A 554,923-nucleotide genomic window follows, 5' to 3' on the forward strand; every position below is an offset into this window, starting at 1 on the left:
GCTAATACTGTTTACAGTGGAAGTGGGGAGCTGCTGACTTCGACTGGGGATATTGTCGGAAGGTGGAAGGAATACTTCGAGGACCTCCTCAATCCTGCTGACGTGTCTTCCGTTATGGAAGCAGAGGCTGAGGACCTTGAGGCGGGTCCATACATTGCCCAAGCTGAAGTCACTGAGGTAGTTGGGAAGCTCCTCGGTGGCAGAGCTCCGGGTGTGGATGAGATTCGTCCTGGGTACCTTAAGGCTCTGGATGTTGTGGGGCTGTCTTGGCTGACACGACTCTGCAACATCGCATGGCAGTCAGGGACAGTGCCCTTGGACTGGCAGACTGGGGTGGTGGTCCCTCTTTTTAAGAAGGGGGACCGGAGGGTGTGCTCCAATTACAGAGGGATCACACTCCTCAGCCTCCCCGGGAAAGTCTATGCCAGGGTACTGGAGAGGAGAATCCGGCCGATAGTCGAACCTCGGATCCAAGAGGAACAATGCGGTTTTCGTCCTGGTCGTGGAACACTGGACCAGCTCTATACCCTCCGCAGGGTGCTTGAGGGTTCATGGGAGTTTGCCCAACCGGTCCACATGTGTTTTGTGGACTTGGAGAAGGCATTCGACCGTGTTCCCCGTGGCATCCTGTGGGAGGTGCTCTGGGAGTATGGGGTCCGGGGTCCTTTGCTAAGGGCTGTGCGGTCTCTGTACTCTCGGAGCAGGAGCTTGGTCCGCATTGCCGGCAGTAAGTCGGACCTGTTCCCAGTGCATACTGGCCTCCGGCAGGGCTGCCCTTTGTCACCGGTCCTGTTCATTATTTTTATGGACAGGATTTCTAGGCGCAGCCAGGGGCCGGAGGGTGTCTGGTTTGGGAACCACAGGATTTCATCTCTGCTTTTTGCGGATGATGTTGTCCTGTTGGCTTCTTCAGGCCAGGACCTTCAGCGTGCGCTGGGGAGGTTCGCAGCCGAGTGCGAAGCAGCTGGGATGAGAATCAGCACCTCTAAATCCGAGGCCATGGTTCTCGACCGGAAAAAGGTGGTCTGTCCCCTTCAGGTTGGAGGAGAGTTCCTGCCTCAAGTGGAGGAGTTTAAGTATCTCGGGGTCTTGTTCACGAGTGAGGGAAGATGGGAGCGTGAGATTGACAGGCGGATTGGTGCAGCGACAGCAGTAATGGGGTCGTTGTACCGGCCCGTCGTGGTGAAGAGAGAGCTGAGCCGCAAGGTGAAGCTCTCAATTTACCAGTCAATCTACGTTCCTACCCTCACCTATGGTCATGAACTTTGGGTCATGACCGAAAGAACGAGATCTCGGATACAAGCGGCTGAAATGAGCTTTCTCCGCAGGGTGGCGGGGCGCTCCCTTAGAGATAGGGTGAGGAGCTCTGTCACCCGGGAGGAGCTCGGAGTAGAGCCGCTGCTCCTCCACATCGAAAGGAGCCAGTTGAGGTGGCTCGGGCATTTGTTCCGAATGCCCCCTGGACGCCTTCCCGGGGAGGTGTTCCGGGCATGCCCCACCGGGAGGAGGCCCCGAGGAAGACCCAGGACACGCTGGAGGGACTATGTCACTCAGCTGGCCTGGGAACGCCTTGGGGTCCACCCGGAAGAGCTGGAGGAAGTGTCTGGGGAGAGGGAAGTCTGGGTATCCCTGCTCAAGCTGCTGCCCCCGCGACCCGGTCCCGGATAAAGCGGAAGAAGATGGATGGATGGACATATACTTGTACTTGAGACACAATGACCACAACATGCAGCTCATGCTCCACCCCCCTGAACCAAATTCTGCTAAACTACAAGCACTATGTATTCCTATTTTGTATTCAGAAAGAATATTCGCGCAATTCAGAAAGAGTCAAAGAACTGCGATATAACTATGTGCAAGTAGGTCCTATAGAATCCCACAATTGATGCATACTTTCAACACTGTATAAATTATACATATTTCAGTATTGTAATCATAATGATGGTGCTTCACAATAGTGACCACTCTGTGTCTGTTTCTGATATTGTCATGTGTGTTTCAGAGAGTCCTTGAGCTAGAGGTGGCTGCAGTGGAGCACAAGTTCATCTTCACTGATGAAGTTGGATTCAACCTCACAAAAAAGCGAAGGAGGGGAAGGAATATCATCGGCCAACGTGTCATTGTTGAAGTCCCTGGCCAGCGTGGAGAGAACATCACAATGTATGCAGCAATGACCCACCATGGCATCACCCATCACCATGCTATCCTCGGCCCCTACAACACTGCCCATCTGATCACATTCCTGGACACCCTACACAACACACTCATTCCACCAGATCAGATAACAGTCAAGAGCAGCTCAGGTACGTCGTCATTTGGGACAATGTAAGTTTCCACCGGGCTGTTGTGGTTCATTACTGGTTCACTGCCCACGCTGTTTAGCTGTTTATCTCCCTCTATATTCTCCATTCCTCAATCCTATTGAGGACTTTTTTTCTGCCTGGAGATGGAAAGTGTATGACCGAAATACACAAACGCATATCCCTCTTCTCCAAGCTATGGAAGATGAATATGGAGATACAGCAGTTGATGCTTTTCATGGCTGGTTTCGCCATGCTAGGCAATATTTCCCCCACTGCTTGGCCAGGGAAAACATTGCTTGTGATGTGGATGAAGTGCTGTGGCCAGATCGAAACAGAAGAGAGGATGCAGCATAGTTTGTTTTGTTTTTTTTTTATGTGCAACTTGTACTGGTAGGGATGTACACTGTGTTCATTGCTTTGGTGGGAAAAATAAAATATATTTGTTACCGTGTATTTGTGTGCTCTGAGTACAAAAGTACAATGAACAAATACAAGGCCTAAGTCATAATGATGAATGGAGAAGAAGTGTTTTCCATTTCCATTCATAGTGTTTTACATTACAGTTTTTCTGAATTGCTAAAACACTAATTTCTGTTGTGTGAATCAATTGCTCAGTTGTCTAAACTCATTCGCTGAACTGAGCATCATTTTGACAAAACCATAAACTAGTAAAACGCTATTGTAGATCTCAGTCCTGCCTTTTGCAAAACTCTAAACACATTCCCATGCAATAAAACACAGTTGTCACTGTGATACACTTGTGATCCATAATGGTAACAACAAGTGGCAAAATATGAACACAAATAAAACATGTGTGTCATTCATTGAACACAACGATTCAAAATTGATCACACTTGTTTCTCATCATGTCATGACAACATGACAACCAATATAAACCAGTTCAGAGTGCAAGCAGGTTGGTCCTGCAAGCTCATGACAGCAATGGATCAGAGACACAGAGGACAAGTGCATGTAAGAGGAGGTAGAGGCGGAGGACAAGAAGGAGGGAGAGGAAGAGGAGGGAGAGGAAGAGGAAGAGGAGGGAGAGAAAGAGGAAGAGTGCCAATTTCTGATGAAATTCGGGCTACAGTCATAGAGTCATGTACTGGTGCATGGCATGACCACGAGGGAGGCAGGCCAAAGACTCCAGCCAAACATCAGCCGACAGAAAGCCAGCCACTAAACAGAAATTAGTGTTTTAGCAATTCAGAAAAACTGTAATAGTTTTTGGAAATCAGTGGTGGTCAGAGGAAAAGGCTGGAGTGTATAAATAAAGGATTTCTGATTCTGATATCAGAGTTTGGCTAAATGAAAATTGTTGATTTTGGTCTTGTGATGTAATTCAGAAAAATACACAATATCAGCATCAACATTTCATTTAGGGAAATATTCTTATCTTCTTTCTTGCAGAGAGTTGTATTGGAAAATTGATTACACTCATGTGCGCTATGTTTAATCTTGCCAAAAATAAAGCATTTTATTTGCTTTGGACAGAGTCACGCTAGCACTATTCCCTTGTTTCCAGTCTATGTGCTAAGCTAACCAGCTGCTAGCTCCAGCTTCATAAAGTGCAGCTACTTACAGTACAGACATGAGAGTGGTATTAATTTAACTGTTTACAAGAAAATGAGAAACACATTTTGCAAAATATTCAGTTTAGAATGGAATAATGTATTGTGTTAATATAATATAAATGCATAAAATTCTATGGCAAATAATACTTTTTTTCTATTCCTACACTCACATTAGCAACAAATCCTGACCATAGACTGTTACGAAGGAAAGCCAGGAAGGAGTGGAGGAGTGGAAGGGCGGCTTAATAATATGTCCCACTGAGCAGGGCCACGGCAAAACCAGCTTGAGCTGCAGCCAACGTGTTCACAGGAAGCCACTGTCACATGCAATGAAATCACTCAGCTTGCACAGACCCAGACGCAATTACTTCAAGGTCCTAATTAAAATAAACTAAGTGGAATGGTAAAACAAAGACAGACACACAGAGGCAGAGACAAGAAGGGAATGCTTTTGCAAAGTTAAATTGTCATTTTTCTTGAAATAATTCCTGTAAACTTGCATCAATCCTAAGAAAAAGGTCTGTGGGGACAGCCTACATGAATGCGTTTTTCTTTCCTTCAACATGTTTCCTCCTGAAGAGGGTTTTCATATATTCATGACAGCACTGTGTCTACAGTTCCTCCTCTCTGCACATGCCTGTCTGTATTTGATGTCCTCCACAATCCAGCCTGTGGACACAGTGTGTTTTGAAAGCGAGATGAAAGGAAATGATTCATTCATCAGACAAGGCCCAGGATACAAATCCCAGCTGACCTGATGATCAGATGGTTGATATTGCAGATCTTTCTCGGTGCAGGTGCCAGGCTACGCTTATTAGGGCATTCGGCGGAGCGCGGTGAGCGGGTCATCATCTCTCCTGTAGTGACTCTGTGTGGCAGAGAACACAGGCTAACCTCAGCTCTGAAAATGTGCACATCGCGCCGCCTAATTCAAATGTCATACCTGACAAGAAACTGCAGGGATGATAGTATGATACGGGGGCCCGACAGGACTGTCAGAGCAGTAATTATTTTACTCCAAGAGGAAATATGGATTTTGCCTCAGGTGAGTGTTTTCTTGTTTCTGCAGGCCTTCTGTGGGTGAATGTGTCACATCAGAACTTTGCTGAGGCAGATATACACTCATCAAAACTTTTGTGATTGCTTTGGACTGGCAATTTCAAAACGTAGAGCAGAGGAAGATGACTGAGTGCAGCTGTCCGTGGTGCTGAAATCGACATATACAGGCTGTGTGTGTGTGTGTGTGTGTGTGTGTGTGTGTTTGCTTTCCCTATATATAGGTTTGCCTTTGACAGACGTTACATAAGTCAAATATGTAACGTTTGAATTATAAAACCCTAATCAACACAATGTTCATGAGGGATTTTATTTTGTGAAATAAAGACTTAAGCAAAGACTTAAGATCTGCATTTTTAAACACATACCAGTAGACAGATGAGAGTCCTTCAACAATCACATTTTTGCTGTACTTCTATCATGTTTAAGAGAAAACCTTTTTTCTTCCATTAGCCTCCAGAGATGCCTTTGAATGTAATCATACACATTATAAGACATTTTTCTCCCATTATTTTCTTGACTGTTATTTCTTTAAATCCTGCTATAGCTGCGGTAGACAGGATAAGACGTGAGATTTGTAGGATAGATTAGTCAGTTCCTCAATATCACGTGATACATTTTCTAAGCTAATTAAAATTCCATTTGTCTGACTTGACACTTTCCTCACATCAGAGCCTTTTATTGTTATTTTGACAAAGCGAGTGAGAACAACCTCATCTCAAGCATGTGAGTCAACACTGGTTTTAAATGAAGTGACTATGCACAGTGGTTACCACAGGATTTCAGCATCATCGGGATTATTACAATTAATGCTGATGGGAACATATTCGGGAGCTCTTTTGAATTTTTATCCATCCAGTAATTGTTGAGACATTTCATGAGACATGATGGTGCTAGAGTAGTGTGTCAGTGGACCATTAAAGTCAGGTGGATGCATCTTCACCATTAGTAATCAGTCTGAGAAAAAACAACCCAAACAACACGCAGAGTCAGGTTAGACTATTATATTATTATCAATACTAAAACAGTGGATCAATAATTCCATACGGGTAACCAGAGGCAGAATGTAAGCTGGTGCTCAAGTTCTGCAATTAATACATTATAGTATTTGTATTTTTCTTGAGTATTTCTGTTATGCTTCTTTATATTTCTACATCACTAGATTTCAGAGGGAAATACAATACTTTGTACCCTAATTTATTTCATAAATACTTACACCCTGTATGCACGGGAGGTGTAGTGTCAGGAGCATATTATTAGCAGCAGCAGCAGCTTCAGTTTTCCATCTACACAGTAAAAAATCTGCAGTGGGGCTCCATGAAAAAAAATACAAGATAATTTGAAGTTTAGCCATGAAACCTTTGCACTGCTTTATTTGAAATAATAATTCTAACAAAGGAACTAACATGATTCCTCAAATCCTTTCCAAAAACCTGGGATTGATGCTGAAGCACACGCTCTCTTCCTCTGCCTCGCTTCCTTTTATTTGCTCAACCACTAATGATTTCTTGTGCCAAGGTAGAGGCACCGCACATTAAACTTGATTTCAAGCACAGGCTTCATCCTCTCTGTGTATTGTGAAAGAATCCAATAATGAGGATGAAAGTGAGAGAAACCCTGCAGAGATCTAATCAGCACCGCACGCTGAACTGAGCCAGTGTCCAATGTATACTGAAGCCAGGCACCAGCAGCCATTTTCAGAAGCCAATTTGAGAATTATCAGTATTCAGCGTCTGTGGTACATTTCTTGTGGCTCAAATTAAACCATCTCATTCAACCAATCTCCTCTGTTTGTCCTGTGGTTGCAGAGAGGCAATTCTGCGATCTCACTGAGGTGGTGGTCAAATGGCAGTGATAGACATTTTCTTCACTTCTTCATTTTCTCTTTCAACTCATCGATGGTGCACCTTTGCACCCTTTTTGACCACAGTGAATCACTCCATCTTACACTAAAGAACCCAATTTTATATTTCACCACATTAATTTTCAGCCCCAGGGAATGTTTCAGTCTATTCCTGCTGAATATTTACACAGGCAGTATCTCCCTCTGACAAGAAAATGCCAATTTACGTGGCACACAAAATTGCTTTCATCCAGTAAGCCAGATGCAAATGAATTCCAGTAAAGAAGGTCAAACATATTCAAGATTTTCTAAACCCTCTTTAATAAAAATGGTCTGATGTTGGTCTAAATATGTAAATGCTCTTAAAAAAGATGCACACTGCCCTGAGTGCTGGCTTGTACTACATTCCTAATAGCCTTTGACTTTCCTTCTTGACAACAAAATATAGGATCTCTTATGTTCACTTTAAATTAGTAAAAATCTAGTTAATTCACTTCCACAGCCTTGACGTTTTTGTGAAGAAGTCATGCATACACAAGGCTCAAATATGTGCAGTGGGCAGGTTACCAGAGAGATTTGGCACAAAGAGAGCATCCTGCTTCACAGGATATGGGGAAATGCTGAGTGAGCTGATCAAGTTCTATCCACCTGTTCGCAGAGGGAATGACCTCTAGGAACAGGTAGACATCTCAGCAGGGTAAGTTCATGCTCAAGCCAAGCATGCAGGTAATGCACAGCAGAGTGATGGAGCCATAAACTCATAGAACTAAACTTCACCACAAAATTTTCAGTGAAATTGATAGAAAATACCCTGAAAACCTGGAAATACAAGGATCATTCTGTTTTGGCTGTTTTGTTCTGTTTTGTGGTATTTTGGCCAAAACAGAATGATCCATACAATAGAGTAAGGGAAAAAAATGTAGATTTGGCTAAAATTAATTTTGTCAGCATCAGAAATATGTCTGTCAATCAGTCCCAATCAGCTAAACAGGTTATTTTGAGAGATTACAGCATATGTTAAAAAAAAAAAGCCTGTTCCACTCTGTGAGAACCAAGATGTTCACAGTTTTCAGCAGCAACAGCCTGACAGTACTGCTATTTATGTGGCGTCAGGAAGTTAACACTTCCAACACAATAAACTTGTGCTAGAGAATGTTATGTTTGCCAAACTTTGTGACAGATAGAAGGTAGTTATACATGAACACTCTGTTGTTTGTTGTTTTGATGTTTCCTTTGGGCATCCAAACCAGTAAATGATTATGTAAGAATGACCAACATCTTAACTGCAGCTGTTGTATTTGTAAAATGAGTCTAAGATGGAGTTTTTAAACAATTCTTTAACTTTCAGTTTTACCAATAGATCACGTGAGCTAGCTACTGCTAATAAAATCTACTGGTGTCAGTTGTCATTCAACCAATCCAATATACAGTTATAAATTATAAATTCCTCATTAACTTCTGCAAAGGTGCAACAAATTTTCTAAATAGCAAGAACCAAACAACATATTTATTGCATTTTTTATAATACCGTACTGCGATACCAGAAACATGAGCTGCTCCACATAATCAACTGTTGAGGATGCGAATTTTTTGGCCTGGAATATTCAGGATTAGCCTCAGTCTTCATATCATGTGTGTAGCTATCATATTTAGGACCCTCATGCAGGGTTGAGGTTTAACAATAACTTGGCTGGAAGCATTAAAAAGCGAGTTTCCCCAACTCACTGTGCTTTAGTTTAACTGATAGGTTATCTCAGCTTGCTACAGCTAATAAAACGTGCTGGCAATAGTTGTTATTCAGTCAAGCTTTGGTTATTAATAGTAAAACCATCTGTCACTATTTGTTAGTGGTGATTCAAGACTGTCAAATCAAAGCTTGTTTGAATCCCATTCTCCTTAATCAGTGAAGAGGTTGTAATGAGTTCAGCAAATAGTTGCCTGCTATTTGGTGAACTCATATAGAAACCATATATGCTTATATAAATGATTTTCTTAACCTGAATATTACTTGTCACTGTGTATCAGTACAAACAGAGCCCTCAAAGATAAACTTGCTCTCATTGAATATTTTCAAATAGCCCTGCTTAGCTGAAGCTATTAGGAAACTCTGAGATGAAGATAAATCGAACAAGACAAAAGTCTTTTTTTGTTCTCATGAATGCTGACTCCAAATCCCTCTGAGTGTGGCTTGGGGCATTTAATTCCACATGAATGACTTAAAAATTTAGATTAGATTAATATTGCAAAATTATTCTGGTCTTCCATGTCTGTTTGGTTTTCTCAGTGTTTACAGTATTGATTTGCTGCATCACTTGAATAAATAGGAAGCCACAAAATGTCAGCAAATGTCAGCTGATGCATGACTGATAGGCAAACTGTGTGTTTATATATCACATTCACACACAATTGGCTCCCACTGTCTGCCTCCCCTTCCATCCTGCTACAGAATGCTGCATCCTGCAAAATATTTTCAGTCAGTGAGGCCAATAAATTGATGATAAACACTGTGCTCACATAAACATGTCAGAGAGCTTCATTTACACACTGCTGCAAATGAGGAAAGGGTCAGTTTACTCAAAATTTAATCAGCGGAGGAGGTGGATTGTTTATAAGATTCAGAAAGCAAAAAAAATCTTTTGCTCTATTTATAGTCTGACAAGAACTTGTGAATGAGGTCTCTGTCATTAGTCCATAATTTGCAGGTTAATCTAATTTGTGAACTGAGTGAGATGAATGTGAACAGCGCACAAAGCTGTGAGTGTACAATACCTGTTCAGAGTTGACACATCCTGTTGAAATGACTCTTAGGATAAACAAGTTTCCTTTTCACTTTAATACCTTGTTTTGTGATTCAGTACTGTACAAAAGCTTTCACATTTGCTTTTCTTGGTTTAAAGTAGTTGGCTGGTCTTTCAACACTTTATTCCACCCATAAAGTGGTTCACAAGTAACAGCAACACTATAAACCTCTTTTATCAACAACATTTGTAATTGTAAATATCGATGGCATTCATCATACTGTGTGACAAGATCTGATGATCTGATATGATGATTAACTCTTTCTATAAAGATTCATTCATAGTACATGCATTCATAATGCTTTATGAATGCTTTGAGACAATGCTTGTAAAAATGGGATATACAAATGAAGTTGTCTTGTCTTGCCTTGTCTTTACGACTACTCTCACAAACAGTCATAATGCTTCTTGATGCACTATATCAACGTTATAATGAATTCAAATTTCAATTGTCTTGATCTCCACGAGTGATAAACTGGACATTGACTGATTCAGTTGAATTCAAGTTATTTCAAGACACTTTCCAAATAGAACAGGTCAAGACCATGCACTTTAATTTAGTCTGTATTATGGAGAGACCCGATATTAATGATGAGGCTTATAATGCATTTCGACTACCTGTACACACTTCATCAATCAACTATAATAAAGACTCACTGTATGCTGTAAAGGCTCAGGCAGTATTATAAATTAAAGTAAAGTGAAGCACATATTAATACATCTATAATAATGCATGCTTCATAACGTTTTATTGTTGCTGGTAAGAAAAATATTATGTGCTATACAAATACAATGACCTAGCCAATAAGCAGGGTATCAATAAAACAGGGCACTTGTTAGGTACCCATACCAGCATTGAAACAAGGGTAGAAGAAGAAAAGAGGTTGTGGAATACATTTATCTGTTAGCCAATTAATTGACAGTCAACAGCTAGAAGTGAGAGGTATTTGTATTTGAAATAAGTGACCCATTGTTTCAAAAAGTTATTGCTAGTTATTTCTAGTGACAGCATTGTTATAGTAGAATGAAACTTTACTTTATAAGCTTTAGGTTTATTGTACAACATAACACAAAGAATAGTGTTATAACTACCTATCTTTTTTTCTTTCTACTAGTTTTATTTTTGAAAAGCATGTATAAGAAACTCCAGCTGGGATAATGTTCATTATTACTTTCCTTTATCACAGCATTAGTCTGGGGACAATGAAAAATGGAAATGCAGGATGTACTTACACTATAAACACACAGTTCAGTCTATCATTAATGTAAATATTACTGAACAGAAAACAATACAAATGGAAGGCTGTTTCCTCCTTATGCCCTGTAGGTCTTTCCTTAAGGGTTCAATGAGTATATTATTAGTATGTGCTAAATAATTAGACTGCAAATGAACTGCCTACAATTTCAAAAAGTGTTGTATTATGTTCACTTATTATGTAGTGTATATAAAGAATACTACATGTAATCAATACATCATTGTATCATTGATCAAATGTGTAAAATTTGAGGTAAGAAAGATGTACATACATGCAGAGAAAATACATCACCCCATCTAAGTTTAAGAATATGGATTAAGCCTGATAGAGATGAGTGCACTTATGCACTCTCCATGGCTCTGTCAAGCTGGTAAGAACCTCTAGGATATGGTTTGAGATATTCTATCAAAAATCATGGACATGGTGGACATGGACATGAACATGGACAGAGTTTTAGTCCGGCGACGTGCACTGGGCATCCAGCCCAATAGTATTCATTGTATATTTTCACATAAATTATATTATCAGTATACTATCCAACAAAACACATTGTTACAAAATGGAAAGTTCAAAAGGTCAAACATAATTTTTATTATAGTAATAATGCATTTGTGATCTGAATCCGCAAACTAATTAGCAATAAATAGCAGAAACTGGAAATTCTCAAGTAAAATCCAAGTGTCTTGGAATTGTGCTCCAGTACAGTATTTGGAACAAATATAAAAAACAATTGGTAGTTTGCATAACAAATAAATCAAAAACCATCTACAGACTTCTCAGACTTCATTACAAAAAAGGGCACAATACTACTATTAGCATGGAAATAAATTTAAGGTATGACTAAAAATGAGACATCAAACAATCCAATCCTGATATTCTGATGTATGTGTAAAAAGGGTTTTGTCTCTGTGTAAATGTGTTGAAGTTGGTGTATTTGCATATTGCTAGAGTGTGAATTTATAGGAATTTGTATAAAATAATTAATTGTTCATCCAAATGCATCAAGTCAGTGTTGTCGAACAAGAAAATTAATTGCTATAATGAGACTGAGCGGAAGCATCAGTGCTGGTATTCTCAAAGCAAATTTCCCATGGGAAATAATAAATGGTATGTTGACTTATGAATGAAAGTCAAAGAGTTTCATTTGAAAAATGTTCTACAATACAGATAATTATATCTTCAGTATAGGTTATTACTTGTCAAGTAATTCAGAGTTTTTAGTGTGTGTTAGTTTCCCAATAACGACTGCGATATGCTGGTGGAAAAATAACAGAAGAGGCTCTGCTTTGAAGGTTTTTGTAAACAAGGTCTTTATCATTTGGAACATGGGACCATCACAAGACAACCGTGTTGGAAGCTCTGGGTGCATCTGGTTGTATGAACTGTGGGCATCTTACTTAAAGGGATAGGCCAGCCAAAATCAATCAATTAATCAGTCTATGACTATATACTGCTTTGTGAAGCTCAGAGCAGACTGTTGTTGTTAAAAGGCTGTCATAGAAGTGTTGCACAGCAGTGTGAGAGGCTGAGGCTGGATCTTTGGGGTCTTCAGCAGCTGTTTTTCCCTGGCTGTTGGTGAGTATTGGATTTTGACTGCTGTTCTTGTTTACAACGCAGTCTGTTTGGCACGTATAATGAAATTCTCTTTTGGTGCATCACATATCACGACAGGTTTTGTGGCTGATACATCTGCAGTTCAGGTAACAACTATATTTCTGTATCATAGTATATATATGTATTTTTTCATTCCGTGTTAGTTGTCTCATAGTGCTTTGAAAATGTGAAGTATGGTGATAACGCAATGTTAATTATAAAGTGTTTATTGTCTTCAGTTACTTAATGAAGTTAATGGTGTTGGTGTTTTATTCATGTACGCTGTATTTTATATAGTCTAGATTAGAAAATAGTCTAAATAGCATGCTGTTATCCTGTTATACTTATGAGACATACCATTGCCTGTGACACATTTTGAAATTCTCTATGTGGAATAAGAAAAAGAAAAAAAAAAAAGCTTTGGCTTTTGTGCTGTTTAACGTCTAAACTAATCGCAGAACGTTAATCATCCCTGATGTCTTTCAAACATTTGTTTACTTACGGTAGTTACAATTTTGTCCCTTAAAGGATAAGGCTCATATATTCTTAATTTTTGTTTATGTCACCAAATCCCTGACCAAAACCTACAATGTGCTCAAAACCTACCTTGAATGTAATGATAAAAACCTGGGTGTTATTGTCAGTCTTTTTATATTATTGGGAGAATTTATAATCCAAAAAGCTAAATACCTAAATAAAGCTAAGTACCTAAAGTCAGCTCCATCAATTAATTTTTTTCTAGCTGAAATTGATCTGTATTGTAAATCCCTCAAACTGGCCACAAACAAGAAAGGAATCACAGCAATTAATAAATATTCAGAAGTACTTAAGTAATTAATAACTCTTATTGACTCTTAACATACTTAAAGAAGTCTGTTGCTCTTTTTATTTTTTCAAATTTTATTTCATTTATTTACCTTTTCACCCTCTTTGTTGTTTTCTATGTTTTGTATTTCCAGTTGTCTTATCTACATTTATGAACTGGAATGACTGAAAGTTTGTAAATGTTTTTTTTTTCCTCAGTAAAGACAAAAATAAATAACCAGACAAAAACAAACAAACAAATGAAAAAAAAAAAAAAATACCAACAATAATGTGCTCAAATCATTCTACCTTTCCAAGCCTGTCACTGGAGACAGGAATCTTTTAAAACAGATCACAAGGTTATTGAAATATAGTTTTGTTTATTTTCATCATACATCAACTGGTCCCTTTAGCAAACTTTACTCAAACAGAAGCAAATGCAGCATTTTGGGGGGACTATCTTCAGTCATGGACTATTTAGTGCCTAACGTGATGGTGCATGTGGATTGGACTCAAATAAACTACATTGCCCATGTGTTATGGTAATGAAGGAAAATGTCACCCAGTGAAATGCTGTGGCACAATGCTGTTTTTAATAGTTTTTGGACAACAATGGGGGAATAAACTCTATCAGGCTTTGATGAATTGAAACTATCACACAAGCAAGTCATTAATACAAACGCAAACCATCAGTCAAACCTGAAAAGTGCACCTGGTTTTATTTTTCTTTTGGGTGATAAACATATCTGGGAAAGTTTCTATGGACAACAGAGAAGAAATATTTCTTTGAAAAAGTCTAAACAAGAACGAATGACAAAGAGATAGATAATTGTTTTCCAGCACAAGGCTCCTTTTGATGAATATCTCATTATAATCCGGAGATGATGGATGTGAGTTGGATAAAACCTGGTGTGTATTTATGGCTGTTTATGTGAAATGAGGGATATGAGGGCCTCTCAGTCCTATTCTTTGCACAGTGAGGTGTAACGGTTCAGAGTGAAAGGTTTTAATGGCTTTCAGTTGTTATTATTGTGTGTGTTATGACAGCTTGATTGGGCCTGTGGTCTTCTTTCATTGCTGTTCCATTTGCATGCACCTCCCTTTGCCTCCTTCCACAGCTTTGTGTGTTATGGTAATTTTCATAAAGTAGATTGCATCTAGCTGGGGCTGCTCCACTTGGGTCCTGTCTGTGGGAGAAGCCCAGAGCAACAGCATAATAATCATAATGAACACATCTCTGCTGTGTACAAGGTTACAGTTAGGGTGTCATTTAGGTTTAGAGTTCATTACTGAGCAGCCTCTCTGGAGTGACATTACGACAAAGTGTGTAATTTTAGTGTTGTGTAATTTTACTATTGATAACCTAAGTAGACAGGGATTACTTCTGTCTATATACAGTACAATATTTATGTCCCTGTAGAGAGGGATACTTTCTTTCTTGCTTGCTTTTTTGCTTGTGACTACTGCTTGATTTTGATCCAATGTCAGTGTTCACTGCCAAAGCAGAAATCTGTGTGTTCTTTATGTAATGAGGCAGAAGGAAAGAGTATCATGGGCATATGAGACCTGTCAAATGAGACTAGAATTTGTGTTCACAGGCCTGTAATTACTGTTCATCATTTTATTAAGTGTACCCACAATCTTTCCCAAACTTCGCCTAACCCTTCCCTTAACTTCCTAATAATGATCTCTCCAAACCTTAATCATACTGAAGTTACTATTCACACAAATTCTGCACTGCAAAAAAAAAATAAATAAATAAATAAAAATCATTGTCATTGAACATAATCTAGGATTATGAAGAATCATTCACCATCAGCAGTCTTGTGTGGTGATGGGTTGATAAGCCAGTACAGCCCTATACAGATTATTGACCTGGTTAATTGAGCAGTCAGTCACTAGAGGTGACCCTTCTAATCAGTACATCACACATTAAACATTAATATAATAAATATACTCTAAATCTTAATCCAATTTGAATTCCAGTTGCATAGTTGAAAGTTTATCTTGCTAAAATCTACAGTTAACATTATCAGTTTAGAAGGAAGAAAGACAAGCAGAAACATCCTCTATCTCAGTAATGGATTACAGAGGAAATTCAAACAGCAGTTTTTAATTAACATGATATAATGTGGTATGTCAAAAATTTCTGTTTTCAGATGTTATTCATCTGATTTGTGAAGGGATTTTTTTCCCTTCCACAGTCTGGAACATATTCAAGTGTCTTCCTTGAAGAAATTATGACATGAGTGTGCACATCAGATTGAAAATGCAACAGTCTCCCTCACTGCCTTGATCAACATTATACAATGACGGTTGTCATTAATAAGAGCGTGAATTATCATATCTAGCTTGGTATGTATTGTAACATACATATAATGTATCTTTCTGATAAAACTGATATGAAAGTTAAACTTTGGGGGATGGTTTTACAATTACAATCCACACAGAGAGGTATTCAGTTATATTTTTATATGCAAAACCACATCACACACACCATCTAAAAGTGAGATGCCAGTTTAGCATGTGTGAAAAAGCTGGTTTTTGTTCTGAGCTTTTCTATTTTCCTCTTTTCCCCTAACCTGAAACTGCACTTCCCCTCCAACCCTGTGTGCATCTGCATACCTATTTTCAGAGTGTGCATGTGCCTGCCTCGAGTATATGTTTTCATATGTGTTTGTATGCCTGCAGGCTTGTGTATTTTTTACATTACAGTATGTGTTTGTGCATTTGTTGCTAACAAGGCCTCATGAACCCCAGCACCTGACTTAGGACCAGTGAGGAGTAACTGCCATCTGGTCTGGCCCTGAGGGAGTCTATTGGCCACCCAGAGCTGCTCTGCTCTAACAGGTAGCCTGTCTGACATCTTCAACTCATATCTAACCCACCAAATGGTAGATAATGAGGGGCAGACATCTGGCCATTGGGCCCTATATGCTCCCCTCCTACCAGCACCAGGAAAACTATTAGAAGTTCCTGCTGAGCTTTTCAGCAATGTCAGCAGTTTTGTACTGGTGGTGAGTTTCATCTGGACAGACTGCTGACTGACTGACTGTGTATGTGCATAAAGTAGCTGTCCTTTAAACACAGGGACATCCAAGCGCCATACAATACATCTGCCTGTTTAATAATCACGTGTTTTAAACTGAAACACAAGTCAATATAGAGGCTTGAGAGAGGCAGAGACAGAGACAGAGAGGAAGAGAGAGAGAAAGTGATGGAGGGAGATAGAGAGAGACAGAGAGGAGGGTAGTTGCATCATTCAACCTACAGAGGGCAGTATTTCAATGGAAACTTGGAGTGCACGCTGCTGTGTGGATCTATCTGGACTTCTTAATGGAAATAAAAAGCAAATTAATTCAATGTAAAATGTGTGACTGGCTATATTACTTACTTTATAAAGTCTCAAATAGGCCTGACTGTCAGTCTCTATCTGACAGGATGGCGGAACCAGCAACTGATCTGCTGTAACATAAATTCCTTCAGCATCACATTTTTACATTTACTTCAGTAAATGATGTGTTGGGAACATGTTTCAAACTATACGACAATAAAGCAAAAGATGCATCCCATTTGCACACGCAGAAGGCAGTCAGTTTACTGAAGATAGCAATCATTTGACAAATAGGCCTATTTTAGACACTGACATTAGCTTCATCCTGTGCGCTGCTGATAACACAGGCAGACAGGTTCCAATTTATACATACAATTCTACATACATCTTTGTTAAAAACACATTTATTAAATCAGCTGTTAGTTTTTCCATAATGATAAAAGATTCCTTGATGTATAAATCTGGAAACAAATTGAGTCCACATGCAAAAAATATATTTAAGGCATTGCATGGCGCATAAGTTGTGCCAAAGGACGACGCCACGGAGGTCTGAACACTGTATACGTGAGGTGCAAGTGAACCGATGGGTGACTTCATGTAGCACCGGCATCCACACAGAAAGACAGACAGACAGGGAGACGGGGAGGGAGAGAGAGAGAGAGAGAGAGAGAGAGAGAGAGGGAGGGAGTGGGAGAGAGGGAGAGGGGTTATGTGGCCGCCTCTTACAGAAAATGATCAATCCCTGAACGAGGTGGGAGGGTCACTTGATACCGGCTCTCTCTCAGCGGCTGTCGGAGAGATGCTCACTGCTGTCCAGATGACTTCACGGGTTGTGCGTCGCGGGAGCTCGTAGAATAAATTAACCGGCAGTTCATCTCGCTGTATTTGCCGTCCACACACATCCACGGACTGACCGACTGAGACGCGGGACATCCCCCAGCAAAAATAACCGGCGAAATAACCGGATCTGCGCTATTCATGAATGAGTCTCCCCTTCTTTCAAGGTGAGTAGTCCATCTTCTACTGTCAGAGGCTGAGCTGCAGCCTGTAGTGCAGCTCAGCGGTGCGCAGAAGGGTAAAGTTTGTCAGACTTTACGCGCAGTGAAAGGCGTCGAGTGACACTGAGCGCTCTGAATCGAGGCATTATCTAAAATGTCACAAGGAAGGGAATGATCACATTGTTTCTGTGCTGGACACCTGTAACAACCAACAGATGTGGAGTGATGCTCTGAAGACAGAGTGACTGTAAATGCCTCAGCTTCAGTACCCTTCACAGACAAGAGGCAGAGCAGCACTGTGTAGGTTTGGTGCAAATGATGGCATTATCAGGAGGATACGTTTCACTGTACTTTAGATAAAGCCTGCAACAGGAAGGCAGATTGTGTACTCTTCACACATGTGGATTATTCTGGGCAGCCCATCAGATCAGCTGTCATCAGGAGAATACCAGAGTGAAGGATTTAGCCTGGAGATAGTCACTTCTCCACTCACTGCTGCCCTGCCTCCTGTAGCTGGAGCTCGTGCAGCCTTGGCAGCCTGGGCAGAGCGGGAACCACTGGGAAGCTGATAAGACTGGGCAGGCACTGAGGTGGAGCTTGTGCCTGAAAGAAATAAAGCGCACACGGCTGTAGCAGTGCCAAACTCAACAATGCTGTTGACCAAGTGCATCCTAGCCCCCTTCTTTGTGTGTGTTTTTGAGTGGAAGTAGGGAGTGTGAGGAGGGGTAGTGGAGGACTGGTGGTTGGATCCGCTGGTTCTCTTTGACTCTCACCCCTCATGCAAACCAGATGAACCCCTATTCTCTCTCTATGCTCTTTCTGGTCCGGCTTATCTGGCCGACCAGTTGGACTAGCTTTTATTCTCCTGGCCCCTCTAGAGTGGGTAAAGCCTCTCATAAAGAGAAAGAAAGAGAGAGACAGAGGGAGAGAGAGACTGGCTTCTCTCCTGCCATGTTCACGCCAGTCATGTGCTCCGGCACTTTATCAGTTGCCTGCTAATTTTAGAATTTAAATGAATCTCCACATTAGTTCTGTCTCTTGCTTTTGCTGTATTTGACAGCAGTAATTGAAACTGAATTTTGGTATGTGGTGATTGCTGTTCATCTGAGGAGGTTTAGCAATGTAGATGAAGGTTGACCAACCTAGTCAGTCTAGTTATCTGTGCTCTAGGTTATCTGTGCTTTCACACCAATACAAAGCGCAGTTGATTAGCCACTGTAACCTGGACATAGTTTTCACAATGAACGAACTAAAGCAACAGAAGCAGATATTAGTTTAACGACTAGTTTTAACAAAGGAAACCTTTTCTCTCAAACGGACAAAACAGGACAGGTTCAACAAAATGCTGAATAAAAAATGGAAACGTTTTTTGTTCAACAAAATGCTGAATAAAGAATGTTTCCATTGGATTGTTCATTGATTTCAATTTGTTGAGTGTTGTGTTTTTGTAATGGTTCTGAGTGTAGATGGGCTGCAGGTGAAATGGCATTACTTTGGAGTCTTTTGACCCTGAAGGCAACGCCGGACCAGTGTGGGTGAAGTAATTTACAACATCTGTCTCTGTCATGTTCACCCACAAGCCAGGAGTGAAGTGTTATCTTCACTTGTACAGAGATTAATGAGCTACCCTTTGTGTTTGAGAAGACAGACAAACGAAGAAAGAAATCCCAACTTTATAGCTTTATATAGCAGCAAAAAAAAAAAGAAAAAAAGAAAAGAAGAGTGAAAAGAAAAAAAAGAAAAACAGCTTTAGATTTAAATGACCCCCAATTCAATCCGTGACATTGATTTTAGTGTAATTTGAATATCAGGGAGCGCGATGTGGGTCAGGAGCAAAGGCGACTCACAGTTGCTGCAATAGTGCATCAGGCGAATTAGTGTATGTAACACAATTACACGGTGTGTGAGTGCACAGCAGCTCAGCGCTACTACCCAGAGCTGGAGACCCCCCACCTCCAAAACCCCAACCCCTCCCCTCAACCACTACCCCTGTTGCCCACAGAGACACTGATTAAACATGACTGTTCAGATGCTACAGCCTGAGGAAGAAAAAGAAGGAGAGTCCCCAGCACGTGTGTATTGTGTATGTGTTAGTGTTTGCATGTACTGTATGTGCTGTGTGTGCTCATACTGGTGAGTCTTTGCAATGGAGAGTACGCATTAGAGAGCAGGGGAGAGAGAGCAACAAAATGACAAGAGACACAAACAAACAGTGATATGAAAGCGACTGACAGGAGAGAGAAAGAAAGGGAGAGAGAACAAAACACTGCAGATGATCAAGCACGACTGATATGCCGTTACCCTCACTCTTTTCTCTCCTTCATCCCCCTTTCAATCTTCACGCTTCCTCTTGTTTCAGAGATGGATGGAGGGAGTTAGGATGTACGAGGTAGATAAAGCTAGAGAATAGGGATGATACAGTGGTAGATAGGAGAGTGAGAGGTGGAAAATAGCCGGAGTGAGAAAAACTATTATAGACAATAGAAGGAGAAAGGGAAGCAGAGAAAGAGAGAAAGAGAGAGAGAGCAAGGTGGTGACAAACAGAGGAGAGAAGTGAAGGGGAGGAGACGTACAAGTGGAAAGCGTGCAGCTCACCTGCCAGATGGCAGCTTTGGCAGCACACAGCATGCAGTGATGACGGTCTTGCAATATGGCGCTTCGTCTCCAGATTGTCACACTGTTGTTGATACAACCAGTGCAATAACTTTGCTGATGTGTGTGTTTTGCATGAATTGATGAGGTGTAAGCAGACAGCATATGTTCATTAAAAAAACAAAGTTGAGAGATGTCACATGTCCCCCCCCCCCCCGAAAGTAGTCACACATGACTTTAATGTTTGGGGAGTTTGTAATCTCTTTTTTCCTAAAGGGGCATTCCAGTGATTGTACACACAAGGATCAGTTTGTTCATCATGAGGAGTATACTCTCTGTGTGAAAACAGTTGTAGAAAGTTTACTGTGGCTCTGGGAGAGCTTTTGAAAGTCTGAGGATATACAGATATCATCAGGGTTATCTCAGGTTGGGCTTAAGAGACTAGAGACTCAAAACAGAAGGTCTGCATTACAAACTCAGATCCAGATGGAAATTTGATAGACATTTACCTGGCAGGGTAAACTACAAATGCTATCAAGTTGCATTATGTGAAATGAAGGCACCACTGTTGTCTCATATTAGGGACCAAAAGTCAGTGTCTTGTGCACCGATTTTGACATTTTTTGGTATGTTTGGCAAATCGCCCAGCTTTATGGGGTTGTAATGCTACAACACTGGACTTCTCCTTTCGATAGTCCTTCATGTCACAATGGGATGGTGCTAATCTGTAAAAACTTAATTTTTGATTTCACACATTGGGACATTCTAATTAGATGTCAATTAAAAAGTAGCAATTCAATATAGCAACAGAAATGCAAATATTGCACAGAGACTGCGGTATATGACATGGAAAATGTATGGAAATTGGTCTTAATGTGGTAGAGCCATGGTAAATCTGTGTCATTTCATTTAAAACCTTCTCTTTCCACCTTCTCTTTCCCTCCATTTTAGCAAATGACTCAAACTCAACTAATTTTTCCATTTCTGGAAAATGAAATCACTGTGACACTTTCTTCAAGGCATGTCAGTAAAAGGAGGTGAAAATCCCAGTAAATAATAACATCTGTGACTCTTTAACAATCACCACATTCACAAGCGCCTTCACAGAAAATCTACAGTTTTCTAAATCTCAAAGAACACGATGTGCAGATCGGGGTATTTGCCCATTAAATTAATGAATGAAGAATTCATGAAAGTCAAAGGTTATAGATAAAAAGAAGCATGTGTTTGATTCAAACAAACTTAATTGAATTACAGAAGGAAGACACAAATGATTTGCCTTTCCCTTGTGACTTTTTGCTGGCAGTCTTTGGGGGGATGTTAATGCCACAGTTTGGCAAGCAAACATCTGCTGAATGAGTTGCTTGGGCTGGTCTTAGAAAAAGTAAGCCATCGGTTACCTTCAACATGTCCCAGAATCCCTGAGCACCTGGACTACATCCGAGACTGCAGTGCTCAGCCCTTGGCAGCTGCAAACCAGGTGGGACGGCACTTGCTTAATAGACTTAGAGAATTCAATATTAAATTGAGGATCCAGTCCTATCAAGAAGGACACGTTGATGGGAAATATTCTCTGCTGTGTATTTGCTTTAATGTCTTTACTGTTTTCCCCAGTAACAAAAAAACAAAAACAAACAAATGAAAAAACCCATCCCATTTGCCTTCCAGTGAATTTCTGTAAGAGTAAAAGTCACCTGTGTTTGCAGTCCTGGTAGACCTCTGGATCACTAGGGTACTGTACCTTTTTTTACCAGGCTATTTCTATTTCTGAACATTGAGGAAATAAGCGTTTGCCCAAAATCACATTCATACTTAGGAGACAGGATAGAGTTTCACAGTAAGTCAGAATTAGGGACGAGCTGGGCTGGACCATGGAGACAGACTGAGATAATCTGGGCAGATGCATGTATTTGTACAGCTTTTGGGTGAATGGCCAGCAAAGGCCGTATTTGCACTGCGGATTAAATGTTAAATGGGTTTTGGAGCAGCAGATACTTAGAGGGAAAGTTGATGAACAGTAGAACATGCACCATCTCTCCTCCTCTTCCCTGTTTCTCTCTCCCTCGCTTGCTGTCTATTGCTGCCCCCTCTCACTCACAGTCATTTGTCAGCAGTGGAGGTAGCAGCTGTTCCTTTTGCATTGTAATTTCTTTGATCGTAATTATTCGTGCCAGATACCTCCAACCTTGGCATCCTCCACCCCATGAAGCCATATGGGCAAAGAAGGAGGGAGCTGAGGAAACATACAGGCTTCTTTGGAATAAGTTCTTTGATTTCTGTGTGCAGTGGTGTGGGAATTATGGACATATGTGCTTCACAGCTTCACATGGATGCTCTGCATCACTGTGTTTGATTATTTTTCTCATTCATACCCTTGCTGGGATCTGGTCTCTACCAAATATAAAGTATTTTCCCTGTCAGTTCTCGGTGATTTATGCATGCAAAAGCGATATAACCCAGAACATTTGTAACTGAATCAGGCTGAGCAGAAATATAGCCTTGTTCTACAGAAAGAGCAATGTCAACTCAGACAAACAAAAGATAGAAGCTCAGAAGATGGGAGAAGACAATAACATTACAGCCATGCTAGAGGCTGAATATCAGGCTTGTAGTTACTGAGCCAAATAAAAAATTGTCTAAGATAGAGTGCTCTTGCAGTACAAAATAACACAACTGGAGAACTGTTCTGTACTTGTCTCTGGGTTAGAGGGTAAAGCTCACATTTCACCAAACTCATTCTCTATTCCCCTCAGCTGCACTGTCCACAGATCACTCTGCGACTCAGTCGGACTCCTCTGGTTACCCTCTGTTCTTCTGCTTCTTGTGCTTAAGTGACATTAAGGATGAGGGGTGCCGGGCAGCCGCTGCAGAGCGGCTCACACGCACATGCTGTGTGGCTCCAAAGAAAACGAAGCTTGCTCTGTCTTCTTCTGCGGTCACTGAATTATAGAAGAACCTCTATTGCACTTGAGCTGCATGGGTTTTCATCACAGTGCTGGAGGTCACTTTGACTTTCCCCTCCATGCTCATCATATATGCAACATGAGGGCTTTGGCAGTTGAGTGGAGCCTGCTCGAGGTCACCATTAACCAGGGAAGACCGACAATGAGATTTATGGAAGAGGAGACTGAGAAGCAGGAAGGGAGGAGAAAGGCATGCATGGTTAAATCTGACTGTGGCAGCAGTCCCCTTCATCTGGTCCCTGCTCTTAACAGCAATTTCAGATATAGTACTGTATCTGCATGTATAATGCATATGCCCTGAGATAATGGCATGCATTGCAGAGGAGGCTGCTGACTGTGTTGTGGTGATGTGCTGGAATTGGTCCCCTACGTCACATTTGCCTCTGCCCAGGTCCCTCGCAGCATCCTGCAGTTATTAAGAGAGGAGCGTGTCGCGATGACATAGTGTTGTTTTACTGTTCCCTGCAGACATCTTCCGCTGCTCTACCATCAAGATTAGTGGCTGGCTGGAGAGTCCTAAGGCGTGCACTATCTGAACTGACCAATAAACTAAAAAACAAGAATGGAAAAAAACGGCAATTACGGTTTTTGTCAATATGATATCATGTTACAGATGTGCCAGAAAAGCTGTCAACAAAACAAAGTGAATTTACAGTCAAAGGGACTCATTTCCAGAGAATACTGACATCACTGAGTGTTACTATCAGTAATTGAAATACTGGTTGTGAGATTTTTTCCCCATCTGTCTCAGACAAATGTCTGAGGGAAGCAATGCTGTTTGAATTTACACTGGAGAACATAATGATGAAAATTAACAACAGGCCAACCGTCACAGAATTTTGCCGTGCGGCATCAGAGTGGATATATCCTGTGGGTATCTTCATTGTGAGCATCAGTGCTGCACATTATGCCCTCTGAGGTTCAACTGAGTTTCCGTGAAGGGGCCTTACGAGGCGGAGCCAGTCGCCCTGGGCTGCCCCACCACATCGCAGCCACAGATAAAACACGGTGGACTGATCACAAAACATTGCTTTTCCTAATAAACCCCACCGGTCCCTTGTGATTCAGCGTGACATTCATTTATAAGTCATCGTTAATAAAGACGGCATTTTCGTGTCCTAATTCCCCAACTCATCACTGTAGGTACCAGCGACAGCCCCTGGCTCTGGCTTGCTGTCTCCCTCCTCCCTCCTGTCTCTGCCACGTTTGACCTACTTCTGTCTCCACAACATTGTAAACAGATCTACTAATTGCCTTCATTTATTCATTTGGAAGTCAAGTTATGTTGCGGCTGGCGCCCTCCCAGCTCATTCATGTGTAATGTGTACAACGCTGGCCCTTCCCCCCAATGACTCGTCCATGTGTATTTGCTGAAAACCTCAGACAAAAGTATCCCATCAGACTGTGTGAGTTTATATACTATAAGTGCAAGCATTGTTGCAGCCAGAACTTTTTCCAACCAAATCTGAAATGATCTCCACAAAGGAACTTCATAAATGGACCCTCAACTTTCATCAGCGGTCGTGTCTTGGAAAACCTACTGACACAAAAAACACTGCATGTTCCAGCCTAGCCGCGTCATAACGATGAGGACAGAATCTGTTATGACTCTTGTAGTTCAGACGCTTTTCTGCCCCTGTGGTCTTACACTGTTATTGTGCTTGTGCAGTCTTAAAAATGTAGGCCACAAACAACAACAGCGACAACAAAAAAATGTTTTTATCACCTCTGATGCGAGTGAAAATGACTCCCATTGTTGACTAAGCGTGAGATCAGAGATGCTTCTCATGACCTTTAGAGAGATCATAGCAGTGCAGTCTGGTGAGAGTGTTCCCAAGCTCACACAATTCTATTAGCCAAAACAAGATAAACTTCAGCACTAGGTTTCTACTAGGTTTAAACTGGCTTTTATAAAGCCGTTAGGTCATTGCCCAGAAAAGATGCAATCTTCCCTACAAAAGAATAAAACTTTTTTTTTTTTAAAGTGCAATTTACTCCAGGAAAGTATTTGCTGACCTGTTTATTCACTTACAAAACACACCTTCATGCAATCGAACTTAAGCAAGTGAAAAAAATGCATATGGGCATCCTTACACAGAAATTTCCCGTAGAATGTTTGGGTTCATCGCTGATGGCAGATGGGTCAAACAAACAAGATATGGAGGAAAGCTAACACTCCCTTCTGTCCCATGAATCATGCCTAACAGGGTGCTACAGAAGCTATGACAGCATTCACCTCAATAAAAGCTGAACCCAAAGGATAGGTTTGGTCCCACTGATCTCGATCCAGGTCAAAGGGTCGTGTTTGTGGAGCACAAGAGGCTGGCTTCTCCCTCTTCTGCGCTGTGATTGGTGCCTGCTGAGAGCTCACGTCCCCAGAGGCCTCGGCAAACCATGTTCCTGTGTGTGTGAGCGTGAATGAGTCACGTCTGGGCTGGAGCGTGTCTGAGTGGCGAGGCGGAGAATTCAGCGGGGAGGACTGCGCAGGGCAAAGAGTTGTCTCTATAATCCAGGGTAAACACTGAGCAGCATGACTGCACGCCTTAGACGTGACTAAAGCCTGGAGAACAGAAATGGATGAAACGATGGGGCTGCTGCTTGCCTGCATGCCTGCCCGGCTTCGTTTGCCACCAGCTCTTCCTCTTTTCTCTTCTTGTTTTTCCCCTGTTTTGTAATTCCTCTGAGGGTTTGACTGGAGACTCTCAACACTGAATTAACCTCTGGGTGGCACTGCGAGTGTCTGTTGTTTAAGGTCATGTCAGACTCAAACCTGGCTTCTCAAATATCATTTTGTCTGCTATTTGCTGTTGGACCCCGAGAGTGGTGTATTATTAATTACTTCAGACAGAGAAAAGACCTTTGCCTTTTATACGATTACAATGCAAATGGCATCAAAGGTCTTCATTTGGAAGTTTGAAAATGAGACTGAACAAGAGGAATTCAGAGTAATAGGAATCTTTTGGATGCCACAAAGTAGAGACAGCCAAACTTGAATTGGTAAACACAAAATCATTTGTCTGCTCCTTTTTGTGGCAGCTCAAGGATAGACACAAAGGACTGAGTCAGATTTCTGTGCTCTAACCCGCCCACTTTTAAACAGCTCTTCCTTGCATTACACCCGATTCCAGCATCTCCTTTCACACTAAAAAGGCTACATCGGAAAGCATAAGCAAGATGTAGAAAAAGGTTTGCACTTAAGGCACTACAGGTTTCTACTGGTCACTGGTTTAAATAACTTGGTTTACTCAAAACAAACACAAAGAGTTTATGTTTAGTTTACCCACAGGCTGTCAAAATAAAGAAGTAGAAAATAAAGAAATATTTCAAAATGAATAAATACGTTTTCATTGAATTTTCACATAAACAAGACAAATGATTTTGTGGTTACATCAGCACAGAAACTGGTTCAGGGACTCATCAGCTTGCAAAGCAGATGATCTGAGGGATTTTTCAGAAAGAAATAGCTGGACACCATTTTGCCTAAAATAAAGAAGCTGTAAATATTAGAGCCAACATGTCCTGCCAAATCTCAGCTTTCTGAGAACTAATAAAAGCAAACAAAGTTTTTGTGTCCAGCCTGAAAAAGAAATGGTGAAGAACGGGAAAAAAAGCTTGTCATCTAACATTTAAAGAAGAGATAAAGATAGAGATAAGCATGGAGTGGCTAAAGTTGATTCACATAGGTATGAGTAAAGTATTTTAAATTCAGTAATGACAGATGTCACTCTTTGGTGGCCAATTACTGGTAGAGTTGCTCACACGGAGGCTGCCAAATTGAGCAGAGTAGGTCGAGACACTCGAGTGACTTGTCCCCCGGTGTGAGCGTGGTGGGGACAGATGGACAGGAGATGCTGGAGTGGAGCTGGAGTCGTCCCAGCCAGCTCAGTGTCAGTCCATCCGCTTCATCCCTGGCTCCTGCTCAACTCAGCCGGACGTCCTGTTGGTCAGCCAATGGAGAGCACCCACCGCATCATGACCCCCACATTAGGATCTGACATGGCTGTCTTCATTTAACCTTTACTTATACAAGGAAGTCTGACTGGGAAAACACCATGTTTACTTTAGCTCCAGCCAAAAAAGACAGTTGCCTTTCAGCTAAAGCCTTCTAGCATTTGGCAGGATATATTTAGAGGAAATTGAGAGGCATTTCACTGAAGGGGGTTGAATGAGTTTTTTTTTTTGTTTTTTTTTAGAAAAATTAGAAAGTGTGAAGAGACTGCTGATGTGGACAAAGTGGGGGTGGCTTATGAGGGCAACCTTTTTGAGCTAGATTGGAGAAGCTTCTGGTGGCTCACAGACAGGATTTAGGGTGATGTAGGTGTCTTAATTTATGGTTCGTCCTCCTGTGCGGGCAGTTTTATTACTCCATTAATGGACTTCGATGAAGTAACGGCGTATGTGAAGCCACTTTATCTTCGATCCTTGTGTTGCCTTCATTAAGTATCTGTCTTTATCTTGAGACGAAAAACAGTTTTGTGTTCCAAATTAGCTTGTTGCTCCTCCTCTCTATTAGAAACACCAGACATCAAGCTAAAACATGCATCACATAATGGTTATGGAAAGGGAGGAAAAATCAGTAAACACAACACACATTGTTCATGTGTCTCACTCATCCATCCTCCGGTCCATCACGTGTTTGAGGGACATTGTTTGTCCCTTGGATATATCTACATAAAATATGCTAATGAAATTAAACAGGAAAGTGTGTGCGTTGATGCTGCCTGGCTCTGAATCTCTAATGACTCCCTGCCATCCCTGGAAAAAGCCTGATTAATTTAGGAATGCCGGCTGCAGTGGAGAGTGATTAATTCCTCCTGGATTCAACCATTTAAACGAACAAGGAGGAGGGGAGAAAGGAAAATAGGGAGCCCAAAATATGAACGCATAATTAATACATTTGGATCATTTAATTAGCCACCCAAACAGAGGGAAGGCACAGCTACAGCGTGTCACTGCTTTGTTCAAGTAATAGGCCACAGTTAGTTCTCTTTTACAGAGACGTGAATATAATGAGCCCCCCTGTTGATAGCGGTAATATTGGACCATCTCTCGGGCCAGTAAATATGGGGAGACAGTTTGAACAAATGATTACTTGTTTCTTTGATGTCTCATGTGTCTGACTAAGCAGAGACAGAGGGGAGAACAAGCTCACGTATTTCTAGGTTTTTATATGAGGAATCTAATGATACCCTGAAAGCAGTTTCTCACCCTGCAAAGAATCAAGAATATTTTGAATTTAAAACAAATATCTCTTTTCTCTTTCAGAAATATGTGAAGATAACAAAACCGAACTTCAGCTCATCTTTTGCTGCGCAATCTTGCTCTTTGCTGACACACGATCGCAGGTGTTTTGTCTGAGCTCGGTATTTTTTGGAGCCCTGTGGGAATGGGAACGTGCCTGGATAAAGGATGGACTTACTGCGGCCTCACTAAAGGTCATGGTCGTCTTAAGGTCATGTCATGGCCTCTGGCAGTGTGGCTATTGACTCTAATTTCTGTGAATCAAAAGACGACTGCTGGACAGACTCTGAACGCCTTCCAGTCGGAGAGGAAGGAATGGTCGTTGAACCACCTGACTGTACATCAGTCTACTGGGGCTTTGTATGTTGGAGCTGTCAATCGAATCTACAAGTTGTCAGCCAATCTCACCCTCCTAGTGTCCCATGACACAGGACCAGAGTATGACAACAAAGCATGTTATCCTCCACTGATTGTCCAGCCCTGTTCTGAGCCACTTGCCTCCACTGACAACGTCAACAAATTGTTGCTCATCGACTACTCTCATAATCGACTGCTAGCCTGTGGCAGTCTCTACCAAGGCGTCTGCAAGCTGATGAGGCTGGATGACTTGTTCATCCTTGTGGAGCCCACACACAAGAAAGAACACTACCTATCCAGTGACAACCAAACAGGTACTATGTATGGGGTTGTGGTGCCTTCACAGGGTCAGGATGCGACTCTATACATCGGCACGGCTGTTGGTGGAAAACAGGACTACTTCCCGACTATATCCAGCCGCAAGCTGCCTCGTGACCCAGAGTCTTCTGCCATGCTGGACTACGAGCTTCACACTGACTTTGTTTCTTCTCTCATTAAAATCCCCTCTGACACACTGGCTCTTGTTCCACATTTTGACATCTACTACATCTACGGTTTCGCCAGTGGCAGCTTTGTCTACTTCATGACTGTCCAGCCGGAGACGCCTGAGAATGGGATGCCTGCTGGCAGCTCCCCTGGCGACCTGTTTTACACCTCTCGCATCATCCGCCTCTGCAAAGGTGACAAGAAGTTCCACTCATATGTGTCACTTCCTGTGGGGTGCATACATAGAGGCGAGGAATACCGTCTGCTGCAAGCGGCTTACCTGTCGAAGGCTGGCAGGGTTCTGGCAAAGTCACTCAACATCAGCGCCCAGCAGGACGTGCTTTTTGCCGTGTTCTCCAAAGGACAGAAGCAGTGCCATGACCCTCCAGATCACTCTGCTCTCTGCGTCTTCACCATACAAGACATCAACACACGCATCAAAGAGCGGCTGCAGTCCTGCTACCAGGGAGAGGGAAACCTGGAGCTGCATTGGCTGCTGGGAAAGGATGTGCAGTGCACCAAGGCGGTAGGTGGACTTTAGAAAAAGAAAGGCTGGTGAACCTACACACACACACAGGCACATCTAGACCAACTCAGATAGTAGCGAGCATTAGTGATACAGATTCACTGAAAGTTGCCTCTTTGATTATCAACAACCAAGTTTGCAGCTTAAATAGGTGATCGGCAAGCAGCCAGAGCTGTGTTGAAGATACCATTCAGGTTTTCAGGATCCCACGAGAACATAAGTGCTGCAGGAGATTAATTCCACAAAGCTAATCAGAGGAGTTTTGTATGGAGCTTTGATTTCATTCAGGGGCTTTGGCACTGACTCCCGCCTTCTTCTCCTCCTCTCTCTCTTTCTCTCTCTCTCTCTTCATATCCTTCCTTCTTTTTGTCGCTATCAGCAGTATTTGAACCATCTGAGACCTGTTCTTGATCTTGAGAAAAGCGCTTTCTTGTAAATGTCCAAGTCCGTGTCTTTGTGAAAGCTGTAATTGTGCATAATGAGAGGCTTTCATAAAAACAAGTTGAAAGTGAACCATGAAAACAATGATATTTATCACATCCATCGCTCTGGTGGTTCCCAACATGTGCTTTGATTCCACTGTTGCATCAAACAAATAAGATGTAATGTTATTCATAAAAGCAACTGAAGGAGGACGCAGACAAATAATAATGCAATAATTAATTCTCAGTGTGCAGTTAACTAGAATCTTATACCTAAAATGGACTTGGTTTAACTTTCTTTAAGATGTCATTAGATACTGCTTTTTTGTTTACATGATTAATTACTCAGTGAAGTCAAGTCAGTGAGTAACAATGTGTGCCCAATGTGAGATGCACAGATACAGCCTTTTGAGGATGATATTGATATCAGATATCTTTCTTCCTGTACTAAGTTTTTTTAGTGCTTATCTTAAAATAATTACTTAAAGAGACCAATATGGTTTTATTCTTCTGCTTTACTGATACTTGTTCATGTAATTGTTATAGTTGTGAGAGTTTGAAAAGTTACAAAACGTCAATCTCATAATCTGTCACTAACTGGGGTAAAAAGACAAAAGAATCCATAGCCATGTTCAGTGGTGTACGTAGTCACAGGATACTTTGAGTTAAATGTTAATTTCAAAAATGCTAACATTCTAATAATGTATACATTAGCAGGTATAATGTTTACCATATTGTCATCTTAGTTTGTAGTATTATCATGCTAACATTTGATTATTTGCACAACACAAAGTACAACTGAGCCTGACCATAATACCATTACTTCTTAGAGTATTTTATCATGATTGTTATCCAACTTCAGAGGACATGAATGTCTGTCCCGAATCAGCCCAATAGTTGTTGAGACACTTTACTAAAAATGTCAACCTCATGGTGAGATTCACCAAAGTTGGTAGAGTATATAGATGCGGTTGGATAATGCAATTCTTAGTTAACATCTTCAGTAATACTAAATAATAAAATAAACAGATACATTTTTAAAGATGACAATTAATTAATTTATTCATTAGCCTTCCCCATGAGTGATCCACCATTTTGCATTTAAGTACCCATCAGCATTATGCTCTGGGGACCCAGAACATCTGCTGAAAAGATGGATTGCTGATATTTGCCCCTTTCAAAGCAGTCATAGTAAGTGTTACATTAAAAGTGCATGTAGAATTTCAAACTATTATTTTTTAACAATTTCAAATAAATATTCACATATGTCTACCATATGTAGATGCAAAAAAGAAGAGCTGATTACTCACACAGTAGAAGAAACAAAATGGTTCATTTTAGAGTAGGGTTGGGTGAGACATTAAGTTCACTTCACTGATCACATTCAGTAATGCTCAGGCACTTCACTTGACAAAAGAAAAAGCACAGTAAGGACTAATATGTGTGTAAGAAGTAGGGGATATGAAACAAGAAATAACTTGCCCTAAAAAGGTAGATTTATACACTGGGTGACAGGCAATTAGAAAAGGTTTGAGGTGCATGTTAGTAGATGTAACAGGACTGCTTAGCACAAGGATCTCTTTGATGCTTAATCAAAACCTGACATCTGTTGTGCTGTGTGTTTGTGTGATGTCAGATCAAGAGATCTAAAAATCACAGAAACCGGCACAAATACACAGCATTTCTCGTGTTTGCCGTCAGCAATTAGCCTGCTCCGCAAATACGCCAGCTCCGAGGCTTGTTGATAAATGCAGCAGGCCAAACCCTTTTGAAGTAACCATTTTTAACCCTGAAAATTGTGCACTTAATATATGTTACGCTTACCAGAAGTCAGTTTGAATTCTCTTCTTATTTTTGCATGTGTCTACAGTGATCTCAGTCATTTTTCTGGCTCACACTTACGCTTCTCCCTCTCTCTCATTTCCTCCACCTCCTCTCTTTATATCTGTCATCCTCCTCCCCCTTCACTTCACCCTGTTCTCTTTTCTACCCTCCTGCCCCTTACCCCCCCCCCACCTCTGCCACCACCATCTTGTCTAAAAAACACCCCTCTGGCTTCGCACTCTTAATGCTCTCTTTATCTTCATCTCCACGATCATCTCTCCATCCCTACCTCTCTCCATGTAGCCTGTTCCTATCGATGATCACTTCTGCGGCCTGGATATAAACCAGCCCCTGGGGGGCTCCCAGCTGGTGTCGGGTCAGACGGTGTACACCGAGAGCAGGGACAGGCTGACCTCTGTCACCTCCTACGTCTACAATGGCCACAGTGTGGTCTTCCTGGGAACCAGGAGTGGACGGCTGAAGAAGGTGAGAACAGAGACCCACAAACAGACACTGTTGACTATCAAGCTTAGTTTTTGTTTCCCACTCTGGACTCAGATACTCATCAATTGTCTGGCTTTATACAGTGAACTGCTAATTCTCGAGAGATTCAACCTGATCCTTTGATGAAAAATGATATTACAAATCTACTCAAAACATTGATTTTTTTTTTTAAAGCTTTTATCAGTGAACAATATTATTGTCCCTTCTGACAGTTATCTTCCTGTCTGAATACCAGTGCGATATATAGCCTTGTCCCAGACCTCAGAATCACTGCCCACAACACAGGTTTCTGCAGCAAAACAAATTGGGCTAGTTGTTCACACACAAGCTATTTTTGTCAGTCAGCCAATCATAGTTTAGAAGGTGAGACTGAGAGTGGGGAAAAAGCCAGATAGCTACACTGATGAAAGTTGAAAAAGATGAAAGATGAAAATTAGAGATAGACAATTTGTTTTACAAGTCGCATCAATATCAACCATCATGTCCAAGCATACAAATAGCAACTCTTAAATTGAACAATGTGTGTGATACTGCTAAATGTGAAAAAATGTAAGGTTAATCGTTAATCTGCTACTGCAGCTGCAGTGTCAACTAACTGTCAGCAGGATAGATGTGTCACTCTCTACTGACTTTACTTGACGTGTTCTTTGTACCTTATGCAAAGATTCAAGTCTATATCGTTGAGCTGAAAAATTGCCAGTGAATAGTATGAGTTTAATGCAAAATGTTGATTGTGATGGACTGAAACAAAACCTTAAGTGGAAGTTTGGGGACTTTTTAGAAGGAGAGGAATAGTCAGGATCAATGCAGCAGAGGAAGAAATATCATCATTTTTATCTGTTTATTTGGAGTACAACTCAAAAATCCTTTATCCTACATTTTCCCATAATGCAACTGTGAGTATCATTTTGTTGGACTCTCTCTTATAGATGCAAATTTCTATCAACCGTTCTATCAACCGTCCACAGTTTGTTACACGGGCTTCGAGTTTGACTCTGACTCTGAGACACAACATGATTTGTAATAGCGGGCAATAGCGTATAAATAAAAATCGACTTGACTCCTGACTTCTGATGATGCCATTATGACATCATTGGGGTTAATTTCTCAGACTTAAACAACACTCAGATCCTCCTCCAGAGCCACAGAAGACAACCAGTAATCACAGGGTGTCTTGTACTCCTCATGACATGTTAATTGATCTTCATGTCTAAAATTGGTGGAAAGTCCCTTTGATGTCTTACATCACTTGCATTTGTCAGTTGTCTGTGAGGAATAGACCACTGAGATTCATCACCCATAGCTGTTTTTGTGTCTAACAATCATGGCACATTCTTTAATAATGATCTTGAATATATATATATATATATATATATATATATATATATATATATATATATATATATATATATATATATATATACTGTATTATAGACATATATATATTATAGACTATGCAATAATCTGATCAATTAATGGCCCAATTAGCATAATGGGATACGTTTAAGAAATAATTTAATATATAATGGTGATTGTGGTGGGACATTATGCAGCTGAACAAAGGGACCTTTCATTCATGCAGCCCCACATCTTGTGCTTCAGCCTTTGGACTAGTGCTTTTAGCTGAGGACCAATCGGTGTAAATTTACACTCACAGGTACTTGATGCCTGTTTTGTATTAGTTGTGTTAGTAATAGAACATTATGCAGATCTGGTGTCTCTTGTTTAACACTGCCCTGGTGGGTTATGGTTTGAATAGCTTTTAGAATTACAAAGCACTTAAAGGACCACTTCAATGATCTGTGATCATCATCTCTGTGTACTTGACATTAATTTTTGCGTGTTTATAAATTGTTCTCTATATCTTGTAGGCAGAGGCAAATCACTCCCCTGAATCCTTCATTTGATGAGAAAATACAAGAATAATATTAAGAATAATGGAATAAGTTATTTACAGCTCTTTTTGTTTTATATATTTGTGAGTTCTTTTTTTCTCACTTCCAGGTTTCAAAATCTACCTTAAGTTATTTAAAACGTGTAAATGGGGTGGTATTATATATTTTTTTATTGTTAACAAATCCAGTGAAAAGACTAAACCCATCAGTGACCTTATACTACTAATGTTGCCTGTGTTGTCAAAGCGTGATATAGCTTATTCCTTTGTGTCACAGGCTTCCACTGTTGCCCAAAAACTATTAAAATCATATCAATGAGCCATGCTGTTGCACTGGGTGATATGCTCCTTCATTAGGATGAAAACACACCGTACTTTGTTTTGAGTCATCCCACATTCTGCGGCTTTTTGTACTAATATACTATGTGTTAAAATGCAAATGTATTGGGTAGCATTTGCAGAAAACCACGGAGCCCAGCTGTTTTAGGAAATCTTACCTTTAGCCTCTTGAAAATGAAAGTATATACTCCTGACCTGCTTTTAAAGATTTAATTCAGCATGGACAACAGGGGCTGAGTGCCTGCTGAGACAGACTGGGGGATTCTAAAAGCATTTAGAAACTGACTGTTTTTTTGTCTCTTTACTGGATTTGTTAACAATAAGAAATTTATAGAGTCCAACTTGAGTATTTTCATTTCAAATCTGTTTCTTTTTTCTCCCAAGTCTAACTTAATCTGGCTGAGATGTTGAGTGTTTTCCTGCTGCTAGGCTGCGCTTGCATCATCAAGTGCGGGGACTGAGGATGAAATACAGAGCACTGACAATTTTAAAGGCACTGGTATGATTGAAACGAAATAGCTCAAGCACTGTGTCTGACCACATCTGAAGGCAAAGTGTTAATGGCTGTTGTGAAAAGCCATGTGATGGAGGAACAAAAGGACCCTACTGTCATAGAAAGGGATAAGAAACAATAAAACAGGGATAATGATGCACATATTTATAGTGTTGAACTTGTGTTGTATATTCACAAACTGACAAAGTACTTAAATCAAGAATGAATGAAAATGAAAATGAAAAAGGAGAACTTGAGAGAAGTTTTGACTAAGAAGAAGAATTACTGATGAATCTGCAGATTATTTTCTCAAATAATCGTTCAATAATTTGGGGACCTGAATGTAAGAAAAGGCCCAAAGATATTCAGCTTGCTATCATATATGATGAAAAATGCCTGAAACCCTCACATTTGAGCAGCTAAAATCTGAAATTATTAGGTATAATAACTGAAACAATTAATTGATTGTTAAAACAGTTGTGAATTAATTTTCTGTCATCTGACTAATCAACAATAAACTAACTGTTTGAGCTTGAGAGCACACTGCAAGGCTTCTCACTTAAAGGTCTACACATGCTTAACTGATATACTGAGAGACATTTGAAACTCACTGAACAACAACTTTATAAGGTAAGAAAGCAAAGCAAAGTAAATAAAAAAAATCATACTGTAAATGGATTACATCTATAGGACTGTATGATACACTCAAACCCCATCCTTTTCCACGAAGCTCACAGACATAAGATGACCTCTTTCCAAGAGGTTCATGAAGTTGATTTATTTCATTGTCCATCATGTTTCATTTCAAATGCAAACTGTAATGATATATTATAATCACGATCCTATAAGACTGATCCTCTGATCTAAACGGATTGACTTGGTAGCACTGCAGGCTCTTTTAAATGCATAGTCGTACAGCATGCAGCTGACTGAGGAAGTGTGTGAGAGGACTGTTGTGACATTAGCCTGGAGGCCTGAGTCTTATGAGAAGCAATCTGTGTGACACGCGCACACAGACACACACATACACACATACACACACAGGTCCACACTGGGAGCACAGATAGCATCACTGCAGCTTTTTCAATGGATGAGCCACTGGGGAAAAACACAAGATAGCCTCACAGAAAGAGGGAAAAGAGACTGACATTGAGAGAGAAACACAGAAAAATGGCCAAGTGAAGGAACAATAGAGACAGAGGTAAAGAAATACTATGTGAGACAAAGATAGTGATTTTGCAAGAAAGAGCAATAACACAGAGCAAAAAACACATTTTACATGTGCTCGGGAAGTGAGCAGAAAGTTGAAGAGAGCGAGAAATCCATCATTACTGCTTTAAGTGCTGAGTGTCTAAAGGCCAGAGTTTGTCATTACACTGATAGAGTGTGCAGCCATGATTCAGACTCCCAGGAGCCTCAGAGGAGCACAGGCCACCGCTCGAATCCTATTCCATCACCCCCAAATGGACAGGCCGAGTGGAAATGAGGCATGACAATAAATGCCATCAGCGGATCACTCCGGCAGCAGGGCCACTGCAAAGGTCAAGCCTGCCACAGAAAGGGTGTAACCGGGGTCATAGGTCCCAGGGATAACCAACAGTCTCCTCTAGTGGGCTCCATGCAACATATGGAAGTGTCCATCAACGTCTCTCGATTAGGCCGCTCCGGTTCTAGATATAACAGGACATTTCTATCATCATTCACCACAGTTTTGTTGCTCTGGGTGGTTGATTTTAGCTGAGTAATATGACCCTGTGGTCAACTCTGGACTGAATATAAAAGAGGTTTTTACACTTTCAATGGCGTGTGGTAATGAGGTGAAACCAGGTAAAAGCTATTATCTCTAACTGATCTTTACTTAAATCTATACCAGTCTCAAGACAGGAGGCGTAAAGAGATGCAACTTTCAGTGGCACTGATGACACCGTTTCCACTTGTTAGCAAAATGCTAGTGGGACCCAGTGAGTGCAAGATTTGCATTTCAGTCAGTACAGTTTTAATCACGGCTTTAACCATTTATTGCAATAATAATGTGCATCTACGTTTGGTGATGTGGCCCTGGGCCTGAGACTGAGTCTGAGCTTAAATACCAGCCAGCAAAGTACACATGTTGAGAGAAATATTCAAAATTCTCAAACACAGCAATACATCAGGTGACTCGGTTAGGCGGAGAGAGCAGAGGTTAAATGAGTATATGTGCCAACCAGTCTTAAACGCCAAATCCACATCAATGAAGTGAGTTTACTGAATCCTCATAGTCACTGACGGAATCAGTAGCTTTTAGCATTAGAGCACTTATAAAATGTATGTATAACAGCTCAGCTATTGTCTGTCACCTTCTGGTTAAAAGTTTAATAAAACTGCAAAAGCTAGAAAAACAAACATGATGCAATAACTCTGCAGTTGACAGGTGGTCAAGGAGCTACTAACTTTAACTGAAATGAAAGAGACTCGAACCAGAAACCTAGAGAGACCTACTGCTTATTAATGAGCGATGCTTGTTTGAATAATGAAGTGATCATGCATATTAAAAACATTAGATAATCACAACCATCCGCTACTGACTGAACTGAACTAAACTGAATTAAAAAAACGCATCATTAAAGAGATTCATAATTTTGCTTGTGTGGCAGTGTTTAGATAGATTTACACTTAATGTAACTTAATGTTAACTATATGCTTGTTGAAGATACTAGGGTGTAGGTTTGTTTTTTTGTTTGTTTGGTTTTTTTACCTGTTAACCGCATGTAGGCTGTAACATGCTTTAATTAATTAGCTACGATTTTTCTTACTCTATTCTGTAGCCTAGCAAGTAGGTACATACACTGCTGAATGACATTATATCTATGCATTTCCCTGGAAATGGTTAAAAATGTTAAGCTTGCAGGAAACAAAGCCTTAGTCAAATACTCTCATGTGCAAATAGTAGATTCATTACGGCTTATGGAGAGTTGACCGGGTGGGGAAACTCTCCAGTGCACGGCTAAATGACTTGGATTTTTCAAAGTCATGGTTTCTAAGGGGGCCCAGGAAGGAGAGATTTAGTGATTGAAACCATTAGAATGGAGTTTCAGAGGAGGGAAGGAGCACAGGCAGAATAGGTTTGTTTGACGCTAAATTGAAAGGATTTTCAAAACTGCAAGAGTGCTGGACCTTAGGGTAGATGTCTTCAGAGCGGAAGGCCATTAGATGTCTCAGTGTAGCTGAGATAGTGAGTTTTGTAATAAAAGAGAAAGGTGTGTGTCTCGTGTGTGTGCTTTTCTTGACTCCAGATTTAATTAGCGGCTTCCATGTCTCTCTCTCTCCAGCTCTTGTTGTCCTCTCTTTGTTTCTTCTCTTTGCTCCATCACACAAATGGAAACGCACAAGAGGACTATGACTGCATTGCGGTCAGGAAAATGAAGACCATACGGGTGCCATGAATTGTTCCACTGTCCCCCTCCTACTGCTTTTGTTGGTAGGCCATGGGAACCTGACAAACAATGGAAATGATTGGAGGGATGAGGGGGTGTACAGAGGAGGACAGGAAACAGAGAACAGGAAACTATGTCCTCAAGGAGAGAGAAAAGAATTGAACATGCAGAGCCCGAGAGGAGACTTTTGTCAAGTTGTAGAAATTGTGGTATGAAGACTTGGAAGCTCGCCATGCAGCTGAACATTAGAGGCTAACTGAAAATGTGGCTGCTGCAACTGGAAAGCTTTTGACAATAACCCTCAAACACACACACACACACACACACACACACACCATGACCTCTCTTCCGACCCAGTTGGTAATTGCGTTTAGGTATGGGCACTTGCCAACATACAGTGTATCCAGTGGCTGTGATCAATACGCATCTCTTTGTGACTGTAGTTAATGTGATGGCTGAATGATTAGTCATGTCCTGTAATACACATCTCCACCTCAGTGTTTCCTCCTCCCCTCATCACTCCTCGTTTTCGTGAGCCGCTGCAGCTCAGTTCTACCCTGAGCTTTGTCTCATTAGCATTCACAGAACTGTGATGGATACATGGGCTAATCAATGCCCACTCTCCTCGGCTGTCATCCTCAATTGGACCATATGTGCAGCCACTCGACCTTAAAGGTGGCCAGTTGTCTGGACCTTATGTCTCTGCATGCCCCACGTCACAATATTGAGTCAAGCCTGTGCCAAAATCAGTGTACATCTACTTTCGGTCTAGTCTTGCGTTTACTTTTATTCTGTTCCCCTTTTCCAGTGTACTGGAAGATTTATGGGTGGTTTCCTGCCAAATTGTGAGTACTTTTGGTGGTTTTGCATGAAAGACTTCGCTGTAAATCAGATATTTAGATGCAAGATAACTCAGTGATTTCCAGTAAAATGTCATGTAAAGACCAAAGAAGACAAGTTTGTTTTGAACCAGCCTCCATGTGTTTGGTTCAAATCAGAGAGACGAGACAGATGAAATCTTGTCAGAGTAGCAGATTGGAAATGATTGGTTGAACAGAGTGTTCAATGCCTCCTGGGTCATCATCCATATGTTTAGGTTAGCTGGGTGAATTCAGAGGGCACAGAGCGGCTGGCCACATATGGACACGGTTTTTTAAGATTACATGACCATTACCACATAAACATAGCAATCATAGGGTTTCCCAGTCCGCAGCCGGAAAGCAGGGATTCAGGGAGTTTTACATAGATACTTCCCCTCAGCATGAGTAAAATCATCGCCTGAAATGAATCTCAAAATCACCCCCATATGTAAATACTCACAGGAGAGACATTTGTGTGAGTGTACTGCTCATGCAAGGTCTGGCAGCTTAACAACGGAGCCGACCTGACTCCAGCCAAGTGACATCTTAGAAGTCTGGGATATTTTTTGTTTTCTTTGGCTCTTTTGGCTCTCACAAGATGAGAGTGCAGCCGAGAATTTAAGATGCAAACCCAGCCACAAGAAAGGGAGGTTGTTTTTGTTAAGAGCACACAGGCTCAGGTTGCATATCTGTTTGTGGAAGCCATCCTAGACTGTGTTGTTTATATCCATGGCAGGTTCTGCAAGGGAATTTCAGCAGCAGAGAGGATGTTATTGGCTTTATTATTATCCATGGGTTAAATATATACCCTTGTCATCTGTGAGATGGTGGGAAGAGGGAATAAAACGAGAAGCTCACTGAGGTCATATGAACATGTGGTATTAATGGCAAATAAGATCAGATCTTCTGTTACATGACATGGACCACACACGGGGGGATTCTGCTTGAACTTTAGCAGGATGCTTACTGTATTTAGTGGAAAATATATAGTTCTGAATACTGATCTTAAAGAAATGTTCTACTGAATCAACATAGGTGGACTGAAATCCAATTGTCGCATTCTGGCTAGATTTTGTAATACGTATAACTATATACGCACTCTGTAGAAAACCTACTCTCAGGGTCAAAGGCAGCTGAAGCGACACTGATATGAGGATGAAATTAGTCATTGTTCTCCCTGTCTTATTAAAGCAGAGTGTATTTGACCTCTGACCTCAGCCACTGAATGATCTGTCTGGATGAAGGAGAGACCCGAGTGAAAGGCTGTAAAGACGATACCATTTTTGTCTTGTTGTAGTTGCAACCCTAATTTGCACGTAGCGTGGGAGATATGTGGCTACAACAAAATGTTAAATTAAGTTTTCACAGATATGACAAAAAGGATATAAATGACACACAAAACATACATCTTACAAAATAGCAAAAACAGAGCAGAAGAAAAGGGGAAAACAAAAACAAATACACAGCAATAACAGCAATATAACTGTAGCAATAATCATAATGTCATCTGGATTTTCACTAGATACTCTGAATAACAAGTCAAAATGAGGCCTAGCATTGTGCTACATAGATTGTTGGATTGGATGTGCTGTATGACATAATGATGAACAATATATTGATCAAGCAGACAGTTTTAAAGTACAAATTCCGACTGCACTATATTTAAGTGTGTTTATACGCAATTGTATATGTGTTTGCATGCCTGTGTGTGTAGGTGAGTACGTGCACACGTGTGTGCAACTATGTGTGTCATTTCCTACAAGCAGGCTCATTATAAAACCAATTAAACCTGCCTTGCTCTCATCGTGGAGCTGTGGGGCTTAAGAAGAGATTGAGGACCTGTTGTATTCCCCCAGGTCTTCTGCCTGGTCAGCCGTGCTTTAAATGATAAAACTCCCTTTTAAATCCGCTGAAATCAGACACCACAGATCAGTCCTGATGGGTCAGTGTTCGTCTGAGCTCATCCCTGTACCTCAGTCAAAGTCATCGTACGCAAGTAAAAACAGACATGTCTTGGTATCTGTCCTTTTGAGAATTGTTTGGGTGTTTTTTAAATGTGGTTTCACCACAGAAATGGTTACATGCTCTGTTTTTAATTTAAGCTATTTATGAAATAAAGAGTGTGGGAAAAAAAATAATGTAAACTGGCTCATTACTTTGTGGGACTGTGGTATGAGAGAGGAGGAGGATAAAGAGGAGGAGAAGGAGAAGGAAGACCAGGCGCAAGACAGGGAAAGAGAAAGAAAACAGAAAATTATTGAAAGAGGAAGAAGCTTAGTCCTGAGAAATCTGTGCGCAAAGTAAAGGTTAATGACCTGTGAATGACAAACTGTCTCACCCTTGCTGTACCCCTAGTATGTACCCTCCCACCCACATAAATTAACACACAAACACACAGACACACACACACACACAAACACGTTTGTACATATTTTCTCCTTCTCTTCTTCATTCTTGGCTGGCGGAGCTGATGGTTGGAGAGGCACAGCTGCCTGAAAGGTGGAGGCGTGATTGATTGATGAAGTTTTGGTGCCCAGGGGATCCAATCATGTAATCAGTTTGTATTGATTGACTGTCCCAATTGAGAGACCGCCGAGGCTCTGCCACCCTGTGTGTGAGCTAGACCTGGCACACATTCAAAATCTTCTGCACTCACAGTTGATTTGGGTGGGGAGGTCGTCTAAGTCCACATGTCAGAGTGCATGCAGGGAAGACTGGCATAATTGCACTGCAGATGTTTTGCCACACTTCCACAATTCTCTGCTCCAATTCCTCATTATCTTGAATTTATTTCAATTATTATGATTGAGAAATTAATTCAGCTTTACTGTAATTGCATCACATGGTTAATGATCCACTCTCTGTGGAATTTAAATATGGCTCCAACCTGGGTTTCCATAGCAAATGAGATTTTTTTTTTCTATCTAGCTATCGTGCTTTATTCATGCATTTTCTATCATTTCACATTTCTGACTTGTATTTCAGGTGTCAAGTTATCATTAATGTATGATGCAATTCACCTCATTCCCACACCAACTGTGCAAGATGGTGCTCATTTTTCTGAAACACAAAATTGATGGAGCATATAGTTTTTGGGGGGCAAAACATATTGGGCAACGGTTATGCAATACAAACAATGTGGTTTCTCTTTGTGGTGAGTAAAGTGTTAAAACTTTTTCATTGTGTAAAGAGTACTACTAAAAGATGGTTTGTATCAGCAATTCTAAAGGGTTTTTGAGCTTACTCACCACTTTACATCTTTACAAAATGTTACACGTCCTCTCAAGGCTGCCTTTCGACAGCTCCAACATCAGTAAGCTACTATTACAAAGACAGACATGGTAATTTGTTTGCTTCGGTGAAACTCTATATCTTGTTTGAAGGCAGAGGTGGGAAAAGAGAATCGAAAACCCTTCACCAGTGGGCATCTGTTCTCCATGCCTGCATTTAATGAGCCCCAAAAGATTGTTGCCTGAAAGTCATTCCAAAGTCAAATTAAGGCTGAACTCAATGAATACGTTTCAAAACTGAACTGCATCATGGGTGTAACATCAGGGGTGGATTTAGGTCGGAGTCACACACCCAATTTGACTACTGAATGAGTAGCAGCAGTTCCATCTTTGTCCTCACCCTTACAATGAATGTACCTTTTCTTGGTGGCATGGAGGAATAATGAAGAGAAGAGTGCTTGGTCTAGTAAAGGAATAAATAATACTTATCTCTACTGGAAACTCCCAGTTCATTGTATAAGCTTGTTTTGACACATCAGAGCTATGCAGAGACAGAATAAAAGCTATTGCTTGCAATGTGAAAGCCGGTTATAGACTAATTTATGTGGCTTTCTTATTTACACATTGTTTATTTAATATGAGGAAATAACACATGACACACTGTGGTTTGTATGAGCAGGAAGCTTTTACATTGGACTATTTAGTCTGTTCATGCTACTGTATGCACCAAATGGGCGGAATAACAGGGGAATCAAGTGTAGAGTGGACTACCACGGGCTCGAATGGCTGAGCAGACTATAGGCGTTATAGGCTACCTGGTACTGTATGTATAGACCAAACAACAGCTGTTCATAGTGAATCTGTGGACACTGTCAAAGCTTAAACATGTTTCTGGCTACCCTGCTAACAAACATGATATAACAGGCTATATGGAAATTTTGGAAATGGTGGAAGATGTACTCTTCCAGGTGGAGGCAAGTTTCCTCTGCTTCAATTCTTTGTGCTAAGCTGAGCTAAACAAAACCTGATACCAATCTTTTTAACTCTTGGCAGGACAGCAAATAAAAACATTTCCCAAAATGTTGAAAAGTTTTAATTAAATGCAGGTGCATTTTTTTCTTTTCCTACTAATATTCACGCTCATTGCTGATAAGGCCAATAAAGGTGCGTCCTTTCGAATTAACAGCATCTCTTTAAGTAAGCAAATGGTGTAAATGCAACTGAAGAAAATGAAATGGCTTGTTTAACCCTCTGAAGTCATGTATAATTGTCAGTTGTTGACTATTTTTGATTCTAATTTTATATTTCAACTTAGAATTTTTTTTAATCTTGCCATTTTGGAATCATTTTCGATCAGCACAACCTCACAAGTGTGATTTACTGTTATTTTTTTCATTTTGACATACTGTATTGACACACTGGACCTAAAATCACACAAAACTCTAAAATCCGACTGGGGAAAATGCGCTGAAGTGCGCTGAATGAAGTGCGCTCAATGCGCTGGTGTTTACTGCGTCTTCTTGCATAAAATGCGCGCCCCAAACGCGCACCAAACGTGATGGCAATGGTCATGAAAAAACCAGTGCGTATATTTTTTATCATAACTCGGGTTTTACTTGACATATTAACGAAATTTAAAAACTGGTATATAGTTTGAAGTGCCCACTTTCGACACAAAATTCAGCGAGGCTGCGTCTTGCAGCTACGTCGTCTTAAAGTGGTCTTGTGATAAGGACGCGCCGGCGCGTCTGTCGACTCCTGAGGGTTAAGAGGACATTTTATAGGCTTTACAGGCTACAGTCGGATGTTTCTGGTTGATAACTGATTGGTGGTTTGACTAATATGACTTGTCATAATTTTTGCTCGACAATGTACTAAAATTTCGAGAAATGTTATTCCAACCCCCTAAATTGAAGAAACCCACGCAAGAAGTTTTGGACCCATTTGATGCAAGAAATCTTACTACATTAGATCAAAGTGAAAGGGTGGTCCTCAAATAGAAAACATGCTGTTTCTAATTGCTGAGATTTAAAGAATATTTTCCCATAACATCAGTGTATTTGGAGGCACTACGGCAACAGAAACCTGCATACAGATGCAAAGGAAAGTCACCCTTCAAATGCACTGGAACCATTTAGTCACTGTGTCCTTTGGCGAGACATTCATTGTCTCTTCATTTACTGTATCTGTGTGTGCCTCTGCAGATCAGAGTGGACGGTCCTCTGGAGGGAGGAGTACTGTACGAGACAGTGACCGTGATGAAGGATAGCAGCCCCATCCTCCGGGACATGGCCTTCTCCCTGGACAGGAGCTCTCTCTATGTCATGTCTGACAATCAGGTGAGGAAACGCCTATATTTTGCTGCTGCTGTCATGAGAAACGTCATGTGGCAGAGTGATGTAGTGAGTAGTGAGGCCGTCCGTCAGCTGGAGGCCCGCGAGTTCACCTCCTGTGACACTGAGTGTTTGCAGCGCTGACATATCCTTGATTGAGATACTATACATGTAGCGTGAAATTTGGAGTCAAAAGTTGCTTGACATAAGAAGGTACATTTTGGAGATATTTTTACAATTGGGTTCGACAAAGCAGCATGAAATATAATATGTGCATACTGTATGTACTTAGGTACAAAACTCACAAGAAATTCCTATTTTCTGAGTATTTAATTGGATCAGGTTTATCAGGATACTGCAAAAAGAACTCTGGCTTTTTTTCTGCACAGATACCAGCATTACAGTCAGCCTCATTATCATGTACAGTTTGGGAATTAGCAGTAAAACAGTTTCAAACTGAAAGCATTCATTTATGTTAAATGATAAATTAATACATTTTATTTGGAATCCTAAAAGATGATTATGACTGATCCCTAAAATCCAATGTGGCAATTCTCAAACATTCACAAGCCGTAGGTCTACAGTTGGGACTGTTAAATATGCAGGCTGTGTGTAAGAAGATGGACCACTGTTCTAATTACTTATCCATGCGAATCGACTTACAGTGCATGTATCTTTTGTTCCTGACACATCCCATAGAAAACTATTAGCTGCTTTTGTGTGTGTGTGTGTGCTTGTGTGTATGCCCAACCCCCCCGACCATACCCCATGTCTGCTTCTCACTTGGCCCGGCATCACAGAAGTGAACAGTTGTTGTTGTTGTTGGACGATATTCTCTGCACTCATTGGAGATAAGAGTGAACAGTGGTAATCACTTTCAACTCCCATCAAGTGATTATTTTGGCGTGGCTGCATGGCACTATGAAATGGGATTAGGTGTCAGTGCGGCCAGGAAAAAAAAGCTCCTATCACTGCTCTCAGATATCTTCTGACTGCTGGAATGTATTGAGCCAGAGTTGCAGGACAGAGGGCCAAAGGGCACTGGGACAATTGCAGTTGTGTCAGTTATTTGAGAGTGGCTCCAAAACTCTTTTCGGGGGGCTTGAAAAACACTCTGAAAAGCTATAAAAGCATCAAGTTTAAGCAGCTGTCATCTGAAGAGCGAGTGAGAATAGAGACAGTATTGTGTTGGGTACTGTCTTCTAAAACAAATCAAGGCAGCTCTTCTTTCTGCGTGATAGACTGAAAGAGACAGGACATCATTTATTGATGAGCTCCGGTTGTTCAAGGAGAGACACATGCTTCCTTCAAGGAGATCGCCAGCTACTGTTTTCAGTCTGCCTCCAGTGACACACAATAACCGAACAAAAACCAAAAAACCAGCTTGGCCAGGCATTTTCTCTCAATATTAGAACAGCTTTGGCTTTGTAGCCCCCAGGAGCTCGGAGCAGAGTAAAGCCTTCCTCTTTCTCTCTCCCTCTCCATCTTTGCTCAGCTCTCCCTTCAGACTTTCCCGCACCTCAGGTAAGGAATCCCCCAGGGAGAGGGCTTCACTCACAGATATCCCACACTTCCAGTAGATCCCAGAGATGAGAGATTTTCTGATTTCTTGGGAGCCAAACAATACAGGAATGATGTGGAATGAGGAGCGAAGCACAGACAGATTTGGCTGAGATCAGCCGACCCTTGTGGAATAACAATGAGCCTCTCTGTCTCCTGCGGAGTGAAACATGCAGGGTTAGCATGATGATGAAGAGTGAGTGAGGAGAGAAAAGGGGAAATCAGTGTGTCTGTGTGGATATACAGTATGTGTTTGTCTGCGCGGGTCTGAGTCCGCACCAAAACATCATTTGGGAACCATTACTGATATCAACAAAAAAGATCTTCATAGCAGTTAGCAGGACTGTCACTGCGTGCTGTTAGTTTGATCATTTCTAAGAATAGAAATGCTTGGTATCCAAACACACAACAACCTCACTGAATGTCACTCGTCTGTCTGTGAAATGAAGGCTAAGGCTTTAAACCTTTAAACCTTAGAGAAGGGGGGGAAACTGCTGCAGGGTTTTTTTCACCAGGGCAATCTCTCAAAGTGCTACTCTGTGAAATATAACATCATTGCTTGAAATCCCCCCCATCCACTTCTTTCTCTCCTGTATGTGAGTATACTGTATGCCTTTTTCCAACCTTTGTTTTGTCTGACGTACCCTCACACCTCTATCAGATGGGCCACCACCATCTGTCATGTTCACAATGTGCTCATTTGAAGGGATTTTATACACAGCAATTTATAATATTTGTTTGCTGCTTTTCATCCTAAACAGAAATATCTGGATGTTTTTAAAATACATCCCCTTGGTAACTCTGGAAATACTTTGTAGCGGAGACGAATTGAAAGGTCTGGACCCAGGCCACTGATGTAGATAACTGCATGACAGTGCAATCAGTGAAGTTTGCACGTCTAAAATTGAAGAATTAATTCGTAAAATGTCACATATCTGTAGTTCAGTGGTGGCGGAAGTACAATTATTGCATTAGTACAAGTGTTCATCTCACACGCTGTAAAAATACTCTGTTGCAAGTAAAAGTCTTGCACTTAAAATGTGTAGAAACAGAAAAATGAATAATTCAAAGGAAAAGCAGAAAATATGCACATTAAAGAAGCTGAAACCATAAAACGCATTAACATGAAAAATGACTAGAATGATTATCAAAATGTTCTTTCTTTTTTTTTTTTTGTTTCAGCCATACTTGTACCTTTTCATGTGCTTTGTGTGCAAAAAATGTAATGTAACCAAAACTGTCCACATGATGAGATATTGAAATTCAACATCAATGTGCATTGTGTGAAAACGTTAATGTTTGGTCAACCAAAACATCAGTTATTATTCATATCATAAGTTTAAATATGCTTCAGATACAATCACTGAAATATTTTAGGAAACTCATTTATCTTTTTTAATGCTGTATACTAAAATCTTATCTCAAAATAAAAAGAATTAATGAACTGATGTAACAATTGGGACTAAATCCTTCCAATTCTTTCTTTCTTTTCTCCTATTGTATTTCATTTTGAATGAGTCGTAAAAGCACAAAAAGAGACTAGCAGTCACGTGATGGCTGTGGACTTTTCGGAGCCAGACAGAGGATATAGGATGACAGCAGTGTAGGGGTTTAAAAGCCTGTATGCTCATCTGACAGCATTCGTAAAATTCCAGTAAATCCGGATGAAAGCGTTAAAGTGATAGCAAACTAGCTGGATGATAAGTTTGAGTGTTAGTGTGAGGGCATACCAGATGATGTGAAAAAATAAAGATTTTGTAATTCCCAAAGCTGAAAAAGTGGACGTCATCATCCGTCCCTGCCATTAAACAGTGCTGAAAACATTCACAAGTGGCCAGACTGAGATTTTGACTCTCAGGAAAGTGGAGAGTTTTCATTTGTTTTCTGTGTTTGCTTTAGTTTCTCCTGAAGAAATTACAAGAAAAACAAAAATACTACTGCATCTGTTCATGAATAATTTATGAGGCATCTACGTTGCACTGAATATAAACTGTTGCTCACGGGTTAACCAAATTATCAGTGACTGGTTATCCACTGGGTCTATACTTCAGACTGTGATATCTTCAAAATGCAAACCTTCAGTGAAAAATGGTAGCTTATCTCTCAATTTAAGTTCACCATTAAATCTAGAACAATTATTATCAATCATTTTGGTTTTATACCTATATATAAACACACACACACACACACACACACACACACACAACAAACTTCATTAAAGACTGTTAAAAACAAAAATGACTCTTTTTAATTCAATCACCTTTGTGTAGACGTGGGGTAAGCTACACTACATGTAACTAAAGTAAGAAAAGCACAGAAAATAAAACAAAAGCACTTCATTAAAGGAGGCATCAATAAAAGTCCTTTGAAAAAAATATGGCAGAACACCTGACCTGGGAAGCATGAGTAGGCCTGTATAGGATCAGCATTGTTAAGTATGATTTTCTATAAAGGCTTCATAGTCATTTGCATTAATACAGACAAAATACCTCCCCTGTCAGAGAAGATCTGAATCAGCACTACTTTTTGAAGCTGAATTTTGTCGCCACAGATTTGAGTTTAGGACCTTTGTCACATGATTTATCCTTGTCTCTACATGTTTCCTGTCTGTGTTGTCACCATCCAGCAAAGACAAAATGCCAAAACATAATATTAAGAAAGTGTACTACACAATCTAATTGATACACTGATGCTAATTCACATGTTGAGCCTCTATACGTTTTAGTCCTTGTGAACACTAAACCTAAGGACACATCTTTTGTTCTTATTTAGATTCAACACAGTGCATCCCTGCTCACGTCAGATCGACTAAACAAATCAACTGTGATGTGCAGCTGGAGCTTCACATTTGATTCTTAGCCTGGCAGCAGAAAGCAGAAGATCCATACCTCCCTTTGTAAAGGTCACACTGCCTAACAGCCACAGACCAACTTTGTTAGTTCAGATGAGCTCTTTTCCACAACAACTCGTGGATTATTGCCACTCTGTCAGAGGACCCTCGGCCCCTCCCGTACTGCAAAATCATTTTGCTAATGGAATGCACCGAATGGGCTCTGAACTGCTGAAAAAAAAGGGAGAAAGTTATTTCATAGGGAGCAGCAGATAATCCATTTTGCCAACACAGACCTGAGAGAGCACCCACTTATGCTATCAAGAGCACCGGAGACACTCTAATCCATAATCCACTCTTCATTTGTGATTGCTTACATCAGGAAATTGCTTGCATCACACGTCCAGACCTTGAATAATAACAAAGTATAAAATAAGTGGGCTTTGGCTGTATCTCCAACCTGCTTTTGTATGCAGGGATGGTACTGGCTGTGCGTAAGCAGCGACTCTCATAGCAGCTAATGGAGAGCTTATGCTTTGCTAGACATTCACAGAAGTGGAAGTGGTTTTAAGAGTTGGTGGTTGTCTGTCATTTTGCCTGTGAGTGCTTGTGTGTGTGAAAAAGTAGCAGTATAAATCTATACCGTGAGCTCACAGTGTAATTACAATTGCAGGAGTTCGCAAATTGTCAGGTTTTAGTCGAGCAAGAACATCATTTATCAAATGCTAGAAAAGAAAGAAAAGTTAAACAAGAGAATTGCTGCAAAAATTGCTTCATAGTCATTGTCATTCTGTGTGCTTTCTGATATCTGAGAAAAAAAAAATCTTAAATGTGGGAAGAACCACAATGCTGCATGTTCAAATTTGTGTCAGCAGCAAGATGTAGAAATAAATGGGTTGTTTTCCTCTGGGATATTGTCTAGTGTGATAAGGCTGTGATAAGGCCTCCATATATTGTAAAACAGACAACATGACGAAATGGGCTTTGGTCTCCCCCCCATCAAATCTGCTTATTATTTCATCAGAATGTCTTGGTCGCACATCTGTTGACCTTATTTCCACTCCATGTCAAACATTTTCAGCTTTTATCACTTTAAGAGTTGGGAAATTAAATGAGAACATTTATATATAAATATATATTATTTATATGAAACTTGTCAAAGTTGTCTAACAGTTAAAAAAATTAAAAGTCCTCAGCACACTATTCGAATGTACCCGTCAAAGTGAGAAAACAGTGAAAATAGGTGGCCTCTTCAAACTACCTTTTTTAATCTGAAAAAGACAAAGCCAAAAATACTCCGATTATACTGAAATAAAGCAAAGAATAGCAGCAAAACCTCACGGTGAAACAGCTACAATCTGAGAATATTTGACAGTTTTGCTTGGAAAAGACTTAATTATTAATTATTTATCAACTGTCAAAGCAGCTGCCAGTTAAAAAGTTTTGAGTGGAGCTGAGTTTTCTTGTACATGGCAAATCTCTTCTTTATTGATAAAACTAGCGTCCCTTTTGAAACATAGTGAGGACTTCAGTCTCACTTTATACTTGAACTATTTTTACATAAAATGAACTGCTGGTTTTGGGTATAGTGACTACCACAACAGCTTGAGTAATCTCTGCACTGTATTGCTAACTGCCATGTTAAATTCAGGTAGTTATCTTCAATAACGACTACTCTTAAAATACAAACCTGGATGTAGATCTGTTAAACAGATGAATTATGCTTTTATGTATGTATGAGAATTTGTGAAACGCCAAATGTTTGCATATTCCTTTATGACTGTATGTCATCTCAGTGTAGTATGGTTTGGGACACATATCCGATTTCTAGTTGCATTAAGACCTTTGTTGAATGTCATACACGGTGCCTGTCTGTGTGTTACCTGTTTACATCTCTGCTGCAGACTATGGTGAAGGCATAATATCAACCAAATTTAAAATGTTTAAACAGTTTGTATATGGATCTACGTATCTCTTCATGTCCATAGGTTTACTTACGCCAGATAGCCAAAACAGCAGTTGATATAATATGAGAGCAGGCCACTTTGTAATTCACCTTTATTTACCTGTGTATCTGTCCCGATTGTGTGTTACTCCCCATTCTAACCCTCCCTGTCATTCTCCTGGTTTAGGTGGCTCAGGTGCCTGTGGAGGCCTGTGAGCAGTATGGCACATGTGCAGAGTGTCTGAGCTCTGGTGACCCCCACTGTGGCTGGTGTGTCCTGTATAACATGTGAGTCTGTTTCCTTTATTTTCTCCCATGTTCACACATCACAGCCGAGAGATTAAAACCATGACATTACTGTACAAAGTTAGAAAGCTATAAATACGACTAGACATATGGCCACATAATGTGCGCAGTTCACTGTAGAAGATTTATTTTGCTCCCTGGTGTTCACCATTATCAGCAGCTGGTGGGACGAACAGAAAACCAGGATGTGGCTGTTGGACAGTGTGATCCCTCTTAAATAGCACTATTTAGGGACAGCAGTGCCCACCAGTTTTTATTGTCTGTCAGGTGGAGGAGGGAAGGATTAGCCTGTGAGTCGCAGTGGGTGTACAAACTGCACCTCTACATACCCGGGGAATATTTTGGACCTGACGGAGCGAGCTTATCTCTTCTATCTTAATTATCTGACCCCCAGGTTAGCTTGCATAATACCTCGATATGGAGCAAAGGGGATTCAGGAGATTAAAACCCTGTGTTTCTGAACCAGCTGCTATGTTTGAAGCTGACCTCAGCCAGGGATTTACCCCTGCCTCATCATATGACGTCTGCGTTTCGGCTAGCAATATCTTGTTGATGATCAGCATTATTTAAATGGAAGCTCTCAATGTTATAAAGTCAGCAGTGAAATGAGAGGGGAAAAAATGTTTGGTTTTAATCTAAATTAACTCATTAAACGGTTGTTTTTCCTTTTTCCTTCAGTGCTGACATTGTCTGCAAGTTCCATTATGCTGTTTATTTAAATGAATGCCTCACGCTTATCAGCGAATGGCTAGGCTGCTGTTCCCTTATGTAACCCAAAGCGAATCATCATCCCTCACACACCAGAATGAGGCTACTTTATGTTTCTCTCTGTTAATTTCAGATTGGGGCCTTTTTCTAGCCTCTGAATGACTCTCACAGTGTCATGTAGAACTCTTTCAGGCTCTCACTTTCCCACCCCTGGCACGGCGCACCAAAGCACCTATCTGACAGAGCGTGTGTGTGTGGGTGGGAGGGTAGCTGAACATGTACAAAGCCTGAAGGAAAAGGGAACAAATGGCTCCATCAGACAAAACACTGTGAATAAAACAGATGAGAGATGAAAGACATCCTATTTTGTTCAGAGGCACTTCGGCTTATGAGCGGTCAGAAGGTGACTGTTTATACTCCTGTGGCTCTGGTCTGCCTCAAGGAGCCAAGCCAGCAACAGCTGTCACAGCGTTTCCACTCTGCCTCTGTATTGTGTTGTAATTACTGCAGAGGCCTCAGTGCTCTTTGGGTTCTCTCAGGAGGTGCCACCCCCTCAACAGCATCTGAGAGAGTATTAAGTAGTATCTCCCCTCACGTGCGTATTACACATTTAAAAGAAAGAGATGATGTTGTACAGTCAAAATACTCTCTGAGTTTGCCATTACAACTTAATTCTTCAGCTGAGAAACTCTTGTACTTTATAAATCAGTGCCCATGTTTAAATACAGCTTGTGTGTTACTATCAGAGCCTGCAGAGACCTAACTACTAAAATGCCTCTTTCAAAGAAATCAGCATCATTACAACCACAGCAAAAATGATCTCAACAACAAATCCCCATTTCTAAAACTTACCAAATTGCTTGAAGTTTTGAAAATCCTTTCTATCCCCTCTCATAACTTTAAATGTACTTTGCATTTTTCTTTCTCTCTTTCTTACAAGATTATTCTAAGGTCACACTCGGTGCAGACCCGTTCACTTCTTACTTTTAATTGCCTGTTGGGATCTAGCAGTTAAACATTAAATATTATTCTACTGTGGCACTCAGTGTGATTTGCACTGCTGAAAAGCACCGTGAAAATGTAAGGAGGAATGATCTTGTTAACAAAAGTATCGAAACTAACAAGCTGATGTTTAACGAATGTAATGTTTACTGTGCTCATCTTGGCTTAGCATAAGAACAGTACGAAGCACAAAGTGTCACTGAGGGTAATGGGAATGACATTATTTTTCAGGTATTTAGTCACAAATCAAGTTTTTGGCCCTGAACTTTGACTTAATAATGGTGCTAGATAGGATGTCAGATGACCACCAAAATTATTAAAATTTTTCCTGAGACTGTATATATTTCATTGCAGTTCATACAATAGTTGCTGAGACATCTCATTCAAAACTAAAAATGTGAACCTCACTCTCGCAGCAAAGGGAAAGGCAGGGGATCAGCAGTCAGTTAGTAGAATTTAACCTCTGGGAACAATGAACGTCTGGATGATGTTGTTGAGATATTTGAGGCTGAAAGCCAGAGTTTCTTGGCCCTAATTCACCAACGTTGCACTATTTTACACATTTTTAATTATGAGTCTCTCATGCTCCACAGGTGCTCCAGAAGGGATCGCTGTCACAGGGCGGAGGAGTCCTTCCATTTCGCCACTGACATTGACCGCTGTGTGAAGGTTATCGCTCACCCGGACAGCATTGCTGTATCAGCACATAGTGTCCCTGTGAGTCTGCTTATCATTCCACCGATCACTGCTCTGCCACTCCACTCACACTGCCAGTGTTTATGAGCAATTGCTGAGAGTAGCCTTGTACAGCCACATGTACAGTTACTGGGCTATAACCCTGGTAGAGGAGATTAGTTTTGTAAGAGGTGAAAGGAGAGTGAGGAGGATGATTCTCTCTGTATGGCATCCACTCCATTTATTTTGGTTTAAACACATGTACTGTGGGATTGGGGACAAATGTGAAAAAAAATAGGTGGGAGTTGTTTCTGTGGCAGTGAGCTACTCTGTCTGCATCTCTGATGCATCTGCCAAAAGGATGATTACATTTCCTAAAATCTTAATTCAGCTGGTTTTTGTACAGTAGCCAAGAACATAGAAGAGTAAAATACAGTACAGGAGCTCAGGATTATGTTAAGGAAATAGTTTTTTGGAATACATTTAGAGTTAGATGAAAGTATTAATGCCACCTTTGTATGTGTTTCTTAAATGTATGTAGCTGGAGCCAGCAGCTGGTTAGTTTTTGCACTAGACAGCTGGGGAAGCTGCTGGCCAATCCAAATGTAACAAACCCTGCTTACCAGCACTCCTTAAGCGCACTAATTAAAATATCTCATTTGTTTCCTCTGTACAGAACAAAGTGTAAAAACATCAGTTTTACTGGGGTTACAGGCTACCAGTATGTGCTGGACTATTTCTCGGCACTGAGCAGTAAATTCCTGGGTCACTTTTGTCGTTTTTCAGGTCAGCCTCTGTATGGATTATAGCAACAAGATTTAATGTGTTAATTAGTGAGCTTAAGAGGTGCTGATAGTCAGATTTAGTTTCTTTTGAACAGAGACAGGCTTGCTGTTTCTCCCTGTTTCCAGTCTTGTAAAAGAGAGTGCTAAGCTAAGTTAACATCTCCTGGCTCCAGCTTATATTAAAGAGAACAAATAAGCATATTTCCCAAAACGTAGAAATTTTTCCTTAACTCAGTGATTACATGAAATCTTCTCCCTCTTCTATTCGTTTAGCTTCTGCTGGAGGTGAATAATGTTCCAGACCTTTCTGCTGGAATCACCTGTTCATTTGGCCAGCAGGCCCAAATGGAGGGTCACGTCAATGGGAACAGGGTTATGTGTCTGTCCCCAGCTGGGAAGGAGGTCCCTCAGATACCACAAGGACAAGGTGAGCTCAGATATCCTGAGTCTAAACAAATAAATCAAAAATGACGTTATGAAATACAGGAAATGAATACAGCTTGAATATAGTGATAGATAGTGATGCCAATGTCAAAACTAACAGTATTCCAGTATTCCAGACACAAAAACAACTTTCCTTTTTTAGACTGACCACATTGCATTCTTTGTTTATCCAAAGAGTGTGATAAGTACCAAGGAGCAGTTGAATTTTCTCAGAGCATTTACAGTAATCCTTCAATTGAAGTTTCTGACTGAAGGTTTTCCCACAACAATAGCAATATGCCCTTGCAGAGACGCAGACACCAGGTGGCTCTTTACAGAAGTGTGATAAAAGTATTAACATTTTATTATTATTTTGTTTTCTCATTTTGACCTTCTATTTTCACCATCCTTTTTGTCACACTCTCTCTCTCTCTCTCTCTGTCTCTCTCTCCCAGACTGGGCTGGCGTAGAGCTTCGTCTGAACTCAAAGGAGACCGGTCAAATGGTCGCTAGCACAGAGGTGAAGTTCTACAACTGCAGCACACATAAAACGTGAGTCCAGTTGTACACCCCCCCACCCTCCCAACACCTTTGATTTGTTTAATAGAGGGAGGAGCACAACTTAATTTAAGGCAATGATGTACTGATGCTCACAACTCCACTTAAGATCGGGCTGTTAGATAACCTCTGAGTTCAATTTATCTGTCAGGTTTCATTTAACTCAACATGATGCATTTGCAATGGCCTGCTTGTTCCAAGTTAACTTAAACTGGCAGTTTGTGGGCTTATTGCTTACAGCTTCCAATACAAATAACTACTGATTTTCTGTCAGCTAGTCTCCATGATCTTTTTTCTTTACTAAAATGTTGCAAAGCATATATGCCTTTTTAATGCAATACTTTATACATTTTCACCCCTGGAAAGTGCCTATTAAATCCACATTGTTCATAACTGAGCAGCTTTATTGGTGCAGCTGAGTATGCTTTGCTGTATGCCAGCAGTCCCATAGGACCCCTAAAAAGATAAGCATCAGACTCACACAGCCGTTCTTGACTTGACTTTGTCTTGCCAGAGAATTGTGTTTGTTCTAAGATATAAGGCATGAGAAAGTTTAGATTTTTAGCCTTGCTCTCGTTCCATGTGGATGGATAAAACCACAAATTAAAGAGTGCTTCATTTGAAATCTCATCTGTTTCATGGTGTCAGTATAAGTTTCGATTTTTAGCCATTATGCTAATGTCAACTTACCCTAACAGTAAACTATGACAAGAGTGTTTCCATCAGAATAACAATTACAAGACCTGTAACAAAGGGGAATCTTTTTAGGATGAATGCCAATTAGCAGCATTTGTCAGCTTTAAATGTAGTCTGCAGATTAGCAGTTTCATGGGTTTTCTCAGCAACAAATAAATTAATTAATTAACCAAATTTGACAAAGCTTCAGTTAGTTACTTCAAAGACTTTTTTCATGTTTTTTGTAATTTAATTTTATTTTTTTGGGGGGGGGGTAATACTTCTCTTCCTTTTTGAGGTGTTGCTGTGATTTGAACTGACAGCCGTACATACACACTTCACTGACCTTTAACTGTGAATTATACTGAACCATGAGCACACACAAGCTGGATCCAGGGATATATAATAAGTTCACTCTAGGAGGGAACATTTGATTGATGGTGCACTCACAGCCAAACCCAGGAAATTAGCCCACAGTGGATACACATGCCACCTATTCAAAATGCTCTTTGACTGCGACATGAATGCCCCAATATAACCAGATTAAGCCATTAGGGAGAAACAGTCGGAAGCTCATCACATCCGCCCCACACCAATACGGCCTCCATTAGCTGCAGAGTGACCCTGTGAACCTCTGTGATTAATATTTCAGACCAAACACACTCCTAACCCAGCACCTCATCCTCCACCACCACCATCACCTCAGCATCACATCGCCCTCCATAATTAATTATCCAATGTTTGCAGCTCCCTGCCAGCTCGGATCTATTAATACCCAACCCCCTGAATTTCTTTCTCACACATACACACACATAAAAACAAGTTTTTATGTCCATACTGGCTCTGGGCAACTAATTAATATCAAAATTTTAACGGTGCTGCAATACATTTATTGGCATTTATAGCTTGCTATGAGCTGCGGTATGTTGAGTGTTGCTAGTGGTTTTACAGCATCCTCAAGATTTCATCTTATTGCATGACCAATATTCAGGAAAACTGATTTTGACAGTGCATGGATTTGTAACACACTTCTGTTATACACCCCACAGGAAAATAGGATGTGTTCAATTTTCAGCTCTTCACTTGCTCTGTTTAGCGTATCAACAGCTGTGCGTCATCCACAGTTTTAGCACATTCAGCTCCCTTTTTGTTGGACAAAATAAGATTAACGAGTCTAACAGGGTTGCTTCACACAACTTTCACTCACAGCTGACCACTGGCTGCAGTTGACTGAAACGGTGTCAGATATGTTGCGCAATTCTAACCATCAAATATTCAGTTTAGTTTACAGTTTTATTTCAAATTTTGTAATCCAGAGTTGGACAGATGACTTTAAAAATGCATTGTTTTCATTACAGTCAAAAATCTGAATTCTGCGAATAATGAAATGAATGAAACTCTCAGGTTACCGTATGTTATTATATGCTTAACATATACTTCCAGCGTTCTGGAAGCATATGTTAAGTGCTTAAGGCTGCTTCAAAAGACGAGGACACTTGTATAGTTGCTCTCTTGCCAAGCCTTCGTGCTTCAAATCATTTATTGTCATCAAAGACAAAAAGGATATCATTCATGCTGTTTTTGCATAAAAAAATCTCCGAGACATATTCAACAGAAAACTCTAATCCTTTATCAGTCTCCTCTTTTCAGTCCTCTTCACCCAGGAGAGGAAGATGTAGATGATGGCTTGTAAAATAAAGAGGCATTCATCTTTTTTCAGATACCATGTCAATGCAGAGTAACTCAATACAGCAGATAATATTATAATGTTGCAGTATGTAGTAAAGCATTCATCTCATCCTGCAGGTGTCTGTCCTGTGTAAACAGTACGTTTCGCTGTCACTGGTGTAAATATCGCAACCTGTGCACCCATGACCCCAGCAGCTGTTCCTTCCAGGAGGGCAGAGTCAACGCCTCAGAGGTATTCTACATTCACAGCAAATCTGAGTTACAGTCTCATTAGTTGATTAGACTGTCGCTTTCAAGCGTACAATTTGTCTGTTCCTGTGAGACACTTCTAGCTAAAGCACAATCCGTGATTTAAATGTAAAAAATATAGCTCCACTAAAAAAGAATCAGCCAGAGTCTACTGCAATGCCAGCAGCTACATGAATTCACAGCGCCTCTCTCAGACTACACAAATATCTCCACCGAATGGCATGCAATCTCTCCAGTTGTTGAGACATTTTAATGACACTCCTAATGGCACCCAGGTCATTAAGGTAATGATTTTCTGTACTAAGTTTGATGGCAAATCATCTATTGTAGTATTTATATACTCTAGATATAAGTTATCTATGTTGAGATATTTGAGGCGAGATCAAAGCGGTGAACCTACCAACCGTCATTGCCAACCCTAGAGCAGTACTGCCAGCCTGGCTAAAAATTTCTGATCAGACCATTAAGAGTCTTACAAAATTTTGTGGCCCAAAGTATGGTCCTAAGTAATCGACAAAGGAGCATACAGTCTCACAGTCTTATATATACTGTACTATAGTAGAAAGTGTAACATGTAGCATATGAATGCAAATGAATTTTGGATTAACGATTTATTTGCACCATTAATCCCAGTGCAATATAATTCCTTCATGTTTATATAACACGGTCATATGTATTAACACAGATTAATACAGGCAAAAGCACACATAGACGACAAATGTAGGTACCATAGATAGATGCCCACATAGAGTGGGTAGATAACCCTGAAAATCATGTTTTATACAGTCAAGGGAGATGGCTGCCCACCTAGAGTTGGGGTCTACTCTGAGGTTTCTGCCTTCTGAAAGGCAGTTTTTCCTTGCCACTGTTGCCTACTCATGGGGAAACGTTGGGTTCTCTGTATTGCAAAGTTTAATTAAAGAGCTTGGTCTAGTTTTGGTCCTGCTGGAATTGGAAAGTGTCATGAGATCATTTTTGTTGTGAATTGGCACAATATAAGTAATTGATTGTGGCACATGGTAGAGTTACATGCCTTGTTTTCACAGGACTGCCCTCAGCTCCTTCATTCTGGGGAAATTCTCATTCCAGCCGGTGAGGTCCGACCGATCACACTGAGGGCCCGAAACCTTCCCCAGCCGCAGTCGGGCCAGCGGGGCTACGAGTGCGTGGTGCACGTGCAGGGTGTCAGCCACCGTGTCACTGCGCTGCGCTTCAACAGCACCAGTGTGCAGTGCCAGAACAGCTCGGTATGACCTCAAACACTCCCAGTGGGAGTCTCTCAGCTGTCAAATGAGGCACACAGCTTGGATGCTGTGTTGGCAAGGTACATAGGGTACATGAGTGAATGCCGCCTGAGGTGTTGAGCATACTGAGGAGAAAGTAGAAGAGAGGGAAAGTGGCAGTGATGAGCAAAAGTGCAACACATGAGAGAGAAAGGAAAGGAAAGGAAAGCAAAGCAAAGGCAAACCAGCTAAAGTGAAATAGATGGAAACCCTGACTTTAATATGTCCTTGTCTCGTCAGCACATCAAGGTGTTCACAAAGCGTAAACGTGATGCTCCCAACAGACAGTGACAGGTTTGGGATGAATACAGGAGATTTTTGAGAGTTTTCTTGCACGATGCAAATCACAGGCTAAATTTCAATGCAAAGCATACCTTTCTCCTCTGTGACAATGAATGAAAAGGCCATTTTCTTCAGATGTGGTTGATCAGCCACCCCAGCCAGGGTTTGAGTCCCTACATGTCAAAGAGGAGCAGACAACCATAGCAGGAATGACAGATGGTTAAAAGTCTCGTCTCTCTGCCGCCCTTTCATCCTCTCATTTTCCTCCACTCTGTCTATCTCTGCGCCTTTTTTTGTTTTTCACTCTATTCTCTGTATCTCTTTGACTCTCTCTCACTCTGGATCCACTTACGGCACCCACTCTCACTCTCTGTTTCTGCTTTTCAGTACATGTATGAGGGTGTGAAGATCAGTGACCTGGCAGCGGACCTCTCCATAGTATGGAACGGCAATTTCATCATCGACAATCCCGAGAAGATTAAAGGTGCCTCTACCATCCATCACTGCCAGGCTAGAGAAGTGTAAAGCACTCAATCCACAGGGGATAGATGGGTCATAGAGATCACTTCAAGGCTCCCAAAGGGCCTTGAGAGAAAGTTCACAATAGCAGGGAGTGCTATCAAAAAGCACCCAATCACTTGTGTGCCCTGAGAAGTGAAGGGTGAATCTTCATATTTGCTCAGTTTGGCTCTTGTTGCTGCTCTGTTTCCTCTCCATCATCATGTTTAAAAAAGGAGTTTGGCAGATGTCACTGTGGGTTGTATATGAAATACATCCCTGTAGCCATGAATGTACACATTGATGGCCATGAATTTTAACAGGCCTTGTCATTACTTATGGGCATAAACATAGGCTATTTACAGGAGAGTGGATGTGAGAGACAGACTTCAGAGAAAGCTTTATTGGGTTGCTTTGACATCTTCTTCTCAGTGCTTGAAAGAAAAATAAAATAAACAAATGCTCCTTAGAAATTTTACTGAATTCACAAGCTGACTGTCCATGTTGCAGCAGTTATTTTTAGGGTTGACTGAGAATATCTACTGTATCTGTTCTCGCTGGTTGATCAGGTTTTTTTTTTACATTTGATCAAATTGGAACAGCACTCCCTGCCGGTCCAGGTTTGGTTATGTTTTTACAGAATATGTTATAGTTGGCATTTGCTTTGACAATCTGGTAACAGAAGTGACATTCTGTGCTGTTTTGATAGCTTCATGCATGTCAGTATTGGCGTGTGAAATTACCTGATATTTTAACTGAGCAAATATCCTCTGTGTCATCCCACAGTGCACCTCTACAAGTGCAGCGCCCAGCGGGACAGCTGTGGCATGTGTCTGCGGGCGGACAGGAAGTTCCAGTGTGGCTGGTGTAGCGGCGAGGGCCGATGCACCATGAGGCAGCACTGTCCTCCCATCTCCCCCTATGCTAGCCGCTGGCTGCACCTTTCCACCAGGAATGTCAAGTGTACAAACCCACGCATTACTGAGGTTTGTTGTTTTTTGTTAGTCTGTCAGTCAAGCTACCAAGCTTACACATAGTGTACTTAAAATTTACAAACACAAGATGTGACTTTCTTCAGTCAGGTAATTGCCTAAAAATGTAGTTTCATGTACAAAAAGCAGTCTTCTGAGTCCTCACACCAACTAGGTTTTTTTCCTGAAATCTGGATAAATGTTTTGTTTGTTTTCTTCAGCAACATTCCAGAAAATAGAAGTTATAAAAGTCTTGAACTATGTAAGTCAGCTGAAAGCAATCAGGACACTGTGGTAATTTGTTCAGAAACTTTCAAGTTGAAGAGGAAGAATCAAAGGAAGTCTTGTTTGTTGTATTGGCAATAAAAAGCCAAATTCACCAACTGCAGCCTCAGGAGTATGTCTGAAGAGAAAAACCCTCCATTCTCACAGCCCGTAAAAGCAATAAGTGTCGGTGTGGTACCATCACTGTGTAACAATGACATCTGATGGGTAAATCTCAATTTAAGGTTGTTGGGTATTTTCGTGCTTCCCAGAAATATTGGAGTAAAACAAGTTAAGAAAGCCCCAGCTCATGTCTCCCACAGGGTCATATACTATGGTTTTGCTCCCATGCATATACAGTGTCACCAAACGTTCTCTTCAGATTATTAACAGTTTTCACTTCTGGAAACCACCATTTGAGCTATGTTGTTGTCTTTACTGGAAGAGCATTGGAGCTATAAAGGCTTTGAAGAAAAGCCCACTACCAAGAAACCAACCCATACTGCTTAGTACCAGAAAACAGCATGCTAACACGTCCTTTTGGAGATTCATGGTAGTCAACACTAAGGAAAATTTTATCTTTGGCCCCATTTCCAGTTTCCCATCCATGTGTTTAGTTGAGACTGTCTCACATTTTATTCCAGTCCAGCTGAATACCTTAAGTGTTTGATGGCTAAACAAATTCAGTTTGTTTAGGGAGTAGTGATGGATCTTTTATGCCACAAACTCCTGTTCATTCTCTTGAATGAGGCGCAGTGGGTCAGGCACACGGAGATGCGAGGCTCTTCCACTTCAAAGAGCCGCGAGCCTTTGATGTCCCTGTCACATTATTAGTGTTTCTGAAGGAGCTGCAGCAGAATGAATCAACGAGTGCTGCTCGACAGTGAAGGCAGCGTCGCTCCTGTTCTGCTCCACAGGTCCAAAGGATTCCTAGTGGGATGGTTAACTTTACCCTGCAAAGGACTGTGAATAGGTTTCTCAAGGTTTTGTTGTTCACTGCGTTATTCATTAAAGTTTGTTTTGAATTATTGTGGATTTCAAGGCTTTTTGAAAAGAAAAACAACCTGTCAGTATGTGAAAGCTGTAACTCACACAGACAGGTGAATGTACTGTTTATGTAGAAATAGCAAAGAAACAGCAGTAAGTCAAGCTTTTTCATGTGAAGGTGTGAATGTAAGGATTTTCAGTCATTCAGGTTATATAAACGTAACTGATTGCTAAAAGAATCTCAAGAACTGGGAATCTAATGTAAGCCTGGTTGACTTCTGAATTGTGGTTTTAGGTGTACTTTAAGTTAACCAATATACAGCACATTTAGAGGACCAGTATTATTGGACTAAAGCAGTCAACAGCTGATATTTTATGAAAGTACTTCACAGTCATATTTCTGACCAGTGGCCTCACTTATAAAACCGATTTATGATTGGTTTTGAAAACCACGTAAAAATAGTTAGCAGCGAACTCGCTAAGCTCCACAGCCTCAGTTAACTTTTTCAGTCTAATAAATTCATAAACAACTCGGTTAAATGCCACAATCACATAAACACAAGCAAAAGAGCCATCACAAACATACCTGTCTGAAAATGCCGTTGCTGCTCTGTGAGTATATGCTTTCTGCTAACGTTGTTGGGTTAGGCACTGAACGAGCCTGTTGATGCTGCAGGGGCTCACTCGTTCTTCCTCTCAGGGAGTTACTGCTCACTGCTGTGGGAATGCGCTTTGTGCTTCTGGGTAAGCTGACAAGTCTGTTGTCGATGTTGTCGGTGCTGTAACAGAGATCGTGTACTGTGAGTGCAGCATATCGTTAGCTAACCATATCCAACTAACTCATTCACTTGCAAGAAAACACCTAACTTGAACGACAAACATGGCACTGCTGGAACGTGGTGGTTGGCAGGTATGTAGGTAGACAGGTAGGCAGGCTGCTCTGTCATGCCCTTCAGGCCTTATTGAATGATTGGATTACTTTGTTAAGGCCTACAGCATCTACACACACCAGATTCCTTTCTTTCTTTCCCTCTCTCTGTCTCTTTCTTTCTTCTTTCAACCCTAACTGAAAAGCATTTAGAAAAACAATGTTGCATGGAAATAGCACTTTTTTACAGGTTTTAGTAGTTCTCACTATGTAGTTCACATTATGAAGTCATCTTCAGTTAAATGGTGGCGGATAAAAATGATCTTCATCATCACTTTCTCCTCCTTCCTACATAGGTGAGCCCAGTGGCAGGACCCTTGGAGGGAGGCACACTGGTCACCATCCAAGGCCTGAACCTGGGTCTGTCCTTTTCTGAGCTGGAAGGCAACGTGGAGGTGGCGGGTGTGCAGTGCACCCCACAGGAGATGGGATACATCACTGCAGAACAGTAAGAGAGACCCCCTCGCCCAGAGACACATGGATTCCTATCGCACTGTACATAGACATACTGTACATAATGCAAACACACACTCAAACAAATACATGCAATTTCTTTTTCTCTCTCACATATTTTTCTCATAGACACTAGCACGGTCTGTGAATAAGCCGGAGCCCAGTGATGCCTCATCAGGTTGTAGGATTGTGTGGGGGGCTTTGCATTGCTCTGGTGCAGTCAGAGCCAAAGGAAGAGACAGTCTTTGTGTCGTTGTCGTTATGAGGCTGTCGGCACAGCTGTAATTGAAATGCGCTGCATGTCGCTGACTTGAGGGACAATCTGTTAGCCATGTGTTTCTCTCACAGCCATGTAATGCGATTGGGCTCAGGCGGCAGGGACTTTATTTATATCCTTGTAAAAAAAAAAAAAAAAAGGGAAAGGAAAAAGAAAAGAACATGCCAGCAGAAAATTGGAAAACTCTCGTGATGTATGAATAGAAGGGTTGGGCACGGACATTTCACTGGGTGCTCTTATTGTATCAGGGAACGCAGAGTTCTTTGCGCCGAGCCATGCATTCAGCAGGGCCATTCATTTGGCACACACAGGGCTTTAAAACATGGCATTACAGCTGTTACAACCATTAATTTCAGCATGAGGTCAGTTGCTATAATGACTTATTCATGGTGCACTTTATCTTATTGACCTGACAGGCAATACTGATTTATTGAAGAAGCCTCTATGTTGTCATGGCAACCAGAGGTAATGGTGGGTGGCAATCGTGCTGGAGATGAGGAGGGGTGTAGTTTATCATTTGAGTTATATTGCTGTTATAGGTTTCCCATTAGGAAGAAAGATGACCCTCTGTATTGACCCACAACTTCTATGAAAGTCTGCCTCAATCACTTGGCGAGCAGAGGCCATCTTCCCCCAATGCATTTCATAACCAATGTGATACAGTGCAGTGATTCTGCCGTGTGTATGTGTGTCTGGCCTGTGTTATTACTTTTATGATCTGTTGCATGTCTGCATTTTCGTGTCCCCACATTCACGTATTTGTGTCTTCTGTTGTGACAGGATTGTGTGTGAAATGGCCTCAGCTACCAAAGGAAGCGCACCAGGCCCGGTTAAGCTGTGTGTTGGCGAGTGCAGACCAGAACTACGCGCACAGTCTTCCCAGCTCTACTCCTTTGTGGTAATTCTGACCCTCAAACACATGTACTTTGTCCATTTGTTCTTGAACAAACATTAAGTGTTTGCAATAAATTAGGCTGAACTGAAGAAGGGAAAAGCCAACAACCGTTTTGATATGCTCAAGCTGCTGCAATCAAGTACAGCATAAGAGAGTTCATCATCATTATTTAGTTGTTGCTAATGATTTGTTCATGGCCTCTTGCTGATGAAATGAATGGTGTGCTTTATTTGCACTGAAGCCAAGAAAGATTTTTGCTGGCTTTTGAAGGTGTGGTGTATTTTGGAAGCCGAGAACAGCCGTGCTTGCAGTTATCATGTTTTTAATGCTGTTACCTCAAGACCATAAGTTCAATGTTATCTTGAGATAACCAAGATCATTTGTTGTGATAGCTGATTAATTTGTCTCGTTATCTTGAGAAAACATAAGGCTGATTTCTTGCTATAACAAAGAAATTTGTAACAAGACAAGGATTTTTGTTTTCTCAGGATCACAGTATAACTATGTGGAGCTCAAAAATGAGTATCTGTTTCATTTGATCACGCCTGAGCCTTATAGATCACTGTTAATATGAAGTTGCAGTCAGGGTGGGATACTCCCTTAATGACGAAGACTGATCTGAATCTTATCTCTAACAGAAAGGCGTCTGTGATTTCTGCCTGTGTTAGACCTTGTTGGAAGAACAGTCTCATGTGTTGACAGTAACAATAACGGACACTTCTTGAGCTGACATTTTCAGTCTAAATCAGTTGCTGCAGTTGTCAAGACGTCATCTATGCATGCGGGCAAGGCTAACGTGCGGACATGCGGACGTTAAACAACCTTTTGTTTTGTCATGATAATGAGTTGATTATCACGTTTCGCTCATCACTCCCAAGATCATTAATTAATCAGTGATTTTGAGATGACGGCCTAAAAAACCTCTAATTCACAGCTTTCTTGGCAGTTTTCACAATGTTGTTGTGGAGTTTTTAGTTCCACACTCGTTTTATGAAGCCAAGGCCACTAGAACAGCGCTTTTCCGAATCCGACAATTAGAAAGACATACTATATCCTGTGTTTGACCTACTGCTATGTGGAATAAAAAAATTCACAAATTTTGTTTCTCCACAGACCCCTTCGATGCTGGCCCTTACCCCTGGCAGAGGGCCTGAATCTGGGGGCACCAAGGTCACTATTGTTGGGGAGAACCTGGGTGCTGGAAGTACTGTTAAAGTGTACTTTGGTAGCCAGATCTGTGAGCTGTACAGGTGAGTTTGATGGTCACATAATTGCCTGATACCTAGCTGCCACTGTCAAACGCAGAAAGAAACACCGCCGAAGCACCCACAGATCAAATTAATTGCCTGTAAGTTAAATGAAAAGGCTTAATAATTATTTGTGAGGAAGTGATGAAACCCACAGCAGTGAGTATTGTTCTCTGTGTATTTATAGATATCTATTTAAAGTTCATAATGCCTCACACTGTAGGAGTCAGGAGGGTGAGCTGAAGAAGCCATTAGCTAGTGCACCCTCTAATTAAAGTGTTTCATCCCTTATGTGTCTGTAACAAGGAAGAGATGGGACAGTCTATAATGAATCCTCTCCCCTTGCTACTACTGTGCATGGCATATAACTATGTGAAGTTCAGGATTTGCCACTGCTGCAGTGAGTGGAGTCACAATCAGAGACTTGAATAAATCACTCCTTCTGTGCTCCCTCCAGAAGGACCATGTCAGAGATTGTGTGCTTCTCCCCACCGTCTGTGACAAGAGCCGGACCGGTGCAAGTCAGTTTGAGTGTCGACCGGGCCAGAGTTCCTGGGAATTTGGCCTTTGAGTACATAGAAGACCCCACAGTCCAGCGCATTGAACCCCTGTGGAGCATTACTAGGTAACACTGAGCAATACAGGGCTGCACATACACAGAAACAAGGCACATGTATGCATTGGTACCTCATGAGGATGGAGGTTCATTCCTTGGACCTTTCCATGTGGAGTTTGTGATTCCTCCCAGTATTCATGTGGGTTTTGTTGTGATCTTGTGATCCACAGACATGAAAAGACTAACAAATGATTATCACTTGCATTTACAAATTTGGCTGTCCCGCAGGACTGTAACATGCTTATGGGTTGCAGGTATGGTGTTAGTTTCGATTACAGAGACATATTTAACGCCAGAGGAAGCAATCTCATTTCGTGAATTGCACCACATAAGCTTTATTTTACACATACTGTTTGTACTCATTAGCATTTTCCAATGTGTGTTGAGCAAAAAATAGTCAAGGACACTGCGTATCTATTTATTTTTTTCTTACATTTCATTTACTTTAGAGTAGTTTTGAAAAAACAAAATCAAATTAAAAAAAAAAAAAACTATTCCTGTGCAAATGTGTTGCCTGTCTAGTACAGATTATCACGGTGCCAGGCAGCCCGGGAGTCAAGGTGACAGAGAGACTGATGCAATGAAATGAGTTACTGTGGTAGTCGGCTATAACAAGGTTATAAACTAATACCTAAACAGTGATCACAACAAGGTGACGCCTCAAATTAGTACTTTTATTTATGTTTCATTGAAATACTCTTCACAATTTTTACCTGAATGAGTGCGATGCTGCTAACATTACAATGAAAGTGAATGTGCTGCAAACATTTCAATCACAGCTGAGGGGTGCGTTACCTGTTTTCCACTAAGCAAAGGATGGCACTTCATTTGCTTTTTGGGTGGGATTACCCAGCACTATGTCCTTGCAGATTAGACTTCAGACAGACACCCTGGCTCTCAGCCTAGTGACAGGAGGAGCTTTGTGGAGTTACAATCAAGAGCCCTCATCATGAATGTGCAGTCCCACTATGTGGCCCTACAAGCTTAGGTACCCTTTGAAGTGTGAGAAGAGAAGGATTGGCACTCTGTCAGAGTGACTAGTCTGGCCAGTTTTTTTTTAAGCCATTTTTCCTCATTTCTCTCTTGTGTTCTTCCCCTCTTTGTCTCTCCTTCTCTACCAATTCCATACTAGAGTTTTCTAAGCTCACACTGCAGCACAGGTTATGCAAAGATTAGAGAGTGTTGTTTATTTCAATCACATGTAGTGGGGATATGTAAACAAGCAGCACCTGTATTCATGCTATGCCAGCCTCACAGTCATGGATGAATATAAAATAGCAGCCAGCTGGTTCGCCGTTTGATCTGGCTCTTCTGCCCAATAACAAAGAGCGAGCTACCATGCCAGCTGTACCTCCTCAAACCTGCATAAATGTACTCTCTCCACAAAATGTTGGATTTGCAAGTTGAACAGATTGATCTCTCTGCGTTCGTCACTCTAATTAAATTGTGGAGAAAAGGCAGTTACGTTCATATATAGGCTGCATGGGTGGGCTCATGTGTTTCTTTTTTTATGATTGTTCTTCCATGCAAACAGTGGACACACCACCCTGACAGTGACTGGAACCAACCTGGATGTAGTTCAGGAGCCGCGCGTCAGAGTCAAATATGGCGGCCATGAATCTGTCAATGTAAGTGTGACAACTGCTAATATACTGAGCTCAACCTATACTGATGTTGCTTACTGAAGGTGATAGACAATGTCTCAGTGAAGTTGTAACAAGGTAGAGTTAGTGCTGTGGTCAATTGACTGCTTTTTGTATGAACATCTTAGGGAAATGTATTTATGCTGCTGTTTTGTTAACGGTAACAGGTTAGTTTAGAGCTGGTTTTGGTTTGAATATAAAATATTGTATGACTTGTAAACAAAGGCAGAAAAACAAACATTCTCTGTACTAAACAGCCTGCAGGATGGGAAGCAAATTAACTAACAAGCTTGAAATATCATCACACAATCAAAAAGGCTGCAGAGTTTGTAAAATGTCAGTGCTGTTGTGCATCCTAAAATGAAGCCGTAAAGAAACAGGGTTCAAAAAGACTAAAGACTACCTATAGAGAGCGCCGTTCCAAAATGAGTAGTTCCGAAAGCTGACATGAACGTGAAACTCGGAGTTTTGGAAGGTGATTTATGGTGCTGATTCTGCTTGCCTGAGCTCCTTAGGCATGTGGCTTCAGAGTGATTGATTGTTCCAAAGTGTTGGGGCCCAGATGGCAAAAGTCCATTCACCTTTAGCCTCATGTTTTCCACTTTGCACCAGTCAGGGAATTGCCTGAGGATTTCAGACTGCACTGAGGGTCGAAATTTCTAGAAGGAACTGTTGGCTTGGCCTTCATAAAGACTAATATATTCTTAAAAATCATTTTGAAATGCGTAACCAGAGAAATGGAATAATAAGATAGTTTGCTTGTGCCAGCATTAAGCTAGAGATTTTACAGACATTTTTAATGATGCCAAAATAAAGACAGAAGACGATGGAAATATTACTTAAAATACTAAAGAGCAATATGCCTCTGGGCTTCAATGAGTGAATCTGTATTAAAAGGGGAAAAAACAACACTGTATGCATGATATATTATCTGAAAATATAATATAACTCAGGTAGAAATGTGAACGAAAACCACGATGAAGCTACTGAAATTCAGAAACTTCAAATGTAATGAACTGAAGAACACATGTTTTTTGTGCAGACTGTGAGAGGTACGCTGTGAGCCAATTAAAATGGTACGGTAATGATGCCAGCCCAGAATTTGAGCCAGTCAATTTAAACAGCATGTTTTACAGTGTCACTGGCAGCACTGAGATCTAAGGGGATTAAAGCTGAACTTTAACCCGAATCAGCAGCTAAAAGAGGGTCACTGGTAAATTTAATGAGGGCAGTCTCTTTATCGCGCATATCTGAAAAACATAACTGGAATTGCTTAAAAATGTTTTGAATCACAAAAGCAGTTAATTGACTTGAAACAACTTTCTGTGAAACCTAAGATAAAAAACCGAAGCTTAGAAATTGCCCCGAAGCTCGGGGAATTTAAGGGAGCTGTATGGTTTTGAGAAAGATATTCAAGAATTGGAGAAGAAAACAGAAGCCCCAATTACAAATCCACAGTGCTATTGGCTATTGATAAAGCACCAATAACTAATAACAGTAGTGGCTCCTACCTGTTATAGCAATTTGATATCAAATCTATCAGTGGAGCAAGTGATTGACTTCATAAAAACAGTTTCTGGTAGATATGCAGGAAAAATGGCTTCAAGACTAGACAGGAGCTTTGATACACTTACAGGCAGAAGGCCCAACACATGAGAGCAAACAGCTGCACATATGGATGGGGGGAAATAAGCTGGGAATACTGTAACAGCTAATGAATAACAGACATATAGATATGCTTAATCTCAGGTTATGTGGGTTGATAGCACGGAGACCATTAGTAGAATTATAAACGGAATAACATTAAAAGGTTCTATAAAATTCATAACATCTGGATGATAAAAAATGACTGAGAATCATAATTCTGTCACATTTGGGCATGAAATGAGACATCTGCTGTAATCAGCAAAAGTGGTTTGTTGATTTATAACAAGTACAAGGGGCTCATAATTCTTTACCGTCATGTCTTTACATAAGGTAAAATTAATTACTACTGCAAGACTGAAAATGTTTTCAAAGCAAGTTAAAATGAAATTGCTTACAATTTACAACATTGACTCATGAATTTCTGCTGGGGATTCCAAAGTCATCATTTTTTTATAATTAACGTGTAAGAAGATTAATTATTGATGTCTTTCAAGGATGTATGCCATCATTCATCATGCAGCGAAAAACTGTGTGAGCCACTGTATCATTAAATGTGTGTATGATGATGTGTATAGTCTCCTGACCGTATTATGCCTCACACTAGGTCTGCTTGTAGCTGCTGTGACATATAAAACATCTGATCTGGCATCTATCCAGGTGTGCAAAGTGGTGAATACAACCACCATCAGCTGCTTCGCGCCCTCGCTGAAGTCGGAGTACATGGCTGACCAGGAGACAATCAAACACGTGGACGAGTTTGGCTTCGTCTTCAACAACGTCCAGGCTCTGCTCACTTACCACAACACGAGCTTTGTCTACTACCCCAACCCTTACCTGGAGCCACTCAGTCTGACAGGTGTCCTGGAGCAGAAACCTGGCGCTCCAATCATACTCAAAGTACGTCATTTAACCTTCTACTCCCATTATGGTTTCTTTTATTTATTTCCCTGCAGTAGACAGAGAGGAAATCTATAGCTACCTGGAATCAGTAACATATAGGAGTATTACAGACAGCATCTAGTCTAATGCTATCTATACCCTGCCCTCACTGCTGTCGCTTCAGTGATCAATAACTCTTTAATCTGCTGCACATCGTATTCCTTAAATAATGTTTTATTATGAATTAATTAGAATGCCTTACTACACATGTAATAAACAAATGACACAGTAGTGGACTTAAGCAGTTGTTCCTGTCTTACCTAACTGGTACAGTTATTTTTCGGAAAAAACTACATTTCCCATAACAGTCCCTGTAAGCGCCTGTGCTTCCTGTCCCACTGTCTACATCTTGTTGTACTGGAACAGATTTTCCCCAATTGGAAATCTTTAGCTCTGCTTGTCATGGAGGAACAGCATGGCAGACTGGTTTCATCTGAAAGCAATCTGCCTTTGTTAGGTAAAATAATTTAGCGGCTTTCTTGCAAAATATGGTCAGTGGCTCACAGTGAAGAATGCACTGGCTGCCAGTCTTCTCCAAGATGATTCATTATAGTACATACTTAAACCTCCAAAACTGAAGGGTAATAATTTATTGAATAAAAAATGCTATACATGTCATCAGTTCTTTTGCGGTGGAAACATGATACAGTTTGGAAAAACAATCTGATCTGATGCTTTAGACCACACCTTTGTTAGGATCCCAACGAATTACTGTTTTTGCTTTGTAAAAGCTGTGCGTTTTTTGTGATTATGCTGTTATTTTTAGCGGTTTTCAGTATTGCTTTTCTAACTGTGCTGCAGGGACGTAACCTGGTGCCATCTGCATCTGGCGGAGCCAGGCTGAATTACACGGTGCTGATTGGAGATACGCCCTGTTCCCTCACTGTGTCTGACACTCAGTTACTCTGTGAGCCACCAAACCTCACCGGGCAGCACAAAATCCTGGTCAGTCTAAAAGTGTTTCTGCCTATCCTGCGCTTTTCTCTCTGTCTGTGCATCTGATTGCCTGTCTGTGTGGATGTGGGTCACTGTCTGTGGGTCAGCACTTGTCTGTACGTCACTGTGTTTGTGGGTCACTGACAGGCTTTCAGTTAGTCGCTGGCTTTCTGTCATGGTCTGCTAGGTTCCCAATTACAGCACATTTCCCTCCAGAGTTATTGACAAGCACTCCGGCAAATAATGAGAGAAGAGCAGTACAAAGAAAATTTGGTGTTTGGTGTGCCTGCAACTCCCTGCAACTTTAAATTTATTTCTTTAAAGGCGATTGTTGAGGAAAAATGGTCCACATTTCCATTGTACCACTCAGTTTAATTCTGCAACAATGATGTCTTGAATTCATAGTCAGTCTTTTTCGTTTGTAATTTTATCTTTGTCATTTGAGCATTTTCAAACCAGTCTGTTGTTATCCAGGTCCAAGTAGGAGGACTCCACATCTCTCCAGGAGAAGTTCACATCCGGTCTGACAGCCTGCTCACTCTTCCTGCCATCTTCAGCATCGCAGCTGGAGGAGGGCTGCTCCTCATCATCGTCATTATAGTCCTGCTGGCCTACAGACGGAAGTCACACGAGAACGACCTCACTCTGAAGCGCCTGCAGATGCAGATGGACAATCTGGAGTCCAGAGTGGCCCTGGAGTGCAAGGAGGGTGCGTACGCATTAACTTGACACCCTGTTCATTTAAACTCACACGAACAAAACTAGTACCAAAGTCCTAAAATCTAACTTGTAGTTGCCTTATAGTGCCATCTCTTGAGAGCTGGAACCTGGAACCCTCTTGCTATGAGGCGACAGTGCTAACCACTGCTTTCTGTTAAAATAAATGAAAAAAAACTATTCGTCTCCCATTTTAACAGAAAGGAAAAAAAGACTTTCTTAGGTTTGCTATGATTAGACAGCTGGAGTTATGCGTGGTAAAATATTTAATGCACAGCTCTGTCTTATGCAGCCTTTGCAGAGCTGCAGACAGACATCAACGAGTTAACGAGTGATCTGGACCGAGCCGGCATCCCCTACCTGGACTATCGGACTTATGCCATGAGGGTTCTCTTCCCCGGCATCGACGATCACCCCGTGCTCAGAGAGCTGGAGGTAAGTAATCTCGGAAGCACGCCTGCAGCACTTGAATCCACTTTCGTCCATTTTTTGACACCTTGACCTTAAGGCTCCAGTATACTCCAAATGAAATTGATTTTAGCTTGTTGGCAAGTGCTGTCAAACAGAGTGGTATGAGCAAATGTCAGCGAAGGTCTGAGATCTGAGGATGTTTGAGGTCTGTTGTTTAATGGTGTCCACATCAGTTGAAAGAACTTCCAAGAAGATTATCTTTGGAGTTTTCACCCTCCCTTAGCCTCAGTCATGCACCCATTTTGAGTCAAACTTTTCCTGGTCTCTAACTCTGAACTTTTTACATTCAAAACTTGCAACAAATCATTTTTCTACAGCTGAATCACTAAATAAACTAAATAAACCTCAGTGGTTTGTTTAGTTGATCTGAAACTTTACATCAGTATATTATAAAGTGGTTGTCAAATGTTTATGCATTCCGTCATCACTATCCTATGCATCAGTAAATTGAGTGTTAAAGGGGTCCTGCAAATGGGGAAATTTCAGTTGATCAAGAGGTCTTGCCAAAGCATTATTTTTACATTTGTTCTTTCTGTTATGTACTGGCCTTATGTAGGAATGTTTTACTCTGTTTTTTATCTTTTCTCAAACTCAGGAGGACCTGGTTTTAAAAGTTTCTTTAACATGAACAACACTGTTTCATTATTGTTCTGAGCACAGCAGTTTAATTGTGAAGCTCTCCATATCTAATTCTGAATAAACTCTGATGATGAACAATTTTTCATTATTTCTAGAATAACTTGTAAGGTGCTCAAGGTCAAAACTGGGCCGGTGTTGCCAATTATATCTGGCTTAATCAAGCAGTTATTATGGTTGCAATGATTTCAAAAGATCTCTGTTATGAAGAGCCTCTCTAATTGCAGAGTTTTTCATCAAAGTAACAAGCCTTTGTTGTAGACATATTAAGCTGAATTTATTTATTTTTTTCATAAACTTCTTGATGAGGTTAGAAATTGTGACTCAAAACTTTCCTGGAGGGAATGGATGTATCAGGACCTGTGGCTCTGTGTTGCACTTTCGCCTTCAGGTGTTGTTTTTTTTGTTTGTTTGTTTTTTGCATATTTCTGTTCTTTATGTTCATTCCATCTATGTTGTGACTTTTTTTTTTATCCTTGATTGAGTATTTTCTAATGAGCATGTGTGTCTCTGTGTGTGTGTGCAATAATGCATGATGCGTGTAGGTGCCGGGGAGTGGACAGACGAATGTGGAGAAAGCCTTGAAGCAGTTTGCTCAGCTGGTGAATAACAAGGTTTTCCTGCTGACATTCATCCGTACACTGGAGCTGCAGCGTTCCTTCTCTATGCGTGACCGTGGCTACGTTGCCTCGCTTATCATGACTGCTCTGCAAGGACGGCTCGAGTACGCCACAGACATCCTCAAACACCTCCTGTCAGATCTCATAGAACGCAACTTGGAGAGCAAGAACCACCCCAAACTACTCCTCCGGAGGTATATGATACATATTACATTGTTACTAATGGTTGCATTACAAAATGCGCTTTAAACATTTTTGAAAAATTGCCTATGTGTAAACAGTGAGTCAATTTGTTCAGCTGAGTATTAGGTTCAGTTTAATTTCACAGAGAACTATGTGAATATGATCTAAGGCATTGCCAAAAACTACACATTCACTTCAAAGAGTTGTACAGTCACAATCTTCTAGCTTTACTGGAGAAACTCAGGGTTAGTTGATGAATTAAGAAGAAGCACGTCAAAGTAAGAAGTCGCACACACATGTTATGGTCATATATTGTCATACAAATATTCCTTGTCATTTTCAGGAACCAGAATTGGACCCCTGCAGCTTCTTTATCACTTTCTCTGTTTCTATTTTCCACTCTAAAAGTAGAGATCTTTTCCGTCACAAACCTGCCCAGTTCTCAGCAGCGCCACTTATCTTTTGGCATAGTTAATTCTTTTGTGAATTGTTCTTTCCAGCCCAGTTACCACACTTCTGACGGATGAGTAACTAGGCCAGCGAAGGAAAGCCCACCTCTGTTCAACTTTGTTTTGTGCAGCGGCGTGAAACAGCCGTTACGAGTCTGAGAAACAGGGTGCCTGCGAGCAGACAGGTGAAAGACAGGAGCGGTAAAAGTGATAGAGAGTGGGAGGGACTGGCAGAGGAAGAGAACCTAATGGGGAAGAGTCGTGCAGCGGCGGCAGAGTCGTTGTCAGTCTGACTTATCTTCTGTGTGCCACTCATGAAACATTCAGCTGTAGCTCACGTTTCTTCCCCATCACCTTTCCTTGCCTTTCCTCCCTTCTCTCGCCTCTCTCCCTCTTTCCTCCACCTCTGGTTATCTGTCGATTGTTTTCCCAGTGCTGAGGCTGGCCTAATGAATGTTTCATGAGGTTTTTTTTTTCTTCTTCTTTTTTGAAAACGAGGGCTCTCTCAATCTGAAGTACACTCATTAAATATAAGGATGAGTTCACTTGGGAGCTGGTACAACAAGAACTTGTTAGCCCAAACACGCGGCTCTTGCGGAAAAAAACTCTAAAATTTAATGGGATGCTGTCAACAGAAGGGTCGATAAAGGTTAGGGTTGAAATGCGGGACCGAAAACGAATGACAGAGACAGCGGGTTAGTGAAGGAAAGTGACTGGAGGCTGTAAAGCTGCAAACTTTGGATCAGATTCAGATAAGCAAAGTAAGTTCCTAAGTGTGACACAGTGAGGGAGTAAAAGAGTGAGCTTGAAGTGGACGCCTAAGTTGTGTCTGCACAATTATGTCATGACCCAAATATGTTGTGCACTAGCAGCACTTAACTTACAGCGTATCGTAGCATGTGTCCTTTGAGACCAAACGGCTGAGTAAGGATGCCATTTCTCTGTAAACTCTCCATGTCATGTTTTTTGGTTCCAACAATGTCAGACTCTTCTACATCTTAAATTATAAAAGAATAATCAGAGCACTCCAGCTCTCTGTGGGGCGGCTCTTGCTAACAGACGAGTGTGCTTTCTTCTTGTCTTGCAGAACAGAGTCAGTGGCGGAGAAGATGCTGACAAATTGGTTTGCCTTCTTGCTCCACAAATTTCTCAAGGTAAAATGAAATCTTTCTCACACCTTATCGCTACGGGTGTCCAAATGATGGACTATGACAATGCCCCTTAAAATTATTAGCACTGCTTTTGAAGTAGACTGCTGTGTATGTTTTTGTTGTAGCTGTCATTTTATCTGTCTGATACGCACATTGCGGGGGGATAATGATTACCGGTGGGGTCAAACATATTTCCAGCTTTTCAATTCAAAAAGGGACAAAGCTCTTTTGCTATTATGTTTGATGTGTCATGCTCTAGTTACTGAGTCTCATCATCTGTGCTGTTGAATACAGATCTCTTTCTTTCTCCTCACTTCTTTTCTATGTCTTATTTTCTTTTGCTCCCACCTTTCGCTCTAATCCCTGGGTTCCCTTCCAAAACAAAGGAGTGTGCTGGCGAGCCTCTCTTCATGCTGTTCTGTGCCATCAAACAGCAAATGGAGAAGGGACCCATAGACTCCATCACTGGAGAGGCACGCTATTCCCTCAGTGAGGACAAACTCATTCGACAGCAGATTGAATACAAGACGCTGGTGAGTCATAAAGACCTTAATAAAGAAGTCCAGAGTTTTTGTCTCTATTCATTTTTTGCACATCTCTTGGCAAAGGGCCTTGACAGATCCACTAAAATGTGGCATACATGGGCTGTGTTTGTAATTTTATGAATGCTCTAATGATTCAGAATGTTTCAGTAACATGGAGGCAGCAGACAAATTATTTCGCGCAGATCGATTTCCATCTCGTCATGTTTAAGGACATGTTGACAAAATTCCTTCACAGCAAATTCATTCAAATAGCTGTGAGTTTAATGCCAAACCCACCTTCATTTTCTTATTCATATAAACATCAGTATGTTAAAGTTCACTGCAGTCTATGTTTCTGTGCAAAGACAAGGATTTGATCCCTCACTGACTTCCAATCATATGTTTACAATACATTTATCTGGTAGATGCTTTTGTCCAAAGTGTTTCATATTTTTCCATTCAGACACATCAGTAGCAATCTGGGGTTTAGTGTCTTGCACAAGGACACTTGTAAGTGGAGTACCTAAGCCCTTTGACCTGGAATCTCAGTGAGGTCTCTGTGCCCCCAATACAATGCTATTTATTCAAATTTCAGGTTTTGTGCTTAAACTTCTCTAGGCCAGATTAACTTATATGGGGGCATTCATAGTGTATTATAATACAGTTACGATGCTTTATGACTCATAAACACACATAATGATTCTATATGAACAGTCATAAAACATTATTGACTAGTTCTTGAGGTTACCTCAAGGGGCTAATAATAGATTAAGACTACCTATGCTCACTTATAAACACATCACTGCGGTAAGGACTTATGCTTATATTTATGCTATGATAGTCCATGCAGCATCATAAATTATCATCATGTTTTACGCAAAGTGAAATATATGTTGATGCATCCATAATAATGCAGCTCCATCATAGGGTTTCATTAAAGGTGAGTATAGGTAAGAGTATACAGTAGATAGTCATAATGCATTATAAGCCAGTCTCTAGTTTATAACGAGTCAAGAGCCATAAGACACTTATATTTATAATTCCTTATAAGTCAGATGTGTTGTGAGGGTAGTCATAAAGCATTACAATACACTATGAATGCCCTCATAACACACGACAGATGTGGTCTTCAGAGAAAGTGTTACTGAATGGTCATCTATCCGATAAGGGGAGAAATCGTGAAACAGAATGAAAATACATACATGTGAGCGTACAAAATTTGGACTGGTGCATACTAATCAGTAAAGAGTGATGTGATAGGACCACCTGTATAACACCACCATGCCTTTTTATTTTACCTTCCCATTAAAACTAAGCTGGCTGGGATCCTCCAGTGGCCCGTCAGAATAAGTTCCCCCTCAGGCTTTAGCTAAAGTGCAGAGCCTGCCAGTGACAGGATGACACCTCTGTGATATCCATGTCGGAGAGTCTGAGACGCTGTGTCTCATTACTTGTTTAATGCCCCTGCTAGAGCTGCACACTCATGTCTTAGTGAAATTACATTTCTGGTCAAGACCCTCTCCACCAGGACAGTTTGGTGAGGAGTAGGTAATGAAAGCACATTCCTAGCAAGCAACACCTTTCTCTTTCTCTCAATCTTTTTCCCTTACTCCTCCTCCACCCCTGTCTCTTCATCTCTCTCCATCCTGGATCCCCAGATACTGAGCTGTGTGAACCCGGACAATGAGAACAGCCCAGAAATCCCCGTCAAGGTGCTCAACTGTGACACCATTACCCAAGTAAAGGAGAAGATCCTGGATGCGGTGTACAAGAACATGCCCTATTCGCAGCGACCACGGGCTGCAGACATGGATCTCGGTGAGGCCCCATTCATAGGGTGAAAGACTTATTTCATAACACTAATGGTCCGATACTATGTCGGCATCACATATGTTGGAATAATGACAGGAGAGAAGAATGCAGTCGAGAGAAAGCATGTCAGATATGAAGATGTGTGACTTCGATAAAGGGCTCAACTTCAGTTTCCAGGAGAAAATCCCTCCCCTCACCTGTTTACTGCCGTAACCGGAGCAACACTCACCAACAGTGATGTTAAACCTTACTGACAGCTCACCTACACTTAGGCTTACACCCACAACATGTCATCCAGTTCTGAATGACTCGGCACAAATCCAGCTGACACGCACCTTCAAAGGGAGTAAATAAGATACCTTGTAGGTAGTGCCAGATATTGCTTTGGGTTTGTAGTTTTCCACCCCGAGGGGCTTTCACAGGTTAGGGATTTGGAGAGGATCAGTTTCTCCGTGTTGCTTTGGGCAGCTTAAATGCCCATGAAGACGCTTTGTCATTTGTGTTTTGTTTGCAGAATTTAATTTTCAAGAGTAAACATAAACAAGGCTGTCTCTGCGACACTTTGACTTCTACATGTGACAACTTACAGAGTTTCAAAGAACAAACTAACACAATGCACACGAGGATAACGTGACCACACCTGCACCAGCACAATGGGACAATGCAAGACAAATGATGGATGTTAGACAATGTGCAACTGTCAGTCATTTGGGATACAACATACATGACATTTGTCACATATTTACTATTGCCTGTATTTTCGTACAGAATGGCGACAGGGCAGAACAGCACGCGTGGTCCTGCAGGACGAGGACATCACCACCAAGATAGAAAATGACTGGAAGAGACTTAACACACTCATGCACTACCAGGTTCGTTAAGAATACAAATATAGGGGCGCCCCTGTAGCTCAGTTGGTGGAGTCTGCGAACCATGTACTGAGGCTGTCTGTCCTCTGAGTCATCCACAGGTTCGACTCGTGCCTGTGCCTCATTTGCTGCATGTCATCCCCTCTCTCTCTCTCTGCCCCCCTGTCCTGTCATGTCTTTAGCTATCCTATTTCAATAAAAGGCAGAAAGCCCCAAAAAACAATTAAAAAGAAAAAAGAATACAAATGTAGAAAGGGCTAAAATTAACAGTTATTTATATTATATATATATATATATATATGAAAAATGTCCACCGCAATTTTCCTTAAAACCGTAAATTGCTCATTTTATCCAACCGATCAACATTCAATTTACAATTACATTAGAGTAAAGTAGTACTCACGTTCAAGAAGATTAGAACTAGAAAATGTTTGGCATGTTAGCTGGAATATAACTCAAGCACGTAATAAATTATCAATTTAAGCCAATCTAATAATTTCAGCTCTGATTAATATGAAGTTTACAAAGCTACTTTACACTTAAGTCATCCTTTCATACTCAAGGCTTGACTCTTTTTTTTTTTTTCTTTCTTTCTTTTTTTTTTTTTTTTACAAAAAAAACCAATTACCTGGTGTCACAGCAGATGTTGTTGGTGAAGGACAGGACTTCTCATTCATATTCCTATCACTCGTCTCACCCCTGCCAACATTTTTTCAGCCTCCCAGTCACAAGCGCACATAGTTGACCTGAACATGCATTTGTGTGCCTCAGTCTTTTAGAACATCTTTTCTGAGCTCATAAATATGACTACACAGGTCTCCAACCTTGCATGAGTCATCTTGTTTCCTTTGTCGGTCAAATGTTTGTCTTGACTATCAGCTTTGGCCAAATGTACCACTCATATATTTCAGTGCACTTTGTGTACTTTTGTTTAAACAAAGAGAGAAATAAAGACAAGGGAAGTCTGCATTTCCTGCAATAAAAGCATGTTTTGACAAAAGAGGCAGGTACTCATTCTTATCCGTCAGGGAGATAAACAATTTTGCTCTTTCATTCTTAATCTCTCAGCCAGGTGTGGAAATGTTTGTTCTGTTGCTAAGCTGGATTTGTATTAGCTGCATTTGTAGCTCATGCAGAACAGTAGCGTGAATTTTGTTGACGCTGCAGATGATCTTGTCAAGTCTGCCAAGCACAACTACAGTACACGGCATTTACCTGAAACTACTATACAGACAAACACTTGAGCCAACACTTGCAGTGAGCCTCTGCCTTATGCCAACATTAAGTACCCTGTGAAATCTATTCAAACAAACTCATTTTTCATTATGAATTGGATTTGCTTGTGGGTTCATTTTAGGTCTTTTGCATTTAGGCTGGAAAAATACTTCATGCATTAGACCAGGGGTTTTCAAATTCAGACAGAATGGGTCCACCTCAAGACAAAATTTAGACAACTAGAGCCCAGTTTTTTTTTTTCGTGCACATCTGTGTTTATATTTTGGAAAACTGACATAATTAAAAGCAAGCCAAAATTAACCATTAGCAGTTCGCAAACTAACTATGTGAAAAGACAAGCATCGCTAGACTCAGTTGAGACTGAAGAAAACTCAAAATCAGGATGATTTTTCACTAGGTTCAGGAGCAATAAGAAGCACCTTTTTTATTTCCAGCTGATTTATTTGCAATGGACACTGGAGATGATATCCTCGGAAAGTGTGTTGAAAACCTTTGATTTAGACTGGCTTTTCATCAGTCAGTTTTTCCAAATGCAAAGTACTGCGGTCGGAAGTACTGCTGACTTATTGTCATCTTAAAAGGTTTGATGGAAGATAAGAAGTTTTTAGTTCATTTAGTTCTACTGGGATTGTCTCATTACTAACAGAGAACCCTAAATGAGGAGCTGCCAAAACCAAGTATAGATAAATAAATAAAATCCAACCCTGATTACGTTTGACTAACAGATTACACAAATTCAGAAAAAATAAGTGGCATGCTTTACTTTTGTCTTCCAGGTGTCTGAGCGCTGTGTGGTGGCCTTGGTGCCCAAACAGATGTCCTCCTTCAACATTCCTTCTTCAGCCAGCTTCCCACGCAGCATCAGCAGATACGGTCAGCACTGTTTTAAGAAAATTCACATACTTAATATTCATCCAACTTCCAGTAGTGTATCACCATCTGTTGCTGTTGATCATCAGTCTGTTTTAAAGCACATTAGCAGATTACATAGCACATTAAACAAAGAGATGCAATGTGATCAATAATATTCAACAGAAAATGAACACACATTCTGTCCCATTTAAAATTGTTATGTTTAAATTAGTCTTTGTACTGCGTGTGCATGCTCTTTGAGGAGACATAGATTCATATAAACTACATCCTTGGCTGATCTAACATTTGAATCAAATCACATCCTGAAACTGCAGCTCAGGCCAGCATTTCATATCACACCCATCAACCGCAATATTAAAAGCACCTGCCTGATATTTTCTGGGTCCCCCATGTGCTGCCAAAACCACTCTGATCTGTCAGGGGAAGGGACACAGGACCTCTGGGGTATTTAGTGGTCATTGGCATCAGAATGTTGGATCCTTTGGGTCCTGTGCAATGAGGGTGGGGCCTCCAGGTGGGAAAGTATATTCAGCTTATGCTGGTACATCTCACAGATTCTGATTCAGGATTCAGATTCAGGTTGTGATCTGGGGAGTCTGCAGGCCTTTGTTGTGGTCCTTGAGACATTCCTGAGCTGATTTTGAAATATGAGGTGGTGCATTGACCAGTTGGGGGGAGGCTGGTGCTGTGCTAATGTTATTCACTTCACTGTAAGTGTTTTTAATGTTGGCTGATGAGTGTAGATTTTAAATGATTTAATAAAAAAATAATAATAAATAAAAAAATACGATGAAAGGAGGAGCAGAAAGTGAGAAACACAGCCTGGACAGAAAACATGCTTGTAGTGAATGAGTACACTTCTCATTACTATGCCAGCCAATGAAATAATGACAGCAAATAGAGTCTAAAAGCATACCACAACCAACCCGCTCTATTGCAGATTACAAAAGGACAGTCTGTCTTAAGTGTAAGTGCAGTCCTGAGAAACAAACTAGACTTTTCTTCCACCTGAGCAAGATACTCTATTTAAAAACTGCATCTGGAGTATTTTGCAATTGCATTTTCTTTATATCTGACATTTGACCATCTAGGTGTGGATGTACCCTTCCGCTCCACACCCACCAGCCCAGACAGCCCCCACTCCCGTGTGCCCATGCTGACCCCTGACCTGGAGAGTGGGGTCAAAGTTTGGCACTTAGTCAAGAACCACGACCACGGGGATCAGAAAGAGGGCGAGCGTGGCAGCAAGATGGTGTCTGAGATCTACCTGACAAGGCTGCTAGCAACAAAGGTGGACTTGGATTTATTTATTCAATGATTATTTTTAAAAATACAACACCTAACAAAACATAATGCACCATCCGCAATCATAAGCTGAAGCACAGTTAGTCTTAACTGTATGCACTGTTCTGTAGGGTACACTGCAGAAGTTTGTGGACGACCTGTTTGAGACCCTGTTCAGCACTGTGTGTCGGGGCACAGCGCTTCCTCTAGCAATCAAGTACATGTTTGATTTCCTGGATGAGCAGGCTGACCGGCACGGCATCCATGACATGGACGTTCGTCACACCTGGAAGAGCAACTGGTGAGAAAGAGAGGGAGCCTGACTGGTCACCTTTACTGTGTCTTTAAAGTCATCTCACTTTCTTTATAAAGCCTGCTTGAAATAGTTCCTATAGAAACCTATGTTTCAGATTTAACTCAGTTAACATTTCTGAATTATTAAACTCTAAATGCTGTGCAGTATTATCCCTTTATCTTTTAGGTCATTTATCTCTTGTGTTTTGTACAGTTGTAGTTGTTTCATGCTAATTTGAAGATGTTCTTAACTTTTATTCTAAAGCTCAAAACTAAATCTAGTAATAATATAAAAAAATCACTGATATCTTGTTTCTTGTTTTCATCTTTTAATCTCATTGTACATGTGTATAGTGGCAATAAAGGCATTCTATTCTATCGATTCAATCACCAAAGTCAATTTGAAAAATCAGGGATTGATCAGGAGAAACCCAAACAGGAACATCTATTACCCATGAAGTTGCATGCAAGTCTGAAAATCTTTCTCTCTCTCTCTCTCTCTCTCTCTCTCTACTCTTTCGATATCTCCAGCCTGCCCTTGCGATTCTGGGTAAACGTGATCAAGAATCCCCAGTTCGTGTTTGACATTCATAAAAGCAGCATCACGGATGCCTGCCTGTCCGTTGTGGCCCAGACCTTTATGGACTCCTGCTCAACTTCTGAACATCGTCTGGGCAAAGACTCGCCTTCCACCAAACTACTGTATGCCAAGGACATACCACATTACAAAAGCTGGGTAGAAAGGTGTGTAGTCATGCTTGCATGTTTGTGAGTGTGTATGCGCGTACAAAAACAGATGTGCCTCACAAGGACAGAAAGGTGTTTCAAATCCCCCAAACTGGGAATTCTTGAAAGTTAGAATTCACACTTGATCTTGCAGTATCAGGTTTAGTCTGAACAGCCTCATTCATTTGTTTATTTCTTAATTCTGACTCTGTTTTTTTTCTCCTTTTTTATCATCTGAGGTCTTATCTTTGTTACTATGTTACTCTTCCATAGCTATGGTAAAACAGAGTTTTGTCATGTTGATATAACTACAATTTATCAACTGTTTGGTTTGGTGTTTCAAATCTCCCTGGTAATGCAATTAGGAAGAATCCTCATGGGACTGCATGGAGTTATGACTGAAAATCAGGATGCAATTAGCCATGCAGCCCCAATAGGGTTGACAGAGTGACTAAGTGAACATTTTCATAAGTACAGAGATATGAGTGTATTTGTTTATAAAAAACAGTGTGCTAGTATGGCTTTAAGTCACTGTGACTGAGTGATGGAACCTGTGATTGATACATTTCCTTATTTTCCTGTCAGAACCCCAGATTTTCTGGCATGTTTAAGATTTGATATTTTTTGACTTTTTACAGCAAAAGACTGAATCCAAATGTAGAAAAAAGCTCTGGTATGCATGACTGTGTTCTTGGCTCTGCAACCGTATGTGTTGTCTCCTCTCAGGTACTATGCTGACATCAACCGCCTGCCTGCCATCAGTGATCAGGATATGAATGCCTATCTGGCTGAACAGGCTCGCCTTCACTCCAGTGAGTTCAACATGCTCAGTGCCCTCCATGAGATCTACGCTTACGTCAGCAAGTACAGCCAAGAGGTGAGGCCCAGTCAACATGCTTTATCATAGAAATGTGCTGTAGAGATCCTGCTGGTTTGCTTAGCCGACTGCAGTATTAAAGCAGCTATAAAGTATGTTTTGATATTAACATAGGATAAAATGACTGTGTGTACTGTAAAAGGTGTCACTAGTGAATCTACAGACATTTGTCAGCAGACACTGCAGTTCCTTTAGGCATTTTATTGAAAACAGCTGCATGCTGGTAGCTCTCTTATCTCTGACAAATGCTCTGAGTGCCACCTATCCAGCACTAAACAACAAACAAAGTAAAGTACTCTAGTTCCCTGGACTTTGTGGCTTTGAAGCCTTGAGTTTGGCATCTGCCATCTTGTTTTTTGTGCACAAAGCAAAAGTTCATAAAGACATGGTTGGATCAGTTTGGTGTGGAAGAACTTGACTGACATGCACGGAGCCCGGACCTCAACCCCATCAAACACCTTTGGGATGAACTGGAACGGAGATTGCAGGCCAGGCTTTTTTGTCTGTCCAGCATCCAACATTATGCCTGACCTCACAGCTCTTTGTGTATTTGAATGCAATGTCATTAAAGTCCCTGGTGGTGTAATGGTCAGGTGTATAAAAAAGAAAAGAAGAAGGGAAAAAAAAAAGAGAAATGTTAGATGGGTCTGAGATCAGGGCTCTGTGCATGTCATTCAAGTTTTTCCACACCAAACTCATCCAGCCATGTCTTCATGGACTTTGCTTTGTGCACTGGGGCTCAGTCATGCTGGAATAGAAAAGGACCTTCCCCAAACCGATGCTACAATGTTGGAAGCATAGCATTGTCCAAAATGTCTTGGTATGCTGAAGCATTAAGATTTCACTTCATTTGAAATAAGGGGCGATTCTTTTATCTATATAGTTTAAATGTACAATACATTTAGCAGAATTACCAACCAAAACTGTTGGTGTTGTAGATCTGCTGTGTGTTTGTTTGATGCATAATGTGCATGTACATATTTATATGATTTCCACAGCTGACTAGCAACATGCCTCTTGTCCTTGGTTTCACAGTTTGTGCTCATGTGTGTATTTCTGTGTGTGTTTCAGATCAGTGAGGCACTGGAGCAGGATGAACAGGCCCAGAAGCAGAGGTTGGCGTACAAAGTGGAGCAGATCATCTCAGCCATGTCTACAGAGAGCTGAGACACACACACACCCACACACATACAGTATGCACACACTATAACAATGACACAAATACTTTCTCACACACACTGCAGACATAATGGACCTACTGTATAAACAAACAGACAATACTTTGCATACACAAAGATATACGACCACAATTCCAGAAAACTGGGGTGCTGTGTAAGACATAAGTAAAACCAGATTACAATCATTTACTGTCAATGAGTTTATGAAGTGTTTCAGAGCCCATGTAGCCTCATCCTTGCTTGTGAATGAGTGAGCCTTTTGAGGACGCTTCCTCCATACCCAGTCATGATATTATCACCTGCTACCAGCGAACCTGTTCACCTGTTCCAGACAGGTGATTTTTGAGCAGAACATAATTTTCCCAGTTTTGTTGTGCCTGTCCCAATTTTAAAAAATTCAGAATAAACACATAATTACAAAAATTAGTGAAGTTTATAAGATAAAACAGTAAATACACTGTCTTTGGGCTGTTTCACACAGCATCACAAACTTCTTGGAATCAGGGTAATATAATATAATATAATATATAATAATAATATATGATATATATACAGTCTCTCTCTCTCTCTCTCTATATATATATATATATATCTATATATATATATATATATCACATATACATGAACCACTGCACACATCGCACATAAAACAGCAGATTGTCCCAAAGCATGACTTTTAAATCCAATGTCATCGTTTTTTCAGAAGACACTCCAAAAGGCAAACATCCAACTTCTAAAAAGGACACATTTTAGAGACATATAAAGAGAGAGACAGAGGGAGAGAGAGACAGACAGACAGAGGAACAGAGAGAGGAACAGAGAGAAGATTTGGGCCATCACAGTCGCTGAATTTGCGCCCAATTCCTTTCCGCTGGGTAATGATTCGTCTTTGTAGTGGGTACTTATACTAACCGTGTGTGTGGTATGGCTGAAGAGAACAGCACTCAATAAAGACTGACTCAACTTGAAAAGTCACTGGAGGAGCTCAACAAAGACAGGAGCCAATTTAATGGGTGGCACATGTGGTGAGACGAGACTCAAAGTACTTTTTGTGTCATAGATGAAGGACACTTCTTTGCACTACATATCATGGGCTTGGAACAGCATTGTCATTTGGAGCCATTTGGAGCAAAGATGTGTAACTTTCTGTTGTTAAGCCTTTTCCTATTGCCTTTTAAAGGCTTAAAAAAGAGAACACTTGAAACTCTAGCATAATTGCTTTTCATTTCCCCACTTGAAGCTCACTGTCATAATTTATTTTTTGTTGAAACAAGATGTTTAGTCTTACAACTCTGCTAGGGATTGAACAGTATGCTCTAAGTCAGTGATAAAGTGTGGGTCCAGTTCTTTAATAATATAACACTAAGAAGGCATTACCTTCAAATGTAAAATATATGGAGAGATATTTCCAGACCCAATCACTGGCTTTTGTGCCAAATATAATATCTCATGTTTCATTCATGTTAAATGCTCCTGTAGAAGCTATTAATATTACATGCCACGGTACAGAAGATCCCATTTCAGATAGGAAATTTTGTACAGTGATGATCTATAGACCACCAATTCAACCATTCAAAGATAAGTGGAGACCAAACTGAACTGTGGCAGAAAGCATGATTAATGATGCTGCAAGTCTGATCGTGGATCAGATTAGTGTAACCCTGGTCGACAGCCCCTGTCCCTCGCCCCCTCCATGTCTCATCGGTCATTGTTTACATTTAAGTGTGATACTTGAAATGCACCGAGTGTATGAGATATTAAGAACACCTGCTGCTCCTGTGAACTAATCTGGTCAGATTAAGTCATATGAAGGGTCTGATGCCTTATTGATTTAAATCCACTTGGAACGTAACCTGGAAATTAAATGCAGGAAATGGGATGGATGAGGATTTCTAACCCTGGAGGCATATGAGCTGTGAGGTGCTGAAACAGTCTGTTCCTCAGTATAAAAGTAGGTGTTCCTAATATTTTGTGCACAGAGTGGATCTATGATTAATGACGTGTTTGGATCAGCAGTTGGTCCTTGTAAAGTTCATTCATTCAACATGTGTTTGTAGCTTCACAGCACTATCTTTGCTTTGGATCCTGAAGATTTCCATGCTTCAGCGTATTATTCACAAGTTTTAATTTGCGTTTAAATGTACATTTTACCTGACTGCTTGTCGTCTCCTTGCTGCTGTATTTATAGAGTGCCATATCTAAACTGTAAAATGATTATCATGATGAAATATTGAGCCTGAGGCGTTAATTCAGGGTTTTAGTTTTGATTGTTTGCATTTCACCCACTGCAACGGCGAAAAATGAACTTCTATGCTTGAGGCTTGTCCATCAGTGTCATTCTACAGGACTGCTCTTTTTTTAACCATTTCAGTATAAATTGGGTTAATGTACTCCCCACAGGACCTTTACTCATGCTAATCTAGAAGAAGAAGATAAAATAAGAGAAATAATTATGACATTTCCTGTTAGGTGTTGACAGAGAACTCATCTGTTTCATGTGTGGTTTAATGATGATAATTTAAAAATGTGTTGTGCAATAAACTGTCTAGACATTTAAACTGTAATGTTTTTTAAACTATACAGTATTGTATAAATATTGTACATAAAAAAACACTCCTATTTTGCAAGCAAAAAATTCACTTTGTACTGTTGTTATACATTAAATACGCAGCTGATGAAAATGATTTGCCTGATGACTTTTGCCTGAACATGACTCAAACTGAGAAATCATGCTGGATATAATTTTTCCATATACTTAATGGTTAAATCCCCACTTATATATACACCGATTCAAGTTACTTGAGTCCTTTGAGTCACTTGAGTCAGTATCACCAAGAACCTACCAGTGAAACCCAACTCCAAAGTCCTCTTGGGTCATGTGAGTCCGAGTTTAAATTAATGGAGTCACTCAGGACATGTACAGGTCTTCAAAGAGCCGTTATAATGCATGGGGGAGAGTGGACTTGAGTCACAAATTTGATGACTTTAGAATTGAAAAATTCAAAAGACTTGTTATTCAACACCAGTGACTTGTAACTTCACTTGTACGAAAGCCTTTTCATTTGAAAATAGCTGATACCTTTCGCCAAGCCCAAAGATTGAAAAAGCATGTTAGTTAAAAAGCATGTCATTTTGTGTAATGTAAAAATTTCACCAGGAATATTTCCATTGACGTTCAAAAAAATCTCGTATTTCAGCAACAAAACTCAGGTTTTCTCAACCTTGAGTCAGCAAATGAAACTGAGATGGAACAATCACTTCCAGCTTGTTTTATCTTCTCTAAAAAAGGACATGTACAGATGGTTTTCCACTAAATAAAACGTATTTAGTGGGAGGTCTGGTTTTTAATTTTGTCATTATTTTGGCTATGATGTTAACTGTTTATTGCAATCATACTGAGGAAATCAGATGCATGTGATGCAGCACATAGTACCATTGAAACTCACCTTACCAGGCGAGAGTAGCACATTTGATCCCTAAGACGAGCTGAGCTTGTAAAACACCAAAGAAATATCCTGGAGAAAATTACTAAATCCCTTTGAATTCGATTAAAAACAAAAAAACAAACATGTGATGCGCAGCCTTTCAGCAATGAAAATAGTTTTGCTGCAATGCCATCATACTGTGATTTGGTATGGCATGTGAGCAGCATATAGGGGGCTCCTGAGCACTCGCCATAAGGAGCCTGAATTCATTATTCATGTTTAACCCTCAGGGCTCTGGGCAAGCAGAGCGGGGTGGGGGAGGGGGTTGTATGAGCATTGAGGCCTCCAAACCCATACCTGTCAGACCAGGGCGGGGGTGTCATCAGTGTATAGTAGGGTCCTCTGTACACCTGACAGGCTCTAACCTCATCTTTCCTCTCATCTCTCTTTACTTGTCAGAGTGCCTACACTCAACAGCCAGCAATTCCTCCACACTTACTACACACACACACAGAGGAGGATCATTAGGACTCAAGCCTCCTCTACTGACAGCTGAGCAAGCCGCAGGATAGCTTCTTGATAGACTGTGTGGTTGGATGCTAGCAGACAGGTTTATGGAGCTACTGCGGCCATTAGAAACCCGTTTTTCTTCTATCAACCCCTGACAGGTGTGATAATATCTCATTCTGTCTTGACCCAAGATTGCTACAACTGCATTATACACAAGATGTAGAGTAAAGCAACCACGCAACATGCAATTTCAGTGAAATCCCCGACTGTCCAACACAAGGTTTACATAGTTTCTCAGCTTCTCTTACTGCCCAGAACATTTGATTCACAAGAAAATGTTATACACAACTGAAGATAGTGAAGAATAATTCAAGCTATGGTTCTAACTGTGGAGTGAATGCTGAAAAGAAAAGGCCTTGGGCTTGGAATATGCACACTGAACAATCCAGCAGAGTTTGTATTAATAGTCAATAGACAACACCCCACTTCTGCAGGATGAATAACTAGCTGGATTATCATCATTATTTGCATTAAAAGTGCAGCAGGCTAGTTGATTGTTGCATTTCAGTTGTGTCCCACCAACCCAGAGTGTTGGTACTTAATGACCTGAGAATGAGACTCAATCAGAATTGCTTATTGCACCTTTAAATAAAGATTTATTTAATTTTTTAATCAAGCGGTTCACAAGGAATAATTGTCATTGTCATTTTTCAAGAGAGAAAATGCAAATCCACTGGTTCCATTCTCTTAAATTATCATATATGTTAGTAAAGTGAATATGTGTGGGTTTTGACCTGCTGCTTGAATAAAATAAGCAATCTGAAAACAACCTTGTGCTATTGACTTTGCACAGTTGCATGCATCTTTTTATATGCACTATACAGATTCTTTCTTTATGGGTTGTGGGAAGAAAACCAGCAGCCATTATGAGTGGTTATGGACACAAATTTTACCTTTCCTCTTTTCCACAATGTACCTTCCCTCTACTGCACAATCGTGCATCAAATTCCTTTAAGCACCATTGGAACACAGCTTTGAGACTATTGGGGTCTGTGAACTTCAGTTGCCTGCTGCTTTAATTAAATGCAGTCTATGTTATCAGAGTGCACACAATCAAACAGGCACTGATAAGTTTGCTCTTGCCAAGGACAAAAGACAGCTGTCCAAATCATGAAAAAAAATCCCTGAGGACTGTATAGGGGGAAAAATCCCAAATGACCACAGCCTAGCCTCTCTCATTAACAACTTGTCTCAGGATTTATTGGATGAGCTAATCCATGACGGCATTTTATTTCCCCAATTGGCTCAAGTAATTTCTCTTTTGTCCACTACCAACGATGTGGTCACTTGCAGACTCACAACTATCTTTATTACTCACAACCTAACATGCCTTTATTACTCACTACCTAACACTAACAGCTGGATTCTTTAAATATGCACAGGTGGAAATGGTTTTGGTTGCCTAAAAAACATACAGCAAGAAGCAATACATTAAGGATTTAATGATGTGCTGATGAAACTGATGTCCAGTACGTTGGTATGGACAGCACACCAGTCTACTGAGGCCATCTTCTGGACAAAGTTGTTATCACAAGCATGACTTGAAAACAGACTGGCAGACACAGAATGAGCCTTCTTCATTCATTGGTTACATCAAAGCGGTGAAGTGGCATGAGAGCAAAGAATCATGTGAGAGGCTGTGAAAATGTGATTTAAGAAGGGGGCAAAGGGTAAGCATGTGGCAATGACAAGAAGTATCTGTTAAAGCACTGCAGGCCGAGGGTATGTGTGTGTGTGTGTGTGTGTGTTGTGTGTGTATGGTGGATTTTGAACATCTGCACAGCTGTGTGGTGATCCTGTAGCTCATGGCATAGCTATACTAAGAGGAATGCAGACTGTACCCTGAGACTGTAAAGGGAACCCATGCAGAAATGTCCTCGATTCACATTTTGTTTTGGGAAGAAGTGACTTCATCAATGCAGCACTTCCTTTTTTCTTTCCTCTTCTCCCTGCTCAGTGGAGGGCAGTTCAGTCACTGCTCAGCCCAGAGAGGTAACGGTCAACATGTGCTGCAGTTTGAAATTAAATCTCCTCCCACTACTACTTGTCCCCTCCTCAGTTTCCCTCCTTCTCACCTCCTTCTCCTGCACTCATGAAATCACTGAGATGAGCTCCCTCCAATGTAGCCAATCAGTGAGCTTTGTGGGATTTATGGCTCCCATTTTCAAAGCTCAATAAAATGTGTAATACACCCTGCATGTGTTTCCATGATTGTGTGTGTCCGCGTGTGTTTGTACTAATAAATTAAACCAAAATTACATTAAAAACACAATCAATGAGGACTTTAAAAATGTCCTCAGCATTAATTTTGCAGAGCATGTCAATTGCTTCTTTTGTATTTTTCTGAGACTCAAAACAGGACTGTGAATTAGGAACGGGTGGCAAAGAAATTCTCTTCTCACAAAAGGTTGTCACATAAGGAGGGTCATTGTTTTACCATTTCCTGTTCAGAGCTTTGCCTGGGGGTCTTTACAAATATTCCTTTGCTGGTGAACTGTTGCTCTGTTTAGACAGAATAAATAGCTAACAGTGCTAGTAGCCCGCTGCAAAACATTTTGTATTATTTTAATATTTATGTGTAGTTAGTGAGGGTAATGGTGTCCAATTAGGCTAAGGGTGTCCAATTAGCAGCTTCAATCCACCACAAAATAAGACTTCTTGGATCGAACACACCAGTGACCTTTTGACTAAAAACACATTAAAAAAGACAATATGGTGTGATTCAGGTTGTTATGTACCTTCATCAGTACAGACTGGCCGGAGTTTTACCTCAGAAAGTGGTTAGTAATGCTCATTGGCATAGTTAAAATCTGCATTCTTCAGAAAGCAAATGAACTGCTATTAAGTACCAGCATATAGGCTAGAGGCTAATCTTTGCCCTGGAGACTCCATGCATTAAAAATTTGTTCTAATGGTTTATGCCCTTGTGTTTTTTGTTTGTTTGTTTGTTTTCCTGCTTTGTCCTCAAAACTGGTGTCTGACAGACATTAAGCTATGTTCTTTCTTTCATGGGAACAGGTGTGCATGTGTGAATGCATATGCTTTGACTGAAGGCAAAAAAAAAAAAAAAAAAAAGAAAAGAAAAGAGGGCATGTAGACCAGTTAAAAAAAGCACATTCACATAATGTTTGGAATGAGCTCAGGATTTTTGTGGTTTTTAAAGTACATGGTAAATCTAAAGGGAACTCCTTGTAAGAACGTTCAAAAGCATGACGCATCTCTTTGATAGTGAACCTGGTAGACTATATTCTCCTGAGACACTCCATCATACTTTTCAGAAAGCATTTAACACACATGCTCCAAGGTGTATACACACAACGCATGGAACTAAAAAGCACAAAGATCAAATCTGGTTAAAACGCTCATGCAAGCTAACCCAAAATACGCACTGCTGTCACAAATAATCTACAACACCAGCAGACACATGATGATTGCAATGTAGTGTTACCAATACAACAGTACAGCAGCTACAAGGGAAAAGGAGGCTATGTCTTCAAATTCCATAAGCTGCAACAGATGTGCAGTCAATATGCTATAAACAAATAAAGCCATATAAAGCCAAGCCCATAGGCTTTAAATCACTGGATGCCAGTGGTAGAAATGTTTTCCAGATTGGCTTTCTGTAGGGACTATAGGATGAATGCATTTACTTAATGCACACACTGTGTGTTGGTTTCCTGCTCTGTGACCACAGCGACCTTCTCTGTGACACTGAAGACTAAACACAAAAGAAGACAGATGAGGAAGTTGGGCGTCTAATGAAGACTTCTGATTGTACTCGCACAATGACACAAAAGGCCAGAATAAATATAGAACATATATATTTACATACATACATACATACATCTTCTACACCGCTTATCTGTCAGGGTCGCGGGGGAGCTGGAGCCTATCCCAGCTGACTACGGGCGAGAGGCGGGGTTCACCCTGGACTGGTCGCCAGTCAATCGCAGGACCAACACACAAAGACAGACAACCACACACTCTCACACCCACCTCTAGGGGCAATATAGAGTAGCCAATTAACCTAATGTGCATGTTTTTGGTATTGTGGGACGAAGCCGGAGTACCCGGAGAAAACCCACGCAGGCACAGGGAGAACATGCAAACTCCACATAGAAGGGCCCAGACCGGGATTTACATATATATACATATATATATACATATATGTGCAAGAATGAATGAAGGAAAGACTCTTTTCCCTTCGCCACAGCGAATCATCTGCTTTCATGTCGCCCTATCGTCTGTATCCTCTTCCCTCACACCAACTACCTTCATGTCCTCCTTCACTACATCCGTAAACCTCCTCTTTGGTCTTCCTCTAGACCTCCTGCCTGGCAACTCCAACATCAGAATCCTTCAACCAATATATTCACTATCCCTCCTCTGAACATGTTCAAACCATCTCAACTTGGCCTCTCTAACTTTATCTCTGAAACACCTCACATGAGCTGTCCCTCTAATGTACTCATTCCTGATCCTATCCTGAAAACTTCAGTCTTCAGCTCTGCTACGTCCAGCTCTTCCTCATGTCTTTTCCTCAAAGCCACTGTCTCTAGACCATACAACCACTGTCCTGTAAACCTTTCCTTTCATTCTTACTGGTACTCTTTTATCACACAGCTGACACCTTTCTCCACCCATTCCATCCTGCTTGCACGCACCTCTTCACCTCTTTTCCACAGTCCTTGTTGCTCTGGACTGTTGACCCTAAGTACTTAAAGTCCGGCACCTTCTGTACCCCTGGAAGGAAAAATATACAAAGGAAAAGGAAAGAAAATTGCCAGGGTTTGACCTGCTGCTCTTTTATCTTTTTTTATAAAGTAAACAGTCTATTCTATGCCTTTCTGCCATCCTACAAGAAGCTATGATTTGGGAGGACTCAAGTAGCAGAAATACTTAATTTGGGAACAGCCTAATGAATTTTTTATTGGGGTGACATGACTGTTGTGGGCACACCACTGATTTTTCTCTTGGGGTTTTCGGCAAAGCTCATCTTGAGTCACAGAGAGGGGGCAATTGCCCACCTCAACTCCCTGCTGTTTGAGCTGAATGTTTGATAGGGGTCTGGCCAGAAGGAAGGAGGGGTAACGGGGAGGAAATGGGGTGATGGGGGGGTGGGGGTAGGGGTGGGGTGCATGGGGCCAAAACAGGGACAGAGGGACTATGGGCACTGGGACTGGTATCAAATTACAAGACCATTTCACAAGCATGTTAGATGCAGCTGCAGTCCAAGTTTACTTTTCTCGACTGACTGTTGCTGCTACTTTTTGTTGTCTAGGAGGGTGGAGCATGTTTTTTAACAAGTCATTTAGCATACCTTCACCAGTGGTTCCAGATGTGTGATTTACAGCAAGCATGAGAACTTCTAGCAAAAGAGCTAACAAAAGTAAAACAAAGATCCTCAAATTGCGGGGTGTGTGTGTGTGTGTGTGTGTGGGTGGGGAGGGGGTGTCTGCTTTTAGGACTCTGGAAGCATGAAAGGTTTAAACAGATCCTGTGGTGTCTTCACTAGTGTGACGGCTGCTGTTGATTGATGGCCTTACTGGTTGGTGGGGGGCTTCTCTGCCACTGAAATGGACTAATACCATTAGCATAACAGTGAATCAGACTTTTGTTTTGAGTATGATATTCTACTCCACAGTCTATTTCCATAAGCCTATTAAGGACCAAAGTGTCACTGCCTATTGTCAGCCATCACCTTTCATTGTGTAGAGGATTACTGCTCCTGTCCAGACGGGGTTCACAGCTCGAGCAGACACTGAAGCCCAGTGTGAGCAAAGCATGAAGTAATGAGCACTGAGAATTACATATTTAAATATAAACACTGAATGGTATTTTAAGAATGCTGCACTTCGTTTTTTGGGGGGGAAAAATACACATCATCAACAAGACCCCATTCTGTTCCTTCCCTACATCTGCCTTGCTTCCTCTAGATGGGTGGGGGCACAGAGGAAGGGTTAAAGTAACCAGTGGAAGACGGGATGTAGGGCTGGGCCTCAGTAAGGGAGGGGGTGGAGGGACTATATAAAAACTGACAGAACACAAGTGGTGCTTTATCCACCCTGTACCGCTCCGGGTAAGAGGAAACCCCAAAGTGCTTGGGCTCAACCAGCTTTCCCCTTTTCTTTCTCCGTCTTTTCGCTCACGCCCATTGGACGCGCGCACACTCAGGACAAGAATGGCAGCATCATCTGCACAGAGAACAAACGGGCCCTGCAAAAAATTGGCTTTTGTTTTGCTTCTCACCGTCTCACTCTTAAAAGGTGAGTAGTAAAAGAAATACTCAGTACAAAGAGGGTCAACTTCTCAGAGATCGTATGGCTATCTACAGGGATAGAGGGAGGACCACGAGGGGTGGGGTTGGGGTGGGGGAGTGTTTGTTTGAACGGTATGAGTTGAATCCAGGTTTTAACCCTACAACTCTTTCACTGTCTGGAATGCTAACATACAATCTCCAGGCTGAAAACAAATCTGTAACATGAGAGTCTTTGGGATTTGATAATTATTTTTCTCACAATATACTGAGTGAAAAACATTACATTTGGGTGCACTCTGGCAAACAAAGAGATCATTTTAGAGAGAAAGATTTTGGAATTATGTGGACTCAGAGTGAAAATTTAAAATATGATTTAAAATCAAGATCTTTGTCTTCAAATTATAAATTTACAATATGTTGCCAAAATCAAGCTTTGGGCATGTTCTCATAACCTTATTACCTTTCACTACTCAACATGAAACCATTTGTGAACCATCCACTGAAGCCATGTTTGCCATTTCATTGAGCTGATTCCCATCAACTTCAGGACTTTGAGAAATGTGTATTTATATTTAGCTTTGTAATGTGAGGCCAGCTGAAGCGTGCATGAGAGGAGGGTGTGGAGTTTGACTGTTAAAATGCGTTTCAAATATCGCTATGCTGATATAGTAGAGACTTTGGTGAGCATCTGGGATGACTAATGATGTTAAACTATGTGTAAAAACAATCAGCTCACAGGGCTTGTTTATTTGATCTTGTCTGATTTTCAGTCTCTTTTTCTTTCCAATCACTCAACATCTTCAAATTATCTTATCATTCTTAAACAGTCAACAGGCGATTTAAGTTCAGGTTGTTTATTTCTGATAAAATCAAAACTTGCACAACACGGTCTGTTTTTACCTACAAAACAACTTAAATCAGTCACGAATTTTTGTAAAGTTTGAAGCATTTTGTAGAGCACACCCTCTGAATTTAAACTGCGTCCTCTTAAGTTCAAGTGCAAGTAAAAAAACAAAAGAACTGAAGACCTGCTGAAAACCAAGACCACATCAGACAATGAATGATGTTTTTCTAAAGGTAAAAATACTGCTCAGTGGCTTGCTTAAGTGTAAAGATATACATCAGTCCAGATGTGTGATTACTCATAACTTCAGTTTTACCCCATAAGTTGGCTGCAGTGGCGGGAAGAAAATTAGGTCTGTAGATTAATCTGTGGAAATTTTTAGATGGATTAGCTGAGCTCAAATCAAAATAAACACAAGGCGAGTCCAAGATGTCCAACAAACTATTAATTAACTACAGCTATACTATCATCTACGGTGCTCCCTGTTGTAGCTGTAAATGAATCACCCACTGGACTAGTTAATTCGAACCTTCTGTCCTGTTCATGGGCTATAGCTTACGGGAATGAGATCATTAACAGTGAGAGGGAGCAGCATCTGCTTTGGAAAATAAAACTGCCTTGACATCATTTCAACCTACAGATTCTGAATCAGAGACAGAAAACATTTTTATTCCATTTTTCAGGGGCAGGGAATTGCTTCCTTGATGTGTACCATAATGTTTATGTTATGTGAAAGTCACAAGTTGTTAACACAAAGCAACAGCAGTGCTGCCAAAAGTGCTTGTCAAGATGAACAGCCATGGAGCAATTTTCAGATATTACAGAGACGGGAAAGCAAAGAAAAAGACCTCAACTTTAACTATATTTCACAACTATACTGTGAGGTCAGGGCAGAAACACAGTTGTTACTGAGCGTAAGAGTTACCCAGACAACCTGGTGGTGGGTGGTGGTGGCAGAGGTTAAACAGGAGATGATCAGAAACACCAGGGGAAAACCCCTGTTGAGAATAAAGCAGACAGTTGAGAGGGTTGAGATGAAGCATTGTTGAGGGAAAGAAAGATGCAAGGATTTACTCTGTAGTCAGTGAAATGACTGGAATGTCTCATTCTTGGAAAATTTCAGTTTAAGTATCTCAAAACTGTACTTAAAAACAATTTCTGTAATGCAGTTCAAGCTCTGCCTGTGCTGTGAAGTGGTTTTAGGAGGCTTTCTAGTTATGAAATAAACCCTGCCCAACTTCACTGCCAACCCCAAGGCATGTAATTATGTAAATCATTGTTTGAGTAGTAGCCAGTGAAGTAAAAGATGCACCGAAGAGTCACAGAAACAATGTCAACAACATAGCACTCATTCATCTCATGAAAAAAGTAAGTCAAGTCAAATCCCAGAGTCAAGTGTGCCAGTGGTGGCAAGTAAACATCTGGGCATACGCATGCACACACACACCCACACACACACCAGATCCCCACTCACTCTGGATAGTGTTTTTCATAATAGGAAAGAGGCTGCTTTTCCACTCAGCTCTAAACTACTTTGTGTTTGAACTTTTTCCAGCCTCTGTACTTTACTCTGTGCGATCACTTACAGTAAGTGCTGACATGGTACAGCCAAACAAGCTGCTTTATCAAACAACCATTGTGTCCCCTCATCTATAAATGAGAAACATGGAAGCAAAAGGGAAATCAAAGCCTGAGTATCAAATGGTGACAGATACTGTAAAAAGTCAAAACGAAAGCAACTTCAGAGAAGATCTTTACACGTCGACTATGGGCAGCCGTGGCTCAGAGGGCAGAGTGAGTTGTCCACAAGTCTCCGGGTTGGCAGTTTAATTTCCAGCTCTTCCTGTTGACATTTCAAAGCTTCCTTGGGCAGGACACTGAACCCTATGTTGGTCTTGATGGACAAGCCAATGTCTTCTATTGCAGCTCCATCGCCATTCTTATGCTTGTGTGTGTGAATGGGTGAATGAGAGGCCAAGTGCAAAAGCATGATTTAAGTGCACCACATGTACTGTGAGGACTCTTGTTCAGCATCTTAATAGCCTATTACGGTTGTTTTTCAGTACCACCCCCGGATGTGTGTGAAGTTAATTATTTGTTAGATTTATGAAACATGCAGTATGTCTCAAATTCTTTCTAGACAGAATCAATGTTAAGCCTCAGCACTACTGACACTCAGATCTGCCTCACTTTGCAACAGGATCCCTTTACAGTCCACCTGCATACAGTCAAACCAGACAGGCTCATTCAAGATAATGCACAAGGCAGTGAAACTGTAGTGGGCAATTGTGAGCACGTGGGGGTGGTGCTCGGTGATATAATGTTCCCAATTGAAAGCAGATGTCATGTTTCCTGATTGCCCTCTCCAGAAACAGACTTTATGCGTTCGATAAGGAGCTGCAGTGGCCTTAGGGTTGGGTTGGGTGAACCCTGCAGCTGGGTAGCATTGGGTGAAGAAAGTACAGCATCTACAGGCCTGATTACAACCATGAGATCCAGTTGCTTTTCTGCCAAGAGAGAAGAATGGGCTAGTTCTGCTATTAATCGCTGTGACAGGAATGACAGGGGAGGGGGGTCAAGATAGTGGGGTCAGCAGTCTGTTGTTTCAAAGAGGATAGAGTTGCAGAGCATGTTCAACCCTAAGGGACTTAGGCTCCAATGCTGCATTCCTCAGCACACTCTTAGCAGTAAGATATTAAATTATGAAAACACTCCTTATTAAGAAAACACTCTGAATGCATTAATCAGAACACTACCTTGAAAAGTCAGAGAAGTAACCAATTCACCAGGCTGAATAAGATGAGAGAAAAAGCAAATTTATTTATTAATTATCTTGAATATATTTACATTATTTCAAAATATAAACTGCTGATTAACTTCTAGAGTTATGTTTGAAACCCAACTATATTTTATCTGCCTTTTCTTACTGTGCATTTTGAGAACATCAAATAAAATGACATTACATTACATTAGAACAGAATTATGATTGACAAATATCATCTTATAATTATTGTTTTGTCTCCACTTGGTATTTTATTCTGAAAATCCATGTTGGGGTGAGTGGGGGAGGGGAGAGGTGGTGGAAAAGTGCCCTTGGATCAAATTTCTATGCAACTGACGCCAGAGTGATGTCAGAGAACATCTGAAGCTGTACTGTGACATTACAAATTTGAGGCAGGGCCAGAGGCAGCAGAAGAAGGAAAATTCCACTTGATGGTAGTTCAGTTCAGCATTTTGGCAATTTTTGTTCAGTAATACATTGTTAAGAAATGCTGAGACAATCTGGATGTGTTACACCAGGTAGAGGTCATACGATCATGTTTACAGTTAAAAAATGCATTTAAATAAATTGCCACATAATGGTTTTGTAATTGATTTGTACTGCTGGCTCTTGACCTGATAGTGATCAACCACCATGTAAGTCCCAGAGTAGCAATATTAACACTGTGCAAAGCACCCATACATAGCCTGCAAACTGACATGTGAGGAATACTCCCATGACATGTGGCTGTGACAGAAAAGAGGAGGCAATATGTCTTGAGTGTGTATAGAAATTGTCTCTCTCACTGACAGCTCATGACATCTGCATTCAGCTTGAAAAGCATCAGAGAAGTGAGTTTTGGCAAAGGTCAAAGCTGCACTCAATTTGTGGATGGAAGGATTTGAGATGATCTCTGGGACACTCCCCTAAGGCAGGACACTGTGGTCCATTAGATGGCCATGGTTTCTAATGTTTGAATGTTTTTTCTATTTATGTTTCTTGACTTGCAGTGCTTGGTTTTAACTTTATTTTCCCATTTTTACCGTTTACCGTTTTGCACAAATATAATGAGGCAAATTCCTCATATGTGAAAAGCATCCTTGGCAATAAACCCAATTCTGATTAGTTCCAATAAAAAGACTTTGTCATATGGTAACGACTCCATGCTGCATGTGGCAAGAAAGGTGCTAGTAGAACCTAAACTGTTCCGAATTTCACATGGTGGTCTGGTAATGTGAGCAGGCTGTGTTCACCAACAGAGCCAGAGTCAGGGTGGAGATCAAACAGTTTAAGGCCATATTTTTGGGGTTTGTCTGTCCTGAGCATAGTTCAGGACTTCTTTTTTGGAAGCCAAGCTGGGACAGGAGGCCAAAGCCAGCTGGTTCATATTTCGTATGTAAAGACACACAATAGGTGCACAGTAAAAGACGTCCAAGTAGTTGCAAATGAATGGCTGCAGTGGCTGCATTTAGAAGAGAAGCAGGCATGCAAAGTTGCACAACATTTTAAATCTTAAACGATTCGATTAAACTTTATGTGAAAAAACTTCTTTACACTAGAACACACGCGGACAGTGAGGAACTGTATTTGTCAAATTTTCAGGTTTGAAGTCATTATGAGATGCACAAGAAGTATAAATTCAAAGTTATGCAAAGAAGACATGTGCGATCATATGGAACTCATATGTTTAGCCCTTACAAACACCACAGAGCAAGCAACACTTCTGGGACAGAGAGTAACTGCCATAATATGGCTCTTGACGTTACATTACACTATGGTGCGGAAGGTGTGGGGGCTGAAACATATATCTCACTTCAATAGATGCCTGAGATTAGCTGTGCGTGACCAGGAGAGGGTCAGCAGGCAAAGAGGGTTGGGAGGGAGAAGGGCGTGGAGCTGCAGCCTTGTCTTCTTCCAAAGCCTGCCACATTCCTCCAGCCAGAGTCCCAAGAGATGGGGGGTCTGGGTAGAGCATTTCCAGACCGCAGCAGTCACTCAGAGCAATATGGTGGGAAAATCTTCAAGAGAACGATGAAATCAGGGCCCAGGCTGTGTAACATATGTAGTCAGTTCTGATTAGGTTTGCAGTGTTTGTGCAGTGATAGCAAGATACACAACCGATGACTGATATCCTGGCCACTTTTTAACATTACACAAAAAGAAGGAAAGGTAGCCTCGTGCATAATTGGGGTAGTTGCAAGGCTTAGGGGTTGAGAACATCTCTGATGAACAGTACGCATTGGGTGATTGTTTCGGTCAAAGCAAGCAAGAATTCATGGCTGTTGTGTAACAAGCCCTGAAAAATTCAAGCCATGAAATTAATACTAGCCATACTTTTATGTCTACAATAAAAACAAAACAATAAAAATTGGTTTCTCAGTTCTTGCTATTTCTGAAAAGGTTGGTCATAAGAGGCCATTGTTTGCAGAGGTTTCATTCCATCTAGGCTCTGGATTGTCAGGAGAGTTTGTTTGTGTGTAATGAGTGACGGATGGTCAGAGAGCTGGACAGAGTTTACTGGCAGTGCTGTGTGTTATTTTATCTAGAGTTAAACACATGTTTTACTTTATGAAATGTATCTGGCAAGTTTTACAAGTGTGCTTGAGGTGCTGTGACATCATTAGCACTAGACCAGTAAAACAGTTGCTTTTTACAGAATGGATTTCAAATCCTTAATCATTCAAGCTCATGCATGTGCTGCATAAACAGGGGAACTGTGTCAAAATACTGTCAGCTCCATTGTGGTTCTCTTCATTTTTTAAAAAGTGAATACAAATTCATTCACTCACCACAATATCTCACCAACATCCCATCTGAGACCAAAACTGTTACTGAAAACCACAGCCACAGAGCCAACCTTTAGACTTTTCTTATTTCACACTACTGACAGAGTTTTACCCTCCTGTCCACTACAATCACCTGTGACAAAGTGATCACAGAGCTGAAACAACACATTTCATCCTCCGTGCTCTCGTACTCCTGGGTGTCACATTAGTATGAGAAAACCCGATTTATGCGCAGACAACGCATCCATTTCATACCTCCTTCTCCTTTGCGTTAAAATAAACAGTCAGACCACCCAGAGATAGGTGAGGGGCGGCAGCTGTAGGCTGCAGACCAGGGTCTAATAGACAGAGTTAACAAGGTTAGGGAGTCCTTGACCTGTAGGTGGTCCACTCCCACACTAATGTTCCTAATGGTAAACTACAGATGCCAAGGTTAGCGAGATGAGGCAGTAAATTTGGCAACATTCTGGCTCCATGGTGAAACTTGAGTGTGTCTACATGAGAGCTTTCTCACCCTTCATTGTAGGTTTGACTTGGGTAAGGAAAGTGCCTTAAGGTCAGTGGCTCTGGTGTATTTTCTCATTTAGGTTTATTTCCTCTGTTTAGACACTGTATGACAGACAGCTGCAGTGGACAGTTGCTAACACTAAGCATACCAGAAGACCTCCTTGGAGATTACTGGCCCACCTGCCAGCATGGCACACACAGTGTTTGCTCTGTACTTGTGGCACCTGCCTGTCACTATGGTTTACCAAAGGAAGTTGTGGACATGTGTCACATCGCCACTACTGTGTGAATATACATGCCACATGTGTGAAACCTTCAAGCAGTGATGAGAGACAGTGAGAGAGTCATGAGGAGATAATTGAGTATATCAGAGGAGAAACAACTCAAAGTGTAAAAGAAGACAAAATGCAATGAGCATGCAGCATCAAGGTGGCCTACAAAAACCGAACCTAAAGTTTATTATTACTAACTGCAGGATATAACTGTAAAAGCATAAAACTATAGGAACAATTTCATGCCTAAAACTTAAGACTGGACTGTGCAGTTACTCTCAGATCCATCCATCCATTTTCTATACCGCTTATCTGTCAGGGTCACGGGAACTCTCAGATCAGATCAACAAAATTTAACTAGATAAGTTATACAATAGTTGTATTTCTAAACCCAACACAATATTGCTATTTTTATCTATATTTCAATGTATCAAATTAAATGTTTGAATAAACATAAATTTAGCTAGCTGAGCTAATGTTGGTTCTATAGGGGGTTGCACTTACATTTACAAACCTGAAATCAATTGCAAACTCAATCTGGCAGCCCAGACATTGTGAGAGAGTGAGAGGTAATGAGATCTACAGAGGTAAGGCATTATGGGAATGTTTTGAGAGTGAAGTAATGTTGTTGTTGTTAGACAGAGAGAGGCAAATCTGGGTAAAAGGAACGCATGCATGGTTTGACTCCTGGATAATACCCGTGCAATTTGACCAGAGCAAATCAGAGAAGCTCAGCGACTGCAGGGTGTGGTAGCATATTTAACAAATTAGCACAGAGATTCAAACGTGACCTGGACGTCATCCAGATTATTACAACTTTGCGGATGAAATAATTTACAGCTGAAAGAACCCAAGTAGACCGTCCTATCAAGACTTTGATTTAGTGTTGCAATTTATCAAGGACTCTTACCCCAAAGTCATAGGCCTCCCTGAAAATGGAAAATGGTATAATGGCCTATTACATTATTCAGAAATGTGGAAAAAGTGATGTTTTCAATGGCATCGTTACGTGGCACCTTTCAGGAGCTCATTTAATCAGGATCTTCAACTGTTTTACAGGGTTGATGGAAAATCATTCCACTCGCATTAATATATTTCAGAAACTTATTTTGGATATCCCATTCGAGTCCAACCTAAAATGAGTCAGTGTGACCGCAGGATCTTTTGAAATACCTCAGAGAAAGAAAGATTGCATTTCAAAGTAAATGATCTCATGACGTGATCCATGGTTCTGACAGCATCAGTTATCTACTGCAATAAGATCTATTACCTAATCATCCATCACTGCAGAGGGCTAACCGTGACTACGGGCGAGAATTATAGAGTAAACCATTAAAGTAAAGCAAAATACAAAGCTTTCCTTTAAAACAATAGAAAGTGAGCACAGTTTTGGTTTGGCACAGAACTAATAACAGAGATTCCGACAGGCAATTACAACATGGAATTTAGAGGCTTAACAGAGCTCTTTGCTGTGATTGTTAGTTTATATTAATTTATCTCATGTGAACGGTTGCCTCCTGGTACTCAGCAAATCTTGATAATATCAAAAGTTTTAAACTACTTGTCACACGTCCATTATATAGCTTAAAGCGTGTTTTCTGTGGGCTGACAGATTTCCCTGAGAAGTTCATAGCATTTGTCCCACTGGGAGTGAACAGGAGGTCAGAGATTTTGGCTGGGAGGACCAGTCCAGGTCTGTTTTCTCAGGCTGAGCAGAGGGACTATTCCACTAGAGGATTATTAAGTACAGACAGTTCCTCAGGGCTGAAACTCACTGATACAAGGTCATTTGGACTGTGAAGAAGATACTCTGATGTGAGTAACTTGTTTAGTCAACAATAGCAGCTTATCACTTAACTTTGTAACACAAGTTTACTGGTAAGCTTTATGTCATGTCAGAATGTGATGGATTTTTCTTGCTTAATAAATGAAGCAATTTAAAGAGAAAATTGTATTTTTCAAACAAAGTGACCTAATAACAAGCCTAATTCTGTTTTTACAGCAGGAGTCATGGCACAGGAAGATGCCATAACGACAGTGTCACCCGTGGTATCAGAGGCAAAGATTCCACTGACCACTAAAGCTCAGGGTAAGAAACACTGACTGGTGTGCAACAGCACTACCATTCATTTACAGAGATATTTAGAAGGTTTACTCTACAAACTGATTTATCAGCACAGAAGGACATACTCATGTCAACAACACACATCCTATGATGCTCACATCCTAGGGAAAAAAAGAAATCAGTAAAAATATCATCTTGTTTGACAATCAGTCAATAGACATGTTTTCCACCACTTTGGGTCAAGTTTTGAAAACACTATTAAGTTAAATAAATCAACATCTGAAAGACTGTATTATACTGTAGAGGCAAAAAGCAAAAACAGGACAGAGTAACTTTCAATTAACTGCTAACTGCTAACTCTAAAGGAAGAAATTTTATATGTCCTTGCTAAACAGTGCTTCTGTACTGCCTTAGCCTGACAGATTTAATTCCATCAACATGTAGTCCTGAACATAGCAACAGGATAGTAAGTCCTGAATGAAGTGTAACTGTTGCATGAATTGTTGATGGTCATCAGATTATAGTGGCTGAAATGACAATATCACTTTTCAGAATCAACAGCGTAACCTCAGACCTATCATGTGTTTGCAACAGCTATAAAAATAAGCTTCTAAATACATAAATAAAGTATGTTGCCAACATCTGAACCCCCCGTGTGCCACTTCATAATCTAACAAATTAATAAGCAGAGTTAAATTGCTTTTGCAGAGGATCCACAAAAGGTGGTTTTCCCCACTATTGGATCTCTAGAGCCTACTGAACAGACTACAGCTGCAGCAGCCACAGAAGAGGCAGGAGACCAAAACGACAATGTGGCTCCACAGGAGGCAGCTAAGGAAGCCGAGTTCACAGTTGAGGTCCATACTGATATACCAAGAAGAGAACCACTGGAATCAGAAACCCCAGCTCCTATGCCCCCCAGAGGCGATGGTCCAGTCAACATACCACGGGTAAGACAGAGAGGTGCCTCCAGATCACTGTCTGTCTGTCATAAACTAATGGAAATAAATGGTGTTTTTGTAATATGTAATCTGGCTGTATCTGTAGGGTCACACTGACTATATCACATTGTTATCTGATACCAACTGATAAGTACCGCAAAAAATGACTACCATCTTCTTTAAAGTCAAAATAATACAAGTAATAATATAGCATTTATACTTAATCAAAATGATCTATTACTAGTCTGATTCTTGTATGGTGAAACACGTTATTAGCCTCAAATTTGCTAATGGTTCAAATGACACTAAGACGTGACACTATTTTGCAAATGGTGCAAAAGCAAAGGTAGAAGAACAGTAGTATTTTTTGCAAATGTATACATTTGTTTGGCCATGTAACAAAATTGGGCACAAAGTTGGTGTGTATTAATAGTTGATATTAATCTTGCAACCAAAAAAAGAGATGGTCGAACAATTTTGTTACTAAGCTGCAGTATATGACATGCAGATGACATGGGATAATTAAAAAGGTTTGGTTTCTCTCTGCAGCCGGTGCCAAAGGATGATGTTGTCTGTGTCAGCAAAGAGGCGGTCCAGGACAAAAATGCTGTCAGTCTAAAACTCAAGGCAACCTCCAACTGTGTAAGTTCAGAAAACAACTCCTTTTGTCTGTTTGTGGCAGAACAGAGAGGGTAACACAGAATATATCAGAGGCCTTATGATCCTGTGAAATATTCATGCACATGCAAGTCAACAAACTGAACAAATAAAAAAAAATATCTCCAGGTTGGTTTGATGCTACTCCTGGTAGACTATCAGCACGCTAAAGATAAGCTCAGCAGAGGATTCTTAATTTTTCAAGAGAAAGTGAGTGAGCATTACATCTGTGCGGCCACAAAAAAAAAAAAAAAGTCCATCGTTTTTAACATATAATTCTTAGGTGGAGAGGACAGTCCATGAGTCTGTGGTTGCATGCGAGTCAGGGCATGGACTGAGCAGTGAGGGCACAGGGAGGGGAGCACATTGGGTGGGCTCACTGCTGCTGTACAGTGTGTACTGTATGCAGACCTAAACCCTGTGTGTGTGTGTGTTTGTGTTTAGAAATGCAAATTCTTCAGCGTCTCAGGATAACAGCTTTGAGGTCTACAGGAATCAAAATGTGTGGGTCTGCACGCACTACATGTGATGAGCTATCGCTGTCTCTCATGTAGCCTGAGCAGTGAATACATTATTCAACATTTAAACACTGCATAAACAGCTGGAAGCAGCAAAATACAACAATATAACAGAGGGGCCCCTGTGCAACCAGACAAAGACATCAATTCTAACAAACCCAGAATTAATGTTTCTCTTTTCTTTTCATCATTTTTTCTGGAGAAGATGTTTATTTTGGCTCTGTCCAATTCAATAATGAGCAATTTTTTTTATTTATTTATTTCAACATTTAACTAACATAAATGTCAGTGTGAACTTTATCTGGCTTTTTATGAGGACTCAACTGAATAACATGAGTTAGTTTGATCCTTTCTGCAATTTGATTTCAAAATAAATCATAGTTTAATCTCATTTGGTGCAACCTACAATCCTATAAACGGGTAAACGATATAAGGTAATATTGCTAAATGAGGAGGAGTGAGGCACTCAAGAAGGTCCGAAGGTTCTGACTCCTGTCTCATTTAAGGAGTGGATGAGTTCAGTAATGTAATTTGGTATTCTCGATCTGAGATACTATGTGAAAGAATGATGGCGAGATATTTCCATCCAGCAGTGCCATGGCGTAGATTATCTTGATGCCACAGCAGAAAACAACATAAACAAAAAAATCACATGAAGATCTTTAGAAAAAGATTTTTTGATAGATGTCACCGTGTCCTGCCTTACGTAGTATTATAAGAAGTCATCTGTTCACTTCTAAGCTGGGATAAAGGGCTCCTACAGTTAGGCATTGGATTAAAGACAAAGTAAGATAAAGAAAAAGAGTGCAATAGGATTATATGTGGTGTAGAAGTTTCAAGATGATGTTGAAAGTAGGTGGTTTTGCAGGGAGCTAAAAATCACACATACTTAATCACATTGTGCATTAGCTAAAAAATTCATATTAAATAAAAAACATTTCTGTACTGATTGCCTTTTATTTGGGTCTTGCAGGAAGACACCAAAATGAAGCTCGAAAGTGTTCTGCAGGAGCTGTGTGGTGAAGACTGTAAACTAGAGATCTTCCAGGAGGACAACTCTGATGAAATTATTGTATCTGGAAAGTATGTCGAAGGTCAGTAATGTTCTTGTGGTAATTAATACAATAAAAAAATAAAAAAGCATTGTTAGACTTCATAAGCAATGATATATCATGATACAGTGACATAAGGACGCTGGGATAGGCTGTAAGCAGCAATATTTAGTTCATTCTAAACCTGTTTCGATGTTGGGTCCACTGGTCCACATTCCAAAAAAATGGCTATGGTATATTATCTTTTTCATTACTATAGGAGAACATCAAATTCCATTGCTCTGTGAATTAAATTGTACTGTGAGAGGAAGAGTACAAACATAAAGCTTTTGTTACTTGCAGCTGATATTTCCGGCATGGCTAACAAGTTCAACAATGACAACGTCAAAGATAAGGTACAGTTTCACTTTTATTGTATTGTACAAATACTCTCCACATTTATGTTTAGTTTGTCCTCACATATTAGAAGTACAGAATTGTTAGAAAATAATCAGTTGGGAAATGTGACTCACAGTATGACTGATTCTTCTCCACATACATTACAGATTATACCTTTCTATATATATGACCAAGGCACAGACCAGGTTACTCAATGTAACATGTCCAGCCAATCACATCATGCACGACGATATTGTTATATCCAAGAGACTCAGCCAGTGAAAATTTGCTGGTTGACTCATAATAAAACTAGACAGGGAAAATGCTCTAGGGAAAAGAAAAACACTGAGTTTGGAGACTTTTCCAAAGGTTTCAAGCTGCCAGGCTGACAGTTTGTGTGACAAACAAAAAGCCCACAATCCACTTGTCAGCTGCAAAGCATTTTTTCTGCTACCTAGGGAACAATCTTGGGTTACGGGTGTGTCTGTAAGACTTCTGTCTCTTTGCATTCAACATGCACTTCGTTTCCCTCTTTACCCCAAACATACACTGAGTGACCTTATTAACAATTTTCCAGTGCTTCAGCCAAACAATCACTTGTCATTAGACTGTCAACTGTGTGCTAACTGGGATCTTTTTGTTTTGACCCTGCAAATGAAGCTAGAGGAAATACTGCCAATTCTCAACACACATCTCAGTAAACAAAGGTTTTGGGTGGGGTTGTTTTTTTTTCTTTCAGTTATGATAGACAACAGTAGCCAGATAATAAGAAAATTACATAGGAAGTACACCTAGACATGTGCGTCATATCTTGTTTTGATGTGTGTCAGATTCAGTCTGTAGGGTGATGATTTCTTTGGTCTGCCAGAGGCACTCTTGGTATAGCAACACAAAGCAAACTCTTGTCCCATGTTTATTTATTCTTATGTTGATCAGACTGATGTGGAGGAGGCTGTTCCTCGTTGGGGAAAGAAGTCTAAGCTGGTACTGGTTTCCTTGCTGCTGACTGGCCTGCTGCTGGCTGCACTTCTGGTAGCGGGTTATTATCTCAAGACCCACCGCAAGAACTCCAAAGGAGTCAGACTGGTGAGTAGATCAGAGGTGTGTTACACTGTTTCTGCCAAATAAGACTAAAAACTGGAGTTTATACTAGACTCTAGTATAAACTCCAGTTTATAAAACTACTTGTTTCCTCTAGTAACTAGAGGAAACAAGTAGTTTTTTTTGTAGGTACGTCATAGTTCTACCATCTTGTTCAAGCTACATTTAAATGCACTTATAAGGCTTGTAATCAGGATTGGAATGAGGTCTTCCACCAATATTTTCTTTCTACCATGTATTGCCCCCTGAACGTGAGTAAAGAAAGGCATCATGGGACGGCAATGAAGCAACCACCTTTATTGACCTAAGATAATTTGGATCCACAAGATTCAGTTCACTGAGGAAATTGTACACTATGACTGTTTATTTGAAAGAAGTTCATATGGATTTAAGGTCAAGCGTATCGTTATCTGGCGGTCATGCTTGACTCACATGTCCCTTAACTCAAAGCAGCATTGACTGCTTAACTGCAACCGCTTGCCAGGGGGCTACAGATGGTTTCAGATTTTTTTCTCTCAAGCCCATGACATCATTTTTTAAAGTGTTTACATATGGGGACACACCCATGTGATGGTTTGGGTGGAAGAGATTACTGAACTGCATTTGCTTGGTGTCTTATTATATATAGTTTCTGTCACATGCATTGAATATTATCCTCAAAGTTCTTGCTGACAGAACAACACACAAAACTTAAGTAAGTCACAAAGGGTTCATATATTCAGCCAGCTGCAAAGTAAAACAAGCATGCTTGCAAGATCTTAACCTCTCAACAGTAAAACAATTAACACCCTTCGGAGTGCACGCACAGCTGAAACCCATAAACATTATTAGCAAAGAATGCATTTGTTTATTTTTGAACAACACCCACTTGCTTGCATGCCATATTTGAACGGTAAAATGTTGGTGTTTAATAAGTATCTTTAATCTGCATCAGGTCTGATATCAGTGGTGTCTATCTGCTTCTCTTAGGCTGAATCTTTCCAGGTGGATGAGGAGAACCAGGCCAACACTCTGGTGTCTGTGGCTCCGTTGCCACAGGAGCCCCTTGACAAACCGACTGTCAATGGCGAGTCTCCACCAGAAAATGGGACCAATCCTGCCCCCACCACTAACGGACACTCTGCCACCCAGACCCCAGTGGCTGACACGGAGATGTGAATCACGACACCCCCGACCTCCTGTTCTATCCATCACCCACAGGGACATGTTACCCACAAGCCCATCTTTTGCCTCTGAGACTGTCCACACACTGAGACAAATTCAACATGTTTCCACCAAACATATTCACTTCCTTCTTCCTCTCTTCAACCTACACCTCTCGGGATGATGATGACAACGATGAAGTTTATGACGATGATGACGATAATAACAATGCCTCTAATGTGAAAAGTTTGGGATCACTGGCCTTTGCCGGTGTCAAGAGGAGCCAGTACATACACTGTGTTTGGGACTCCTCAGCAGGGCACTGACTGGGATTTGTTAGCTGCCCTGACTTCAATTCAGTTGTAACAACCATTGTAGACTAACCAAATAATGCCAAATGTGCTGTCAAGCCCAGGCAAAGAAGCACAGAATGCTCTATTATTTCAATCCACACTTGTGTGGCAATGAAACCAATGACGCCAGGCAGTTGAAAGGAGACCAGTTTTGTACTGTTGTAAAAAGGACGCTCACTGCTTGATTATTTTTCATTTCTTTTCTTTCTTTCTTTTTTTTACATGATTCAGGAAATGTTTGATTTTTCCTTCATAACATGGAAATGTCAGCTGGAAACCATTAGTATTTACCTCAGTGCTTTAGACTGATAATAAAGAACAACTAAATCTTGAAAACTACTGACCTTTGGTCAAAGTCTAATGGGGATAAGTTGCAAAGTACATCTGTTTTTGTGGTCATGCAGTGATTTTCATAATGAGATTAGTGTACATGTTTTATCTTTTTTAAAAAAAACACGTGCCAATTTTTCTTATTGTCTTTGGGAATGGTGAAGCACAGCAGCATTTTTAAATAAAAAGAAAAAGGAAAAGTGCAGAAAATGCAAATTGAAAAGGTTTTAAGTTGCCAAGCTGTTAAAACAAAATCAATGCCATGGAATTCCTACACAGCATAAAGCAGGTTCAGCATTCCCAGGACTACCTTTATCTCCTTGTTGATATAAAACATTTTCTACACGAGTGATACACCTTTGTTAGCTCCTCTTTTAAACAATGGCTACTTTCATAATGTGCTGCATGTGTAAATATGCCTGCTTTCTCTGTTAGTAGTACCTGTGCCTGACCCATAAACTGTGATTTCTGACAACATCTTTGTGGTTTATGTAAGTACTTCTCTGCTCCAGTTCCACTAAAATAACCTTTTCAGGAAAGCAATTAGTAGACATACACATACTCAAGGGTGCATTCACAAATTTCTCTTGCATGTAAGTACAACTGTGTAGTATAAACAAGTCAAACAAGTGGATTCATGGGGGTTTGAGTCTAGATGTACAGTGAATTGCAGGATTGCAAACATATACAGTTGTCGCATATCTACAGTCTGTGGTCTCTTAAAGCTAACCCAGATATGTCATATCTGTAGTCTTCCATCTAAATATATGGTAGTGAAGTGTGGTATACTCATGATCCTAAACGACCAGTAAAACTGAATATTTCCTGGAACCATCTTATCATGTAAAGCAGTAGTTTCTTGATCCTGGAAAATATAATCAACTAAAATGTGATTTACTGCAAGAAAACTATTTGCGATTTCAGCTCCACCAAAGGCAATTACAAATTAATTTAGTTGTCACTCTCAAAACTGTGTAGAGTCAGTTGTTAGTCTTTGTTTCTGTTGAAATCCAAATCAGTAGGCTATCAGTAGGACAGAATACAACACAGCTTGTGTCACCCCATATTTGACAGAGGAAACTATTGGCACTTGCCTGCGGTGTGCAGTTGTGTATAAACCAAAAATATCACAATCAAAATGTTATTATACATTATACATTATAAATTCTTCGCTCAGCTATAGATACGACTGATTGAGACTCCAGACTTTAGTCAATAAAAGAATACATAACAGAACAGTACAAATAATACTCATCAAACCGTTGGCAGGTGTCATTAGCATTAAAAGTTATACATCCATTCTTCACACAATGATAGCTGAATAGAATGCCCCATTAGGTGCAGTATTACTAGGTTTAAATGTGCAACACTGTTCTCCAAATATGTGATGCACTCCACACTCTTTCAGCCAACTAGTCTAGTGCCTGTCTGTTTTGCCACAACATTCTGCTTATTGCCTGCAATTGCTCCCCCAGATCCATGAGGGCTTTGTTAACATAACTGATATAAAGCTGTTGGTTATAGAAAATGTAATTAATCCAGTCTACATTTTTGTTTGGTGTCATCCAGACAAATATAGACTCTAGAGCAGCTTTAATCTCATTTCTTGCTTTAAATTCTTCAGGGATTTCTTCAGACTTAAAGACTGTAGTTTGCATGTGCAAATTTGGAATCCAAGACATTCCATTAGTGGCGTGCTTCCATGGAGTCAGAGGAGTAGTGCTGATTCCAGAGATGTACAGAGGTGGGACGAGACACTCCCTACAACGCAAATTTTACTTGTATTGTCTGAGCGATTGTGGCATTACACTGAAACAATTTCATAACCTTAGTGACGGCTGCAGATTGTTCATGTCCGACTAATGACAGACACATTTAATAAGGCCACTATGAACAGCAGTAGCGATCCAGTGAGTTGGAGCTGTGCACTACTGTATTATACATATAGTATTTCAAATAAAAAAAATCTTACAGATGTTTTGGAATGCTATGAATATTTGCCAGCAAATTCAGCACAATTTTCAGTCAATACATCCCATGGGGTCTTATTTGCAAACATCTGAATGCCCTCAGTTTGCATAAGTACAATTGTGTATGCTTTCCTGTGTATTTCCATAATAACCTAGTATGGACTGATTGCTTGTTTGCTGCTGCTTCAAGTGTTGTAAAGACCCAACACAGGAAGAGACAATTACAGAGAAAAGAAAATCTACATCAACTCAGTACGAGGAAAAGTGCTTTCAGGTTTCTCATTGTCACAGGTCTCTTTGAGGTGACTCTGTGCTCTCTTTGGGAAGAATACCTTCATTCTCAAAGCAAAGACATGGTCAGAGGCCAGGAAATTCTGCAAAGAGCATCACACTGATCTGTCTTAAATCAGCAACAAGGAAGAAGATAAAGAACTTCTCAAGAAACAGGTACCCTTCTGGCATGCCTGGATCGATCTTTACAAAGACACCAATGATTCGCGGAAGTGGTCAGGAGCGGGAAATGCATCGTATTTTAAATGGTCTGGACTGAAGAACACAGGTGAAGAAATAGGTGGGTGACACAAAATGAACTGCGAAGAGGACAAATTTCACTTTCACTTTTTTCAAAGTAGCCTGGTTTTGATGAAGGAAAACAAGATGTGGGAGGAGGCGTTAGAGCACTGTCACCACCAGCACACTGATCTGGTCAGCATGCACTCTGAATCTGCTCTGGTTAAAATCCTGCAGACTAGCATGGAAGCCCAGACAGATCACGTGTGGACTGGTCTGCGCTAGCTGGCTAACACCTGGCTGTGGGTGAACGGGGACAACATGGAGTACCAGGCCTGGAACTAAGGAGAGATGCCACAGCCTGCGTGGAATCATTACTGTGGGGCCCTCTCACTGGAGGTACAGCACTGGGACAGCTGGGATTGTGCAGACAAACTCAACTTTCTCTGCTATTTAAATACTCAAGTACATCTTGATTTGCATGATACATTTCTGTGTAAGTGCATGACAGATCATATACCAAAAAATGCATAAAATATTAAAGTTCAAAATAATAGAGAACATTTTCGTTCTATGAGGGTATGCTATTTGCATTTTTGATTAGAGAAGCAATAAAGACAGCGTAATGCAAATGTGAAGAAAAGATAAAGCCACTAATAATATAATTTCCTTAATCCATTAGAAAAAAAATTCTCTAATATATACACACACACGTATATATATATACACATACTGTATACACACATCCATGATGGGTCATTATCTGCTAATCACTCTCAAGATGTAAATATGTGACATATTCCCTTGAATAAATATACTAATCCTTAGTGCAGTAAATATAGAAATATAGTATGTTATTCATGAATGCCAAAATGTGTTTTGTAAATGTAATACAATGCAATGATGTAATGGGTAAAGGAAAGAGTTAGAAAATAAATAGTAAACATAGTGTATTTGTCGATCTCCTTTATATTAAAATAAAAAATTGTTTGTGTTAAATCTATATCTTAACAACAAAGGATTGTTGTTGTTGCTGTTGCTGGCAGTAATGGTCCAGAGTGTTTTGGAAGAAAAAAGGCAATGACTTGTGGGCTCCTGATTGCCGATAAGATTCAATCACACAACACATGGTCACAAGGTCATGCCATCTGTTATTCTGGGCGTGGATACTCTGGAGAGGGAGCATGCTTGTGCAAAAAGCCTGGCTATGTGTGTGTGTGTAGTTGATGTAGCCAGAGCAAATTAACCACTTCTGTCATTCCAGCTGATGTGACCTTTTTCAACCCTTGTTGTTACACTCTGACAGCCTATACATGTCTGCTCAAACAGTTCACTTAGCAGGCCCACTGGGCTAGAGGCTACCACTGTCCACTGCTGTAAAACTGAGTGGGTGCGAAGGTCACTGTGTTGTTTGCTGATAGCAGCTCGGCAGTCACTCTGAACAAGGCTGCATCACTCCATCACTGAAGATTATTTTTACAACAAATTCCAACCAGTGTGTTTACACCAACATCAAATCTGTCATTTGGCACACTGTCAGGGCTGCCGCTTATTGCCTCCATGTTTTACTACACTTCTTTCACGACTAATTTTCCATCCGTTTACTATACTTACTTTGCTACATATCTGCACATTTTGGGAGCAATCTGGGAAACAAACGATCACACCACCAACTCTAACACCTGAGCTGCATCCCCAAACTTTGCAAGACATGATCAGATACAGCTTTCTTTCAGAAATAAGACAAAATACCTAACCTCTAAGCAAATTGTACTCAGCTCTTAAAAGTACAAGCACTCATTATCAAGCATGACCACTTGCAGTAACTGGACTATAATCACAGAGTCATAAGAATTTTAGTGATGTGGCTGGTAAGACTGGAGCTGACTATTTTAATTCTAGTGGATAGTTTAACCAAAAATACTAATTATCCATAGTCCATCCATCCACAGTCATAATTAAATTAATGTAAAATGTAAATATTCACAGTACAATTCACAGTATTGCAGGGGGTAAATTTACTGAAATAATTTACTTTCCACTGCTGCACACAGGAACACTACAGGCTACTGTGCAAGAATGCAAGACAGAAAAGTAATAGTAACACTAACAGGCTGACTGCATGGAAAAATAACCCGTGGAGAATATGATTGTAAGTAGAGCAGAACTTGATACTTGTGTTAAATGTATTTCCAGTAAAGCACAACAAATCTTATATGCTGTATCTCCATCTACAGGGAGGTCTTTGTCATTTCAGCTACTGGTTATTGTTATAAAACCACAGGGACAAACAGATCCTGATTAGTCCCACCGAGCCCATGTTGGATACTTAAAATTGAAATTCGTCTTTTCCGCAACACTAAACCCTTTTGTATTTTTTTGCATTAAAGTGAAACCAACACTACTTTTAGTGCTCTGTTTCTTGTCAGACTCACACTCCAAGACACATTTAAACACGGGTGCACTTACTTGGAAGAATATGAGAGTTTGTAACAAGGGACGCCCTATATATAAGATTTCCTTCGCTTTGATTTATAGAAGTCTCACGCAATCGCGCCAAAACGTCAGTGACGTAACCGTGCCAATTACCGTAAGGCACAGTCAAGTGGAGCAGTGACGGACGACAATTACCGTAAATTACAGCCAAGGCAAATTACACCCAAGGCAAGATTTACGGCGCGTGAAGGTAAAGAAATACAACTCAGTGTATGGCTTTTCTTGACTTTTATTGCGTGTGCGAGAATGGATATTGTATATTTATTAAAAAACAGAAAATAGCACCACGTAGCCCCAGTAGCTGTAAATTCGACACGAAGTAGGCTATAACCTGCATAGAATGTATAGTGAAGCACTACAGTGTCTGATCATGCACATTGCGAAAAGTCTTAAATGGTCACAGTGGGAACATTTTTAAAAGCATGACACGAATCTCTTTTTAGCAAGTCATATTTGAGTATTACACTGCCATCTATTGTTCAAAAAACGGCATTGCAATTTAGGCAACAGTCCATTTTTTGTATACATCGATATATATGTAAAATAAACAAAATGAATACAATTTCCGTTTCGCATGTATTCGTTTTTACTAATATGCCAGGTTGATATTGGAACAACTGAGACTGCGGTTCCTTTCTATCCGCGTGAGTTATTTAATATCCCTTACGTATCCTATGTAGCTGTAGACAGGCTGTGGTAACCTATGTACTGTCGCTGTCCTTGTAAAGAGAAATATTTATTTCCTTTTTCTTTGTGTCACTTAAAAAACAAAACAAAACAAATAAACCAATACGCTTTCGGCACGACATGTAGTAGCTGCGTCAAAGTGAGGTAGTTTACGGTAAAACGGCGCCCATTACCATGTGATTTCACCGATGTTTGTAAACATGCGTCAGCCACATGTGATTCTGGCGATGAGAAAAGACTCTTCAGTCGCCCGACCAACCAGCGACTGGGGGAGTGTCAGGGGCGGGGTTCCCGTGTTGCGCTGTGGAAAATTGTTAGGGGGATGCACTGTGATAAACGTGCGCTCTGTGATTGATAATAGCGACAATAAGGCAGAAAAGGGAATCCGACTGACTGTCCATTCACCGAGGACCGGGTCTGAGCGGCACCGGCCGGAAAATGGATGAGTCTCTTTCGGCACGGGAGGGAAACGGGCTTGGGATAAACACGTAAGTTATTTATGCTGTTATAAGGCGAGAGCGACATAATGCTGCGTATTTTGCGTTGAGAATACCACTATGGAATTCATAACCACTCGAGTGCTGTAAGAGGGTAACAATAAAAGCCCAGCGGCACTGTTGTAAAAGTATAAACAACGGTGAAAGAAAGAAAATAAAAGTCCTTTATTTGTAGGCAAACGATACGCGGGGGCTTGTTGATGAGACAGGTTCACAACACTTTTCTAATCATGGGTGTTTCATCATCGACATGACAACAGGTAAATTAAACTGCGTCAGCGAGAAGGAACGACAAGCCACATGAAATCCAAAGGGAATTTCCGCTGCGATGGTGAAGCATGCCGCGACAGCATGGCAGCGTAGTTGTGCCTGTTCTAGAACTTCAGTTGTGCCCGAATTTAATGTTTAAACGATGGTGTAAACAAAGCTTGGAATCGGCGAGGATGGCGTGTGAAGGAAGAGCTCAGAATAGGATGCTGCGCAAGAGATGAATAGTGCGTAATCCTGGTGTGGGAGAGGACGATATTACGCAGTTCATATTGGCACGATCATTTAACACCTCATGGCCTCATCGTCTTTTTTTTTTAAGTGTGGATAGGAAAATACGACACTTTTTTTTAAAATAAAGCAAGATATAGTTACTTTCCAAACATGCTAACAATTTGACGCACGGAGGGTTGTTCTGTAGTTGTTTTGGGTAATTTGAGAGGAATGAAAAACTTGAGTTTCAAGGTGGCGACACAGTGGTGACGCAGCTTGATTTATCGTTCAGGTGTCAAACAACAACACAATTTGCTGCGTCACAGAGTTCCTCGTAGGTCCTTAATAGTAGTCTGGCTTTTTAGTGCGCACTTGGTATGATGAAAACAAGCTCTAGTTCCCAAATATAGGGGGGGCTATTGAGCACCTCAATTCTTGGGTTTAATCATCAGATGTAAAGGGATGTTGACATGCAAGTATCCCTCATCTCTCCATGAACACTCAGTCTTTATAAACTTAAGCTCTTTTTATTTCTTTCATCCTGTTTTGTACCGATGACATGGATGAATATATTGTCATTATGTAACTTAAGTAAATTACTCAAATCCTCGAGCCTTCTCTAGTTGTAGTTTTGTAGTCCTTAAAGCTTTTGTTGCTGTGAGAGAGCCATTTTGTCTCTGTTTACGAAACCTTGTAATGCACACCTGCCAGAACACAATAGGACACTGACCTGCCTGATGTGATGACACTGTTGCTGTTGACATGGTTGCTGGCCACTCATACCTACCTTATGACCCTAGTGAAGGAGGGTGTGGTGCATCCTGCTGCTTACCTGCCAGAGGGACAGTAGATGAAGTGCTTTCTCACCTCTCAGAGCTTCTGACGTGAAAATAAGACACACAGAAGGAGTAAAGTCCTTCCTGCCAAGTGGATTTGTCCGGTCAATGGGTGAATCAGCAGTAGACATCATGAGTTGCTGAACCATTGGCAAGAAAATGAGAAAGGGAGGGAAGGGAAGGGGAGCATTAGAACTTTAATTATGTGTACTGAATAGAAACTTGACTCCCGAGGGAATGTCATTACGGTAGTTTTGAAACAAACAGGTAAAGGTCATGGGAAGAAGTACAAGCTGATCACTGAAATAGTGTCACGAATGGCCTTTCAGCAGAGCCATTGAGCTTATTTACATTACTTTGAAAATATGGAAATGAAAAATCAACTCATCTGAATATTTTTACTGACTGTGTCATGTCTTTACAGTTGTAATGTTTACCATGTCTACTAGGGCTGACCAGTAGAACAAGTGACCCACTTACTCAGACAAGGAAACATGACCTCGATAGTTATTTTGCTGTTCTTTCAGGGAGGGGCACTGCCTCTCAAATCAAACAAACAGAAGAGCCCAGTACAAATGGGCGATGTGCTCAGCCTAGTTTTATTCAGAGTTCTTGGAGAAATTTCACAATAATCTTGTTAACAAGTGCTACAAAAAAAAACAAAACAAAACAAACAAAAACAAAACAATCCTTGCTTTTTCAGCTGGAGCAAAAGCAATTCAGCAGATGCTGTCAGGCCAAAACAAGATGCAGCAAGCAAGACTCCTGAGGAGAGGCAGTGTGAATCTACTGATGGGTGTGTTTACTGCAGGGGGAGGCAGGGGGGGAGGCAGCATCACCTGTAGCCCACATAGAACATCAGAGAAAATGGTGAGGGAGACACTGCCTTTTAACAAAAGATCCCTCCTACACACAGATTATTGAATAGGAGGTGGCACAGAGCCAAGAGGTGACAGTGCTAAAATTAAACCTGGAGCAGTCCTCGCTAGATGATGATGTATTAATAGACAAGTGTGAGGCAGCATTCATTCGCAGGTATCATTAGCAGCTCGACACCTCACATGCTGTGGGATGGGTAAAAAAAAACCCAACTGTAAGCTATTGTACTGAAACCTCTCATGACTGCCAGGTTTTCTATGTCTTCCTGGAAACCTACTCTCCATCATGACCCTACAAGCACACCTTAAATCTTCATTATACACTTTTGTTTTTTTTTTCTTAATTACTTTCTTAGTTATCTCTTTATGTAATAAGAATGTTATGAGAATCTGAAGCGAAGCTATTCCGTAGCTTTCCCTGATTGTTGAGCAGTAGTTTAAAAACACATTACCTAGATGAGTTTGCGTCTCTCACTCCTGATAAATTAGGACCTCTAATCTTTAAGAGGATTAACCACCTACCCTATTTGCACGTGCACACATGCACCACCCCCTCCCCGGGTTGTTACACACACACACACACACATACTCTGACACACATACAGGCAGTCAGTGTTCATTTTACGTCATCTAGTCTAATGTGACCCAGCCCAGTGGCTCTTCCTGTGACATAATTTGGCCTCTAACAGTCTGTTCTGCCTGATGCAGAGTGGGATCTGTTTAGCTTATTTTTGTGAACCAAAAGGATGTCATGGCTGTCTTAAATCAGACACATTTGATTAGTCATTTGCATCTCTAGCCTATTTTTAAAACTTTATTTTTTTTTGGTAGCGTCTGACCCTGTGATTTGTCGCTCAAGATGAACACTGCATAAAGTTTCATACAGTGACTCTAAATTAAAACAGTTCATTTTTATTTTGGTTTTAAAATGGGCTGATGCGCCTTTAACAAGCAGTAGTGGTCATGTGACTTGGCAGAAAAAAATGCCTTGCAGAAGGCAGCCTCTGCGCACACAACAGTCGGCAAAAAGGGCTTGTAGTAAAATGAACAAGAGAGCAAGAGAGAGGTAGATACAGAGTTCACGAATAGCAGTGTTACACGGGAGCGGTCAGAATAGGGAAAACAAAGAGACGACAGATGAAAGCAGCGTTGTGGCCTTCAAACTACAGTCTGTTGTTCTCGAAGCTGACACTGTATTTACGTAAATACTGGGAGTGCTTGTCGAAATAGAGCGTATTTTAACCTTTAAACTTCAAAGTACATGTTCATAGCCAAGATATATGCCCAAATTTTATTGTCAGTGGCGAAAAAATAACCAATCCGTACAACTACAGTTGCACTGTTTCAGAAACCAAGACATAAACAAGAGGTGAAGAGGATTAAGGAGTGACAGACAAGGAAATTGTCCTCGAAAGACACATGAAGGGTTTGGATTAGTTGCTACGTCACCTTTTCCCATCAACAGGGCAACAGAGTCTGTGACACTGACAAGACAGCTAATGCCAGTCTTTTAATGCCACATCTACAAATAGAAAACAGTGAGTTTACACATTAATTGTTCTCATATTGTGCTGTCATTTCGGTAGAAAATCAGAACAGTGACGGAGATAGTCTCAAACGAGCTCTCTGTAGGCTTACTGTACTGTGTGACTCACAGGGACGGACAACAGGGGTTCATACTAATGAATCTTTACTTATTTCAGGATCTGGTTTTTTGCATCTTGCACCACAGTCAACCCCACTTGGACCAGAAATGGGACTGGATGCCAGAGGCGGACCCAGGAGAGGACACAGGATCCTATTGTGCATTACAAAGAAGATCTATTTTTCCCCGGTATGATTCATAGGCACTTTTTTTGATTCATAGGGTTCATCTCTGGTGCCAGTCTGCTACGTGCTCTCTTTTACACTGAGACCTGGTACATTTGACGCACTTGTAATGCAAGAAGTTTAGATGCTGTGTCATTCTTAGTAGCTGGCCATGACTCAGTGGTTCTTCTCAGTGGTCCCAGTACCAGTTAAGAGTCTGCATCTTCCAGAGTTTCTGGTTCCTTTTCTGTCTGTCTCTGTCTTTAGAAAAAGCTATAAATCCAGCTGTTAAGGAATAACACAAAACTTCTAGTACTAGTTTTTGTAGTCAGTAAATTTTTATTTGCACAAATACTTCCCTACCCACCTGCGATAAAGCAGGTGGATATTCTGTTTCCCATTAAATAACCAAAAGCTGAGATGATGGTTATCAAACATTTTTTCATGCAGTTTCAACACCACGCCTGAACTTGAAGGCAGTGTTTCAACAAATTGTGAAAGTTTACGTAGGCAAATAAACATTTTTAATGTGTGTCTAAGGAATCAGAGGTCTACCTACCAAATAGCCATGAGAAGAACAGACCTGAGGACCTAAAGAGCTGGAATTTGTTCGTCTCTGTAGAGGCTGCCAGGACAAACACAAATCAGTTATTGAGCTAACTGTATAGCATTTTTTGTCTGGGGTAACATGCTATTACCATACCTATTAATAGTGTTAGAATAATTTAGTTGGTAAAATGCATGCAATACGATGATTAATTTAGACAGTAATGGGTTTTTTTTGTTTTTTTTTCTAATTGCAGAAGGGGACGTAACTGCTAAAAGTGTTTATACATTTTTTCCTTAAGACATCCTCCCCAGGGAACTGGTTTCAGATGGTGTCTTAGAGTATAAAATCCCATCTAGCACCATTTGAAATCGGTGTTCTTGAGCGGGAACAGACTTCAGGAATGATGACAGTGACAACCTCTTCACTAAGTTGCCATTTAGTTCAGGACTGCAGTTTTTCAGTCATGAATAATGTGAGGATATCTACTGATAATGACAATTGCGTGTCCGTACTCCAGTGATCGGAAGGAAAGAAGATGTTTGTTAAGTCCAGGGTCCTTAGCACCTGACTGCCCTCTCACCAAGGCTGACCGTTTTCCTCTGGTGTTCAGAGTTTCCATCATGTCTAGCACCATTTGAAATCGGTTACAATGTGGAGGGACTATCAGCAAAGCTTGTTCTTCAGCAGCTTCACAGTGGGTTTCCTTGAAGTACCACAAGATGGCAGCATTGAATTGCCAGCCATGCTATCACCCAAGCCCAAGTTTTTTTTAAAAAAAATCATAGAAACAGTGAAGGTTTGCAGGATGATACAAGACCAACAAACTATGGAACAAAGCATGGCTTTTTTACATTGAGTTGACTTCTGTTAGTGTGTTTGTGTGTTCTGTTAGTGCCTTTTTAAGAATTCAGTTTCTTCAACCTCAGCTGTGTTGTGTGCAAGTTCCAGCTACAGTTGTCCTGTCCTGTCCTGTCCTGTCCTTTTCTTCCAGGAACAGATGATGAAGATCATCTAGTTAAATGCTTCTGTAGTTCAGAGCCATGTATCCATCCATTGCAAAATTGTAGCTAAGTTAGCATGCTGTCCATAGCTGCATACTGTATTTCAAATAATAAAGCAAAACTGGTTTGATTCATTCATTAAAATGTCATTATTCAAGTGAAGCAGTTTTGGCTTGATGTTGATAGTGTAATTACTTTTTTTAAAATAAAAAGGTAACAAATTGTTACTTTATTTTTGATAGAATTATGTAATGTTAAAGTTTATTTTGTTTTTGGGTTATTTAACTGCCACCTCTGTTTGGCCTTAAGGAAGAGAGACTTGACATATGTTGTGACTGAACCATTTCTAATTACAACCTGTCGCTTTCTTCAACCCCAGACCACAGAGGAAAGCCTTTAGAATTTCTGTGCTTTCAGTTCAATTTAATTATAGCCTGTAATCTTTTAATACATGCCTGCCTTATGTTCTCATGCACCATTACATGGGGACTATGGGGAATAAGGGCCACTAACTCCCGACCCTCTTGCCCTCTACATGTCACATCGCTGACATACACATTAATGAGGTTGTCTTTTTGAATAAATGAGTGAAACACGTGGATTAAAATGTATGAATGATTAACCCACAGTGTCAAGGTTAACGGCAGGTTAACAGAAAAAGCAATTATGAACCTGCAATCAGTTGCCAGTTTATTAGGTACACCTAGCAGTCTATTACAGTAGTCCTGAAATAAGATCTGTAGTTTTATGAAGGGTGTAATCTTTTGTTGTTGTTGTTAAAACTATTTTAGAGAGGTGTTGATTCAACTGTACGATCCTTTTGGAGGCTGCAGTTTGTGGTGCTGTTGAATTGTTCTGCATTGTGTTGAGTTTTGTTGGGTTTTGTTGGGTCTCTCCAAAGATCAAATTGAAGAGTTTGATCTAGACCTGCTCAAATTAGAAAGTGTCATGAGACAACTGATTTGGATGTGATTATATAAATTAATTGAATTCATGATTGAATTGAATTGAAACGTGCAAATGAAGAACAAAATATAGTGATTGTCACTGTATCAGCCGGGTTTTCAGTGGAGATTTGGAGCATTTTGCTCCTCTACAGTTTAGCTATGAATTACAGGTCACATTTAGCAACATTTAACACTGTTAAACCACCAGAAACTGAAAAGTCTACTTACAGCTTCCAAAAATCCTCAACTTGTGTGATCCACCTCTACCCACTGACCTTCTCAAACAGAAGTGTTGTGGAGCTAAGTCAAATCTAAATTGAAAAGGCCTAAAATACTGAAATACTAACCTGCTCCCAGCATGACCTTATTTTTATCTCTGGTGTCTGCAAGAGGCCAAATGGGTAAGGATGTATTCATAGCAGAACATGTTGCTATATCAACAGCAAACACTAACATAACTGTTTATTAACCTATTCAATGGTTTTTCTCTTTGGAGTGAGTCATAAGGAGTGTCTCAGTTGAACGTGACATCATCAGCAGCATCATTAATTCCTGATTCTGCAAAGCTTTGAGTGGTTGTGCCTGCCTCACCCTGATGTGGCAAGTATCTGGTATTTAAGGTTGCGCAATATTACATTCAGAATTTTCTTTGACCTCAGCAGATGTTGGAGGGGTACCAACAATTAAAATTACATATTGGTCACAGCACACACAGAATTTAAAAGCACTGTTAGAATAAATACAGGAAATACACTTTTCTCAAGTAAAAGGGTTTTACTTCAAAGTGAGACTAAATGACTTGGAAAAAAAACCCACAGATATTTTCTTACAAATGAAAAGTAGAATTTATAAGCGTTAAAACTCACCTCTCTCTACTCAGTATTCCCAGAGTTGGTACTACTTCAACCATAATTACCACCAGTGATTTATAGTGGCTATTGTTAGAAATCTTAAGATAGATATGAGATAGTCATTTGGCTGACTTCTTAACCTTCTCTACTTACCATCTGTATGGTATGTCATCCAGTCATGTAGGAAGGCAAAAATGTTTGATCATAATGGCCACATTAAGGGGAGTGCATTCATTTCATGGCACACATTTGTCCACATAAAGAGAGACAATCTCAATGTCCTCCACACTTGTGTGGTCAACTGCTGCACGAAATGAGTGAATATCAGATTGTCGGCTTCTGAATTTCACAGGAATTGTACACAGCAGTTGTGGGGTCTTGGGAGTCTCAGGTGCTGTTTGACCACCTGACAAACACTACTGAAGAAGTACAGCAGCTCCTTTATGCCATTTCTCATTATTATGGAATTAGTACTTAGAGCTAAATCGGCTGATAGTTAAGCAAAAGTGACATAGGATCACTGTAAAAGTGACACTTGCTAGTTTGGTCCTTGAAAATCAGAAGCAGCCTAGCACAGCTTACCACTGAAAGTTTGTTAAAGCTAAGCGCTGTATGTTTAATGATAAATCAGTGCTGAATGATGAAGGCGCACATAATGACCAGAGCTACACTATCGCTGATGTTTATGGTCTTATATTCACTTTTTTCTACAGAAGTAGGCTACACGAGTAAAAATTATCTATACTGGCAGAAATGCCTACACTAAGAGCAACTCTATTAAAAGCATGTAAACATTTACTTTGAGATCACTGCCACACTGATGGTAGGGTAGTCACGCTTAACATCTGTTTCCAGTCTAATGCTGAGGCCGTAGTGGGAACCATTTACGTCTTGTTTGTCATAAGCTGAAAGACCTCCATCCACCCTATTCATGAGAACAGCTTTAAAGAGGAGCTTCAAGTCTTTAACCAGCTCTTAGTGTTTTCTTTTCTTATGTCTTTTTCTTTTTTTTTTTGTTTCCCACAGCAAAGTCTGTTGTGCCATAACCACTCTCACCACACTTGCCACATTCTGTATAACCTTGTCATGGGTCCAGTAGAATTACATGAATCATCAACAAAGCTAGATATGCCACTGTATACGTTGCTCCAGTCAGGTGTTTTTTTGTTTCTGCAATGCCACATAAACATGAGTTAGTCTGTGTGTGTGTGTGCGTGTTGAGTAATACATTTCCTCCCTTTACCACATGGCTGGAACGGACTGGAAAAAGAGGGTTTCGTGTAGGGCTGATAGATGAATTTCCTCCTGTTTGTGTCCTGACACACCATAAGTGCTGGTGATGAGAACACAATCTTCAAAGGTTAAATATAACGGGAGCCAGCTGATGTCCAGCTGTAATACACTGTATTTGATTTAAAACTTCCTGAAAGAGACCAGTTGATTTTTGACATTTAAATGACATCAAATTTATCCAATTCAGTCACATTTTAAGTAAACCCTCCAAAAATGTCTGTAAATCTCTACATACTCGTAATGAATGAAACTCTACATGTAGTTCTAAGAGCATCTAAGTATATATTTGATCTTTATACATTTACAAATGATTGTATTAGCATTTAATGAATGTTTTATGACACACATAAAACATTCACTTTAATAATGAAATCACATAGTTTACAGGATGTGTAATAATATACACGGACTCGAGTATGTAATACTGGAAATCATCAGTCAAGATGAAAACACTGTGCGTGTATCCAACTGAAGTCATTAAGCAGTAGATAAGATGCAGATACATTATCTTATGTAAGGTTACATTTTATTTGCACTTAAGTTTGTAATGTTGTGGCTTAAAATGTTTTGATTAATTAGTCCTGAGTGCAGTTCTGTCATGACAAGCTTTCGGCTCAGTTCCAGCCGTCTTCCTCCACAGCTGGTGTGTGCAGGGTGACAGGAATAGGACCCAAATGCAGACTGATTGGTGAGTAGGATATAGGAACAGGTCAGATACAAAAATCTGAAACTGAACTGAAATGAGACACTAGATCTGTGCTGGCACAGATGTGAGTGGCTGATGAAGGAATGAGGGACGAGCGGGGAAAGTCGGGTGAGGAGAATGAGGTGTTTGCACAGCAGATGGGAGTGGCAAGATCTGAAATGATAGGAGAAAAATCAGAAGCCAGAGGGCCTGGGAAAGTGGAAATGTGGTTAAAGAGGGACTGAGGGGCAGAATGAGCAGGAATATTCACTAATAAGGCTGGCAAAGAGACAATATTCTGACCAAGTAATTCACCACCTTATGTTAGAATTAACTACTACTGTGTGCTGTGAAGTATTTGTTCATTATAAACACTAATTAGTACATGTAAGTTATGTGTATTTATGTGCACAAACGCTTAATAAAAGGAGTTATAAATTTTTTATAAATTGTGAATGACAACCTAAAAGATGTGCACTCCTGTGTCTACATGAAATGTATATGTAACACACCAGCGCATGTAAAGAATACATTTATATGAAGGGCCACAATTGTTTCTAAACACAAGCCTGTGTATGAAAGTCGCTTTGATGCTGATATGTGTTTACAACAACATCATGATGCTCTTCATTCATTTTTTACTGTACATCAATGAAAGCATAAAAGCATGTTATTAACATGTTCCTGTTCTTCACAAACAGGATAGAAACATCTTTGTGCTGTCAGATGAAATCCTCATAGCTCCAGTTTTGGTCTTTTTCATATTTTAATTGTAAATCAAAGAACACATTAAAGAAAACTTTCCAAATGCTCTGCACATATGAAAGACAACTAGATAGTTTTAAAAATGCTTTAGTGGGATTCTGTGCGAGAACAAGTTCCTTAGAACCTGATGTTTTGGAAATGTGTTTTCAAGGTATGCAGACAGTGATGACATCAGCCAGGATGGGTGTGGTACTGCTTGTGTAGCGAAAAAAACAGATTTGAAAAAGGAGGAATCAATGTTTTAGTAAGAGGAAAACTTTCTGACACAGGGAGGGCTGGAAGATCACCCAGCACGTTTCCTGATGTCATTTTTTGGCCTCTTCGCTTCCTGTAGTGAGGCTGCACCTTACAAAGAGCTGTTGTATGTACAGATGATGACCAGTAAAGCTGGTTATTCATGATCTTATTATATAAATCAGTAACTAACTGGATTAATTATTTGACATTGTTATGTACTTCGTGATTATATGGTTTCAAAGCTGCTTAATGAGCCAGAGACTGGTTTGTATCAAACAGGAAGTCAGTGCGTTTACTATGGAGGGATTAGGCACAAAGAAATAATGTCCTGTATTGTGAGTTTGACGAGTTTGATCCCTCCAAAGCCACTGCACAAAATTTTAACAATGATAGCGCTGTGGATCTATGGATGGCAATGTCAGTCAGAGGGTCTCCCAGTTTGGTCTAGGCTGGAATATCCTTAAGAACTATTCAATAATTCATAATTCAATGTTATCTATGTGACTGGGGCGTTACGCATTACATTTGAATCACTGATTCCTCCTCCACATTCAAACCCTGTTTTCCACTGTACAAGTCCTGCACCACACCCATGATAGCTCATACTGTCACATCACTGCCATATGGCATATCCTCCAAACATCAGGTTTCAACTTGTTTTGACACAGGATGCTATTCACTCTCTCTCTCTCTCTGGTTTCCCATATTGTTTTTGATTTTGATTTTGCTGGCAGCAAGACAAATAGACTGCCGCCAGATTCATCTTTAAAGTCAAAAGTACAGAGCCAAATCCTTTGTCCACAGATGAATGAACGTGGCTCTGGCATAAAAACAGGGAGCAACACCATAAAAGCTTTGTCTTTTTCCAGGGCCTGTGTTTGGAGGATGGTTGATGACTTCCACAAATCCCACCACTGTTGATGAGGTTTCTCCGAGAAAAGCGGCAAACTCCTCCTCTCTGGTAACACACTGTCTGTCCACATAACTAAGATGAATAACTACAGTGATGAGTGCATGTCCTGTTTATGAGCATGTTTTTTTTTTTCTCCCACGGGATTTCACAAGTTAGCCAAAGGATCTTTTCGATCCAGCTAAAGATCGAGTTTTTTTTTTTTTTAAATATAATGTACACTGAATCAAACTATAAAATCTGACCAAAATGATTAACTGAAACTTCTGAAGTAGACACAAGAGCCCTCTCCTTTGATCCCAAAAAGGCACAGTTCAAGCCTCTGGCACGACAGCAGACCAGAGCACAACAAAACAGTGGAGCCACATTTTAATATGGGGCTTTTCTCTGTGCTGGTCCACACCCCTGCCAGGATAATGGCTTGGCCCTTCACTGCTGCCATGACAGTGAATGAAACCACTAAACTTGTACTTTACGGAACAAAAACTAGTACTTAATAAAATGTGAAGAATGCTTTGAGGTAATTCTTTTGAACAGAGGCTTTTCTCCTTTACAATCTGCTGTGTTGTGCAATGCAGCCCAAAATGACTTGGACAAGTATTTTCAGATCTGGTGGTGACAGTTTGATATAAAACAGTGGTAACCTGTGAAGACCACTTCTAGTGTTTTATGGGGGCATTCTTTTCAACAGTGACTGCTTTATCAGCCTTCTCCACTCATCAAATTAATAGTTAACATGCTTGTACAGGTTTCTGCTCCACTGGCTTATTGAGCTCATGTAGTTACAGATTCAAAGTTAAAAACAGGTTCATCACTTTGCTGAGAACTTCCCCTCACTATTGATATGGTAGTTCACATTACACAGTTCATTGATGGAAGGTACTCTATTGGATTCTTTTCTCATGGAAAAAGGTTTCCCATTATTAGACACAGCTTCCAAAACGAGCCCCAGAACAATAGACAATGTAGAAAAGAAAGTCAGGAGGCGAAGAATGCAGCTGATTGTATCTTTAGCAGTCGCCATTTTCGGTCTCCAAACTGAATTAACCACATTGTGTGCCTCTTGAATCACCTTTTTCATGAGCCTGTCCCAACTAAACAGTACATTATTAACACATAAACGTATGGCTTTAAGATTTTTCAAAAACTCTCTCTTCACAGTGCATTGAGGCAACGTTAAAGTGTTTATTACAATTTAAAATATATATATTTATATAAATAATGTCCAAAAAAGCATTACTATATACATAAAAAAATGACAATTGTTAAAATAATGTGGCAATAAAAAAAAATACATCATTACAAAAAGTGCTTTTCATCATTGGATGTTGATTTATGATCCTGTTACATTTCATTATATGCCATTTGTAGTGCAATAACATTAAAGTGAACTCTCTCTTGCTTTTTATCCCCATCAACGTAGAGAGGCACTACTACACCCAGCTGGCATGTCCCTCCAGGGTCACAGATGTTCTTTATCAGATGAGCCCAGGTGCTGAGCTGGTGCTAATGGGAAATAAACAGAAAAGTGTTCAGTTTGAGCCTTATTCACACAGTAGTGCAAAATAAAACAAGAGTAGCACACCATTCATGCTTTGTTGTCCTCATTTGAAAAATCATGTTGAAAACTGGATGTTAGCTTTTTTTGTTTTTTTCTCAAAAATAAAGTGAACAAGTAAATGATTCTTCAACATGGTTTTTACAGATATTTTGGTTGTTTTATGGCAGTAACATTGAATACACAGGAGTTGACAGGTACCTCAGTCAGGCAGGCAATCTAAAGATTTTGGAACTGTAATAACTCCGGCTTCAGGTCTTCTCCGGTGTCATATGAGCTATGGTGTCATCAAATAAGGAATTTGCGTCAGAATGGTTATGATATTTGTGTGTTAAATTTTTAGTGGTTCACCAAATGTTGTTTTATCGCACACTGTACAAGCATTCCGCAATGTTAGTGTTAGTCTTTGGAACTTTGACAGAATAACGAGGTTTTGTAAAGTAAGCTTTACATATGGCTTAAAGCAATATGTTAAAGTTTCATATGCTTATAGAGTTAATGACAGATTGATGTTTAAGGAAAGTTGCTCTGGTTGAATGCAAGCTATTTGATTTTATCTGGATTCCAAATGTATTGCACAAGTAGAATATAAATTTGTTGTTTCACAGTGAAAAGCTTTAAGAGCCTTAGTCCTCTCCTTTTTTTTGTTTATTTTTTAATCAAACTGAGCTCAGTTCAAATAATATGGTTGTCACAGAAGTCACAAAATATGCCCCCCCCCCCCTCCCCTGTTTCTGTGTGTTTTTGACTTTGACAAACACCTGGACATTAAACTTAACTCGATTATTAAAGACATCCTGATTCATTCCAGCCTGAGGGAATTTTTTTTCCTGTTGTTGATTTTTGTGTCACAGCTAGTTTTAATCAAGGACTTCCTGCTGACTTCCCTCATTCCTCAGCTCAAGTCCGGAAACACATACATCTAGAGTTCCTTAAACATTGCAAAAGCTAAATAACAGTGAAGAATTTGAACCTGCTGCAGAGTTAGCTACAGGTTACTGCATATTACTTCACTGTTTGTTCACAAAAACATGTGCTCCAAGTGCCAGCGAGTGCAAAGAGCAAAAGAGGATAAAAGCATAATCATAACATGAATCATGCATAAGCTAAAAGTGAAATATTGGAACTCACCCTTTTCTCCTCAGAAGGAATTTGTGTAAAAAGACAAGACTTACACAAACAGCTGTAAAGACAAAAAAAGGAGTGTTGCAATTTGTATTTTAACTGCAAAATATAGTTAAAGTTTAAAGTTCAAAGAGAAAATTGTACATTACCTACTACCACACATGTCACACTGACTATAACAGGTGCATTCCCTGAAAGACACATGCAGAGTTAAATGCAAAGCATAAACAATCACTTGCATTAACATCTTGATACAAGTGGGCTTCCATAACTCACCAATATTGCTGTAAGTATCAGCTTGATCATGTTTGTCTGCAAGTATATAACAGTATTATCAGTATGTAAACCATCTGAACTGAAATGGACAACAACAGTGACTATGTCACCAGCACGTACAAGAAGCTCACTTACAAACTGAGCACCTCATGTACTGGTTTAAAGCAACTGTGTGTGAAACTTTTAGCTTTTGGATTGCAGCATCTCTCAAATTATTTTGCTTGTTGTATGCAATGATTTGAGCAGTTCATCTCAGCATCTCCATGTTGGATCAGTGAAGGAAAGAAGAGCAAAAACAAGGACTAAGAAAGGAAGACATGTCATGAGAATGTTAAAGGTCAGTTTTCTTTGATCAGTAAAAGAAAAACAATAAATAAGAACTATAATTAGAACTATAAATTACAGTGTTAAAGGAGTAGTTTGACATTTTGGGAAACAAGCCTTTTCTCTTTCTGGTGGAGAGTAAAATGAGAATGTTGATACCAATCTCAAAAAAGTCTTTGTTAAATATGAAGCTAAAGCCTCTGATAGCATAAAGACTGGAAACAGGAGGAAAGATCCAGCCTGACAAGACCCCCCTACTGGCAGCCAATCATTAATTATATATTATATATTGTTTCTTTAATCTGTGCAAAAGTGTAAAAACGCAATTTCCCATTTTACGGGTGTGTTGAGTCCAGTTATATCTTGGCTGTGAGCAGAAGCTTCCAGGAGTATCTTAACATTCCCCTCCTTAAAATAGCTAATTGATGGTTTTTGGACTTTGGTTCATCCAACTCTCTGCCAGAAAGCTAATAAGCACATTTCCCAAAACGAGCTACATTTGTTAGTGTTCCGAGAAATGTCTGACGAGACAAAATAGCTAAGAATTCCATTTAGTGAGCTCTAAGCACATGGAAGCTTTAGTTCACCCGTCTGGTGATTTAAGGTTAGCTGTCCATGCTGATGATAAGCGACCCTCCTTATAAATAGTTTTGTGTACCCAAGTGTAGCGCAGCAGTCATTACATTTTTACTGCTGTGCTATTTTCCTCTGATACCCATTATTTCTCCACTATGACTAGTATTAAATCTAGTGTTTGACCTGAAGTTCCACTTACCTTCAAAAGAAAATCTATGCTATCTATTTTTCCTTTCCAAAGTGAAGACAAATTTTTTTCCCTCCACTGAAATCAGATAATTTAAGGGAAATAACAAATCATGGACATGGATTACTCAAAGTCTTAAAAGTCAGTCTACATTATATTCAAAGTGGAGTCCTCAGAGGATTGCTTGGAAAGCATCTGCTCATGGGAAGTACAGTGAAAATACGTGAAATAGACGTCTGTTCTACTTGTAATCAATAACCTTCCAAACGGAAAGAAGATTCACAAGCACGATGACTTTTTCATTAAGTTGTTCAGTACCTTCCAATGATGTTGCTGGTGTTACACTGGCTGGAGCAGCTTTATCATCAGTTAAAATGGCACTTCCACCTTTGAACAGAATGACCGCAATGACTTTTCATTCTTGTTTTGGAGTTTGGACAAGATAAAAGTGACTTGCCAAACTGAGAAGGCGTTCATGAGGCGCATGCAGCATGCACATAATCCATTCATGTTACCAAATGCTGTGCCTAAAAGGTTTCCAAATTAATGCCATGCTGACCGCCTGGTTTTAAGACATTCATGTGTACCTTGTGTTGAAGGTGATGTAGCTGATGTTACACTGCTTGTGATGAGTTTATCCCTGTGGCTTGTGGCTGTGCAAGGTGAATCAGTTGCACTGGTTGTGATGAGTTTATCTCTGTGACTTGTGGCTGCGCAAGGTGAATCAGTTGCACTGGTTGTGATGAGTTTATCCCTGTGGCTTGTGGCTGTGCCAGATGAATCAGTTGAAGTGGGCACTTCTGCGACATGGAAAATAATCATTGTCAAAACGTCAAAAAAAAAAAAAAAAAAAAAAAGATTTAATATAATTATTATCTTTAAATTGGTCAGTGTAAAAAACACTTGATTTCTGTTTGGAAAATATTTCTGTACCTTGAACTGGAGGCATAGATGTTGGAGTTACCATTGTTGTTGAAGGTATATTCTCTGTTGTCACATCTATGAACAAGAACAATACTAAATTCATCTGGGGTTAAAATAAATATCATCATTCGGTTTGGACACTAGTGTTGGAGGACGCATTTAGATTTCATTTTCACATGCAGTGTGTTGTGCCAAATAACATGCTGCTTGCTGTACTTCAAATCAGATGCGATTTAGATTTCAGCATGTGCCTCAGATGTTTAACAAGCATCCTCGTGTAGAAAAGTATAGTCAGTTTTGTGTTGCATGAATTGAATTTAATGAATTTTAAAGGTTGCGCTTAACTCACCTTCGATCTGTTATTGAGAGTATGAGTGTGGCGGTTAGTAAACAAACAGCTTGGAGTGAGCACAGACATGAGTGGCCGAGAGAAAATGCAAAGCTTGAATATTGCTTCATAACAGAGCTGGGAGATGAGTGTGAAGAGGGGTTCAACTGATGATGTTTAAACCTTTCAATGGTCAATGGTCCTTGGTGACACCATTTCAACACTGACACTATGTACACTTCAACTAAATACAGTATATTACAGATGAAGCCTTCATTTGGGTTCACTCAAGTGCACTCAAGTTGCAACTCATCTTGCAGGAGCTTGTATTAGCTTGTTTCTTTTGCTTTACTTTTCTTTTAATTTACAGACTTAAACTGGTGAATGCAACGCTTTTCATCATCACATATTTTTCAATTCAATTCAGTTTATTTATATTGTGCCAATACGCAACAAAAGTTAGTTCATTACACTTTCTCATTAGAGCAGGTCTAGACCAAACTCTTTAATTAAATTTTGTAATACAGAGAACCCAACATTCCCCCTTGAGCAAGCACTTGGCAACAGTAGTGAGGAAAAAACCGCCTTTTAGAAGGCAGAAACCATGGATGCCATGAATGGAAACCACTGGCTGCATAAAATCTTCAAATTTACCGAATGGTTTGAACATGGTCCGCAGTAATGTAAAATCTAAGGAGTTCAGGAGTTCAAACGTGCCACACTACCAGTGTGGTCCTTAAATAACTATACTGTGCTATGGCTGATATGCATTAAGCTTTGTCCACCTCAGCCTGGCTCTCATCAGTGTAAACAGCAAGTTGTAGTAACAAAGTAACAAATCAAACACATGGATCAGGGTGCTTACCTATGCATTCAGGAGGCTGAGAATCATAGTCACCAGTTTCACTGCACATAATGTGGGCTTTCCCAGTGAGGGTGAATCCTTCATTGCAGACGTAATTTATGATTTCTCCGTATTTTGGTTCATCTTGAGAATCCCATGAGCTTCTGCCATTGTCCACGTCAGGAGGTGGCTCACATTTTACAACTGAGAAATCAGATAAAAATCATTCTTAACACAAAATAAGTCAGGATAAAAACAAATAACCCATATTGTTGTCATTTGAACTCCGTTATTTGCTGACATAAACCAGAAGAAGAAGAAGAGGAAGGACTTAACAATGACACAGTGGCTCCTTCATAAAATATCTTTTGTTGTATGGATGTACCAAACAACTCTTATATGGCTTCTGGCTGTGACTTCAGCAAAAACAAAGAAACATTTACTTTCACACGTGGCTCTTCCTCTCCACCCCGCCGCAAAGCACTGTTTATAGCTAGATCCAGCAACCTGGAAACTGGAAAGAGGAAGCAAAATAAAGCAGGGCTGTTGATTTAAGGAGGAATTAATACTGTAGAGATTATACATGATTTTAGAATACAACATGTAGTCAGCTTTAAAGATAAATTCTTACAGAGCTTATTCCAAAAATAGAACTGTCTCAATGAAGGCAAGAGCCAAGAGTGTAATGAGTGAAACCATGACGTAACACTCTCTAGCCATGGCTCTATTTGTCTTTAAAGACTGTTTTGTTTTCTTTAGAGACATTTTCCATTTGCAAATCCACCTTCAGTCATCTTGTGTATTTGCCAGCAGCACTGAAGACAACTTGGCAGTACAGCAAAATGACTGCAATGATTAGGACATGATCATCTATCAAGGACTCCCCGTGTGTTGTCACTGCAGCTGCTCCGGGCAGCTTCTCTAAATTAAAGACATAACTATTTTAAGACGTAATTCTACAATTAGATGGGACGATTTCACACCTTTTACATTTATACTCACCCTTTATTGCAAACTACTAGTACTGAAGCTCCAAACAAAGTACCATCACTCATATCAAAGCTCATATTCGGCTGAGGGTCTGGGGGTCCACAGTCTTTCTCTGTAATGTAAAAACAAACAAGGTGCTGGACTTTTTTATGCCACGAAAGTAACCCCCCAAAAATCATAGTGATTTATAAAAGGGTCAGTTGAGTTATAATGAAAGTAGCCAAGACTCACTTATGCAGATGAGATCTGGTTCACTCCATTCCCCATTCATACAAGTTATAATCCCAGAACCACTCTCTTGAACATGGCCATTAGCACACTCTAGAGTGACAGTGGCACCCTCTGGAAATTCATTTATTAGTAGTGCTTCATTGGTTAAGATGATATTTTGAGTTTTCTCCTCAGGTTTAAGACAGTCGGCTGGGGAAAAAGGAGAGAAATTGGCAACATCAAACAACAACATCTTTTAGTTCACAAATCAGGTGATAATTAGCCAGCATGTGATGAAGTAAGTGAATAAATAAGACTAATGCCACACTACCAAAAAAATATCAGGCCTTGCTAGTCCTTTTATTGCTTAACAAATCATTATTAATGACACGATTTGTCTCTGTGTTTCCCTGCTACAGATACATTCCCTGTTACTCAGGCCCCTTCATCTCCTTTTTAAATCCACCCACTAGACACTTTCGGACATCACCTGACTGCCCCAGCCACCTGCTCACCTGTTTCTACTTCACTTATCATGGCTGCAGATGAATAGTGTTTTTGCCTAGGAAGGTTTCCTGTCTGAGTGAACTAATACAGAACAGTCAAACCGGCAGCCATGATCAGAGCTTGTCAAATTCTCTAACTGGTAAGGAAATATGGTTTGATGCTTCCTGTCCTGTCTCCTTTAGTGTAAGGGAATAATGGACCATCCTTAAAGAAACAAAAGCAGATAATTCCATTCCACATTTCCTTGCAGCAGCATCATTTGAAGCAACACAAGCATCTGCTCTCATATGATTACATAGTGTTGAGTAAATGCAGTCAGATTCTCTAAGCGCAGCAGTTCTCTTGTCTTGAGTCCTTATGAATTCTTCTTCACATCTTTCTTTGACTTTATGACATTTTCAATCGAGGTCAAGGAAAGGAAAACCAACCACAATATAGTTGTTTTTGTTTTGTTTTTTTGTTTTGTTCACTCTGAAAAGCAGCCAAGCCCTGCTACTTCCTGTAACCTTCACCTGTTCCCACTTTCCTTATCAGTCCTCAGGATATTTTACCAGCCCATTTTTGTTAAGTCCACAGTTCGTACTGAGATCTTCATGCGGAATTGTCTTATCTCTAAGTATTTCATGGAGCAGTATTTCAAAACAATATCCAGAGGAATGCACTTGGCACAAGATTTATTTCTCGTCTTGGCAATTCACAGAGCAAAAACAATCTTGAAAAATTCAAGAAACAGGAATGTAGTGGTATTCACTGGATGGAATCTGCAGTGTTATAGACTCAGTGGCCTCTTTACTAGACACACCTGTACAATGTGTACGTTTATTACTGACGTTATAGTTAAAGTTGATGTTAGATTAGACCAACTTCAACTATGCCCTAAAAACTAAACACACAAGTAAAAGCAGACTTTAAGGCAAAACAGCTGTATTGGCTGTACATTAGTGGACACTGGGTGCATACTTGTTAATACTATTCCGTTATTTTACGCACGAATCTCTCATGGGGAATTCTACATTTTACGCTCAGTTAGGAAACAGCTATCTAAGCTATCTGCAAGAAGTTTAAAAGTTTGAAATTGGTAAATCCGTATAATCTTTTGAGGCAGAACAGTGTAGAAGTTGACATAACAGTTGTTTTTCTGAGGAGTGGACAGTAACTGCAGCCTGGCTATTCACGCCGGAGCTCTCGTGACTTGGTTGATAAATATTATCTCATTAACCAGATTGCGAGGCTGATGTTGTTACTGACCTGCTGCCTTCACGACAAAGAGGCATATTAAGAGCACAGATCCGACTCTTCGCCGTCCGTAGGTGTCCAGTGAAACTTCCATACCGGGCTGCAGAAGGACACTAAACATCCCGATACGCTGAGTGCCTTTCAGTCCGACTCACGCAGAAACGCGATTCCCTCCGGTGCCGGTAGACAGCGTCCCTCTCCAGAACTCCCCACTACTGCCCATTTTGTCTGCTGTCAAGTGAACTTCAATAGACAGAACGACAGGAAATGAGGAACTTGCCTTCATAATAAAAGTAGAGCTTTTCTTTAATCCCATAAAGCATAGGCCGTGCTGGCATTTAATCCCAGTTAATACACTGCTATTTAGTTACAGATAACAAATTGATAGAATAGATTTTTTTGTGTCTTTATAACATATTAACACATAGGCCTATTACTGACCAATCATACCTATATATTAGGCTTGCATACACATTGCCGTATATCAGGTACATAGGCTACTGTTCCGTAATAGTATTATACATTATATTTTATATCCTATTTTACTTTATGTTATGTATATCATATATATTAACCCTGTATGTAATGTATAAGTTCTGCACAATTTTATGTCTTACATTCTTATTTTCGCGATTTATTTTCATTTTACATGTGTGATTTATAGAAATTGGATGGATGGATGGATGGATGAATGGATGTGTGTGTGTGTGTGTGTGTGTGTGTGTGTGTGTGTGTGAGCATTCAGACGATTTACTGCCAGCGACTGCTTTACTGTTATTGTCTAAATTACAAAGATCTGGACTAGCGCTGTCTGGTGTCTTATTTTGAAAGGCAAAAAAAGAAGTTTTACTTTTAAACAGTCTCACTTGACATTCACGTGCGGCAGTGTCAGTGTGGCCAACAGGCAGCGACAAGCGTAAGCACGCCGGACAAAGAGCAGTAAAGGCGATGACAACACAAACACAAACCACGAGCGTCTAGTCTGTCCACCAGTGAAGGTAGTTCAGCAGTCCCACCTCAGAGGTGCAGACAAAAAAAGTAAACAGTTGTTATGGGTGTGTCCTGCTAAAAGGAGGTATCCCTTCTTTGAGTCCTCAGAAGGGGGATTCCTTCACTATTTTTTGTTGTTGTTGTTGTTATGATACACACCCATAAGGATAGTGTTTTTCGTAGTAGTTTATAGTGCATTGCAGACTCTGAGTCACTTTCTGGGGTTTGTCTTATTGTCATGGATACATTCCACAGCTTTCTCCAACAGGAGGGTTGTCCCTCATTGCCTCACACAAAGTCTGGGGTAAATTCCAGTGAACTCACCACCCACTTTCAACCACAGAGACGTTTGTTAACAGGGGCCGTCTCCCTCCTCCACCCAAAGTAGCCTGAGAAACCCACAGAGGCAATACAAAGAAACCTGGCAACAAAGAGTCAACAAAGCTTAGTAACCTCCATCTGTACTCGTACGTATTTTTACAACAAGTGAGGAAACACCAGGATACTTTTGGTGATGCACATTATATCATCACTACGTAGGATGTTTAAAGACAGCATGAAAAACTCAACTTAAAACTCACTCAACCTGATTTAAAGCCAATAAAATGTCTGGGGGGCACCTCATGGCCTGTTAAGTTTTTTTTTTTTTTTTTAAATTAAAAAAACAAAAAAAAATTGCATCAGCTGGTAACTAATACGATACATGTGTCTTATCTCTCCAAACACGCTCTCCGAGTGAACGATTAACCCCCACCCCTTCACAAGCAACCTGGAAGAATGTGTCTGCTTCTCGTCAGGTCTGATAACGGGGAAACGAGGCTGCCAGCGCTGATAACCACCCACTGCTGCCAACTTCACCTGCCGTTCTCATGCTCAGTCAGGACAGGAAAATTCTTTACTCCAAACATACGGTAAATCTTCACAAAACTTCACAGTTTTGTGATTAAATTGGCGGTTTCTTAAAAAGGACTTCATTTTGAGGATTTTCTTCCTAAAATGCACATTTAACAAAACTGCAGGAGAAAAGCTTTCTTATGACTCGAAAGTGTTCGTTTCTTACTGACAGAAATATCAGGGTTTTTTTCATATCCTGTTCATTCTTATTATAAAGATGTTGTCAAAGAAGAACTTTAAATTCATACCATCACCGAAGTATCGATTACACCTAACTTGCGGGGTACACTTGAACACTTTACTGCACGTTGGTGACATCTAGTGGTGATAAAGATGAACTGCATTAAAAGCATTTGAAAGCTCTAACACAGGAAATCATCCAATAATACAAATATTATGTGGTGTAGTTTTCATCCAGTGTGAACATAAACTCAGTGCTTCATGTGGTAACTTAAGGCCACTGAACACCAAGTGAGGATGTGCTGATATATATATAGATATATATATATATCTATATATATATATATGTATCCATTTTCTATACCTGGAACCCTCTTGCTATGAGGCAGTGTTAACCACTGCACCACCGTGCTGCCCATCTATATATATATCCATATATATATATATCTCCATATATATATATATATATATATATATATATAAAGAAAATTACATCTTTTGTTCTAATTAATTTTGACCTACATCTGATCTTGTGTTCCACATTAATGCAGCTGAATGGGATTTTTTTAAGACAGAAAATTCCATGAAAGCACAACATTTGGGTTGAAGAGGCGTAAAATTCAGATTCTCTCCATAATATGTTTTTTTAAAACACCGAGGGAAAAAAGTACAAGTGAAAAAGAAAGGATAAAGACAATAGCTTTTGCAAAACATTAACCTCTGCTATGAAATTGTCAGTACAATCCAGATCTACATGTCATTTCATGCCGGTGCTTGAAATATAACATAAAAAGACCATACTCCAGCCATATTTGAGCAATTTAGTCAATTATCACACCACATGCAATCACCAGCCATTCTGTAGTCATTAAGGCTGCTCTTCTATAACTATATAGTTCTGAATAACTGCACAGGTCTCATCTAAACCAGGATAAAACTCACTATTGGCAGAGAAAAGAACTTTGCCACACATACATAAATAAATTGTACTTAATAGAACATTCAAATCCCTGCTTGAGCTGGTCAGTGATCAGCTGAAGGTGCCTGTGGTGGGATCCAACATCTCAGGTGTGAGTCTGTAACTGATAATAAATATCTGATCATAAATGTGATGGAAAAAACAGCAGAAGATCACCAAACATGCAATCTTCCTAAGGAAAAGGTTAAACAAAATTATAACTCATGGTCTTTTTCATTTCCAAACGGCAGTTCTGCAAGTACTCATAATTTCAGTGTAAATCTGCATCAATCAGGGAACTTGTTATACAGTTATAGAAGCTCCCTGCTGCTAATCGAGCATTGATGAATGTTTTTCAGTTGCATGAGTTATTTCTAATTCAGTATGTGTGGTTCAATGCATTTATGTATTTCAGATTTATATAAACTATACATTGAGGCACAATTTCTCATGCAGCTGGAATTTCATTAAGGATTTGAAACCAGTCTGATAGTTTCACTGGGGCTCTGAACAAATTTCATTTGTGTTCTCATTCCAAATACAGTCCCATGATTCATGCCTGCTTATGAAATATGTAAGAGATGCTGACAAGGTGTCCATTATCAGGAGTTAATGGAAGTCCCTGCAGCCAATCAGTATAGCATTCATCCAGACCATGGTATAAGCATATGTAATGGATGCAACACATACGTGGCAAAAGATGCCTCTGACCTTTCTTGTGTAATTGACAAAGTACTTTGTGCAGTCAAACTGTCTCCAAGCTCTGCTGAGAGAAGCAGTCGGCTGCCATGACAACTGGAAATCTGCTATGTGCATGGAGTAACAGTCACTTACAGTGTCCTTTAATATGACAAAGCAGTGACACTGTATTGTTCATCTGTAGTGTGAGAAAAGTAATCTAAATAAGACTGCTAAATGATTAATTTGTAAATTGTGACTATGTTGGTGGTACAGTGATTTGTAGTTCAGAAATAGAGTAGCATAATTAAATGGTTAAAATGCATTTTATTTTTAGTACACGAGATCCAGAAGGTGTTTTCAGTAAAATTTTATTTTTCAGTGCATGAACGGAACACCATGTCAAGGTCATAATCTATCCTTCGTCATCCATTTTTAAATATTTTCTCTTGTTTTTTTTACATAAAAAAATAATGGAGCGATTTAATATACCTCTGTTTTTCCCCCAGAAAGAGCACTCAGCAAGTATTTATAAAGGTGCTGTACAATGTACAAACATTTACATCTACTGTTCCTACAGAATGTAGAAGATACCACAAGGATTGTTTTTAAAATGAAGCAATGCAAGGCCACAGTATAATACAGAGATGAGATACAAAATGGTCAAAACAAAAGTATAAATGAGGACAATAGTGCAGGGGACACAGAATAAAAGAGCATTATTTGATTCACCACACTGCATTGCCTTTACCTGACACTCAGGGTTGGATATTTTTTCATTCAACCAACCAAGCTATTGCACAAACCTATCACTGACTGGCTCATAGCGCCCCATCTAGTAATCTTTAACCTGAAAACTCCCTTATAAAATCACAAACTTTTATCACAGTCAGTCACAAACCTTAACCACCATTTGACTGTCACTGATATGGACTTTATCACACCTTTGCTACTATACTGCATTCCCTGAGCTCATCTGAATATGCTTAATCTGCTAAATTGTTTTAGCAGGTATGTTGCGTACATTTAATTTTCTCTGATTTTACAGCAGAAGCTTCAAAAATGTTGTAAAGTAACAGTGAAATTAGACTTTTTCTCGTTTTCACTGACCCCATGTTTGAAACCATATCCATCGGTTGGCTCAGCTACAATCAAAAGATGTAAGAAGGTGGGATCTCTGTCTACCTGTCTTACATCAGCAGCATGCTCAATATTTCATGAACCCACCACATCACCCTCTAAGCCCCCTTATCCTTCAAGCTGTCACATCACACAGCAGGATTGACAATTATACACATTTAAATCCCTTGTTTTTTTTGTGGGTTTTTTTTTCAGTAGGAAAAGGTAAAACTATCAGGAGCATGACAGTATCATATAAATTGCCGTTCTGGCCTTGAACAGTGATTATTTGAGGAAAAATGAAATAGCATTATAAAATAATAATAAAATGTAATGCATTTGTAGCTAGCCAACATCACAAATTAAACAGAACTCATCATTCTGTTATGCTACAAGGGCAGATGCAGTGCATGGATTTCCATAGATATTTAAAGAGTTAGAATCATATATATATATATATATATATATATTATATATACATATATATATATATATATGTTGTATTTCACAATGAGACACATTTTGAGCGATTGCAAACATTTGGTACAGCAGTTTGCCTATACATTTCATGAACTACAAGATTCATGGTAATTTCTACCACTTAAGTACACTGGGAGTTTGGTGAAAGCTCAAATAACATGGGACAAATCTTTGAAGTCTATATCAAAATGTGGAATGGCTTGGTACAGCTACATATACACATGTTAATCTATTATCGCAATAAATTACACACAGGTTGGTTATCATACACATAGTAAACAAGTCCTCAAACCACAAGTTTCTGGTCTTTTTAATGATACTGTTTGTATGAGAATCATGTCTATAACCACAGAACAGTCTTAAGTCCCCGGTAAAGTGAACGCTTGCTGTTGTATTAGAAATTTGCCTGGTGTTCAGAATAATAATATTTATAAATAAGAAACAGGATCATCCTCAGTGATGTGCAGAACACGTGCAGTAAAACAAACAGAAGGACCGACTGCATGCAGTTGAGCAAACTTTTAAGAAAAAGACAAGTCAAAGTATTCCACAATGAGACCAAGAGCAAAATTAAACCCTAGATGACAGTCACATGTGGTGTATCCTACAGGCGAGAGGCAAGGGCCTATCTCCTTTTCTTTGCATATGGGTCATTGCATTTTAACGGGTGAAGTGCTGTTGGTAGTTGTTGTTCCACAGGAGGCTCCCAGGATTGGCACATATTCACATTTAAAAATGTCTTGTCTGGCAAGGCCCCGAGCATGCCGCACATGGTTAAGTCCCATATCAAAGATGCTGAAGCACTGGACAAGGCAGAGGGGAGCTGCTACATGCCACACGTGATGTCACAGGACTCCCAAGAAGGACTTTGTTAAAAGACAAATCTCGCACCATGTTTCACTTCTCTGTTTTATGGAAGAACTCAGAAAAACAATCCACTGAGGGTGTTGTTAAATATTCCATGACACAGCTCAAGTCTGGCTGATTCAATATTCGATCACACGGGGTCATGAAAGACCTCTGCGTGGGAGAGGATTTTGGCTGAGCTGGGCACTTTCCAAGGGCCGGGGCTGAGAGGTCCCTTTGCACTCTGCGTAGTCAATGGAATACTGTTTATAGAGGCCACAGTGCCTTCCTTACTACTGACTTCTTTGGAGTAAGAAAATGTGTCTTCTCTTCCTTTAACTTCTCTTGGCAAAACTACAGAAACTTTTCTACTCCATATATCTTTAAAAGACAACAGAGAATCTCTTTTGTTGAGAGTTTCTTTACTTGTATTCCTGGGTTCTGTGGATTTCCCATTAGAATCTCTCTGCCTAGAGTCTTTACCTTTCTCACTCTCTTTTACTTTTTGAGCAGATGTCCTTTGGAGCAGAGACTCTTCTGCCACCCTTCTTTTAAAACTTTCTTGCTCTCGGCCAGGCCTGGTCCTCTCTCCTCTCCTTTCCATCTCCCGTCCTTGTGTGTATCGTCTGATCTCAAGATTCCCCCCTTTGCCATTTTTCTTTTCATGATCCAAGCTCTCCCCACTGGAAGAGTGTTTTAATCTCCTTTGAGGGTCATGTTGATGCTGTGCGCGCTGCAGGCTTGCAGCCACTTGCTGTCCAGCTTGAGGAGACTTCCTAGGGCTTGTGGATTGTGTTTGTGACTGTGTCTGCGGCGTCCTGTTTTTGCTCTGTGTTTCTTCCTGTGCCCAACTCTCAGTCTTTTTGGGAGTGTGATGTTGCTCTTTGGCTTTAGGAAATGTCTCCCCTGTTTTCTTTGGGCTGCTTAGCTCTCTGGAGTCTTTTGTGGGTCTGGTCCTCTTGTAAAATTTCATATGCTCAAGGGAGATGGTAGACACCCTTTCTGCCTTCTTGTTTGCCCACTCACCACTCTCCTCCACTGAGCTTAAAGCCCTGCTCCTGCAGGGCTTGAGGCCTTTTGGGGATATGGTGCCGCAGCTGTGGGAATGTTTAAGTTTGCTGGAGAAGGTAGAAGAAATGAGGATGGAAGCCCCAGTGGGATATGGAGAGGACAAGGGTGACGTATCAGAGAAAAACACCTCTCTGGAATAGCTTGTGGGTGAAATGAGTTTTTGATCATGTTGACCTGTAAAAGAAGCGCATATTTTACATAGAGAGACATGAATATTAGATATTCCAAACAAAATACTGAAATTCAGAGAGAAAAGGTAGAAATATATATTACACTGAGATATTAATACAGGTAAGAATTACCAAGGTACAAGAGAAGAGGCCACTAAAAGCAGTGGACATGTTAGTGTTGGTGCTCAGTGTAGTAGCACACAGTAGAAGAAGCTGTACTACCTGCATCAGGAGCAAGAGAAGAAAGAGCCAAAGGGAAGACAGTTAAAGAAAAAGTGAATTTAAAACAAATGCAATTAAGAAAGAACATTCAAATCAGTACAGATGGCATTCCAAAACAGATTCCATCAATTAACAAACAGATGGAGTCTTTAGTATTAGCATTAGCTAAACATCAGGTAGATTTATGGGTACAGTGTGTATGTAACTACTAGTTACGACTAGTGTCTGCTCCTTGTAAACCAGTAGACACATTTAGAAAATAAATTCAGTCCAGTTACTGAATATTTTTCTCTTGTAAATGTGTAAATGTTTTATCATAAACCTTAAACAAACAGCCTGTGGTTAATACTTAAATATGCTGTAAAACTTAAAGGAAAATTGTTTTAAAATCCAAACCAATTTTAAAATGTGTGTGAGGCAGCCAGCAAGAGTAGAAATTGTCAAGAAAATAACCCCTGTGACATTGGTTGGTTGCACATTGGTTTTGTTGGGATTAAACAAAGATGACATAACATAGAAAGTGAATGAGCATATTTCCAAAGCTATTCCTTTTAAGCACTTTATGAAATGAAAACACAGAAAATATTTCTCAGAGGAAAAACACAATTATATGTCATTTACATTTATCTAAACACACGTTTTAAATGTCATTTAGTCATGTAAGTGCTAAACTGGCGACTCTACACATTGTACGAAAGTCAGTTTGAATTGAGCAATAACTTTCCAGGCACAAAAGCAATTCATATCAAACACTGACTGAAACAAAGGAAAGCACAAATTAGTCTCCGTAAGGTAAAATCATCATTGTATGGAGACTGTACTTACTGCCATCTTGAGCCAGGCCTGCCCCAGGTCGTAGCAGCAGTACCACTTTGTTTCCTCCAGCCTGGATCAGTTCAATAGCGCGTGTATGAGAAATGCCGCGCGCCGGCTCCCCGTTAATCTCGACTATCTCATCTCCCACCTGTCAACAATTCAGAAAATGCAATTATTAAATAGAAACACACCTCTCAAAACTTTGCATACTCCGCAGTGCATGCACGCACGCTTTAGCTCAAACACAGAAGCCGTTAGCTTAGACATAAACGCGCATAATCAAAGAATCACAAACTCGCCTTGTAATAACCTAGAGGTACCATCTATTATTGGAGATGACAAAATAACTCAGGATAAAGTATGTAAACATGTCAGTCTGTGAGGATCTAATCAGTGTTGACTTTCCTCTCCACCCTTGGATAGGCAAAGTCATGCCCAGAGAGCAAAGTCTGGCAAGTCTAAGATTGATTCCCTCTAGGAGCTCCTATTCTGTTCCCTGCACCACCACCTTCTCCTAATACCCTAATATTTATAAAGTGTTAATTTGATCCCTATGGGGAAATTCTAATTTTGCCAAACCTCTTCCATAGACAGAAAAAGTACAGGGTCGATTACAGCATGACCTTCCTGGAAATGGTCAGTGTCATACTTAAGGACACAAGATGGATGAATGCTTGCTGACATGGATGGGTGGATGATGGATGGGTATAAAAATAGAAAAATAGACAGAAAGATAGATCTAGCGCTTGAGCTACTGCTAAATGAGAAAAAAAGTGCAAACACATACTGTAGTAGCTGAAAGCATCTACTGCATTATACTCTAAACACTGTAGCTGGCAGTTGTTGAAACACAATTCATTAATTTAATCTCTGGTGCATTCAGCACACAGCAGAACAGAAACAGAAATTGCATTTTTTCTGATTTACCTCTCTTCTCCTTCATAAACTGGCAAATGTGCAAAATTAGATTTCAGCGGTGTAATGGTCTATATAATAGCACACCAAACTGTATCTAACAATGCTGAGTGTAACCTAATGAGCTTCACAACAATGACTTTTATTTACGCAAATATCAGGGTTTTTTTCCAAGATATTTCTTGATATAGATATTTTGTGTTAGCTGTGAAGGCCCTGTGGATGGCCATGTCTGTCTGTCTGTCTGTCTGTCGGTTACTTAGTTCGTGTGACCAAAACCTTGGTTCCGCACGAGACATCTCAGCACTACTGGCTAAATTGCCTTGATGCTTCGTGTGGATATTCACTGTCCAGACAGAATGAATCACGCTGGCTTTGTTGTTCCATTGTCTTTTCTTGAAGCCCCACCACAATTCTGATTTGGAAAAATTCTGTGAACTTTCTCTCAACTCAACTGCACACACAAAATATCTTGTACTCTCATATGCGAATTTCAATTAAATAGATTGAACACATTCAATAACCATTTGGGATAATGACCTTAGATTAGTAGCTTGTAAGAATAGCAAAAGAACAGTAAAACAGTCTCTAGGTAATCGTAGTTCTGCTTTAGACATTTTGAGTTAGCACAGAGGGGCAACTCAAAGATCAAGGTTGTCTCTCTAACTTCAACTCTAACTTCAGTTTTGTTCACTTCATTCCAACAGTAAGTACAATAAAACAGGCTTTCACAGTTCAGAGTTGCTATGGAGAATCTGTTTAAATGTAGAAAATAAAAATGCACTCACATGGATCCTTCCGTCCAGCTGAGCAGGACCATCCTCAGCCAGTCTCAGAATGTACAGGCCCATGTTGTACTCTGTTCCCCCTCGCAGACTAAAGCCAAAACCCCTGGGACCCCTTTCTAACTCCACTGTCAGGCAACCCTGCAGGGTGTAAAAAAACACACTCAGTCATTTATACACTCAAATAGAGAGACACCAAGACATGCAGGAACATTCGCACACACACACACACACACACACACAAAGATTAGTATATAATATCTCCATACAGCCAAGGTCAATGTAAAAACTTGTGCCCTTCAGATAGTTGCTAAGACAAGATTTAGTGGAAGGAATAAGACGATTATTTTTACCTGGTTGGGTCCTGTCACACACAGTGTTCCCTGCTCACTCAGTGGGAGAGTTTTGTTGTCAGACCAGTTGACTCCCTCCCTTTTCTCCTCCACATCAAGATTATAACTAAAACAAATAGCAGATGTATTTCTTCAGTATTACATGCTGTAAACAGCATGCTGCAGGCCACAAACACAGAGGGCCATTATGTAAAACTCAAAATCTAATTTAATGCTGGACGCTAAATGAGAGAGCTCTTTCACTGCTGCTTTTTCACACTTGCATGTTTGAATTTGTATGCTGCATTGAACATATGCTCTACACTGTAGTCTGTATTACACACACAGCAAAAAGGAATTTTCTTTGGCCAAGAGCAATCCACCCTCTCTCTCTTTTTCACAAACACACACACACACACATACTATCATGTTTGTAAACTGTATTTTTTAGTTTAAAGATAATTTGTAGGTAGCAGCATCATTGTATTAATAGCACCATAACATGATTTATTTTCAATTTTAGAGGAGTTTGCTTGCTTGCTTGTTGCGTTTTGTATCTGCTTCTGTGTATACTCTCCTCAGGCCCTGAGTAGAGGTGGGAGCAGTAAGTCAGAGCATGAGCAGTAAAGGTGGAGTTGGCCATTCCAGTTTAGGCAGAAGAAACACAATAAAAGCAGCACAGTAATTTTCCCAGCATTACTGTGTATGACATATTTGTAAAGGTACACTTTGGTGCAAGAGAGTTAACTTCTACAGAGCAGCTATGCACTGAATAGTTTCAAATGACCATTTCCATTGGTGACTTTCTGTTTTTTGTATTTTCGTTTTATTGTGAGCGTAGATTCTTACCGTTCATCCTGCTGTGCTGACCTTTGACCCATGGCTCTGTGCTGCAGGGCTGGACTCTGTTTAGCTGAACTGGCTCCAGATGGAGGGCCCTTGTATTCTAAAATACATTTTGATAATACAGCAATCAGTGTACTGCCCGTACAGTATACAGAATCCTGCTACAACAAGTTTCATTTTAAGTTACAAAAGGTATAACATTCAATTCTCTTTAACAAACTAAAGAAAATGTAGCCTCCAAAAATTATAAGCATTGTCATCAGACTTCGATATCCTTCTAAATGAACTGCCCCTACACTGATACAAAGACCTCATTTGATTTATATTAATTCATTAAACCTTTTCAGAGCAAAAGGAGTCCCCTTTTTCATATTTGGAAAAGCTCAATTTAGAACTGAATTCTTTATACTGATACTAAAATATTCATATCTTATTATGTGCATGGTTGATTACTTTGATTACCTGGCTGAAAACTAATTTCCCCCTTGCTGACAATAAAGGCTAAAAATCATATTGGACTGAACTGATAATGAAGATGAGGGCACTTACCATCCTCAGGAACCACAGTGAGGGTGACAACATTGCCAGCGTCCTTGATAAGCTGCACAATGTCATTGTGAGAGAGCTCGATGATGGAGCGCCCGTTGACCGCTGAGATACGATCTCCGACATGCAGCAGGCCACAGCGGTCGGTGGGGCTGCCCTCAATGATTCGGCCAATTTTGTGTGGTATAACTGAAATTACAGATATGAAGAGAAAAGAGACATTTTGGTCCAGAAGGAGTAACCATTATGAAAACTTTGAAATATATCTGGGAAGTCAACATAATGATACACCTTCTCTTCTTACACCTTTACACAGCAGCTAGCAAAAGTGAATCTTTTTTTATTGACGCTCACACTTTTCAAACCCATGTATGGCTGTCTGGCTTATGCCCATCTGCATCAAACTATAATATTGTCATGTACAATTCATCACCACGCAGAAAACTAGGAATCAATATGTCTTTCTCTCATTGTTGTTGACATGTATGTACTGCAGCAATTTTTTTCCTTGTGCAAATCAACAATAAGTGCTGATCTTAAAACTTTAAGAGTAAAATCTTTAACAACAGAATGCTGAACTCTCACCTCCATACGGTGGTTTACTCTTGGAAGTGAGGATGACAAAACCAAAGCCTTCAGTGTCTTTACGGTGGAGTGTGATGTCAAAAGACTCGTGGTCCAGAGCGCTGGGCATCGGTAGGCGAGGTAGCTTGGGAGAACCATTCACCAGCACTGGAGTCATTTCCTGAGCCTCTTCCTCCGTCGCTTCTGAAAAGATACAGATTTGGTGCAACTTTGTATTTGCGTGCGTGGGCGAGTTCATTCCTGAGGGTTTTTACACAACTATCTAGAGTTTCTTTGTGTTCATGTACAAGAAATATGCAAACAAAAGCAAAGAAGCAGTGTCTTGTAAGTGAATATTATAAACAAAGTGGAGCAGTATTATCTTCACAGTGTGGATGTTTACATTCTGTGCAGGGCGCATACTAGCTGAGTGGTGTTGTTTTCTCAGTCACTTGAAATTGTTGCCTGTTTTTAACCATCAAACTGCTGTTGTCTCTGTCAAAATATAAATAGCATCATTTCCTGTGTGTAAAAGAATTTTTCTTTTAAAAGCCCTATGAGACATTTGGGTTTCATGATCATGACACACTTTAAGATGTCTCAATCAATTTATCAAGAGACAGCAGGACATTGCTTCCATTTATCAATATGAAAGTGTCAGATTATTACTTCAGTAGATGCAAATGAAATATTTAAGTTGTGTCAGTTGTTCTTCTGCTTGTTACACACCTCTGTAGATGACCTTCCTCCGTACAGTCAACATAACTTGACCATTGCGGGCAGCGTTTGTCATCAGATCCAGCACCTGCTTGTGCGAACGACCTTTCACCATCACACCATCGATGCCAATAAGCTCATCTCCTGCTCTCAGACGACCGTCCTTCTCGGCAGCTCCACTGGGCACAATGGCCCCAATATACACCTGGGGAAAGACATTCTGATAGAGGGTTAGAATAATGGAGTGAAGTGTACTCTGAAGAAATAGAAATTCAGATAATTATTAAAGCTCGCAAAACCTGTACCTCTGACCTTCAAAGCTTGCAAAGAGAGTTCCACATCGACAGCTTTATTTGTATAATCACCATAATAGAGATTAAAACGAGTGTTACATATACTTACTGGCTGTTGCGGACCTTCTCCTCCCAGAACACGGAAGCCAAAGCCTGTTTCAATGTCTCTCTTTAGAAAAACATCAATGTCTTTGGTGTGAGGCTCTGTGGATGAGTAAAACTCATTAATGAACTGGACCTAAGGTTACTGAGCAACTTCTGAGAGTAAATGACGCCATGTTGGTCTGCACTTACGTCTGCTCTCCAGCAGGGCTTTGGACTTCAGGTACATCTCTGTGGCATCTCGTTTGGGGGAGTCAGCAGAGCGTAGGGTGCTTGTGTTGGAGTGGTAAGGCAGGGCCTGCGGGGCTGAGTCCGTTGTAATGTCCAAAGTCTCTGTGCTGGCTGTCATTTCCTGTCTCTGAATTGAAATACATGTATCTTCAACATCACATATTGCTTTAAATATCATTATTTGCTATATAATTACAATTTAAATTTTAGGCTTTAATTGGATAACATATATCTATCTATCTATCTTTATAAACTGAATGGTTTCACTTTACATTCCCCTGAGTGTTTTGAAGGCTAAGCAATGGGATTTGAATGTCATATAACGTCCATGGGAAAAACTAAAGATTTCCTAGCGGCTGTGACAGGCCCATTCAGGCAGAAAGGGCAACTTCTTTATCTAAAACTGTTGTAATAATAATACCACCATATCTAAAGAGGCTCATCCATGCTTCATTACCATTGCAATCCCCTGACAATAGCCCTAAGAATACAAATACTGAAAGGAAGTAATTAAGACCGTTTTTCAGCAAACAAAAGAAGGCGCCCAGAAACATAATCAATATTTAAATTTATTGCTATCATTTAATTCGATGCAACACAGGCTTACTGGTTAAGCTGAAGGACAAAATGCTTTGAAATTAAATTGTGGGATAAATCTCCATGGGGAAACAATAGTGAAGAAAAGGGAAAAGATGTTTTTTTACTCACAGGCTTTAGACTCTTCACAGGAGATGTTTGACCTATAGAGAGAGACACAGATAGACAACAGGAATATGGTAAGAAAAGCAGACATGATCTGTAACAACGGCAATCACTGAACCAGCATCCACCAGATGGCACTGTCTCTCTAACTGTGAAACCACAGCAGTTAGCATAAAAATAAAACAGTAAGCTGCTCTAAACTCAAGAAGTGTACTCACTAAAGAATGTTCCATTAGGGAATATACATCCATGTGTGAATAAAGATACATAAGGAATATAAAGGTAGTACATGTGCTGGAGTGCTGACTACAAATAAGCCCACTGCAAGGCTAAGTAAGTGAGTGAGGTCATTAGAGATTCATGCATATAATTCAATGACCGATAATTCTCTTCCCTCTCTCTGTTCGCTGTACAGTACACCCACACGTTCCATCTCAAGCGCTCAGACTGTTCCCTACAGATCATCTCTTGCAGCCTCCTCCTCTCCTCCCCTACCCTCAACTCCGAGCATAAACTGGATTAACAAACACTCCTCTGGAGCCTACAGCCCTATGGGGCTGGACCAACACTTGGCTTGATGAGGGGTTAATGGAGCCTGATATGAAACGGGAGACACAGCAGCATTTTTCTGCTTCATTGCAAAATCCCCAGTCCTGCATCAGAGCCACCAAAGACACGAAATAAGACAAGAGTGCTATACAAACTCCTGAAACACCACTCTTTCCTTTCCATTCTTCATGTTTTTTCTCCATTCAGTGATGCCCACCACTCTCTCGTTCTCTCTCTCTCTCTCTCTCTCTCTCTCTCTCTGTCTCACACACACACACACACACAGAGTGATGCTCTTCCAAGCCAAACGCCATTGTCTAATAGGTTAGAGCTGGCATTAGCTCTTCAGGCCTGTGCAGACGGGGTGAGGTTGAATCCAGCTTTGTCTGTGAGGTCATGCAGTGCTTCAGTGGAGTAGGGTGTGGTGATGGTGGCACAGCAGTGAGGGTGAGCAGTGTGTGTTTGCGGGAGATAAAAGAGGAGGGTTGGGGCGCAGCTATGGGGAGGAGACCCCTGGGGACCTTCCCTCTATAGACATTTAGCCATGGCTTTTTAAGGGGCCATGGATGTAGAGGCATGCAGAAATCGCCTACGCTCTGCTGATGATCAAAGCCAATTCCGGGTTCATCGACTTATGCAGCGAATCCCTACGGCGGATGAAGATGATGTAGGAGACATTTGAAGGGTGCCTGCCCTCCTCCCTCTCTCCCTGAAATCAAGAACATCCCTACACTTATGTAATTCCTGCTTTCAGACTTGTAGCAGACTGCATTATGCCTCGATAGGAGTCATCATAAACAGAGGCTGGCTGAGCGGAGAGACACAGAAGAAATGTTTCAGAAATGCTCCAGATGTACAGTTTGTAAAAAAGTCACATGAGATTACAAGAAATAGGGCTCAGTTGGATTGAGTCTGACCACTGCATGCAAGCGCTTTGGAAATGCAGGTGGATCTATTTGGCTTCAAAAGGCAGCAATGTCTATTGTGGTGACCTTCTGCAGGCCACAGGCAGAGTGGCATCACCCAGGCTTTCACAGAACAACAGTGTGTGGTCAGTCAATGCCCCCCAACCAGCCACAACACCACCTCACCTCCTGTCAGTATCAGCACGCTGACCTCACTTCCCATGGGCACTGTTGAAAGCGTATTGACAGCAACAGCAAATCATATCACACAGGATACAGCAATAACGCATGAGAATAAAGGGTGATAGAATCACATGGATATACAACCATTCAGTCTGCTAGATAAATAGATACTTAAAGAGGCAGAACGAGAGACGGATGGTGGTAAGACAGGCAGATACACCGACAGACAAGTACAGAGATGTACTCTTCTTTCTTACCTCCTCGTAGCACTAGCACGTTGACCTCACTTCCCACTGGTAAGTCCTTGAGAATATCCACCACTTGGGCATGGCTCAGTGTTTGGACATTTTCTCTGTTAATCTCCTTGATGACATCTCCTTTCTGCAGGCCACGACACCACTGGGCATCCAGGATCATTTTTACCTTCTGGCCCAGTGGGCAATCAGCTATGGCGAACCCGAATCCTCCAGGCCCCTTGACCAGTGGCACGCTCACCAGTTCTGGTTGCAGCATCGCAGCAGCCACCTCTCCGCGCTCCCCCTGCCTCCCATTGGGCATGGCTGCCACGACTGGTCGGCCACTGGCATCCATCGTGACGTAGTGGAGCTCCTGAGAGGAGCCGTGGAGGACATCCCCTTTCACGAGAAGCGGTTGTCCGTTGATAAGGGGCACCGCTGTCACCACCTCTCCACCATGCAGGGCCTGCTGGGGCTCAGTGGTCGGTGGTAGAGGAGGCGGTGGAAGAGGGTCATCACTATCTAGATCCACATCTGGAGGAAGCGGGTACCCACGGCAAAGAACCATGTCCACATACTGATTGATTGGAATGGACTGGAACATCTGCACCACCTCTGGATGGGTTTTCCCCAGCACACACATCCCATTAATCTCAACAATGACATCACCTAAAACACACAGAGAAAAGAAAATGAGTGACAGGGGAAGCTTCTCTTCCAGCATTTACTTCTCTATACTTTATGGAAAGCACCTTCCATTTTCGAATGGATCTTGTCTCTAAAATGTCCCTGTCCTCTTTACTGCCCTCTCATATTTTCATTCTGACAGCATCCCTCTACCATTCATCCCTACTTTATTCCTGTATTCACTCTCTTCATTGTTAAACAGACCTAAACAGCACTTTCTGCCACAACTAAACCATAGAGAGGGAAACAGGTGGAGATTTCTGTCACTTTCCGCCATTGCAACCATCACACGTGCCTACGTGCACACACACACACACATACACACACACACATACACATACACACATACGCATACACATACATGTACACAGAGCTCACAAACTGTTGGTTTATGTAGACAGCTGCAAGGCAATGGCAAGATCTATCTATCTATCCACTCATTTTCTATATCGTGTATCCGTCAGGACGAGAGGCGGGGTTCACCCTGGACTGGTCGCCACTGAATTGCAGGGCTGACACACAAAGACAGACAATCACACACGCACACACCTAGGGGCAATGTAGAGCAGCCAATTAACCTAATGTGCATGTTTATGGGATTGTGGGAGGAAGCCGGAGTACCCGGAAAAAACCCATGCAGGCACAGGGAGAACATGCAAACTCCACATAGAAGGGCCCAGACCGGGATTCGAACCTGGACCCCTCTTGCTATGAGGCAACAGTGCTAACAAAAATGAAAAAAAAGCTTCATATCCAGCATAATGAAACTATGTAAATGTTAAGGGTTGTTGTTATTTCCTTGTTAAACTCAGGGGATAATGTTAGGTTAAGTGAACATGACAAAAAAAGTAAAATTAAAATTAACACCTCCAGACGAATGGATGCAGCACACTGTAACATCACAGTTACAAATGCACAGATTTTCCAGCCAGCTAAATGAGATTTTAGTCTTCATCTGAACAGGAATACCCCCTCTATCTTGTCCACTTGTGTGGTGACTCTTGAAACAGTGTGTATACATCTGCAGAGGCTTTGCTCACCAGATGCCATCTTGTTGTCGTGGGCAGCAGGGCCATCGCCGAGTACATTTTTCACTTGCAGAAACTCATCTGTGCGGTCACCTCCGATGATGGTGAATCCAAATCCCTGGGAGCCTTTTTTCAGTGCTGTGTGATACATCTCACCTTTCAGTTGGCTGGGGTCTGCAGTGAAGCCTGACACACCTCCCTTACCTGCAAACAAAGTGCACGTGTGGAAAAAGCGGACGGGGAAGGGTGTGTGCTTTAGAGAGAAAGCCCGAATGACAAGCTGTCATTTTCCTCAAATGAGCAAAATCTCCAAACAGAGCTCGAAGTCAAATGTGGCAACACTGGCTAGTAAATTCATATTCAAATTCATACGCTTGAAAGACAGCAAAACCCATCCATGTCTACATTGAACATCAATTATATGCATTACGTGCTGTGGATCAACACTGTAATTCCTCATTTCTAATTAACAGGCATGGTGTACATGCCTAAACTAGATTTAGCTATCAACAGAGACTTTTCCGTAGAGCCCTGATGAGAAAGGAGCGTAAACAGACAGATAAAATAACATATAAAGTCAGATTTATGGGCCAATTTACTTGTTAACTGTTAAGTGCTTCCTCAGATTACAAAACTGCAGAGTAGAACGGTGATATAACGTCCCTGACAGTATCCAATTTAGCACAATGTCCTCTCTTATCCCCTTCATACTGGAGTCAGGGACTCAAAAAAAGGAGGTTTGTCAGTGTAGACTTTTTATAACTTGAGTAAGGAACAACTTAAGGTCAGTGGCAACATCAATATGGACCAGCAGCTTTGCTGTGGCATACGCAATACACTAGATAACCAACTGTCAGGGTCACACTGCATTAAACTGAGCAGCGTCCCTATCTGGCATTACTGTGGTATCAGCACTTTAGATCATGGACACCATTTTTTTTCCTTGCTGCCTGATGGTCTCTGGCCTGGGCCACATTATAGCTCCAACTGAAAAGTAAGAAAACTGAGGGCAGGCGGTGACAAATGATGCACACCTTAGTGACTGTGCTGTATATTGAGAAAATGTGAAGTGGCAGTCTGTCTCTGGGATGCAAGAAGTACCAGTGTACAGTTAGAAAATAATCTGTCAGTTTTTAAAAGAAGCTGTCAGGTTTTTTTATATTTAAAGTTGAATGATCTGCAGCAAAATCACCCAAATGAAAAATATGCAGTGAACAAAGTAATATTAGTTATCAGATCTGTTTTATATTATTATTATTATTATTTATATATACTACATAAAATGTCCAAGAGTATCCACTGCGTTTAAATGGTTTTGACAGAACACGAAATCAACAATCTAATAGATTTAAAAAAAGAAAAAAAAGTAGTGGAATTTGTCAAGGTTTTCGGGTTTAGTTTAGTTGTTTGTTTAGTTTAGTTGTTTCTTGTTTAATTTTGCATTACACCTCCTGTCAATGTGTTTTCCCCACCAGCAATCTAATCTATCCCCCCAAGCTCATTCATTCCTACAGATGATGTAAATATGCAAGTCATTGTTTCATTTATAAAAGAGACTAACGCAGCTGGTCTCTGTAGTAAAAATTGCATTTGTTTGGGACTATTTTCAGCCACAATTATTGCACCAATGAATATTTGGGTATGTGGAACTGACTCAAACTACAGAGTGTGTATTCATGGTAACAAAGGAACATCACATCACCCAGTGCAATGTTGTGACTTACTTATGTGTTTTTAATTGTTTCTGAACTGATGTCTATGATCCAGAAGGAGAACGGATGTTGCTGCTTTTGGTCTTTTTATGATGTTTGTTAACAGTGAAGAAAATAACAGCTTATCATCAGCCTTTAAGGTAAGCAGTTTAACATGAAGTAAAAGCACCCTTGAATTTACACTTGCCTCTTTTACTTGATTTTTGGTGGTGTTTTTTTTAAGAGTGCATCAATATATCTGTATTCCTCACCCGAAAACTGCTCTGTGTATGCAAATCTGAAGTTTCATTCCACCTCTTTAATCTCTGTTGGACATGATGACTGGCCAGTGAATTCCAATTACAAGAATTCCAATTACAAATTGTCCATTTCCATATATGCTTGTCAGAATCACAACATGGCTTTCTAGTTTGGCTGGAGGGTAACAACTGGCCATTTTCCCTCTCATTTCCTTCAGTTTTAAAAACACTCTATAACTTTTGGGGGTATGTGTGGGGAATTTAAATGCAGGCACTTTCATACTATTCGGTGGTTCAGCAGACATAAATATCCGCCGCAGACATGAGTGGGTGTGAATGACTGTAACTTATCGCACTGAGCGTGGACTCCAGATGTCCACACTGTCGCATGGATCAAGCAAAGCTCATTTACATAATCACATTCAAATTGCTTGATAAACTCAACACGGAATGTTTTTTGCTCTTCCCCCCACTGAGAGCTGAAATAAACATTTCCCTGCACGTTTGTGTGTGAAGAAACAGACAGATGTAATGGAGGGAAAATGATGCGCAGGGAGGAAATGAGTGTAACGTGTGCGAGCCTGTGCTTGTGTGGGAGAGTCCAAGGAAGGTCTCTGTGCCAGTGTTTGTAGGCAGAGTTTGAAAGCCAAAGGCAGACAAAAACATCGAATCCACCGCATCAAAAAACCATGGTTTTTGATTTTGTGTGACTCAACTGTGTGTAAATCTCCAGTGACGCTATTTAGCATAATTGGGAAGACATCTTTCAAACTACATCAATGGATCAACAGCAGCTGCTGTTTACAAAGATGCACCTTGAACAACAGAATTTAAAAATGACTGTCATTGCAAGGCCAAGAGTTGACTAACAGGGAAAGTACCAAGCATACACTGTGCTCAACCAATCGGAGCAAAGTAGACACTGAACACATGTGGGCCCTATGCCTGGTATGTTGGCTAGCTGACAAAAACCTTTGCTGGTTTAGCTGTAAAAACACCTCATATTCAAAGGGCCTCAACATTGCTAATATTCAATAGATAGATTATAACAAATCGTTACTGTGATAAGAATAAGAAAGATTTAAATAGTTAATTGAACTTTTTAACAAATACTGATTAATTCATAGGGGTATTTGTATGCATCTTATTTGAGTTTTCTTAAAAAATCCTTGGGAATGTTGCAAAGCTATAAACATTTGAATCCTAGCCTGAGGTGTAACCGTCATCTGATGATGCTTTGGTTTCATCATAGCAACTGTCTGGCAGCTCACTCAGTTGTGTAATCAGTAATCAGGGGTAAGGTGGCGGTTTCCTCAGTCCTCACACACCTGAACAGAGAAATGTCTGATTTTGCTTGGTCTCTCTGACGTGCTGTACCACCAGCTGTTCCCACGTGTGCCGCTGAAAGCCGGCCTCCTCCCCTGTCTGCCCTCTCTCACTCCCTGAAACCCTGCCAGGGCTACAAGCCTGTCTCCACCGCTGCAGCGCTGTAATCTATTATCCATTGTAATGAAAACATACTTAATTCATATTGTTTATTGCAGGAGAAAAATGGCTTGTCAACCTAAAGAACTGAATGTTACTGCAGTGCTGACAAAAACTTGTATTATATGAGGGGAAGAGGGAAGAAAAGGCTCATTTTAACAATCTATTGTTGTTTGAGGCTAACTGAAGGTTGACACTTTCTGGTGACCTTGAATGAAATGATGGCTGTTTTGTGTTTTCAGAAAACATATTTATCACATCACAATAACTGAGGTGAAAAGGCCCACTGTACAGAGCCTAACCCAAAGCAGTTAACTATATAACTATATACAATTATATAACTAACTATACAATTAATTACTAATTATATAACTAACTATACAATTATGTATAAGACAGTAAGCTGATGCTGATGTCCTGAGCAATTACAGCGAATACAGCAACGGAACTCAGGGAAAAATGTACACAACTAAAAAAAGCAAACTATTTCTGTAGTTCTTGAATATCATTCATAATAGAAGTAGACAGCTGGAGACTCATCATTTTAGATCATTCAGTCTAACTAGAATTTCTAGTGGTGGCAGACAATGACTAAGTTAAGTAAACCAGAAAGCTGGTGAAGTAAGAATAATGTAGTTATACATGTTTTTGCATGTCTTATAAACCTGAAAGAGACATCAAAGCCTATAGACAATGACCTTTATAAGGTCACTGTCCGGTGAGGTGGACCTGCAATGTGGTAGTTGCAGGTTTCTGCGTGTGCAAAGTCTAATTCTGTGTGTCCTTTACTCAACTCCCTTAGCTATGACATGCTGGAGGTTTTTGTTTTGTCTCTTGACAATCTAAATAGACAGGAAGTTGAGGAGGGGAACATGTTCAACAGCGCAGCTCTTACCTTGGGAGGATGTTGCTGCAGCTTGATGAATCGCAGCCGTCTCCTGGCTCAGCTTCTTTTTGGCCTCCAGGACTGGGTTCTCAAACTGGGTTTTCTGGTTGATGTGGCTGCAACATGAAGAGATTTTAGAGAAGAAACTTCCAAACACACACACAAACACACACACACACGCACATAAACCTCTGACTTATTGAGCTTACTGCACCATTTTCCTCAATTAATTATGTATGCTCTTTCCCTATAAAGCACCATGATTATCTAATAGAGGGATTCTATAGTGGCGCCATTATAAATACATTCATAAACACAGCACACAGACAGTAAAGACTGTCTTGCCTCCTCTTTGTGTGGGGAAACTACTATGGCTTTTAGCAATTTAATATTGTGGGAAATGAACCTCCCGACTGCCAGCAACATCCTGTTCCTCTACAACAAGGTAAACAGCCTGTTGTCCCCCTGGCATAAAACCACAGCCATTGTTTCACAGGGAGCTCATTTCAAGCTAAAACACTGGCAGCTACAAGTTCCATTGACTCTCCTTGTCCAAACAGTGAGAGTTTCTCTCTCGTGCCACTTCTACCTAGAAGGGATCCTTCTGCAGGCTGAGCAATAAAACGACGTGAGCATTCCCATTTTCTTTTCATCACAACAGATTGCTACCTCTCCTTCCAGCCCGACTCTCCTCCCTTCATGCATTCTAGTAGAAATCTCCCCACTCTTCTCTACTGCTATTACAATGGCCATGTTTCAATGACTTCCTGCTGCGGCGGTGAACATAAAAACTCATTTTGCACATGGACAAATGTACAAACAGTACGGAGAGACATATATACAGGCTCACATTCTATACACTCACTTATTGCAAAAACACTGACAGGGCACTGCAAGGGCACAGCCAGTGTTGTGTTCACATACAGGTCACATACAGGCAATGTTTCCCACAGAGTTTCATTTTGCCACCCACTGATAAACAATGGGAAAATCCCATTTAGAATCTTCAACTGTGTTGCTCACACAAGATAAACAAAATGAGCCACATGCAACATCCTTTTGTTTATTTTTAGATCGTATTGATTTATGTCCGTCCGGTGCTAATGTACACTAAAAGGTGTAATATGCACCTTTGCTCTGATCCCTCTGGTTAAATGCATTTGTGTGTTATATTTGTGTGTGCATATCTGCAAGGAACAAGTGTAAAACAGCAGTTGATAATGGCTTATGCTGGCAGCTTGGTAAACTGCATATATCAATAAATCGATAAAACTTACTCAACATAGTATGTGCCGTACTGTGGATCGTCAATTTCCTCCCAGCCGTAAGGTAACTCTGCAAAAAGAAAAGAGTATGCCATTGTGTTGTTGAAGGATGCAAATGTGGAGCACACATACAGATAACAGAATGAAGAAGTGGAAGAGCAGGTGCAACATTTACTAGACGATATCTGGGAGTTGCAACCCATTCAACATGGTGGTGAGGTACAATCCGTAGTTACCAGAGTAACTCTTCCCCCTGACTGGAATGTTTAGCAAAAGAAAATAACCATGAAAATATCCTACAATAATTTAGTGAACATTTCTGTGTCTTCAACATGCAGGCCGGCTGAAATGGCTAATGTACATCATGCCCTGATGAGCATATCAGGCATAGGGAAAGAAAAGAGAGAGAGAGAAGAGCTCTTCACGCAAGAGAGAGCTTTGGAGTTGCTTTTCAGAAGCAACACACCAACTAGCTTTTTGTTCGCCTGTAAAAATCCATTAAAACCCGGCTGGAAGGGTCCCACTCTTTCAGTCATGACCGCTCTCTGTCTCTGCTTGCACTTAGGGCCACATTAGCATCCTGGGGATACAAAAGCACGTGTGGAATTCCTCAAAGTATCCGCCAGCCCTACATTTCCGAAAAATTAGGCCACGTGACTATGATGCCCCAGGTTACTCTTAGGTGACATGTAATTTCAAAGAGAAGTCAGGCAGTCATATTTTACTCTGGCTGATTATTTAATTAAATATGTGAAAATGTGTGAAATGATGGATCATCTAATCTGGGGCATACACAATGGAGGTATGCCCTAATGTCAACGCATGTGCAGCAGTTAATGGAATGACTGTACGCTCGAGTAGACCAGCTGAGTAGTGCAGTCTGCATACCTCCATCCTCACACTTCTCAGGGGGCTTCGCCTTCTTTGCCAAGCGGGGGTCCAGCCATGTGGTCGTCTTGGTATTGTGACTGTGGAGTGCAAAAAGCAGCCAGTAAATACCAGCAATAAAGACCTGCGCCAGCAGAGACAGTGCTGCTGTGGCACACATAGCCAACCATTGTCGGCAACCATTTTCTCTTTTGTGATGTGCTCTCGTGCACATGGGTAAGTGGATTCACCAACAAACATCTAATCCACTGGTTTACATTGAGCTGTCACTTTACCGTGTTCATGGTTAGGTGTCCTTTTCAGAGGGGAGAAAAAAACCCTCTGAATGTGAAACACGACAAACTCGTTTATCCTCAAACGTGTTGAGCAACTGGGGTGTGTAATCAGGAGGAAAATCACAATGGTCTTCTGATATCTTCAGAGACAAGTGGCTTACAGCCAAATATGACTAAAACACACAGGCTTGCACACCCACACGTGTGCATGTATGCACATACTGTTACACATATAGGCTTCCTACAGAGATTTGTTTACTTTGCTCTTAAATCCAAGTATGGATTGGTTTAACGCAGATCCCAGCATGTCTTTATGTGGGTAAAGAAACCAACAGACTATAGGAGTGGGAATAAATTTGAGTATCTATAGCTTCCAGAAGCTCTGAGCTTCATGTAGTGTGGAGCCTAGATTCATCTGAAGCCTTGTCACTCAAGTTTGTTGCTGTGGAGGACTAGTATGTGTATACTGTACCCAGTTCACTCTTTCTTTCCCATGTATGTGAATGTTTTGTTTTTTAGCTGGCATTTTTTAATCTTTCAGTGATGAGGGAAGGTGTGACTTGTAGATCACAAACCCATCATTACACAACCAGGATCAAACCTAACCCTTCTGTTGAGCTCATTAGATACTGGCAGGAACATTTATCTGTGTTTCATTATGCATAAGGATGATAGCAGTTAATACAATGCTGTGCAACATCAGATATTCAAACAACACTTTAATTTTTAACAAGTCTTGGATGTCACATACCTCACTGCAGTTGTAAGATGACATAATTAACAACAAGTAACAACAATCAAGTCATTGCTTGCCCTAAATTTCAACATCATCGTTACCCAGCATACAGATTGTACTACACCTGATAGAACTAATATCATATTTACCTCTAACCTCACCTAACTGTTACGGCTTATGATCATTCTAATCAAAACCTCAACCCCATTGGTACCTACTGACAACTACTACTACTGTAAACAACAGCTTACAATAAAAATAGCTTAAATTGTACAAGAGCATGCTAACTAATTTGCTAAAAATAATTACACTGGGTTAAGTTGCATTTGTTGGGGACTATTTTCAGCTAGAAATTAATATTGTTTTTGCTGTGCTAACATGAATTTGGTGCAGCAGGTCAGTGTTATTTAGGACTCACATGTTGATGGTAATGGAAGAACTTTTCAGCCAGTGCAATGTTGTGGCTCACTGATGTGTTATTGATAGTTTATTGCTAAGAGGCTACCAGCAAATAAATCCTACCTTCATGAAGATTAGAATGTTCAGTTTTAGCTGAAATGGTTTTAGAGAGGCGCACTTCGAGCTGCAGTCAAATTGTATTACCTTATACTGACAGATATTTCTATTATTTTGTTCACACCAGTTATATATGAGGGCAAGCTAAATAACAGTGTTACTTCTCTGTGTAATACGATACAGCTCAACAAGGCAAACTGCAGCCTCCAAAATGACCAAAGAGTTGAAACACCTCTCTAAAACAGTCCCAACAGCTACTAAACATTAAAACTTCCATGAAGGTAGGATTTATTGCAGGAATGTATTTATGAATGAATTTATTACAGTGTATTAGTTTTAGCACGGTGTAAGTAACAAAAAACTCATCTGTTACTATGCCTGTCCTAAGCAGAATGTAAACCACAGCTAAAGCACAATTTTATCAGGCTATCTGCTGTTGAAACTGCACAACCTTAGTATAGATGGCAATGAGATATGAGATATTATTTATAATATATAAATTTATAATTTAAAGATATACTGTCTAACATCTTGTCTGACATATAGTGAGCCATTAATTAAGATTAAATCGCTCTTATATAGATGAATTTCTGTGTATATTAATCAGTTAGGTGGCTGACCAATTGTTTGAGCACTAAATGGTCACATGACCCATAAGCTGTGTCTTTCACTTACTCGATGAAGTAGACCATGCCGGTCTCAGTGTAAGCCATCTCCCAGTTAAGGGGCAGGGGCTCCAGGCTGTCATCGCGGGGGAGAGAGCTCCATGTGCGGAAGTCCATGGTGCTGCTGGACTGGGTATAGCTGGGCACTGCTTTCCTCCAGTCTGCCCCCTCTTTGTGATCTGGAGACAGCGAGAGAGCGGTTAAAGGGGGGAAAATGGGGAAAACAGAGCACACAGAGTGGAAGGTTAGCTTGCAGGAACACCTCTGTCTTCCTATTTCCTGCCCGCTGCAGGGGAGAGGTTGTCACCCATATGATTTACATTTGAGTGAGTATGTGTGTGTTCACCAAAGGGCTGTTTTGCATTTGCATGTGCACACAGTGTTAATGCTTATACCTCTGTGTGCATGTACATTCCCCGCGGGTTACAATGAGCATCACAGGGATTCATGTTAGAAAGGGCCATTTGAGCCCCAAGGCCGTTTCTGTATGTTAACACTTCACTGCTGCTCTTCACATACATTGTAGACACTCCCCTTTAATGAGAAACTGCTCTACAATGAACATGAAACGTACAACAAGGGCCCTGTTAATTCTCTAAGCACTTCATGCTTTCTCTCAAAAGATGGTTATAAAGGGATGAAACACAAGTGCTTTTCATCCTTTTCTTTTTATGTGGAGCTAACCTCCTCACAACAGAGGATGATGCCAAAAGATGTTACACACCGCACAATAAAGCACTTCTGACGTATTTCCTGAAGATCTTGTGAATTTTAGATTGAATATATAATTGCGAAAAATCAAACCACAGAATCCCTCAGCAGCATGAACATGGTGGTTATTTGCAGTATCTACAACACACTTTCTTCTTTTGCCTTGCTGATCAAAAACACACACTTGTGCTTTGTGTTTAAGAGTTCACAGGAGGGTGAGGGCCCTCTCAACAAAGATGGGTTATAGAAGGGCTGCAGGGGAGTGGGGGTGGGGGAGGGCAGTGTGTGATAAGGACAGTCTGAGCAGAGATGGGCAAAGCTGCAGTCAAATGTTCAGAGACTTAGAGCTCACATTTTCCATTACCTTCTTTTTTTTCCATTCGACCATAACTGTGCCCATCTATGGCTGGTCTGAGACCTGCCTGCCACAGCTGTGGGCTGTAGGAGAGCAGTCATTTGTGACTGGTTTCTTTCCATAAAAAGAACTCCTGGATGTCTGGGCATCATTTTGTGTTTGATTTCAATATGACAGAGCGGTTGGGTAAACAGACGTTGGATTTGTGTGAATCCTTTGTACAGCTGAGCAAGCAGCATTTGAGCCGTGGCTGTCAAAACACTGTTTCATTCTGCACAAGAAGAAAAAAAAAACCATTTTGAGCTTGGACTTGCCTCAATGTTAACCCCAATTTTCTTACTACAAAAATCCAGGTATGGTGCTCAGTATGTGACCTATTTCTGTTGCAGGGCTGCTCTCCTCCTGAGCATTAAGGACAGATTTGTTCCTCAGAGCCGAGCAGTTGTCCTGATTGATCACATACACAGTGTTCCACTCTCTGGATGAGACCTTCTCAAGGTGACCTGTAGTGTGGGATACAGCATTTAAGATAACAGTAACAGCATTGGCTCTGGTGGAATAATGAACAGTGCAGCCAGCACATTTGAATATGTGTGTGAATACTGTCACTTTGCAGTGTGTCAGCCATGTACAGTCACAAGTGTATTCAGTGTGTAGTGTGTATTCAAGTGTGTATTCAAAGCATATTTCCTACTTCTGGTATCTAAGCAAGCAGATATTTTGGGTTTATTTGCTTCGGTTTTGAGATGTAACTGTTGACTGTGAGGACAGTGAGATTAGACTTTTATTAATGTCTTATCTGCTGATTATCATCTCAAATTGAAATAATTGATAAATTAATAATAATTATTACTAGAATTTCTCAAGCAATCAATTAATAATTTAGTTTATATAAACAACAACAAAAACATTTCCATTGCAAGTTCCCAGAATGTAAGGTTCCATTTACAAATGTCTTATGTTGTTGCTATGTTGCCATGTAACTGTTCAAAGCCCAAACAAATAGTAGAGGTTACTATAACGTCAGCGAAGAAAAAGGACAGGCATTTTTGTTTAAAAAGATGTAAAGCAGTTATCAATATTGTTCTATATATTCCATATTATAAATTATTTGACTAATCTGTTGAGCTATGATCCAGATCATCTTGGGATCCTGTTACTATTTTTGTAATTTTTCAAAGCTGTGACCCACAGGTGTTATTTGGACCACCTTGTTCCTAGTAACTGAGATCCAACCTGGGATCAGGTCCAAAATTGTGGATCCTTTGATGGCACCATGAGCAAAAATCCACACACCTACCTTGTAACAAAACAAAAACTTTCCCAATATCCGTGGTAAGTTTCAGTCATATGTAATTTGGGTCACGTTTGGTCCCATGTCAGTTTTCAAAGACAAAAAAGTGTATTAAATTGAGCAATGAATTTGAATGAAATTGAGTTTGCAACAGTAGTGACATTTTCCAGTGTGAGCAAACTTCATGTGGAACCTATTTAAGGAAAAAAAAAAAAAAGTGTAAACAGCATTTAATATGAGTGTGCAAAATATTAAAACCTTGACCAACGAATGAGAAACAGATGGCACAAGAGATCTGCTTAGGAGGATGTAGTGAAATCTTTTAATTCTGTTTATGTGAAAGATTGAGATATGCACAAGGTGCTGTTGTGTGCTCTGGGCCCATCAAACTGTACACAATCTGAAGCAAGCCAAAACAAAAGCAAAACACACAGTGACATAACCTATTGTGGCAATTCCACAACCAAAGGACAAACAGAGTATAGCAGAATCTCTGTTATTTAACATGACATTCTGTGCTTTGACATTTACTGACCAGGCAATCCATTGACCAGCGGTGGCCTCTCATCATCATCTTCCTCCTCAGGGACTGCGCTGTCCTTCCTGTCCATCTTACTCACTGAGGTGGTGCGTTTCCTGGGGACCTCACCACCGTAGTCTTCATCAAACAGCACCTGATCCACCAGGTCAGGCTGCACTAGGTTAGGCTCCGCAGGGGGTTTTGGGGTCCCATAGTAGTTACCTTTGAGAGTAAAAGATGGGAACATAATACAACCACAAACAAAGAAGGAGCCACAGAACAGACCAACATGGAAGGAAAAAAGTACAGGGTGCGTGCCATAAACTGATGGAGATCAACCACCATGTCAAACATCACTCTAATTCACAGGATTTAAATCAAAAATCAAATCTCTAAATGTCACACACCAGCACACAACGCTGACTATTTACAAGTTTCAGAGGTCTGCTTCCTCTGCATGATTTTCACGTCTCTTAACCCCCTGCTTTATTTTTCCCCCGATAACTGCACCACGGGGCTGTCATGACTCATGTAACATTAAAATCACTTCACTTGGAACTTGACAGCAACTAATTACACTGATCATTGAATGCAGCAATTATCTATCTCTCAGCTTGCTGTTCTTCCTAATGAAGAAAAACCTTGTGTTACAGATTATAAATATTCAGTGGGATAACCGCCCTCCGTAAAGAGAGTGTAAAACTTTGTTAAATTATTTGCCCATTTAGCTCATGGGTGATCCATCTATGTATAGCTGGTGAACAGGATGTGGAACTCAATTTAGGCACAGAATGAACCATAACTCAACCTCTTAGGGTTAGGGTTATCCATAATGTGTACGCTAATTTGTATCCCTACCATATATTGTGATTATTTGTTAGCTAAATGCTGCTCTGTCGAATGTGTTTACACAATAACATCAAATCAAGTCTTTTCGCCATCTATTTGTAAGGTCAAATATTTAATCGGTTCTTACAATAAGTGATAATCAGATTGGGTTTACTCAGCTAAATCATGATTTCTAACTAGATTAATTAAAGAAAGGGGAGATATACCACTGGGAAATAGGGATTTTCAACAATTTAATTAGCCTCCATAAACTTGATCTTATTTTCATTGTGGACCCAGCTGCGTGTGGGACCGTGTTATGAACCTTTGATGTACTTAAGTATTAACATGCAGACATCACAAATGCAGCACCGTAAGAGGAGAATTTATCAGCTCCAGATCTTTTTATAGCTTGGTACAAAGAAGGAGAGCTGACAAAAGCACACATGCCAGGAAGAACAGGGGACTCTGAGGAACACATCACAGTCATTCCAGCAGCTTTACAGCACGATACAGTAACACCACAACAGCTTTTTTGATAAGTCAGCCCATCTGAAGCACGGCCTCATCTCCTCAGGCGTGCCAACTACAATATGCAGCAAACTGGGTTAATGCAGCTATGCTCATCTTCCTCAAAGCAGCGGGAAAGCTGAGGAGGAAAAGGGGGCTGGATGAAAGCCTACCCCCCTCCCCCCCACCTCCTCACTCCACCCTCTGATGCTCCACTCTGTGTTTACTAAGAGACACTCATCCGCATTTGTCAAAGATGGCTTCATTAACAGGGGTGGCACAACGATAGCAGGGAGAGATTGGGTCTGCTGGCTAATCCCCCACGTCTCCTGCCACAGGCTGACATTCATCAGCCAGACGCTACCTCTGTGATTAATTACTTACAAACATGTCTCTTGGCCCCAGATAAATGTGTGTCGCAGATATAGAGGTGTGTGAAAGCAGCACGTCAGTGAAGATTTGTGGCACCATTTGCCATTATAAATGGAGGGAAGCTCCATAAGCTGATGAGCAGGGGAGCTTGTCCAATGTTACTTGTGATCCTCGTGTCACAGGGTTGATGAGCCAGGAAGAGTGAGCCTTTTCTTTCACTGTGCGTGCAAGCAATTTCATGGTAGTGAAATCAGCTACCAGTAATGAAAAGACTCCTGTTGTCAAGGGCACTATGCAAAAACTACACAAGGTCGTGAGCACATTTTCATCTCATCTTGCTAAGATCATGAAAGGACAGATACATACTCACAGAGGCGCACAACCAGCTACCTGTCACACATTGGTAATAATACATGAATTCTGCACTCTCATTCACATCCAATTTAATCCCCAGCTCTATTCTCCTTCCTTGTTAGAATCTGACTCATTATCACAATGGGGATCCCAAAGCAACAGATTTAAACTGGACCTGGATTTGGCAGAACTTTGTTATCCCTGTTAGCAGATTAGAGATGCCATTTGACTGAAAACACCTCTTTATGTGCAGAGATTAATTTTCCTGGCAGATGTACCTCCAGTCTTGCACTTCACTGCACTGGACTATGCGGCTCTTGTCTGACTGCCCTCTTCTGCTCTCAGAGGATGACCCAACCTGAACCTCAGAGGCGCTGAGACTGAGCAGGGACCAAAAGCCCAGAAAGACTTGCTCTCAGCGCCTGGCGCAGATGGCTGATGAGTCTGCTTGGCAGGCAACCTTGGACCCCTCGGACCAACATGGATCAGCCAGCATGTACCCTACCACTCACAGAGAGCTCACAGAAACACTCTTACTCTGTCCAATGTGCATGTGTGTTGTGTCCTGACCTCTGATCAGCATTTTTGAGAGGAGGTCGGGACTATTATGGACATCGTTGACTGGGTGACTGATAAAAGAGTCAAGTAGAGAGTGTTTCAGTAAAAATATGTGCACAGTATAATAAATGAATGCCACAAATATTTTCTAGGTAGAGAAAAGCCATTATACATGAACCATTAACATAATGAACATTCAGGCTGGTCATTTGGGACTATTAGTAAGACCATTATGCTTAGGTAAGAATCCCATTAGCTCAGTGTCTTGAGTACAACTCATTTACTGTGAACTGATAAACTGAATGTAGTTTACAAGCTCTTCACAGAAGGAATACAACCCACATGACCCAATACAAGAGGATGCCTGACCTTGCTTATTTTCTTCTTTTCAAAGAAAAAAATAAGCTGAACTTCAAGCACAACCAAATGGAGTAAATCCCACTCCTCAATCCAATTACTTCCAGCTCCTCTTTGACTTACTGTGCTGCTAAGAGATCAAGACTCTCTGCAACAGTAGCCATGCAGCGCTTGTGCTAACTGGGTTTTAGAGAAAGAAAAGGGGGTTGGGTAGCCTCTATCAGGGGGTTCAGTTCTCTCTCTCAGGGATAGCATACTGAAACTTCCAACTTTTGAGAAGCTAATCCACACATCTGCATGCAGCCAAGGCAGTCTTGCTTCTACTGCAATGGAGGTTTCCACTGGGAGCTAAAAAGCTCAGCAAGCCTCTATATCAACTCTCTTTCTCCCTAGTACATGCACTTCCTCAATTTGTTATCCAGTTTTTCCTCTCTACCCACGGCCAACCTCTCTATAAAAGGTATAAATCCCTCCTGGCTTTAGTTCAAAGATGAAGGACAGCTCGTGGCAACTTGGCAGTTCCTGAAACCTGATGTTCGAGTTTTTAGATGATCTATCCAGACACAAGGAGAGACAAGATTTGTTCTGTGTGCACGAATGTGCAATAGTGTGCTCATGCGGTGTGTGCGTACCCGTGACTGTGTGCATGCACGTCTAATATTATTGCTGCCACCATGCCATGAGGATGAGGGGTGGGGATGGGGAGTGACACCTGATCACAGGGATCAGAGACTATTGGAAGAACCTGTCTCAACAGGCTCTTTGAAAGTTAGAATATGCACTTCGTCATCTGTAAACGCACAAACAAATACACAGATGCAGGAACAGACTTGTGCACACCAAGAGAAGCCGGACTCAGCCATAAGGCACTTTCTGACCGGATGAGGATTTGACTTTAGCTTTTAATTCTCCATCATACAGGAAGCACGAAACGTGGCTGAATGTGAATGAGAGAACGGTGCAGAAGAGGTCCATTCACATGACCAGAGGTCGTCCATAAAGCATTTATAAAAATCCTCTCCCATTTCACAGCAGCATGGATTTGCAGTAAGAAAGAATGAGCTTAAAGAGAGCGGGCAGATTATCATGTTATTGCCATAATCATTGCGCAATGTGAGAGAAATCCTCCGTTCCAATCCTCTCATGACACACATACACTGCGACCGCCTGACTTTCCAAGACCTCTCAAAGCAGGGCAAGTGATTATGCTCCATTGTAGTATAAGGTGTTAGAAATGGTAAATACTTCAGCTGTTTGCCAAGCTGAAATATCCCTTGCTGTGTAAACTTCTTACTGAGAAGAACATGACCGTGCTTGTCTACTTGTTGTAAAATATCAGTCGCCACTGACATGTTTTCTGCTGTCAAGTGGTGTCAAATGAATTTTTAGAAAAAAACGTTTTTTTTTTCTTTTAAGAGTGAAAAATACAGAGAAGGTTGGATACTTTAAATAGCCCTAAAAGTTCAAGTTCAAGTTTTGGATGCTTGTGATGAGCCAAAGCTTGCTCGATGTGTCTGTGAGAGGGAGGCTGGTTTATCCCATGAATAAAGCATGACTTGAGAGTAAGAACACAGGCGAGACCTCCTGATGTGTGACTGTGCAGCCAGCCGGTGGGATCAGCAGGTTGACTGGTTTACATAAGGTCACCATCAGGTGCTACAGCTGCTAGCATCCTCGCACTCTACAGTGCAAATATCTACTGTCTCTTGGTAAGAACGCACAAAAACACGAGGGACAAATTTCAGAACACAGAGCCTGAATCGGTTGCATGCAAGTGGACGGTTGCTGTTGATTGAGGAAAAAATGAAATTGCAATTGCAAATTTTGTAAATGCTCACCCTGTAATTCAATTTAGTTTTGGGGATTTCAAGAGACAGGCAGCACGTAGAGTACCAAACATACGGCTATGGCCTTAAAATTCACTGTTTAGCCCACTGACCGTGTGAATGCCTGTAACAAACTGCGTACTGCGTACTACAAACGTCACTATCTGCTCGTTGTTTCCGGTTCTAACAAGCTGACTGGTAAAACATTTACTCTTTGATAAATGTAACGTTTATTTTAATCCGTGCTGACAGACTACACTCATGTCCGGGTTTCTCCAGTATTTCCATTTTTATTAAAATATAAAGTCTCCACACTTCATCGCTCAGATCACTCATATCAGGGCCCATTCTGCCCTCAGTGTGGAGAAACTGCATAGCTCATCTGAAGGGCTGTGAGTATCGCTGCTAATCTGACTGTCACCTCCAACAAGTCTTTAATCATGTTTCACCAATCAATACATTTCCTCCAGCTTGTCACATTTCACTAAGGCAGGCTGTAAGTCATTATGACTGCGAATATCGAGCTAACATTCTCTCCATTATAAAGAGTGGTCAGTGTGAATCACGTACATAAATGCATACAGCCACACACACATTTCTCATATAAACACTGTGCTGATACCCACCGTCATAGGTTCCGCTCTCCAGAAGAAGTCCACTCTCCTCCAGTATCCTGAAGTCTCCAACACTGATGAAGTTGTAGTCCACTCCTGGAACCTCCCCATCTCGAGGAAGTCGTGTGGTACCTTGGGAAAAAAGACAAGTATAGACATGACAGAAGTGTAAAAAAATGTTGCTTTTGTGTGGAGATAGCATTTTGGGAGTCTATGAAACAGGCTGTTCATAGCTTAATGATGTTATACCATGCAATGAGTTTGACAGGACTTTGAGGCTTTTCTAAGATTGCAGGCTCTGAGCTGAATTCATGGAAGGCAAACACTTTTAAGGTTTTTGCAAAGCAAGACTAAAATACAACCATTCACACTAGTTTTTTTCTTCCAGTCTTCCACTGTTGACATGTATGCATAATGAGTGCAGTGCCAATCAACTTATTGATGTATTTCAGATGTATTTGGCTATACATTTTTGATAGCATCCCTTAACTGGTACGAAGTTACAAAGGATCCAGTGTTTTTGTGATCTATCTCTGTGCGAAACAACAGTACATTTTTCAAAAGGGTAGTTATCTCATTTTGAAATGAAAACCCAAAAAGACCTTGGTGCCTTCCCATGAAAGATGGATAATTGATGAAGGACTGTGGAGCACTGAGGGGCGTAATTCATTTAATCCTCCATGAGTAACTGCAGCTTCTGCTAACAAGTTATTATTGGGAGGCCTTTGATGTATGGACTGGCTACAGCTGAAATGAAGAAAACAGTTGAGTAAATGAGGGATATGAAATACGATAGAAATATTGGGTTGTTTTGGTTGAGGTTCACTTTCACAGAACGCAGCATCAATGTAAATGACAGGAGGCCATTCTGAGTACAGATTTTACCCCTGTGGTGAAACCACAGTTTATTTCAACACTGATGGGAGTTTTTTTCTTTCCAGGATGAATATCCACAAGGCACAAATGGACACCAAATGATTACATTAGCATGAGGATTATGTAAACCATCTCCCATGAATAAATAAATAGGACTGTGCCATTATTGCACTCAAGGCTAATTAGGTGGCATGTCACCAAACTTGTATACTCCATAGAAATAACCTCAGCTGAATGGGAGGCAGGACAGCAGTTATTTATTGCACAGGAGGCTGAACAAAACGCGCAGCAGGAACCAATCATCAGTGCTACGATCCATGGCAATCTTTGTCGCCTAAATTTACTGTCACCCATCATTATGGAGAAGATTCATTCTTCAGAAAAAAATCCTTTTCAGTCCCCTGGGGACAGGAGGGGGGGGGGGGGGGGGGGGGGGGGGGGGGGGGGCAGTCGGGCTGAGGGTAGGAGGAAGGCTGAGAAACAGCAGTCAATTGCAGGGGTTAACAAAAACAGTAATTTACATTCATGAAACAAAAATTTAAAGGTTATTTAAAGTCTCAAGTTAGCCTAACTTCAGTGCTAAAGGAAATGAGAACATGTTGAGGAGTTGCAAACAGCTAAACGATTCAAATTGCACTAAGATAAAGTATCAGCTAAAGTCAGGAATGTCTTTATGTGAGATGAGTCACAGGGGGATTAGATATCAGGATCAGAGTTTAGGAACTCTTCAATCTTTCATTATTTATATGAAAAAATAATATATAAGGGCATTCACTGATCTGTTTGAGAACAGTATACATTTATTGCACCAAAACAACCTTAAATAGCATATTCTACTTCAGCTACGATGGGATCTCATTGAAATATGTTGCTGCATCCTCTTAGTAGATTTCTTGACACTTGTGGAGTCTGTGCCAATTAGCAGTGAAGCCGCCGTGCAGATTGTAATGGCCGAATGGCCTATTAGTTGCTTTATGTTGCCATTTCCTTTTATTTTTTCCACTCTTATATTTTCTGACTTAATTGGACTGTGACAGCTTCTCTGCATCTGGGGTGAGAAGCAAAAGCACAGTTTGAAACCCCCCCCCCCCAAAAAAAAAAACAATAAAACAACAAAAACATCAGATAGGCTTCCTTCCACAGTTTATGTTACCAAAGCAGCTGACATTGCAGCGTGTGTGTGAAAATGCCAGATGCTGCTGCTTCTCATTACCAACTTGTCTGCCTGCCGTCGCCGTTTTGGTCAGAAATGTCCCCCGTAGTCCAATTACTTGAGCCACAGTTATGTACCTGCCAAGTGTCTCCCTGAGCCATCATCTTGAATGTCACACCAATATATACCATAAGCCCCCTACTGTGGGTCAGACCCCGACAAAATAATGAGGGCTCGCCAAGCTTTGAGGGTACATGCGACTGAAAGAAGATCTTTTAGAGCAGAACTCTGTAGGATCATGTATAGTCAACGACACTTTGAATAAACTGTTGGAGGGATTTCTTTCAAAGAAAATGCTCAGTGTCCGGTGAAAAAGGTACTGTCGATACCCTGTAGTTAATTAAACCAGACAGGAGTGGAGTTAGCCTTTATCAAAGAAAACAGGGATTTTGCATCAGAATATGCAGTTCTACAAAGTGTTGGTTAATACTGCAGGGAATGTAATTACACTGTGGAGAGTGTGCTACAGTATTAGAAAGGTTTCAGTGGTTTAGGAAATGCATATAATTGCTTTCTTGCTTTCGTGTAACGGGGGACATGTATGAACAGTGTATATGTAGCTGCAGTTAGCAGCTGCTTGGCTTAGCTTAGCATAAAGACTGAAAACCTAAAGCCTTTAAAGCACCACAGTGTATCTTGCTTGTTTAATGCATGCAAAAACTGAAAAGTGAAAAGGACAATTCAGAGGTTCTGCCATTTGACTGCCAGCCTCACTATAATGAGAAGACTTCAATAATCACAATGTGCTTGGTAGAAAGAGTCCAGCACATAAAACCTGAGATATCGTGTGTTCATTGGTGAGCCTGAGGTGCTGCTAAGTGGATTCTATTACCTTCAAACACAGTCCGTTTCAGCTTGTTTCCAGTCTTTATGCTAACCTAGGCTAAATGGCTACCGGCTGTAGCTTTATATTTACCAATGCACATTATGGATCGTTATGGATCCTCTCATAAAAGTCTGAGCAAGAAAAAATTGTGTCAAACGTCAAATTTTATGGTCATTAACCAGAGTTAAGGCCTCATGTTTACATGTGTCTGTCTATCCCGGACTGAAACAAATTGTCACTTTAGTCTTGCAAGGTCTCATGCCTCTGCACCGCAGAGACCTGTTTCTCAAACTGTCTGGACTGAGAGGATGTCACGATTGGAACATCAGAGGTGGTCAGTCAGAAATGGCAGGCCATAAATTTAACATGGTGATTTCATGCATAGTTTTATGTTGCTACTTCAAAAAAAAAAAAAAAAAAAAAAAGGCTCAGGGATTTGCTGTTGAAATGTCGAGAAAGAGGGAACATAAAAAGAAGAAGGATAATCTCAAAGCCAAATTCTTTGAGCTCTTTTGTGGTGTATTCACTTTTAAGACACTGAGGCAAACTCCTTCATATAACTCACCCTGCTGTTATCACGTTGTAAAATAGAGTACAGCTATTAACGTATAGCAAGAAATACCAAGCCACTTATATGTCAACATTCTACCATTATTCTTTTATCCGACAATATAGTAATAATCAACTGAGGAGCAGAGGGAGGAGAAGAAAAAATCTACCGCAGAAATGGTTGCAAGCAGTCAGAAAGGTCACACAGTACAGCTATTTGTGTCCCTGACATGTACTAATTCAACCCTTCATTTATGTGCATGCCTGCCTATGCAGGTGCAGTGTATGTGTGTGCGTGTGAGTGTGTGTGTGCATGAGTGAGAAAGTGAGTTTCTTTGAGATAAAACTCTTTCTGCCTATCTCCGATGTCAGCGGGAAGCCAAAGAACTGCATGTGACCATGAACTCTCCGTCCTATTAGAAAAATCCCACTTTTGTCTTCCCTAGAGCTCTCGAGAGCCTCCTCCAGAGCTGTCCTTGGAGTCCAAATGAGATGAAGCCGACCCCACGACCCTGTGAAGGAGACTCTGGGATTTACCACACACAGACAGTAAAGATCTTGTTCTCTTTTGTCTCTCACTTTCTTTCCTATCCTCCCTTTACAGAACACACTCACTGCCTGTCTTTCTTCTTCCTTTTCAATTCCTTTCTTTCTCTCTTTTTATTTTGAACATTCACGTTTTAGGTTTCATTATAGTCACAAAAATAGAAACTTCTTTCATTATGGCCCCAAAATGCTGTGACTGAGCAGAACTGACCCTGTGGTGTTGGTAGGACAGCGCACATCAGTTGCACACAGCAGTGTGGCTGGTGGTTAAGTAAAGTGGACCATTGGCACAGTGACACAAACTGCTTCCGCTAATCCCCTTTCTGTCTATGTGATTGTCACACATATTTTAGGTAAAATGCTTATTTATCAGCATTTTATGATGTTCAACACATTCAGGAAATTGTGTTTATATTGTAATTTGTAATATGCCACTACTCCCTCAAACTGCCTTGCACACTTCTGACTTCTTCTCACATTTCAGTGCCAAAAAGGTTTCAGACAATGACGTTGCTACAGCAAAAAAACTGCAGTAAACGTGCCAGCCAATAAAGTCCTATTGTACCCAAACCCAAAAATGTTAAACATCCCAAAGATTTATGCTGGTCAGCATGGGTCCCTAGAATTCAGAAACTAATGGAAGCCAAGACGTGATGGTCTAAACTGCTGGTCAATTATAGACTGGTTATCCTGCCAAATATGCATCTGAGGACCCAGATAAGTATCTGCCTAATCACAGTCGTCCACATTCTCCGCAAGGAGACTGATGTGTTTGCGCTCACAGTGTATTGGCGCTGGAAGGTGGGTATCACCTGCCACCTGCAGGGGAAGAGCCTGGACAGCACTTTTTTCAACATTAAATCGACAGCAGAGAACCCGAGTGATCAGTGATGCTGGATTCTGGGTATGCACACATTCTTCCATGAAAAAGGGAAGGCGCCTGGGCTCAAGGCCACCTGATGATCTTCTTCACTTCATCAGAGAGGAGGGAGCTCAATAAACCCCAGAGTCACTCCAATATTGGCAACTGCTGGGCCACTCTGCCCAACATTTGCTAAAACCTTGTTTATATGGGAGATTATGATTTATGCTAATTATGCTATTTTAGCAAATTTGCCAACAAGCTGGCATCAAGCAATTTCTTAATTCTGCGGATCATAATGTAAATTTCTCACAAAAAACTTCTAACTTCTGGCAAGAAGACTGAACTGAGAAAAGTACCAGACAAGCCCATTACTCAACAAGCACCTTGTCTTGTGTCTTCATTGCACTGTGGTCAGGTTAATGGTAGTTGGGACAGTTTGTCTGCAGAAGCAGATATAATTTAGAATAGTCCTGAAAAGAATTTAGACATTAGACATTTACATTTTTATTTCTAATTCTTGAGCCCTTCATTGATGTCCTAAAATAAAGATGAGGTTTATATGTCAAACTTTGTATGTTAAAGTCCTGTAATATTCAAAATATTTTAACATACTACATAATATTTACATACTGTTCGTTCATGTCATTATTGTTGGGGATCAGGTGAAATCTATGGATTTTTGAGTACCTGATGTTGAGCTGGTAAAACTCTATACTGTAGCTTAGACTTTCCATTTCAAATATAAATCTTTAAGAATTGCATTTTTATGCGATTATTTTACTGGTTTGGTTTGGTGCTTCTTGCAGTAGTGCATCCAATAACACGAAATCCTTTAGCTTTTCTAATTTTTTCCATTTTTACGTTTGACATGTAATCAAAATCAACCATGAAAAAGGCTGCAAACAGAAAGGAAAACTAAGTAACCCTAATTTAAAAAAAAAAGACAGGCGAGGGTAATTGAAACAGAGAAAGAGTGAAAGTGAAACAGAGAGGGTGAGGGATGGGAGACTGAAAGTGATCAAGTGAATGATGGAGGTGCCGTCACAGTGCGAATCCTGGTCTCTTGCTCATTAAGACTGTAATTCAAGCCGGGGATTAGAGAGTCAGACTCATGCAGCGCGCCCACTGGCTGCTGATGATGAATGGTGGTTACAGGCCATAAAACCTCAACCACTGCCACTGTTGTACAGGAGAAAAATAGAAAGCCATGTTTGCAGTGGTAGTTAAAGATCAGGTTGTGTGTGTGTTTACTGGTGAATGTGGTTGTTAGGGAGCAGGAGTGTGTGTGTGTGTGTGTGCATCGGGGGGAGGAACGGTTTAGAATGACAGGCTGCAGTGTCCTTGAAAGAGAAATAACTGATGGCATGAGTTTTGTAAAACTCTATAATCATCTCCTGTCCATCTATTGCAGCCAACTTGAGATACTCTCAGTGTAACTGAGCTTTAAAAAAAAACCATTTGATAACAATTCAGCTGGCAAGGAAACAAGAAAATCTGAGTGTGAAAGTGAGTGAATGAGGGGTTGACAGACAGTGACAACAAAACCAAACAAAGAAGGGAAGAAGGAAAGAGAGCAGTAAGAAACCCCCCACCCCGTTGACAAAGCCCCCAAACAAACCAAAAACAAACAAACAAACAAATTAAATATACTTAAAAGGTAAGCAGCTTACTTCCTGAAAAATATCACACTTGTGCATGCAAGTCCCCTCTGAACAAGCAGCTTCCAGCCCTTAGGGGGTAGCAAGCAGAGATGCTGTTTGTTTGTGACAGTGTTGTGCCTAAGAGTCTGTCATCGCCTCAGGAGCAGTCACTCTGCATGAGACTAAAACCTTGACTACACTCAATTATGGCCCTCCTCTGAACAAAGTCACTATTCAATGGGATGTGGTAAATATTTAGGCCAAAATATCTGTGTGAACATCATTACAGTTTCAGAATTACAGATACTGTGCCACAGTCATGTAGTAGTCCTGCTGATGCAGTTTCACTTCCACATGAATCTGCTGCTTTCCAAATGCAGCATCTCTTTAAACACCAAGAGGCATCACTTCAGGAGGGAATGCATCACAGACGAGACATCTTTAATTCAGTTGGTGGTTCAGCCCCCTGATATAAATGAAATTACCTGTTCTTTTTAAGTTGATGATCATTTTTGTGTCAAAATGGAAAATGCAGAGTGTAAATTACAGTAGCAGCAGACAGATGCTGTTTAATTGAAAAAAAAAAAATCTTCAATCTCAATTTAGAGGTATTTACTTGCCACCATCGTGGCAAATAACCTGCGTTTCTGAAACCCACACAAACATTAATCAGGATATTAATTTGCACCTTTACAACAGCCTTGTCACTCTAGTTTTAGTAATTTTCATGCTTTCACCGAAAAGATTACAACATCCAAGCCTATAAAACCCTTTTAATAAATCTGAAAAAGGAAATAAAGAAAATGTTTTTTTTTTTTGTTTGTTTTTTTTCCCGAGCTCTTGGAAAAGAGATGTTTTACAGATACAAGGTTTATGTGTGCATGGCAAAAACAAACAGCACACAACACATCCACTCCAAATACCGGTGGCATCATAAAATATTTCCACCCGTCTGCAGTGACAAATGGGGCTATTTTATGCCACAATTCTACAGACCATTCGATCAAAAGCTGTTATGCAATATTAATAGTTCATTTAAAAAATGTACAGTCAATGGACATTTCCATTAGGTATAAATTACTGTTACGCTGAAAATGTATACCGGTGCTTTTCTTTGCCGTGGTTCTTGGCAGTCCACAGTACCAATCTTTTTATTTACCACTCCATTACGGATTTCAGCAAAGAATAATAGTTGGTGACAGCCCAGCTGAGCAGAATGTCAGCGAGGGAAAGCAGAGCAGTGAAGGGAAAATGCAAGGTTATTTATGGAAAGAATATGACTTTGATCACTGTGATGATACCGTACAGAAGTAAATAAGTTACATGGGGGTTAGAGAGATGTCCTTGGTGGGGTTGCTATGGTGACACTGAAATGTGTGTGTGTTGTAAAATGTGTGACAGAGCTGTGAGAGGGTAACAATGTAGGCAATGTGCAGTAAGTATGTGAGTGCGTGGTGTGAGTATGCCGCCCTGTTAGGAGAAAGAACACACATTAACACTGCTTCTAGTGGGTTACATTTCCAGCTGTGTGATGCACACAGAACATCTTCATTGTTCCCATAAGGTGCTTCAGATAAAAGCATATGGGCATTGCAAGTAGGGTACATTGTACATTACTGGTTTTCTCTGTGCTTGCAGGTACTTATGAGTGTAGTGAATTAGAGTCACATATGCACTCCTGTGTGGTGTACTTACAGGGGATTGTGCGTAGGTAGAGGTTGTCCCGTATGATCTGTTGGAGCTTGTGATCCAGCGAGCCCTTCTGAAACTGCAGACTGAGGTAGTGGCGCAGGTCCGTGTTCAATACTTTGCCTGCAACAACAGAGGCAGAGGCAGAGGCCTGGTCAGTAAAAATATGGTGGTGCTCTCTCTGGAAGTTTTATATCTCTCCAAGTGTCATGTGCCACAGAAATGGATAAAGCTGTCTTTGTACTTGACAAATGGTTACCATTAATAGTATAAGTGTTTAGCTTTCTGGTGTTTTTACTGATATTGATATCGTATAAAAGATTCCTTCATAAGGGAATGCCTTATATATCCAGTTAAACTCAGTTCAATATAAATGCATTTATTCCTTGAGGGCATATTAAAGGCAGTGCAAGGCAGCTTTAATATAAAGAATGTAGACAGAGGGCACATTACCAAATTCATGTTTTTGCTCTCTGAAAGTGTTCAGTAAAACAATTCAGTAATCACTATTAACATCACACATTTAGAGCACAGTACAGGTGTGCATTTCTACCTTGCATGATGCTCGCAAGTTAATGCTGTGGACACTTCAATATCCACGGCATTACAAATAAAGTTTGATATATGGACAACACGTATAACACCCATTTCTAGCTGAGTGCTTGAATCCTTGTTGATTCACCTTTTAATTCCAGTTTGATCACTGAGGGTCAGACTGTAGCTGAGGGGGAGGATGATGGTAAAACAGATTTTTAAACTGTGATCTCTTCTGTTAAATCCACTTCAATCATTAGAGTTAAATGGATTTCGACCCCCGAAAGAGGTTGTAGAGGTATATTTGTCCTAGAAAAACTTGTGAAAAAAGGAGAGAAAAGCTGTACTTGACTGATTTTCCGATTATTGTTTTGAGTGAAGACAGTTTGTTAAAAATACCAAGAACAAACTGGACTGAGATGAATTCATTGTCATCACTGCCTTCATTCATCTGAAGCAACAAAACTGAAATCCAAACTGCTAAGTGACAGATGATGGATGCCATGTTCACGCTTGACTGACTTTACAGTTTCAACAAGCCTCAAAAACTTTTCACCAAAGATGCGCAATGCCACAACCTCAAAAGTGAGGCACCAGAGATTTTCATAAGAAAATCTGAAAAGATTTCGCCTTTGCTCTCAACTCCCAGAAGCCTTTGTAAAAACAAAGGAAGTTCATGCAAAGTTTGAGGCAGAGGAAGACTTCACAAACAAGCAGGGAAAAAAGTTTTTCTCTGAAAGAACATGATGAGGAGTTTGGAAAACAGGAAGAGATCTTCGGTGTCTGTCTGCCCTCAACTTCAGCGTGAGCCTCATCTCTTGACAGAAAGGAGAGAGTAGGCTTTAAAACAGTTTGACTACAGAGAAGTAATCACTTTTTCCCATTTCTCTTCTATTTTCTCCCCACCTCTCTCTCCCTCTCTGTTGCACACACAGACCAAACTCTGCTCAGCATGAGTCTTCTCCGCATTGCTATGAATACCAATCAGCAGGACTAAAGATGAGATCTTGCTACTGTAGAACTACTGTATGTACTAATAGAGAGGGGAGATGTACTTGACTCAGAGGGGTGATAGAATAATGATGAGCTCTGGGAATACTTCAGCAAGCTTTCTCAACCCTCAAATCCTCTTTTCCTGCTCAGCTCATGACAGAAACCAACATGGGCCATTATTGTGACACTACAGCAGTCCTATTATTTTGTGTTCTAAACTTACTCTCACTTCAAGTTTTGGAGGCTGTTGTTGACTCACATCAAAATGCCCCTCATGTCCACACTCCTCCCTGCCATCTGACGCTGTTTTAGGAGCAGTCATCTCGGCGGGCCTGGCTTTTCAGAATAAAGGTTGCATGTTCTCAGTCTGCATCTCCAAAGAGGGCTGCATCACAGCTGGTCTAGCAGACAAACGGACTGAGGCTGGGGAACCAAGGTCCAATCTGGCAACTTCATCGCAAAACTGTCCCAGAACATCCTTTTTGTTCAAATTCAGCCCCCACGCAAGGGATTTAATAAGGAAACAAGCCTGTTTTGACAAACTACATATGCTCCATATGTTTTCTGAACTAGCAGCGCGGCTTCCAAATGAGCATTCCACACAGTTAGCCTCAAATCAGTAAAATGGCCTTGTCTTAAAGGAACACAATTCCAGCATTTTGGGCGATGCATATACTGAAGTATGGTATTTGCAGTGAATGTGGCAACAATAATAGTCGGTAATAGCAGCAGCAAGAGGATTTAATACCTATGGAAGGTTAAGAAGTGCAGATGCATTCATTCATCTTTAGTAGTAAATTCATGAAATAAAGTCGGTTTTATATAGTTTTATAACTGTTAAAATATATTTACTGCAGTAAAGTAATTATTTACACTTTTATGTTTGCAGAGTTATTATTTACATATTTACAAGCATCGCTGAATCTACCTTTGTTTAATTCTTTTACATTGACCTTTTTTTTCATTGGTCATTCCTTTTGGAATCTGGTTAGTCAGTTTTAGTCATGTGACAGAGAGTGTCAGGAAGTGTTGTGGCGGTACGGGTTGCGACTTGCTGGCATGCGGAGTAAAAGCACTGTTAAGGAAGAAATCCATCTCCATCCTGCTGTCTCATTTTATTAAGAGTGATGATCCATTAACCACCAACGAACCCTCACGTTACACTTATTTCAAAGAGAGGCATACAGAAGATAAGATATTTCAAATACATGAGTGAAAGAAGCCTTTTTCTCATTCTTTCTTGACTTTCCTGACTCTTGCAAATATTTCAGCCTCAGATATGAGGGTGAAAATAGAAAATAACAAATCCTGAGCCATGGCAAAGCGAAGCAAGGGGAAAGGGAAGTAAGGGTGCGACTGAAAATGAGAGTGAAAAGTGAATATGCTAGCTGGTAACGGTTTGAATCTATATCTTTTGAATGACATGGTTACTTTTTTTGTAAATGACTTTTTCCTTTCTTGCTCTGGAATCTTTGCTTCCTGAGGTGTTTTCTTTTTGGTCTAGGAATTCCGTTTCAGCTACTATTGTTTGAGAGCTTGAGACTTGAGCCCACTGAGACTTTGGATGTGAGAGCTTTGGGTTTTGCAAATAAACATGACTAGTTTTTGATATTCTCCTGTTCTCATAATCTCATTTAGCATGAGCCATTCACATCAAATATTACTCTACATATTAAACCCTTAATTGTAAGCCAAAAACCTTGCATTTGTGGTGATGAAACGCTCTCTTTGATGATGAAAGTGTGATAACATGATAAAATCTTTTTGAAGTAGTCATGTGCTCTCTGTAACTAATATCTAACATCAACTAACATCATTCCTCAAAAACCAACACTCCCCAGCATGTTTGTGGCTGTACAGCAGAGCTACCAGGTGTGGATGGTGTCTGACTGTAAGACAGTAGAGCGAGCATGCTCAGTCACACTTCACTGGCTAAATAAAAGATAAAAAGCAAGCACACACACAGAAACTGCTCTGATCTGTTCATTGTGGTACAAGTACAGTGCTACAGTGGAGTCTTTGTGGCTTCCTGGGTCCTGTCAGAGACTGTTAGTGAGACTGTCACATCAGAGTTGCTCATTTCTCCTCCCAACAGATAACACTGCTGTTGTAGCAGACCTCATTTTTCAGTGACTCAATGAGCTCTATTGTGCCCAATCAGCCATCCACTCACTTGTATGTTGTTTATTTCTCTACAGCCAGCCAGGAAGATGCACTGTACAGTAACTGTCTCTTAACGAGTGAATATCATAATCTCAACTTTTAAAATTTCTGCTTGTAGTAATTGCAATGGCAGAAAGTTACTAAATTAATTTATTTCCTGTCATTAATAGCATGAGCTTGTATCCTTATGTATTCTCAAAATCGGATGAGATAAGACTAATCAAATGGACATACATTCCCTGCTGTCCTCTGCTTCCTTGTCATTTTGCATGAAGTGATGGCAGAAGATGTGTCAGAAATGAGCAAGGTCACCCACTGCAATCCTTCAGCACCATGATGCCATTTCACCTAGCATCAGCAGTACTCCTCCTCTCAAAGAGTGGAGGCTCAGAGAACATATCTGCAGCGACGGATGCAGTGCCTGGCACCCCTAGTGAAGCGACAGGCTGTTAACATCCTCACTTAGACCAACACCTCACTCAGAAGCCACAGAATTAGATTAACACTCCAAGCTAGAAACATAACTATCTCTCACACATAAGCACATGTCATGCATCTGAGATTTGTTCTGTGAACTTCAAGTCCAACATGTTATGAAATAATGCACTCATTCACTTTGTGAAAATCAGATCCCCATCATAAGACTGAAAACACATCATGTCACTTTTAAAATAAAATACTGAGATCTCTGTAAGCAATGAAGGAAGGAAAGAAATCTCCCACCTTATATTAGCAATGTTTGTTCATTTCATAAGTTCATTTGTGATAAAGTGTTGTGTCATTTTATCTTTTAGTTGGTACTCCAACTTTCCCTCTGTTTTCCTAATCTACTTCTAAATCAATCATTTGATTTCTAATATTTCCCGCACTCACCGAGAAGAGATTTAAACGGATTGATTTTATGTTATTGGCACAAATCAATCAGATTGCTTTTCAGCAACACTGCACATTCTAACCAATTATCTAATTCTGACAGAATCACTGGATTGCAGAATAAATTTAAACTCACAGCATGAGCCACCAAGAAACAAATAAACAGTTCAACAATTTCAAATCAATTTGGCTTTTTCATTTTCTTGCTGAGACGTAAGTTGCAAAATAAAAATCAGCTTTAAGTGCAAGGTTAAGATGAGGCTATTTTCAGTAGCCAACCAGTCTTTTATTGGAGCTTAGCACAGGTTGGAAACAGGGGGAACTAGCTAACCAGGTGTTTACTAGCACCTCAAAAGCTCACTTAATAACACAATTGATCTTAATAGTTAAATCCATACAACTAATAAACCATAAAGAGGACATACATGCGGGGCTATTTGTGACACACTATTTCTTGGCCTCTAGTGATGAATTTCCCCGTATCCACTCGTTATGTTAAGCTAAGCTAACAGTGTGCTGGCAGTAGCTTTATACTGACCTTACAGACATGAAAGAGCAATAGTTTTCCAATGTAACTCTCAGCATGAAAGCATAGCAGGATATTTTCCAAAATGCCTATTGGTGATGTCTATTGGTGTTCATTTGAAAATTTAGTTTTTTTCTTGCCAGGTCTTTTCCTAAACACAATGTGCAAACAAATCCCTGATGTCCACTGCAACATTCTCCAATTGAGGCATTCTCCCTGAGGCAGCGTGGAACATCCACTGGGAGGTCATTATCTCTGCTGTCACGACTGTCACTTAATTAGCAGTCCCCCGAACAGGGAATATGTCATCAGGTCTGCTTTCTGACACCTTTCTCAGTGTACTAGGTCATCTCTTAGAGAACCCAAATGCAGGAATTCTACATATTTTGCCCAAAGAAATACAGAAAGCAATAGGGTGCATGTGTAACCTTGAAATCTGTGTACAAAAAACTGCAATATCTGTTTCTTACATGTAACATGTTTATTTGACTGAACATCCTCCTTTATTTTTTCTCTCTAATAGATACACATGGGACTTCAAGAAAGTCTGTGCAGACCCACAGGAGTTCATTATAAATTAGGAATAGACCGGTTGTTATCACGGCTGATTACTAGAACAGATATTAAGTATTTTCCAGTAGCCAGAATCAGTGTTTTTGGTCAGATTGTCAAATCAGTAAATTTTAAAATAGTGCTTTTGGCTCCAGTGCAGCCTTTCTGTACCACTCTGTATTCTCTCTGACTGGCTGTACATCACATGTGACAGCCTCTGAAAACTGAACTAGTGATTGGTTATCCAAAAAATGCACAAAATGTAGTGAGAGTATAAAGCAGCAGTAAATAGAAATACTCAAGTTAAGTATATGTATCTCAAAATTGTACTTAACTACAATACAGAATGTACTCAATCAGTCAATCTCAGTCATGACACACAATCGGTTAATCTTCTCCATCAATATCCTTAATTACAAATAATCAGTATTTGCCCAGAAAAACAACAAAGAACCCATGCAATCATACGATTCCGACTGTAAATTCTACTTTCAAAGTATCAAAAATAACAAATATATAATACTGAATTTGGTACATTGCAAATGAAAATGTTAATGAAACAATGGAAATATGTCTTAATATTTAAACATCTTCTTCGCTTCAATTAGATATGGGATATTTACTATATATGTTGAAACTACATCAAATTTGTAATCCAGTAGTGATAAATAAACAAGTTCATTGGTAACAGGTGATAGTATCATGGTTGGGTATGAAAGGGGCTAACCCAACCTAATCTGAGCCCTGTAAAGAGTTACCAGAAACAGCAGCTATATTTTTAGACTTTTTTCCCCTGTTCTGTCTCTTTGTACGTTTCTGGTTTTCTGCATTCACTACATTCTGAGATTTTACCCTGAGGTATTTCTTACACTCTGTGCTTTTAAATCGCTCTCTCTAATGCTCTGCTTCACCCATACTTGCAGGCAGACAGATGCTACAGTAGCTCCTCAAATCTTGGCCTCCCTCTCCATCCATCATGTGGTGTATGACAGGTCACCAACATCCTCTTCATCAGGCTCTCTTCTTCCCCTGTGGCACTCTGTCAAACGGTGACCGCTAAGGCACCAACACCTGCAAGACCTCTGATTTGGCTCCTCTCATCACTCTCCTGGCCTGACAGCACCAACCCCCTGCCCCCCACCCACCAAACCTCCTCCATCTAGCTCTAACCTTGCCGCTTCCTGCGGCCATTTCAGGGGACAAAATTGCCTAGGGGCAGCAGGTAGCAAGTTTACAGCAGGGCTAGTTTTCCAGTCAGCTGTTTGTGAGATTGGAATCATGGGGCATCTCACCAACTCTGCTCAGAGAAGCAAAGAGTGTGAGTGTTGCGCCATAAGCCTAGCTTATAATCTCACACCTCACGCAGTAACGTCACATGAATTCTCTTCACTTATATAACTGGCATGTGGAGTGTTACTACAGCTGGAAGATTCTGCATCAGAGGAGTGGAGCAACTCACCCGATGGCCCACTGTGTAGCTGTGTTTCTAGTCTGCCTGCTTGGATGGCTGGCCACAGAGCTATGCAAAGTTAAACAGGCAGTGTTCTCACATGCCCAAACCTCTCTCTGCGCACTCTGTCATTTCACCTCATTTTAGCAGCGGGCCAAAGGTCTGGCATAAGCGGCTTTAAAGGATGAACTCAAAAGAGGAGGAAAAAAAACAAGACCCAATCAAAATCCAAGGCAAGGTGATTAGATTTTATGTGTTCTTGATGTTGGCATGACTTCAGCAAATTAAAAAATTCCAAAGCAATTATTTCAATTATTATTTCGAAATGTGTATCTTTGAGAGACACGCAGACAAAGATAGTGTGTACACAAGGAGTGTGTGTTACTGTTGCACCTTAATGAAAATATTTTTCCAGACTGCAAGCAACGGCCACAAACCTCCAACATTTTGGAGTGAAGATAATCTGAGATTTATTGTATTGTTTGACTGTTTCAACCATGTATTTACTCTCTTTTATCGTAACAAAAGGCAACCAACACTGCATGACATGTGTATATATCAGAACCACAGGCCCTGGACAGTAAAAACTACAATTATTTGTTCATATGATCATAGCATGACACATTTTCCAGCCCACTGATTTCACAAGTACACAGAGAGACATCTGCCTCCGCATTTAAGTTAACTAACCATATGCTCCCTTCTCCTGTCCTGTGCCCTCCCCCCACACTCTCCCCTCCCCTCTGTCCATCACCACTTAGGAGATGGAAAGATGACCTTCCTCCTGCGAGTTAAAGTCGAGATCAGCCCAACTCAGCAGAACAGCAGGGGTGTGGGTGAGCTGCGGTGTGCGAATTAACAGCAGCATCAACAGCATTAGTGCCAGAGCCGCAGAGCCACTGTGATAATGCGAAAGAAAAGAAGTTCTGGTCCCAGAGAGACAGCAGGAAAGAGAAAGGAAGGAAGAAGAAAGTGCGAGAAGAGGTGTTGACAGGAAGGAGTGTTTCTGCAGGTGCTGAGTCATGTTATTGCTCTACTCTGTGCTGCTTTTGTATACTTTCACTTTTTTGTTTTATTAAATCTTCAGACTCCTGTTCTAGTTCTAGTTCTCTCTTTTCGCTGCCTCATACTCCTCTACAGCCTGGCTCTTCTTCATTTCTTCCTCCACTCTCTCTTTAATGAGCAGTCTATGGCCCATGCCTCTGTTCTATCATTAATGTGGTCTGTGCAGAATGAGACAGCTGGAGAATGAACTCACAGACACACACACATACACTTTACATCCCATGTGGGTCCCCTCTTAGCATCTGGCTCAGACAACACGTCTGAAAAACCTCATAATAACAGAGCATTATCCATCCATCCAAAGTTTGCATCACGCTGAACTTTGCTCTCCCTTACTCTCTCTGTGTGTGTGTGTGTGAACAGTTTCACTCACCTCACACCCCTGACGTGTGACTAAGCTGGATTTTTATCAGCTGGTGTAAACTTGTAACTATAAAGGGGCTGAGGAGCATTTTTGTAGTTTCCAATTAGGCCATGCCAGCGGCCCTCAGAGGTCAATTTTTTAGCTCAAATGGTGCTTTGAGCTGAATGCTAACAGCAGCATGCTCACAGTGACAATGCTAACATGCTGGTGTTTAGCAGAAGTGATGTTTATCACCACCAGGTATTTGATCACGAAGCAAAAACCAGGAAATGCTTTAAATGCTTCAAAATGTTGACATGCTGTTGGCCCTGGATGAAAAGCCAAAATCAATCAAGTAATCAGCTTACAAGTCATCCTGGCACAAGACATTTCACTCAAAAACCCAAATGTGAAACATTACACCACAGGAAACAGTCAGGGAACCACAAGATTCAAGAGGATTCATCCTCTGACCACCACGAATGCCCGTACAAAATATCACGGCAAGCTGTCATATAGTTATTTCTGTCAGTTGTGTGGCTAAAAATAAAAAAGTTGAGGCTAACAGGCTTCTTCTGTTAGATTCACATTGAACTTGAGAGCAAGATAAACATTTTCATATTTTGGATTTTATCAGCGTGTTTCATCGACACATATCACCACCAGTATTTTTTTCTCTGTTCAAAAACCTGTCCATCTGGTACTTTACGCGTTGTTTTGTATTTCAAATAATTGAAATTGAAAACTGAAATCTGAACTGAATCTTGACAGTCTTGAATCATCAGAGCACTCGTATTTCTTTACTGTCCCCAAAGAAAGGAATCAGATCCATTCATTTTTTTATTCCAACCCGAGTTCTTTTTTTTTACCTTCTAGTGATGCCCATCCTGTGGTGTAACCCGGTGTGCATTTCTTACTAACCCGCTCTCTCCACTCTTACCTGTCTCACATGCAAAACCACATCCAGCACAAATGCATGCAAACACTGTTCCTGCTAGAGAGAAAGGAATTTTCAAGTTATATCTAAAAAAACAAGTGTGACTCAAGTGAGCTGTGTTGTTCTTTGCTTGTGGGAGTGTCTAATCCCAAGACTGCTGTCAAATCATGTCTCCATAAAAGTGAAGTCATGTTTTTTGTGAAGCAAAAAACCCGGCCAGACGTATTCAATTATAGAGAGTGGGAAAAAACAGTAAGAAAGGGAGCATATTAGCCACTGAAATGAGGTGGAAGCAGACCAACATGCTCAGGCAGTCAGGAACACGAGACAAAAGCCTGGTTCCTAATCTCCCACCACCACTTACATCTACCTCAGACCTAATGGCACAGTCTGTTTTTCTCTTTAAAATGTCACACCAAGGCACTGTAAACACAAGTATCTCATAATGTGTGCTGGGAAGCACTACCAAGCACTCTAAGTGGGTAACGCAGTAACAAGACCTGAAACATGCTCCACAAAGGACCACTTTAAATGCTGTTTACTGTCTTCTTTGCATTATTTCAAATACTGGCCGCAGCAGGCATTCCTTTTGATCTTTAATGAGTCTACAATGGACTAAAAAAGGCTGAGTCATTCTTAGCCAACTGTCGAGTGACGCAGTCTGCGGCTTTGCCATTAATCCTCCCATCCGTCAAAGAATGATGAGAGAAATATGGACTATCGCAGTCATCTTCCTTAGAGGCGGCAGACAGGAGTCAAACGACAAAGTCCTTGTTAATGCAGGCCATCACAGGGCAGAGGACGGGAATCAAGGAATTCGCCATTTCTCTGTTTCTGTGTGGAATTTACTGGCAGATTGACAGTGGAGCATCATATTATTATTAATTCAACAACATGCACACCCAGGCAAAGATAAGCTTGAAATAGAACCATAATTGTTGCTGTGGTGATGAGATGTGCTAGCCTTGTTGTTTCGAGACAGCAGCCGCCTCACCAGATTTTGCAGAGGAAGAAAGAGAAAGAGAGCAAGATGTTGTCTGTGTGTGTGTGTGTGTGTGTGTGTGTGTGTGTGTGCCAGAGCAGAGAGAGTGAGAATCTGTGTGACACTCAGCACTCTCTAGTCCTCCATTATGTAGATTACTGGAGTGCTATCATTAAAAGTATCTTGCCAAGGTCTGTACTGAAGGACAAGTCAACCTGAAGCGTTTGTCATCATACAAAGACTCAATAAAAGGGGCAGCTCACTGCTTAATTCAACTCTCCAGGCTAAGACTCCTCTTCCGCTCTCTTTTATCTACAGAACTTCTGGTGGAAGGCGAGGTTCATCATTTCTGTGCAGGCTGAAATGCCAGTCCATCACTTCCAATACCAGGCATTTTATTGTTGAGTGAGCAAAGAGCATCCTAGGGGCAACAGGGCATCTTATGAAAGTGCTTTGTGCTAAGATAGCACGATGCACACATACGTTTCACCTCTTACACACACACATTCATCCACATCCACAAGTTACTCAATAGACAATACAATAGGGATTATGTATATCAGTTAGAACACATGCTTGGATATTTGTGAATGCTGAAATCTAACAGATTAGTTTTAAAGGAAAACTTAAAGGAAAACTTTGTAACTTTTGGAATAAAGTGAGTAATAGTTATTTAATCCAAAGATTCTGGTAAATCCTCTACCCTTAAATGTACCACTGACCACATTCAAAAAATAAGGCACAAGAGCAGTAGTTTCCAATCTTTTTTTTTTGCTTGCAACCCCTTCATTCCAACCAATGTCAACTTGTGACCCACAGACTTCAATCTGGCAACTCATAGATTGAAGTCTTAATCAGTGCATGATTTTCTGTTTTATACCTTTTTGAGATACACTATATGGACAAAAGTATCCAGACAGACCATGGATGGATTTATGGTGCTCTTTTTCATGAATTGGGCTTAGCACCTTACTTCCAGTAAAATGAAATCTTAATGCTTCAGCATACCAAGGCATTTTGGACAATGCTATGATTCTAACTTTGTGGTGCCAGTTTGGAGAAAGTCCTTTTCTATTCCAGCATGACTGTGCCCCAGTGCACAAAGCAAAGTCCATAGAGACATGACTGGATGAGTTTGGTGTGGAAGAACTTGACTGGCCCACACAGAGCCCTGACCTCAACCCCATCCAACATATTTGGGCCAAACTGGAAAAGAGATGGCAAGCCAGGCCTTTTAGTCTAACATCAGTGTCTGACCTCACAAATGCTCTACTGCATGAATGGGTAAAAATTTCCCACTGAAACACTCCAAAATCTTGTGGAAAGCCTTCCCAGAAGAGTGGAAGGTGTTAGAGTTAAAATATACAGTGTGAAAAAAGAAAACTATTTCATTTTTGTTTTGTTAAACCTAGGTAGTCTTGTGAAACCTCAGATTCACCTCTTCACCCTTTGTAACAATCCAAAACCCCAGGTCAAGAGCCTCAGCTTTAGAGGACAAAAGCAGCCCTGCCACAGTTCCAAGCACACTACAGGAAATGCACTCTACAACAACTTACTCGAATGATATGATTATGGTTTTACAGTGTGTACTCACCCCACTTCACGCAATTAACCACATAAGATAAAGTCAAAGTGCAATTTTTCTTAAGAGGGAAGAACATTTTTAGATAATAATCAGAAAAGGAGGGGTAAAAAAAAAGTGCTGCAATACTTCAGCAAGCACACAGTGAAAAGTGGCACATCTGCAACATCTGCACTTGTGCAATTTGTGCAGATGTGTGTATTCAGCAAATGCAGCATACGGTGTGACTGAAGGAGCACTGAGGTGAGAAGTTCATGATGAGATATCCAGAGGATAATGATGGCAATTCCAATAACTCACCTCGCTCACTGCACACCCACTCACTCACTGTACAGAATCTTAATCCTGGGCTCTAATCCTGCTGACTGAGAGGACCCTTAGAGCCATTTATATCAATACAAGTAATAAAAAGGACAGCAAAAAATACATCCCCACGGTGTTCATGACAGGACACCCAGATTACATCAGCTCAGATACCAGGAAAATAACTAAAGTGCAACAATGCTTTGCGCCAAGCCTTGTAAGCATTTTGCAGCCTATTCCCCCTTTCCCCCATTATTACGATGCTTTTATTTAAACTTTGACCTCCTGCACTGTGAATGGAAGGACAACGTGTCGGCATCATGCCAGGATATTACACAAACCAAACGAAAAAGTGACACAGAAATGTTGTCACAGGTGAAAACAGCCTGTGCTGATTAAACTGTGGAGGTGTGTTTGTGTATCTGCAGTCAGGGATTAACTGCTCACCACCACCGTGAGGCCATACTGGCTGTAACTACCATTTACAGCAGAGGAGTCTGCAGGGAAACGGTTGGAAACACAATGTGTGGCACTTCTAATTGGCAAAAGGCTGAGGGAGTTTAAGGGATTGCGGGATTTAGGTGCTGGGGGATAGAGGCTGTGTTGGTGGCTCTCTGAAAAAGAGTTTCTTTGAACCGAAAAGCAGCCACATTGCTGGATTTGCCAGACTATCTCAAGTCCTCCAGCCAGAAATTTTGCTTGCATATGATGTATGTATTTTTGTATATGTGTATGTATATATGTATACGTTACCTGGTGACTGTGCAGACATACAGTAGTATTAGCGCTAACCGTTTGTTTTAGAGGCATCTCAGATAGGTGAGGCTCGGGTTTGAGTATCAAACCTGAACAAATGTTGGTATTTATCAAATTTGACATCAAACTGAAAACTTGCTTGTTCGTATTCTCATCTTCTTTACTGGTCAAACAAAATCATTGATACAATAATAATCATACCAAGAGAAGGGAAGGACCAGAGAAAGAAAAAACAGTGGCAAGAAATCAAAAGACTGACGAAAGAATGATGAAAGGTCTCAAAAATCCAATCAGCCTGCAGCATAACACAGGGCTGTTCTGCTGCCTGCATTATAGGTTCTTGAACTGCCTCTCAAGTTATGGGACATGGGAGAGACTTCACGTTTCTGACGAGGAGCGCCAGGAAATCAGTCACATGGGGGCGAGGGTGGGCAGGGGTGGGTTGGCAAAGGGGCTGGAGTGGCCAGAGATGGACCGAGTCTGTTGCATAGACTGTGGGATTTCTGCCAGTTGTGTTGACACTTACTGGGTGAGAAGTCAATGGAGACAAGCATGAAGGGTAAGCTTTGACAAGTCTGTGGCTTAGGGGAAAGTTAGCTCTCAGACACACTCCAGTGCTGTCAGGACAGAAGGGAGAGTGAGTCAGCACAGCCTGGAGTTGAATGGAAGAGGAGGGAACATAGGAGAAGGGCAAGAGAGGAGAAGCTGTTAGCTGCGGCTGGGGATGTTGACAATCCCATGATGAACCTATGAGAACCTGGCTCAGGTGCGTGCTGTGACCTGTTAATAATCTCACATAGGTTGTCGGCCAAAAAAGGGGAAGAGAGAGCTTTTCATGTCCCAACAAGCTCAGAGTGATATTTGATTATTATAAAAATTCTAACTCAAATATATCACACAGAGAGAGAACTCTCAAAGAACTGTGACAAAGATGTCCGAGACAGGATAGCTTATAGTGCATCAATAAACTTTATCAACAAAGATGTCAAGAACAGTAAATGTGAAAAGTAAATGAAAAGTAACGTCTTTAGAAATTAAACAGTCGTACTCAAATAACCAAACAATGTAGCTCATTAAATATTTATTACTGTATTTTACTGCTGTGTAAACTATTTTGGCTTATCTGCAGCTCATGTCAATGTAGCCAACATAAATATTTTCCATTAGTGTTTAATTGATAATTTCTCAGACGAATCAATTAATCAGTCAAACTATAAACTGCCAGATAATAACAAAAAATGTCTGTCCTCAAATTGCTTGTTTTGTCTCACCAACATCCCAAAACCAACAATAAATATCGCTCCTGTCGAGATACTATACTACTATAAATATATGTAGCATAGACTGTGTGTGAAGCATCTGCCCATACACATCCGTAAAAAATCCATACACAAACCGCAGATGAGCTGTTTTGTAGCAGCGGCCTGTGAGGTAGAAACAATGTGTTTTCATAACCTCTCTAAAGCAGTGGCTGTGCACAAGACATCAGAATCTATTTTTTCTTTCTCCCCCCATTTGCACATGGCCCAGTTCAAAAATCATGCAAATCCATTGAAGTCTGAATCCCTTCTCAATAGTCCACAGTGAAATCTGCCAAAGGATACATTGATTCTAGAAGACAGACAACCTCAGGTATCTGAGCAGAGTTGAAAGCAGCAGGGGTGAAAAAAAAAAAAAAAAAAAAAAAAAAAAAGACAGAGACTACATATTTCCTGCAGACAAATTATGTAACAGACAGACTATGGTATCCAGACCTGAGGAGTCAAACCTGAAAGGCATCTCAGGCAGGATGTCTGCTGAACAAGTGGATCATGATGTAACGTGATGAATCTCCGGGGAGACACGGAGTAAGGATGTTAGGGCCTGCTGTATTTCAGACAGCGACGGATGCATGACAAACATGGCGGAGACACTCTCATGCATGCAAACACATCCACACTTACATGCAAAGGCTATGAATGCAAAAAAAAAAAAAGAAAAAGATATAATCAGTATTTTCCAAGCCATGGCTTGTACACAAAAACAGATTTTCAGACATGCCTCTCTTCTGTTGTATTCTGCTGATTTTTATTTTTTTACCTATTAATTGTCACAATGGAAACAGACACTCAACATGAGGTCCACATTAACAAATAAACTGAAACCAACTAATTTTTACATTTACAATATACATAATGTTTATATAATCTGAAATTATTAGGACACTGTTACTTTAAATAAAATGAAATTCTACCAAATTAACAAATTAATATGTAAATAAATAATAATAAATGAAAACTATAGATGATTTATAAATGACAGATTATAAATAATTTACAGAATTAGAATTAGAATATTCAAAAAATTCCATATTTTAAGATCAGCAGATATCTTCAGCAACAGTCAATTTACATCTGCATCGTTTGCAATGCAAACACAGGTGCACACACACTTTTCTTGTACTATGGATTTGGTGCACAAAAGGCAGACAGCCGAATCCTCAGTGCTGATTCACTCCAGACCTTGGACTTTTCCAATAAATCGTACCCAGACAAGAGCTCGACACCCAGAATGATCACAGCTCTAATCCCCATACTCATGTGGGGTAAAGCTACCAATTGTTGCTGTAGAGTAATTGCTCTGCATAGTAATTATCCTCCATAAACACTGATGCTACATGCCCCCCTGAAGAACCAGCTGTAATTATTTCCTTTGAAAGGGAATTTTTCATTGCCTTAAATTAAACCACTTAGCGGATGGTAACTTTTAAGGTTTTGCAGTTGTGTAATGAGGGGATATTCTTGTTAAATGGAGCCTCGGCAGGCTTTCCTTTGAAAGGGTGGTGTTGGCTTGAAGGAGTGTGGGAGAGAAAGCGACAGAGAGAGAGAGAGAGAGATTATGGGAGGGTGGGAGGGATGGCTGTAGGCAAAGAAGTGGAAAGTTTATAGTCATTTCAAGGTTATGTTGCATCCTATCCACCTGTGAAGCTTCATTGACCACACCGCTCTTCATGGGCTATAAACAACAAACTAACAATTGCCTGCTGGCCACAAGCGTGCCCATGCACACGCACACTTGCATGCGCACACACACGCACCTGTATTTACACACTAATTCCTCCCTCTAATGTGTTCTGCAGCAAATCTCCGCGGTGGCAGCATGACGCGTGCTGACACCTCCATATAAATTATGAAAGCATAGACCAAATCACGCATTACTCTCTGTCTAGCTCCAACAAAAGCACACTGGGGCCACCTTCAAGCAATCCAATGGTGAATTAAAAAGCGAGGATAAATCAAGGTGTCAAAGATTTTGCATCGACCTGCAAAGTGCCAGATTAAAATGGTCTCTGTGCCCACAAAAGCTTTCCAATAGTCACTAAACAGTTCTGCCACCCACTCTCTGTGGTTCAACAGCTTGGACCACACGACCCACCTCACCACCTAAAAAGATCGCATCACCCCAAATCAATTAGAGCTGAATTATGCTGTTTGAGGACAGTTATTTATCTCTACCAATATCCACAAGGAAAGACCATAAGGGGTTTTGGAGGACAATGATTAATTTAATCAAGTGTGAGTGAACTTTCTCCAAAAATCATGCCGCTCCGACAGATAATCCGCTTTCCCTGAAACATTTCCAACAGGATTAGCCCCCGAGGGAAGCCTGGATGCATTTTATATGGGAGAAAGAGAGAGAGAGAGAGAGAGAGAGAGAGAGAGAAATCGCAAGAGAGAGAGGGGAGAGAAATCAATGGAGAAAAGAAGACACAAGAGGGGGAGAAACAGAAAAGTGAAAGAAATAGAGAAATACAGCAAGACAAGACAGACGCAGGTGGAGAGGGATAAAGTCAGGCAGAATCGAGGGCAAGGTTCGAGAATAAATATACAGAGGAGGAGGAGGGACATGGATGAAAATAGGAAAATATAATGAAAAAATACATACATTTAGAAACAGACTAGTTTATAAAGGTTTGGAGCAAAACTAAAGTAAGAGAGCTAGAAAGGAGAGAAAAAAACAAGAAATTCTTGTTTGTGCAATTTATGATGTTGGATGGAGGTTATGAGGTCGAGGGAAGAGACTGAGGGAAGTGAATAACTAACAGAATCCTAGTAAGTAAGAGCTGCTTACTTTCCCACTGCGGGTGGTCTGCTGTGTGTAGCTGTGTAAATATGTGAGCCCTTCACACTCTTTGTATGAGCTGTATATAAAGCAGTGGTGTGAGCCAGATTGGGTCAAATGAAATGACAAATGTCAGCATATATGGCTGCTGTTCTAGAAAATGTGCCTTTAATGCAGTTTTGCGTTTTGATGTATTTTGACTTGTCCTGAAGGTTTACCGTATAGGTGTGGAAATTTTCACGCCTTGAGAGCTTGTAAAAACATTTTTATATGGATTAAAAAAGAAAGCTTTACAATATGAGAATTGCGCAGGCAGACCTTAAAAGTTCCTGAAAAGCTGACATTTTAAAAATTCAACTTTTTCATCTCACAGCAACATTATGTTCCACAGGCCAGAAGCTGTATGAACAGAGATGAAATGAAGCCAAATAATATTCAAAAATCCACAATGGTAGGCAAATATTCCCACAGAGTGCTCATGGGCAAATGATCTTCAGGAAAAAAAAAAAACAGTGTAAATCAGAATTGTGGATTAGCCTAAGTTGAAACAGAAAGAGGATGGTGCTGAGCTGAATTGCAAACTTCAGCAACAGCTTGTACAGTACAAGGTGTCCTGACTGCTCACAATAGAAGCTAAGGAGGTTTGTTGAATGTAAGATTTATGAATAGCATTACAATCTCGAGAGTCTCTTCAAGCTCACACAGTTCTCTAAAGTCTGTCTCTGGCCTGATAATTCAACTTCCTATTTAAAATCTGTGTTGTGCCAAGCTTGAGGTTAGAACTGCCAATGGGGCGGCGCTGAGCTACACTGAAAGCTGTAGCCTTTGATTAAGCTCCTCTATTCCAAGCCTAATGCCCTGGCCTTGAATTATTCACTGAAATGGTGGAAAGGGGTTGTGCATGCTACAAGCTTGCTAAGTGTGTTAGCCTAAAAAAACATAATGCAATAAAGCTCACCCATGCATAATGGATGGAAGACTAGAGCTGGGTGCTTTCTGTTGTGGGAAGACAGAATTAGAGAGAGGGGATCAGAGCGAGGCAGCTCAACGCCGATACTGCCAAATCGCTGTCCTCCCCTGCCAGGACACTCTCCGGCCACAACCCCTCCCTTTCTATCCACAGCTCTCCTCTTCCATCCATCCAGCACAACTTTAGCACAGCTTCTTTCAATTTCAAGGGAAATGACAAGTGGAGGACATCACTACACAAAGTACAAGAAAGTCAACAGGGATCACAGAGGAGTGAATACAGCACAGGAAGATTATGATTGATTAAGATTATGTCGAGGATTTGTTTTGTTTTGGTTTTTTTTGGATTTATTCCAGTTCTTTAGCCACCTTATGCAAGACCATAATGAATTTTGCTGGTTATAATTAATTCTAATACACTAAGATAATGATCTCTGTGTCACATGATTGCATGCAGTGTTTTGTGCAATCAACACCACTCAGGTTTTAGCATGCCAGCACAGCTCTCCCTCTCTGCAATTAAAGAAGTGATTTTCCCTGGGGTGTTGCATGTCATACAGGCTCGTTTATCACTTCCTGCTGCGGCATCGCTTTAAAAGTCCAATTCACACCTTCAGAATCTATCAAAGTCACTGCGCAAGGCTTCACAGGCCCAAAATATTCAAGGTTACACAGTCATGAAGAAGAGTTTTGATGTGTGCCTCCAATTCAGCCGCCCTTTTGGTATTTCTACTGTGTTGGGTGTAAAAACAGAACATATTCACTTTTAATATGACTAATCAAACTTTAAATCTCAACTCTTAATTTCAGTTGTAAATTTTATCAAACATTTTTTAGTGTGCATTCAGATGTTTTGTTTTAGGGTTTTTTTTTTTATTATTTGTTTGTTTGTTTGTTTTTTTGGTTTTGGTTTGCATAGCTTAGCTTAGTTTAGTCCTGTGATCCGGCAACCAAAGTTGGAAGTGTTATTTGCATCTTATTGAACTTATGATGAGGTATAACTGTGTTAATAAGCCAAACAGGCAGAATGCTACTTGCTCTTCACATACTCCATTTTACTTAACAGAAGTCTAATGTTTGACTCTCCTTAGAGTGTTAATGTAGTTGTAGGTGCTCTTCAACAGTATTCTGCAGACATCCGCTCATGAAAATATGCACAATTTTGATTTCCACCATGGACAATGTGTTTGACTCAAGTGTCCTTCAGCGGGACTTTCCAGCTCACTCATCGCTCTACACAAAAATCCAAAATGTATAAATGTAAAAGGTCTTTTTCACCCTAATAACTATGAATAAAAAAGCGATGCAAAATGGTTAAGAGAACCACTTTGTCTGTGTCAAAAACATTTCCAATGAGAAGGTCGGTTAGAAAAAAGAAAAAGAGAGTTTTATGCACACAGATGCAGTGTGTAAATAAACGGCTGAAACCAAGCAGAGTGTTGTTAAGCATGCGTAAGCCCTTTGAATTAGTCTTCCTGATCTGCCTTGGATGACAGCCATTCACGCAGGCAGAAATACGATATGGGAGCATATCAACATAACACAGACTGTCCCCTTATGTCAACTCTTCGTCTCCACACAAAAACCCAACTTCGGCATTAGCCACTCATTACTCCACAGCGCCACTAACACGCAAACTCTGACATGGGAAGAATGCTGTCGTTGAGCTATGGCTGAATGATTTTTGAGCACTGTTCAGGGACAAATGATAATGTGCTGTTGTCAAGACATCCTGCCCCTTCAGTGTTTGTCTTTGATGTTAGAACAGTAAATTTCCTCTGAGGCACTTCAGATATCTTCCACTTTGGCCATTGTGTTCACCACCCGACAGCATGTAAACAGCTTCAGGATTCATTAGACATCACATCTCATAAACCAGACCTCTGTCTTTTTACAGTTGACTTACTGTTGATGGTGCAGCATTAAAACATCCAGTAAACCCCTTATAAATATAAAACAGAAAGGGAAAGTGGAAGTAAATATTGAGCACAAGATACTGTTAAAATCAAATATCCACACTGTCGTCTCATGTATTCGTCAGACTTTAAATAAAACAGATTATTGGCACTTGAACCTTTGTTACCCAGCAGTGGTTCCAACAACAAACATGGACTAGCTAACAATAAAACCAAATGAGTAAGTGCTCCTGAGTGGGGACGGTGTACTTTGTTGGATTGAAGTGCCTCCCGGCAGTCTTACAGCAGGGACAAAAGGGGACTAGAAGGGGGAACAGACTAGCTGAGTTCAGAGCAAAAGATCATCCACTGTTGTACCGATGCTGGCAGAAAGATGGGCTTGCCACGGTGCCTGATTTGTGTCACCGACACTTGAGGCTGTGTGGTACTGGAAGCTGGTATGTGATGCTGGTCTGCAGCTTGGGGAATGAGGAGCCAAACACTGATTTGGTTCTGTCTTTGTGTGCATTTATCTGTGTGCATCTTCCCTGTGCATGCATGTAGTGTGTGTGTGTGTATTTTTAACATGTGTCATCTGCATGTCGGTGTCCTCATGAGTGTGTGTGTAACTCATGGCTTGCTACAGGGCCATGACACAGCTTGTCATGTTGTCACAGCAAAACCTTGGCTGCTCTCTGAGAAAATAGCTGCGGGAGAAGAAACAAGATGTCACGATTTAGCAAATGTTTACTCCCCGCGCTATCGGTCAGATGCAGATTTAAAGAGCAGAAGGAAGAAATAATGTTTCAACTTCCTGCTTATCTTACACTTAAACCATTTAAAAAGACTGACATTCTGTGCAACGTGTCAGGAGTGACACATAATTAAAGTGTATCTAGAGTGGCGATCCATTAAAATGATAGCAGGCAGTCTTGCAGCCAGCAGGTGTTGTGGTCAAAGCAATTGACCTGAGATTATTGAGGTGTGATACAGCAAGAGCCTGACAGCCTGCTGGAAAAAGAAAAGGTCCCCAGCAGAGACAGATTGTCGTCCTGTTACTGTTTACTGTGTTCATTAAAAAAAAGGTCTCTCTTCACGGTCTATTGGTGATAAAGCAACATGGGCGACAAGCTGTGTGTGTGTGTGTTTTTGTGTGCACTGGGGGCATGACTGTACAAAGAGAAAGAGTGAAAACAACTGAAAGAAGAAGACTTGTTTTATTCTAACACTGTGTCATCATCTCTGAATTTGTGGTTGAGAGAACGAGTGCAGACAGAGAAAGTGAGACTTTAAACAGCAGCACATAAAGCAGTTACAGGGGGCTGATAATAATGCACGGGCCAGGATAAAACATGTTTTCTTCCAGAAATTATATTTGGAAAAACATATTGCATTTAATGACAACACAACAGCAGATGTTCTCTTTGCATGGTGTGCGTACAGACTGTTTTGTTACAGAATGAGACTCATTGTTAAGGGCTAAAAATAGGCTTGCAGAATTCACGTTCAAACTCCCCATCAAGACTGTGTTTAAAGGAGTACTGAAAGCCTAAGTGCCCCTACTGGAGTAATCTACTGGTTCATGGGATGTATTTTTTAAATGAGTTAGAGCTCCTCCCAAACTCTATGGTCAAGAAATGAACCATTACAAAGTTGTCTGTGAAACAGCTGAAAGATTTGAAAAATGTGACAAAAGTCAGATGAAATCTTCCCATGATCCTACAACCAAGCAGTCCCATGACCTCGACAGAGGAATGTGTGGGTATGTGACTGAAAGAAACGACTGAAGCAATGTCTATGAATGGAGCTGTTATTGATCTGGAAGCCTTGAAAACTGTCCAACAGCTTCTTTAGTGCTGATTCTCTTATTCTGATTCAAATAGATATGCGTAGGGATCGACTCTTTGAAACATGCTTCCATAGCTCCACTCCTGGTCAAAAACCTGTGCACATTGTGCTGTAAATTTGAATAAATATGCTTATAATCTATTAATGAAGAGTCTTTATTCACCAAGAAAGTGTTGCCAAAAAGAATGTTTTAACCACAGCACATAATGATATCTCACCCCAATTTTTGGATGTTACCAGCGCTGAAGGCTTCTTTTCTCACACGTGCAACAATTCAGATGTTTGGAAAGAGGTGCCAGCTTTGCTGCAACGTGCGGGTGATTGAGCCTGAGGCTGACTTTGGTGAAGAAGCCAAAGGTATGAGCGACAGGCTACATTAGTCTTACAGACATGGTCTCCCTCCCTCTGCTGCCTGAAGCAGCCCTCCTGTTGGCACTGTGGTGTGGCCTCGTCTGCTCGTCGGACACGGCACACACACAAGCAGAGCCCCAAGCTGCTGCCAAAAAACATGGCGGTGGAAGAAGAGGAAGGAGATGACAGCAGAAGAAAGGAGTAAAGGACGATAGGACTCATCAGTGGTTGGTGTCAAACATCAGTATCCTTCCACCCCCTCCAGACTGTTTACTCTCACCATGACCGCAAACAACCTCTGCTTCCATTAAAGCCTCTGCTCTCTCTCAAGCCACCCTCTCCACAGTGAAGCACATGTGTATTTTCACAATGGCTGATGGAGCAGGGATATTGAACTGCTCAGCTTTCTCACTGTAACCAAAGCGCTTTAATGGAATTCACTAAGACCAGCTACTCTGGCTTGATTGCCAGTGTAATGTACGGCAGTAAATCACATTCATTGTCTATGTAGTTGTGCAGTGAATGATGGGAAAATCATGATGGGAAGGAGTGGTCGGCTTCGTGATGGCCCACAGGAAACTGGGTTTTGACTTGAGTGAAAAAGTGCAGGTTCAGGGTGAGTTATTTAAAATAATCTTCTTAAATTGGCAATTAACAGCTTATCTCTGTAATACGTGATACTCGTGACACAGTTTATCCAAATGTTTATTCCTGTCCACTGCCAAAGTAACACTGACATAAGCATGGGTCTGCTTGTAAACCCCTATGGTGTTCTGCTGTTGTTTATTTGGTTTACTTCTGCTGACCTCTCTCCTCATATTAAATGATGTCTGCTGTAGCACGCTGCCCTACGAAGCACCAGCTGGCAGCTAAGCCAAAACCCACCATGCTTCCATGTTTATCTGAGTTCAGTTCAGCATAAACAAAGCCAAATCCCCTCGACCCCTCCTTGAAAGTCAAAACCAATTCTGCATTCTACAGTAGCACTCATCCTCTGAGACAGACGATAAATCACGTCACTGAAGCATGCAGCACAACAAAGGACTGCAGTGCTGCACTTTAACCCAACCCAGTCACAAAGCGGCTCATATTGCTGCAGCTGACCTCCTCCCTTCCTCTCTCGCTCCCTCACTTTAATTACAGGCTGAGAAACTTATGTGCAAGAGCTTGATCATCATCTTCTGCAATGGCCAAACATCTCTCTCTTTCCCTCTTTTCCTCCTCCTCCAATCTCTCCTCCATCCTTTCCACCTCTAAAGCCCTTTACTCCAGTACATTACACTAATAAGGCTAATCACCCCTCCGGCTGGTGCAGCCATGGGCCTGGGAGAACATGTCAGCAAGGGGAGATCAATGGACTACATCAAAGAGCTGTAGCAGCACACAAACCACCCCAGCACAGGGCCCGAGAGATAAGGCTGCTGCTCCCCTACATTTTTCATGAGATAATCCACTACTGTTCTGTTCTTGCCCGTGGTTTGAGTGTAGGGTGCTTTTAATGAGCTGGGCAGCGCCAGATACTAATGCACACCACAATGTCCAACAGCTTAGAACCACATGCATGCAAACATGATGGGAACATACACATTGAACGTGGACATGCACATGTAGCTGTGCAATGATCAGTGCATGCATGGTTGATACAGCATGACTGAGTATATCCATCCAAGCCCACAAATTCCCACGCAGACATGGTCATGTAGTTATTCCTACAGATGCATTAGAGGCTCATACATAATAGATAAGTTGCTAATTAGGGGATGGTTTGCTGGTGCTAAAGTAATGTTGAGGGCAGAGAGAGGACTTTGAGTAGATCGCTTTGCCAGCCATCTTGGATGTTCATTTTCAGTGCCGTTCTCCTCACGTTGCTCTTCCTGGAGGCCAAATAGGCATTTTACTATCCAGGGGTGCTAACTCAGCCTCCTTGGAGGAACTGGCTGGATAAGGAGCTGAGATGAGAACAGAGGACCCTGACGAAGGAGGATATGAAGTAGTGGCTGCTTTCCTCAAGTTAAGGGAAAGGAACGAAGAGATAAAAGAAATGCTCAAACTCTCGCTCAGCAAAGAGAAGAGAAGCAGGAATGAATATGCATGAGGAGATCTGTAAGGGAGGTGACCTTTAAGTCTGGCTAAGGTGTTAACTGGCTGATACTGGCTGAAATGGTCTGGGAGCCATGGCCTTCACGTTCTGCATGACATTTTCTTTGTAAGCGGTCAAAATAACAGCTATTCAGCAGAATACAAAGGAGTTATCTGTGGCTTATTGCAACTCAAAAGTATTTCATGCAAGTTTTGTGTCATATATGTGATGCTCACCATTAAAGTAACAATGATGCTATGTTGTTCTGTCTATTAGGGTGAAGCGCCAAAGTTTTGATATCAGTGATTAGTTTCTGTCAGCTCACGGAGCTCTCAAACAATTACACCTGTCAGCATAAGAACACAGAGAATTTTTTTTGTCTCTGCAAAAACACCTCTGCTAGAACAAGCTGATCTAGTTCACAGCAGAGCTACCGACCATAAGTAATTTTAAGACTACCTTCAGTGGTGCTCAAGCACACCTAAATTTCATCTCAGCACCCTCAAAAATAATAATCAAATTCATACATTCATTCATTCATTATTATAATTGTCTTTGTTATTTTCTCTCTACCCTTAAAGAAATAAAATATTATATATATATATATATATGTATATTATTTGCTATTTATTTAATTTCTTTGCACTCATTTCATTTAAGCTCTATGTAACAATCTGTATGACTTTTTGCTGTCTTTTACGGTTATTTCTCTGATCTCCCCTTGTCATTGGCGGGGCTTATTGTTAGCCCTCCACACACACACACACACACACACACACACACACACACACACACACACACGCAGAGCAGAACAGAGGAGAGAGAGAGAGAGAGAGTTAGAAGCAGGGGAGAACATGGACTACTGCTTTGTCCACATTCACTGCAGTGGACTCCACGGTGATTTCATTTAAAGCACTATGCTAATAAACTGTTATCAATTATGGGTTCTCCCCAAACTCCTCTTATGTTTACTGTTCTGATTATCAAATTATGTCATTTTCTAGTTTTATAAAATGCGTTTGTATGTGATAGCCAGTACAAAGAGAGAGAGAGAAGGACAGAGAGAAAGAGGACAGAGAGCAGAAAGATAGACTAGACAAATCGAGAAGTCATGATCGTTGTAGATGAAAATGGGAACTGAACTGATTTTAAAAAAAAATTCATTTGCAACAGAATTTTTTATGCATGGTTGCTCAGCACCCCATAAACGTCTGATCCCAGAATCGCCCCTAGTATTGAGTCACTCAAAACAACATTTATCATAAGCTGAAAAACAAAGAGAAGCGATAACACTGTGTGATTTTTATTCTAATTAAATGAACTTGGGAAGACATTAAGAGCATGTAATGTATCTCTTGATTTGTCTAAACATCTCTTTCCAATGAATAAAGCCAATAAAAGCTGGAGACAAAACTGTTTGTATGAACAATACTTCATTCTGAAAATAACTGTACATACATACATCATACAACTGTTCTTAACTTGATGTGGTACCACTGAGATAGGAAATTAACACAAATAAGCAGCTTTACATTAAGTGCATTTATGAATATGCCAAAAAATGTTAGATTTTTGTTCATATATTGGCATGTGGGATGGTTTAACAGACACCATAATGGCAGCCTAAACGCTCAGCAAGTACCTGAAAAACTCTCAAGTGAAAAATAAAACGATGAAATAAAATTTATGAAACATGAACCAAGTTGGAAATGTATTGCTACAACAGAATCAGTGTCAGCACACTCTGGTTCTTGTTCAGGTAGAAAAGCTGCAGGGTGGCCTTGACAAAAGAAATGCATCAAATCACGAAGAATGTATTCAGTAGTGCCTAAGGGCGTTTTCTAACAAAACTACTCCGTTTTTACAGAGAAAACTCATTTAACAGTAGATTTTCGCTAAGCGAGACATGACAGTTTTTGAGTCATCTTTTACTCCCTCCACCGCTTCCCATAATGAGGGACACTTCTCTGTTTAAGAATTTATTCATATATGGACCAGGACAGCTTCCTCAGTATTTATGAGAATCCTAAAACTAGACCGAAGTGTTCTGCTGAGTGGTGCACATCTTTTAGCGCTGGTTTCTCAGTCACTTATGGAATACTTTAGGATTCATACCCAGGTGGATGGCTAGTCCTGCCAACCACTGAATACGAGATGTGTCAGGCTCCTCTGCTCAAACTGTCTCTCTTAGTAAGACTGTAACTTAGCAGCTCAAAGATGTCGGTGAGGAGTCAGTGCGCACAGTCCAAACACGCTGCTCTCAAAGAGCAATGGCACACTAAATGTTGCACTGGGGAAAAACACTGATGTGAGGGAGAAAAAGTACGATATGAGTGTGATCTGTTGCCTCTGCTGCACAGGTGAAGACACCTGCCGTTACGTGATGCTGTCTGACCCGTGATGGAAGTTCAAAAAATAGTCTCATTCTGAGTGTAGTTAGCTTTACAAAAGGGGATGTATTTATCACTGTGTGTTAAACTGCACTGCACTTGAGCAATCATCATATGTATTCAGACGTGCCAACCTGTTGTATGTACTGTATGTAAAGTCTGCATTGGGCTGGTTCCTCCTTGTGATGTTCACACGGTGGTTTTTCCACTAAGTTAGTACAAAGTGGAGCAAAAAAAAAAAAAAAGAAAAAAAAAACAACTTTGCAGCAGCTGAAAGTTTTAACTGTTTTAATTCTCATCTTGCTGCAGTTATGTAGACATCAAAGTAGCTTCAGCTGGTGCATCACATGCAAAGTGTCTCACCCTGTGTCATCCAAATGTCAAATAGCAATAAGCTGAACTGTCGGAATGCAGAACTTTTAAGTTCACACGTTCAAAGATCATTTTCTGCTTCAATGTCACATCAATTATTTGTCTGACCTATATCATCACTAGAAGCAGATTAAACTGGTAATATCGACATACTATGTGGCCTTGTTCCTTTCTTTGGCTTTTTTTCTCTCTGTCTTACATGCACACACACACACACGTACACACAGAGTATGCTTTGGTCCTCATCATCACCACCACAGTGCCTTAAAAGGTAATGTCTTCTCTGTGATGTCTCCTTTGCTCAGCCTTGTATATCTGTGATTTCCTGCAACTCTTTTTATGTGAAAATAGAGCCTGTCAAATGGGAGCTTCATACGCTGTCCTCCCTCCTTCCACCCCAAGAGGATCTGGGCCTGGAAATCACAAACGAGCTCTGACCACTGGTCCGGACTAACTTATTAAATGTACAAGACATCGATTTCACCACATGTCCATGGAAATATGCACACAGACGTCTGCATGCATGTGCATATTAACACAAGCACAACTGCAAAGTTGCTCCATTGCAGCTTGCTCTTTGAGGTAATTGAAAAACATTTCTGGTATAGTGGGGATAGAATCCTGACTCATTTTCTGCGACTTAAGTTGAATGTGAATCTATTATTTTCTCACTCTGGATGCATGACCTACTTACACGCACAGAGACAACTACACTTCTAACTGCCACTACAGTAAGGCGCGGCGTCGCTGTTCGTGTGCGTGTGCGTCACCTGTAGAGTGATATTTTCCCATCTGTGAAAAGAGAGAACAAGTACATGCATGCCGCCCCCATTTCTCTGTGCTCCCTATGAGGTATGCAGCTGCTGCAAGGCCTCTCCTGGGACTAATACACATGCATGCATACGTACCCACACACCCACACACACACACACACACACGTATAAGGTTGCAAAAGGAGCTCCGGATATTGTCACCAAAGGTTTCTTGCTTCCCTGTCACCAACATTTTTCTTCACTAACAATCGTTATGATAAATTCAAGGGCTTCATGAATGACAAACACCTGAATAAAAAAGGAAGAGAAGACTAATTCAAAGTAAATTTTTTTCTTTGACCTCAGAATCCGAAATGAGCCCTCACACACTATAGAGCCGTTTTTGTAATATCATTAGACTTATGATATTATTGTAATATCATAAGTCATTAATTAACCATAGCAGAACTCTTTCATTTATGGTTGATGCTTAATTGAAGAAAATATTCCATCTGCAGGCTAAATCCCCTTGTCACTGATTTGACAGAAGATTATTTTGAGAGATCGATTAATGCACATTGAGGTTTAATAAGCACATTATATGCATGTGCCAGTATATGACACTCGCAGTCCTGCTTAATTTAATACTTGCCACCCGAGCACTGTCGGGTATTTGACAAGTAAAAGAGAGTGTGTGCGGGAATGTACAGCATGGGTGTGCATGGCACTGATGCTCTGCAATCTTCTTTTTTGCAATTGCTACCCACACTCCTGCACCCTCTCATTTCCTCCTATCTCTATCTGCTGTTCACTACCAGAGCTCCTCACATCCCCCTCCTCCCTCTCTCCAAGCAGTGGTCCGTGACATTATCCATCCAGTACAACTCTCCCCACAGGAGAGCCATATCGGCTGCCTGTCTCCACAGGGACTCCATTACTTTTTTCCTGAACGTCTCCTACAAATGGAGAAATGACAAGAACAAAATGTGTGGAGTCTATTTGTACAAAGCAAAAAGGAAAGCAGAGTACTGCCATGGCTGACTGAACTGCAACAGCACCTCTTGCCCTCACCTCATAACTAACAAGCAATGAACCTTGCAAATTCGCAAATTTGTGCACTTTTATTGTTTTGGCAGCATCACCAGAGGGAATGGCAATGGCTGCATAAAGAGGTTATGGTCAACTGACAAGTGGCCAGAGGTCATTCCCGTTGACTAGGCCCAGAACAACCTCCAAACTTGAACTTTCACAGCAGTGGAATAATGTTGTCTGCTGGCTGTGGGACTGACAAAACAGACATGGGGTATGGCAGGCTAAGCTGGAAAGAAGTGTGTGTTCAGTGTGGAGACAGCAGCAGGCTTAGGTTGACCACTGACCACCTGAAGAGATACGTAGAACCACCACAGCTAGAAAAATCCACATTTGCAAAAACCAGGAGTGGTGAGGTGGAAGCAACAGAGGCAAACATAGCTGAGATGGGCAAAGATGCTTTCAAACCTGCATCTCTTTTTCCCCATTCTAAACCCAATGGTGGGTGAGAATTAAAAAAAGCAAACTGCACACTACCAACCCACATGCAGAATATATTACTTTATATTCAAATTAGGATTACAGGCTGTGCAATGATAACAAAATATGATATATTAATATTTCCTCATTGATTTTTAAAAGGAAGCGCGTGTTGTTGTCGAGAATTTCTTTTTGATGATGGAATTTCAGAGGATTCACAGAAATCATGACATCTTGTGTTTAAATATTTCATTTAGTATAAGCAACAAAATGTTTCAATGAAGTGTAGAACAAGCAGATATGGAATCTACTGAGAATAAGGATTTTGAAAGTGCTTTTGGATCCAGGGCCTACACATCAATGGTTAGTACAAATATGCAAATTAGTTGTAACTGTAATCTGTTTGTCTTTTCAGATGACATTAATTTTGTGTAAATAATGTTTTTATAAGTAAAAAGTTAACACTTTGCTGTGATGGTTGTTTCTCACAGCAGTTTATTTATTATTCAGCCAGTAGTCCTTGTATGTTGTTTGCAGGATGAGAGATAAACGACATTAGATGAATAATGCGACTGGGCAAAGAGGTAATTATTGATAATGAAGACAACCTTCATAAATATAATTACATTAATATAAAGCCAATACAATTTGGTGTTGCACTTGCTGATAATGAAAGTTGACAATGATGCTCTCTGTGATTAAGTGTGATGTATGATATGATAATGTGGAGACTTTTTTTTAATAACTGTAAAGCTACTTGAAGAACAAATTTCTGTGGTGATTCCTCAAAATCTCCAACAAGACATAAGGACAAGTGACAGTAAAAATAATTTGCAACTGTAGTGATTTTTCTGAGAGCCAATCATTCGAGGACCTGCAGCTTATGGCATCTCCACACTGGCTTCAGCACTCACACATGGTGGTTGAGATATAATGTAGATGGATGGCTCGCTGTCCCTGTGGTGGTTATGATGCAGGGCATGGTTAAAACCTGTTGTCTCTGAAATGACCAACACATTCTTCACTGCCTGATTCATCACAGCCAGAGGATGCGTTGGATTTCACACAGTGCACACTGTTCCTCCCTGTAGCAGATGTCTTTAGAGATAGTGAGACTCTCTCCATCTGCCATAATAAATAGGATACTACTGTAGTGATGAATGTCTGTGTGTGTATAGGTGTTTACTCTTTGATTTTACACAACCTGATGGATTGAATGTACACATGTCTGCATAAACATTCTTACAACCTCACATCCTAACCGGTTACCATCCCAGTCAGAAATTCACCATCATAACAGATGACGTCTCCACCCTGCATCTAAAGGCTGCACATCAGGCTGTGTGATAGTTCAGTTTTTTGAAAGATTCTCTGCTATGACATGATCTTGGTCCCCAACGGCAGTACTACCCTTCATGCTGTAGTGTGTCTCCACAGTGGAGGAAGAACTGGAGCCTAATGGGCGCTCCTGTCACTTGCCTGGTGCTGTCTCTCCTCTACAGTTGCCTATCTAGCAAATGTGATGAAACAATAATGGCATAGATCAAAATCTGTCTGGCTTCAGCTAACCACAAAGACAGTCACATCCACCACGGTCTTCCATTCTGACAGAGGAAAAAAAAGCACTCTTGGCACAATTTCAAAGCACGCGAGGTCAAAGATTAATATTGTGTTTGTGAGTAAATAAGCTGATTGTTACTAAAAGTAAGCAGCTGCAGTGTGAAGGCAAAAAGTACCAGCTGGTCTGACCGTGATTCATTTGGAGGCATGTGCAAATTACAGAACATGCACAAAAAAAAAAAAAAAAAAAAAAAATTGAGACTGCACATCAAGCATAAATGCATGAAGGATGAGCTCTGCAGTTTCCCACCCCCAGATTCCCCTTGTTCCTAACAGAAAGAGAGTGAGAATACAGAGTCAACTTTAAGTAGGTCAGTTTTTTTTTGCGTTTTTATTTTTTTTTGGGGGGGGTATGAAGGGATGAATTTACAACAGCCATGTTGTGAGGTAGTTGGGAGGAGGACAACACAGGCATATTGATCATCACTCTGTGTCACTTTGAATGTAATCCTCTGTGATTACACGGAAAGCCAGGCTTATGTGTTTTCATGTGACTCAGACTCCAGAGGCAGAGAGAAGATGATAGCATTTTCGGTAACACAGGTTTTGGAGTCCTCAACAGAGAAAAGCCTTGCGGCTGAGAAAAAGCATTCCTCAGAGCACCCAAGGGACCAAGACCTTATTGGCTGGTGTATGAAAAAAGTCCAGGATCTGCTTTATGACTGCTCCCTCTAACCAGGTTAATACTGCACTGACTGATGCCAGTCATTAAAGCCATATCTAACATTTATTTTTACACAGTGGCGACCTCTCCCTGGCCTTCTCCACATCACATCTCTGATTCAGTATTGCTGCAACAGATGTAACTGATGTAGAATGACTGTTATCTGTCTGGACAACTAGCACATAAAGGGCAGAAAAGTCACTGGCATCTACAGAAGCATCATCTGCGCACTGTAGCCTGAAGGAATGGCTGCAACAGAGCTCGGTTTGAAGTCTGACCATCTTCTATTCATTGTAGTACATATGAACCGGGTCGTATTTTTTGAAATACACAACAAGTGTCCCAAAGTCATGAAGAAGAATTTACAACAGGGGCGTCAAACTCAATTTCATCCCAAGACACATCGGCATTTTGGTTGCCTTCAAAGTGCTGGTTGTAAATGCATCTACTTGTCGTCATACTACTTACACTTCTGCATACAATCATTGTTGGTTTTAATAGTAACTTAATAATTAATAAGTACCTGTGAATAAAAATGGCAAGCAGACATTAAAATGTAAAACTATTTCCATATATTCAGCACACACTGCTTCACCTTCTGAGAAACCCCTTGACAATCGGGTGATTTCTTCAGCTACAATAATGCTGCTTTCACTACTGCTTCATTTTTGCTGTAACTTGTGTGGACACATTCAGTTGCAGGCTGCCTTTTAATTCTCTGATTTTACGTTGTTTTTCTTGAATGTTTTGGCGAGCTCCAAGTTTACATGATTGATAATCAGTTTGAAATGCATGCGGTGCAGCTTCAGAGGCTACAACTAACTACGACTTTAAATACAAACTAATCTGTCCATGACTCTTTATCAGAAAATACTAATAATTACGTTCACAATTTCCAAGAACTTTTTGACCTGAAATAATGAGAAAAACTCAAACACAGATTAAGCCAAATTCAAGATAATTTTGGCAAAAACAGGCTGTAAATTCATATAATTAAATATTTAGCATTTTTGGTGAGTCAAATTGAGAGAATCAATGCAACACTGGCAAAAAATGATACAGACTTGACGATCACTTGATAGTGGGTGATACAACCCAACAAATTCAGCTACAATACCTAATTTTCATGTTGTATGGAAAGTGATGGAAGCCAGTGGCTGAATAATTACAAATCTGAGACACTGCTCTGGCAACTGGGTTGCTCTGACGTTCACTGAGTGTGACTTCTTGTAGTAGGGATCAAACATGCAAAACCACTCGTAAGGTCCTTTCAGTTCTTTTCATTCAGGGCTGGTCTTCTGCACAGCAGAACACCAACATAATGCCCGTCTTTCAATACCAAAGAAAAGCTGACTATCGATAGTCAGTAATGCCGTTGGTGAGTGAGTGATCGAGTGAGGGTGGGAGTGAGTGAATACATGAGCAAGTGGGAGCACCAGCATCGGAGAAAGAGGATGGAAGAGACAGGAAGTGAGAGAGACTGCAAACAGAGAGCGACAGCCACATACGCCTGCTGCTCAGAGCTCAGTCCATTGAAGATGATATATTTTTCTTTCACTTCAAGCTGCAGGATGCCAGCCTTGTTAGCCAGACAGGCAGCATGCTGCATCCCAGTAGTCCCTGTTGCATATTCATTCAGATTGATTAATGGATCCTAATTCTGTAGGTGTTGTGTCTCTTGATATGTTCGGAGAATTCCTTGCCATTGAACTGAGATTCAAAGATGTGCATCTGGTTTGCTCAGTGTGGGGAACACTGGCTAAATCCACATTCTACACTTGCAGTTAATCATAAATTCAATGTGATTTTCCTGTGCACACAAGAACTTTCTGCAATTTCAATTGAGATTATTTTGAATTCTAATATCACTACAGCCTGCAGTGTTTTCACCTCAAAGAAAAACTTCTTAGGCTCATTACACTAAGTTTTGCAAAGCTCCCAGCAATCACACAACACCACAGAGTCTTTGCTTGGTTTTATTGCATCATGCACAATATTTGTTTTTGAGCAGTTTGGATTATTGCTCTTGATTTCTTGGGCAAAATATTTTGACAAGGCATGGCCTTGGAAACTATTTTAAAATGATGAAAGAATTATTTTGCTTTTAACACTGTGAACTCAAGTTTGACAGCCTCCCTGTCACGTTCTAAGAACCATCCCAAAAACAGGTGTCAAAAAAGATTAAAGAATATGATTTGTTTGATTACTCTATCAAATGTGTCCAGTCTACAACATGCCATTGTATTGCAGTCAATATTTTACTCCAGCAAAAAATCATATTGACCACATGGCTAGTATATCCCAAAACTTCCATACATTCACTGTCAGCCCCCCACTCATAAATGAGACCAATTAGTCACAGACAAGTGAGTCAGAAGAAAAGTATTGTCAAAACAACAATGTGTGTAATGTCTTTGAATTCTGGCTCAGTACTGCCCTCAGTGGCACCAAACACCAAGTTTAAATCAAACACCAGCCATTACAAACAGTTAAAAGATAGCTAATTAGTAAGATAAAAATGTTCTGCTGGGAAAGGACATAGTTCAGCCAGACTCCTACAGATGTGTTTAGGGTGTGTTGGTGCACTGTGGGGTACAAGAAGCTCCTGTCAGGTCGCCTCTCAGCTGTAGCGGCAGCAGATAACTTGCCTGCGCAGAGCTCAACTCCTTCAAGTCGTGTCCCAGCTGTGTTATTATCAGCAAATCTAATTAGTGTCAAAAAGCGGTTTAATCACAGATGGGCTCAAAGTTTGCACACCAATACTTGTAACCTGTCAACCTCTACCTTTTCCCCCTGAGTCCCTTTTTTTGTGTGTAAGAACGTGTTGCACAAGTGACCTTGTGACAGGAACAAAGAGTCTTCTGGGCATGGACCCAACTCCTTCCTTATTGCTGTGCTTCCATGGTGCATCTACAGGTTTGTTCCTGCTCCTTGAGCCTGTGCCAAGGCTGTGCTTGAATATAGCATGAACACTCTGCCGTCAAACCTTCGCATTTAAAGCCAGCAGCCGTCTTTTGAACCTGTGCCCAGCGTCATGTGGCACATCAACAACCTGCGAGGAGCTCGTGGCCTGCCAGGCTTCAGAGAGAGAACCTGGCCACGGCAGACATGTCAGGAAGGCAGCTGATGGATGTGCTGTTGTTTCAGGCATGTGGCGTCTGGCAGACCTTATCCTACTACTTTGTCACTCTTCTGGGCTTTGTGCTGCACAGGCATCAGCACCTTCCAAAGCAGACAAAAATGCTAAGCAGTCAGGCTTTCCTTAAGGTTCCCCAAGGTGGTGGTGAGGTGGCGGAGGGGTACATTTGTTTATTAAACTGAGCGCCGTTTTTCTATCTGAAAAGGTAAACAATTGCTATGCTTCACTGGAGAGTGGCAAAGGGTGTATAAAAGGAAGGAGATATAAAGAGAACGAGAGAGAATGAGAAGCACAAAGAGAGAGAGAAAGCACGAGAAAATAGGAGGAGAGGATGTCACTAAAGGACACACAGAGTGAGTGACAAAACCTTATTGGATTTATTTGTCTTGCTCGGCTTCTCAGATGAATCTCATTTATTGTGGCTGACAGCAAGGGAAGTGCACATCAAAGAGGAGCGCGGCGCAGACAAATGTCTTTTTTCTTTATAATGAACAAAAAGCAGGACCTCTTGAGGAAACACTGAAGCCAAACAGACACAGGGCAAAGATGAGGCATTCACAACAACCCGACTAATCAGTCCCTATCACATTAAAATTTCATTTTACTGATTAATATTCTATTCTGGAGTTGGAGAAAGAAGCCTGATGAACTGCTACTCAGAAACCAAACCTTTCGCACCTTGACTGTGGATGTCATTGTTTGTGAGATCGACAGATCACCTTTTTACTGCATTGTTCATATTTCCCAGATACTGACACCAAAGGTTATATTGTGTGAAAGATAAACTCTGGCTAAGATTGTGCTTCCTGTCTCAAACATTCCATGGCCTCCAGGCTCGTAGGGATAAGGTGAAAACATTCTTTGCATGGCTGGTTCATGCAGTGATGACATGCAAACACTTAAACCGAGATACATAAATTGTGTTAGCGCAGTAGGTAGTGCTCTACCTGTTCAGCTTAGCTACATGAGATGAATGCATAAACACTGCGACTGGCTGACAGAAGTTTCTCTCTCAAGTATCTAAAAACACTTGAGAGAGAAAAGTCAAAGGGCGCTTAGCAGCAACCAGAGGATCAAGTGTTTAGTGTTATTTCAGTAAACTCTCTTGAAAGGTGGAGAGAAAAACAAGACAAAATGAAAAATGAAATAATGAGACAGTATTGGGAGATGTGACCATCAAACAGCTGGAAATGAATTTTTTTCGAAGCCGATTGTCCTTCAGGACTCAACATAAATCAACATCGGCAGCAGAAGCAAGCAGCCAGCCTCTGGGTCTGCCAGGGAAAGCATAAACTTAATTAAGTTCCATCTTACAAGGTGTGCATGCACTGGGAAGCCGGTAATGAAAGCCTAATGCTGGCCACAAATTGGTCCAACAAGCAGCTAAAGCAGATTCCTGACAAGGCCCTCATACAACCCCAGAGGGGGACCATAGGAACTCAAGTCTAATATAAAGAGAAAGGACATTAAGGGACATCCTCCAAGATATCCTCTGATGCCAAGCGGTGAGTTTTGGTGTAAAGCTACAGCTAAAACTAGTGCTATCAAGAGCGTGAACAGATACAGACTGTGACAACAGTGATTAGGGATGGCAACTTGGCCCTGTGATATTAATTAATCAAAGACATTTTCTGATGTTTAGTCCAGATACCAAATGTTCTAAATCACATAAAATGATCAAACTCTGCTCAACTGTTATGAATTACATCAGTCAAAACTCTTCACATCCGTAGATCAGAAACTGTTTTTTTTTTTCTTTTTTTTTTGCAATTTACTCTAAATTAATTTAGACAACTAAATTTTGTAAAAATAAATAAATGTGTCTAAATAAATGTCAATCTGACATCAACATTGTTCAAAAACCCAAAGTTATTAAATTTAATTCTTTTTTAATTCAGTTAAAAGGGTAGCACATATTCACATTTGATAAGCTTGAAAACTGGGTAAATTATTTAATTTATTATGAAAGTTAGTTTTCTATCCATTAACTAATCAGTTATTTAGCACTATAGATCACATTATCATTATATATTTTCACTGAGAGTCAACAAGTGACAATGCTGAATAATCCCCCCAGCCCTGACAGTGATATATCTAGTGATGAATCCATTACTGAGACAGACAGTTTAAGGTTAGGGCAAAGACAACGAGTTGACTAATTCAATTGATTTCCACCAAAAGGACCAATATTTGATATCTACATGAAGCCATTCTCTGCATGTATTGAGCAATGGCAGCTTTGCTTAAATATTCTTACAACAAGAATCCCAGACTCAGGCCAAAAAAATTATTTCAATGAGCACATTAGCAGCACTTTGCTGCACCCAATGACACTGTTCAACATGAGTCAAGACAACCATAGAGGGTAAAGGATGTCAAGGTAATAACCAGTGTTAAGATAACCAGACCCTTCTTATCTCTTAGGGGGCCAGTGCACGAGCCATCTTTCTGTTCAGAGCTCCTCTAGTGACCAGCCTTGCACCTTAAACAATTCAATCCACAGATCAGCATACTGTAACCTTGCAAATGCCAGCTTAGCATTTGCCACCACCTCAGAAAAGGCTAAGTGCACAAGTCAATCGGTGCCAATATTCAAACATTAGCTGAATTATATTTGAGTAGTTTTCAAACACTGGATTAGAGAGAGCCGATGTGAATCACCACACAAAGGAGCACAAGCAACACAGGCATAAACAAGTGAGTGCCAGGCCACAAGAATGCAGCCTTGCAACAACTAGCCAAGGAAAAGCAGCATCCAGACTTACTGCACAACAAAAATCTATGCCCCAGTGACACAGACACACAAGGACCAAACAACAGCAAGTTTTCAGTAAAACTCATAGTGATAAACATGGTTTGGCCAAAGACTAATTCATTATTCTCAGTGCTATTAATTAAAAATGTAATTTTACCCTCAAATCTTTAACCTCTGGCATTTATTGATTTACCAGGTGTAGTTAAGCTTTGCTTTTCCCTTGTGTGTCTTGTGCAGTGTGTCTCGTGTTGTGGTAGATTAAATGTGTGTGCAGCAAAATTGAACCTTTCCTTGTGCTTGAAAATTTAATCATTAACTGGAAAAGACCTGCTCTTGCTCTTGCTGCTGTTGCTGTAATTAAGATTATTAATTCTAACAATAACAGGAAATAATAACCATCAGCCTCTCTTGTCTCGCCAGCAAGAAGTCCATTTTTATTATCATATAAACTTTCAGAGGAATTACCTCGCAAGATGAATCATTTCCTATTTGAGTTACGTATTATAAATATCCATAATTCTACTTCAAAGAATGTTAACATTTAAATTACCGTAATACGGAGGACTGACAAAACATTATAATCAACCAAAAGGTTTTCTTTCAGGAATGATTTGCTCCGCATGGCTAATCTAGAAAGAGGAGCACCGTGAACAACAAAATAATTCTGGATCAAGAATGGTCAGATTGTATAACAGGATCATGGTGTTGCATTGTGGCATCTCTATCATCATTTATAATTTTGCACCACTATAAGTAAATATATGGCATCAATGTAAAAACCTTTTTATTAACAGCCTTATCACCAATCAATACTTGTTTAAATGTGATTCTAACTATCATAGTGATAATTAGGAGAGACAGCAGTGGCAACATGGCTGAAAACATGACTGAAATCTTCTCTTTGAATTAAGAAAAAGCTAACAAATGATCCTGAAGTAGTTACACAAAGTGTCACTATGGACCATATGACAGCTCCCCAAAGGTAAAGACACAAAATCTTGATCACCCTCTGGCTCCAGTACAGGTCATAAATCTGTCCCCTCCATGTCATCAAAGATGGTTTATGTCATTTTAGACATCCCGCGGATGTATGTTCAACTGTTCATTTTTCTTGTAAGTTTCATTTTCATTAGTTATTTGATGCTGTTAAAAAGATGCTGTCTTAATTGGGTCAGACGGGTGTATGGGTGGGAAATAGATCCTGCAGCTCCACTACCTAACCACCACTGTGCAGACTTTGGCTTCAAATGAAAATGATCCTCATTGCAAGATGGCAGCAATCATGGGAGGAAGAGGGGGGAGTGGAGACATGCTGTTCATCTTTATATAAATCAATTTGCCGTACAGTGGTTACTTTAAGAAATATTTTGATGTACAGCTATCCAAACATGCACATTCTGTATATTGTTTGTAAGAATATTTAAAATGTGCATATCTTACAGTGCATGCACACATACACTGTGCGTCCAGCATATATTCCTCTCATATACTGCACAAAGATGTTCTCTTAATTCTATAATATTTTAATCATTTCATAATACTGAAGATATTTTCAATTCACACATAACTATTTACAATATCTATATATCTCTATGGAGCTGCACTACATGGACAAAAGTATTGGGGCAATTTGCACCAACATTGACTTTAATGGCAAGGTTAATGGCAATCCAAGTCATAACATTAATAGGGAGTTGATCCCCATTTTGCAGCTATCTATTTATGTATGTATAGTTAAAATTGCATAATATATAATTTAATTAATTCTTAATTCTTTTTACAACAGTCACTGTTGCTGTTGTTACAATTAGCAAGTGATGTACACAGACAAAATTATGCAGTTAACTTCTAACAGTTAAGAAATGTACAAAGATGCCTCACCAAGTTTCATCTGACTTACACTTAAAACTCTCTGTTTTTCTAATGAATGTTGGCAGCTTAAATCATGCTCATGTAGGTGTGATAAGGCTGGGGTTACCATGGTAACAACAGACTTGTTCAGATATGGAGCGGGAGGAAGAGGCTCGTCCCAGTGTATGATTGTAACCTCCTGTGGATAAAAAGTACAGCTAATATAGATGTTTTATTATACTGACATATTGATTAATGTGAATTTAATTTGAGGCACAAAAAGCTGGCACACCACATCACTATCATCATTTTATTACTGTTATTATTTAGAGCTGTACAATCGAGTTTTGGAATTGTGTTCGGTAAATAAGATTTTGATGCTGTGTATGTGTAGTTGGATATCTGACATGTGATAAACTCATCCACAAGTCTGTCTCAAGCCTTATTCAAAGGTTGTTTTTCACTGAAAAAATAAGACAAGCCAGGAAAATCTGACAGGGTAGTGAATTATTATAAGAACCGGAATCTTGTAAATTGCATTGCTGCCATCTTAATACACCTTTTCTGATATGCTGAGCGGTCTGGGTTGGTTACTATTGGCAACATGGAGTCTTGGACTCTGTTCTGTTTCATGAATGTTGCCCAAAATGTTTAGCTTCTCTTTTTTCCCACCAAAACAGCATCCATAGCTATCCACCCACACTTATTGCCAGATCGAGTCTATAAATGAATGTATTTCACAGCTTGGCTATGACATGTTAATTGCTGGTATGTAGGCAGACAAATAGCACTGACTGAAACAAATATGACTATAATAAGGGAAATCCGCCTTTCTCGACCATCTCCAGAAAGTTAAAAGCATAGCTATGCGTGGAATTCCAAAAATTTCATCAAGATTTACAATTATATTTTTTTGTTTATTAATTTTTACTGGGATTGGTATGGTTGCCTACAGTATTATGATATCATGATTTTGGAAGGATTACAAGATAGACAACGCCAAGGAGACAGAAGGCAAAAAGAGGAATCAGCAGAAGAAACTAATTGTGAACTTGAATATCATTTGCTATGAGACTGATAAGAGGCAATAAAGCAGGAGCTCCAAGGAAAGGCCTAGAGAGTAGAACTGCGGAAAACCCTTTTTGTAATCGGACGCGAGTTGCCTTTTCATCTCAGCTAAAAGAGCAGAGCTACCTGTCCATCTTTGTTGTCAGATGGTCTGAAATATATTGATGAAGATAACTCACTCAAGCATCACTCAAGCAAGCACAGAACTCACTCATTTGCTTGCTATGAGGCCAAAGATCTAGAGCTCTTCAGTGCCTTTGCAACACAACTACCATAATATTAACACCTCCTCATAAAAAACCCCAATCAATTAAAAAGACAAATAAGAAAGCAGGACTCGTGCTTAATCGTGCGGGTGGGTGATGATAAATAGACATTTAATGTCTTCGTATGATGAGCTGGAGGAAAAGAGGAGATATATCCTGCGTGGTGTCAGTAGGCTCTTATCAGGGTTGATTAGACTGAAAGCCAATGGCAGCACACTCTGGAAAGTGTTGTTGACAAGTACCTTAATAGCTTCAACCGAGTACTTAGTCAGACCTGCTGGCCGAGAGGATGATTAGTGATGATGATGGTTTGCCGCCTGACGTTGCAATAACTTTAGACGAAGGGTAGAGGATGCAGGGGAGAATTATTAGAAATAAGAATGGGAGATCACACTATATCTCTCAGTGATTGGTGGCGACAGGAATCCGGGCTGAAAATTGAAGTGTATGCTCTTTGCAAAACACATTTATTAATAATTGATGGAAAAAACAAGTGAGTGTGTTTATAGTGGTAGAACCACCAGTGAATATACTATAGTATTTTAGAGAAAATAAAGTACTTCGGGGAAAGCAGCTCCTGGACTTAGTGAAAAAAGCTTCTCTGTATCCTAACACTGTAAACTGACAAATAATCTATATTCATTTGTGTCAGAGTGGGCTTTTCTGAGTGATGGTGAAGATATTTGTCACTCAAGTGTAACTCTGCTTTAATTCCTGCACTTACATGAAAAGGAAAAAGCAAAGGAACATGTGACAGAACAGGCATCCTTCCACAATTTGTATCGACATAATGCATGTTCGGAAAGAGTTGGACATGTATGGGAAGTGAGTGGTGTCAACCTCAATTGCTATTCTGTGTGTTGCTGGTATCAGCACAGATTGTGATCTTTCTGTAATCATACTGAAAATTTTTCCCCCTCATACTCCTGATACTCATTCCCACATACTGAATCAGAAGTTTGCAGTAAGTCCCAAAATAAATCTGTTTTCCTTATCGAAAAGTTGAACTTTTTTCTTTTTTTTTTATCTGCCTTAAAAACTCTTTGCCCTAATTAAACTTGCTGACCAAAATAGGCTGTCACATTTAAATTCTAATGAAATGTTCCAGCTAAAATGTTGCCAATGGGCCTTTTAGCAGGTTCTTTTCTCAAGTACAATTATGGTAAGGAGAAATTTGGCGAAGCTGTGAGGGTTGTGCATTACTCAGCCTTCTGGCACCTGTAGCTTTAACAAAGGAGAAAATACTTACAGTTGATAGGGAGGCTAGTCAGTGTGGCAGCAGCAGTGCTACTCAAGAAGATGCTTTTGCAAAGAAAGACATAAATTTCTAGTTCTCACATTCACACACACTCACACATGTACACGCACACAAGGCGCTGTCAGCCTGACAAGTCCTAGCTGACACAGTTTCCATATGCCCAACAGTCTCCATAGGAGGATTTATGCCTCTGGCCAGCTCAACATGGACTAAGGGACTTCCTGTTTCTCCCAATACAGTCCAGTGGTAACTGATCGCCTCTGCCTAATGAGATTATGCCAAGCTCCTGGAACATCTACTCAAGAGGAGATGGGACCAATTAGTCTGCTGTCTGCCCCAAAGAGAGACAATCACCATAGCTCTGATGTTATTACTTGAGTGATTCAGCCTCCAAAGTAATAACAAACATGTCTAAGAAAAGGAGCGAGCTTGTTTACAATGTGATTGGTCAGTGTGGTCAGTGCGGTCAAGATAAAGAGAGAACTCAGTCCTATAAGCTTGTACAGAGAAACTCCACTCCTGAGCAGAGTCAAGTGGAATTAACAATGGCAGAGCCCATTTGGTCTGTAGGTGGGTGGACACTCAACCTGGCATGACAAAAGGTCCAAATCCAGAGAAAAGCTCCTGTCTTAGCCCTGTGGCACATTTACAATTCAAGCAGTACAATTATCCATAAAAGGAACCCCAGCTTACCAATACTGACTTAACAAGTCAGTAAGAGAAGATCTTCTTAAATGTAGGTATGTCCTGAATACCAGACCACTGTCCAAACACTATTTCAGAAACAAGCAAATCAGGATTGTCTGGACACATTTGCAATGGAGCAATGGCCAGTGGCAAACTCCAAAAACTTGAAGGGCCGATACATAACTCACTCAGCAAGTCAGTGACATGCTTTCAGGTTTATGGGGGTGACTGTTGTCCACTGTCCAGCCCACAACAAGGAATTTGAGACAATTAGGCTAACATAGCATACAGACTAGGAGCAGCGACAACCAATGGAAATAATGCACAAAAGTACTGGGCGGACAACTGTTCTTCACAAAATACAACATATAACTGATACAACATATAGAGGAACATTTTGCTCTTCAGAATAGTCTTTTCTTTGTCTTATCAGAAATAAATCATTGGACATTACTGAATTCTGACCTGTTTCTCCTAAAACCCTCCCGAAGAGACAACAGGAACAACAACATTTCTCTCAGACATTATCCTGTCTAATATGAAAATAACAGTAAAAGAAAAGCAGGAGTTTGTGTTCAGTTGTGCTGTCCTGTACTGACTCCAGTTACACAACACAGACATGAGGGTGGTACTGATCTTCTCATCCAATTGTTGGAAAGTTAGTGAATAAGAGTGTTTTCCAAAATGTCCTCAGTACAAATTCTTCTGTGGGGGATGAAGCTGCACGAGGTAGCAGGATCTCATCTGCTTTCACATGCTCAGATTTTGCCTTGGACATTCAGAGCATTTAGAAGAAGATGGCCTGTATAAAGTTTTGACAAGTCCAAACCCATTTCCTGTCTCAGTCAGTAGTTGTTAATATTTAACCACAACCACAATCCTTACCTAAGCCTATAACCAAGCAGTTTTTGTTGTAGGTATTACAGCATAATACAATCCTCAGTTTGAAAACAGAGCTGCCTTTGAACTTTACCACTGGTGTTAATTGTTTTTGTTTTGTGCTGTTCTGTTTTTTTTTTTAGAAATACAGCCTTACTAATTAAAAAAGTGAACCCAGCTGTTACCACACAGTGGGAATAGATTTTAAATTGAAAAAGAAAAGACTGCTATCACATCAGTAGATAAGACACCCTGAGAACTGGAATGAAAGTCTTGCACAAGTATTGGATAAGTGCTGTACAAAACGGATTCTTTCATTTGTTTGCAGAAGCTTTCTCTGTATACATTTCACCCACACAAATGCATAATTTGGCTTGACTTTTGGCCAGAATGGTGCCTCATATTAAAGACAGGCCAAACAAAGTACATCAGTCAGCAATTACTGGAGCATTTTGAATCAAATCAAAGGTTTCTATAACTGAAAAAAGTTCTATAGTCATATGTCCCTCTCTCTGTGACAAAGACACATTTGGGAAGCTATTTGGCAAAGATAAGCTCCTATTTGACATATTCAAATGTTTGCTATATTGAGTAACCAAATGGAAAACAAAGCCATTGCAATAGACAGAAACATGTGACAAATAAGAAAAACATTGAAAGACAGTGAGACAAAAAGTGTGTGTGTGTAGAAGACACAAGGAGAACAAAGATCCTTCAAATCAAAAAGACATACTGAAGCAGAATATTGGTTTTCTTAATCCATACACAGCACCATCATAACACAATTCTGTCAGACTGAATTACTGCCCAATGATCAATATCTTCACATATTATACATGTTATTCTTTAAAAAGGGTTGTTTTTTAGAGGATCTGTGGAACAAAAGGCTGTGGCTCTTCAAATAATCAGCCAATAATCCCTTCTAAGTATTGGTAGCATGTGGAGAATCAATCATAGACTGAACAAGCTGGGACGGAGTTTGTGGAGGATTATTTATTCTCCTAATTGATCGATCAACCTGAGCGGCTGTCAGGACACCTGTGGCCCTGCGCTCTGGTGCAGCGAGCATGTCCAGACTCCAGCAGAGATTCAGACTCAAACCAGCGCCAGCAGAAATGAGATGCACTGCATGGCTGCTAAATCTAAGATACACAGTGGGGTTTACAGTGGGTGTGTGCGGGTCCATGTCTCAGAGAACATGGATTTTTGATGAGTCCAAATATGTGCATGCATTTTCTTATGTTTCTATCTCTGACGTCCTCTTCTTTATGTGATTATATGACTTCCTGAGAGAGGTAAGACTACCTGGATGGATCCAGAAAGCCTTCAGTCACGTTCTTGATCCAGTTTGTCTATATGGTGGCTGTCTTTATCTGTCTCTTGTTGCTCCAATGCCTCTCACAGCCCTGGCTTTGCTGAATAGCTGATACAGGCTCTCAGCAGGGCCGTGTCTGGCTTCGGCTTAACAGGGCATATCTGTGCCTGCTCTTCTTTGACCACAGACAGCACTCACTGCCCCAGTCTAAGAGCCAGCCCAGCTGCTCTATTCTGAACCGCATGCATGGCTAGTCTGTCTGGAAGAGACAGATAGCCTGACAGAACACCGTCACTGCTACTGCTGCTGCCTCTTTGACGTACATGAGGAGAGAGCTGCCGGAATTATGAATAAAGTCGGTCTACTGACTTCATCCCAGATTCTGCCAGAAAGTGAGACTGACTGGCATAGTGGCAAATAGAAATCCTGTATCACTAATTTCATATTTGTTCCTTAAAATTTGACTGCATAATTGCCTTAATTCAAAATACTGGTTTCAAAAAGGGAGAAGTTTCTGTTATATATTTTTCACTTAACTGATGTGCTCCCCGTCTGTATACAAAGGAGTCAGAATGCTACTATTTCTTTACGTAAACAGAGAAATTCAGTGAATACAGGAAGTCAGATCTTTTCACTGTAACAGTATTTGCATACGTGAGTATCATGAGTGCTCTGTTATAACGTGAAGGGGACACTGGCAAACAGCCACACAGCAGCACTGTGGTTGCAGTAGAAGTTTGTGTATACAACATCAACACATACTGTAGCCTGGTCTGGCTTGGTGAGTATAGGAGCAATTCTGATGTATCTCTAGCTGCCTTTTTTCTTTTCTTCACTGACATAAATAAGTCAATAGATTTTGGCTCAAAAAGTAATGGCTTTTGTGATTTAAGCTCAATTTAAATGACAAGCACGACTTTTAGCTTGCATCTAATGAAGCCTATTCGTCCATAAACTGCTTACTCATGACGACTTTTCACGCTTGCTCAGTTGTCAACAATTTCAGCTGCTCTGGGCAACGAAAATGTCTAAAATGTGATGAAATAAATGTTTGAGAGGGTCTCAGTTTAGGTGATTGCTCCCTCTGCACTTCGTTGCTCCTGTGATGTTTTCAGCTGTGTGCTGTTTGTTTGATGGAGCTGTTATTCTGCTCTTATGGAACCAGTCTGGTGTCTGAACATTTCTGTGAGTGTTGTCGTCGTCCTGTAGGGCACATTGCGTATCTATGGCAACGGCAGCAGGGACAAGAACACATATTTTTTTTCTTTTTAAGCTAAATTTAAGGACACTTTTAAAGGAGATGCAGCCCTGAGAACAAGAGATGATTACAGTTTTCTGTGTCCCACTTGTTATATGTGATGACATGTGTTGTAGTATCATGAGGAAATTATGACATGTTTTACATTCTTGAGTGCATTATGATGTTTGTTCCTATGCTCCTTGTTGAAACAAATAAGCCCTTGTGTGTGGATATTAATAATTTGGTCTCAGATGATTTAGAGTTCTCTGCTTCTGTACTTTCAAATTTACCCAAAATACAACATTTTGGCTTCAAGCAAAATGCTAAGGAGAGATGCAGTAACATTTATCACAACTAAAAATGTTTTCCATTCACTAGAGCGAAGAGGGTCTCAAGCTAATAGCTGGTCACTCTAACCCAGCCGAGCAAATCTCCTCTTATGGTATTACTTAAGACTTTACCTACTCTGGGATGTTATCACAGGATTAGTAGTTTACAGCCACCAAATATCCTGGTGTGCATTAAAGCATGCACTGCACAAAGTGCTTATTTTTCTGTTGCAATTTCTTCCAGCTGAAATCGTCTTTATACCAATCACTGCAGCACAGTTGTAGAGCTTTCAACTCCCTGACAACGAGAATTCTGCCCACTTGAAGCTAATTTCTTTAATATTATTAGGAAAGAGAGAGCTTTCTTGATTACCCCATGAAACAAATCATAAAACCAAATTAGATTTAAACAAGTTAGTGCAGCAAGACATCCTAAATGAACATGTCCTGACGTGAGCTTAATATAACTTGACATAGGAAAAAAAAAAACAAAAAAAACATCAGATTTCATTGTGTGTTCCTGTATTAAAGGGAAAAAATAAGAGTAAGTCTTTCCCATTCATATACTTTGACACTGAACAGCTGGGACAAGGCCCATCAAATCCCCTTGTGCTGCCGGTGACAAGGGGATGGAAGTCGAGTGTTGAAGTGACAGGTGTTTAGCTTTGACTAGTGAGGCTCAAAAGTTGGACAGAGCCCTCAGGACATGTACATGTCCTGCTCCCCTACATCAAGAGAAGTGCTGACACAGAGATAACGAGGAGAAAGGCTGACCGCAGAGATATAACTCCAGAAAAACAAAGATCAAAGGAGTCATATTGATAAAGGTGCAACAAGGAAGAAGCAGCTGATGATTCTGTTTGCCAGTATCAGAGTAAACACGGCACTGCACTTACCAATCAATTCAGAGAGCAGCTGCAATGTCTCCTGAATGTATACACATACATGAATTATACACACACACACACACACACACACACACAATTTCATATAAAACTGAACTGTGCAGCCTTTGAATATTCATTGTGTGGATGGTTTCATATTGAGTCATTATGATTAGGACTCGACTTAGGAGTTGAAAAATCAAACAAAATTGCAGAGCTTGAACAGGTGAATGACCATGACATCCACTGAATATGTGTGTGTGAGTGTTTGTGGGTTACTAAGATGCAGCCAGGCTTATGTTGTACTGTGTCAAGGTATGATTTACGTAGTTTTGAACATAATAACGTTGTAGGAGGTGTGTGGAAAAAATAAAGTGTGAAAATTCATTTTTATTTTTTGAAACAAATACAACAACTCTTTTAATACTTCTCAGTTAGACCTCAGGATTATATAACAACAAAGTCCTTGTCAGGTGTTGCATGTTGAAAAAATGACATTTCAAACTGTATTTTTCTAGGACAAACATTGTTTTCAATTAATTAAGGGAAAGCTTTAAAATGAAAGCGAGAATTTCTGTTATTATCACATGTGGCATAAACTTTATTTTGTCATTTTTGTTTTTGTTACTGCACCACTTCTTTAGGCGTTTTTACTTAATTTGCTGGAACTTAAACATAAATGTCTAAACATGATAGCAATGAATCCAAATGTGCACAAAAGGTTCACCCAAAGCTGAGTAAGACAGTGACTGCTCGATAAATGTATTTTGCAGTATAACAGAGTTGCATCTAAACCCTATGGCAACACAACAATAGTGACAAGCTTTACATCAACTAGCCAAGATTGGTTTGCTAAAGGGCAAGAGTAACTGTCGCAACAGAGAAAGGTACAGCAAATATTAACAATGCTTGTGTAATTACTATCCCTGCCAGAAGAGGGAGACAAACATTCCACTCTGCAAATTTAAAGCTTAAATAAATCTTATTAGCTTCATTTAACCTCCCCCTCCTCCTGGCAATACTAAACTCCTGCAGTGGCATAAACACCAACACTTTCCAGCGCTCTGAGCTCCCACTTCAGGAAGAATCATTCAGACCAGGACACACCAGTACACCCTGCACTGATCACATTCGGAGGTGGTCCAACTGATGGGATCTTGGATCTTGGGTGCATTGGCTCCTGTACTTAAAGCTGTCCACTCGTGATCGGATCACCGAAGGTACATTATGAAAGTGTGAGAGACTTAACTTGCCTGACTGACCTCATTTGGCCACCTAGCGCCATGGCAACAGTGACAAATACCTTCAGGGGAGATAAAATCTTAGTACAGAATACCAACACAAGGGAAATTGTTGTGACTGACAGTGAAACAACTCCCACACATATGCCGACAGTTACCTCTGCACTCCTGCAGAACAAGAAAAAGAATCTCTGATCTTTCTTCTCCAGCTCTAACTAATGAGTTCATGATGAGAGATTTACCAAATCTCAGCTTGTATTTCACAGCTGAGAAATCAGGGTTGAGCCCCGAGTCAAGGCCTCTTACATCCATGCACACATTACTGAGAGAGTTAATGGAGGGAAAAAAAGAACACAATTTTCTGGTGATGTTATGGTTGAAAAAAAAAAAGAAATTATGAGCATAGAATTTTTCACATGCCAGCAGGTATACATTTTCTATATAACCATAAATTGGTGGAAGCAGTTGGCACATTGTTATCCATGGTATATTTTAATGAGTGCCCTGCTGCCAGTGGTAATCATCCCTTTAATCAGCCCCGCAGCATTTATGGAGTGAAGTTTAAGACATTTAGTTTGTGAAAAAACTCAGCTGGGTTCAAGGACTCAGTTTTGCTACTTGCCACCCAAAACGCACATGCCCACTGTGCATAAACACACAGTCTGTACTATATCTCCAATTCCTTCATCCATTCTTCCTTAATCATCTCTCCTCATGGACTTTCCCTCACCAGGCCCAGTGGCCTAGAGCTTCTTTATAATGTGATCCTCCATCACTGTGGCTGGGCTGTGTGTTGGGGTGGTGCAGCTTGATTGATTAGAAGTACCTGACAACTTTTTATATAAAAACAGCTCTTCTGATATAGACAAATTAGTCACATCCTTGTTGGGTGTGTGGGTGGGTGTGTGTGTCACACTAACTCAATAAATAACAGCTTTTCCACTCCACAGTTGTTATAAAGAAGAGTGTGAGAGAAGTGGAAGGACGAACTGCAATGGTATGAACGATGCAATAACACAGTGCACCACACTGCATCTGTATGATAACTAAAAATAGGGTTGCAGCTAACAATCTCATCATTAACTGACCTGATCTGTTAATTATTTTCTAGCTTAACCGATTAATCAATCAAGACACGTCAGGAAATGGCAATAAACAGTCAAGGTTTAAGGTTTGTGTGCAATGTACATCTCATATGTGCCTATACTTTTTAAATGGTTCCATCTCCATCCACTCCTTTGCCACTTGCCGGCAGCTCAGGCGTACCTGCTCACCTTCGACTTTGCCTCAAACACAACAAAATTCTGATTTTTTTTTTTTTTTTAAACTACCAACTCTATCATACACAATGACAACATGGTAGCACAGGAATAATTCAGTCATGTTAATGACTGAATGACATGTCAATAAGTCATGTTAGAACCAGAAACCTGTTCTGAAGAACATGCGAGGTTCCTGTCAGAATTATCAGAATGAATATCATCTAATTCAGCAGTTCAGCTTTAATCACAACCTGTCTTGAGAAATGACTGTAACATCCTTCATCAACATCCTTATACCCATATAAAATGTGCTGTCATGATTTGACATGAAGCGCTATGCAACCTGGCAGGCTAACGTTGGCTAACATTATCTAGCACGCTGCAGATTTGTTTGGACACAGATGAAACACAAGAAAAATAAATTTACCAGCTGAACGGGATGGAACAGCGTCAAGCTTCAGTAACAGCTCTGTGGCAGGACACGTGTTTTCTTGTAAAAATTTCAAAACACTCACTTTCTCTGGAAGTTTGGATTTTCAAATCCCTTGTTAATTCACAAAGGCTCACTATTTCTCCCGTAGCAACTTTACAACCAAAAGGTCCCTGCCATCATTTTGAGAACAGCGAAAAATAGCTTGCAATAGCTACACCTGGCTTTTCTTCTGATACTCCACCCCCATCAATGTTACATTGTAGTTCTCTGCCATGGCTCTGACTGCTTATTTTCCCTATAATATGTCTTGCTGTATGTAATAAACACTATGTGGAGAAACTTGGAGGGGGTCTTTAAAATATTTTTGTCTTGTGTTTCATCAATTAAATTCATTGTTTACCAAGAAATATTAAACTGAACTGAAGTGAGTTTAATAAGATGGTTAATTGCCTTAACGGCATAATTAAAAAACAACCCCACCCCACCCACCCCCGCTTATTAGAAAACAAGTGTTGAACCTCAGACAGTTATATGATATTCCCCCAGCTTTAAGAGCAGCAGTAGTGTAGAAGTGAATCCAGATGAGACATGCAAGTGATCCTTTGCCATTTCAAGTGACAGCCGGTCACAGAGGCAGCAGGTTGCTTTGGTGGAGGAGGAGACGCCCTCCTCCTTACCCTCCTTCTCAAGGTGCGTACACGAAGAACAGGTGAGCACAGAGGAAAGGGGAAGGTTTGGCAGCTGGGGTCCTAGCACTCTTTTTCAGGCATTCATTATTTAGCCCATCTAAAAATACATCAGAGGTTGCCTCCCTTCCAGCACATGGTGCATCTGAATTTCACAGCATCCTGCTCTCAGCCGCTCAGGCTGATCTGAGGAGTTGCTTGATCTACTGTACATCAAGGTAACGCATGTGCACACACACACACACACATGCAGGCACACACAGATAAAATGTCACAGATGCACATGGATTCATTTCATGAAAACAGCAAAGAGAAAAACACAGAAGAAACATTCATACATAATTTTAAAAAGTTGTCTTCACTTTAAGTCAAGTTCCACAGAAGACATTCAAAAGCTCAATCTATTGTGCAAGCCTGCTAATTTACACCAACAGCAGAGCAACGTGACAGTAATTTGTACACAAGCAAGCCAGAGCTCACAACACCTCAAGAAAATTAGCTAAGTGAACCAGATATGCCTCACAGGCAGCATCCTCTTAACACCATGTATCCCTGATGAGTTTCACATGCTGCCTCCTGTTAGAAAGTGCTCTGCGTCTTGGGCTTGTAATGTAAGACGCAGTCCATGAAATCAAACATCTCACAGGTCACTGATTGGACAGCGCTTATTGTTAATTGCATTGGGGAGAAAATGTCAACTTAATTATTTCAGCCTGAGCTGGAAATGATTCCTTGCAAATCTATTAGACACGAATGCTATGCAAGTCATGTACTGAGTCTCACAAGTCAATAAGCAGTGAGTCCACCAGGACAGATGAGTGGCTCTAACAGGCCAGCTGCGATTTAGATGACCAGATTACAATGGTGAAACAGTAAATCTGGTCTGATTAAGGTTGGACTTTTTTGTATGAACTGAAATGAGCTCATGTCCAGTCACATATTTAAAAATATTTATACCTACTGCTGTACTAATCAATAGACTCAAGGCATATTACTTTCTCTTCCCATTAAACATTTTTAACACTGCAACTGCAAATTGATTTGTTTTGAATAATTGATAATCTGCAAAACTGTCAGTAAATAGAACAAAAAAAAAAAAAGCCCATCACAACGGTTTTGTCCAACTAACAACATAAAACCAAAAGGACTTTTCAGAGGCTCAACTGAGAATATATTTGACTTTTCTGTCTGGTAATTGTTGTTCAGCAATCCTGATCTAAACACATCTATATCAATAATTAATACTGAATGATCTGTAAGGGTAATAATTTTACATAAAAGGATGTTGACTGAAGTCATCCAATCTTCCATAGTGACTAAGAGGCAACTGGTTAGTGATTTTCATTTTGGTGCAACTGACTTCAAGATGTTCGATTAGCTTGAGCTCTAATTGAACCAGGTAAGTGTACGAATAAACAGATCAATTCTGTGTTTAAGCTCTCCACAATAGACACCTTGCTCAAGAGCCAATCAAAAATTATGATTCATTACACACGTAGATTGGCGGAAGAGTCCATCAAGCACAGGCCAATGCTACATGCAAACTGACATCTCAGCTCTCTACGTGCAGAGAGAGCAGCGAACAGCGTTTGTCTGTTTTGGCCTGCATGTATGCACCAACATCAATGTGAGATTCAGAGCTGCATGTGTAAGAGGAAATTCTGATGTGTGCATTTATCACAAAACTTAGCACTATTCAGAATAAAATGCTGCACAACAATTGCAGCCATGCCCCAGTTATAAGCAGGCACCGAGGGGAACACAGCTTTGAGGGAGGAAAAGTATTGGCATGGGAGAAGGGACCAGGGAAGGGGAAAGCAGACTACTTCAAAGACTGAAAGTGAGCCGGTGGCTCAGAGCATGCTGATTGTACGTGATGTGAAATTTACAGCAGGATCTTAGCAGCCTGACAGAGCAGATGGAAATGAGATTTTTCATTACTGAAGGATATATCTGATAACTAACAAACTTTTGTGAGAAATATCCTCACTGTAAAAAAGCCACAGCCACTGCTGAGATTGCATTTTGTGAGATGTGATTTTACATGTTCCTTTGCAGTTTCAATGTGTTAATGCTGTAGAACAAGTTGGACTGCGTGAGGTAAAAATACAAAACTAATAAACAATAACTAAAATCAGTATCCAACTTGTATCTGCCTCCATATTGTGGAACTGTACAAAGGCAGCATGTGGTGAGTCGTTGTTAGTGTTTGATATATCATAAAGGTTAGGTTCAAATAGTCGGTTCAATTTTGGATCTAGTTTAAGTGAAAAAAATCATTAAGCTCTAAAAAGTGGAACAAATCTCTCATCAAATCTCCTTTTTTGAGATTTTCTGAAGGTCAGCCTTTTAAAAATTCATTTTTTTAGGACTTTCGAACAGCCTAATCTGAAACAATCTGATACAAGATTAAGAAAGATTCAGATAATCTGATCTGATACTGGATCCAAAAATTAGATAAACCCAAAATCACACCACACCCATTTCATTGTAATAGTGTATGTATCACTTTCTCATGTGGTGCAGTGAAAACACACATATAGTAAACAATTTAGAAAGCTTTAAAGCCTCATCCTGTGATTTTATGGAGTGCATTTGTTTCCTTCGTAATGGAAACCTTCAGTGCAGCAACAAAGCAGCCTACAAATGAAATGCTACATATATTTTCAAACAGAAATTCACTCAGGTCATGAAGAACAAAGCTATATTCAATCACTCAGCGTAGGGCTGTGAGCTCAGAGCTCCTGACTATTGACCTGAACATGTATGTGATGTCATCTCCGTTTCTGTCATCCATCAAGGGAACATATAAAGCTTTCACATGGAAGATTTCACTCTGACAGTGGCAACACACACATCTAATTATGCATACACACATACACACACAGAGAATTACGTAACAGGCTATATTCACTCTACAAATCTGACCGTAACCTCATTCTTATTCAGACCTTGACTCTGTATATTGCTCGAAGAAATGCAACCAGAAAAAACTCACTCCGTTCAATCTCTTGACATTTGGTCCTAAGCAGTCATGGAGAGTAAGTAGTATTCCTTGGTACTTATACTATACTTCCTTGGTATGCTACTTTCTAATTTAAATATTGTACTTTTTATTCCAGTACATTTATTTAACCTTTATAGTTAAGAACTCACACACAAAACATAATCAGCTTCTAAAGCAGTAATACATTTTTATTTAAATACTTATTTTAAAGACATTGAAGGACAAAAACTCAAAGATCCTAAAGAACACACAAAATCAATTTGTAATTATAACCAGTTAGTGGAGTGACAGAAAAGTATTCTGAACTAATTCTTTGAATCATTTCTGAAGCAAAAAAATGGCAATAATTTTCTGGTTTTAACCTGGAAAATATGGTGTATTTTATGATAGTAAACTACAACCCTGAATCCAAAAACGTTACACAACTATGTGTGTATGTGTGTGACAAAGTGATGAACCTCGGCCCAGGACTGAGCCTTTAGAGGACTGAGCCTTCCATATCCAGTCATGATACTGTCACCTGTTACAATGAACCTGTTTACCTGGGGAATATTCCATGCAGGTGTTTTCTGAACGGCACACAACTTTCCCAGTCTGTTGTTGCTCCTGTCCCAACTTGTTTGAGACGTGTTGCTGGCATCAAATTCAGTGTGAGCAGATATTTTGAAAAATCAATGAAGTTGATAAGATCAACCATTAAATATGTTTTCTTTGTACTGTTTTCAATGGAGCATGTCAAAGTATTTAAAGACGATCACATTTTGTTTTATTTATGTTTTATGAAGTCCCAATTATTTTGGACTCAAGATAGTAAATAACTTCATATTTTAGTAATTTGTGATTATTTTTTTTTATAACAAATCAGTTTAAAAAATAATTACTCTTCATCCAGTGTATCTACACCATAATAATAAAACACTCATACATCAGCAGTTTACACTAAGGTAATACTACTTTTACTTTGTTAAACAACCTGAATATCTTTCCACCACTGCTCCTAATTACACAAACACAAGGAGCTGCTCATGCATTCTGGTAACTGACACACCTTGGATCTGGAAATACCTGCTCGGAGAAGAGCAGAAATTAGCCAGAGGTGGCTCAACAGTAAGGCAGACACATCCAGTCATCCGCCTCAGCTTTCTACTTTGGCAACAATAGCAGTGCAGTCCCATCCAGATCTGAAGCAGACAATGGACTATTTATCTGAACTCATCACCCCCCTCCCCTCTCAGCTCCCAGGACACATGTGAGCATGTTCATTCAACCTCCTACACACAAACACACACGCACAGCTCTTGATTCCATCTACATGAGCACAATGTAAGCATCCATTAAGGGCTAGTGAGCCAGAGTAAAAAAAGAAACAGTATTTTCCTCTTTACAGGCAATGCCTGAGTGACCTATTCCTTGACTCCAGGGCAAGTGGTTCGACACAGACACATACCTTCACACAGCACCCTACGGCAATGGTGTGTGTGTGTGTGTGTGTGTGTGTGTGTGCATATGAGAGAGACTGAGAATACAATTGATGTTTGCACGGTATGTGTGTCTGCGTTCACTTGTCTGTGGAAGGGCCAGATGGGCAAAAGAGAAGAACAGAGCCAAATAAAAAGGGATGATAACAAAATAGAAGAAGATGAGGGGAAATGGGGAGAGAGGGCACTTGGAGCGGAAATGCTTCAGTGCCTCTGTGGCCTGCCACCTCATATCACGAAGCATTCACTGACAGATGAATGCAGGAGAGTGCAATAATAGAAATGCTCAGGCAAAAATGCCCGGATGGAGGGGAGGAGCTCCTGCATGCAAGCCGATGCAAAAGGATGGCAGGGTGTACCCAGGGGTCAGCTGTCTCAGGGACAGCTACCCACCTCAGGGGCTGTCACAAACACAGAGCGGCAAGTGAAAACCTGTATAAGGTCTGATTTATCTCAGTAAGACTGGTTAACGTTGTGGGTTCACAGAACATGCTGTTTCCATGGAAACTTGCACCTGGACTCTAGACTTATTGTTAATGATGGCTAATTTTACCCATTTACCCAGTTTCTGTCACTGAGCTTGCTTCATTTCCAAATCTGTTGGTGTTGCAACTGCAAAGGGTCATAAACAGTGTTGAGGGGTAACTAGGGCTGTTACTGTAACTAAATATAAAAAAATAAATAAATTAAATATGTATAAACTAACTCAATTGTAATCTGTTATTGCCGATGAGAAAAAATATGACACTTACCAGTCAAAATATTCGTGTTTTCACCCAAATACCTTGTGGTGAAAAGCTTATAGGAAAATAATAATAATTCTGGTGCTTTACTTTTGTTCGTCATGCAGGAATGTTTTCTTTATGTTTCTGGACAAGGCAGGTCAGCGAAGCCACTGGGCCAGTTTTAGGGCATCAAGCATATGGTAGCTTACAAGGAGCTGCAGCTGCTCTCTATGTCTAGACAAGCACCATTCAATTTTGAGGGTTGTTTTCGATTGGTTCTCTTGCTTGGATTTGCACCGCCTCTCATCTGCCAATCAAATCGATGTGCACTACTTGTTGCCCATCTAGTAGGCTACATACTGCGTTTATGTTTGCTGTATTGCCCAGTTTAAAACAGTTCTTAGAAAAGTAACCAAATGTAGTTAGTTACAAGACTTCATTAAAAATAATTAAAAAGGGTACCTAGTAATCTATTACATGTCAGATGTAACCTTCCAAACACTGCTGTTTCTAAGATAAGGAAATCTGATATGAGGGCAACTGACTACAATCAACTGTGTTTCTCCAAAATCACTCTTTCAACATGATAACAAGAGCACCCTCTGATCTTACGGATTACATATTTATTTACGTAAAAGATGGATGAGTCTACCAGACACAGGGCTTTACTGACTGCTATTGTAATGACAAAGGGCTCAGTTAAACAGCCCAAATTCTTTTTTTTCCCCAATCCTGATTCAAGTCCTTATACTGATTTCAACAATACCACATGCAATGTGTAATTTATTTTAATCATGTATTTGTTTATTAGTAAGATTCAACGGACTTTTAAATCTGGACAGCAACATAACTTCTAATATTACATTACAAACAGAGGACTTTCACTTCTGTCCCAGACTCTACAAATGAAATCTGATATAAAAAAGAAAGCACATTCTGGGTTTTATATAATTATCCATGAGAAGAATCAGAAATGGACTGCACTTTACTGAAAAGTGTAGTCCTATATATTACAGCAGCACAGCTGTGCACAGCATAATGAGGCTACAGAAGGTCTAGGCAATACTGAAATTGGTGAATCAATTTAAACCTCTGACAGAAGAATAATTATGCTTTAAAGCTGTCCTGTGGAGTTTTCTCTAAAAGAACAAATAAATAAAAATAAAAACAAAACGTATAAATAAACATATTGAGTGTGTGATCCCAAATTTGAAGACTGTTTTGTTCACATGCATATTTAGTTCCTTAAAATCTTCTTCTTCACTGTCTTTGCACATTGCTGTGAGTCTTGAGATCAGTGGAATAATAATCATTGGCATAAATCATGGATGTTGCATCATTATAGCAAACAAAACAAAAACTACTAGTGTACCTTTAAGACTGTGGCTTTTAAAAGAAGAAAAAAACAGTCTTTTTGGTAAAAGCTTGCCCTGCTATAAGAAAACTTAACCCTGATCATGATGTCCTTGTTTTTTCTGTATTATATTCTAGTATTTTGTTATTTTGTTATTATTATTATCAGTGAAGATGTTGTTGAAGTACAAAAGTTTCATTGCCAGCATGAGCGCAATAGTGGAGCTGAGGATACGTTTTCAACCAACAACACTTCATAGTTGTGGTTAACCTGAAAAATGTAGTAAAAGTACTGCAAGCATAATTCTTCCCACAACAAGTCCTCCAACTTGTTTAATCTCAGGTGTTCATACTCTCATAATGTAATCTCTCAAAGATATCAGTATTGAAATACTGAAGTATTGACTGTTTATATTCCAAGAAATGCTATATGTTCATTCTAGATACAAATTATACACATTTGTATGTGCACTCCTCCCGGCTTTTTATTTTTTTTCTCCCTTTCCCCTTTAATCTGATACAACAGGTTTGAAAAAAGGAGAGCAATGTAGCACAGGGCGGGTGGGGTTAGCATTTCAGGGAGAGCTGATGCAAATTGAATGCAGGTAGGGGTAATAGGCTGCTGGGATTCTTCCCATGTCTGTGTAAAGCTATTATAATAGGCGTCAAAGTGAAAGGAGCGATAAGAGGGCATTGGTTGCTGCTGGAAAATGAAATCCAGCTCTATTGCAGCTACAGTTGCTTTTCAGACATAAACTGGAAACCTCACAGTGTGAAATCCACTACCAAAATCCCACAGTAGAGTTTGCACATCCTGCTAAATGGCACTCCAAATATATCAAAATGATGTAGTTTTGAGATACTTCATTGTTTGGAGGCTTTTAATTTGTTTGAGTTTGAGAGAAAGGTGATGCAGGAGGGATTTAAACCTGTTGTAGGAGGGTGCAGTTCAAATATGCAGCAGTGGAACATCATTGGTGTGGCTGGGTGGATCTGAATACCAATGCCTTAATCACTAGCTTTACAAAGCAAGATGATTCAATTCATTCTATGCACAAAGACAGGAAGGGCACTGTAGCAGGAGTTTGTTCCTCTCCACACCCATGGTTGAGACGTGTTATGGAATTTAATTATCAGGATAAACAGTCAAAAAATGCACGCAGTCTATTTATCCACACCTGCTCCTGCATCTTGTCCATTTCAAAAAGTTCTTTGCTCAAGCTTTGCACCAGTTAGTGACATGAAGAGAGCAGACATAAATCATGCACTGACGGCATCGGTCCATATTTCTGTCAGATGCCACATACATACAAACATGCAGATGTGTCCCTTCACATATGAACATTAGAATTGACAAATAACCCGAGGCTAACTCTGTCCTAAATGTTGCAAATCATATGTAGTGTCAGGATGGACTTCATGTCCTGGAGGGGAGTTGAAAAGCAATGTGATCACTCATCCATGTCCTGGTCAACAACATGCTTAAACTGTCTGACTTTATAAAAAAGATATGTTTCACAAAGGATACATAAGCTCAAAAGAATCCGTCAAACATTTCAATAATAGACAAATTCACTTGGCGGTAAAAAAAAACAAAACAACTGTATAATTTCAATTTATATAAACATTAAATATTTTGTGCATCTTGATCCTTTATATATTTAGAAAATGTCATTATACAATTATGGGTGGTGCTAACCACTACCACTGGAATTATAAAAGAGAAGGATCAGTTAGAAAGTAGATACCACTGGGACATAATTGGCGAGAAGCTAAATTTCAAGTCCTTATACTGTTAAAGTCAAACATAAAGTCTTCCAAAACAAATGAAATAAAACAACACTGTGTTGCACAGTGAACAGCATGTAAATAAATAGGATAGGGTATTATATACATATATATACGCATAAACCCCCAGGACATCGTTCTATAATGCATTTTTTAAATGTAAACAGCAGAAACAAGGTGGTGATGATAACATGGTCAGCATATTCACATTTAAAGTTCAACATCTGGGAAACACTGTCCGTAAACTTTGACTGCATCTGAGCACCAGGAATCAATGTAATATAAACACAAAATAAACCTCCCCTCGTCCTGGAGACGTAGACACAGCTGTCTCTGATTTTCTGTTGTTTGGCCAGCCTTAACTCCATTTTGGACATTTCATTTTCCTATGGCTGAACATTAGCAAGAGTAGCCCCAAGTCCACGCTGGGTTAGCCTGGCTCCCATCCTGGATCTCTTTCTCTACTTCTGGGGCTGCTGGTTGTGGCTCAACGGTCGAAAGGTGCTGTGGGCAGTGACTGTCCCAAAAACTCCTCTGCTCTTGATCCTAACCCTGTGCCTCGTTTTCCAGTGCCAGTGAGTGTTACATATTACCTATGGGTGTGTCTCCATGGAAATTATAATGCTATTTTAATTACTATTATGTATTCGGTATTGAAAGTACTGCACAACTTTGAATTCACTGCTTCAAATACAAAATAATAAAAAAAGTTATGTTCCTGTGAAGGGATGTTTAACTGTCAATTTGTAAATGAAAATACAACAGATACTATATGTTCAAAGGAGTTTTTTCCCTCTTTACAGCTCACCAGCTAGACCATGAAGTGAATTAATTTAATAGCTTATTTTCTTTCCTTTTTAAAGGTCAAAAAAGCAATTAAATCAACTCCCATACATCTACCCATGTCCTGAGCAAGACAGTAAATAAAAAGTAAGCTAGCTTCAACTGTGCACGTCCAGAGGTGCATTCCTCCAAAAGCTTTCTCTGTGCATGAATTCCATGCATGCCACAGAGGTGTGTCTTGTTGACAGCGTGTAAACCTCCACATCAGCCTGACAAGCACTTGTGTCGTCCTCTAGTCCCATAATCCTGAACTCCTCTCTGGCCTGTCAATAAGTCTGTCACACTGAGCAACATCCCTGTCAGTGAAACCTACATCTGGCTGGATGGGTGAATGGACAGATGGATTGATGGATAGACGGATGCGTGGATAAGTGGATATATTCATTTGTGTTCCTCTTTTAGGCGCCTCTAGTGCAACAGCAATCCAGTCTATTTACACAGATCAATTTCGGTTTTTTTTGTGCCAGAGTAACAAAATTGGTTTGGAACACGGCTGTGAGCCTGGGATGCTGTGTGAGAGCTTGCCAAATGGACTATTTTCCTGAGCTGCACTGTTCTCTCAATTTTGCATTGTTAATAAAATCTTAAATTCAAACAGCAGAGGTCTTTCTGGAGGATCTGACTCAAAAATAGAGAAATGTATCTGCAATGCCAGATCATAAATGGGATTTTTATCAATACAAAAATTGGGTTTCTCTTCCTTCACAAATTTCTCTACAAGTAAAATGTTTTGTTTTGTGAAGTACAGCTGATGCTTCAGAAGTTCCAATTGAAAAAAAAAAAAACCCCACACACTCGAAAATCATCAGTCTTGAGGTGGATATCTGCATCTACTGTCTGTATGTCAACATACAAACTGGATAATTTTAAGTGGGTTAGAAAGTCTATAATTACTTTTGTCTGCAAAGAAATGAACATTGATGTAATTTTAAGCACATTCATGACAACAGCACTGTCAGACAATAGGCAGCATTATTCCTCAAGCAAGGCTGCTGCTGCTGCTGTGTTTTGAGGAGTGGGGAAACAATTTAAGCTTTCCTACTCATTCTTTTATTGTTAATTGGATATCATATGAAGTGTAAAATACAATAGAGAGAAGAGTCTGTCATTTGTGATTCACTAGCATGTAAAATTATATTTCCTTTAATTTAATAAAGAGAAAATGTGTCCACATAAGTGATTCTATACATTGTTAAAAATGACATCACCAAATAGACAAAGTAAGGATATGAACATCACATGATGGAACGTCAAAAATGTCATTTTCATCATCTTTTTTCATTCTGTATTTTAAATTAACTTTTAGAAACACCGTCTCTGCTGGCCTGTTTTATTAACTGTTCAAATGTCAACCTGCAGACAGTCACAATCACATCTACCATAATGACATCAATACTGCTAATGTCAGACTTTAATGCTAATTTCAAAGTAAAAGCACCTACAGAAATCGCCTGGAAATAACCCTCAGTTTGATGGAGAGCTCGAGCACCTTTTACCGACTTCCACCTTCCTGTCATCCAATACAACAGCTGTGTGTGTGTGTCTTTTTGCACATGTGAGTGGGTGTTTTTGGATTTGTTTGCTCTGTTCATGTGTGGTTGAATGCCAATGGCAGGGCAGCTCACTCAGGTATAAAAACAGCCATCCAGACAGACTAGGGCTCAGGGTCACAGTCAGCCATGTCAAAACACCAACATGGCTGAGTCTGTAATGAATCAGAAGAGAGATCATGATGCTACGCTGCATCATCTGGCCTGAAGCCGTCAAGACGCAGCCCAGATCCCTATATGAATATCAAATGTATAGGTTTTTCAAAACTGGCTTTCACAAGAAGAGCTTAAAACTGTATGTCAAGATTTGTCGTCTTCTAATAGATCTGTCTTTTACAAAAACATATACGCAACAAATATCCGTGAAAATACGTTTTCACGGATATTTGTTGCGTATATGTTCATTTTTGCTTATGTACTGTGGAAAAAAGAAAAGCGCTGAAACAATTAGCCAATAAAGTGATTAATGAATTGACAGCATTTTAAACAGCAATTTTTATAGACGAATACTGTCACTGAAAGACATTTTAACCAAAAATGTTAATGTCCATCCTCAGTTTTCCTTACTCTTCTGTGATAATAACCTCAGTCTCTGTTGGACTGCTGGTCAGACAGCAGAATTTTAGGAAGTTGTGATGTTGTTTGTTTTTTTTTTTTTTTTTTGCCATTTTCTGCCACTAAATTGACCAAATTCTTCATCAATTGATCAACAAAATAATCAGCAGATAAAAAAAAAAAGAAAAAAAATCAGAATACAGTTCTTTGTTGGCTTTAAAATGGCAGCAGTTGTATGAGACAGCTTAACTCCTCACTGAATTCCTGTGCAACACAACGGGCCTCAACTTGCACAGAAGACACAAGGTCAGACAAAAGAAAAAAAACACTGACGGAGTCAACAGATCCCTATCAAAATTTCAGAGGTAACACCACAATTTGTGAACGCATCACTGGCGTTGCATATGAAATTGCAGACACCGATCAAAGTGCAACAGAGCAGAGAACAGCATGTCTCTGAACAATGGAGGGAAAGTTGAGGAGAGCATTGTAAAATTTTATTAACCACTTTGCAGCTCAGACAGAATAAAAGCCTGTCAGCAACACCTGCTCGAATGAGCGTGCAGACATGTTTTAATTTAGAGACTGGTGATGTTGATGTGTATTGTCTGTACCGCCCACACCAATGGCATACATTAGGTTCAGTGAAAGTTATATTCACAGCTGCCACAATTAGTAGATTCATTCATTTATTTTCTATAGCGCTTTTTCGTCAGGGTTGCAGGGGGCTGGAGCCTATCCCAGCTGACTACGGGCGAGAGGCGGGGTTCATCCTGGACTGGTCACCAGTCAATCACAGGGCTGACACACAAAGACAGACAACCACACACACACACACACACACACACACACACACACACACACACACACACACACACACTTAGGGGCAATGCAGCCAATTAACCTAATGTGCATGTTTTTGGGATTGTGGGAGGAAGCCGGAGAACCTGGAGAAAACCCACACAGGCACAGGGAGAACATGCAAACTCCACATAGAAGGGCCCAGACCGGGATTCAAACCTGGAACCCTCTTGCTATGAGGCAACAGTGACAACCACTGCACCACTGTGCCACCCCTATTAGTAGATCAATAAACTAAAATAAATAAATAAATAAATAAACTGCCAAATACTTGGACTGTCCATTAATCATTTCAATCATTTTTCAAGCAAAATTGTCCAAGATTTACTAGTTCCAGCTTATCAAATGCAAGGATTTGCTGATTTTATTTGTCATTTATGGCAGTAAATGAAATGAAATTTTGAGTTTCGGACTGCTGGTTGACAAAAGAAACAATTTGAAGATGTAACAGTGAGCTTTGAGATTTTTTCACAATTCTTTGACATTCTAAATATAAAATGATTAAGCAGATTAGTCTGCACTGAAAATGATCATTACAGTGGCAGTCCTCATTCCAGGGTAGTTTGAAATGCAGTTGAATCAAAGCTGTATTCCAGTGAGAGAAGCAAATCTTCAGTGTTTTCAGATACTGCACACAAAAGGGAAGGGAAGGGAAGGGAAGGGAAGGGAGGCAGCAGCAGTCAAACTGGTGTCAAAGTGGATTTTAATTGATGGCTGTGTCTCTTTAATCCACACTAGAGTTGGGCAATGTCTACTGAATTGGCATATGGCAATGATTTTGTAACAGAGATTTTACTTCCCCAGAAAAAAACCCTAAAAAACTACCCTCTATTTTTTTGAGGGGGGGTGGAGGGTAATTGTGGCAGTGTGTGTAGTCCATTGGCTAAACCATAATCCATATTGTGAAGAATTTTTCAAGGATTTATTGTTGGGCTTTACCTCAGAAACAAACTTTCATGTCAGTTGCTTATTTTTTTGGTTGAGTCCAACCCAAATACATTTTTAAGGCTGATTTAGTTGATTATAGGAATTTGTTGGCATCAGAACAGATCCTTTAAATGTCACTAGTTGTTTATCTTGGTGCTTTGAGAATCAACTTTTTAAAGTTGTAAAAACCTGACTCACCCTTACCTTGCATGCTGAGACCAGTTTGCTTCTCTGGACATGCAAAGGCTTAGTCACTGCTATATCATTATTTATAAAAGCCACTTTAGGAAAGCTTCCTTCATATTTATGAGTCTGAATTAGTCAGAAATGCGGTGCTCAAGATAGCCTGAGTGCTAGGATTCATTGTTGATGGAGGTCTTTAAAGCTTAACCACAGCAGGAAAGCTTCCATGATCCCTGAATAAAGACAGGGATTGTTAGGTTTTAATGCAGTTATATCACATCCGTAATGGTCTTCATCAACTGACTGTGCTTTATGTTGAAATGCATTTAATACTTTCTAATTAACTTTTTATTTTGTCAGTATGCAACTTTCACAGTGCCATGTTGTTAAATTCATTTAAGAGTTGTGTTGTGAGCAGCATTGTCAGTTTTATCACAGTAGTGTTACTGGCAGAGTTTTTAAAACAAACCTTTGGAAGAATTATGTCTTAACCCAGTTCAGTTCCTTAACACTCCCAATACTCACTCATAATGTACATAGAAAATATTTTGTATTATACTTCTACCTACAATCACAGCATCAGAACATCATAACGCACATAACTAATTGCGACAAATTAATTTATAATTAATTACACATCACTACACCACAACAGCATAAAATCAGAAATTAGCAGACAGCATTGACATGATCTACAACATGTGCAACAGAGCAATAAAACAGTCAGTTACCATCCGTAACTAGGAGGCAATATGGCAACATGTCTCCCTTGTTTATCTGCCCCCCTTCTCCCCTCTAGAGTAAGTGGACCATAGTCCAGGTCCAGACCCAGAGTCCATCCTATCTCGACTTAAACAGATAAACTTGTGAGATTTATTACATTTTCAGAGAGCGTTTCTCTTTTAACCACCACAGCATCGTGCAATACTTTACAGCAATAGCAGCCCAGGAAACTCACAGACCAGTTGTATGCGTTGTAAATCATCACCCATTCAGCCAGTCAAATCTGTGCTTTTTCAAACGCATTACAAGTCCAGACATTGAGTGTGGTGCACACACATGGGACAGACAAGACAAGAGACAACAGAAATAAGGGGGCCAGAGAATAATACTTTCACATGACATTCACATGACAATCCCCGCTTTTTAAATTGTAGAAGTTAGCTGTCTGACATGTGCCAAACACAACAACAACAACAAGACTGAACAAAGCAAGTACATCGCCTCACATTATGTATATCAGTGCGCACAGCAAATCTTTTTAATTTGATGAAGTGTAGCTGTAATTCCCGGCATCTGCACTCTCAAGGGAACAAACCCTTTGGGAGGAGATGCTGTGGTTCTGAGCTGCCAAAAAACAAGACAGGACCCGCTTCCAGATTTGCAAGTGCAAGTCTGAGGCTCAAACACATTTTATTCAGTCAAAAAAGCTACAAAATGATCGGACTGAGGCAGGCGGGTACGCTCATAAAATGCAAATGAGAAGCAGGGGCAACAGCAGCAGCAGGTGTTGCCGTATTTCAGCAGAGTTAGATCAGAGCATTGTTGGCTTTTAAATCCACTGCTGGATATATGTTGCAGCTATAGTATGTCAGATGTGAGTGCAGCAGCACAAAATTGAAGAGACAAATTAATATAGCTCTTCATGCTTAATTATTTTTGTGACAGGTGGAAAATGTATGATTTGTTTAAGAATCCCACATATGTGCTTTACATATAGAACTAAAATTTAACAGAAAATACCTCAAGGTCTGCTCCCTCAAGTGCATTTTCTGTATGTTGGTTCCCTCCAAATCTGACAGTGATGAGCTCCTCCAGCAGCAGCTGCCACCACTCAACTCCAGTGAAGTCAGATTTTTTTGGTGGGGACAACTAGAAAGGCTTAAAAACATGACGAACCTCATGCTAATCAGCCACGAGCCACTTCTTGATTTTGTTTAGACTAATTAATCCGTGTGTAAAGGTGTGCCATGTGCAATCTGATGTAAACACACTTTTTCCTGCTTCATGTGGGTGAATAACAGGATTTAGTAATTAAGAGAATTGGTGACTGATATAAACCTTAAACCTTAGGACTTAAAATGCATCAAATCTGCTACACTACACATCCCTGGTGATAGTAGCATTACACTGTAATGCAGTGGAATGCTATCGCATGCATTTTTCTTCACACAACTGTATATAACACAACAGTTAACCACAGCTGTTAACAGCCATGGCTCGTCCATCTGTCCATTCCCTGATGCCCTCTCTTCATCAGCCGGGACGACTGTGTGAAGCCGCCTGTAATCAGATTAGGCAGTGACTGGGTGACTGGGGCTTCTGCATCCACCCATCATTCCATCCCACTGTTAGTAACATCTGCGTCATGTGGAGAAGCATGTGCATGCTGTGAAAGAGTCAGATTAATGCGCTGATGTGCGTGAATGTGTGTGTGTACAAGAGACTGTAAGCATTACAGCCCTCCATTTATAGTACACTAACAGGTCCTGTGTTGTTCTTAGCAGGTTGTATTATCTATGTCACCTACAGAATTGAGGAGACTGCATGTTCAAGATGTGAAATGACACACACATCCATACAGACATACTTCAGCCGTCCTGACAGGGCAATAAAGGGAATGCACAGCACCGTAAAAGGGAACTTTTAGTCTTCAGTATCATATTGTTAATTCAGTCATCATAAAATTATACAGAGCTAATAATGAATAACTTGTATTGATAAGCAAATGTGAGGAGATCATACTAAATTGAACGCTGCGGTATAAACAGTGTTATTACAATTTACAGGGAGAGTTACGTAAGACACATTCACATTCATGAAAAAGGTAAATATCATCAAATACACCGGAAAGTAAGGAAAATATCACCATTTTATTTTATCAATGAGACCGATCCACAGGAGAGAGTGAAAATTACAGAAGAGAAGAGAAGTATAAGGTCATCTGTACCGCTGTCGATTTAGCAGAGATTCAACACAGCGTCCCTTGCTTCAGTGTCATTTATCATTGTGTCATCCCTGAATCTGGTATAATCTTACAGCCTCACTTTCTGGGGCATTATGCTACAGAGGAAGTGGCGTGAAGTCAAAGTGGAACAGAATGCACCTAGATTATCTCCCTCTTGGCACAGAAGCACAGGAGAGGGCGCATCTTGACGATTAGGTGCGTTGAGATAACCCAGACGTACAGAGCGCCTCTTGCTGTGGAGCCTTTGGGAGCAGACATACGTGCTCCTCACCTGGTTAAGGGCACTCACATCCTGCCTGCCATACCCTAGCCTGAGCCATCCCACCTCAACCCTAATGTCTCATTGGCATTCAGTCACACGCCTGCAGCGAGCGGCGAATGGAAGGCTTGGCACTAGCTCCCCGCTATTAAGATTCTACAAAGCCAGCCGTTCCCCTGCCGCCACAAGCACACAGCGAATCACACAGCCAAGGAATAATAAAAGAGCTGGGAAAGAGATGAGGGTAACAGCTGGGCCAGCCAGTCACACAGCCAAGACACAGAGACAGGAAAAGGATTTCTGTATAAAATTTGAAAGCTCTGCTATCCATAAAGTTTATGAAAGCGGCAGCTTCACAGTGCAGTATCAGCTAATGAAAATTATATCCTTCAAGTGGCTAAATCACCAGTGCAAATGCATAATCGCACTGGCCCCAGTTACCCACCCCCTGTCAACTGCAAAACCACACCGTGACCACTTCATGATGAGCCGTATTACTGGCAGGCCTCCCATCATGAACCACAGAGAGGCTGCACCCCACCGGCCCATTGCCCCTGCCTGTTTATGTCTGCCTATCAACATCCCACCAGAATCCTAAGCTGCTTGCTAATCACCCTTTGAAAGAGCAGACTAATTCAGATGTCAGGGCCCATTACCTGTGAGCTGTCTAGAGGTGACCTGAGCCCCTATCTCACAGTGATAAACACCAGCTGGAGGATAATGCACATCTGGATAACAGGAATGTGGGTAGTGACATGCTGGCCAAATGTGCAATCTCTGAACGTGGCTGAAGGGGGATGCAGAGACTACCGTGTGTAGCAATCATTGTTGCATAAAGATAACGTCCTTCATGACAGCGCTGGGTCAGTCAGCTGCCGTATGGCTGCTGTGCCTCTGGTAAAATAAACAAGACTCTCAGACCGAGGAGTGACTCCTCACCAGCCGTCCCCTCCAATCTGCTCTCAGACACTGACAGAGACGATGCTCAACCAAAAGACGACGCACGCCTCTCCAATTCTGATTCACATGTACAGGATGTGACTAATGCACGCTGAGGAGCAAGGCAGCAGGAAAAAGAGCATAAATCGCACAAGGGATAAAAGCTCATATTTACAGACTGTAGGTATATCAACATATAAATATCTTTGGGGGGATTGGAGCTCCTGTTCTGATCCCATTTGGACGACTACATATTTAGGGGTTTCAAAGGGATAAGACTAAATCCATTTTTATGATACAACCAGCTGCAGGGGTTATATGCGGAATATGTGGGCATCTATTGTGTGGATACATGACTATGTAGAATACATTCAAAAAAAGAGATGAATGACACTGGCGTCAGAGAACAGAGCAGCTATCTCACAGCCGTAGTGAGGGTCAGTGAGGAGCAGAGAAAAGCAGAGCTCTCCACAAAGCAGGCGGAAAGAACACTAGGTAATGGGGGCAAATAGGACGCAGGTCAAAGCAGAAATAACCACCTTCAATAGCCATTACGGCTCGTCCATTTAATCAGAGAGGAAACCCACCCCCTGCAAACTGCAAATTTGCCTCCACTGTCCTAAAATGAAAAAAAAAAAAAGAAAAAGATTTTATAAATCCCTAATAAATACATATTTACTGGGCCAAGATTAGAATTAGTCATTATATCGAGTGCTAACAGGCATTTAAGACGGCAACGCGGTCTTTAATTGGAACAGGGACTGAAGGCACCGAGGAACTGAAATCCCCCAGAACCTCCCACTGATTAAAAAAAGAAAAAAAGAAAACATCCCAGAGGAAATGAAACATACTGTAAACACCCAAATGCTGTTTGTATGCTTCACAGCTTTATGGTCAGTGATATTGTGAGCTACTATAGATAATGCAATTAGAGTTAAATCTCCAGTGCTCAAAATATAACTTCCATAATGGACGTTTTCCATGTAGCGGAGATTTCAGTTGGAGAGACTGTTTTGTTTGCTTATACTGGTACAAAACCCCCTTCCTCTCTCTCTCTCACACACACACAGTGCTCAGTAAACACTGCCACTGTGACCTGTGTCCACCACGCTCAGCTCCCTCGATATGTGACCACTGTAATATGCCCTGAGCTCTGACCACACACCTCGCCTTGACAAAATAATTTATAGTTGAGCCAAAAAATCAAGGTTTACAATGCAACTTCCAGTCAGACCCCACACTGTTAAAGCTTCTGTTTTATACACTAAAAAGTTTCCTTACTGTAGATAGCCTATGAACCAATAAAATGAAAAATTTCCATCCTGTTCAGCTAATATAAAGATGAGTATGAAGGATAAACCCATTCACATTCAGGTTTACCATGTTTTTACTTGTTTGTATGCAGAATGCAGCAGTGGCAGACTTGCCTGCAGACATGCTGCATGACAAAAGACAAAAATTAATGCTTATTAGGAAATGCTACTCTGACAGTGGTCGTTCATAATGTCCTAAGATCAACTAGAAATCGCAGTTTGCCAGCTCTTCATGCACATCTATAATCACTGGATAGAAGCCTAACTGACATCCATAATCATCATTAAACACACTTGTCACATCACCAATTTTAAAATGTACAGATGTAACTCCAAACTATGTCATCAAGCATGTTTCTGCCATTGTGGTCATTGCAGGTGCTGCTGGAGTGTGTGACAAGAGTAGCGGCAATTTGATTAGAGTGGGAATAATGAGAGCGTGATGGGGAGCAGGAGTCATGCTACGCTTTCTGACTGTAGCCCCCCACTAATATCACCAGTTATCACTCACAGGCACATGAGTGGAATATCCGGCTCTAGTATTGATGAATTATTGAGCACTTGGAGTAGGGTTCAGAACAACTTTACATTCGTTTGTTTTGTAGTCGCGCTACGTCTCCTCCCTTCTACCCCGCCACCCTCCACACTGCAAGGCATGAGTGAGCTCTCATCTTAGATGCTATGGGATGTTGGCAGCTCTGATTTGCAGTAGTGTTAAGGGGAAACTGGTGCAGTGCTACGCTGCAAAAAAGCAAAACAACATTAAACCTTGTATTCAGTGTTGATATCTTACTTTACCAAAAACAAAAGTAAGAGTTGTTTCTGATGCAGATCAGCATATTTCAGTTCCACTGAAATCTGAAACTGAAATTTATTCAAAATAGTCAGGGACAATCATATCAGGGACAGACATAATGATGATATGTAAAATGGGGTACACTCTGGGCTGGTCGCCAGGCAATCACAGGGCTTATATGAAGCATATATTATTTAAAATATATTTCACATTAATATTTGAAAAAATGCATGTATTATACAGTAACCTGAAAATAAAAAGAGACCCTAACTCTTACCCTTTAAAACTGCTAAATAGTCCAGAGACATTTATTCCATTGCTCTAAACATTGTTTAAGTAGACAAGATACAATAAACAGAGACTTATGGTAAATAACAATGCAATTTAAATTAATTTCAAAGTAGAGTAACTAATTTACTTTAGTTTCGAAGTATCCAGTCACGGAGGGTTTTGGGTGTTAATTGCTATGCTGAAAAAAAGTGATTTTTAATTTGAATTATGTGTCAGCATGGGCATTTTAAGTATGTACTTTTAGATTTCATTCTCTCTCTTTCTCCGAGTGTGTGTGTTTGCGTGTGGTAAGACAGTAGCACTTCACTACAAGCCTGACAGCTGCCTCAGGCACATACGGGAGATGCTTGTTGAGAGTCACAGAGGACAAACAAGCTGTATATCAACAAAATGCTTCGTAGGATGATATAGTGAAAGGCCAAACAGATAGGAAAAGCTTGGAGTGGTTACAAAGAAAGAAATTAAAAGGAAAGAAAAATAGGCATCTCATCCTTTCCACACTGTTGAAAAAAAAAACTTTGAGTGAGGCAGATTCTTAGGGTACTTGAAGGCTTATAATGATGTCAATGTTGGCTTGTTGGTCCATCGCATCTCAACAACTATTCCAGGGTTTGTCATGAAATTTAGCACAGACATTCACAGTTCCCATATGATGAACCTTTATGACTTTGGTGTTCTTCTGATTGCTCGTTTAATGCAAAACGTTTAACTCGTGCTGTAAAATATCTCAACATGTTCCAGAGGGACTGGCACAACATTTTCTACAAGTGTTCATGGTGCCCAGAGGATGAATTTTACTGAGTTTGGTTATCCACTGACTCGAGAGTGAAAATTTGAGGTTTTGAATGAAATGTCTCAACTATATATTGCAATAAAATCCTTTCACATTTCTTCTCATGCCACCATCAGGTCAAAATTTGTTTTGGTTTATGAAGAAACACTTGCAAAACTAATAAAATTCACATCAAATACTTCTTTGTGAATGGAGCAGACGCCAGTCATTGATGGACACCATTTGATACAAGGGAAAACTCTGTAAGAGGCTGGTAAAGTTGGGATTACCTAAATGAAAGTTTCTGCCGGGTGTTTTCATATTGTCATCAAATGAAGTGGAAATGGTAGAGGCCTGGGAGGTATGAAAAACGTAACACTACAGCATGCTTGAATGGAAAATGCTCAGCAGTAATATAGCGTATTTGCAGCTAATGGGCTGAAACATGCAAAAACACACTGGTACGGTCCTTTAAACTCTTCCATATCGGAGCAGATGAAGAGTGGCTAATGCAACACTCTGCCTATATTTCATATAGGTGCCCAGTAGAGGTTTACCAATTTCATTTTTATATTTCATGTTGCTAGCATTTTAAATTATTAACGAGGCACATGAGAATTCATGAACACCTATAATTCATTGTGCGTACAGCAGTTTTATCTATTTGTTCATCCAGTCTTTATTGAGCCAGCTGGCACCAATAAGATTAAAGATGTTTTTTCTAAGGGATGCCTGGCCTAGAAAGCAACATACAGTAACATGAATACCAGGCAGCAGAGCTATTAAAATTACAAGGAGGTTCAAAGGTATCTGTGGAAGCACCAAACAGTCAATAATCCAAAAGTAGAGCGGCAGGATCAGTAGCCAAGCCTGTACAGAAAAAAAAAAACAGCCAATGAATCTGCATTAAAAAACACTCATAATCACTTTAAAATCACTAAAAAAGAGCTCATTCAGCCTTAAATTACTCTGTTATGAGTTTCGTGCAAATGAAGCAGCGTACGTGATGGCTCTCCTGCTCCATTCAGCTGATTGTCAGAAACATCTCTAGGACGAGAACAGATGTCTCTAGTTATTTTACCAGGCTCTCTGGGCTGCTGTATTCCCACTATCCCTCTCATTTTTTCGCCACCGACTGCAAATCTCTTTGCAGTGACACAGCATCGCCCGTCAGGAGGATGATTCCATTGAGGCACTCTATGATATGAGAGGTGCATTAATGTGATTAACCCACACTCACTACTGATGTTTGATACGGGGGCTTAGGGGGCTTGTCACCCTGTTTTCTTCTCTATTGGCATGCTCAGCAGGTAATGGAAAATATGCCGATGTGTAAGCAAGTAACTCAAAACGTAATCTGGAGTAAATTGCTACCAATTGCAGAATCCACTGCTGCTTTATACAAACTCAATTATGCAATTTGACTTCAAAGATAATTAAGAACAAAATTAGCCTCTGAAACTCAGTATGTTACAAACAGATGAATTATGCCATTGAGCAGACTTAATATGCTCTCATTATCACACCAATAATTATCAAACATTAAAATCCATAAAGATAAAATGTCTGTCTTCAAATGACAATGCTGTTATTCACAAACCCCAAGCTGGTTTGGACCTTTCAATTGATTACCAGTTCACTTAAACACACCTGCAATCTGGTGACTACTGTTAAAATTAGTTTTAGTCTTACATCTAGTCTACTCTATCACTATTACTCATAGCTACCTCACTGAAAGACAAAGAGCTTTAGAAGGGTTGCAGGGTGCATCAATTTCAAAAAGAGGCTTTGTATGCATGTGTTTCATACATTCAATCAAGGACACAAATTTTGGACTCCATCTGATAAGAATTCGCCTTTTAGATGTTTTATTATGGAAAATGTATAAAACCCATGATCAAAATAGTCATAAATTATTCCCATTTCTGCTGGGGACACCCTGGAACCATCTCTTGGACCCCTGCTAGTCCCTGGACCCCACTTTGGAAACCACTGATCTAAAAGACAAAGCAAGCTTTTTGCACTAACGCTGCTGTGTGCTGCACTGACAAATTATTCATTTGATGTCAGAGTCATCGTGCATTCAGCTGCATATAAATGTCTACAGGTTGTACGTATGTTCTGATTGCACAGTGATTGAAGCTACAAACATATAGGAGGCTCAGCAGAAAATAACTGAGCAGCGGAAAAGGAATTCTGGGATGTCATTCATGAAGCTTTTCATCAGGCATCTTTTCCGATCCTTAGCTGGGGGTACTGGCAGAAATAGATTCCTGTGTCGAGCACAGAGCTTTTAATAGAGGCATCACCCAGCTTAATCAAAGATACCAGGAAAATGGGCACATCCACCTCACGGTACATTGTGAAATCTTGGCGTAGGCTTAGTGCGAACTTTTTCATTTCAAAGCAGTAAAAGGGTGCGTATGTGAGGATGTATGCATGCGAGAGAAGACTCTTGGCAGTCCCTAGAGAACATATGATGCACCACAAGCAGCAATAGAAAAGTAAGTGAAGTGCTGCGTGCAACTCTTTCAGCTCACATTCCTTACGATCAATGACTGAGACAGATAATAGCCTCCACAGAGACTTGCATCGCGCATTCTCTCTCTCTCTCTATCCTCGCCTCAAATCCCCCATTTTTGCCTCTGCATCTCTGCACACTTTCTACCTCTTCCCTCCCAGCTCCTCCCCAGCTGTCAGCAGCAGCACAGGAAGCCCACCAGTTCCAGAGGGGAAGACAGGCAGAGTACAAGAGGATCTCGGGAAGAGCACAGGGGAACATCTGGGAGACCCAGAGATCCTGTCCATCCCTGCCGGCCACCGTCATCTCATCTCAGCTTCCCAGGCTTCCTGGTAACAGCTGATCCTCAAGGCCCACTGTCTCCATCAGAGTGGAGAAAATCCACTCGCAAACTCAATTATGCAAGAGGTGTGAATTAAACATGAGGCTACCACACAGGAATGTATACACACAGTGCAGGCGTGCACACATGCACAATATGTAATCATACGAAATAACAAGCCCATCTGTATGCTGACGCCAGAGGGGCTTTGTGAGGCCTTTTTGCAAACAGAACATCGAAGAGGTACGCTGGTTCTAACTTTACATATGACTGACAAGGAACACGGACTGGTAAGAGTGACAGTGAAGAAATAGGAGATGAAGAATTTTGCCACCTATTACTTCCCTGTGAGCTTTAAAGAGCAAAAACAGCCTCATGTGGGAGTTACGCCTGCAGCCAAAGGCAGAGGCGATTTTCTCCCCATGTCTCCTTATGTCTCTCTCCCAAAGCCTCTCTCTCACCCTGTGTTTCTTTGTCTCTCTCTCTCCTTCAGTCCTCCATGCCCTTTATTAATCATCCTTGGTTAGTGGGGCAGAGAGCACGGTGTTGGGAGCTCTTGGGAATGTAGAGCCATGAAATACACACACACACCACACACACAAACACACACACCTTCATGTGCATGCACGCTAATAGGCAACAAGCTCATAAATCTATGCAAACATTCTTCCATTCATCTCTTGTTTGTTTATAAAATATTTTAAAATCCATAAAAATATTCATAAATATGCAGGAAAACTCCTAGTAATGACGACACACAGACACGCACAATAAGTACACGTGTGCACACATACTTGAGGGATCCTGGCCTGAGGTCCTGAGGACTCAGCTGCTGCTGCCGCTGATGTGACCTTTTGAACAGTCCCAATTGTTGTTTAGACATTCCATACAGGCAATGCAAGGCCACCTCGCTCACCCATAAACACATAACTCCAGGACTGAGCTGATTTGAGCTTGGTTCACCAACCAGTACAATATACGGCAGCAGCATCAGCACCAAGTCATTACAGCTATTAGACCTCATTATCAGAGTGTCTGGATGCTGTAGCCAGCATCCTTTGCAAAGCTGGATGATGAGACGAGATACAACACAGCTAACCACTCCGGCCTCTGTGGCCAAAGGAGCCCATGGAGAGAGGAGAGTATCTTGAATAATGGACGGTGTGCAATTAGGCCTTATTTCTATGCATGTAAGTGCACTTAGCCTAGAAGGATCTAACTGGGCTACATGCCATTGTTACCATTATTACTATTCGATCTCCCTGACAAAGTGGTGAGAGAATTGGCCAATTAGATGTTATGGGACTGTAAAGGTTTACAGTAGAAGTCTGGGATATCCTTTGGGAAGTGTGGAGTGATGTAGTGGTGGGCAGGCACAGCCAAACTCACTTTCACCCCTTTATTTTGCAATGGTCTAGTCAACTTTAGCTGACAGGTATAAATCCACATAAAGCTAATGCAACTTGCATATACCCATACATTTGAATATTTATTTGAGGATGTTTACATGGTGGCAGTTACAGGCTGCAGTGATTCTGTTGATCCCTACATTACTGGATGTGTAAGACCATGAGGGTTGCTGTGTTTAGTGGATGCCGCATGTCAAAACGAGCTCAGGTGACACAGCGGTGAGAACAGAAAGCAGGAGACGCACCTGGTTTGACCGTCTTCAAGCGAATAGGCTCTCGAAAGTGGCGTATGACAGCCAAGGTGTCACGATTTGTAAGTCCACTGACGGGCGTCCCGTTCACCTCCAGCAAAACGTCGCCGTAGTAGGGCAGCTTCCCGATGTGACACACCAGCACGTCCAGCTTCATCTGGCCCAGGTAGGGGAACTGTCCCAGCTCTGCTCCTCCTAGGACCTCCACCACGGAGCCAAAGTCTCCCAGGTTCCCCCATGACACAGCGCACTCCACCACTTTACTGGACCAGTGTTTCTTCTTCTTCAGTGTTCTGGACATGGTTACTCCCTTTTCGAATAATCAACAATCGAAGTGGTTACAGTCGCCTCGACTTGCTTGTTAAATGAACGCGGAGTGACGCGGCCTGATAAACCCTCCTGAGTTATTCTCCCGACATGCTGGGGATTTCATCTTCCTGGCATTTATGAGGCTGCTTTTCACCAGTGAATCTGCCGCTGAGCTCTGTCATTCCACGGGCTTACGCTCCGGTGTGCGCACAGTTGCCTGGGTTGCAGTAATTCCAAGCGCTGCTTGTGCGTAAAACAGCAGAGTTGATAGCAGCGAGATGGTTAAAAGCGGAACAAATCAGGTTTTATGCTCTCCATCGCTACACTGGAGCCGTATCTGCGCTTTGCTTGGTCCCTGAAGAAGGCTCCCGAGTCAAAAACAAAATGTAAACAGAGAGGATTTCACTCACTCGGTGGTTGAGTGTGGAGAGTCTGTCGGCGAAATGTAGTGCGTCAACGAGAAATCCCACATACCTGTGGGCAGGCTGAAAATCGAGGGGCGGCAGCGATCACCGGTAGGCGGTTGAAGTATTTGAGATCCAGCCCTTGGTGACTGAGCCGAAAGACATCTGCGAACGTTTGTCTGCTACAGGTTTGAACACACCTGGCACCGCCAAGAGAGAGATGTTGCCAAGCTCTGAAACGCCCCTTTTACGCTCAGCGGTGGCGGTGTTTTCTAGACGCTCATGCTGGCTCCATCCTCCGGTGTGTTGTGGTACTAAGTGAGGAAACATACTGCGTGAGTCCAGCAATGTTTAATACTTACTGTCATTTTAGTCGCAAAATGTATAACGACAATGGTAATCTGTAGTTCTTTTAACATCGAAGGGGCCGTTGGGTCGAATAAGTGTAACATCTAAGTCTAAGGTTAACTAAAAACACTCGGAGCATGTAATCCTAACAAAAAGTGTACAAAACAAATTACTCCTAATTAGGACTCCTAATTTGTGCAGCAGAGGTAAGTATTCCTGTTGATCAAAGAAAGTGTCTCAACAGCGTCACCTACTGACACAAGCAGAGAAATTCAAACGAGTTGCTGCCTCCCTCCCTCCCTCAGGACAGGCTACATACCTACATTTGCATCAGGCTTCAGCTGCATTCATCCATGCATGACCTGTAAGGTGATGCTTGAACTGATTTAATCGTTAATCATCACTCCAGAGCTTTGTTTTCCAACTGTTTACAAAGAACATGCTTGCAGATGCCTTAATACTGTGCTCATGCATAAATGATCGTTATTTAAGCAGTTTTAATGCTGCAGATCTGACCTTTAATTGAAGGGGAAACTACCCCCACCTGCATGCAAAGCCTAAACATTTCATGGCCTCAGAGCTTGTATGCATCATGTGCGCTGGTATCAACCTGTTCATAAGGTATGTCAGCTCTTTAAATGTTGAACTAATAACAAATATTTCCGGTGCTTCACAAAGCATTTATGAAGATGCAAAACTGAAGTGGTGTTTAAGTGTAGCTGTGGAAGTTAATTAGAGTCTGTAAATGTCACTTCATCTCTGGAGATTACTCGCCTTGTTTCACAACATGTTATAAATGATGCACCGTTTGCTTTTGCCAAAGCCTCTCCAATACCGCATGATGGATTCTGATAATTTGGGTGTGTTGACTCACAGGACAGTCATATGTCAGCGTGATGAAGTCGAGTTAATTAACGTTGAAGTGGAAGCAGGGAACACACCTTCTGTAGTATTTATGAAGCAGTGATGCATTAGAAGTCTGTGTTTAAATACAGAGTTGCCACTCTGGACACTGTGCTGAATAATTCATCGCCTTGTAGAGAATGATTAACAATGCTACCATGTTTTTGATGGGGAGCAGGGATCCAAACAAACTGCAGACTTTAAAATGCTGAAGCAATGTCACAGTCAGCTCACGGTTTCCCCGGGATTCTACCAGATTTAGGGAGGAGGGACTTAAAAAAATGAGGTCTTTTTCTTAATGTCAAGACTGATGATGGACTAACTAAGTTTTTAAGGCCCATATTAGCTGGCTTTTTGTTGGCTTGACATGACTAATTCCAGATTACAGATGGCTTGGCCTTTTAAATCGTTCCATGGTGTGGCCAGAAATCATGCTGAGGGTAGGACCCATATGCCTGGAGTTGCATTTAACCTAAAATCAATCAAATCCTGCAAGAACATTTTTAAGACTGTCAGAAAATTAAATATTTTCCTAAATGATTAAACAGTTGTCATTAAAGCATTTGCTTGTTTCAGCTTCAAAATATGTGCATTTCCTTCATTTGTCTATTATGTATCATCATTAATTCATCACCTTTGGTGGTTTGGACAAAACAAATATGTTTCTATCTGGCCTCTTGGGGAAGAAAATAATCTTAATCATTAATCAAATGAACCTATTTCTACCTAATAGAAGTATTGTGGCAGAAACTGACAATCCAAACCTAATTATCAGAATTAATGTTTAATGTTAGAGTAATGGCTATGTAACAAAAATGCTCTTGTCGACATGCTTTACAGAATGTACAGGCAAACAAGGTCCAAAAATACTATTAAACACAAAATGCAAAACTTCAACAATAAAAAAAAAGCAGCATTTGATATTGCCAGCTCAGTTACTGCTAAACTTTGGTATATAGTCTGAAAGGATATTCAGACAATTAAATACAAATGCACATTATGTTACACTGTGTTGGCAGAAAATATTGAACAGTGAATTGATGTTTGACCCCCAGCATGTAGCTCTGTTGCAGTGAGTTATCACTGCACATTATCATTTAAATTTCTCAACTGCTCAAAAAAGTGGCACGAAAGTCGGAACACGTCATGAAACAACAAAAATTTACTTCCCCCAAAGCAATGAGTGTGTCACAACACAGAAGAAAGCCACGTAAGTTTTTGTCTCGGCTTGGTCGTTAACTTTAAAAAGGTACTGACAAATGTTACAGGGAAAGGCTTGAAAAGTGCTGATCTGGCAATCAAAGGCAAGCATGATGAACACAACATGAAAACAGGTTAGAACCAATGGAGCGACTATCATTTGCTGCTTGACATTTGAAGATTTATGACATTACATCGAAATATAGCATCAAGCTACACCATCACACACTTTCACTGTAGAGTAACTTGTCAGCATTATTGATTTTTTTTTTTTTTTTTTTTTTTTGTTTAAGGGTCTGAACTCACTACCCTCAAACACTCGGCGTACCACTACAACAGGGGGAGAAAAGGAATCAGACGAACCCTTTGTTGGACAATAATAAATGTAGCGGAACTGACAACAACAAAAGTACTCAAAAATATGTCATGATGTGGATGACATATCCAGGAAGAATGAGTATATATGCACTCAGTTGTCAGTTTATTACGCATATCAAGCTGACACTGATGCAGTCTAAAGCAGAGAGGTGTTTGGAAACACCTGTCAGCATGATGCAATGCTGCTCAATGCAATGCTATCAAGCACTACACAAACTACATCCTCTAAAATGACCACACAGTTGAATCAACGCCTCTCCCAAAGAGTTGCAACAGAAGACTAAATCTTTTGACTTTCATGTAGGTCGGATCTATTGCACAACTGCTGCATTAGACTGCATTGCTTTTAGGTGTGCCAAATAAACACGCAACTGAGTGTAATTTGCTAAATATGTTGAGCAAATGAGCTTTCTGAGAGTCGCAAACAAAGCCAAAGTCAATCACATCTGAGCAACCCCGAAGTGCAACAATCAAGAGGAATTTTTTTTTTTTTTTTTTTTAAAGATAACTAACCTGATGAAACAAGAGCACATTCTTTCCCCATGAGAGGAATTTTCATTTTCAAAACCGCCGAGCAATTTCATAGCTGACATTTGGAAACTGTACAGTCTGCTGAGGGTGTCAGCTGTTTGACTGCGGCCTTTAAGTTTATGAGGAAAACAACAGCCATTTCTCCAGAAAATGCGTTCATCTTGTTACCTGAACCGACAGGTAAACTCTTCAGTATAACACTGGGACAATAAAGGCTTAAAAGGAATGATCTTAAAATTACTGCAGCTTATGTCTCAATCATCTCTGTAAATACACTAGTAGGATGTGGAATTTCATAGATAACTATCCTTATGTACACATACATGTATAAAATAATACAATACATTCTCATTTTTCACAGTCCCAAGTGAAAACCTCGGCTTAATTAATATCTATGGAAGGATCGTGAACGTTTTGAGATAAAATGATAAGTTCTCAAAACTTAAAATAGCATGCGCACGGCATAATAAAGTTTACCACCAATAAATGAAGTGCCTGTTGGATATGCTAAAAGGGAAAACAAGTCAGTGCATACTGTACATATAAACCATAATGTCACCTGATTGAGGTTACTGAGAATGCTTGTTAAAAAAGGCCATCCAATAGACAACCATTAGAAAATAGCCAGCTAAACCATGATTGTCACATGTGCAAAAAAAACCAAACAAAAACAAAACACTACGCTTTCTCCCAACGCTGCTCATCATTACAAAGACATAAATTGAAGGAATTAACAATTGCATTTGACACAGGACAAAACCGAGATCTGATAAAGATGATATACGTTATATTCATAGATATTCATAATATACACCACATTTTGGTGTCACTGTCTCATTTGCATAAGAGGATATCAGATAGCTTTGAGCCAGTCAGGATGGCTGAGGGAATGTGGGAGCTATGTTTCAATGTTTTTTCCTATTTTAGCAACCACAAACTGCTGGTCAGGGAACGACAACTGTTCCCTGTTTAAACTCCCCCCTCCTTTTCCCACTTGGGAATAGGTGGTTTGTAATTTCTACCAAAGTCATGTTGGCTGCTCCAGCAGGTGTCTGTACCAGGAATGATGCAAGAAAACTGCCAGTGTGCCATGCACTGATACAAAATTGTAGCCCCACTGCAGCAAGGAGAGCTTGTAAAGATTCGACCATGTCTCGGCTTTCTCTCACGGCAGCGTCCGACATGGCTCTTTGAAGCATACATTCATAGCTTTCTCTAGAAAAGAGAAATGAACAATAGTGTACAATGTGGGTGAAAGGGGTCCTGTGAGTGACTCTAATCACTAGGTCCGTCTCTCCAGTCTGACACAGCAGTCTTTCCACAGTAGAGAATGTTAGCATGTCCTCTTGAGTGAAAGGGGAATGTAAACATACAAGAGAGCATCTTTGGCAGAATGTGAGGAGTCTCTTTGGAGGTAGTGGGTGAACAGGCAGAGGGGAGGAGGGGGGTGCAGCAATGAGGAATCAGAGGCAGAACGTGGGCAGAGTGTAAGGACCTATGTGGGAGCAGGATGCTCTTGAGGGTTAGTCCTATTAGAGGCACTTCTGTGGTCCTGTGTGCTTTGGCTGGGAAAACAGTCCACCTCTGCCCCATCAGCAGAGGAAGTCAGAGGAGATGTCCTGTGTATAGTCACTGGGTGCTGGGACACACCTGGTCGGGGTTTCGAGGACGGATCCTCCCCTTCTCCCCAGAAGGACTTGCTCAGAGAATCTGCAAAGACAATACAACACAATGCTTAGACGCCTGCACATTATCTTCCACTAACTGATTCCAAACCACATAACTTTGACAACAACCACTGATTTGCTGTCTAAGTAATGCATCAAGAAAAAAAAAAAAAATATCAATAACCGGGTTCCAATACTTCCAATGTGAGTATTTGCAGTTTTTCAGTCTTTCCTAATACCTTTAGATGTTATTGTGTTGACAGGACCAAACAAGCAAGCTGAAGATATTCCTTTACAGACTCAGAACCTGTGATTGGTATTTCTTCTTGTTTGATATTTTAAAGAATGAACAGTTGATCAAAACAACTGCTTGATTAATCTGCAGTGAAAATAATAGTAAATCACAGACATTATGATCACGGATAAATCGCAATTACGTAGCTTGTTTTTAGTTTGCTTATGTGCTGTGCTCACTTTCATACAGCTCTTTCAGCTCAGCTTATCTCAATAGACAATATAATTCTGGCTGTAGCATGCGAGTATTCTGATCACCTGAACAACAAGCCTCTATGGATCTAAACAGGTCATATCTGGAAGGTCAATTACCTCTAATAAATACAGTCTTGGTTTACCAGTTCACTGGGAAGTCTTTCATCTGTAAAATACTGGCTTCAGCAGATCAGTGACCTCATTGTTTCTGTGTTATATAAAAGATTTTTAACAGCCAAAGGAGATATTTGCAGAATCCTACTTTTTTTCCCTCTTTTGTCAGTAACTGTGGGATGGTGAAAATTCAACGTGTTAGCCAAAATCATCTGGGCAAGCAGGGCATCATAGTTTACACCCAGCCAAAGGATGGTTTCACCATCTTGCAGTAAAAGGTAAAAATGGAATTTCTGTTACCAAGTCTCACCATTAGCATAATGTTCCGGGGGAGTGTGACTGCTCAACCTTTTATCGTGTGATGTGAGAAAGACAGAAGAGTCCTGGTTGCTAAGGAGGCTCTCCAGTGTCGGGTCCTTGGGCTGGGCATGCTCACTGAAGCTCTCCTTCAGGCCCGGTAAAGTCTTGTCCAGCGGATCGTCCTCCCCCAGATAGGCGTAAGGGCAGTACTCCCGTGTGCGAGAGTAGATGTTGGCGTTGTCGTAGCAGTCAGAGCAGATGACTAGTGGACCTGCACCACCTGGCAATACAGAATAAACATCTCCATAAGTGGTCCTTTCCATATGCTTGCTGGTTTTGTAAGGCCTTAGTTTTGTCTGGAGACTGTGAGTGAGTGTGATGTATGGAAGGTGTGAGAAAGGCATCTCAAGTACACTTACAATCCCCTGATTAATGACAATTATTCTTACCATACATTTATTATATGCACTTCACTTAAAATATCTTTTTTTTTTCAATTTACATTTTCACACTGTTGTAGATCTGCATACAAAACATGTTAAAGATAATTTTTGTTATTTTTTATTTTACTCCTGTCCTATTTCCAAGCATATTTCAACATTTTAGGTGTTTTCGCTCACATTCTGAGCTGCTTTTGTGTATGAGAGGTGTAACATAAATGAAGTTTGCTGATATGAGATGCGATAAACGTGTGGTGGTACGCTGTGTCCTTCATCATTACTAATCTCACTACTAATCTCTACTACCCTGACCTGAATATTTAGCATAGCATGCATTTCCTCTTAATTCATTGGCTCAAATGTTGTTTTTATATTACATACTGCCCAGTGAAAAGCTTAGAAGTACAAAAAGAAAATCATGGAAAAAAAAAAACTCAGCAAAACACAGAGGATGCAGGGGGAAGAAAAAAAAAAATCTAATCCTCAAAGAAAAAATGAACACCACATGACTGCTTGTGTGTAGATGACACTAACCTGCAGGAAGTCCAGCTAGTCCTTCGTGGGGCTCTCCAGGGTGGAAGCTGCTGCGGCCAGTAAACAGAGAGCCAACCCGGCAGTGCAGCATGCCATTCCCCTCTGTTTCCACCTCACTGCCTGTGTCTCCATAACACACACCTGGGACACACATGGTAACTATTCAGTGTCTCATTTCAGTATGGATCCGATCCGAAACGCATAAGCTAAAACGAGACCTTAACGTGCATGGGAGTGGCCAAAGCCTTTGAATCATGAAAGGCACATTTGAGAAGCTGCACTTTATTTAACAACATTTACATGAAGAAATGTTGATGCTTTTGTTTGCTTTTCATGTTAGAAGTGATATGTACAGACTGCAGGAAGAGGTAGTCTATCTTTGTGATTTCTCATGGACATAATGCTTGCACAGTCCAATCCAACCCATTAGATAAGAACTCACAAGAATATAACGCAGAAACATGATCATAAACCAGCAGCTATAAGTCATTCTCTACTAGACATGACTTCAAATTAAAACGTAATACATCAACATCATAAACTAAGAAATCATAACCAGTCTACCAGTCAAGGCCCAGTATTCATATTTATATGCATATTATAGGAATGTTACAGGAAGTCTTTATTGGGTTCCAGCTGCAACAGGCACCAGTGTTGTCAGCAATGATAGCAGATTTTACCTTCTATGTGCACTCCATAGATGATTACTATAAGAATTTTACATTATAGTTGGATATAAAGATCATGACATAGTTTTCTTGTCTCCAAAGCCCAGACAGTGAAACTGCAAAATGATTATTTCTGATGATGAGTAGTTGTGCTGCAGAATCAAAAATGGCTGAATTCACCAAAACTAAAAGGGAAGATTACTCACCGTCTGTACCCTTGTGGACATATCCATTAGAGAGAGGAGGCATAAGCTGCTGGTGACTGCCAGCCTCAGAGTTACTGTAGCCTTCCTGTGGCTCTGACAAAGTACCCTGAGAGGACAAGTAGCTGGGGATGTCTGCTGGCAAATTCATCTCATCTGGAACAGACAGTCATATATTTTATTAATTATTCTCATCAACACAACAAAGTGCCGTCCCTGTAGACACATTTCACGATTTACAAACAGCCATCCCTGCTGAGTGAAGCTCTAAATAAGGCACATTTATGTTATATCACAGACGTGTCTAAACTGCTGACCTGTGTTGGTGATGCTGTAGTCCTCGTTCTTCCTGCGCATGTGATAGATGACAATGACCCAGACCAGGGAAGTTCCAACCACACAACACACCACCACAATCACCACGATGCCCACGGTGGTCCAGCCGTCCTGGTCGTATCCCGTGCCGGTGTCACAGTTTGGTGACGGTGAGACGCTCAGGTAGATGTGACCGCGTTCTGTTCCCAGAGTATTGGACATGATGCAGGTATATTTTCCAGCATCAGCTGGACCAGCATCAACTATGATAAGGAGCTGGTTGGCTGCGGCAAAGAAGTGGCGTTCGGTGAATACCAGGGGCCCGTCATCTTTGGTCCAGTTGAGACGAGGGGCTGGGCTGCCTCCAGCTATACACTGAAGCACGGCGGTTTCACCACGGGCCACCGTTCGGTCTTCCAGCGGCCGCATGAAGGATGGAGTTTCTGAAAGAGGTTTTGGTTTAATAAGAATTATTTCTGTGGAATTTTGTTATGCAGTTGAGATGGATGTTTATGAGGACAAGTTTGCTATTTTTTGAGTAACAGTTTTTAGTACCAATGCCTTGATCACAAACTTTGAACAAATTATAGATTATTGATTATATATTGATTAAGACTGCATTTCAGAGGCACTGTTATAGAGAGATGTAAAAGAGCTGTGTCAGAGATGCTCCATCCAGACAGATTTAAGCATTCTCTGTTGTCAATGATTTAATAAGGTTTGCATTTACATCGTCATTAGTTAAAATTTGCCGAGGCAGAAGCACAAAAACAACGATGTGCACTGAGTGGCAGACATAAATGAGCAGCCAATTTGAGCTGAGTGACTCAGAAGAAATGACCCAGTAGTAAAACATCAGTAAAATACTCTGTTAATCAGGTGGGTGACTCACCCAGGACAGTGAGAGTAGCATTTGCAGACAGACTGCCAGCTGCATTTTGAGCCGTGCAGCTGTACACTCCCATGTCTTCTGTCTTCACGTTAGCAATGAAAAAGATGTCATCATCTGGCATCACGTGCATCCTGCGCTCTCGGGCCGCAGGGAAGTCAGTGCCTCCATCCTTCTGCCATGCAATTTGGGGTGACGGATGGCCTTCAGCAGCACACTCCAGCCTGGCCATAGTCCCAGTACGGATAGTCAGATCCATGGGGGTCTTAAGAAAGGATGGCAGCTCTGAAAAGAATGGGACAGAAAGTCAAGGGTGAGACAGAGAAGTACACACTTATCAGGCAGAGATCAGAGATCAAACAGCACTTACAAATAAATCTTAGGCTTCTGTCGCCTCAAAATCTTTGGTTTTAGTTGTGGCATTGTGTACCGAGTGAGAACACAATCTTAAAAAACAAACAATAAAGCTACTACATATGCAACATTAATTTCTTTCAGATTTAAAATTATATGACCAGAACTCGGTGTTTAATAAAGGTAACAGCCTGTTGAGCCCCACTGACAATCTTCATTCACATTCTTTAACAAAGGGAAATCATCCTCACCGTTGACAGTAAGCTTGGCCCTATCAGAATAGTTGGATCCAAAGTGATTGGAGACCACACACTGATAGCGCCCTTCATCAGTAAAGTTGACGTTGATGAGGTGAAGCACAGTGGTGTACATCAGCTCTCCCTCCTGGTAGCGGGCGAAGTTTTGCACTTCTGCATCATACAGCACCTCCCCATCCTTCCGCCAAGCAGTGGTCATTGGAGAGTCACTGCTGCTGGATGCAACGCAGCTCAGAGTCACGTTGTTTCCCCGCAATGCTACAGACGTCTCCGGGTGAGTTGTGATATGGGGCTTGGGGAAATCATCTGTGGAGGAGCAAGGTCAGAAAGTGTGAAACTCAGCATTTTACATGAAATATGTCAATACAGGAAGGGCAACATGGAGGCCAGCTTTAATCTATCAGGACCCAACAAACAGTATTTCCAAAACAGTTGTGATGTATTGTTGAACAAAACTTCCACTAACACCCAATCCATTACATTATAGCGATTTTGAAACATCCCAAAACAACAGTTAATACCCTTCACAGATTTTGCCAACAAATATTTTCCACAGTGCTCTCTGAAGAGTACCTGTGTTGGATCAGTATAAAGAGAAAAGGACTGACCACAAACAAATTCTTCTGGGCTGATGGACAGGACGTTACGACCAAGAAGGCTGGCAGGATGTGCACAGATGGCGGAGACAGACTGCTGGAACTGGCTGTCAGTCAGCCAAGGCCCCAGCCACTGCATGTGGCAGTCACACAGCAGGCTGCTCGTGTTCAGGACACTGATAACACAGAGGTAAGGAAGCATGAGATGAGTTATTGTAAAATTAGCTGGAATCATGAAACTACTGACGAGATAAAAGGATTATAGGAAGCTAATGAACAAATAAATATTGATTTGGGATTTCCAGGATTTGGTTTATGCTGTGTTATTTTAGAAAAGCAAACTTGCACTTACTTCCTTCAAATGAAGGTTTGGTTCACCTGTGTAATTTAAAGAGGGCTACTATCTACTCTGAAAACATAACAGTAAGTTGGGTGGTATCTCAGAAACTGAGCATGAGCATGCAACCTAACGTAGGTGTATTATACTACACAGAACATCATGAAAACAGAGCTCCGGTGGCTGTGAGACAAGAAGTGATGATTCGTGCTAAAATAATGCTTATTTGAACCCCAGAGGCTAAACCTAACAGTGAGTTTATAAAACTTTAATACCACCTGAGGCAATTTTTGTAGCAGCTCATAAAAACACAGACACAATGCAAAACACGCACAATGATAAACAGCTGCATGGAACCACTGTGAAGGATCAAATTCTGTATATAGAAAGGGGTCAAACAATTATCTTAAAGGCATCTACATTTTCAAACAAGTCAACAGGGGATATCAAAAAGTCAACCTATCACGGGAACCAAATTACAGTTTAAATAATCTTCTCTAAACTGATTCATTGCCAACAACAGCTTCAGAACAATCACTTAATACACTTTATCCTAAAATAATTCTTAATTACAAGGATGTTGTCATTATGTTCCTCTAGTTTGGTTATCAGGCAAAGCCACTTTATCCACTCCACAAGCAAACAGTGTTATATTCTAATAAAGCAGCAGACTAATTAATAACAGGATATGACTACTGCCATTACACACTTTGTGAGCTGGACAGCTGCTGGGGCATTTCGTTAACCACTGCTAGGGAGACACTCCTAAAATGAGTTGATCAAAACCTCAAAGAGGCGAGAGACTTAACATTTCCACTGTCTTTCCTCACAGGCGGGAGAGACGGGTGTCCTAATGATTGAGGGGATGATGCTGCAACTCAAAGGCTAAATGACAAATCTCTGCTTAGTCAGCTGTGTCACTAAACATACCATTTCCTTAAAGTACCAATCTTATGACAAAAGTGGAGTGAAAGGCTCAAAGCTACAATAGGTTAACAACTTGTCACTTTTCAGGGTTTAGTATCTTCTTCATACAACTATATAAGGCCAATTTAAAATGCTAATCGTGACCTTTAATTGCAGTGTTACTTAATCACTATAATTATTTTTTAATGAAAGCAATAATGATAAATCAGTCAAAGAAACAATATGAACAAAGGGAAAAGCTAGCTTCCAAATGTGCTTACAGTGTGTAATGTGCTGTAAAATTCATTTTGTGTCTACTCACAATACTTTCAGCTTCGTATGGGACAACGCCTCAGGGTGTATCGACATGATGCCATTCTTGCTGAGGTCCCTGCGGAGGGGACCGAAATATGGATCAGACACACTTATGATGCGATTTGATCAAAATGGCATCCCCATTTCACAAGCACAAGACAACAGCAATAACACAGTGGTAATAAAAGCTTGCTGCTATCTTTAATCACTCAACAATTACAACAGATCCTTCTGAGACATGAGTTTAACGGCTTAGAGAAAGAGGATTGCACGGCCGCTTTACTCACAGGTGCTCCAGCTCCTCCAGGCCCTCAAACGCTTTCTTAGTGATTGATTTGATTTTGTTCCTCTGTAGGATGCTGAAAAATAAGAAGTTTTCAAATGGTGTTCAGTAAAACGGTTGCTGCAAAACTTGCGGCTGGGTAACAATTTATTGCACACTGGAAACACTGTGTCAGCAGCTTTTCATTAAGGCTAAATTAACACACCCCACCAGCCTTTCAATGCAACTTAGAATAAACGTGAAGAAGCGCAAGAACAACTGAAACACTGATGCATAATCCAAGGTGCACCTGCTGTATTTATCTAAATGCAAGATATTACTTATTTTCTGTATGTATTAACATAAAAACATGTCTATGTTCCCCATCTAACTATATTATGGGTACAATCTAAATGTTCTCACAGTGTGTTCAGCTTCTTCATTCCATCAAAAACACCAATGGAGTCTTCAATGGCCCAGGAGATTTCATTATTGCGGATATCTCTGAAAAACAAAGAGTCATATTTTAGATGTTAAACACTCGGTAGAGAGACTAGAGATGGAATGACTGTGCTAGCAAAGTTGTTTTTGAAGACCACAGAGAGGGCACATGATCTCCGCTGCGGCTGTCAGTGGCAGTGACTCTCAGTTAGGATACTAACAATTTCAGACACCAACTTCCACAGTGTGTCACAATTCGCTGCCACTGCTGTACTGATGAGGGGAAAATAATTGGCTCTGTTTAGCACTGGGACAGTACATGGGTCCACTGGAAACCCAGAGAGGCCTTGTGTTTACAGGATGGGTCATAGGCTCTTTTGTTTCTCTTTCCTTATGCTTGGCCACCTCTGAAAGAACTTCGGCACTCTCCAATGCCCCTCTCCCATGAAAACTCCCAGGATTATCGAGCTCCCAAATTTGACCCCTTTCTCTCTACAGCTCAGTGGCTTAAGCGGAACTCTGTGTGGCAAATAGTGGCTTCTTCTCCTCAGCATGTCTTACCTCACAGATAATATGACAAGAAGACATACTTGCTCAATTAGGCTGATATTCTCAGCAACAGCTACACAGCACTTTCAAAGCTTCTGCTGTGGTTTTAAAATGGTTCAGAACTCTCAAGCAGCAGGCTTATAGCCTATTTGAACCAAGTAATGTATTCTGTGCCACTAATACGGTATGTATAATTACCAACCATTTTGTGGTAATCAACCCTCAAAAAAGCACATCCCAATTACTCTCCCAAAAAAACAGAGCTGCTGTTTCATTTGTTGACATGCTCAGTAGACAATGTAATGTTGAGCATGTTACATGTTGGTATCATTTTATCCCTGCCGCTTGATGAAATACTAAACAGCAAACAAACTCAAATCCCAGAGCAGGAGGGGTTTAGCTCTACCCACTCTGACAAAGCATTTGAACCTTCATCTCTTGGCCTCTGCACACAACCTTCCATACAGTACATGGTTCACAGAGGAGACAATGGACTACTGCCTCTCAAATATTTCATTTAGGAATAAAATCTGGATCTCAAATGTGTATGCATGTGGCAACTGTGCTTTAAAACACTGACATTTACAGAGGGTGGTTGGATCTAAAGAAATGACCACTGACAAGAGGGATAAGAACGCAAATGAAGACTATACTAGAGGATGCAGGCTTTAAAATAGACAGTTTGTGCTGCTTTTTCCCTAAACTACTTTGGTTTATACAGGATGTGTATTCAAGACAGGACAAGAACTACACACAAGGAAAGGAACAAACAGACCTTCTGTAGTCTGCTGCCTTCATGAGAATGCACAAAGTCAAGAACAAGTCAAGACCTGGTTATATTTTGCATACATTACACTTCCTTGATCGAAAACCAAGCGCAGATCTTAAACAGATTTATTTAAGCCATAGCACTTACAAGGTGCGCAGGCTTGCCAGGCCACTGAACACTCCTTCTCCCAAATGGCTGATAGAGTTTTCTCCCAGGTTCAGACTTTCCAGGAGACCTAATCCTACGAAAGCGGTCTCCTCCAGTCTCGTCAAATGATTGAAGGACAAGTCTCTGGACAAAGAAACCACAAACACGATAAAGATTAGTTCAAACAATTTTCATATTAACAGCAGTCTTGTATGTTAACGTAACTCCACATTCAAAAAAGGCACTCCAAAGAGAGACATTTTCAGCATACTGCTAAAGTGTATACTACATCCACCAGAGGCAACAAAGCACTGTATCAGCTCCAGACACCCAAAAGTACTGCAGCAAGATAACAGTAATTCCTCTGAGCACACAAAATGAATTTCAGAGCCCGGGGCTGAAGAAAGAAAGTGGGAATTCTTAGGATTTTAGCTATAAAGCAAACACACTCACAGTTCCTCCAGCTTTTGGCAAAACTCCCAGGCATCTGGTCGGATGATGCCGACAGCGTTCTGGCTGACTCGCAGGACACGCAGCATGCGCAGGCCATACAGCCAACCTTTGCTGACCTCCGTTAGGTTATTGTGCTCCAGTTCTCTGAGACGCAGATGGGGAAAAGCAAAATGGCAATAACAAAAACAACAGTTATTATATAAACCCATTTGTTTTTATGACAAATCCACTAGAGTGAATGTAGCTAATAACGTTTGTCTGGAAAAATATCAAATGAGTTATGGGATTTTTTCCTGCATCACTGTTTTCCCCCACCTTTCTTTGTGCTTTTACAGACCTCTTTAAAAACATTATTAAAAGGTTTTACAATCTTTATGCTGTTGAATCCTTTAAAGGATTCCACTTTAAAAGGAGAATATGAAGTGTGTGCTCACAGTTCTTCAATGTTGTTAAGTCCAAAAAAAGCTCCATCCATGAGCTTAGAGATGCCGTTCCTCTGCATCTTCAGTGACCTCAGTGAGTCCATCCCTTTGAATGTCAGGCTGTCAACTATCCTGATCTTGTTACGCTTCATTTCACTATAATGAGAGTAAGCATTAGCTTTTAATCAATCAATCAGAGGCATTCATGCAAAAAAACAAACAAACAAACAAACAAAAGACACACAATAGGATCAATGAAAGTTTTTTTTTTATTATTTGGATTTACACTAAAGTCACTTATGTCACTGTTATAAGGAAAGTGACAGATTTGTTTGCCAGCCAACAACTGCTAAATTTTTAATCAATGATTTTACTTTTTTACTTGCATATTATACTCACAGGAATTGAAGCTGTGGAAGTTTGAAGACTTTGGATGGCAGCACAGCTAATCTGTTCCTGTTCAGCTTCAGGACCAGCAGGGAGCTGGAGATGTTTTCAAAGCAGCCGGGCTCGAGGACGCTGATCTTATTATTACTCAAATTCCTATGAGAAAGAGGAGCAGAAACATCAGAGCCAAAATCGGGAAGGAGAATAGTGTCTGCTCTGTCCTGACAAGCACACTTGAAATGTCCTGCACTGTACGGTACAGTTCTGCTTAATATTGTGCTGTGTCATCTTGCTGTTGTGTCTAGCCTATTCTTCCTTCTTACACCATTAGTTTCTCTACAAATATGCTCGTCATAACAATAAACCAGTTTAGATGTTTAATTACATTAGATTTTTTAATCCTAAACATGTTCTATTATCAAAATAACAATGTCTGTGCAGCATCATGAAGCCTTGGCAGATGTATGCACTCTCTAGGTTTGATTTATTTTACATTTAACCTATATTGTCTTTGAGGGGCAAAAAATTAACAGGATTTAAATAAAAGGTGTTTCCTTACAGATATTTCAGCTGCATGAAGGGGAAGGATCCAACTCTGAGCTCCGAGATGGAGTTGGATGTCAGGTCCAGGGTTTCCAAGGAAACGTATGGCTGCAGCTGATGCATCAACAGTTCTGAGACCCGATTGTGGACTCTGGAACAATAAAACAATAAAAATAATCACTTACTAGTGTTCAAAGTCATAATGGCACTAATTATGAGGACATAATTTGTCCTCATAATTAGTGTATGACTAAATCAATAAGTAATAACGAAAATAAATAAAAAATCATATTAACATGAGGAATGACTCATGTGTTGCTGTAAACTATACCGGGTCTCAAAAAAACATACCTAACGGCATCTTATCAATGTTGTTGGGATCATTACAGAAGACATAGTAAGGCAACAAAAGCTTGAAAATGTTCAATTCTTTCAACGGGATCTTAATTTTAAATACAATTTTGCTTTTATATTGTAAAAACGTTTAAAGGATTCAATTTTCAATTTTTCAAGCAGGTAATGTTTGTTATTGTTATCAGAACAAATAACAATGAGGATGGAAAATGCTTGTCTTTAACATAACAAAATGTGAGTATAGCTTCACATAAAGAAATGTAAAGATTATTTTGAATATTTGTTTGAGTGGTGGCAGGACAGACATAAAACCTGAACTTACAATGACAGCGAGGTGATATTTGAGGAAACATCTCCAAGAAAAGGAATTGCAGTCAGCTCATTGTGATTCATGGTGCTGAAATGAAATTCAACATATTCAAATCATCACTCAAATCATATTCAAAAGATTCCTGAAACTAAAATACAACCTGCAAGCATAAACTACAACTTCCAAAGTGACCATAAGCACCAGTTTCAACTTGAAGCTGTGATGATGATTATTTTAATTTTTCAACTTCTGTGTGCATACTAAACATAAGGAAAATATACACATAGTCGATCTTGAAACAAAGCATATCCCGAAGAAACATAATCTTATGAAGAGAAGGTCAAATGGCTAAAGTACACATAAATGTAGTTTCCTGAGCAGTACTAACTTAAACACAGTTGTGTTTAGCCTGTTGTGTACTTACACTTGAGTTATCCCATCTGGTAAGTCCATTGGAGCGGTCGACAGCCTTTTCCTGTTACAGTCCAGAATGTGGACTTCATCTTGTCCTTTGGAGCACGAGCAGGGAGCAGGACAAGATCCAAGAGCCCAGGCACTCAAACTCAACAGCATGAAGACAAGGGCCGAAGGAATGGGCCAACCTTCCGCCATTTTAAAAGACTTCCTACTGGAGGCTACGTAGCTACGTGGCTAACTCGCTAAACTGGCAAGTTCACAGTGACAAAAATCACCATCAAATCGTTTCTGCAATTTGATTTCAGTCAAACGAACACGTACTTCAGGTTTAAAGTGCCATGATTCCAGGCAGGTATTTTCCAATTTGCGTGAGGCATCCCAGCACAGATTTGTCCCCGTCTTCCCAATGCCTGGAATTCCTTCCGCTCCAATCTGGACACCCTCACGGAGTTGCTAACGTTAATGCTGAGGTGATTTGGTCCAACAAATACACCACTTTTCGCCAGACGACATCGGTATGGTTCCACAAAGGCCTGGCATTTGAATATAATGAACCAAAAGAAATACTTTCCCTACTCAGCCTATCTGTTTACAATCCACTAACAATAATTTTCTCCGCCTTTCTTGTCTCGAAAGAACAACAAAGCGCCTTGACTTGATGACATAGGATATCTTTTGTCCCACCCCTATCCAGCATACTTACAGGAATTCTATTGGTCCGTGCTAAGGCTTGTCAAACATTTTCAGCGATTTGATTGGATATCAATCCAATATCTTTTTGAGGTAGCCCCAACTGTACACACGAAAAAGTTTTTCGAGAACTGCTATGGTATGAATTAGAATTTCAGGGATGTGGTTGTAATGTTAAGCCCTTTGAGATAAGCCCTTTCGTATGGTATTATGTATTCTGTATATAGGGTAGGTCGCATGCGCATGTTTTGTTTATGTTTATGTTTAATCTCCATTTTAAAAACCAAACACAAAATGCCAATTTGAAAATATCAATCCTACTTAAGCGAATAATTATAAGGGTGGCAGCAGTTTGTAAAAAATGAAGTTATGCAACATGTGCTGACAGGATAAATATGTGGATTCAATTTTATTAGGCCTATTAGAAGTATTATTAAGGCTAGTATTTTTAGTAGCCTACAACACCATGCAAAACAACAACTGTTACAACTTTTCAAATAAAGTACAGAAAATGAAATAGAATGATATGCACCCTGATAAAATACAATGAAAGGGGGTAAAGCAAACAATTAAAATTGCTAAGAGGTAAGATTAGATTTGTAAATGAAACGGGGCGAAATTAACACAAATTTGGGTTATAGCCTATTTACAGGCTACTTCAGGCTCTTTATTCATGCCATCTTCTTCTCTGTGTTATAAATGAAACTACCCGCTAGTGTGTACAAGTACAGCTGGTCAATCATCTAAGAAATACAATCTTATGAAGAAGCTGGCGGTGGGCAAATGCACTTGTGCGTCATTTTCCTTTACATACTAGGGGGCGCTGTGCTGCAGAACGACCTGTTCACTGATACAATCCCAAAAGCCCATTTGTTACCAAATTAACTGCAATTACGTACCTTTAAAGGGAGGGGTTTGCCTTTCCTGTGTCAAATTACTAAAAGGACTCACATTCCAGTTGTAGACGAGCAGATTACGGCTGTATGGGCCCAAAGGCAGACTAGAACCAACTATGTTTCAGCAAGTTTCCCAAACCAACATACCTGCTGTCCTACTCAAGAGGGCAAGAGAAAGCTCTGAGTATCGCCGAACATGTCGTCTGGACCCAGAGAAGGCGCACAGTATTCTCCATGTTCTTGGCACCTCTTTGGAGGCAAACCTGAACAGGTAAGCTGAACAGCCATCGGTCCACTGGACAGACTCTGAACGGAAACCCTGAACAATAGGCTGTATGTTGCATCAAGCTCTTTGTCTAAACGTACTTTCATCTGCTTGTAGTCTTGCAAATAGACTATTTGCGCAAGTAGGCATAGGCAAAAACTACATCCTGTTTGACTCATTACTGCGGATAAACTTTTACAAAGCACGCAGTATTATTACTGAGGCCGTTGAATTATATATTATTAATCTATGTTATTAAGTGTACAAACTGCCTTTTAAATGATGTGAGCTTAAAAGAGGGGGTGAGTAAACAGAGGGAGAGCGCACGCGCGTGTATGTGTGTGTTTGTTGTTTTATTATTTTTTTTGGGGGGGGGGTGTTAGCTGGCCAACCTGACCAATCAGTGAACACCGAGGCTTAAATCTCCAATAGCCCAGTAGCCTACCTGCAGCCTTCATAATAGCCTGCGGCGTTCTACATTCATCTGTGTCTTCTTCGCTTCCTGGTAACGGAGAAACGGAGCTATCGTGGTGCATTCACTGTCAGTATCAGTGCGACTGCTTCTCTCACTGCCGGCCTGAGGACTGCAGCCATGATTCACCCCCGGACTCTCAGACTAGATTATGACAAGACTACAACCGTTTTATGCGTGGTTGGGTCGGAGCTTAATGTTAACCTGAACAGGTAGGCTCTTCTTCAACCTGTTGACATTTACACGCACACACACACCCATCCATTCATCTGGACTGGGTGTGTGTTGGAAGAAGTTTGCTTACAAGAAGTATATCATGCTTTTTTTTTCTTAGTAAACGTTTTGTTTTGTTGTTCTGGAAATTCTCTGTTCTATTATTCTATTACCTTACCTGCTGTTAGGTTACTGAGGTTAAGTGGTTAAATAGAGAGTGTATGTCATTCCCTATTTTTATTATAATGATGTGTAGTAGTCAAGAGACACAAGTTCAGCAATTAGCATCCAGAGCTAAAAGTTTAGATTTGACGTATTTGGGGGGGAAAAGATCCCGTGTTTATGTTTATGTTGTGTGCAATGAAATATGCTTTAAACTGTGACTGAAATATAAACCAAAGAATTATATGAACGAAAACTGCCCTTAACTCAGTTTCATTTATTTTTAATTTATTTAACTAATGCAGTCCAATACGGCTGTCCTGTAATAAGTCCTAGAAGTTTATAATCTAATAAACTGCCTTTTGTTAACCCACATCGTCAGAGCTGTGGGTTTGAATGTCATTTGTATGCAGATCCTGGTGATGGCTGCCCTGATGATCTTTTGTTTTGTACAGTGGAAAGGATCAACAATCCTCTGTTGTTGCTGTCCAACAGGAGATACTTTGTTGTCCCAAAGAATTGTAGGCTATACTTTATGCCAAATGCCAGCCTACGCATCACGACAGAGTGAGGTTAGATTGGGCGGAGTGGGACTGGCACACAGCCTGGATGCCCAGTTGTTCTGAAGGGTTTTTGGAATATCCGTAAATGAAAGTGTGATATTATCTGACTGAACGCTCACTCTAGAGGGCTTTTTATGTGATGGGGGCCTGTTATCAAATCCTAAATAAAAGAAGCACTTTTTTTCCATCCAGTCCATCTTAAAGCAATATTCATTGCTGAGAGAGTTACTGACGAGGAAGAAGAAGAAGAAGAAGAATGACGCCTGTAATTATCCCTTTTGACCATTCTGGCTGTCACGTTTGAGGATTTTTTCTTGACACACTCAGACTACAGATACATCGAGAGTGAATTTTGTACTTTTGTACTTTGTACTTTTCAATTGCATTTGAGTCACACCAGGAAGGGATCCCTTCACTGCCGGTGTGGAACAATGGCAGCAATGTACATGTTAGTGCTGTGTATTCAGACAGACTTTACAAAGTATTGACCTGTGTTGACTCATCCTTTAATGCTCGTCAAAGTTCAGCTGACTGTCTGGTGCATATTTCTAAACACACGGAAAACCTGCGATAAAGTGACAGCATCAAGAAGAGTGAGACTATCAGGTGTCTCTTGGTCCATAGGAACAATATGGGCGTGTCCTCACCTGTAACTCATACCACAAAAAGCTTCAGGTTCCAGTTAAGCAAGAGGACAGAGTTGCTGATTCCTTTTCACTGGAAGTCTTTCTCAGTTCAATCTGTGCACATGAGGAAGTGGAATTTTAATCACTAATTTTAATCACATCTGTAATATGTGTTTTGTACAGTATGTGTTGTGTAAACAAGCCCTGACCTGCATCAAAATATGTTGTTTGCTGCAGGAGTGCACCTCCCAGCACCAGGTTCTTTTCCGTGAAGTGCACTGCCAGTGTTCAGTACAGCATCAGCCCAGCGCCCAAGGAAACGTCCCACTTATCTCCCATCCCTCTCAAAGGAAACTCAGTACTACTCATCAACATGAGCCATGCCAGTCAGTTTGAAAACGATAGCAAGGTAAAATAGAACACATGTGCATTAACCTGTTGTAAGCCATACCAGGATTTGAGCCATTTATAGATAACAAAACACAGACATGTATATTTTTTTTATATATTTATTTTTGCTTAGAGCGTTTTGCAATTTCCATGGAACAGTGTGTGCGAATTTTTGATGAAAAAGATAAAATATTTGCATTTCAGCTACTGAAAACAAACCACTACACCATAACTCATGTGACTTTTAAGCTGAAATTTTTACAGTCACTGGAGGATTTTTATGATTTAGAGTTTGACTAGAAATATATCAGTCAAACTCACCCTCCTTCAGGAGTTGTACCTTTTCCTTGTTTTCTTTAATGTACAGTACATCTCATAATAATTTTCAGTCATGCTTCTTTTAGACTTTAAGAAGATGTCATCTTGTACATTTAAATGATGTATGCTTTTGTTTTGTAAGCTGTCTGTTTGGTACTATGGAGAAAACAATGACTTACTGGGGAAAGCACGCTTGTACCTGACAGCTGTTGGTAAGTTAATAAGCATAATTTCAAAAAGCATTTTACTTAAGCAGAAACAATTATAATAACCAATTATTTGTTTAATGTTTGAACTTGTCTAACAACCATTTAAATTTGGATATCAGCATCATTTATATACACCGTCCTTTGAGAACAGTCACTGCACTATGGTATGAAGCACTATGTGGAATATTTTGGCCATGCAAAGGCACTCTGTGATAAACAAAATGTGTCTGTCATGCAGAGATCTCTCTGGATGTGGATGCTGACAGAGACGGTGTTGTGGAGAGAAACAACCCTAATAAGGTGAGCTCCCATATCTCGGTTTAGGTGGCAGCTCAGAAGTCTGACACCTAACGATGGAGATATTTTCTCCTCTTTTCACTTCCTGATAAACAATAACATGCCAAGTGTAACAATCAAATTGGGCTTCTATTTAGGGAATAAACTCAGCACTGCATATTAATTATTTTGAATTGTAACTGCGTATAAAACCGTGTCTCCGCATTTGCCTGAACAAGCTGTATTTCAATTTCTGTCTCGTCATGTCACTGCACTTTTTGCTTCATTTAGTTTGCTTACCTGATTTTTGATCAGAGGCAATACCTTCCCATGATTTTTCTTTGATTCTATATGCAGTTTTTGAGTTGAAAATGATGATGTTGCACAACACACTGTTCCACAAAGTGTTTTACATCATTTTCCAGCAAACTGTGAATCATATTCACTCAGGTCAAGTTTGTTGAAAACTTGTTAGGCTTCCTGGAAATGGAGTCCTAATGGGCACGGAGCCATCCTACTGGTCAACTGTGACTGTGAGCGCACCTACAGGAAGAAACCAGACAATGAGCAGGACTATGTCTCCAAAGTGTCAGGTGAAATAGTTCACCGCCTCACTAATGATTTCTCTCTTTTCACTCTCTGTCTTCTCTCTGTGCCATTAGCTTTTTCAAAACTGTTGCCTGCATTTCATGTTTGCTTTTTGCAAAGTCAGTGGATTAAAGAGGAGATATGGCAAATCAGTTTGCTAAAACTACAAACATAGAGACCTTTGTGCAGCTGTGGAATGTGGGTTGATAAAGTGGCCTCTTAACAGCCTGTGTTGCAGCCAAACCTGTAGAGTTGAAATTTCTTAGAAAACAGCCTGCTTGCCTTGTCTTGCCTTCTACTTCCCTGAAGTTATCATGAATATTAACCAACATTGACAGCTGTAGATCTAAATGTTTTATAAAGGGTATTCAAGCACATTAATATTGTGCATCTGCTACATGCATGCTTTAAAATCTAGGACTGAATGATGCACATGAACAACGTTAACATGACTTTTTGTGGATGCACAGATCTGAAGGACATGTCTGTCATGGTGCTGCGGACCAGAGGCCCTGCCAAGCTGCCAAAGGGCTACAAGCTCACCATGCACATCTCTCAGGGTGACGCAGAGAGTGTTCGAGTCTTCAGGACCAGATCCTCTGAAGTGAATAACAGCCTGCGTGAGTAAAGACGAGTGGTGTGAAAGGCCCAAAACAGATGATGTAATGTGGATGTAATTCAGCTGGCCAGTTAAGGAGCTGTGTGTCATGTTATCTGTTTTTGTTTTTGTTTTTTTTTTGCTGATGTTTTTTCCAGTCAAACGCCTCAGTATTTGTACCTTGTTTATGTTGTTCTTACTTCAGCAGAGAAACTCTTCTATCACTACTTTGTGAAGAACTATCCACTGGTTCTGAGCAATGAGGTCTTGTCCCAAGAAGTGCCTTACCTGGGAGGTGTGGCAGAGATGAACTTTTACGTGGAGGGCCTCAGGTTTCCTGACAAAGACTTCAATGGACTCATCAGCATCAACCTCAGCCTGCTGGAGCCCATCTCTGCAGTAAGATCTGCAACATTTTTACACTTTTTGTTCATACCATCGAGTTGTTTTATCATTTTTTTAGTGCTATAAATTGTTTTAAACTGCTTAACTTCTTATTGCCAAAACAAACCTAGAATATAATATATAAAACAGTTAGTTTGACTAAATATCGTAACTCAAGGTCAACTCCCAACAAAGCAAATAGATGGATTCTGTCAAACTAGTTTTTAAATCCCCAAGGTCAAAGAAATCATGTTCTACAGGAACATTACTCAGCTTGGAACATTTTGTGAATTGAAGTGAATTTGTTTAGCAAAAAACAAATATTAGGTCATACATTAAATACATGACATCACATTTTGACAGGGCATCCCTGAGACGCCCATTTTCACAGACAAGGTCGTGTTCAGAGTGGCTCCTTGGATCATGACACCCAACACCCTCAAGCCTGTAGAGGTGTTTGTCTGCAGGTAAGAGCAGACGGCTGAAAGATGATTCTCAGGAACATCCATGTCCCTAAGCTTCCTCTTTTTTTGATTATATTTGTTATTCTTTTAAAGATGTTTTTTTTGTTTTGTTTTACTGCAATGAATTTGGATAACGATGCTGGACAGACGTAGACATAAAAATCCTGATGAATTGGTGTTTTGGAATTGCAAGACATTTGCATAATGCTACCTTGTGAAACTTCCTCTCTTTCTGCGGTCACCTTCTTAGCACATCTGATAACTACCAGTTCCTTAAAGGAATGAAGAACCTCGTCTCAAAGAGTGGCTGCAAGCTCAAGATTTGCCATGAGTATTTGAACAGAGGAGATCGCTGGATGCAGGTTAGTGAACTAAATGTGTCACGCTTTCATTTGGATGTCAGCTTTGCCTGTCAAAAGCATAAATTGTTGTTTGCGCCTCATTCAGTTCTGTACTTAATGGGGAAGTTCTTAACAGGTTTCAGTGGCAGAGTAGCATCAGCTTGTTTTTTTAAGAAATTCAGTGGTCAGAGAATAAGACAAGTCAGTAACCCACAGCTACAGTAACAGAGTCAGCGGATTCATCACCAACACATTATTACTAAAGCAGAAGACAGTATTACAGGGAAAGAGACATTAAAAAACTTTTTGAAAAAAAAGAAGCCACTTGTGGTTCTTTGAAAAGTTACAAACCGCAAAAGGGAAGAATGTGATAAGAGAAGCCTTATCAGTGGATTTTACATCAAACACATTGTGAGAAAGAAAAGCAAGAAAAGAAAATATTGACACAGTAAAGACAACAACTGACAATTTAATTGTAAAAAATACATTGTTATTAAATATAATAAACCTAGAAAACAACTGAAATATAAGGATAGCAGAAATATAAGCAGCTGATCTATTTTTCAGGATGAGCTGGAGTTTGGCTACATCGACTCACCTCATCACCAGTTTCCTGTTGTTCTGGATTCCCCTCGAGATGGAAAGCTTGATGACTTTCCATATAGTGAACTGCTGGTAAGATGGAGTCAAATTTCTCTTGAAATTAAGTATTTGGAGATACAAAATGCTTTTGAGGGTATTGTTAAGGTCCTGATAGTGGCATGATTTGGCCTCTTTTCGTAAAGTCTCCCCTTTTGCTTATTTCACTTGGACGTTTGAGCCTCGCTGTGCAGAGTGTTGTATGTGCAGAGTCTGACACAGGAAGGGCGTTTTCATATTCATCTGCTGAAGGTGGGAGTTTTTTTTAAGCTCACCTTAAATCTGTGTTAAAGGCATGAATGTGCAAGCAGGACACTTATTTAGTAATAAGTTTGAAACTATTTTTCAAACAGCAAGGGAGACCAGTAGATGAAATTCATGTCTGTTCTTGTCTCAAACATATCTGGAAGGGGATCTGTAACCACCTTCATGTCCTCAGGGCCCTGACTTTGGCTATGTGACGAGGGTGGCTCAGAGAAAAGATGTCAGCAGTCTGGACTCATTCGGTAATCTGGAGGTTAGTCCACCCGTCACTGTGAATGGAAGAAACTACCCCCTGGGCAGAATCCTCATTGGAGTGGCCTTCCCTACGTGAGTTTCCAGCAGACCCAGAGCAGAAGTTCACTGATAGGGCAGCACATAAACAGAACATGTGGCAGAAGATTTTTACTTGGATCTCTCTCTCTCTTTGTTTAAGTGCAACTAAAGGACGCAACATGACCAAAGTAGTTCAGGACTTCCTGTGGGCTCAGAAGGTCCAGGAGCCGGTTGCCTTGTTTTCTGACTGGCTCTATGTTGGCCACATAGATGAATTCATGACTTTTGTTCCAGCACCGGATAGAAAGGTAAATATTCCTTTCTAAACTGAAACCACTCTGACTGCTGAACTGAAATATCAAATAAGACAGGAAGCCATTAGTCGTTACAGGTTGTTACTGACATGTTGTTACTAACATTGTGGGATTGTCTAAGCTCTCAGAATAATAGACAGCCAGTGTTGTCTTTGTCTCTTGTGTTTCTGTGCACAGGGCTTCCGACTGCTGCTGGCCAGCCCGGACGCAGGCTACAAACTATTCAGGGGCTTACAGAGCAGTGGACACGGACAAGCCAAACTGTTTGAGGGTGGGCCTGTCTTTAACAAAATTATCTGTGGAAAATCTGCTGTAATCTACAAACTCCTAATATAATTCCTAACCCTCTCTCTGTGAAACGCTTCCAAAAAGATGTGAGAGATGAAGAACCAATAACAGTGGATGAGATACTTAATGATGACGGTCTCCGAGATGAAAATAGCTACGTGCAGGTGAGTGGGAGAGGAAGTTTAGACTCAAGTGGGATGATAAGACTTCTTCAGTGTGAGACAATCCATACAGACACTGGCAAACTGACTTGTGCTGGGGATAATCTGTAATGTGCACTGCATAGCCAAAGGTATGTGGACAGCTTCCACTCTGTGTGAAGGCTTTTCACAGGATTTTGGGACCTTGCTGCAGGGATTTGCTCCCATTCATTCACAAGAGCTTTAGTGAGCAGGGACACTGAGATTGGTCAGTAAGGCCTGGCACACTGTCTGTGTTTCAGTTCATCCAAAAGGTGTTGAATTAAGGCGGTTAAGGTTGAATTTGCTTTGGTATTAGGATTTGGCTTCATTACAAATTAAAACATGAAAAACAAGTCCAGACTATTAATACTTAACAGTTGGCACTGTGTGTTTAGACAGCAGCGTTTTCCAGGTGTCCAGCCAAGGCATGAAAAAAAAAGGAAAAGGATTCCTCACTTAAGACAACATGTTTCTACAGCTCTAGAGTACAATGCTGCTGTGCCTTGCACCACCCCAGCTGACATTTAGCATAGCTCATCTTAGTCATGTGTGCCGCCGCTTGGCCATTTGTCTTCTGTCATTAACAAGTTGCAAACAGTTTCTCACACTCTGTGCTTTAGCATGTCTGCTTCACAATGAGTTGCTCTTGCATACACTCAGGAGTGACACACTACAAGTTTCATGTCCAAAATGTTTGTAAATGGAGACTACATTCCTCTGTGCTTCGTTTTTTTTTTTTAGACTTTTTAGGTATGCGACAGAGCGTGCTTTTTATTTGCAGCACAAGAAGCCCAGACCAAAATAATCTGAGTACTGTTTTATGACATATGGTACATTGTTTAGTAACATATGGTACATACTTTAGTAATATATGGTACATAGTAATTTGTTTTGTGTCAAGCACTTCTGAGAATTGCTACACTAATAACAGACAGACCAAAGTTACAAAATGTAATGAGTAAAGTTCAGTTTTAAAGCTGTTGAACAGAATGTGGAATGGATGATATCTTTCTTGTCGTCTGCTGACTCCCAGAGCTGCATCGACTGGAACAGGGATGTACTGAAGAGAGAGTTGGGCCTGGACGATGAGGACATCATCGACCTGCCAATCCTCTTCAAGTTAGAGGAGGAAGATAACAGAGCGGTGGCTTACTACCCTGACATGGTGTGCTCAGATATACTTAGCTGCCTCTTCATTTTTCCAATTTAAGATTCACTGAACCGTTCATCAATCGCACTACTGTGAGTCTCATGACCTGTCACATCTGTTTTTAGGTGAACATGATTGTCTTGGGGAATAACCTCGGCATCCCTAAGCCCTTTGGCCCCAGGGTGAATGGGCGCTGTGCCTTGGAGGCAGAGATGTGCTCCCTGATGGAGGGTCTGGGACTCAGCTGCACGTTCATCGACGACTTCGCCTCTTACCACAAACTGCTGGGAGAGGTGCACTGTGGTTCCAATGTACGCAGGGAACCTTTTGCTTTTAAGTGGTGGAACCTGGAGATGTGAGTGAAAGCTCGACAGTGGGCGGAGACCACTTAGAGGGGCAAGAAATCACCCTGGGTTAGCTTCAGGTTGGGAGAGATGTTTTTCTTTGTAAAGCTTCACATTATCTCCATGTCTTACAAACACGAAACACTTAATTTTTTTTTATCAAGCACTCTGGAATACATGCTGCTGTTTTTCCAAATAATGTATGCTTCATTTTAATATGAAAGTACTTTCACATTAATCATCAACATTTGTGTGGGAAGAATTACCCCAGGGGTGTGATCCGGTTTAATTATCTTCGTCTTTATTAAACATTTTTGTTGGTTTTATTTACAAAATGGGTGAAAAGCAATATTTACAAACAAATCTTTTGAACAAGGGCTAAAGCAGACTGTTGACAAGAACAGAAATACAATCATTTGAATCGAGTACATAGAAGATTCACCCCTAATCTTGTTTTGGTTTGGACTGGCTGTTGGCGTACAGTGCAAGCACAGTTATATGAACAGTACCACGTAGTTATGTGCTGTAATAACTTAGAGCCACAAGAGGGCGTACTTCAGCTACTCAAGCATCTCCAAAGTCCAGAAGAAAATCATTTTAAATCATATCTTTTCATAAATCAGTTCAAAAGACTAATATGCAAATGTGTAATCATTACAGAAAATCTCTCCTTATATATATTTTTTTCTATTCCATGTTGCTGTAGTCAAATGCAAAATGTTGTCTTGTTCAGCTGTAAACAGCTTGATGAATACAGTATATTGGCTGTTTTGCATTTTGGTCCAGTGTCTTACATCTTTTCTGCTTTCACAAACTGTCAGTGCTGTCCTTTAATCACTATAGACAATAAATGTCATGTCTGCTTCAGTCTCAGACTGCATCAGTTCCTTCCTCCAGGAGAGGTGAGTTGTTTCAGACTCAAATGTACTATTGTCAGAAGTCACCACAGTATCACCATTCAGTGGAGCAGATATGCACATATAAATACATATTTGCCTAGTTTTACATTCAGTTGCCAGCTGGCAGCGCAGTGTCTCCTTCAATGTAGCTCACTCGACACAATCATTAGAAAGGCAACGTCAAGACTAGTCACAGTGTAATTCCTATTCAGCAACAAATCAGCTTCTTCAAAATGTCAGCATTTCAAAATAACTGAAAATGTAGTGCTTGGATCACATACATATATTACACTTTACAAATAAAGTAGGAAACTGGCATTTGGCTCCCTATTAGCAATGTGCGCTGCATCTGGAGATGTTGGCTGGTTTTCAATAAAACACAAATCACAGGGACAACACCGCTATGTCAAGCATGGCACCAGTGTACAGAGGAGAAGTTTTTGCCAAGCAGATTTACACCATGCACAGTACTGTTGTATACGCACACACTCTTACACGGACATCAAATCAACAAGTAGTGTGTGAGAAAGTGTATTTGGAGACAAAGGTCTGAACAGCAGTCCTTTAAAGTGTGGACTGAGGATGCACAGTGCTGTCATTTTACTCTAATTATGTAGCATCCAGAGTCTACTGTTAAAATGTTAAATTTTGAATTTAAAAACTGCAGATGCGTTTTCTGTGGTATATCTCACCTTTCGCACACCCAGTACGAAGGTTACTCATGCTATTAATAACTACATCACAAACATACTCTCCATCAAAAACAGGACACATTTACCAAAACTGTCGTAAAACACGACAAATATCCACTGCAGAATATTCAGAAGAAGAATAGATCATGAATGAAACACAAAAAGTGGCCCGACAGACAGCCACACACAGCCACACACACGCACACACACACCTAGTACATCAAAGTTTAACCCATGTACAAGGTCACAGTGGGATGTGAGGTTGACATTAAAAATACATTTTCCTCTCTAGTGCAACCCACTGCTTCACAAGTTAAAAGAAACAGCCGTTGTTTGATCGGTCTCCATTCCTTTCATTTCTCTCAAAGTCATAAAATTAAACCGTGTTCAAATCCTGATTTTTCAAAGAGGACACACAACATATAAGCGTTTACAGTAAGAATCAGGTTTCAAAGGATACTGGCCTGAAGAATGAGCAGGTAGCCAGACTTAGCCAGCTGACAGATGACAGTCAGTAGTGACTGCATTGCTGCATTGATGTGGGGGTTTTATTTCCTTTGCCTTGAGCATTCAAAGGGGACCACATGGAGCTAGAATGAGGGCAGTAGGTAGGGACATGGAGCTAGGTGTCTGTCACGGCAGGCAGCAGATCCACGCTAAACATACAAATCTGGCTCTTTATCAGTCCCTTTATCTGACTTCTAACTCTGCTCCTCTTCTGCATCGGGGGTGGGGTTCATATGCCCTTGACTTAATTTTGGCAAAAGATGCCTCTTATGGGAATGCTGAGAAGAAATGCAATTGACACAAAGGAGAAACAGATGAATGTGGTGTTAAAATCTGAGAAGGAAGTAGACAAGTGAGGAAAAAAATCTTAACAGTCATAAAGTCATTGAGTAGCATTATGTCTCACCTCAAAATAGAAGTTGATGTAGTGATCACAGGAGTGCGGCTAACAATTCTGCAAACAGACATTGAGAGATGGTGACACACTTAATATCAAAAAATACGACAACACGAGACCTGCAGCAACACAACATCACAGCAAATGTTCATTAGGCAACTGTTTAGGCAATGCCATGTCTGTCTGTTAGTCTGCCACTTTGGTCAAGACTGAAATAGTACCAAGATATTTCATCCACAAAAGGTGTATCCTATTGGGTTGCCAAACATTTTCTCCTGGAGGGCCAATACTGAAACTCAATGGTGGGCTATGGGCCAAAAGCAAACACTTGGCATGGTAACACACTAAACTAAGATGATTATACCTGCTAAACACCAGCATGTTAGCATTGGTAAGCATTGTCACTGTGAGGATGATTGCATGGTGACATTTAGCTCAAAGTACTGCTGCCTCACAGAGCCACTAGCATGGCTGCTGCTGTTTAGTCAATCCAATGTAAAACTGGCACGCAAGGATGTACTCATGGCATTCCTACTCAAAAAAATAACTTCAACAGTTATCCATTCTTTCAAGTGACTTTGTAAAACGTGGAATGAAATCATCTGAGCGTCACCGAATAAAAGATGCCAGGCAGTTTGTCTCACCGATGAGAACTTTTGCTCCTGCGAGGGGTGCTCCGTCTTGGGTTGGCTGTCTGTCCCTTTCGGCTCTGATGTCTTCACTCCATCAGCTTGCTGCTGAAGATGAGAAGCTGCTGGGAAGGAGGCGACAGATGCGTGGCTGTCATGGTTAATAAACTCAAGTATATAATGCTGCCAGCTGTTCTAGCCCAAAAAAGGATAAGCATGCGAAAGATTAATGGTTCAGTGTGAATCATTAGTGATGGAAAAACACGGTATGTGCAGCTCAACAGAAGCTGTGTGGGAATCGCAGAAAAGTTTTTTAGGCATAGCAAACTTCAAGAAAAGTTTGTTAATGCACACAGACTAGGTCTTCTGTTTTTGGCAGGGAACTTCAGCGATGCCGTTGAGGTGAATCACTCATGGGTGCTATGATATTAATTGCTCAGGAAGAAGAGAGTGTTATTCTTGTAACAGTTTCATCTAGTTTTTCCCCAGATACTGTGGATATGTGAAACAGACAACTTTCAGTAACCTGCCAGCTTCTCACAGCTGCAGGCTATCACTGACCCAGTAATATGAGCCTTTTTCTCCTAAACTCACCTGGAAAACTTCCCTGACTGGTACTGCATGCACTGTCCTCCACTGCAGAGCTGTACACAGATGAGTCTCTCTTGAGCGGCGCAACACAAGACACACTTTCCTGCAGGAGGGGTAGATGGAGAACTATGATGAAATGAGAGCTATTTCACTCTTTTTTTCACCAAGAACAAGAAAACAGCACAATCATATCAACAGCCATATTCTGTGACTGTAATTGCATTTTTGTCCCATTTTTAAGAATATGGATAAACACATTATTTATTACTATGCAATATATTTTGAGACCTGCCATTATTGGGATATAGCACAATCCATCAAACCTTCTCCCATCTTTTGTTGCAATTACTCAGGTAACAGCAAACAACATAAAATTGGATTATTTTTTCCCCCACTGTAAAAGTGAGAAGGTTTTAATGGAAGCACAAATGTGCTATTCTGGTTTTGGGAAAGTGACCTCAAAGTATGAACTTCAATAATGTGTTATCACCCACCTGTCCTGTGTCGTACTCCTCCTCTGCCTCCTGTTCCTCAACTACGCTGGCAAAGCTGCTGGCATTGGATGAGGAACGGGAGAGGTCCTGAGCCTCGGGGATGGATGGCGCCCTGCAACACATCACCAAACTACACACCTGGGTCATTCTGACAAGCACCTCTGTTGTCCATATGCAGAATATATTTGGGCAGCACAATCGAGCTGTTTTTATTTTTTTGTATATACTGATATTTTACTTTATACATTGATATTGAACATGTAAATACTGTTTCCAGGTTGATGCACGAGCTTCTACTGTATCCATAATGTACATAATGTTTTTGCTTTTTTTTATTTTACTTATTTATTTAGGTTTTATGTATTTAATTCTATTTGGAGTTGCTTGCCTGTCTTGTTACAAGTATTTCATTGATCAGGCGACTCTGTGTTGATGCTGTGCATATGACAATAAACCTCTGTGAATCTTTGAATCTTGAATGTTTTGATTTTTATTTCACAGTTGCCTGGTAGCGATTTCAAACAAAGTTCATCTGTTCCAGATGTTGTAACTTGTAAAGCAACCCTCTAAATTAGCTGTATCAAGGTAACAATAACAATACATTCAACAATACGTAAAGAAGCGTATTGCAAAAAGGATAATACAAATTTGGTTTCACTAAAATGGCTAGAGAGGCTCAAGAGTATGGCTATAACAACCATCCACATTGCTGTTCTACTCTTCATGTCATTATCCACCTGCTGACCATTTGCACTGTTTACCTCACCTACTTGAACTACACTTCCACCCTGCACTACCTCACCTTTGCACTACCTCCAGAACCATATTTATTTTATTTTGTTTTACCTTATTCTATTTTATTCTACTATTATATGTTACTCTTTCTTACGTTCTATGTTTGCACCAATCACCAAGACAAATTCCTAGTAATGTGAAACCTCTTCACTTACAATGGCAATAAAGACAATTCTGATTCTGATTCTGATTCAGACAGAAATAGATGGAAATGAATTCCATACAAATTCTGTGCAAATATAATACAGCATACTGTGGAATTAAATAATAGCTACCTGTTCTTAGTAGTAGGAAATTCAGGAGAACTGTGATTGGATGAGTTGTCTGATCTGTTTTCCTGCGGAAAGTAACTGCTGTCCGGTGTCCTCTGGGTGTTGGGAGACACCTCTCGGCTTCAGCACAAGGATGGAGATTGACACATGACAAGAATATAAGTGGACTTATTTCACATGGTAACACATTACACAACTCTTAATGAATGTTCATCTATGAGTTGTAAGATCTGAAAAAGTGACCCTTCAACTGCTACAAACTCTAATCTACTATTTAACTCTCAGTGACATTTTTCCTCATTGAAGTGACAAACTGATGAACTGATACATCTCTAAAAGTACACGAAATGAAAGGCCCCACTTCATTCGAGCAAGCACAATGAGTGCTAACCCCTAAGTGGTAGGTCTTGAGTGCACCGACTGTGTGGGAGTCTCCGAATACACTTGCTATTTGGCTGCTGCTGTGAGTTGGAATAAGAATTGGAAGGTGTGGTGATTGATTGATTGAGACAAGGGACACATGATTGGTCTCATAGCTCTGAAACAGCTGTGCCAATCACAGAGAAGCATAATACCAAAATACCAATGAAGCACTCTGCAGTGCCTCAGATAAATAACACTCCCACCTGTTTTGTTTGTCTCCTCCCACCTGTGCACTGTACACAGGCCACCAAAATACCACACAGATGGCCGAAGTGAATTTCAAGGTCTGGAAAATAACAACCTGTCATGGCGCCGCCTGCTGTGATTGTTACACTGATATGAAAACATAGGGCCCCGGATCATACATGCAGTAACGGTACATAGTGATTCAATTAGCATTCACGAATACAAAAGCGTGGGGCTGTTTTGAAAATCTTAGTTTTGTTATTCAAAACACTCAAATAAATAAACTACACCTTCCTGTACACTCAATTCAAGTAAAGTAAGTCATTAATAAGCCCACCATCCCCCCACCACCACCCCATCAAAACTGCCAACCAGCAAGAGATTGTATGTTAAATAGGGTGTCTACTAATGGCTAATTCCCTCATTTTAATGTCCCTGCTACCATCTGTTGCAACACTACTCTCTCCTCACTACCCACTCCCTGCTGATCGGCTCTGCTCTCTCCTCTCACCTCCTCTCTTGGACCTCCTGGATGTTCTCGATGCCAATGGCGCTGCTGCGACGAGAACTGAAGGGCCCAGACTTTTTCCTGGTTGGGCTTTTCCCAGGAATGATCAGTGACTGACAGCAGATAGCGAAAGGAAAGTCAGACGTACACTATGGTATATTAACATTTCACAGTCACAGCATAAATTCCAAACAGTACATGACACAGTATGCTATTGAAGTGAAGGATGTCTACATGATAAATCCTGAGATAACATAATGACACATTTGAAAACAGGTTTTTCATACATTGGGCTTCAGGCAGTAATTCATTTTTTATTTTTTGCTCTCTTATTATGACTCTTATCTTTGATGAAATAAAGTTGTTTATCATCTTTCCAACATAGAAGCTTCCCGTTGGGTGTTCTTTTTGGTTTTTATTTTAAGCAGTGAGGCCAGACTGTGAGTTTCGAAATTTCTGCTAAACACTTCTAATTTAAGATGCAGTATGATTCATCAATGAGTGGCTGTACCCAAGAACATAAGTGGGAGTCTGCTTACAACTTTCGTTTCTCAGTTTCTTACTTTTCTTTCACTTTAAAGTAAAATGAAGAGCATGAAGCCCTAAGATCTGCTGCAAAGTGTCGAGAAAACGCAATCTGAAATGAAATCACCTGTAAAGCCTACTTACATGTTACATATTTATAAATATAAATGAGCTCTAAGATCTCTCAGTCTATGATGGATCATTCCCTTTCAACATTAGATACTATATGAATGAATGAAAATGAATAAAATTAGAATTGAATGGATAATTAAACAAATGTCATAAGAACCTGTTACACCTATATATCTGAAAACCTGAAACAGCCACAAAAACAGGCACATTTTAACTATAAACTACTAATTTATAGTAAGACAAATAACGACCAGAGACAAAATTGGTAAATAAGAAGGGATAAATATACATGAACCTCTTCTATTGTTCCTATCCCTATGGCACTGCCTCGGCGTCCATATTTACTGGGACTTTTCCCTGGAACAAGCAATGACTGGGCCACACAAGACAGGGTAAGGGGAGCACAGATAGAGAAAGAGTAGATGATAGATTGAAAAAGCAAGAGTGGGAAGGAAAAGAAAAGAACACATCATAAGATCTCATGCGCACAGCACAAAGAATTTAAACAGCAAGGTGCAAAAGAGCTTGAAAAGGAGCTCGCAGCTGGACTTAACAGACAAGACATGATATTGAGAAAATAGTGAGAAGCTTTTTTAGAGCAAAAGCAGGCTGGGGTCCAACATAGGAGGTCACAGCAGGAAATGGAGTGCCACTGAGGTAGCAGGCATGTCAGCAGGTTCTGCCCTGAGGGATACAAGTCTGTTTAGTGATGCATTCAGAAGGAGAAAAAGGGCAAAAAGGACTGACAAAATCCAAAGGGGCAGCTTTTAGAAAACTTTGTCCTTTCAAAAAATGGGGTTAATTTAGTTGCTATTCACAATACTGCCAAGAACCGAATCCCAAACTGCAATGAGTGTCAAAAGTGTTGAAACATAATCAACCCCATCTTTGGAAGAGACACAAACAGAACAGCGTGCAGTGTGCTGCCCTTGCATTTCTGGCCTGTGCCATGCACGCTCTGCAGCCACACATGCACAAGGCAGCACAGGGAGGTTGTGACATTAAAAGGAGGAGGAAGCAGTCATGACAAAAGCACAGTAAGGAGGGAGGGAGTCTGGGTAGTCATACAGCTGCTACACTGAGCTCACTTCAAAACTCAGGAAAGAGACTACACTGGGGTTCACACACAGTCAGTGTCATCTTGCAATGAAGGAAGGAAATCATCGGATTCATTCCACACTGGATACTTTATTTTTAGCATCATCCTACATATCCGTCACTCTGTGTGATGATTAGAATTCTCTCAACAGATGACATAGAATGAAATGTTGACAGAGAGTTATGATGTTAATTTCCCGAACAGACAAAAAAACCTGATCATTATGAGCCGTAAACGGAAAAATGCAGTGAAGGTCCCTTTAACACAAAGCAAGAGTGAATTTAAAATGTCAGGAGTGAAAAAAGGTGATTTAATTTACTGATGAAAGTCAAGTGGTACAATGTGCCAACAAGAGTAATTTGATAAAGTGCTGTGGGGGTTCAATGTGCTGTGATTGGTGAAAAATATGGTATCCTCAATGTATGTGTCTGATGGGCATCATGTGAACCAAAATGGACTACTTACAATCCCTGGGGTTTTGGGGCTCTCTGCGGGATTGTGGGTAAAGCTGCCACTGTGACTAGTGGAGACTGTGTGTGACTTCTTGTTACTGAGGCCCATGGCGTCCATAGACTGGCTTCTGCTGCGGATGACCCGCTACAGAGAGAAACGAGGAGATACTGTCAGTGGATCCACTTTGATATAATGTGGAAACCCAACATACTGACCAGTTTTTCAAAGCAATATATACCAAATGACTCAATCTAACTTCAAATTAAGTCAGTTTTAAAAGTTCACGTTATTTACATAATAGTAACTTTGCTAATACACAAATTGGTTCTGTGTATTAGATACATAGAGTGCGTACACTGGATATCTAAAATTTGGTGGCAATATGTCTTTTTCAGAGAAGAGACTCTAAATGTCACAATCATCAAAGCACGGGTGTAAAAAATAAAAGTAACGATGGCTGTCTTCCATTTAGCTGCTTCAGTTTCTTTAGGGTCCTGATACTGAGCAGGCTGGCTCACAATCAGAGCTTTCTGGGACACTTGAATAGAACAGAGCCATCCCTAATGTTATTACTGGTAGTAACACCTCCAAATGGTCCATTATGTTTTAACCTACTGTGAAGTGTTAATACGTATGAATATTTTAGAATAAATTTTGTGAATCTCTCAGGGCACACACGTGTGTAGGTGGGTGTGTATGTATTTGTATGCACACATGAATTCCCGGTGGTTTGTGCTTATAGGTGTTTATGCGTGTTTGTATGCAGGACTCTTTCTGAACACTTAGGGGCAGTGCAGGTCAACAGGCAGTGGGGAGAGGCTACGTGAAAGAAATGCAGGTTCACGGGAGGTCGAGGAGAGTGTAGGTTTTGCGGTGGTGGAGGATGAAGTCGCATCTCTTCTCTCCAAAATCATCATTTAACAGGGGAACATCCATAGTGGGGTTTTGCATCATGAGAGGGGACAATGAGACACAGTGTGAGTGAGGTGGGGGGGCGGTGAAAGAAAGCAGGAGAGACAGCAGTACAGCAGAATCTACACAGCTAGATAAAAGCAGAAAGGAAAAGAGCGAGTGGGAAATCTTTGCAGATGTAATTTGTGGAGGTGTGAAGGAGAGGAAGAGAGATAGAAAGACAGAATGTGCAGGCAAGACTTCATTTATACTGATGTTATGTATAAAGGTTAGGAAAAGAGGTTGATCTAAAGAGACAATAGAGACCGACAGAAAGATCTGGCTATTTTTTTTTTCTGAAGTTGCACGGAAATATAGAAAAGATGAAGAACTAGTCGGGGACAGAGAGCGAAGAGAGTAACAGCAGGGGAACACTGGCCATGGGGAGACATGCAAACTGCATCATCAGCTCCCTAATGAGGGGTCATTAACTCGTTCATCAGGCACAGGCAATCACAGCTCCCACCGCAGTGCCTCAGCGGCTGGGCTACACTCCACCACCCTAATGGTCATTGATGGAGTACTCTCAGTCGGAGCAGAGAAGTGCCTTTCATACACAACGGGACACTCCCCAGTCTCAAAACCACACCATCATGTGAAAACAGACCAAGTTCAGCGGCCAAGTGAGGAAATCAAATACCACAGGTCTGGTCCTTGGAGATACCGCAAATATTTTTTGCTTTGTTTTCTCATGTGTGAATACCCAGAATCCCAGCCAAAAGACAGGGGTGGAAAAAAGCATCCTAAAAGTTTCTCCAGTCATAACCATTCTCTCTCATGCATGTGGAGTTGCAGATTAACAGCGTGCCTTGTCAAAGGAGGGATGGTGCTGTACCTTAAAGGACTCAAAGAAGCCTCCTCCTCCTCCTCCTCCTCCTCCTCCTCCGCCCCCGTTCTCCAGCTTATCTTCATCTCCACCCAGACCCATCATGGATTGGCTGTTTATGTGCAGCTCCTCGTACAGAGTCTCCAACAGGGCTGAGCGTGTGCGCTCCTGACAACCACAATCAGTTTGCACAAGTACTAATGCTTGGAAATCTGAATTTGAGGTTAGTTCATCATTTCAAATGTAGGAATACGGGAAACAGCGATGACACTTATATGGCAGTAGCACATCATAATAGTGAACATCAGCACCAGACCTAATTTGCACTATAGTTGGATGGGTAAGATGACAATAAATCTATGTTTTCATTTGAAATCACTTCCTGTCAAGAATTCCTAGCAAGATACACACCTATACAAACCAGCAAGCTCAAGTGTGCACACATGCATGCACTCACTACAGTTGCTACAGCTTGCATTGCCACACTCTTCTCACCTCAAGCTTGGCAAATTTCTCAGCCTTGTAGCAGGCGTACTCTGCATTGATGAGCTTAGTGAAGAGGAACTCATGGAATTCAGGACCCTGAGGAAGGCAAATAAAGAGGCAGAGAGAATGGAGGTTTATGACGTCTGCTTGTAAAGGGGAATTGAGTTTATGAATTGCTGTGACTGCTGACCTTTTTGAAGATGGCAGGGTCAGGCAGAGCAGGTCCAAAGAAAGGTACATCATCCCGAGCTGTCACAGACACCTAAAGAAAGAGAAAGCAGGTGAGCACAGTTCTTGAGACACTGATAAATGAGACACGTGTTACTTTTTAAGCATGTACCGTAGAATAAAAGCTCCTGAATAATGAATGAGTGACACTAAATCAGGTTTTACAGGTCACTGTCAGTCAGGTGTTCTTGTTACAGTATCAGCTGAAACCAACCTTGTAGGTGACATTGTCCGTGCATGCATTCTCCACCTGCACCACCACATAGGCATGCAGGAAGTTGGACTGGATCATGTCTGGTACAAACGGTGTGTTCTCCTCCTGGAACACGATGGCTACGATGTCGTTGCCTATGTGCCTCTTCCTCTGCAGCTGGATGGCAGAGATTAAGAAAACTAACAAGGGCGGAAACATCTCAAATAACCGGTTAGAGCATAAAAAACACAGGCCCGTCTCAGAATCACTTCCAGGACTTGCACTGACAGACTGATTGGAATAAATATAGTCCAGAAAGAGAGATGGATGGGACTTTGATCCAAGAGGTCAATCTCTTCCTTTAGATGTACAATTAGATGTACAATTTTACACAACCATCCCCCAAAAAAGTGAGATGTCTTTTATCTCTCTTGAAGACTGTGTTAAGGATTTAATATACAGAAAATCCATATTTGAATTTATTTTAAAATACATACAAAAAAGATTCACTCATAGATGTCCATAACATTTATGAATGTACGTACTGACCTACAGACTCCCCATAAAGTCACTTTATCTATCTTTTTCAATGTAGCTATCATGAAGCTTAATGAGTGTAATCTGGTCCCAAGCTTTCAATAGTTGTTAAAAATAAAAAGTAATTCATCTGAATATCAATGGAAGCACTGCAAAGTCAATAATAAAAGTCAATTATAATAGATAATTTTTAGATGGCTGACTGTCATGGCTGGCCCATCCAAGTCACCGCTGCAGCATAGCTGCATTGCCCTTGTTGCCACAAAGCTTTAAGTTGCCAAAAGGACACTCATGTGCATGGAGGACAGCAACTTTAATTTTAACTCAAGCAATATCTTTCAAAAACCTTGGTGGTGCCAAGCATTGGGGACACCTTCTTCCTCAGCTGGAATATGAATCTGCATTGCCACCTCATTGCCTTTTCTGAGGAATTCTAATTTAGACAGTTCGCAAGCTCTCTTATCTCACATCGGATAAGATATGACTCGTTTCCCTTCTTGTGGAAAATTCATCAAATGGAAAATATGAGAAAATATGTGTAATTAGAACTTTGCAGTAGCTGGGGGAAATTTCCTGCGTGACACTTAATGAATGCTGTCCCAGAAACGTTTTTTGTTGAGCAGTCAAACAGTTAAACACACTAATAATGGTGGATATGACAATGTCAAACATATTCTGTTTAGCCCTGCAAAACGGAAACAGATATTTATTGTTAAGCCACTCTGACCCAAATCTTTCCACAACATGGAAGTGGAAGCAGATGTATCAAATATTGCAAACACAGTTTGGTGACAAACAGAAATGCTTAGTCAAAAATGTTCCTCCTCAGTTACCTCAAAATAATGGTGTTGCAGCATCATGTCTCGATTACCCTCAGTCACTCATGAGGGTCTTAAAGTACAGACATTTGACAAAGCCACTTCACTCCCGTTGATATTAGACGAGAGTTGTGTGCACAGTAAATGTTTGTCTCTGTGATTTATAAATGACTTCCAGTTAGTTGTCCAACTGCTTTACAGTCTCTGTCTGTTTAAGACAGCCTGTTTGTTCACATGAGAACAATCAACCATCTGTTTCAGGCCCTGGCAAGTTTTCCTAATTTGTTTCATTTGCTTCAAGTCATAGCTGCTGCAAATACTGTCAAAATGGAAAAGTTTAATATTTTTCAAAGGGAAAACGTACAGATGTCTAAGACTTTTATCCTTCATCAGAAAAACGCCTAACACTTTATTGCTAGATATCGGATGGCTGCTTCTAAACATTTCAGAGAAAAACTAGATCGGAATTTGATAGATATATAGCAGCAAATAAAGTCCATTGTGGATAAAACAACCAAATTGTATTTGAAATATTTAAAAATCAAATATGAGTTATATTTGTGTTCAAATGGATTTAAAAGATATTGCAAAGGCTGAGAGTAAAACAGGACCCATGTGGCTGCAGAAGAAGGGCAGCCAGGTTACAACTGTACCATCCGTGAGCTTAAGACCTGTCAGCTTTCATATTTAGTCAAACAGGGACTTTTGAACCCAAATAGCTGAATAACATTCATCCATTTCTTCTATGCAGATGGACTGCAAAACCTAAACATCACCATGGAGAGACACACACTTAAAACAAACTCAACAAGTGTGCAGCTGGATTGAGTCACCTGAAATGTTTATCTCAAACTGGGTTACATTCATTCAGATCTGACATCATTAATTCTATTTCTCCCTTCAGAAACAGTTGTGCCTCACCTCCTTTTCTTGAGTTCACTCATGATTTATCCCACGTAGGTGTTTATGTTTTCATGCCTCAGCATACGGACAGTAAGCAAATCCCCCAACCAATAGTTCTAAAGCTCAGTAATTAACATGTTACATCTTGTTTGTTACATCTGCCCAAAAATTAAAGTTAAAAGTGACAACTGTGTTAGCCAATAAGCAGTCTGGCACATAACTTGTAAAACCGTCACAACCGACACATTGATATTGATATCGATGAAAGAAATAAAGACAAATATAAGATATAACCAGTTAACTAGAGTTTGTGGCTGGACAGATTTTGTTCCTGTTGGACAGAGCAAGGCTTGTTGTTTTCCAATGTTTCCACAAATTGTGCTAAGTTATAGTTTCATATTTACTTTAAGTCAAAACTGCTGCTGCAGTCCAACATGTGGAGGTGTCACAAGGAGAGGCCTTTACAAATCAATTAGTGGCCTGAATTCTCTTACCCTGAAAACACAAATTAGTTACCCTGATAATTAATCACTGAAATGTCACTATACCTGCTGTGAGTCTCCCTCTGTGTAAGGCAGCTTGGTGGACACATGGAACATAATCTCCTTATTATGGAAACTTGTGTAGACAGATTCTGTTCCTGTCTGCCCGTGAGTGACATCCAGCCCACCACGAAATCTGGGGAAGAAAAGGAGGAGAAGACAGAGGAGATTTAATGGCAGGAACAAGGAAAAAAGACAGAATTAAAAAAGGAGAAGGAAAAAAAGTGAGTAAAAGCAAAGAGAGAGAGGGTGACAGAGGTGAGACCAACAAAGCGGTGTCAGGAGAGGAACATAAGAGTGTGCTCTCAGAGCACTCGGTCAATCCAAGCTCATCCATCACTGAGGGAATGCCAAGGGCACTTCTTCTGCCTACTCAATCACAATGTCAGCAACACCACAAATATCAGGACACTCTAAATCGCTTTTCAGGGATTCATTTAAAGGCATCTCTAATCAATAGCAAAGTGATTGATGGCCTGCTTCTGATGGACATGAGGTGAAGGACTTTGCTGAGAATTGAATGAAAGTAATTAAATCTGTTGCTGATAAAACCTAAAGAAATTGAACTGAAAATTACCCTTTAAAGTCATGAAGCTCAATCTTGTGGCCCAGAAACTCTAAGAACTCAACAAAGGCAGGGCTTTCTTCCATGTTCCCAAACAGCTCCTCCTCTGATGTCTGCATGGAGGAAACAAAGGACACTTTCAGGAGGACTGAAACATGACATCAAAAGTAAAGATTAGCAGTGGTATCTCTGAAGCACACTCACCTGGCCAAACTTTTGGTAAATAACTCCAAACTTGAAGTTGTTGCTGATCACATGCTCATCAAAGGTGACAATAAGTCTTGATGCCTGAGTATGAGAAAGTAAAAAGTCTCCAGTCAGGTTCTTGGAGATGTGGTGTTGGTGGATAATGTGGAATTTGGAACAATCACAATAAGTGCTAGTGCTTACCTTTGGATAGAGGACAGGATAAAACCTATCCACATTTACTTCTTCACAAAGAAGCTGTAAGTGAAAAAAGTATGTTCAACTTTTCTCATTTGAAACATGCACTGAAATGCAGTTTTTTGACTGTAAGTTCTGTGTGGTACCTTGGCCATCTGAACCACGTTGGGGAACTCGGTAAGGCAGGAAATGGGAATCACATCATGATAGGTTTTTAGCTTTGTGCTGAAAGACAAACAGTTTGAAAAGTCAAAATGTTTATTGTTTGGTTTTGGTCTTGCTTAAATGACTTGATGCTTAGTATTCATGCAAGTGCATTGCCAGTTCAGAGGGGCTTCTCAGCGGGTCATGAAAACTGTGTACGTATTTAGTGTTCCAAAGTGATCCATGTCTAGATAATTAGTGAGATAATTGGGCCTACTGGGAAACTTGTAGTTTCAAAAATAATAATCAAATTCATTCACCAGTGTAAGCACTGTGAATCCTACCTGGACACACACATCACATCCTCGTTGTTCCTAAAGCGTCATGTTACAATAGCCACAACTTTCCACTAAACTGTAAAATGTATAGTGAACCTTTCCAGAAAACTTGAAATTTCAAGGCAACCAACAAGCCACAAACTGCTGATAACTGGCTGCTCACCAAGCCACTCACCTGGAGAGCGAGAGTCTGTTTGGTAGCTTAGCAAGCATATGTAGGCACAGCTGCCTGTTAAGCACTGGACTTCTCTACATGCTGGAGCAGTGTGCATGGAGTTGTAATCAACACACAAAGGAGAATTAAGAGGATGGAGTTTCTTTTTTTAATTTTATTTTTTATTTTATTTTTATAGTCACGTAGATCTCTTACAGGTGCTTTAAATATGGATCATGAGTCAGTTCTTGTGAGTACACTAACTGAGGTGAGCTTGACTGGGGTGTTGGGGTCATGCCAGTCCATGGGAGACATCAATAATGAAATGAAGTACAGTATTTTGTGGGCTGAGTGACTTTTACCTCATAACACATTCATCCACTGTAAAGCTCCATTAACAAAGAGGGAATGCAGCTATTAAAATGTGGAGTGGAGTCTCTTGGGTGCTTAATTCACAGGTTACATGGTGCGTTGAGTTCTGCCCCCCCCCCCCCCCTCCCCTCAGCTGTCTTAGCAGAATGTGGAGGGTTTCAGGGAGCGAGCATGAGTTTATGTGATGGTGGGTGGGAGACCTCATACAGCAGAGATGAATAGTGTGCTGATTGTTGAGTACTTTGTGGTACCGTTTTCTAAGTCAACATTTATACAGAGAAACTTGAGTGTTTATGCTGAACCAAACAAACATTTTAACATTTTATTTATACTCACATTATTATGTAACTCCCAGAATATTAATGACTGAAACAAATCTCTTCTGGTTACTGGCATGTGTTTTGTGCTAGTTTGAAGGACCCAAAAGCAGAATTTTTACAAAATCTGCAATGGTGCTATTATTTCAAAGGATTTGTTGAAATAATTATTTTGTATTGTTTATAATTGTGATTATTTACTTAATAAAATACACAAGAATATCCATTTCTGAGGTATTTGTTATTAGACAGTTGCATGTCATGTGAAAAGATTATTTTTTTCTGTAGCAGTCTTTTAACAATAGCAGCTTGGACACTGAAAGAATAAAACAGGCGGTGGATGTCTAAAGTCATGTTTAACTGAATATGAAATTGATGAGAAAAACTATTGGGTGCCCTCTGACAGCAGGGGCGAGACTTCCCACAGCACTGCCCGAGCTGGAAAACTGAGCTGGAAATTCATCACAAGGCAACCTGTGAGAGCTGACATCTTCCTTCTGTCATTTTGTGTTTGGGAGACCTATGAGTAAATGCCAAGAATCATGGCTTCACATGGATATTTTAAGCAGGACTGTTGCAAGTTCAGTGTGAGAAAAGGGCCATATGGAGAGAGAAGCACAAAAAGAGAAGTAAAAAAAAGGATAAAACTGAGTAGAACCAATGGTTACTGCAAAAGAGAGGACTGCAATTAAGAAGAAAACCACAAACGAGGGAGAAAACAGGTCAAAGATAAAAATAATAGGAAACTGTACCGAAGCATCAAGCGCAGATGCTCTTGATCCCCAATGACATCATACTTCATAGAAAAGACCAAGTGTCCCAGGGCAGCATCCATGGTGTAATAATTAAAGTGTTCCTGGAGGCAGAAAAACACATTTAATGCAATACAGAGTAGGCGCTCCTCCAGTAACTCACAATATGTTGACACAGTCATAAAAAAAAAAAAAAATGCTGTAATAAATTAGAAATGATAAGTGTTACAAAGAAAGAATAACTTTGTGAATAAATAAATTTTAATTAAGGAAAGTAGTTGAACTGCCCTTGAGGAGAGAGCGTGAAAAATGGTGCAGTGTATCAAATTTTATCAATTTTATTCCAAACACAGAGGATTAGGCATATAATGGATGTATTTGTAAGTAGGCAATTTGTTTCACAGATCAGAATCATATTGTACAACATAGCGACATATATAGTACTGATTTCTCACATTGTGTGCTGTATGTACTTGTTCTTTGTTTCATCACTTGAATACCAGCACGGCAGTAATACAGACTAAAGTAAAGGCTTTCAAGGGGAACACAGACTGTCTGATTTTAATATCACAAGTAAACAACTGGCAACTGTTGTCATCTCTGTGTGAGACTGACATGTTGTAAATAGTTGTAAAGGTGATTGAGTGATAGATAACTCACACGCAACCCAGTTTTTCTTTGGCTTCACTCCTACTTGACAAAATCTTAATCTCCTATTTCTATTAACACAAATGAGCTGAGTTCAGTCCAGCAATTGGAGTATTTAACACTAATTCTTCCAAATACAGTTTTTCACTGAATAAATACATTTTTTTTAGAGGCAAATCATATCATAGATCATAAACATCAGACAAGTTGGAATGGAGACAAGCAAACTTTAGCAAACCAAATTTTATATTTTTAGAGACTAATCAATGTAGATCCTTACTTTTTGCTGTTTTGTAATGCATATGGCCAGACCCCTTTTTCCCATCCTCACCTTGCCCATGAAATGCTTCCTGTAGATCTTGGCAGTGCTGTTTGTCTCCAGTTTGATGTGGGAGGTAGGACATGGGGGCTGTTCAGCTTCTGATGGGTCTTTAGGCTCGTGATTGGTCCCCTCAATCCAGTAGCCTCCAAACTGCGGCAGCAGGATGAGTGGAAAAGGGCTGGTGCGACCCAGAACCTGACAGTGATGGACAATAATAATGTTGAAAACCATACTGATTAGCAACTTCTTATCACTGCGTTGCTTTATTGCTGCCGGAAATGTGTGCTTTGGTTGACCCATTTGAACCTTTAGCTTTACAGTGTCTGATGTCTTTAAAAAACAGTGTGTAGTGTGAGTTATTAGTGTGGAGAGTACATTGTACGTACCTCGTGAACGCTGGGATAAGGGATGTAGTCCTCTTCTGTCTGCAGGGAGGGGAACCAATATGAGTCAAACTGACAAACAGCCGCTTCTAGTCATACTTTCAGTTTTGGTTCTTTGAGGAAAATAACAATGAGCATAAGCACTGTGACAGAATACTAACTACAGTATGATCCAGTTCTACATTTTTCAGGATTATTTTTCTTATCCTACAGAGATGACAGAGGCCACATTATCAGCCTTTCTGACAAATGCCTAATATTAATGCTTAGTGAACCAAAGCCCATTTTTGTTAGCAGGCCACAGTTATCTGAGGCTTCAATCTGTCATTTGGTGAAATAATTTATAACCTCCTGGGTGTTAGAAAACCTCTTATTTTTGACATCAAAAAGGAACAACTTTCACTCTGAAAAAGAAATCATTTGGCTGCTACTGGATATGCATGTGCCAGTTAGAGTGAAACTTTCTTTCAGGTACTGGCAGCTAATATGCTGCAGTGTTATTTAAAACACATTACTGAACATTGCATAATTACAAATTTCTCAGTTTGCCTCCTGATATTTGTATTCAGCTACCGTGGCATTCATCAGTGATGCTTGTAGTACTCCTGAAACCATTTGGTGTCTTCGTGCTGCAATTTATCACTTGAACCCACTTTCTCTCAAATTCAAACAGTGATTTTTTTTACATTTCTCAAGACTGCCTTTCAACAAACGCAGCAGAACATGCCTGGACTTGTTCCATCATAGGTTATAGGCTTTTAAATAGCAGAAGTGACACAATTGATAGTATTGTCTGGGGTCCATTAAAGTCTGTACAAAGTTTCATTATTTAGTAGTTGTTGAAATATTCTAGTTAGATGGTGGTGAACTGACCAGCCCACTGTCAGATTGTAATTGCCCTCAACAGAAACACTATGGCAGCTAAACATGTTTCTTTCATCTGTTTCTTCTTTACTGGAGTTAAGGATTGCTGAAAAAGTCAGTCTCCACTGTATCTGCATTGCAGTTAGAAACAAGGAAAATATCCCATCACAAGGCTCACACATGGGCTGTGGTACACAAAGTATACAGCCAAAATAATCTGTTCACATACTTTTATGTAAATTTTGTCTGAGGCTATTGAGCCTATTTGTGCTAATTTAGGGAAAACTAAGTGCTACAAGACTCAATAACACTTTAGACCAAAGCATACTTCCAACAGCTGACCTTCCTGTGTCAACATGACAGCACAAAGCTAGGCTCCTGAAGAAATGTTTATCCATGTTTGAAACTGATGAACTTCAGTGACCTACACTAAACCCTCAAGCTCACACAGCGCCTGTGAGATGAGCTCTAACACCGAGTGGGAGCCAGGCTTTAACACCTAACTTCAGTGCCCGACCTCTCAAAGGCTCTTGTGGCTAAATGGAAAAAAAAAAAAAACCCTAAAGCATTTTGTGAAAATTCTGCCTGGAGGAGTGAAGACTGTTACAGCAGCATATTAATGCCCATGGTTTTGATATGAAATGTGCAACCAGTGTTGCAGGGTGTTCACATACTTCTGGCCACACAGCTAATTCACCGTGTTTATTTTATCTGGTGTTTAATCTTTGTTTTTTTTTTTCTTTTATTTGATTTTGTGTGATTATAAACATTTGACTGTGAGGCACTTTGTGACCTACATATAAGTAGACTCCAGTGGCTTGCTTGTGTGTAACATTTATTGGGTGACATTTTCCTTTACCTATTAATTTCAATGGAACTTTAGAACTTTCTGTTTCAATTCATTCTTTAGAAGGCTTTAATTTAATCTTTTCTTCATGCTTTGAAACCATGAAACATGTCTCACCAAGATACCAGCAATAGATGGTTTTTCTGTACTTTCATCTGATCGCCAGCTTTTGTGTGCCGTCTCTTACTTTACTTCACACTTCCTGTTAAGAGTATCTCCCAGTCTTCAATGGCAACTGCATTATCCTGTCTAGGTAATAGGACATCTTAGGATTTGGCAGTCCTATTCCCCAGTCGGGTTCCTAACTCAGTCAGTGAGCATCTTAAAGCCTGTCTGACAGCAGATAAGGAAAGGTTTATAACTCTGCCATTATGGATGCTTTACCAGGCCGTGGTCTATGAGGAGATGTGAGGATTTGCAACTCACCTTGAGGGGGGGAGGGAGGGGGCATCTTTGCTCATCCATTCTGAAACCCTGTAGACACAAAGTGAGAGGTTGCTGAGAGAACAGGTCAAATATCTACATCTCAGACATGTGCAAAGATATCAACAAAGAGACACACAGACAGAACATTTTTGATTGTCAAGTTCCATTAAATTTCTTGTGCAGCACAACAGTGTGACATAATTCTGTGTGACAATAATTCATGTTTACATAACACAAGCTAAATCACCAGATGGGCCACAGACAGAGGAAGTAAAGAAGAGGGATATGCTAGAAGAAGAAAAAGATAAGCAAAAGTTAATGAGAAGAGGGAAGGTGTTTCCATTAAGTCACACTGTAGATATCATTAACCATAATTCCACACGAGGGCTAAAAAGTGCCAGAACAGGGCTTTCAATCTACTTTATCTATTCTTATTCTGCTGACTGCTGAGAGTTCCCAAAGCACAGACAGAAACGAGTAACAAAGCATTCCTGATCAGTGGCCCCATTGTATGGAATATCCTGCAGCATGATTTGAAATGTATCAAATCTGATTTTTTTAGGACTGTGGAAGATGAATCAAGCGGAAATTGGAAATGCTTTCATTAAATGTATTATCTGGAGACTATCCCACTGCTTCTGTTTATCTTTCCTTCCCTCATTCCCTCTACTTTATGTTGGACAAAGTGCATTACTAAAAATTAAATATGCATTTGCAGGTCTGCAAATCAGGAAACAAATAAAATTCAATCATCGCACCCCAAAAGTGGGCTTGGAATGTATCTTCGTGCCTTGACAACATGCCTTTCACACATGTGATTCTCCTTGGTTCCAGCAAGATGTTGATGTTTGTGCTTGTTTTACAGATTCTAAACCTAACTACCGGCAATATTTTTGTGCAAAACTGAACTATTTTTAGCAGACTACTGAGAAGAAAATGTCATTGGTGTTTCAAGACCATGTGAAGTTGATAATAGCACAGCAATGCCAAAGTTTAAAGGTCATTTTAGGAGAGAAACAAATACAAAAATCCTGACTGTTCACAGAAAACACTATCAAAGAAAAAAGATAAATACAAAGAAAATATTATATTATGAAACAACAGGGAGAATCTGTGGATGCCTGTAGCAGACAGATCAAAGTATCTGTTTAAAGTCTGTAGATCTACAGTATATCCACTGGCTTATTCCGTTTGCTGTTCTTTCATCTGGTTTAGGGAAATTTTAATTATTTTAATTCAGATTTCACAGCATTTTGCAAAACTAACTGTACATACTAACCAGCATCATCCAAAGTTAGTAACAGGCTCTTGAATGCAACATGGGTTTGTTTTGGTTTGTCAATGAAAACATGACGAAAGGCACTGACACACTCTGCGTGCCTTTTAAGAGGAGTCTGAAATCTATAACAGTTCTGATGAAAACTTTGATGGTCACCCAGAACACGTAGAAAGAAATTTGCTGTGAAAAGAGGCAACATTTCGAACCTTTATGACCACACTCCCATTGCTTTACAGTGAATGCAAGGCAAGTTATCTTCTATCTCACTGAACGAGGTAGAGACTTTATAACGATGAAAAACGTCAAACTGTCTTGCTCATAGCTCATCAGTAATGTGAACTGAAGCTTGCAGTGTTATCTGCTTTTGTAGAAACACTCCATGTTGTCCTGCTGCTGTATGGGTCATGAGTATATAGACTGTATTTGCCCATCGCATACGATTATGTTGTAGTCACACAACCAGCAAAATGTTTTCATTAAAAAAAAAAACAGAAATGATTTTAATGTGCGTATCTGTATATGTTTTGAACATTTTTCCAGTGCATTATAATAATACCATTATGATGCTGATAACTGTGATCATTTTGGTCGCTAAAATCGAGATATGAATTTTCATGGTGTTTCTTCCAGTTTGGGTAACGAGTTGAACATAAACAACTACAAACAAAGTGCCTCCCTACTAGTCCACCTGAACATGTTGAAAAATGTCACGTTTTACACATCTGGTGACGCAGAGACAAGTACACAGCTATGAAGAGAAAACACAAACACTCTGTTCAGCACATTTACAGGCATCAGGTGTTTTAAGGCAGCCCAGGGCTATCACTGCTGCAAATAAGAAAAAACCTGCATCAATGGCAAAGAGAAGGATACATGGACATACACGTTAGGGTGCTGCAGGAGCAGGGTCGTGAACTTGAACACAAAAATAGTAGGAAAAGCAGAGAAACGAAAGTTTCAAAGTAAAAGTAAATGGAAGTTTTATGTCAGAAGCGAGTGAAATTCTAAAGATGCCTGCTGATTAAAGTCTGGGCAGAAGAACAGACAAGTTGGACCACAGTACCTGCATCCTTTCGATGATGGCAAACAGGTCCGAGGTCTGGGGGAGAGAGTTGACACAGATCCAAAAAGGCACATGGATTTGAACCATTGTGTTAATATGTTTCCCCTGCTGTATTCACTCATCCATCATCATTTTGCTCATTGCAAAAGCTGGCCGTGCAGTCTCAAAACACAAGTCCTCCTGTTGGAATACCTGACACCTGCTAATTTCACATTTCACTATGACAGCAATCCTGAATGCATCCTCTACACCACTTGACACTAGTCTCACTGAGGCTCCATTCAACTTACGGAGAATCGTTGCTCCACACTTGAAGACAAACACACTGTAAACAAGTAACTCTTAGGGGAAAATGAGCTTCAAAGCTCCATGGTGCTTCTCACTGTTGCTACAGCCAACAGCTCATCTGACTATGTACAGCAGCCAAATTAGCTGGAAGACCATGATTTTGGTGTCTGAAGCACACAGTCACATTAATGTGTGAATAAGACACACTTAACCTATCAAGTAACAGGTAGATAGGGAGTGTACAAGCCTGTAAACAAAAATAAATTGACATGGATGGTCTGGGAACTGGGTTTCATGTCAGCTGTATTGTCTTGTTTTTTTTTGTAATGTGTTCAGGTGGTGCACTGACATCAGCACTGCTCATCAGACAAAAAGGCTTCAATCCACCTACTGGATCTATAATTACACCATGGCTATGCACTGTCACAGTACATAATTCAGTCTTTTGTCAAATTAGCAGAGGTACTGACACAGGTTAAAGTAGAGGAAGACACCCTCAGGTCATCTCCACAGGCCATGTTATGGATTTTAAGCAGCTCCAACATGGGATAAAGAAGATCACAGCAGCCCTGATAGCACTGCTTGTTGTGGGGTGAGCCCTCTGTTCACCATGTAACACAAGTGGACTGAAGTGCCATGCTGATGTTTCCACATGACAGCTTAAATTTACTGAGGGGAACTGCGGGGCTTGCAAAACACACACACACACACACACACACACACACACACACACACCACACACACGTAAAACCAGAGGAGTGTGTGCATATAAAATTTTCAGTCATGCATATACTAAAACATACTTGTAAAGACATATCGCCATCCATAAAAACAGACTCACACAAACACACCTGACCCTGACCTAGTAAAGCCAAAGGCGCAGCCTCAGTCTATTGTTGCATGTGAAAACAAACAGTGCCATATGATATTCAAGGAGATACTGCTCTCCTGACTGCAAACAAACATCAACAAACACTGGCTTATGCTGACCAGAGTTTCAGTGAACCACACAGACTAAATTTTTCCTGAGAAGAAAAGGGAGCAGTGCACCCATGGACTGTATGCAGAGTAACATAAACCATAGCTATGTAAATATACATTATGTCCTCATAAAAATTACACAATTACACAATTACAGCTATTCATATACTGTGTGGGACGGTGGAGCATGTATCTATTTGTACAATGTACAAAAATCTACTGTCATGCCATACCAAACATAGATCTCTGTCTCTGAGCTACCTTACGAATTAAACAATAACTAGAGCGAAAAGAATCTCTCACTCCCAGCAAGTGAAAAGTACTCACATCACTGAGGCATCGTCTCTTGAGAAAAGGCTTACTGGAGGGACTGCTGAGCAGTCCATCCAATAAAGCGTTCTTAGCTATCCTGAGCTCAGTCATCATTCCACAAGTACGAATTCAGGCAAGCTGACAAGAGCGAGGGTGTTGATGTCACCGTCAGCCACAAGGAGAAAAGCGAGATTGACAAAGACACTTCACACTACTGTCACTCAGGCAATAAACTAGGAGAGAAAACTTGATAGCTGTCCATCATAGTCCATATATCAATGTGTGCGGTAAAAGCACATGCTGTAATGTGAGAATATCACTTCCCTTCCTTCCCTTTTTTCACACCCTCCACCCTCCCACAGACACACACAGCTGTTCTGCAGGAAGCAGGAGGAAGGGAGGAACAATGTATTTGCCTTCAAGACTGTCTTCTTCTCTTTTTAATGTAGACACACACACACTTGCATGTGCACGCACAAAAGATCGCATAGACTATTCGCTTCCTCTTTTTTTTCATCTTGTGTTTCTCAAGCCCTTCACTCAGAAACACTTCTCCTCTGTTCCATACAGAAAGGCATAAACATGAAAACAGGTCAATGTAGGTACCTCTGAGTTCGGGACAAACTTAAAACTTTATGTTTCTATGTGTTTCATGGCACATGTTGGGAAGTTTTCCCTTCAGTGCTCATGTGGATTGAAAGTGCTGTTTGTGGGATGTTTTATATGTGCTTCTATTTCTGTATAGGCATGCAAAGAGACACGTTTCCTGTCAATGCCTCATGACACAGAGCAGCCATAATAAATGAATGACATAAGTTAATAAGTGACTGGTGTTGGCTGCATCATGCTCTTGGTAAGTAAGCAACAATTTGAAAACTTCTAGTGTTATCAATTCCACCAGAGGAGATTTTTAAGACAGGCAAACACCCAGTTCCCTGCACGCGTGGAAACCTCAGCACCTCCGAAATCACCTGTGCATATCGGTGGTGAAACACTCGAATGACATGAGAGCAGAAGAGATAGTGGAAGGCAGAAGAGAAAAGGAGAGAGTTAGGAGTGGGATGAGACAGGAGCTGCTGTTCGCAGCTTTCTCCATCAGGACAACATCAGATATCAACTAACACTGACCTACTTCTAAAGGAAAAAAAAAATCCCTGCCGAAAGCTTTCTAGAGGACAGATTCACCCATATATGCTAACCATTTTTCGTTGCATTGATTTCCCTTGAGGAACGTTGATGGAAAGCCAACAGAAGGTGGAGATGTTACAAAGTTTGGATCAAAACTGTACAAAATAGGGATTTTTATGGGCAGAGGTGACATTCAGTAACACACCAGGATAGGACAGCCACTTAAACACTGTTTCATCCTGAGGTTATCTTTCATTATTGGTGATCTGTTTACTCAGGTCTAGACTGGCTTTAGCTGAATGCCAAACTGGGATTCGAGAACATTCAGCTGAATACTAATTACATACTTGCCTGATAATCATGTATAATTGTGACATGATGGAAAATGTGAGGGAGACATTAATTGCTATTCAGGTTCACACTATGAGAACTGACATTGTTTCAGTTATAAAGCATACTGATTGTCTTCGCTGGATATTCAGACTTCATGTCTTTCAGCCTTTTAAGCCGCTCACGTTTCATCTCCTGCCCCCAGAGACAATATGGAGCCTCTGCAGTGAATGAACTATAACTGTATGAACGCCTGAGGGGATGAAGGCTAGCCATCTCTTCTTTTATCTGAGCTGATTACTAGCAGTTGCAGTGCGTATGTGTGTGTGTGTGTGTGTGTGTGTGTGTGAGTCAAAACTCGGTATGTGAGTGAATGCTTATGAGGGGTGGTAGTATCCACGGAGCAAACAGTCCAGACTTTCTTCTCAGTTTGCAAGCTGAGGAGTAAAGCTCCATTAACTCCTCACAACCGGAGCCACATTTGAATTTACACAGACAAATTGTCAATGATTTGCATCCAAAGCAATATCCCCACGCCTACTCACTCCCCACCCTTCATTTATACTTTGAGGGTTAGTCGCTTCCTCAAAGGCAATACAGTAAAATGGAAAACTAAACTTCAAAGAGAGTCAATCAATGGGCACAGAAGCCTATCATATCAGCCAGAGAAAATCCATCAGGGCCCATTCATCAGGTTTGGCTCCAGAGACTAGCTTGACCTTGCTGTGGCCACTGGGAACTGGGGGACACAAATGGAGTTCACACAGATGGCCTCCTCCACCCCATAAATACCTCAGACCTGCTGACTGATTGCCACAGAGGTTAAGGTCTACAGAACTGCTGCTGAGTTTTCTGTATCCTGAAGGAGATCTCTCTGCCAAAAGCAGTGAACAATCACTTTAAGACAGAGGCACTGTAACCCTCACTATAACTTAGAACAGCTCCTGCATTTTTATGAAGATCTTCTTTGCCTTTGGTAGGCTAATGAATTATTATCACTCACTGCCTTATCAAGGACTTAAAAAAGCAAAACCTTGAACTTTCAGCATAAAGCTGCTGAATCTATTAGTACCCTTCTATTACTGCTGGACCTGACAAACTGTGCATGTTAGTGAAATCACATATAGAATACACCAACAATTTAAAGTTATGTACTGTATAATGTTACTATTACTACATTATTGAACACACGCTACATTACCCACAATGCAATTTGACCACCAGGATATCATCTGGAGATTCAGGTGTGTTATAGTGGAGGTTCGAGTTGCTGGCATCAAGCAGAGATGAGCAGCAGGCTATAGAGGTCTTGTAAGCTTCCTTCATTCTATCTCCACTTCAAACTTGTTGTTTTCAGTCAAGTGACATCACTTGAGGCTATTTATCAGACCTTGTGAAACTCTCTCTGGAGCCACAAGACTTTATACATCTTTTCTCATGTAAACAGACCTTGATGTGTAAAATTGGTGAAATTCCCCTTTAAGACAAACAGAATGAATGAAGCACATGTACGGATCCTCACAAACACATGAGGATGAAAGAGTGGCTTTGTCCGAAAAGGGACTCCTGTATTGTAGTCACACTTGGTCATCATAAAACTGAAACCCTTCAGGCCATCAGCTCTGATCACATCAGAACAACACACTGAAGCAAGGTGTCTGACTTGCAGATGTTCCAAGAAAACCTTTATATTTTCAAACTAAGAACATTTAAGATCACAGAGAGCATCTCTGTACTGATGTCTATGTGAAAAGGTTCCAGCGCAATTTACAGGCCAACACTAGTGTACCAGTAGAGACAAACTCCTTTCACTACTACTATTAATCCATTCTGGCACTTGATAAAATCATACTAGTTTGGATATAACTTGTAACATTATAAAGTAAATAGAAATAGTAAAAATACGTAACTAAGAACACATGAGAATCACATGAAGACATGGAAACAACATCTAAAAAACAAAAGCAAATGTATCCCCACGAGTCTATTCTGTGCACCTCAATATATGCAGCCACTACGTGTTATTAATCCCTTGCAAATTATATTTCCACTGCATGTGTGACAAAAATAATATCAGTGTGCCTCCTATGGTATGTACTGTAGAGAGAAACAACTGCTGCAGATCTATATTTGTCCCAGAAGCCTGTGACAGAGGGCACTAACTCTTCTGTCAAAGGAGACAACAGCCAGCCAACAGCCAGCCAACAGCCTGTCAACAGCCTGCCAACAGCCAGCCAGAGGTGTGGTGCATTAAATGTACGTTTCCTCTTCATGTCGCAGCTGAAGGAAAAGATGAGCAAACAAATCATATTGATACTATTTATATAGTGCCAAATCAGAGCGAAAGTTAGCTGATGACACTTTTCACATAGGGCAGTTCTAGACTGCACTCTTTAACTGACACCCAACCTTAGAACATTAGGAAGTGCATAAGAAAGAAATCTCTAAATGATCAGTTTAAACAGAAGGAACGATTCCAGCAAGCAAAACTTACTTTAATGTTTATATGGGTACCTGACTTATGTTTCTCTGTTTTGGAAAACAGAGAAGCTATCAACAATTGCTGTGTTTTTACTGTTAACATATTTCAAAATGTAAAAAATGTTGTAAAAATAAAATGAAAGCTCGCATATTCAAGAAAGTCCAAAAATTATTCTTTGATTTTAGGCGTGTTGAAACACTCAGTTTCACATTTGTCAGATCAGATATTTGGCACCATCTCAATATCTGATTCCAGCAACTGTTCCAGATTCAAATCTGAAAATAGAAGAGAATAGCAACAGCAGGTCAAAGTCTTACCTTTGAAAGTGAGGGAAGAGGAAATGGAGGGTGGGAATGTGTCAGCGATGGCTCTACTTCATCAGAGATACGAGGAATCCTTCCATCTTGTTTCCTGTGAGTCAGAGAGGATGCAGGGGGGTGAGGGAGAGAAGGAGGTTATGGCTGAGTTTGAGCTGAGTTTCTCAGTAAGAGCACAGGAAAATGTCTGTAATTGACACCCATCAAAGAGGATCATTCAGCTCTTACTACAATGAGCAGGGTGTTGGCATTATGCCACCGTCCAGAGAGTTTCTTTATTCAGGAGAAATGCATAATCCTCCGTGTATAGTTTGCCGGCAGTTTTTGTCCTCAAACCAGCTAGATGGAAAGCGATAATATGAGAGCGATTAAACGTAAGATTGTGAAACAGCAGATGTCAGGAGAAATGTACAGAGGAAGAGGACAGAGTAAAAAGGAACGAGAACAAAGTGAAAATTGATACAAGTGGAAGAAGAAAGGAGTCTCACGTTTCATCTTAACCTGCTGCCATCCCCTCTCTTTCTCTGCTCGTCCCTGACCCTCCTCTTCTCTGTGCGATTGGAGTGAATTACCAGTGTGACCAGGATTCTGGTCACAGCATATTACTTCACACTTTGTCTCACACAACAGTCAGTTGCTAGAACTGGCACTCCGTCTGTGCATGCAACCTGTTCACAAACCTGCAGCAGAGGGCATTTGCAAGCAACAACGCTTTGCAGCAAAAGAAATAGTACAATAGTACAGTCTGATTTCTTGGTAAGAATGGAATGAATATTGATGAAGATACACTCACATATTTACTCCATCCTGTCATGGTGGCACACACACCACAGTGGTTTAAAGGCAGAGAAACTGAAATAAGATCATTTAAATAGTGGACTTTCTTCTGCAGATAGTTTATGAACAGATACCACAGCTCTTCCTATTCATATTGCCTGACACAAGGGGAGAGGACCTTTAAGTCTGACTAAACAGAGCTGCATTTTTAGGACTAAAGACTGCTGACCTGGACTTGAGGTTAGGAAATCTACTTGTAACGTAGCAGCAGCACTGTTCTTTGTTGCCTCTGATCTCTGCTGAATCCTGGGAAATGACTGAATAAAGCTGTCAGTTCTTTCCCGCAGCATCCTCAGCTTCTCAAAACTGACATTCCTCCACAGAGTGAACTTTGTTACATCTTTCATATAATGCAGCTGGAACACAATAAAAATATGATGTCAGAAGCTGCCTGGAGTAAAGAGTGATGCATTACAATCTATCAGCAAAGAACAGGCTTAGTGGGCTTGTTCACTGAGGTGACTTCTTGTGTACCTGTTTCATGAGAACAGTTAGTCACATATCATATCTGACACACAAAGTTGTAAAACCCTATTACAGTAATTTACAAGTTGTTTTTTGCTTTATGTCTTAACACTTAAAAGCGGACTCCTTTGAATTCATGCTTCTTTGATCATATTTTACCCATTCAGCAATGAATGTATGCCACCTGCCCAACGCTTCAGCATGCACACAGCCAACCCAAAACTCACATGTGGGGCTAAAGCTTGGTTAGGAAGACTCCATAGACAGAAAATGAAGGCTGCTTGACAGTCTGCCATTTTCACTACAGATGGCAAACTTGGTGACTCTCATCACAGAAGATGAATATATTCTTTGTGGGATGTGGATGTGTGTGTATGTGTGCATGCGCTTGTTTATACCATCACTGCATTAATTTACAAGGCAGATAACAGAAAATATCTGGTGAAGGGGTAAATGTTAAGTTTGACTCATGGGGCGATTTCAGACAGGCATATTCTGACAATCAGAGTGAGCACACCTTATCAAATGCCACCATCTTGACATATGACACGATGACACTGCATGATATTGTATTTCAAAACAAAGAGGAATATTCAGTAATTCTGCTCAGATGCAATGGTGCAGTACAAAAACATTAGCATGCAAAGAGTATAATGAAAATATGAACTGAGTTTATGAGGTAGAAAATTAGCTAATAAAAATAATTGAATGAATTTAGTTTAATTTAATTTATAAAGTGTTATCATTTACATTAATAAGGCAACAAATATGCGTTAGACAAGCTAAAATGACGGCCATCAGGAAGCCACGTTGTATTAATAGTTATATGCATATTACAGCAAATGCACACATTTTCTTTAAGTCTTTACTTAGAGTGACCCTATTAAGTTGTGTTAAATACAACTAATGAGCTTTGGGCGTGGTGACTGGCACAGGTCAGCCCTGAGCCATGCAGCAGCCAGGTGGCAGGGTCACTGGGTCACGTCAGCAGGATGACTGGCACGCTGGAGGCACATCCCTTGCAACACTTATCCAGCCAGCTTCAACTGTGAGTGGCTTTTGCCTATTGCCAAGCTGCACACACATGATGCCAGGTGAAAGGTTCATTCAGAATCTCTGAGTGCAGAGAGCCAAAAGAGAAAGAGAGAAAAAGAAAGAGAAGTGTCACTTCTTCTCTCCTTTGCTCATGCCAATGTTAATGAAAAGTCCTTTAATCATGTGCTTTTTTTGAACGTGCAGTCATGACACAGCAGTGGTTTTTCTGACTAGACATTTTTATTGCACCTCTTGCTCTGCGGTAGACACTGTGAACAACGCTCCTCCCTATTTTTCTTTATTTATTGTTACAGCTACAGTTCTATAAATGTGTGCCACCTAGCAACATCACCTATCACCTGTTACATTTGAAAAAAAAAATGATGAATACAAAATCATAGAAAAGGATGAGTACAATTCCGAGTCATGAGTGATCTTGAAGAGAATTAAATGTTCGGGAGACTATTCAGGAGATTAGTTTTTAAATGATGACCTCCAAGTGTCAAACATCATTTGGTCCTTTGCTGAATAATACATATACCACAGATACACTGATGAAAGATATTAGCTGACTACATTTATCCAAGGTGACCAACTAAAAAAAAGAAATAACCTTCTGTTTCATGTCAAAATGGATTCTGCACTCAAACATTGGAAAAACAAGAAAACTGACTAATTTTTTACATTACAGGTTCTTATCATGCAGCTAATCGCCAATGGTGATAGAAAATAACATATTCTAAAGTGTTACAGTGAAGCACCAGAGCAAACAATCCATCAGGGACAAATGGTTATCTTTGCTATTGTCAGTAGACCAGACAGAGAAATTCCAAAATAACTGGCATTCTTGTCCAAGTCTTCAACTTGCTGAATTACTGCCTTCTTCATGAAAGAATCATGCTTTAAATATTTATTTCTAGCAGAAGAAACTTACTAAACAGATACAAAGGATTCTGAAACTATATCCACCAATTAATATGCGTTGCCAGCAGCTGCCTCCACAGACTGCTGGGTCATGGGCTCTGATAAGAATTCCAGCTTTCTTTAGTCCAATGATGGTTCAGGCTGAGGTGCACCTGAAAATACAAATGAGCTGGGCAGCAGTGGATTCTCTGCAGACTGTAGAAATATAATTTGAGTGGGATTGTTCTGTACTATGCTGCTGCAGTCAAAGAATGGAGAGGGTCAAGGTCAGTTAGATACTGTAAAACAAGAGTGGAAAAAAAACGTTGGGCCATTATTTTACACAGTCAAGGTATCAGCTACACATATTGTTCAATAAAATATGTTTTTATTCCTGACTTGAGTGTTGAAACCTTTGAGCTAAAGATTTCATATCCCATGGCAAATTGTGTTTTGCTGACAAAGCTTAGAAAAACAGTAAAGTAATAGTTTTCCTTCCTAAAGGAGGGGGAAAAAACAGCAACAGATGTGTTCTGCCGTATCGATGATTCATGCTTCGTCATTACCTATTATCCTTAGCATTCTGTTGCCACAACACATCTTTACCATTCAAGCTGATGATTAACTTATACCTAAATATGTCACATCACAGTTATTTTGATACAAGATAATATGTGGATAATTTGTTGTGGTTTGCCCCACAAATCTGAGTAAACTGACTGCAGTCGACTAAAAATAATCAGTGATACCAGCTTGTTTATCATAGGGTTACAAAAAATATGCTGTGAAACCAATTAATTTAATTATTTAAAAGAAAAAAATAAGCATAAAATAAAGAACAAATGTCTACAAAGTTATTTTAAAGGCTCATCTTCAGGCTCATAAGCAAAACTAGTAAATACTGTTGACTCCGGGCTACACGCTGGCTGAGCCTGACTGCTTCATGTGTGCCAGCTCAACAGATGCATTGGCAAACCAAAGGGAGCCAAAGCCACTACAGGAAGAGTCAGATATCAGTGGACTGAGTGCTGCTATGGTGCAGTAACCTTGTCTATTAATGGTGGAGCAAATGCCTTAGAAAGAACCAAATGTGTTTTAGCACACAAATCCTCCTCAGCTGGCAGACCTTGGGAAATCTTTCATTAATAAAGAGATCAAGCATGCTATCCTTCTCCTTGTAACTACATCTCAAACGGGTAACATAATGATTTCTGTATGCAACAGCAAGCGAAATGAATTTAAAACATTATCTGATGGCTGACCCAGTATCCATCACGGATACGGACACACACACACACACACACTTTAAAAAACCAAAAGAAAACAGCAACTCTAGTGCAGCATGCATCAGCGGTAATGTTAAATCAGTCAGTGACTGCAAGCTGCCAGTCAGTCAGCAACAATACATTTCTGTCAAGGTTAATCTGAAGACTTTGGAGAGATCTGCCTTAATCTGTCAACATGATTGCAGCCTGTTGGCTCTAACTGCTGTCCAAAGAACTGGGACGAAAAGAAGAAATGATTGGCCCTCTGTAACTGGGACTCTGCTAACTCTGGATTTGCTTCTTTTTCTTGCTTGCAGCCAATGTTCTGGGTGTTTTACTAATACCATAAAGAATCATCAAGATCATCGCCACCACCACTGCTATCATCATCATCATTATCATTATCATCATCATTTCCTCTCTTGATGTCACCAAAAGACAAACGCTAACACTCCTGTAAGAGTGAACAAGTGCAAACGTTGTGGACATACTGGCATATTTTCTTCTTGATATCTGTTGACAGTCAAAGGAAGCTCAACTGCATATGAAAGCTCAAAGCAATCTGAGACAAGAATGTTATTTTCCAATTCATCTTTGCTGGAGCAGCTCCAGGTTTTGCCTGTCAGTACCATGATAGATTAAATTCCTGCTCCTGGCTTGAGTTCCTAAGATTCATAAAGACTGAACAAAAATAATATTTGAATCATATTTTTGCTTTCAGACTAATGTCTTGCTTGGCTGCATCTTTCCCTCCACTACACACACACACACACACACACATAGAGGCCAAGACAGACACATGAGACACAAGTACACATGAACCCCTAAGCTTTGCAGGTCCACTTAGTAAAGAGCAACTAATCTAATCAAGTACAGCGGCTAATGCACAATAAAAGCAGGCTCATTTGCTCGAGATGCCAGTCAGTCACTTCCTGAGTGAATAAGAGACAAAACAAGAGGAAGGCAAAGGGGTGCAGAGAGAAACTTCATGGTCTAGAGTGGATGGAGGATGAAGAGGTCAGGACAGATCAACTGGAGCTGAACACAAAGATAAACAGGTAGTCTCTTCTCCAGATGCCGCCATCATATATGTCCATCTTTCTCTCTTTTCTGTCTATCTTGTATTGACTTATTTCGCAGTTTACCTATCTTTGAACAGTTTCTGCCCACAACCACAGTGCACGGTACCATCTTTATCCAAGCTTACCTGTCTGTAGCGCTGCCTTGCTCGCAGCTCAGTCTCGTCTCCTCACCAACTTAGTGCTCCTCTATATATCGTTCCCTTCGTGCGTCTGACTCAGTCTCCCTATCCTCCAACACCTGCTGTCGGAGATCAGCCTCTCTCTTGTCAGATGATGCTCAGAGCAGCCCTCCCTCTATCCTCCCTTTCCGTCCGACCCTCCCTGTTTTCCACTCGTCTCTTTTCTTCCTCTCTTCCTCCCTCCCTTCCTAAAATACATGCGTGCATTTAACTGTTGTATTTGGAGAGGAGCACAAACACTCCCTTCTCTCGATCTCTGGCTTTCCCTGCCAGTGTCCCCCTCTGTTCACTTTCCATCTCCAGCTCCCATATTTTTCTCGATCTGTCTATGACAGAGAGTTGCCCATCGAAGCTGTGGGTGTTGCTCCACTTAGCATTTACCTCAGTCAGTCTGCTTGTTATTAACAGATTCTGCTAATCCATTTGGACAAAAAAATGATGTGCCAGGATATGGGCTTGGAAGCAAAATTTTCAAAATAAAAAAGGGACATTATCTCATCTAAAGGGAGACATCAAATCTCTCTGGCCTTTTATCTACCTAGCTCTGACAGCTTGTTCCAACATCATAAAAACCCTTCTGCAGAAATTAGCCTAACTGTCCCATTGTCTATTTGACACATTAGTGGCAGGCAGTTAGCTGAAAAACTCTCAAATGCTGCAGATTTTGTAGCACACTCTCACATAATGGAGAAAACCACTTGCTCAGCCCACAGAGGAATAAGCACAGGTCAGTGTTGTCCAATGTAGTACTCAGTAATCACGTTTCCCTAATCCTCATACATAAGCCAGTACAAGACATCACAACACATGCATGCACAGTCACAACAAAGAAGGCTTTCTCTGGATTTCACTGGATGCCCACCTCTCTGCATCAAACATGTTATGGCATCTACAAATAAGTGTTAAAAAATGAAATCTCTTACATCTACTGTACAATATACAAGGGAGCAACTCACAGATTGCTTACTGTATGTCCAAAACAGGACACATTGCATTTTTATGCAGTTATCCTACAAGAAACAAACAAACAAACAAAAAACCCGAAACATGTAAATCACCTATTCCATTACCAAGTATGCTCCAACTTTTGCAAAATAGTATCAGAGATGATCACTCTCCAGAGAGAGCATCCTTCCTCCTACTCTTTCTTTGCTCTGAAGCATTTCCAGATTTAGCTGCTTGCTAGGGTTACAGTTATAGTTCTACTAAAGAGTACCAAGCTGCAGAAAATGTGATGGTAGTAGCACCAATCAATAAGCTAGGCTGCAGGCCCTGAAACAAACCCATAAGGGAATGTGAGCCAAGCCTTTTGGCGGCATGTTGGCTTGTCCACACCCTCATGTGTGTATAATGTTACAGGTAGCCTAGGGCTTAAGCACACTCTGGAGGTTCTGGGTTACAATGGATAACCTACATTGTAATTTACCAGCAGACATCTTAGGTAAGCAGCTCTACTACTCATTCGGGAACCGCAGTATTACCCCAGGGAAGGCAGGCAATCACTTGCACAAAGTTGAGCTCCAGCTGGCAGAGAAGGAGCATGAAGCATGCAGGTTAAGTACAATCAACACCTTTCTGCCTGTTTCAAGCCTCTGCGCTGCCGGTCAGGTGGAGCTGAAGATGAAAGAGGATCTGTGCTTACACAGGGTACAACAAATTGGAGCCAAACCAGATCACAAGGAGGTTGATCAAACAAGTACTGTTATTCCACGTGAGTACATAGGAATTCTGATTTGTCAGCATAGGCATCTAGTCTATGAAGCTAGTTGAGTAAATGTATACCAGCTATTCAGTTATGGGGAGCAAAATGATGGTTTTTCTACCCAACTACAACTTTTTTAAAATACCTAAAAGCTTCTTTTTTATCTTCATACGGTCTCCGCAATCAGGTGATCATATGTAAGCACAAAATAAAGTATTATTATTTTCAGCAACTGACAAAAACAGTTAGTTAAAAAAAATCCCACATTTTTGGACTTCCCATTGAGTCGGTTTGGTTGAGGCCACAGCTGACTGCTTGCCACTGTGGGCTTTGGTAGCCCACTGGGTTCTTAAAGCCCTTTGGCTGAACTGTGAGCCAGAAAGCTAACATTATCCTAGCAAGTTTCAAAGTCACTAACAGTGGCTTACGACTAACAAAGAGTAAATACAATTTTACTGACAATTTAAAGTTTAGTTAATTCCTGTTTTATTTTGTAATTTTCTTCTTGTGTCTTGATTTACTTAAGATGTCTTGTCTTTTTCCCACCTTTTTTTTTATCACCCTCATTAGTTTCACTTGTTCCTCATTTGCTCTCCCTCCCTTGTGTATTGAGTCTCCCTCCTCAGTTTGTCAGGGTGTTTCTTGCATCTGTTCCCTAAGTCTATGTGTTGTCAACGTCTCCATGTTTCTCCCCGTGTTCCTGTTTCGGTTACTCTCTGGATTGATTTGTTTTTGTTTTCATTTGGATTATTCTTTGTTGGAACGACTAAAAGCGTTTGAAATTCCAGTCACTTTTAGATCTGTGTTTCCCTGCCAGGTTTAGTTACCACTTCAAGTAACTTACTTACTTTGATTAAGAAAGTTAATTAAAGTTTCTTATTTAATATACCTCCCCTTGTTTCAGTGTCTGCATTCCTGTGTTTTGAACCATATTTGACACTATCTAGCTATTCAACCATGACACTGTCTCCAAATCAGTCTCAAGATTTTAATGAACAAATCTTAGTCCACATGTACTGTTGGTGGCAGCCTGAAATAGCAAGTTAATTTGCTCATGCGATGCAAAATAGTTGCTTATGTGTGCCTATAAAGTAAGTTATGAGAAGCTAAAATGTTTGTGGAAATGATGGCCAAAAGTGTTTGTACTTTAATTGCTTCCAAAAGAACAAAGACAACTTCTTCACTGCACTTGATTAAAATATTTTACCGATTCGCTGAATTGAAATAAGAAAAGACAAAAATGTTAAGGCCAAAATTATTAGTGCTCTGACAATTAATAGTCAACAGTTGGCACATGTCTCTTGATGGATCTTAGCCCATTCTTCCATCTCAGATTGCTCCAGCTCATCTAAATTGTCTAGTTTTCAAGCATGGACATTAACTTTGAGCATTCGACGCAGATTCTCAACAGAGCAAGACCCAGCTACACATTATCTTTACATCTTTACATTATCGTTCAAAATTTCAACAAGATCTTCTTTCTTCATGGCAGTTCAGCAATGATCTTGTCAGAAATCCAGGGATTCTTGTTGACATCCCTGACTTCTTTCCTCTCCAAGGTTTTTGAGATCTTGCACTTTCGACCACACCAAGGTTTGTTTCTAACAGAATTTGTACAGCGTACAGCTGTTCTAGACACTGTGAAACGCTTGGAAACGCTTGGAAATGGCAGTATAGCCTTTAAGGTGAGCATCCACAATCTTTCTGAGTGCCAGACTGATTTCTTTACTTTTTGGCATAATGAAGTGACTTCTTACCAAGAAATTAAGGGCAGTCCCTCTCAATCAAGTTTTCAAGTGACACTAACTCTGTTCATTGGAGTCCTTTAAGTGAAGTTCAATGTTGATTGATTGCTCAGGTGTGTTTTGAAAGCTGACTGATTGCTCAGGTGACATTTGAAAGCAAAACTTCCCATGGTGACTAATAATTTTGACCATCTTTATCTCAATCTACTTGGTATAAAGCAAACTTCAAGATTTATTTTACACTCAATTTGTACCATGTAGGAGCCTTTACATCGATGAATGCTTTACCATATAAAATTTTATGAATGACACAAACATTGGGCAAAATTTTAGGGAAATGTTCATTAGTACAGTGGGGGCTAATAATGGACCTTAACTCTAGGTGTCTATTGTCAGGAAATAATGGACACCCAGCAGAGGTAATAACTTAAAATAACCTGTTTCAGAAATTACAACAAGGGCTATTTCGTTCCTTGATTACAACTACAGCAGTTAGTGGTATTATTGTGATTAGCTATCACCTGTGTTTAAAATCAGCAGGTGGGATTAGATTTTTAGATTTTTTGTAAGACAAATTAAGTCACCCAAATTGTTTCTACAACATCCATTGCACGTCTGCCCATCCTGGGTGAGGGATCCCTCCTCTGTCGCTCACCCTGAAGTTTCTCACATTTTTCCTGTTAAAGGTTTTTCTGGAGTTTTTCCTTAGTCGATGTGAGGGTTGAAGGGCAGAGGATGTTTTTACTGCTTGTAAAAATGGGCTATAGAAATAAAGTTGTCTTGTCTTTCTACTTTTTTTCAATTGTTAGAAGTTGCAGATGGTCAACAACATCATTAACATTGTTTTCACCAGGTTAAATTACCAAATCATATTGTGACACCTTAGGCTGCATAACAGTTTTGTAAACATAATGTTAGATATGATCCATAGTATTACTATTCTTGATGCATTCTTTGTTTTCATGGCACCCTCAATGTAATTAACCTACACCACTGTGGGGGGGCATGTTTCTTGGCTTAATACAAAATGTGTGCAATAGCAAGAGCCATTGTATGTGGGTCATGCTGAGACGCGTCTGACTCTTTTTTCCCCGTTTCTCATTTCATTAGTTTCATCCCCCTCTCTGCCTCTCATTGTGACTGTCTGTTTCCATTCTGCTCACAGTCCTCTCCTGAGGCAGCTGAGACTAACTTGAACGATTACACACATGCATATTGCAAAGTATACTCGTGAGTGTGAGGGATGTTATTTGAACTCGAGTGACACTGAAAGTATAGCTCGCATCTTTGTGTACTGAGACATCTATTCGTCTCAGTAAACTCCTCAGTTCAAAGGTCAAAATGGTTGCTGATAGTCCATTAAAAAACTGTGGATGGATGAAACTTTTAAGAATCAGGGGGATAAAAATGTCAATGTTGAATTATTGTAGAAAAATCTACACCTTCTTTTGATAAGTTGCACAGAGTGGAATCAGATTTGGGTTTTTGACTCTCTCTGTGCTGTCACATTTTTTAACCTTGTCGGTTAGCAGGTAAGCACGAATACAAGCTGTGAGGAAGTGTTGACTATTTTTCATAAGTTGGTTAGCCTTTAAAGTGTATGTGCAAGCCTACAACATCTTTCCCACTATGTTAGAGTTAAAAGAAATGTGTATCATGCTAATACAAGTTTCATTTTACATATTGTAGGTGTGCCCAGTATTCTGTAACCATGGACACTTACTGTATGTTGTCCTGTACTGAACATGACAACAACCAGAGCTGCACAGGGTAGTTGGTAGTTGATTTTTTGATTGATTTTCTTTCTTTCTTACTTCTCAACAAACATGGCAATGCACCAACAATTTCAGAGAAGACCGAGAAATCAGTGAGCAAGTAAACACAGATGTAAACATGAATGATTTTTTTTGGTTTGTTTTAAATCAGCTTTGCAAATGTTTTATTAGGAAGGAATTCCTGTGACATAACTTTGGTTTGGTTTAAAGAAAGCTATGCTCTTTTAAATTAAAAGGAGGAACTAGGAAATGAGTTTCTATCAAAATTGTAATTAACATGTGTGGCCTTGGGGTTGGACTTGGCCCTCATTCCCCTTTTGGATTTAAGGGAAGCAGTTTTTCAGCACAACAACAGTGTTGTCAGCACTCCCAGAGCCATGCTGGTTCTTATAATTACCTTGTGGTTGGGTGGCCTCTGTATTGATTTTGGCCACGATAAACCTGGAACCAAACTGAGTGTGAAACCACAGGACTGTCAGTGTAGCAGGTAGCATATGGAAGACTGGCTGTACTGTCGCTTGTCCACAGTGTACAAACACTGAATTCCCTGATTTCCTGTCAGGATTTACTTCATTTATATGGATCCACTAAATCAAGACTGTAAAAAGATTATGTTAAATTCAACTGTAATAAACAAATACGATTAAAAATAATGTTTCTCCATACAATCCCAACATTGCTGACCTGATCCCAGTATGCTTTGGATAGGGTACATGCAAAAAACATGGCCAGTTCATGGAGGCTTGTACATTCAAACAAACACGATCCCATTCACACCTGTGGGAACTGAGAATTCAAAATTGCTGGTTAAAACGCCACAGAAAATACATTTTTATAAAAATCACTTTTTGAAGCACCACATGAAATTGCACAAAAATGTAAATGATGATAGTATAATTCTAATTCTAACATAATTTGTGGGAAGAAAAACTAAGAGCTGCCTTTTTCTTGCAAACAATACAAACTCCAGGGAACACCAAAGCACACTTACATAATCAATCAATTTAACAACACACACAAATAACTATGGCAACTAAGTGAATTCAGACAAACTTTCCCAAACATTTTCGAAATTAAAATTCGGATTATAATGTTCCATCCTGGATTGACTACGAAGCGAGTGGACTGGACCTAACCCCACTCTGCAGAGTTTCTTAGTGACCCAATCACTAATAGGATGATTAGAATCATTATGCAAACAAGCAGAGCTGTCAGCAGCTGCTCCAGGCGGGCACTGCTGCTGAGTGAGGAGTACAAAAAGGTGAAAAAACAATAACAGCAACACAGGTGAATGCATGCTCAGACTGAAGAAAAGGAGAAGATAATGAGATGCTAATGAAGAATAACTGTTGAATAAGAAATGTTTGAATGCGGTTATGTTGAAGGATAAAACCAGCTTCAACTCTAAATTATTAAAGGTTGTTTGATTTACAGCCTTGATACAGTGAAATGTGTTTGTGGCTTTGTGGGAACACAAAAACAGCAGAAACAGAAACCATTTTCTGCTGCTGACAACAACAAGTGCTTATGATCCGTACTGTATCTGTCACTGGGAAATTTTATCGAACATCACGTTACCTTTAATCATTTTCCAGACAAAAGAAAGTGACAACTTGCGCCTTAGAAATGAGCTCAGAAGACATTATCGCATTAATTGCATTGTCATTATAAAAATGAAATCCAGAAATGCCTGAGTGAAGCTAGGCGTGTACACATCTTTTCCTCCATTGTTATTCTTCTTTGCCCTCTGTCGCTGTACTCATTGAGGTATATACAATGCTTAACCGAAGACTCTCCTGGACTGAGATGTAACAGAACTTGATTATGTGGAATCGACCCTGTGATAATGTTAAATGGCTACAACTGCATGCAACATTACCCCCTCGATAAGTCAGAGCTTTCAGTTAATTAGCTGAATACGTCTACACTAAGCAGAAAGGCTAATGAAGCACAACTGGGAGGGATATGCAGTAGGTGCTTATGTGCTTACAGTGGTATTATAATAATAAGTATTTTAATTATCTGTATGTGCATGGACAGTCAGCAAATACATCTTTCAATATGCTGTATTGACTCCCTAAACAGGAAAAACACTTCTCTGTCACAGTGTCTGAAATCTGAACATTATCCTTATATAGCAAGCGGGTAGACTATACTTCAAAAAGAACATTAATGGCTCATTTTTCATCTACACATCGTATCTGCAATCTAGCACGTTTTAGAGAAACAGCTGTGAGTAACAGGTGAACCCTATCCCCTAAAATAAAACCGCTAACATCACCAGGCTTCTCTCTGACTGCGCCCTCTGCACAGTCCACCATAAGCAGACCACACTGCAACTGCACTGGGTGATCATATGTTCTTCTGTTAACTCACTGAGAACTGGACACACGCGTCTGGATTGCAGCAGGGGTCTCTTTCCTGCCTGGTTTTGATGTAGCCGAAACACAGCCAGAGCATCGAATGGAAAAAGCCCAGGCCCCAGTGATTTTTACTCACGATAACACTGAGCTATTCTTGTGTTGGGAAACATTCCCAGAGTCAGAACCTTTAATGATCTCAGTACAAAAGACTAATGGTAAAGTGAAATAATGTAGAAGAATTTGTTTTTATCATCATGAAAAGATTTTATTCAGATTTACTGAAGATCCTTTAGACACTGTGAAACATCCCCTTAATGGCACCAAATAGACTGTAAAATCTAAATCTACTGTGTGGATGTACGATAGATATGTGAACCACAAACCAATGTGTGCTATTGCATCTACAAATATAAATAAATATAAATATGTTTATCCATTTCATCCAGAAGTAATTCTGCAATACAGTCAGTGCAGTGCAATCAGTGGAAAAGTCTCTTGTCTCTTAATGTGTTCATTTGTGTTATTTTTTAGATTACATAACCAATTTAAATTGGTCATAGATGTGCTGTCACATGTCAAAAGTGGAATGGAAATGGAAATCTCGTCTGATGGACATGATAAGTGCATGCAAATGTGAGCAGTCACTCTCAGAGTGAGCTGTCATAAACATATGTTATTTACTGGACTGACACCTTGTGATTTGAGAAAAATAAAAACTACCGTAATAGTACTGTAGGGACAGAGAGGTGAGAGGACTGAAACTGACTATTGCTTTTGGCTATTGTTCATAATTGATATCATCAACAATCCATGAGATGGTGAGATCAGAGGCAGCCAGTATGAACTATGCAGAGCAACAGATGGTCCAACCAAATGATTGTCCGGTCTAAAAGACTAAGAGATCCATAGAAGGACATAGCCTTACTGACCCTCAGGAACAATGGAGTATGGTATCCAGCAAGGTCCATTGAGCAATTTAACTTCTGGACAATGTTAATTTGTGGAAATAGGTTAAAGAATCATTCAATTTCATGTTAGGCATAAACAAGAGAAATGACCTCATGTACGCCATTTTCTATGCTAATGTGGCAGAAAGGTGTTAAATGTTTGTGGGTGTGTTTTCATTGCACACTAGTGTGCCAGGATATCCTGGCAGTGGGGTTATACCCTGTAATGCAAGGCTAAGGCTGGTGGACATAACAATGAATTCAGTTTGATACAGTGGCCTGCTCAACCATCAGATCTTAGTCCAGCTGAACATGTGTGAGATGAGATGAGATAGATCATGCCATCCAGACCTTTTGGGAGGCAAAATGGGATGCAACACAAAATTAGGAAGGTTTTCTTAATATTTTGTTCCCATTTTGTGTAGAATTTCTACCAACAATGTATAATATGGCAAATGCAATTGTTGGCATAACAGTTAAACCATGTTCTAGCCCAGTATATCAGCGTTGGTTTGTCCACTGAACTCCAGTTGGCTATTCTCTTTTCCTGTTTGCTCTCTGCTCATGACACTGACTCCTATATTAGGGGGGAGAGTGGCCATTAACAGCAAGCTGAAGAGGCACAGATGCCCAATTAGAGGCCTCTTAGCCCAATTCTTTCTCATTGTTGAACACTGAGGACCACTTCATTACCACCCAACTCCTCATGCCAGTCAAAGAGTTGCTAAGACTCATGGCCCTGAACTGCTCAGAGTAGACGACTGCAAGGTAGCAGACATACTGCCAGCTGTGCACATACAGTACTACTGTCTTAAAAATGATCCCCTCATGGGACATCCCTACCCAAACGAGTTAAGTAAGAAATTAACTAAACATATAGTCAGACAACAGTAAAAAGGTTGATCAAGTTTGTTTGCTCATCATTATTTATTATTGGTCACTAGACAGTAACTTTAATCATAATAAGACATTCTATTAGAGCAGAATCGAGTTGTTAGGGACAAAAATTTCCACATCTAAAATTCTCTAAATTTCTTGCAGAAATGCCATGACATTTATCCTGGCCTCCTTATTGCAGCACAGCAGGAGCTTTAGACTGAGGCAGATAAGCACCACCATTATCGAGAGCAATCAAGTTAATGAGTGTTTAATTGGGAACACTGTGCTGTAAGCAGTTTAGCACAGTAAAATAAGTGTGTTCCCACCTTTCGTGAGGAGCATCCCCTTGTCCAAATGATTCAGGGCTACTTGAGTCACATCAACATGAACAGAAACTGTTTGTGCGTCAGGGTGACATGATGATGGAGACTGTTGCGCGCGACAAAAACGACAGTGAAGTGTGAGCACTGTGTGTTGTTCCCCTTTCCACTCACACTCACACTCACACACACATACACCTACTCACACATGGCTGGTTGAGGATAATATTGCGATGGATTTGAAACAGCAGCACGTGGCAGGGGATCCAGAAAGGCCAGTTTTTAATGAATATGGTTTGAAGCCGTTGTTGTAAATCTCACCAACGTGGTGCTGTGTGAGAGGTAACAGTGAAGAGAGAGAGCCACACAAAGCCCCTACGGACCAAACTGAGGCAAGTTCTAATTAAACCATAAACATGTTAAGAAGTGATTCCACCATATATGAGGCTGGATTTGGAGAAAAATAAAGAAATCACCCCCACTATAAAGGAGAGAAATGATTAAATACTAAGTATGTTGCTTTTTAAACTAAGTGCAGCCTGAGACTGATCGAATACACAAGTGGCATAATGACTCAGTGATTATAATCAGAATGCTGTGCTGTGGATAGCCAGCACTGCACAGCCGAGCCCTGAGGTGTCATCAGCATGCACTACAAAACTGTTTGTAACAGAAAGAACCCCAAATCCTCATAATGAAATTCAGCAGGTGGATGAGGGTCTCCTCTGATGAGGGTGAATCATTCTTGTACCTTCAATTTACAATGTGCCTTCCCAGTGGCTTCTCCAGACTCATTATGATTCAAGTCCACATGCCATTTAATGTATACAAATGATGAAACACAAAAGAATACAATCTATTGTTTTACTGCATATTACACACAGACATACACACAAATACAGTGTAATGAGTATTAAGTCTCTCTCTCTCTCTCTCTCTCTCACTCTCTCCTTCCATTGCTATGTTTTAATTTAGTTCAGGGATGGACTGTGTCTGCTGTCAGTCTATGCAAAGTAGAAACACTCTGCTAAAAACAGATGATAATTACAGCAGGTAACCAGCGTTCATCATGTCATTTTAATCCAGGGAATAAAGTACTGTGTGTATTAGCAGCTCTGCATATTACTAAAATATATTATTATCACTAAAATGTCAGAAAGTTATAAACATTGACTCAAATATAATACATAACTCACAACGCAACAAACAAATCAATGTGTGGGTTCATTACTGCATTACTCCAAATGATACACTGCAAATCTTTATGCATGTTAAATTAGCACTATCAATCTTTATGTGAGCTTTGATGGTTGAGTTATTAAAGGTGTGTGCTGACATGGCCAGCTGGTATTACACACATACTTGTGCCCCCCCAAATGCTCCTGTATTTACGGCCACTCATTCCCTTCTACATGCTGTGAGACTACCTGCCAAGGAGGGAACATTACAAGCTTCACTATCTCTACTTCGATCATATGCAGATGTCCAAAGCAGCAAGAGCAGGCAGAATGTTCTAAGTGAGAAAATGATGCCAGGAAGAAGTCAGGGTTGAGATAAAGAAGAGCCAAGGTCTGCTTATAATTTTACTCTTCTAAAAATAGAGGTCTTACCAGCCTTCACCTTTTTCAACTGCACCTTCAGGTCATCACATTGTCTGCCCTAAAAAAGCACATTTCTGAGATATTGAAGTAGCTTGCCAGCAACTGACTAAGCATTAAACTGATGGACAAATCAAAGACTAATTCAGAGCTCCTCATGCTGAGTCAAATGGCTGTGGAAATATAGAAAACTGCCTGTTTATTGCTGAACCACAAAACAGAAAGTCGTGCAGACAGTAAACATGGGTGGAGCAGATAGACAGTATGCTGACAGTGTGACAAGTGTAACTGTAACTTTTGATACAGAATACAGAATTGAACTTGTCCATGAGGTTTCATCCTGATTAAAGTTGGCCATTGAATCAAAACTATGATTGCTCATTTGGAATATGAAAACCTTGCAACCTCCATTTCAGAAACTTCACGAACTGGACAAGCAGCTTTTGGGAGCAGAGCACTGGGAGCAGTGAAGCATGAAACAAAGTTGTCCGACACATAATGTTTTGCAGTAAGGAGAGGACTTACCATAAGGTTCTGGTCTTGGAGAAGCTCTTATCCACTCTGCAGAGAAACAAAGTAAGAGCAGATTAATCTTAGCTCCCATATGCATTACTGAAAGTTAATTAGAAAAAACAAACCAACATCTGAAGTACCTCCTTGGTGGAACTATTCTGAATAATTCAATTCCTGGTGTCGACTAAGAGTTACAATTTTCTGAACTGACTCAGATCAATTGAATATTGAATTGGTGTTTTTGTATTAACAGTATGGGAGGATAAATATTATGCTTTTTTGTGGTACTTTAACATTTCAGTGCATAAAAGAAAAAATTTCTATGAGCCAAGCTTTGCCATATCAAGCACAATGTGATCAGAACTAAAATAACCAACTTATAAAACTGATAAGCTGATGACAGTTAATGCAAAAGCAAGACAATGACCAAAAATATTGTCAAACAATCCATAGAGATTAGAGGAACCACATCATCAGGGGATAAGTCTCTCTGTCAGTATATGGACGACCCCCTTCACAATACATGTGATTTGATCCGTAGTGCAGGAACACTGGTGAAGGCAGCTTTAATGTTTTCAACAATATACTCCACGATGTGCCTCCTTGAAGCCCTCCACCGCTCCCCCAACTTCCTTTATCTACTCCTCTGCCTGCCAGCCTCTTGCTAAGCACAGCCAGAGTGGGATTGTCTCAAAGATGGGAAGGAGCATCTGGCAGATGTGCCGTGCAGGCAGGCTGGCAGACTGCTGTAGTCTGGAATGGGGTGGTGGCCAAATAGTGCAGATTTCACAAGAAGAAGAGTCAATTATACTATATGATGAAAAGGTAAATTAAGGCATGAAACACAAAACTGATAACGTATAAGGAAGGAATTAATTACAGGACCTGTGGAGAGTATGGTTGATATGACAGATGGCAGAGACAAAAGACAAAGTATGTGTGCTTATGGACTAAGCTAACAGTGAAGAGGAGGAGGAAAAGAGGGAATGGGAGATAAAAGGCAACCAGAAAGAACAAAGTGTTCTGGCTGTTTTTCCTCTGTTGGTGCGTTACATTTACAGAGAGCTGGGAGTTTTGGGTGGTAGGTGATCTCTCTTTTCATTTACCCTGCAGGCACATGATACAAGGCAAACTCTCTCATCTGGATCAATCTTTGAAGTGGCACCAAAGTAGACACTGGTTGTGTACAATCAATCTATTCATAATCACTTCTCATCCCTTCCTCACCATGGCTAAGAAAATCATTTGATGCCAACACACTCACAGGTATTCACTGCATTTATCAGTAAAACAACAAAATGAAAACAGCACAAAGGTAACTGAAGCCAGACTTCTGACAGTCTCCTTCAAAGAGAAGAAAGGCAACTGGAGTTTGCTTTATGTATTGTGTGCAATAGCAATGCATCATGCTGACAAAATTTCAGCTCTATGTGGGTTTATTGCTCGGTCATGTGGATAAATAGTTTGCCTCAAAGAAATATGTCCAGTCTCATCCTTTCTGGGAAGTAAAACATGATCCAAAGAGTAATGACAACACTGTGACTCTGGCAGGTCCAGTGCTACAAAACCAATACTTTTCATTCACCTACAGTTTATTGTCACTGTTGTTGACATTGGCTGAAAGACTCTGTCTTGTAAAAGAAGCTTTTAAAATGATAAATGAGATTCCTGGCAATGTCACAAACCATTTAAGATATACTCAAGGAGAATTGGGAGTAAGGGATGCATTCAAAGGCAAAAACACTTATTGCACATCTCACGTGATTTACTATCACCTTCATTAAATATTCATACAACACCATCTTATCCAGTTTTAAAATTATTTATTTATGGCCAGGAGAGTTTAGGCTGTATAAGACCAGAGTGCACAGTCTGATACTGTATGCTTTTTTTGTACTTCAGAGTAACTTTACAGCTTGTTTTAGATGGAACATGGCCTTTTTTACATATTCAGAGAATGAATTCAAACCCAGACACACACCTCTCTCCCATGGCCCCCCACACTTTACTGGGACCAGCATCAGTTCATACAGTAATATAAGTGAAGGCAACTAATGACTCTATAAATATAAGAGAGCCCAAAGTGACATTAAAAATATTCAGTTACATACCTCTGGCAAAATATATGACACATAACAGCAGCTGGAACCTGTGAATGCTTATGCTTAAAAATAATTTCTGCTCCATGGTTCTTACAATTCATTAACTTAATACTTAATACACCATATTTGGATTTCAAGGGCCATTCCAGCAATTTTGCACATGAACCTCAGGTTACATGTCACATTGAGTAAAACGAAACATTTGCATCATGTCTTCTGTGGCTTTGGAGGAAACCCTCAAATGACTGGAAAAAATTAATAAGGTTTTTTTTTTCGGCAAAAAGCCTATATATCGCAAAGTGAGCTGGTACTTTGGAGGCAAGGAGGTTCTAATGAAAAATATTATCTAGTGGCATTTGAGAAATTTAGGATCTGATGTTCTGGGGAGTTGAACTACACAAGGAACTACAATTTTGTACCCAAACATTACAAAAGTGCAGTCCTAAACTGTTGGAATACCTCTTTAAGTTACCCCTTAAGGGTCAGTATTTCAATAGCATGCCCACACCACTGGGTGGCAGGATAGAGCTAAGTGGTTGAACCAGGGCAGGTGCATGTCTGTGTATCCATACATGTCTGACACGCCTGCTCACCAACCTGTTACTATCTGAAGCTCTGATCTGTCTCCTCACTCGCCTGTCTTTACTCCCACATCTTCTTTTTCAGTTCTTCTGTCTGCTGAAAAAATACTGGACAAAAGTGTGTGTGTGAGGGGGGATGGGATGATGTAAGAAACTGAAACAGTATTACTGCAGTGTGTCCGACATCAAACATGTTATTTCGTAATCCTTCTTCGGTGCACACTCTCAGCACTTTGTTTGGTCATTAGATACAACTCACCTTTGTGCACGGCTCTAAAATGTATTTTGCATGCAAACAGTGACATTATGCATGTTGCTGGTGGGGGCTCTACTGTTTTGGAATGTTTAGAATGGAAATATTGTCAGTCAGCGATACAGTTAGTGATTGTCCCTCTGCTGACACAGGCAGCATACTGTTTTGGTGTTAACAGTCAGAAGTGAGGAATTGACCGTCACATAAACAGCTACACTGACACTCAGGAGAGACACACAAACAGGTAGAAGGTAACAAAATAGGCGTAGGCAATATAAAGCCATTTTAGCACTTTTTAAATATCTGAAGTTTTTTTTCAAGGATTGCTCATAACAAGACATAACAACAACAAGCCAACAACTTCACCTTAGAGCTAATTTCCCCTACTTTTATATGCATTTACAAGCAGGGCGAGTATCACTCTGTCTGAGATCATTTGATTTTAAACGATCTGAAATGTGCTTGATAACTTGGATGCTGCAATTGATTATTTTATGAATTATAATCACAAATCCCTTGATAAAGTGACACAAGGATTTCAATGGCAGCTAAGAGACTTAAACCACTCACTTAAACCAAAGCGTGCTTCCTTCCAGAAAAAGAGACAAGAGAAAATTGACACATTCAGATCAGGAGCTCTATGAACGTGAGGAATCAATACGAGACGCAGCTAAACGTATTCATCAGCTCTCTCTGAGTGGAAGAACATGGAAGCGTTAGCATTCAAAACAAGATTGTCAAGAGCACTTCAATAATTATCCCACATCAGCACTCTTCCTCTGCTAGACCTGATAAATAAAGGCTGTCGTGATCTGTTCAGTCTGTGCACTTACAACAGTAGCAGCAGTCCCCTCTCAGCTGCTCTATGCCATGTGTGGAGTTACAGAGACGGCACTGAACCAGAATTTCACCAGCTAATTTAATTCTCCAGCCACCATCAAACTTTTGAGAATAATTAGACCAAACAGAACACAGCTTTAGTAGAAGTGACAAGCAAACCCTTAGAGGGGGGATAGGCAGCATTTGACTGGTTGCTGAGAAAAGATGCATTTTTGTGGCGTTCTGATTATTCGAAAAGTAAATGTTTGAATCTTTTCAAAGCAGTGTGTCAGTCAAGAGAATGAGTCAACAAAATAAATCATCAATATGATGTCTGGACTAAACATTAATAGCAATATTAGAGACATCAAAATAAGACCAAAATAAGAGCAATTTCTTTTCAATGTTCACAGAATGTTTGAAAAAATCAGTCAAATTTATGTTAAACTTAACCATAACTGTACAAAAAACACAAAAAAAACAATAATTAAAGATAATAAAAAAAGTGAAAAAAGCAACCACATGAAGTGATAAACAAAGTACCTACAAAGTGGATGATTTACACAATATTACAAAATGTGTATTACCAACACAATATCAATATTTCATTTCATCAGCTAACATCAAACCTCACACTACACTCAACCTTTAACAAAGTTGGAAAACAGTCTGCTTAAGTTAAATTTATTAGTATGATTTCATTGATGATTTGATTTCATGATGACATGATTTCAAAAACCATGTTTCAATGCAACAATTAAGATTTAGCAATATTTAAATCAAAATCTGTTGACATTTGACGGCTTAGGCAGTAACTGTTCAACAAATCTCATTTAACAAAACCCTTAAACTCTCAATACGTTTCTTATTTGGTTGTGAATACTTAATGTTACACAGAAATACTTCAATTCTGAAGTTTTCAGGGTCATTGAGCAAATAGACAACATCTTTTATTAAATGTATCTGCATTAGCATGTAGATGCATGCTGCAACAAATAATTATTTTTGTAGTAGAGGTGTACTGGGTATACAGTTTCTCCATCCTCCTCCTCAACATCACTATCAGGTAGGTTTGCTACCTGAGAGGGAAACTAAGCAGTGTGTTATGGACACAATCCTATAATCCACGACTTGGCTGAACAGTTGCCAGTTGTCTTCAGGCTTTACTCACCAGCAGGGAAGCAGCTGTAATTGTCAGCTTATAAAACCACCAGCATCATCGACTTGCTTTCTCCAAATCTTTAGTTTACGATCCCTACCTCAAATCTTAAAATAGGCAAGTCATTCACTTCAAATAAGGCCATTAGATTGTGTGTTCATGAGGGGGAGCTGACCTTGCTTACTTGCCTACTGATGGTTTATGGATTTAGATACAAAAAGGAGTTTCAGAGAAGAAGTTTACCGAACATCCACGCAGGAAACAACAGTAAAAATAGCTCTTCACCCACACAGTCAGCTAACCGTCTATTGCCGTTCAAATCATTTTGCCTACTTCACGTAATTGCCTACTCTAAATTTACATAATACAAATAGAATGTTAAATCAACAAGGAAAACTGGCACAGGAGACAGGAAAATTGATGCTCAAACTGGATGCAATTTCGGCTGTTTTTGTTAGCTAATCAGTTTGTGTTTGCGGTTTTGTACAAACAGCCATGTTATCATCAGCTGATGGCAATTTCCATTAAATTGCGTTGGAAATTATGCTGCAACAAAATAACTTGTTCAAGGACAAATCCTGAGATAAATGTAGACTGGTAATTTGATGGTCCAAGTCTGGGCTTTATCCATTTCTTTTTGAGAATCTTTATTGCTCATTAGGAATTCATTTCACACTACTTTTCAACAACAAGACTTGTAACAATAGGGGAACATTTTATTGACAACTTCAAAAAAAAAAGAAAAAATACGCTAGATGCATTAAAGTGTCTAATTTTCTATTCTTGATACAAACATGTTAATTAATCACAGACAGCTGCACGCTTTCAAAGAATCTTGTGGAAACTGGTAGTTTTCCATAAGAGCACGTCTGTGACTAAAAAGTGACCAAATTGGATCATAGATGGGGGAGAAAATTTGGGGCAACGTAAATGAATATGTAACACAGTCCCTCAGCAGGCAGTACGCTACACTATCAAACTGTTCCAGCAGAGCTGCTTTGGGGAAAATTTGGGGGGGGGGCTGCATGAACAAGCACAGGCTGTTCTCAGCGAAGAATCAGCCAAGTCATTTTACTGCTCTCATTTGAAAACCCACATAACAAATAGTGATTAACTACTTAACTTCCCATGAAACCTTTAACAAATATTGTTTCACAAACCCATGTAGATCTTTTACAACATTCACTGATTCACATGAAAAGTATTGGTCTTTTTCTCTTGTCATTACCTCGCTTGATTAAATTCACTAACATAATTCTTTTTTTTTTGAGGAAGTAGGAGGTCATGTGAGAAATCAGCAACTCACACCAAAACAACCAAATGGATAAATAGTATGACACACAGAGGAAGAAATGTGTATTTTTGATTTTGGGGTGAATAGTGCTTTGAAAGAATCTTAATGGAATATGGCAAAAAGCAGTTATCACAGCTTCAGTGTTGTTGTTGTTGTTGCTGCAAGTCAGTTCCAAGCTCACAGGTGAGAAGTAAGCCCTTCCAATTAACCAGAGTCACATCTTGTTGACCTGAACTGTCTAACACCTGATAGTCGAGTCAATATTACCAGCTCATCCGTGCCCAGCTGCCTACTACAGACTGAGTTCTTAGGTGAGGAAAAGCTCCCTGTCAGGCATAATGGAGACTGCCACAGATCTTTTTCTGTGGGGGTGGAGATTTGTGATACAACTAAAGAGCCTGTATTTAGTATGCAGAGACCTAAGGCTTACTAATTTATACATGTTCTGATGCTACAACAACAACAACAACAAAAAAAATACAGAAAAATTACCTGAAACCAAGAAAGGGCGATACTGAAAAACTTTAAAATTAAAGTATGTATTTCAGGTTTGCACCTTGGTGGTGGTGTACATTTTTTAGAATGACACTCCTTTATTCTGATTACTATTCTTATTACTATTCAACCTCATTGTATACTTACAAAGTGGTTATTGCTATTGCTAGTAAAAATTGTGTTTTTCATGCCCTAAACTGGACTTATTTGCTGACTGTTGGTTGGCACTGTCTGCCTGTGCACTCAGGTCAGCTTTCAACCTGACTCCAACCACAGAAATGTCAAAGTGAGCCTTGTGAGTGTTGTCTAGGCCGACTTGGCAGAGCCCACAAACAGCAGAACACAATCATAAAAGTAATTTCATTGCCTCATGAATTCTAATGCATTGCATGGCAGAGTAGCTTGCTGCTCACAAACCAAAGTGTGTTCATAGTTCAAAGACTCCAAATGCTACCATATCATCAAATACATGTGAGTGATGATTTGACAAGACCGTAACTGTGCAAAGTGGCTTCCTTACTCTTTCATACCTTCCTTTCAATCACGCTGATGAGATGTTTAACTTGTTGTCTGACAGTCTCACTTTGCTCACAGTAAAATGCACCACCTAAATAAGCCATTAATCGAATCTATAACTTAATCTTACCAACATTTAATTGTCTTTCTGAGAATGACATGCCACCTTTGTGGATGATGGATGACCTGTGCCTGTTTTTAATGTATTTGTTTTCACCAAAAGATATCAGCATGCCAAAGGAAATGAAAAGGTCCCCTCATGTCTTGATCATTTTTTGAATAACTAGGATAACCAGTAATGTCCTGAATATGTCCCTAAAACTACTAATGGCTATTTACTGTTAATGTTTAAAGCTGGAAATTAGGTGGACTCACTGTTGACACTCAATGACCTTGTCAGAGTCATCTTGTTCTGCTGTTGTTGGGCAGGTGCAATGAAACTCCCTGTGCTGTCTCACGCCTTCCTCTCACAGTCAGATGGGTTAGTAACAAGATGCAACAGGTACACTAACACACCACATACATAAAGCTGGAAAACTCCAAAATCACTGTGCACTCAGACAAATGAATCCTCTATTAACTTACCCTCCATAAGCTCCAAATGTGAAACTCCTTTTCCTCTGAGGCATCCTGCTGAACAGCTGATGGGGCTTCCCAGCTGAGTGATATCAGAACACAAGGCTAAAGAATAAAAGCCATACCTTCTCCCTTTTTCTATATCTGATCGTGTCTCTCCTCTCTTTCCACACCTCTTCCTCTTATCTCCTCCCTCCTTGTCTCAGCCCTCATCAAGTGTGTGTGTTTTCTGTCTGAGAGTATTTTATGTGTGTACACATCTCGGCCCTCCCTCCTTGTGTCTCCTCTGTGCTCTCTGACTAAGTAGCTCCTATCTCTGCCAGATTAAGAGAAAGGTGCGTCCGGCTGTCCTGTTGTCCTGGCAACAAACAGACCTGTTTTTTAGGCTCTATCTGACTAAGTCTTTCTCATCTGCTGCAAGAGGAGGGCACAAAATACTTCGGCTTCCTACCTGTGTTCTATGAATGTAACTTGCAACTCTGACAAAGAATCCTGATGATGTGAATCACAAAAGCTCTTTGCTCATGATGGATCTTGTGGGAAATACATGCAGATGTACAGACATGATAAGCTTGAAGGCCTGAACTCAGTGACATTTTGTTCACTCTGATAAATAACGAAGAAACATAAAACCTCACATTTCAGAAACTATCTTTGTATTGATCCGCTAATTAAATAATCATTAATCTGGTGTTTTTAAACACCAGAGTATATGCAAACTGAAAACAACTTGGAATTTAACGTTAAAATCAAACATCTAGTTCATGTCACTAAACCTGAATTATAATGTGACAGCTTAATCACTCAGGAACTTTTTAAGACTCCATAAATGTGAAGTGGAATGCTGCCCATGTTCGGGACCGATATATTTCTCTGTCTGCCCGTTGGGAGGGTTCAGGGATCTGGCACAAAGTTTGTATTGCGCTGGCATTGCGATGCCAAGGTGCCATGCCAGCTTACCTCAGACACTAATTTGGCCCACTCCTTTACAGATTAATGCGATTGCTGTTGGAGTCTCTGTTTAGAACCTGATGATTTGAAACCATGTGGCGTATTTGAGAGTTACCACCTGGGTAAGCTAAATAAATCTACTGGCTATTCTGTAATTTTGTCCAACAATATGTTATTTTGGTATCAAATTACCTGGTTCACACCGAGAGGACAACTCATCCTGAAATGGATTTGGACTGAAAAGGGGTTGAGGAAATTGTTCTATTCTCTCATATTACTTGACCTATTTCAACCTGGCTTCATATCATATCTTCAAAGATTTTGCTGTGATCGCACTTCTCTTGGACTTCATAAGTCAATCAAACGGGGAGACTTGTCAAAGTGACACCTTCATCAGGGTGTGTGGAAAGTGATATCTTTGTCAATCTGCTAGCAGAGCACATATCTGCTTATAGTCAAACAAGAGAGGACAGTCTTACATCTCCTCTGATAGCACCTCCAACCTGTCTCTTCTCATTTTGTTTCCTCTTTATTTCACCTCTCTCTCTCTCATCCTCCCCTCCACTCTTTTCTCCTTTTGTGTCCTCCGTCTGCCTCGGGCTGTCTTCACCCCTGCCTGTCTTATAGGCTGCTTATATGAGTAAATTATTAAGTGTTCCGCTGTGATGAGATAGTATATCCTTCCCTACCCTGTCTGGTTCAAGAACATTGATTGTCTTCTTGTCCCTCTGTGCATAAGTGTGAATGTCAGGGTGCCCTGATGACTCCCCAGGTGACCTTTGGTGATTCTATTAAGTCTGACTGGACTCCAGCCAGAAATGCCCTATAAATCAAATCAGAAGCTTTGAGGAGAGGACACAGGAATGTGTTATCGACAGTGTCCCCACCAAAGTCCTTCAGCTCCTCTATTGATTGATATTGATGTTGATTGTCCCGCACTGATGCTTGCCATTTGAATATTCTGTATATATCTCAAATAAACACAATCAATCACCTATAATGAAAATGGAATTAAACCAGAGGTCTGAGACTTTTGCATATAAATTAATAAAAACACTGGAAAGATGTTCTTGTCATAATTGTCATTGGATTGTATATGCTTTAGAAGGAAAGAGAACAGCACTGAAAAAGACTGGTTTGATGAGCACTGTCTAGTTTTACAGCTTGATGAGACATCCAAAGATCAAGAGAGAGAGAGGGTCAACTCATCTGACTTCTATGCTCCGTGGAAACAGATACATGAAAACGCTAAAGTACAATCTGTAATTTGTACAACAACTCTAGAGCCACCATCCAATCCACAACTGTTCTGGGTTTGTAAACTATGTTGCCCTATGCAGTCGCTCTGGCCGTCTCATACTGATGCAGATGGGTTTGTGTAGAATTTGACAGTCTGGCACGTTAACAGTGTTTGTGTAATTCTTCTCACTACCATAAGGGGGAGACAAAAATTCCACACTGCAGGTTTAAAGGGCTGGTTTTGGACGAAAAATGTTATTGTAAGATGAAGTGATGTCTCTGTAGAAAAGGAACAGCATTCAATAGGAGAGTATTGTATTATCTGATATATTTGGGTCGAGACCTCAGGGCTAGTGTCAAATACATTTGGAACGAAGTATTTTGCTGGTTATAAGAATCCCTTATTAGTTATGTCCTTATATATGTCTTTTACATACTTGTGATGATTATTTCATATGCCAGCTTTTATGCAGATGTATTTTACTGGGAGAGAGTACTTTGACATTGTAGTCCACAGGCAAAACTATACATTCTTCTCTACTCAGATCCTTTTTTTTTATTATTTTAGAAAATAGTGAGCGAGAAAGGCAGCTCCTTCTTTCCAGTCAGCCTGCCCTGGTTTCTCAACCAACAGTCGCACTGAAATGTCTCTAACAGAACGATTCTCCAGATCCAGACTTCATCTGACAAACTCGTTGTTGTTGCTACAGCTCACCCTAGCTTTTCTCTCATGTCTCTCAAAAGATGTCCTTTGTAAGGATGCGGGAAGAGAAAAAAAGCTATTTATCCAGAGTGATTTGTGTGCACCGTGTGAAAGGCAAAGGGCAGTTAGGTGTAATTAGTCTATGTCTGTGGGTTTCATTTGGGAGATGTGACAGACTGACTGGAGTGCTCTTAGAAAGCAGGTCAGCCTTGACATTGAGGACTTGACTAGCATCAAAAAGGGGGTGGGGGCAGTAATGGGAGGCTGCCCTCGATGTGATGGGGTTCAGTCCATGCTGCTGCCACAGTGGTAAGATAAAAACTTTGTTAACAAACCATGTCCAGAGTAAAAGGCAGTTACAACACACACTACAAGTTTCAAGCATACTACTAGTCTAGTAGAAAATTATGAAAATGATGTGAGGGGGAAGGAAACAATAATATGAAGAATGATACTAACTGTAAACAGAATTGTTAAAAAACAAACTATGGGAATAGAAACATTGTGGAGAAAATAAGCTTTGATTTTATTGTCTATGCTAAAGGCAGGATGACACAGACATGGGGTGGCTCAGTCTTATGGTTCACAATACAGTTGACATCTCTGCAGATTTTTGCTTTGATCCTTTAAATAAATACATACAAGAATATTTTCAGGAGCTAATTTATTCCAAGTGAAGCACAAACAAAATCTTCTACACAGCAGTTATCCCCACTCTCTTCAGGTGAGAATGGTCAGCAAACCTTCCACAGCTCTTCTATGTGGGTCTTAAGGGCTAAGAAGCTATTACATGCAGTACAGTCCCTTCCCTGTGGGAACAGCAAAACGGAACACAGACACATAAAATATTTACCAGCTGTGTGCACAACTACACCCCTGACAAGATCCCAAGGACAACAAGCTCTGCCTCGCCGGCCTGAAATGCCCACGATCATGTTTTCATGCCCTTTTTGTCAAACATTTGGCTTGATAAAATGCACTTTTTTTTGCTTTGCCTCAAACAGCATCATCTTATTTTTTGAGTGTGATATCTCTGAAGTGCTTAGCTAAGAGCTCATGCCAGCATCACAAAATCATAAGAAGGAAATAAAACAATTAAGCAGTTAGAGTTTTCTCCAAGTTTCTAATGCAAAAAAGAAGTATATAAAGAAGTAGAAGTATTCAGTGTTTCCTAACAAGCTCGGATATCAACACGTTCACTGAATTCAGGGTTTCATGTAAAAATGGTGAACAGGAAAGAGGAAGTCAAACAAAAAAGAGAGCAACAGAATGATGAAGCTGTCTTGGGGCAACTATACCCCTCACTGTTAGCCGAAGGAACTACTTTTTATCCTCTCAAGCTGCTGAGTGTCTCTTGGGCTGTTTGAGAGCTCCATTTGACACAGACAACTTTGAATTTTAAGCAGATAGACTCAGCTGCCTTTCAAGCAACAGAGTGTACCGCCTATGATGAGTTTCACAGCAGAGAGAAATGAGAGGAGTGGGATAGACACACTAGGCCATGAACAAAGAATTAAGATTTTATCTCCTTTTGTCTTCATGACACTGTCCATTATTCCCTTTCAGGCTGTGCACACGTTACTGGTCAGTACAGTTATAAGGTTATGGAGCAGAACAGGCTCTGCAGAGGCAGCCACTGTTCCGTAACCAAATGCAACAAATGAGATTCTCTCTCTCCGCCACAAATTGCAACAGTGAGATTATCGGGCGTGCTGACATTGTATAACTTGCTCATCAAAGACAGACAGATTCCAGCAGGAATTCTGGAGACTATTCTTGTCCTCCATCACCCATCCCCTCCAGATCTGAACGTCATGAATTTCACAACAAAAAGAAAAAAATATGGAGATAGAGCAAAGAGAGGATAAAAGAATGAGGTTGGGTGAGAGAGGGTGTATATATCTCAACATCTCTCTCTCTCTCTCTATGTATATATATATATATATGTAGAGAGAGAGAGAGAGAGATAGGATGAGAGCGTATTTATCCACCCCATTTACAGTCATGAGTACTGTATTGGAGAGAGGAGACAAAGAGGAATTATGAAGACAGAAATAACAACCAAAAGACTGAGAGAGTCTGTCAATGTGCCCCTAGAGCAATGTAGAGTGAGGGCACAGCGTAGCAATTTACACCGCCCCTATGCACACACAATCTCACTTAAAAACCCCAGCAGGACACGTAACTCACCCTCTGGGGTGAAAACCAGGAGCAGAAGCCCATTAGAACAAATAAACGAGAGATGAGGATTGTAGAGGGGCGACGAGGGAGAGGGAAACCAAGCTTATTTTTCATGTAACAACTTCTGAGTCAAGCAGAAGGAAAGAAACCCTGTGGACCACATCCTTGGTTTAATGACTCTGCAGATAGAGGAGCAGCAGAGTCTCAGTTAGGGGCTGACTTTGATTTATCCACATGAGAAGGCAAGATGGGGACCAAGAAGAGGCAGGGAGAGATTTCTAATCATGCAGCCTCATCAAAATAATCATTCCTTCAGACCGCAGGGCCTGTCCACTGTCAACAACCTCAATCTGACCTGCACTGACTCTTCAGAGCTTCCTTCTTCTGTCATCAGATTAAAAGTTCTTACACTTCAAGAAACTTGTGTTTACAGCTCAGCAAGATGTGGCTGAGAATATAAAATAATAAAAAAAAATCATATAAATAATAAAAAGGAGGTTATTAATGCAAAGTCATCCAATAGAGAAGAGGTTTTTGTTTTTTTGGAACAATTAATCAATTGACTGATTAGTCAGTCAACAGAAATGAATCAGCAGTTATACTGATAACAGATAAAATGTTGTTAAGTTGTTTTTCAAGCGAAATTGCCAAGACATTTCATCGTTTGGGCTTCTCTCGTGTGAAGATTTTCTGTTTTTCATTTCATCACGTGATTAGAAACTTAATTATCTTTGGGTGTTTCGACTGTTGGTCAAACAAAAGGCCAAGGGGAAGCTATATTTGTGTTATAGTCCCTCTGTGCCTCTCCGCTATTCCTTGTGTTCCTGCTGTTTACCCATCCCTTGTGTTTTTGTTGGTCTCCTGTTCTGCGTTTATGTATGTGATGTTGTCTGGTTACGGCTCTCTGTTCCTGCCTGCCGCTGATCAACCTGAACACCTGCAACCCATCCACACATCAAGCTGTTGAGGTATACAGTAGACGCTGTGCTGTATACCTATCGGATACCTATCGGAGTCATTGAGAAGGAGATTACACTGGGGTCAATGTGGAAGGGAGGAAAAACTCTTAATATACTGCCATTTGAATGCTGTTTTATTACAGATTTCAAAAACAGCCATGTATGAATGAAAAGAGTTTTGGGGCCTTTTGTTTTGTTGGTTCTATCCCAATGAAAGTTAAAATTAAAATAAATAGGCAGTAGCACCCATAGGATGTTATTTGTAGTAGATGTTTGTTGGTGCTGTGCTCAAAAGATCCTAGAATTTACTGTGAATCAAATCAAACGATTTACTGGCAATTTAATAATCAGCAGCATCTCCATTTGAAGCCTGCTTGTCAAAAAGCCATCTCATACAGAACAGCAGATACTGTGTACAGTGCCGTCTCCCAGCAACACGGGACACATAAGACAATGAATTGCATTGTGCATTTGAAGTCTAATGTGCTAAGTTGCAAGCTTTCAGCACCATGGACAGCAGCAGGAGAAAAAAATAAATTTAATTCTGCTGACTGTTATGTGAATTTGTCATTGCAAGCCTATAGTGCATAAGGAAGAATTGTTTAAACCCACTGAATTTTAAATTTTAAAGGATTTCTAGGCGCAGCCAGGGGCCGGAGGGTGTCCGGTTCGGGAACCACAGGATTTCCTCTCTGCTTTTTGCGGATGATGTTGTCCTGTTGGCTTCTTTGAGCCAGGGCCTTCAGCACGCGCTGGGGAGGTTTGCAGCCGAGTGTGAAGTGGCTGGGATGAGAATCAGCACCTCCAAATCCGTGGCCGTGGTTCTCAACCAGGTTTGCTCCCCCTCAAGTGGAGGCAGGAGCTCTGTTGCTCACCCTGAGGTTTCTCCCATTTTTTCCTCTTAAAGGTTTTTCTGGTTTGTCCTTAGTTGATGTGAGGGTTGAAGGGCGGAGGATGTTGCTATGATGTTATGTAAAGCCCTTTGAGACAAACTGCTTGTAAAAATGGGCTATACAAATAAGAGTTGTCTTGTCTTGTCTCAAGCTGCTGCCCCCGTGACCTGGCCCCGGATAAAGTGGAAGAAAATGGATGGATGGATGGATGGATGGATGGATAAACTGCACAATTTCTTTTCATTTGATGTAATGCTGAAGTCACAAAATGAACAGTTTAAATACAGATTATTTAAATTTTGTCTTATTTTTAATACATATCAACAACTTTAACATTCCCCAAAGATCATTTCAAAAATGTATTTGCTGAATCTCTATTGTTATCTTTTCTGCTGGCAGGGCAATCTTGAACAAACAGTACTGAATTCAAGTTCACTCTTCTTTTAGTTCTGTATTTAGTCTTTACTACTCCCTTAGGCAAATGTTTGACTGATAAATGCTCCCCACACAGTACCAGTTAGTTGCTAACATTGTCTATCATGTGGTACTGGGAAAGGAGCATATTATTGTAGCCTAAACTGTCATAGTCTTGCAAAACCAATGCAATGGCGTGAAAAACACCATCTTTATGTTGGAAAAGAGAGCTTTCTGGTGATAATTGTCTGTTGTTTTCTCCTTCACCTACAAGTACTTATGTGATCCATTGTGAATAGAAAAATATAAATTACGGCCATTTTACAAAAGTGGTTATAACAATAACAATAATTGGCTTTTTTCACGCCAGAGCATACACAAATTATAACCCTGAGCTATGCCTGAAACAGCTGCTAAAGAGCAGGGTATGTGATTTGTGGCACTGTGTGCAGTGTCATATCTGTGTTCACACTGCTCCACAGCTCTTGGCAATAGCCATCGACTTTAGTTGCAGCTTCAAAGAGCAAAAAAAAAAAAAAAAAAAAACTCTTTCATTTGCCTTTGTTGCCACTGTGGCATTTCACCAAATCTGACGGCGCTTTCACTGTCCAATCCCTGCTGTGGCCCTGACCCTTTGAGGGTCTCCAGATTCCAGCTGTTCGAATGAGGAAACGACTTGCTGTGACACACTCCCTGGGACAATGTTTATCTGTACATCTCTAAATTTACTTCCACGGGAACACAGGAGTGTGATGTAACTCTATCTGTTATAGCAGATGGAGTTTTTAAGCACTTTTATTTTAAGCACAAAATCTGCACTATTGCAAAGAAATGTGATTTCATACAATAAATAAAAAAATCCTTATCAAATTTCAACACTTAGAAATGGCTTCATTGCTCAGAAATGTTTAATAAGAGGCAGCCTCATGTTAGCTGCTATAAATAACTTACAAACACATATTGCATCCGGACCCTGTATGATAAAGCAACATATATTTTTTCAACCCTTAACACCACTCAAGTCCATTTCTACCCTCATGACTGCTTTATCAGTTTCTGTTCCAAAAGAGTACCCGAACTCAGCAGCACTGATGCTAGCAATCCTTTAAAGCACACATGCTCACAAGTGTGGAGAGAGAGAGAGGGAGATGAGTGCCACATGGGTCAGTTTCTATTTCTTATCAACAGCATTCAAGTCAGAAATGAAAACCCCCTCTCTACCCAGCCTTTCAGAACGGAACCAAAGCTTATTCAGGATGTCTGTGTTTTGGAGTGGTGGATGGCAGGCAATTGAAGGAGGAGAAATTCATTTTGTCCTTGGTGAATGGGTCCCTGTATGAAATAGCAGTATTCAAGAGCATCCGGTCATAGGAGTGTTATATCAGTTTGAACAATGATGCTTGATGCAGTAATTCCATGAGTCTAGAATATTCCTCCATCAGCAAGTACATGCAAAGGGATAAATGTCATAGCAGCAAATAAACACACACGTTTGGTGTAATACATCCCTAACAGAATCTATATGCAAGTGAGTGTTATATGAGTGTTATAATGAATACTCACATGATTTAATGCAGATTTGCTTGGCAGAACATCTACCGTTATTTACAGCAACTCTTTCTCTAATACTCAGATTCTTTATAGTGGGGTACCCCAAGGCTCTGTCTTAGGACAACAGTTTTTTTTCATTGTATATGCCCTATTTGCCAAATGGCCCATCAAGTGAATATAAACTCCCATTTTTCAGCTGATGACACCCAGATGTTTATTTTTATCCTGTCTGAAGCAACAAGTCCTCCAAATTAAACGATAAAATATGTTGTTTGTCCACGCCCTCTAGAATGACACATTGAGGCATTTCTGATTTGACACCCTTATGGGCAGGTGGACGTAACTTCAACATAGCAAATCAGAGTTTGCCCATTTCTAATAGTGAGATCATGACATGCTTATTTAGGTGTTTATCTCATTTAGACTTGCAACTTTTCTAGGTTTAGCAAAATAGTTTAATTCTTCGCCTAAAACAAAAAATACAGCATATAATATTTTTGCTGTCCTCGTTGTCTCCTTACTTCAGCAAGGTCAGACAACAAACTGCTACTTCTCACCTGCACAGTTCCTCATGGATTAACACCTTCTTACTAGGCATGACACCTTAAGACCTTACATTACCCCATGTACACTCAGACCACAATATGCAGGCTAGCTCATCATTCCAGAGATTAATAAGAAATACTTGGCACAGAGCTGTTTCTTACCATGTTCTACTGCTGTGGAATACTTGTCTGGTGAGTGGAACAAACATCTTAATTTGAGACTTAAAACCAACTTATTTTCCTTCTTCTATGTCTGAATTCCGTATTTACAGCCTAAGCAAATAATTACGCTGTTTGAACACATATTTTTGTTTTATATTTTATATCTATTTTACTTTACATTATTTATTTTTGAAGTGACACTATATAAAGTTGCACTCATTTACATGTTACCTGGAGCAAAGGTTGAATAATAATCATGACTTCATGCTCCCCGCAGAGGTCAGAGGATCACTATCTAAGTCTGTGTTTTAGCAACCACATCTCATTAATTGTTTTAACACACCCTCGTTAAATTCTCCTTGGCACTCAACCTCAAGGGGAATCCATGCTGCCATTTAAATTCTAATACAGAATATGGGAAACTCAAGTGAATAGTCTGAGATAGACTCTTTGGGTAAGATAAAGCAGGTCTTTATCTGCCCATTATGATATTATGGAATTATATTACGGAATGGGAAAATGTATGTCTCATAGTTGAAGAAAATGACATATATGAGACTAAACTGGGAAGACTGACATTATTTGCTTGCTTAAAGGCAGTATTTTTTATTTCAAATGCTCTGTTCTTCATTCGCATGAAAGCTTTGGCATTGTGTAATTGGCCACTCATATAATATCAAGTATGGTGCTACATATCACCAGCAAAGGCACAAAGATTCTATAACCTGTTAAAAGATCCAGTGTCAGGAGGGTTATGTCCAGTGGAGGGACTTGTCCCTGCTCCCAGCCACCTTACTTCCAAACTAAAATTATATCTTCTGATTCTAATACTTCTAGGAATCAGGAGAATTGCTGTGTTGTAATGATGACTATTACTTTCCTCAGTATTAGTATATCTACAACAATTTGCCTTTGCTTTTTCATTTCTTCGTATTTGCTTATAGTGTGGCTTGTAATGATGCAAGGTTCTGCAACCTGTCTATCAGCAAAGCCGTAAAAGATAATCTGCAAAACAAAAATGACTGCTCATTTTATGAAGATGACTCAATAACATGGCATTGTGGAATCTGTAATGAGTTTAACTCAGAGCCACGGAGGGGTCCTGTGCGCTGCCAGGCAATACCAGTAAATTATCAGAGTGATCCCATTCACCACCTCAAGGCTTTATTAAACATTGTCTAGGAGAATGTGAAGTTTTATTGTCCTGGGCACAATGGACACATTTTGGTTAAAATAAGATGCTCAAGGCTGAATAAAGAATTTCCACAGGGTATTTTCCATAATTACTTTTCACTGAAACACTGAAAAGTCTGATCTGTGATGGTAGTGTCTGAAACTGTGATAGCAGTGAATACTTCTTCTTTCTGACGAAAAACCGATGTTTAATTTAGCACAGACAGGTATAGTATGTTTATATGTATGGATGAGAAAATCTGTGAATAGAAGATGCCTGTGTGAAGTATAAGATAATAACAAGATAAAAGTGAAACACAGACATTTCACCGTGTTTGTACATTTCTAATCACTCTTCGCTGAGTCATAGCACAACCGAGATATGTGGCAACCAGACTGCACTTCAAAAAAACACATCCTGCAGCTATTTCACTGCTTGCTGCAGATAAGTTAAGTAACCAGCCACATTACTTATAACACAGAGAGCACAGCAGCCTGGATGAGAAATATAATGATGTTCATGAGATCCTTCCAACAAGCTACTTAGGAGCAAATAGTTCCACTGCATCCAGATAAACGCACGTTCTGTACTGCAAGAATTGTATTTCTTTGCATTTATTTTGGTCATTTTATAAGCACTATTGCAATCACACTCGCAATACACAATCATGCCTGTTGGCTGAATATCTAATATGATGGTGTCTTTGCATCGTATTGGCCCTGCTGTATTTCTAACTTCTGCATTTAATGACAAACAAAGTCATTCATACAATGCAAATGCAATATATACAACTGTATTTAAAGGAGGACATACGTCACAAACTCTAAAAACAGCAGGATGCTTAAATGCCAGGTTGCAATATGAGGAATGAGTCTATCAGGAATATAAAAGAAGGAACTGAGAAGTGGGGTGATTTGCTAGATATATTTATAGTATAAGCATGATTTTCCACTTATTTGTCCAAAGTATTTATACAGTAGAAATAGTGGAAACATGAACATTTGTCAATAATTATAAATGATATTTTGAACTCAACAGGTAGAATGACACTTTTTGTCCAAAAAATAAAGAAAACCTTAATCGCTTAATACAGTTCTAACTCCATCATAACCACTCTAAACTGAACTTTATTCACTGTTGCAATTCAACATATTGGGTGAATGAGAAGCCAGCACCACTGTCAGGCATATATAAGCCACATCACACAGACAAAACTGTGGTTGCTACATTATGTGAATGGTTTACAAATTAAGAGAGCGGTTCAATAAACTGATCCCAGCCATTGCCCGAGGCCCTCAGCTGCTACGCAGAAATAAAGTGTTAGAATCAATTCGTAAAATGATGTAGTATTTAAGCTTGATGAAAACCTGACAGAGAGTACAAGAACACATCAACAACAAAACAGCAGCTTCAAGAACACCACCAAACTACTTGCCTGCTTGTCTTGCTGAAGATGATTCAAGTTTTAAACCAGTGGCATATGTAAGGACATTTTAGACTTCTGATTAACATTTACAAGAAGTGAACTGTAGAACCACCGCTTCAATGAGAAATAGTGAATAAAGATGCATCCATTCAGCAGAATATTGCCTTCTGCACACTGAACAGACTCACTGAGATGTAATGGGTAGTATTCACTGTACTGTCAAACTCAGATGTGAAAATAAAATCGCATCTGGCTTATATATCGTTGAAGCTATTTGAACGGGCATGTGGGTCTCTTCACTCAGACAATGGTGCCACACAATGTGTGGCCTGTCATAACAGGAATTTCATCATATCTGAAAAATACAGGCAGCTAAGGTGACCTGAGAAATGCAGCCCAGAACACAAAACACAACTCGACTTGACAGGCTCATATGTCATTTCAGCTGCTGGACCCTCTGCTAACACCGCTTACTGCTTCATTCCTGACACAAGGTTCAGAAAACGTGACTTCCAAGTTGGTCAGAGCCAACCTACCACTGGCAAAAGCAGACACAGAGGATGAGGACGAACACAAGCAACAGACAGCACATATAGCGTAAAAACATGTTGGATGTACTGTGTTGTTATGAGTCATAACCTCGCACAGCTGGAGCTCTCAAGAGGACACCACTGAGCATGAAATAGCTGCTTCCTACTCAGAGCCAAATATCAGTGGATACATTAGTCGACAGTAAACTCAGTTAGGAAAATGTGTTAATAAAACTGACCTGACACAAAGGTTTGTAAGCAGCAGCTGTCACTTCTTGACAAACTGTCACATTGGTATTGACATTGATTTATTGCATTTAATAGTCAGTTCCAGTCAATTTTATTTACATGGGCCAGAATCACAAATTTTCCTCAAATCCATGTCTGTCCACACTCATATGCTGTATGGAGTCACTGATGGAGAACTTCATCACATGGTGCAAGGACAGTCACATGAAGCTCAATGACATCAAACATACTGAGCTTGTGGTGGACTGTAACAACGGATTATAAATTAAAAATAATTTCCACATCAGTGGATATAAACTGAACACCAGTCTCACCTCAGATGAACCTTTATCAGATTTGCGCTCTTTAGCAACAACATTTTCCTTCTCAACTGTAGAATATTTCTTTAATGGATGGATGCATCATTATTCAACAATAGCTATAATGCAGCAGGAAACTGGATTAATTCATCTACTGGAAACTGAAAAAATTGAAAATGATCAAACTGAAGAGATACAAAAGGAGGCAGGGGAAGCCAGAAATGGAATGTAGTCAGGAGCTCACAGGAGTCAAGCTGCACTGTAAATAACTTCTGCCACTTGATGAAGAAACACAAAAGAAGCTTGGTCCTTTTAATGTACTTCACTGACTCCTTTATAAATATCTTGGCAAAAGTTGTAGTTCAGTATGTTTAAACTCTTGGCCTGAACATAAAAAAAATGAGACAGTGCATGTGATAGGCAAAGGTATGGCAAACCGTCTATCCTGACAAATGCAGTGTGTATAGAGTTATTAACCACTGAACAGCTTTATAATAAAAAGGCACCTCTAAAACCCCCTAAAACCTCACATCTTTGTCAAGATAATTTCAGTAACAAAGCACACAGTCTGTATAAAGTCAGCAGGGTTTAAAATGTCACAAGCTGCTGGCTGCCTCTGTTTCTGACTCCATGTGGAGGCAATAATTTCAAAAACACAAGATACAGCCATCTCAAACACCACAGGAAGTGACCGGGAGCACGCCCACCACATGGCAACTGGCCATACACAGAGTGGCAACAAAACACCCTGTGTCTTTTGTTATGTTCAGTGTTTTTCTTCCCGCAGGGTAGGTGACAATGTATAAGCATAAATTCCATTTTCACTTATGCTGTCAGTGAAGCCAGGCTAAGACTGCAGGAGTTTTAAAATCCTAACCAATTTTGAAATCAAGTTGCATCACGCACATGATGCAACATGGAAATCGCATCGCACACTACAGGATATTATTAAAGATCCCCTCCACACATGCATTAAAGCACCCAAAAACAAATCCTGTAATGTGTGTAAAAATTGGACCAATTTATTTTCCCTCTTTAAAACTCCAAAATAGACAAATATGCAAATATTTTTCATTTCACAAGTTTAACTACTGGACACAAGATGTCTCCTACTTCATTGTGAAGTCCATTCTCAATGTTTGTGCACTGGAGGCTTCAAGTTTCCACATTCCACTCGTGTATGCTCAATACCGCAACAAGATCGGCATCCAAGCTATTTGGGATGTGACAAATCATGCCCGTAGACATCAGGCGCCGTCAGCTGCTCTGGGATGCCTTACTCTTTAGCTATTGTGGTCCTGTTCAGAAAGTGCTGACGTAATCATCCATATTTCAAATCCTATATATTAAACATGCTTGAAATCATCAGGACATCCCAGATGGGTCTGTGAGCAGTTTGGAGGGTGTAAGATTGGATCTTAAAATGCCTCACGTTACCAGATAATCTGGGCCGAACTTCAGTACAGACCAAGTTCCTAGAGCAGATTTCTACTTCTACTGGTAGGGAGTGAATCGGGACTGAACTGGCCAGAGACTCCTGTAGTCTGAGTCTGGCTTAAGATGTTGTAATGTGGTCAAGGTAACAGGGTTGTGATAGCCAATTACTGACCTGCCTGTGAGCTGCCAAGGTGTATGTTCTTCTTGTCAGCTGTCCCTGTGGAAAAATAAAAAAGACACATATGAACTAAATATTAAAAAAAAAAAAAAAAGACCTTCACTGCAAGAACCAAACAAGTGATATATTCAGAGCACAGGTAGCTAAGCTTTAGCCACAGCTGAATGTACTTATGCATCACTGAGCAGACTGCTTTGCTGGAACCACCCATCTAATAACAATTATGATATACAGTGAATCACACCTTATGCAACTTATTTAAAACATTACTACATTTTCCAATTGGCTTGGATTTGGCTGATTTGTTAAACTTAAATATGACACACATTCCCAAATAGATTAAACCACCCACTGTCCCTGAGTCTGTGTACACTGAATTTAACTGGCAGCTGCAGGAACACACATCATGAATATCAATTATTGCTAAAGTGGAGCTGTGAAAATTAGCAGGGCGGTTCTATTGTGTAGGTTAATGGAAACTCAGACAGCCGTTTTAACTGTAGGTTTAATGCCAGTTCTAAGCCACCATGACAATTCTGTCCTTGAGCTTGAATAATAAATTGAAAATGTGTGTGGGCCCGTATGATTGGTTCGAAATATGCATGAAACATTGGCTTTATTAAAAAAGCAAAAGCAAGCAAATAAGGACAAAGCATAACAAATTATTTTTTTCCAAAACATTACAGTTATACTTGAGGATTTTTGCTGCTACATTTGACATCAATGATTTGAAAAAAAACACACATTCAAACCATCTCCCAAATGTCAGTAAATAATAAAGCATCTTCAGTTCTTTATTGAATGTGCACTGATTTGCTGAAAGGGTTGCCTATATAGCCAAAGACTAATGTGTTTTATTCCTCCCCACTATTGTCCAACAACTAAAAAACAATAAAAACTAAACTAAACTAAACTAAAAACCATTTCACATGTTCATTCTGCCATTACAATGACCATAAATATTGTAGCTTCTTGATTTTGAGTTGTGTCTATGTGGGTTCCCTCTGGGTTCTCCAGCTACAGACCCCAACAAATTCAAATTACTCCTGTTTGAGTGATATTTCTTTTTCTTTTTTAAAGATTTATGTCTTCCACAAAAATCAGCGGGCTTGAAGCTGAGTGCCACAGACAGTGTAGGGAAGATGGAAAGTACCGAGAGACGAAAGATGTTGTTGGTTTTGATCTTTTTATGGAATTTTCTGCTTGGACAAAAAAAAAAAACAAAACACCAGGATCATCCTTTGGATAAGAATCTTTTTTTTGACTTTTACAAATAAGCCCATATTTTACTTTAAGTTCATATTCATATTCCACTCAATTATTAACTGCTGCTGCACTTCCTTCATACAACAATACCTTACGTGTTAGGCCTAATTTCAGTCAGCAGCGCCATCATCATTATCACCATCATCAATAATATATCTGGTGTGTGCACTAATCCTAATTAATAGTAGGAGGTAGAGCTAATCAGCCAGTCTAGTTATCTTAATTTACCTATTCTGCTCAGGAGAAAATTGAGATGGAGTGAATATAATTGAGTGAACCACAACTGTAATCACAATGTCTTTATGGGAGAAATGGGATATTCTGATACAGCATGCTTTCAGGGGGAAGAAAAGTACAATAAATGATTTAAATGTGAATTGTCTGAACATAAAGGAGAAAACAAATTGAGTGATAATGGCAATGTGAACTGAGGTGACTGTGGCTGTTACAGAGGCAGCCTCAATCCTAACAAAACAATTCAGAAATCTCAGCTTATTAGCATTTTGTTCACTCTGTATTAAATGTGTTAGCGAGCAGTTTGCAGAAGACAAACACGCACCACACCGTGCAGCTGCAGCTGGGGAGGGCTGATCGATATAAACAAAAATACAGCTTTTTCTACCCACACCTATGTATAAATCGAGTGCACAGAGCCTGTTTGCATAAGCAGCTCACCTCCGCATGATGTTAAAATAGAATGGTCGTATTGGATTTCACCCTCGGCTCTAACATGGGAAAAAAATGAAATTGTGCAGAGATCAATACATCAGCACCATCTAAACAATTGGAAGGTGGTAGTTATCATCGAAACAGAAAATGAAGTATTTCGCTTTGTGCTTACAAATTTTTAACTGTTGGCACTGACAACTTAAATGGTTGCCATTTGCTGCCTCTCTTGTACTTGCTATAAAAAAATAAGTCTCCTTCAAACTGTTATTGGACAGCATGGTCAATACAGTACAAAGTTATGACACAGAAGACACAACTGAAAGCCCAGCCTCCACCACAATAGAATCTATACTAAAGCACAAAGCTCTTAGAAAGCACTGCTCACACAGTCCAGCTTAGCAGAAAGCTGCTCTCATCCCTCTCTCGCAGAAACATCCCCACAGATCGAAGCAGGATGGAGGCTGGGGATCAAGAAAGCATCCAAAACAGCCCAACTTCTACCAAATTACACAGTAAACATAGCACAGTATGTGTGCAGCTGCCTCATGGACACAAGTAAGCCAAAAGCTCTTACACTGTTGAGAATAATAAATACACAAAACTAACAAGATGCAATATGTCAATAAATACTGGCTTATGTCAATAAATACTGGCAGTTTAGACACTGGCATTGCTTCATTAGAATAAAAAAAGCCTATCACATGATGTTTTTATTGAAGTTTTGATACTACATCTTGTCTAACATCCCCTGAGGATCGACAAACTGTAACGGAAATAAAAACATAATGAAGCTGTGGCTTGCATGGACAGATGTCACTGAGAGCTGTAGGCGTGGAAAACATTTGGAGGACGAGAACCAGAAACAATGAATAGCCAGGAGGTAGAGAATGAAAACATGGAACATTTTGAAGGAAACAAAGTCATCACAATTAAGCGTTCATATTCACGAGATACAAGACCTGAGGGATATATATTGTGCAACAGCGATTCAAGGAAAGTGGCTGGCTGGTGGGTATCTGAAAAGTGATCCTGCTCTTCTATTTAGGCACTGAATGAAAAGGTGTATATCAGGCTATATTTTTGTCATTTCTCTCTAGTTTTGCATTCCTACTGCTCATACTATCATTTGATTCCACAGTTTAACTGCCAAAATCAGTCCAGCAAGGAAAGCAACACAAGCAGCAACATGATCATTTTGTCTGGTGTGAGACAAAAGTACACAGAGTTTTATAGGAACCCAATCTGTCTACCTTAACCATGTGTTTTTAGTGTTTAAAGCAAGTCACAAGTGGAAAAACTGTGGATTGTCACACAGAATGTTAGCTTCTTACTCAGGTTAGAAAACTGCTGGCGATGGGAACAACATCACATTTAATTCCACCACATACTTCAGGCACTAATCACAAATTACAGACATAGGCAATTTTCATCAATCTGATACATTCAGTATGTACACTATTTGTAACTGTCATGTTTTATTCAAATGCAGAATCAATCACAACTAACACCAGTCTGATTATGGACTATCAGGGACTGGAAAAATATATACAGTAAATTATTCTGCCATGACTCTGGTTCTCCAACTTTCACCTTCCTCATGTAAACGCTGTCCTTAGCGATCACATGTAGAGGTCTACCTGCTGTGTACACAGCACGAACTCCTCATTACCGCGTCATTGTGTTTCCTGCCCCTCTTTTCTCTCTGGGGAGCAGCAAGGCAACATTGCTTATCTCACTGACATTTCACAACGGCTTGCTCTCTGCATGGCTGCATGGTGTGAGTGAGCATTAAGAAGCGAGTGCACGTGCTGAGTGGCAGTGGGGTTTGTGGCTGATGTGCAACTGTTGTGTTTTTAGGCACAAAAACCAATAAGCTACTTGCGACTTATTGCACTTTGTGATTTCTGAGCACTCTACAAGAGAAATATATGTAAATAAAAGCATCACAAGGAACCTGTACATTTATAAACAAATCACAATTTAAATATCCCCGAATCTTTAAACTGAATGTTAATAAGACTTCCTGCAGTCCTGTTTGTGATTGCAAGCTTGCTGTTTGTCTTGTTAAAGCAGATTTCCCACCTGGGCTATTAAGTCTGTGTGACACTGCATAAATGCATTATGTATTTTGCAATCAAAATCAAAAGTTTACCAAGAACAATCATTACCATCCCATAAGGTTCTTATTCACTGCTCCAGTAAATAGGATGATCTGTAAATACAAATTTGAAATGGGAGATATTTCTGGTCCACTGAGCTCAAGGAAATCCTTTGACTGACATTATGCTAGTAAAACTCAATAACTACAACACTGCAACTGTCCAAGCGTATGTTTACTCTTTGAGGGTCGGGTTGTAAGCCAGAGCATTCACTCAGAACAGTGGACAGTTTCACAGGAACTACTTATGGACACTCTGCAGCCAATCAGAATCGAGTATTCATGCAGATCGTGTAATAAAAAGATGTAAAGCACGCCACTCTATATTGTCACTGTCTTGCCTATGATTCGGTGAATCTTTTGATAAAACAATCCTAACAGTCTTTATGTCTCCTCAGAAATGTATTGCCCAGTGTGCCAAGTAAGTTGCACACTGCGTAACTTGATTCCAAAATCCGCATTTCTGTGCCAGTAGCAAAATAAGCAACGGGAGTGAAACTGAGAAGATGTTTTTGGGGATGCTGTAGAATGCAGGCAGACAGGTCAGCATCTTAAGTGTGACTCATGTCTTCTGCAGGCTTGTAAGCAATGCACCGAGGTCCAGGCTCTCCCAGCCTGCCATTTCTATCTCTCATTACATCATCAGAACTCTGCATCACTAGACTGTCTGGCTCTGGCCTGGATTTAGCATTCATTTTGTCATTTTATTACATCTGACATTCAGTCCTTTGTGGCATGGTCCTGGGATTTGCTTGCAGTCTGTTTCCTGTTTTATTTTGTAAATACATTATCCTCATGCTTCATGTTTGGTTTTACTTCCTGTCTTTGTCTTCTCCCTGACTGTTTTCTGTTACCTGTGGCTCATCAGTTAATTAGTCTCTTGTGTATTTAGTCGGTGTGTTTTCTTCTTTCAGGTGTCAGGTTGTCCATGTTTGTTGCTTGTGTCCCTTATTAGTAGCAGGGAGCTCTTAGTGTAGTTTTTGTATTTTTCATTTGCTCTTGGCTTTCCCTCTGTCTGCTCTCTCGTTTTTTTGTTGCCTGACTGCTCTGTTGACTTGAATCAGCATTATGAAAGTTGCATCTGAGTCTGGAGGTTTGAAGGAAATAAGTAACAAGAGTAACATACTTGGTCTTTTGAGACAGCTGGTTTATATGGTATTCACAAGTTCAGAAGAAATTTTCAGTTGCAGAAAATGTCACATTAGCTTGCCCAACTTAAATAAATGTGTTGGAACGTGTTGGAATAAACACACAGTATATTTCACTTGGATTGACTTGTTTAAAATAATAATCCAGAGTAATCCAACTAAATTCACAAGTACTCCACTTTTTTTTTTTTTAAAGTGACTTAAACTGAAGTCATAAACTCAAATTAAATGAGCATTCTTAACACAACACCCAAAATCCCTTCCACTTTGGTTTGCATGCTTTGTTTTAAGGCTATATAATTGCAATTTACAATGTACCTTTCTTTACGCTAATGATTTTCCTTTTTGATTAAATTTTCCCCAAGAGAACTTCCAGTTTAATCAAGCAGTAAGTCACTCGCTAAGCTAATTCAGACAAATCCTGACACATCTCATCTTGTTATCAGTGACGCCTTAAACAGTCGCCTCACTTTTTAAATACATGGCCTTTGCTGTGTGAAGTTCTGCCACTGCTCGTCCTCACTGAAGCTTAAAACGTCGAATATTGAAATGTTGACACTGGCACGTTCTTTATTTAAAGTGACACAGGGTGCCTACACGATGAAAGGCTGCTGGAAACCCTGTTGTGTGTATATGAAAAGATGAAAAGTAAGAAAATGTGACTTTAGTACCCAGAAACAGGAAAAATTCAAATTAAACCGCCCTCTGCGTTATCTGTGAGCAAATGTTTCTCCTGAGAAAACGTGGCAATGCCCTAAACGTCATTGGTTTCCACAGAGATACAATTCATGCGATTAGTTTCAAAGCACCTCTTCCTGGAACATGTAAAACTTTTGACTTTTAGCATTTCTCAATAAAATAAAGCGAAAAACAAAAACCTTGCTTGAAGAGTCGCTGGTCAATTATAATCTGTGAACTGAGTACTCTCTCATCAAATAGATTTAACAGGATGTACTTTACCAAAGCAACCAAATAATGAGCACATCATGACAGAGCACCTGTCATACTGGTCGTGTATACTTCTTATTTTTTTTAAGCAATCAATCCAAGCAGGGTTGATATTTATGGTCTGGCTGCCTGCCCAATGAATGTAAAAATATATCAGTGAATAATAATGGTGATATAGATGGTCAGCAGGTAAATGCTTAGCAAAGACGTGATGTCCTTTTGTCTTTCTCTTGATGTGTGTGTGGAGTCTGAGGTGTCTGTCATTACACTACTTAATTACAGAGGTGACAAAGTCCTCATGCTGCATGAGTAATGGAAGGGACTGTGCAGCCAGCACTGCCCATAAGCACCAGTGTGCATTCTCATCAGTAAACTCATGGCCGCCTCTTGACTTTTTGTCGTCGTTTCCGCTTCGACCACAGCACAGGAGACTGTTCTTTGTTTGCATGATGGGAAGCTGTAAAGGATTTCATTTAAGAGATTCTGCCTAATCAATGAACACTCCCTCAGCACGAAGGAGTGGATTGATTTAGTAATAAACAGAGTGTCTAACGCCTGTCGCCTTGTTCTCTGTTAAACAAGTGACATACCGGTGTTAAGTTTAGCCAATATATGACTAGCACACAGTGATAAATCCAAATGCAAATCCATAAATCTATCAAACGTCGCAGTTCTTGTAACATCCATGTAGTGCTCAAGCAACATTCAACTCACTGCTTTGATTTTACTGCTCACAACTTTACTGACTCGTATAAACAAAAAAACGAAGCAAAAAGAGAACAAAAAGAAACGTGAATTTTGGACCTAGATTTGTCAGCTGGCCTAAAACACAACTCCAAATGAATGCTTAAGCTGTAAATCTTGTTTTTGCTGACCTCCAGTGGTTGACCCTCTTGCATCATTCCAGTGATGACGAACTGTACTTTAGAGTACACAGTGACATCACTGTTCCTAATCACATTTTCATTACATCACACTACATATTGCTAGCATTTTATACGAGATGAAAGATTTAAAAGCTTTCCTCATACCTGGTCCTCTACACACACATATCAAAACTGCCCAGCGGATCACTGGCACCCAGCTCCAGGAGATACACCACACACGGTGTGTAGGCAGAGCAGAAAACATACTGAAGGACCACACCCACCCAGGTCACAGGCTCTTTGCTACAGGACTATGTGCACTCACACAACACGGCTTAAGAACAGTTTCTACCCCACCGCCATCAGACTTCTCAACTCTCTGCGCCACTGACCCCACTACCCCAGGACTTGCAGCATCCACTACATCCACCCCTTAGCACACACCGTAGCACACATTCCACGCTGCAACCCCAGCACTCATGGGTCTTGTGCAATGATCACTGTTCTACCTCTGCTGCTACATTGCACCTCAGTGTATACCAGTACTACTCTGCTTTGTAATACTCTGTTGTATTGTACTGTTGGCAATAATACTACTCTGTTGTGCAATACTACTTGTCGTGCAATACCGCTCTGCTGCTGTGCATACTCTGCACCTTGTCTATACTATATATATTTATTCCTTGCAACTGTAAATTTTTCTTAGGTAGGTTTGTATATCTGTTTATATTTTTTAGCTGTATATCTTGTACATTTTAGAACCTTTATTCTATTTAACTGCTCTTATCTACTGCTTCTTACTCTGTGCATCTGTTGGCCTGCTCTGAATGACATCTCGCTGTACTTGTATAGTGACAATAAAGACTTCTACTTCTGCTTCTGCTTCTGATTGGCCATTTTGAATGACAATGGAGTTTATCTACATGGCACAAAATCACAAACAACATGTTAATGGTTCCAGGCTAAATCATTCTGGTGATTAAAGAACGGAATACAAAGAAGGGAAGTTTTTAGTGTAATTTAGGGTAGTTGTACTGTAAACTGCAGACAAACCTTGTGCATCTCCCAGCTGAAAAATGATCCTGTTATTACTGAAACAACACCAGTCGACCCCATAATCTACTAGTCTAACATGCACTCTCTCAGTTTACCATGCATGTAGACTTGGCAGCTTTGACAACTGCTGACCATAAGGAATGTGTCATACTTCCTCAGCATACATCCCCAGGCTGCTAATGTTTGTGTTATTTAAAGGCTCCCACTGTGATCCTATGTTTCATAACCAATTTAGATTAGCTAATCACAGTGTGCATTCTGAATTGTAATAAACATGATTACTCAAGGATATGTGTGAGCGATAAATGAGTAGTCATTACCATAATTGCAAACATATTTGTCATTTTCTATTCTCTAGCAGCCCAGTGTTCCTAAAAGAACACACTCATTTAGCCTGCTTTTCATGTAACAACACCCTGAAGTTCAAACCAGGGCCACTCTTTCTTGAAGCTCACAAATCTTTTGTGCCATGCAATTTTGCACCTCACTTAGTCTTGCCTTCACAGAAAAGTCATTTGAGATTCTGAGAACATATTTCTGTCTGTTAATGGTGAGAAGCTGTGAAAACACAGAGAGCATTTCCAACCACCTCCACACTGTATATTCAAAAGCGTGTACAACAGCAGCCCTGCCATTAGCAAAGCACTAAACTGTTTCCAATTTAATCCACTGCATTTCAACAGCACAACAAACCTACAGTCCCCAAAATTATCATACATTTCACCATAACAAATGAACACCTCTTATAATCTCAATGAAAACAGACAAGCATATGACAAGAATATGACAAGCTTCATAAAGGCTGGATTTATTGCAGTGCTGAGTAGCTACAGTTGGTGCATCTCAAACACAGTCAAATCGGTGTAGTTATATAATACAGCACATGAAAGATGCCATCCAACAGTGGAGGGAATATTGTCAGAAAGAGGCTGAAATACATTTCTCCATTCAAACTATTTACAATCTAAATAAAACCAAAAAAACTAATTAATTTAGGACAAACCTGTGATGGAAAGCAGAGTCCTGCAGAGGTTAGATGGGAACCTTTTTTTTCCCAAGGAGTAAATCTAAAGTTTAAGTGAAATGCCAGCAGTGTTAGAAAAGCTATCACACAGAAAGCGACTTACAAGAGGCCAGTACATATTTCACACTCTACATTGTCCTGCCTGTCTGTGCACTGTCTGATAAAATGAAGTGTCATGAGCTGGGCTGAATACTTTTTTACATTGACAGCTGGAGGGCAAATTTCTTATTAAATGAAATTAAATTTCTAATTGCAAGAACCAGGTATAATTTTGACTACAACTTACATAATTAACACAAGCTGTAGGAAGGGAAAGTTTAAGCCAGTGACAGCCGATTTCACCAGAAAACTGAATTAAACTGAAAACAAACAAGTTTTTTTGCTTTACCATATCACCATGATGTAAATGTTGATTGCATAACGTGAAGGCTATAGAGTAATGATATCATTTGCATTTACATTGGTTCCCTATAGCCTCTTTCATGTAGTTCTGTCTGCAACCGAGTATGAAATCTCCTGGGAAAATGAAGGCTGACTGGCACCATTTCTTTCTGTTTTCTTCTTCATTGTAGACTAAGTGAATAAAGAATCTCAACCTTTTGTTCTCTCTCAACATGTTGTTGGGAGTTGTTACTCTGAGGAAAACACAAAGTAACCTGGTCATCTTTGCGATAACTAACATTAACACCACTTGGAAACATTCGATGGTGCTATGTTGTTTGTTTCCACTTAAATGCTAAGTCTGTGATGTGGTGAAACAAAAAGGAACTTCTAGCTGTTTGACTGGTTATCATCGCTCTGCATAATGCTTCTCGTACAATTTGGCCAAAATTGTGTGCAGAGGAACAGCCTGGACTGGACTGTCTTTCTGCTGAACTGAGACCTCAAGGATTCAGAGCAGTGAAGCAGCTCATCCTGCGGGGCTAACATTGACGCTGGCTTTAGCAGCTACAGCGCAGAGCTGTCAACATTAGCATTTTATGTTGTCAGTCAGATATTGTATTGTCATACCAAAACTGTACAGCTATTGTTATCAATTAATTTGACAATTTTTAAGTTTAGTATTTCACATCATTAATGATCCGTCATGATTTCTCTACAATCAAGATGTGGAAAAGAGTTTACTGCAATCTCATTCTGTTTACTAGATAGACCACAATTAAGGCTTTAGTTCAATCTACACAAAATAATCACAGTATCTATCTAACGTCTATGTCGGTCAGAGAAATCACAATATCATATACTCTTCACATGTACTAGTCACTCACATGCATCACTATCACATTGGACACAAGCACCAATGAACAAACAAGCAACAGCAAAGAAAAGAAAAGAAAAGAAAAGCAGCAAGCGATTTCACGGATTCACTGGCCCAGACTAAACCTTCACAATCAGTCCTTGCAGATTAACATTGTTCCCACTCATTGTTCCAGGTCTTTGCTATTAAGATAATGAATTGCTGCTGCTCGTTTTTCACAGACGCCCAATACTGCTCCACTAAACCACTCCACAAAATGTCTCTCTTAAATTGAAATCTGTCTTCCTCACCGAGCATTTGGGCTGCTGCTCCTCAGGAGGACGGAGGAGGAAACGATTTGGTTACTGTGATACGGGATGAAACATCTCATCCATCTTGCACCTGAGAATGTGCGGACAGAGAGACTTGTTGAACTCCCAAAATGTGAAATTATGATAATGTGCTGCATAATGTCTTGTCCCAGCGAACAAGAATGTAATGAAACCAGAGGAATTTTTGATAACATGCTCTGTCTCTGCCAGGCCACTGATACCTGAAGGATAATAGATTCCATGTTATTGTGCACCACAGTGGCAAAGCCATCAAAGAACAAATCAGTGGCACAAGGAAAAACAAATAGTGTCCTTGTGAAAATGCTTATCTTTGACCTATATTTGAGAGAGTGCGAAGTCGGCCGGTAGGCATTCATTACATATGCAGACAAAAGCAGCCTTACTATTATTGGAAGAGGGAAGCGATCAGACTGGTCTAGTGCTTCTATCAGGAAATAAAAGAGTTCAGTGAAATGGGATCTGGTAGCATCACAGAATACCAAACAAGTTTCCTGTTCATGATGGCTCAGAGTGCCTCTGTTTCTCAAGTTTATTAGCCTTCAAACAGACAGCATTGAATGGCATCACAGTGCTTCACTGACAGAGGAACAGTTGAACACAAATGGAAATTATAGAGAAAAAAAACCCCAAAACATTTCTGTTACAAATATTTTCTACTGTGATTTTTTTTTTTTTTAAAGTTCGTCTATTAAAGCAAGATTTCTAGGTATTTATTTTGCTTGTGTGTGTTTAAATGTGGGAGCAGGATACAAAGCTGCAGAACAAGCTCTTGGAATGGAGGAAAATGTTGTCGTTGGTGTGTCTAACTTGCTTCTAACTTGTTTCTTGTGAAAAAAAACACAAAACAAAAAAAACACCACATGTTCTGCTGCTTTATGTGCCTTGAGTCTGCAGATTCGCCCACTTACACACTTTAACACATTACTGAGTCACCTATACAACAGATTCTTCCATTTGGAATTTGTGGTTTTCAATGTAAAACTTTGTGAAATAATTTTCAGTGTGTTTATCTGTACATTTCTCACATTTTAGAAAAGGGGCCTACCTTGCGCCCTGCTAAACATACATTTTGTTGCATAGTTGAATATTTTGAAAAAAGCTTTTGTGTCATGATCGTGCCATGTATCGTGCATTTTGTCTGTCAGTTAAAATCAGGAAAAAGTTTTCCTCACTTTCAAAAGCTCAGCCCTCCATGTCTGGCAAGAGTCCTGCAGCTAGCTTCACTACTAGCCAAGCAAGTGGAAATGTTAGTGAGCCTTCTACCATCTCCATGCAATCACTTACCCGGGAGCACAACAGAAAGGAGGATGGTACTATAATCCTGCTGAATAAATCTGAATCAAATCTGTGGCGCTGACCGTGACCATGAAATAGTCTAACAGCAGTTGTGCTGCTTAAATATCAGCAGGTTGCTGTTTAAAATGTAAATAACAACGCCTATCCCCAACCCCCAGTATGGTGCCACTGTTGCAAAGACAACTCGACTGCTCAGAGTAGCAAATGCAAACCACACAAAACAAAAGCTTGAGTTGATTTGTTCATTTAGTCTATAACAAAAATGTGAAAGTAGAAAGAAATGATGCTAAGCTGCCAGCCTGACTAGATCACCTTGATTTTCCTGGAAGATTTGTCTATTTGGTGGCAGACAAAATTGCATAGTGTAGGTGAGATTTATGGGGAACCAGTCTATGGTGTCAAAGCCATTGCATTGTGCAGTCAGCATTAACTTCATAGCAGTATGTTGATGTACAAGGCAATGTCCACAATGCTGAAACAGTACCCCATTGTAATCAACATTTCTCTGCTCTGTCCTTTGGTGGATCTGTCGTGCATCTCCATACAGTTAATTTCTCTTCTGTGTAAGCCCACATTATAGGTCCTTACCGCCTCTGCAATGAGCCATCAGCTTGGTGCCTGGGAGTCACATTCAGACATCTAATTAGGGTCAATTAAGTGTCGGTGTCTGTAATTGTGGAGAATAGTGAGCAACAGTTGTAAGACAGACAATTTCAAATCCTCCCTTTCTTACTTTCCCTTTTCCAGTCTAGTTGTTTACTACTATGCTCTTCACCTGGCTGCATGACATTAACATAAAATATTAAAATGCACTAGAGAAAAAATGAAAGCTACCTTAACACTCACATTTATATTGACTGATGCAGTGAGTATTTCACTGATGCTTTTTTTCCTTCTTCTTCTTCTTCTCTCTTGTTACCTTCTACATTCGCTCCCCACTCACCTGTTCCCACTTATCTCATCTGCTCTGCAGTTGCAGCCTTCTCAGTCAGCCTCCTCACCTGCATCTTGTTTTCATCTGCAAGCTAACTGGTCCATCCCCACTGATAATCAAATCAGTTTGTCCTGGTATTTTTGTTGCATTTGAAACTTACAGAAATGTTCCTGTATGTACCCTTATTTGAGTAAGAGAGAGCGAGCGGCAGAAAAGTGACAGTGAGTACAGGTGGGGGTAGAGAAAAAAGTTTGAAGTAAGCTGTCAATCTGACAGTAAATGTGCAGCATAGATTACAGACTGTCAGTCTATAAATGGTGCAGCTTCTCAACACCAAGACATGTCTCGCCTGCTGTTTCCTCCACTGCTGGAGAAGTAAATGGGGTGATGCCTGTTGTAAGAATCGACTTCGGCTCTGGAGGAAGATGAGCATCTCCTTTGTACTTTCTAATACTGACAGTATTTACTGTATGAGCCTGGATTCTGTGTTTGACCTTTTGAATGTGCGGAAGAAGAACACACAACATTAACATTTGATCCTTATCGACTCTGCTGGCAAAGTAAAGTTGCTGTCCCTCGTGCTTATTGTTTCTGCTGCTGGGGAATCATTGCAGGAATTGTGTGATTGATATTTTCTTTATTACCATATCCCATCTGTTATTAATCAGAATATTAATTTTTGTGACTGAGCCTTTCTGATTAGCTGTAACGTAATGCCAATCTGTGCATTACTAGAGTGCACTAACTGTCAGCTGGAGAGGGAGAAATGTTTGCGCATTTGCACATAGCTTTTTCTGAGGCCACTTTGTTGTACCTTCCAATGTACATGTGGCAGGAATGCTATAAATTGGTCTGTTCACATTTCTGTAGCAGAGGGCTGTGAAGCAATGGATTTCCTGCTGGGCAAAAGTGGCATCGATCCTCCTTTTAGTATAGCAGTGGGAAGTTTTTTCAGGGGAATCAATGGGGAAATCAATCATTACTGTAAGGTAAACAGCGATTTGTCTTGCTATTGTTCCCTATTTTGTTTATCTTCAGGCAAAGGAAAGCACAGATGATGACCTTAGCTGACCAAAAATAGACTAAAAGCATCTCAAGCTGATGGTCTCTGCCCCCCACAGAGACAAGATGGAGGGTATGCAAACACGACATGAAAATTAACATTTCTCGTTTTTACGGGAGCTTCACCACAGTGCAGTTTTTCCTTCATCTTACTTGTCTCTCATATTAGCTCGTGGGCTAAACGTACAAAAAATTTCTCTTTCATCTTTTCATCCTTTGTAAAAATCAATGTCAGATGACAGAATGAACTACGCTGTGAGATTTGTTTGGTTCAGTGTAGTGAGTCAAAAATGTCTCAGAGTGTGTTTTTTTTTTCTTCTGTTTTTCTGTTAAGAGAAATATAAAAAGAATTGTAAGGATAGCATTTCTACTCTTACGCCCCGTCATACTTGAGAATATTAAATCTACAGTCACTGTCTTTTCATCGAATCCCCAAATAAACACAAGAAATAGCAGATTTATGTTAAGATATCCATGGCCTATGCAAACATCTACATTTTCACACAGAAACTCTAATCTAAAACACTATATTCCTAAAGCTTTGAAAACCTGGACCATATACAGTCGTAGGATCAGACACATTCAGAAAGGCTGATACAGACAAAGCTGTCTGAGACGTGGAAGTGAAGGAAGAGAAAAACCTACAGTGAGCACTTTAAGATTCTGAATGTACACTGCACCACAAAACAAGAATATGTTTTACTGGCTAATTAAGTTAAATGTGAAAATGCAAAAACTTTTTCATATCTTACAGCCTTGTTCTGGGTTTACTGTGCCATTTTGAAAAATATAAAATAAAGGCAACAAAAACTTGGCCTCTCTTATGAATAACGTAGGAACCCCTCCAGCTAGTCATTAAAAAAGAGGCACAGATTCATCCAGATCAGGACACTGGTATCACTTATGGCCTCTGAGAGTCTTACATTTCAATCTTTATCAGTAGCATCCTTAACCTGCCCATTTCTGTGCATTTTAAATGTCAGAGCCCAGTAACAGAGAAATGTTTTTCATCTGCTCTCAGAGGCAGAAAACACTGACAGAGTGATGTCCTTGTGATGTTCCAGCACTCACAAAGTGGCACATACTGTATGTATGCATCATTGTGGGTTATTTTCTTTTATAGTTGCAGCACTCCTGTCCTGTCTTTAATGTTGTAATGTAATTTATTTAAGCCACCGGCATTTCTTACACAGACAAATGTAAGCTGTTCTTGACTGTGGGTCATTCAAAAGATATTTGCATAGGATGTGTAAAAATCCTTGACTTGAAGCAGCAGTTCGTTTGTTTACAATTCAAATGTGTATGAAAAGTCCCCCAGGTGAAAGTTAAACCAGAAAAATGCCTATGCAAGAGAAACTGAAAGCTTTAAATTACTGGAAACACATTATTAGAGCCACTTAAAGACATGTCAATAGAGGGGCAACAGCATATCCGCCGCAACATTAACAGGATGAACAAAAGGAAGGCTGCAAAAAGCAAGACAAATGGAAGCGAAAAGGTTTGTTTTTGATCAATGAATCCATTTGCTTTCACAGTGCAAGAAGTGCTTAGAATATGTTTAGTAAAAGCTACAGAATGAGAGCGGAGATTTACAATTTGCTACTGTGTCAACCGATCTGAGGGCAGAGTTGGTGGTTAGTTTCAGCCATGTATTTAAGGCTACTGAAGCAACTGGGCAGATAAATGCTGAATAATAATTTGCTGAAATACGTGATTTTAAATGTTATATAATCTTTTGGCTGAAAGGCTAAACATGTTGATTTTGGAGCTTTGCCAAAACAGAAAGCACACAAAGAAAGGAGGACAAGAAATTAGCTTTTACTGTCCAAGAGTTTCCAGCAATTTATCTCTAAACCTTTGCTGACTGCATTGCTCTCTGTTTGAACATAGTTATAGCTGGCATCATCTTGATCGGTGGCAGTTATTTTCAGGTGTTAACTTCGCCATCTGGGTTTCTGGTAACTTTAAGTGCCCTTATTTTATGAAAAACAGTAGAGGGAGCATGAATCAACAGACCATTTGGGTCTCCGTGCCTTCAGGGCTCTTGAATCATATATGCACAATTCTGCTGTTTAGTTAATATTTTAAATGTCCCCATCAAGGGGTGAAGTTGTCTTCTGCGAGTGTGTGTTCAATTCTAAACATGTATTTCAGCATCCATATGTCTTATTCAAAACATTTTGAACATTTTTAAATTTTAAGTTTGGGCATCTTTGATTTCCCTGGAGATGAGTTTCCATAGGTTTTGTAGGTGCTTCTCTTCTCAGTTCATAAAAATATTATTAAATATTAAGGTGAAGGTCTTGCGGTACTTTGCTGCACTCGTGTACATGGAAATGTACAATCTGCCTCTGATTCGTCCATTAACACATGATGGCAACAAGCTACCACAAAGGTGCTGGCCAAACCGTCAGGGACAGCTTCGGGTTTAGTGTCATGCCCAAGGACACTTAAGACAAGCAGGATGGAACCGCCAACCCTGCTGTGATTAATGGATACTCTTGGATCCAAGGGATGGATCCTTGGTTTCCAAGAAAAAAAAATGATGAAGGCTGTTCTATAGTTTCAACAGCTCCAATCTATCCAAAATTGATTGATTTATTATTTACAGACGGAGTACTGTAATCCAAACACCAGTATTGAACATGTGCTGAATGGCATTACAGCAGGCTACCTCCATTTAGTAGCTTACAAAACTAGAGCAGTCAAGCTGTCCTTTGCATTCATGTGTGAATACTGTGTATTTAGTGAAGACCTTGAAGGAATTTAATAAAAGCTATCAAGTATATTTTTTTGGCAGAAACATGCTGCCTTCACTTAGAGACAATTTTTACAGAGGAGAACAGAGGACTGATACAGAGCTTCATCATGTGGTGCAACAACAATCACCTGAGGCCCAACATCAAAGTCGATAAGCTTGTGGTGGACTACAGTGATCCAAATATTGATGTTGCAGCAAAGAAGCTACAAATTCTGAAACATGGATGCTTCACACACATGTTCAACCTGACAGCACAGAAGATCTGTACAGTCAGCACAGTTTGAAGGTGGACACCCAATATTGTCGCCAATTCTGACCGAATAGGAAATAATAATGGACATCTGTGCCAAATTTGAAGAAATTTCCTTAAATTTTCCCTTCATATTCAAAAGAGCGGGGTGGACAACCCAAAAATGCATAACATCACGATGCATAAAAATGCAAAAGCTTAAAGGGTCAGCAAAAGATAAAAGAGAAAACTACCAAAGCTACCAAATAAATTCCTCTTGTTTGATTCCTTCTCCCATCTACTGCAAAAGCTATAAAGATTTAAGGTCAATTTAGTTCTAAGTCCAATATTTATACTGTGAAAAGTAAAAGAGAAGTTGGAAGAAGAAGAGAGTCGATTTGACATTCAGTAAAGGTGATGGACCAGTGCACAGCAGGGTTATGGTGTGTGCCAGCATCCTGCTGATCATCCATGACACCCAGGACTCGGGTTCCGTCTCTGACTGTGGAGGTCATCATTAGGATGCAGACAGACACATGCTCCCCAAATGGACTGTGGAAGCAGTTCCATTCATCCTGAATCAAATGTTCACTGTCCCTCGTCTTCTGCTCCGGCTTAATGCTGTGGGGTCGATGAGATGGCTGATGTCTCTCATTGTCATTGTTTTACATGTCTCGCTTCAATGATTTCCAGAAATCATGAATAATCAAATATGTAAACAAACACACATTCACTTAAACATGTTCACACACGAGCTGCCAAGCACTGACACAGTCATCCACCAGCTGTCTAATGCCTTGCTCAGAGGCACCAAAGTATGAGGCAAATTGTCTCTATCCGTACTGACAAAATAAGAATTAAAACTGAAATAAAAGAAGGATCTGTAGTAGCTATAATTGACAATATTTTCCTATATTTAGAAAGTTATTTGTGGATTGCTAATTGGAAATGGGGATTTACAGGCAATGGCTGAATTAATTACACATTAAAATGTTTAATTAAGCTACTGTGGTAATTGCAAAAAGTAATCCCATAGCCTAAAGTGGTTAAAAACTGTAGGCTACATTACATTTTACAGCATTGTTGGAGTAATTACAGGATGTTGACGCGGTTTCTCATAGGAGGTGCACGTGCAGGAGGTGCGGTAGGTATTATTGAAGATGTTATAAGTAAAATAAACTGTGTGGATCAGTAGTTAATTGGATTTGGACCACGCAGAACAACGCGAGATTACACTGACGGAGCAATGATTGGCATAATCATGGAAAATGACTGATTTCTTTCTTTTCTTTTTTTTTTAAGTTTGTTGTTTTTCTTACCTTTTTGGAGAATAATGAGGGGTGATCGATCTGGACGTGCTTCCTCACTGTTGTTATGATGATGATCGCAACGAAAGGTGCGTCAATGGATTCAAATTTGGAGAAGCTGAAGGGAGGAAATGATTAGAGTCGCATCGGTGCAAAAGCGTTGAGGGGAAAAAAGCGGATTTGAGCTGCTGCTCCTGTTAAGCCGCATGCTGAGTGATCGGATGTTCAGCCAGATCCTCAGCACGTATCAGCCCGCATCTGACGCTCAAGTCTCTCTTTTCCTTTCTTTTAAATCGAACATGCTGTCACTGTCATGTGACCACTCTTCACCGTCCAATGCGCTCCGTACTACTCCTCCATCCGCGCACACCAAACAGTGCTGCAGCTCAGTGTGAAGCCTTCAAACTGCTGCCGGGGTATGTTCTCCGTACATACTTCGCACTTAACTGGATTCTGTGAATGCACTGCAAACAAAAAAGCTGTTTGGAATAATTATGAGGGATTTGACGGTCATCTGTTTTACCCATAACGCACCCTGAGAAAGTTGCAGGATTTTGCCAGTAAGACAAAAAAAAACCCCAAAAAAACTACCTGAATATTCCATTCGCGTTCAGAGAAATGTGTTGGTGCTTTTTTACAACACCCACTTTACCTCCATCCACAACCGGCCCGGCTTCCACATATTATCCCCTTTTAAAGCCTCATCCATCTTTCGTGTCATTCTGTGTCCATCAGCGATTTGTGCTTGGCTGTGTTTTTGCCTCAGGCGCTGCTGATGTGAGGGATTTGATGTCTTCGGCTGTGTTAAACCGAATGGATCCAGCCGGTGAAATTATGGATCGCGTCAGGGTAATGGGTAAAAGCTGTGCTGCTGGCCCACCCACGAAAGCAGAAAGTTACATTTAGACAAAAGAGTTTAAAAAAAGAAATACAAATGCTGAGAACTTGCTGAGAATTACGCTTGAATCGGTGGTCACAAGATGTAAATCTTTTGTTTTATTGTAAGAAACAGTGATCCAAAAAAAGGGGGGAGAAAAAAAAGAAGCTTTGGTCCAAGTTGGATTTGAAGTTTTTTATTTCTCCTGGTGTTTCACGTTTGACATCACAAAGGAAGCAGTAGAAAGCTGCAACTTCAACGTAGCATTTCATAGCAACGCGCCAAAAAGTGGCAGGTTTTTGGGTGTCAGCCAGTTGGAGCTGGACCTGATTAATACCTGTGACTACTGAAGTCATTTGTCTTGGGAATGAACCACTCACAAACACCTGAAGTTACTGGGTGGTACTGTTTTTCTTTTTTTCTTTTTTCTTTTTTTTTTTTTTTATTTCTTAGGATATAAGAAAATGTTGGATGAAATGCAACACCAAACTGGTACTTGTCCCCAGTGAGGATGAATGTAACTAATTTAATGGCAATCTGGGAATTAGACATTTTCTTGTCTGCAGAGTTCACAGTTTGGCCAGTAGATGGTGGTAGAGGAACAATGACGCAGTGCCTAAAATGGAAAGGGTTCATCCTCTGGGGAGAACAGATGTATTTAGTAAATTTCACTGGCAGGGATGCACTGATTTGACACATCAAATGGGTTTTGGCGCAAAATGACGCAGGTACCTGCTATGACGTGATCAGTGTTTCCGCAGGCAGTTATCTTCATTCAGTAACAAGTGGCCGCCGAATTAATATTAATTGCATTGCAGTGATTTCTGGACTCATGTCACCTTTTATAAAAATAGCGTGTGAGTTCTACAGATTGGAAATTTAGGAGGGAAAAAACCCCACTGATATCAGATTTGTATTCCTGAGTTCAGGGGATCAGTATCAGGACAGAGAAAAGGTCAAATTGTTGCATCACTATGTCGCGGCACTTTGTCTGTTCTTCACAGTCAGTCACCCGTGGAACCCACAATATGTGGTGCCTCAGACAAAATCTTTTTGAACCTTGAACCTCTAAAGTGTTTCTCCCGTACACCACAGCTTGTATCTATTTAAAAAGATGGATTTAAAGTCGGAAAGTGTTGAGAGGGAAATCTTCTGTTGACTGTTTCTTCTATAATACATGCCAAACAGCCGGCAGCATGAGCATCTCTTGTGTAACAGCATGATTGTGTTGAATTTTAATGAAGAGCATATTACCTCCCGATCTCAAACCTCATAGTCTGCAGTCCCACCTCTGCTGCTGGATGAGGCCTGGAGGCTTTCTTTCTAAACTCCCAAGTCAGATTCTGGGAGGTGATTATCTTGTTGTTCAGTGTATAGCTTGCATGTTTTAAGGCATCATCCAAACAATCCCTGTTTATGCACTGCTGTGACAAAGACAAGAGGTCCTTCCCGTGAGCGTCTGCAGAAATTTCTGGACAATTTGACTCTGAGATGTGTGTGTTTGTGTGCACACAGTACTTCCTCTGTAGCTGTCCTTTATTTTATTTCTTTTGTTCCCTATTTCTTGATATTTTTGAACACTTGTTTGAATTATCTGTGCCTTTGGCCACTCTTCATTTCTTCTTCTTCTGTTTGTCATTTGCTCAAAAAATCGATGCACATCCGCGTAACAAAATGTCTTTCAGCAGCAGATCATTTCAGCCTTGTATTTCTCCTGCGGGGGTTTTTGAACACCTTTAGAAATTTCCTTTATTCACCTCCACTAGAATAAGAAGAAATATTTTTCTTGAGCACAGTGTCTTTTCTGAGCAAGGATAGTGCAAACCTCTCCATGTGGTGTTCTCAAAGCAAGGACTGAGTAAAGATACCTGCATGCAGAATGTATCCCCCCCACACTGTGAGCTCATAAGTGACCTCCTCCCAGTCCATCTGGTTGTATTTCTGTGGGACTGTAAGAAGCTGATTCAAGTCTCAAGCAATGGCTTCACTCCAGAAATGGAAAATTAAAACTAAAGCAGCATCATTACTCAACAGACAGATGATTGTGATTATTATTATTATTATCGATTAATCATCAGTAACAACATTGCATATATTATTGAAAAATGTTATTCAAGCAAAGGAAGACCAGTCCCAACTCAGAAAATGGATTCAGGTTTAGCTTTGCGAGCCCTCTAGTAAATTACACAATCAGTTCTCCAGGTTCCTGAGTATCAATCCAACCATCACTTATCAGCTTCTACCAGGGTCTCACACACTTAAAGGTAACCAATGTGGCATCAGTCTTATCTGTGTACAAACTACTCCTGGGTATAAACCTGCTTAAAGTATGTTTCATTCTCAGTGTGGGTTGGTCAGCCTGTTTTCTCTTTGTTTTCTTTGATAACTTTAAAAATGGTCCAAACACTTGTTTTACAGACCTTGTAGGACAATGGCTGACTCAGGCTGTCTCAGGGGCACGGATGAAAAAAACAAAAAGGGCATCGGCTGCACCAGCACGCAGAAAGTGACATCGTTAAAAACCTTGGTTAAGAAATAGTTGTTTTTTTTTAATTATATGACTCAGACGACACAGGCAGCTGTGTAGGGTCGTATGGAGGCCAACTAATGTTCTGGCATGTGGGGCAGCCTATGTGACATCGGATCACATTTTCTCCTCGGGTTGGACACCCTACAGGGCACTTTATCACATTGTCTTACAAATTCTGGCCACCTTATCATGTTTTACCTGCCACAGAGGCATCCAAGAAGGTACTTTTGAGGTCACATTTCATTGTATTCTGCATTACATGTATACTGCCACCATATTTGGTGTCTTCATCTTTACTGTGATTTGTATTATGTTTGTGTTTTTTATGTTTTCTGTGCTGCCTTGCTGCAAAAACAATTTCCTCTTGTGGGGCAAAATATATCTGAAGTGAACTGAGAAGATGGACAAAATAGCATGAACACAATACAAAGGAATTCAATATCCCCACAACGATACTATCAGTGTGATGTGGGTCAGAGATGTGCAACAGAAAGGTCAATCTTATATCATGTTCATATTATATGAAGTCCTACCGGTCTGAGCCCAAATATTCAGCAAATTGATATTGACTTTCTGGAACACCTAAAGCCTATTGAAAGAAATTCAGTCATCTCGTATAACTCAATTGTCATTAGCTGGGAGGTTATTAGATTTCTGTGCTGCCTGGGAAAATTCAATTTCAGAGATCATAGCGCGACATTCATAGCACAGGCTGTGGTTATTTATGAATGTCATTTGGGTGAAAGTTGCCCAAGGAGACTGACACTGTCACAGTAATAGTCCAGTTAGTTTGGAGTTAAACTGCACTCACAGTTTGAACAGATCTTTAAAAGCTAGATGTTTGACCTAGTTTTATGTGAGTTATTACAAGCTCTCTTGTATAATTTATGGGATTGGAGGTAATGATAACCATTTGTCACCTCAGGTTGTAATACTGAGAAACTCTATTTAACAGTAAAAGACAATCATCATTTTAGCATCCTTGCTATATAATGCTGTCCCAGTTGACTCAGAGCCATTTCAATAATCATCTGTATAATCACCATTTATGACACAGGAATTACTTGTATTTTTCTGAGAGAAGACTGTAGTCAGGCAGAGTTGAGCGTTGAAATCAGTGAGCTGCTTTCGAGTGGGCCGAGCGAGGACACAGTCTGCCTGTCGGGAGAAGGGCATCAAGGCTGTCTAATAGATCTGTATTCATTATTCAGACCTTGGCTCCACGCTGCACAGAAATTTTGCAGGGAAATGTCAACAGCATGAGCCTGTAGCAAGCTGACTGTCTTTTCATTTTAGACAAACGGCTAATGAATGGAATGTTTTGTGGTCTCGTGTCATGTAGAACAAGTAGTTTTTCACACAGGTTTATAATCTGATCTAAAGTTTTACTAAGGGTGCCATCTTTTAAATACAGTTATTTCTTCTCTGTCCAACGCATATATATTGGATAGTCAGTTAACTTTGTGCAAAATTTTGCTGCTTTAACATGGAAAATAGAAAACTAAGTTGAAAACAATCCAAACTGAAAATAGTCCAAAGGTAACAAAATTTGTCTGCCAATTAAAATATTGTATCTTGTAATTTAAGTATATTAAACATAAGAGTTCATGGTGACAAGATGTATTCAGATGTCAGGGTCACCATAATACAGATGCTAACGCTAATATGCTGGTGTTTAGCAGGTGTGACGTCAGCCATGTTTACCATCTGAGGTCTTTGTATTAGAATTTTGTCATTTGATAAGTGAAAGTAAGAGAAACTTGAAAAACAAATTGTTAATGATAAATAGATAGTAGTTCCCATTTTTTTCTATTTTTCTTTCAGTGGACTAATCAATTAATCAGCTAAAAGTTTCAGCCCAAAAAAAAACAATCAATCAACACACAAACAAGGTATAACGTCCTCATTTGTGAGCTTTACAGATTCCACTAGTACATTTTTGTAAGCTATTGGACAAAGTCAGGCTACCTGTTGCCCTGTTTCCTGTAGATTCATATTCAACAGACAGACATAAAGAAGTCAGTCTTCACTCTATAAGTAAACAAGTGTTACAGAGAATGTGGAATCAATACACTTACGTGACCTAATTAAGAGCTGTGCTGTTCACAAGCCCTATCTCTGAAGGATAAATCTTCTTACCCAGGTAAATCGGTGTTGCAAGTGGGCGACATGATTCTCCATGAGTCTGGTCCAAGCGCTGTTAACCAGAGAACATCATGCCCCACTCTGCTGGTAGCTTCAGTATAAATAGACTGTCCACATGAGTCAGGATGCACTTGCGTTTCAGAATGAGAGTCAGCATGACCCCAGAGGATGGCGAACATTGAAACACTGGATGTGATTGTTATGCGTTGGCTTTTCAATAGACGTGGAGAGTAGCAGGGTTGCCTCGCTGCGTGCGCTCTCATTGCTTTATGTCACCCCATTTTAAAGCCATCGCATCTGAAATGACATGTTTGACGATGGATGTTTTATTGCTATATAGAATAAGCATACGCTCTTACTGGAAAACGCTGTGAAAAGGCTTTTCATTTCATAATTACTCATTCTCATTATTATTCCTGCCAACATGTGTAGTGCCATTGACTTTCCTCTCTGCGTGAGTCAGGATTTATTCACGTACAAGAGTGGGACACTGCACGCCACTGGAGGAGGACTGATGACAAAATTTTACAGTATGTGTGCTGGCTTTTCAATAAGCACTGGCTGGTGCAATAATGCTGTGTCCCTGCATGTGCTTCCATCACTCTGTGTGCTATCTGGTGTTTGGAAAAGCACTTCAGACATTTACTGTATCAGAATGGGAGGCCTTTTTCCAGTTTTGCAAGAGCTCAACTTTGTTTTGACTTTGCTGTGTATGTAGGGAATTGACAATTTACAGCTACAACTATTAAATAGGGTATGGGAATGAATTTCATCTGTGCTCTGCTATTTTCTTTCTACTGCAGTGTTATCAGTGGTAAGGCTTTATGTAATGTTTCTTTCTTCTACATGATGGTGTTTGCTGTCAGTAGAGGTGATTTGCTTCAGCTGAGATGCACATGCAAATTGATTCATCCTTGAATGCGATTTAATTCAATCTCGGTGAACCTGACGTGCAGGTGATGTTCTTTAGGGTAGAAAACACGTAGGAGGAACGTGCTTTTGAAAACACAATTGTGCCTGTCAATAATGTGCTCATGGCAAAATACACAGCTCCTTATCTGCAGACAAAAATAAAAAAGATGGAGGTTATCTGCACCGCTATGTCCTCTGATCTGGGAGCTGGTCAGGATTCTCAGGTGAAATTTTAATTGGTGCTGGAAGACATGTTCATCCAAAGTTAGCCCCATTACAAAACACCATACAGTCTCCCACCTGATGATTTAACTAGATTTTTTTCTGAAATATTACCTCCACTGGTCTGCAGTGCCACAGAAACAGCACCCTTATCCTTCTCCTTGGGGCAATATGGCTCGGTGATCTGTGTCTGCTGGTCCATGCTGCAAGCTCCATTGAGCTTGGGATCGATATAACCCAGTTTAATCTTTGGTGCTGGTGTAATAAGCTGAAGAATTACTGTTGGGTGCCTATGAGAAAAAAGCTTCCAACATCCACTTCACCCGACCTCCCCTCAGTGATTGAAAACCAGGTCTGTGGAGAAAGAGAATACATGGGAGGAGGGAAAAAAATGTGTGTGTGTGTGTGTGTGCGTGCACGCATTGTTTGTTTGTTGAAGTTCAGGTGTGAATAACAGTATTTGTCAACCACTAAAACAGACTGATTGGGGACACTGGAACTGGAACTATATGAGACACCATAACTCAGCTTAATCTTACAATAGATTATAGTTGTTTACACAGAGTCGATTCCAGTTTCAATTGTGAATTTACTTTACTAACTGCCTGCTGTGGGGCCTATAAGTCAGCTGCAGTATCTGAGACTTTTTGCAAAGAGAAAGGCAAAATATTTTTTTCTGCTGCTTCTGTAGCTTTGGGTCCTGTAACCTCAGGCATCACAGAAAACATACTTGTGATGAGTCAATAGGTTCATCTATCAAGCTGGATTATTTGTGGGGATCATCCTTCTTTCATGTACCACAGGAGTTATTGATCTGGTGAGACAACATGGGTGAGGCAGGACATGGTTTGTTTCTACAGGTGATTGGAGGCAGTGAGACTGTGTGAGACGGTGTGAAGGCATGGCTTTGTTATTTCTCACTTTCTACCTCTGATGGTCTCATGTGTGAAAGAACAGACTGTACACCTTCTGCTGCGTCATGCCTGGATTTTTCAGGCTTGAAAACCAATTTTTTTCAGTCAGCCTGTAGGAAAGGCCACAATTACGGCTGGTTGGTACGGCAAAAAGAATAATCCACGGCAGGTTTAAGGAGTGTCACAGATGTGGTTCTTTTATTCATTCTATTTGGCAAACAGCACAGAATCATTTAAGCAGCAACACACCATGTTGTTAAAATGGCGCCTATATATAATGTGTCTCAGCTAATGACCCTGGAAGATTCCATCCACGGGGATCCAATGCCAGCCAACATAAGTAACCCACCATTTTTCTTTCTTTATACACATGCAAACATATTTCATAACCTATACACATCCATTTACACCAACTATTACTAAAAACAAACACATCTAAATCACCTTACATTTGTTGTACTCCACTGCACACATATCCATCACCCCACACCAATTCACACTTTGTTTTCCCCCGGAACTATAAAATCGGTGTCTGTTGCCTGGGGAAGCCTTTTGCCCGCACACCCTGAAGACACAACAACTGGTGAGTACACAACCCTTTTTGATCTTCTTAGTACCCACTCTGAGCAACCCAATACAGCTTAGCTTACCTTATTTCTAAACAATTAACACATATTAAATACACACATTTAATCCTCTGTCCCTCTCCTCTAGGTACAGCTGTGTGGCCCACACACCACCCATGTCACCCAAGTCAATATCAGACCTGAGAAAAGGACAATGAATATAATGATAAATATTCAATACATAAGATAAATATATCCATATAAATGGGTAAACAAGCAATGTGTTAAAATGTATTGTGCAAATCTTGAATAAAGTGCTGTTGCTCTTAAAGTGTCTGTGCAGTTATATATGTAGTCATACCCAGTCAAAGTGTGTGGTGCTATATGTGCAAACCAGGTGACCATGTGTCCTTCGTCACACAGCCTCGTACCCTGACTACACAAAAACACACTTGTTTTCTGCCTAACTGAGAACAGTCTGTCAGAATTGTGTGATGATAGCAATCAAAACCTGATGACAATTGTGTTGTCAATCAAATTTTATCACACCACAGCCACACAATCCAAATAACTGTGAGGTTTTTTTTTCCTTTTACATAGAAATATTTCACACTGAGAGTTCAGGGGATTTATAGATACACAACAAAGATGATTCCAGTTTTTCACTTGCAAAGTAGTTTTTTTCTCATTTTTGCTTGCATCAAAATATCACTGAAAGACTTTATAGGTCAGCCTGATCGAGAGTGTCTACAATCAGTGTTGTTTCAAAATTTGAATGTTCCACCACACACAGAGCATTGTATTTGTTCAGACAGAGCCCTGGAGCCTTACTTGTATTTGCTGGTTACCAACAACTGCTTCATTCACGTTTGAATAATAACTGAGTAGTAACTTCTGATCAAATTCATACTGTTGGATAATGCGGCCATGCTAAAATGACACTTTTAATTGTGTGAGCAGTTACTATAAACACAGTCGCAACCCTGTCCTAAAGATGGAGGTAATTCTAAAGCATTTTGAAAGATTACAGCTTTCAGCTTTAATGTGTCCAGTTTGTCTGCTTTTGTGTTTTGTCTTTCATAATGACTGCAGAGAAGTGGATCGCCTTGTTCTTGTGTCGTGTCAGTGCATGGCTGCCCTTTGGTTCCTGCCACAGTCCAAAGCTTTTCCGCAGCATTTCACCCAGGGCATGCTGGGATAGCCTGTAGCCATATTTGATGGTGAATAAAAATAAGTAGCAATGGAAGCTGCAGTCTTATTCTGTATATTACTAAATAGCAGTAGCAGTGAAATGACAGATCATCCATAATGTCCCAAAGAAGCCACTGAAGATGTTTCATCTGCTGTATTTAAACGTGTGTGTGCATGTGTGTGTGTGTGTGTGTGTACATGAGAAACACAAATCAATTTAAAAGAGAAGGGATTGTGCTTTGCAGTGCAGCTGACTCTGTGGATATTGGTAATTAGTTTGGGAAAAGAGACTTTGGTTAATTATAGCTTTCTTTCTCGGTTCCTGTTTTTTACAATGAGATGCAAATAACATTGATGTACATGTGTGCGTGTGTTTGTGTGTGTGTTACTGTGATTTGTGGGTTAATTATAAAACCAGTTCAGTGTGTGGTTCTACATCACCACATTCAATACAAGTTCTATCTGACTGTCTGTCTGACTGTCTCAGTGTTTGAAGTCTAACTGAACATTTTTGACTTTTTAGTAACTTTGCTTAGCTGGCATTTGATTCTCTATCATATTTGCATTTAGCTGATGCTCTCATCCAAAGCGGCTTACACTGAGGAAATTAGTGTGCTATGCACTACGCATCCCATTATCATGGTTAATTATACTTTAGAGAAGTTCAAGGGTTGAATCTGAGCAGTTTTATCCAGTTTCTCACTGTGACAGAAAATGACTGTCTCTGCATTCAGGTGATCTCACCACATTTACCACAAAACCTGATTTTCAGGTGTGGTCTTTCCTGCTTTGGAGTGCTGCACCAGTGAATATGTAGCGCTGGCTGAGCTGTACTACAAGCCCACTGTGGGTCCTCTGGGATCGAGGCTGTTGGGGTGGAGGATGGGAATGCAGGGCTCACTGTGGCAGTACTGCTGAATTATTCATGTCTCCCCACCCTACCAGCCTCCCTTCCTCTCTGCAGTGCATCCACTGAGACCTCCATAACAGTATGAATGATCTATGTGTGTGTCTGCTCTCCTTCACTAAATCTTAAATGGGGTGCTCTTTGTTGCCTTTGCAGGAATTTATATGGAAGCGGTTGTACAAGATACAGCTATATATCCTGAAATATCACAGAAGCTAAAACTAGACTGAAATTACACCAAAACCTTAGCGCAAAGAACAAAACAGGGATTATTTTACTTCTGTGTTTTGAAAATATAGCATTCATGTGTGTGCTCATCTTTGACGTTTAAAGATAAGGATAAAAACACCATCAGTGAAATATGTTGTGTTGGGTGGGGACACACATACCACACTAATACTGCACACATCTGTCACTCACACATACACGAGTTCATGTGCAGATAAAACTGCAGGAACACATGCACGCCCAAGACCGACACAACTTTGCTGAGAGGTAGTGTTAAACAGTGACCGAGCTATGCTTTGTATAAATAAGAGGATCTAAATTTGTCTGACCTTAGATAGTGTGGAGAAAATGGATCTGCTTCGGGGAACACTTGTGCTTGTTCCTTCCCATCAACCTCCTTTAAAATGTCAAATTTGCTTCTCACCTCGCAGACACAAAGCTTTCACTGTACATCTCCACCAGCTCACTGTTAGGCCATCTAATGAGAATTAGTTTTGCTCTTCATTAGTATTCACCAGAGTCCCAGGAAGGCAGACCGCAGGCTGCTGTTCTCATGCTGAGATTTCCACAGTGGGTGGATGGACGGATAGGTAGATAGATAGATAGATAGATAGATAGATAGATAGATAGATAGATACCATAACCATATTTTCAACAGTGACTCGTAGCTGTACAAAATGACAGATAACATCGGCCTGGTTTCACTATGTAGTGAAAAAGTGTGGGATATTATATATTTATACATGTAATGACAGAAAGATAATTTGCATGATGGTGGCCCATGGATAAAATAAGGAATTTGACCTGTAAGTTCTCACTGTGTAGCCTTACACTGTTGTCCCAGATCTCCTTGATGTTTCTCTCTCCAGCCCGTGACTTGAAATGGACAGAACAAAGCAATGTAGGTGAGCTGCACCTCCTGCTGTGTTTTCAATGCATCATAATTTCCTCCATGTAGCCTTTACTGGAGCACATCATGTCCGTACAACTGTTGGTCCCTCCCCCAAACAACAACATCCGCTTCATCTTTTTATGTCCACTTCACCTCCTCATAGTTCACCCACTGATGCCCTGCTGCTGTTTGGCTGTTTGCTCCTGACGCCTTTGCCGCCTTACTCTGTGTCTCCCCTTCTGTCTTTATCTCAGGGTTCATTTCTGTGTCATGTTGCTCAGACTGTGTCAGTCCTGAATGTCTCAAGCTGTCACAGTTTGTCACAGTTGATGTGCAATGTCAGAAATAATTACTCAAGACACAAAAATGAGGAGCAGTATGTACTCGGGCCATGCCATACTCTCTCTCTCTCTCTCTCTCTCTCTCTCTCTCCCTCTCTCTCTCTCGCTCGCTCGCTCGCTCTCTCTCTCTCTGGCTGTCTTCTTCCTGTTCAGGGGGTCAATAAGGTACACTGAGCTGTGAATAAAGAAGACAGCAAAATGAGTTTGTTGTCTTAGTTTTTGTGTGTATATGTATATAGACCAATGTTTTGACATTTTTGGAAATAGCCTGACTGTGTCCAAAGGGAAAACAAATGTCTGCCTACCAGCAATACAAAAGCTCACACTGCTATCTAACTTGAATCCAAATGTAGAAACAAGCCTAGCTTAGCACAACGACTGGAAACAGAGGGAAACAGCTAGCCTGGCTCTGACCAAAGAATGATGAATTCTTCTTCAAGCAAAGGAGATATAACATGATAATAAGTGAGTGTTGGAGGTGCCGACAGGTGTTTTTTTTATTGTTTTGTTTTGTTTTCAGGCAAGCGAACGGTTTCCTGGTCAGCATACCAAATCGTCATGCTAATTTTTGCTTCTTCAACGCAGTACCTTTCATTTTCAGTCATTTTTGTCCGTTGGTTTGTGGCAACAGCAGTCTCACGTCTGTAGAGTCTTGTCAAGAGAAAGAATGACAGGATCAAAAGCGTAGCTGCATCTTGACTGAAACCATTGGAGCATGGGCTGTATGACCCTGAGGAATCAAGGACTTCAACTTAATTTGCATAACAAGGTTGCACAAAGTGACTGAAGTTGCTATCAGGAGGGGGGGGGGTTCTTCTTTCTTTTTTTGATAAATTTATGCTGCATATGAAGATACAAACTGAGCTGAAAGGATGCAGTGCCCTCAGTCCTGCCCTCCACCCTTCCTTGCTTGCTGCTAAAACAAACACTGCCTCATGTACATGCTGCTATCAACTCTGACAAAGTTCAACACTGTGCGTCTGGACTGACTGTGCACAGCTTGCGAAAAATGATGACTCAAAAACGAACTTGCAGATTTTTCAATTATAAAACTGCAGGACATTAACCATAGCTGACATTTGCACCCAGTGCTGTCTGCTTGATGTAAAGTCATGCTCCATGCGTTATTAATTCATTTAGCACAACTCTTTTATCAAAGGATAATTCTGGGTTTATTAGAACTATCATATAATTATTTAACCTTAAATAACATTAAGGCCATTTGGTACCATTTTGATAATACACATTGTAATAAAGCACAATGCCCCATTCATTGCCACTCCATACCATAAATGCCTGTTCTTGCGCTGTGCAACATAGACTGAGTGGGTATCATCTCCTGTGAGAAGTGTACAATGCTTTAGGGCAATAAGTCACACTGTGGGTTTCCAGCTAGCAATGGGAAGAAGCAGCCTTGGTATTCTCAGTGCAAACATCATGACAGAGGAGAAGAGAGCAAAGAGGATGCTGACAGAGAAAGCCTCTGGAAAGACTAAAGCTATATACTGTGCTCATAACCTGTCGAATCATCTCGTTGCCATTGTTCACGATTGCATCTGACTTTTGTTGTAGCGATGTGGCTGTGTTGGCCATTTCATCATAGAAAAATAAGATCACCATTATACTTTACTATTAGGTGCTTTTCTAGTTATTCTTGCGGAACCCGTGAAGGTTTTCATACTTATGCACAATCCTGACATTTCAGTCATTCGACCATTCATACACCCACACTGTTGGCAGCAAGATACCGTGCAAAACACTTGCCTGCCCATCAGGAGCAATCTGGGGTTCACTGTCTTTCCAAAGGACATCTTGACACATGGACATAATGGGTCAGGGACTGAGCAGCCAACATCTACCTGATCATTGCTCAACAAGCTCATCTGTGTCATCCTGTCTCTGGGAACTCATTTGTATCTTTAAAATACAGAATAACATTGTTCTAATATAACTAATCTTGTTTTCTTTCTGAATAATTTGAACTCCAATCAATATTTGTTCCAGAACTGTTGCCTGCTGCATTTCCCAAATGGAAGGTAATTTTCTCTCTCGAAGGTCTCTACAGCAGAGTAATCTTAAAGATTAAAACCAAAATATCAAAGACACACACTCTTTATTATGTTTGTTCATAATAAAAGATCTTTTGAAAAGCTGATTTAACGTGCTGATATTTGATAATCAATTACTGTGCACCACAGTGGGAATAAATAGTTTTGATTTTTTTTAAAAATTTTAATTTTGACCTGTTTGAATTGCTTTCACTAACATCGGCATTTTTGTCGTCCTCCAAAGGGTCCCATACTGTTTTTTACTTCACCTTGAAATTATCTCTGTTATCTAGAGCATTTTATCATTAAATTCTGAGGCTTTGACCTGGCATCATCCCATCCATCTAAAATCATCTTGGAGTCACACAGTTTAGAAATTCCCCAGATCACAGTAGTGGTGGCAGAGTGCCAGAGAGAAGACGGTGCCTGAGGCAGAGGAGAGCAGGGAGGCTGACAAGAAGACTCAGAGATGGCATAATCACCAGGGGCAGCTGGGTAATGAACACTCCACTGGAGCAACAATAACAGTAACAACAGGAGGGCTCTGCTCCACTCCTAACAGAAGGGAAGAGGATACCAACTGTACGTCTTTTTGTCCTTGATTTTGTTATATGTTTCCAGATAGATGGATAGATACTTTTAAAATATAGATGGATAGATGCTTTATTCATCCCCAAGGGACAGAGGCAAGAACACACAGGTGGACTATATTTTGTGGAGAAGGTGTAATCTGAAGGATATTAGCAATTGTAAAGTAGTCATAGGAGAGAGCATAGCTAGACAGCATAGGATGGTGGTGTGTTGGATGACTCTGTTGGTGAGGAAGATGAAGAGAGCAAAGGCAGAGCAGAGGACAAGGTGGTGGAAGTTGACAAAGGGAAAGTGCTGTGTGGTTTTCAGGGTGTAGTTCTGACAGGCTCTGTGTGGTCAGGAGGTACTTCCAGGTGACTGGGTAACAGGACTAGTTACAGCTAAAGTGATCAGGGACACAGGCAGGAAGGTACCAAGGGTGTCATCTGGAAGGGGGATAGACGACTTGGTGGTGGAATGAGGAAGTGGAGGAGAGTATTCAGAGGAAGAAGTTGGCTAGGAAGAAGTGGGACGGTGAGAAGAATTAGGAAAGTAGGCAGAAATATAGGGAGATGCAGCGAGAGGTGAAGATAGAGGTGGCAAAGGCCAAGCAGGAGGCATATGAGGACATGCATGAGAGGTTGGACAGTAAGGAAGGTGAGAAGGATTTGTACCGGCTGGCGAGGCAGAGGGATAGAGATGGGAGTGATGTGGAGGAGGTTAGAGTGATTAAAGATACTGTTGAAAATGTGTTGACGAGGAACAGGAGTGTGAGGGAAAGATGGAAGGAGTACTTCAAGGAACTGATGAATGAGGAAAATGAAAGGGAAAGAAGAGTTGAAGGAGGCAACCATTGTAGAGCAGGATGTAGAAAAGATTAGTAAGAGGGAAGTTAGGAAGGCTTTGAAGAGGATGAAGAGTGGGAAGGTGGTTGGTCCTGATGACATACCTGCAGAGGTGCACAAATGTCTTGGAGAGACGGCTGTGGAGTTTTTTGAAGATCTTAGAGAGTGAATGGATGCCTGAGGAATGGTGGAGGAGTGTTTTGATGCCAATTTTCAAGAACAAGGGAGATGTGCAGAGTTGTGGAAACTACAGAGGTATCAAGCTGATGAGCCAAACAATGAGGTTGTGGGAAAGAGTAGTGGAAGCTATGCTAAGGGGATAAGTGAGCATTTGTGAGCAGCAGGATGCTTTCATGCCGAGAAAGAGCAATATTTGCCTTGAGAATGCCGTGTCTTTGTAGATATAGAGAAAGCATATGAGAGGGTGCCAAGAGAGGAGCTGTAGTATTGTATTAGGAAGTGTGGAGTATGAGGAAGTGACAGAGAAGTATGTTAGACTGGTGCAGAACATGTATGAAAGTAGTAAGACGGCGGTGAGGTGTGCTGTAGGTGTGACAGAGTTCACGGTGAAGGTTGGACTGCATCAAGGATTGTCTCTGAGCCCCTTCTTGTTTGCTGTGGTGATGGACAGGTTGACAGATGAAGTCAGGCAGGAATCTCCACGGACTATGATGTTTGCGGACAACATTGTGATCTCCAGTGAGAGCAGGGAGCAGGTGGAGAAAAATCTGGAGAGGTGGAGGCCTGCACTGGAAAGAAGAGGAATGAAGGTTAGCCGAAGAAGACTAAATACATGTGTTTGAACCAAAGGGACCCAAGTGGAACGGTAAGGTTACCGGAAGCAGAGGGACAGAAGGTGCATGACTTTAAGTACTTAGGGTCAATAGTCCAGGTGGTTGGTGTTAGGGAAGAGGATACAGAGGATAGGATGAGATGGAAGCAGATGATTCGCTGTGACGACCCCTAAAAGGAACAGCCCAAAGGAAAAGATGAAGGGAAATTCCAGCAGTATCCACAGACTTAAGATAAAAAGGCATGCAATAATAAATACTAATAAAGGTATAGAGAAGACATATTTATTTGTGCTTGCATGTCTAATACACTGAACATCTGTTTTATTTTTATCTTATATTTGTGATCAGTGCTTGACTAAACAGACGTTTATGCTCTTTGCCTCAGTTCCTCTGTTAGCTGCACTAATAAGCAATCACCTACAACATCCTGTTGGAATAACAAGAGGCACTGATCTCTCAGTAAGAAGATTATCCACCAATAACATATAAACTACATCTTAACTCTACGCTGATCATGTCTGACTTATTCTTACTTTGCGCCTGCTGTTGTTTTGTTATATCTGTAAAGCATCAATGACATTAATATTAATGAACAAATTTACCAAAGAATCAGAATGAGCTTTACAAGTCAAGCGTAGGCATACAAATAATTTGACTTTAGTTTTTTATTTTTTTAATTTGCTATTTATTTATTTGACAGTTACAAAAAAACTTTTAGTTGAAGTTGAAGTTTTGAAACACAACAATCATCAAATAGTCAAATTTGACATTTTTTCATGTTAATCCCCATCTCCACCCTGGTCCCCCTTATATCTATCTATTACACACATCTGTGACACTGGAGTATATTTTAGAAAGTTTGGAGTTTGTAAGTAAACAGGTCCAACATCGAGTCTATGACCGTGTTGGAAGTGTTGATCTCACTTACTCACTGCACATAGAGAGAGAGGAAGAATGATAAAGTACAACACAATACAACACAGAGCTGTTGTAAGTATATTAAGTGTGTGTGTGTGTTTCTGCATTGCTTTCAAATGTATTAAAACTTGTAATGAGTGTTACATGGGCATATGACTACTGACTTCTTAGTCACTGATTCTTAGTCCAGTTTACTTTAAATTTAAAAACATAAATTAAATTAACAATAAACAAAAATAAACAAACAATTTGCTAAATATCTGGATATATATATATCCATAATGCTGCATCATTCGGTTGCAGTCTGTAAGCACTGATTCACAGCAAATAGCACAAGTAGTAGCATATCTTGGTTATTATCTTGGTTGTTTTTGTCCAACTCTGGAAAGCTCCCTCTACAGCCAAAGAAGACATTACACTACAGTATAATGGAGTTGTATTCCTTGGGATGAGCAAACTGATGTTAATGTACAGAATCAGTGAAACCCCACTTAGATGTACAGGAAATGGGTAATGTCTGTAAGTCAGTATATGATATCAGTTTACTTCCTTGAGTTGTCCTCTTGCACAGTGTGCTTAGTCCAATAGATGGCAGCAAAATAGCTCACTTCCTATAAGTTGAACACTCATCTCTGTTTTAGCCAGACAAAAATCTTACTTTGCCTCAGCTGTCACAAGTTTGCTAAAGAAAATCCATTGTGTATCTACTGTACATACTATACATATCCTATAGCTCACATGTAAACACATACTGTAAAAAAGTATCTACTCACAAATTATTCGATGTAAACTATTTCAAGGATCTTGTACCTCTGTAGAGGAATGTGCCAAAACAGCAGTGTGATGCCTTGGACCTGTATGTCATTAAGTTATAATATATTCATTTGAGCTCCTTGTTTTATAAAACAAAGTGTTTTAAGAAACAAGGAGCTCAAATGAATGCATTTGTATGTAATTATTTACATGATGTGGAACTTACTGAATCTCTTTTACTTCATGAAGTAGAAGTTTACAGTCACTGTGGCAGATTGGAGAGTTATGTTTTCACTTCAGATGCACTTTAAATTCAGCTCGGTGATCGTTGTTACTGTTCCCTCCAGTGTGTTAATTCATCGTGTAAATCTCTGCTGAACACTTTCACTGACTGCTGGGAGACTCTGGGCTGCTATTACAGGTTAGGAAAACAATCTGTGAAACAATGCAGTGACTTTATGAAAGGCTCAAGAGAGGGATATGCGCACACACAGTCCTAGACCTGAAGTTAACAAGACCGCAATTCTTTAGGTAGTCTCTGTTTTCTGAAATCTACCTCTGGTAGCAGGAGAAGCATTTTGTAGCAAGTACTTTAACACAGCATGAAAAACAGGAAATATCCTGGAAATTAGAAGATAATTACAGAGTCCTCAGATTTTTTTTTTGCAGCTTTCAGCTGTCTCCTCTTAGATATATATTGGTTATGTATCAAAAAGTTGCTGAGCAAACGCTGAAACATTTAGTTTTGTCTTACGTGCAGGACTGAATTCCTATCTGGGGTCTGACTTTCAGAGCTGCTGCTTTGTAAAATCAGGCAAAGAAACTTTTCAGAGCGTGAATATCACTTCAAGCTTCCATCACACCTGCCCATCAGTCTCACTGCTCTCATTGATACTGTTGCAGAGCTACCAAAACCTGTAGGACCTTCTTCCTTTGGTATTCCTTTTCCATCTTTCTCTTTCAGGCTGATTTCTCCAGCAGTGTTTTCATATTGGCAGCTCTAAGCGGTTTCCCCAGAGCAGGTATGGGGTCATTCATTCATTCTGCTCAAAGCCAAACAGACTGAAAGTGTTCTTGTTTACGTTCTAGATTTTGTGATGATCCAATTCTGGTCACAGCCAAGTTTCTGTTCAAAATACACCACACGCCCATAAAGGCTGGTTCTTATCGCTTCTCACACACAATTGGATCACATAGAGGTTAGACAGGCGGCTCTATGGAGGCATCACCCACATTCTGAGCATTTGCTGCTTTTTTTTATCTGTGTGCACTGTACCGCAACTGCTAGATCGACTCTTAGTGACCATCCGTACCTCTTCACCTCATCAATATTCATGTATTGATTTCATCTCTGTCTCATTTTCATCATCACTTAAATCGTCCTCGTCCGTAGCTGTGAGTTTGTCTCACAGCTGCGAGTCTGCGGCTTGTGGATACTGTGGGTTTCTACATAGAGCAGAAACTGAATGTATAAAATATCAGCAGCTGCTTAAAATTGATTCTCAACCCACTTACATAATCCACATCTCAGTTTTTAAAGTTTAAGGATTATTTTCAAACTTCTTTACGTTTTTTACCTGGATTGACCTCATCTCTTTAAGTGACAATAATATTTTGAGCAGACATAGCAGAGTACGGATAGATATCCACACTGTGAGGATATGTTTTATGGTATTTAAGTATAGGATTAGAGACAAAGAGGACAATCGAACACAGAGGCTCCATAGGGTGCAACAATTAAACATGAGTCAATCGCAAGTAATCCATGGAAATTGTGGAAATGTGCTTTTTAATGGGGTCTGCTGTCTTTGTGGACAGCGTATCTCATCCCCTGTGCGGAGTTCCTTTCCTTCCTCTCTCCTTTCACTAAAATCAATAATAGCAGGACAAGAAGCAATGTCACAGTTATATTTAACAGCAAACATGCCTTTGAACCAGTTGATCCTTTCCAATGGGGTGGTGGGTTATGTGTATAACAGCAGGGGAGGGAGATATGAAACCTGTGCCCATTGTACCATTGTAGACAGAGTCTCTGCTTTGTTAAACCCTGGAGGCTCTGTCTACGGTACAAACACTCATGTGCCAGGGTATGATCAAACATATTCAAATGCTTGAATTTGCCTGGGCCTCTCCTGTATCTCATTAGTCTGTATATTGCTCTCAGCGACCTTGGGATTGTTTAAAATTCACAGGAACAGAACAGGACTTCAGAATGTGTCTTGGTTGTTTGCTCACTGCAGTTAAAATGCTTTTTTTTTTGCAAACAGCTGAAACCTTAAAGGTCACAGATGATGTATAATTATTGCTCTAATGTTTGCAGGTGTACAGCAGTGAGACAGCTTCAGATAAATGTAGAATAAGAGATTCCGGCGGTGAGATTTAGGAGACATCTACTAAACGTGCACAAGTGAGGTGATCCTCCTGCCCTTTAAAGACAGCTGGAGGACATGAGTGAAGTGAAGCATGTCTTTAGTGATGATAACCCTGATCTCATTCATCTTGAGGTCATCCACAGAGGTTAACATGAACTCATTTTCTTTTCATTCACCTCACTGTTGGGACAAACCAAGAACAGTCATGCACCTACAGTGTTCTGTGCAGATGTGGTTAAATAAAACTTGATGCATAACATTTTCAACAACTTGGCTAGCACATTAAACCAGTCATCCAGGGTCATAGCTGTTGTGCAGTGGGTTGAAGGAAAATTTCAGGTTTTGTTATATTTATTGCATAAATATAATATAATATATAATAATTTGAGCAAAACTGTATTCAACAACTGTATTCATTCATAATTCAGCTGTTCTGGGATCAGCATTTCTGGCAAATGCTTGTAGCCACTGAAAAATTGTTAATATTGAGTCAGTTAGCGACCTCTTGATCTGATGTGTATCTGTAGTTATTTCAGGTCTCCTGTAGGTATTTCATGTGTTACAGGGGTTGAGTCAGTCAGTTATTTTGGGGGATCAGTTGTTCACTTTGCTGAACAAGTCAAAATAACCCAGTATAACATGCTATGTTGACCCCACACAAGGTCAGTTTTAATCTAGTGTAATTTAGTTGTTATGTACAATGTGAACAAGGTTGCGGGTATAAAAAAACTGCGACAATTAACAGCAGACTCTGCTACCCTACAATATCTTTATGGAGCTTTTTAAAGCAGTTTTCAGCACATTGTTTTGATTTTACAGTAACTTCACTGCTCCGTGTCGATTACAAATAAAATAAAATTAATCTCTGTACACTCCCTGCTTAGCACCATGTGGCACACAGGCAAAGTTAAAAACTAGCTGTTGAACATTGTGGATCGTTTGGCAGCTAAAGAGTCCGCTAGAAGTCAGACCAAAAACACAGCTAATAGAAGAGTGAATGCTGGGCTTACATTCATCAAGTGGCTGGAAACACAAACTTAAGTTAAAAAGAAACATGAAGTTCTTCATGCCTGTTTGATGTGTAAATAAAGAACTGTTTGCTAACATGTTCACCCTGACAAGTTTTCAATTTGACATTTGGTCCCCAAGTGGCTAAAAAACAATTAATTCACAAGACTGACAAACTGACGCTCCAAAAGTTTCGATCTCTATGCACGATTTCTTTTATTGAGCTGTTAAGCCACTTAAACAAAACCATATAACCTTTCAGAACACCACCATCATCCACAATTTAAAATTTCCCCAAGAGAGGTTCACATTCCAACACCATGCACACAGATCTTTTATTACTATAAATATTAGAATATGCTCTGTGCACTAAAATGAAAACACTACAGAATGTCTTTCATTAACAATCCTTACATGTAAAATCTAAATTACAATTAATACAGTTCTATTAGGCCACACCGTATCTTCAGATATAAAATCGAAAGAGAACAGAAGTATGGAAGCTAAATGCATGGAGATGTACATGACTACAGAAATAATCATTCATTTATATATTTATCAAAAAAGTTAAAATATTTAAAAATTTGGAGAGGGTGATGCGTGTGTTTCATATTTACATCATGTTTTGTGTTTAGACCAGAGTTTTCAAAGGCTAATGGATACATTAAAAATTAAATGCCCATGCAGAATTGTGAATCTATGTACATAAAATACAAATACTTGCAACAGACATCAGTCTGTGTGGGGAAGAGCATCTTTTGGTGCCATTCCATGTGCTGGAGAGGATTTGTGAAAGGCACACAAAGGCACAGAGTAGATGTGCTTTTCAGGATGTGACCAATCAAATGACAACAGACACCATAATTTACTATATACAATAATTAACAACCAATTATGGAATGATTAAAATGGAATTTGACTTATGGGTTGGATTTGTGTCAGTTCTCATTAGACTATACAAATGACCGTATTTACTCACAACAGGCCTGTGTGCGCACACATCGAAATGTGTTTCGTACAGGGCCGTAATAGACATAAGAAATGATACAGTTGCACACGCTTCCATTTCAAAAACAACAGCAGTATTTCAGTCTCTTTTCAGTAACAAAGGTTCCACACTCTGAGTAAAAAACAAAACAAACAAAAAAAGAAACAAGTGAAACAGCCTCAAAGTGTTTGCTTCAGTAACAAAGAAACATTACTGTGAATAATAAAGTGCTGCTAAACTTTCCTTAAACAACACATCTAAAGAGAAGAAAGGGTCATAGAATGATACAGCAGTCACAGACAGCAAATTGTACAGCTAGGTAAAGTAAGGTGGACTGCAGTTTCTTTCACCAGCCACTGCATACAGTGAAGAGAGAGCAACCAATACTGCAGAATTCAAAACACAAGGCACAAAACAAGCTTTGCACCATACCAACATGCATCTGCCTTCAAAGACACTTAATGGAGTGCAAGGAACACTTGGGAGTTTGGCCCAAGACTGGTGTCAAGCACTTTCAGGATAATAAAAACCTTCCAAAAAGCTGACATTCATTTTGGTCCCCATTAATTCTTTGTTTTTCATTTTTCTGAAGATGCTTTGTGGTTGTCACAGAGGAACAGCATGCTTCATGCAGTATTGCTTGTTTTGTTTGTAGAAAAGATCCAGACAGCTTTCAAGCCTATTCACCAGACTCTGGAAGCTCCACAGGTAATCTCAACTCAAAAATACTTCAAGAGAAGATCATCCACTGACAGAAGCTTTCAGTCTGTATCAGGCTAGTGTGACTGGAAACTGCTATAGAGTGATAAGGCTGAGAGGCTGAATGCAAAGGACGCTTGAATTTTTTTAGACGGGCACTTAAACTCACAAATGTTCTGGTTTTGTGAGACAGATTTTTGGTTTTGGGGCAGCTGATTGTGAGTGTGCAGTTATCGCATGTCATGGCAAAATGAGTGGATGATTTCTTTATTCAACTTGACTGCTAAGTTCAGTGCACTGGTACTGATCTGTGCAGATACTGCTCCTCTTGCACATATCCATGTTCATATTAATTTGTCCAAATATGCTGCTAAAAAGGAATGGTGTAAAAATACATTTGACTGTATTTCTTTGTTTGTTTTGACTTTATGGCTGTGAATTGTATTTAAAATGACAATTGTCTAACAATAAAAAGAGCAAAATGTTGTCTAGCAGCAGTAATAACACAACACATAATATGTGGAGCAGAATATGGAGGAAAATCCTCACTGCGATGCACCCTCGTATTTGTGTACTCGATAACCTAAAGAGGAACGAATAATTTATTCTTTCTAAGTGGAGTGTTGCAACCTTTTTCCAAGAGTATTGCACCATCTGGTGGCGTGAGACCTAGTCAAGCTGCACAGCATCTACAGTACTACGGTCTACAGTGATACAGTTTTACAGTGAGATGGATAAAAGTATAAAAGTACTTTGCACAGTGATCTGATCTCTACAGCTACAGCGCTCGGACAATAACAAAGTGACTACAACAGGCTACAAAGAGCAGAGCATAAGCACACATCGGTAACATATTCAGTGAAAAAAAAGTTTAAAAAAGATTGGTTGATTGATACAGACACTCCTTTTCCTTCTTGAAAATATCTTAGAATATTAAAAACCTTCCCCATCTATCCTCACCTCCCCTCTCCACATTCACCAGGCGACACAGTGCCCATCAAGTTTTCGTTTCGTTGCGGGACTCGAGAGAGGCAGCAGAAGACTTCATGTCAGAGAATCACACAAGGCTATTCTGTGTTTGGTAATGACACTCGAAATGTGGTGACAGAGTGAAAATTATTCTATCAATAGATCTGTCAACTTCTAGTTAGTAGACCCTTCTCGTCCCTCCTCGGTCTGAGAGAGTGTTTGTTAGAAATTAAAAAGCAGTCACTCAGAGCTGAGAATCAGCTCCCAGGCTGTTGAGCTCCTCTGGTGAGTGCTTCTCTACTCCACTGGCAGCTGTCTGGCGGAAGCCGGACGCAATCTCGTCAAATGTCCGGCCCTTGGTCTCCGGCACTTTGAAGTAGGTGAAGACGAAGAACACGAGCAGCAGAACAGTGAAGATGATGAACACGTAGGGGCCACACAGTCTCTGTGAAGAGAAATAAGAAGAGAGGTGATTATTTAATGAAGTCTTAACAGAGTTCGACAATCTGACAGCGAGAATGTACAGTGGATGATGACTTTCAAGTCTCCAAGGAATGTGTTATTGAACTTTTAAGTATCAAGCAGCTAAGCCTCTTTCCCTAACTTTCCCTACAATTTAGTACCAAGTTATTTAATTATTTCCAGGAAACATCCCAAAAAATTAAAAATAGGTTTATCTCATAAATACTACATCTTACTCACCTCTACATACTGGAAGCACATTCCCACTATGAAGTTGGCAGTCCAGTTGGTGAAACCAGCTACAGCAATAGCTGAAGGCCTGGGTCCCTGTGAGAACAACTCTGCCACGATGAACCAGGGGATGGGACCTGGCCCGATCTCAAAGAATGCAACAAAGGCAAATATGGCCACGATGCTCAAATATGACATCCATTTGAGCTGCTCCTACAAGAACAATGAACAGGAAGGAGTTCAGTTACTGGTATTTACTCAGTGGGAATCTTGAACAACCACTTTCTGCATGTCATTATTTGCAAACATAACTGCTACATATTTATAAGATGTTAAGAAAAACCTACCAGCAGAGCCAAGGCAATGGTCATTAAGATGGCAGATCCAGCCATTCCCAGCAGCCCCACCAGGTGCAGAGACCTACGTCCTGCGCGTTCTACCACAAACAGCTAAAAAAAGATAAAGATAAAAAGGATGAGGAATAAGGCCAATGCAGCAATGTCCTCGAAGTTCCACAAGCTTTTATATTTGTTCTAAACATCTTGTTGGTTGATGCAGGGGGAAAACACAGTAGTACACTGGAATGTTTAGTTTTGGCATAACAACAAGAAACTCTGCTTATATTTGACAGCTTTCTTCAAATCTGTACTGTAATGGTGATTTCACCTGAAAATGAAAAAACTTTATGCTGCACTCACCGACACCACAGTGAAAGCTGTGTTAACTACACCAGCTCCAATGGTGGCATAGACGGGCTGCTCAACTCCGGCTTTCCCAAAGATGTGAGTGGAGTAGTAGAACACCTACAAAATGACACACACAACAATTTCCTTTCTTCACAAAGCTGACATGAAAATATGTTCTGGGTATCGTCTTCTATTTCTGATGTAGCTCCAGTGTGAAACAGCATGTGAATGCGTACCAAGCACATCAGGGAAAGGTTTCTCTTGAGTTTCTGTGTCTTTTCTTCAGAATGTCAATGACAGTGCTCAGAGTGAACAATGGGATCATGTCTAAGCCAGTAACACTCACAGCGTTGATGCCAGACAGCTGCTGAGAGAGCTGCAGGATGACAGCAATGATGAGGGGCTGGCGGTAGAGGGGCGAGCGAAACAGCTCCACAATGGTCACCTTCTTCTCCCTCATCATCTGCCGGCTCTCCTCCTTCATTTCCTGCATGTCAGCACTCACGTCTGGTGTGCCTCTGAGTTTCTTCAACACTGAAATGGGCAGTGAAAAAGCAAACTGTTAACTCCCCAAACTTGTATTTTTACTCTTTAATTTTTCCCAGTTCAGCTGTTTTTCTTTATCATATCAGCTTTCGTTCCATTGCATCTTTGGACATAAATTCAACCTGATTGCACGTGAACTCACCAGCCTTGGCCTTATTCTCTTCATTCCTGTTGATGAGCAAGAAACGGGGGCTTTTAGGGCAGAAAGGCAACAGGATGCACTGGATTATTGCAGGGATGAAGATGAAGCCCAACAGGAGTGGCCACAAGTCAGAATTGCCCATGACTAAGTCCATTCCAAACACCTGAAATGAAACCAGACACACATTGCTCATATGAACTATCTGCACAGCTTGTAGCCTGCAATGTAAAATTAGCTAGTAGGATGCACAAAAAAAAGTCTAGGCTTCACTATCTATGTTATACATATGAAATAAATCTACTGAAACAATTACTCTCCACCAACCTGTGCTATTAGGATGCCGACAACAATGCCCAGCTGGTGGAGGGTTCCCAGGGCACCTCGAAGGGACGTCGGGGAAACCTCACCCACATACATGGGAACGAATCCTGTGGAGAGGCCGGAGTAGAGGCCCACCACAAAACGACCAGCGATCAGCATTTCCCATGAGTGCGCCATCTTCGAAAAGCCCATCAGAGCGGCAGCGATGAAGGCCAGAACGTTGGCCATGAGCATGGAGTTCCTCCTGAATGCAACAGATAACAGGAAAAAGTTAGGTTTAACAAATTTAAGACAGACATGCTGTCTAAGATTGATATGTACAGATTTCCATGCTAATTCTCTGTGTTTTTACAAATGGTATGTTACACCTGTGGTGTTTATTATCAACTGATCCTGGGCTTACACAATAAGGGGTTGATTACAACGCATTTTAGCATCTTTACAGAGATAATCAAGAAAAAAAAGCTTTATTTTTTTATCTTTTAACTATTGTGATACCAGCAATGGGTTTTCTTTTCTGTTTACCTTCCCAAGCGGTTGACAAAAAGTCCAACGGAGAAGGAGCCAAAGATGCCACCAACAGAGAAGATTGAGACGGCAATGGACCAGATGGCTGTCAGGGAGTTCCCGCTGATGGGCTCCTGGTAACGCTCAAACCATGTCTCATTGATGAAGCCCTCGATGATCTGAAAGACAGACAAATATTTGAGTCTTTTTTCTACAAATAAGCAATAACAATATGTCATATATGTCACACTAAACGAGATCATGTTTTATTATACTGCATAACAACCCTTAACTAAAATATGAATTTCGAAACAGTGATGTGGATTTTTTCAGTCACACGGATAACCTGCCTTTAATGGCCAATAACGATAAGATGTAAAAGTGGATGCATCATACTGTGAATGTCATCCTCAAAAGCTGTTTGGAATCAGATCATTGTTATCCTGTTTCTTGAGCCACAGATGGCTGAGATGTTACTGTGTGACCTGCGGGTGGCAGTACTGTATAATCATCGCCATTTCCTGGAAACCGGGAACTTTATCACCCGTGGTTAAGTGTCAAATTTCTGTTCCCCTCCCCCGCTCCATCTTCATCACAGACGACTATGTTGACAAACACACCCAGGCGAAGTAGTCACAGCGGTGGAGCAGTGCGTCACACTGACAACTGTCATGTGTTTCAGAAAGGTCACCACCCCGTGTGCAAGCTCTCAGAACTCTGTGACTTCACCAGTATGTCTCTGGCCCGGATCTCACCACTTACCATAAGTTAACTCCAGCTCTATCATGTGCCTCTGTGGTGGGATAACATCACCTATATTTGTTTTGAAACACGTGGCAGCTGATCTGGTACCAGAGCTCGATGATGGCATGTGAAATAAGTACTCAGCAATGTCCTTATGGACCAGTTATGAATACGAAGACTGGCATGTGTTAAAGGCTTTCGTTCAGTGGAGGGATACATATAGGATGACACTCTGACGCTCTTAACACAAGGCTTGGGTCATATCCACTATCGACTTTCACTCATAAGACCTTGCTTAGTGATAGTAAAAGTGTGTCATGTACCCCTGACCTTCATCCCATCACATCTACCCTTTAAAAACTGCTTTCTGTAGAGGAACTCTTGCGGGGCTCTGGGTTTATACATTTGCAAGCCAACATGACAAAGAAAAGCAGCAGATCTTTTCATTTAAGAAGCTGGAAAAAGCAGATGTTTGACATTTTTTGATTTAAAAACCACTTAAAGATTAATCAAATCATTATCAAAATAGCGCTGCAGTAGCAGCAGTAGCTGTTTTTGTTTTCAGTCCAAAGTGTCTGGACAGCTAAACAGTGTGGATTCATCTCTACAGGTGTCACACAGTGGCATAACTCTCACATTATAAAAGTGCCTTTGTTTCACTTCATTCATCAAGAGAAGGAATAAAATAAGCACTGTGTGTCTCTTTCACTTATGGTGCTCAATCAGCTGATCTCCGCAGCCTTACTCTTAATAGACTGTGCAGTCCAAAACAGCAGCAGGCTCTAACCACACAACGAAACAAGCTATCTATTCATGCTGTCAGCGTGTGTTGCTGGAGCAGGCTGGCAGGCTGGGATGTCAAGGTGAGAGCTGTATTCAGCATGAAAAAAATCTTTCTTCAACAATTAATTGTCTTTGTACAAGTGGAAAAGTTTGTTTTTTCTGTTTCCTGTGCAGGTTTTAAAGTAGAAAGAAAAAAAATACCTCAGAAAAGTGCAGAAGCCCTAGCCTTTAGCACCAGAGGTATTCCCCAAATTCCACTGATATAATCATAGCACAGATGACTTCTCGATTAAATGTCCAAATAAGGATATTATGTGCTTTATAAAACAGGCAGACGTGCAGCAGGAGGAGGACAGGAGCTGCAGCGAGGCCCTTGAAAGAGCGTATCTAATCAGAGATGCTCTAACATAAGTGCAGGTCCAACGTCACCAGCATCACTGCTGCCACAGTGGAACACAGAGGGCAGAGGTGCCGCTGATAATCTCAAGAGCTGTTGCTATATAAAAGTTGTATTTGCAAAATTCTAGCCTCTTAAATGGTCATTAACTAATGAAGGATTAGTTGTTGGGTAACAGTTTCTCTGCACGCTTGTTTGCGAACTGTTTGTGTGTGACAATACTCAGACCACTGTGTGTTTGTGTGAATTTGTGTGTGAGTGCTCTAGACACTCTATTGACAAAGGGACACAGCAAAGGGGAAGAGCAAAGAGGGCAAGTTCACACTAGCACAATGTGTAACAGACCACATATTTATGGCCTCCCTCTCGATCTACAGCCCCTTAAACACTGAAACACAAAACTCCTGAGTTCAGCTCCACAAAACCGAACATGTGCCATTGGAGGCAAATCTACATTGCTATTCTATAGGAGTGGAGAGGCAAAATATTTTACTTTTGCAAGTAAAGACATTTGGTTGATCAATTAATTATTAAGTGCCTGCTCCCAGTTTCTCATCACACCCAATAGCCCCCAGGAATCAGTTAAGTATTTCTGATTCTGTTAATGAGAATGCTGCTTTTCTAAGTTTGTATAAACTGAAATGCTCTAGTTTTGGACTGTTGTTCAGACAAAACAAGATGTTTAAAGAAGACACCTTACATTTTGGAAAATGAAAGAACCTAGTCAATATTTTGCTATATTTTATAGGCCAAGTTAATTGATGTTACTATTAATTAACCAGTCAAGAAAATTGTTCCTACAAACTGGTAGATAATATTTATTTAATAGAATAATTGATTGCCCGAGACAGACTGCAACCTTTTATATGTGGTGACCACTTCACAAAATTTCATTGCACAATCCATGACTATTGCACAAGTTTTGGACACATTTCTCAAAGCATAAAATTCCCCCTTGAATGTGTGCTGCCCACTTCATCTTTTCTTTATGATTCGAGAATAACTGAGACAAATCTGATTTTTAATGTCTCTCTGTTTCAACTTTTTTATTCTTACTAAACACAAAAAGGGAATGTATCCTGCCTTGCCTCGCTTTTCACAGGCAACTGATGAAAGCCACTCTCATATGTGTCCTTCACATCAAAGTCCAGCACAGTTTTGACAGTGTGATGATAGAGGACGAGCAGTTCAGATGGAAAGTAGGCTGCCTTCACAGAGAGAACACCACAAACAGCTGTGACTGTCAGTCTCCCGCACACAGAGGACTCTGCATGTGCCAAAGGCAAATAAAAAGAGCAGGTGGAGCTCTGGCCTATCTGACGACACACCTGCGCTCTGTGGACAAACAGTTGTATAACCATAGGGTATGTTAGGACCAACACAAACTGTGCAATCCAGACATTCCCCAGGAAATGACTTTCTTTGGTGTACCTGTCTGTTAATGAAACCTATTGTTGATTTAGTCTAGAGGGGGGTATAAAAACATCTTTCATTACTTTGAATTGTTATGGAGATAGGTGACTGTCTAGGTCCTTTATTTAATTTCCTTATCTAGCTTTTCCCCGCCTGCTGCTGGTCAGCAGAGGTCCATTTTTGGGCATGGACACACTCTTTTACACAGGAATCACTGAGGGTCTGTTAATACTGATGTCCTTGGGTCTGATAGGCCTGAATGCGGCTATTATTATCTCACCCCTTAACCCAACTCCCCCTCCACGTTCTGTCTCGTTCTCTAATCCAACAAGTGAGCGACTACTACTGTGTGAATGAGAGCATACATATAGTGCAAACCCACTGATACTGCACGTTTTAGAGCTAAAACAAGCCCTAAAACTTTCTTGGAGACACTGTATGAGCGACATGTTTGCAGACATACAACTCACCTTTTGAGGGGCATTGATGACGCCGGTGTTGTAGCCAAACTGCAGGGAGCCAATCACAGCTGATCCAACACTCATCATCAATGGGAAAGTTATTTGCTGCAAGACAACAGAGAGTAGAGACAGAAATGTCAGTGAAGAGACCAGTTTGACCAGTTGGTCAACATTTTACCCAGTGGACCAACAGATTTGTTTTTCCAAGAGCTGGATTGAGTGCAAAGGGTGTGATGAAAGTTGAATAATCTTTTCAGGTGGGACAGTACTTGACTAACAACTTCTACTTCTTCTAGTGCTAATTTTTGGTTGTGTCACTGACTGTTTTTTACTTGTAGTTGTGCTTCTCCCTCTCCCTGAAATATTTTGAACATGCTTGGAATCAGGTCACCTTTCGACACCTTAAAGGTATAAGTTCAAGTCAAACAGGGAAGAGATACAGAAATGTGTCTTCGAACTCTTACTGGATACATTTCAGAGCCAACACTCAGACAGACACCTGCTCCCAGAAGCATGTTATGTGGATGTTTGCAGTGTAAAACTCCAGGAATTATCCACATAACAGAGTGAACCTGCTTCTTGGAACAGGTCCAGGTTAGAGACAGGTCGACATGTCATTGTCTGTGCTCCTGTCCCTGTTATTACAGAGCTCACTTGTTGCTTGATCTCAGTAGATCCCAGTAGGCCAACAGAGATTTTTCTCATACCAAAAACTTAATAAACCAGAGGGGAGCATGTCGCTGTTTATTTCCTTATTCCAGACAGGCAAAAAAACAGCCTCTAGCTACAGTGTTCCTTGTTGCTATTCATCTGAATCTGCTACGGCTTCTTTTTCTATTAACTTCACGCAAGCTAGCAAGGATATACGCTTTCGCATATACTTAACATTAAATTTAGAGCAATACAAACAGCACAGGAGTTGCTTACTATTTCTATCTTTTATATCACCAACAGTCATCATCTCTGGATGACTGATGTTTTGACTTTACCCATGTGATTGGCACCAGTCCTTTGCCACAGCGATTCACACCTGATAGGCTCATGATATTATGGCAACAAAAGACCTGACCTTCACGAGCGCAGTTGTCTCACTTCAAAACCTCTGCATAAACATCAAATATTGATTCTGGAAAACAGGATGTGACTACAATAGATACTATCAGTTAATATGGTGAACCTCAATGTTAACTATACAAGATTCTGAACATTAATATAGCAGGACATACCTATTTGATAAAGTGGAGTAATAGCATCCTCAACAAAAAATGACATCATATTGCCTACCACCAGCGAGCCACTTACTGTCTGTCTGCTGTTTGGTGTTAAGTTAGTGGGTTTATCAGCCCGCTGCATTTGAGAAAAGCTGAAGAAGCATTCATTCACTTCTATTCATTCATTTTTTACTACATCCTCACTGATATGGTTGTATTCATCCTCAAGGTTGGTTGAAACCTTGAGGATGAATCTCTGGAATTTTCCTTTAAGCTTAAGAATATAAACACAAGAACTGACCTGACCAGTTTTCATAAAAAGCACAGTTGTCAATTTCATAGGATTACACATGCTCCTCTGTAATATCAACAGAGGGCTGCAGGCTACTTTTAAATTGCAGTATTCCTGGTGACAGAGGAGGCCTGGGTAACATGAGCAAGACTGTTTTAGCTGGGGGCCACAATTTCTCTCCTGCACGATGAAGAGCGAGGAGAGCTGGAAGAAAAGACGCTTCTGTGCATTTCAGGAGGCAGCCACTCCAGGATGACTAAAGACACGAAAAGACCCGCCTACATTTCTGAGCCAATAGGCACTCTTAGTTATGAGGGTCATCAAGTCCATGACAGGACTGTTTAGGTCCAGAATCTAAACACACACATTTGTGGGCTGGGCTCTTAAAGGAGCCACGTTGCCAATAAGGAGACCGACCAGAACTGATGTCATTTTGAAAAGCCAGCTCCACTGTTGAACTAAACGAGAAACAGCACAAAGGTTTAGTGAACAACCAGCTGTTTAATAACATAAACAGAGAAATCCTGTCTGTACCCGCCGGGAAAAGTCGTCACAGGAGACTCTTTAAGTCTTGCCCCCTTGAGGGAATAGCTGGAATTATTTGCTCCCATAAATGTGGATGTTTGAATCCAGATGTCCAAAATGTGGAAGGCATTGTGCGTTCAAGTGAAATCAAACACTTCTCTGTGACATCTTTACCTTTAACCTACTTACAAGCAGACCTCCCTCAGTCTGGCCTCAGGGCACTCATTCAGTTTGTGTAAACCAGTGATGTTCAACAAAGTAATCAGTGTTTCAGGGCTTACTTCAGTACCATACAGCTTTTAAAATGGAATAAAGATGCAAAGCTTTCATCTAAAGCTGTAGGATATGCAAATGCCTTCCTATTCATGAAGAGGTATTGTTTAATGATTGATTACTTTTAATATGGGTCTACCGAACACCCACAGGTAGCAGCCTAACTTCCCCTACGTTATCTTCCTCCCTGTCAAAGTGACAGTAAATACGTTCAACGCTGTTCCTTGTAAGCTGTAACATAATACATGACTTCCTCACTGGGGAAACAACAAAGTCACACCCAAACCAAATATTTCATAGCGCTGAATAGCCACCGCTGGTGACCGGCCTCTCCTCATGTGACTTGGCTCTCTATCTTTTACCGGGCATGGTTCTCTCAGCTGTGGCTTTGTGTACATTTGAAATGCTTACTAGTGGTGACAAAGCTGGTTGTTCACAAGGGCCTGGCAGTGCACCAAGCTAATCTACAAGTAATTTTAAATCTGTTCAAAGGAAGAGAAATTCATGTATGAAATTCATGATGATGATATTAACAAGTGAATTAAACATCCCCAGTGAGGGGTTAATACAGTGCTTTCTACTATTCCAGTTGCACCTTCCAATGAAACTGGCAAAAGGCTGTCTCAACACAGCCAAAAGCTACCAGTACGTGTTTGGTGGCTGGTGCTAAATTCCCGCCCTGCTGCTGAAAACAAACTTTTTTTCTTCCAAAACTGAATCAATGCACTGTGGTGCTGCTGGTGCATTTTCCCCAAAAAATACATATGAAAAAATGTTGTAGAAGTATCAGCATTTTGTTGCATCAGTGTCTGGTACGTTAAGATCAGCAGACACATGAGGATAACAACCCTTCTTTCCTCCCATGCCTTTGCTTTATTTACATGCTGGAGCTGATAAACATCCAGGCAAATGTGTCCTCTTTGCATTTTAAAAGAAAAACATAAAGTGGGCAGGCAGCTGGGAAATGCCAAGTCATTGCTCCTGTATAAAACTAACTCTGTTGACAGTAGCGTTGGTTGCTTGGCACCACGGGCTCTCTGCTCTTATTGGGTAAACACAGGCTGCAGCCAACAGGACGTTAACACATGATACAGGTTAATTGGCAGAAAGGAAAATGGAAGACTGGGCAAACAACACCAGCTCACTCTACCATGCTATTCTATTTCTCAGTCACATTGAAAACCATAGTCATTTGGCAATTAAGTATAACAACAAAACAAATTAGAGGAGCAGTTCTTTCCAAATTAGGATATGTGCAACGATATCTGCTAATGTAAGCCAATATGTCACTATGCATGCTTGAGCCAAGATTCATCCAACAACAAAAACCTCCTTAAAGATAAAGTTGATCTATGACACTCACAAACATGGAACCCTGAATTCTAACTTATTAACCATAAAAGTACACATTTAGTTATCAAATGAGGCTTTTATTGATAAAATAAATCCAGTAATGCATAAACACTCAGAGAGCCAAACCAGGGGACAGTATTGTAAAGCGCTGTTTTGCACTGCTATATTTTTTGAGAGGCAAGGCCCTTCAAACATTTAGGATTCTTAATGATCATTTATTTTTCATAATCTGAGCACAGCGGGTAAAGCTTTGCCACTTTGCACACAATGCCTGTCAATTAAAGGGATCCTAATACCATTTTGCTCATTGGCCCGCCATCAGTTTTAATCCTCAATGGGAAAAAGTTTGGCCACCCCTGCTCTAAAATATGATGTTGTCGTAAATTTTTCAAGAAAATGAGAGACAGCAAACAAAGAACCCTGACACCAAATCCAAAGTGCAAACAGCCAATGTTGTCTCTTTCCTGCATTCAAAATGTTACTTAAGTAAATGTACATAAGTATTATCAGCAAAACATACTGTAAGAGCCAAAGTAGCAGCTTTATATACAGTTCGGTCTGGTGGGCTCCAGTCTAAGGGTCAGGCGCATCCAAAGGGTCACAAGATAAATACACAATAGTAATGAGTTGTATTTGACACAGGTTTGCTAGGCACCAGTTATGTCTCTTATTTCTCAAACAGTTCTTAAAAAAATAGATCCATTTTGATCTAGCAGGCGACTGGGGAGACTATATCTTTTAAAATGACATACATCTGATTAATAGTAAACAAATGATCAGTCAATCTGCACTTGACAAACTTTTTTTCAGTGAGACAAATTCTGCTTCATTTTACGTCATCTTATGATTCTATTTCTGTGAACAACACAGGAAACCTCATGGTAATTTTTTCTGTGCAACTGCTTTGTGAGTCATAACAGCTAGACTAGTGTTTTCTCTGAATCAGGTCAGACAGACTGGGTTTAATTTAGAAAAAAAAAAAGCAGAAGCGCGTATAATTTGACTCATTTCAGTTCGTTCTTGCCAGAGTGTGCCGATTCTCGGTGAGGGCCTATGCTGCTACCATCACGTCTCTCCCCAAGTCACGTCACATCGAGAGTCTCAGCTTACACAGCTGTGGGGAATCCAATATGATCCCCATCCTCACCTCACCTCACCTCCTCTCAGCTCTGTTCAATTTTAAAGCTTCCTAACCTGACCTGTGCAGTGCCATTTCCACATTTTTTTTGTTGTTATTTTTATGCTCTGGGTGTACAAAAAATTTAAATGAATAAAATGTTATTTTTTTGACTAGAAAACTAGGCCTAAAATGCCTTATCCACGCTGCATGCAGTATATTTTTAAGCATTTTATTTTAATTAACATTCTTAATGGTTTTCCAGATACTTTAGGCTACTATTTCTAAGTTAAGTGTTTGAGTGTAAATAAACTGAAGTAAAATTAGCATTAACAGCAGAACAAAGCTATTTTGTTACCTTAAATTCATATACGGCAAAGTTCATTCAGGTGACCTATTCTAGGATGAAACAAGCCTGATCTCTACATTAACTGTGAGTAGAAACATAGGTGAATAAAAGATGTGCATGTTTGCCTATTAAAACTTGCATATGAAACATGTTTGGTACAGTGTGTTAAGGAGATTTGAATATGTGCCCTAAAACTGTCTTGTGGTACTCCTGTTTATTATTAACCTTTATTCAAGCATTGTAGAACAATGCGAGGCATGAGGAAAAGTTTATCTTTGGCATGCATGACCTGCGAAGCTAGAGGCTTTATAGAGGTCATCAGTTTAAAAGGTGCTTATTTATCTGTATGTGATGCATACACTACTAGTATAGTACTATACTAGTACAAGTGAGAGTGTTTCAACACCTTATCTGTCAGGGCCAGTGAAATTCCAGCCCGTCGCCATGAGATCGGATAAAAACTTATTAACAGTTAGGCTCCGTGTTTGGGAACATGAGTGTGGCTACTTCAAACAACAGGACTGTTGTACAACAGGATTATTTTCATAGAGACAAGAGACTGCATTCGTATGTGTATGTGGTCTTTTAATGACTATAATATCAGTTCAAGCAGGTTTTGATGCCTGTGTCAAAAAAATGATCAATATCATCAGTTCAGTATCAATTTAGTATCGGTTCTGAGCTAGGGCCTGCATGAACCATTTCATCCAAACAGTGTGCACAAAGCCATCCATTTTCTCAAGAAAGTGAATTAAACATGCACTCTTGCTTCCTTGTTCATCTCAATTAAAATCCTCTCCGATCACTTAATCCCCACGTTTTCAGAAAAGCCTCATTAAGCCTCATTAGAACACGGCTGACAATTACAGTATAAGACATACTGAGGGGAGCTAGTCATGCAGATGAAAGTAAATCTACTGGACTGTCTTAAAGAAGGCAGGAGTTTGGCACATGACTGAAAGGAAGTGGATGGAGAGCTATTAAGCCTGTGCAATTAAGTCTGTATAATGTGAAGCTGCTTGCTGGCTCTGGACTCCCAATCAAAATACCTCTGTTGTCAAGTCTGTCAGGAATAAAATGTTTAGGGACTGTTCTGTTCAAAACAGAGCAGGTCGACTATATGCTTGACCCAAATTACCATTTATATTCTTTGTTGAAGAAAAAAAGAGGACTGAAGTGTGTTTTCAAACCAAACAAAGCTTCCTGTTGTTGAGAGTGAAGCTCTTAGATAGCCAGCAATGGGAAAATAGATGTAATTAACATACATCTGTGCACTTTGGGTAAATAACTGCGTTATAATAAGAATACAGCTGCATCGGAAGATGAGATTTAAAGGTGAGAGAAAATTATTGAAAACTAAGAGGGAAAATGAAATTAGGTTGTCACTACATCTACCCAAAACAAATGCACCTTCCATAAACCTGGATCAAGTCTACCGTGTGAGATCAGCAACACCTTGCCTAAATAATAGTGTTATGTTAGAGTGTGTTAACAAAAGCACTGTCACATTCATGAGTGACTAACCATGTGTTACTTGGAAAATGTAGCTCTACCACTTCCTAATGCTTTTTCTGTGAACTAGAGTAATTCGCTTAAGTTTCGAGATACTTGACCACACCTGCACGTAACACGGCGTCACACTAAGCAGAAGCCAGATATGAAAATCCTGACCACGAGGTCTTAATTAGCCCATGCTGAACTACTGTTTAATTACAGACACACAAAAACAGCTCAACACTGCCGGAAGCAACAAAACACAAAAGAGGGAGTGAAGCAGACAGCCTGGGAAGGAGAGGGTCACAGCTTTAACTCCCCAGAGTTGGCATCTGCATATTCCCTCAGTGGGCTCTCACTTTCTGTTGAAATCTGCTGTGTCTGTGTCACAGTGGAAACTGGGAACAGAGTAAACCATTCCCATCACGTCCACAAAAACAAAAACAGTCCAGCTGAAGTGTTTTCGATAGCATGGTGTGCTTAATAAGAGATAGAAAGAGAAAGAATGATAGAACAACAACAGCTATGGAAACATTTTTTTGACCACGATGTCAGACTGGGCTACCCTGTGCTTGTCCATTGGGTTTAACTGGTCCCATCGCTGAGAAAATAGGATGGGAGAGAGGAGGGAAGTATTTGGTGTACGTGCTGCAGGTCTGTGAATGTAACAGTGGCCATAAGCCACACTAGGATGGGGGTAGTATTATCAGCCATCACTTAAGTCCTATATTTTGTGAACAGTGAGCAACACAGTCCACAGCTAAACCTGCTGCCTTGCATCATAACCACATAGCAGAGGTGAAAGGTTGCTTGGATCAAGAACTTCGAATGCACAAGAAAAATGATGCCTCGGTAATTACAAATGTTCCCACATGCTCTCCTCATACGTCTTTGTTACTCGGCAGCGTGTTGAGGGCTGAAACTACCATTTGTCTTCATTACGGATTAGATACTTTATCTGTGTCTTGGCCAGTGGTGGAATGAAATTACAATTTATCTGTACTTCTACATTACTGTACCACTACTACGCTAAATTTCAGAGGATTAAATTGGAGTAGTAGTACAGTAAGTAGTACAGTTTCTCTTCTACTAGCTACAACCTAGAAATGCCTCTAACGTGTTAATACCTCAGTAATAGATATATCACGAGTCAATTCAGCAATTGGTCTGTTGAGCGAAAAGTAATTTTTCAAAAAAACATGCCAAACATTAGAAAGCTTCAGCTTATATAATGTAGGGATTTAATTTTCTGTGTAGTACTGATGGTAGGACTGTCAATTAGAAACAAATGAGGATTAATAATCTGCTGACTAACTGACCCTGAAAATAATTTATATCCCTATTATACACAACAAGGTACCACTGACAGGGACCATCCAGCTGCATAAACAGGGACACCAACTTTACATTTTGAAACTTGGAGCGTGATATCTCAGTGCGTTGTGTATTATTAACGTAAGCTGTTGAGAGCGGCTCTTAGTAAAGATCCTTGGGTGTAAACATTAGACTAGTCACGTAGCCTTTCCACGAGAAAGATCACCTCAGCCACAGCCCCCCCCCCTCACACACACACACACACACGAAACAGTGAAACAAGGCGCGAGGCATGATAAAGCATTCCATAGAACTACTCGCTATGACGTAAAAGCAAGTGCGGAAAACTGTAAACTACATCGATGCTAAAACTGACCGGCAAAACTACAGAGTTTGTATGAATACAGGTTTTACGGATTACATCTGAAGGAAACAAAAACGCCAAAGGTGCTTTAAATAGACGAGATGAGCAAGCAGACAAACAGTAAACTTATTTCGGAACGACGCAATAGAGAACATAAACATCAGCTGCACTGCTGAGTCTCCATGATGGCACATGTACAAGCACCTCACGGGTAAAAAAAAATACCGTGAACTCACTGAACTCGTTGGCTGTTACTCGCTGACAGCAAGGAGCAAATGAATTCACGGACAAACAAACAGGTTTGACATCCTGACAGAATTTAAAGCTTATTTTAGTGGAAGGAGTCACAGGTTTAAATACCTTTCCCGAATCCATGGCTGCGTCGTGAGGGAAATATTCGGTCTTCTTATTCTTTGTCTTCTTCTTTTGTCAAACTTGACGGCGGTGGAAGAACTTCGTCGGAGTTTCCCGGTGGTTTCGCTCAGAAGTCACCCATCTTGAACGTTCTGCTATGTTGAAATTACTTTAGTCTAAGATTATTAAAGGCTTCTCAAATGTCTTTTTTATGGCTTTCTCTTTACCGGTAGCTGGACTTCGGGGACAATGCTGTATTTCTGTCCTGCGTCCTTTTATTGCAGAGCTCCAAAGGCTTGGATATTACAATTTCATAGATGTAAAAGTCTTCCAGAATGTAGGCTGTCGCAAATAGTACCGCTATCCAGCTTTACAATAACACTCCTTAACTGACATGAGCCGGGTTACGGTTAATATATTTTAGCTGACGCAACGTAAGTGGGGAGTGTCCGCACCCCTGAGGCCCGGCCTCCTGAACAGCCAATGACAGAGCACAAAGACTTTTACATCAACGACACTACACAGGGAGCCGAGCTGGGGTGGCAGGAGTTAGGCCTACCCCGACCATGCTGCTCCAAATAAAAGCAGCAGCATGGTCTGAATAGGCCTAACTCCTGTATCCAAAGCCCATATATAAACGTACGTTTAATTTTATCAGCTCATTGTACTTAAAGTATCAGAACTTGAAAATACTTGAGACAGAATGAGACAGAATAGTGTCAGTAGCTTACGGTACTATATATTATTACTGATGTGTTCACATGTAAGCAGTCTTCACTGCTAAAGTTTGTGGCAAAATTAGCTAATTTTAACCCTTCTATGTTCTCTTGGATTGTTTAATCTTTAGTCAGGAGAAACTAACTGCATACTTAGCTCCAATTTCAACCTCATGGGTAATTTTTTCTTCCTGTTGATGACCTTCTACCACATCTTACAGTGGCTTGCGAAACTATTTGGCCCCCTTGAACTTTGTGACCTTTTGACACATTTCAGGCTTCAAACATAAAGATATAAAACTGTAATTTTTTGTGAAGAAACAACAACAAGTGGGACACAATCATGAAGTGGAACAAAATTTATTGGATATTTTTAACTTTTTTAACAAATAAAAAATGAAAAATTGGGTGTGCAAAATCATTCAGCCCCATTGAGTTAATACTTTGTAGCGCCACCTTTTGCTGCGATTACAGCTGCAAGTCGCTTGGGGTATGTCTCTATCAGTTTTGCACATCGAGAAACTGATATTTTTGCCCATTCCTCCTTGCAAAACAGCTCGAGCTCAGTGAGGTTGGATGGAGAGCGTTTGTGAACAGCAGTTTTCAGTTCTTTCCACAGATTCTCAATTGGATTGAGGTCTGGACTTTGACTTGGCCATTCTAACACCTTGATATGTTTTTTGGTGAACCATTCCATTGTAGCTTTTGCTTTATGTTTTGGATCATTGTCTTGTTGGAAGACAAATCTCCGTCCCAGTCTCAGGTCTTTTGCGGACTCCATCAGGTTTTCTTCCAGAATGGTCCTGTATTTGGCTCCATCCATCTTCCCATCAATTTTAACCATCTTCCCTGTCCCTGCTGAAGAAAAGCAGGCCCAAACCATGATGCTGCCACCACCATGTTTGACAGTGGGGATGGTGTGTTGAGGGTGATGAGCTGTGCTGCTTTTACGCCAAACATAACGTCTTGCATTGTTGCCAAAAAGTTCGATTTTGGTCTCATCTGACCAGAGCACCTTCTTCCACATGTTTGGTGTGTCCCAGGTGGCTTGTGGCAAACTTTAAACGACACTTTTTATGGATATCTTTAAGAAATGGCTTCCTTCTTGCCACTCTTCCATAAAGGCCAGATTTGTGCAGTATACGACTGATTGTTGTCCTATGGACAGATTCTCCCACCTCAGCTGTAGACCTCTGCAGTTCATCCAGAGTGATCATGGGCCTCTTGGCTGCATCTCTGATCAGTCTTCTCCTTGTATGAGCTGAAAGTTTAGGGGGACGGCCAGATCTTGGTAGATTTGCAGTGGTCTGATACTCCTTCCATTTCAATATTATTGCTTGCACAGTGCTCCTTGGGATGTTTAAAGCTTGGGAAATCTTTTTGTATCCAAATCCAGCTTTAAACTTCTCCACAACAGTATCTCGGACCTGCCTGGTGTGGTCCTTGTTCTTCATGATGCTCTCTGCGCTTTAAACAGACCTCTGAGACTATCACAGTGCAGGTGCATTTATACAGAGACTTGATTACACACAGGTGGATTCCATTTATCATCGTTAGTCATTTAGGTCAACATTGAATCATTCAGAGATCCTCACTGAACTTCTGGACAGAGTTTGCTGCACTGAAAGTAAAGGGGCTGAATAATTTTGCACGCCCAATTTTTCGTTTTTTTATTTGTTAAAAAAGTTTAAAATATCCAATAAAGTGTGTTCCACTTCATGATTGTGTCCCACTTGTTGTTGATTCTTCACAAGAAATTACAGTTTTATATCTTTATGTTTGAAGCCTGAAATGTGGAAAAAGGTCACAAAGTTCAAGGGGGCCAAATAGTTTCGCAAGCCACTGTATGTCAGTTGGTTACACTTTTGTTTGTTTGTTTGTTTTTTGCATTGGCTGGAATTATTACAGCTCATTTTTTTTTGTATCCCAAAGTTTTCGATTATCCTCTCTGAAGTGGATGACAGAGATTTGAACATTTTTCTTATTAATGGTTCATACCTGATCTGTAAACCCTAGTAAATCATTTAATGACTCAATAAAGTGGTAGGTACTACTATTAGAAGAGTTGTCACAATATATTGTTGTACAGTAATCTTTCTAGACATATGGGCATGTTCAATCAATTACATCCTTGACACAAAACATATATCATTACACTGACGTAAACAAAAGATTATAAAGAATTTCAACACGGGAATGAAAAATGACTGATTTGCAGCATTGCCCACACTCTAATAGCACACATGGTAACACAATACTGTCTCATGGTATATGTCATCATTTCACCAGAGTCTAATTTACTCTGACATTTTTTATTTAGATTGTGTATTAAAAAAGTCAATGAGGTGTGTACCATAATATCTTAATTATGATTGCACTATCTATTATTTATCTTTTGCACAACAATGCATCCTTAATCCCAGATGTAACACAGAGAGTTTGTATCTGGGCTGCAGGGGCCAAGTTTTTTCTAAGAGCCCTTTTGATTTTTACACTTTTATTTTAAAGATTTACTTAGTAATGTAATGGATTGATGAAAATATGCTGTTATTGTAGCCTACTGATTGCTGTATTGCTATCACTACAGTTACCTTCATTCATCAGCTTTCTAACAATGAGTTATTGAGTCCGTCCACGTGTGATCGTATTCACCATGGTGCCGATAATGATGTGTGCCCTCTATTCAACTCTGTTACTGTGATCTGGGATGTTTGTTACCACAGGCTTGAAAAAACAAAACTGCGTACTACCTTTTGTGTGGGATTGACGGGAGGTGTCCGGTCTGGGTGTACGTAAAAAAATTAAGAAAATAATTATAAGCGCTCAAAGGGAAATGCATGTGTTTGCACAGTGCGTGAAAGCTCAGAGAAAAGGTGGGGTAACGGGTTGAATTTGTCAAAATTTGTTCCCTTCTCATTTTATCTTCTGCCTTTGAAACCTTGGGAAAACAATAACAAGGAAACCCTGAGGAAAAGGTCAAATGTGAGCCACAGATGGACTGTACTGTGTGGGGTTTTTTTCTTTAAATAATTAGACACAAACAACAAAGCAGTAAGTTTCAGTTTGTTCTTCACCAACAATGTTTCCAGGAATGACCGTCATCTTTCTAACTTACACACTGTTTCCTATATATCAGTCTCACATTTTCAGCAGTGACGTGACAAGGCATGCAAACCAAGAGCATGCGCTAAAGCTAAAGTTATGTAGGATGAAAAAAAAATCCTCTTCTCTCCTTACTCTCTTCCTGTCTAAGGCAACAGCATCCAATATCAGAGATGAGGTGACATTGTAATTTTGATGATGCACATGTCTTTGTTTGTTTTGTCTGTTACAGATGTGGGGGTGGTATCTGGCTGAATCATGCTGAAATGGAAAGAATATAATCCAAACGGTAGAAGAGGAAGAATGCCTACAGTCACAAGGCAGCAACAGCGAGGGGACATCAGGGAAAAAAATGACACATTATGGAACGGTTTGTTTATGTTTGGTTTTAACATGCAAATCCTTTGAAATCCCAAAAGAAAACAATAACAGACATTTTTTCAGGAACAAAGACTTGGGCAAATGTTCTGAAGGATGGTATTGTACACAAAATGAAACACTCAGGATGCCATTCACAAGGAGTCACAAGTTCAAAGTCTTTGCACAAAAAACAGCAGAAATTAATTTAACACTATTTTTCTACAGATTTTTCTACATTTTGCAACACAATTATTTTTGATGAAACTTGTTTTCCTTGTTCACAAAGGAATCCTCTTTGACCTGTACTCCTCCAGGCCTGCAGCCAAAAATAATCTTAAAGGGACAAGCAGTGGATGGTTGAAAGGAATAATTTGACATGCTGGATAATATGATTACTGTCTTTATTACTGAGAGTTAGATGACAATAATGGTGCAATTCTCTTGTCTGTACAGTAAATATAAGATATAGCATATAGCTTTGCTGTTTTAAAATGTCTAAGAACAATTTGACTAGAAGAGAGTCAGAGAGTGAAGAACAACATCGGTGAACGTGACTAATCGTAACATGAATAAAACTTTAAAACAGTACATTTTCGTGAATAATTCTGCCTGAGTCATGCCAGACAAATTCTTATTGCCAGTGGTGGACGTTCAACATTGAAGACAACAATTCCCATGAGCCCACACTACTCATGTCTTTTGCGTTTACCCCCTTGCAACAGAAACTACATACTATGCATTTGATTCTGTTTAAGAAAGCAAATAAGCATATTCTATACCTATTCCTTTAAGCATAACGTCATTTCACATTTTTGTAACTGTCATTTAGAAGTCAAACTTGTTAGCAAACACTTGCCTATTTACACCTCCAGCAGATTAGGAGCACCATTAGCATTTTGGACCATCTGATGAATATAAGACAGTATTCACTACACTAACAATATTTGATTCTGCTAAATGCTGCACTGTGTTCACCAGCTTGTTGCTAACTTTTACTGCACTCTTTTACTGTACTTTACATGTACTCAAATGATCCACTGTTGTTATAACAAAATATTGATTAAAACTACATTAGATGTAAAGGTCTTCTCTGATGTTTCGTTTGTTGATTTTCTGTCAGAAACTGCCCTCACTGCAGCCTGTTATACTTGTTGACCTGCCATGCACCTGAGATCACCTCTGCTCAAATCCTGGGCTAATTTTCACCTGAGTCAACTGGCAGCTCAAATTCTCCTATTCACAATGAAAGCCCAGGACTCAGTCTGTGCCCAAGCGCACGTAGGCTCCCCTGCCATGTATTCCCATAAGTCAGTGTCCATTGCGAGCCTTTGTGTTGCTAATACTCTCCATAGAACAAACTTGCAGTGCTTTCTCACAGTTTTCTCTCTTTCTCACTTTTCAAGAAATCCTCAGTAAGATCTGCTGTAAAAGCAGTAAGCCCAGTTAAATCCTTGGTATCCTCATACATTTTTAATTTGGGGAATATGCTCAAACAGATGATTTGTGTCTTAATCATGATTGGCAACTATTGCTGGAAGAGCCATAAAGTGACTCTCCCAAAAGGCAAACAGATGCTAATTCCACTTGACTGTGCTAGACAGGTATTTTTTTTATTAATGAAAAAGCAGTCCTCGATGTATAAAAATAGTCATGTCATAGTAGACCATTTTTTTCACCAAATAATCAAATGAAATACAACATACATTTAAAGATCCAAGCATATTTTACAAAATGTCAAACTATATTCTTTTTCTTGTTTAAGTTACAGTGACTAATTCAAGTTTGTAACACATCTGCAGTCTAATTAAGAAACTGTAACAGCTACAAAGAGACAGATCACTGTCTCTTACTGCCACTGCTGCTGTCATTGTTGTTTTTGTTGTTGACACATCAAAAAACATGGGGTTTCCTGATTCTCTTGATTTTGTACTTTTATCTTTGCAATAATAATGGACTTTAATTTCTGGAACTGACCTCACTTCATCACACCATTCAAAACCTGTATTGATTATGTAGAGAGATAAGGAATTCATTCTATGAGCGGAAATGCGACAACAGGATGCGAGTTACAGCATCCACCTGATCGGCACATTTTGCATCTTTGCTGGAGCTTTTCCGTAAACCAAACATGCAGACGCAATGTGGACACTCCCAAGAGCTTGGGCTTGGGTCTATCAAAAAACAGATTTATTTCCTGTTCTGCACAACCTGGGTTGTGCTCCAGCAAAACACAAACGCATCAAAGGCAAGCTTTTATCACAGGGTCATAGCAGTACACTGGTGCCTGTTGTTCCTGTCTTCGCTGTTTACCAAATGTGAGATAAAAACCGTAGAATTCAAATTTGTGACACACACAAATGAGCAACAAGGATGAAGTAACTATGTGGTTAACAAATTATATATATATATATATATATATATATATGTATGCATATTTGGAGGGGATATAATGTCTTTGAACTTTTTTGCCATCGTACAGTAAAGGAGATGAAACAAATCAAATACATTTTCAAATATTAAAATAAGATAGTAAATAAGTAATATGTAAATATAAAATATATTACCAACATATTACTTGGAAGTGACTATGACTAATGTGAATGTCTGTCACGGATGTGGGGCTTCCAGTACTGAAGCAGTAGCGAACACAGAAGCCTTGTAACAGAGCAGTGACCTTCCTGTGGACCTTGTTTTCTGTCACTGGTGAAGAGTTACGGACTTGGCTTCTTGGCTGAATGTTTTCTCTTGGCTCATGGCTAACATGTCTGGTAGGTCAAGGCCGTAGACTGACCTGTCATTCATCTTTTTGGGCATTTGGATTGTAACTGGGTGGCAGAATCTCATGGTAGGCCTACCAATGCTGGTAGTTAAAATAGTGAGAGATGCATACAGTCTGAATGAGGTTGTACTGGGTAACCATTTCTCCCATGGGCATTGCTTACAAAACCATGGATACAGCAAATTTGAAGAAATGTACTGTGGGACAAAGGGGACCCAAAGAGGACCACGGTTATTCGGACCACATTTTTATTGGCATGGCTGCAGAGACGGCATGTGGTCATTAGGCCACTGTGAAACCAGAGCTGCTGCAGCACAATGCCAGCATGTCAAAAATTGGGACATCTATTTGATTTATCTCTGTTGTGCCATGTCTATCAGCAGGGATTGTTTAGCTGGACTCTATGTGCACATGCATTTACTCAGTACCATTGAAATATCCCGTCTGTCCCAGTTAAAAAGATAAACCTATCCACTGTATTGCCACATGCCTCTTAGACAATACAATAGTCTATATCTACAGTCAACAGGAATATAAATTGGAGTTTTGGACAGTCTGCTGATTTTTACCTTTACACAGTGCATTCCACTCCAGTCTCTGTTGCAGGACCATAGTTAAAAAGGAGTAACAGTCTAACACCAACAGATCTGTGAAGCTGTACTTTGGCACAGTGATGCTTTGCGTTAAATGCTAAGATCAGCATACTAACATGCTCATAGAGACAGAAAATAATTATAATATTCATCGTCTTTGCTTAGCATGTTAGTTCAGAGAGTAATCCTGCGGCTGATGGGAATTTCCTTTGCACGTCACAAGCCAAAGTATTAATAAAAACTGACTTTAGTGAACCAGCAGACATTGCCGTCCCTGAAGCCACGCTGCTAGCATAACAGGAAAAAGGTAATAATGAAGTAACAGCCACAGGTAACTTGAGAGAAAAACTCTTAACCCTGAAGATGAATGTTGTGTTTCAACGGGTGTTTTAAAATCTAGATTGAGGGCCACCTTGAGGTGATGTTCCCTCTTTACAGCACATTGGGATCATCCAGTCTGTTCACTTAAATTTAAAATTTCATTGACACAATCAACCAGTATTCATCATCATCACACTCCAAAATCCAAGCATAAAAACATTAATAATAGCTGCTATTCATCATTTTTGTCCTGTTGTTTGAAATACCACATTACTTTGTGGTGCAACATGCATTTGGCAGTATTGACTAGTGTAAGTTGACATGTCTAATTACATTTGACACGCTGCTGTCCTGATCATCACTGACAACTTTTCACCCACTGACCTTTGCCCATGGCCTCAGCTGACAACAGTTATATGCTTTCACAGCTTTAACAATACAAAAAGTAAGAAAAGAGTGCTGAAAAAAAAGTTCCCTTTGATTTAATCCCCTACTCTTCTCACAAGGGCCACAATTGAACCTCTGTTGTGACCTTCTAAAGCTGTGGTCACAAATCTGAATCCCGCTCAACTGCTTATAACTGTGGCGCTCGTTCAACAAGCCTTACCCAGTCACTTTGAACCCAAAGCACTTAAAAACAAGTTTTATTTTATTAAACTGACAGTTCTTCCAGCACAAAGTACCAACAGGGCTATGCTGTTTATAGAAATAAGCTGGAGAGAAGGCGGAAGAGCTATCGTTTTTTGCCAAGCCTGCTTTGCCTGATTGTTTTTATGGTGGCATTATTGGACTTATATGATTAACACTATATTTGCTACATAAGAGAAGTGGAATTCAGATGCTCAAGGAAACAATCTAAACTCATGTCAGCAGCCACAACATTTACATTCAGCTGCTAACATTCGGTGATCTTTTGCTGGTTTAGATGAAAACTGCTGAAAAGAGTGCATTTTGTTGTGACATTAAGTCTTTGTGGGAGACAACGAGGTTCCTTTCATTCATAAAAAATAACAGCTTTATAGTTTTCAATTTTTCGTTGTTTTCATTATACATTAGCACATCAGTAAGTGAGATGACTGTCTCCTTCAGAAGGGACCAGCGGGAGTGCAAACAAACACATCACCTAGGAAGAAACAATTACATTTCTATGACTTGTGCAAAGCCGTGGCTTATGACATAAGAGGGCTAAAGCTGTACTTAGCAAAGTAGCTGCTCTCTCCCTTTGCAGAAAGAAAACGCCAGGTCTCTGCTCTGTGGTCGCTGTAGTTTGTAGTTTTTGTAGTTTGAACAGAAGCACTGTAACACAAGGAGCAGTCAGACTCACAATATAAGATAAAATAACATTAGATAAGTTAAGATTTCCTTTATTGTCCCACAATGGGGAAACTCACCTTGTTACAGCAACAAAAGCATAGTGTAAAAACAGATGTAGACACAGTTTAATGATGTCCAATGTAATTAGGCTTTTGAAGAGACATGTTGTTGAGTGTGAGCTGGTCAGTAAACACACACAGCTCCCCAGCAGGACAAACGTCTTCAAATTTGATAGTTACCAGAATGGGATTTTTTTTTCTTTATTATATCAATGTCTGAAAAGACATGGTGCTGAGATTTCATTAGTTTATTTCAGATTAGTTCATAAGTAGTAGAATGTGAATATATGAGTCACAGTTATATAATGTGTATGTGCACAAGTAAAGGATTTTTTATGGATCTGTGTTCTGTACAAGATTGTTATTTGCATTTAAAAGCTCAAACAAACAGTGCTGCTGTTCCGTGTTAGTTGTCACATACTTTATGTATCATATGAAACCACACCAACAGTTGAGCCAGGATATTGATTTGACAAAATGTGTTTTTTAATATTTTTTTTTTATTACATCATCATCACATGATGTTGAAGGCAAAATGATGAACTCATTTGAGAAAGGTCTAAGGTTTAAATAATATCAGAACTTAAAATTTAAAAAAAAAAAAATAAAATTTATACAGAAATCAGTTCATTGTCGTTTCCAAGCAAATTCAAGTGGAGTGGCCTTAGACATGCAAACAGACACTGTTGACTAACTGCAAACTGCCCTAGTAATGTTACAACCAACGCTAGCCACTCCAAAACTTGCAACCACTACGCTTCCTATGTCATGAATACAGAGTGTTGCTGAAAAATCCAATCTGGAACACATTTTTAAAATTAAATGCCATATGAAGTATCAGAAAACTATAATCATTCTATAGAAAATAAAACAAATCTTGTGTTCTCCATAAAACATCCCAGTATTTGGGGTTGAAGGTTGAAGAATCTGTTTGAGGATTCATTGCCTGAAATGTTCCTGAAAATCAGTTCAGCTTAGTAAAAGCGCAGGGTGGACTGATGAACATGTTCACGTGGAAACACATGAGCATTGTTTCTGTATTTGTTTACTCCAAGTCTGCTAAGCTTTCATTTCACTAAGACAAAGAAGGTCTTTGTCCTCATAAATTTGTTTTTTGAATAACTGTGCATGAGATCTCTCTACACTCCCTGATGGTGGTTAATGGTCCATATTAGATACAATGAAGGAAGGAATCTATACTGACACCTGTACAGTGAAGGAATCAGGAAGCAGTGCACTGTATTTGTCTTTTTAACACTGCACAAGAAACCTGCTGAGCCAGAAAGTTTTAAAGTCCACCTTCTGTCAACGATACTGGGAACATTTCAGGAAATGTAAATGCACTGGACTAAAAAGTCTTTTATGTCATTGTACAGTATTTTTGTCTTAAAGGTTAAGGCCACTTTTAATATGCTAACTTTTTCATAGTACAGTTAAACAGAACATTAAACATTTGATTTGTTCAGACGTGCGGGTGCTCTATTGCGATGTGTCAGTGAATGTTCTGTATTTAAGTTTCACTTTCAGAATGATTGCAAACTGACTGTGGCAGACATTTAATTTTTGGAAGACTGAGTAAATAACAGCAGAGGATCAGATGTTATTGCTATCCACATTTTGGTTTATTTTAAGTAAGAAAAGTGTTGTTGTTATTATTTATTTGTTCATTTGCTTTTTAATTCTATGAGAATCATTTCCATAGAAGCACGAAACGTCTTGTGAAACAGGTTTTACGTGGTATGATTTTGACGTGTGGTGAACACAATTCACAGTTCAAGATAAATAGACACCAGCATTCACCAAGGCGAAACAGAGTGGTGTGGTACGCCAAGGTGTATGGTGGCCTTTCAGAGAGTTGACATGTCAACTGTGGTCACTAAGGCTTTCTCAATCTCATTCATTTCACTTCACCCATTGCCTGACAGCTTGTGAAACTGAGAGATAAAGCACAGTCGCTAACAAAAGTATATGTGTGACAAAACGTCAAAAAACACATCACTGTTTGGCCTTTAACTGGGCCACTGGTCTCTTTCAGTCATATCAACTTATATTTTGCTTCTTATCTGTTCTCTGGCTTTCTTTGCATTGGTGCTTCATCTTTTAATGGAACTGTTAAAGGATGGAACTGTTAAAATGTTGAGGTACTTAGACCTGAGTAAAGGTTTTGCAAACTGTTTGCGTTTTTCTTCGTATAGATCACAGTGTTACGTCAACTCAGTCAGACTAATCAGAAAGATTGTGATATCAGGTCAAAGTGCTGGCTGAAAGCAAAGCAATTAATCACTTGGAGAACACAAAAGAGTCTTGTCAATGAATAGAAACACCTGAAAATTGTTCACAACTTTATTCTTAGCAGGAAAGACTTCAATAATTGAATGAATAATCTCATTTGCAACTTATGTTGGTGTAAAGAGCAACAGCGCAAGTTACACACAAGATTTTTTTTATTATTTCCATGTGTGAGGGTAGATTTATAACCAATAAGTGAAAAAACAACAAATGTTTAACAATTAATTAAATCAACACAAAATCTGAAGAAAATCATAGTAAATGACATCAATGAGAAACACACAACTCAACGTATCATACATATTTTACTTGTTTAAAAGTAGAAAATGTATGAAAAATCGGCAGAAGAAAACCAGTCTTTTCTTAATTGTGGCACAGAAATGTCGATTCAGTCTAAAATGTAACCAGTTTTATGTAAACAGTTTTTGGATAATATTTGGATAAAATCTGGATAATATATTATATTATCGAGTTTTTCACTCGTGTGCAAATGAAATTTTAAATGCTCATCATTGCCCTATACCAGCATATTACCACCCAGAGCATGTGAAAAAGCCCACAGAACAAATGGCTTCAGGCTGTGCTGCATTTTATGACACTGCTGTCACTGAGTACAGCCCAGTTAACAACCAGAATGAACCAGCTGGTTCAGAGGCTGCCAGAATCCCAGCAAGAATTAAATGCCCATTCTTACTTTCTCTCGCCTCATCTATCTTTGCAAAGTCACCTGGGTCCAACAAGGTCTTGATTCACTATGACTGTCCCTGTCACACTGCCCAGTACCCCAGCCGAACCTCAGTTGACCAGGCAGCAGGCAAGAGGCCAAACAAGGCTGAAACTCTCAGCTAAATCGCTGACACACTCCTTTTCTTTCTTTGCTGGGTCCACAAAGGCTGCACCCCGGTGCCCTGGGGCCCCTAAGTTGGTCCCGATTAAGACGCCTGTGAGGTGCTTAGAGGGGAGAGGGAGCTGGGGAGAGCTAAATGTGTCTAATCCCACAGTAATTAAAGAGCCAGAAACGAAGGGAAGCAGTATGAAATATTAGACTTTAATGTAAATTTTTAGTGGTAAACTTTCCCATGACCCCTCCACTATTGTTTGACTCTGTTAGATAAAGTTATTGGTTAATACATCTAAGTTTGTGTACATTCATTTGGTGAGCTAAGAGTTACAGCAGAAGCTGTAATGGAGTTAATTTATAAGTGTGTGTAGAAGAAAGGCATTCCCCAGAGTACCCCTGGTGTTTAGTGCATGTGTTCAGGAATGCCTGAATATCCCGATTTTCACCAAATGTGAAGATAAAAAAAAAACGTGTCTTTTAAAAAGTAGTTTTCATACAGCAGTGGATTATTATGATAACCAAAGGTCATGACCTTGGAAAACATAAGACCATCTCAGGTATAAGTGAAAGAGAAATGAATGTGTTGATTATCAGATCTATGTGCATCACACATCAATAATCATGATGTGATGTTAGATCAGTATCATGTTTCCTTTCCCAAACCAGCACCACCAGCAGCAGTAATGTGTTAGCAAAGGGTTAAAAATTGCACATCGTCCTTCATTAAAAAAAAAAGAGAAGAGGGCACATTATTATTTCAAACAGGGAATCCACCTCACACTCTTTCCATCATTATGTCCAATTACAGAAATGTCACTCCCTCTGCAGCCAAAACCGTGCAAAATAGAAAAACAGATGTCACATGGCATTAGTGTGGAGCTGCAGTGTTTGCTGAAAGTCACTGGAGCATCTCTGAGGTCTGCAGCCCAAGCCAAACGAGGTAAGAGATGACTAGAAACAATGAGAGGACAAGTCTGCTCTCTTCTCTTGCAGCCCTCTGCAACCCTCTTTTCAGTGATCTATGACCACTGTCATACTCCTGCACTGTCACATGACCCAAAGGTGGGGAATTACTGCTTTAATTTAAAATAATCGGACTATGAATGTCAGCAGACCATTTGGGAGGAGAAAAGGGGTGCAAATATGTGGAATTTGTCTACACAAGTTTTGTTAGTAATACATCCAGTCTAATCCAGTCTCAGGTTGAAAATGCAATAGAAGAAGAAGAATCAACTTTATTGGCAGTATATATATTGTTACATACACATACTGAATTTGACTACTGCATTTATCCCATCCTAAGTTGAACACACACATGCAACACCCGACAAATTACATGCAGTGAAACACACAGGAGCAGTGGGCAGCATCAAGCGCCCGGGGAGAATATTGGGGGGTTAAGTGCCTTGCTCAAGGGCACATCAGCCAGCTAAGGGGGGGAAGGAAGGGGGGGGGGGCATTTTTTGTATTAATCACTCCACCACACCCAAATTTTTCCTGCCCATCCGGTGGGGGAATCGAACCGGTGACCCTCCGATCACAAGCCGCTTCTCCAATCTCTAGGCCATGGCTGCCCCTGTGGCCTCTAGATCGTCAATACTATCTTGTACAGATATGAGAGTATCATTTTAAACCGCTTGCTATCAAAAAATTCTTACAGTTTTGATACCTCTGACATCCTTATCCACTCCTCCTATTCTTACCTGTTGCCTGCTTCTTCATGGAAGACTGTGCTGGTAATCAGCTTGGATTCACAGCAGCTACATGGATTCCAAAAGCCTCCCCAAAATGTGTAAAAAAGATAAGGTGTTCAACTCCGAAACCATTCATAATCTACCTGTCCACCAACTAACCATACTGAACACATGTCTTTAAGTAAACCTGCTGTGTATCTTTTTATTTGTCGGTTTGACTTTATATTCAGTCCACAGAACACACAAACACAGAAGTTTGTGAACAGGAAATATTGACCAGACAGCGATGCAAGAAGAACTGTTAGTGGATAATTCTGGTGTATAACCCGCTTCGGTCTCATTTTGACATTGTGTGTTTAGGACATCATTCCCAGGAGAGCTGCAATGGTGACATTACGTTTTCAATACATGATTTTCATAGCCAAAGGAATTCACAATAACACGATTATTGCGATGCAGAAAATAAAAAAAGAAAAATACTAAAAAAAAAAATATATATATATATATATATATATACTATTAGCAAAATCTTTAACTTTATTATTGTGTGTTTTGTCTCTTTCGTGGAAAATGAATTACAATCACAATGTCTGTTTTGTAACCAGAACTGTACAAAAAATGTGCAAAAGGAACAATTACACTTAATGAATAGTGAAAAGGCAACAAGATTAGCTAATAAACAAAGATCCACAAGGACTAACATCTGCATTGTTTTTACACAGTATAATCACAAGTGTATTATTATTATTATTATTATTACATATATTATTATTGCAACACCCCTAATTCAAGATATGATAACATTTATTTAGCAAGTTAATTGCTAACACCTGGGGAGAAAAAAGGGTAACCAAAGATATTTCTAAGGAAAACAAATTATAAAATTATAAAATTATAACCAAAACTGTCTGTAAACCTCCAGGTTCAACTTTGTTTTCTATGTCCATGATATGTTGTAGTCATGTATTGCAGCCATGTGATGTATTAGCTGTAGTTGAGCTTGCACACAGCTCTCTTGTACAATGTGGGATTATTATCAGCATTTCCTCTGAGCTACACCCCTGTGTTTTACCTCCAAATAAAGGGATTTTGCCTGATTGTGTGAATGCCTGTTTGATTTGTGGTGACGTCACTGGGTTCTCACATCTCTCAGCAACTGTGTAGTGCAGTACAATGTTAACAGAAATATCTGCTGAGGTCCAAACAGATCAACACCAAGTTTCATAGCAACCTGACACGTGGTTGTGAAAATGTTTTACTATGGAACGTTGAGTGTTTGGATTAACCAACAGATTGACAGATCATTGGCCAGATGCCTGATCTTCTGGCCTTTTGACAAAAGAATATCTAATATTTATATGCATAAACTGTTTGGTTGTTTTGTTTCATTTTGTTTTTTGTGCTCAAGCATGGTGAACTCAAGTGAACTCAAGGGATGATGATGCATTATTGAAGCATTACAAAAAAAAAAAAAGAGAGTGACTGCAGCAGCAGCCAGTATGTTCAGGACCATACCAGTTCAGCCTCAGTCAGTGGCATGTGACTAGTCATAATCTCACCCTGTTTCTCTCCCTCTCTCATGCTTTTTCTCACCCTCTCTCTCTCTCTTTCTACTTTTTAAAAAAATTTTATTGGTTTTCTATTATCTGCCATCTTTCTACGTGTCTGCTGTCATGTGGTACAGACATGGAGAGCTGTTAGTCGGTTTTAATTTAGTCATTAAAATACAGTTAAAAGAACATTATTGTTAGGATACTGTACACTTCTACAGTTGTCTCAACACACCTTAAAACATCAATCAACTGCAGTCCTTATTTTAACTGCTGTGCCAGCTTCACCCAACCCATTGGGCCCATTTTTTATTCACTTTTGTCTTTTTTTCATCACAGTTTAAAATGAGTTGAGCTCAGTTTAGTTCAACCAGCTTTCAAACACCTCAATACACAACTGGAGTTTAGCACAAAGGATGAGCAACACATCTGGCCAGGTTAACCCATGTGTGATGTGTGTAGCTGCCCCAGCACTGACAGGTGCCTGGTTCAGTTCAGTTCAGCTCAACTCTTCGGTTTAGTTTAAATCAGGTCACTTTGCCCGAATTAAAGTCAGTGGAATTTATGACTTACAGTTCCAAAGAATAACTGTGGCTCTACAGTAATAAATGAATAGACTGGTGACTCCCTCTCAAGCACCTATGGCATCTCATGAACACTCTCTCATTCTTTCTGACTCAGTCACTGCTGCCTACTGACTACCAAACACTCTGAACTTTATTTTCGTTTTCTTCTTCTTCACAGATCACAAGCCTCTGTGGTTTAAAACCTCAACCCTCTCTCAAACTGAAAATGGAAAATGTGTGCGTGCAGGCTGGCACACACTCAGTAACCTGCAGCAGCATGGCCAAATAATACTTACTCCACACTACCTGAGTGTCATATAGCAAGAAACCTTATTTTATATCACTCGCAAACAATAGGCTTCTGTGGTATAGGAAATGGACATATTTGTAAGTCAAACCACTTTGTTGTGTTTTCTAGTGCTAAGCTGCCGTCATGTCCCGCCTACACAGTTCCTGTAAACTTAACTCACTTAACCTAGAATGTTCAAACACACACACACACACACATACGCAAGACAAGAGAGAGAAAATGAGCCTCTAATAATAGTAGACCAGGCAATCCCTGACATAGTCCAAAATGTTTGGCTTGGCTTGTGCCACACACAGTCAAATGTTGTCTGCCATATTTGGTTTATGTAAACTAGAATGCAAGACCAACTTAACTTTGTTTCCTGCATTCTTGCAGCTGGCAGAGCAAAGGAGAGGCAGCTTTAGCAACAGTGAGAAAAATTACCACTCATACATCCAACTAATACACCTACTTTTAGGAAGTAGTAATTACATGGACACATCATAGTAAAATATTCAGACTTGTAGATGTTTTGACGTATTAGTTCTGTATGTCTTTCACTCATCTGAAGTTTCACAGCATGACAACGATCTAACCAGCACTAAAACATAAAATGTTTTTATTTCCTTCCCTTCACATCTTCCTTTTGGCAGAATTCAGTAGAAAACAAACACATATTTGCATATCCTGACAAGCGGAAATTAACATTAACAGCTACATTATTTCATGTGTGGTTTTTTTGGGGGGGGTGGGGGGTTGTGCTCACTTAGGTAAACATTCTGAACAGTATAGGCAATTATCAGCCTTCTCATAGCAAAGTGATACACCTGACATTATAAAATCTAGAATAATCATATTCAAATACTCAGACTGCCAAGCTTTCTTCTTAGATTGGTTTTCAAACCCACAGACCCACAGCACTACCTTCACATGTATCTCAAGATGTTTCTGAAGGGCTGGGGAGCTTTTAATTAGGTCAGGTCAGATAATCACTGAGAGTTTCACGTGAACATTTAAGTATCTGTTCAAAAGAACAGGAACACTGACAGATTTAACACCATTTTGCGTCACTGCATTGAAGTTCTTCACAGAAATGAATGACTGTAATATTTAAAAGGTGAAATAGCAGGAAGAGGTGGTGAAAATTCCTGTTTAAACGACTGCGGATGCCACTTTTGATTTGGGTGAGTAATGCTCGGGTAATGAAATGTAGGTCAAAGATATCATAACACTGAACATATTTCACTTGTGTTTTCTATTTCTGTTTTATATCTTTTTATTTGTATCGCATTATGAACTGATCTTTCTGTGACAGTCTTTTCTTCTTTTTTTTTTTTACAATTATAATTTTGTGACAGGAAAATGATGAGAGTAATCTGACCCAAAAAGTAAAAATTGAGGCACAGAACCCCAACAGTTGCATGGGCCATTCACTAGCAGTGGAACACCCTGCAGAACACTGGTTCCTTGTTCCTCCACATGCATCACTGCACACTACCCTGCATGTTGAAACTGTGGTGGCAAAAAGCCTTATTATTTTGATCGGGTGTGAGGGAATTGAAGTAACGAGTGTGTTTGATGTACTCAGTCATGAGGCTCGGAGGAGAAGGTTCTGGCGCTTCTGTTGTAATTCAGCTAAGTGCTGAGGTTTCTCACTAAAGGCACTTTAAAGAAACACACGGTCTTATGCCAGAATAAAAACAAGGAGAAGGTGAGATGCAGATGCAAGTATGAGTGAGCAGAAAAGGACATGAAGAGGAAATCCTTTACAAGATATTCCAGGATATCAGAAAGGACTCTTAATTCATGTTGACATGTCAATAACAGAAACTGTAAAAGACAAAAAGGTCATTTCTTAGTTAACTTCTCAGCCGGAAAAACCGGACAGATAGTCATCTTCCTTATCTTGCGTCATATAGGCTTGGCAGTTCATAAAATATTGTTAATCATCTGGTTGGTGCACCATGACTGAGTGTCCAACGCAGAGGTCAATGTACAGGATGTCTGTAATACTCAAATCTTATTTGTAGAGTCGGTCTTATGCAGCAGGGAGGGGATGTCTGCTGGGACTGAATCAGACTAAATATCCTTCCTCACAATAGTCATCCCTGCTGTACAAACACTGAGTGAGACAGATCGGAGAACTACACAACAATGACGAGAAAATGGAGTAACTCTTGAACTAATAAGCAAACTTTGATGCTAGAGGCCACTCTATCGTCATTCCCATGCTCTTTCATGCAGAAAAAAATAAAAGTTCAAAAAGACATCAGGGTGGTGGTTTTAGTCTTTCTTTGAAGAAAATAATAAAAACAAACACAACAAGACTAACTAGGGAGGACGCGACGGCACACAGCTTTTGACTTCAGGAATTTTCATTGTTTCAGGGGAACAATTAACCCTTTTCCTGGTTGCTATTTTCAGCACCTTTTACTAACCTGAATGATGACAACTGAGAACAATACTGAGCTTTTACAGATGTCAGACTGGTATGAACATAGATTTAAGAATACTGACCGATCATTAATTTTTCAAATGTTAACAATGTTGTGAAAATGCAGTTATTTACATCTCTGTTTATCTTTTTTTAAAAAATAAATAAATAAATAAAATTAGTTAGTCTGTGTAGTCAAGTGTTGTACGAGGCACATTGAAGACTATCTTACATGATGTTTTGTTTTCGGTGGAGATGTTTTCTTCCTCAGTTGTCCTAATGAGTGTTAACGTGAATGAGCGAGTGCGAGGCTGAGCTGGAAGTCATTTGCTCACTGGTTACATGATGCTACCCCCTTGTGGATGACAAATGCATTACCAAAGCCAAACTTTAAATAATAGCAGGCCTATTTGATTTATGAAATGAGAAGTGGTGTCACTCTGGATAATTCACAGTACTGACAGTGACTAAAATGTCATGATGTCTCACTCTGTGGGCGATGTTTATACTGTGGGTCTCCTTGTACTTATATGCAGAGAGATCACATCAGCTAGACTATAAACCAGATCAATTTGCCTAAAAAACTTTTTCAAAGTCAAATCATACTTCAGGCTTGAGAGGCTAACCGTCCAAAGATATATTGCACACAGATGAGTGTTACGGAAAAGCCTGAGTAGTGGACCTCAGTCTGCTCTGAGCATTTCACATCATAAATAATCCAACCTCTTTGTTTAAATGCTTCCACAAAGCTGTAGCATATCCAAGGACAAACAAACAACAAGTGAGTCATCAGATGCTGGGATGATTTACAGCTGCAACAACAGCGTCAACTGTTACACTGAATTTCAGTTACAGTATGTGTGATCAATACGCTAAGAGGAACAAGTGGTCCAGGGGTCATAGTTACTTGTTAAAGCTTACCATACATGTTGAATCCCACAGCAGATGTAACCTAAGACTATATCCACTCCTAGCCTGAGCAGTGAACCTTTCCACAGACACAGAATATTTATAAACTGCGTGTCAGACTCTTCTAAGTACCTTCAAGAAACTTTGTTGGTGGTACATTATGTTCAAACTTCCACTTTTTTGTATGAATTTGTTCAATAATTTAACAGGGGAAAGTGAAAATAACAGTAAACAGTTTATGTCAACAAAATTCACATAGGCAGAAAATGTTACTGACCGTGGTTTCATCATGGTCTTTTACAGCAGCAGAATTCTCTGCTGGAAATTCCATGCTGGCAGTGACTGAAATTCAAATGAAAGCACCCCTGTTGCAGAGTTCCCTCACAGGCACTTTATTGTTTCCTTAACACATCTTCTTCCTATTCTCTCATCACCTGATTTAAAATCTAGTGAAATCATAAGAGAAATGGTCACATTATGGGTCAAGATAAACATACACATATGTGTTTTTCATATATATGAAAAAATATCTATGCAAGAGCACGCTTTTGTCATAGATTTGAATTTACATTCTTACATCTTTTATTGTTCTGTTTAAAATCAGTGAGCAGTGATACAGTGAGCAAAGCACCCCATGTCCGATTTTGCTGAAATGGAGGATCAACCAAGCTGAACAGGAGCCCACATAAATATTCCATTAAGACTCTCATGCATTATCTACACCCCATTACATCTGGCCCATGATATTGTATAAACATTACTTTAAAGGTATGTTCCAGCCCGGAACAGCAATGTTTGAATTCAGAGTTACCTGTGCTTCAACGTTAATTGTACACACTCGGCTTGGCGGCCAGCCCATAATATGTCTGTGGGGATTAACCAAGTCACTGAAATCACACTGTGTTCATGCTGATGCTGCGAGTGGGGGTATCAAGGGAGCTATGAAAGACCAGATAATTAACTCAGGGGCCAACCTAATAAGTCATATTCTGATAAATTATTCAGTATTTGCAGCCCCGTTGAATGCACTCCCTGCTCATATTGCAGGCAACACAGTAGTGACTCACTGTAAAACTAGCAATTCATTGCTGTCCATTTTATTACTATTCTTGGTCATTTCCACCTGGGTACACAGTATGTACGGCCTATTCAAAGCTTGTACAGAGTTGTCCAGCACAGCCTCAAGGCTGCTAATGGGTGATGGATTAGTGGAAGACAATACAACAGTGAACTATGAAATATAACTTCACAGGTAAATTATGTAAAAATTTATGTAAATTTATCATTTGTATTGAGGTTTTCAGTAAGCCATCTTTTGACTAGATAAATTGAATGCACATTTGTATAAATATTACAACAGTTTGTGTTATAGATGCAAAGTGTGCAGTAAAAACTTTTCCCTGCGTCATAAAACATTAATAGCAGGTTTGTTGAGTGTTTGTGAAGTCTAATTTAGTCAAGTCCATTTTCTTTACACAGCCTTTTTTCTTTACAATCATATTTGTTCATCAAATAGCTCAAGTACAATCTACAATGTATGTAAAATTTCCATTCATTTCCAAACCTTCTCATAGGACACACAAGATGTATGCCTACAGTTCATTTTTAAACACAAGACAAATTTTGTCTCAAGGACCTCCACTCAAGGTTTCGTAGAGAGATTTTTTGACAGCCATTTCTTGACAGGCTCATTATCATTCATTCATAGAGGGTAAAAAAAAAGGAAAATGTTCACGGTTAAAAACAGAATTAAAAAATATTAAATTACCATATCTGCAATTATATTTCAATTATATTTGCTGTTTCAAATTAGCAGGCATATATGATGACACATGAGACAGTTTGGAAATGAAACTTCTGACAAATCTGGTGAATAAACAGTTAAGGTGAGCTTATTCTGTTACACAAACACCAAAATTAGCTCGATTTTGGGGTAACATAGTTCCCTGCATATTTTACATGGAGAGAGAGACAGTAATTTGTCTCACCCCCCACTATGTGACCAGCACAGGGAAACTGTCCCATAGCAAAAGCTGGACTCGTGTAAGTAGCATTTGCAAGTGAAGGACTCCAAAAAGCATTTGACTTGCTGAAGTGCTCTTGAACAAAACCCTGAATTTGTTTTGTTTATGCTGATCCTGACCTTTGACCTTCACGGAAGGCACAACCAAAAGGGTGCAATAAAGTGTCACAGTATCTTGTAGTATTTGCTCTGGTCCGCCTTTAACACTACTGACAAACTAATATCATAACTGTGATATCCATGTGAGGTCCCTGAGCTTCGTTTTAAGAACCTTATTGGAGCTGTTGGTGCAAACAGACGACATTGCAAGGGTTAAATCCCTTTTGTTTCCACGGAGACAGCGGCCGCCACTTGACAGGCGCATGGAACAAGAGACAAGGGGGCGGAGGCAGAGAAGGGCATTAACTGACAGTAGAAGGGGTGGAGTCAAATATGATACTCCATGCTCATTGGTCAGACTTGGGTCACGTTACCAGTTCGGAATGCAAATGAATAGAGTTGCCTTGGCCCACTGCTGTTCTGCTCTTTTGCAGCCACTCGTCTGCTCTGATCCTTTCGAGTACAGCGAGCCACAATCCAGAAATGGTGTAGAATATCAGGAAAAACAGCGACAGAGAGCAGACGGAAAGAAGAGCGAGGCTACAAGACATACGTTAACGGTAAGGTGACGTGTAGTGTGGTCCTTGGCACAGGGTGTCACGGTTGGCACGGGGGTCAGTCACCGTGTGTGTTTGTGTGTCGGAACGCGTGAAGTTAAACATTCGCACTAGCTAGCGTCTTGTCGGGGCCCCCAAACAGCAGCAGGCAGCAGCATTTATTTCTAGCTTGCTTGCTAATGTTGATATTAATTTATAGTCAACGTTAGCTTGCAATCAAGCAAGCTAAGTTTAGCTTGCAGAGGCTGCTGTAGTTAAAAAAAAAAAAAATCAGTGGTGTGGTGACGAATAACAACCCAAGTTATGCTAACGTTAGCCAGTATGGTAACAGAATTCAGTACTAGATATGAAGAAAATGAGCTATGAATGGAGATCATTGCGTGGGCATTGACCAGCAATAGCGTCTCTTGTGTCACTTGTGCTCGTCTTGTCTTTACGTGAAGCTTGGGACAAAGTTTGCTCGGTCCTTTTTCAGAGAACTTTGGCCATGACCTTTGGAGGAGGAGGAGTTAGACATTTTGACAAGTGTTTGATCATCATCGAGGATAGTCCATAATCTCCACCAGAGCTGGAATCGTGTGGCCATGGCCTTCCAGTGACCCGAATGTCGTCAGAATAACCACATGATAGTTATAGCTAATCCCTCTTTCAGTGTGTCTGTGTATGTGGTGACCGCATGTGCTCAAGCTGCAACTAGCGCTTGTTTCATTATCCATTAATCTGTATTTATTTTTTTTTTACCTTCTTCCAAAGGTTTTACCTGTGTAAAATGTGAATAATTATAATCTCCCAGAATTCAAGGCAACATAGTCAAATTGCTTTTTTGACCAACCAAACCCAAACATATTGAGTTTATTAACGTTAATGAAAAACGTTTTGATTTGACATTTTATAGTTGAATGCTAACATAAAAAAACCAAACAGGCTTTAAGTTTTATTCTATGCTATTCTGTTTGCAGACCAGTAATGTAAGTGGAGTGTCACACACCTGACAGTTCAGGTAACCACTGTGACACACTACTTACAAACTAACTATTATCTAGACAGGTGGTACTCAGAAAAAAAGAACACACTCACTGGTCCAATCTCACCTTATATACATATCCTCACATGGTGGATCAGCACATTAGAGGGTATTTATCCACATACAAAGCAATGGAACCTTTCAAGCAAACTGACAGTGTTGCTGTTCTTCAGACAGGGTCATTTCAGCTTGTAGGGATGCCAGGTTTCAGCCATCTAAAGTTGTTTATGGTACACACACACATCCATGTCATATTATGCACACCCTCAATATGATCAGATCATGGCCAGTAATTTGCTTATTTTAAGAATAAAAAGCAACATCTGTTTCAGTGAGGAAGCTTATAGATTTTCTTCAAGGCTACTGGTGTTAACTGCTTGAGATGTTTGCTTTGTCCACTTCAGTTATGTCAAGCTGTTATTATGGAATGCAGTGGCTCCATTTAAACCTGAGATCACACAGCTTGGAAAAATGAGCCAGTGACAATTATTTGCAAATCTATTCTTAGAGCTGACACCTGGTCTAATGCAGTAAGCTGTTATTCAAATGGATTGTTCTGTTCTTCTTATCAGAGTGTGTTGAAAGTGCTGATTTGTTTATTTCACGAGATAGTGAGAGCCACGCACCATTATCATATTTTGTTTAGTCATATGATCATTTTCCTGTGATATGGCCTGTGTATTCCATCATCTGTGAGAGAGAGCTATAATAATGATTGCTGTCAGAGAGGCTTGACGGCCTCACTCAGCAGAAATAGCTGGGTTGATCTTTTACTTGTGCAAAAGCAGTATACCTGCTTTCACTCACCAGAGAAGCTTTTATATGTGCAAGGTAGTAGGTGTTAGTAGGTGCGTGATAACAGAAAGTAATTGTTATATGTTGTCAATATCAGTATCCATATGAAAATCTTGTTTGATTGTGTTCTTCCAGGTACTTGGGGATGGCAGCAGATTTTGTAATTATAAGTGCACAGGTGTGTTGAAATGGGACAGTTGCTAGCCAGAATGAATGACAGAAGTCAGCATCTAGATGTGCACTAATAACTGTCATGATGATTGAAGGGAGCAGCATTGCTCTTTGTTCCATTAAAAAACAAACAAACAAACAAACAAAACCTGGTCATCCACTGACAGCATGATGCAGAGAAGCTTTTCAAAGAGCCACCTGAAGGAAAAATTCGAGAACATAAGTGTTGGAAATGTTTTACCTGAACAAATGTCACATGTACTCTCACTGAAGTGAAGATGATTGCAATCTCTTGGAAACTGTAGTTTTGTCATATATATATATATATGTATATGTCTATATATGTGTTTTCATCATTTCAAAGACCTTGGTTAATGAGATAAACCTAGGAGTACAACATGTTAAGGTTGTCACAATATCAGAGTTTTAAACTTTGATACTATACTAGTTTGGGGTGTGAAGTAAGACAGTTTTAGATCTTTTTTGAATGTGTCCACAACCTCCCTTTCAGATGAATTGTAAAAATTACGACATTTAATGTCCTCCTATTTCTGACCTCATTGGCTAGCATATCCACCATCTTGTCCACTGAACAAACCAGTAGAGTGATTTAGCCAACTAGATGACGATGCTGACTGGACAAATTATGTTACATAGGTCTTCATTGATTGAGTGGGTGAGACAGTGAGTGAGACCACAGAGATCATATCAGGTCAAAGAGCACTCTGACCCAGTGATGACCTTTGTATGGATCTCAGGGAACAGGCTTACATATGTATAGGTTGACCTTAGGGGTTGGGGACTAATATCATTATCAGTTTAACTGCAGTCATGATCCACAGAACTATTTTTTTCCCCAATTTTGAAATGCCCTGACAGCGTAGAAACAGTGATTCTAATTAATTCTCTGCTCTTTGTTAGTGTTAACCTGCAAACTACTTTAATCTTTTCACCTTGCTTTTCCCTTCAGTTCTCCCCACCTCTGGTTTCTAGAGCGACGTGAACACACACACACACACACACACACACACACACACACACACTCTCACTCTCCTCTTACTGTTTCTCTCTCGCTGCGTCTACTCTGTTGACTTTCTTCCCCTGCAGGATGTTTTATAAACTAATTAAAACACAGTTGTGTTTTTCTTTTTTTATTATTCAGTTTTCACAATGGCAGATGATCCGTGTGCGGAGGAGGCTTTTTGTTAATGATGCCGTCTGTCAAATAATCACGACCAACGTGGTATTGAATGACATCATACCAACCAGGAATATTTACAAGCTTGAAACAGTGGCACAAGTAGGTAGACAGGAGGGGTAAGATGAGGGGGGGGGGGTTGCCCAGTAGTGTATCGATCATGGATGGAAATCTAATGACCTATAATGTGTACAGATTGCTAAAATGCATCTCTGCATACACTTTGGTGTCCGTTAATAAACCTGGGTGGACCTTCCATCTGCTTCAGTGTGTTGTTAACAGTCTAACCAGGACATGTGGCATATTTGTTATAAGAATGGTGTTTGTGCAAATGAGGAAAAGTCAACAGGACATTTCAAAATAGGAAGAAGAAGAAGACGAGAGAGAGAGAGAGAGAGAGAGAGCGCGAGAGAGAGAGAGAGAGAGATGACCTGGGGTAAAATGATTTTATGGAGTCTCAAACTAGTATTTCAGTTTGCCTTGATCCTGAATTGGAGTTTTAATATTTGACCACTGACTGCCTAATAAAGATCTAGTTATCATTATGGATTTCTCATGTTTTTTTAGAAGTCTGTTTATGAAGTGAGGTGAAAATATTACATGACGATAGACTAATGTATTTCTTTCTTTATTTATTTGAAAATGCAGTCCCTTTGTCTTAATCCATGAACAAGTCATAAAAAATACACCTCTGTGCATATCACAGTTCATCTCCCCATGATACTTGAAAGTTATGGGTCTCCAGTGAAACAGAGCCATTTGTTACCCTTTTGGATGATATGGACTTTTGATCTCTGGTCCACTGCTAGTGATGATAGAAACTGAAAATGCTTGTTTCTGATGAAGGCAGCGAAGCACTACATTTTTCTGTGCTGCTGCTCATCTCGGCTCCTACCTGACCTATATTTTCCTCTTGGTGTGATTGAAGCCTCAGAGTGATGCCTCATAGACTGCTTAAATAGAACAGTCTGGATTGCAGTGTCTTGTTAATCTGCAGTCATTTCCAAAGCTATTTAACAGTGGTATTTATAGATCAGATGAAAAATCTTTCAGTTAACTGTCTTTCTGCTGCCCCTCCCTCTGTCTGTCTCTGTGCTCTTCTGTCTGCTTCTCCCATGTTTATTGTCAGAGTTATTAACAGTCCAACTGAGTTTTAGAATCTTGTGGAGCAGTCTGCACCTTACATGTTACGGGCTTTACTTCATGAAGCTGAACAGAAAAAACACAGATCTACTGGGGAGAGGCAAGTGAAAGTGTTTTGTATGTTCACACCATGAGTATACGTGTGCTGGTATGGTAGACACATTCGGCACACTTAATCTGGATATCAGCAAGAGTGTCTTTGTGCTGATCTACTCAGCTGTGGAGGACAAGGTCTGCCTCAGTCAGATGGCTCTGTTACAGCTACCCGACCAATCTTGCCTCGGGGTCAGAGGGTATCTCTGTCTTACATACTCTAACAAAGGCAGTGCCTTGCTTGCTCTGTTTGGCCAAGACCCATCAGCCATCATCAGCCTCAGGGGATGACGTGAGCATCACCAAGGAAATTCTGCTTTGTAGAGCACAGGATGTGGAAGCTGACTTTTATTGTTCCCATTAATAGGTCAGGCCCTTTCATCCATCAGAAATGAACTAGAATGTGGGTGACGTATTGTTGTCAGCTACAGTTTGGAGTTGAGTAGTCCAACATCGCGGCTACACTGAGGGCTGAAGTATTTATTTATTTATTTATTTTTAATTTAGAAAACTGTTGCCTATTTTGCCAAGTGAACAGTCAGATATATGCATTTTACAGTAATATAAAACTCAGACGAGCAGAAAATCCTGATTATGTTTTTGACATGCCCTACAGTCATGCAAATATTGGGCACTGTATAGATGTTGTATTGAATCAGTATATGATTTACTATTTTAATTATTATTTCTGTAGAATTCATTTTGGATTGGCTCATATGTCACTTAGTTTTATTTCATTTAAACTTCTCAGATGGCCCATAATGACTGTGGAGCTGAGATATGTTCAAGCAAACTTTATAGTACATTGGCTAGCAGTGTCTTTTGATGTAGGAATCTAAAAGCAGGGCTCATATGGTGTCTGCATCATTTATTTTTATACCGCTCCCCAGAAGAGCCTGTTAGGCGCCAGCGTTCTTGAAATTGATAACGAGCTTAAATGCCCTTTGAACAAAAGGCGGGGTTTATTTGTTTTAAAGCCGCTTGCTCGACCATCCCTTACGTCTCACTTGACTGCAACCGCTCGCTGTTTATTCTTGTATCTCGTGGCAGTTTGGGGGCTTGGCTTCCAGGTTTTGAGGTCCATCATCCCCAGCTCATATCAAACTGATGCACTTCATTCCTCTTCTTTGCCTCTTGTTTTGACCCCCATCTGCTGCACAGCTCTGTTAGCCAAGTGTGAGACTCAAGGCTTGTGTTTCTGGCTGCACCGCCAGCTAATCTATATGCTAATGAGAAGATAATAATCAATGAGGTTCACGCATGGCTGGCCCCAATCAATACCACATTGCACCAGCAAACGATTCAAATGGCTACATTTCATACAGCCAGACATTTGGGTGGCGTGTTAATGTGGTGGGACGGACCATAAGTATGCCATTATCCTCTGGTTTTATCTACCCCATTCCACATAAATGAATCCGGTTGTCATTAAAGAGAGGTTTGAATTCAACTGTGAACTATCCCATTTCACATTTATGTGGGGATCGCAAATTTCTACCCTTATTTTTTTGCGCTTCATTTCCATAACTCCTATAAATAGACAGTTTGATGAGTTCCTGCTGCAACTTGGTTAGGCACTCATAGATTCTGATTCTGATTACACAATTAGTTAAGTTAGGGCTTCATTGGTGCAGTTTTAGTTGAAGTAGGGTAAATAAAAGATTTATTTTAGCAGTATCTGACATGGATAGTGGACATCTTGACCGATCACAATTTTTTTTCTTTTTTTTCTTTTTCTTTATTTCTTAGCTTCAGTGTCAATCTTGTCAAAAAAAACAGATGATGATGATAACTACCCCACTAGTAAGATTTTTACTAGTAAGATTATGAGATGTTCAGTCTGGCTATGAGGCAATGATGCTCCTGTCTTTAGCTGAATGTTATGATATAGAATTTTGCCACAAAGCTGCAGGTCATTGGGAGAAAAGGTGCTTTCTATAAATGGTTTAAAGGATATGCTGTAGACCTGCTGTCTTCAAATTTGAAACACTGAAATGGAAATGTAGCTTTAGTTTTTGGCTGTCCAGACCTGGACTAAGCAAAATGAAGAGTATGGTATCTCTGAGCTGCCATTTTAATGAAATACCTCATTACCTTGGGTTTGAGTTTTTTTTTTGTTTTTTTTTTTAAAAAAAAAAAAAGAAAGAAAAAAAAAACTACAGTCGACTGTATTTCGGAGGGTCTGTGCATCCTTAAAAAATAATAAAAAAAAATTCAGTATTCAGGCAGCAGCAGAGGGGGAGGGGAAAGACAGAGTAAAATCATTACCATCATCTTCATTAGAGAGGATCCTGTTGTCCAATCAGCGTGGTGCTCTGCACGGGGATTCCATAGGCACCCCGTTGGCTGTCGCTAGGATACCACATAATCAGGAGGCAGGCCGCGGCCTGGTTGGTGGAGTGGGGTGTTGATGTTAGGACGACGAGCTCGCTTTGAGTTGGGGGGTATACAAGAGGGGCTGGGGGTTTAGATATAGCGCAGAAACACGCTCGCACACGCTCACTCATTCACTCAGTCAGCCAACCAGCCAGTCAGTCAGTGAGGCAGACAAAGAAGAGCAACATCCTGCAGGAGGACAGCACGCTCCCGGGGGATGGGGCATCATACCCCTGCATCGCGTTGGGGGGGTTGGAGGAGGTAGGAGCATCAGGGTTAGGGGGCTTTGTCTCAGCAGCAGAGTACCCCTCCACACAGACACACACACACATGTATATAAATACATACGTATTTCTCTGTGGATCGCCTGGCTATTAAAGCCATTATCACATATCAATCGATTTGTGCAGCTGACAAGTGCGTTCTTGTGGTATTTTTAATGTTGGTCATCAGAGCTTCCCTGTAGACGGACTGATGGATGGACACTGATGAAGGCTCCAGCACTTTCTTACTGTGGTCTAAGCTCTGTAGAGACAGCCAGTCTGTCTGACAGTCTCTTAACAGCCCTCATGTTTCTGCAGGCTATGCAAATCCTATAGCCACTAACCGGACAGTCTGTTCTTATGGTCTTGTAATGCCTGAGTTTTGAGTAGATCAATATGTTCTGTGTGAAGGGCTCAGAGTTGATTGGGTTGTTAAGGTGTTGTCCAGCTCTTTGCAATGTATTAATGTATTACAGGCTGTTGGCACTTCTTTGGTGTACTCTCAAACACATTGGTTTTACCACTTTTCATGGAAACCACAGGGTTTTTCCCAAAACCGAACCAAAGCTTGGTAACAGTTGTGGATGTGGAAGTGGGTTAAGGATCAGAGTCGGGGTGTTCTCCGTCGCACCCCTTCACCAATTCGATAGGTCACTCCTCTCAGAAAGAGAGAGTCTGAAGGCATCATTACCAGAGGGGATTCCCTCCCCTCTCCACACACGAGGAGGCAGTGAAAAGCAGATTCTTGGATTAATGACTGCATACATGCAGACAGGCAGGCGTTTGGCAGCGGTGGTGCTTTGTTTACAACCATAAATCTGCTCTGCCTGACTAGAGTTCAGCTTTTTTCACAGCTACAGTTATGTATACATGGAATTTTAAATTCACCATTTGAATTTGAAAAGTTATATTTCTTTTGTTTTGGAGAATTTACATTTGACTTTTTAATTTTTGCTAAATTGACTGTCATTCTCTCTTTTTGGGAGTAGAGGTGGTGACTGGGTTTGGTATTTATGTTTCATTTTAATTGTTCTCATCTAATGTAATGACCCCAGATTTTCTTGCTCAGAGAATAGCAGTGAAAAGATTTGTTTTGTTTTGCATGTCAGCTGTAGAGTTCAGCAATTGCTCGTTAATTGATTAATCAGAGACGACTGGTTATGCATGACAGTATTTTGCATTAATATGTGTATTCTCACAATCTCCACTAACAGCTTTGTGAGCTAGCTGTCTGAGGTAAACAATGAAACGCGCTAAGTGAAACTCGGTGTGGGAACATTTCCTCCAGAAAGGCAGTGAAGTCAACTGTAAACTGTGTGATTCTACTCTAGAATTTAGTAGCAGTATGAGCACTAGGCTGCACCACATTAAGAACAAACAACTGGCTGCAATGTCCCAGGATGTCTCGCAGCCAGACATCAAGTCACTGCTAACAGGCAGTGTGGTGTAGGGCGACGGATACAGAGAACTAATGTTAGTTTGGTACATCATCCCATCAAGAGCCACTGCTAAACGCAAAGAAAATACTTTGAGGAGAAGAAGGATGTGCTATAAGTCAAGTTATCCAGGGCAGACAAGTTAACTGCTAGCTCTGAGCAGTGATTGCTGGACAGCTCTCTCAAATAAAATCTACAACACAACTACCTGTCACTTCCTCACTGCAGACTGAGAGATGCAGCCCAGTATGCTCCTCACTCAGAGCCTGTTCCAGCACAAGTCACATAACTGCACAGAGAAGCTGAATATTACTATGAATTGAGAGCAAAGCACCTCTTGCGATTACAGAATTTGTTGGACTATTGAAAGCAAAATTAACGTAAATATTTTTATTCTTCGCTGTGTAATGAATTTAGGGTAGGATATCTGACCACCCAGTTGTACCATACTGGATTGTGTGTTGTTTTTTTTTTGTTTGTTTGTTTTTTCCAGGTAGTGTGGCTCTGCTTGTCATTGAGCTACAAATGCCACAGTCTCTGAAAAACAGGTTATTATTATGGACGCCTTCAACATCATTTGTGATCTGAAATCATCATATTGCCCAACCTTCTTGCAAATACAACAACTGCCTGATCCATTACCATTTAAAGTTTTCATTCAAAGCACACAGCAGTTCTGCAAACAAAAGCTGAACTCAATTCCCAGTCTTTTTTCCTCATTCAGTGGCTGATTTGTTTACTCAGTTCTCCTTTTGCCATTTTGAGGAACAGCATATGGTTTAGTAAGATTGCAGTTTGTTTCCAAGTCTGCTTTGTAGTATAAGTGGGCTATGGAGCTGTGCTTTGGCCTCTAATCCGTTCAAAAGAATAATGAGGAGGAGGAAATGGCTTAAGAATTGCAGCATGGTGGCAGCATTGCTCCTTATTTAATTACTTCCATCACACCCTTTTCCACTCCAACCCTCTACCTCATATAACTTAATGCACACACCTCTAACCTCAAGGCTAGAAATTCCATCTTTCTTGTTTTGGCCCTTTTTTTCAGCTCTGCTACATTATCTCTGATGCTGTTTGAATCTGCCACCACACACACACATACACGCTCTCAGTAATAGCAACCCCTCCTCTACGCAGCTAGAATCTCAAGTTCTTGATGAGTTCTTCTTTTGCTGTCAAATTAGAGTTTGACTTCTGAGCTTTCTTCTTTTTTTGATAAAATCCCATCATTATAATTTTGCCTCCATTAAGGAAGGATGCTCTCTTTCCTCACACTCCTCATGCTGTCATGTTAAGGGCCCCTTCCACCTCATCCGCCTGGAGAACTCTGAACCTTTTCCTTGTGTGCTAATGGATAGTGGAGCGCCAGGGGACCAACCTTGAAGAGGCTTTTATGGAAGGGGCTTAAATCATTCGTTCTTTCTTTTCCATGCTCATGACTGACAAGAATAAGAATTCAGAATTCTGAATATTATATTGTATGTCATGCATATACTGTTTTAGACACAGCCGTTTGTTATTGAGGAGGAGACTGGACTATTCTACAATAGAGTTTTAACAGTGATTGGGCACGTACTTATATTAAAGTCAATGATGTGATGTTTGTTTCATGGTTTGGGATGTTTTGATGGGTCTGGGTATGAGAGAGTTTTAGGGGTATTTGGAACAATCTCTGCTGCTTTCCCAAGTAACTTTTACCAAATGTTCTTGTTTTTGTGAAATGCTCTAGTGTCTAAGATGTAATTTAGGGTTGCCACTAATGTTAGCCAGCCGCTGCCTTTTTATGCAAAGTTCACTGGATTTCATTAGCTTTCCAAGTAGCATTTTTTGTGTGTTTCTCTAACCAGCTTTGTTCTGCCATGTTCTGCCATCTGTTGAGCCTGGGGGGGAAAAAAGGCAAAAATGTTGAAATTCATCTGCTCATTAGCTGTCATGTACAGGTGTATTTAAACTTCTGCGTCATTTGTCTTTGTTTTATTTTTGTTTTTATTCATTACGCTTTTTTGGTTGATTTTTGGGAGAAAAATGAAAGGAACTAATGCATTTTTTTTCCCCTCATGTTTTCTTCTTTTACACTCTTCAGGCACAGGAGAGCCATTCAAAAGAGCCGGGGGTCAAAGTTGAGAAGAGCAGAGGGCACTATGGAGAGTGAGCCGGGGGCCCCTGCCTCCACGGCCAACACTACTGGGACCAACACCTCCAACAGCACTACCACCTCCTCCTCCTCCAGCACCACAGCTGCCAGCAGTAGTAGTACCTCTAACACTACTACTACTACTCCTACTCCTACCGCTTCTACTAGTAGTAGTAATAGTAGTAGCAGCAGTGGTGGTAGTACTTCCAGTAGTAGTACTACAACAGGAAGACAAGCAGTGCCTCAGATATCTGTTTACAGTGGGATACCTGACCGACAAACAGTGCAGGTGTGTTCCTTTGTGAAATATTTGACAGCCTGGTGTGAGTGAGTGAGTGAGAGAGACAGACAAACAGACAAGTGCAGATACACTCTGGCTACATACAAATACTCATAGTTTAACATACTTTCCTTTTCTCTACTGCCCTCTGTTGGTGTAAATAAGGCCACAGCCAGGCCTCTGATATGCTCCTAAAATTATATTTGATTATGTTTGTAATGATTAAGTAAAGTAAGTAAGTAAATGAATGATGTAAGAGGCATTTGTCTTCCTAATCACTATATGGATAGATGAAACTCTAATAGATAGTCAATTCACAGGGTGTGTCCAAGTTGAGGGAAGGAATTCTTTCTGTGCTTTAGTGCTCTTGACCCTTTGACCTGGGGATAAGCCTCTACACAGGATTAACCTCTCCCTGAATAAGGTCCATGCAGCCTTTAGTGCTAATGCTTTGACAGCAGGTCTTTTGTTATATTCAGTCCTTCTTTTTCTTGAACTGAGCCTGCTAACAGTTAGAAGGCAAACGCTATTATCCCCAGGAAGCTCTCTGAGCATAAAGGACTGCTGGTCATTTGTGGTCAGTGAGAGCTGAATACAAGTATGCAGTGCACCTCTGCTAATTTAACCCTCATTCCAAGAGGTGTGGGCCCGGATGGTTCAGTGACACTATGGACTACAGGTCAACATCCTCTCTGGTTACTTGGCAACAGATTTTGAAACATTCTTGAGTTGCATATCTGTTCCCCTCAGATGATTCGATACATATGTAGATTTTCAGTAATATATATAAAAATAAATCCAAATGACTAAATTATCTTCAGAATTTTTTTTAATATAGAGTTATTTCTTGTACCACATAAACAGTAGTAACATGTGCATTCATATACTGGATAAGCTGACCCTAATGAGGATGATTTTTCCTCATAAATTCTGCTGATGGAGTATTGGTTACCGTGGTCCCTTGAGCAGTGCCATCATTCTGAAATCTGTGTTTTCAGTAATGCACCATGGGTATGAAAGAGTGGAACAGGAACAGCTCTTTCCTAAACCTAGAGGAGTTGGGTTTGTTAGAAGCAGCACAAGCTGCTGATTGCTTTGTGTTGACTTCTCTTTTTTAACTTCACTGTTAGCTCATATTTCTGCCTTCTTATATCAATGATGAGGTGTGAAGGTTTCTGCCAGTGTTGCAAAGAGTAGTGCAATTTGTTTGTTTTAGCATGGGAGTCATTAAGATATCTTGATGCAGGTGTGTGACTGGATAGTATAAGAGAGGGATGGATCACACACAAGCTAGAGGCACAGGAGTCTCTGATTTTAAAAGCTGTGCTATATGGATTATTGAGAGATCTGTTTTGTATCAATGTAGCCACATCTTTGACTCTTGGGATACTTAAGACTTTTCTGAATTTCTGTTAATTTAAACTTAAAATAACTTAATTTAATACAGTTTTTGTTTTCTCTGCTTGCATGTGCAGGTGTTCCAGCAGGCGTTACATAGACAGCCTAACACAGCAGCACAGTACCTGCAGCAGATGTATGCTGCTCAGCAGCAACATCTCATGCTGCAAACTGCAGCCCTCCAGCAGCAGCACAGCCTCAGCACCGCTCAACTCCAGAGCCTGGCTGCTGTACAGCAGGTCAGCTAACAGTCAACACACACGCACACACAATCTTCATTGTGTTAAGATGATTGTCTTATTGTTGACCTCCTGCAAGACATGTTTCAAGAAATGGCAAATTGCTCTCTCCCACCCCTCTCGCTCTCTCTTACCTTGATGTAGGCCAGTATCGCAGCTGGTCGGCAAAGCTCTTCACAAAACGGCACTTCATCCCAGCAAACAGGATCTACTCAGGCTACGGTAAGTCGAGTGTTGAGTGTTTGGTTGGTCTCCTAAGAGCCTCTAAAGTTGAAGTTATCTTTGTCCATTAGATTATCATGGAAGTATGGAAGTAAGTGGATTTTAGCACCAAGATGCTTGATGCTGCACTAGCAGCTCTTTGGGTTGTGCTTTCTCTCTTGCTTTTGAAGAGATTGAATTCCTTTTGGTAACATTCAGTAGTAAAAAAAAAAAAAATATATATATATATATATATATATATATATATATATATATATATATGTTCTTTTAAAAAAATCTGATGTATTTACATAAAAAAGTGTGTAACATAATTATCCTGTTCATCTTCTCCCCATAGATCAACCTGACCACATCCCCAGCGGCAGCTCAGCTAATCAGCCGGGCGCAAAGCATTAGTTCCACCCCCACCAGTATATCCCAGCAGGCTGTTCTGCTGGGCAGCCCATCTAGCCCCACTCTCACAGCCAGCCAGGCACAGATGTACCTGCGTGCACAGATGGTGAGACTGTAGACACAAGGGGCTTAGCCACTGGCACATTTACATGAATGTGCATGTATGCATAAATACACACACATACTGCTAGAATTAATAAGCACATTCTGAATGTGTGTTTCAGGATTGGTATATGTGCTAGGAACATGCGCTTACTCTTTCATAGTAGATGTTTTGCTTAATGTTCATCTTGCCATCAGAAGAGGTGGTCAGAACAATATGTCCTGCCCCAGAGGGCTCATTACAAACACAGACGGGAATGGGCATTATTGCTTAGAAAACTTTTTTTTTTTTTTGAGGTGAAAGGTGTTTCAAAACAGAGATGCTGAAGGATAAGACCTCTTTATTGGTCTATGTTGGTGCTGGTTGTGGGTAGCTTGTCAGTTTCAGTTTGCCATCAGCTGAGCAGCTGGCACACAGACTTTTCCTGCCACCTTGTTACAAGCATATACAAATGATTGTCATATTTTTGTGATGCTTCTGGCAGACAGCGAAACACATTTGTCAGATTAGATTGACATGGCTTTTCTTTCCGGTATAGTCTTCTGGTGTTAAATTAATGCATGTGGTTTGTATTAAGTCCCACACATGTAGTCTTTTTTATTTGCGTGTTCTTTCAAGCTTTACAACAATTCAATTTTAAGGATGTAATTACAACCCAACTGTGTCACTATGTTGTTTTAGATACCTTTTAAGTTTCAAAAGATAAATGTCTTCTACTCTACTGAACAGGATGATTTAACCTGGAATATGTTCACATAATCCTTGTTTGCTTGTAGATTATCATGACTGTCAGCACTTTTGTATTTTTGTAGTTCTTTTGTTAATATTTTGCTTCTTTATTGGAGATTAGATAAGAATCCAATCCTTTAAGTGTTTTCTGACTGATGGTGCGTGATGGTTTCCAGGCCCAGCAGAGTAACCTGGTGCAGGTGGCCAGGAGCCTGGGTCGGGCTGTCCCTCTGTCCCCACAGCTCATCTTCACTCCAACAGCCACGGTGACGGCTGTCCAATCAGAGAACTCCACGCAGGCTTCCTCGCAGGTAGGTTAATTGGAAGATATTTTCACTTAATGATGAATGTTGTTAATTGTTTTATTTTGTTAACATCTTGTACTTGATCCTTCTGGTAAATACAACTTTTAGTGCAGTTTATACCAACTACTATGATATTAACAGTGAAGTATTTTGGTTAATCAATTTGCCATTGATATTATTGGGTAAGACAAAAAAATAAAGCACACAAACACAGATCCAGTTTGAATCGGTTTGTGTCAGTCTTCCATCATGCTGTCTCTCACAGAATCAGGTCCAGAATTTGGCCATCCGTGGCCAGCAGGTGGCGACCACGTCCTCTTCTCAGACTCAGGCCCTGCAGGCTCTGAGTCTGAAGCAGAGCCCTGTGCCCATCCAGCCTGCCTCACTGATCAAGAATCCCAGCCAAGCAGCGCAGGCCTCTGCAGGAGGGAAGGCCAGCTCCTCTGATAGTTCAACAGAAGGAGGGAAGAAGGGGGACACTGCAGCAGTCACAGAAGCCAGAGCTATAAACATGAGCCGCAGCGTCACAGCTGTCAGTGCTCAGCCCCTGATCGCTCCGGGTAAGTGTAAACTGCAACCTGGGAAGCCTGGAAAGTTCAAATAATATTAAATATTAAAGTAAATAAAAATTAAGGTCTGCAGTCCTCTTACCCATGAAACTTAGTTGACTAGGAATTTGATAAAATATAAATTGCCTAAATAAGTTCCCCTTTTAAAGTTTCCCAAATGTGAGGATTCGTTTTGTCTTATTAAAATAATAATGCCTTATTATTGGTGAATAGTGCCTGTTGCAATTTTCTGAGGCCATTTTATAATGTTACAGAAAAGACAATTAACAGTTAATGAAAATTGTCATTAGTTTCAGGCCTAATGGGTATCAAACCTAAGTACTCTGAGCACTCATCAAATTTGTTGTGGCAACAAGTGTAGTTAACTTTCACAAACCAAAAGTGAATGTTGAAACTTGATGTTGAATGTTGAATACTCAGATTTACATATTCTTACATACTCATCTACCTGTTATGCTGGAGCTTTGTTGATCAACCAGAAGATACACTGTATTTAACGCATAATCTGTAGTCAGAAGAGATTCTATCTGCATGCTGGCATTCTGTCCAAAACCATTGCCATGAAATTTTACACAGAGATATTTGTGGTATCTAGAGAACAAACTCTTGTGAATTTGGTGATGACCTTACTTTCCCTTTAACGCCACCAACAGACAAACAAAAACAACAAACAAAAAAAACTCAACATCTATTTGATGGACTGGCAAGCTTTTGCACAGTTCCCAAATGATCACTAATAATGACTTTGATAATGCTCTGACTTTTTCTCTGGCTTCTTCATCAGGTCAGAATTTCACTTTGTCCAGTATGCTGGCTTGTGACCAAAAACCTGAAAATGTTATTCTCTTCTACCCTAGTTCTTCAGCTATGCTAAATGTTCAGTTCACAGAGCTGCTAGCTTGGCTATAGCTTCATAGTGCGGTTTTGACTGACAGAGGGTCCACACTGATTACTGAAAGTGACATGAAAAATGTTCTGCTTTGTGTTCTGCACAGACATCGGTGCCCAATATTCCAGGGAAGGAACTTTGTTTTCATTTTCATACATGGTTAAATTCAACTTTTTTTCTAACAGATATCCAGTTATACATCCAACCTTAAAAATAGAGTTAAAGCTTTAGGCAGCTGTCATATGTACAGTAGAACTATGCTTTTGTGTTTATAGTAAGATTAGATGAGAACATAATTTTTACACTTTGCACTTGTAGTAACTTCCCTTGGGCTGTGACATGCCAGGACCTGCATCACAAATCCATTCACTGAGTGAAGGGGTGAAACAAGCAGCTGGGTTGTTTTTTGTTTTTTTTTTTCTCCTTTTTTGTGTGAATGGTTGTGAATAAGCCAGCAGTACAAGCTGATTAAATTAAAATTAAGTCCAGTTTGTTTGCAGGACAAGCACCTTGATATACATTATCTCATTTTCAAGAAGGTCCTGATGAGACATCACTTTCCCCAAAATAGTTTATTTGACCAAGAATCTATACAATATGTGTATGCATACACCATATGTATGTGTATGTACTGAGAGTGGTAACTGTGTATTTATCTGTTTACATGATTGTAAACCTTATGTACACTGCAATACTTGTTGTTTTTTTCCAGCCTATTCAGATGTGTGTGTGTGTGTGTGTGTCTGGGTAAGGGAGGGGGAAGTAGGGATTATCTGAGCGTGTCAGTGCACAACTGGGTCTTGCTTTGTTGCAGTAATGGATTCACATAAAATGAAAGGAAGGATGGAAACTGAAAATCTGCCTGCATGCTGTCTGAAAAAATTAACATGGGTTGCCATAGCAGCAGGCCATGAGGGACAGGTGTGCACATGAGATGCTGGGGAGTTAATACTCTGTGGATCAGGAGAAGGAAAGTCTGTGTGGCTGGCTGCTGAGATTCAGATTAGGTTAAAAGCTTGGATTCAGCTGGACTGTAACTGGATCATTATGCACTTTGGTTTCCAACATAAAATCAGAGAACACGTTTATACTGACAAAATACTTTTTAATCCTTCTTTCTGAGTCATATTTACCACTCTAAAGTAAGAGATTAAACAAAACAAGTCAAGGTCAAGGAGTTTTTATTGTCATTACAATCATATATGTGTTGTACATAGAGCAATGAAACAGCGTTCCTCCAGAATGCTGCATATTGCTCCATAAATGGAGAACACATAGCAAAGATAAAAAAACGCACAGTTCAACACAAAAGTACAAACACAGAGAATAGACATGACAGTGCAATACAACATAGATGATAAACCGTGCAGTACAGTGGGGTGTTAAAATGACAATGTAGAGCAGACATGTGTAAGTGAGGTTCTTGAGTGTGTGTTGCAGAGTCTGGTTGTGAGGGCCTGAATGCTCTGGTACCTTTATTCCAGACAGCAGAAGGGTGAAGAGCATGTGTGAGAGATGTATTGGGCCATCCACAATGCTGTTGGCTTTGTGGGTTCACTGCATGGAGTAAAAGTCTGTGATGGAGAGGGGAGAGATGCTGAAGATGCTCTCAGCTGTTTACTCTATCCGCTGCAAGGAGTTGCAGTCCTGGACGGTGCAGTTCCCGAGTTCCGCTCTGGATAGTGCCTGTAGAATGTGGTCAGAGTCGGGGGAGGGAGATAGTCTTTCCTCAGCCTTCGCACAAAGTAGAGGCTCTGCTGGGCTTTTCTGCTGATGGAGCTGGTGTTGAGGGACCAGGAGAGGTTCTCCGCCAGGTGAACACCAAGGAATTTGGTGTTCTTGACGATCTCCACAGAGAATCTGCCAGTGATCAGCAAAGCGTGGTCACCCTGGCCTCTTCTGAAGTTAATAACCATCATTTTAGTTTTCTGTATGTTCAAAGACAGGTTGTTGGCTCTGCACCAAGCTGTTAGCGGTTTCATCTCCTCTTTGTATGCTGACTTGTCGTTATTGCTGATTCGAGCTGTACGTTGCTGCACAGTCATGAGTCAGCAGTGTGAACAACAGTGGTCACACAGCCCAGGGGGCCCCAGTGCCTAGTGTGGTGGTGCTGGAAATGCTACTCCTGATCTGGACTGAGGTCTCCCAGTCAGGAAGTCCAGGATCAGTTTGGTCCTTGCTGTTTTCAGGACTGCCCTGCCACCATCGCTGAAGACTGAGTCTTCAGTAGCGCATGCACAATGTCTGGTTGGAGTGTGTGGTGATGAACTTGGAGACAGTCAATGCATTTGGTGATGTAGCTGGTCAGTGATGTTGTGTATTCCTCCAAGCTGATAAGAGTCGCTGTCTGTTGCAGCCTTCCTGAACAAGTGCCAGTCTCTGTGTGTAAAATAGTCCTGAAGAGCAGAGATGGCTCCTGCTGACCAGGTTTTCACCTGCCTTAGAACTGGTTTGACACTTCTGATGAGCGGCCTGTATGCCGGATTTAGCATAACAGAGATGTGGTCTGAGTAGCCAAGGTGGGGATGGGGCTCTGCACGACACACACCAAGGATGTTTGTTCAAACAAGGTCCGGTGTGTTCGCTCCTTTCATTGCAAAGTCCACATGCTGATGAAACTGAAGGAGCACTAATTTGAGACTTGCAAGAAAAAGAAAAACAAAACAAAACTCTGCAACCGTATCAGAAACCAAAGCGCAAATATTGATACTGTATAGATTATACACATCTTCAACAGTGTTAAAGTGGACTCAGAAAAAATCAGTCTAGTCCTGACCTAAGAGAGCAACATAAATGGAAGAGGTGTGAATTTTGTTTGCTATTTTTGGTCACCAGTTTTCATCTCAGGATGGCAGATTATTTCAGTGCAGTGTCTGTTTCAGTGACAATTGAGAGTCACTTTCCCTTGAATAGAAATTGGGCTGTAAACCAATGTTAGGCTGTCTGGCTTGTTGCAGTAAACATTTTTCATCACCATCTCTTGACAGGAGACAGCCTGCACCTTACTGTGAAAACCACAGCAGGGAACCCCCAGAAGCACCATGGTCACAGATAAAAAGAGGACATCTGCACTCATAGTCTGTGTCTTGGCATAGTCATGTAGCTGCTAACAACAGTATCAGTTTCACTTGAATATTTGGAAGTACCCACTTTTTAAAATGAAAACCTAGACTTCAACTTTGGAGTCTAGATAACAGTGAAGTCTCAAAACCAGTCAGGTAGTGGATTCGTTTAGCTGTTCCTTTATTTCTCATGCCTACTTGATAAAGTATCTACTGACTTGATTTTTAAGTGAGGAAAGATTGTGTAAGGCCTGCTGTTGCTCTGAATGTGTCTCATGAAAGTAAGCCAAAGTGGCAGCCAGTGAGAATGTGGAAACTCAGGGATTTTCCGGAGCCTGATGCTACAAACTCATCAAGAACGTATACCGTCTTCAACCCCGGGACGTTGTGCAACAGCACGCAGAGTACGAAGTTTACAGACATTCAGAACTGAGGGGGAGTGGAAGCTACTGCCACTTACTGAAGACTGCATTTGTATATATGTGTGTGGGTGTGGGGGCCTGAGTCATTCAGTCCTTAATCCCAAAACCTTGAGGGGGAATAGCATTGAGATGAATTCCCCTGTCTTCTTCTTTTTCCAAGAGTGCTCTCTGTTCTTCATTAGGGGCTTGAGAAAGTTGTCAGGATTCGTGGGGAGGACTGGTTATATCCGGTGTGCACTAATTCAGAAATCCCCCTCCTTCGCACAGACTCAGGCTGGGAATCTTTTGTCACCTTATGATTCACAGAGATTTTGATTAAAGGTTCTACTGTTCAGTTACTAAGCAATTATTGATGCCTTTTGACCCTCATGTTGTAGGTTTTGTTATTTTATGACCACATTTACAACAGTATAATCATTAGTGTCCTCCATGAAGAGGTCTAAATAAATTTCTTTGATTACCACGAATAAATTATTAATTAATTGTAGAGTGTAAACATGATGGTACTTGTGGTGTGCTGCATCTTGGTTCTAATGTGAGTTACATTATGCAAAAAGTCAAGTTTTCAGTGACAGAACTGCAAAGCCTCTGCTCTCATATTCTAACATGCCCTATTGTCCTCAAGTTCTGTCACAATTTCAGGATAGTTATTGTCATTTTCATTGGTTTTCAACATCAAGACAACACATTATGTGAAGGAAAGAAACAAGACGGTTGCCTTGCTATAGAGCAGTGAGGAATTCCTTTGTTAAAACTAACTATTTTTGGTTCATTTTAACTGAGGGCAGACTTTGAGCCATTGGTATATGCTTAGCAATGTGTAACAGGCCTGGCTCCAAATACCCCTCTCAAGTTAAGCAATACTGCATCAGGCAAGTTGGTCTCACTGCAGTTCAGGTTGGCCCACATTCCAATTGGCCTTAATATGTTGCTTCCTGTTGCAAGGCTTTGTGTTAATTAATCCCCCTAGAGGTAACAACAGATAATTACTCTAGTGTTGCCTGTGCCCTGAAAAGTAGCCTGCTGCATGCCAATTGTATTGTCAAACATAATTTAACTATTTAGGTGATGGTCCAAACTTTTTCTTTTTTTTCCTGTCACAAACTTTGGTTAATGACTAAATGTCCACCATAGAAGTATTCATGCCAAGCAAAGTTCTTTGTATGATGTTATTGTACAACGTTCTCTCCATCTTACACACTGCGGTTACTCCTTTGTACCATACACACTCTTTAATTTTTAATTTTCTATACCGCTTGTGGATCACGGGAGGCTGGAGCCTAACCCTGCTGACAACAGGCGAGAGGCGGGGTTCACCCTGGACTGGTCGCCAGTCAGTTGCAGGGCCAAAACACAGTCACACATGCCTACACACTCACAGCTAGGAGCAGTGTAGAGTGACCAGTTAAGCTAATGTGCATTTTTTGGGACAGAGTACCTGGGGAGAACTCATGTAAGCATAGGGAGAACATGTAAACTCCACACAGAAGGGCTCAGACCTGGACTTGAACCCAGAACCCTTTTGCTGTGAGGCAGCTGTGCTAACCATCGTGCCACCCTGTTGAATTGAAAAAAAAAAAAAAATAATTTTATGAAGAACTGTTTTAAAATTCAAATGAAGGAGTTTTGTGCCTTGACGTTGAATTTTCAAGAGAAAGTCATGATGCATCTAATAATAGATTATTTTGCCACCCCTAGGCATAGCTGCTAAACTGATGGATGATATTATCCCTTGAAGTGTCCGTTTAAATTGCTTTTCAAGCCTGAACCATCTTAGATTCAGGCTTGAAGACACCAGGCTAACCCGTCTGATTATCATGCTGCTGGCTGTATCTACCCACCCAAGGCTCATATCCATCCTGCTCTGAACACTGTAAATATTAAATGAAGGCCTTCCCTGTATGCCATGGCTAACCAAATTTTCTGTTGGTTCGTTCCACTGTGTCTCAGCATGTGTAATAGAAAATACTTTTCAGCAGATCCTGTAGCGTTAAATGACATGCAAAGTCTGCTGGATAGACTCATCTATATATTCCACAGCAGGGTACACACTGTGGTTAGTGTCTCACAGGGAAACTTTGAAACCAGATGGAGCCTATCCCACACAAGACATCATGAAAAGAACAGGGGGTTGGGGGGGTTGGGGTACTTGGCAGTTTTCCATGCTGTTATTGGGGGGTTTACTAACATCACCAAACATGCTCACACAGCTCATATAGCAGAAGCTACTGTGCCTCTTCTTTGGCTTTCAGTAATAGGAATGAGCTAGTTCTCTATGTTTCCTTGTGGAGTTGTTGGAGATCAAGCACACAGCAGGGGTCTTACTCAACTTATTCAATATTAACTTCATCAAAAGTGTCACGGACAGTTGGCTCTGCATGTTCGTTCCTGAGGCATTTCTAATATCAGACTAGCCTCAGGCTACTTCCACTGAGCACTCTCCCACTCACACATGATCTCACAATACAAGATTGATGTGCTGCGTCTTGGGCTTCGAGGCAAGTTATGAGTTCAGGATATCTTTTTACCCACAACAGTACTGACAGGTGGTGACAGGCTATTTTGAAACGTTTTGTGAGTAATGGTCAGACCCAAACTGCAACAGCGGGTTCTCTCTGTACCTTTCAACAAGCTCTGAATATTACATCTCGTCAACGAGAGGCACACAGGTGAAGGGAATGCATTAAAACAAGCTCTTTTGTGCAGATGTCTGCATTTCTCTGTGCTCCTGATAAATGGTGAGAATGGATAGTTCTGAGCACACATAAAATAAATATTGTCATGGCTTGTAACAGTTGCAATTATTAAAGATTTCTGAATTACCTTATAAAATTCAACAGTGTTTGATAAAGACCGTGGCATCCAATGTGTAAAATGTAATCTTTAACTAGGCCTGCATGACTCTTCTTATTGATTAATCTGAAAATGATTTTTCCAATTAAGTGTTCATTCTGTACAACAAAAAATATAGAGCAAACGTGATTTTGTCAGGTTGTTTATTTTGTCCAATCAAGAGTCCAAAGATATTCAGTTTACAATGATATTAAACAAAGAAAAGCAGTAAATACTCTCATTTCAGAAGCAGCAATCAGAGAATGTTTTGTATTTTGGCTTGATTACATGACTAAAACAGTTAGTGAATTACCACAGTTCTTACATATTGATTTATGTTTGATTTATGTTTTGGTACTCACTGAACTGAATAATATACTTTGTTTCAGCATTATTGAAAGCAAAATTCTTGTTGTTGGCAATACTAGTATATGTTGATTGTTAAAGTCAGCCCAAAAATGCTTTTTCCCAAATCCCTTTAGAATGAAAGTATAAAATTATGATATTCTGTGTCTTTTACAAAGTAAAAAGAAAAACACACATGGCCTTCTGCTTTGAGTGTGTTTTTTCAGTCACTGTCGCATAAATGTGCAGAGATCCCACAGTGTTCTCTAGTAGTCAGTGGCAAGTGAATTTAGGACATACCAGAAGTGTCTGTGGGTGCAGAACACAGCAGTTAGCTGAATTCATAAATTTAAAAAAATAAATAAATAAATGTTGTTCTCATTCCAGCATACTCTCAGATTCAGCCCCACTCCCTGGTTCAGCAGCACAAGCAGCAACAGCAGTATGTTGTTCATCAGAGTCACAGTTCCCAGAGGACCACAGGCCAGCTGCTGCAGACTGCCTCCATTCAGCCGTCACAGCACCCTGTCCCTGTACTGCCCAAACCTGCTCCACACCAACCGTCCACACCCAGCCAGCAGGCCACCATCTTCCACTCCACCATTAGCCCCCATGCTCTCCACTCCTCCCTCAACCATGCCAAAGCTCAGCCTGTCCAGCTCACTGCCATCAACCTACAAATACAGCCAACGGTGAGTACAGTGACACACACCATGGCCTCAAACAAAAGAGCATTTTAATTAAAGTCCAAAGACAGCCCAGGCATTAATTATGATATTAAAACCTCTAATCATGCTAAAAAAATTAGAAATTGGTGTTAAAGACTATCAGAGGCTTTCCCTTTTTCCCTTTGATAAGTTAATGACTGTTACCATGAGTTTAGACACACGGGATCATTTTTGGACAGGTACTGTCCTTTCTACTCATGTCAGAATGAGGTTAACATTCATGGGTTTGAATGTAATGTCTCAACAACTGTTGGATGAATTGCAGGTCAAACACCTGCAAAGCTAATATTTGCAGGTGTGCTTTGTGTTTATAACCAATTATGAAATGTTAGTTTAGTAACATTGCCGTAAGATTGTGTATATGGTATAAACGTGATACCAAGCAAACATCAGCATGCTGTTGTGAGCATTTAGCTCAAAGCATAGCCTCTCAACGCTGCTAGCAGGCTTGTACATGTATTCTTATGATAAATTACTTTTGGAACCCTCAGATGCTCTAAAAAATGAATTCAAACATGAACAAACAGTTGATTTTCCAAAATAAACTTGTAACATTTCATATAGCTGTGGAGGATAGGTAACATTAACCACGTGTGCACTTTCAGAATTCCATAATGGATGTGAGGTTCATATTTTTGTCTTCCGTGTGTTTGTAATGGGTCACAACTTACTGTCCTACTTACCATCCTGACGTTTTTGTGTTCAACACACACAGCAACACAAGAACTACTGTTCCAACAACACCCACCAAATCCATTTCTACTCCAAGACATACGGTTTTAAAAAAACAACACAGGATTCTTTTGGGATTCTTGGTCTAATATTTCCACACTTGTGTGATATTTTCCAAGCCTAATGGTTTTGAGTCATTAACATTAAAAGTACTGACAGTCCTCTATATTTTATTTCAGCACTGTCTCACGTTTTCCCCTCTGCATTTTGTTCCAAATGCACATCATAGGCCTCTCGAGTGGTTCAGGACTGTAAAGATAAGCCAACATCACTAGTGGTCAGAGAGACGTGTCAAACCCCTACCACACAGCAACAGCAACCACAGCAGCAACAGCAGCAACCTGCAGCCTCACCATCACAACCCACCAAGCCTGCAGAACAGCCCAAGGTTGACCCAGCCACACCAGCTGTTCAGCCACAAGGTAATGATTCAGTATGATTTGCTAAACTGGTAAATTACTCTCTGTAGAGTTCTCACACATTTTGCTAAACAAACACTTGGACCAGTTTTTATTGTTGTCTCCTTGATGTCCCTGTGCTCTTGCCAAAAAGCTCACTCGATAATCCAATATTGCTGCGTAGGGCACAATTATGCAACGCTCAAAAAATTCACTGATTTTCAGTGAAAAACAACAAATCAACAAACAAATTCAGGAACTTAATTTAATGAACTTTAATTGCTTTTATTTTGTAGTCTGTAAATTATATTGGGGGCATTGTGGCACATGTTGTTTCCGGTGATAGTGTTATATTGTGCATGTGCTTGAGACTAATAAACTGTCAGTCAGTGTGTTGTAGAACAGGGGTTCTAACTGCATCCATCCTATCCAAAATAGTCTATAAAAAGTGAGTGATTTCATCATTTTCTTTACTGCTGCTTTGAAAACACTCAGGACTGTTGATGCACAGGCTTGGAGTAGGGTGATATCCTTGGACTATTCAGATACAGACCAACTTTTGTCCATTAGAGTAGTTTAGTTAGTTTCTAAACTTTAGACAAATTATTTTGAAACATGCATACACTCTACATTGTACTATTCTTTTGGGCCCTTCTATGTGGAGTTTGCATGTTCTCCCTGTGCCTGCGTGGGTTTTCTCCGGGTACTCCGGCTTCTTCCCACAATGCCAAAAACATGCACATTAGGTTAATTGGCTACTCTAAATCGCCCCTAGGTGTGTGTGTGAGAGTGTGTGGTTGTCTGTCTTTGTGTGTTGGCCCTGCGATTGACTGGCGACCAGTCCAGGGTGAAAGAAGAAAAGAAGAAAGTGACATATTTTGTCATTGGAGGGAACTCACTCCAAGAAATTCGTGCTCTGCATTTAACCCACCCAAGTGACGTGCACACACACACAGCAAACCCAGGGCAGTGGGTGACCGCGTGCAGCGCCCGGGGGGCGGTGGGGGTTAGGTACCTTGCTCAAGGGTACCTCAGCCATGGACACCGGGACGGGGAATCGAACCAGCAATCCACCGGTTACGGGTCCAACACCCTAACCGCTGATCCACGACAGCCCGTCGTGAACCCCGCCTCTCGCCCGTAGTCAGCTGAGATAGGCTCCAGCTCCCCCGCAACCCTGATGGATAAGCGATATAGAAAATGGATGGATAGATGTATCAAGATAATCTCAGAATTGTTACCTGGTCAGTGTAATGTATTTCTGATTGCTGCATTTACTGCTTCTTGTGCATATTATGTCAGCCAGGTAATATTGGTAAAAGGGATCAAGCAGATTCTGATCAGTGATTTGACTCCTAGTCAGTAGCTTTGAGAGGGTGTAAGAGCAATAATCATGTAACAACTAAACTCTTCTTGCTGAGCTTAAGCTTATTTGAGGTGTGTTTTATGAATGTTGACATCCATCAGTTTCTATGGTGATATTTTTCCTAAATGTTTGTAAATAGCGCTAATTGTAGTTAAGTTGTATTTATTGTAAAAACAATCATTGTGCAGGCCACAAATAGCTTTTTATGGGTGATGAGTTGGATGTGATGTGCTGTGGATGTGCACTGTTCACAACCACACCAGGAAATTATGTGGTATATGTTCCAGGATTTTTATTTTAGGAAATGTAGCATTAAAGAAAAGAGCCTTCAGAGAACTATTTATTTTCATTGATAGGTGCTTAAGGAGTGTACAAAGTTACCATCTACAAAAGAAGCATTGAATTTCCTCAGTAATGCTCTCTGCAAACAGTTAGTCGCTTCTCTTTGAAGTATTCCGTGGGAGTATACACAGAATATATTGACTGCAGTCAACAGGTGGATTGAAAAATCTTAGGTCATGTTATTTGCATTTTTTACAGGACTCTTTCAACTGTTAACTTTGCGATCATCAAGCCTAGGTAAAATGGTAACATCCCAAGGTTGTTAAAGACTGCCTTATAGTGTTACACACCCCGGTGGCCATAGAGAAAAATTGGCAGCAATGGTGAGTGGCAGAGCTGTAACCAATAATACAGCCATGTTTTAAATGCATAGTATGCAGTTTTTGCCAGTAGAAATCTCTCAATCTAAACAATAACAAAGGACAGAGTTTGATGATGTTGTGATGCAACATGATCATGGAACTTGTTTTTAAACATCTGCCTTTGCCGTGAAAATGAATAATCATGCTCCGACATACATTAGCAGCGTAAACAGTAGACTGTCTGGCTATCTTGTCCGCCAGCTTCTTTCTTCACTCAGACATTTCCCTTGAAGTTATCACAACTAGAGCGGGTGAAGAGGTGTGACTTCTTTGACATACAACCAAATAAAACACGGCGTTACCTTGAATATGAATGAATGAATGAATTTTTCTGGGTCGGAACATTGTTGGAAGAATTCTGGATAATGTAAGTATACTTCTCACCAAATTATAGAATAAAATCTAGTCATTTTGAGATTTGTTACTTAGTATGGATCTATTAAGGGAAAGTCTGGCTACAGCATTGGAGGTGGGGCCTCATTTGTTCTTCTAAATTCATTCAGTAGTGCATGAAGCTGAAAATGTTGGACTTCACAGGCATGAAGTTACGCAAATTTTCTACATATTTTCTGCATCGTGGGGTCCATAGACCAGGGGTGCCCATCTTTTTATTTCCTTGGAAGATCAAAACTGAAAGTTAATGGTTGACCATAGACCAAAAGTAAACACCTATTATACTGTAGAGTGTTGTATTGTTAAAATGTAAAATGGTTCTAGTAATCCTTAATCCACTGACTTTCTTTTCGAAGTGTCACTTTGCTCAAGGCACTCAAATTATAAAAAAATAATGAATTCTAATCAGAGATTCTACAAATTTATAAAGCCACATTGACCCATGGGTGAGAGGTAACTTTGGACTGTGCTTGGAGAGCTTACACAGTAATGACTAGTCTCCACCAGAAAATATTGCAGATTGTGTGGAACGCTCGCCATGTTAATCTAATACAGAAATAATTTGTAATTTAAAGAAATGAAATAAAACTATCACATTTAGAAAGCTTTTGGTTTTTTTCGGGGTACACTTATGGGGGACTTGGACTCGGATCCTAAAATATCTTTCCACGGCCCTGCTGAAGGCACGCGCTTACGTTTATTTGTCGCTGTAATGAACTGTAGTTTCACAGTAGAACATCTTTAGTACTGGGGCCTGAGCTGGAGACGCTCCTCGTCGCCCTAGCTCACGGTTTAAGCATGTATTCATGCTGCAGCAGCCTGAGCAGGATCGGAGGCGACAGCGTGTGGGAGGAAACGGGGAGGCGGACCCTGACACAAAAGCTTTCTTCACTGCTCAGAAGCGGTGCTGCACACTAAGCGCGATCGCGGTCTGAAATAGCAGTGGCAGGTCGGTGCGTGTCGGATAACAAAAAACCACACATGTTTTCTCTCTGAATACAGCGGTAAGAAAACTTTCGTCATTCAACATTCGTGGCTTATAAGATGACAAAGCATTAATGTTTACTTTCACTTCGTGGAGTTCAGTGAAAAGACGTCGTTGTGATGGTTGGAGTGATACGTGATGGATTTACTGTTTGTTATTGATCAACGATGGGCGAGTAGGTCATTTCAGATGTTCTGCTAATATTTGATAGTCGACACCTAAAAAGTTGATTTAACGAGCGGCAGACAGGTTGGACATTAGTGGATGCACTTTTACTTGTAGATTGCTGTGATGTGACGATTATATGTCCGGGTTGATTAATATGAGTTCATATGCATACCTAGCCAAGTATTTTAAGCATATGTGTTGTGATCTGTGGTTGTATAGCTTGGTAAAAAAAAAATAACGACTTCAAGTATACAATTACAGCTTTAGTTATTCATGTTATTCTCCAAAAGTTTAAAAACATTTCACTAGCTTCAGGCTGAAGATCACTTCTTTACTGTAGGGTTCCAACTGACTATTAATGTCATTGTCAGTTGGTTTTCTGATTGGTTTCTTAATCATTTTTTGGATCTGTGGAAATCTGTCATCTGTTGGAAGTATCCAAAATACAAAAACTAAAAAACTCCCTGTTGTTTAAGCCCAAGTTGATGTCTTAAAACTGTCAAAAACCCTTAAAGTGATTGTTTTGCTATCACATTTGACAAGGAAAAGCAGCAAATATTTGCATGTTAGAAACTGAAATCAAAACATTTGGGGTGTTTTGATTGAGTATTGCATTAGTTTAATCTAGGCCTGCTGATTATTTTCTTGATTAATTGATTGCTTTCATTATAAAATGTCATAAAACTGAAAAATGCCCAGTGTAACTGTGGAGTAGAGTACTAGCTGTTTTTTAAAATTTTAAAAATGACAGATATAATTAAGCAACCACTTTTTTTCCCAGCTCTTCTATCATTCAAATTAAATCTGGAGACCAGCTCTTTCACAGAGCACATGCTTTCAAATATTAAGTGGATGGTATTGTATTCATTTCTTGATTAGGAGGGGGCTCGACCAAGAGGCCAAGTGCTGCACCTGGGACCCCACCTCCAGCCATGACCTCAGGAAATGAGAGCGAAGCACCCACCGTGACGGGCAGCACGCCGCAGAACGGAGAGAACAAACCGCCCCAGGCCATCGTCAAGCCCCAGGTCCTCACACATGTCATCGAAGGCTTTGTCATCCAGGAAGGAGCTGAGCCATTCCCCGTGTGTGTAAGTGCCCAATCTCAGATTTACTAGCAGCGAGACACGATAAACAACCCAGAGCCACCACACTCTCCAGTGCGCTCGCCTGCAGGGAGCTGTCAGCAGGCAAACACAGACCCGCTGTTACTACAAGTAGTGACAGCTCACAGCTTCTGTTTGATTCAGTCATTAATTATAGTGAGGGCAGACTCTGTAGCTGAAAGGGTACAGATGGATGAAGGTGTATGCATCATGAGCTGCCCATTACAGTATCATAAGGCATTAAAATCCTTCATTTAATCTGTCATCACCCTTAAAGTTGATGCCATTATACCTTATATTGTTTACCTGGTATTTCTGTAAGACTGTGGTTGACATTGCTGTTATAATAGCTCAAGCCTTTTGTTTAGGTGCAACATAATGACTTTCATTGTAATTTTGAGGCTTGGGACTCACTGCCTCCTACTGGATATTTGCTGTAAATGTCCATATTTACATGGCTGATGAAGGGCTGATGAAGCACAAGGAATTGATATTATTTCACAGCATGAAGGAGTGCACTATGAACATTGCAAAGACATTTGGTGGTTTGATGGTACTTTAAACTAGGGCAGTAATTAATGCCTATTATAATTATTGATTGTTAGTGTTAATTTTATCTATGAATCAGTTTATTTTATGAAAGGTTAAAAATGGTGACGTTTCTTTTACAGGTTTAAGTTCAAGTTGAAATCTTCATCTTGCTCTGTTTATCTGACCAACAGCAAAAAAACCCCTTAAGATACTCATTTAAAACTGATCCAAAACAGAGAAAAGCAGCAAGTCTTTATTTTAGAGGCTGGAAACAACAAATGTTTTGCATTTTAATGACTGAAACAATAAATCAATCATCTCAGTTGTTGTAGATTAACTTTCTGCTGATTGACTTATTTAATTTTTGACTGATTGTTTCAGCACTGTGAGGTGCTCATTTCTTACTTTGCTAGTAATGTGGCGAGTAGTATTCTCTTGATTATTTAAGTTGGTCTGACCAGAAGTGGCCATTAAATTTTAAGTTCTCATTTTAAGATCATTAATGGGTTGTCTCATTGGCCTAGTGATTTGGATTTGTACAGATAAAGTAGTCTTTGCAGCTGTGATATTTGTCTAAATTAAAGTGTTGTTTAAATGATGCAGTCCAACTATTTTGTCGGTCACAGTCACACAGCTGTTCTTATTCCCGGAGCATGTTCAGTTTTATCTTAGTTTGATTTCTAAATATTTTCTGTATCACGTATACCCATCACCAGGTGGAGCGTCTGCCCATTCTCATCGATAGCCCAAAGAAGCTGGATCAGCTCTCCTCAGACCCCGACAAAACCCCAGTCAGCAACGCAGCAAACAGTGACTCTGAGCCTGAAGACATGAACCAGCCAGGTGAGACAAAAACTTTAAGACAAGCACACCAGGTTGTGTGTGTCCATGTATCACACTGTGCTGGTGCTCATGTAACGAGGGACGCACTGATCTGACTTCTTCCTGGGCTTGTAAAAACCTTAGTAATGCTGTTGGAGAGGGTGTAGCATACTGACCGCATGAACAGTGGAGACACCATCAGGTTCTTAACACACACAGTTGTTTAAATGACACAGACCTGACACACATTCAGGAAGTTGCAAAGTATCAGCAGGAGCTATATGCATGTTAGCCGTAAAGAAACTGAGCAGAGCAGAAAACTGTATCTCTTGTGGATCAGTGACGTTCAGCTCATACCTGGTCTGCTGAAGGCTGCGTTCACAGTCAGACTGACTTTATTTATTTCAGCAGAGTGTCTCATTCCAGAAGAAAAAGTAAGTTATTGTCTGTCTCGTATCTTTCTGCTGTTTCCTCTCTCGCAGAAAAAGAGCAGGAACCCAAACTGACGTGTGAATACTGTGGCTGGGTTGACTTTGCCTACACTTTCAAAGGCTCTAAAAGATTCTGCTCCGTGGTTTGTGCAAAGAGGCAAGTCACATTTTGGTTTTACACTTCTTCTCACTTAAGCAAATAATTCGTTTCACCTTTTGAAAGGTCTAATGTTGGATATTTCTTGACAGGTACAACGTGGGCTGTACGAAGCGGATAGGGCTTTTCCATCCAGAGAGGAGTAAACCAACGAATCGCTGGCGTAGAAGGTCCCACGGCCGGTCCACTGTAGAGGCTAAGAAGCAGGTGTGGAAACAAATTGACGCACACTCCATCGCTGCTGTAAAATGTCTTCATCAACACTTTACCTCCCATCATATACTGCTTCCACTGCACATTTTATGCCCTTCATTTTCACGCCCCATGCTTTTTAATGAAGTTAGGCGTCATTTGTGTCAGTGCCTGATTATCTCCCTCTGTCTTTAAAGGGTCATTAGGTACCCTATGATCTTTGTCAAGGTTTATTGGTGACCAGTAGGATTAGAGAGGCTTTAGTAGATATTTGCCAGGGTTTTTGCTACTTAATCAAGACTTTCTCCCTGTTTACACCAGGCATTAAGATGCATGTTGTTTGAGCCAATCAGAAATGGACGGCTCTAAGTATGTCAGTTCACATCTGGCATTAGAATGCATCTCAGGTGACCAGTCGTGATTGGATTTCACTTTCCTGTTCTGTATGCAAATAAAGGCATACATTATTTCTGTTTGTGAAGACCATGTGTTGTTTTGATTCTGAATTTGATGAATTAACTGTTTAGTAGATCACAAAAGAGATATAGGAATAGGAGATAGAGAATAGAGGAATAGGATGATAGATGTAGCCAACATTGTTTCTTTGTCCTGGGTCTTGCTGATTACTTTACACAAACACAACTTGATAACTTTTTTTTGGTACCTATTTTGGTGAAACTGGATTATATTTTATGGAGAAAATATCCTCCAGCTGCTCTGCTATGTCTTGAGGTGGCCTGCAGAGTTTCCTGATGGGCAGATAGCTTGTTATTTGTTGCTAACTGATGCTAACTTAAACCTCTTTGCACTTAAATTTGATGTCATTGGGGCACAAATGAGTACGCAGAGGACGTCAGTGAAGTAGGCAGTCCTTCAGTGTATTCCTGGGACGCAGACGCACTGCTATTAAGAATGTGGCCTAATGCGGCAGTCGTATGCAGCCTGAGATTAGCTCTCAGTGCTTCTTGGTTGTACTCAGCCTGTACTTGGATCTGTTCCCTTCTGACTCGATCACTCGCAATGCATGTTTATGCCAGCTGTATGTGGGACCAAAAACCTCTCATGACACAACGTTAACATTTTTCTATACAGATGTACAGGTAATACAATAAATCACGAGATTTAATGCTAAAAATTATTATTATTATTATTATTATTATTATTATTATTTTTGGCTCAAGAATTATTTTCTTATAGGTTTTATAGCCACTTATGTAATGCCCCAAGGGTTGGGTTTTGAACCTCCAGTGGGGGGTGCTTTGGTTTCACAATCCAGAGTGTTCAGCATCTGACAAAGTAATTTTTGAAGCATTGGTATTGATCCAACAACCCTATCAACTCCCTGCAGGTGTATTATATTCATTTAAAGCAGCTGTGCATATAAATTTTCCTTATTACCCTTTTAATTTTTGTGTCAAGCACTATGTCTCAGCAGTATTTAACTGATGAGCCATTAATTTCTCAAATGCCGGGCCATGATGTTGTGCCTGCCCCTTTTCCTTTTCAGAAGCTGTCCCCCTCACCACAGCAGACTCAGGGCGGTTCTGTATCCTCACCACATGCCTCGCAGCCTAGCCAGGAGGAGTCCAGTCCGTGTTCAGATATGTCCAGCTATGAGGAGCCAACGTCTCCCCTGTCAGCAGCCAGTTCGGGACCTCTGGCTCCTCCTCCAGCCCCACCTCAGATCCCCATGCACCGGCATCCGAGCAGGGCCTCAGACCAGGAGGGCTGCACTGCGAGAGATGCACCTTCACTCTGTCAGCGCTTCTTACCCAGTGACCCTACCAAGTGGAACGTGGAAGAAGTTTATGAGTTCATCCGGTCACTGCCAGGTCTGTGGAGTTAACACAAGATCCCTTTTCTCTCAGGAAACTCACCCATAAAGCAATACAGACACTCTTTTACCTTTGAGTTACCTTTGAGTTGAATTGGTTTAAATGTACTTCTTCCTCTGCTTTTCACGCAGGTTGTCAGGAGATAGCAGATGAGTTTCGCTCTCAGGAGATTGATGGACAGGCCTTGCTCCTGTTAAAGGAGGACCACCTCATGAGTACCATGAACATTAAACTGGGACCTGCACTAAAAATCTTCGCACGCATTAACATGCTCAAAGACTCTTAGCAGGAAAGAGTGTTTGTGTGTCGTGCACTAATCTCAGTGCATCTGTATTTGTGTGTTTGTGTCTGTGTGTTCGTAAGTGAGTGAGAGAATAGCGGAGTGTAAAACTTGGGCACAGGGCAAATGATGCGTCAGCGTCACACTGACAACACAGACTGACTGCACTATGACCTCCCCTGTCCTCACTACTGGACCGGTTCCTTTGATAGTTAAATCAGCTGGCACTCATATTCTCATGCATACTCACTGCTATGTCAGAGAACAAATTGACTAATACATACAACAGGTTTTAGAATTGGTCCAGTTGATGAACTCAGCCATGAAATGGGCTGCAAAGGCTGCATTGTAATCTTGAATGCACATGTGCTCATCAAACTACGTCTGCTCAAAGCGCTTGCTCGGGCTCAGATTGTCATTCTTATAGTCTGACAGCATTATGGTAAGGATCCTTACAGAGATCGACCTTCTTGTTAAAGCAGAAACGGCTACATCGCTCTACTCAGAGCCGCTAGATTGACATAAAAGCACTTTTACCATTGTAAAACATACTGACAAAAACATAATAAAGCTCACCAGAACCATCCTTGTTAGTTTTTCCACTTTTCCAACAATCAACATCTGTGGTTTGGTCGCAATACGCCCTTACTTCACGTAGTTAGATGTGAAAATATTCTGGCTCTGCATGCCATTATGTCCTTGCTGCTGTGCTGATGCACGACTGCCCTCTTTCAGCCATTTCAGTTATTTCGTATCAAACTCATCCCACGTTAAATAACAGACGGTTATGATTGGCCTGTCACAGACCATGATGGAGGGAAATCTATCTGAGCAGGACAGCACCAGTTGCATCTGCCAGGACAAGTTATACACAAGCTTGGAATTTTGTCTGGTTTCCAGGCCATATTGTAATCATCCACCTGACTCAGTTCGATTGTTTCCTGGCTTACAGTGTTGTCAGATCTCACAGATTAAATGCCACCCATACTGTATTTTTAGGAGCGACATGTTTTTATTAGGGAGTCAGTGGTTTTTGGATTTGGCTTGTGAGAAAACTTTGTACAAGTTTAAAGGAAAAACAGTGAAGAAGATAAAGGTGAGTCATGCTGAACTCCTGTTCAGTTGTGCCCAGGTAGGGTCATACTGCAGCACACTCATTAATGTTTTGAGGCAGAGAGACAAACATGAGTGAAGCCTGAATTTATTGTCATTATTATTATAATTATTACATTAGAGATGAGTTTTGTACAGTTTTGTTCCTGTGTGAATGAAGTAGAGACGGCTGTATTTGTGCCTGGTAACAGAAGATTGCATTCATTAATTTTCTCATTCTCATTCAGTGGACGCTCCTTTGCGTTTTCTCACAGTAAGACTCACAGTTCTGAATACAAAGCTTGAATGCAGAGAGACCATTTAAGCAGCTTCTTTTGTGACATTGATTTCCCTTTCATGAGAAACTAACCAGTTTTCTTCTGCAGATTTGAACTGCTTGCAAATTATTTGTGCAGCTTTTTCAAGACAATTTACCAAAATATGACATTGATTTTTTTTTCTTCTTTCCCCCAGCATGGGAGGACACTAAGTTATCCAAGGACTAATTTGAGTATGCTGCCCTGATTTTGGCGCACTTATTTTACTTTTCATTTGCTTTAGTGTTATGAGATTGTCTGCCAAAAGTGAGAGTGGCATTTGTGCGGCAGTGCAAACACGTTTATATGTACATACCAGCTCAAGTGAGGAAAAAGACTGAAACCAAGTGCGAAACTGTCATTTTTTTAATTTATCATTGTTTTTTTAAAACAGAAATGTAATTGTTATTTTGAAATATGCAAATGTATAAATTTCATGGCCTGAAGAGTTTTTTTATGTTTTTTGTTTCTAATGAAAATATGATCATATCTTTTTGTGCTTTGTGGCTGTGATTGGAAGGTCAACTTTTCTTAGGTAAGGCTTTGTCAAATGCTTGTATTTATCAGAACAGTTTGTTACACAACATTTTGCAATTATAAATAATTTGCAATACAGTTCTGTCTTGGACCATTTTTGTATACGTCTCTGTGAAAGGAAAAGTTTGTTAGAAGATCACATTCTGTCATGCATCATATTGTTGCACTTTATTTAATGTGCATTTCTTTACAGTGTACATTAAGTCCTCCTTGAAGCATAGAATATCTCTGTCTCAGTGACTCAATCAAGGTATTTAAAGTTCTGGTTTGCAGAAACCAGAAGTTGTTTAATTTACAGTCAGATAAAAGGAACAAAACGTATTGTTAAACCACCATGTTTCCGCATTTTTCTCTGACAATTAACTGAAACAGTTAATCTGTCACTAAAGTTGCTGATGATTTATTTAATGTTGAACAACTAATCTACAAGTAATTTCAACACTAATAATTACCAAGTAAGGTAAGATAATCTATCAGAAGTCCCATGTAGGGAAATTAAAATGTCACAGCAGCAAAAGCAAGTGCAAAATGTAGAGGGTTTTTAAACAACCAAACAAAAAAAACATTTAACAAACAGCAAACGGTACCAGGAGAAAGCCAGTAAGAAAAAAATAAAGTAAATAAATGGAACATAGCTGAGAGAGGGAACTGAAAAAACAGCTTTTTATTTTTTAAGATACTTAACAGAGAAACTGATAGAGGACTGGGCAATAAGGGCAGCACTTGGCCTACTACAAAAATCCAAAACAGCACTAGTATCCACACAAGTGCGTGGTTGATAAATTAACATCAGTAATATCGGTGAGGAAAATACACACACGTGTTTATGTTTACTGTTCGCTCTATGTACAGCAGTTTTGATCTGTCTCAGAGCCTTCTCGAAGTCCCTACTCTACAGGAAACAGGACATTTCCAGCTGTTTATCTCAAACAATGAGCCATTTGTGCAAACAAACCGACCGCTTTCTATTTTGTTTTCAGTGAAATACAGAGGAGGAACAAACAAGGAACAGGTATTGTGAGTTTGCTTTTGACGAATTACACTGCGGTGTTTGTGGCGTTTACTACATTCAGAGGGGCGGGGACGAGCAGAAACATACAGTCCTGACACGCCCACTGTTTTGATTTGAGAACGGACTAAACCAAAAGAAGCCGTCGTCGTTTTCTGCTTTAAATACAGCAGTTAATAAAGATCGACAATTAAACACGTTTGTGTCGATATCTTGTATCTCGATAGTGCATTTGTATATGACACATACAGTTTTAAACTATGCATTTAAGCGATAACAGAATCTGTTATTTTTAGACCCCCCCCGTATCTCGTGCAGAGTGTTTAAGTCCAAGTTTAAACTTGACAGTTTATGTTGTGTGTGGTTTTTAAACGTTAGCTACATTATCTGTTCCCTACAGTGTATTTTGTGTATCAGCTAGTAAGTTTACATTTTTAGTAAATTTCAATAAACTCGTCAAAATATTATCAAAGGTAAGTTGAATCTTTTGTTGTTACGTTGTATTTTTTTTTTTTTGTTATGAAGTAGTGACATATATTTAGTCAGGTATTCACTGAAGTGTTTTACTTGTGCTTATACTTCTTTCCTTTTCTGCTTTATACTTCTGCTCCATTGCAATTCAGAGTCAAACACTGAAACTTTTACTCTTCCACATTTATTTGGTAACTTAACGTGAATTATTATGCGAATACAAAATATGGTAAACACATGAATTCTGATGTATTGTATCGTGTAAAGATAAAGTTATGAATTAATTCATCTCCAGGATAAATTCACAAGCTACCCAGCAGCAATATACTGCTAGTTAAAGTTAGTAAAATGAACCCCCCTTTAGACATGAATACATAGACAATGAGAACTCTTCAGATTAATTGTCTGTTGATTGTTTAATCTACTAATAATTGCAGCTCTTCATATTTTTACTGTTCATATTGTTATAACAAGAAAAAAAAATGACCAATTTTATCAAGCGCCACTGAGTTGATTATTTACTGAGTACTTTAAATGTCTAGACTGTTGCTGAAATGCCAAATCAGAAAGAAGAGGCTGCTGATGATTCCCCTGCTGACCTTCCCTGTCTGGAAAAACTTGACTCTCCTATGGGTATGAGACTTTATTACAGCAGTTATTGTTTTCAGGCACATTCAGGGAGCATTAGTAACTAAATTATTACCACCATGTCAGTTTTAATTATCTGTGGGTGTGTGTGTCCTGTCCTGTGGTGTCAGGGAGCCCACCCACTGCCTCATTATCCAGCCTGATGGAGCTGGAAAATTGTGTTTCCAACCTGAGCCTCGCGCATGAGATAGTGGTGAACAGAGACTTCTGCTTCAAATCCAAGAGCCCTCCTACAGACAGGCAAGAAAAACACTCCACCACCACTAAAGTCACCTTTGTTACTCCTATTTCCAAAATGTTTTTTTTTTCTTTTCCCCTCTATAGCCTGGAGGCCAGAGTGACAGAGATTGCTCACCAAGCTTTTTGGGACAGTGTTCAAGACCAGCTGAATAGTGATCCTCCAAACTACAATCATGTTGTCATTCTGCTCCAGGAAGTCAAGGCTGTAAGTGTGTTTGACATCAAATCAGAGGTATTAGTAGCAGAGGAAGAGGGTCTACTGAGATCTCTGACCCCATTCAGTCTCATATGCTCTGACGATTGAACCCAGAGTGCATACAGTGTGGACAAATGACACAGAAAGATAAATACATGGCAAAAGATGGGATGTAGAGGTTTTATCATATATATTATAGTATATATATATATTCAAAGATATACAGCATAAAAGAACACAACATCTTCCTTGCAAAGACAGTCATACTGTACTGTCAGTTTGTGTAATTGATAATTTTAATTTTTGATTAAAAGAAATAGTTTGACACCTTGAAGAGTGCAAAGATATTTCTTTAATATTTCATTGACAAGTGTTCAACCAGTGCTATGTCAAAAAAATCAGATGAATATACAGTATATCGAACTATAACACAAACTCAACAGCAGACTCTTACATGTAATGAATTGTAATCAAGCAATGCAGTTGAGCTGCACTAGGGATTATATTTTAAATTAGTTCGTTGTTTTTTTGTGCAGCTCCTCTTATTAATATGATTTATATTATTAGACTGAGCAGTTATATATAATACCTGTCTTTTTGTGTAGAGGAAAGGAAAAGTAAACCACAGGATAAACAGAAACTGTTTGCATGTGAACTCCATTGAAGTCAGCCTCCTATGTCCTATCAGATACTTCAGTCCCTGCTGATGCCCAGTCACATCAGGCTGAGATCTCAGATGGATGAGGTGCTGGACATGGAGCTGATCCAACAAGAGGTCAACCATGGAGCTCTGGATCTCCACAGACTGGCAGGATACATCATCAACACCATGGCTTCTTTATGTGCGCCTGTGCGTGACCCACAGGTCACGGCACTGAGGGACCTCAAGGACCCCGTGGAGCTCCTGAGGTGAGAGGCAGGTTAACACCACCTCACAAAGTTTGTAAGAACATATAAAAATAAACCCATGTTATCTGACCCATGTTTGCATAAATCCAGGGTCTGAAGCCAACTATATTTCCACTTGTAGGAGGTTAAATTTATTTTTGCTAGTGTGTCTTGTACTTTGATGCAAGCCCAAGTTTGCTAGCTTGCATTTATAATTTTTAAGTAAAGCATCCCAAAAGCCGTTTCGCCCTAAACTAATTCCCCTGCCGTTCGCTCAGGGGGATCCTCCATGTCCTGAGCTTGATGAAGATCGACATGGTTAACTTCACCATGCAGTGCCTGAGGCCTCACCTCCTGCAGCAGGCCATGCAGTACGAGAGGGCCAAATTCCAACAGATTCTGGACAAGCAGCCAGGTGAGGAAGGGTGTTTAAATGTCTAATCTGACTGCTACAGCGCCAGTGACTGATGATGAAGGTGACTTTGTGATTATGAAATATATGGTCATTGCATATTTCACTTTTCAATTACACAGATTTTGACCCTTGTCGTTTTAAAGCACCACCCTGCCATTTTTCATCTTCTCAAAGATTAGGTGAGGAGCTGGACAGCCAATCAGTGAGCTCTGTTCTATCTAAGTGCAGCTGGCTAATCGGAGTCATTGGCAGAATGACAAGAACCACAGTGCTGACATAGTCATGTTAGCTGTGGTACTGAAATAGTCTCTATTTTTTTTTTTTTTTCCTAAATGATCAACGTCCTGCAAAACACAGTTTATTAGCAAATTAATGCCATTGATAAGAAGGGTATTATATATATATTCTGTCTTTATACCAGCAGTATTGGAGTTTATACTGCCATAAGTGTAGGTGTAATATGCTAATCTTGATACACACCCTGTCAATTGATGCTGTGAGAGTGGAGCAAATGTAATGCAAATACTGGTTTGAGTCCCTATGCTCTCTGAACAGAGGTTTAAATTCACTGTTCACTACTTTGTATGGGTGACCAAAAACACCTTGTGAACCCTGTGGTAATTCAGTGGCATTACAGTAGCTGTTAATTATGTGCAAACATACATATTCCTATGTTTTACTGTTTTCCCTCAGCTTCTCTGGACAGTACTACAGCTTGGCTTCAGGCCGCAGCATCAGAGCAGGCGTCTGGGACTCCCAGTGCTGATGGCCAAGGTCCTTTCAACACCACCGCTGTCCTAAACCGGGCCTACATGCGTCTGCTAAACTGGGATCCGCAAGACCAGAATTATCCCGAGGTCAGCTGTAGCCTGCAAAGTTGCTCCACATGGCGCTCCTGCTTTCATTTTAGTGATATTTTATCGATCATCCTCCCTACACAGCCCTCCTCATCCTGCTGCTTGATAAAGCATGTGACAGCACGTTAGACCTCATGTAGCACACCCTCACAGCCCTGTGAGATGAACTGAAGTAACCCTTCATTACAGTCACACAGCACATTTAAAGGAGTTCATTTCAACTGATTTCAAAGATTTGGGAGTTTTTTTTTTAGTTGTGTTACTGTCATTTTAGCTGAATGTTTTGACCATTAATCCATTACTTTTAGTTATCCATTTGAGCCATTTATACATTAAGTTACTTTTAGCTATTTGAGCTATTAATCCATTACGTCCAGCTCTCTAGTTATCATACACTCTCAATCGCAACATTGTAGTGTTTGTTGTTACAGCTGATTGATATGGATATATTTTTAAATTAAATTATAATTTACATTTTTTTCCCAATCGGTTGAGTTGCTCTACAGTAATTTCCATTTGCCTGCTGCCGTCAGCAAAAGTAAAAATGGATACCAGCACTTCTGAGTCACTGCTGAGAATTTCCAGTGCAGATCCAGAGTGTTACGTATTGCTAGATAAAGCTGTTAGTTTTCTTTGCAAACTCTCTTATGTATGCTGTGACTGTGATTAACCACATTACACTTGACCCTGACCTGACCTCCACAAACAGACTGTGCTGCTGGACCGAGCCCGCCTGGACGCCCTGGGACAGCAGATCCAGATGCTGGTTCTGGAGGCATCTGTGCTGCTCCTGACCAGCTCCCAGTGTGGGGGTGCCATTTTATCTCTGCAGGGGTTTGTAGGTAAACTCAGGCAGTCTGTCACTGCCCTGCTGGATGGCAGTCATACCAGGTAAGAGGAGGAGTTGGTGATGCATGTACTGGCTGTCATGGGGAACAGGTATTGTATGAGAAGGAAACCAATGGAGGTGACAGGAGCCAACTAGCTTGTCAGAACAGATCCAGCTAACCTCATTCTTTCTGTTCAAGAGAAGCCCCGTCATGATTAGTGGATAAATGTGGAACAGCAGCTCGTGATATTCAAGGCCCTGCTCACACTCTCCTTCTGGAAGCAATAAAATGCAGCACAGGCCATTTCTCTGGCTTAATCACCTTTATTAAAATAGCATTTTATCAAATCCAAACCTCTTTTGAGACCAAGATGTTATTAAAGACCTTTATTTATTGACTTCCATGAGTCGTTTTGCTCAGCACTCCTTATAAATGGATATATTCATAAGGCTGTGGTACATCTAATGCCCCCGCTGCTAGTTTGTCTAATGCTGATTTCTGGTGCTGCAGAGAAGCTGACCTAAAGGGTGCGCTGCTGGGGCTTGGGGAGACAGTGCTGCAGCAGGTGACCGAAGCTCTGAGCAGCCAGGGAGGAGCTGCGCTGCCTGGACAGAACCTGCATCTGCTGAAAGGACAAATATCGGATCTGTGGAAGGAGAGCAACCCTGTCCGTGCACTCGTAGGTCAGGCTGAGCACAAGAAGCCTTGACAAATGATTCATTGAAGAAATACATTTTCTTACTAATAAAATTAAAGACACTTCAGTATGTTTTAGTCTGTAAAAGCTAACAGTTTGGCAATGTTTTCAGTACTGATTAATAATTGTAATCCTTTTGTCTGTAAAATGGTGGTGAGACCCTCGCATTGCTTAATCTCCAACCAGCAGTCTAAAATCAACACATATTATCACATGTTTATGATTTTATTAATATGTCATGACAAAAGAAAGATGCAAATTTACACATTTGCGGAGCTAGAACCACATTACTCAACTTATGTAATGATTATCAAAATAGTCAGAGAATAATATTTGTTAATTCAGTTCGTTTCAGTTGTTTTTAAAGAGCTTTAACTAAATCAGATCAATCTCAGGATGATGGTTGTTATGTTTTCTCTTCATTTCAAGGTGTGGTTTACAAAATTAAGACTTTTTAGGTTGATAGAAACCCTTCAAGGCGTATTCAGACTGCATTTTAATTAAGATACGGTGGTATATTTTAATCTGTATGGAGCTGACATGTTGAACAAGAATCAACAAGAGAAACATGCATAATAATGTCGTTTAGTTTGGGTTAACTCTGTCCACATGCCTGTGTTTAAACTCGGATGTGTGCTGCCGCGGAGAGCTGACGTTTTTCCTTCTTTCTCCCTCCGCCCCCTCATCCCTCCCTCGATCAAACATAGGAGAAAGGGTACAGGGGTTCCTCCAGGCCATGCTGCAGGACAGCCCTGCTAAAAGGAGTCCAGAGCTGCCCTCTCCCCTCGGGCTGGTGAATGCTGAGCTAGCCAAGCTGGGGACGGCCTTTGGGCAAATCGTCCACTTCAACCGAACGGTCTTTGGTCCCTTCTATGCACCCATCCTCAGGAAACTGCTGTTCCCACCAGGAGAGGCCGAGGCTGGGGAGGACTCACTATCGGCCAAGGGCGACCCAGACAACCTCCGGTGACCTTAACATAAGTTGCCATTCGGCACTGAATATGTAGCTATAGAGTGTAAATGCAGTGAATGAGAAAGTTCAAGGGAACGGCATTTACAGTCTGCAGAAAAAAGGTTGCATATTATTAATATTTTTTCAACTAAACAAAAAAAAGTCTAAATCAAAGCATGAACCAGGTGTTAAATTATTGTTACATTTCATGTTAATCACATATTTTATTGCACAAAACATTAGAAATCCTGAAAAACTATATGAAACAAAATGGATATTATTGTTCACCTGGACAAGAGAAACAAACAGTTTTCTAGTATGGCTCCTGATAAGAGGCTGATTGTGATTCTGAAATGTTTTAGAAAAGATGAGGTGCCTGGAAAACATAGTGTGGGTTTTCACTCTACTTCATCTCAAGATGAACACCCTCAGGAATAACATACCAAAGATTATGCTAATAGCTTGTAAATAATATTTCAATATTATATATATATTTTAACATGTAGCTGGTTACTGTTCTCATCTTTAAAGCTCCAGTGTGTGGAATTTATTGGCAGACATGGAATATCATGTTCATAATTATGTTTTTACTTTTGTACAGTCACCTGAAACTCATTGTGTTCTTGTTACCTTAGAATGGAACTTTAACCCTCCTGTCGTGTTCGGGTCAAATCTGACCGATTTACAACTTCAAACACTCATAAATATTGTGTTTTACATCTGATTGCTTCAAGGCCTTATGATATCCTCCACACTATGCACCTGAACATATAGAAGTGATGATCACCTCTTTCATTGAATTTTGAGTTTTAATCAACCTTGTTACACCTTGTGTCAACCTTGTGTTCCCGGTCAAAAGTGACTGCCATAGGAAATGAATGGGTATCCAGACTATATTCATCCATCAGACAGAAAACATCCCCATACACACCACCCCAACTCACACACTCACACTTTAGATGAGATGCTGCAAATGTGATGCCCACTCTGAACTGAGTGTCACATGCCACTCATGTGCATGAATTCACATGCACACACACGCACATGCACACACACACACGAGTTCATGTTGAATTTTTGATGTTGAAGTTGAAAGTTTTCCATTTATTTTTTACATTACATGTTCATCTTGTAATACATTTTCAGTGCCCATTTGTATTTTCACTGCAGTTATTTTCTATTCTAATTCTATAAATTCATGTCAAACACTACTTTGAGACATTGTTCACAGCTAAAGAATGTTGAACAACAATTTGGTGGTGAAAAATGTTTTTTGTGCTAATTTAAGAGCAGCTAAAACATACCGGTCAATTTTGACCGGGAGCACTAAAGTAAAGGGCGGGAGGTGAACACGACAGGAGGGCTAATAACCAGAAAGGCAGCGGCTCGTCTCCCTCAGAGCCCACCATGCTGCACCGCCAGGCTTCTACATTAACCCAGAACAGACAAACCAGACAAACCACTGGCTCCAGAGAGGGACTTTCATGTTTTTTGTGGCCACCGTAGGGGAGGCTGAGACGGGAGGGATGTTCAGTTGATTGTAATTTATAAAGGTTCATTTTATTGGGATACCTGTGCTTGCACAGTTCCAGGAAGCTGTTGGTTTCCATTCATTTCCAGTATTTCCTGTATGTAAATCATTTATAAGCCTTTTGCTTATGTTGTATAATACTGTGATCATTAAGTTCATATAAACTCATTGTTACACTCCTCAAGCAAGTGTCAGCCAACATAATTTTGTGTCGTATAGACATAAATACACACCAATAGATACCTGGAAATCTAGCCAGTATACATAAACAGTTCTTAAACATAGTGTAATTTGCAGAATTGGTAGCATAAGGGATGTGAATTTATAAAATGGGCCAAAGCATGCAAAACCACAGGGTGCGTGGTTAGCTTAGCTAAAAGCTCTGAGTGGACGGGATGAAAAACAGAAGTAAGCTAGATAAATTCGTGGAAATCTTTTGAAAACCTGTAGCCTTTGAACAACACTTTCTGCTGTTTTGAAGGTACTTTCAGAACCATCAAAGATCCTCTAAACATATGAATAAAAATATTTAGTCTGCTGCAGCATAAAAATTATTTTTAACCAATTTCCCAAACTGCAACTTGATTTACAGTCAAGGTATGAGACCAGTAGGTAATATATTTCCTTGCTTATTCAGTTTGCCAAAAGAAATATACCAATGAATTATTCTGCAAAAATATGTCAGGACAAGTAACATTATTATAAACAAATTAATGGACAGTTTCTTCATGTTGTTCAGATCAAGCAAGGACCTATGTCATTTCCTGCTTTTTTGTTTAGGAGAGTCAACTGGACATGGGTTGAAAGTCTTTCTATCATGCACCACACGTTTTCTTTTTTTGTTCTCTAATTGGTTTTGCGGATTCTAGAAATGCAAACAGCAATAATGATCTGTTGTCATCAGGAACAAAATCTGATGCTTAGTTGTGGGACATGACTGTAATTTAACACATGATAGGCACAAACTGGGACTAATCGTTGAGATTAGAAATTGCACCACCCACTAATCCCTGTGGCACAGAAAACACCAATAGTATATTTGTCCTTTCAAATTTCAGACAGCTGGTGTATTGTTTCTTTCTGTGTTCTGCTGCTCAACCTTAGAACAAACTGAAAGCTGACAACAGACTTGAGAGGGATTCTTTTGTCATTGTATTATTTAATTCATTAATATAATATTGCTTTGAAATTTGAAACAGTATCACATTTTCTTTGACAAACCAAACTCTGTCCACAAACATGGGCAAAGCATTGTATGCTGGTACAGTTTTTTTTAATCTCTACATTTTATTACATTTCCGTTAACCCTTAATAATTCCTTGTTACTATCTCCAGCAGACCTGAATCAGTAGAAATTCTCTTAAATGGTCTATATCATTAATGGTCTACAGTGCTCTAAACATTACAGTACCTACATGACAAGATCAGAAAGTCACATAGAGGCCAGGAAATAGAGTTGACCTTTCTGACCTCTCTCAAGACAGGAGTGATACACAGGCTCTGTTTAGCCAGTGATGTGGGACAACATGTTACCTTTCGTCTGTGTGTCAGGATTCATATCAGGGTAGAGGAGGAGCAGGGCATATACAGAGTGAGAACTGAAAGTCAGAGTAACGCTGGTTTGGCCCTGCACATTGCATAAGGCTTACCTCTCATTTTCTTTCTATATTTCTTTTCCGCTGCTCTGCCCACTAACTCAACACACTCAAACACACTCACATGGGCTGCTCCCCTTCAACTCACAGCTTGGTATCCGGAAACTTGAACGCTGGGGTGAGCTACACAAGGAAAACACCAATGTTAAGAAAGACTCATGCACAGCCATATCATGCCACCAAAACTTGCTTTAAATAGCTGCTGCTCATTAAAGTGTAATGCTTTTACATTATGCATTCATACTAGAGCAGGTTGTCTTGGTGACACACAAAATGGAAGAACATACGTGACAAAATGTTGGAGGAGTGACGATAACAGAAAAGTGGAGGGATGAAGATGAATCGCTGTGTTGGCGTGTAAAGAAGAGAGGGAACATAAAAAGCAAATGGCAGATGGGTGAGAAGAGACGAGACACTGCTTCAGTACATACAAAGACTGCTCAGGCCAAGTGCATCAAAAGGTACAAAACACAAAAAAACACTGCCAACATGCATCGTCAGTGGAAGCTAACAGTTAACAGTCAGAACAGAGTGGCGATGACACAGCCACGGTACCGCACAGTTACAACTTAACAGTCAGTCTGCAGCCACACTGTCTTCTGGAGAGGAGCTCAGTATCTCACTTCTCCTGCAGCACACACAAACAAGGACAGTGGACGGTGATGTAACGATAACAGTCCCAAACTCCCATGAGGACAGACAGACAAGGCATACAGCACGCACAGTAGGTAGTGCACACAGGGGAGAACCCACAGATACGTGTCGACTCCACAACAAGCATTTTTTAATCACAGTGCAGGAGAGTAATTCTTACAAAAAACAACAAAACTGTGTCATGTTCTCAGCATAACAAATCCTTTCGCATTAACGCGACACCAGAGCAACACTTAGATTTGGCTCTTTTAATGTGGTGGAATTAAATCATTTCACTGCCGTTTATTTTCAAGTGGCATACTTTGCATGTAGTGTACCTAATTCTAAATTGGTGCGAAACAGCACAGATACCTACCCATGTAATCATGATAATAAGATGCTATGTTGGGAGGTGTGTGCCAAATTGTGCGTTAATACATACTCGAGTTAAATGATATCGTGTTCAGGATGTTTTTTTTTGTTTAGATTACCAAAATTGCAAAATGTGGAACAAATGTCAGTACACTCACGCTGCTTGTGTATTTTTCTTTTCTTTCTTTCTTTTTTTTTTCTGTTTTTGGCGGTATCTCTTATTTTTTTGCCTCTGGTTGTATCAATGCTGGGATCCTTCATGATCCCTCCTTAATCACTCTCCCCCAAAGTATTTCAGTCAGCACCCATCTATCAAAAAGTATCATAAAATGCTCAAACTGTCCTACTTGCATTGTAGTAAAAGAAAAGACGGTATTAAAAGGGATAGTGCCATGTTTTAACACAGTGATTCGTTTTCTTAAATTGACAAGAAGATGCTGTGGTTTGCAGTCTCTCATTTGCTACGATGAATGCTGAGAGACTGCAGACAGGGCAGTACAAGGCCAGAGCAAAGACTCTCATCTGGACAAATCTGTGCCATTATAAGAATGTCGTCATCCCAGCCAGTCACAGTCAGTTTAACACACCAGGAAATTAGAAGCTTTTTCTTTTTTTTGTTCTTTTCTTTTTTTTTTTTAGTCTTTTAGAAGCATTAGGAGGCGTGCAGTTGTTGGGCGGTGGCGGTAATATTCAGGAAGGTTGGGGAAAGATGGGGGGCTTTAGTTGATTATAGATAATCGAAATGAAGTAAGGCTGTTGTCCTCGGTAACGTGTTGTAAAGTTGTCCTCCTGTGTGTGTGTGAGGGTTCAGTTCTTGGTCCATTTGAGTTCAGACATCGATGACAGATTCATGACTGATCCATCGTGTTATTATGAGTTTTGTACAAATGCTTAGAAAAACAAAAAGGTTGTTTGCTGCATTTCGCTGTTTTGTCTTTCACTGATTGACTGTCCGTCTTGCATCCCATGCAAGCAAAGCAGCCTCCTCATTGTGCCTCACAGTGGTAGATGCCTGGTAAGACAGGACAAGCTAAAGATGGAGAAAGAAAAAAAAATAATAATAACTGCGTTGAGGCAAAACAACCAAGCAATCAAATAATTCAGTAAATCAAGATTAAAAAGTGATGTTGAAAAAAAAACAACCAAAAAAAAAATAAACAATAAAACAATAAACAAAACATACTTTTATTTTACACACTTGACATATAAGTCTTCAATCTGTGCAATATCAAAAGGGTCTGTTAAAGGAAGCGTTCAACGTGTTATGGAAAACGTTTATTCGCTTTCTTGTTAAATAGTTCACATGTATCACCAGCAGCTGGCTAACTCAGTTTAGCACAAAAAAGTGGAAACAGATGGGGTAGCTCTGTCCAAAGAGAAAAAAAATCCACTGACCATCACCTGACTAATTACCATACCATATCTATTTGTTTAATACATACAATAACCAAAATGGGAGTATTTTTCAGAATTACTTCATTAACTGTGATTTGTTGTTCATTCATATCTGCAGCACAAATATGAGTGCTATCGATTTTTACAACTCAGCCACAAAGCAAATACACGTATTTCTCCAAAAGCTGAGCTCAATTAATAGTTTAACACACAGGCCCCTTTGGTATTACACACAACTTTGTAGTCTACTCAATACTACAAACTTAAACTTTATGGAAATTAAATTGTTACAATAAGCTAGTGTGGAGTTTAAATAGAGAAGAAAATAAAAATGAACATGCTTGTTTTGCCTGTGGAGAATTCATTTAAAAAAATATCCTGATAGAGGAAGAATAATAAAGATGCAACCTCTGGGAGCTATCGGGGATTTGGAGGCAGATGCAAGTTGTCAGGAGGAGGAGGATGAGGAGGAAGAGGCAGTTTGGTTGCGAGAGCAGGGCCACTGTAAAATGACATCAGTCCAGGATCGTCCGTTCCAGGGCTCCGCCATTGGCTGCAGCAGCAACAGGAGAGGGAGGCTGCCAGGGGTGTTGGGGAGGCACAGGAGAGCCGCAGGAGTGTTTGTCATGGTGGGTTAAGAGGTTGGTGTGGGTCGCAGGGCGGGGCAAAGGAGGGTGCAGGAGTAGGCGGCCCTGAGGGATGCTATACCATCACAGTGAGAAGGCACGGGGCTCGCATGTATATTTATATGTGTGTGTGCGTGAGAGATAAATAAAGAACCATATGCAGAGGGGGAGGGGGAAGTACGAGGGGGTGCAGAGGGGCAGCTGTGGGGATCCGGCCTCAGAATATGGTGGTCTCATACTTGGTGCTGACAGGGCGCCTGTTGGAGTCACGCTGGTCCAAAAGCCATGTGGTGCTGCCCAGGGACTGCATGTCTGCGTCCATCTCCAGGGGGTCGATCTGCCGGGGGGGAGGGAGGGAGGAGGGACGAGAGGAGGGCGTGAGACGGGCGACAGTGGAGGCCATTGCGCCACACTGACAAGTCCTCAGCTCACACACGTGCATGTGGATTAGAGGTACAGTCCAGTGATCATGTTATAATCACAGACACTCAGGGCTCAATCCACAACATGGATGATGTCTGACAGAAATTACACTCTGTAAGCAGCAGCGGTAAACCAAAGCTATGACCCATCCGAGTTAAAAAAGTGTACTGATTAGTCGTTCAAAACCAGTGTCTCATACGAGTACTATTATCCTAATGTAGGCAGTCAAAACACACATAACCATGCTGGTTAATACTGATTTACTGAGAGTTAGATGTGACTTTGAAATTGCTAAAAAAAATCTCAAGATAAGCATTTGACATCTTCATTGTCTTAAAGAGATAGATATACAAAACCATCCAACAGACACAACTTCAGCCATCTTGTTTACAAACCCTCACTGGCACCATTAAGCCAATACTCTCATCATCTTTGGAAGAAGTTAAATCACATCGAGCGACCATCTCTTCTCTGAACGTGTTTAACCACAGAACTTGAACTAACTGCATCAAATTCTAGAATGTAAGATGAAGATGACAGATGGGAAAGCAAAGGGGTGAGGAGAACGTTTATGGCTGAAATATAAGGTCCGCGAAATAAAGAGTGCACTGCGGCACCCCAAAGACAACAAAACCAAAGAGGGTGGGGGGGTTTGGTGTGTAAACAGATGTGTGGTGATTAGAGGTTGAATAGAGGAAAGGAAAGAGAAGGACCTGGACTCCAGGGCTAACAGAGTGCAACGGGAGGAAGGAAGGACGGTGGGTAGTACACGTGTGACAGTGACAGCAGCGGCATTCAAGCAGAGGAGCACCCTGGGGAGCAAGAGGACCAAGAAGACAAGAACAAAGACATGTTAAAAAAAACGAGAGAATAAAGGGACCTAGAAATGAAGAAATCCAGTGGCAGCAGTAGGAGCAGTTCATCACCTGTTCATAGCTTAAGGAGGCAGTTTATTCACAATTATTCAACTTCTTGTGTTCCTGTAATATTGACATTAACTGACTAGCTTATTACCCACAGTAGTAACCCGGTGGTACCTTAAAGTTCAAGTCGCACATTATTGGATAACTACTTTGTGGGGTTGCAGGCTATGTTATAAACAAAAATTACACATCCACCAACCAGTCAAGTTGTGTGTTGTTTACAGCCATGTCTATCCAGCCTCATTTAATATATGTAATGAAAATGTTGAAAGAATTTAATTAAAGGTATTAAGTTACTTTTTGAAATGGAAGTTGTCACTATTTTAACATATATATTGTCTTTATTTCGAGACTATTCTTACAGAGGAGTACACATCGAGAGCTTCATCACATGGTGCAACAACAGCTACCTGAAGCTCAGTATCATCAACACAAATGAACTTGTGGTGGACTACAGTGCTTCAAATATGGATGTTGCTGAAAAGAAGCTACAAATCCTAAAACATGGATACTTCACACACTGCTTCAACCCAGCAGCACAGAAGATCTGTGCAGTCAGCACAGTTTGAAGGTGGACACCCAAGATTAGTGTCACCAATTCAGTGTCTGACCAAATGTGAGCTGTGGTCACAATGGTGTTCAGTAATGTCACAGTGAAGTTGACCTTTGACCTTTTGGATATAAACTGTCATCACTTCATCATTTTATCTTGTTAGATATTTCTTGAGTTATAGATAACATATTTTGTGAGGTCACAGTGTCCTTTGACTTTTGACTTCCAAAATCTAATCAGCACAACACTGAGTCCAAGTGGACATTTGTGCCAAATGCCCTCAATACCCTCAAGGAGTTCCTGAGATATCGTGTTCAGACTGACAATCCAAAAACATAATCCTTACAGCCACAGCTGCCCCCACTAGCTAGCTGCAGCTGGTCATCTCTGCTAGCGACAGTTGGCCTTTCGGCTGGAGAAATCGAATGTTGACAGCTAGAAAGGAGAAGCTTGCCTTCGTTTACTTAGGTTTGGAATCGAGGATCCACTGTTTCGAATATCACTGGGCATTCTATTCTCAAGTTATCTTTCAAAAAAGTGTTACAAAATCACTGTATCACAGCTTCTATTTAAACCAGTTAGATCTGGTGGCATTCACAAAGCAATACAAAGCATGAAAACAAATTGCAGTAGATAGAAGTCTCTCCCCTTCTTATTTAAAACTTAGACAACCAGCCAGACTCATTATGCAGCTCTGTGATTACTCCATATATTATCCTTACAGGCAGGTAGTAAAGCAAAGTGATTTGTGGCTCTGCATAAGCATGTGGTCTAGCAGTGCGCGTGCTCCCAGCTGTGCAGCTCTCCCAGGTGACAGTGATCACTGAGTGCTCATTATATGCAGCCTGAGAGGTCAATGCATCAATTCGTAGCTCAGGGTATAGGTGGACATTTACGCAAAACACTCAATCAATAGTGAGGAAGCAGAGGATTGGTCCAACCAGCAGGGTGAGCCCTAATCATATACCCGCCTGTAAGCAACAAATGAAACTATTCATTCATGATGTTTCGCATTTGCACACGAGAAAAAAATCTCTCCTGATCTGAGTGAGTCAGAGTTGGGGAGTTGGGGAGATGAAATTGGTAGCAAAGTAATGACTCATCACTTTCTAATAAACACAGCAAATCTTCCTTTGTAGGCAGGGGACTCAGTGACGGGTAAAGGTCTGTGTACCTTATTTGAATTATGACTACACAACGTTGCATTTCTAACTCTTCCTCTGCTCTGAAGTAGAACAAATTAACACTCATGCCCACAGATGCACAAATTCAACATGTTTTTGTCGTAAGGTGGTACTCACTGCTGATCTCCGCACGCTGCTCCACGACTGAGAAACAGGACGGCTGGTTTTGGTCTCTATGACCTCTGAGCCCAGAGATGAAGGTGGGACATAGTGTCTCGCCCTGGACTGGACTGCCATCTGATAGGCCACCTCAAATGCCTGTCCCAGCGTGAGGATGATCTCGTAGGTCTGTGTCTGTGTCAGTGTAAAAAATGGTTTTAAAAACTGTGTAGACACTGAAAGCCTTTGCAATACATAACAAAAAGTCTAACAACTCCCATTTCAGCTGGTGTTTTACAATAGATTTTAAAATGAATTCACATTAACCTTAAATGAAATATGGGACCTTTGCTTGTGTGCGTGACAAACCTTTTAATTTCCCTAATGGTCTTTAGTAACAGCCCAATACTCACAAATGAGACAGTTGGTATTTAGTTCTTTTGAACAATTTAACTAAGTGGCTGGGACAATCAGAATCTACTGTAAATAGAATTTTGAATGACCTTTGATTCTTCCAGTTTTTGTTGTTGTTTTATTGGCTCTGTAAATGCTTGTTTTCAACAATTTGCTGTGCGTCACACAAAAATCCTAGCTTAGTACACAAAGGGACTGCATTTCACACTGATACAAAAATTATGTTACACAATTGTCCGCTGGCTCACGCACATTTTCAGAGACAAGCAAAACCTATTTCCCAATGACATTCTGCACATACTATCCCACAAACTTTAATCGTTACAGCTCAGTTGAAACTGTTTCCCTGCAGTTAACCGACGCTCCACAGTAGCCCATCTGTCAAAGATGAAAGATTGTCTTTGACCTTTACAGAGGCTGAGACACAAATTGCAACATAATTTCTGTCTGTACATGGAAATGCCATGCATAGCAGGAGTGGAACTTCATCAAGGCTATTTGATGAGCCAATCAGGTAAATAATATCCACGGGATGCTGCATACAGTTTTAACTGCAGGATATCCAACATCCCAAAAAAGAAGACTTTGTTTTTTCCAAATTATTCAATGATGATTTCATAAAAAGTTCTGTAGCTATAGGAAGATCCTTAATGCATTGGTTCCCAAACTGGGAGGTACATTTCCTGGGTGTGGAGCTGGGGGGGGGGGGGGGGGGGGGGGGTGAGCAGGAGCGACTAGTGTGTTGTGTGTCTGACAGCTTGAAACAGAACAAGTTGAGACACCACTGGAGGACAACACATCCGCAGCACAAAGACAAGCCAGTTGATTTCTTCAGAAAAAAAACTCATGAACTGTCATGCACAACAGAGTCGCTTTCCTAAAGCTGCATCTGTACCTTCAGATGCTCAACTTGCCCTGTATAAAGTTTCCTACAGAGTTGCTCAGAGTAAAAAGTTACACACTGTAGCCGAGGAATTGATACTTCCCTCTAATATCAATATGGTTTCAACTATGCTTGATGAAGCAACAGCCAGCATGGTAAAGGAAATTCCTTTGAATGACTGATTGAATGATGAATGAATTGCATTTTTTAAAATACATTCCATTAAAGTTTGGGAGCCACTGCCCTAATTTATTGTATGACTTTGACTTTAACAGGATAGAGTTGTTCTACTCACCACTTCCACAGTACTGAAGACGTGACAGAAGTGGTGGCCACTTTTTAGATCCTTGGTAATATAAGCAAAAGTGCAGAGGTCATCTGGATCCTGAGCAGCACACGAGATGTTCCTAATCTCATGCTCCGCAACTATAGTCTAATGGACAAAGGAAGGAAGTGAGTGCTAACCAGAAATCAACCACTAATGGAGGCTGAGAGAGTCAACGGCAACGCTGAGGTTGAATAGATCAATGTCCACAGAAACACAAAGACATACTTTCCCATTACCTTCGTGGCTGCATCAATGAACTTGACCCCTCTATAGGTAATGGATAGTATGACAACTGGACCCTTTCTTGAATCCTTTGATTTCTGCGGTGGACACAATACAAAGAGCGTGAGACAAGTACAGCAAAAGACAATGGTTCATGTCGTATAAATGTGAAAACAGAAATATTAATTTACTTGCAGGTGCTCAAGCTGCAACTCTGTTATTTCATGTGTGACATTTTGAAAATTTATTTCACAATATCGTGAAAGCTTTTCTGAGATTCTTACCCTAATTTTAGCACAGGCATCTTGTGTGGACTCAATCCCTCGTAGATCCCTGATTATCATTGATCCTAGGTACTGGGAGAAAGAGTCAGAAAACAACAGGGTTGGATTCATTTTGAATACAATTTCAACATTTTGTGCCAACTAGCCACAGTATAGACAACCACGCAGTGCAGGATGAGGACACTAGATACAGTATATTGAATAAAATATCTCAGTTAATGTCAATTAATGTTATGGCAAACAGTAGGTAGTTCTGTTCTCTATATAAAACAGTGTATATCCGCTTCCGTGCTGTAGACAGTAAAAAGAGACTCACAGTTGCCTCGTACCCACAGGAGTCCAGGATGAGTTTCTCAGGCTGGTGATGCCAGGCAGACACCGTGGCGTAGGTAGCAGAGTGGCTCGGTGGCCGGAGGTTTAAACGAGAGTCTTTGTGTCTTTCACTCTGTCTGTCCTGAACCATGAACGTAACACAGGTAACATACACTTGTAACACACTTGTGTCATGAAACAAATTAAAAACATCTATAAAGGCAGTGGAAATCCTTCACAAATATACAGCTCTGTAAGTGAAGAGAGGTGAGACACTGTATTTTGTTCATTATACTAGAACTGCAATTCTAATCAGTCTTCCACTGATTAAACCTGTAGCCCCAATGATTATTGTGTTTCTCGGTCAAGGTGGTAAAGTGAAAGACTTTTGACCGCTGTACATTAGTGGGAATGCTTGGTCAGCACCTTAATGTAAGTCCTTTTTGATCTGCTGGTATGTCATAAATATTTATGCACTATGTTGGGCCTTTGGGTCAGTGTGGGCTTTGCTCAGGTTTTTCATAAATCTCTTGTCAGAGTAAAATACTAAATACTAATGACAAATTCACTGCTAAGTATTGATTTTAGATACATAGATCCTGAGTCGTGCAGCAACATTTCCTTTATGTTCGGATGCTCCTCTGTGTTTTCTCTTTGGCCTCAGTAAGTCAGAAAGCAGGCATGCCATGTTGACTGCTCGTGTATGTGTTGACCTTTAGCAAATGGTAAAATTTGATCACTGGGTTATTCTTAGTTCATGTTTTTAAAGAGGAACCCAGGCTAATAAGAACTGAATTCATGTTGGTGAATGAAGATGCTGTATTGGATTTTAAACCATTCTTTTGTCCAGAAAAAAGTATCGTTATCAGGGTTTTGTTAACGTAACGAGATATGGCATTCTTGGACAGTGCGTTCATGGGTAAACGGGTACAATTTTAACATCACCACTATTGTCACAACACTTTTTTTTCTCTAACTGAGGTGTTGTTAAGGACATGTAAATAGACACATATATTGCAACAAATTTTGCAGTGGGTTAGCTGAGCTAACTAGATGAACTTGAGAACATGTACAAAATATGCAATTAGACTACATTTTTTTCTTAATAGCTAGAAGCAGCAGTGCTGGGCTTCATATTAGTTCCGTTATAACACTACTTACACTCAGTTACCAGTTTATTTTTATTTTAAATAATAATAATAATAATAAAATAATAAGAAATAATACATTTAATAATAAAAATTCACGCAGCTGTCCTACAAATAATCCTACATTCACGATGATTATAATGTGATGATCTAACTTCGTACAGCATCATCCTCTATTCTTAAGGTCATTGCTCACTGAGAGTAAGTTTGAAAGTTTCCCAGAAGATGATAAACTTGACAGGAGGGGGAACTCACTACAGAGCGTGGCCTCTCACTAAATGAACGTAGAGAAACACTGCAGTCTTGTTCAAGTCCTCTCCGCCTCCGGTCCGACTCAGTCAAGGGCAGGAGCATGTCCATGGAGCGACTGGTGTAGGGATCCATCTGACTGAGGGGAGATGTGGTCTGGGACAGAAGGTCGTGGAACTTCCATATACACACAAACACACACAGTCATACAAAAGAACACACATGCACAGCACAGATTAATGATCTGACAGCACTGTCTACATGGGCTGGTTTCCCTGATCCACATCCAAGCTTAATCCTAAACAAAAGAGCCTCTTCCATTGAGATTCTCAGTTCTTTTTAGCCCAGTTTAATCTGCCTGGGAAATCAGCCCTGAGTATTTAACTGTTGTGAACATAATGATATTGAAGAATCTCATTCCAAAATTAGATATCCACTGCTGAAAAAAAGGATCCATTTTCTCACCAAATGATGCTGGCATAGAAATAAAGCTCACCACGCAATGTTGTTCAGTGAGGAAAAATAACAAGGTTTGATCATCAGTCTCTCTTGAAATACTGAGTACTATAATGACAAATCTAAACAAATGTTAACCCATTTCAAACTAAAAAAAAAAAACCAACAAAAAACATGTATCTTTTATAGACATCTCTGACACTAAATGTGGTTTCTATTCAGGACATGTGCAGAATTTCCCTGCTAATTGGACATATTTTAGCATACCCACTCAATTAAACAAATTAGGGTTCACAACATATTTCTGCACTGACATAGTTAAATAGTAGCACTAACAATGCTGCAGTCTGACTCACACTCTTAGTGCTGTAAGGTGCTTTAGATAAAAACATCCCTCTCACACTCTGCTGTCTTTAACTGGATTCTAGGCAGTGTCGACATCAAGCCAGTGCCATCTAATGAAGAGCTAGAAATGAAGGTCCCGTAATACTGTAAATGTGATCTGTATCACTTTCTACATCACCACTCTTACCATAATTGGAGACAGACGACGGGACTTGGTAGGAGCTTCTTCATAGGGTCTCTCTGCAAGAGAGGCAATGATCCTCTTCCTGTGTCCCAGGGCACTAATTTTAATAACCTACAGAAGCCAGCATCAGGGTACAATATAAAGCAGGCTTTTGAGTGCATTATTACATCAATATCTCAAACACAACAATTTATCTAGACTAAGCTAATAGAGACATATCCAAAATACACTGACACAGAGTTAGTGGCATGCACCCTTCAATGGCAGGCATCCACAGGCAAACAGAAATGACTCTCGTCAATAATTCAGCCCCAATCTGTTGTGCCGTAAGCTTAAAGTACAGCAGTGTCTCCTTCCCGGGACACTCTATAATTCAGGATCCATTTTGGGTATAGTACTTAAATAACAGAGAACAATTTGACAATTTATGGAAAGATAACATGTACTGTGCAAATAACCAAGTGATTTTCAAATAACTGTATTGCATAGATCATAGATTTCATTTGTCATAATTTAAATATACGTGTTCTAACTTACAGCGTCTCAACACTTCAAGTTCACCTCAGACACGGTCATCCATGGTATCTCTGTCTCTTTAAAGCTTTTACAAATGCAGCACATATTGTATGGCTAAAATGGTCAGACGAGGAACCATAGGTTAATTTTATGTAGTCAAAACTCATTATCTTAATACTGTACATTTGCATAATTGGCTATTAACATTCCAGCAAAGGTGGATGTCGAGTGATTAATGTTACATTTGTAATTATCTTGCTGGTACAAAATATTCCATGACAGGCTTATACGGCTCTCTGTCTGAAAGCTTCAATTATTTATTCAGTGAGAGTCAGATGCAGAAGAGGCAACTGGTCTGTCCTCTTGATTTCTGGTGCTGTTTTCATTATTCTCATGTACAGAATCCCAGTGAGACCAGTATGCATGAGGCGTGTGAAATAACAGCAAATTTAGATAGTAATAAAGAGCCTTGGGATTATATGCAAACGTAAACCAGCGTGTAGATCAAACTGAAGGTTGCTACTATTTTCTGTGAGGTGCTGAAGAGGATATAGAAAAAGTAATGGGCAAAACCAGTTCTGTCAAAATGCTCAGAGGCAGTTCTGCTACTCTGCACACTGAAAGTAATGCGCCCTGCTCTCACAGCCATCTTTCTGTACCGCATCGCAGTCTGCTGGACACCATTCCCTCACATGCCGCATATGCACTATGTTTGGCTGCTGCTTTCCTGCTGCTGCTGCAGCTGTTGCCATTTTCTGCCATTTTGCCACCGCTGTCTTTGTGTTTATCGCAACTGAACACATTGAAACGCAGCCACAAGTGGGAAAAATATGATTGCTGTACACTTCCTTTAGTGATCGCTTGTTAACCATATCAGAGCATCTGTTTCAATTGTATGATTGCCTGTCATGTCATAAACAATGCTAACGTCTACATGATTGGTTATTACTACTACATGATATTTAACCTTGTGATGACACCTGATGAGGAGAGAAACTGCAAGTCTGATGAGATCTGCAAATAAATCCATGGTGGTCAGTTTAAAAGAACATGTATAATATCCTGTAACACAGTAATTCCCAACCATTTTGGCTTGTGAAACAATGGCTAACTGGGACCCATCATCACAGGCTGTGAAAGTTCAACCAAAAAAAGGAATTTTCCTTTATTAGACTGGTTCACATGAATCATTTGTTAGAAACCAGATGAATTCTAATGATCCAGTTTTTTCATAATAAATGAAAGATTAGAGAAAAAGAAGTAATTTTCTAACAGTTTTTTTTTTTGTTCTCTCCTATCCTGTTAATCATGTTGAAAACCTTCAGGTTTATCTTAGGAGCCCACTGCTGTACTCTAAACAGACACTTTTAGACACAAGAAGAAATAAATCACCTGCACACATGTTCAGCCCGACTCTTGCACGCATTTCTCTATAACTGGCACAGCTTTTATTCGAGAAAAAATTAGCTGTCCTTTGTAATTACAAATTATGATAAAATGCTACATTATTTCCATAAAGATTAAACCAAATTATATACTTCCATGACCTCAGACACCATATTGTTCGTTAATTTACATTTTATCTGTTTGTTATCTACTAATTACTCAGTGATGTTTCTGCTATAGTTTATGCAAATGTATCCATCATCGAGCACTTCTCTGTAATTTCAGCATTGTGTGCTTGTTAACCTCAAACACAAACATAAGTCTTGTGATTAAAGAGACCATTCTGGTAAAACAGAATGTCTCAGAGCGTTTCTACACTCATGGGTCTTTGTCAAAGCTTTATACACCCATCATATGAAAGAGGCCAAAACTGTACTGGATCAAATGTTAAGAGATGGTCTCTTACATTGACAATCTCCAGCTCCCACAGGTTCTTAACACACTCCAGTGTGCGGTAGCCACTTGACAGAAAGTTGGGCAGATATTCATGCAGGCCGAGGCCATCCAACCAGGAGGCGAGAGATGTGCTGCCATCACAGCCCAGTGCTTTTACCTACAGTGAAGAGAAAGACACGAGTAGAGGAGTAAGTACTCTAACTTTGTGCTCTGAGAAAAGGACATTCCAGGTCTGAATAGAATTTTATCTCACTGATGCCATTGTGGAACTAACTGTTGTCATGCTAACAAATTAACCTATGATAGTGAACCTAGTAAACATTACACCTGCTTAAATTTAGCATGCTGATGTTAGCCTTTAGCTATAAAGACACTAGCTGCCCTGTTTTCTAGAAATTATGTTTATTTAGAAATAACATACAACAGCAAATACATTTATAAAGAAAATGTAATGGGGACCAATTACTTTTTCTCTTAATATAAAGAATAGATGTTAATAATAAAAGTTGCAAAAATGTTGTTACAGAACATATCTGTAGAATATTCACTGACACTGTATTTCATGTGTTTTCTGGAACTGCCATCCATCCTGCCACTTCCTTCCAAGTCCGGTGTAGCACATAAATTTAATGTTTGATTCAGTGAAAAGGTTCAGCAATAGGGTTTTCCTTACAAATGTATTTACGGTTGTAAATGAGTAGTATTTTTGTGTAATTTCTGCTATACAGGGTTGCATCCACATTTGCATGCTTGGACACATTATTTCAAGCATCTTCCTCACTTAACTAGGCTTTTTTCCACTTACACATGTGCAACCTTTGCATGTACAGAATAATGCAGATCAATGAATATCCCATCCTCAAGTACAAAGCTACACATTTTCCTTTAGAAAAGTTACTACTTGAAATATAATTAGAGATATAATGCAATACATATAAGTTAATGTTATTACCTTCATGTACTTTTGACCCTTAATCTAAAGTATCACAGAGTTGTATTTCCATTTACGGTTTTTCATCTCAGATGAATCACTGTTTAGACAAAAATAAGGCATTCGTATCTATCCACAATTACAAAGGTTTTTCCCTATTCCTTTATTCATCGATGCTATTTTTATCAACATACTGATGTTCTGACCTTTCATTCTGAGACACTGTCAGTCACTGTCTTTCCTCAGTGCTGAGGTTAAGTTGTGATGTTAAGTACCTTGGGCAAGCTGCGTGCTGCATGGAGGATTTTCTTTCTGTGTCCTGGGTCAGTGATCCCAATGTCTCTGAGATCCTGGTCCTCCATCACGTTACTTCCCTACATTTGCACAAATGCAAGAAAAACAAACAAATAAACACATTCACACACAAGCACACACTCATACACGCATGCATGCATGCAAACAAATAATCACATCCACACAATTACAAGCACACAGACAATATGCAATATCGACATACAATGGTAAAATATATAAAAATAACTGAGTAATCCCTTATACTACATGTTAGTGTGGCAATTAAAGAAGCACACACACATACACAAGAGCACAAAGTATTTACAGATAAAAGACACTATACTGACATATGACAAATAGTTTTAAAGCACATTGGTCAACAGAAGTATCATCACTTGTTCTATGCTGTAACTAATAGGGCAACATTGTAGCAATAACACACACACTTGGACACACACACAGAATATGCACATCTCTGAGACAAGCGGTAGCAGCAGAGTGGGAGGACAATGAAGTCAAATAAATTGTGCATGCCAAGAGTAATCAATCTGATCTGGTACGACTCAGAGGGAACAAAGCCTTCATAACTGCAGTAGCATCTACAGGCTCATTGAGTGAAACTAAACGGCCCAAGATGAAACTAGCATATTTCACCACAGTTTGGAACAGTTCCTTAATTTAGGATATAAAAACAATGAACAATAATCATTTTCCACCCACTGAAATCTTGACTGACAAGCAGATTCTTGTCTATTTCATGTAGGTGTTCATATTTGCGGCTCCAGCTGCTTTGTCATCTTATTCCGGTTTATAGGCATGAATAAAGGTACAAGGAGAACCTTGAAAATGTGGAGCTAAGCGTTTTTCCCTGTGGACTGCTGCAGATTGATTCTTCCCGGCCAAGAATGTTAAAATGTTCTGTAGTCTTTAGTTAGTCTGCTCTTACTGGATTGGTTTCAGAGCACAATGCAGCAGTATTCACAGGCCTGTATTGCAGTTTGGAGATTACTCACTGATCGCAGAATAAAGGTCAAAATGAAGCGGGGTCTGATGTAAGGGAGGCCCAAAATAGATTCCTCACTTTTATTAACTCAGTTTGAAGTTTGATGATGCCTCAGGAGACTCAGCAAACTTATTATTTCATGCTGCATTTGAAACATGTGACGTGAATGTATGGTTCAGTTCTTACATAGCTTATGAGCTATGGTAGTTTGATTTAATCTGATACGACTTGCAGATGTAGCCATGGTAGAGGTCCTTCATCTCACTAAATGCACTCAGTTAATGTAACGCTGAATTAGCACTGCTCTAATGCTATGCACCATAAAGGAACTGCTTAGAAAAATAAATTTTGTTATTTTTATTCAAGAGTCGATGGGCATAACAATGATCTAGCGAAGAAAGAAGACTTGATTTATGTGTTACAATATGTAGGTTCAGCACTGCATTGTAACATTTGAGAAAGAGGGGGCTGCAGAGTCTGATGCAATATTTATGCAGAAAGGATACAACGTAAATGCACGATGGGGAACTTCTAAGATGTTTTTCACTGGAGAATTTGCTTCACTGTCACATTACTCTGGACGTCAGAGCAACAAACCATAACACACTAAAAAAAATGATGTGGAATATTTTGGCCGACAACGAATGCAACAACAAATTTTGACGTTCAAGTTCAGCTAGATTGATCACATTTGAAGCAAGCCTGGCATCATCCAAAAGGGCACAATATTAAACATTCACAATGTCAGTCTGACTACTCTGACCTTTTCCCTTGTTTGCAACCTCCACATCCCTGTAAATATCCATGGGTAATTTGCCTTGTGAAGATAATGATTTATCTCCTTGATGCGTCAAGTTCCAGCAGACACATTAGTCGTGGCATGAAAATGAACATCAGATTGACTAATGACCCACAGCCACATCATATCGTGGAAATCTTGATCGTCGTGGACTTTTCCAAATCAATAAGACAAGAAGGCTGCTGTGTTTTCCTTTTAATTACTACATATCCATACATTAGTGTTGGGCAATATAATGATAAGACACAGTGAGGTATTACATTTAATTCCCAACTTGCTATTTCTTTAATATCTCTGGTTGTACGAGGCTATGTTGCAAATCGCTAAGCAGGACTGATTTATGGCAATATTTAACTTGCAGGAATTTTGCATCCCTTTAATTAAGTGCTTTTATTTGTCAGGTTTTAATTTTGTGAAAAAACAGCGCTACAGTTTTATATATTAAAATCATCAGTTCACTTCTGGCATGGGACCTTTGTTGCATTTTCTAACTATTCATTTCTCCTCATTTTCCATCACCTCTGCCTGCTTACGAAAAAAGGAATAAAATGAACTCATAGAAAAACAGAAGATAAAAGCGGGACATTTTCCAGCAGAAAAATACATTTGCCACTGATCTCTAATGGATAAACTACATAATGAAGAAATGAGCTCAAACATGTCTTACTGCAATGTCTTGGTGGCATCAATGGTATCAACATAATAATAATAAGCTAACATCTGATGTCACGAGATTTATCGGTCAGTAATCCATACCTCACACGCCAGCTGCGTTCCTCTCACTATGACTATATATTTGATTACACATACTACTCCTTCAGGCTTGTTGACAAATACAAATCTGAGCCTTAAGCTTGTATCTGCACTGCACCTCATAGTATTAGTGATCACACATTCATAAGTACTCCTACTATGTTGTGATCTCACGCCTTACCAGAAAGAAAAACAGATCAGAGAGCAGCAGTCCTCAACTGGAACTCTTTGGGAATACAACCACTTTTCCTCTGAGCTTACTGGTCTCACTTAACTGAGCTCAGCTGTGACAAACCGATGTAACATGTAACCCATAGTGTTAATGTGAATCTGTGGTCTGAGAAATGTCCACATTTACCCTTCAGGTCACAATATTTACAGTGTACGGCCATGTTTGTCAGACTAATGTGACCAGGGAATTGAAAACGTTATGGTGTTTTCTACAATCACCGCCAAATGCAATATCAAGCTTCCTTGCAATGTTCTTTACGGGAAGAAGATAACACTTTTAGTCAGATTATGGACATCGCTTGAGGTGCAGTGAAGTGAATTTATTAATATGCAATCTAGCAGAAACACTAATCTGTATGAATGTGTTTTTTTTAAACCACCATAGAAGACAAATTGTGTGCTTTTCTGATCATTTACTTCCCAGTGAAATAATCCATTTGTAACCAAAATAACTGCCTGCATGCAAACATGTGCAAGTAAAATCTAAGTGCATAAATACAACATTAAAGCATGCTTCTGCAGTGTAATCGTTGTGCAGTTACTGCAAAACCGTTTCATAAGCACCGTAAGCAGTGTAATGAGAAGACTTAGTGAGATTTGTCAAGCAATCATGCAAAGTGTATTTAGAATAAACAGTAGTGCGTTTAGGTTGACGACCGACTGTCCAGGTTCAAAGCAAGGGTTCATATTTATCTACACATGGGTCAAGTCCAGTGACTGTAAATCTGAAGATTCAGTATAGGTGGGGGGCTTTAGAACTGTACAGTAAATGAGATAGCATGATTGGGAATGCTGGGAAAAAGTTAATGGGTTTTGGTCGTCATTTGTCTTCCCTTTGGTGACAGCCCATATTCTTTAAAGAGATTCAATGTCGAGCTATAAATCTCAGCAGGGTCATGCGTTGCACAGAGGTGATGACGAGTTATGTGGGGGAGAGGGTAAAGGCGGGAAGGAAGAAAAAGGGTGCATGGTTGAGTGGGAAAGTAGAAAGAAGAGAGGGAGGGGGTGAGTGAAGCTGCTGAGAGACAAGCAGAGGGCAAGAGAGCAGAATGGTGACACAAAAAGACAAATGCAGCTAGGTTGACACAGGGAGAGGCAGAGTGATGGAAAGTGGAACCGACCCCTGAGATGACGTGCTGCAGGTGACTCACCATGAATCGTAGGTCGTCGAAACCATTGAGCAGGAACTTGCTCTCGTACTGCGGCAGCCCCACGTGCTCCAGCCACTCTCCCACCGGCTGGTCCAGGGCTTTACCACAGGCCCCATCTGCCGAGAGAGGGAAGCGCTTCAGCAGGGAGAAGCCGTTCAGCCGGTAGCAGCGGCACTCAGAGGACGACACATGGCATTGCCACATCATCCTCGGCCAGCAGAGGCAGAGCCGAGTGCAGCAGCACCAGGCAGGGTGGGGGGGAGACAGGGTCCAGGCCGGGGGTGAGGGGCTCCCAAGGTAAAGGCGGGGGCCCAGCTAACTCAAACACAGAAGGAGGATAGGAAGTGCTGCAGGCCCTGCTCAAGCCCTGCAGGGGACTGACTAGGCTAATATACACCCACCGGTGTTAGTGTGACTGACTGGAGATGTCAGGCGAGGGTGGAGGTAGTGCAGGGAAGGATGCCCATCTGAAGCTTGGTATCGTTAGTTATGTTGGACTGAGCCACTATGGCATCTTCCAACAAACATGGTTCACTAAACATTCCTTTAGTGAGCAGATGAGCGAGTGTAAAAACAAGTGCTTAGCTAGTCCAAAAACATAAAAATAGTGACCACTACACTTTAAGAGACTAAATAATTTGCAGGTTGAGGGAAAATGGAATTATTTATCACCAAATCAGACATTTTCATACATCATACATTATTACTCTGTTAAAACTATCCCCTTATTTTGTTTTCTAAAATCAGCAATAACGTCATGGTGTAACACAGAAATATTCTGTTCCCCCAAAATAAATTTGTCAGGGTTTTCACCACATACTTGTAAAGCTCTGGCTGAGTCCCATGGCTTCATTGGTCAACCTCTTTGAGAGCTAGGACACGGCTCATACAATGAAGGTAGCAGCATTCTAAAGTACTGTTGAGGTACTCGTGTTATTTTTAAGGAATACACATTTGCTTAAATAATTTTTCGTCCTTACTCCAGAGCCACAAGGAGTACGGTCAGGTAGACATATTGTAAATCCTACATCAAAAAAAGAAATATTGGCTTAGGATTTCCACAGTGTGCTGATTCCAAACTCCTCAATTCATAATCAAATCCAAGTATAGATTCCTTGATAAAGCTCCAGGTAAGCTGTCTGCCAGTGGAAAAAGGCTCAGTGTCCTTGGTGGTGCCAGTGTTCCCTGTGCTGCCCAGCATTCACACTCTTCAGCAGGCTGCTGGCTGCACGGCTCCACCAGAGAACGTGCTTCTCATCTCTCAGAGCAGTAAATCCAGGTTCTGATCCTACAGACGACAGGTGAGCCTTCTGACTCTGAAGCGAGGATCACTGCAGGATCACGGTGCAGGTTAAGCTAGCTCCTTCCTGAGGCAGACGCCCCCCACTCCAGCCCCAGCCCACCTGGTTCTTCTCCTCGCTGGGTACAGCTAGCAGCCTCTGTGCTCAGGGCAGAGGTTTGCTGCATCCCCTGCCTGTCTGAGACATGCAGGCAGCGCAGATGCAGTCACAGCAGCTGCTCCTGGCTCACACACGCTACCTCTCACTGCTCACAGGGCATAACGTCCTGACGCCAGCTACTTCTACACAGGAGATCACAGGTCTGCCTCAGCCTCAGCCACTTCCAACATCCACGACAGTCAACAGACTCAGTGATCATCCCCCCCTTCTCATCCGAGCAAATCCCTCTTCTTTTTAACTGCCCCCCCTGCTCGCTCTCGTCTCTCTCTGTTTGCTTTCTCTTGCTCTCGATCTCATAGCCCCATTCCCACACTGTGTGATCACACTGCAGGGCTGCCGTATGCTGCCTGATGAAGTGGGGTGCTGCTCCACGTAACCACTTCTCTCTCCCCCTCTCTCTCCCACTACATCAATTCCCCTCCCTCTGCCTCCTTCTCTCTCTCTCTGTCTCTCTCTCTCTCCCTTTCTGGCTTGCACTCTCCTTCACTCTGTCTCGCTCCCTGCCTCTCGTCCTCAAACACACAGAGGAGAACACACACTCTCTTTCTTTTTCTTCATCGTCTGTCTCTCTACCCCTTACTCCTTCTATCTTGCTCTCATTTCTTATACAAATGCACATATGCACTATCTTCTCTGTCTGTCTGTCTCCCGTAGCCCACCTCACCCCCTCTCTCTCCCCCGCTGCACTGATTAGAATTGCACAGAGGCACTCTGATCTTGCCAGTGCAGAAAGGACACCACCATCAGAGGCAAGGAACAAGCACTGAGAGCCCAAAATCACAGTCATTTCTGCAAAGAATGACTAGAATGTTAAAGGATAACCGAGTCGATCCTCTTCTGCAGGAGGAGTGCCATTTTTTTAAGCTAACATGGGATATTGAAACAAAGAGCCTCCCCAAGCTCCTGCTTATTAGCAGATGGCTTTAATTCATTTACATCTTACTTTGATGATAGGACAAGGGGGGGCAGCATTGATTCAAGTCAGCAAAAGTCTAATGCACCAGTACAGGAGTGGGAGAAGAGAAGAGAAGAGAAGAGACACACTTCAGGTCCTGTCTCTTTTCCATCTCACCCAGTCATCCAGCATGACAGAAAAAAGGCAAACTCCATTATGTACTTCCAGATGCTCATGTCACATCATCCATTTTAGTGCACAACAGAGGCTACTTACAGGGAAAAGCCTGGATGAACAAGCAAGATGATTTCAAATTTGGATAAATAAGGGGTAAAAAGACCCACACACAGGGCCATTTAACTTTGAAAGAAACACCACAGTCTACTCGGTGAGTCGTAGACTTTAGCACCTACCTATGCAGGACTGCTCATTGCGTCCATCATTGGTGTTATCTGGATACAGCTGCAGGCTGAACGCAAATATGCAGGCTTTCAAGCTGCTTGCAATCACCTCACACATTCCCAGATGGGTAGTCAGCCAGTCAGTAAGGCAGTCAGGGCAAGGAGAAGCGGTGCCAACAGAGGAAAGCAAAGTGAAGGGCTATTGATTGAACCTCCTCCGTAATTGGCCGCCTGTACCCCTGTTGCTCCGCCGTTAACGATCAGGTAAAAGGCCAAGTCGGGTCTCTGTGACCCGTCATCCACAAGGACCAATGCTCATCATTTGTTATCAGGAAGAGAAGCTCGTGTCAGATTTGCCCTGACCGAGGAGAAAAAATGATGAAGGGGGGGGAAATGAGAGAGAAAGGGAGAGGGAGAGAATGAGCAGGAGACAGATAAGAGACAGAAAAAGACTAATAAAGGAGGAGGCGATGAAACATATGGGCGAGATAAGATGGTAATAGGAAGTAAGAAGGATTGGAGTGGACTAATTATGATTCACTACAAGATCCCACAACTCCTCCTCCTTCTTTACTCACTCCTCATGAGCCACATACCAAAGCCAACTTCTACACCACAATATCCAGACAAAAACCGTTAAAAATACCAGCCACCCCATCCAATTACGTCCATTCATATGGGACAACAACACCTCCCACAGTAGTAGGACCTAATTACAGACTGACAGAGTATCCAGTGCTCCTCTGTGGGGGGGAGAACTGGGTCACTGTCTTATCCCCTGTTAAACGGGACAAGCTGTCAAATGTATCCACGTATGTTTCTCTATTGTTTGCTAGGTCTAGACTTGGCTCAGAGAAGCACAAGAAAGACCTTTTTACAGCAGGGGAGTTAGAGGTTGTGCCTAGATAAAGCCAGGCCTCTTTATCAGAGCAGGAGAAAAGCACTAGCTCCTTGTCAACACACCCAAGCAGTGGAGAAAATGAGCCGAAAAGCTGAATTAATTCAGGGAAACTGAAGGCGGACTCTTTTCCTTTGAACGTCAGAGTGTGCCTGTACACGAACCAAGCCTCCTGTGTGCCGTTAGCTGAGCTCCCTCTCTCTCTCTCTCTCTCTCTCTCTCCACTCCCTCGCTCTTTTTAAGCTCATTTACTGAGCGTTCTCTTAGCTCACAATTGAGGCACTAGTGATGGGCACACAACACAAACAACCTCATCCTCGAGCGTGCAGACTGACATGAAATCGCAGGGTTGCTTTTTCTAGCCGTAAAAATGTGATGTTAAGGAATGTGCTTCCTGAAGATGAATCGGCCATCACTGGCTCCTGATATGAGAGGAACGGTACACAGGCAAAAGGTGGATGGACTGAAAATACACAAAAATATGGATAGCGGATAAGATTTTCCCAGTTGTCACAATAAAAAGATAAAGGTGGCATGAAGAGTGACAATTGAGGTTTCCATCTTTGTGCAATCCCCTTATCTCCTTTTCTTCTCCACTCCTCTCCTCTCCTCTTCTCTCTCCCTCCCTCTCCTGGTGAGGGGTCTGAAGGGTACCTGTTTGTTTCCTTTCATAACACTGAATAAAAAGAAATATGACCTCTTTATGAAATGGCACATACAAAACAGCAACAAAACCGATCTCCAGAACTATTTGTGCACAAGCTCAAATCGGAGCAGCAACTGCATGACTCAGCTGAATACGGGACACTTTCAGTGTAGCTGTTCTTCAAATGAGGCCTATAAATAGCACACACCTATATGGGTGGAAGAAAATAAACAAACAAACAACATATTTTCTCTTATGTAATGTGGAATAACCTCGGGTCTTAATTGTTAGGATAGCAATTAATCCAAGAATGCTTGAGTGTGTGAGAAATTTCAATTAAAATCACAAATTCACGCTACGTTGGAAACCAGCTTTGCTTTAGGACTGCTGTGCTAATATGCATCTCCTTTTAGCCTGAAGTACTGTGTGGTAGTATAGAGATTTCTATATGTATGTTTATCATGGGAATGATGATCAGTGTTGTTACTAAATATTTTTCCTCATATTTGTTCTTTTATTGTTGTCTTATCATCAGTTTAGTTTTTTACATCCCCTCTCTTTAGAAATGTATTTCAATATTCTTTTCTGTTTTTTATTATGTAATGCTGTCTGAGCTGCATTTTGTTTCTGCAAGGTCTTACATATTGAAGTTCACTTTTGCTTTATTGTATTCATATCATTAAATTTTCATTTACTTTCACAATGTAGGTTTTAGTTATCCATTAAATCCATTTTCTATGAAATGCACATACCTCATCTACAGTTTCCTTTCAAGACTAAAAGTAAAATTTAACAAGGAAAGTCAAGAGGTTTGATCAAACGAAAATTAAAATTTTGCATCATCAGCATTTAGTTTAATTGGTTACATTAGTCAAACCTTTACTTTTTTTTATTGTGAATATTTCTATTTTAACTGCAAAAATATAATATACACACTAAGTCGTTGTGATTAGCTCTTAGGAACAATTAATATTAGACGGAATATTGCATGTTTTACTTGAAGATACACAGACACATGGAGGGTTAAATGCTAATGCAGCAATTCCATTGACATTTTACTTTTATTTTTCTAGGCCTTTACTTTATATCCTTTGATCATAACCACATATTTAACTGTTTCTGTTCTTCATTTAGAGTGGGTGTTACACCTTGCTGTGGTCAGCAGATTGTTAATCCATGAAACATCTTTGTGGCATAACTAATGAAAAGTTTATCTTAATAAATCTGCTGAGCCTTCTAAAAGGCAGTCCTTTGCAGACCCACAGAAGCTGTTACGCAATACCTTATGATGAAATCACCTTATGGCACGCTATCTAATGGTGGTAGGTTTACACTGTATCAACTCGGGAGTGTTATTTAAACAAACTGAGCTGATGCCAGCTGGCTTCTCTGCCTGCAGGACACTTGACAAAGCGTACTATCAATTCATGTCCTATTGGGGGATACAATAACTCCATAAAAAAAAAAATATGACAGTGAGGGGAATTTAGAATTCAATTTCCCATAAAGTGGAAGCCTTGTGTGTAACATCTAACAATAATGTACCAAACAAATGTCAACTTCAATATCTGTGACTTGGAAAACAAAATTCCATCCTCTTTGAAGGTGTATTCGAATGCTGAATAGCAGCTCTTAGAAAAGCTGCCCAAGATGTTGACAGTTACAGGGTGTTAAGATTTTTGTTGCTGCTAACATTACATTTAATTCTCATCCAGTAGCCTCTATGGCACTATCATCAATGCAGCACCAAGGGCAATTAAGAGCTTTATAAATGGTTAATGAATAAGACTCACTTAATACCCCGGACTCAGTTGTCAATTTGCATTATCCAACCAATAAATGCAATAACAGCAACCAGTCATCACCAGAAAAAATACTAATTACATTTTGCATGACTTAAAAAATCTGTCATTGTGGAAACATGATAGGTGATGAGGCATTACCTGAGCTTCGTGTGGGCTGTCTCTTTTTGGATGTTTCAATGCCTGCTCCAATCAAGTTCATGATCTTCTCAATCTGTTGCAGAGAACAAGCATGAAACAAGCAAGGAAACAATCAATTATTTTTCTATCTATCAACCTTTTCTATCAATTCATGCATTGAACTTCTGCCTCATTTCTGCCCCTAACACCCCGCTATCTCGCCATAGCCAAACCAACTACACTACAAGCACACTGAAGGAGTGCCACTGAGTGAGAAGCTAGGACTGCTGCTGCTGCTGCTGCTGCTGGGAGCGTTGGGAAGGAGGTGAGCTGCTTTGCAATGATGGATAACAAGCAACAGTCCGACATAGACAGCAATCCAATGACTAACCTCTCAGTGAAAACACAGCTGGGTGATAAGGTGAATTGCAGTCTAGAACCTTTTGAAAAATTACTGAGGCATGTAGCGCTCTTTTAAATCCAAAGGGTACAAACTCACCCTCCAGAGATTCATATCTGTTGCTGATTATTTCTTAGTGAGTATTTGATTGCCCTCTCAGACCTGTAAGCTTCGCAGCGCAAGGCAACAGCTCATTGCAGGGTTAAGTGAGCACAATGCTGCATGCAGTAGATTACAGAGCAACTCAGAGGAATATTGTTTAGGGGTTTAGAGCCAAAGCCTGTTTATTTTAGTAGTCTCTGACTTTGCAGGAGAGACAAAATACATTTCCAGGTTGTTTGCTTTTGTGTATTTTGCTTGATAACTGAACAGTAACTTCCAACAAAGTGCATTGGTGCTTGATGCAGTGCTGTTCAAAATACAAGTAGGACAAGAAATGAACATTGTTATTTTTTTTATCCAGAACCACAGTTTATTCAAGGAGTAGTTAAGCATTTTGGGCTATCTTGCAAAGTTGGATGAGAAAATCAGTACCCTTCTCATATCTGTCCATTAAACTGAAGAAACAGCCAGCAGCTCATTGGCTTAGATTAGTACAGACTGGAAACAGTGGGAAACAGTGGCTCTGTTCATCCATCCATCCATTTTCTATATGCTTTATCCGTCAGGGCTAGAGGTGGGGTTCACCCTGGACTGGTCGCCAGTCAATCGCAGGGCTAACACACAAAGACAGACAACCACACACTCACACCAAGGGACAATATCGAGTAGCCAAGTAACCTAATGTGCATGTTTTTGGGATTGTAGGAGGAAGCCGGAGTACCCGGAGAAAACCCACGCAGGCACAGGGAGAACATGCAAACTCCACACAGAAGGGCCCAGACTGGGATTGGAACCTGGAATCTTCTTGTTCTCTGTTCAAAGTAGCAAAATTTAACCACCTTCAACTTTAAAGCACACCAAATGGAACAGTTTATATTAGCGCTGAACCTATCGATTATTTTCAGTATCGATTAATCCTCTGATTATTATTACAATTATTCAATTCACTTTTTAGTCTATGAAATGTCAAAAAGAAAGAAAAAAGTTATGTCTTCAAATTGCTCCCTTTGTCCAACCAACAGTCCAAAACACAAGGACTTCTTATTTACTGTCATAAAGACAAGCCTTTATATACACCAATCAGCCATAACATTATTACTACTGACAGGTGAAGTGAACAACAACAATTTTCTTATTATAACGACACCTTGAATTGGGTGGGATATATTAGGCAGCAAGTGAACACTTTGTTCTTGAAGTTGATGTGCTGGAAGGAAAAAAATGGCCAAGTGTGAGGATTTGAGTGGCTGTGATGAGAGCCAAATTGTGATGGCTAGATGATTAGCCCGATACCATAGGTCAGACTGCTGAAAAAGTTAATGCTGGTTCTGACAAAGAGGTGTCAGAACACACAGTGCAATGCATATGGGCGGCATAGCTGCACAGTGCCCATGCTGACCCGTGTCCACTGCTGAAAGCGCCTACAACAGGCACCTGAGCATCAGAAGTGGACTACAGAGCAATGGAAGGCCTGGTGTGTCTCTTACTTGTGGAAGACATGGCACCAGGATCCACAGTGGGAAGAAGGCAAGCCGGTGGAGGCAGTGTGATGCTTTGTGCAATGTTCTGCTGGGAAACCTCAGGTCCTGCCATTCATGTGGACGTTACTTTGACACACTGTTGCTGACCAAGTAGACCCCTTCATGGAAACAGTATTCCTTGATGGCAGTGGCTTCTTTCAGCAGGATAAGGAGCCCTGCTACACTGCAAAAATGGTTCAAAAATGGTCTGAGGAACACATGTTCAACGTGTTGACTTGGTTTCCAAATTCTCAAGATCTCAATCCAATCAAGTATCTGTATCTACTATCCGATACATCGAGGCCCCAACTCGCAATTTACATGACTTCGTGCCAGATACCACAGCATACCTTCAGAGATCTGGTGGAGTCCATGCCTCGACAGGTCAGGGCTGTTTTGGTGGGAAAAGGGGGATTCACTCAAAATTAGGCAAGTTGTTATAATGTTATGACTAATCTATCTATGTATCTGTTCAATCCAGACAAAAAAGGATGTAAGGATGTAAAAACATAATTTTGTGATTTTACTTGAGTGTTAGGCTTACTGCCTGTCAGCCTCGCCTTGACGACAGAAGGTCAGCCAACAAAGTCTGTACACAATTCCCATGTAAAAACCCAGTATGTCATTTTACACATTCGCACTGTTTTGTTTTTTATCCCAATCTGCCCCATCTCTATGTCCTCTTATTAAGAATTCACAGAAATACCGAACCTCATTATAAACACTACTAAACAGACTATACATATACATAATAGCGTTCAGTATTCTTTAGCAATTGTAGAAAAGAGTACATCTCCAAGTACATGTTTTGACAGTTTTAAACAAACCAATTAGCAATTTGGGGTCACCTAAAATTCAGCATGCAAACTACTGCAAATCAGGCTGGGAACTAAATTTAGAATCGCCAGAGTAGTCTATTCACAATCAGCAATGAAGATTTTTGCAAGCCTGGAAAGCTGATTCGGCTTTCACTTGTGACACCAGAGACACAGCCAGGCTTATTTGATGTAATATTTAGTGTTTGAAAAAGCCCTATGCACTTCGCTAGTGGCATCAACACTGTGGAAAAGCCTTGATTCATTTGGAAGTCAGGCACGTGGGACACACTGCATATGCCTCCAGCAATTCAGACCTCACATTACTCTTTGAATTAACCCAGTTACATTCTATATCACACACACACACACACACACATACACACACATGATTGCATCACATCTACTGTAATCTTAAGTGCACCTTTAAAACCTGTCACCAAAATGCTTCTTAGACACCCTAGACCAGGGGTGTCAAACTCAGTCGCACGGGGGGCCAAAACTCAAAGCACACTTTAGATAGCGGGCAGATCTAAAGTGAACACTTTGAACACATTTTTAAACATACAGAATAAAAACAGACAGGAATATCATTCCAAAATAACTAAAATAAATTAATATATATATACACACACATTTATATATGCATATATAATAAAATCTCCTGTCAAAACAAGTTAGAAATACGAACTGCTGCAAAAAACCTTGAAACAAGGGCTTTTCTCACAAGAACGTTTGTAATAAACTGAAAAGACTTGCAAGACATTATTGCTTGAGTAAATGGCATGATCTCAGAGGACTTCTTATGGCTCAATTAAAGTAGTTGGAATATAGTATATATATTGCTAGTGAACTACAATATTTATTATCACCATCAGGCATAGTTTTATTAACTTTCTTTGTAAAGTGCAGGCCTGGTGTTTGTCGCCATATGAGCAAGTAGCAGATCAGGAGATTTTCCTGTGCCTGACGTATCAATGACATGTTACGGATAAACAGAAATAAGCAGAGGAAGATAGCCAGCCATTCATTTTGTTTTCAGAAAAACACCACCAACACCAGTGTGAAAATGCCGTGAACACACCAACATGTGTCGGCGTCTCCTCGTTAGCTCACAAATCCGAGGTCCTTGGGTTTGCGTGCACGTGGGAAATGAGAAAAAAACACTCACCGATCGTTTGTTTGACCGAAGCGATCACGTGAACGATTGTGGCAGTTAACGACACAGCACGTTCGCACCATGTTTTAACTTGTTGAAACAAAACAACAGAACATAAGAACAGCATCTTGCATGCACCCGGCGTAAACAAACCTTTCGGTTGCCCGAAAAGCCCACTATGCATTGCGGCTTCCCCACCCACACATCACCCTTTCGAGCCCGGGGCGGCACAGATGAGCGTGTCGTGACCGCTTTCCGACAGGAGGGAGCAGTGCGCTAATTGCGCAAGTAGAGACGTTGTTGTTGTGCTGAAAATAATCATAAAAGAGCAAGCTAGGCCAACAAAATCAACAGCCTCGGTTATATACGGCAAATTATATATATGACTTATATAGAGAGAGAGTCATTCACATTAACATTCACACCTACAAGCAAAAATAGGGTTGATTAACCTACCACATGCGAGCGCAGGAGATGGTTAGTATGACTGGAAAAGGGGAAACAGCTAGTTTCGTTTTGCCAAAGGTAAATAAATATCTAAATAAATACACAAGGTGCTGGTAGGCACCCTTCCCTGTTTCAGCTCTTAGGCTCACTGGATACTAGCTTCATATTTCCAATTCAATTTCAATTCATTCCATATTTATGCAATGTTTCCATTTGGCTTCACCTGATATTCTTACCCAGTCAATCACCACTCCACGTACCTAAACCTAACCAACCAAACCAGGGAAGGCAAATACTAGCCAATCAGAGGCAGAGTAGGGCCATTTCTTCGCCACAATAGGAAAAGAAAAATGTACAGATATACATATATGAGTGGTATCAATCCTCTTCTCTCTCAAAAAGAAAGCTGAGAAACACACTGAAAGTGTGTTTTTCTTATTTTGTCCACCCCATTTATATCAGTGAAGATGGGAGAAGCAATACAAACACCTCTGTGTACAATACAGTACAGGTTCAACAGAACCACGGAGTACATCATCCTAAATGGGTGTGTGAGTGAATATGGCACTGAGTTAAATATCAAGGTCTTCTTATTGGATGTGTATTGTAAAGTGAAAGGTAAAGTTCCTCTCACCTGTAAGTCAACTCTCAACAAGAATAAATTTGACACAAAGAGCGCTTTCCAATGAGTTTCTGGGAGCAGGGTGGAATTATCAGAAGATTTACTCACACAGAAATGTAATTGATGGCATAGTGATGAAGCACATGGAGCTCTGGAGTGGACTGTATCATTAAATCAGTGGTGCAACTCTTGAATGATAGCACTACACCCTGAATTAACTGGCATTCCTGCACACACTGCAAAAATGATCCCTTTTTGTGCCACCTTTTCATTTTCAGGCTTTCCAGTGAAATATTTCTGACAGTAAAGTGAAATCACTTTGCTTTTTTTCTGATATAAGTCAGGTGGGTGACAGACTTCTTGTGATCAATTCACGTCCTTAGATTTTTACTTATTCTGCTTTGCCTGTACATATTATGACAGGTGAAAATACAAAAGCAATGGGTGAAATTATTTGACAAATTTGAACAATTAAGATTTTGCATCTAAAAAATTAACCAAAATGGAACTTTAAGATAAGGTCTAAGATTTGACCTCCAAGCTGGAAAACCTAAAAACTCCATGGACTGCAAAGTCAGGCCCAACTTAAGTTGCTACTGCTCTTGGGTTTGTGATTTTCCCTGGACCCAAAAGGACACAAAATAAAGATTAGATGGGAAATATAGGCCGCATCTCCTTCAGGGATAAAAAGCTTAAGAAAAAGGTGGTGGCACATGTTAGTGAATGTTTCTCTTAGATTTGACAATTCCATCCCAGGTATTGGTTAGATATTCATGAGTGCTTTTAGGAAAGCCTACTTCATATAATCTATATATTTAGTCTATAATAAACTGGCTTGGTGTATATGTCAAGAAGAATGAGAAGAATGTGTACTGCTGTAAAAGATAAAGTATGCCTGTGGTAATTCAGATACTGCGTGGTTATTATAAAATTTCCTCCACTAGAGAGTACTGACAAGTTTATTATTCAACTGCAATATGTCCCACTTAGTGTGCATGCTGATCCTTAAAAAATATTTATTCATGTTATGTGTTTATGTTAAAAAAAAAAAGGCTAATATCATGGCAGAATCACAGTTCTATAATAAAGTATAACAAAGTTTACACATTACAATAATCTTGACATGGCACTTTTTCCAGTTAGAACACATGAAATGACTACTTTTGCTCTTCATTTTGTACTTCCTGTATCAGTCACGAGCTCTCGACTGCTGTCAGATGTGGAAGACTACTGATTAAACTTCACAAGGAGGAAGATGTTTACTTTCTGTTCCTGAAGCCACCATGTTTTCAAGCTGTGAGCTTCTTTTTGATTTCATTTATGGACTGCATTATGATAGTGATCAAAAAAAAAAATCAAGCAAATTTAATATAAAGTATACTTTTTTTGAATATACTAAATTGTGTTACTCTTGCAGCATGAAAAAGGTTTAAAGTCTGTTAAGTAAAGTATAGAAATGGTGTCCAGATGTCACTGGAGAGAAATCAGAATTTCAGCTGACTTCACCAAAAGCCTCTTTTGCATCATTGTAAGAGAACTGCTCTGATACTCTAAATTTATGTTGCATGCCTTTTTAATTCACCTTATGATCTCTTGTTCATGCAGTCGCATCACTTCTTTTAATCTTCCTTGTGCAGTCAACTACAGTCTCACTAATAAGATAGAGATAAGATGAAATAATCTCAAACATTGTGCTTTAGAGCTACAGAGTAGGCCTACACTATTGTCCACTGAGCCAGTGCCTCCTGCACATGAGTGATGGCAGTGAGCCCAAAACAGAACAGATAATGGGAATGATGGCTGGATATAATAAACTAACAAAAAGGCTTCCTGCCTCACTGGCGCTGATCTGGAAACAGGATTACTGCCTCAGTATCACTGTCAATAAAGACAGATGGCCCAGAAGCTCCAAAGTATACAAGACTCAGATCACATAATTCAATCCAGCACTGCTTATGATTTGAATTGATTTTTATTTATTTGACAGCTTTAAAACCACACAGCATAAACAGACCTACTAAGGATGATACCAAATACTAAAGATTTATAGTATAAGTCATGATGGCCTTCATAGTGTAGTGTAAATGTGGCGAGGCATGGTGACTCAAGTGCATAGCTTTGTCTCTTAACTGTATTAATCTTTTAGAGCATAAAAAATATATTTTTTTTTGCCTAGTAAGAATCTCATTGATTCAACTTTATAGTTACGTTATAGTTATATTACCCACTGACTTATTAAGCAAGGTTCTGGCAGTATACCTTAACTATACTTGTGTACATTTTACCACATGCCTACACAAGCTTGTCAGGTAGTGCTGGAATTGGGACTTAATGTCAGGTAATGTCAGATTATCATAAATTAAATTCTTTGGTGTGTATTTTTCCACCTGTACAAAATAAGACTTGTCTGTATATGTGACTAATGGATGAGAGGGCTGAAACTAACAAATATTTTATTATTGATTATTCTGGCAATTATTTTTTCAAATTGATCATTTCACCTATACGATGCTGCCTCAGTTATATTTTTGGGTTGTCACACATGTATACATCTGCAACACAACACAGCTTAATTATCATTATGAAAAGCTTGGTTATAGTTAAATAATTAATGCCTACTTCTATGAAAAAACCCATAAACCCAAGACACCAGTGTTAAAGTAAAATTCTTTATATAGCCATCTACTGCCCTGCTGTTTGTTTTTTGTTTTTTATTCTATGATGCGGAAAAGAAAAATATTCATATTTCATCGTGAAACACTGTTTCACAAATTTGTTCCGTATGAATGCTACTGGTTGGCAATATGTTTCCCTCAAAATGTGATTTCCATTGGCTGGTTCCACTGAACCTGCTAAGTTCATTACTTTATGCAATGTCAGCTGCATGTCAATGAAAAGCATAATTTAGTAAGTCTGACAACAGGAAAATCAGATTTCAGTTTCAACCCAAAGAAAGACAAAGTTAAGTTTATGATTTTATATAAAAAATTTAACATAATACAATCATTCAAACTATAAATTTAAACCCTCATATTTCTATTATTAAACTGACTTCAAATTTTGAAAAACATTTTCAAATCACACAATAGTTTTTGAACAGTTCCAGCCCTTCCATGTATAGAATAACGGTGTTAAACAGCAGGTTAGATGAAATGTAGTGACTCGTGTGGTCTCACGTGGTGAGAGGTTTTACGGGCAATGTGGCAGGTGATACAGGACTGCGTCTCCTCCTGCCCCTACCGTCACCACTGTTCTCATATTCATGTACCACATCTGTCTAACCAGATCTTGGGATGAGTTCACTCTGCCGTGGCTTTCTATATGAATTATGAACCAGCTTACACACGCTTTGAGAACATTTCCTCTTTATCAGCTGGATTTGCCAACTTGAAAACATTTTTCTAAATTCATTCTGTTTCATTTTCACTAAGGCCCATTCAAATTCATACTGAAAACTAATTTTAAATTAGGGAAAAAAAATCACGGTAAGAGCTATGGCAGGTCTGATTTCGTAGTATTACTTTCAAAATTATTATATTAGAGCTGGACAAATCGTAATGGTGTTAATATATATGAGTATTTTCATTAGAGATCCCAATTTACATGTGTTATATAAAATCACAGACATTAGTCTGCAGCAGCAATAACATATATACACACACACACGCATACAGTATATGGACTTTAAAAGCTTGCATGTGTAATGATGTGAGAAATACCACTGGGAAATTTAGAGTATGCACACGAATGAAGCCACCCAAGCATCTGTAACATGTTGTGTTAACCTTTGCCTTTTGAGTATTGAACACACATGGTGAAGATGTCAATCACCTTAATCATATATGTCATTTCTATTATTAGTGCAGTGTGTAATGGTCATTTAAATACAAAATTCTTATATAATGTGGTTATCTGTGGTAGTGGTCTTAAAGAAAAATAAAAAACACATGAACAAAAAAGTAGTGAAAGAATGTGGCTTGGATCCATGGATGCGTTCTGATTTTTCATGGTCGTGTTTCTTATCTCTGGAGACAACTGGCCGAATATCGACAGGAGGATATTAAATTGTTCCATGGCAGCTAAAATACAGTTTACAGTTTACCAAGAAAAACATCTGCTAAATGACTGGTATTGACAAAAGCCATCTGAAGATGAAATTAGGATTGCTCACATCATCTTATACTGTATGCTAAGGCAGCTAACGACTTATGGTGGAGTATACATGATAAATGTTAACAAGATGGAAGCTGATTAATGAGCTATGTGCACTTTTACTCTTACTCCTTAAAACTGACTGATTATTAACTTTCCATTGTATAAACTGTGCCAGATATATGGCGTTTTTATTTATTTATTTATTTTTTTTCTGGACATGCCAATATTGCACTATTATTTCGTTTAATTGAGCGACATCTTTTAAATTCAAATTCAAAATAGTGGCTTACTCAAGCTAGTCATAAACTGGATAACTTTTAGCTAGCTCATAAAGAGCTCATAATTATTACTAATGAGCTATTCTGGTTTATTTCTAATTTTTGTTTTCTCTTAAAATGTGACTTGATCAGTGTATATTTTAAATATCTAAATATACATCTGGATATTTTCTGAAAATTAGGTTTAAAAAAAGATCTAAAGTCTAATGCAAACAATGACGACACATTTTAAGGGAATTTTAACCAGAATCAGAATACTTTAACAAGCGAGTCATCAAATTTTTTGGGTGGGTATTAACTCTGCTAATTATGTTCTCTACCCCAAGTCTGACGACTATTTCATATTACCACACTGGTATTTGACAAACTATTTTGACCTGCTTTCCACATAAAAGGTTGATGGTTACAGATTACAAGTACACAAGTTTTGACTGTAGTTTAGCAAGCTCACTAAGGCAACTAAGCTTAGGCAGCTAAATACAATTGAAGTTTCAATAATCTTTCACTGACCTAAAAAAATCGGCTGTAATGTCAAGCATTTATTGATATACTTTCGATTTGTTCTCAAATGCCAATGGTGACATCACAAAAGAGAGCAGAAGACTTAATAGGAGTTGAAATTTCAATTTTTAGTAACATATATTCACTCCTCCTAACACCATGCAGCCCTGACTATTTTCACCCTATATTAAGATGTTAAAAAGCAAAACAAAACAAGACCAAAAAACAAACAAAAAAAAAACAAAAAGAAAAAAACAGAAAATAAATTCACCACAATAGGACCTGCCAGACACAATAAAATTCCAAATCTATATGTACTACTGAAAATGTCAGTGGGTTTTAAAGGTTATACTTTATCTCATAACTTTCTTCTTATGTTAACAACATCCAAATGCAAGCATTTATATTCAGTACTGTTGCTTTCTGTGCATGCATATATTGAGACAGTGTTTTTGTATCTGACCTGATGCACAAATTCCCTCTGAGCCTCGTGTGTCACTTTTATGTTTGGTGGTGCTTGACTGATTCACGAGATCTATTAACATGGTAGACTCAGTATTTGCCTTCGCCACACACACACACACCCATATTACCAACCCAAATAAATCCCTTGAAATCTGAAAGAGAAACAGACAGTTGGGAGCAACAGCAAAACAGGATGCCCTTGAGAACAGGACACCCCACCCAACATGGCCTGAATAAACATTTCTGTCAGAGAGCAGAGGGGTGGAGCAGACAGCAGGCACTGGACAGGAAGAGACGAAGAGGAGAGGGGTACACAAAACCAAGTAAAAGTTGAAGATGTCTGAGAACTTTAAAGTGGTGACCAACTGCCCTTGTGGGAAGGATGAAATAGGTACATCACTACTTTCTGTAAAAGCCAGATCTTGTTTATTGGACCATAACCTGGACAGAGCTGTCATCAAGACCACTTGAGTCACATACAAACCTGAGTCTAAGAAGGTCAGTTTAAGTCCAAATGGGGTCATGATTAAAAGTGAGACCAAAGAAGTAAAACAGCACCAATTCAAACTTATATTGTCTATGGTGAGATTGAGTCTTTTCTGTGGCAGAGACAACAAACAACATAAAAAGGGGAATGGAAAAAATATCTATGTATCATTACATGTTTTCAATATGTGTTGGTATTATTATATTTTTAATCATGTAACTGCTACAAAAAAGGGTTTTTTTTCTGCTTTTGTATTTTTAACGGAGCATATTTTGCATGATGCAACGTTAGAGAATGGTTAGGACGACAGTGCATAATGCCTTACTGCAGTGCATCACACACTGCCAGCTAACACTCATTTCGATGAAACTGTATTGTATTCTGTGGATAAAATGTTTCCCAAAACATACCTGTAACTGCTGTAACTGATATTAAAGTGTTAGCAGCATATTGTCTCACGTTCAAGTTGCATTAGCTTGCCACTGTAAGTTATTGGTCTGAGTTGTGTCCAATACTTGCATGTATACTTCAAGACATGAATTTTCAATAACATAGTTAGGATGCTGCAGAGTTTTAACTTTTTTAAATTAACATAAGTACACAAAGGTTACTCACAAAGAAGTTGACAAGTCTGAATCAAAACACCCAGAAGGCACAGGCAAGAGTGAGATTAAAGGAATGTTGCATCAACAAAAGTACTACAGTCTCAGCAAGTCCCAGGAAATGGAAATAATAAATTCTTCAATTCATGATTTCAGAATATTACCTTGAATTTCATGACCATTCTGCTAGGAAATTAAGCTGTTCTCTTAATTCACTTTCTCAAGAAAAACTAAACTTTTTGTCAGTTTGCTCAGATATTAATTGATAAGGTCAGAACCTAGGCTGGCTTGTGTGTTTCACAGGAGAAAATGCAACAGGCTTTTCACTGCTAGCCAAGATATCAGCTGGTTATGATATTGCACCATACCAAAACTTCACTTAACAATCTTATAATTTTTTTGTTATCCTGTAATAAGCATTAAGCACCCAGCAAGAATTGTTAAAATTGTTCAAGCCTTTTGTGCACATTTAAACAAAAGTCAATTTTTTTATCTAAGCTGTACTCTATAATAATGTAATATATTATCAATTATCAGCAATTTTCCCCACAGGTTTCAGCTACTTAGGTGCATTGGTTTTTGGTTATTGTTATCAGGGCCTTTGCAGTGCTTTAGGCTGTGCTGCACTGACACTTTTAAGTGCTCAGAAATCACAAGTTAAGGCTTTTGGGGATAATGGTGGGGGGAGGGGGTTGCTCTCTGGGGGCTGAAACTAGATGGCGCAAGATGGAGCAAAGGAGCCAGAGGAGTGCAGGAGGAGACAGTGGAAGCGTGGGTTGGCCCCTGAGACATGTACTGAGTGGATGTGGAATGACAGCACAAGCCCAATTAGTCTTGGATGCCAGGGCTGCTACAGGGAGGGTCGGTGCAAGTGATCAAGCCATTCATGCATTCAAGCACTCACCCACAGACATTCTAAGCCAACAGCCTGGGTAAAGTTACTACAGTCTATCACTGCTTCTGCTGGACTCCTTATCGCTCTCATACTGCTGCCTCTGCTCTCCCACTTCCTTCCTTCCTTTCTTTCTCGTGAAATGTCCTGCTTGGCCCAATCCCATTCCTGTCTTTTTTTCTCAGTAAGATTCAGTTGCATCTCTCTTTCTGGCCTCTCTTTTTCTTACACATTCATTCTTGCTAACACACTCTCTCTTAAGGACATTAACACACTCTACTTGATAGCCTGTGCCACTCCCTCTCTCCTCTTCACCCTCCCACATGTTTCCCATCCTTAGAGCTCAAATATTACCTCATCCCACTCTGAGGCAAAGGAAGGCATGCGCTCCATGGATGGCTGCCCAGAGCTGCAGTTAGACACAGATCCACTGCGGACAGCCAGAACTCCATCATCCTCCCCAAGTGGCGACGCCAGCAAGTCAGAGTCCGACTTGGACAAGCTTCGAATCAGCCCCAAATCCGCAGGTCTAACTTTGACTGCTGCCATCGGTGCAGAATCAGCTGAACCTTCACTTGAGTCCTTAATGTCTACATTTGGATTGCAGACCACCTTGGCGGGGTCGTCATCATGAGTGCACTCTGCCATTGTTTTGGAAGTGCAGCTTGGGGTCCTTAGTTTCTGGTCAAGATTCTGACTTGTTCAGCCAGTCCAGAGAGTAATCCTGGACCTTTGTGGAGCTTTTCAAATTCAAGTGCTGAAAGACACAGGTAAAAGAAATATAAGTAGGGTGGAGTTGAGAAATCTTCCTGTGCTCCAACTGACTCCAACTCATAAAAAATGTTTGGAGGAAGAGGGAGCATATAAGTGAGAGACTTGTTGTGCACAGAGACAGTCATCAAGGTCCACCCCCTAGTTGTATCCTGTTGCCCTCCCTTTAGTGACTGGCTGCCTCAAAGAAACCCCCTCCTTTATCCTCCCAACTGGGTATTATTCTGATAATCCTACACTTTCTCCTGTCCACACGGACTGTCTTCCTTTTCTGTCTAATGTGGTCACACAGTTCTTGACAGAGAACATTCCGAGTAGAATGTGGAATAGGAAACCAACTTTGGATTAACAAAAGAGAATACTTGTGTTTTCATTTGCATCTACACGTGATACACACAAGTGCACATGCTCACTCAGACCTCAGACACACATTGGTTCAAATTAGCATAGTACATTAAGATAAAGCCTGATTTCTGATGGTTAAAAACTTATACTCAGGTTTAAACTCATCACTATCAGGTGAGATAAAAAAAAAACTCCTCATTTGCATCCACTTACCTCCTAACTCGTATCCTTGCTGCTTTGTGTTTTTGTATCTGTCCTGTTCTGACGTGGTTTCCAGAGTCTTAAGGAGGACCAACTCTGTCCCGTACTGAGGATCAGAGGACGGGAGGATCCCAAAGCCTGGCCTTATTCAGACTGACAGCTGGGGTAATCAGGTTACTGACGCACTGGGTGGCTGCTCCCTTTTAAAGGAGGGAGAGACAGGATTTCTTCTTTTCTGTGTGTGTGTGTGTGTGTGTGTGTGTGTGTGTGTGTGTGTGCGTGCAGGAGACTGAGGTTACTGAGTTGAGTTTAGTTGTAGTTTTGCAGGGTAACCATGGCGTATCTATCTATCTATCTGTAAGAGTGTTTATGACCTAAGTGTTGCATAAAATCAAGGATGTTCCTCTGGCTGCTTCACCTATTTTTTCATCAGTAAATAATGTCTGACCAGGAGCTTCACCTCTAATAGATTTTCCTGCACATATTTTACAGTTACAAATCCAATCCAGGCCAAAAAGGTAACACATCACACCGAAGAAACACTGACTTTGATGCCAAAGTCATTACATTACATTGATTTTCTCTTCTTTTCTGTGATATATTTGTAGGAAAATATCTCATTGATATCATTTACCAGACCATAAATGCTAATATTTTGTTCCTTGATTTGGATGTATAATGGAAATATGAACTCTTGCGATCTGCAGTTAAAAGGAAAACATCCAAATTGGGAATGTTGATGATATGGGAGGAACATAGAAAAGATCTCACACACTCTGTGCTATTCATGACTCCTCTAAAAAGGAGTTGATGCTGACAAAAGGGTCTCTTGTGAGGCAGCTTTAGTATTCAGAAGCAACTGTAGCCCTGCACAGTGTGCCTCTGTGCCCTCAATCAGCCAAGTTCCTTACATGCTCACCTCTTCCCTATGGGCAGCGCTGGTATGTGCATGACAGAAAAGATAACATCCTTCTCTCGCCAAGGAGGGTTCACACAGCCACACACTGCTTAGCTGGCAATAACAAAAGCCACATCTAATGAAGCATGCTGAATTGCACATCTAATGATCTCTATGACTGTGATGAGGATGAAACAGTTATCCACATCTTCTGTGCCATTTTAAACAATAGAGGCACTGGAATACGACATGTTTCAAGATAATGATGTCTTCACGGCATATTAGAGCGACTAAAATAAAACATGCATCCTCTCCTTCAGCTGGCTGACTGCTAAGCCTCAGGCTAAAGACAGTGGTGACTCATGAACACTCTTCTCAAACAAAGACATGCACACTGTGCAAGTCACAGAGAGACAACGTGTACAGTAAACACACACACTTGGAGTGCAGTGTTTTGGCGTGCACTGTGTTTGTGTCTGTGTGCACAGGTTGTTTGCTTCTAAACTGTTTATGCTCTGTGACACACAGATGCCTTTTCAGGATTCTTTTGAGTGTTTGTGACATTCTTCCCACCTGCTCTATGTATCACCAAGTCCACAATTGACATTATTAATAACAGTGCACAAGTCCTAAAACCACTTTTCTCACCACTCCGTTAATCATTATCCTTCTCTGTAATTTGGTGCCCTGCAGTTCCCACTTGATCAGTTGGCATTACAAAGATGGAGAATAAGGCCACTGGGTAAGAAGATCAAATGAAGTTATTCAACCTTGAAAGCTATTACCTTCACATAGGTTCTTTGGCTTCAAAACAAATCTGCAAACAGGCAACAAAATATCCATATCAGCCTCTCATAAACACCATAAAATGTACTGTACAGTTCCCTGTTTGCCTGCGAATCTACAGGCTTAAATGACAGTCATGTTTCATTCTCATAGTGCTGTGTTTTTCTCCTTGGAGAGTTTGAGAGGACGTTAACCCGAGAGTCACGGACAAGAATGCTCTGATACTAACCTTTAAGGTCATCTGTTCCCCAAGGCAGCAGGGATGCCATTCATGCAAGTTTTCAGAGCCCAAAAATGTGGGAATTCATACTGTTCATCACTGAATAAGTGGAAAAATCAAAGAAAAAAAACAACAACAATGTACTAGATTAAGTTATGCTTTAAAGATAAAAAAACAACAACAGGTCATTTACAGGGCAATATCATGAAACAATGCACAAACAAAATCAATACACAGATGGTAAAAACTCTGTATTTTTGTTGTATATTTTATATTATTGTATATTTTGGTTTTCACGTTATTTTCGAGGTATCAAGCACAGATGTCTCGCTTTAAAACAACAAATATTTCTTTTATGAAATATTTCTTCATAAAAGCTGTTTCAAAGTCAAGGGATAAAATAAATCACTTCAGCAGACTCAACAGCAAAACTACCTGCTGTTGGCTCAGAATGGCTAAAGATGCAGCTCCTAAGAAAGCCTTCCAGCAGACACGAGCGGAGCCGACCCCACAGCAGGGAAATGGGAAGGCAAGTGCACACGGCTGAGTGAAGACGTAGTGCGGGATATCCATCAGTGTTAGAAAGGGAGAGCAAGACAGAGAGACTGGAGGATAGATATACAATCTTTTCTCAGTGTTTAACTGGGTTTATCTGGTAATTTCTCTGGGTTATTACGAGAATTTCCTCAGATCCCCTTTTATCATTAGCATCTACATCATTGGTAGGTTACAGGATAATCGACATAAGGTTGGCCATAAAGGATATGGCAGTTCTGTTACAACCCAGCTCAAAGACTGCAACCAAGAATGGGAGCAGAGACGAGGATAACTCCAAATAAACTAAATTTATTAAGTAATATCACAAATCGCCAAATAATAATAACAGTAATCAGTGTCAGTATCAGTAGTGTAGGCGTGCGTGGTGATTTGTGAGTGTATGCATGCAAAACCAAATAAGCAAGAAAACAAAACAAAAGAGCCTGCAACACCACTGCAATCACATGGTGCGTGTGGACCGATGAAGGCGAAGCGCGAGAGCCTGAGGACCAGAGGCCTTTTCAAGGCACTGTACCGGGCCCAGGTGCAGCTCATCAGCTAAGGACGACCCCTGCAAGACAGAACATAAAGAGGAACCACAGCACAGCTAGTGGTGTGGAGGGGTCGTCACAGTTCTCTTCCGTGAAAAGTAACTTACTGGCATGTTAGCCGTGCTTGTGGCATGGTTCTGTTGTTGGAAATGATGGTCGACTGGTTTTAGTGCCATGTCTCAACAATTACTGGATGTATTGCCATGAAATCTGGTGCAGACACTCAGGGTTTCCAGACAGTTTATCCAAAGGACTTTGGTCATCTCTGATGTTTATTTTCACTTTCACTTGTGAATTGGAAGTGACTTTACATTAATTAGCAAATGTTAGCACGCTAACATGCTAAACCAAGATGGTGAACATCGAAAACATACAAACCTCAGTGTTGCCTGCGTAAGCTATTTCCAACTACATAATCATTCACAATCAAGTACAAACTACAGACCACAGAAGGGGGGATAGAAAAATGAATCTGAAGGCTTGACACAGTGGCAATGGCAGATACCAAACAAAATGCATTGTTGTGACAGTATAATATACACAGCAATCGATCATAAGTGGGACATTCCAGCATTGTTGCCATGAATTGTCACCTTCAAAAACTGGTTATCAGTGATGTTATTACAGCATTTACACTGCATCCTTTGCAAGAGGAAATATGTTTTGGCCAGATGTGATAAGGGACTGCTCATTCTTTTGTATCACACTGCGTGGCATCATGTGCTGCAACCACCGCTGCCGGCAACATAAGGATAAAGATGAATTTAACCGATAAATTGAGCATGCTGGAAAGATCAGAATCAAAGCACACCATGGAATCCAAAATGTAGTTGCTTCATTTGCATATCAGACAAGAAATGATGGCATGATATCCTGTGTGTTCACCTGCAGTGGACTCATGTATGCATTTGTGCACGTGCTTATGTGTTCACATGTATGTGTATGTATGCATGGAGGGGTAAATGTTTGTGTTGAAGCCAGAGGCACACAGAGCTTCCTGTGTTAGGTGAATGCTCTCTGTGCTGCTTTCAGTGAAAACAATGGGCACAGCTCCATGTTTCTGAATTTCCCATCGGGGGGTGATGATGACAATGGCCACTGACAGATTAAACATATTCCTTGTTTTATTGCAGTTGGCTCAGAATACAATGGCAAAAAAAAAATATACCCCCAATTTTTCAATTTAATCTAATAACTAACAATTAACTTTTATCAAAGGTACATGGGAAGAAAGGGCACATTTAAATTCAGGGAATAAGTGAGCAAAAGATGCAGCGAGCCAAGAACAGAGCAAGTACAGCGAGGGTGAGGAGGTTGGTAAATGGTTGGACACAGGCCACATGATCTGACGTAAAGATGCCCCACCACCACCACCACCCCTGAATTCTGAAGCCATTCGACCATTCACCAACCACATCTGATGCAGTACACTGGCCCCTTAATTAATCCATAGATAATGCCAACAGTTCACAGCCAGGTCATTTTCCTTGTAACACCACCATAACAGCTGCCTGCTGCAAGATCCATACCCAGAGAGTACTTGAGGTGTATGGCTTAATGATAGTAATGACATTGGCAGACATGAATCAATCAGACATCTTCAACATATTCAGGGGAGAGTCAAGAAATGTATTTTCAGAGAAGTGATAACTGTAAGACCATTCACTTCATTATTAAATGACTCACATAGAACTTTAGGATTAATAACACATGTTGAGAATAAAGACATTAATCATTGTTGATGGCAGAGAGAAAATCCTTTCATACTCAAGGTACAAAATATTATAGGAATGTCTTTCTTCTCTCTCTTTGCATTCCTTCTTGCACAGACCCTACTGTCTCAAATCTGTTAAAGTCATTCTTTTATATGCAGAGGTTTGTTGCTAGGGTTAAATCTGCCTTCATCTTTAGAAACAGAGAGCTCAGCCAAAGGCTCTTAGCCTTTTTAACTTTTGAATATCAAAAAATTTTAGAGAGCAAGAATCCCTTCGTTCCTTAAAAATAGACTCTGCCCTTGACGCTATATTGAGCACATTTTTAGAAGCAATTTCACATGTTGCTTTTGTTGAAAAAAACAGAAAATAGCACTCTAGTATTCAGCCCTTGCTGTCATGACTACCTCAGATTTAAAAGGTGATTTTTGTTCTAATCTGGATTCACCTGCCATTCTTATTTTTAGAAAGAGAAAATGTTCTCATTTTTTGTGCCCATGCAATATGTTATTTCTTAATCTTGGAAGTCTTCGTCAGTCAACCTCAGATAAGTGTGACTTGACAACATGACCACCCTAATATGATCAAATAAAAATTCAGAAAGTTCATAAAAAATGTGCCTGGAAATGTTTTTTGCTATAAGGGTTTGAATATGTTCAATTAGCAGAGCGCTGACAACCTGGTAACTCAAATCTTTGGCAAAAGAGAAAAGCAAGCAAAGACAAATGAAGAAAAATGCCCAGCAGTGGATAGCAGTCTCTAATACGCTTTGTTAAAGATGGCTTATGCTAATTTATAACAAGAGCTGAGTCCGAAGCCCTATTGAGCGCCATTATTTTGTATGAATGAGATGAGAACAGATGATGGGTTTTTCAGCACCACCATGAGCGCATACTGACTGACAGAAGGGAACAACAGAAATTTCTGTCAGGGAGATAAGCAGAGGAACACTTGATTGCAAAGACAGCTTCCTGATAGAAACAATTTGGCATACTTTAGGCAGCTGGTATATGCCTCAGCTGGAAAAGAAGTGATTTGTGAAACTTTCTCTGCTTGTAATCTTTTACAATCATTTTGGGTAGAACTGCAGATTTTGCACCTTGATTCTGGATTTATCATGTCGTGTGTTCATGTTCAAGAAGAAAGGGATGAACCGAGGAGTCTAAAGACTGAAGGATACTGAGATTGAGCAGGAATAAAAGGCTTCATCCTTCTGGAACTGCATTTTGTCATTTTCAGCATCTTGACAAAGAGCAGCAACTACAGAAGCAGCACAGCAGAGAAGTTTTCAAACTGGGTGGCAAACTGCATAACAGATACAAATTTAAGCATTTATTTTATGCCCTCTATAGGCTGATTATTATAGGCTACTAAAAAATGTGTAAAATGTAAAGACTAGACTACATTTTTAAAGAAAATAAACATTATTTTTGATATTTTTGATTCTGTTTTACTAGGTGTCTGACTGAAATCAATAATCATCTTAAGTTAACTCAGTAGGTGCTTTAAAGGAAGCTTAACCACACAAAGTCACATCAATTCCACAAGAGGCAAAAACTGAGTTTGTGGTTACAAACAACAGTTTGTATTATTATTATTTTAGCTGTACCTAAAGCCATCAGCGAAAGCTAGGTTTTATTTTGTTAAGCAAAAGTGGGTCGGGGAACAAGTATGGAATACTTAAGATTTAACTGAACAACATGAACACAAGGTCAAAAAGAGCTTGGGAGAAATAAAGCAAGAAAATAAGATCTTTCTTTTAGAACAAAGTGATAAAGGCAAAAAATAATAATCTTTGTGATTGCCAGAGGACACTCTTGAAAAGCATTCATTTGCAACTACTTTTATATGCATGTATGGATAAGAACCATATGTTTGAGGTGATGAGGACCCTGATAAAAAATTCAAGTCCCTTAGTTTGAGGTGAGGTATATGAAAAATTCATCAACCTATTCTAAATTTAGACTTTTAGAATTGGGAAAAAAAACAAAAACAAATGAAATCTGAATATAACAATCTCACCAGCCTGTGTACCTGAATTTATCATCCACTTCACTTTCACTTAACAAAAATTACCTTTTAGTGTCAGAGTTGCTCATGATGCCTGAGAGATGCAGTGTTTGTCTTATCAAGTAAAGAATGCACCATGATACTGGTACTGACTTGTGAATATATTTAATTAGTAATGTATGAAAATGAATCCAGACCTGTGACCAATTACAGCTCTCTGAATCAGAGAAAACCCACATGCAAAAATAAAAAGGATAAAAAGTGCTCAAAATTTGTCAAAAATTAAGTAGAGACTAAGTGTGGACACTAAAAACAGTAACCAGGGAGGCATTTTCTTGTTTATATATTAATAATTCTGTCAAACAAATATTTTATAAACAAAACAATCTCAAACTAAATTTAGCAGCTGTTCAGGAGCTCAGGTGTATCTTGCAACCTTCAAAAGCTGATGGATTTTGCCAAGTCTTAATTAAACTGTAGATGTTTATATTAATTTTTTCCTGAGCACTAAACTTAGTGCTTACCTTAGAACTGAGAATTTTGGGAGAATTCATTATTATCCATTCAGAAATCCATTAAAAATGAATATAACATTCACATCTGTTTGTGTGTCTTATTTCAGTATTTATAGAAGTGTTAGCAAATAGTTGTGTAAATTGTTTGCCCGTCCTTTTGACTTTATGAAACTCAGCTGTGAAGTACAAAATACTTTCTATGCAAATGCTGACAGATGAATATTTAACATGGTTATTTATAAAACACGGCAATGCACAACGCAATGAAGCAGGTGAAGGAGAATCACTGTCAGTGTCCACAGAGCGTACAGCTGGCCAGTGGCAGGCCGCCACAGGGCAGGCTAAAGACAGTTTATACTGAAGCAGGGCAGCTAACAGTGTTATGTGAGCTTAGAATTGTATCTGATGTTGCTCAAGGATACTTTGGCAAAACACACAGGCTGTTTGTAGTGACTGAACCTTTTCATTGTATTGAAGCTAACTACCCTTCATCTGCAATGCCCATATGCTACATTGTACTGACAGTAAATCAATCCTGGAGGGAGAAAAAAAATAATAATCCCATCTTTCTTTCTGGTCACTTACAAGGCCTGCTAATCAAATTAGCCTTAATTGGATCTAATTTGATGTCATTCATTTGCTAACCAGCCAGGCGTTGCATTTCAACATCTCTGTGGGAGAAATGGGATTCATCTCATTGTGAAAACACGTGTAAAGCTTCAACATCTACCACTATGTTTTGGACAGCAGGTTAGTTAGAGATCAGATGTAAACTTTGCTTTGTTTTCTCCAATACTGTGTTGTTCTACATCTGTATCAGCCCACAGACCCGTGGGAGCCCCTGCTGGCCAACACAACCACTGTTTGAGACAAGTAAAATCAAGAGGCTCTCCCTAAGGCCAAGGAAAATGGATATTGATCTGGAGCCATGACTAAATGGATTAAATTACAGAGTAGTGTTCATAGCAGGGCAGTAGAGAGAATAAGATGAGAGGGAGGAGGAGATATAGAATATAGATAGAGGGAGAGACAAAAGAAAGAAGAACAAGGAGGTATTGAAAGAGTCTACCAAAGTCTTTGCTTTGCAAGCCACTTTCTTTCTCTTTGATTCTTTCCATCAATAGCCCACCCAGCAGCGCTGTCCAATCATACTATACTCCTAGGCATCATCCAGGTCTTTATGTAGTTATGAGCCAATTGGCTTTGGAGGAATTGGCAGTCGGGGAGATTATCACTTCCCATTCAACCAAGGCCGTCGAGTAGTAATGATGCCAACTGCATGCTGGGATAAAAAGAAAATGCCTGCGATGAATGCAGAACTCAAATGATCCTTCAGAGAGTGTAAATGCGAGCAGATCTGGTCAGCTAGCAGTCATAGTCAGACCTGTTTGGTATAAACAGTTAATCAATCAGCTGTCCTTCCTCATGGCCTTGCTGATGGGCCTGGGGGCCTCAGAGAATTGCTTCCTGAGTGCCTCTTCTGTGAACCCTGAGGGCTGATATTAGGTGCAGGCGTTCACATGCTTAACAGGAATATCAAAGAGGTTAGTCTCAACTGTACTGTAAAAATGAAAAAGTCAAGTCAATTTCAAAACAACAAAATTAAACAATTTTTATATTACAGAATTTAACCAAGTTCGGTCTTTAACTTCATCTAACTTTGAAGATGAAAGTTCCATACAGAACAAATCCTAAACTTAAATTAAATTTAAAACTAACTATAACTAACTATACCGGATTATCTATGTCACTAAATTCATTGGGTTTTAGAAATGGAGCCTTTCTCCATTGTGTGAGGAAACCATGAAAGTAACAATAATGATTATGATGTGATTTGAGATGATTGCTAAGCCATTAAAGGATGGGTTCACATTCATTTTTTTCAAGTGTGTCTTTAGACAGTATGTACATTGATACTGTTTGCTTGTTGTAATCATTCCTCCTGTTCACATTGGCCATTGGGAAATCCCATTGAAACATGTAATAATAAGGTACGTGATGGAAGACAAACTCCACAGTTCTCATTCTGTACAAAAATACACCACAAAATGTATAGCCAAATATGACAGGATGTTTCAGCAGTCTGAGTTAATAAAATCCCATGGGCATAGAGACAGTAACACAAAATAGAAATTCTGTGATGAAATGACAGTAACTTTGGAAGATACCCACTACATTTGCCTAACTCGAGCTGCAGACGCTTAAAATAAACTTCAGATTGAATATATTTTTGCACAAAATGAGGACTGTCAATTTTAAAGTCAACTTGTCTTTAAAGTCTTTTAGCATTGCAAATGATGTTTGTACAGACCGAGTTTTGTAATGTATTACTGAACCGATGGTAGTGTGAATAAACACGTCAAGCTGTGTAAACGGTGATGCATTTTCTAACTGTGTTTTTGAATGCCAATACCACTGCTTAGCTTCAGAAATAATGAACTACATGGTCTGTGCCTACGAATCTTTCAGCTCTCGATTCTAAATTCTATAATTGGAGTAATTTTAAATTCTCTCAGATTTTTCCATATCCATATAATAAATAGTAGAGGTGGGTGGAGCTGAGGCAAGCTGGGTGGTGGCTAAAAGCTGCCAAGCTAGCTAAGACTAATAAACTGGGTTATTTCTGTGTTCTCACACACACACTGTAAAATAGAGTTTACAGTATAGTTTCACACAGAATGTAAAGCAAATTTTCACCTTGCGTTATACACATTAGAGTTAGATCATGCAATCATTTGTGTTTATTCACATTTCTTGCATGTATTTGAGTGTGGGTTTATTCACAAACAAACAAACAAAAAATCAAAAGCTTCTAAATGATTTAATTTGATGGGGAAAGTGGATTAATGAACTGGACAGACTGGACTACTCATCATTCATGAATAATTAAACTTGGTTTAAAACTCACAAATCCATCCAATCACATTCTGTTAATAATAAAAGATAGTGATTTTAATTATGAGATTTTACAACATCTGGTATGACGTAAACATGGAGTGAACCTTTTCACAAGTAAATATGTGAATTTCCTAACAGCTTATTGTCCTCATTTATACCAAAACAAGTTAGTGTATTTACAGAGTAGCACATAGTAAGAGAAACATCAATGAAATGCTCCCAAAAGATCATTTCTCATGCTATTGTTGAAAATGCATGAATAAGTTCTTTCAGAAGCTGGTTTTCCTCATCTACCATTCCAAATATCTGTTCAAGCCCTACTGAGTCTGCTCATAGAGTGGTTCCCCTCCTGGAAGATTTTTTATAAATACACATTTATCATGATCGAGGCTTACTTCCTCAACTCCTTAGCTCAAATCATAAACACTTTTTCCCACTCCACTTCATTCCCTTTGGGCAATACTCCACTTCATGGACTAGATTGAATATTCATAAAGACTCTTCCGATTTCAGATCACACATGGGCATCCGCCTGTGCTCGACATATGCATGAAATGTGCATTAACATGGTTTTATTCCTGTCTTACTGAAGTGGAGAGTGGTTGTTTATGGGACACTTAATGGAATCCATCCCTTTGAGTGGCCATCAGATTGCTTGTGATCTACTAAAGTCTCTTTGAAGAGCACAACTTACAACATGCATGACTGACAGCCACCAAAAGTTATCTGATGTGGTGCACAGCACTAAAACAGTTTGGCCTGTCATTGTAGTGCTTTCCCTCTGCAAGTATATAAATTCGCAAACACAGCGTGAAGAATATGGATATTGCCTTCAACAAATTTGTCTTTTTATATGTAGCCTAAAAATTTCCTAAACCATAAAGCCACAAAAATGTCCTCCGGGAGTGTGAGATACAAAGAAATTTGACAGTCTGCAGAAACACATAATCAGTCACTGCACATCATCCCAGTGTCATGGAAAGCATCACAACTCTCTAGCTCCATCTGTTGAGACATTTTCATTATGGACAGATATCTGTGTGTGGACACAGAAGTTACAATCCACCTAGAGGAAAATGCTGAGTTCTTGCAAGGCATTGTAGACACAAATGTCAGCCAAGATAATGACTCACTAGCAGCCACAGATTCTTATGTAACGACTGTAATTCCTCAAAGATGCATGACTGAATAAACTAATGAGGGCTGGGTCAACTTTCTCTTTTCTCTTGTGAGACAAGACTTTAAACATCTGCCTGTGTTCTATATCTTCTTTTATCATTCAGGATTTTAAGAGGGTGATGCTTATCCCAGAATGCACTGGACAGTGCACAGTCTATCACAGGGCTGACACACTTGATAAACACATTCACACCTTCAGGCGGAGAGAACATGTCAGATCCACTCAGGAAAAGCCCAGGTGGCTGGAAAGGGTTCAAATCGAGGATCTCTTTGCTGCCCAGCCACAGTGCTAACCAGTGATGAAATGTAACTGGGTGCAAATTACTCAAATACCATAATAAATACAATTTTGAGGTACTTGTACTTCACTTGAGTACTTCAATTTTGTGCTACCTAAAATTTATACTTCACTGCATGTTGGAGGCAAATATTGTATTTTTTACTCCGCTACATTTATTTTTTAACTTCAGTTACTTTTCAGATGTGTAACCAATCAGATAGTGTTGTGGCTTGAATACTGAGACCACTGAGTGGTGACTTGGGACAGTGGATGCTTCATCAGAGCCAAAGTAATGTATTTTAAATTTTGTCTGCAACCGGACATTAAAAAAATCCTACTAATTGTACCACAGATAATTAGGAAAAAAAGCAAAACATGGACTGATTATTGGCCAAGGTTGATATATTTGAGCTTTGGACTATTCTAACAAAACAAGACACTTGAAGATACCAAATTGGTTATTGTTTTCTACTATGGTCTCTATTAATCACTAACAAAAACAGTCATTAGTCGCAGCACTATTCTGAACACACGCGTTCCACACCTTGTAATTTTGTTGTCAACAGTTAAAGAACTGCCAGCTAGAAACTTTAATTTAAGCCTCATCTCTTAAATTTTAACAGCATCAACAACTAAATGTGTCAGCAGATACACTGACATCTTCTTACCTTACCCGATTAATATGCCAAACCTGTAAGCAAACAAGTCCCATTCATTTCTCTTTTATATCCGGTTTGCTCTGCTAGCTCCTGGAGGAAATGTCTGGCTCTTTGGCTGCCAAATGCTCTGCTATCTTCACCAGTTAGTCACTGACTGTGCCTGTCTGCAGTTTGGTGCCGAACTGGTAGTGCGCAGTCAGCTTTTTGAGCTTTGTTACTTAAAAACATACTTCTGCTGTGTCTTGGAAACAATGCTGATGAAAGTAGTGAGAGTAAAACACTCACCTGAAAATAATGACGTGTAAGAACTTCAACCCAACTAGAGGTTGAATAAGCCAAAATGTGTGTTAATGGCAGGCCTTTAATGCCTTAAAAATGAATTTTGTTGAGATGGAATATAATCTGAGAGAGAAATTGTTGGAATCAGAGTTTTATTTATAAAAGCAATGCACTGAAATACAAAGCAAGTAAAACCTTAAGAAAAGCAAAAGCAAAACAAAACAAAACAAAAAAAAACAAAGTAACAAATATTGTCAATTCAAACACCCTCTTTAAATGTGCATGCTGAACAGCTGGTCAAAGTGAGACAAGATATTTCAAACTTGACACCAACACAAGAGAGGACATTGGAAAGAAAATAAAACAGGGATCTAAAATGAATTCTGATACGGTGTATAGTAATAAATACTACAATTCTGGCAGAAAATAACGTAATTATACAAAAATGACATAATTACATCAAGAACTGCAGGTTCAAGTTGGAAGGGGTTGAGGGAATCTCTAAAGTTGCATTGATAAATCCAAGTGTTCTCACTAGACAGTCTGTTCATGGCAACACGGAACGGAGAAGATCCACTTGCTCTTATCTGTCTGGTCGCATCATTCCCGGCCTGACTGGCGGCATCATCATCGGTCGAGGATGACGCATCATGTGAGGTGGTCCTGGCATCATCTGCATGGGTCCTCCCATCGGTGGCCTCATGCCTCCTGAATGTGACAGTGAAAGGATTTGCAGCTTTAGGTTCTGATTTGTGGCAACAGCTTTACACAGACAATCAAATCGGTGCATTTAAAACTCACTGGGAATAATCTTATAAACATCGTATGCCTCCTCTTTATTCAGATATTAAATAATGTGACATGGGAATAATTTACCCTTTTCTCTTTAAGATTTCTGTGCAAATTTCATTGGCTTAAGGCTGAAGTACATTAGAGCTGCTGCTAGCAATTATGTATGATTAAAATGAAAATTCTTTTAAGTAACTTATCAATTAATCTATAAAATGTCCATAAAATTTTCAAGTTGACAGTCCAAAACTAAAAATGTTCAATGTACAGTGAATTAAAAACATTCTGACTATGATTTCCATGTTGATTTGATATTATTTGACTGACTAAATAAAAAAAAATTATAATTCATCTATCAAAGGGACATACTGGGCGAACAGGATTATTCTGATAACTACTTTATGAACAAGAAACAGAAAGCCACCCACTAAAAAAAAAGAACTCATAAGACATGAAAGCCTGTGTGGCCAACAGTCTGCCCAATACCTGCCATTGCCAACAGCTGACTGAACTGCTGCAGTCTGGTCTAATATAAAGTGATAGCAAAGGCTTCTTTCATTCTATAACAATCTTATCTGGATCGTCTTAAATACATTCAGTTTCTGAAGCAATCTGAATGTTACATAATCTAAATCAGGAATCAGTGGAACTTTATCAAAGAAAGATGTTCCTCACCGGGCCCACCTGGCATCATTCCATGTGGGGGAGGCCCCATCATGGGCATCATGGGTGGACCTCCCATGGGGGGCGTTGGTAGCATGCCTGGACGAGGAGGACCACCTGTATCATAAACAGCAAATGTTAAGTGAACAATCAATGCTAAAACAGCGTACTATATACATAGGAACTACATCAGATTCACACAGATCACAGTGAAGTACGTTATATTTTCAGAACTGAATTAGCACCGACTTCTGACTAAACAGAAACTAAACTAATGCAGGTTGTTAAAAACAGTCCATGTAGCCATCTGTACCTAATAAACTAGGAACTGAGTGTATTTTTGCTGGTTTTTGTTTAGCCAATAAATAGTGACTCAGCTTTATGAAGCTGGATATAAACAGTAATTTGCAGTTTACATTCAATTTGATCCTGTTTTAGCAGTCATCGTCAGAACACATCAATAAAGTTGGTTAGCACAATGTTACAACAAAAAGGAGTCAAGGAAGACAGGCTGAAAAACATAAGAATTTTCCAACAGGTTTCTACAGGTTATCATTTTATTATCTGCAGTGGTGAGATAGTTCAGCAGTTCAGGTACAAAGTTTATCAATTTAAATTGGTTGTTGGTTGTAATCCTATAGAAATGTAAGTGCATAGTTTTGTTTATTCTAATGAAATTCATTTCAGCAGTCTGTAGTTTGGAGCAAACTGCTGAAAGTCTTTTCCTGTTGAGAATGAATCTAACCATCAAGATCCAACGTGAACATTACAGTTAGTTAATCAAATTAGTGCAGCGTGAAAACTGAGGCGCTCACCTGGGGGAGGGCCACCAGGGAACGGCGTGGGAGGAATCTTTCCTTGTTGAAAGGCAGCAGCTGATGGGAGAAAAGACAAAACATTCAGACATAAACAAAGACACAAATACTGCATGTGCAGTACACAATGTTTTCTATTCTTTTTCATGTTCGTAAAGAACTATTTTAAGCCTCTTTCACAGTGTTTGTATGGAGTACAATCAGCACAAACTGCAACACAGGGAGTACAACTTGTTTTTTTCTAACAATGTCACTGTGCACTGCAACATTAAGAATTTGGGGTGAGGTTGCTTTAAAAAAAAAAAAAAAAAAACAAACCTGTCATTTTAGCGTCCTTTACATACACAAAGGACATGTAGTTATCTTTTTCTTTTTGTAAGTTCTTTATATTGTATAACCAACTGAATTCCTTTATACACTAAATTCCTCCACTGTGGATTAATGATTTGTAATCTGAGAGGGGGCCCACTAAGCTAAGCACACGTCTATACCTTGTGTGGGTTGCGTAACAGGCTTTACTAAAACTCCTTGCTGAATGTCTATCTAACCAGGGTAGTATGTATGGGGAAAAAATCAGGGTGTGAACTGAAGTGTGAATGGTTGACTGTACAGAAAGAAGAAGAAATCAACTTTCCTAGAGAACAGACACCTTATGAATCGGTGGGAAAATATCTTTAAAAGCAAACGCGGTAGCTTAGTACTTTTAGATTCACTCACAGCCATGTTTCCAAGATAAGTAAGAAAATAATTTACTTGTTTTATCGATCAGGCTCTGAGCCTGTTCTTCCATCCATTTCTGATAGTAGTCTTTCACATTTTCTTTGTGTTTTCGGCCACTGCAGTGGGTCTTCCTCACTGATGGCTGGAACAGAAATAGAACAAATTAGAAGATATTTAACAGGAGCACAGTACTCCAGAAACAGATCTTTTCATCCTTTTCGAAATGTTATTTACACACAAAGACAACTTACCGAATCGTGTGTAAGGTAGGTATCACAGTAATCACAGTAAAACCTGTGGGGTGTTAATAAACAATAAATGTAAAAGACTGAAAAGTGCAGGGTTGTAGACATGACCTCCCCAAAACTGTATACTTTAATTTAGAGCTGGGACATTTATCTGAGACGTCAAACACTATAGTTTTCTGTTCAGCACAGCAGAATACTTTTGTCTTTTGCAAGCAGAATATATTTATATTTAAAAGCATTTAAAAATGTACAATGGTATTTCTTGTTATACCGCTCAAAGTTCTTAACTTTATTCGTTACTTATTTTATAATGATGCGTTGTTCTCCGCAATTATGGCTCCAGTCACTACGTCAACCTTAGAGGTAAAATGATGTTAATGTGGTTACAAGGTGGTTTATTATTCCTGAAAAATAATAAAAACCGCCTTCCTGAGTCACAAGTCGGAGCCATCGTTACCAAGTCATGTCTAACGCGAAAGCGCCACCGCAGACCCACTTTAAAAAGATAGCTCTTTTGAGTTCTTAACAATACGCAAAATAGCGGACTCTAGCATTCATATCACATTGCTGTATTTGTCCTTAGCCGGTTATAGTTATGTTAACGTCGAGCGTTCAGCAAATAGACGCAGCCCAAACAAAGCTCAGAGGTTCATCTGAAAAAACTGGTCTGTTTCATTAGCTTTCGAAGTATTTTTTACCGTCTTTCGTTGTTCAATAGATATACAAACAAGAATTATTTTCACTGAAATGTGGAAATCAGAGATTAAGAATTACAAAGAGATAAAATCTGAACATACTTAGGCATGATCCACAGCCACCTCCGCCGAGAGCGCGCTTCCGGTGTTCCCGATAAGGGTTCCCACCAGATATAATACCAACCAACACTGTTCCGCCTGGAAATGACTGGAAATCGCCAAGTTTGTTTTGTACGCGTTTTGGCCAAAATAAAATATGATAAAAACAGTGGACCATTATTAAATTAAGATTTATTAAAATTTTGCTTGCTTTTAGTGTCTGTTATTCACTGTTTGAAGTTAAGCTTTGTTTGTATTCAAATTAAAGATCTTGCCCACTCTAAGTATCCCTTTCACGTATTTCATTTATTGCTACACAAAAGTTAAGCAAAGCAGAGCAAGCATACCATTGTAGAAGAAGTACCCTGTCTTTTACTGAGTGAAAGTTGCAAAGTACATAAGGATTATCAGCAAAATGTACTCAAAGTAAAACTAAAGAAGGCACCAGAATGGCCCCATCACAGATTTCGATGCTATTGGGTTGTTATTACAGATGTATTACTATATAAGCAGTATTTTAATGTTGTAGCTGATCAAGGTTAAGTAAATTTTAATTTACCACTTTATATGCAAGAACACTTTTCATAAGATCATCCATCCTTAATTGTAGACTGTAGATATCAAATAAAAGTAGTGGAGTAAAAAGTGGGATACAGTATTTCCCTCTGAAATGTGGTGGAGTAGAAGCAAAGATGACATGTAGTCAAAATACTCAAGCACGGTATCTGAGTAAGAGCATTACTTTCCACCAGACAATATAAAAGTAAACCTAAGAGGTACAGACAGGAACACCACAACAGTTATATCAGCACTTCATAATTTATACATATCCACAAGGACAAACATCAGTAAAGAACAAATACCATTCACTTGAAAATCAAAGTTTCTTTTTCAGGCATGTGGGGAAAATTTAGATAGAATCAGAAAATGTTTGTTTTTAGTTGTAAAGTTAATGATTCCAAGAAGGGTCTGTCTGAGTAAAATGGTTAAAATATTTATATATGGCACTGCGGAAATTTCATAACAAAACTTGGATTTCATTGATAAAATAAACAATTTTTATTTGAATTGTCTTACAGCTATGGATCGATAATACCTTTACAAGTAACAGCTGAAAAATATCTGTACCTATATTACTGTTCTAATGATCCAACATTGGTATTTTGTAAATGCAGTAATTAATGAATAAAAAATATCGTATCTAATATGAAACTTGGGGCATATCAAGTCCAGAGCGGCAAATGGAACAACTTGGATTCATTGATAAACCAATGAAAAGGTTGCTGCAAATAGCAACAGATGACGTCGACGCCCACTAAGTGATTGGCGAAGGTGACGTTCTGGTTGTTGCAACGTCAAACATCGTCCCCCTGGTCGTGCCATGCGCATTGAAGCTTGTTGTTGTTGAGCTTGGTTGTTATGGCTGGACAAGGCCTCGGACTAAATTGAGAGAGGACTCCCGTACCACCCCGTCTGTGTTACGGGACACCCGCCACCCATGGAGGGCACGGACATGGACGTGGACGCGGAGCTCATGCAGAAGTTCAGCTGCATGGGCACCACGGACAAAGACGTCCTCATTTCGGAGTTTCAGAGGCTGCTGGGCTTTCAGCTCAACCCAGCCGGCTGCGCCTTCTTCCTGGATATGACCAACTGGTGAGTGCGGGGATACGAGGGCCTCCTGTCGGACAGCAACATGACGCTAACTTAGCAGTATAATTAGCTAGTTAGCATACTTTAATATGTTATAAGTGGCAGGCACACACAGTGCTTAGTTAGTATCACTTAAAGTCGGAAGGCTTATTTCATCATTCCTGTACGGGAAATGGCAGTTAACTCCTAACGATCGTTTCGAGGGCAAACGGAAGTGAAACGCTGAAGTTTGTCCCAACTGTTAGTGAGATGAAATAAATGAAAAAGCAAACGTCAAGCTAGCTAAGTAGATAGCCTATTTAAACACATTGAACTGCCAGTGTAGATTATCTGCCATATTATAGAATAGTATCCACAGCCAGATAAACCATGCTCTTTGGGAAGCCACAAGTCAAGACAGCGCCGGTCACTTCACGTTAGTTACATGACGTAACCAGTCGTGATCTATCAGTGGCTGACAACCACAACAAGTGGTCTTGATTAAAACATCTTTGTTTCCTTCATCAACTGATATCAAGATTTTAGTTAAACTGTGGTCGATGGTTTTGATCATTTTTACCCCACCCTCAAAAAAAAAAAAAAAAAAAAAAGAGTTACGTCGTCTGGTTCAAGTTTTGTTTGGGGCATAAAATCAAATCTGGACGTCAGCGCGTCCTGTCGTCACGTGACATACGTTGGACTTTGTCCACTGAAACTAGTTGATCAGTTTGTGGAGTTTTATTTGGATCCACAGCTTACAGTGGTAAATCTGCAGGGTGTTGGGAATATTCGAAGAAAGATTATATTTAGCACCGTTCTTGGATTTCCCTTGGCATCAATAAAGTATCTATCTATCTGTCGTACTACAGAGTTGACTCTTACAAGATTGTTTAGCCAAGATAGTAACTCATGATGCATTTTATCTCGTGATCATTTAGTTACTAGATGACACAATAGGCACTTTCATGAAAGGGTTCCCACTAATTTTACATATAAATATTTGTTTGGTAGTACTACTCAGTTTTGAATTTCCCGAGGGAAATTCAGTCCCATTGGAGACCTCCCTTCGGGAAAGTGTCAGTCTATCTATCTATCTATCTATTTTCTTTGGCTCAGGAGGAGCATTGTCAAGTCTGACAAAATAACCCCTGTTGACGTTGATGATGTCTTTAGGCTTACTTGAACTTGGGCTTGGGGACTAAAGATTTATATTCAAAAACCTTTGTTAAGAACTGCAGGTGTGGAGTTTGACAGGAATGGGTCATAACCAAGCAGGAGATGTTATTGAGCTCAATTATGGGCAATGTAGAATTCAGTGGTTTTTGCCTGACCCACACTGGTGCATAAAGATGTCAGTATGGTCAAACCAAAGTATTAGATGATAGTAAACAGGATGTTTTGGCTAGAAGTACATTGCTTTTATCTATTCTTTTTTGAAATGTGAACCTTGTGCGTTAGTTTTATCTACGTGCAATGCTAGATCACTTAAATTTCAAGAGCCTAAGTAGATGAACTGAAAACGCTTGATTTGTTTCTTCAGCATGATCTGCAGCCATTGAGCATTCCTATTTCATATGTATTCTGGCTTATAAAAGTTACTTAAATATAGATTGCCACCATTGTTCCAGATTAATTTTCTGCTTAGTATAGAGTGCTCAGCATAAAAAGTGTCAGTAAAAGATCCGAAATCAGTGTTGCAGTTCTCTGTTGTGAATATTCCCAGGAATTTTCTCCAGATGAACCTGGACGCATTGACTCAGGAAGCACTAAAAAATTATTCTGAAGACAGGACAATCTGTACAAAAAAACAAGATTCTGGACTGTCAGTTTTTTTGGTGATAGCTTATATTGTGATATTAAGAAAATCTTCTATATATACTCCCGATAATTCCTACTCCTCCTTTTCTGTTGGAACAGGAACCTGCAGGCTGCTATTGGTGCATATTATGACTTTGAAAGTCCCAATGTCAACACGCCATCCATGTCATTTGTTGAAGATGTGACAATTGGTGAAGGAGAGTCTGTTCCTCCAGATACACCGTTCACAAAAACTTGGAGAATACAAAACACAGGTGTGTTGGGCATGTCATTACACTGATATGTTTACAGTAAGATTCATTTCTGAATCTGGAGAACACTTCAGTTAACATTATGGTTTTATTATCAAACTGTGTCTTGACTGCACTCATCTTTGTGTATTACAGGTGCAGAGTCGTGGCCACCCGGGGTTAGTCTGAAGTACATTGGTGGGGATCAGTTTGGGCATGTAAACACAGTTATGGTAAAGTCACTAGACCCACAGGAAATATCAGATGTGAGTGTACAGATGCGAAGTCCCACAGCTCCAGGCATGTACCAAGGCCAGTGGAGGATGTGTACAGCCACTGGATTATTCTATGGAGGTAGGAACTCATCAAAGATTTGATTTCTTTCTAATTAGGTACTTAATTAAGGTTGCGGCTAACGTGTTGTCCTTATTCTTTTAACTTGTCAACTTCTTTTTGTCACAAAATTCTTCAACCTTTTCTGAGCCACCGGGCAGAAATTCATTTGGTTAACTCAGTTATATAGTCATCTTTAAATATGCTTTTTTTCCTCTACAGATGTAATCTGGGTGATTCTTAGTGTAGAGGTTGGAGGTCTCCTTGGTGTGACCCAGCAGCTGTCCTCGTTTGAGACAGAATTCAACACCCAACCCCAGCGCAACGTGCAGGGAGACTTCAACCCCTTTGCCTCGCCACAGAAGAACAAGCATGACACCACTGACAACAGCTTCAGAGATCCCGGTGGAGCCTGGGAACGTACACAAGAGCCAATCCAGCAAGATCAAAATGGACTGTCTCATAATGCTGTAAATAGAGCGTCAAATGGTCTCCAACCCAATCTTTCTGTGGTGAGTTATGGTCAGGTATGTATGAATTAGAACTGCAATGATAAGTCAATTAGTCACTCAGTTAATCAGTTAATCGTTTCAGTCATTTTTAAAACAAAAATGTCAACCATTTGCTGGTCACAGCTGCTGAAATATGAGGATTTGTGGGTTGGGTTTTGGGCTGCTGCTTGGGCAAAAGAAGGGATGTGATGATGCCATCTTGGGCTCTGAGAAATTGTGATGAGCATTTATAATATTTTTTGGACATTTTATACAACTAAATGATTAATTGTGAACATAACTGATGGATTAATCCATCATGAAAATAATTGGTAGTTGCAGCCCTTGTGTGAATCTAATTTAGGTTTTCACACTAACACAAACTACTAGTTCAAGGCTATAGCACTATTTTAATCTATAGTATTTGGTGTGGATTATATGCTCAATTTTGTACCTATGTCTTCTGGAGTGGTATAGTAAGTGCTTCTTTTAATGATCACCCTACATGGTGGATGGATTGATTTTGATGTTTGAATCTTTCACTAGTCAAAACGTAAATATTCAATATTCAGTTCAATATTCAGAGTAAACCATGTGTCAGTAGGGATGTCCTGCGCCAAATCAAGTGTTTTACCAATTTTGAGCAATAATGAAATATATTGCACACAGAATTAAAATTTTGGCCAAAGGGGAGCTTTGAAGAAAACTTTTGTGTGTTGAAAAGATAAATGTTTCATCCTCTGTTTCATCCTTAGTGTTCTCAATAAATTGTATGGCTGTCTGGGCATTGGGAAAGATCAAGCATCCTTAAAATCATTAGAAATTCAGCTCAGGGGGCCATTTCATAGCCACACCAAGCTGCTCAGTAGTGTTGGGATATCAGGTGCTGGACAGTTAAAGGCATTTTAGTGTTTACAGTTGCAGTAATAAATGTTTTAATAGGATGTAACTGAAGGGAAAAACATTTTGATCAGAAATGAATAACACAACAGCATCAGTGTTGAGTATAACACATGGACTTGGGTTTGTAAGGGTTAACCAACACAGTGAGTTCACACATCAGCCAAATAGTGTGCTGGCCAATAATAGGTTACCTACATTTACAAGGTTATCCAAAAGGGCGGATTTCCTCTCTTTTTAATATGAGCAATTACTTTAGTTTGGTCTTTTAATTAGTATGATTAGGAAAATCTGACTGATGTAGCCACTTCCACTGAATTGCCTAATTACAACTAGCAAGCTAATGTGTGAAATAAGCCCACAATGTAGATAATAGCCTGTATTCAGCTCTACATTAGCCAGAGTTTAGATGTGTACTTTAACTATAAAAAGGGCTTGTAATATAATGGAACATATAATTTTTTTCTCCAAACTAGACTGTTCTCCATATATACACCAATCACCATTGTGACACTCAGTGCTCACAACTAGCATGTAGTCACAGTCAATGCTAAACCCCAATCATATTCGACAGTTAAACCAATCACATCACAATGGGTGGGATTAAACATTCAATGTTTAATCGCACTCTATTCTGCAGGCTGCAGGTACTCCTCCAAGGCACAGCTGGGCTCACACTGCAAGAGTTTTAAAAGCCAAAAGGATATTTAAATCAGGTTGCATCGTACACATAAGGAGAAACTCTACAGTTCTTTTTCTCACCAATCTCAATCATGCACATACTACAAGTTTTGAAAACTGTGGTGTATCAAATACTGTGGGCTATTTATTAAGATTTTAGTGCCAGGAGGAGCGAAGCACCATCTCATTTGATCTCTCATATGATCTCATGTGGAAGAAGTTGTAAGAAAAATGGATACTGATGTAGTTTCAAGTACTTGCTGTAGTAACGCTTTACATTGAGAAAAAAAAACTAGAAGGATAATAAAGTCTGGATGAGAAAATGATCGGGGAGATGCCGTCAATATGGGTTGTCATTTCTTCACTGAGAACTGAAGGTGAGATTCAGTTTCTGTCAACAGTAGCATGTTAGTTGAGGTTAGCCTCAAGGGCTAGGATGTTTGACACTGCTTGGCAGCACCGTCAACTGATTTGGGATGTCTGGAACATCGGCTACTAAACATCAGTTTCCGACAAAGATCTACAACTTGATATCCCCCTCGGTTTTCAAGAGCAATGAATCGGGAATAAATCAACTGAAACTCCCAAATCTGAGCCTGGCAATAGTCCAAGTTAAGCAAAGACTGACAGTGTAGAACTGAGTCTGAGATGTAAAATGGTCAAACTATACACTGGATTGACTCTTTTAACTTGCATACCAATAAGACCAATCCTTTACCTCCCCATTCAACTTAATTGAATCACCTGAATCTTTCAGAACAGACAAGTCATGTAGCTCATGTGTACAGGCTTTAAATTTGCACCCCCTGTGCTTTAAGGAGTGAGTACTGGCTTGATTTGGTTTTAAATGAGCAGTTTTGCTTTCATCTTCTCATGTATTCACTTTCATTCCTGTTACACAAAAACCTTGAATTACAAACTATTGTAACACCCATTTTCTTGTCTTTTTTTCCAGGGTATTCATGGACCCTATCCGTTTGGACAGAGCTAGAATGACAAAGACCCCCCCCCTCCTATATGGTGGATGATGAGCTTAACACCCTGGGAGTCCTAAAATGCAGAGGAGTCGGAGGGAGGGAGGAACAGTTGTTTTATTGACTCATAACAACCCTCTCCCCAACCTCATGGCCCTTTCCACAGAAAAACAAACTACAGTGGGGTTAAGGATTACATCCACTACAATGAAACATCCCACCTGACACCAACACCCGGATCCGCATGGGTGAATGTGCTGTATACCCTTAAAAATAGATACACACAACTATTTTAATTTCCACTGTAAAACACACCTAATTAAAGGGAAAATCAGCCCTAAACAATCTGCACCAAGTTTGGTATTCCTATGGGAAACTGGATACTTCAGGGTTCCTACACAGGTCTGGAAATGTTTTGAAAACTGCTGAAATAATACAGAATTAATTGTTACCACAGATCAATTTGAGGCTGTGAAAAGTATTTAAAAGAAAGACAGATGGATTGAAGGATGCATGTTTTAGATGAGAAAAAGTGTCATTGCCAGTTACACTAGAAATGTACAAATAATTTCTGGTTTTCTTTTAGATGGCGGCATTTCACCAGTTTCACACACAAACCTGGTGAATGGTGTGGGTTGTTAGCTAATATGACAAAAACTGCGACCAGTTGTATCAGACCCAGGTGAATACAGCAGCAGTGTCTTACGAAAGACTGTCACTGAACTCCAGGTGGAAAAAGACTCCCATGTTTACATGTTGTGGGTGTTCTCACAAGTCAGTGGTTTGAAATAGTTCAGATTTGGTTGAACATCTGAGCAAAGTATGAGCATATCCATTAAATTTGGGTTTAATCACCTTGAACATCTGACTTTGTGATCTATTTAAAGATAATAAAGCAATTGTGCGCCTTAAAACAATACTTTGAGAACATGTGATGTATTGTCATGTATCAAGTATTAGAGGACTAGAAGTTACCAGCCATATCTCTCTTTGTATTATATTTATTACTCAGATGTTTCGGTTATAAACAGTGTTCATCCATTCAGGCTCAAATTGAGCAATTATGGACCGTCTTTGAATCCAGGTTGCTTAACCAGGTCAGATAACGCATAAGGACCTGCTTACTTCTGCCTGAAAGTACTTTTTTTAATACTTGCACAAAGAGACAGAATTAAGCAGCTGTCATTTGACTTAGATTTTGACATAACCGAAAATCATATTATGTCCTGGTGCTTCATATGGTACCTTCATGACACATATTAAATTTAGTCATATTAGAAAATGAGATTCAGGAGTCCACCGTCTGTCTTGTGCAATATGAAAAAAAACCACATCTTTCAGGTCTTAAAGAAGCATGGTTGTCCAGATGCACATTGAACACCACACATTCAAATTTTACTAAGTTCCAATAAGGGAGCAAATACTCCTCCACCCTTGCACCAAAAAGTATCGACCTCCCCTGTGTAGGAACTCTGTCTCTCCCAAGGATAAAATCCAGAGAACCAAGACACTAATCTGTTCTGTTATCAAACCACACTGTCTGTAGGTTCCCCATTCAGACTGCATGGGATGTGTGTGCTTTTTTTAGGGTGGGTTTCCGCTTTAAATAGATGCTGAAGCGCAAAAAGGATGCAAGTGAGGTGTGAAAAAGGGTTGAAAAAGCCATCTACTTCTATTTTGCCTGAAGAGTGACTGTAGTTGCTGAGTCCATGTCTACAGTATGTGTATTTGATGTACGTGTGTCAGAGTGTGTGTGCATGTATGTTCTGGTTTCTCTTTGGATTTAACTGACATAAAAATGGTGTATACTACTTGGGCACAGGATGACCTGTGTATTCATACATACACATACACATTGATGTTGAGAGAGCTTTGCTGTTCATGTACCTCTGAAGTACTGTTGAGTGATTCTGCACCATTTGGTTGAACTGATTCATTAATTGCCCTGTTATTTATTTGCTGTCTTATTGTGCACTGAAGATGCAAACAGTCCCATTTACAGCCAGCAGGTGGCGTTAAAATTAGGTGAACAACTTAAACTTGACTTGGAAAGTTTGATTCTAGTAAGACGTTGAACGTAAAAATTTATTGTTTGCATCAGGATTATCACTGATGTTCTGTTACTGCTATTTGCACAATGCTGTCCAACTCTTCTGATGAGGAAGTGTAGTGATTTTTGGTTTATTGTGGGCTGTGATACCAGCATTTTCAGAAAGTTCCATTGGTTTGCTTTGCTTAGATACTCTCCCATAAAGGCCCATTTTCTTCACAGCTTTAAGGTTTGTTTTCATAGTGTTAACCATACAGTTTCAAATATTAGTTTCATCACTGCATCAATGTCTGATATTAGAAATGAAGATTGATTCATGTTTGTCTTGATCATACATTTGGGTTTTACATATCTGCATAATCAGTCTCACAGTCGGTCTGCTATGACACCTTAATTTCTACTTAAGCTTTGCCATGTTCATTAAATCCAAAGGTGGATTCACTGTGTATTTTGGGCTTAAAAATAAAATGGGAAACATTTTTGATGCAACTTCATGATAGTGTTAAAATTTTTTCTTGAGGTAGATTTATTATTTGTATTTTTTTGATAGTTTAATTTATCAAACTTAATCCTAGTTGTAATTATGAACATCTAAATGTTACTCATGATATTTAGAGTTCATTGCCTCTATGATCATGTGTGCCATTTGTAAAATTCACCAGCATTCTGTGTTGCAGGGCTGCTGTATTTGTATTGAGTATTGAGTGATCTGAGAGCCCCCCCTCCCAAACAGTATACACTGTTCTGCATTGCTTCTTTCACGTCAGTTTTTTTAATGTGTGTGTGTGTGTGTGGTTCCTTTTTGTGATCTTGCCTGTCTGTGTGAGAGAAAGAGATAGTGAGAGATTTGAATATTGCTGGATTCATTCTCTAGTTTTAGTTTGTGACTATGTACAGATTTGGAATGGGTGGCATGGTGAGTGGATGAGATGAAAGTTTACATAGTCCTAAAATAGCACATTTATCTGAGGAGAAACTGTCAAAATAAAGCTTTTTTTCCCCCTGTATCTATAATTAAGCATTTGTATGATTAAATTAACACTGAAACAGTGAGTAAGTTGCCTTTTTTTTAGGAGGTCAGATATCAGCCATGCTTATTATTGTTCTGTATTTTTCTTCCTTTAACCTTAAATGACACCACACTTTGCCAGTATTGTCCATCTGTTTTCTATACCACTTTATCCGTTTGGGTCGCGGGGGGAGGAGCCTATCCCAGCTGATTACGGGCGAGAGGTGGGGTACATCCTAGACTTGTCACCAGTCAATCATAGGGCTGACACACAAAGATGGACAACCCCACACACACACACTCACACCTAGGGGCGATGTAGAGTTGCCAGTATCCTCAAATTACTAAGCTTCCATGCAGGCAGTTTCACACATGCCCTTGCAGGTGACTGTGTGCCATCTGTCTGAGAGACAACAGCAGTAGCAGTTCTGACATTCATAAGGCTTTAGTGAAATGTTGAATACTTGGCACAAAATTCCATGTGAAATGTTTATTTAATGGATTTATAGATGGGCGGCACGGTGGTGCAGTGGTTAGCACTGTCGCAAGAGGGTTCCAGGTTCGAATCCCGGTCTGGTCCCTTCTATGTGGAGTTTGCATGCTCTCCCTGTGCCTGCGTGGGTTTTCTCCGGGTACTCTGGCTTCCTCCCACAATACCAAAAACATGCACATTAGGTTAATTGGCTACTCTACATTGCCCCTAGGTGTGTTTGTGAGAGTGTGTGGTTGTCTGTCTTTGTGTGTTGGCCCTGCGATTGACTGGCGAGCAGTCCAGGGTGAACCCCGCCTCTCGCCCATAGTCAGCTGGGATAGGCTCCAGCTCCCCCGCGACCCTGATGGATAAGCGGTATAGAAAATGGATGGATGGATTTATGGATTTCCATTCAGTTTGCTACATGGTGGCCTTATGATGTAACCTAAAGACCAGTAATCCCCTGGTGATTTCTCGAACACTGTCACAAGGTTCACATATTTTGCGTGGAATGAAATGTCTGGACAGCTATTAGATGAGCTGCAATGAAATTAGGTAATTACATTGATTTCCCACTCACAATGAATTGTTAGAAGTATCAATAGCTTGGCATTTCAATTCGTGCAATACCTTGGTTTATGGTTAGCTGTATGCTAGATTGATCTGGTTGCTTCATAACATTAGCTGAGCTGATAAAGTAATTTGCAAAAGGAAGACTAGCCGATTCACCAGCCAATAACTCAGTACTAGTCACTTTAACTAGCTAGTGATTAACCTGTGTAAGCAACAAAAAAAACAAATAAACAAACAGCAATAGAATAGATTTCCATAGAAATCAGTCCAGGAATAGGAATGTGAGTTTGTTGCTGATATTAAAACTTCTTTGAAAGGCAAACAGACATAATCAGATATCTGTCTCTCATTTGAATGCAGTCTGGAGGATACACACAATCGTTTCCTGATAGATGCATGTCTACATTTTCAAATTCCTTGTTTGCTTAGTGATGATACTGACTCTTTCTACATTCACAGACTTCCAAATACAGTGTACTACCAAATACGCAATTGTGTCTGATACCTGCAGCCCGGGGAAAGCTTCTGTCTTTAATGGATTTCACAGCTCCTACATGCCTTTTCAAAGTCACCTCAGGTCAAAATGAATCTCTTTGCACAAACAGTCATTGGTTGCTGTTCCTTGTACTTGAACCCACATCCTCCACTAGAGGGGCATGAAATATCAAGTAAGAACATGATTTAGTAATCAGCATGACATCATATAATTTTAACGCCAACAGTTAAATTAGTTGATACCTGATCCATTTCACAATCTTCAAGTCACTAAAATATGGGATAGATGAAAGTGCACACAGTAATACATTTGCTGTAACTGTGTGTGTATGTTTATGTATAAAGAACCTGTGCGTGCGTGTGTGTGTGTGTGTGTGTTATGGTGGGTGTGATGTCAATGTGCATGCAGGTGGCGAACACTGAAGCGATTATTTGAATGGGGCTTGTGTAGACATCGTGTGACAGGGTGAGTGAGGTCAAATATTGACTTTTGTCTCAGTGTGGATTCTCCAAAGCTCTTATCACATCTCCAATCTCTCATTGTACTTGTGTCAATAGGTTTGTTTAGTTAATGATGGGATAACTGCCCATCATTTCTGTTAAGTCAAACAGGCCTTTAGCTAGAAGCTTCATGAGCATAAAAGTGAAGGAATGAAACACAGTGATGGACAGTGTTTTATACTTGGAAAGTCAAATATAAAATACTACACTGTAGAAGGTTGTCTTTGTTGGTTGTAATCATGAATGAAGCACTGTAGGTTTTTTTTTTTCTTTGTAGCAACTTCAGTGCAAATGTGCAGATAAAGTGGCATATAGTTAACATAAATTTCTTAGTCTTAATCAGTCAGTTTAAAATGTAAAACTTACAGAAAATATATAATGAAGAACTGGTTTCTGCAATGCACCAGTAAAGTGCTTGAGGTGAAACTTAAATGTTTAAATATAAAATCTCTTCCCCTGATCCTAATCTGTCAAAATTAGTGATATTAGGTTTTATTTCCTCAAAATCCGCCAGTTAAGATACATGGTTAAGCATTTTAAAGGCAGCTCACATTTGTTAATTCATTATAATGCACAAACTGTACAGTAACTCTGACAGGTTTAAGTGGTGCCATCAGTGTCACAGACAGGAAGCAGAGTGTTTTCATACACCATCTGGTTGATAGAGTTCCTACTGCATCGGAAGTATCAGTGTGATTAGATTAGGGATTTTATTTGTCTGGGTGTGGATCACTGTGGGCATCATAAACGACAGCCAGTGCGAGCAAAATTTTTTTTGTGAAAAGATGGCATAGAGCACCAATAACTCAAGACAAGAGTAAGTGGTAGCAGATCTTTTACAGAAGGTAAAGAAGAAATGCTACAAGCTAAATTCCTCATTCAAAATCTCCCAGGAGAAAAAAGTGCAGAAGAATAAGAATCAAAATGTAACAAAAGTAGAGGTACATTTATAGGAGCAGCATTTTGATGTTTGTAATTGTAGTTTAAGGAAATGCATCTTGGTCAGAGTGAAAAGTAAGAGAAAGTAGTAAGTTTCACAAGACAGAAATTCTGAACTTAAGTAATTGAAGTACTTTGGATATTATAATGAAACTGGATCAAATCACACTGAAGATTAAAGGATCAACAGCTGCATTTCACTTTCCAGTCTTCCCTGTGAACCACTGAGAAATGCTCCTTCCATACCCAATCATGATATGATCACCTATTACCACCAAACTACGGACTGTCTGGCAACACAACAGAAGAGACTGTGTTTTTGGACGTGTCTGTTCCTGTGTGCATCAGTATTACGGCAACATCCAAATATCTGCTGCTTCCAGTTAGTTTTGCAGACTGGTGACTGGTGACATGCAAAGATGCATCGAGTAAAAATTTGACTTCTGTGAATGGAAATGAAAAACATAAATACACAGACAAGTTTGAATAAATGTAGCTTAATAATCTTGCAGAACCTTTAATTTAGTGCAGTTGGAACAAAGCCCAGTAACGATTAAATGTGTTTGATTGTACTGAGTGGTAGAAATAAAAAGGAATGTCAAACATATCATTTGTTTCAGTTACTCATTTCAGGCCTCTGGAGGTCATCCACCAAAGACTGACACTGTACCCGTTTTATGTGCCACTGCTGAGGTCTGGGAGGGGATCAAATCATTGTGGGACAAAGGGAAGGGGGGTCTCAGACTTGTGAAAGTTAAAAATGTGCCACTAAAGGACTGGTCCATTATTTTTTGTGTTATCATTTTGTAGCTTACCAGCAGTGGTTTTTATGTATTCAAATGTGAATTCAGTCAAATATCATTATAAGTATGCATGTTTTTGCCTCAAAAATCCTGTTTTCCTGTATGGCCTTTTCGCCATCTGTCTCTGCTGTCTGTTTCTCTCATTGAGCTGAATTGAATTCTGTTTTCACTAACAGCAACCGATTACTCCTGAAATGAAGATTTAAAATCCTCAAGCTTACAGTTTAATCACTCCCATTTTTACATTACATTACAGTTTACATTTTAAAGACCTGAAAAATAACAGCTAGGAAATTGGCTTTGAACTATGTTAACAGCACAAGTGCCATGACTGCACATTATTATTGACACTAAATGCTAACATTCATGGGTTAATATTCATGTCATCGGATGGGGTGGGTGGAGGCAAATCCAAAGAAATTGAATAAATTCACCCTCTCTCTGACCTTCCAGTTATGTTGGGGGTGCTTGCGACATTAAAACAATATTGTCTGCCAATTTTCATTATGCTTTTGGTTTTAGCGATGATGATTAAAAGATATAGTTTCATTATATTAGATTTTTGTGTATTTTTTTATGTTGAATTATTTTTCTGTACTATCATTTAAGTATTTGAAGCATTATGTGCCATTTTATGGCATTCACAATTTTGGTTTCACACATCAATCAGGCGCTAAGTTTTTGTATTGTTTTAGCCATGCTTCTAATGTCTGCTGTAGCTTTCGTTAGTAATACATAAGGACTATAATAAACAAAACCAAAACCATATTATTGTGGTTATGTTCATGCAATGATAACTGAAGCCTACTGTAACATAATACTGCTAGTCGTAAAACTTAGCACACATTAGCAGAATGCTACTAAGAAAAACAAAAAGAAAAACGCCATTAGTATTATTTCTTTTCAATTCTGATTTATAATTTCCACAATATTTGCTAAAACTGATATAAATTTTTTGTCTAGAAGTAGGTATAAATAACTATTTTAACCATTTAGTGCCATTCACTCCTGTCCATTGAGGACTCCCTTGCAAGTGCCCCCCAAGTGAATTGCAGATTGCAAATTACACCTTGCATGTGCCAACAGTGCTGGCACCACACAGTCGTTTAAGTTGATGTAGAATAAACAATTGTCAAGCTCTTCTTTTGGTTTGTCTGCTGATCTTTCAGCTACATGCCAAAGTCTGACAAATATCAGTACCACCAATCTACATGCATGTTCTAGCTACTTCTATTGCACCAATTTGCAACTAGGGACTGATATTTGAGTTGATCTATTTCAGTTTATTAGAAAAAAAGTTCCATTCCCTGCACAGGTCTAATATTTGTCTATTTCTACTGTTACATAACTCTTCACACCATATTTTCCATTCATATATATATATATATGCAAAATATGGTGTTTGTATATATATATATATATTTGTATATATATTTTTTTCTATGTTGGATTTTGCACATCTGCAGGATCAGGCATGCCTCTGCAGTGCTAACTGTTTAAAAAGGAGCATAATGCCTTGGCAAGCGGCCCAGATATTGAGGCACATCACCAAGAAATGGATTGTAACTCGATATCAAACTGTCCTTGATACGGATAACGTTAAAACTGAGTGCATCACTGTCAGTGAACCTCCCTCTCTGTCTCTGTTTTCAAGAGGAAGTAATTTAATATGGCTCTATTACTCATAACACGCTGTATCCAGTTCTATTTATTAATGCAGTCACCATAATATATTCAGTAAGCAGGAGGCATTTATTGCCTGAGGTGATGCAACATACAGGTGAAGTAATAGCAGCATAAGTAGGTTACATTGCCAATTTCCAAACTGACACTAAACTGATTGTCATCTTGATTATTCACACAGAACAGTTGTAGGAGCTGTCATAACCAAGTCAGAGAGAATATCTCACTTCATCCTTGTATTCTGACAATATGACACTCATTCACTCTACAACTACTGGTATTGACTTTGCTAAGACAACTCAGGTGGGTCACTGGCACCTGTTTACCAGTAAGGACACCTGCACAATCATTACTCATTTCAAGACCACAGTGAACCAACTGTGCCTTCTTATTTGACACCCAGTCTGTTGTCTCTTATAGCTTATTGTCTTTCAGCCATGAGAATGTTGTTTTTGAGCCAAGGAAAAGGTCAAACACTTGTTGAAGAAACTGCCATGCAAATTTTGGTTGCAGGTTAAGCCAAAAACAAACATGCTTCCTCTTTGTAGAAATCTGTAATTATTCCTCTTTAAATTCAATCTCTTGGATTTTATAGTACTTTCAGCTTTATTTCCAGGCAATTTAACTGTGTACTCCTCACAAAGTATAAATTTGTGTGTGTGCAAGCCTCTTCAACAAATTCACAATTCTGCATTCATGCTGTATGTCTAAATGAAGCACACAATTTCATACTGTCCAATGAAAGGCAGTTGTCATTGCTCATGGTTTGATTTGGTGTGTCTACAAACACTCAGCTGCTAAGCAGTCTTGACGTAGTTTGCGCACACCCTCTCTGTATCTCACAATTACTCTATTCAGACCGTGTGTGGCTAGTCATATCAAACCCACAGCTCCTGCATTGGAAATAAAAGAATAGAAAACATGAAAATGTGAAGGAAACTTTAGGATTTAGCAGTTGCTATCAGAAGACTGGCCATTTAAGAAATTATGTGAGGAATTAAAAGTAAGATTAGAGGAGCAAGATTAGATATACATGAGTCTTAATGTAGTTTAAAGTACTTTTGTTGTTGTGGGTTACCAGTGTTTTACTAAGAACATTTTTGGGAAGACAGCCTGTTATTCCTCAGCTTTGCACAGAGCCACACTGTGCAATCTTAAATTACACAGCGCAGAAACAGTTTTTCAGAACAGTGCATTACTTTGCATTTAGCAAATAGAATTACACAGTTTTTATATTTATGGGTAAGATTCATAAACGCTAAATGAACACAAATAATCAGCCATTGCAGAAGTGAGACGGGGTACTGACAAAAGTCTCTCCATTTGTATGTAATTCAAGTACTCTAAAGTTTAATGCAGTGATAGACATCTCAGTACGTGCTTGCTTGAGGGTTGTTATTGTTGGACATGAAATCAAGCATGCAATTGACATGCAGGCCCTTTTGTTGTGTGTGAGCTGTTGGGAAACTCTAGTTCAATTTAGGCATAAACCTTATCATTCTGTAGTCTCACATAGTGTAGTATCACTTTATGTACTTTTGAAGAGAGTTGTGACAGGTCGTCTTTATGAGTTATTGCACAGCTAATAGTTAATAATAATAATTAAATAACTCAGTGCTCTTGGCTCCTTGAGATGTACAGGACCTGTGTGGAAATTGGACATCTTACCACATGAAGGAATGGCAACACCTTTAGGACTTTCCAAATTAAAAAAAGTAATGTTAACATAAACCCATGTTAGGGTTATAAGCTAACTTGGATAAGAAGTCTTAAAATGGTAATAACAATGGAGAGTAAGAATGCAAGTTTAACTCCTTCTGCAGAGGCTCGTGTGGTTAATTGCCCTAAAACAAGTGAGTGTGTGAGCCTTGACTTAAGAATGTTTTGTAAATAAATGTTCTATTAATAAGAGGAAAGAAATTGCTTCGTGGGTGTTTCACAGAATCGTCTTTTATCTATGATACATAAAATTCAAAAATAAACACAAGCAGCTCAATAAAATAATTTTATTTGATAGTCTATGTACTTATCACCACTAGCTACAGTTAGCAGCTACACCAGCAACATAGCCACATAATAGCTGATGCTAGCTGTAAATGAATTAATCATACTCATCAATGAACAAGGTGATACTCTGTTGATAAGTTTTGTACTGGCTTTAAACTGAGCAAAGAAAGCTATAAGAACAGCCAGCCACAGCTGAACAGTGAGCAGTACGGGCTACAAACAGAAGCGGTGTATTTAGAGTTTATTTGTGAAACAATACATTTTTAGAACATATTGAGCATATGAATGAACAACAGAGTCAGTATTCGATGAAGACTGAAACAATCTGATCTGTTTGTCTCAGGCAGAAAGAAGCTGGATAAGCTCATGTTCACTTAAGTGGTTCTGTACTTACTGTTTGCTACATTTAAGAAGGGATTTTGTACTTTTTGTACTTAATGACACATGTTTTGCTATACCAATGATATCTAAAGCAAATAAAATTACCCCACCTCCACATGCACTATTAGAATACAAGCCTGACTCTTCCACTCAGGTGTTTTTACCTGTTCTGTCTGATTAGACATCTGCTCAGTACCCATGACCCGCAGGAATTACAGGATTACTGAGATTTAATGAAAACACACATAGGACCATGGTGTGGCTTTAAAACGTTGTTGAAGTTGAAGCAGCTTTAAGGAGTTTTTTAGTTCTTTAGTTGTTCTTAGTGTCTATCCCCCTGCTAAATCAGATGTGATGTTTTATGGCATGCAGACTGAGGAACATAAAGGGGGCCATAGGGATAGAAAAGGACAAAAAGGGTCAGTGATAGAGCATGGGGGGAAACTGTCAACCTTCACTGGTCATTCAATAGATGGAGTGAACTGCAGGATGTGAAGGATTCCTTATCAATCTTGAATTGGCTGTCTTTTGTTGACAACTGAGAGAACGGAAGTTATCAAATTTCCCCAGAAATGTTACGCAAACATAACATTTCTGGGGAAATTTGATAACTTCCGTTCTGTCAGCAAACTTACTGTTACCAATTAACAAGATCTGTTGTTGCAATGTGTACGAATGGTGTTAAAATGGCATACTTTGTTTTGTTTACTGTGTTTTGTCATCGCCATATTATTCTTATATAGCCTCAGAACATTAGCTCATACATTAGCTCAAAAAAATAGTACTGAAATAATCAAAAATAATCTTTCATTCACTCACTTCCAAAACAGATGCACGTGCTGGCCAGATCAACATGTTTGTAACTCAAGGCAGATGTGCTCGTTGGTCGTCACTCTGGCAAACACTACAGCTTTTGTCCAAAGGCTTCGCCAGAATCGACACAAGATGAATGCTGCTTTAATGTGATGTAATGTAATATGAAGCTTTTGCAGTCCTCGTTAGATAGATCAAGCTCGTAAGTTAATGTTTGATAAGCAGTTTCCTCTTTTTGTTGCTACGCTC

General features: G+C 40.1%; 13 protein-coding genes and 1 long non-coding RNA gene across 58 annotated transcripts; 7 read left to right on the top strand and 7 right to left on the bottom strand.

Moving 5' to 3' along the window:
* Positions 1–17,274: 17,274 nt before the first annotated feature.
* LOC124055753 (plexin-A2-like) lies at positions 17,275–86,527 on the top strand. The gene is made up of 32 exons (XM_046382869.1): positions 17,275–17,565; positions 28,380–29,724; positions 32,274–32,456; positions 44,908–45,042; positions 51,559–51,659; positions 53,981–54,104; positions 55,121–55,274; positions 55,726–55,822; positions 58,310–58,424; positions 59,488–59,688; positions 60,394–60,490; positions 61,291–61,490; positions 63,951–64,102; positions 65,165–65,282; positions 66,393–66,529; positions 66,984–67,151; positions 68,677–68,770; positions 71,090–71,329; positions 72,173–72,316; positions 72,782–73,016; positions 73,317–73,459; positions 74,677–74,945; positions 76,471–76,537; positions 76,921–77,067; positions 78,717–78,876; positions 79,639–79,742; positions 81,752–81,848; positions 82,940–83,139; positions 83,264–83,433; positions 83,958–84,170; positions 84,879–85,029; positions 86,101–86,527. The coding sequence occupies exons 2-32, from the start codon at positions 28,501–28,503 to the stop codon at positions 86,194–86,196; spliced, it is 5,736 nt and encodes a 1,911-aa protein (XP_046238825.1). The 5' UTR covers positions 17,275–17,565; positions 28,380–28,500; the 3' UTR covers positions 86,197–86,527.
* Positions 86,528–96,269: 9,742 nt separating this feature from the next.
* si:ch211-286o17.1 (hematopoietic progenitor cell antigen CD34) lies at positions 96,270–112,646 on the top strand. Its single transcript, XM_046382877.1, has 8 exons — positions 96,270–96,468; positions 105,634–105,720; positions 106,405–106,646; positions 107,187–107,279; positions 108,786–108,906; positions 109,207–109,259; positions 110,179–110,328; positions 111,313–112,646. The coding sequence occupies exons 1-8, from the start codon at positions 96,384–96,386 to the stop codon at positions 111,499–111,501; spliced, it is 1,020 nt and encodes a 339-aa protein (XP_046238833.1). The 5' UTR covers positions 96,270–96,383; the 3' UTR covers positions 111,502–112,646.
* Positions 112,647–118,097: 5,451 nt separating this feature from the next.
* Positions 118,098–130,594, top strand: LOC124055824. Of its 2 annotated transcripts, none has more exons than XR_006842818.1 (3): positions 118,098–118,320; positions 122,227–122,357; positions 129,531–130,594. It is a non-coding gene; the product is annotated as an uncharacterized LOC124055824 (long non-coding RNA). The 2 variants fall into 2 exon arrangements; XR_006842824.1 differs by lacking the exon at positions 129,531–130,594 and adding an exon at positions 123,136–124,045.
* A 142-nt stretch (positions 130,595–130,736) lies between these two features.
* im:7151449 (complement decay-accelerating factor) lies at positions 130,737–138,807 on the bottom strand. 6 transcript variants are annotated; one of them, XM_046382915.1, is made up of 13 exons: positions 138,669–138,807; positions 136,935–137,123; positions 136,716–136,815; positions 136,157–136,227; positions 135,735–135,917; positions 134,551–134,616; positions 134,205–134,417; positions 133,936–134,004; positions 132,531–132,566; positions 132,404–132,445; positions 132,261–132,312; positions 131,331–131,406; positions 130,737–131,077 (listed from the first exon to the last, which is right to left on the bottom strand). In XM_046382915.1, the coding sequence occupies exons 1-12, from the start codon at positions 138,775–138,777 to the stop codon at positions 131,349–131,351; spliced, it is 1,188 nt and encodes a 395-aa protein (XP_046238871.1). In that variant the 5' UTR covers positions 138,778–138,807; the 3' UTR covers positions 130,737–131,077; positions 131,331–131,348. The 6 variants fall into 6 exon arrangements, 4 of the variants coding, with proteins under 4 accessions (XP_046238871.1, XP_046238896.1, XP_046238885.1 ...); XM_046382940.1 differs by lacking the exon at positions 138,669–138,807 and adding an exon at positions 137,245–138,603; XM_046382929.1 differs by lacking the exon at positions 133,936–134,004.
* Positions 138,808–141,331: 2,524 nt separating this feature from the next.
* Positions 141,332–259,142, bottom strand: LOC124055765 (membrane-associated guanylate kinase, WW and PDZ domain-containing protein 3). 4 transcript variants are annotated; one of them, XM_046382896.1, is made up of 22 exons: positions 257,880–259,141; positions 181,878–181,994; positions 173,680–173,799; positions 168,264–168,470; positions 165,379–165,547; positions 163,177–163,256; positions 162,301–162,358; positions 161,033–161,139; positions 156,714–156,905; positions 155,008–155,655; positions 154,754–154,795; positions 153,120–153,151; positions 152,373–152,538; positions 152,188–152,282; positions 151,798–152,005; positions 151,090–151,272; positions 150,508–150,693; positions 149,962–150,058; positions 149,134–149,239; positions 148,784–148,921; positions 147,090–147,228; positions 141,332–141,802 (listed from the first exon to the last, which is right to left on the bottom strand). In XM_046382896.1, the coding sequence occupies exons 1-22, from the start codon at positions 258,184–258,186 to the stop codon at positions 141,744–141,746; spliced, it is 3,456 nt and encodes a 1,151-aa protein (XP_046238852.1). In that variant the 5' UTR covers positions 258,187–259,141; the 3' UTR covers positions 141,332–141,743. The 4 variants fall into 4 exon arrangements, with proteins under 4 accessions (XP_046238852.1, XP_046238837.1, XP_046238844.1 ...); XM_046382881.1 differs by lacking the exon at positions 141,332–141,802 and adding an exon at positions 142,664–146,046 and having other exon boundaries at positions 257,880–259,138; XM_046382904.1 differs by lacking the exon at positions 141,332–141,802 and adding an exon at positions 146,064–146,264 and having other exon boundaries at positions 257,880–259,142.
* A 1,475-nt stretch (positions 259,143–260,617) lies between these two features.
* lrig2 (leucine-rich repeats and immunoglobulin-like domains 2) lies at positions 260,618–276,368 on the bottom strand. Of its 2 annotated transcripts, none has more exons than XM_046382942.1 (18): positions 275,404–276,368; positions 274,992–275,066; positions 274,332–274,466; positions 273,785–273,928; positions 273,398–273,541; positions 272,964–273,107; positions 272,511–272,654; positions 271,028–271,108; positions 270,630–270,701; positions 270,350–270,418; positions 268,797–268,960; positions 268,183–268,494; positions 267,581–267,862; positions 266,691–267,131; positions 266,377–266,529; positions 265,503–265,643; positions 264,577–264,808; positions 260,618–263,668 (listed from the first exon to the last, which is right to left on the bottom strand). In XM_046382942.1, the coding sequence occupies exons 1-18, from the start codon at positions 275,589–275,591 to the stop codon at positions 263,551–263,553; spliced, it is 3,039 nt and encodes a 1,012-aa protein (XP_046238898.1). In that variant the 5' UTR covers positions 275,592–276,368; the 3' UTR covers positions 260,618–263,550. The 2 variants fall into 2 exon arrangements, with proteins under 2 accessions (XP_046238898.1, XP_046238897.1); XM_046382941.1 differs by having other exon boundaries at positions 264,539–264,808; positions 275,404–276,365.
* A 618-nt stretch (positions 276,369–276,986) lies between these two features.
* On the top strand, positions 276,987–287,178 carry padi2 (peptidyl arginine deiminase, type II). Of its 4 annotated transcripts, none has more exons than XM_046383010.1 (16): positions 276,987–277,253; positions 279,521–279,692; positions 280,134–280,203; positions 280,439–280,500; positions 280,952–281,069; positions 281,535–281,684; positions 281,871–282,061; positions 282,410–282,513; positions 282,761–282,872; positions 283,419–283,526; positions 283,930–284,081; positions 284,188–284,335; positions 284,519–284,612; positions 284,714–284,793; positions 285,845–285,976; positions 286,087–287,178. In XM_046383010.1, exons 1-16 carry the CDS (start codon positions 277,099–277,101, stop codon positions 286,318–286,320), a joined length of 2,082 nt encoding a protein of 693 aa, XP_046238966.1. In that variant the 5' UTR covers positions 276,987–277,098; the 3' UTR covers positions 286,321–287,178. The 4 variants fall into 4 exon arrangements, with proteins under 4 accessions (XP_046238966.1, XP_046238965.1, XP_046238968.1 ...); XM_046383009.1 differs by having other exon boundaries at positions 276,989–277,253; positions 281,868–282,061; XM_046383012.1 differs by lacking the exon at positions 276,987–277,253 and adding an exon at positions 277,684–277,931.
* Positions 287,179–287,315: 137 nt separating this feature from the next.
* On the bottom strand, positions 287,316–374,222 carry rap1gapb (RAP1 GTPase activating protein b). Of its 25 annotated transcripts, none has more exons than XM_046382996.1 (29): positions 373,708–374,221; positions 355,376–355,420; positions 335,395–335,486; positions 332,708–332,743; positions 332,195–332,243; positions 315,088–315,181; positions 309,250–309,285; positions 306,908–306,955; positions 304,774–304,812; positions 304,397–304,582; positions 303,418–303,521; positions 301,487–301,565; positions 301,347–301,400; positions 301,161–301,244; positions 300,969–301,069; positions 300,398–300,527; positions 297,613–297,768; positions 297,361–297,432; positions 297,180–297,266; positions 296,694–296,852; positions 294,920–295,051; positions 293,651–293,728; positions 292,702–292,811; positions 291,585–291,701; positions 290,515–290,644; positions 290,024–290,123; positions 289,445–289,554; positions 288,810–288,857; positions 287,316–288,681 (listed from the first exon to the last, which is right to left on the bottom strand). In XM_046382996.1, exons 7-28 carry the CDS (start codon positions 309,253–309,255, stop codon positions 288,849–288,851), a joined length of 2,091 nt encoding a protein of 696 aa, XP_046238952.1. In that variant the 5' UTR covers positions 309,256–309,285; positions 315,088–315,181; positions 332,195–332,243; positions 332,708–332,743; positions 335,395–335,486; positions 355,376–355,420; positions 373,708–374,221; the 3' UTR covers positions 287,316–288,681; positions 288,810–288,848. The 25 variants fall into 25 exon arrangements, with proteins under 25 accessions (XP_046238952.1, XP_046238901.1, XP_046238899.1 ...); XM_046382945.1 differs by lacking the exons at positions 332,195–332,243; positions 335,395–335,486; positions 373,708–374,221 and adding exons at positions 340,500–340,572; positions 367,991–368,069; positions 368,237–369,065; XM_046382943.1 differs by lacking the exons at positions 332,195–332,243; positions 335,395–335,486; positions 373,708–374,221 and adding exons at positions 340,500–340,572; positions 367,991–368,069; positions 368,249–369,063.
* Positions 374,223–394,925: 20,703 nt separating this feature from the next.
* slc2a1b (solute carrier family 2 member 1b) lies at positions 394,926–413,144 on the bottom strand. Of its 2 annotated transcripts, XM_046383014.1 has the most exons (11): positions 412,951–413,144; positions 412,730–412,875; positions 404,087–404,182; positions 400,298–400,458; positions 399,776–400,016; positions 399,452–399,614; positions 399,110–399,297; positions 398,776–398,880; positions 398,425–398,526; positions 398,087–398,290; positions 394,926–397,829 (listed from the first exon to the last, which is right to left on the bottom strand). In XM_046383014.1, the coding sequence occupies exons 2-11, from the start codon at positions 412,742–412,744 to the stop codon at positions 397,629–397,631; spliced, it is 1,476 nt and encodes a 491-aa protein (XP_046238970.1). In that variant the 5' UTR covers positions 412,745–412,875; positions 412,951–413,144; the 3' UTR covers positions 394,926–397,628. The 2 variants fall into 2 exon arrangements, with proteins under 2 accessions (XP_046238970.1, XP_046238969.1); XM_046383013.1 differs by having other exon boundaries at positions 412,730–413,144.
* A 21,892-nt stretch (positions 413,145–435,036) lies between these two features.
* phc2b (polyhomeotic homolog 2b (Drosophila)) lies at positions 435,037–470,488 on the top strand. Its single transcript, XM_046383015.1, has 15 exons — positions 435,037–435,221; positions 445,798–446,137; positions 447,604–447,765; positions 447,910–447,987; positions 448,325–448,486; positions 449,389–449,523; positions 449,783–450,077; positions 458,024–458,328; positions 459,326–459,518; positions 463,990–464,201; positions 465,464–465,590; positions 466,052–466,157; positions 466,250–466,364; positions 467,857–468,181; positions 468,316–470,488. Exons 2-15 carry the CDS (start codon positions 445,856–445,858, stop codon positions 468,468–468,470), a joined length of 2,652 nt encoding a protein of 883 aa, XP_046238971.1. The 5' UTR covers positions 435,037–435,221; positions 445,798–445,855; the 3' UTR covers positions 468,471–470,488.
* A 1,107-nt stretch (positions 470,489–471,595) lies between these two features.
* LOC124055996 (T-complex protein 11-like protein 1) lies at positions 471,596–479,328 on the top strand. Of its 2 annotated transcripts, none has more exons than XM_046383021.1 (10): positions 471,596–471,892; positions 472,433–472,523; positions 472,649–472,778; positions 472,863–472,983; positions 473,663–473,883; positions 474,141–474,277; positions 474,971–475,134; positions 475,844–476,025; positions 476,475–476,643; positions 477,369–477,610. In XM_046383021.1, the coding sequence occupies exons 2-10, from the start codon at positions 472,445–472,447 to the stop codon at positions 477,456–477,458; spliced, it is 1,293 nt and encodes a 430-aa protein (XP_046238977.1). In that variant the 5' UTR covers positions 471,596–471,892; positions 472,433–472,444; the 3' UTR covers positions 477,459–477,610. The 2 variants fall into 2 exon arrangements, with proteins under 2 accessions (XP_046238977.1, XP_046238976.1); XM_046383020.1 differs by having other exon boundaries at positions 471,613–471,892; positions 476,475–476,647; positions 477,369–479,328.
* A 154-nt stretch (positions 479,329–479,482) lies between these two features.
* Positions 479,483–519,551, bottom strand: anks1ab (ankyrin repeat and sterile alpha motif domain containing 1Ab). 4 transcript variants are annotated; one of them, XR_006842939.1, is made up of 14 exons: positions 518,374–518,904; positions 505,596–505,668; positions 499,353–499,468; positions 495,397–495,495; positions 494,201–494,347; positions 491,836–491,943; positions 490,854–491,024; positions 489,455–489,592; positions 489,139–489,210; positions 488,869–488,952; positions 488,600–488,737; positions 487,026–487,202; positions 483,608–484,162; positions 479,483–482,834 (listed from the first exon to the last, which is right to left on the bottom strand). XR_006842939.1 is itself a non-coding variant. In XM_046383018.1 (14 exons), exons 2-14 carry the CDS (start codon positions 518,665–518,667, stop codon positions 484,043–484,045), a joined length of 1,737 nt encoding a protein of 578 aa, XP_046238974.1. In that variant the 5' UTR covers positions 518,668–518,776; positions 519,349–519,551; the 3' UTR covers positions 483,058–484,042. The 4 variants fall into 4 exon arrangements, 3 of the variants coding, with proteins under 3 accessions (XP_046238975.1, XP_046238974.1, XP_046238972.1); XM_046383018.1 differs by lacking the exon at positions 479,483–482,834 and adding an exon at positions 519,349–519,551 and having other exon boundaries at positions 483,058–484,162; positions 518,374–518,776; XM_046383019.1 differs by lacking the exon at positions 483,608–484,162 and having other exon boundaries at positions 479,483–480,922; positions 518,374–518,906.
* Positions 519,552–531,991: 12,440 nt separating this feature from the next.
* On the bottom strand, positions 531,992–536,010 carry snrpc (small nuclear ribonucleoprotein polypeptide C). Of its 2 annotated transcripts, none has more exons than XM_046383025.1 (6): positions 535,893–536,010; positions 535,099–535,141; positions 534,881–534,989; positions 534,128–534,187; positions 533,334–533,429; positions 531,992–532,568 (listed from the first exon to the last, which is right to left on the bottom strand). In XM_046383025.1, the coding sequence occupies exons 1-6, from the start codon at positions 535,898–535,900 to the stop codon at positions 532,444–532,446; spliced, it is 441 nt and encodes a 146-aa protein (XP_046238981.1). In that variant the 5' UTR covers positions 535,901–536,010; the 3' UTR covers positions 531,992–532,443. The 2 variants fall into 2 exon arrangements, with proteins under 2 accessions (XP_046238981.1, XP_046238980.1); XM_046383024.1 differs by having other exon boundaries at positions 533,325–533,429; positions 535,893–536,009.
* Positions 536,011–537,214: 1,204 nt separating this feature from the next.
* On the top strand, positions 537,215–544,119 carry ilrun (inflammation and lipid regulator with UBA-like and NBR1-like domains). 2 transcript variants are annotated; one of them, XM_046383022.1, is made up of 5 exons: positions 537,215–537,545; positions 539,439–539,593; positions 539,726–539,923; positions 540,125–540,429; positions 542,930–544,119. In XM_046383022.1, exons 1-5 carry the CDS (start codon positions 537,388–537,390, stop codon positions 542,963–542,965), a joined length of 852 nt encoding a protein of 283 aa, XP_046238978.1. In that variant the 5' UTR covers positions 537,215–537,387; the 3' UTR covers positions 542,966–544,119. The 2 variants fall into 2 exon arrangements, with proteins under 2 accessions (XP_046238978.1, XP_046238979.1); XM_046383023.1 differs by having other exon boundaries at positions 540,125–540,414.
* The last annotated feature ends 10,804 nt before the right edge of the window (positions 544,120–554,923 follow it).

This window comes from Scatophagus argus, chromosome 3 (genome assembly GCF_020382885.2).
Source record: "Scatophagus argus isolate fScaArg1 chromosome 3, fScaArg1.pri, whole genome shotgun sequence".
In the NCBI taxonomy this organism is placed as follows: domain Eukaryota; kingdom Metazoa; phylum Chordata; class Actinopteri; family Scatophagidae; genus Scatophagus; species Scatophagus argus.

Coding starts and splice junctions, on each gene's coding strand:
- LOC124055753 (XM_046382869.1), top strand. CDS start 28,501: ATGGGAACGTGCCTGGATAAAGGATGGACTTACTGCGGCCTCACTAAA. Junction 51,660..53,980: donor TGGTGTGTCCTGTATAACAT/GTGAGTCTGTTT, acceptor CATGCTCCACAG/GTGCTCCAGAAGGGATCGCT. Junction 85,030..86,100: donor TCAGCAAGTACAGCCAAGAG/GTGAGGCCCAGT, acceptor TGTGTGTTTCAG/ATCAGTGAGGCACTGGAGCA.
- si:ch211-286o17.1 (XM_046382877.1), top strand. CDS start 96,384: ATGGCAGCATCATCTGCACAGAGAACAAACGGGCCCTGCAAAAAATTG. Junction 96,469..105,633: donor CACCGTCTCACTCTTAAAAG/GTGAGTAGTAAA, acceptor CTGTTTTTACAG/CAGGAGTCATGGCACAGGAA. Junction 105,721..106,404: donor ACTGACCACTAAAGCTCAGG/GTAAGAAACACT, acceptor TTGCTTTTGCAG/AGGATCCACAAAAGGTGGTT.
- im:7151449 (XM_046382915.1), bottom strand. CDS start 138,777: ATGTTTAGTGTCCTTCTGCAGCCCGGTATGGAAGTTTCACTGGACACC. Junction 135,918..136,156: donor AGGAAGAGCCACGTGTGAAA/GTAAATGTTTCT, acceptor CTGATTTCTCAG/TTGTAAAATGTGAGCCACCT. Junction 132,446..132,530: donor TGATACTTACAGCAATATTG/GTGAGTTATGGA, acceptor TGTGTCTTTCAG/GGAATGCACCTGTTATAGTC.
- LOC124055765 (XM_046382881.1), bottom strand. CDS start 258,186: ATGTCCAGAACACTGAAGAAGAAGAAACACTGGTCCAGTAAAGTGGTG. Junction 168,471..173,679: donor GGAGAGCGGAACCTATGACG/GTGGGTATCAGC, acceptor TTACTCTCAAAG/GTAACTACTATGGGACCCCA. Junction 149,240..149,961: donor TCAGCACAGCAGGATGAACG/GTAAGAATCTAC, acceptor TATTTGTTTTAG/TTATAATCTTGATGTGGAGG.
- lrig2 (XM_046382941.1), bottom strand. CDS start 275,591: ATGGCGGAAGGTTGGCCCATTCCTTCGGCCCTTGTCTTCATGCTGTTG. Junction 272,655..272,963: donor TGCCAAAAGCTGGAGGAACT/GTGAGTGTGTTT, acceptor TTCTTTGTCCAG/AGACTTGTCCTTCAATCATT. Junction 268,495..268,796: donor CCCAGAAGAATTTGTTTGTG/GTCAGTCCTTTT, acceptor GCTCCTCCACAG/ATGATTTCCCCAAGCCCCAT.
- padi2 (XM_046383009.1), top strand. CDS start 277,099: ATGTTTCAGCAAGTTTCCCAAACCAACATACCTGCTGTCCTACTCAAG. Junction 280,501..280,951: donor AGAGAAACAACCCTAATAAG/GTGAGCTCCCAT, acceptor AAAACTTGTTAG/GCTTCCTGGAAATGGAGTCC. Junction 281,070..281,534: donor CTATGTCTCCAAAGTGTCAG/GTGAAATAGTTC, acceptor GTGGATGCACAG/ATCTGAAGGACATGTCTGTC.
- rap1gapb (XM_046382945.1), bottom strand. Junction 301,070..301,160: donor TTTACCAAAAGTTTGGCCAG/GTGAGTGTGCTT, acceptor TCCTCCATGCAG/ACATCAGAGGAGGAGCTGTT. Junction 297,769..300,397: donor CAGAGGGAGACTCACAGCAG/GTATAGTGACAT, acceptor TCTGCCATCCAG/CTGCAGAGGAAGAGGCACAT.
- slc2a1b (XM_046383014.1), bottom strand. Junction 399,298..399,451: donor AGAGAATAAGGCCAAGGCTG/GTGAGTTCACGT, acceptor TGCCCATTTCAG/TGTTGAAGAAACTCAGAGGC. Junction 398,527..398,775: donor CAGCTTTCACTGTGGTGTCG/GTGAGTGCAGCA, acceptor ATCTTTTTTTAG/CTGTTTGTGGTAGAACGCGC.
- phc2b (XM_046383015.1), top strand. CDS start 445,856: ATGGAGAGTGAGCCGGGGGCCCCTGCCTCCACGGCCAACACTACTGGG. Junction 458,329..459,325: donor ACCTACAAATACAGCCAACG/GTGAGTACAGTG, acceptor TGCACATCATAG/GCCTCTCGAGTGGTTCAGGA. Junction 464,202..465,463: donor CTGAGCCATTCCCCGTGTGT/GTAAGTGCCCAA, acceptor ACCCATCACCAG/GTGGAGCGTCTGCCCATTCT.
- LOC124055996 (XM_046383020.1), top strand. CDS start 472,445: ATGCCAAATCAGAAAGAAGAGGCTGCTGATGATTCCCCTGCTGACCTT. Junction 472,524..472,648: donor AAAACTTGACTCTCCTATGG/GTATGAGACTTT, acceptor CTGTGGTGTCAG/GGAGCCCACCCACTGCCTCA. Junction 472,984..473,662: donor TGCTCCAGGAAGTCAAGGCT/GTAAGTGTGTTT, acceptor ATGTCCTATCAG/ATACTTCAGTCCCTGCTGAT.
- anks1ab (XM_046383018.1), bottom strand. CDS start 518,667: ATGGCAGAGTGCACTCATGATGACGACCCCGCCAAGGTGGTCTGCAAT. Junction 494,348..495,396: donor CAGCACGCAGCTTGCCCAAG/GTACTTAACATC, acceptor TCTTCACTGTAG/GTAAAAGCACTGGGCTGTGA. Junction 491,944..494,200: donor GGGAGCTGGAGATTGTCAAT/GTAAGAGACCAT, acceptor TGGCTTCTGTAG/GTTATTAAAATTAGTGCCCT.
- snrpc (XM_046383024.1), bottom strand. Junction 534,188..534,880: donor GAGCCTGATCGATAAAACAA/GTAAATTATTTT, acceptor TTCTCCCATCAG/CTGCTGCCTTTCAACAAGGA. Junction 532,569..533,324: donor AATGATGCCAGGTGGGCCCG/GTGAGGAACATC, acceptor TGTCACATTCAG/GAGGCATGAGGCCACCGATG.
- ilrun (XM_046383022.1), top strand. CDS start 537,388: ATGGAGGGCACGGACATGGACGTGGACGCGGAGCTCATGCAGAAGTTC. Junction 537,546..539,438: donor TTCCTGGATATGACCAACTG/GTGAGTGCGGGG, acceptor CTGTTGGAACAG/GAACCTGCAGGCTGCTATTG. Junction 539,594..539,725: donor TTGGAGAATACAAAACACAG/GTGTGTTGGGCA, acceptor TGTGTATTACAG/GTGCAGAGTCGTGGCCACCC.